The sequence below is a fragment of the Dermacentor albipictus genome, chromosome 3 (assembly GCF_038994185.2).
Source record: "Dermacentor albipictus isolate Rhodes 1998 colony chromosome 3, USDA_Dalb.pri_finalv2, whole genome shotgun sequence".
Lineage (NCBI taxonomy): Eukaryota > Metazoa > Arthropoda > Arachnida > Ixodida > Ixodidae > Dermacentor > Dermacentor albipictus.
In genome coordinates, this window is record NC_091823.1 from 77539174 (window position 1) to 78115889 (window position 576716).

General features: G+C 45.5%; 7 protein-coding genes across 24 annotated transcripts; 1 reads left to right on the forward strand and 6 right to left on the reverse strand.

Moving 5' to 3' along the window:
- Positions 1 to 84515: 84515 nt before the first annotated feature.
- LOC139057414 (uncharacterized) lies at positions 84516 to 98969 on the reverse strand. 3 transcript variants are annotated; one of them, XM_070535627.1, is made up of 5 exons: positions 98342 to 98957; positions 92199 to 92373; positions 87638 to 88876; positions 86441 to 86771; positions 84516 to 84909 (listed from the first exon to the last, which is right to left on the reverse strand). In XM_070535627.1, exons 1-5 carry the CDS (start codon positions 98710 to 98712, stop codon positions 84809 to 84811), a joined length of 2217 nt encoding a protein of 738 aa, XP_070391728.1. In that variant the 5' UTR covers positions 98713 to 98957; the 3' UTR covers positions 84516 to 84808. The 3 variants fall into 3 exon arrangements, with proteins under 3 accessions (XP_070391728.1, XP_070391727.1, XP_070391729.1); XM_070535626.1 differs by having other exon boundaries at positions 86436 to 86771; positions 98342 to 98950; XM_070535628.1 differs by lacking the exon at positions 86441 to 86771 and having other exon boundaries at positions 98342 to 98969.
- Positions 98970 to 109035: 10066 nt separating this feature from the next.
- LOC139057415 (uncharacterized) lies at positions 109036 to 123818 on the reverse strand. 3 transcript variants are annotated; one of them, XM_070535630.1, is made up of 5 exons: positions 123376 to 123818; positions 117190 to 117364; positions 112616 to 113854; positions 111419 to 111749; positions 109036 to 109880 (listed from the first exon to the last, which is right to left on the reverse strand). In XM_070535630.1, the coding sequence occupies exons 1-5, from the start codon at positions 123744 to 123746 to the stop codon at positions 109780 to 109782; spliced, it is 2217 nt and encodes a 738-aa protein (XP_070391731.1). In that variant the 5' UTR covers positions 123747 to 123818; the 3' UTR covers positions 109036 to 109779. The 3 variants fall into 3 exon arrangements, with proteins under 3 accessions (XP_070391731.1, XP_070391730.1, XP_070391732.1); XM_070535629.1 differs by having other exon boundaries at positions 111414 to 111749; XM_070535631.1 differs by lacking the exon at positions 111419 to 111749.
- A 797-nt stretch (positions 123819 to 124615) lies between these two features.
- On the reverse strand, positions 124616 to 149310 carry LOC139057417 (uncharacterized). Of its 4 annotated transcripts, none has more exons than XM_070535637.1 (7): positions 148868 to 149310; positions 142424 to 142598; positions 137838 to 139076; positions 136641 to 136971; positions 132489 to 135109; positions 131700 to 131836; positions 124616 to 124801 (listed from the first exon to the last, which is right to left on the reverse strand). In XM_070535637.1, exons 1-5 carry the CDS (start codon positions 149236 to 149238, stop codon positions 135009 to 135011), a joined length of 2217 nt encoding a protein of 738 aa, XP_070391738.1. In that variant the 5' UTR covers positions 149239 to 149310; the 3' UTR covers positions 124616 to 124801; positions 131700 to 131836; positions 132489 to 135008. The 4 variants fall into 4 exon arrangements, with proteins under 4 accessions (XP_070391738.1, XP_070391737.1, XP_070391736.1 ...); XM_070535636.1 differs by having other exon boundaries at positions 131700 to 131832; positions 136636 to 136971; XM_070535635.1 differs by having other exon boundaries at positions 136636 to 136971.
- Positions 149311 to 150106: 796 nt separating this feature from the next.
- LOC139057418 (uncharacterized) lies at positions 150107 to 372671 on the reverse strand. 11 transcript variants are annotated; one of them, XR_011512775.1, is made up of 8 exons: positions 295218 to 295290; positions 286759 to 286846; positions 286329 to 286372; positions 247037 to 247140; positions 246452 to 246498; positions 214133 to 214236; positions 213548 to 213594; positions 150107 to 150292 (listed from the first exon to the last, which is right to left on the reverse strand). XR_011512775.1 is itself a non-coding variant. In XM_070535642.1 (5 exons), exons 1-4 carry the CDS (start codon positions 229462 to 229464, stop codon positions 157280 to 157282), a joined length of 372 nt encoding a protein of 123 aa, XP_070391743.1. In that variant the 5' UTR covers positions 229465 to 229505; the 3' UTR covers positions 150107 to 150292; positions 157277 to 157279. The 11 variants fall into 11 exon arrangements, 4 of the variants coding, with proteins under 4 accessions (XP_070391743.1, XP_070391740.1, XP_070391742.1 ...); XR_011512774.1 differs by lacking the exon at positions 150107 to 150292 and adding an exon at positions 200535 to 200808; XR_011512773.1 differs by lacking the exons at positions 150107 to 150292; positions 213548 to 213594; positions 214133 to 214236; positions 295218 to 295290 and adding exons at positions 236839 to 237115; positions 363648 to 363797; positions 372573 to 372671.
- Positions 178450 to 181312, forward strand: LOC139057419 (uncharacterized). Its single transcript, XM_070535643.1, has 3 exons — positions 178450 to 178645; positions 179815 to 180084; positions 181134 to 181312. Exons 1-3 carry the CDS (start codon positions 178643 to 178645, stop codon positions 181170 to 181172), a joined length of 312 nt encoding a protein of 103 aa, XP_070391744.1. The 5' UTR covers positions 178450 to 178642; the 3' UTR covers positions 181173 to 181312.
- Positions 181507 to 182693, reverse strand: LOC139057856 (putative nuclease HARBI1). Its single transcript, XM_070536621.1, has 3 exons — positions 182327 to 182693; positions 182030 to 182237; positions 181507 to 181895 (listed from the first exon to the last, which is right to left on the reverse strand). The coding sequence occupies exons 1-3, from the start codon at positions 182651 to 182653 to the stop codon at positions 181507 to 181509; spliced, it is 924 nt and encodes a 307-aa protein (XP_070392722.1). The 5' UTR covers positions 182654 to 182693.
- A 10752-nt stretch (positions 372672 to 383423) lies between the features above and the next one.
- Positions 383424 to 392858, reverse strand: LOC139057420 (protein pinocchio-like). The gene is made up of 5 exons (XM_070535644.1): positions 392708 to 392858; positions 392467 to 392637; positions 386961 to 387150; positions 386161 to 386290; positions 383424 to 385668 (listed from the first exon to the last, which is right to left on the reverse strand). The coding sequence occupies exons 2-5, from the start codon at positions 392537 to 392539 to the stop codon at positions 385585 to 385587; spliced, it is 477 nt and encodes a 158-aa protein (XP_070391745.1). The 5' UTR covers positions 392540 to 392637; positions 392708 to 392858; the 3' UTR covers positions 383424 to 385584.
- Positions 392859 to 576716: the final 183858 nt, after the last annotated feature.

A 576716-nucleotide genomic window follows, 5' to 3' on the forward strand; every position in this document is an offset into this window, starting at 1 on the left:
AAGACGGGGAACGTTGCTGTGAAACTCGCTTGAGTTTGTCACAGCAATAGCGTACAATGGCACATCGCTGAATGCTTGCAGCACGAGGACGCTAACACGCTGCAATGATACATGCCCGTACGCCGTAGTTAGATAAGCAAATTAGTTCTGCGGAAATCTACGATGTGGAGGAGGTTTTGTCAAAGGACATTTCTTTTCATACACTCTAATGTAGCACTAAGCTATTTTTTTTAGAGTGCAAGTAAACTCGTGCTGTGCTGCCGTTAGCCTTGTCTGTCGTCGGGCCTTGGAACACCTTCAAGCCACGTTCGTGGCTTTTAGTTTCGGTCCATATCCACGGGGTTTGACGTGACTGCTTTCCGCTACTGGGTTGTTCGTCATCTCGGCAGATTTTTGGTGTATGTACGAAGGTTATACGTCTACCAAATGAAAGCACCAACAAACTGGCTTGTATTATAACCACTGCATGCTGTTCGACACAATACTGCAAGAAAGCGCACCGCTGTTTGTCGTAACAAAAGAGAAGATGAAAAAAGAGAAGATGAAAAAAGAAGCGAACCCCTGCATGTACCTTGAACATACCACGTCAGCTTATAGATAACTTTAAAGCCCCCAAAGCTCGTGAAATATATTTCGTAGCTTCTTTGATTTACTTGAGTTTCTTCGATTTAGACATTCAGGATGTGCCCCAGGGCGTGCACCTATTCTTGGCCAATCGTCTAGAATTAGTATATGTGACATTTGTGACACAGGAGGTACACAGTCGATGAATGTGTCTAGATGTGTACCGTGCTTCTCTTTGCATATGCAACTATCGTGCACCGACTTCGTCCTTGTGACATAGCTGCATACATGCCTCAGAGTGTACTCCACCTTACTTGGTGCTTTCATTTCAGTGTTGCTTGTGAGCGGCGTAGCTCATAAGCATAACAATTGCATCAGGTAAATGTTGTGATACTGTCTAATGGAGGTCCATTCTATTTTTGTCATGTTGTAGTTTGCCTGGTTCTCGGAAGCCATTGCAAGGACAATGCGCTGCAACACATTTCGCTTCAGTAACCAACTAATCGGAATAGCTGGGGCTGAATTTACAAAGCATTTCATTCCTAAGTGATCTTTGCCATTGGCCAGACGATTTTGCTAATAGAATGTCCAGCATCGGAATTGGCCAGAGTTCTCGCTTACGAAGAATTCTTTTTTCTTATGACTACAGTGCCCTGAACACGATATATATTTGGATCGCCCTGTTTGCTCATGTAATTCAGCAGAACCCATAGTTCGGTCGCAAGCCTCCAACCTCGTACAGATCGTGATCAATACTATTTCTGCCCTCAAGCAAAGAACATAGACTTTATTGACAGACATAAATTTGAATGACCCATTTGCGACCCCACTTTCAACACGTGGTCCGTATTTCTGGAAAGAAGAGCTTCCGCCGCAACTGCACATTCCAGCAGATGCCAGCGAATGCAAAACAGCTCTTCCAAACAAAAGCTTCTATAAAGCAGTTCTATAAACATTTCTATAAAGCAACGGAAAGAATTTGCGTCGTGCTGTTCATGACTGCAATTCTTGCATGAACAGTGAACAAAATTATGAATTGAACAATTTCGCAGTGTAATAAATCATACAGGTAACCCATTCACGCTACCTGGTTCACTTGTCATGCAAAATTGATGGGCGTTTGCAAACAAGCAAAAGGTCGAAGAACTTCCAAGAGACTGACTATATCCAATGAATTTTGATGTAGTCTGGAAAGTGCCGTGCACGGAAATGAAAGAAATAGAAGACCGAGAAAAAGAAGCACCGGTAACATAGAAACTGCGTCAGTTAAACCTGAGAACTGTGTAATGTTTAATCAGAAATTTCTCGTCTTTCTGATATTTAGCTTTCGCTAGATAGATTTACCTGCGGGATAAAAGGGGTTAGTTAAAAGCCCGTGCTTCTTGCTGCTACATTTCACTGATCTATTGGCGACCACGCTACAGGAGGGAGGGAAATTACCCCAAAAAAGTTATTCTTATGAAAAAAAATAAAAGAAGGAAAGAATGGATTATGTGATGCTACACGTAAGGCCGAGGTGGAAAAATGACTACAAAATAAAGGTTTGATGGTTTCAACGCTATCAGCACTTTGACGCAAAGTTGCACAGAAAGAGAATTGCGGCACAGCACATATTGCCCTCTTTGCAATGTCTGGAGAAGGCCAACTGTACGAAAAGAGTTCCTGAGGGGACCACGTGAATCCCCGTACCTTTAAACTCGATGCAAAGATCTCGCCTCTACTGATCTCACCTCTACGCCTCTACTGCCGCGTTCGGGATCAAATCCGCGACCTCGAGCAATGGCATAGCCGCAAAGCTACCACGGGGGCACAAAAGTTTGGATTTGACGTGCGACCACTTCCGCAGTGTCGCCTAGACCCTACGGTGCAATTTATGTGGGGCGTGCAGAAGCAGAGCCGCATTATTTAAATTGTCTGCTTGACATATTTGCATGTTCTTTATTTTTCGAAAATAGCTTCTTAAAGTTCTCCCATTTCCCCTTAACGGCTGTCGTGCCTAGCAGTAGCGCTTCCTTGCCTTCTCACGTCGCCTTTTCTATAACTGCGGGCGAAAAGTGGCAAGGCTGCTATGCAGTCGTTGCGCGACTGCATAGGTTCTATGTATTCTGTTCCTGCTCTCCACTCTCCTCTTTACCATTCTATTTAGCTTCCCTCTGGACTTACACGTTGATATAGGGGTAGGCGGTGCAATTTCTGTGATGCATCTGAGGGGCCACGGATAATTACAGTTGTGAAGCTGCTAGCATCATGGTGATGACGCCCAAGGAGTTCCAAAGGGTATTGTGCACATTCGGCTGCTGCACAGGTCAAACGAATTTCTCCCGTCTCCTTTCCTTTCTGCCAGGGTCCTTCGATATATATATATATATATATATATATATATATATATATATATATATATATATATATAAACGAGAAGAAAGGGGGTTAACCGAGGGACCCGATAATTATTAGTCATATAATGAGAAGCCAACAAACACTGACACCAAGTACAACATAGGGGAAATTGCATGTGTTAATAAATGAAATCAAGTAATGATAAATTAATGGAAATTAAAGTGGATGAAAAAACAACTTGCCGCAGGTGGGAACCGAACCCACAACCTTCGCATGTCGCGTGTGATGCTCTACCAATTGAGCTACCACGGCGGCGTTTCCCCATCCCCTTTCTTTGGTATTTATGCGTACTAGTAGAACCCTGGGAGTGTTAGCCAGCGACCCCACTCACAGACCTTGGCGGCGGACGTGGAACGTCTTCTTTGCCGCAGGCGTCGCGAGAACGTGATCTTTTCGGGTGAAGGCAACTGGTCAATAAACCCACATATGCTACCTGAAGGCATCAATGTTGCCGGATTCGAGACCCTCGTTATGTAATAAACGAGAAGAAAGGGGGTCAGTGTTTGTTGGCTTCTCATTATATGACTACTAATTATCGGGTCCCTCGGTTAACCCCGTAGCTCAATTGGTAGAGCATCGCACGCGACATGCGAAGGTGGTGGGTTCGGTTCCCACCTGCGTCAAGTTGTTTTTTCATCCACTTTAATTTCCATTAATTTATTATTACTTGATTTCATTTATTAACACATGCAATTTCCCCTATGTTGTACTTGGTGTCAGCGTTTGTTGGCTTCTCATTATATGACTGTATATATATATACACGCCCTAAACCACTCCCGACGCATCGTGCAAGGCAGCAGCTGCGGCGGCAGCTGCAGTAGCAGCGGGCACTTCGAAGGAAGAGGCAAAAAAAGCTTCGCTATTAAAGACTTTCATGAAGTCGAGCACAAGACGGTAACTTGTGACGTCTAAATAACTCCGAATCGAACGCTAAAACGGATACTCACAGCAAACAATAAAAGGGGTGCTCGTGAAATGCTTTTTCTGAATTTATTTGCGACACGCGTAAAATTATTAACATTTTTTCTGGACGGCGAGCGCAATGCAATCTATATTGGTTTTGTGTGATGCTCATTGCTCTGTGTGGATAGAATAAATGACAACAAAACCTAACGCCCCCAATGAAGAGGAATTGTTCCGCAATTATGTGTTCAATTTCTTATAAGTCATTTACATAAGCCCCACTGTACAACCAGAAAGTCTGTCACATACGCATCACATATGGCTTGAGATGATGCAAGCGCCAATTATGGCGCAAAGCCAAGCCGTCTTAAACAGGGACAAGACACTCGCTGAGGGGAGAGCTTTTATACTACAGGGCACACAAAAAAAAGGAAAAGCGACTTGTTTTAAAGGGTCGTTTCGCCCAGCAACTCACGCTACACATAAAAGAAAGTTTCATTAAGTTTGCCGCTTTCTGCGTACGCTCGCAAAAGTCGTTAAAGAAAAAATAAACTACGCAGACAAAGTCCAGGTAGACAGTACAAAAAAAATACACAACTCCCGGGACGACACTAAACTAACGTCACGCGCACGCGCTTGAAGTCCAAGCTGCAGGGCCTTTCCAAAAAGTTCTGCAACAAACAAGAACGTTGAAAGAGTTTTCCTTCTTTCGACACTGCGGGACATCGAACCAAAGAAGTACAGCATCTCGACGTCGTAAACAATCCCAGGAACATGCTACGTCGCCACGAAAAGGCCGCAAGCATAGGAACGTTACAAAAAAGAGGACGTTGGCCGGGTTTAGCGCTACGCCGTATGCGGAGGCAGAGCAAAGTGACTCGTCAGGGCTTGTTAGACACGCACGACTGTTCATCCTCGACAGACTTCCGCAGCACCTGTTTTCTCACCAACACGGTTTAGCTCTACTTATTTTTACTTCGATGTCTAGTTTGTAAACGTTGGCCGCGGTTGCCAAAGCCTCTTCACAAGCAATTAAAGCATACAAGAGGAGTGCTGCTTATCTATTAGGCGACTTTTTTACCCGGCAGCGTACCTCGTAGCATATTGGACAGTATGAGAATAGCGCTTCTCACCTTACGTACGCTCGACGCAAGCATCTTTACGTGACGTTATGGCACGTGTCCCTTCACTACATTTAGTTTAGCCTACAGGAGCGCAAATGCAACGAAGACGTTAAAAGACGGCGTCATCCGGCACCTCAGGCCAAACAAATCTAAGCAAAGAGACTCCATTAGCAACGCGTCTCGCTAAGCTCAAGGACACTGGAGTGGTTAAATGATCTCAGAAATCGGACGCGCTACGTGCCCATAAGTAAAGTTTCATGTCAGTTTAGAGGAATCGAAAGCCCATACAACGTTCTTACTGGCGATCAAAAATAGCGAGAGCGTAGCCTTCACGATAATTCGCGCTGAAGTGGAAGCCATGGACGCCGCCATGTTTGACAATGCTATTTCTAAGCGTACGTAAACATTATGCACGTTAAGTTTCACAAATGACGTACGGTAAAGCATAAACCCCACGTAAGAGATCTTGCGCGGGACGGCGACAAACGACACAATGGCGATGGCTGTCGCATTCACTCGTCGCCTACAACTTGAAGCCCACGCGAGCGATGACTTCGACAGACGGCTCCCCGGTGTTCCCGGTATGAGAGCTGCAAATACGTGCCGAAACTGGCGTTACGCATGCTATAATTGCGTAATTTGATTTGATTTGCTACGTAGAGAAGCATAAATGTTTTTTTTTTACTGTCTTGCGGGAGGTTTGTTTGTCCTTGCACGTATCAAAATGCGGTTGTTTTGTCACTCCGTGCGAAAAACCGGTAGTACTTGGCTGCTGTCCACCTTATTACCGCTTCGCGCTAGTGGCTATTCGCTCATAGCACTTCCGGGCGACGAGCGACGAATTCTAGATTTGCAGAACCGAGCGATCCGGGCTACAAGAACGAGCGATCTGTTAGCGCGATGGTCCGTTTCGTCGCTCGAAGCCATCGCTCATCGCTGTCGCGCACGAAGTCGCTCATGTGGAGTTTGAGCTTAACATGCCCTCCTCCTCCCTCCTTACGCAGACCGTAAACGTCAAATAACGTGCGCAGCATGCGCTGTGAAAGTAGCGCTATTTCTTTACGTACATAACGTGTTTGCGTTTGTTCGCAAACTTTGCTATAAAACTATTTTATATGGACAGCCAAAGTAAAAAGAGTAGGAAGTGTTGACATGAAATGCGCTCACGGCCTATCTGTGCAAGTGCCCGAGGCAATAACTATTGGTATAAACCGCTGAAATCGTTTACGGTGGCTCAGTGTTTATGGCGTGCTGCTGCTGAGCACAGGATCGAGGGTTCGATAACCAGGCATGGCGGCCGTACTTCTATGAGGGAGAGGCATAAGAAGGCTCGGGTGCTTAAATTTAAGTACACGGTAAAGAACCTCAGGTGGTCAAAATTATTTCAGAGTACACCTCCACGGCGTGCCTCAAACTCATATCGTGCTCCTGACACGTAAAACACCAGAATTTTGTTTTTTAACGGATATGTGCAGTTTCAGGACGTTAAAACGCCAGTTTGAAGAAAGAAAGAACAATGTTCAACTCACCATTTTAATTCAGGGTGTGTCGATGCTTTAACATTACCTTACTTCGTGTGCTTCCTTTTTAATGCGTAGCATTTTTCTCCAAGAGCAGCCACATTATTGTAGGCGGGTGGGCAGGCAATCTGAACGTATTGGTGAGCTCATCCCTATGATCGAACAGCCTATCGCGCCATTTGGGTTGGCCGACCCTGGTGATACTAAAGTCATAAAGTATGTTAACTAATGGTCCCAGTGCACTCTGGTCTGTTCGACTAGCCACTCGAGAAACTTTGCGTGTAATCGCAGGCTTCTTTCACGCTCGGAATAACACTTTTATGTAGTAGGTATTACGCAACAGACAGCTGTATCGGGAGTTTTTCATGTTGCTCTACAATTTTCTCATTGAAGCTTTTCATGTAAGTATAATATTTGAGAAATTGATTTAATAATTATGGTTTGTTATGTATGTAGGCGGAATGCAGAAAAAAAAGTCTGACTCCAAGCGACGGCCAACAACATTACCTTGTTTCTGTTGAGCTATGTGAAATTTGCAATTTTTTTAGACCTCGGTGCATGACAGTCGCGGAGATCCTGTATACCCCAGTGTGTCTATTTCTTTCCCCCAACTCTTTCTCGGGTGTAGTAAGCTTGTCTTCAGACGCCTCGGGCTGTGGTGGCCCTTACAGCCGCTGTCACCTACGCATGGGGGTCTGTAATCGACAACCCTACAAGGAACGAAGGAAGGAAGGAAGGAAAAAGTAGAGAAGGACAGGCGGGGAGGTTAACCAGTTTAGCTCAAGCGGTTTGCTACGATGCATATGGGAGTGGGATGGCGGGGGGATGAAAGATGGGGACGTGTCATCATTCGTCGCTGTGTCTTGGTACTAGAAGTAAAGCCGACTGTCCCGGATAGATATACTGTTGGATAAGGTACTAGTACGATAATTCAATGCTGAAGTACCCGCATCAAATAGGGGTGCACGCATTTATTTACCGCCTTTTTCTACTTATCTTTTTACATAAAACTTGCGGTATATCCACTGAACTAAAGAAGAAAGAAGGCATGGGAACACTCTTAATCCTTTGCCACCTTCGTAAGTCGCAACGTCGTGTGCGGAAACCTTGTGTTTACTACAAAACCAATGTAGCTATGGTTAATAAGTGAAACATAGCTATGCTCAGGTGTATTGAAAATCTTTCTTCGTCATTGCGAAAAATCAGAGCACTGCAAAATATGAGCAAGCGGTGAAAGATAATTACCGGTCCTAAATAGATGATGTACCCAAGTTGCACTGGCAAAGCACAACGTTATTTTCGACGATGGCTACCTGAAAAGGCACACGGTGCTGGTAAGTTAAGAAATGATAACCCACATGACCATGAGCGATGGCTATTAGAGCGGGATCATGGGATACTTAGTATGTCATTCTGTACTGTGTAGCGCTACAGGCACACGCAATGCGAATGAAAAGACGGAGATGTCAAATTGGTGAGAGCTACCACTCGGTATCTACATATGCTCATCGAACATAAAAAAAAGGAACTGGCCCCAACAGTGTTAAGCAGCAAGCTACAATTTTCAACCGGATACCTATACCACTATACTGAAAGAAACGTTTTCCTTCTCTTTTTTCCCTTGCTTTATTGTTTTAACTGACGTGGTGTCGACAGCGTCATGACGTTGAGCATGACGTCGCAGGTGTGATCGGAGCCACAGTGGTCGCATTCCAATACAGGAAGGTGGGGGGGAGGGGGGGCATAATAGGAGGACGCTCGTCTATATTGCGTGCAAGTTACGAAACACCAGGTGGCCAAAATTAGTCTAGAGTGCCCCGCTATGGCGTGCCTCAAAGTGAGATGCGGTTATGGCTCGTCAATATAGGAAATATATATTTTTTCTTGTTTATTTGCTAGTTTGTGCTTGGTGTGATTGCCGTTTAGCTGCAACTCGCGCCTAAGATTCTTGCAGAGTTTGTTTTCTCATTTAAATTGTCCTGTTCACTTGTTAATTGTCCCCATATATGCACAACATTTTATGTCCTGTAGACCTAATAAATTTTATCGATGTCGGTCGTATGTTCTTCTCAGTTTTCTGGAGAAAACAGTGGTGAACTAACAATGGTAGAGCAAGGGAAAGATGAAATATTTGAAAAAAAAAACGAGGTGTTGGGGTGGGTATATATCAGTATTATCTCCCACTTTAGTTTCTATGAGTGCATTCTAGCTGTGAGAGTGATCTTTATCTCCGTATTTGAATAATATTCGTCCTGTTCTACCGTTCTGGGTTCTTCAGGTTAAGTGACAGTTCTAAGTGCTGCCATAATCACAGCACGTAAGAAGGTAGACGAATCGGTCGAGGCGAAATAAATGATCACGGCAATTCTCGAAGCTTCCAGCAAGTCCTCGAACTGTACATGATGAAACAGCGTACATATCGAAAAAGACGAATTGCTGCAGCAATTCCTGCCAGGGTTCAGTAAACTTCATATCGTTATCCGCTTCAACGGGCTCAAAATGGGCGGAAATTACCACAGGCATGTTAAAAAAAAGAATTATTTGCATGAACAACCCGAAAGCAATGAAACACGTTTCCAGCAGTCCACGGGAAGTATACAATAAGAAATATGAGTTTAGTTTTTAAACCACTGAGTATAGTTGTACTGTGGACGAGGCTCTGAGAAATAGGGCAGGCCAGAACTACGACATAGGCGCCGAATTTAACAAGGACAGCAACAAATGGTGTCTGTTTTCGAAATGGGTTATACGCGGAATTCGTTTTGCATCCCCTAATGTCTTGTCAACGGATATATTTATATGTAGACTCAATGTGAAGCGGAACTACTCGCCGAAGATCACTTCTAGAGATTTGAGATGCGAAACCGTCCCGCTCCATTTGCTCGCTGTATTGAGAGCCAAGAGGAAGAAAGTCGTGGAAGGAGGGAATGAGTATGGTAGAGCACGAGAAAAGGAAAAGAAAAAAGCAAGTAGGTAAGAGAACGTCGGCCGAGAAGTCCATCACGAAATGCGTAGATCCGGATCCCGCGGAAGCAGCCCCAGAAATAGCGTTCTACACACAAGACGACGGCGAATATATATACAGCTAGATAAAGTGAACTAGCGAGCGAGAGTGAGCCAGACGACTTCCACTCCCAGAAGACGGCCGCGCCGTTCGCGTGTCTTGCTGGCGTTGAGAGCCTGCCATCCTTGCATGTTGACTTACTTATTACTCGGTATTTTTTACTCTTTGCGTGTAAGTCATCATAGACGCAATGGGTCTGCACAGAAGAGTGACGACATTGGATCGCTGCATCGCGCATGTAATACAAGCGCCGTCAATCGCAGGAGTCAGAAGTCTAGTGAGCAAGCTTGCTGATGCATCTTATTCGTGCTGGTCACCCTTATTCTAAGTAATCTCTTGCGAATAAGTAGAGTGTTATTTAGGAGCGACGAGACAAGATTATGAGACATGCGCAAAATATACTCGCTTATATTAGGTCGTTGTCAGGCTATCGAATAGTGCAGGCAGTTTCGTGGCAAGGCAAATTGCTGCCTGCTTAAGAATTACGTTGCTCATCAGCGCAGAAATGCGTTGGCCAAGACGAGAACCTTTAGTCTAATAGAACAGCGGACTTGAAGCAAATGAGTGGTGCGCATAAGCACATTGCACATAAGCACATAAGCACATTGCTGCAAACTCTATATAGTTCATACATTTGCGCATATGAGCTTCCAAAGACTTTCATTCAAATTAGAAAATTATCCCTTTGCGTGCTTACGACGCAACTCCTTGTCTAGCCGAACAGAGCCATCATAAGATGGCTCTAATAACTATACGAGGGCCAAGGTTTCTTGTGCCACCTGTCAAACAGCCGGCACTGCATCCGTAATGCTTACTTTTTGTGAGAGAGCAATATGAGCTAGGTGACTTAAGTCATCACGGGATTCTGTCTCGGCTGAAGTTATTAGCATGTTACACAGACGTCGTTGCCTTTATTGGCAGGATACATAGAACGGCGCTCTTGGCTAATGTGTCAAATCATTCGGGTTTGCCTACTGCTGCGCGAGTAAAGTGACTGATCAACTCAAAACCAAGCATAGCCATTTCTTCATAACGACGATTCCTACTAAAGTAGCGTGTCAGAGCTAAGGGACGAGGAGGAAATAAGGAGACAAGGCAGGGATGTTAACCAGAAATGCGTCTGGTTGGCTACCCTACTCTGGGAGACAGGAGAGAGGGAATAGAAAGAAGAGATCGAAGGGGGAGGGGGAGTAAAGCTGCGGTGAGCTCGCGCAAACACACGGAGGGCATGAGGGTGTCAAAGGCGTTCACATAGGCCAGTAGCCCTCAGAAAAGACATAAGTGCCTTTACAGCTTTGTGGGAAGAAACGCGATGGGCAAGGACTTCAAGCAGCCCCTGTACATATAACGGCCGATCGTCCAGTCATCGCAATGCGATGGATAATGTTTGTCTTTCCGACTGAAATCGATGATATTGGCACAATATATGTTCGATGTTCTCTTCGACGCCGCAGATATAGCGTGCAGCAGTGTCGATGAGCCCAGTCAGAGTAGTGTACGCCTTAGTGAAAGCTAATATTTGCTGCTAACCTCAATGATTAAGATAATACGTAAAATTGCGACATACCTTTATATCGAATTTTTTATGCCTCATCTACGAAAAATTACAGGGTCTCTTAAGATATCTCTTAAGAGACGAACGGCGAAAGTCTACTCTTCCTCCTCTTATCATTCGCATCTTTCTCTGTGCCTCTTCTCTTTCTCTTCTTTCTTTTCCTCTTTCTCTTCTTTCTCTTTCCTTCTCTTCACCTATTTCTTCTTTCTTCGTTCCTTCTGTTTCTTTATTTCTTTGTCTTACTTGTTTTCTAGCCGTTATTAGTCTTTACTACTCATTACTAAGCATTTTCAGTCATTTGTAAGCAATTGTCGTTACAATTCGTCGTGAGACATATCGGTCATTTTGAAGTCATTTGTAGCCATAAAAGTAATTTCAGTCATTATTAGTCATTACTGGTCATTACTAAGCATTTTAGTCACATGTAACGTATTGTAGTCGTTACAAATTGACTTTAGGCATATTGGTCGTTTCGTGGTCATTACTAGTCATTATTAGTCATTACAGCTCACTACTAAGCATTTTAGTCATTTGTAACCAATTGGGGTCATTACAAGCCTTCGTTGGACATGTTGCTCATATCTTAGTCATTAGTAGTCATCACAAGTCATTTCAGTCATTATTAGTCATTACTGCTCATCACTAAACTTCTTTAGTCATTTTTATTTGTTTATTTTTGAATTGTAGTCGTTACAAGTTGTCGTTAGACATATTGGTCATTTCGTGGTCATTACTAGTCACTACAAGTCATTTCATTCATTATTAGTCATTACTGCTCACTACTAAGCACATTTAGTCATCTGTATCAATTGTGGCCATTGCAAGCCGTCGTTAAACCTGTTGGCCGCATCATAATCATCAATAGTCATTACAAGTCGTTTCAGTCATTATTAGTCATTGCTGGTCATTACTAAGCAGTTTTAGTCATTTCTAATCAATTGTAGCCGTTACAAGTTTTCGTGACATATCGTTCATTTCATAGTCATTACTAGTCAATACAAGTCATTTCAGTGATTATTAGTCATTACTAGTCCTTATTAACATCTTGCAATCTCTAATATAACGTTATAATTCACCAAATGTCACAATCAATTATTTTTCATTGTTTAAACTGTCTGTAATCTGTCTTCATATGGCGTGATGACGCACGCTTCGGCGGACACTCCGGTGGTCTGGTTTGCTGACACAAACTTCACCATGAACCTATAAAGGCTTTCGCCTTAATAATCTACCAATAACTGTTATAGTACTTGTCCATCAGCCACATTCGCGCATCTTTCACCGCAAAATTGTACGTCCACCGTACTTCTCCATATCTCAGGCCCTTTTTCGTGTATACAGCAGGGGACTGGAATGATCGGCCTAAAGATCAGTTCTCAGTTCATTTCGGCCCGCTATTGAAAATACCTTCCTTCATTACACAAGCAGAACTCATATGTTGTACCTTTTATTATTGTGAGTTCCTTATTAGTTCTTTATTAGTTTCTAATTAGTTCCTTTGTGGGCACTTGAGGTGCTAGCAAAAAAAATAAAAAATCGGCACATACATTTAGAACTGCTTACGTGTGGGTATGCGAAAGCACCCTTTGGTGAATTTTTTTTCCCGCGCGTTCCTTGTTTGCGCAAGCTCTCGCGTGGGTTATGACTTCGTCTCGATAAGGCCAAATCGAAACTCGCCAAGCTTCTCATCTTCGTGCCAAACGCTCACTTCCCCGCGGGGAGTTCATAGTTCGAAGGACCGCTCAGTGGCGTTTGATTGGACATTGAATGTTTTTAATTTTATAGACTCATGTTATGCACTCATGGCGTTGCGCTACCTCCTCCCATTGGCTGGACCATCACGTGCCTATACGCACGCATTAGGCCAAACATTTCAATGTGACGTGTGCAATGACGCATGCACTAGGCAGGCCTTTAGTCACCCACAACCATGAAGCCCCCAGTGGCGTCGCGGAAGCTTGTAGGTGTCGCGCCCCGAGGCGGGGGGCTCGATTCCCAAACGGGCAATAATTTACGAAATTTTCTTTTCAACGCCATTGATTTACTTTGTTTACAGAAACCTCCCTGAGAAATTTGACGTGAATCCAAGCATTCCTTACGTGTTTTTACGCTTTGCGCCATCGGTCATTTCTGGTACCATCGCTCGGTGGCGACGCCGACGAATCCAGATTTCCGCATAATGGGGCATCTAATGTTTTCGCATTCAAACAAGACGAGATGAAATTCTCATTAAAAAGAGCATCCCATGCACCAGGCTCATCTTGCCTGATACAAAACATTGCAAGTATCTTGTTACATGCATAACACTACGCATTGAGGCTGCCACCTTTCTGAGGTTCGAACAGCCATGTTTACAAGTGGTCGCTTGAAACAAAATAATTCGGCTCTTTTCATTAAGTCGCCTGCTACGTAATTTTCAAATGAAGCTTTCGTGAGGTACTTTACCGGGTCTTCCCGGTACGTGCCTGGCGCATCTCGAGCACCGCACGCACAGTGCAATAGGCTCGCGTGGTAGTCTCGCATTAGGCCTCTCTCGACCCCAGCGAAGACACACTACGCAAAGATCTCGCAAAATGCTAAATCAAACACAACACACTCATGCATGAATCACACCAACCAACACTCTCACTTGCAAGTATTTATGCACAGTTTCGTGGTAAAAATCCGATTTCTGAGACGAGACCACTAAAGACGTGCAGGGCTCCGAAAAAGCGAAGGGGAAATTCTCAACTACGTCTGTGATACGCACCAAACAACGTCACGCAACAATGTCTCCGCAATGCTCCCGAAAGCTTCGCGTTTTCATGGGTCCGGCACAAGAGCCGGGCCTGCACAATTTTTTTTTGGCTCTGCGATTAGTGTCATAAAGCCACAGAATCAATCATAAGCCAGAGCAGTTCGTCGGGCAGCACGGATTCCTATTTTGAAAACTTTTCCCTGAAACCTGTCCTCAAGGCCGTTAACTATTCGGCAGGGTCTCCGCTTCAAAGGCTCTCACCACCTCGATACATTTCAGTACAGTCCTGACATTCACCAAACTGCTTGAGGAGATGCCGCAAATAAGAGTTGTCAAGCACGTTGAGCGTAAGCTGGATGCGCGATTTCTGAAACAGGCTGGTGTGTTGCAAAGGTCGGGCATAAATTTCTGCCTACCCGAACACATCAGGAGCGGAAGCAGATATGCGTGTATCCGTGTTCTTCGTGTTCTTCTGAGCTGCTTAATTAGAAAAATCCAAAGTGGTTTAGTGCGAAAGCGGGCGCGAGTCTGCATGAGGCATTAATTCCAGTAGTTTCCTACCCTGAAGAAGAGACATTTAGAAATGGCCGATCACATCGCTCTTGTGGGTTTGAATGCCTCGGGTGAATGTTAATGATGGCATCTAGCTCCTTGGCCGCTGTCGGTTGCCATCGTGGTTTTTCTACTGAACACCTTATTATAATATCTTTATGCATTTAGGGCACTGGTAGCTATAGTAATTACTACTCATTAGAATGCCAGTCTACCCTACGCTGGCACTGTGGGAGAGATGACAATTACTGCGTTTGCTCGAGAAGAGGAATATAGAGCTGTCTACTATTATTTTCGCATAAACGTTCGCACTATATCTCTGCGTATACACAAAGCTTTCAACCAGCAATGTTTTCATAATTGTACAAAAAATTCCTAAATATTTTCATCATAAATATCAATACGCACCTTGGCGAGATTATGTAATTTTCTACTACGGGTTCATATATCCGACCTAATGTTGCGCCGAGCATTTCTTAACTTGAAGGAAATGTTGTACTTGAAACGACTGAAGCGCAGCAGTTAGCAATGCCATAAGGACAGTCTTAAGTCGGGATCGGAACGCAGGGTATGCTACGAGCATTTTTTTTCCTTTTTTAAGCTCGCGTTTCAGAGCTATAACAGGTGCTTCTACTACTATCCTGCACAATGAACTCACCTTCGCTTGGCTTACTGCAGTGCTACGGAAACGTATCTATTTTATTTTCATGAGTTACATTTAGGTGAACACGTACCTTTATGGTCATCTCAGTATTCAGTAGCTCATACGGTATTAACAATAACGCGCAGCTGAGCAGGATAATAATCCGTAATGCATCATACGCGCTATATGACCAGAGGATGCTTACTGCTCATTAAATATTTACTTGAATCGTCAGAAGAATCCGAATTCTGGGTGACAGTAATATTGCGATTAGTAGAGGCCGCCGGACGTTTACGTTAGCATACAACTATTTCCAAGCGAATTATTTTTCTTCTGTCCTGGAATGATTGTCTGTTGGTCATAACAGTGCCAAGGGCTTTATTTGTTTTTACTGCTTTTGTTGACTCGAGAAGTCTTCAAGATGTTCAAAACATTAGTCAGCCTCGTATGAGTGTGCGTCGCAGCTCAACAGCTGTAGATACATTGTGTGAGTGATGCTTAAGGCGCCTCCCTGCAGAGAAACCGTAAGGAAGTGCATTACACGGACCATCACCATCTGACAGTCATCTCAGTTCATCCGGTAAACGCGCTGTGAATGAACGCCGAAAAGCTTTGCAGCTGTGCCTAGTAGATTATGTACCCGGCGCTCACTGCAACTCAGGCAGCGACGCGACCACTTACAGAATGGCTTGACTGCGTCCATCATGCGAGCACTTCTGCAACACGAGTGTCATTAATCAAGAGGCTTCAATTACGCGCACACAAGAGCGAGCAGACGAAGCTGGCGACCTTCGTAATCAATCTTCCGGACACCGATGGCAAGAGCGAGTTGCTTACTCTATACTGGCTCAGCCAGTGTTGTAGGTGGTGTGACGAACGTCCAGGAAGTATATGTTGCGTACGGGCCGAAAGACGAAACAGAGTGCTGAAAGGACAGCCACCCTTCTCACTTCTATATATTTGCATGCCTACAGGCGTTGTTAGACAGGGCAGGCTGTCAAAAGCCGGAGCAACCCTGCGGCAAACTGTGCGGACATTTCACGAGCGTAGATAGTGCAAGCATGTTCTTGTAAAACAATACCTCAGTCGTTTTTTTTTTGTTGTTTTTTTCAACTCATGTAGCCAGCTTGCTGACATACCCGGTGTTGCTTGTTGTATATAGACATAGAGCGAGACAGAATTACCCAAAACATAATACATCCACCATTTCGTTTTATTTCAGCCGTGACATCAGTGCCCGTAATCCCAAAAAGTTCTAGCGCTAAAATCGTTCGTGCCAGCCGATGGTGACGAAAGACATATTATTAGTGAAGGTGATTATGCAATGAAAAACAGCACTTACGAATAAAAAGCTTCGAGAATTCGGCCCCAGGTCTCGAAATTCTAGAGTGCCTGCCAGAGAAAACGATATGCAACGTCGCGGTCTACTCAGAGTAGAAACGCATCATCAGTATTTGCTCCAATGCGACCGAAACATTTACTGCACCCTATTTGGGAACAGAGCGGTAGATGTGACGCTTTGGGCACACATCCAATAAAGTAAAAGTAATCAGAAGCATTTGAGGGAAATTAAAGATGCTATCAGGCTTCGATAGTACCTGCAGGTTGTATTTTTCCTTAACAGTGTAGAGCTTCGTACATCTGTTAAGAAAACATTTTTGCTTTTCGGTGCTATGGGCTGAAATCAAGGAGAATGTGAAAACCCAAGTGAATTTAGATATAAGTGAATACTTCCTGGTGAACGAAAATCATATATTCAAGCACGGAGCAATTGGGGTTGCACAGTTAAGCTCCTCATTCACAAATGCCTAATCTCCCATTGCGTATGTCTACAAATTGCTCTGACTTAAGCTCTAATTTGTAAACATCTGATTACCGGCCTCGCTCATGTGATACTATCGCTGGAATAGCTGAACGTTGGAGGAATTTTGCTTTCAATGTAGTTCGGTTATACTTTGGTCAAAACAATTCTATGTATAATGACAGTCACTTCGTCAGCGAGTGAGCGCTTTCTAATTTTAACGCGAGTGCGGACTTTCTCCTTCGCCGTGTAAAAAAAAAATGAATGAAAGAAAACAATGAAAGAAAGAAGAAATGAATGCAAGTGTATCCTGCACACATATTTAATAAAAGAAATGATTCGCCATCCCGGCCCTGCCAAAGTTGATGTCCAGTGAAGCTGTTGAAAACGTCTACTACGACTGCTGAGGGGGCATGCAATACTTTATTGCTTTAGAGTAATGGTAGTAATGGTAATTTTGACAGCACGCCGCCACTCATGCTGGTGCTGCAACTACATTAAAATCGGTTGTTAGGCTGGTTCTTTCATATACGAAAAGCTATAGGGACGTCACTCCCCAGGCTGCAAGTTGCCGTCGTCGCGGCAGATTGTGCAACAATAATCTCTACCGGGAAACATATGCGGGGAATTTTACGTGCCTCGCATTGTTATCGGGAGCGCCTTGTTATCAATTATGTGACTCATATAATTGTCTTGTGCTTGTTTCTTTAGCAACGTATGCTATTGTGTATGTTGTATGCGTGATTACAAAGAATGTATGCACTGTTCGCTTAACTTTGCTGTCTGCTTGAAGCCTCTGCCTTACGGGGATACGATCCACTGCTCCTGGCCAACAGTGCCAATGCAATCAGACCACATTTTTGCCAATGGTTGCGGAGATGGAAAAATGCCCATTAACTTGAGGCTACCAGCTTAGCTGTAAGAAATGCAAGTGAAGTTTCGTGCTCCACTGCGTATGTGGCCGTTTCGAATTCGCAAGACGGTAAAGTACCTTCGCTGTGCGAGTTATTTGTGTTAATTAGTGAAGTGTCATTGTGAGTATTCAGTATCCTAGTAAGACAGTGGTCGCATTAGCACTTACAACTAGGTTGCTTGGCTATATCGAATATCGGAAGCAGCAGTAACCTTATCGTCAGCCGTACCGCTAGAAATGCGCCTAACTATGGCGTCAAAAAATATTCTAGTTTAATGTTTCTTCATCATTAATTTATGTAAGATGCGCCATTGGCCTTGGGCGCGCAAGCTTGTTTGCCATAGATTCAGCTCTATTTTAATCCAAGTACCGGAGAAAGAAAACTTCATATTTACCGTTAAGTCAACGCCAACATTATTACAGGTACAGCTTTGAGTAATCCATGGCAGATACACAAAGAGTTGGTATGAACGAGCATATGGTAGGTATATTCGCATCAAATGGAATGTTGAAGCATTACTGGAGCCACAAGCCCAGCTGTTATTACGAAGTTCAAGAAGGCAGGACATCGCTCACATCTCGTTCTTTTTCTTTCTGATTGAGTCTTCTTAACAGAACATTGATTAGCTATCACCTCGTAACCATGCACTCGAGGCAAGCTGATCATGCCGCACGTGATATTTGAATCTAATTAAAAACAAACACGTCCCGCCTTCTCGCAATTTCTTACTATAATTTGCCTTGCATTCTCGGCAACGCCTTGAAGTGCGCCTTATTCGCCTGCAATAAAAACATGAAAAAACACGTTTAGCTGAGTCAAACACTTCCAGTTCCTGACCTGAATACGCAACACTGAGTTCTGACTGGTGCGTGCCATAGGGAGCTTCTCGCACTCGCACCGGATCCTTAAAGGACTGAACTGGGTGTTGTACTCTTGTTTTACTTGTACGACTACGAGTCTCGGCTTATTTCCGAAAAAAATGTAGATAAAAGTTTTCTGCTTTGTGGAATGCTGTGTTCCTCCTCAGAAACGAGCCCTAAAGACATCAAACGGCACCTACAGCACTTGCTACGATTGACTTGCAAACAATTTTTTTCGGACAAAGCTCGTTTCTGCATTTCGCACGGCTTTTGTTCTACAGCCGACATTCCAACCTCGTTTGAGTGTTATGCGCTGTAGCTCAAAACTGTCCCAAGGCTATCCAATATGTGCATGTCGGAACGCAAAGGAATGTGCCTTATAGGCGCAATTTTCTAGACTTGACTATGGCACCCGAGTCCTATATTGTTATGACGGCGGAAGTTGGTTCGCAAGAACTGTTCTTTGTCAGAATAGGGTAGAATGCTCTCAATGTTAAGGTATGTTAGCAATGTTCATGTTCTTGGAGCGCACATCATGATTGCCTTGAAAAAAATGTACGTAACCCACCCTTTTTTTTTCATACTAGAGGACATTTATCTTAGCCATTAAACAAGTTTCCTCGATGCATTGGTGGGCTGATTAGTTGGCCATTGTCATTCATTCATGTTGTCATGAACACAAATTTCTTTCGCATAGCAATAAACTTTCAGTTTCAGTCACCCACTCGTGTTTTTGTGATTCACAACCAATTCGACAAATCCAACCGGGGCGCGCCGGATCGATTTGCGGAATTCGCCGCTAGTGTTCAACAAGTGCGCTACCTTTAGAATCATAATAAAAAACGAGTTCTGCGGAGACGTCAAGCTTCGACATAGCCTCCCAATTAGTTTTACCGACAATAGCGCAATAACAGTGACAGCAGCGCAAATATATGATGCTCTATTGTAATTTGGCCTTTTACAGACAAGTCCCGTTTCCATTTCTCCTAACGCTTATTACCTGCGCGTAAATTAGTTTTAATTGTAATTAGCTCTCTCTTTCTTTCTTCTTTTCTTTTTTACCGAATGGCTTCGTACTCAGCAACCATGCGCAGATTTCTGGTATCTATCAACAATAATTTCTGGTAGCTATCAACAATAAAAAGCGGAGATGAGCATGGTGGTTACCGTGGCTGTGATAGTGTTTAACTTTTCTACGCATCTCAGTGCCATTCCTTCTCGCCCTTCGTCAGTTGTCGAGTACACCTCCGATTGTGGCATCGTTAAGTATATCTGTTTATATGTTGCAGCTCGAGTTTAGTGCTAGAAATTTAAAGCATATTTTCTTCAGTACAAAAATGAAATTTAGTGCAATTAATGTAAACCGCAAAGACGCATTTCGCCAAACTACATCATGTCTGCATATCTCATGATGAGAACTACTAGAAACAAACGCTAAATGTTAGGCACTGCTCCTGCGTGCAAGTTTTGAACTTCACGAAAAAGAAAATAAGGCTCAAGTTCAAGCATCAAAAGTGTGGAATATATAAACTGGAGCCCGTACTAGTCTTCGAGTCAAAAGGAAAAACAAAAAACAAAGATGAACGGTTCCAGATGGTGGCCTATTGATCACACTTCAGTTGCTGCACTCACTTTTACTGAACGTTTACTGTGTGACCAATCTGTTTTCTTGCATTCAACTAAGGTTGACGTGGCCTCTGAGATTTCCTGAGTCGTCTCGAGCGGTTCCGCTTTCAGTGTTTCTTCTGGTTTCGACTTTAGGCGCCTTCGTCTTCGAGTGCCAGTCAGCGGCCGTTAATATTGGCTCGATCAATCAGAACCGAAGCAGGGCATTCTTTGCAAGGAACGGTTCTTTCAGTCATGCCATACGTTCCTCCAAAGGGTGCGTAGAAGTCACAACACATTCATCGCTCAATGTTACGAGTTCGCATGACAGTACAAGATGCTGCGCTTGATTATGGACATAACGTCTATGTATTTCGCCCAAAAGACCAAATGCCTTGCTAGTTTCTTGACTGCTGGCAATCCTGTTGATGCAGTCCGTCATCTACTACGTGAGCGTTTCTTTCCGGGTTGTTCTATATACTGCTTTATTTTATTCCTTTCAAGCGTTGTCAAAAAAACAGAGTTTGTGTTTTTTTTGTCTTTTAGTATCTGTTTACCTTCCTGACTGGCTCGCATGAAGCTGTCTGTGCACCCACCGTGGTGGCTTAGTGGCTATGGTGTTGGGCTACTAAGCGCGAGGTCGCAGTATCGAATCCCGGCCACGGCGGTCGCACTTCGATGGGGACGAAATGCGAACAGACCTGTGTACTTAGATTTAGGTGCGCGTTAAAGAACACTAGGTGATCCAAATTTTCGGAGTCCCCCACTACGGCGTGCCTCATAATCAGAAAGTGGTTTCGGCACGCAAAACCCTATTTTTGTTTAAGCTGCCTACGAATTAGTACTGGGCACTGCCACAGCACGACGATTGATAAGAAATCAGTAAAGTTATCAGAAATATATTTCTAGAGAGCACGGCCCCCTGAAATACAATTTTTCTCAACCCCTCACTTTCCTGGTGGTCGCAAAAGGTGGCGTATGACGCGGTGAAATGACCGACATACCAACAAGTTAGGCGTCGCATGTTTCCGGCTGGTCCCTTTCAGCTACGGTGAAAGTCTCTATGTGTGCAAAAGTACGCAGAGAAAGAGCGTGTTGATAGGTGAGAACGTTGACACGTGCTTCAAAGTGTTAAAAAAAGTATATAAATATACGTATGGTGGAAACAATTTATTTTTCCTTGACTGGTTCTCTCACTAAACAATGTAGCTAGTAAACCATTTTTAATGTCATTCGTCTACATAAATTTGCATTTTCTCGCACAGCAGCCTGACGGAGACGCGATGCAGGAGGGATGATTTCTTAGGGTGTTCTACAGATCATATTCCTAGGGGTGGTAAGCGTGACCCGGACGAAGGGCAAAAGGACGTGGTCGATACAAGCGCAGACTAACAACTGGTCGTCCAGGTTGCGCTGCCGACCCCTAGGAATATGTTCAGTCACTAACTCGCCCAGCTTGTTGTGCCCTATAGGTTTCACATGAAGATAATGTGGAAGTCACTAAGCGTACAGGGTCAAGCGCTTACAAATAATCTGCACAGTAATCGACGACAATGCGAAGGATTTCATTCCAGTTATTATATCTCAAAGGCCCCAGTTGGGTATTACACGAGGGATGGATTTTAATCACATTGAAAGTGCGATTCCCGTGCCGCCTTGAATTGATGTGGACTTGGATGGTGCACGGCAGCTGTATGTAGATGGCTCCAAACCCGTGCTTTGGTCACAAAAAAAGGAGTGAAGATCATTGGTAGTTTGCTCTGGGGGAGGGTAAACCGCTCTGGGGTGGTTTGTGCAGCTTGGCAAGCGATGAACTGGTAAAATATAGCTGGAACTTCAGAGGAAGCATTATAAAATGTGTGGTAAAGGTACCGTCTAGATATGTGATGTCGCAATTCAGGGTTGGCAAGGTGACCACGAGCCTTAGGCTCGGAAATGCTGGAATGGTAAGAAAACAGAGTTTATGAAACGAGCTTCACGATTTTACACTTATTAGAGAACGTTAGATAGCTCAGATTGATGAGGATCCTAAACAGCGCATGCGTATTCTAACTTTGGGAGAAGAAATGTAAGATAAGGTATTAGATTGATTAATGAGGGAGTGAGTCTCATGTGCCTACGGAGAAAGCCCAAAGCGCAATTCACGGAGTTAGCTACGTCTGTTACGTGAGTTTACCAGGAGAGATTGCTTGAAAATGTTACGCCAAAATATTTATAAGATACAGTGGATGATATCGGCGAGCACGAAATGATATATTGTGCTGGCTGGTAATGTGGACGGCGGTGGAAAGATATTATTGAAGTTTTTAAGGACATCAACCATGTGTTACACCAGGACTCAATAAGGTTGAGGACGTTTTGAATAGTAATAATACCTGCGTTGTTTCTAATGGAACGGTATACGACGTAGTCATTTGCAAATAGACGAATGGTAGAAGAGATATTAGCTGGGAGGTCATTATTATAAATAAAAAATATATATGAGTCCAGGGACTGTATCTTGTGGCACACCTGAGATCAAGGGGTATCGGTTTGATGAGTTGGGGTTAGAATAGACAAATTGTTGTCGATCGGCGAGAGAACGGCGAATCCAATTGTATACAGGCATTTTATTATTTAGACAAGAAAGCTTTAGGAGTAGCCATTTATGCGGAACTTTGTCGCCTGCTTTTTCAAACTATAAGAAGAGAGCATCGACGGGTATGTTTAAGCCAAGCCTGGAACTACTGTCGTTATAAAATAAAGCTAGTTGGATATCGCATGATAGTCCTACGGAAGCCGGGTTGACTAGAATGAAAGAAATTATTGCACTGAAAGAAATTGACAATGTCTGAGTAGAGAGCATGTTCCACTAGTTCAGAACAAATACTAGTAAGTGAAATTGGGCAATAACTGCTGCACAAAGCTGGGGGACCTTTTTCGGGTACTGGAACAATCTTTACCACTTTCCACTCTGCCGGTGCCACTCCTGTTTATATTGAGTTCTACAAAATATGACATAGTACCACCCTAGCAGTCGATTTCATGCTTTTCAGCATTTTTGCGTTGATGGCGTCCACGCCACATGAAGATGTGAGTTTTAACGAGTCGATTAGTTTTACATTGCCGTTCGGACGAAGTGTGATGTCGGGCATCTCGGTACAGTCGAGATAAGAAGAGGGAGGTAAGTTTTCGGCAGGTTCGGCGGTATACATGAAAGAAGAAAATGTTTGGTGTCCCAAAGATCGGGAATTAGATGGTTTTGTTCGTCGCACAATGCTAATAGTTGGGCGTTATTAGAGTTTATGGTGTCCCAGAATTTTTTGTTGTTATTTTGTAACGTAGCGGGCAATTTCCGTGAAAAAAAAAGAAATTCTTCTCAGTTTGCCAGCTTTTCACATTTTTTTTTATGGGATAGTAGCTGCTCCACGCGCGTGCGTCATTGGAGTGTTTTGCGGAACGAATAAACCTTTCTTTTTATTATTCAGCCGCTTCAATGTGACGAACCATGGGGATGATTTCTTTTCGGTTACGATAACGTTGGGCACATGCTTAGTGAACAGGTCTAGTATTTTTCATTTTAAAGAGTAACCAGTTAGTCTGGACTGAACACTTTGAAACGTCAGTTAGAAGAAAAGTTGTAAATTCTTCGAGCTCAATCTTTGTAGCAGAATAATGACCCTTATCGTACAATGTCGTTCTTTTAGTTGTCTTAGTGAAATGCGAAAGTTGACATGGATTACTGAATGGTCACTGAGCCCTGGCAAAAACGACATTTTTGATGACCTGTCGGACTCAGAGGCAACAAAAAGATCTATAATATTAGAATAATTATCGCGGTAGCATGCTGGTTCATTGATGAGTAGCGTTAGTCCAAAAGTTAGGCATGAATTGATGAAGTCGCTCTCGATACTATATTTAGAGGCTACTCATGATAGATTCGTCCAGGAGATTGCCGGAAAATTAATATCACCAAACAGCAGTATCGGAAGATGTCCCAAAGATTAGGTTAGTGAGTCAAGAGCCTCATGGTATTCGCTTGCAAAAAGAAGGTAACTAGCAGGAGGGCGATAACAAACACCAATTATCGCGGGGGGATACAAAGCATTACAGAGAACGAGTATAATTTATAAACACGAGGATGTCTTGATTTGGGTGCACTTAAGACTTTAATGAATACTGATTAATACGCGTCCACTACGTTTATTAGTGCGGTCACGTCGAAAAATATTGAAGTCTGGAAAATGTATCTCAGACTCAGCTATAGCAGGGTTAAGCCATGTTTCCGTGATTGCAAAAAAATTTGATTCTGTTGTATTAACTAGGTTTTGAAGAGCACCTACATTAGGAAGAATTCTTCTTCATGTTTTCATATTTCATGTTTCATATTTTCATGTTTCGGATGAAAACCAAAGTATATGTTATATAGAATTTGTATTTTAAATACTTTGGATAAAAATAGGCTACATTCCATTGCATCGCTGATAACGATTTAATAAAGATTAGCTGCCCATTAAAACGTATTACACTGCTAAATGTTTCTATAGGTAATAATTCATGCACAACAAATACTCCTTGTTATTGGACATATTTTATGTTTTATTAGAAAGGGGCGTATTTCCCAATGCCTTTCTTCTTACATGCAGTAGCTTCACAAGGCCCCGGCGTGAGTGAATGCCTGAAACGGGAGAGGTCGAGAAGGAATTGACTTTATTTATAGAAGTGAGCTCACGGTGAAATCGACCAAGGTAGGTGGCGTCCCTAGTGCTGGATACCGTTTTAAGACAGCAAGAAAAAAAGAGAGAGGTGAAGAAAGGCAAAGAAGTTAACCAGGTGGCACTTGGTTTGCTACCCTACAGTGGGAGAGAGGGAAGCGGGCAGTAAACGATAAATGAAAGGGCAAGGGTGGGTAAAAAAAGTGATGCGTGTGCACACGCACCAGCACTCACCGCGCAGTCAAAAAGGGCCGCAGAGCCCAGTCGTCTTAAGGGCCATAAAAGAAGTGTTCGTTTGATCCTCCGCCTGGACGATGGTGAGGTCCACAGTCCCAATACTACATTTTGGGAACATTGCAAGGCAGCAATGGCGAAGAATTGCTCTTGTGCATCGGACAAGTTTTCTTGATTGTGGGAGTTGAAGCATTCGTTTCTGTATCGAAGATGGCCGTAACTGCACACCCAAACTGAAAATAAATTGTACTTTTTCGTTATCGGTAGACACCGTATTGCTGGATTTGAGAAGTATACCATTTTCCGCTGCCAACGTATGGCTCAATATGTAAGGAGAGAAATTACCTGTCGAGCTTGAACTAAGCTAGCAATGATACAAGCTTCAAGCTAGCTTTAATACTTATTTCGCAGATTGAATAATATTTCTTCACTGGACGCCCGAGTAACTTGTTGCAAAGTGCAGTATGGTAATGGCGTGAGGTCGTTTCATACTGCACAGCTGCTGTAAGCCACAGCCAAGTGCAGTCGGGTACTAAGGATATTATATCACATAGGCATTTGGGCAGGTCAAGAAACCTAAGTATCTACTAATAAACCTTAGTTAGTCATTTTGCGACATTGTCTCAATCACGCAATCGTAGCAGTGTAGCAACGAAGTAATTTCTGCCACGCAGAAATACTAAATTTTTCGCAAGCTCCGAGATACCCTTCCCAGAATTCGCTACAAGGTACTTTTGCGTTCAGTTTAAGGGGAACCTGTAGGTGGTCTATGTATTCACTGCGGTATCGATTCGCCGACCGTAACAGACTCTCAGTCATTTCGGTAGTATAAGGCGGGGCAGTTGGACAAATCTCTCTTTTCATCAATAGCATGCTAGCTTGCAAGCAGTCAATCAATGAATGGGCGTCCCGCTTCAGTGGAAACTCAACTCATCATTTCCAGCTAATCAATGGTGCGGCTCTTTTTTTTTTACGATGATTCACAAACTGTGTGCAAACAGCGGGCTCGACATAGACGCGTCTTTATGTGCGCGCAGTTCGACTGCCAAGCTATTTTAGCAGCGCCCGTTCAAATACTGAGTGCATGGTTCTCCCATGACCGAAGCGTCGTCGACGCTTCTCTATGCATCCACGAAATCCGGTCACGGACTGTTGGCTACTCGGTGGTCACGCACAGGTGAAGGCAGACACGCGATTCGCTGCAATGGCGTCCGATCTATGAATGCGTGGATCTGAATTCGTCGCTGAGTCTCCTTCAGCCCGCTTTAGTGTACGGGTATTCATGTAGCATTCGTTTTATTCACAAATGTGGGTCTTCGCGTGAGAAGTGGTGAAGTAAACGTCTATTTTTGACTGAGTCAGTTTACATGTGAATGTGTCTTCCATGTGCGATGCGGTCGTTCCCTGTCTCTATTCGCGATCTCACCACCAAAAAAAAAAACAAAAAACCAATACCTGAACTTATTCTACCGGTGGCAGAAAAGTAGCTCTAGATGCGATCTATATGTACAAAACTTGGACGAGGGCTAGTTAAGTAGTGACAGCATTTGCAAAAAGAAAAAAAAAAACATTAATACATGTAATGTCGAGAAACACCAGCGACTGCAATACGCGGAAACGAAGTCCAGTGCATGCTGAATTACACGTAGCGCTTGTGTCGCGTATTATCTGGTTTGCTGGTTAAATACTACACGAATTGTTTTAACCGTGCAAGCTACGACCATCTGTATTATTCACTGTCGGTATCTCGAGCAGCGCGCATGAGTGTCGAAAAGCACTGGCGGAGTTTTGAGCTGATGAGAAGCAAGAAAGATATTGTTTCTTTAGGCCAGGTGACAATCTATATGGTGCTGTTGCTGTAGCCACCTATGTTGATAATTAGAAAGTTAATTACTGCAATTTCGCTAATTACGCACGTAATTGCTGGAATTTCTTTGTATCTAGACGCTGCCAATCTGTACACTCGAATGGTAAACATAACGTTACCATGATTTATATGTTCCTAATTTTTAAAAAATGGTGCAGCTAAAAAAAAAACGTGCTGTACACTTGCAATAAGCTCTGGCCTATGGCCTCATTACAAAAACCTACAACGCATTTTCCACCTTTTGAGTGGCATGACCAGGCTTACCCCGACGGAAGCGGAGAATTGAGAAACTAGAAACAAAAGCAGAGCTTTAATTTGTCCACTTTACGCATCATATCGCATTGTTTGAATTCCAACTTTGGTTCACTCCTTATGATTTTTCATATTTCCTTGTTTTCTGAGTCACTAGGGACAGTTACCCTTTTCAGTCATTCTGTAATCCATCAAAACATAATGACCTCAGCACTCTCGGCTCCCTCTTTTGTCCTACGAATGTTTTCATGGCATATTACAAACACAGAAAACACAATCAGCTCGTAAATTAAACAACGTCTTTCATTAGTATACTTGCCCCGTTGTTTGTCCATGTTCATTTTCCCACATGGAATGTTCAAAAGTAGTCTTTTTGATTACGTGGGCTTCGTTCTTTTATCGATAGTATATCGATAGTATATCAATAGTATCTTCCTCAAACGGACGTGGCAGCACTGGTGTACAGGAAACTGCAATCGGCTCTACGCAGGAACACGTCCATGCTCGTCGTAGGAGACTTCTATAGGAGACGCATGTTCAACGCAGCAGCGCTAAACTCAGCGACAAGTAATGCTCTCGAATTAATTTGTTGCCTAATGCACGGTTACAATGACAAGTGCCTCAATTTGGAAAAGCCTTGATAATAACTAAACCTTACAAGCAACAATGGACACATTTATCAAAAAATTCAGCAATCACATTTTGACAATGCATAACTCAGCGCATGCACGCATGCAACGTTACGTTTTTTTTTTCTCTATGAATACGGTAGTAAGGATGTAAGCGAAATTGTCAGAAAATTATTACAGTGTGTATAACATTTTCTCTGCTATACACGATACCGCCTTATTTTGCATGTTTTGGCGGCTTTTGTTTTGTAAATTATGCTGGAGAAATAGCGCTTGCCCTAACAGGTGTACTTTAGATGCGAAAGCATTTCTATGCTCACCCAACGAGAATCCTGTCCGTGCATTCAGACTGGGATACATAGCGCAAAAATTTACACAGGGACAAGCAGAACACAGGACGAGCGCTAACTTTCAACAACTTTTTCCTCCTTCCCTTCAGTCTGCTCTATTGTAGTGGCATCCCAGTGAGTATATATATACTCGCCAGCTGCAATAAATCCATTGTTGAAAGTTAGCGCTCGTCCTGTGTTCTGCTTGTCCCTGCGTAAATTTTTGCGCTATGTATCCTAGTCTGAATGCATCCCACCAACACGCCCAAACTTCATCCCTGCCTGTCCGTGCGTCACCTAAGACGAACATCGCTCATACCTTTCTACGCAAGCAAAAATGCAACCGCTCATATCCACGTAAGGCAGACGCTACAAGCGCTCAGCAAAATGAAGCGAACAGGGCATACATTCATTGAAATCACCCGTACAAGCACACATAACAGCATACGTTTAAATAAAGAACTAGCTCAAAACAAGCACCCCAACCATCAATAAAGCATTGCATACCCATCCACATATATAAGGGTGGTTTTGCAACAGTATCCCTTGATAACGTGGTTGATAAGGACCGATAGGAGTTGATAAGTATCAGATCATGTAAAATACAGTTGATAACGGCAGACGAGGGTTGATAAGGGTTGCTACTGGTCAAATAACGTTTCACAACATTTATAATGACACCGGGCTGCATTGAAATGAGCGATTGGCACAATACTTACGCATGCTTAGGCATCCGCTAGAGGAGTTTCTGCGTGGACTCTAAATAAGAATCGGTAAGAACCCTTTAACAGTATCTTAGGTGTCAAAAGTTCTTACTTTGTAATTGTGCAACTGACTTATGTTAAGTAAACTTTCAAACTCAACAAAAAAATAACACTGAATATCACTGCGTTGACGTTAGACAGAATTATACGCACAGAACTTAGTTGCGCAATACTTAATTAACGTTTTCGCGACAGCGTTGCTTCACACAGGGGCCAACATACGCGTCGGATCCACATAATTTGGATACTGGTGGCGTGTCCAGGCAGGCCATCAGCGCTTTTTGAGATTGTGTAAGCAACTCGCTTAATAACCGACCCAGCCTTTGCAGAATCCGAAACTGACTGTTTCCCTCTTACGATATTCCTGGTATTCCTGCCACTCACGGTTGCGATGTTTTCCCATGCCTTCGCCTCCATCCCATCAGTCGCATGCGCTTATTCCCTAAATCCGCCATATACGTGAGACAGGCTCGTGTTACTGTGATCTATAGTAACTCGAGACAAAACTGCAAAGTTTTGCTGTTCTGATGTTCACCAGCAGTCTAACTTTTTCGTCACAACAACGTTTTCGAAAGAGAGCGCACGTACGTGTCGCTCGCTGCAGACACAGGATTAGGCAACGCTATCAAAGAATGGGCGACGTCACAGAAAATTAATTGCGCGCATAGACAATAGCCTCGCGGCGAAAACCACGACCGCCGCTCCTTGAACTCCATGCTGAGCGGCCTCGGTCTCTGCTTTGTCGGAGGCACGGACTGATGACCTGTCGGCCTACGTGCCGCCCTTGCTGACATTGCGCCTGGCACGCAACTAATCGTGGGCCGTTCATTTATATTCCAGCACGAGTAGCTGCGGCTTAACGCACGCTGTAGAAATGCTTGGTCACCGTGGTCACAATGGCGTCGTCCCATTCCGTGAAGATATTAATAGACACGTGCTTATTCTTCTAAACCGCCATCGCTACCGTGTAGACGCGTTTAGTATGCACAGCAGTGCATTAGAGGCCAAGGTTTCAAGAAAAATACGTTCCACGTTACTATGTGTTTTGTTTGTTTACTTTTCAAGTACAAAGGTACGCCCGTAAGTGTGCGAGGCCACAAGAGGCCCTTTTTGTTACCCGAGCAAGTAAGCAAGCTTATCCGAATGAAGCCGGAACCATCGTGGTCAGCTCGTTTTTTTTTTTTTTTTTTACTTTCCGGCATAATCCATCTCGTTCAAGGCAAGTATATTTATATGGTAGTTTCATTTTCTGCGGATTCGATTATCGATGTCCCGCACTGTTTTAATGTGAGAAAACATAAGATGTTTTCGGTCGGCAAGCAGTAAACGAAACACCCGGGCGCGTAAACAAACAAAAGAAGTTATTAATCTAAAGAATTTGCTAGAGCAGGCGCCAGCTAATGATAATGCCGGACGCATATCGATTAGCGAACGCGGCCGGTCAATAGTATACAGCATTTACGAACAGAAAGCTTCTGGAATTTCACCTTTGGCCTGAAACAACACAGTGGTAAATTATTTGATTCACAGTTTCTGATTACCGCTAGTACGCGCGTATCGCTATTAGTCGTAAGAAAATCCACATGCTTACAGCTTTCATTGGTAACCTGATTGCTTCACTATATGCTGTGTTCTGATCCTGGTAATAAGAGCAGCACGTAGCACAAAGAAATGTGCAGTAGATACTTAGATGTCGAATGGATCAAGAGTCACATCTATAAGGCGAGCGGTATATGTGTTTTGGCGTAAGGAATGAAGCCCTTTTTGTTTTATTTAACAGGTGGAGCTTTTTAAATGATTTCGCTATGAAGAGCTGACACAAGGTTGTCGGCGATGCTTCTCAAGACTCAGCCATGAATGCCGGTTGTGATCAGTCTTATGACTTGCCATGGGAAGCCCTACTTGTACTTTGTGTTGCGCATGATCTGTCCCTTACATCATCTGCTTGCAGATTTCTGGAGGCGCTGACATGAAAAGTAGCAGTCCACCTAAAAACCCACCTGAAGTAGTAGTACCACCTAAGGTAGTAGTATGGCCCCCTAAAGTTGGGCATACTACCAACATAAGTGGTTTTTCAAGAACAGTATCTCTTAATGCCTTGAAAACGTAGTTGCCTTTCTTCTGGAAGCAAGAAAGAGAAATTCCTTACGCCCACAATGTATCCCCCTTGATCATGAGGTTGCTCAGAAATTGGACGGTAATGCGTTTTTCACATTTCCGAGCAAGCTTGAAAGGTTAAAGTCTAGTGAGCCAGCAAAATCGTAGCGTTGGGAATAGTGGCGGTCAAGCCAACCGTTTGTACAGTGCTCAATATGGGTAGCTTACACTGTCTTTGTCTTGTGGTTATGATTGTTCGTATGTGCGAGGGGGACAAACCGGAAGGTGCCTCAGCACAAAACATAGTGAGCATGTCTACACCATGGGAAACAAAATCGATGTACAATTTCAGCCATATATACGTCGAGTGTAGTTGTTTTAGAAGTTGGAGCTTTAAGAAATTCCCTGTGGCTGATAGCACAGCTCTAACCCTTTCTATAAATTATTCGAAGAGTTGGCCGTTACTTCTACAAGAAATCAAAATGTTCAATTAAATAATTAACATAATTACCCTGACTAACTTTTTATTCAATAGCGTTGCGGCAAACATTTAGATATATCTACGAATTATAGCCGGTGAGCTTGCAAGGCGTCTCCACTTCGAACTAATTATAACTGGACTGCACTAGCTTCGGGATAATAATTGTCAAAGTGTCCGATGAAATGCATTGGCGTTCCAGTTACTTATCTTAGAAAAATCGTTTTTTCTATCCATTGAAGCTAAAAGTAACACAACAGTAACTTTAAAAACGTGTTACAACCATCCTGTTGCGCATTATTTTTCAAGTTTGACATGTAATATTGTTTCATCACGAGTGCAAGCTCCTTACAGCAGCAATGTGTCTTTACAGTGGATAATCGCATAGGGGGCCCCTATGCCATGTACGTGTTTAAGTGCAGCGCCTTACCGTGTCATGTATTCCCTAACGAAGACTGGACCCCGGCCGAAACGTAGGACATAAAGCATCGTTTTTGTGTACGTCCGTCCTCAACCTACAAGTGCCTGTTCAACTACCGGATCCCGGTAGCCTCTCAATATGTATATGTATATGTATGTGTATATATATATATATATATATATATATATATATATATATATATATATATATATATATATATATATATATATATATATATATATATATATATATATATATATGTATATGTATATATATCTTCTATTGCACTTACGCCGGTTTGGTGTTTGAATCATGGATATTCCTTAGAAAAGCAGCAGTTGTATAAAAACATTGTGTATAATAGCTTAGTCAGGTAATAAATCTCACACTTTACCGTGCTTAGAAGGTGGTATATAGTGGCTTAGCTATTAACGCTATCAGTGGCGCATTGACGAAATTATTTTCTTATGGGTATGTTCCCATACTCTACTTCAGTTTTACGTGTTTCTTTTCCTTTCCCATCCAACTAGTTTTCACAGTGCTTCGATAACCTGACGTCATGTGTCAAAGCACGTGTTGTTATGGAAATTATTCGCTGCGCGACGTAATAAAGAAGTACAATTTCAGTCGGTGCTCGTGTAGTGTGTTTCCGCGAGAAAAGCCACTATCAATGAAACAACGGAGATGTTAGCTATGAATCATAAACAATATCTTTGACAAACGCCGCCCGTCAAAATGCCTGATATCATACATGGGGACATGATTTTGGTGCGTAAAAGTCTCGCCGCGAAGTTTTCTTTCTCCGACCCGTCAAGAACCTGGAAAACGTCAAGTGGACGAACACAGCCATGGACCTCGGTAGCGATCATTGCATCATCGAAGCTGTGATCAAGACTGCCCGCAACAAAACGAGGACCTTTAGGTTCACTGACTGGGACTTGTTCCGAGCCAACCGCTCCGAGCGCGTCCTTAACGATGATATGGACCTATACTCTTGGTGCGACGAGATAAAGAAGGATGCGGCTAGAGCCACCAAGGAGGTGACAACCGATCTGGAGGTGGACAGAATGGACAGTAGGCTGGCGCATCTTTTGGAAGCCAAGCAGGCACTGCTCGCGAGATGGAAGACTCAGCGCCATAACAGAAGCCTACGCAAGAAAATCTCCGATATAAACAAGATGATAGAGGCTCATTGCAAGGTGCTATGCAAGCAGCAATGGGACGAGCTGTGCGACTCGGTGGAGGGCCAGCTCAAGAACGGTAAAAGCTGGGGTCTCCTTAAGCACCTACTGCACGATGGCAACACCAAGCCCAACCAGAAGAGAGCTTTGGCGAAAGCTGTCCATTTGGCCACCGACTCGACTCCCGATGAGGCAGTCATGGAGCACCTCATAGACAAGTACCTGGCGGCCACGGACGATCCGGTGCCCCCCCAGTTTCCCGAGTACGAAGGGCGTGACGTACCATCTATGGACGAGGATTTCGCTGTGGCTGAGGTCAAGCGAGTTCTCGCATCCCTCAACGGCAGATCTGCCCCTGGGCCCGACGGGATCACCAACAAAATGCTCAAGCATCTCGACGACGCCTCAATCGAGTTTCTTACGCGCAAGATGAATGATATCTGGTGCAGCGGCCTCATTCCCAAGAGCTGGAAAACAGCCTACACAGTACTCATACCGAAGCCAGGTAAAGCGCCGAGCATCGACAATCTAAGGCCCATCTCCCTGACGTCGTGTGTTGGAAAGATGGCCGAGCACGCCATGCTTAACCGCCTCACTGACCATCTCGAGTCTAACGAATGCTATACACACAACATGATTGGCTTTCGGTCGGGGCTTTCGACTCAGGACGCCATGAGACTGATCAAGCACCAAATCATTGACTCTACCTCCGCCGACACTAAGGCAATTCTCGGCTTGGATCTGGAAAAGGCTTTTGACAACATATCGCACGCCTTTATTCTCAAGAGCCTGACAGAGTGTAACGTCGGCAAACGGGCGTACAATTTCGTGCGATCTTTCCTTTCCTCAAGGTCCACTAGACTGAAGATTGACGAGTTTTTGACCCACGAAATCCAGCTTGGTCCAAAGGGAACACCTCAGGGGGCGGTGATCTCCCCGACGCTGTTCAACATCTCCCTGATCAACCTGTCGAGGGCATTGAACAAAATCCCCAACATTAACCACACGATCTACGCGGATGACATCACCATCTGGTGCTCCAGTGGATGTGAAGGGCAGGTCGAGGGTGCTTTGCAAGAGGCCATCGATGTGACGGAGCGGTATCTAATCCCCACCGGGCTAAGGTGCTCGCCCGCTAAATCCGAGCTCTTGCTCTACAAGAAGAGGCCCAGAGGCGGTTCACACCGATCCTGGAAGCCAGCAGCAGAGAGCCACATTACATTATTCACCGGTAAGGGCTCCCCAGTACCGCGGGTAGACACTATCAGGGTCCTAGGAATGTTTATCGAGTCGAACGGGGCCAATGGAGCCGCCCTCAAACGCATTTGTTCCAAGACCGAAAGCGCCCTCGGCCTGATCCGAAGAATCGCCAATAGGTACTGCGGAATCAAGGAAGACAATCTGATCCGGATTATCCACGCCTTCGTGCTCTGCCACCTCGCTTATTCAGGGGCTATGCACAATTGGCTCGTATCGGAGCGCAACAAGATCAACGCCTTAATCAGAAGAGTCTTCAAGCTTGCCGTCGGCCTTCCCATGCGAACGCACACAAAAGACCTTCTCAATTTGGGAATTCACAACACGTTCGAAGAAATCGTTGAAGCCCAAGAATTTTCCCAGTTTGTCAGACTCTCCGGTACCCCAACGGGCCGAGCCATACTTGGCAAGCTGGGACGTAACCCCATGGTCGTCAGTCTCGACGCTGTGAAGCTGCCCAGCGACGTAAGGTCCAAAATTTACATACACCGGATGCCACGAAATATGCATCCCACCTACAACGAAGGACGAAGGCGAGCCAGGGGTAAAGCGCTGCTCGCCAGTGACCGCTTGAACAAGGACCGAACATGCTTCGTAGACGCTGCTTCCTACGTTCAAGAAGAGGCCTTCTCCTCAGTGGTCATCGACTGTGATGCTAAAATCCTTAGCTGCGCTACCGTCCGCACTTCTAATTCCAGCGTTGCAGAGCAAGTTGCTATTGCTCTTGCATTGACGGACAGTGTACATGACACGATTTATTCGGATTCTAAGGCCGCTGTCAGGGCCTTTCAGATGGGAATGGTGGCTCCCCAGGCCCTACGTATCATCCAAAGTGCCAAAGACATGAAACATCACTCTTTGGCCTGGTTCCCTGCGCACATTGGGACCATTGAGGGTGCCTTGATCAACCCCAACGAGGAGGCGCACTCAGCTGCACGAGGTTTGACTGACCGTGCGCTGGGCAACGCGTCCTCTCCTGGGCGACCCGAGCCTCTCTGCTCGTACAACGAAATATGCAAATACAATTATCTGTCAAGAAGAGTCCTACCTGCGCCGCACTCCTCGCTGTGCAGGGCCCAGGCAGTCACTCTCAGACTACTGCAAACAAGCACTTACCCGAGCCCCGCAGCGCTACACACAATGTACCCCGACCGGTTCCCAAGCCCGGATTGCCCTCTGTGTGGTGACTATGCGGACTTCGAGCATGTCCTGTGGGGCTGCGCCTCTGCCGGTCCTCCTTTCACTCAAGAGGAAATGAAGAAGCTGATTAGGGCCCAGGATCAGACCTCTCAAACCCTGGCAGTCCAGAGGGCTCGCGACAGGGCCGTCAGGTTCCACCTGATGGTCCCCGAGTGGGCCTAGCCAGGTGGCGTGGCGTTTGCTTACGTCTCTAGTGGACAAAATAAAGTTATTTCACTCACTCACTCACTCTCCGACCCGTGTACTGCGCTTACATCTGCAAAACTGCAAGGAATACGCGCACTATACTACCTTCTGAGCAACCTAAAATTGGCAGAGCACATTGCCCGGTTCAATAACGCTGTTCATTGCAACAAATGAATAAAGGTCTTAATCGAGAAAGTGTAAGAGTAAGGTAATGTTCAATGGCATATAAACGAAAGAAGAACTCGTGATTGGCCGCCAGCCTCTAGAATATGTGCAAGGGTACGTTTATCTAGGTCAATTACTCACAGGGGGCCCCTATCATGAGAAGGAAATGTACGGAAGAATAAATTTGTTTGGAGTGCATGCGGCAGGTATCACCAAATCGAGACTAGCAGCTTACCGTCATCCTTCGAAAGAAAAGTGTACAGTGCATTCTACCGGTACTAATATTTGTGGCAGAAACTAGGAGGTCAACAGAGAAGCTTGAAAAGAAGGCAACGAGTGACGGAGCGAAATATGTTTGTCGTAACGTCAAGAGATAAGAAGACAGCAATATGGATTAGAGAGCAAACGAGGGTAACCGTTACTGTACTTGACATTATATGAGGAAATGGAGCTAGGCAGGCCATGCAATGCGTACGGCAGATAATCGATTACTTATAAGGCTTTTCTTTTTTTTGGCACAGTTTAAAATGAATGACGATAACCCATGCTCTATTAGAGTTAGAGGATGGGTGCCAAGAAAGGGGAAGCGCAGTCCAGGACGGCAGCAAATTGCGTGGGGTGACGAAATTGGGAAATTTGCGGGCATATCTTGAAATCAGCTAGCGCAAGGCAGGAGTAATTGAACATCCCTGGCAGAGGTCTTTGTCCTGATGTGAATATAAAATTGGCTGATAATGATTACGATACTACCGAGGATTGACAGGAAAACAGGAGAAGCTTCAGTAGGAAATGGTTTTCCATACTATCCGAGGAAAGATGAAGACAGAAGGTTCTTAGCATATAGAGATCCCCGCACTTGACCAAACTAAAGCCGAATGTTGACGAAGGTGAAGAAGGAAGGACCGCCTGTAGGAGGCTCGGAGGCACAATACAGCGAAGGAAGAAAAGATACGCATCCTCAATAAAGCATCGAAAATGGTCTGCTTTCGTAGACTTTTACAACCGTATTTATTCAAATTTATTTATACTCGCAAAGCAAAGTAATTAACACATCGTCGAAGTTGAGCTCTCTCCTTCATTCATGTCTGACCAGAGTTCGTTGACGGTTGCAAAGGGGCAAATAAGAGTACGCAAAATATTTCGAAGATTACATACTCGTAGTTTCATTATGTGATGTATTTTGTTTATTTTTTTAGGAAGCATGCATTAACGAGAATAAAACAAGAACAGAAATACCGCAGCGCCCGATGGAGATGCTTCCTCGAGACCCCCCCCATAGCCTCCAGTAAAAGAAACGCAAAAATATTTCTTGAAAGCTGACGAGACTTGTCCATGCAAGTTTCTACCCTGCCATGGTATGAATAAACCCTCAAACATGGTGCGCTGCCATCAATCTAAATCATAACATATTTTGCTTTCTTTTTGCTTTCTCAGGACACGCCTGCGATCGGGAATGCAGCATGGTTTCTCTGACGGAAAGCTTTTCTTACCTTTTTTTTTGCGCGTGAACCTGTACGTTACCATCGGCGAAGTTTCCAACGGGAGCTTTTGAGAGCTGCACCTAAAAAGTTTTGAAAGCACGGAAAAAGCAGCGAGCGTCGAAAGACGTACTTTCTCTTCCTCATGCTACAAGGCGGCGGTGAAATCTTCAATTCGGTGGAATAAGGCACCGCAAGCCGCATGAATAGACAAGCCACTATGCCACCGCCAAACACCACTTGATTACTTCGCGTTTGGTGCGCGCGGTGCTGGCCATATTTTCTCGCTAGGCTACAGAACTTCACGAGTATGCGCACGAAAATTGCTACTGCTTTCCAAAGCTGGCTTCCTCGTCCCCAATTTTTCTTCTTTCTTCATCGAAAGCAGAACTGCAATGGGTGCCTCAAATGTACTGGAGCAGTGCTCCGTCTCGAAGGTACATACTTTGTTTTCGCAGATACAGTTATCGACAGGCTTGCTTTTTTCCAATCATTTGTTTCATTGTTTCCTTTGTTCTCAGATGTCACCAGAAGAGAAAGCAATAGCTTTGTTTACGCATTGTTCAATTGGGCGTCCAGACATGCCAGCCATCGTGCCATTGCCTTGCAGTAATCTTCGTAGTTTCTTCGCAATTATCGTCTTTGTCATCTCTGTTATTGTCATCCTTGTCGAGTAATCAGCTATTACTCTTCTGTATGTGCTCTGAGGGTTTGCGTGTGGAAACCTAAACAGCAACCCCATTGCACATGATCACTTTAGTTTCAACCATACCAGTCCCTCATAGGGGTAAAGTACCTGGTGGTCTTCTGCAGCACAAAATGGTGGTGTTCTGCATACCGCTGCGCTGCTTATACTACATTGCGCTGCTGGATTTCAAATAGCACTTGAATATATGTCAGTAATGCAACACCTATATTACTAACGTCACTGGTAACGAAACAACATTATAGAGAAGTGATTTCCACATATTACTCACAACACTGTGAATATAAATTCTTTTCTATAACTGTTTGAATTCGCATAGGCCTCACGAAAATTTGTGAGACCACCGAGAATTGGGTTTATTAACGCAAAGCAAATGAAAATTCAATCGCTTGCAACAAATCACGCGATTTTCTTACAGATCCTATAAATGAGCTTGTTTGTAAAGCTAGCTAATAGAACACTTTTCTGTTTAAGAAATACGGAGCTGTAGCGTGGGAAACACGTCTGTGTACGCAGTCAGTTTGTGCGTAACTTGTGCCACAAAATTGTGGATTCCTGCACTCACTTGTTGTGGTGTTCTATTCGTATACTATCTGTTCTCAAATAAGTCATCACTAAAACAACCGCTAAGGTTGTGCTGTTACCGTCAAACTTAACGAAGACCTTCAGTTTCCAGCGTAAAGTCATTTGTCGCCGGTTTCTGCTTACCTTACTTATGTTTTCTGGTGACCTCTCGCCCGTACAAAACACAGAACTTTGTTTGTACTTTGTTCCTGCTATCACTATGTAACTAAGGCGCTCGTCTAGATGCCCCGCAAGTATAAACGTTACTTGGAAGGTTAAATCAGTGTGCTGGTGATGCGCAATTTCTACCTTAGCCTATGTGTAAATCATATTTAGCCTTTCTTTTCGCTAGCTTTGTTTTATTCTGCGGCGTATTATGAAACTGTAGCTGTTCTCCATATTACCATTACTTTACTGAGCCTTCTTGCTGGAACGCGTCTGAAATTTGCGAAAATGTTGCTCCTGGAGAACTATGCCCCTCTCAGGTTACAATATGTGCTGCTGAAGGCCACCGAACGTATCATTCATTAAATAGGTTTGCCACCGGGTACGCTATAACGCAAAATATTCTAATCTGTTCCGATTAGACTGCCTTCTTCAGACCTCAGCAACTGCTCAAACATTTTTGGGGCCACACGCTCTTCAACTATCTGCCATGAGAGGTCATAAAACCCACGAAAACTCCTTATCTGAAGAAGACGTGCACACACTAAGCATGTATGATTAGACCAAGAAAAAAATATTTCTTTCCAACTCCATGCTTTTATCACTATTAGCCTTCGCACGATTGGTGAAAATGGTTTTAGGCCACTGCTAGTTTGCCAGTCAGTCTAGCAATGTTATGAAACCGCGAAAACTCACTTGCCAAAGTCACGTGTACGCAGGAAAGAGGCATTAATACGCCAATAAGAACATATGTTTTGGGGAGAACAGCCAGAGACTGCTCCATTCCGAAAGGAATAGAATGTTACTGTACACTAATCGCTCCGGCTCATTGTACTGAGAGCTGCTGGCGAGAATCGATTTTTCTGCGTATAATAACATTTCGCATGACAGTGTAACGTCGCCGAGCCCTTTCGGCACGTATACGTCATAGCCCTACCATATATTCTTCAATGATCATCCGTGTTGATGGCATATATAAGGCCTGTTGCACGCCGTCGCAATCGTGGACTCAGCCACTGCAAGCTATGCGAGGGGAAACGGACCAATAAGAGAAGCCAGCACCACTAAAGATATGCTCAACCCGTTAGCTACTTTCATTTCGGTAGCTAGGCACCACCAAATCTCTCCCCCTCTTTTGCGCACTTTCCGGCTCTCGTCAGCTGAAATAAGAAAACTCTATTGCAGTAGTCAATGTTATTGGCTTTTAAAGAAAACAAGGTCGCCTTCTATAATCTAAGAGTGCACTTTATTCGGCTGTTGAAACGGCCTTGTTTCACTCGTCCAGTACGCTGCTTTGTGCTCAACGCTGAGCGCTCTGTGGCGTCCGCCGCTGATAGCAGGCTTCGCCACGCACTAACTTATTTTCTTGTTTATTCACAGGGAGAGCGTGCAGAGGTGACGTCACTTATCCCGACCATAAGCTTACTTAGCACAAATTCTATAGTACAACAATGCTGCGAGTGCTTGGCGTTTTTTTTCTTTCTTTGCAGCTTCTTCACGCCGTCGTCATTGCTGTCGTCATGTTGCTATCACTACGTGCAGGTAAATAACTTCGCACATGATTGCAGGAGCATTGCGTCATGTTGGGGGCTTTGGGAGCTTTGGGCGGAGTCGAGAAAGTGACTGTTATCAGAATAATTCAGGTCTGACTTGGATGTAAGACTGAAGTCGGCAAAATGTTCTGTATCACACAGTTTGCCGCTATGTCAATGATACGTGTGATCTCCCAGTAAAAATAAACGTATCGTCCATTTGAGGCCACTGAGAAGCAGTGTTGCCGAGTGAGGTCTGTGCATAGAAATCTTGAATAAATCCGACATGAATTGCGCTATCGCGCTAGGAGCTACAGCGAAGCGGTGTGCCATTATCCCCCTCTCCTACCCCCTACAGAGAGAAACTAGTGGCAGTGTGGGTGAGAGGAAAGCCGCTTATTGTTTAGTTGTCACAGCTGTATATTGAGCACGACAGCACGAAGCCAAACTACACGCGTTCGATCGCCTATAAAACAATGCTTATAAGGGGCCCATCTGAGGCCAATTCATCGTCTTCATTTTTTTTCTTTACCGCATAGCTTTAAATGTAAACGGCGTCGGCCTTGATCTGTCCCACACCACTAAGCCATTAGTTCAGCGCCGTTACACCAAAAAAGTGTCAGTTTGGCTACCCTACACTTGGAGAGGCGGAAAGGGGAAGAATAGATAACAAGGAGAGAAGAGAAATAATAGTCAGTCATTCACCGAGTCAGTCGCAAAGGAATGTCGACTGTCACAAGCGCTTGTACAGGCCAGTAGCCTTCAAGAAGTGCAGAAGAGCTTTTGTGGCCTTTCGCATGCCAGAATGCATAGGCTATGGTCCTAGGGTCTTTTCCTCTGAGAGCACTCTATTATCTAATAGGCTGAGTTTAGCTTTTAGAGTACGTCGTTGAGCGTCAAAGCATGGGTAATAACACAGAAGGTGCCCCAGAGTCTCATCGCACCCGCACAAATTGCACGCCGCACTGTTGGTCATTCCTCTTAGGAATCAATAGAAATTCGTAAATGCGATGTCCAACCAAATGCGACAAAGTGAAGTTGTTTCGAGGCTGGTGAGTCGAGGTGGCAGGCGAAGTCGCAAGTTGGGGTCGAGAGAGTGCAAGCGCGAATTGGTGAAACCTGGCGAATTCCATCTTAGATAACGAGGCTTCGGCATCCCTATGGCACATTCAACCTTTCCAGAGGCTATGTAGGCCAATTAGTTTGGACATGACATATGGGAAACCTTCGGGATTTTTGAAAGGCGAAGACCGAATTGAGGATGGTGTTACATCAGCATCCTTCTGCAGGGTTCTTTGAACGACGTTCTCTTGTTCTGTACTTTCTTCACTTGGACATAGCCAGCAATTCACTGACAAGGGCACATAGCTACCTTTACTCTGCAACCAAGTCTGCAACCAACTGGGGGGGTTCATGCGAGCAGTTTCAACAAAAACAGTTTAACGCCTAGCGGCAAGCACATTCCGCGGACGGGTTTGAAGACAGATTCTTAGTTTAGAATCGTACAGTTCAGAACGACCGCAGTCCTCTGTTCTAATAGACCACCCTATGACTGCTAGACTATAGTCTATTTCCCTGTAGCGGTTGAACGCAGTTATCTACGGGGAAAGCAGGCCAGCTAAAATAAAATGGTGGCTTTCACTAGGGGAGAATGCTATGTCGCAGTAAATCAGTACAGAGCCGAAGAAATAGCTGAAATTTGCTTTTTCATACATATAATATTTATTTCGATTTTTGCGTGTGTATTTGTGTATGTGAAATACACAAAATTTGTCCTTCGTGTAACACATGCGGTGTAAATTTAGGCACTATAGATGTTATAAAACCAATTTTATGTCACTTGCGCTTAAAGCTTTTAACTGCAGCACACAAATGCCAGCAAGCCTTCTTTCTATAATTACCACCAGCCGAAAAATTGACAACTGTGAGTGCTGGGGGCAGACGTTGATCCTGGGTTGGCCTCAAGTAGCCTTGTGATGTTCCAGTAATTCGTAAGAGGTTGTAATCCGTTTAGTCAGGCGAGCGTAAACGGCGAAAGTTGCCGTTCGATTGCGCGGCAGCTCTATAGGTGCGAATCTCACAAAACACAACGTCAAAACAAAAGGATGGTATGGACGACGTACCATTTGGTTGTTTTTATATGTGAAGCGTCGATTCGCTTTGCGGTAGTAAAAAAAAGGAAGAAAGCTGACAAAAATGCCGCAATATTTCTGACATAAGAACTCAAGCAAATCAAGGAAATCAAAGCTCCAGAAACAATATTATCAAGAGATACATAAGAGAAACTCCAGCGTTAAGAGAGACACTTGAATGTTGAAGGAGAATCGTAAAGTGCTGTGTCCTTCTAAATAATATGGTCCAACGTGGGGTTTTTCTGTTTGCTCACAGTCCAGCTGCAAATGGCGACTGCACATCTGTCAGTAAACTGCATAAAAGTATGTAAAGATGCCATCGCCACCAACCAGAAGCCCTCTGCTGCAAAAGTGGGCCATTCTCGACTTGCCAGAGAAATAAATATCAAACTTGCTCTTCGCTCATGTGCTCCCTTTAAGAGTGGTATGAACTGTACCGAAACAAACAATGTGCAACAATCTTTATAGCGGAGAGCTGCTTCTACGAAGATAGAGACCACATCGGCCTTCCTCTGCTATCGTTCTTATTGCAGCGGAGCTGTATATAGCTAGCCCATTCCTCCGTCCTTTGTGGCCTGTGCGCTGAAAACTCTTTCGGTGTAACCCTATGCGCATGCGCGAAAAAAAAAGAGAGGAAGAGAGGCGCACGATTGGCGGCGCCAGTAGCGATGAAATTACTCTCCGTCACAACCAAGCGCGCGCGCCACACTTTCTCTCCAGCTCCGAAATTGGTAGGCCTCGCATCATACATACCCCTAAGGAGCAGGCAGCTTTCGATCAGCAACGCCATGAACAGAACTGAGAACGAGCGCACTTACGCCGTGCCGATGCTGCAGCCCGGGCACAAGAACAGGCTCATACAGCCGAGCGCTAGCAGCAACTGCGTGCCGAGGGTCCGGCGGCCTACCAAGCCGTCGTGTAATGAACCGTCGGAGTTAACCCAGTGATAAACACCTGGGCCGCACGTTTCAGCTTCGCTGCTTAACCATCTGCACAGAGTGCTTGGTTAGTGATTTTTTTATCAGTGACCTTTCCAGCGACATTACTGATTGTACCTGCTTCTGGAACCTGTCTGTGCAAAATTTCTCGAAGCAAGCACTCCTCTCACGTCTTCTCACGATCAGAAAACCTCCAGCGGCAGGATTAGAAATCGAGGAGCGAAGTTTTTTTTTCTCTCTCTCTCTCTCCTCAAGTGTCCTTTTTTTCGCTCTCGCTATCTACAAGCGCTAGAAATTTTTATGCATACAAAAGTAGGGGCCTACACGGCCGGCAAAAGTGGGAACGTACGCGACTATGAGCGCTAGTCAGTAATAGTAAGCATAAGTAATAATGCGAGTGAGTTTCGGCGAGTGTGAGTGCACATAAGTGGGGAGTTAGATTAATAGCCTACGAAAAATACCCACTGAGTGAGCATATGAATGAGTATCCGCTTATTCTGCCGACCTTCAAGTCGGCAGGAGAGATGGCACGATATTCTTCAGGAGAGACTTTCAGGGGGACATGAATGGGGAGGCGTTACAGTAAACGCAGGAAATAAAAAAAAACGAGATAGAAGGCACACTCGAAGACAGGGACAAATACGTTTGCTCGGGCTTGGAAGCCTGTATTTGTGTTGCCTGCTCTACTCGGAAACCGGGGCCATGCGGCTCCGATAAGATAAGTCCTAGAAGTGATGATGGCGAGGTTGGGGGGGGAGGGGGGGGGGATTATGAGAAGTTCAGGTGCACCGTGCGGCCGCGCAGAGCAGAACACTGCGGCCGTTTTTTTTTCTTTAATTATTTCTGGGGTTGTACATATGTCAAAACCAGGATATGATTATAAGGCACTCTGTATATACTGAGGGGACTACTCCGTCCGTAATGATTTTGACGACGTGTATTTCACCCAGAGCACGTTCTGCGGGCGTTTCTGCATTTTGCCCCTGTCTAAATGCGGCCGCCATGGTCGTGATTTGATCCCACAACAGCTTGTTTAGCAGCGAAACGCCACCTCCATGACGCCAGCATCGCGGGTGCTCCTATTTTGCATCGCGTTGTCCAAACAACAAAGACATGATTGTAACAGTTATCTCTTAAAATGACAAAATGCTAATGAATCCTATGCGTCACGATGGAACTGATTCCGCTTTGACATGCTGACAAGCTCATTTAACGGTGTTCTTATGAACAGTTGTTTTCTTGCATTTTAAAGCGTATTTAATGGTATTTATGCAAGCAAATAGTAAATTATATTCTTGTATTGATAAGCTACCTAGTTGCATCATGACTTACCCATTCTTTAAAATCCCGCTGCTAATCTCACCAGGGTAGATTTTAAGGTTGAAGCACGCTAGGAAAGAAAATCATTATGCTTATTGACTCATATTTCCATTCAAGGCTTTCGTCAATGCTAGAGTTATAGGTTTCTTTAACACCGCAAGAAAAAAGACAACAGAGTTGTACGACCTTCCTGAATCAAAACCCAATCTCCAGCTAAGCTGTTTCTTTTGGGCAGCTGCAATGAAAATTGCACTCACCTCTAATCATATAACATACTTAGTATTGTTGCCCCTATATGATTGATCCGTTTGAAACTTTGCCCGCATACAACGCTTTCAACGCTGGTTAAAGATACACTAAAAGATACTATTAAGCTGTAACAAAAGAGTTGGCTTCTGCAATAACGAATTAATCATTTTTTTTATGAGAACAGGGCATCTTTAAGAGAGAAAATTACGAATATGGAACATTGCAAGGGCGCTACCCTTTGTAGACGTCAACACTGGCTGATTCGCAGAGAGTGGCTTAGAGCGAAGTTACGTAGAGGTGGCGTCCACTCTTCCACTTTTGAGCTGGAGGCTCAAACTGAGGAGCACCAGTTGGACCTTGGGCGGCAGTTTTTCTGCACAAAAAGTGAGAAACTTGCACACGGAAGACCATGATATACATCCAGGCAAGTTATCTATTAATCTAAGTAGGCTCAATATTTTTCTTTAGTGCCCCTTTAAAGAATCTTTACAGAGGCACCAACTCATGCACACGCATTTTACTTAGTCAAAAGATTAGCCATTTCTATTTGTGCCAAGGCAATGAGCTATATGCTGCGTCACTTGTAACACACACAATGAACGCTCCTCGGTGCTCACATCCGTAATTTATTGCGAATTCTGCAATTTGAACCCGCCCTCAATAGACTTCACTTACGTATCATCATCCATAACCTCGCCCTTACTTTCACCAAGCATAATAGAGGAGCATCTATTTTTTATTCACCGAAGACACCGGAACAAGATCAAAAAGCTCACGGAAATGATAAGAAAAAACGGAGGTTCAACAATTATTACAGCGCTCCTATAGTTCAACCAGCAACGTAAAAATTTCGCGACTCGTGGCACTTTAAATATCTTCCAATTCTAAATACGAATTTCGTGTAACGCGGTTTTCTCTCGGTAAAATGGAAAACATAGTTGATAACTGCCACGTCACGCTTTTGAACACTTGCTTAAAGATGTATTGCAAAAGCTGTATTTGCTATGCCCACTTTTGTTAAGAAATTAGCCATAGGGATCTGCCCAATTTCGCCTAGTTATATCTTGGAGGCATTTCTAGTTACGTCAGGGTTGCATGCTAAATATTGTGGCACTCGTAAAACTCACTCATAGCGTTCCGGAGCCCTTGCATGTGTAATTTGTTGTAAAGGCCACAGCAAACAGACAGACTTCGAAGTTGGAATACAGATTTGGCATAACGTACGCCTTACTTCCGCCAAATATGAACAAGGTACTTCGTTTAGCTCACCAAGGACACCAAAACCAACAACCACGAACTATTTTGTCGCGCAACAAAGTAATATCATTATTATTGGATGTGGAAACATACAAGTACACAAAGGAAACAAGGAGGTAGAAAGCTGACAACTGCCACCGAGAGGCGCACAACACCTGTCTACTTTGTCGGGAGGAGGGAATTAAAAGAGGTGGAGAAGAATATAGGAAACAAAGAAATCTAAAAAATTGGAAATAAAAAAAAATGAGAGACACGGACAAAAAAGAAGTAGGGAGGCGGAAAGAATTTCTATAAACGGGAGGCCAAAACAGTTTTCTCCATGAATGTTAGCAAGGCTCTATGGGCCTGGTCGCATTGAATATCACTCCCACTGGGAAACAATATGATAAAGCAATGAGGGTTCAGCAATTTTCAACGCTTCTAATTACGTCAGATGCATGAACGTTTCGCCGCACATTACAATTAACGTTCCACCTATTTTGACCTAATTTGAGAATGCTGTCTCATATATTTGTTTTAGTACTCTGGGAAATATTGCGTATAATGGCAGGATGACATCCCGAAACGCTTGAATAAACCATAGGCAAAGTTTGTTTTTGACCTACACCGAATAATCATCCATCGCTCCTCAATCATAGCACGCTTCCTATTTCAAGGATATATAAGCACTGTGCATAGCACGGCTCTCAGAAGATACATGGGAAAAGCAACCAGATGCCTCGCATAACCCGTAAATATTTGAACGCGAGTTTCTAGTAATTTTAAAAGCACGTAGTTAACCTACACAGAATGCAAACTTTCGGTACATGTCGTCTATCAAATTGTCCCCATTTGCTTCAAATATGAACTCTCTACCAATTTCGGTCCGGCCAGGAAATCGGGGTAACCTTTTTCGGCGTTGTTGTTAAGTTGCCATTAAGCTATCCGAAAACGAGCGTTTCGAAACTTTTATTTAACCACACTGATTGACACACAAACTTCAAAACTGGCCGACATAGCGCCCCTAGGATTCCCCAAATTAAAGAAATATTAACATGTAAGCGGTCTAGTGCTTTTCAGAAAACCTTGAAAAGTGCCATTATACCTCTTTGAGCGCTTCTAGCCACAATAATAGCTTCGCTGTAAAATGACAGCAAAGATAACTCTAGGCATAGGCGGGATGCGAATATAGGCTTGATGCAGAATGTCGTCGGCGATATTTCGTCAAAAACTCTACCTAACTGCATTCGTTTCCTCCGACCTTATCTTTATTTTTTTGGGAAAATAAATAGCGAATGACAAGAAGCCCCATCAAAGCACTCAACTAAACAACTTCAGAAGTGTTCCTAGCACGCACCGGCTGTAGCTTTCGAAATATTGCTGAAGGAGAGCCGACAGTCTGCTCCCGTGGCGCACATCAAGGAGTCCTCCTAAAACAACGAACAAGAGTTGAGACGAGAACCCATTGCGCCTTGTCTGGAGAGAAAGTATAGAGGAAAGAGACTAGAACACACACACACCTAAAATGAAAGTGGCGGAGAGGCATGACGGGAGAAAAGGACCGAGGTATCCAACCCCATAGACAACATTAGTCGGAGAACAAGTCCAGATCCTCATTCAGCGTTAGCAGTGAGATATACGACTCCTTGGTGAAGTGTCCCGGTCACCGTTGTTGTCGGTTATAGCCATGCTAAGGCACTTTGTGCCTCCGCCTCTTACAGTTCGTTCTCTTCCTCGCTTGCTGAGCGCCCCTGCTGCTAATCTTGGATCGGTGGGTCCGTTATCCCTCGCGATGTCGTCCTGTATATGGAGAGATCCTTTGCGCACAACGAACATAAGTAAAGTAAAATACACTATAATTTGGCTAGTTGTTTTGGTTCGCACGACTCACTTATAGATGACCACCAGTACAAGGAAAACAAAAAGGTCGCAAGAACGCACGGTAATGCGAAGGCTTACGTTAGCGTGGGTAGACTGGCACTTTTAAAGGATGGGAGAAGAACGGCTATTATAGTGAGAATAAGAAGATAACGCGGCAATGATAGGGTACCATGCGGTGGTTCACCTCATGGCTCGGTTCTTCTGTGAAAGATTGCATTTGTTTAGTTTAGCCGTAAGTTGACCATGAAGGCCATTTGGCTGTCTCCTGAAGCTATTAATAAATTCTTTTTTTTATCTTAATTCAATATTTACAATAATTTCGAGTTGTATGCCTGCATTATATGCCACTTTCACTGTAACGCCGTTTCTAAGTTCAGTGCGTTTATTCACGTGATATCACAATATGAGTGCGCAAATAATAGGAGCTTATGTACCTCTTAGTTCCTTAAACGTTTGCTTCTCGTTCATGAGAGAAAGAAAAAAGACGAACCAACATAAGCGTCATTGCGTAGCGCTCTTTAATTTTTTTTTTCGCTAAACAATAGGATTCTGAGTAAGTAATCTTGTGATTATTTTGGTCCCTTAAATAATTCCAGTTTATCTTGTTTTTATCATGTTAAGAACAAGTAACTTGCTTTCTATTCTGAAAGCAACTCCATTCTGTGATAGTTAGCTCTTATTTTGTTCATATCACTAGAATAACTAAAGTGTAACGCAGATGAGTACCGCGAACAATATGGGCTTGATAAGCTAGAACGAAGGCGGCATGAAATAAAGGCGAAAAGCTAAATTACTAACAATGAGAAAATAATGGGAAAGTTGTACGCTGCCGCTGTATTCACACGAGAGCTGGGCGTGACACAGGATTCTCCTTTGAATAATTATTGAACCCACGACCCGCCGGAACGCTTCAAGAGTTCCAGAAACAAGACTCGACTGCTAATTTTTTCTAGTGGTCACGTGAGACGACCGAGCGAAACCTGCGTTTAAGAACACAAGCTGCACAAACAGGAAGCACCTAATGTGCTTTGTGCCGCGGGTATACAGCGAAGCGGGCGCCTTTTCTTTTCACTTACTTATGTTAACAATGTAAGCCAGACTTGCAAAGTATTTACAAAGAGAAAAAAAGTATACGAGCGTGAGAAAAGCAAGAGATACAAGACAGACGAAGGGACGAGCTCTCTTATTTATGTTTTAGCATGTCTTCTTTCTCTCACGAGAAGCTTTGCGCGGTGACAAGATGAAGATCAATGAAAAGGCCGAAAATAAAATACTTCGGCTCACCAAAGCTCCGGTTTCCAGCACAATAGTAGATGGGCTGGAGCACTGTTACAGAAATGCATAAGAGCATAAAGGTACGTGTATATACTTTCTTGTTTTTGAGCCAGGAGCTATTTAGAAAACTAATACAAATAACGCTTACTTTGCACGACAATGTCTCATGTAACATTTCCACACAATAACAAAGGTACGTCGGAGCACATGCCCGGTGCACACAACCTACTTCGAGGGCATACCCAATGCTCTAGTCCGTGTCAAAGAGTTTCTAGGAACAGCGGTATCTACCCGGACCCGCATCTACAGTGACCCATGTTGGTTGAAGAGGTTCGTTGAAGAGCGACACGTATGTACATATTGCCACGTACTCACTGACTGAAGTTGATGCCATGGTGCCATGGTTGTCTGGGAACTGCATTACATCAGCACAGTAGCCCGACGCACCACCCATTCAAGCACGATCTGCCCAGTGACCCAGGTATGTGGAGAAACGGTTGGATACAAAGATACAAACGTATAAACAAACAAACAGTGATAGATAGATAGCCCCCGAGAAGTGCATGAAGTACCCAAAGAATGCTAACACATCAAAAAGTCTACCTAGGCCGCTGCCTCCATAAGGGGAGCCCAATCCCGGCCGCGCAGCAGGGTCCCTAGTACGTCGCCACAGCCACGAAATCGAGCAGTGCGACGACGTACTTTTCAGCGTCGAGTCTGAAATGCAAACCCTACCACACCAGCCTGGAGCAAGCCGCAACTACGCCTGCAGAAACCAGCATTCTGGCTAGCATGATTTTAAATGTAAGCGCACAAACACAGTGAAAGTACACCTTATCTGTCCCTGAAATTTCTCTTGCTCTTTTTTTTTAATTTATACCAGTACGTTAAAATTACCGATGTATCTTCGCTGAGCCTCTGTGCTTCAGTGGCTAAAAATTACTCGCTTTGTAGGTGACCTCATCTGCCCTTACTTATTGTTTTCACTTCTCCAACGACACCCAAAGTAAAGCAAATTGCAAGGTGAAATTTCCGCTTGGTTGCTTAGTCGGAGCGAGTTAACGTTGTATGATAAATGTATTACACTTCTTTTACTGAGTACTCAGCTTTCCCTTTCACACTTACCGGTCGTGCAATTTCTCGCAGGCTCTCACTTGGATACAATTTTTGACGCATAAACTTCGCAAAAGGAAGTTGTAAGGTGAGCTCATCCACTATTACCTGCGACTGCGCCTGAGAGAGATACGAGACACTGACCATCATTAGGCCAGTGTCGACGAACTCGATGGCTCGCATGCTTTGCTATCGTCTACGCTTCCTCCAGCACAGTTGCAACTTCTTCGCTTTGATTCGAGACGTCTGGGCCGCAGCTCGAACAAGATGCGTTGTTTTCACCACTCCATTGGTGTTCTTAGGGCAACGTACCCACTTTTAGACGGTTAACTATACTTCAAACATGAAAAAAAGAAAGACAGACATTAGTGGGTCGTCGTTTTCGTAGGAGTGGTTCTTCAATGCGCTCTTGGCATAAAATTCGGCCTTATATTGAGCTTTTCCAGGCAAAATGCACGCTTTCTCAACGCATGTTCAGAACTTGCGTTACAATTTTGTTAGATCACTCAACTGTTTACCAAGACTGTCGCAACTATGCGCAGAAGTTTCGATGGGTCATTCTGCATGCCCAGCGGTACTGCAAAAGAACCTGACGCGCCGGTGACATTTCTCAATGCTAGAAATGGAGACTCTGATACTTTTAAAGCAGACAGCTTACAAACTGAGCAAAAAAAAGAAAAATAATAAATCAGAGAGGCCCCTTGCATTCAAACACGTCGCGCAGGGCCTTCACATATCCCAGTATCGCCACACTCAGCGCTTCTTGAGCGAAGAAGACTTTGCTTGAAGATCGAGCGGTCCTTACGCGGTCATGGTCCTTCCATTAATAACCTGAAGCTCTGCGACAGAGCATGGCCGTCACTGGTAAGGTACTCGAATGTTTGTTTGTTTTCATTTACCGTTGCATGAGAGCAGATTTTTTTTTGGATGGAACTGTTTCATGCAAGAGCCGAGAAAACTGTCCGACATAGGCAGTGAAACACCAGCAGGCTATTTCCACATGGCAGCGGTGGTGTTTACTTTCTTTTTTTTAGAAGAAATGCAATGGGAGCAATTTCTAACAGAAAGGATTCTACACAAAGAAAAAAGCATAGAGGAACACTTTGTTCATTAAAACCTAAGTATACTTTTGTTTAGACGATATGAATGTGTTGTGTCTGTGCTGCAGAAGTTCTTTTCCTTTTTTGTTTGCGTCATCGTCATACACAACAAAAATTGACCTCCCTTCGACTACTGTGAAAAGGGGTGCAAGCGAAGCTCGGGATCCGCGGCTTTTGGTTCTGGTAACGTTTCGGTTTCGCACTCCCTCACGGCGAGGTAGGCACGTCGACGATGAACCCTTTCTCGAGCGAGTTCGCAGCGACGTTCATCAAACGCCGCCTGTCCTTCGGCCGAACGCGCGACGCGCGGCGCGCCCACGCTGCCGTTCGATCAAACTCTTCGGCAGGACGAACCAGACGCGGCCTCCCCATTTGACTGTCGGGTGTTATAACTGGCAGATAGTGATCTAGGGAAAGGAAGGACGCTTGGTTCTGCAACCCGTCAAGGAGCACGGCGAAGCGTCATCATGGGAGAGGGAATGGGTAGTGAAAGATGATAGAGAAAGAAGGAGGATGTGGCCTAATAGACTCCACTATACGCGACAGGTGGCAGTCCTCAGTAAAGTTGCCAGCGTTGTAGCGGGCGCTTATAGGGTGTCTATTCCCGTGGAACTTATAAACTCCAGCAGGCTTCGCAGCGCAGGGAGCTGTGGACACACTGGGAACAGCAGGTCAGTCTCTGTGGCCGCTGGAAGGCCGTGGCGTCTGTAGGTGTTGATCACTGTGGAGCGTTGCTGCGCCAAGGATGGGCAAGCACAGAGAAGGTGCTCCAGAGTCTCGGGGTCCCCGCACCTCTTGCAGGCAGTATAACTGGCAGGAATCAGCGGCGCGAGGCGAGTGAACACCCGATCACACCCTTTCCCGTGTCCGAAGAGAAGGGGTGCCTGTGATTAGCTCGTACCTTGCGCTACGTTTACTTCTTCACAGATATAAAATCCCGCTTTCTAATTTGCGCGTTATGAAGGGACAGTGGCTGAATCGGTTAGCCTGGTGGTCTCGCAACGCGGAGGTCGGGTGGTTCGAATCCGCAGCCCGATAAGCAATCTTTATTTTCGCGCGGCTTGGGTTTTTTTGTAGGGCAACACCAAGACCGAAGCCGACAAGAGTGAGGCAATACAAGCTTCCTTTGCAAAAGTGGATGGAGGTTAGGTAACCCACTTAGGTCTGGTCGAATATGGAGGCCAACTTGCCCTGCGGTAGGTCTACTGAAAGACACAAGGCGAAAACACGATCAGACACACAAGTTGATGTGTGCACTAATAATTGTTTATCTACACCCAGAAGGCAACGAATATACCGCATGTCGCAGCTAAGATATTAGCCAAGCTAACACCAGAAAAAAGACAGAATTTAAAACATCATGCAAGTACAACTATAAAACCTACTTTGTTTAGTCGTCAGCTGTCTGATGAGCGTACATTGTAAATCTTTATATTGTATCCGGCACCATGTCTTTTTATCTTTTTATGTTGATCCGATTGGCCAACGTTAGCTGGGACACCCTATATATGTCCACAAAGAGCAAGCAAAATAGAAACGAAAACACACATGCTCCCTTGCCATCAGTGTCAATTACAGGTTTGTATATATTGTTTTAACAGTGAATTTTCCTGTCACTCAGTGCAACAAGGATTGTGTCATCACAATGAATGTTTCATTAGAACATTGTAGCGCAACTTCATTTCAATCTAGAATAACCAATTAGTCTACACAAAACCACTGTCGGGTTGAATTGCTTGTAATCATTAGAAATCAACTGAAAAAGGTTAGGTTTGGTAAGGATAACGCGACATAATAGTATTACATACAGGCTGGGAGATTTTAAACGCTTCCCAGTTCTTGTATGAAACAATGTATGCCAACACCCGTGAAAATTATTGCCTTAGTGTACTTTCCATTCTGTTACACCGCTTAGAGACAACGCACAGAGGTGTGTGGTGAATAAACAGTGCACACTACGGCGCATGAATTTTCCGAAAATTTGCCCTGATAAGAAAGAAGTTACACACTCATATCTCTGTGGGCTTAACTTTAACATTTTCACACTTGAAAGCAATGGTCCTCTTGCTACTTAATATATAGATATATATTCTTTCTTTGTTTTCTGTCATCACGTGGACACACATTAATGATGGGAGTAAGTTTTACGCGGTAAATTTAGAGGTAAGTGTGGCAGAAGGTGTGACGAGTTAAGGCGCTGTTGGCATCAAAGTTGCCATAAAAAGCTCCTGTAGATCTCACTCGCAATGATGGAGCCCTTAGGCCAAGGCATAAAAAAGAAAACAAGCATAACGAGTCTCTCATTCTCATTTACTGCAACAAAGTAAGAGTAGCAGTCATATTCAAATGGAAGTATGTGCACATCCCATATGTGAACTATAAGAGCAGATTGCATGCATTATCGGGATAACAGGGATCCTTCGGTATATATATATATGTATATATATATATATACATATACATATATATGTGAGCTATATAGCAGCAATTTAAAATGCATCAGGGGAAATATTTGAGTAGTTTGGCACATATGCATGCAGTGCGCCCACTCAGTTATGACCAGTCTGGTTTGTAACTCGTTATAATAAATCCTCTTCCTTAAGTCAGTGCATGGAGTTCAGCTGTCATAGAGCCTTACTGCACTCGTTCTACAACTAGTACACAGTTCAAGTTCCACGAAAGTCAACGCGCGTAAACTTACCAACCTGCGTGTCAGGTACCGGGAGACACCAACTAACTATGCGTGTGGTGTTCTTGCATTTTGTTCCCGTAAAACTTCTCGGGAAAGTTTTCGCGGTCGCCCTGTTCAAAACAAGAGAGACTGCAAAAATAGCTTCCTTTCCTTCTTTCTTTCTTTCTTTCTTTCTTTCTTGAGAGCGGGGGGGGGGGGGAGTGCTCGCGCAATAACTGTTCGGATTTGAAACAAAACTCACTCATCAGCGCAACCCTATTGTCAAACTGGTGAAAGAACTGCGCTCTGACGCGTACATCTTGTGCAAGAAAATCTTGCATCCGCCTGGAAGGCAGCGCGAACCTTGATGTGTATGCGGGTATAAGTTTGTCCATTGCTGTCGGCACTCGTCACCCCCGGAGACAAACATCGCGGGTTGTTTCTCTGTAGCATAACACAGCATGACTTAAATTCGGGGAGGCATTTCACGGAACTTTAACTGCCTTACCAAACTCTCCAAAGAATGTTTCTGCATATTTGTAGAGTTCAAAGAGCGAAGGCATACTGCCAACCTCGTCTGAAGTTTTTTTTTAGTAGGTAAGCAGCATGAAGATCTTTTTTTTTAAATCTCAGCCACGCATTAAGAAGTTATTTTTATAGTTACTGCAAACATGAACTCACTAGAAGTCACTTTGATAAATACTCTAGAAAGAAATCGAGTCAACGTAACGTCAGACTACAGCTTGCAACGTTCATCAATCTTTGTTGACGGTAGCAGTTTCGATGCGATTAAGCAACCTTCTCGTGATATTTTATGCGCATGAGGAGTTGAAAACACGGCACATTTCACCTCCGTTTTGAAATATGACTGAAGTTTACGCGAGTCCTAAGTTAGAAGAAACGACTCGGTATTCTGTACAAGTGAGTCATGCATTGTTGACGACTTCAAGATGCAGTCGCGAAATGCCGGGCGAGTATAGCACTATGAACAAGCATACAATCCCAAAGACGGCGAATCTGCGCGCCGCTCAACTACAATTATAAGTTATGGTTGGCCGCGCTTCACCGTTGAAGGGACGGAATGCGGCCGCACACGAGGCTGCAAAGGTGAGCGGCACGCAACAGCAGTGGATTACATATTAATGTTAACGCGACAAACTGAGGTAAAGGACTTACGCAGAAAACACCAAGGAACGTAACAATGCGCGTCGCAGAACGCGTTGTCCCGTTGGCAGTAATATCTACGCCACCGGAAAAAGAAACTTAACGCTATTTGTTTGTTTTTTCTTCCACTACATAACTCGCCGTTTTAGACGCATGGAGAGTGATCTCAAAACTTTATGGCTTCTCCTCTTCAGGAATGTTGCGGTTCGTCTTCCCCAGGAGACCTTCAGGCAGACGGGATGCAGTCACAAACTTCCAGACATGTCCGTAACCGCTCTTCCCCCCATATTTGGAGCGTTCACGTGGCTGTCATGAAAGGAATTCTCTTGTCGTTACACATGAGCGATATTCGCGTGGATCAGAGCTATCGCGTAGTCCTATGCATCGCGACAAAAAAAAAAAGGTTACGCTGAGAAGACTCCGCTTCTGTGCTTCACCATCGCGTATATGCGCCACGACTAGTCCCTTTTGCCGCCCCCCGCCCAGCTTCTCCTGCATACCTATACCGACCATCAGCAGTGTGAATAGAGACAGCGCTCGCCAAGGCACCACTATACCTGTCGAATCTGTGACTGCATCGAAGCCGTCCACGGCGGACTTGCGGCTTCGTTAAACTTGACCATTAAAAAAAAGAAAGAAAAGTTACACATGTGTGTGTCAGATGAACCCCCATATGGGCAGGTGTTGTGGCGTGATATTATGTTTGATTGCGCAGAACACGGTCTGAATTGACAGAGCCCTTCGTTGGTTAGTGCCTTTTCCGATATGTATTTCCGAACCTAAGGTCTTTTTGTGTGAATACGGTCGCAAATGTACACCCCTCTGCTGTACTCTGTTGGTGGCTACGCAGTGCTTATAAAGGTTGGAGCGAAATGCACATCCACAAACATATCCTGTGGGATAATGACAGAGCGATAGACCGACGAAAGCAATACCGGGGTGGGCTTGGTGAGGAAAGCTTCGATTAAAAATTCAGTGGAGATTTATTCGTAAATCCGAGAGAAATGCATGAGCATTAAGTCCGGATCTATGATTTAAACCACGTTCCCCACATCACAAAGTGCAGTTCCAGAAGTCACTTGACACACATCCCTCCTCTCCTTCCCACATCCCCCCTTACCTTAGTAACTTGCGATTGGCTGATGATATTGCCTTGCTTAGTAACTCAGGGTACCAATTGTAATGCATGTTCACTGACTTCGAGAGGCAAAGCAGAAGAGTGGGTCTAAAAATTAATCTGCAGGAAACTAAAGTAATGTTTAGCAGTCTCGGAAGAGAACAGCAGCTTACGATAGGTACTGAGGCACTGCAATTGGTAAAGGAATACATCTACTTAGGACAGGTAGTGACCGCGGATCCGGATCATGAGACGGAAATAATCAGAAGAATGAGAATGGGCTGGGGTGCGTTTGGCAGGTCTTCTCAGATCATGAACAGCAAGTTGCCATTATCCCTCAAGAGAAAAGTGTGTAACAGTTGCGTCTTACCAGTACTCATGTACGGGGCAGAAACCTGGAGGCTTACTAAGAGGGTTCTACTTAAATTGAGGACGACGCAATGGCCTATGGAAAGAAGAATGATAGATGTAACGTTAAGGAATAAGAAAAGAGCATATTGGGTGAGGGAACAAACGCGAGTTAATGACATCCTAGTTGAAATCAAGAAAAAGAAATGGGCATGGGTAGGACATGTAATGAGGAGGAAAGATAACCGATGGTCATTAAGGGTTACGAACTGGATTCCCAGGGAAGGGAAGCGTAGCAGGGAACGGCAGAAAGTGAGGTGGGCGGATGAGATTAAAACGTTTGCAGGGACAACATGGTCACAATTAGTACACGACCGCGGTAGTTGGAGAAGTATGGGAAAGGCCTTTGCCCTGGAATGGGCGTAACCAGGCTGATGATGACGATGATTCTTAACTTCCTTCTCCAACAAAAGTTATACAGAAGTTCTGCTATAGGCCGTGTTTTCGCGCTTTTGGGCAAACACGCTATCGTGTGCAAATGGAGCGGATTTATGCCTTGCGTAATTCGCAAAGATGATGCAAGCACGCCCAAGAACGTCCGTGTTCTTACTTAGTGCGATGCTTCCTTGTCCTGTTGCCTGCTAACCTATACTGCGCACCGCGAGCGTTTCCTTGTCAACACAGTCCTATAGTTGACATCCCCGCCTTCTCCTCTTCGTTCCTGCCTCCTCCTCCTTTCCAAGGAGGATTGATCTGCAGGCTGTGCCCACCGAAGAGCACTTACTTCACCGCATTTCCTGCAGCGCGATGCCAAGCGGAAGCTTTTACGCCGTTTCCGCGCCGACGCGTTCTTTGCATAGAGGAGTTGCCCTGCGTGTTGATTACATCACTTGGGTCACTCTAACGAAAACATAAAATTGCCGAATTGAATCCGATGTTGCTTTTGACATTCCTTGTTCGACCGCTTTTGATCGTTCCCTTGTTAAGCAGCTTCATAACAAGTCCATTAATTTCGAATGGAGAAAGGTTTTGTGGGGTACAATAAGTCGTGCTTACACCCACCTCTCCTCCGTGACTACGTTTGCGTGTAGGACGACACTACCCCACATTGGCAGTGCACGTGCTTCTGTGTAGTTCTGTATCTGGTTTACCGCACACGTGAGAGATACTACAAGAAGCAACGCGACATACGCATCCAGTGGAACAGAGGTGTCAAGTGGACGGTGTCGAAAGCGGCCGCTACGAGCTTTCCTACGCACACAACTGTCAATGGAAAAGATTTCATTCGGTCATTTCTCCAGACTGCGGTCATCGTGTATATCGAACACGGACACTTGAGCTGTCCGTGAGTATATCTGCGTCGTTTGCTTGTATAGGTTTTTTTTTTTTTACTACGTGAAGTAGAACCTAATGTGACGGCGAGAGAGGGGGTAATGGAGAAAAGGCAGGAAGGTTAAATACACTTTGCACAGTTTACTACCCTACACCTCCGTAGGGGAATATGGGAGTGAGAGAAAGTCTAGCTCCGCCTATCTACTTTTGGACAGTCGATACTGTCGCCTATATGTACTGCAAAGAGCTCCTGTTGCTTTCTGCATAGATTATCTTTGAGGCCAGGCTTACAAAGCCTTTGCCTTGCTAAAAGCCCGATCGTCCCGTCTACGCAAGTCACACTGGAAAGTCTGGCGTTGTTTGTCGAAGCGTGAACGCACTTACTTTAGATTTAGTTGCACGTCAAAAACAATAGATGATCAAAGGCCTCTTCAAACCTGCACTTAGTGTACATGGGTGAGACCGCCATTCCAATGCTATACCTGTGTGAGAGCGAAGGCCCATCGGACCCATAGTCGACATAGCAATGTTGCCTCATGTCGTGAATGTTGGCAGGCGCAATTATAATCGTTAGTGCAGCCTATATAAGGGGTCGTTTGAGTTCTGAGGAGTATTGCAGTGACTCAATGACATGGCGAAGCTCTCTTGCAGCATCAACTATTGCTAAGAGTTCAATTCCGCCTTCGTACACTTGCGTGGGTACATCACGCAGCATCATCTGCATAGCCGTTAGTGACAATGCCACTGAAATATTATGTAATGTCCTTTATCAGCAACGCAATGGCAAATTTCCTTGTTTGGAACAATATTTAGTTGTAATTTCTATGCCACAAGCTTCGCTCCTTCTCATGGGCCACCTTAGAACCACAGAATATCGCCCCTTTGCAAGGTGTCTTTCTTTTTTCAATGTATGCATCAGCGGCGCGGTGAGCAGTGACGTTGTGAAGTGTAAAGACTTGGATTTGATGACGACCGATAAGAAAAGCGCCCGTCAAACTTTCGTAGACTGAACAATCCTTATAAACATGGATTCTGTTCACGCACGAAGTATGTAAAAGCTCCAACCTGATCTGCTTGAGAGCCTAAGTAGACAGGCTAGCCTTCTTCGCAATTTCTGGCACTGTAAGGTAAACAGGAGACTTTTTCAGGTCCCAGAAAGGAGACCGCGTTCTTGTTGTGGGCGGGACTCTCAATGCCATATAGCGTTGGTTAGCCACAACTGATCTGAAAAATGCAACCCTGAGTGACTTCTCTGGAAACCGAGCAAGATGGTGGTCAGTAAATCGGGATATATGTCGAATGTGGGCCGGGAGTGCATCGACAGCAATATACGTCGTTATTGGGTAAACACTAGCGATAGAAATCGTTTCTACGGCTGAAGCACACCGAGGAATTATTATACATGTTCGAAAGGCTTGGCCTTGGGCGCTCTGTTGGAGGCGGTTGTGTTTTGCCAGCGGCGTTGGAAGATGGATGCACGCTATATGAAAAGTATCATAGGGACGGCTTCCTGCATAGTTAAACTACGGATGTCACGGATAGGCCCCACGTTATTCTGGCTGAATACGTTATTATGTGGCTTATAGAAGTAAGCCAGTTCTTCAAGCATGCTATTTTGGCGCTCCAATGAGGGTTTATGTTGGTAATAATGCCTGGGAATCTGTGAGATTTTGTATGTTAAACAGTTTTGTGGTTATGTGAAAACAAGAAAGCATGTCATGAGCTTGCGGGTAAAAGCCACTAAGGTGCACTTCTCGGTAGAAATGGTGAGGCATTCACCGCGGAGATATGTCAATGTGTGAATCGCTGTCTTTTTAAGCCATGTACGTACCTAGAAACGTGTTATCTACGAGGAACCTTTATATGCACCATCACGCGAAAATCCGTCGTCGTGGTCGGTGTGACCGATCAATGGTACCAAACATGGCCATTGGCGAGAGGAGAAAAAAAGAACACGTCAGAAATGCTCGGATTGACGTCAAATTCCTCAGGGACGTTAACGTGAACGAAGCAAATGAATAGCTTTGAAAATAAAATTTGGTACATTTTGGTCTGGGTGGGAATCGAAACTGGGCCTCCGGGTACAAGACGAGCACGCTTCCCCGAAGCCATGGCAGCTCCACGGTTCCAGTTGACCAAAGCTGTGCCTTGTGCGTGCGTTATTGCACAAGTCACGTTGCAGCCATCTGGCTGACTAAAGGTGTGACCTAGTCAGCCAGACACGTGACGTCATTTGGCACGTGACATTGGGCACGTGACGGCGCAACCAATTGGGAGGAGGGGGCGCCATGTCCTGGGTGTATAACATAAGCGCAGTGCCTTCCGTGCGTCACTTGCTCTTCGCTTTCATCGGTGCTGTGTCTACTGCGATGGACTCCCGACGCCACGTCATAAGTTTACAAAACGGGCCCGTCTGTAGCCAATATGCACACAAACACACCCACACCCAATCATCAGAAAGAACTTTAATGCACGTACAGGAAAACGCCAATCGAAAACATTTCACCAAAGGGACTCTATTGCTTTCGCATTCCCACACGTAAGCAGTCCTAAGTGCGCCTGCCTAATTTTTAACTCACTGCCAAGGTTCAGATGCATATGTCGCCAGCATATACAGAAGGGTTGACTGTCTGTGGTAAAACCTCCATAAGTCGAATCAAGGTTGAACCGAAGTTCTAGGTTGAACAAAGTGGAGCTGAGAACCCCACGTTGCGGAACGCCACGGCAAGTGTAATGGTCAGTGGTTTGGCCGCCTGCACAACGAAGGATCTCCGAACTCATTGAAACATTCGTCAGCCACTTCGAATATTCCCTATGACATCGGGAATGCTTGTTAGCATGCGGCTGAACGCTAACACCTAGATAGGCTGCACTGCGGGGCACAAATCAGCCTTTCAGAAGAGCGGATTGCAGCGACACGCTAATACCAACGCAATCATGTACGGCGCCATCTCGAGGTCTGTTCTAATTTATTTAAGGCGAACACCTCCTTCAGGTGATTGACGTCGTCTACTATTATTAAACGCACACGCATAGTGACAAAAAGATTTAGTTGCACGTCAAAAAACCCCAGATGCTCAATATTTCCGGAGTACCCCGCTACGGCGTGCCTCATAATTAGGTCGTAGTTTGGGCACGTAAAGTCCCGTAATTTAATTTTTAATCGTGACGAAAGCACCAACTACACCTCACTTTGTTTTCCTGCGGAAATGAGACACGTGTCGGCTTGACTTGGGATCGTATCCTTTCAAATGAGTAAATGAAAAAAGAAATACGAGGACACCTAAGCACCTATAATGAGAAGTGAATGCGAAAGTAATAATGTGCATTCAAACGCCACTGAGCAGTGCTTTGAGTTACGTAATCCTCGCGGCCATGCATGCACATTGAGACGCTTGGCAGATAGCACAAGGCCGGTGAACTTCGATCGGTGACGCCATGCTACCTTGCCGAACTGCCATAGAATCTATTGGTACGCTCCCTATAGTAAGCCACGGTGATTCTGATGTCACCGCTTTGGTCACGCCTCACTTTGCAATATAATTTTTGTTCCAAGCTATACCATGACGACATAAAGCAGAGTGCACAGGCTTGGCTTGGCACGTTTCGATTTGGCGTTAGCTAGGCCCACCTAGAACGCAGGTGCCGTTTTTCGTTGTCCAGACGACAAACGCCGTCTGTTACGCTCAATGGGCCATTTGAGGCTTTCGATTCAAAAAGCAGTTTATAGACGTTGGAGCCATCACGACACAGCTACTGCAAACATGACTAAACTATCTCGTTAAGCCTACAGCGGCGCTAATGGAGAACTTATCTTGAAAGCAGTGGCCATTTGTCACCAGTACGTCGTCGTCGAAGCATCATAACACGAATCTAAAGCAAATACGACCGTTAGTGGGCAGCGAATGACCCAAAGAGCCCTGGCCGACAACTCGATAGATCCGAAGCGGGCGGCGCCATGTTTATTTATTTGTGATACCCTCAAGGTACATAATTTGTACATTGCAGAGGGGAGGGGCGAGAATACATTCAAAGAGTAAAAATTGCAGGATTAGTTCAAGGAATTTCCAAGGAACAAAAGCAATATGAAAACAGGAGTAATGCATTCATAACAAATAACAGACACTTACATAACATGAAAATACAGAAAGAATACACTTCAGCAAGCAGACAATGTTCCCGAATAAGCACATAATTATGCCATTTGCCACCATACATTATTTTATGTTGATTAGTGCACTCTTAAGAAGAGTGGGGTCATGGATGCTTACTAATGATGTAGGTAGATTATTCCAGTCGACTGAAGTCCTAGGAAGAAAATGATTTTGCGCACGCGATGGTGTTATGACGGGGTACGGTAACTTTATGTAAGTGGTGACGACGAGCCGAATAATAAGGCGCAGGTTGGACCCAAAGAGGGCGAAGAGATGCGTTGTGGCAGTAGATTTTATGAAAAAGAGAAATGCGTGATTCTTTTCTGCGAAGAGATAATAATGGAATTTGAAGGATACTCTTCAATAATGTTACACTAGCAGTACGATGGTAGTTAGCTAAGATGAAATGAACCGAGCGATTTTGCACCGATTCACTTTCGTTAATTACTGTGATCTGATGAGGATCCCAAACGGATCAGGCATATTCTAATTGGGGGCGGACGTATGTCATGTACAACAGCCGTTCTAATGAAACTGGCGCAAGCGAAAAATTTCTCTTCAAATATCCTAAGGAGCGGTTAGCTTTAGATATTACATATTGTACATGCTGCTTCCAAGAAAGATCGCTGTTTATATGAATGCCGAGATAACGGTAGCATGTAATGGATTGAAGGGGGCAGTCATTAAGGGCGTAGGTAGGGCAAGTTGTGTTAGAACGAGAAATCCGCATAGATTTGCAGTTATTAATGTTGAGTTCCATGCATCAAGTGAGGCACCAGTTAGATATGTTATTTAAATCGGATTGAAGGGTAGCTATATTAGATGCATTAGTCACTTTTCGATATATGACGCAGTCGTCAGCGAATAAACGAATTTGTGAGGAAATGTTATCAGGTAAATCGTTAATATATATTAAAAATATAAGAGGACCAAGAACACACCCTTGTGGAAAACCGGATTCAACTGGAGCCGCGTGAGATGTGGAGTCATTAGTTACAACAAATTGGGAACGAGATGAAAGGAACGATTGGATCCAGCTGAGTACTCCCGGGTCAATGTTGAGTGCGCTTAGTTTGTGTAGTAGCAGTACATGTTTCCCCTTGTCAAAAGCTTTAGAAAAATCCAAAAATATGCAATCAGTCCAAAAACCGCTATCAAGATATACATGTAAGTAATTAGTGAAAGTTACCAGCTGAGTCTCACAAGAAAAAATTGGCGAAAGCCATGTTGACTGTTAGAGAAAAAAATTATTGTCTTCAAGAATACTGAAAAGATTTTGCGCCAAAAAACACAACACACACAAGAAAGACGACAACACCACGGGCGCTACTTCAACTGTTTAATGAGGGTGAAAGCACTCGACATATATAGCCTTGCAAAACACCGCGCATGCGTACAAGGCAAGATGGAGTACATAGTTTTATCAAAGTAGGCGTGATAGAAACTTCAGCTCAGCCTCGTAAAGAAAAACCGATGTATCACTAACACAGTTAGGACCCGCTTTCTTGATGTAGAAGGCTTCCAATGTTTCACGCGATGTCTGGTGTTTGCCTCTACCCAGAATCCTCGCTTCGCGGAACCGTGGAACGCAATCGGTGCAAGCCCTGCAGTGATCAACAAGTCGCTCACCTTCATTATTTTTTATACCTTTTGCATGTTCCCTAAGCCGGTCGTTGACACAACGCCCCGTCTGTCCAATGTAGGATTTTCCGCAGGACAGAGGAATTTCATACACGACGTTTGTGGCACACTTTACGAAAGTGAAGGTGAGTGAAGGTGAGCGACTTGTTGATCACTGCAGGGCTTGCACCGATTGCGTTCCACGGTTCCGCGAAGCGAGGATTCTGGGTAGAGGCAAACATCAGACATCGCGTGAAACATTGGAAGCCTTCTACATCAAGAAAGCGGGTCCTAACTGTGTTAGTGATACATCGGTTTTTCTTTACGAGGCTGAGCTGAAGTTTCTATCACGCCTACTTTGATAAAACTATGTACTCCATCTTGCCTTGTACGCATGCGCGGTGTTTTGGAAGGCTATATATGTCGAGTGCTTTCACCCTCATTAAACAGTTGAAGTAGCGCTCGTGGTGTTGTCGTCTTTCTTGTGTGTGTTGTGTTTTTTGGCGCAAAATTTTTTCAGTATGCAAGATCACCAACTAGCCCAGCAGTTAACTCTTCTAAAGTCTTCAAGAAAGTTGACGAGGTTAGAAAATATGATGTGCTCCATAATTTTGCATGGTACTGAGGTAATCGATATGGGCCTGTACTTTAAAAGGATCTTGAGTTTCGCCAAATTTGTGGATAGGAATAATCTTTGCGGTTTTCCTGTCATGAGGCAAGGATGAAGACAGGTACGATTGTGAAAAAATGCTCTCTAAGATGATTGAGGAATACTCACTAGTAAATTTTAGAAATTTCGCCGTGATTTCGTCTATTCCACAAGAAGACATAAGTTTAAGAGTGTCTATTATTTTTTTTATGCCAGTAGAGTTAAAAATTACGGGATCCATAGGAAAAAAATTGCAGCATGGTAGCCTTGGAAGGTCGTTATCATGTGCTGAAGGAGTGAAAGCATTTGTAAATACATTATTTAAAATCGTAGCGCAGTGCTGCCGAGGTACAGGCTCACCGGAAGACGTGCTAAGTGATATGATTTTCGATGCACTAGACCTTACTACATTCCAGAAGCTTCTTGGATTATTTATGAGCATGTTCGGAAGGGTATTATTGAAAAAGAAACATTTTGTATTCTTTATCGCAGATGAGTAGACCGAGGCAGCTTCTTTGTAAGCAGACCATTTAGCCTGGCTTTCCAGCCGCTTAGCTGTGTGAAAAAGACGTTTTTTTTTCTGTTAGATAGGCGTTTCAAAGACTTAGCATACCATGAAGCATTGTTATTCGAAAAAACGCGCCTCTTCGGAATAAACTTGTTAACAAGATCGTGAATTTTTTCTTTGAATATATTCCAGTTAGTATCCAGTGAGCGCTCAGCAACTTTAGGCAGGTAATTATCAAGAAAAAGAGCAAGTTCGTAGTTGATAGCAATGAAGTTGCCATTTTTACAATCGCGAATGGTTTTATTACTGTTTTGGGACGCTAGGATTGCCAGGCTAATGAAAAAACACAAGACGTCGTGATCACTCAAGCCGGGTGAGTGTGTAACCTTAGATATGATATCTGATGATGATGTTAAAACAAGATCTAAAAGAGATGATGTGGTGTTCGTTACACGTGTAGGGGAAGTAACTACCTGAACCAAGTTGAAATCAGCACATGTCTCTACAAAATACTTCGATTCTGCGGAAGTTGTATTTAATAAAGAACACGTGCTTGACCAGGAAATATTCGGGAAGTTAAAATCGCCCATAAGTAATAGTGGCGCTCCGGGGCAGCGAACACTTATCTGGCACAAGCAATCGTACATGCTATCGCAAAAAGTAGGGGATGATGATGGTGGTCGGTAACAAACACCAATCAAAAAAAGAATTATGGGGTTTTACGTGCCAAAACCACTTTCTGATTATGAGGCACGCCGTAGTGGAGGACTCCGGAAATTTTGACCACCTGGGCTTCTTTAACGTGCACCTAAATCTAAATCTCCCGAAAAATTGCCTGCCTACGTAAAAGCCCCAGCAGCGTTTACGTAGAGCGCATGCGCAGTGTAGGGCACATGACGCAAACGTTTACGCAAGCTCCTTGCGTCTGCTGCCTATAAGCTGTATTATAACTGTCTCTACTGTCACAGGCGCATTTCACATTGAAGGAAATCGTAACTGTCGTAAGCTTGAGGTGTATTTCTTGTTGCACGAATGTCACGAGGTCGATAACGTTGTGAACGGAAGACCGACCTGTTCGAAATCCCGCTACGGCCCCGTGGCGTATCTTCTAGCGCTCAAGATACCACTCGACGTGTGCGAGGACATTTATTTACCTTCTGTTCCCAACATAGCTGGACAGCACGATGGTTGGATAGGGTGCTAGGTAAAGAAGCCATTTTACATGCGTCATGAGTGGTATTATGCGGCTGGACTTCCACCGTTCAGGAACGACGCCTTCATTTCATGACTGGTTGTAACATTTCATAAGTTGCCCTTGGTTCTGTGTACCTAGGCAGCATAATGCCATCCGGCAGCGGCGACTACGCGTGATGAGTGAAAGGGACACATTCGTTTCAGGGACGCGTGACGCAGGAACCGTGGTTTGCTGTTAAACCTGTGGTATACGCATGCGCAGGTTCCTGGTCACATCTTTTCGATAGTTTCGGCATTTTCTTCTTTACAATGACACATCCTCACTCTATTCTGTACTAAATAGACATGTTTTATTCTACCTTGTGTCTGCGCTACCGTTCCTATGCTGCTTGGTATACGTGTTGGTTGTGTCGGTAGCATCGTCTTCTTTTATATAAATTTATTAGCATTTGTTCATAACCGTAAAATATTAACGTCGACTACACAATGAAAACTAAATCAATATTGTATATTGATCTTTTCTTTTTCGCGCACAACCTCTCCTACTTGGCTGTGGCAACGCGTAGTTCATGTATGCGCGACCAAATAGTATGCGCACGTATGGTGAAGAAAAAAGAAGTGAGTGGTCTGTTCAAAAGATATAAGGAGGAAACATAGAAACGTTGGCAACTACTATCAGCCCGAAAATACAACAAAAATCTCAATTACGCGGTGTTAAAACATTCACTTTGCCATCAGTTATTACTGGCACTTTTGTGTAGACTAAAAAAAAAGGAGAAATTACGTGAACGTTCACTAATGGGCTGAGAATCAAGGTACCTGCGGGAGGCTAATGGAATGAAGATGTCGGGGCCAGATCGAGGGCGTGCGACTCTTCTGTCCAAGTGGTCACCATTTGTCATCGCGGCACGTCCGTGGCTATCGTCAGGAGGCGCCTTTCTCCCCTAATGGTCGACGGCAAGCTGCATCCCCGCTCTCTTTATTCGGCGAAGTAGCCATCGAAAGATATTGAATAGAAAGCGTTGTGTCGCTAAGTGTTTTTTGCTCGTATTCATCGCAACAACATCTTAATTTCGTTGTCACGTCTTTCCTTTCATAGCTTTCGAGGTACCTTTTGTCCTGGGAAAAGACTGTTGCGACACATTTCAGCGTTATTTCTGAGAAGAATTACCAGTTGTTCCCGCAGGGGTACACGTTGCACACGTGGCTGTTGCTTCTATTTGGAGAGCTCTAGGAACAGCAACAGTAAATCACGATACGCGCAAGTCATGAATAGCTTCTTGTAAGTACTTTTTGCTGAAATGACACAATCGGTGAAGCAATCTTACACGCCATTATTTATTTATTTTTCTGCTCCATTCTGCCCTCTGACAGGTGAAGTCGGAGAACAGCTACCTTACTTTTTCATATCTTCGGAATTTTGTCAGTCTTTCATGTTTAGAAAATACTTATAAAGCTAAACAAAAAAATGTTCTTCTTATCCCTCAACATACTTTGATTCCCCTTCAAGCCCGAAAAGTCAATTCAAATCTGCCTAGTAACTTCCTAATCAGGCCATCTGGAATAGTAAGTTCATTGGAATATTACACACCGCTATCATGGCCATGTCACGTGCTCGTGCAAATTGGATACGGCCTGGTCATTCTTCTGACATTCCCGAGGTATCGCCTGGAGCCTACGCAGACTGATCGCGCTTGGCTGTCTGCGCGCGCGTGGAGGTGATGGAAGCGACCGCATACATTGCGCACGAGTAAAGGCAGCTGTCTATGAACTCATGATGTTCATAATTTCTAGCGCGTTATCGCGCAGAGCGTCGTCGCGAGGTATAACCTGTAATGCCGCTGTTATCGGATACGACTTCCGGCAGTTTTTACATCTACGCTGTACTGGCGCCTCCACTTTTTAAAGAGGTCTTTCAACTCGCCCTACGCTTGCGTTTCTTTCTCATAGCCGCCTCCAATTGCTCTCTTTCTGGTAGCCGTGAGTTTGGTATGATATTCACTTGGAAATGAGAAAGCAATGCATTATCGCCCTGCTGCTCGGCTTGCTGGGAGAACATTCTTTGTTCCGTTTCCAGTACCTACAGTGCGCGTCACTTTTGTACGTGTTAGTATATGTTCTTAGCACGCAAGCCGGATATTTTACCTCTATTTCGTGCCACCCCCACAGTCATAAGGGAGGTAGTGACCACATACGGCACCATGGAGGTCAGATTCTGTACTGGTTAGGGAGTATCTTGCTAAAACTCGGTGACTGTTCCCAATTTGGTTCCACTTGGACTAGCATAGTCCTTCTGGCTGTCGGCATTTTTTTTTTGTTGATATCGTAATTGATTTGAATGTGGTTAAAAAATCGAGGAAGTAGATAGGCCCATTAGCGTCGCGTTTTATATGGTTCAAGGTATTTACCAAGGTAATTCTAAATAGAATCAGGGCCACACTTGATCAGTCAACCCATAGAAGAGGGTGGCTTAAGGAAGAGGTATTCTACAATGGATAACCTCCATGCCATCAATCAGGTAAAAGAGAAATCTGCAGAGTTCAACAAGCCTCTCGATATGAGTATCATAGATTACGAAACTGCATTTGATTCAGTATAGATACTAGCCACCATGGAGGCATTGCGTACTCTAGGAGTACCGCAAGCATACTTGAATATCTTAGCAAATTTCTACAAGTACTCTACAGCCACCTTAATTCTCCACAAGAAAAGCAGGAAACTACCGATTATTAAAGTGTTCAGGTGAGGAGGCAGATTCTTTCCAATGCGATTCACTGCATGGTTAGAAGAAGCGTTCAAGCTATGTTAGACTGGGAACAATTAAGAGTGCGAAACCGAAGTGAATATCTCAGCATCCTGCAGCTTGATAACACGAAGGTGCTTGCTATTTAAAGCCGGCAGTGGCAAACACTGACCACCAAAAACTGGCTAAGGCACCAGAGGGATGCGCGAGGGAATGATAATGGGATTTAGTACGCCGCTGGCATCACCACTTTGCGCTAGCACGGAAAAAATAGAAGCGACCGAAAGCGATCCGCAGAGGCACCACATCAGGGTCCCGTGCCAGAGATAATTACATTGACGTCGTAGATCTATTTTTGCGAGCCAGTTTTGTTTTCTTTGAGCCTTCTCGCGTGAAATATTTCTTCGCCCAGTTCTAACACGGAGCTTGTTTTTTCGACAGGGTCCTTGTTCAGCTAGATAATGGCGAAGACAAGCTCCAAACAGTTCGTTTGCTTTAGCGAATTGAGATCAACAACTGATAAGAAATGTGGCTTTGTTAACTATGCATATTAATGTCGACGCCCCGGGGGTTCCTCCAGGCACACCCAATGCACGGTACATGGACGTTTATCCGTGTTCTTATTCTCGACTTGTTATGATAGCTTCTTCGTTGGAGTGGGGGAAAGATAAAAAGAATGAAAAAAGTGGTAAATGTTTCAGTGCGTCGGTGGTTTGTGCATCCCGTGACCAGTGAAGTAAACATTCAGTTTAAATCACGCGTCCTGTACTGTATGCTTCTCTATCTAGCCTCAAGTCTTTTTATCCACAGGTAAACATAACCGAAATCCTCAGCTTATGACTGCTAGCTATGCCTTGATAAGCCCGAGCCCGAAGCAAACGCTTCTATGTGTGATCGTGGTAACGGCTGCTGTTCGAAAAATTGAAACACAGCAGATGAACAAACACGAAAAGCGCCGACTTTTGCATAAAAAAAAGTTATTGCGCAGGAAAAAAAAGCATAGTAAGGAAAATAAAATATAAAGAGCTGTCACAAGCCGCATCAAAAAAGTCAGTGGATTTTCAGTGAAGCAGGTCATGTCACACCAACAAAAGAACTTCACTCCTTCTCGGAGAGAGCCATCGATGCTTGGCTCACGCATACGCCGCCATATCTGCTGATGCAATAGGCTTCAATTACCTCCCTAGTGATATGGTACGTGTGTTTAAAGATTTTCTTAGGCTCGCAAACCTCGGTTACATTATTCTTTGGGCATTTCTAAGCAGGAATTCGTTACAGCTCTGTTGTCCTCACCGTTTCTACCGGAACACCAGGCGAAGCGCTTCCTGGAAACGAAGAGCTCCGGTGCATGTGCCCGAAGAAATCCAACCGGAGAAGAAGCGGCTTAACAGAAGGCGCCGATGCGGAGGCTGGATCACTTCACACTACAGCCGAACTGGGGAGGAGAGACAAGGGCGACGGCTGCGACTGGCGAGCAGGAACACGTGAATACTCCGCCGCCAAAAGGCGATGTTATACCGGGTGTCCTACATAACTTGAGCATCGTTACTGCGTCGTACACTGGCGACAACGAAACGGCAAGTCGTTCTTTATCTCATAGGCAGCGCTCGGCCAGCAGCGTGCATTTTCGCCGTCATCCGACGGGAGCCGACCTTCTTCGCCGAACGCACGCTTGAGAGCAGCACGATACCACGGCGCAAGCGCTCTGTCACGTCGCTTTTTTTCATATTTCGCGAGCTTTCTTTGCGACCACGAAAGAAAGATAGGCTACGTGACACGTATTGTGAAGGAAACAACTCGATCGTTGGTTTCTGAAGGTGCCCTACAAATCTGCGTATCGTACTTCGGCTCCTCAGCCAATAATTAAAAAGTTAGGCACTTAAACTTAATGAATTAGTGAGTTATGGGGGAAACAACAAAAAATTGTCTGAGCTACTATAAGCTGTTACGAATAGTATGCGTTCGGTTCAATTCGCCTGCTGCGCGCCTTCTTCCCCTCTTCCCCTTCCCTTACGTAGAGTAGCAGGCCAGATGCTCCATTATCCGGCCGACCTCTCTACATTTCCAATCATTAAAATACTTCTTCTTCTTTCATTTTTTAAATTCTTTGCTCAAGTTATGTGGGATACCCTGTGCTGCAGCCTGAATATCTGGAACTTGCGGTGACTCGAAGCAATTATTTTACTCGCGGCAAAAACTCAAAGTACAAACAGTTTCGTGCAAGTGAAAGCAAGCTGGCGCTCAGCGAGTGATCGACTGCCAGGTGCAAAAAGCTCCTCGTAAATCTCCCTCGTGACGGGGAAAAATTTTCATGCATCCCGTAGTATAACACGAGTGGGCTTGCACGAAATAAAGCTTGAAAGTGAAAAAAATTTGTCCATGGTTGCTGGTTAGACCTGCGAACCAGGACGCTCTGGTAGAGCGACCGCTTCAAGAGGGCCTTGCTCCCACATTCGATCTCCCGGATCATGACGAATTTTTCGTCAACTACGAAACTTTCTTCCTAACAAAGATCGCGTGAGTTTCCTTTGTAGCTTCGTGGCTACTGTCGGGTCGTTTCAAGAATCTACCTCCACCTTCTGCGTTTCCACAAAACAGAGTTGCGAAAAGTCACTCATTTTCCACTCGAACATACAGAGACACTCACTTACTGGCACCTATGTATGTTGGTACGGTTAAATGCTGCGCAAAACAGCCAGTAGGTGCTTTGCTTGGTTTTAATATTCATTTCTTGGGGATGAGCCTCGTATACATCCCATTCCCCTGCCTTGGCAGAAGTTCCTCACCTGTGTACGATATAGTTAAAACATTCGAATAGGTCAAGCTGGTAGTAAAGCTGGTAGTAAAGCTCAGCGGCGTCTGACATCGTTTCATTATATTCATAGAATTAACACTGCATAAGGAATAAAGTTCAGGGGATCGTTTTGTCACGCTCTTATGCTATGCTTAGAATGCGCCAACAGAATGTGTATTTCGTGTGCTAGCAAGTGTTCCATTGCACTTTGTACGGTAAGAAGGACCGTTTCATGCCCGTCACCTTGTCATGTGCACATCATCGCGAGTGTAGGTGTGTATATATATATATATATATATATATATATATATATATGTGTGTGTGTATTTACTAATGGGAAGAAAGAATAAAAACAGAAGAAACGATCAACAACGTAATTGTTGAGCCTGTAGCATCGCTTACAATAAAGTATGAAAGCCGTACAAGTTAAGACGTACTTGCTGCTGAAAACACGTGACGTTTTATAAATTTTGCACCAAAATTGCACATTTTCTGAAACCCCTTAGAGATTGCACATAAGGACAAGTCGTTAATCAAATTAAAAATCAGCCCAAGATGCAGTCTAAAACAGGCGTCTAGTTAGAGGGCCTAATTCTACAAAATTATTAGCACGCAGGGAAATTTCAGCATTAAGCGGATAGCAATGGCACCATGACACTAATCTATACCACGAAGCATTCAAATGTTAAAAGGAATTTCTGAGCTCTAGGCTACCGATCAGGCAGCGTCATGCGTAGCTTTCACCGTAGTGCGACTTCCTAAAAATCAAGGTAAGGACAGCTGACGCGTATCTTGCTGCAAGTGTTTAAGACGTATTTCGTAATTATACCTCTACTATAACATTTAATTTGTCATGAGATTCACATATGTGATAGCGCATATTAGAAAAAATCGCTCTGTACCAACAAAATTTTTCTCAACAAAAAAACAGGAAAAACCCTGGCTTGCCTATACTGAAGAAGCTATTCCTAGAAGTATGCCCCTCAGTCTTATTATAAATAATTCCGATCAATATAGTCAAATTAAGAGAAAATTTAAGCCCGCACGTAAATGTGACGAACTCGCTGATTCCCAAGCGCCTAATCCGCACTGTATAACTCCTCACCCCCCCAAAAGAAGTGTATGCGGTTAAACGTTTTATGGTCGGAGCCTCAAGATTTACGGACGTCATTTAGCAAACTGAGGTTCAGGTGACGCCACTATCTAGCACCTGATATGCATCTCAACCACTTGCAACGTCGCAGAGTTTTATCTAGACCTATAAGACGAGTATAAGATCGGTGTGAGTAACGGTACGTGACGTCTCTTTCTTTTCTTCTTTTTTGTTGCACCTTGTCATCATTCAGATGTTACCATTCTGTAGAACCCGCTACACTAAGCTTATAACGACGAGCTTACTTTCGACCTAGTGCAACGTTCATGCTTTTATGCATTGTCATCCGTTTAAAAGCACCATAAAGCGCGTGGCAGGAGGCAGCGTCGTAAGTCGAGTGCTCATCCATTCTTGAAGAGCAGGAGCTTCCATGACTGATATTCAAACGGCCACCACAAGCCCACCAGAGGGCCGGCGAACAACGCTCCGGTGACGTCAGAGGCGGGAGACTCGCATCTGTCGCACGCTATCAGAAGAGCATCAGTTTCACGCGTTTGCTCGCGCTGTGACTGCCTGCTCACTTATCACGGCGCTTTCCAATTACTATATGTATTTTTCGCTAGCGTTAGTTTCATAAATGACAGCTTTAGGAGGATAACAAACGCTATGTATTCAATGTCCGCACTTCCACAGGGGGCAAAATGGAAAACAATAAAGCGATCGTGCGTAGTTAGATTTAGATGGACGTTAAAGAAAGTCAGGTGGTCAAAATTAAACCGCAGTCTTCCACTGCGGCGGGTCTAGTTATTATATTGTAATTTAGCACGTAAGATCCCACAATTTCTTTATTGTAAAAGAAAATCTTTTTTACGTAAGAACAGCACCCGCGAGCATGGATGCGATCTCGTGACTTAGTCATAAAATATCGAGCTGAGCCAATAAATGGGCGCCTACACACATTTGGAAATAAAGCACGGTCGAAGGGCTCGTTCGCGAAATTTCGCGTCGACTAAGCGGCAGTGCATTTGAATACACATTTTCGAAATCGTTCACAACTCTAGTCACTTGGTGCGGCACATATAAAACTTTTCCTGACAAGAAAAATCTCATTGTTTTATTGACAAACGGTTTATCTCGAACGTTATAGCTCACCACGGTGTATCATGTTTCGCAATAATCGAGAATACATTACACTACTTTCGTGCAAATAAATTTCATTACGATTTTCAAACGTTATTCATACTATGTTAAGGTTTGCATAGGACTACTTTTCTTCAACGCACTTGAATTCGGACAACTGCAAATGACTCTGAGGACATACCTTCATTAGCGAAAAAAATATATGACTTAATAGAGAAAAGGAACAAACCCTGTGCAAGTTTTAATACATCTTTGTCTGTGTATTTAGTTTGCGTTAATGTGTGTGTGTTTAACACTCCAGCTACTTATTCGGTGAAGTACCAATAAACCTAAGCTTCCTAATTTTCTTGTTTTAGTTGGAAATACATATGACGAGCTTACATAAGAAAATATCTTGAAAACAGTGTTCTATGCAAAGGTTGCGGCTTGTTTTTATTACGCGATAACGCTAATTCAAATCACTAGACGAACCTCATCCGTGAAATGTGCGCTCTATATATACCCATAGCAGGAGCAAAAGAAAAAAAGGGTAAGGCTAAGGCGACTAACATGCAGAGGCCAGCTGTGCGAAAGTAATCAGGCTTAAATGAAGTTCTCTTGCGAAGGTCAGCACTGAAGCACAAGACTACGTAACTAGGTTTCACCTGCCAATTTCGAACGCCCTTTCATCAGACGTTCCACACCGAACTTTTCTGCAATTTCGCTAAAGCAGTGCATGCATTAACGCACAGCAACGACCACAAAGCTTCCCGAAACTGGCATCAAACGTTTTATCGTGATATGCCTAACGCGCTGGGCACCCAAAAAATAATAATAATAATGGGAATGTCCGTTGTCACCGGCGCAGGCAACCAAACATACAGCACGTATTAGACAGACAAACACACTATCACAGCGCAGACACATTGGCTGAAGGCCAAATTCTGTAATTCATTACCAAAAGAGGGCCGACAGTATGTTTTGAGTGCGCCACGAAAGCGGAACAGCAATGACGAGTAATGAACGCCGTACACGCATGTGTACACACTGATGACTATAGCCGACGACGCCAGCTGCAATCGACCCTATAGGCGTGGTGACGATGGCAACTTCGCACGATCTCGTCGGGAACAGTGTCCTGGAAGATTCTGTATTCTGTATTCTGTACACAGTTCAACATATCTGCAGGCTCACATTTAAAAAAATTTGGAGGACGCTCAAGCTTCGCCTTTAAGAGCGGAACGCGATAGCGCTCAAAGACCCCTTACTGCTTTTCATGCTTCCCGGCAACTGCAGCTTGTGTAACGGTAACGTTTGCCGGGAAAAGCTTGCTACGAACGCTATGCACGAAGGCGAGCTTTCTGGTAGAAACGCGGCCTCTTGAGTGGGTCGATCTCCTGTTAGTGTTACGCACTTTTAACATTTCAGTCTGAGAAGAGTTAACATAAAGGACATGCGCTGTAGGTGTTTTTTCCATTGCGTTTGTTTGTGGGCTGCCGTTCTCAAAATTCAGAGGAAAACCTTTGTAAAGAATGAAAGACTAGATACGAGCAACTTTGGTGGTAGAGAAGTGGTTGGGTATGCGTGGTTCGGAATCTGGTGCGAAATTCCTTTTTGCCGTGGCGTCGTCCAACGCCGGCGCTGGACGCCGCCACCGGATATTTTGTGACACGAGCTCCGTAACGCTGTCGCGTTAAAAAAAAAGGGTATAGCACGTCGAGCGACAGTCTACAGTTGCGTTCACATAGCGAGAGCAGGCGCGGCGAGGCAGCGGGGTCCACGCCCCCCTGACGTCACACGTGAGAGGGCGCCACTCACCCCCGTATGCAGAAATGCAACTTAAGTCGAAGCACATGCTTGACTTGATTTAGATGACGCCTAGCGTTAACGTGTCCATAGACGCTCACTGCGTTTCTTTCGGCGCGTTCCCCATAGGCGTCACTCGGATCAAGTCAAGCATGGGCTTCAACTTAAGTTGCATTTCTGAATACGGGGGTCAAAGATCTTAGGACTAATAGCGAAACTTTGCAGAAACAGGTTATACCCTGTGTGCATGCCCTAGATAGCTTTAATTCATTTTAGTCCATTCATTATTGTAGAAATCAATGTTTCGAAGGAAATACTGAGTTGCCTATCCATCTTTATCTTGTGCCGAAGCACTTTCTCGCGTTCCGTCGGTCTTCTTTAACATTTGGAAAAAAGCTTTTATGTAGCACGTCATGAGCAACAGAAACATGGATCGGGAATTTTTCGTGATGGCCTACAATTTTCCGATCGACACATTTTCCTCTGTTTATGTTATTTGAGAAGTTAATTCAATAATAACGACTAATTATGTAATTAGGCGAAATAGAAAAAAATGGCTGTGGCTTAGCTAAGGTTAAGCCCAGGATGCGAAGCATACTTGCCTTTATTTTAGTTGTTGAACCACTGTTTAGCCTGGTGAACTGCTGTTGCTTGGCTATATTTGGTTCAGCTAGACGAAGAAACAACTCATGCGTTACTCTGCTTCGCCTTCAAGAGTAGAACGCGATAGCGTTCCCGTCGACCCGCCAAGGGGTGTAAAGCAATGGGCTACGGCGCAGCGACTACGCGCCCCGCATTGGACGCGGTGAGCGTCGAGCAACGCAGCGTTCGGCGCGGCAACGAAATGTGCGCCTGAGCAAGCGACGCACGCCTGAGCCTTAGAAACAGCTCGTTTCTAAGGCAACACCGCATTCACTAGAGGCGCTTTTGTACCGCTTTGAAGCATCGTACTCGTGGCTCAATGGTAAATAAAGAAAAAAAAAAACTCGTGGCTCAATGGTAGCGTCTCCGTCTCACACTCCGGAGACCCTGGTTCGATTCCCACCCAGCCCATCTTGCTAGAGTTGAGCCAAAGCCACCTGGAAACAAGCGCAGCTGCTTATATACCGCCGCGATGGCGCGAGTTGGAGCCCCGTTTCTCCTCTGTCGTGACGTCATGGTGTCACGTGGTATGACATGGGGTCAAAGGTCATTGAAGGCGACACCACCGCGCCTGAGGAGCTGGGTTGAGCTCTCGTAATATGCTTCGCATAAAAATCGTATCGAATTGCTTCAACCAACCGCAAACAACATTACCTTGGTTCGTGCAGCTACGTAGCACTCGCACATTTCTTTCTTTTTTTTTAAGTTTTAGTACAAGTTGCATGGGGCACGTTAATACATAAATGTAGAAAGTAATAAAATCTTTCAGTGCCGTGATCCTTATCAAACTTGCCGTAAACTCTGGCATGGAAAGCGGGAGGCGTTGGCCGAAAGCATTTTCAAATTTTCTATCGGTCTGGTAAAGTTCTTTAGGCTGGACGCATCACTTTGAAGACTGCAGCATCAGCTAAAGTTTGCACTTGAAAACCACTCCCCGGCCATTGAGGGGCGTGCTTTAAGCTGACACGTGCTGTTTTTCAGGTATGTCCACCAATGTGTTTGCGTGGTAAAGCTTTGCTGTCGTAGTTCCGTACCTAAGGCGGTTACGACACGCGCAAAAGGGCACAGATCAATCTTACTTGGACGTTGAAGGAGACACTTTGTCTTCGACTCCGCTCTGCACGCGAGGTCGCTTCTTTTTCTTGTGGCGGCGGCGGTGGTCCAATGGGGGAGCCCGTCGATCGTGGTGACGACGTCGATTTACGGGCGAATCGCGGCGATGTCGTAGACGGTGGGCGCCTTTTTCGATCCACGTTTGCCTGTGTTTTTCTTCTTCCGCTTCACGTTACGGCTACTTTATAATGATGATGACGATGATGTAGCTGACCTTGAACATACCCACTCACGGAGATCAGCCAAGAGTCCAGCAGACTTTACTTATGTTCTAAGAAAATAAATTTTAATATCGATAACTTTGATGACTAATGTAGTATCCCAGACGATGCAGTAAACCGTCATTGTTATAAAGCACACCAAAAACTTACACACACACATATATATATATATAAACGAGAAGAAAGGGGGTCCGGGGCCCGCTTTTATAGTCATATCATAAATCATAAGAAGCCAACAAACACTGACACCAAGGACAGACAACATAGGGGAAATTACTTCTGCTTAATAAATGAAATAAGGAAATGACAAATTAGTGGAAATTAAAGTGGATGAAAAAACAACTTGCCGCAGGTGGGAACCGAACTCACAACCTTCGCAACCTTCGCATTTCGCGAAGGTTGTGGTTGTTTTTCATCCACGTTAATTTCCACTAATTTGTCGTTTCTTTATTTCATTTATTAAGCAGAAGTAATGTCCCCTATGTTGTCCTTGCTGTCAGTGTTTGTTGGCATCTTGTCATATGACTACGTGTATATATATATATATATATATATATATATATATATATATATATATATATATATATATATATATATATATATATATATATATATATATATATATTTATTTATATATATATATTGTGTTCGCGAGATCTGCTCACTCGTGCATTCGGATGAATAGAAAAATGTTAATCCTGCAATCCTATTAGTACGTACAGCAAAATAATAATAATAATAATAATAGTAACAATAACAACAATAATAATAAGAATTTTGTAGCGACCAACCTATACTTGTTTCACTTCATGCACGTCACATTCACTTTAATGCAGCTTGCACGAACCAGGCGATTCTCGCCTAAAGTTCGAGACTGGGTATGCGCCGCATGTGGTGCTATTGAACTATCGCTACCATTGTGACAGAAACGAGCGATTGTCACGACGAGCCGTAAGCCCCAGATGTAATAACAGCTTGTGAACGGTTGAGTCTCACGCTACAACATCAACGGCGAACACCATGCGATGTGAATCGTATCATTAAGTCCATAAACTTATAATCACTTATACAAGACAGGTGGCCACCTCGAGTTTGATGACGATTAGTATTCCTTCTTTTTTGATATGCAAAGTGGTGCCACCCATCACGTGGCGACCGTCAACAATAATAAGATTAGCATTCAAGCAATCCAGAGACGCGCCGTTAACGCTAATCGCATTACTAAACCCAAGCGCTGCACCATTGTCTGTACACCGTTGTCTAGACTGGTCTAGACGTCTACACCTTGACACGCTACAACGAAAGCTCCTCTAAACGCGGCCCCTCAGTTGCAACACTTTGTTCAACTGCCATAGAATAGGCACTCATCCTGTCGGACTTCGAATCAACTACGGAGTGTTGGCAGAGCACTCCCCCCCCCCCTTTTTTTTTTTCTCGGGCGGCGAAAAATTAGCTTTCATAGTCAACTAGAAGAGCGCGCGTTCTATCTTGTATCAGCCGGCCATGCAAATTCTGGGCTCTATTCTGGACACGCATGGCGGCTGCACGGCCGCCATTATCCGCCATGTTTACTCTCTGATTGGCAGTCGAGAGGTCACGTGTTTTGAAATATGTGCCGGGAAGCGGAAGTATTGCAAAATGCAATTTTGCGTTTTCATCAAGATGACGAAACGTGACGTGGGGCTGCAAACGTTATGGACTAATACATTTTTTTGGTCCTTGGCAGATATATTGTGATGTTAGCGCTTCAAAAAGAATGTGAGCGGTAGCGTGCAGAAGCCAGTGCAATGCATCTGCAATTGCGCGAATATGTGGTGGCGATTCAAGATATGCGCCATGCCAGCTTGCTGATTGGCTGAAGGAATATCTCATGAGGAGCGTCACAGGAAGGGCTGTTTCGTAAACGTCATTTTGACGATGCGTGACGTCGCGCTGGGCCGCCATTGCTGAGATTTTCCGCCATAATTTTGACTGCGACGAGCCGCGCGAATTATGCTAATGAGCAGCCATATGCAATGGCAGCCGAGAGGAATGCGTATCGCCACATTTTCCCCGTCGTTTGGCACCACGAAAATCTTTTGTTCATAACGCGTGCTCATAGTATTTGCATCGCTCTCGGGTGGTGTTGGCATTTGTGTTTGGAGCCATCATTTTTTAAAAGAACGCGTTTATACGAAATAATATTGGTTGAACATAGCAAACTTTCGGCAATGTTGTCCACTTTTCACTGCTGCATTTGTATTGTAACCAAGATTAATGCCTTTTCGCACAATCAAAAGTTATGACAACGACCTCTTTCTAATTTACAAAAAGAAATGTACGCAAGGCGGCGCCTTGAAGTTTCCTCCCGCGGTGCGAGTAACCAGCGAAATGAACAAGAGATGGCAGCGCCGGCGCTTGCGTCGCTCTAGTGGATATCTCTGGCGCGCGCAACGCTATCGGTGATATTCGGCCGTTTCTAAGCCAGCCGAGTCGGGCTGAGTCACTTGCGTTTCACGAAATAGCGATAACGTGGCCTAGAACGTGCGCGCATCACCACTGGTAGTTCGCGTATGTTGTCTCAAGAAAGAAAACAAGCGCGTTGGCACGAACATGCGATGACTCATTCCATTTTCCAGGGACACGCATCCGAGCTACTGAAGCAGACGACGGCTTGTACGCAGCAGACGACGGAAGCGAGAAGCGTTTTCGACAGAATAATCATACCCTTTGAGATAGCTGCTTTATTTTTACTGCGGAGGAAAACTGTTTTGCTTTACCGATAACGCTACATTCAGTGCCTTCATTTCAGTTTCTTAGGCGAAACGTCAAGTTGGCGTCACGTTACGTAAGCAAAACCGGGCCACCAGCGCCATTTTGTTTGCGTCGCGCCTACGTCACGCTCCGAAGAAAATGGCGGAATGTCCAGAATAGCGCCCTCTTTTTATGTTTCGCGAACCCGGGCGAGGTTTCGTGGACTGGTTCAGAGACAGCGGCCGCAGCATTTCCAACTAGTTAAAATAAATCAAGAATGTCAATCGCGTAAAAAAAAGCACAAACCACATAGAGGGCAATACTCAATTGGTTTTCCTCATAAGCGCAACTTATAACTGTTATAATTATTCATTGTGCAGTTAACGAGGACGCATTGCTGCACACGCCCGGCGTGTATGCAGTAGGGCTACACCATGTGCTAATGGCATCAGAATAAATAGGCCGCGCTGTATTATAATATAGTCCCCAACCATAAATGATGCAGAATGAACCACAATTTCAAAAAAAAAACAATAATAATAATAATGCGTCCCAAACCGAACTTCTAACAAAAAAAAAACAACCATTTTACTGACTTGACTTTGTGACGGTATGGTGCTGCCATCTGCAAGATTTAATAAGAACTATAACAGCTCAAGCTGCGCCAAAATCCGCCAGTTTCCGCCACCGCAGCAAGGGCCGCGATAAGAGCAGCGTTTTGCAAGGCTGTCATCTAAGGTCATTAAACTCGGTTAAACCATCAGCTCGACTGGCATTGACTTGTGAGAGACCACATAAATGCGCCGTTCAAACCTGTGTCGTGGCTTCGTCGAACACTCTTCGGTTGCTGTTTCTTTTGAGCTCATCTATGAAGGTTGTCGATTTTAGATGTGCATCTTTGAAAGCAAGGATTCATTTATTCTATAACTGCTTTCGCAAAGGCTCGTAGATGCGATAATTTATCTCTTTTTTATTCTGAAGGAAAGGTTTGGAAATGCAAGAAATATATATATAAATAAATAAAGAATATTTGTGTAAGACAGTCAAATTCATTCAAAACATACTACAATGACGAGAATAAAGTTCATCACACTATACCATACTAGAATCACACAGTATAACGTAGAGACAATTGAAGGAGGCCAACTATGCTATTGGCGTTGCGCTAAGATACCGATGCCTGTTATCCGGGCTCCTCATTGCTTCTCTTGAGACTCCAACCTTTTAGCCCAAAACCGCTTGTCTGTAAGAAAACGCGCGCCTTAATTCCTCCGTGTGCCTTCTCCCCCATCCCCCCCCCCCCCCCCCCCCCCGTAATCATTCTTGGTTGAAGAAAGCCTCTTTTTCTGGGAATAATCGTGCTGAGGTGGCACTGACAACATCCGTAGCCTGGACCCGAGCTCGAACACCTGAACATACTGTGAACTGCGCAAAGTGTGGTGCTCCAGCCTTTGCAGGGAGCAATAGGCACCCGTTGTGGCTCTGTCTGGGTGCTAGGTCTACTCCAGAGAGGATACTAACAAACCCCGTATTTTAAAACAATCTTCGACGCGAACATGTTCTTCCATACTACATCACTGAAGAGGAGGCTACGCTTCTAAAGAATTGCCCATAAGTCTCAATGAAGCGGCGTTTCCACATATGTGTAAGGGCTGCGCTGTCATCTAATTTCGCTTTCTCGTACTTTCTGGGGTCGAGGTGGAGTCTCGAGTGTAGGATCTGAGAGCGCTTGTTTGTGGAGGATAAGTTCGCTAAGCAACTATAAAAATTCTGCTTGAGGATGGCTTCTAAAGCAAAGGGTAGGCGAAACAGAATCCGTCTGTCCGCGTCTGTGTACAGAAAACGATCATCATTAGCAATTGCTCAGGCGTCGTCTTCTTCCACAGCTGACTACGTTGCCGCTCATCGTTACAGCGTAGAGTTTGAGTTCTTTCGTCGTAATGGGGAAGCCGCGCTAACGGGGGTATGAGCCATGGCTTAAAGGGGTATGAGTCATTCATTGTCTTACGTGACGGACAGATTTAATTTTGAAACAATATAATTTTGAAGCAATATAATTTTGAAGAATCGCAAGCGTCACTGGCGGGCGGATGCTGCTAACCACGCCACCGAGCAAACTCGAGACATCGAACGCAAGCGACAATGACGGACTGCGGGCACACGGTCACTGACGTCATTCTCACCGTCGCAGCCGAACGTGTGTGTAACCTCTTTAAGAAACACTAAGATGTAACCAAGAATTCCGAAAGACTTTATTATACCGTCAGGATTAACCCAGTTGTAAACACTGGGGCCGCACGTTACGTCTTCGCTAGTTAACCATCTGTACGGAGTGCTTGGGTAGAGAATTTTATTTATAAAACATTTAAGCTGCAGGGCCAGCCTCATGAAAAAAAAAAGGATGACGACGCAAGATAGTGATGATGAGTGTAGAGAAGTCAAGTACATGAATTTCGACGACAAAGCCCATATCATACAAAAAACTTGTAAATAACATTGGATTTTATGATAGCTTGATATTACAAAAATCTAAAATCTAATGACCTCTAGTGATGATCATCGAGTCCCGGAAGAATGCACAAGGCAGCCCTGTAAATTGTTTTTACGCCAATTGTCTGCCTTATTATAGAAAAGCATTTTTGGCTTCCTTAACTACATTGAAACGTAGGTGGTCTTTATTCCGTTCTTTCTGGGTGTAAAAATAATGGACGCATGCGAAAAAGCCACGCGCACCAGCTAAGAGCTCCAATGCACGTTAAATGACAGCAGTTTGCGAGGAATACTATAAGTATAGTACAACGTTTCGTGAATGACAACATTTCACAACTTTTTAAGAGCGTACATGTTGATAATTGTGCGAGGACAGTGCTCGATTATATTTAGATCCATTAGGACGAATCCACCAGCAAAACATTTAAGAAAAATAATAAGGTGATCATAATGAAATTCACGGCACAGCTATGGTTCACATATCGAACGCTGTAAATAAACATTTCCACAAGTGCGTCGAAAACTTGCAACAGATGAGATGAAGTTCAATATAATGTTTCCTACACCTTTTCCTCCTGATGAAATGTTATTCCACTTCAAGTGCGCCAAACTAACTTGGAAGTTATTAGCGATTCCCTTAGCTCGACAAACACTCAGGTAAAATGACATACAATACGTACACGACTCTGAGATTGAACAATAAATATACGTCTGCGTTCTTAGCACTACTCGCGTGCTTGTACTCAGAAATTAGTCTGGTGGCATAAAGGTAAAAGCGCAGCGACGATATTAAACTCTAAAAAGAAATGTTTGCAGGCATGCTATGGTCGTCTAATTAAAGGTTAGTTATTAAAGCGACAAACTTTTATTATACTAGTATTTTCAACAGGCAATTGAGTGTTGTTGACCCCGTTCCGAAAGTGAACGTTTTCCCAGTAATCTCACTTGCCGTTTTTCGTATGCTTTATTGCTTTACTTAGGAGCTGAAATGAAAGCCTAATAAATCAAGCAAGTGTCAGCGGACTACACTTAATTCTGGATGCCCATTCCTACGCTTATCATCCAAATCGCTGCTTTTCTAGATAGGAATGCCAAAAAAAACCACACCTTTCTCCAAAGCATTCGACATGTGCAGCAACATGGTGCTTTACAGATGTCCAATTCAAATAACAAGGGCTGCCTTGCACAGCACTAAACCCAAAACGTCGTGTTATGTCTGTGAACGAAAATTGCTAAACATAATGCATCGGTGACGCTGAAATGAAAGCAATAAATCTTCCGTTATGTGCACTTTCTCCTAGCATCGGGGAGATCAGAAGAATCGAGTTCAAGAACCGTATTTAAGAAAAAGTTCTAAGCAAGCATTTGGTTGATGGGGCATTAACGAAAGAAAAGTTCAGGCATGAGAATACAAGAACGAGATAAAACATAAGACAAGCGCAGTCCACTTCAGAGAAACAAAGGCGCCTCCTAAAAATGGCGGACGGTGTCCCCTCAGAAACTTCCATGCCCTTAGGAGTTTTCGTCTCTGTGGGGATCGCTGGAGTCTGACTGGTGAACCACAATAAATGTGAGGTGGCTCGTCAGGGGCTTCAGTCGGACTGTGCAGGTGGATCAGGCCATGTGAAGTTCCCGAACAGGCGATGCTGGGGACCGCACCTGAACGCCCTCCGGAATCGAGGGCACACAGGGAGAGCCACGTTGCATATGGCAATCTATAAATTGAGATTGTCAAAGTTAGCATCGCATTCGGCGGGTGTCGTTGTGTTATTTTCGTTTCAGCGCCTAACATTTACAAAGTTCAAACCTGAATGGGGACGAAAAAGGACATGGCACAAAAAAGACAGGGACACGAGACGACAACACGCACACAGCGCTGACTTGTAACAGTTTATTAAAGCGACTTAACTAAACGCCAAACAGAATTCCGCATAATTGGAAGCTTAATCAACGAGCTTATAACTCTCATTATCCAACTGGTCGTTTCATACCACATTGCACGAAATGTGCTATGTTCCATGCAACCTAGCTAAGGAAACTAAATTGCGGCTTCGTGCCGCAAGCTGTTGCTCATAATTCAAAATGGCATGTGAATACGCCCCGCGATTAGTGAGACGGCATGCTACTATTTTATGCAAGCTGATGCCTCCTTTTCGGGCATGCATAGTTTCGTATTCGTGCTTTTAGACGGACGCTAAAGAGAAAAAAAGATAACTCGAGATTTATTAGAAAAAGAGAAGCCTTTTGCAGCAGCGAAAATGCCAGTCCCACTCAGAGGGGAGGCGTGATAATCAAGAGAAAACGCAGAAGCTAAACATGAGTGGCGACGATGCTTTGAACTTACAGAATCTGGGTCGCTGCTGATTGGTTAAGGCCACTCGTCTCTGTGACGTCATCTGTACCGTCTAATCTCGCCACACCGCCATAAATTTTAGAGCGTCTGCTTGTGCCGAGTTAAATTTTTACCGGTAAAGATGGTTGTGGGTTCTATTCTAAACAAGCCAAAGCCACAACGGCCGCAACGCCTGTGGCCACACCAGCTCAAACACGGGATCATACTATGAAATCCGTGACGCTACACTGACGTACCGCCTTTGGCGTTTCGGCAAGAAGTTTCAGAAAGAGAAGTTTTACACGAACGTTCCATTCCAGCAGTGAGACCTCATGGCGAGCTGAACGAAAATTAAGTTTCGGAAAAATAATTTATCAGTCTTAACCGATGTAGAGTCAGTCTGTAGCCTCACGTTAATGAAAGGCGTGCACGGGCACAACAAGGGCTTCCAGACAAGTGAGGGGGGGGGGATATTTTGTAAGAGTCCACTAGGTGGACTCTTACAGAATCTGGTTCGCTGCTGATTGGCTAGGGCCACTCGTCTCTGTGACGTCATCCCGATGCGCACTGTGTGTGCCTGTGCGACAGACACGCGCTGAGATAAACGCTATGCTTACATTTCCTTTCACCAGTTCACACGCAAGTCATGTGACCATTCTGGCTGTATACATTTTTATGACTGAACATTTAAGAGGATCATTCTTGTTCATGAGACACTAGCGTCTGTCTGTCTGACAGTCTCCTCCTCTCTCGTAGAGCTACATCCAATCAACACCGGCCGAAATGGACACTCCACTGGTGGACTCTTACAGAATACCCCCCCCCCCCCCACCTCCCCCCTGTTTTGGGAAAACTGTGCACGGGAATATAGCAGGCGCGAAGGTGCAGTACAACAGTCACAGCGCACACCTTACTTAGGCGCTCGCGTCCGGAGTAGCCGCAGTGGTCGAAGCAGCTGAGGAGGAAGAACACTTGCTCCGGCTCCATTCCTTTGAACAGACCATTTTGGTTCTCGCCAGACGGCGGTAGTGTCGCATTCTCGCCGCCGGAGGAAGGCAGGCGCCAATCGGGCATTTCCGGAAGGAAGCTGGCCGTGTGGGCCGCGATGCTCGCCAAATACACGTCGCGAAACTTGCGCTCGTTTGCCTCCGGGAATGTGTCCGAGGCGTTTAAGTACGCGAAGAAACGCTTCATGTCCTCCTTCAGCTTTAGCACGCTCGGGTCCACTGTCGCCGTACTGTGCGACTGAACGTGCGAGACGGAAGAAATATAATAAAATAGTGAAGGCTTTGTTTTAATGCTTGAAAGCAGCCTCAATGCAACTATCATCGACCCGGCACATCCGCTACCAAATTCAAGACTAATTTGTAATGAATTTACATGCATTATCACAGTCGGCAGTGGTACGGTACCGCGAGGAATCGTACGGGAATCCTGTCCCAGAGAGCGCATTCGTAAAGCCCTCCATACAGAGGTCATACGTCAGGACGCTAGCTGGCCACCACTTTGGCATTTATAGGTTCTCTATATATATTGTTGCTGAAAAAATTAAGCGAAGGCCCTCATTGGAATAAGTGAACCCTCTACCGTTTCTAAACCTTAGCCTGCGTTGAAAAGCAAGCTTTCCACAAAAGCTGCTAGGCAAATGTAAAATTTGCAAGATTCTAAAACCGCACGGTCTCTGTTTTCAGCGTGTAGAAACAGTGCGCAAGAAAATGCTTTAAAATATGCACAAGTTCATGCACAAAACGTCCAGTCACACTGTCATGCGGAAATAAGTGCAGCTAAAATCAGCAGAAAATGGTTTAACGCTGACTGGGGAAGAGACCGCACGATCAAGTGAAAGTGAATTTTCTCGTTCAGCGCCAGCTGCGAAGTATCATTATTGTGGCGCCTTAGTTCACTGAATGGACACAGAAAGGTGGATATGCATAAATATTTAGGAAAATAGCTGTGCTAATTCCCGATATGCCTCCTCTAAACATTCCCTCATTTTAACGCTAAATAGGCAAAGTATATTCCCTGCCCCCGCGTTCAGCAAAATGGTGGCAAGACGCTTAACTGGCACTACGAGTCGTTTCACTGCTTTTCAGCTTTTCCAAAGCACTTACCTCAAATAAGGTGTTGTAAAATATAAAGAACCAGAGTAGCACAAAAACCTGCTTCGAGGTCCGAGTTCCAGTCACCGCTGAAGCCACTGCTGGTGGATGCCAAGGCTCATACAGTGGTGATGATGAATAATACTGATGTACTATCACCTCGCGGCCCACCAACAACCGGTAGAGGTCGATTGCGGCAATCCCTGGTACGTGGTAAATGCTGTGTTCTGGTTGGCGCAGGGACTTCTTGAAGTAGCTCGCTGTGGCCATGGCTGCCTGTCGGTACAAATCGAAAAATAACATGTCCGTATAGTTGGGAAAGTATGAGTACGCGTTGTCGAGCATCTCCCATGTGTACGACATATTGAAGGCGTTGGTCGCGAGCCGGGCACTGACAGTTTTCACCAAGTGTTCGAACGTCACACCGTAGGAACTCATCCACAAGCTCAATGAGCGTATATCTAGGCGCAGGATGTTCCACGAGGGAGTCCGATCGCCCAGGGTGTCTGTTGACTGGCGCCACTGCACGAGAGGCATCAACATCAGAAGGGCCTCTGTGCATATGAAAAAATGGTAGTCTCCTTCGGTACCTTCTAGGCCCATGTCCGCAAGCATGCTGTTGGTCATGTACTTCGAGATCATTGGAGACAACGCCCACACAACATAGGCGCCCAAGAATAGCTTGAATCGCTCCTGGTACCCTTCCTTACTCAGGTGCGTGCCGTCTAGGTTGGCGAAAAAATCCGGCTGAAGGTTGATAATCGTGTCCTCGGGCCAGAGCTGCGAGTCGTCGGGAAGGTGGCCGTTGATGGCTCGCCGGAGATCTGGATCGCTCAGATTGTATAAACTAGGCACTGTGTCATCTCCCCAGTAAAGATGCGCGAGTTCGTTAATCTCTATGTGGGTGTCCAGCACCTGCTTAATCATCCGGGAGTAGGACTGTCCTTCGCGGCCCACAACCTCAGCGCCGCGTCTCAAGTAGTCCTTCACCTTTCCTTTTTTTCGTAGCGCCCTGATGTGTTGTCTCCACTCAGAGCAGCGTGGGTCAAGTGTCATGTAGATAGTGTTCTCCGAGGGGCGGTTCGGATGGCGACCCACATAGAAGACCCAGAACATCGGCATGCCAAACTTGAGTGAGGCTCGCACCAGAATGTTGAGCAGCTGCGGCCTTGTAGCAGGAGACTTGCTCGGCCAGGGTAGACCTAGCTCTTCAAGGAATTCTTTGAGTTGCGCGATGTTTTCTCCGCCAGCCTAGGGACGGCAGACAACCGAAAATTAGCGCACATGCCACTCTGCGCGTATTGTGCAAGTGCAGCGACTGCCGATGGATCTGGTGAACTCAGCGTTGAAATTGCCCCTTGGTTAGCCAGTAGCCTTTATCCTATCCTGTCTCCATTGAGTTGAAGTAAGTATATTGGCATGCACACACATGTCACTCAGAAGTGTTAGAAAATGGCTTCGAGCAAGCCCTTCAGCCATGCAAGTGGCCGAAATGCCAATTTGTCGTGTTAAACTTTTCTATAGCTACTTCACTTTCGCATGCCGTGAATATTAATGCTCTGTCGTCAGGTATTCTTTGATCGCTACCGTTAAAGGGAATAAATTCTCTTGCTCTGGGGGCATGACTGTTCATAATAATTTTTTTAATACAGTCCACAATTCTGAAAGGAAAGATATCGGGAAAGCGTAATGATAAATCACGTTTAAAGTAGTAACCTTTGTTTTGCCAACCTAAACGTAAGCGCAAGACATCCTAGCCGATTTATTTCGCCTATATAAACCTACTCTTGATTTTACGTTATGCAGATCGTGGTCTGACAATAGTAAGTGTATCTTGTAAGAATTTTGCATGTGCAAGTTATCCCGCTGTGGCCCTAACAATATAACGGCTGTAGCGCAATATACATATGCAGCGAAGTGCAGGGTAGACAAAACAGCCTTTAGGCTGGCCATGTGGTCAAACAAGGTTTGCTCCCTAATAATCGATTAGAACTATAGCCCAGGAATCTGAAATGGGTGGAAAAACAAACGAGTGCCCTCAAATCATTCGCCCCTTCACCATGAAAACCGACTGTATTCCCTTTTAACACATCGATAGTGAGTGTAAGTGGTCCTTTAGAGGCAGTGTTCACTAGATGTGTAGCTCGATGTGGTGCACTTATGTTATAAAAAAAATTTGCATTTCTTAATATTAGTTCGCGCAAAACTATCATGACTTAGCTACGAGGCAGCCGCCATCACATTAAGCTCTATGCGGATACATTCAAATAGAACGTTACAACTCTAAGCTCAATGGCGCAGATAGGGTGATGACCTTGCCATAAATTTGATTACCTTCTCTTAGCATAACGCTTTAAGTCATCCTTTATGATCAGGCACTCAAATATACTATCAAAAAGAAAATAAAAGTTAAAGAGGAAAATGCTTTATAAGATATACGTAAGCTCCTAGAAATCGTACACTATAGAAGGTGCCAGCTGTGTAAAGGGGAGAAGTCCCAAGCCAATAGGAGCAGCACTCTCCGAGAGGAGCCTCTGTCCGGTCCTGCTGCTTTAACACTTCTTGCGGGGCGGGTCATGTGGCGCGCAGTTCCATTCAGTGTGTCACGTGACTCACCGCACCATATGCGCTCCGACTCATCCGACGTCAGCGACCGCCTCAGTATAATTTTATAAATTATTTACTTTTATTCCAGTGGAGATCATACTTCAAGACACAATGTGCCGAAAGTGTAGGGAACGTACGAGCTCGGAGCCATCTGTCACATTCGTACCTTCATTTCTTTCTCTCAAAAGGCACTTCGCCCGGATCCCTACTCCACCACCTCACGAGTCTCTCCATAGAAAGGCCCCACACGACACTCATCGGACCTCTTCGCGCGCCTTCCTCTATTACGTCAGCGTACACACCTTATGCAATGCCTTCGATTTCTCCATGGTGTGTGAACAGTGCTCAACTAAACCTCACAATCTCAGGACTTCAGAAAAAAATCGGTATTGCCGTCATCTGCACTCAAGCAACTTACTTTACTCCTCTTGTGCGAGAAATACAGCAACTGCACAGACGTCAATACTGGTGTCTCAACTACATCAACTAGGTCCGCTGGCGCTGTAGTTTTCGCAACAAGGGGAGTAATCCAAGGGTTCAAGACTTCGCATACCATTAGGTCTACAGCTGCAGAGCTCAGGGCTGTGCGCGGTGAGCTTCGTGTGATCAACACAGATAGTCCTAGAATATGGGTAGTCTTCTGCGATTCAAAGCCAGGCTTATATTGTATACACTCATTTCTCCGACATCGAACTCACGTTTAACATACGTGCGAAATCAAGGCACTTATCCATCACTCGAGAGAAAAAGGCCATGATATCACTTGTCAATGAATACCAGACCATTCTGGTTTCATAGGGAATGATGACGCATATCAGGCAGCTAGGATGTAGAACCAAGAAGCCCTCTGGGTCCCAATTCTACTCTCGAGGACAGACGCTGCGAGACAGCTTCGCATTTTATAGCACGTATGCTCTCCTTAACACAGTGCAATAGCGCACATACAGGGTGCACCATACTGCACAGACTCAACCCTTCAACTGCAACTCGGACCTCCGGCCGCACTGCAGCGACGCGAAGCGTCTGTGTTGGTTGTGGCTGGAAGTGCCTTCACGAAAGCTTGTTCAGCAGTAATTGGAATAGCTGACAGTCCTGCATGTGATGTTTACGGCTGCGAGGGGAACATTCATCACCTATTGTGCCACTGTCCTCAGTTTGAAGTGCAGATACAATCGATGTCCAACGCATTCAGGAAACTAGATGATCGCTTTCTGAGTTTACGGACAATACCAGAGCACCGTAACCACCGATCATCGGCTCAGAAGGCAGCGAAGGCACTTTTGTGCATTCTGAGAACATTTGGCTTTTGCGAGCACCTTCTACTCTGTAGTGTTGTCCGTGCACGTCTCTCTACCGCCGTCTCTCTCTTTCTCTCCCTTCTTTCTATTCTCCTCCTCCCTTCTCTCAGCGCACCGTAGCCAACCGGACTCTTAACTGTTTAACATTTCTGCCTTCCTTTTATCTCTCCCTCTCCCTCCCTCAAAAGGGATCGTGCAAATTTTCGCGCTATAAAAAGCGGCTCGTCACCACAATATAGCAATTTTAGTAAACAATGGCAGCTTCCCCAATTAAATAAGAGTCATTGAAAAGTCCCATTATTATCTAGAAAGTGTGCTTCATAATCATTCCGTAGTTTGGGCATATATATAGTAAGCATTTATGTGGACTTCGTCTTCTTCTGTAAAAAGTAATCATCAATAATCGGTTTGTCTGCGTTTTTGCCTCGGCGCCATTTTTCCTTCTTGGAATAAAGCGCCGTCTCTATCATCGCATTTCAATATAAATATATTTCCGTTTTCTTATAACGATTGCCTGCAAATTCCTCCCAGACACAGGCGGCAAAGGCAGAACTGAAGACGATACAAGCGTACCGGTAGAAGACGACACAGTATAAATATGTACCGAAACAGCTGTAAACATTGACACTAGTATATCTCACAGACAGATTATGGTCTTCATGACTTACCTTGCTGAGGCAGCGAAGTAAGAACCCAGCGGCTTTTCCCTTTGCCTTGGTGGAATGGCGAGGGATTTTCTCGAGGAGTATGCTTTTGATTGTTGACTGAATGAAAGTCGTTCTGTATCTGTCTAAGGGGGATATGTAGCGGCGTATTTCACCGTCCCAACCGCTGCATACAAACCTATATATATATATATATATATATATATATATATATATATATATATATATATATATGCAGCGTTGGCATGTAGAGCATTAACATCACCCAATTTGTTATCAATTGAATACTCAGCCTAAGCGTTACATCAATGTTTCTAGTAATACAACACCAGCTAAAGTAACTGTTTGGTTTAAATCTCTTCGCGTCATTCCGGTGTACTTGAAGAGCCTTTAAAGCTCACCAGTTCCGCGAAAAAAAAATATTTTATGCCTTCTTTGTCATTAGGCTTCCGTATCGGTCAAACGTTTTCGGGTTGCGCCCTTTTCCGCTGTCTATCCCGCAACGTCACAAAACTGCGAAATCTCGTTGCGTCAAAGTGAAGTGCAAGCAAGGAATAGAAGACTGCTGCCCTCCGATCACTCTGGCACTGGTTACTCGGTGCTGCCGGGAGAACGGATTTCTTTGCTCAAAATGAATGTTTTCGCATGGCAATATAACATTAACTAGCCCTTTCTACACGTATATGACATTGTTTTACCAATTCTTCTTTGCTGAAGGTCCCTTTTAGCGGCATTTTTAACCTTCCGTTGCACGCCGCCTCGACTTTCGACCAGCCGCCACAAGGTAACTGAGTAAGTGGAAGTGAACCAGCCGAAGGCGCAGGCACCACCTTTCTCATCCGGTTGTTTATTATGCGAAGCATACTACCCCCACAACCACGCTCTTCCTTGCCGCGCCGCGCCCGGCCGCGTAGCTACCATATGACGTCATAACAGCTGCAAAAGCGGAGGCTCAGCTCGTGCGCTCGCTTGCGGCCGCGTAGCTACATAGCCGGGTCTCTGCTCGTGCGCTCGCCTGCGTGAGTTGTTTCTTCGTCTAGCCGAACCAAATATAGCCAAGCAACAGCAGTTCACCAGGCTAAACAGTGGTTCAACAACAAAAATAAAGGCTAGAATGCTTCGCATCCGGGGCTTAACCTTAGCTAAGCCACAGCCATTTTTTTTTTCACTGTGCTGGCTCGGCCCCATCAAAACCTTCCCCACTTAAGCGTGCTCCACGCCTCCTAGGAAAAACTGTGTTCGATGTAGGCATTGCTATTCTCTTTGAAAGCAAAAAAAGTGACGTCCTATAAAACGAGGTCCGCGTTTGACACGGCGTTCCGAACAACGCTGCGGGTTACCGCCGGATTCTTGCGTCGGCGCTTATGTAAATTGGACACCAGGTGATCGGAATTAAACCAGATTGGAAAGCTGTTACGTTATACGACCCCAGATCTCGTTTTTCGTTCAGCCATGCGGCAACCACCCTATAGTTTCAGTCATCTCTTGAACCGTAGTTCGCAGTACTCAACACTTCAATTTTCCTACCATAACTAAAGCGAGCTTTGTCAATGTCGATACATTCAAGAAAAATTTCTTAATCGCTACTTTAGGAAGAAATAAAAAGCAAATGGTGGCCAAAAAGTCTAGAGCAAGTTTCGTACACCATTCATTTCTCCAGGCTTACTTTCCTTTGCTAAATAAGCAAGGCGTAATCTTAGGTACGCGAATATTTAATGCCCTTCGGGAGTGGGAGTGTTAGCTAAACGTTTACGATAAGGTCCATGTCCCGGAATATATTGCTGAATTTCCTCACTGGCAGTGCAGGCAAAGCCACAGTTGTCAGTGCGTTCCTTCCTGTGTTGGACCACTCGTGAACGCGTATGGTTAAGTTGCAGAAGCGGAGAAAAGCCAGTGGCCGGGACCGATGTGTACGTCAAACCGAACCCTTGGCCCGAGACGTTAGTTAGAAGTTGCGCGGCACGGTTGGGTGGAAAAGAGATCATACGCCTTATTTGTCAATCAGCAAGCTTTAACACGCTCTCTGAACAGGATTTTTTTTTTTTGTCGCTAGAAGGTGGTATGGTAAAACTAGGTATAGCTCAGGGAGTGTCCACGACGAAGCATGTTCTTCGTTAAATATGCTTCAAAGCCAGTTCAATATTAAGCGGAAGTCTAATATATTGACCGTTATTAGTATATAAATAGTCATTACATAACACCACAAAATGCAGTCTCAACGTCAAAAATGTCTTGTTAAGCCAAAAAAGACGCTTGAGCGTTGAAGTTCCTGCTCTAGCATGGGTGCTATGATTACATCAATTTTGACGGCATCTGAATGGCCCTAGCTAATTGGTTACCTGGAAATATGAACCATATTGCATTCCTAAAACACCAAAGAGCGAACTTGGGAAATTTCAAGAACTTTCGCTGAGCTATAGTAGCCGAAGTACGAAAAAAAAATAAGTTTAGGACTATACGGTTTCTGAGCGAAAGTAGGTTGCCGCTGAAACGGTGACCACTCAATGGCATAAGAACAGTGAAAGTAGTCGCAAATAGGTTTGCTATCATACAGCATGAAGATGTGTATCGCCAGAGTCATGTTGTACATCTTCTGGTATTACCCACGGAAGAAGTCTACATTTCGGAGCATCTCAACAATAGACGCGCAGTGAATTTCGGCGACAAACGTCACAGCGTACGTCACAGCGCTGCCACTGACCACAGCATGTAAATCTTGAAACACCATAAACTCCTCGCGCGACAGCTAGTGACAGAAACTTAGTCAACAAAAGTTAGTGGGCGGTCGGCTATAAGTGCGTCCCGCCACTCGGTTCCGAGTATGGGAAAACTAGGAAATATGCAAGGAAAGCTGGCTGCTTTAAAAAACGCGAGAAATAATGATATGAATCAATGTTGTTTAACGAAGGAACTAGACGGGGGACTAACGACCCTCGGCAGGGGCGTTACGGACGTCGCACATCAATTATGCCCAGAGATAAAAAATGAATTACTGGATTTTACGTGCCGAAACCACTTTCTGATTATGAGGCACGCCGCAGTGGAGGACTCCAGACACTTCGACCACCTGGGGTTCTTTAACGTGCACTCAAATCTATGTACACGGGTGTTCTCGCATTTTCGCCCCCATAGAAATGTGGCCGCTGTGGCCGGGATTCAATTCCGCGACCTCGTGCTCAGCAGTCCAACACCATAGCCACTCAGAAACCATGGCGGGTCTATGCACAGAGATGAGTGTGACGGAAAAGCGTCATCGTTTTGCGAAAACAACAGCCCTATATAGAATCTACAAAACCCACTGAACAAATTAGAGTGCTCCGCTGAATTCTTTGCCTTTGAAGCAACCAAGCGTCAATCCTGTCAAATGCATGCAGGCTTGTCACACGTGCCACCGAAGCACAATGTGAAGCCACGAGAAGTTGACGAATGTTCGATGCGCTAAGGACGCGCGAAATATTAAAGAGAAAAACTGATTAGAAGCTTCGGAGCATTGATGCATGAGCGAGGGGAGCATACATGCTGGCGTGTATGCTGTCTGAAGCAGCGCCGTATGCTGAAGCAACGCCGTGCACTACGAAACGCAATCAGACACAGCAAAGGTGTCTTCTTGTGGTTCCGGTGTTTCTGTCTGCGCGTACGTACGCGTCGCTAAGCGTTTTCCGTGGCGAATGTGAAAACTGGAAATAAACCTGTTGTCGGAAGTTATCGCTGTGTGTTATCTCATGTGCCTTCTATCCGTCACTGTACGTTCGCTACAACAAATTAGGCAAGCTATCAATAAGCCTATAAAGCTACCTCTTCGCCATTACAAAGCGATGGGAAGTGCGTGTCAGCTCAAACAATGGGGATTTTTCTGCAACGACCTTTGCGCCATCTGCCATCGCGCAGCATGTATCGCTGTTTTCTTTTTTTTTCTTAGTTTTTTTTTCCTTTAATGCCAGTGCGGTGAAAGACGGTGCTACATTTCCGTTGCAGTGGCATCGAGAGTTTCTTGTGTGTGGCCATAGACTAGGCCTTCATCCGTCGCAATCGAGAAGCAATCTCAAGAAGACCTCCAAGATAACACAGAACTTTACTGTCGAGGTGACAACACATAGCGAAAGTCCGCCAAAACATTCCCGTCTTTTCAAAGGGGGAAATGGTTTAGAGATTGCTACCACTTAGCGGCCCGAAAGAGACTAATTATACCGCGTTGTCAGGCGATGACGTAATTTTTTTTGCATCCGGGAGTGTGCGCGCAACCTGGGAAAAAAGTAGAAACCGCTTCTGCAGTAAACTTGTGACGTAAACACCACGGTAGAGGAAGAAAATACAACAAACGAACATTTGGCCTTCATTTTTTCTTGTAATATTCAAGTCATTACTTCGAAACTAACGAAAATAAAGCTTTCAAAATATATTTCGTCCATCTGAATTGCTTAAACGTTATTGTTTAGTGCCCCTTTCAGCCCACGGGTGCTATTTCGGGGCTTTGCATCATCCATGATCCAACTATGCAGCCTTTCTTGGCTTCCGATTTTTTGGTGTCGCGTACATTGTATCAGGTTCGCAAATAAACGTTGACACGACGTATGCGGTTGCGACTAAAACATATTCAAAACTTTCAACTTCGCAGCGTATTTCACCAGGGACACTCACTCACACCCAGAGTTGCACGAAGTTCATCGAAGTGAACTGATTAGAGCAACTTCGCATTGTGCGGGGGCGTTCTGTCGAAAACAATTGTGCGAATCACTTAGGTATACCACTATAGTTTTGTGTACATATAATCAGGGGCTTTTTATAGCAAAGTTGTTTGTAGCTATTGTTGTTCTTCTTATGCAAGAACCTTGGGTAAATGAGTTCGTACCTTGGTTCATAACTCTGTCACCTCTCTGACCTGGGATAAACAGCTTCACTGGTCATCCCCCTTCACAGAGTGCAAGGGCTCGTGATAGTATAGGCTTTAATGAAACGCTAACTAGTAAGCTTTTGCCGCGGCTACACAATTTCTTTTGTCGCCTCAATTAGAAATAATAGATACCAAGTTCCAGGTAAAAGTTTAGTACACTTGGAGGTGCTACCACGAGAAGAAGCAATTCAAAATCCTCGAGAAGAACGTTAGGGACGCGTTCACATCTTTTACATCTCTCATATGACAATACGAAAATATGTTTATGAACGTTACAGGGCCACTATATCAGGACTTATGCTGTTTATTCTGACTTAAAGTATAGTGTCGCTTCTCATAAGCACACCTGTATTCCTGTCTGGAGTGGACTGGAGGCATCAAACACTTAAAACGTTCTTCGTTGATTATAATGATTATGAGCTGTATCACTCATCTCCTCTACATCCCAGCAAAGTCACTGAGATAGTAGAACTCTAGAAATGACCAGAAGATTTACTGATGAGGACCATACTTCAGTAAAGAGGCAGCGCTTCGCTCCTTCTGGCGGAGTTAAGACTTCTTTCAAAAATTAATCAAAAGCATGTCAATGCCCTATAAACTTGAAGTCGTCTGCTTCACCTTATTAACAGTAGCCGAAGCAGGAATGTCACTGGAGCCAATGTTTTTGCAAGAAAACGTCTTCATCAGGGCAGCAACTGTTTTCCTTAACCGCCGTGGTTGCTCAGTGGCTATGGTGTTGGGCTTCTAAGCAGGAGTTCGCGGGATCGAAACCCGGCCGCGGTGGTCACATTTCTATGAGGGCAAAATCACCCGTGCACTTAGATTTAGGTGCGCCGTCAAAGAACTCCTGGTGGTCCAAATTATTCTCGAGTGCCCTACTACGTCGTGCCTCATAATCAAATCGTGGTTTTGCCACGTAAAACCCCATAATTTAATTTTGACTGTTTTCCTTAGCGTTCAAATACTCGTAGCTCACTCTCCCCCACTGTTGAAAACATCAATAGCCTATCACATCTAACTAAGCTTGTTGTTACATATCTGCGACAATACTTGGGGCCAGACAAAAAAAAAATCGAAACAAGATTGGACAACACCAGCACGCTTGTGTTGTCTAATCTTGCGCTGTTTGGATGCGCTGTATCCAAGTATTCTCGCACCTATAGCCTTTCCATTGAGTGTGAGAACAGCGGACTGTGAATGCGGAGAGCGTTTCAGTGTCGGCGCGTTTGTGCTCGAATAGGGCAGAAATTCTCACGCGTAGAAGTCGTCGCACGGGTGAACGCTGTGGTTGAGCGAGGCCTTGAGCTTGCGGTCAAGGGTGAAGCAGCCGCGCGGGCAGTCCACGGCCCGAGCCATGAGCAGCGGTGGCACAGACAACAGTGCTACCGACATGGCGGCGGCCAAGCTTAGCACGAACGAGGTGTAGAGCACGTAGCGGCCGCCATGCGAGGTGTCCTCGAGCGACCACAGCTCTTCGACCGGCTCGTCGCTTGCAGTGGGGCTAGTCGGTCGCGTCCACCGTCCCGTTAGCTGCACGGCGTCCGGCATCTCCCGAAGCAGCAGCCTGCTCAACCGGGGTCCCTGACTGACCTCCTGCGGTGATTCTGAGAGCAGGACCGACTGCATGGTGGTCAAAGGGATAAGAAATAGGTCCGAAAATTCAGGAGCGGTTAGCCCGGACAACCTGGTGACTTCGGATTCTTCTTCTTCTGCTCGTGGCCCGCGTGAAGCTAATAATCACGATGACGTCCTTGGAGGCAGCGGCCCCTACTCATTGAGAAGAATTGTCCAATATGTCGAGGTAGATACTTGGGGACCGGCCAAGAATCGGGCAGTTCGAAATAATATGTCCCGTAAGAGTGCAAAATTTTATAGTGGCCAAGTAAGAATGGAAAGATAGAGCCTAAAGTAAGCATGATGCTGTAAATATGAAAATACAACGATGACCATAAAAATAAAACAATTAAAATTCAATTGGCATGAAAGAAAAGGAGGCTTAAAGTTTTAAATTTAGAGCTTAAAGCCTAAAAGAAAATCTTGGATGACAGCGTTAACCTTTCCGTCGCTGTGCCCAAGTGTAGAGGCACCCAAAGATATTACATTTTGAACAGTTAAATCTAATCCAAGAACTCAGGTGACTTTCATAAATGGGGCGATGATGATGATCATAAACGTTTGCAAATATCCACTTAGTGGGGTTGGCCAAGAGAGAAAACAAGCAATGAAGTGAAAGGTAGGGAGGACCACAAGGTGAGCGTCCGGTTTGCTATCCGGCACTGCGGTAATAGAAAGGGAAAATAGGGAAATAGGGAAAAGGGAAATAGGAAAATAGGGAGAGCGTGAACGCTGCTTCAAGGCCGGAGGCTGCATAGGAATCCTATAAATGGTTACTCAGGCCGTATTTGAACGGGGAACAACAATCATACGTGCAACTTCTCTAGGTGCGATAAAACGAGTACAAGTTGTGAAGAAACAGTACCAATGACTTAGCTGGGTTGCAAACATAGACACACACAGAGAGACAGAGAGAGCAAGAAAAGAAACTTTTATTACAGGTCGCAAATGTCCAAGCTTTGTTTGCCTCCTTTCCCTTTTTCTTGAACAACCTCCTGGATTAGGTCGACCAAGAATTACCAGAGCAGGTGCTCGGTACCTCGTAGAGGACCGATCCAGCACTCTTCCCAAGAGTTTTGGTTGAAGAAACAGATGTTCAGTAAGTGAGTAGCTATTTTGACATAGCCGGCTCTAACGGCGCCTGCTTTCCGAATTTTCTATACCTAAAAGAAATAACAAAAATATAAATCATTCAGCTTCTAATCTAGAGGAAAAGACGTTTGTTGCTTTCTATAGTAGCAGCCACATAGTTTTACATCTTGCATAGTATTTGGGCCAGACTTATGCAATGTATCCTGCATCAATGGCAGTGTTATTAAGACGAAAGCCTTCGGTGGCACATACCCCAGATGGTCTGAAAAACGCGGTGCGCGGTAGAGAAGGTCACGTGAGCTCGCCTCGCGCGGACACGCGCTCGTGCCACTGCTCGCGCGTTCGTCGCCTTCTTCCACTGGTGGCTCCGACGCCGCTCGTCATGCCAAAAAAAAAGGGCCTGTTTAATTAATATACAGTTAGTTAAAGCACTCGAACGCACGAGCTTTAGTGGGAGAAAACAATTTATAAAAAGCAACAACGCATCCGAGTGAGAATGTCTAGTAATTTAACGAATGTCTCTTGAGCGTGCAGGCTTTCGCCTTCATCTTTTTTGGCGTATGCTAAGTCGACTGTAATTTTTTTTTCATTTAATGAGGATGACAAGAATGAAATTAACCTGCGACGCCAACATTGACGCATGATCACTGTACTATACCCTCTCCTCGTGGGTGCTTGCCATCGTTAAGAGGCATCACCAACAACACCTGACGCATGACGTTCTTCCAATATAGCTCACTACAGTTATGTGCAGACGTTCTCTGTAGGCGTCTTACTGCTTAATACATAACTTGTTTTTAAATTTAGATATAGAAGCATGGGAAGCCAGGCTATGTTGGAGCCGGCTATCCCACAATTCTAAATTAGGTGCTCAAGCAACAATAGAAAAAATGAAAAGAAAGATGAAAATAAATACTTCTGTTCCTTATCGAAAAGTAGCTTTTACGTCCAGCTGTACTTGCTTCTCAAACACTACTGAGGACACCAATAACATTTGCTTACTTCTCTTCACTCCGAATTCGTGTCGGATAAGTGGTGGAATGAGACAAGAAAGAAGCAGCTGCCCATTTTTTCCTAAGGCATGCCCCTCCTTAAAAAACAAGGATCGATAATGCATGTAAATAACATAAGGCTAATCGCATTCACTTCGAATGTAATGAAATTATTAGAAAGAGTATTCGATATTTTTTTTTAACGGATAATATTTTTATGTGTTTTTCTTGAGCCCCTCTCTAATGAGATTTAGACCCGGATTCCCGATAGGGTGCGTACATGTAGATTTAGAGGGACGTATTAAGATTACTCGACACAGGTGGGAGCATGCAGCTTTAGTGGCCTTTGATTTAGCTAGCGCATACTAGAGCGTAGAGTAAAGAGAATATCATACTCCTGAATGCTGTTAAAAGAATGAGTTTTCCTCGATATATTACAAATTGGATATATGAATTTTGAAAGGGTAGGAAATTTCATTGTTCCCAACGTGGCTTGTTTGCAAAAAGAATATAAACAATCAAAAGGAGTTCCCTAGGGATCTTTCCTTCCTCGAATTTTGTTTAACATTTTACTAAGGTCAATCTCATTGTACGATACTGTACAAGTATACGTCTATTTAGACGACATTGCATTCTTTGCATCTGCGAGTGATATTCACTCATTACAAAGAACACTACAATCATGCTTAGGAACGTTGAAGCTTGGTTTCGGATACTGGAATGTTGCTTAATGTCAACAAAAGTTCCTTTATCGTATTTCCATTGAACGCGGCAGTTAACATCTATCTCCAGTACACTCAGAAAATAATTCCACAGGTTGACTTCCTCACATATGTAGCTGTCATATACGACGCAAAACTGAGCTGGAGAAATCACATTGATCATGTTAAATCTAGGGCAGCATGCGCTCATGGCATGATAAGCAGACTTGGCCGACATCGTGCTGGGCTACGCAGGGACACTCTCATAATGAATGATCGCATGTACGTTCAACTGGTACTGGAATTTGGGTTTGTGCTATTCTCTGGTGGGCAAGCACAAGAGATTAACACCCTCTTTCTTCTAGAGCGGGAGATTTCGGAACTGTGCTCGTTGTCGGAAATTTGTTGCTACCAATGTTTCATGTCAAGAAGCACGGCTGCCTACTCTTCCCTGCCGATTCTGCATTCTATAAGAAAAAAAAAAAACATGTTTAAAGATTTATGAATCTTCATTGAGACGATCACAATTTATATTTATTAATGAAGCGAGGGCATCTTTATATTAGCACTGGTCCCGGTTACATAGACCTCAGGTTTTGTTTGTACATGATGAGCTGGAACCACTAAAAGTTACTGTAAGCGAGATCATTTGCTGAGACAAGGCCCTGCCTAAGATAAAGATTGAATTTAATTATAGATTTCCATCCAATGCCAAACTCCGGCCCACTACATATGCAAATAGCGTGTTCGAAGATAATTTAACACAATCAGTAATTGATAAGGTGATCGCCACTGATGTGCCAATGAATAAGGAGAAAGCTGGTGTGGGTATTTTCCTAGAGTTAGTATCCACGTCACATGCGTTCTGCTTTCCGGATTTTACACCCACATTTCTGGCTGCACTATCAGCCATTATCATAGCTCTTCGAAAACTTCCTTTAAATTATCAAACAATAGTTTTTGTGACTGATTCACTGTCAGAATGCACATCACTCACTTTATCTTCAGACGCTATCGCAGTCAACGCATTTAAATTATAAAGCCCTCCATACGTAAGACTGATGAGATTGGTGTAGGTCCAAGGCCATCGCGGTATATTCTTAAATGAAATGACTGATGCACTTGCGAGGAGATGTGCTCTTGGCCCAGTCAAGTCCGTTATGCCTACTTCGGTTTTTTTCACCGGCTAGGTTTAGAAATGTTTTTGTATTCCAAGATACTGCGAAATTCAAAATCTCAACGTTGGAATTTAAACATTTCACGTGACAATAAATGGTGTCTCCAAAAGAAATCTTCAAAACAAAATTACGCGGCCGCATTCCACCATTAAATATTTAGCGCTGCATGTCTGGTCTGGCACCGTCTGTTCTGTGTCCTTCCAGTCAGGAACCTGAAAACATTGACCCCTTTCTACTAACAGGCCATCGATTTAGAAATCACAGAAAGGAACCGGAATTTTCATTCCTAATAATATATATCTATATTTAAATACTCATAATATGCTCTCCTACGGGGATTCCTCATTGGACTTTAGCCACAAGAACATCTGCATCGCCATTTGTGACTATCTCTTTGACGAAATGATGAAATGAGCGCTACGAAGACGCGGACGAAAGAACAACATGTACGATGTACGTCTTCGTAGCGCTCATTTCATCACATGTTGTTCTTTCGTCCGCGTCTTCGTAGCGCTCATTTCATCAAGTATGCATAACCAACTCACCCACATCAAGCTTCTGCCATAAGGCTACCATATTAATTCTCGGAAGTAACAATGGGACACTTCATGAAATAGCTGGTCGCGCGTCCGAAATTGTTCTTATACCCCCTAGAATACCCCGAAATTCACTGTAATTACAGATAATATTATTAGCACCGGCTTCTTGGCCAGTCCTCCGTAGTGGATAAGCACCACAAGCGAAAGAACGAGGAAGCGAGCAAGCATCAGCACTTATCGCCGTGGTGGAAGAGGTCTTGTTGAGGCAAGCCAAACCAACGGCGGCACAGCCATGCCCTCCCTCTGGAATTTATCGTCGCCGAAGATGGAAAGCTCGTCGCTTAGCGCAAAGCGCACCGACATGTTCGCCAGCGTGGACAGGACTGCCGCCACCGCGGCCGTGCTGTCCGTGGCACTCTGCCTGCTCCTGCTGTTGGCCGTGATCGTGTCGGCCACGATGTTCTACGGCGAGGATTACCCGCAGCCTCCCGGAGCCCTCCTGCAACTGGCCACTGTGATGGCACCGGACCCGGTGCACAGCGAGGGTGTGACATCCACCGGGGCGTCTGTCGAGACTGCCGGACCCACTTCGCCCACCCCGACTGCTTCCAGCAGCAGCAGCCGCTCAACCACCGCCAACAACGCGATGGTCCCAGACGAAGACATCGACGAGTCTGTTTAATAGGCTCCATCGCCTTCGTCACATGTTCTGCGCATGCAGGATATCGAAGTGCTAGATTTTACTTGATTGCGTATATCATGCGTCAGATATTGGAATAGATTATGTGATCCTGTGGTATTGGCACGAATCTCTTCATATAAATGTACGCCTACTGAGTACGAATGGGCGTTCATTTCGTGCTTCAGTGAACGACGCGCCGTGCTATAATTACTTACCTGTTAAACTTACGAGGCATTCATCGCGCGCATACATAAACCCTCGTTTCTTACAATAAACCTTCGTTACGTGTAGTGATTCCTTTCTGTTTTACTTTCGTGTTGTGTCATGTCTTTTACCCTAGAAAACATCATGTTCCTTCTCTACTCACGCACCAGTGAGTCAGATATTCATTTAGCACATTTTACAGGCCACCACTTCCGTTGCGGCTACAGTGTGCAGTGTAAGGCGCGCCTGGGGCGTCGGTTAGGTACCAGAAGTGATACTATTACGCTCACCGCAGCGCCTTCCTCAGCGAGGTCCCACCTTTGAGGAGTGACCCGTTGGCTTTAGCATTCGGGTGCTACGTGCTCTGCGGCGAAAAAGGGGGCCCCGTGCGATACGCCCCTTCGATCACAGTGCCCACTTTAAACAGGCTTTCGAATGAAAACCTGGTCTCTAGGAATTCCGCAAAGAAGTATTCGATCATTCCTTACTGCTGCCGATTCAACGATATTGGCACATCCTCGTACAAAGCACATACAGGGCTACAGGAATGACGCATTCTGCACTGCTTTTGAGTATAATGTGCACTGCAGTATTTACAAAAATAGGTATAGTATAGTACTTGCTTCAGAGAAAACAGATACCTAGATGATTGAACCCGCATAAGCGATACCACATGCGTGCGAGAGTACGCACACACGCGCACACGCACGCGCACGTGCACAAGCACACGCACACGCACACGCACAAAAACACACACGCGCACACAAACGCACACGCGCACACAAACACACATGCACACAAGCACACACGCACACAAACACACACACAGACACACACACACACACACATGCAAATGCCACGTAGCTGGGCACAACCAAGGTAACGCTGTTTGCCGTCGCTTACGTAAATACGTAATTATTCTTAATTTATTATACAGCGTGAAATATTATAATTACATGAAAAGTGTCATTGAGAAAATTGTAGAGCAACATCAAAAACTGCTGCTTTGTTTCTGTTGCTCAATACGTGCTACATAAAAATGCTTTCTTTTTTTTCGAGCGTGAAAGAGGCCCGCGAATACACGCAAATTTGCCGCTCCACTGGCCGATCCAGGCGCTTATTAAGAGTAAGCTTTAGCTCGGGTGCTCCTATCTAAATACATGTAAAAGGAGTGATGGTTTCGAATTTGTTGTATAGGTCGTCAATGTTTTATTAATTATTAAAAGAAACGAAGCTATCAAGTTTCCCACTATGTAACTCACCAATGAAAAGCGGTATCACAATTCCGTTAACTGCATCTAATAGTGAACCTAAAGGGGACAAAATTGATATGTTACACCTGAGGAGGAGGAGGAAATAACTTTATTGCGTTCCCTGCGAGCTAGTGGAGAGGGCCAGAGGCCCCGCCTAGGTGACGGCGTGGAGTTCGTGGGTCCAGGCGGCATCTTCGGCCCGCTGAACTGTTACACTTGAATCTCCAAAAATTTTGTTATATGAAAATGCAGCTCTTGCAGGCTCCTTGTACGCAACATAATGAATTCACGTAAGCTATAAATTTTCATATAGAATGTGACCTCCTTGAATGATCTAATGGATGCCGTTTATAGAACCTCGATATCTGTCCTTGATGCAGAGCTATTAATTTATAAACTTCGCTCTTCTAGCTTTTTCAAACTTTCGAAATTTGAAAATCTTTTAATAATACAGACTGTAAATAGAAAATACGCTTCCAACCGACACTAGAATTTAACTTTCTGTATCAAATGTAACACATTTCATTAAAATCGGTCCAGGGGTTATCCCAGCAAAACGTTTTTACGTTTTGCATGTATTTGAATTGGCAGTGTCGGAGTTGCGGGCCCGAAGTAAACCTTCTTCTTAAGTACTATATGCTTTCTATTCCCCCTGCCGGCGACCTTCAAGTCACCTTGAAGCAAAAGCTTCAAGGGGACAAGGGGGCGGCTGAACGTTAGGTGGGCGGATGAGATTAAGAAGTTTGTAGGGACGGGATGGTCATAACTAGTACATAACCGGGATTGTTGGAGAAGTATGGGAGAGGCCTTTGCCCTGCAGTGGGCGTAACCAGGCTGATGATGATGATGATGATGATGATGATGATGATGATTATGATGATGAAGCAAAAGCTAGAGCCGTTATAAATTCCGCGCAAGTTGCGAGAATAAAACGAGATCCCCCCAGCCCTTTGTACAGGATCGCATTACGTACACTAGTTACTGCCAAACAAGTTACAAAAAATATTACTCCGAGTCCTTCCTAATGCTTGTCCACAATATCACTCAAGCCGTAACTTCTAGTGCGCTGAAGTTCTATTTGTCATTCGCAGTAGCGACGTCCAAAGGCAGATACAGGACAACATACCCTTCAATTATGGGAAACGTAGTTTGCTGCAGAACATGTAGTACTGCGCTCGTCCAGGTGCAGCATGGCGTGACGCCGGAGGCGTCGGATGCTCTGCTTTGCCCAAGGAGGTCTGAAAACCTTCTTAGCTTTGCCTTCCTGGAGGAAGGGGAAAATTGACAGTTCCACCCAAAAGGGGAAGCACCGATTGCGATATCAAATTAGTAGACAGCTGTACGAAGTAAGGATAGTAGGTTTATCGGCCGCATAAAGTTGTAAGCATTCGCTTACTAAATAAATTAACAGTACTACAATGCGTTAGCGTGACTCAACGAGGACGTATACAGAAAGAAACAGATACACAGAGACAGCGCTGTCTGGATGTCTGCTTCTTTCTACGTTCTCGTTCAACCGCCCTTATGCATTCTATCATCAACTCAAACCAACAAGTACGCCAACACGTGTATTAACTAAATTAACCAGCACGGTGTCTCGCTCGATGAGACGGAAACTCGCTGTCAAAATTCTGGAGTGAGGAATCGCGGCAGGAGCAAGGCGAATTGACCTTCTTGCATCTCTCGCCTCAATGCGATCAAAACATCGAAAGCACAGCGCACACGAAGCTACCGGCACTACGCGCAGTCTGCAAACATCGCAGATCGCTGCTAAGATGAGGCCCGCGCGGGCGTCGGAGATCGCTTTCAAGAAACACGAGCGCCGGCAACGCGCTCCTACCGCGTCCGCCAAAGGCGTCAACTGCAGCGTCCGCGATTGACGCGGCCAACGCAGTAGTAGACGCCAAGGATGTCTCACCTCAGCAAGGGTTGGCGGGCGACGAAGACATCGAGGCAGCCTAGAAGCCGCCGGCGAAGAACACCCCTCCTTCCCCGCCTGACACTCCTGTCTCGGGCGCAACAGGATAGGGCACGCATCTGGGCCGCGTTCTTCGCTCGCGAAACGGCTCACCCTCACACGCTTTCATTCGCACATAGAGCATACGGCGCGGCGCGATGGTTTTTTATCGCCCTTGCACTACTTACGGAACCACACAGCGACGGCGACGGCAGAATAGCGCCTTGAGTGCGCTATTTTGCCGACGTTTAATAGACTTTAATATACCCTTTAGGTAATCCTGACGGTAATCCTGACGGTAGGTAATCCTGACGGTATCACACCCAGTGATAAATACTGGGGCCGCACGTTACGTCTTCGCTGGTTAACCATCTCTACGGAGTGCTTGGGTACTGAATTTCTTATTTATAAAATATTTAAGCTGCAGGGCCAGCCTCATGAAAAAACAAGCATGACGACGCAAGGTAATGATGATGAGTGTAGAGAAGTCAAGTACATGAATTTCGACGACAAAGCCCATATTATACAAAAAAACTTGTAAATATCATTGGACTTTATGATAGCTTGATATTACAAAAATCTAAAATCTAATGAACTCTAGTGATGACCATGGAGTCCCGAAAGTATGCACAAGGCCGCCCTGTAAATTGTTTTTACGCAAATTGCCTGCTTATTATAGAAAAGCTTTTTTGGCTTCCTTAACTACATTGAAACGTAGGTGGTCTTTATTCCTCTCTTTCTGCCTATAAAAATAATGGACGCATGCGAAGAAGCCACGCGCACCAGCGTAAGAGCTCCAATGCACGTTAAATGACAGCAGTTTGCGAGGAATAATATAAGTATAGTACAACGTTTCGTGAATGACAACATTTCGCAACTTTTGAAGAGCGTACATGCCGATAATTGTGCGAGGACAGTACTCGATTACATTCAGACAAATCCACCAGCAAAACATTTAACAAAAATAATAAGGTGATCATAATGAAATTCACGGGACAGCTGGGGTTCACATATCGAATGCTGTAAATAAACATTTCCACAAGTGCGTCGAAAAACTTGCTGTAGGTGAGATAAAATTCAATATGTTTCCTATATGTTTTCCTCCTGATGAAATGTCATTCTGCTTTAAGTATGCCAAATTAACTTGGAAGTTATTAGCGATTCCCTTAGCTCGACAAACACATCCGGTAAAAATGACATACAACACGTACACGACTCCGAGATTGAATAAAAAATACGTCTGCGTTCTTAGCACTACTGGCGTGCTCGTACTCAGAAATTAATCTGGTGGTATAAAGGTAAAAAAGGCAGCGACGATACTAAAGTTTAAAAAAAAATGTCTGCAGGCATGCTACGGTTGTGGAATTAAAATTTGGTTATTAAAGCAACAAACTTTTATTATACATACTAGTAGTTTTCCACAGGCAATTGAGTGTTGTTGACCACGTTGCGTAAGTGAACGCTTTCCCAGTAATCTCACTTACCGTTTTTCGTTTGTTTTATTGCTTGACTTAGGAGCTGCAATGAAAGCCTATTAAATCAAGCAAGTGTCACCGGACTACACTTAATTCTGGATGTGGAATCTCGCTTACTTCGGCTGTGGGGCGTTCAGCAACGAAGTGGGTTGAGTTAGTTCACAGAATGACGCTTCAAATGGATATTTAGTGGCACGGTCAACAACATCACTAGCACGCCAGTACTACCGTCCTCAACAAAATTTCACGCAAATAGGTATAATTAATAATAATAATACTGTGTAATACTGTGTATATTCTCAATACGTCATTCACAAACGGGTTGGGATATGCACACAACAGCGCCTCATTAGCAAACACACTTGGAAGTTCGCGAAACCTCTTAATGTGAAATCGGACTCACACATAAAAAAATATAATTGCACGGCATTGAATGCCCATTCCTACGCTTATCGTCCAAATCGCTGCTTTTCTAGATAGGAATGCAAAAAAAACACACCTTTCTCCAAAGCATTCGACATGTGCAGCAACATGGTGCTTTACAGATGCCCAATTCAAATAACAAGGGCTGCCTTGCACAGCACTAATCCCAAAACGTCGTGTTATGTCTGTGAACGAAAATTCCTAAACATAACGCATCGGTGACGCTGAAATGAAACCAATAAATATACCGTTATGTGCACTTTCTCATAGCAGCGGTGAGATCACAAGAATCGAGTTCAAGAACCGTATTTAGGAAAAAATGCTAAGCAAGCATTTCGCTGATGGGGCATCAACGAAAGAAAACTTCAGGCATGGAAATATAAGAACGAGATAAACCAATAGACAAGCGCAATCCACTTCAGAGAAACAAAGGCGGCTCCTGAAAATGGCAGACGGTGTCCCCTCAGAAACTTCAATGTCCTTAGGAGTTTTCGTCTCTGTGGGGATCGCTGGAGTCTGACTGGCGAACCACGATAAATGTGAGGTGGCCCGTCACAGGCTTCAGTCGGAATGTGCAGGTGGATCAGGCCATGTGAAGTTCCCGAACAGGCGATGCTGGGGACCGCACCTGAACGCCCTCCGGAATCGAGGGCACACAGGGAGAGCCACGTTGCATATGGCAATCTAGAAATTGAGATTGCCAGAGTTAGCGTCGCATTCGGCGGCTGTCGTTGTGTTATTTTCGTTTCAGCGCCTAACATTTACAAAGTTCAACCTTCAATGGGGACGAAAACGGACATGGCACAAAAAAAGACAGGGACACGAGACGGCAACACGCACACAGCGCTGACTTGCAACAGTTTATTAAAGCGTCTTAACTAGATGCTAAACAGAATTCCGCATAATTAGAAACGTAATCAACGAACTTATATCTCTCATTATCCAACCGGTCGTTTCATAAAACATTGCACCAAATGCGCTATGTTCCATGCAACCTAGCTCAGGAAACTAAATTGCGGCTTCGTGCCGCAAGCTGTTGCTCATAATTCAATATGACTTGTGATTACGCCCCGACATTAGTGAGACGGCATGCTGCTATTTTATGCAAGCTGATGCCTCCCTTTCGGGCATGCATTGTTTCGTATTCGTGCTTTTAGACGGACGCTAAAGAGAAAAAAGATAACTCGAGCTTTATTAGAAAAAGAGAAGCCTTTTGCAGCAGCGAGAATGCCAGTCCCACTCAGAGGGAAGGCGTGATAATCAAGAGAAAACGCAGAATCTAAACATCAGTGGCGACGATGCTTTGAACTTACAGAATCTGGGTCGCTGCTGATTGGCTAGGGCTAGTCGTCTCTGTGACGTCATCTGTACCGTCTAATCTCGCCACACCACCATAAATTTTAGAGCGTCCGCTCGTGCCGAGTTAAATTTTTACCGGTAAAGATGGTTGTGGGTTCTATTCTAAACAAGCCAAAGCCACAACGGCCGCAACACCTGTGGCCACACAGCTCAAACACGGGATCATACTATGAAATCCGTGACGCTACACTGGCGTACCGCCTTTGGCGTTTCTGCAAGAAGTTTCAGAAAGAGAAGTTTTACACGAACGTTCCATTCCACCAATGCAGACCTCATGGCGAGCTGAACGAAAATTAAGTTTCGGAAAAATAATTTATCAGTCTTAACCGATGTAGAGTCAGTCTTTAGCCTCACGTTAATGAGAGGCGTGCACGGGCACAACAAGCGCTTCCAGACAAGTGAGGGGGGGGGGGGGGGATATTCTGTAAGAGTCCACCTAATGGACTCTTACAGAATCTGGGTCGCTGCTGATTGGCTAGGGCCACTCGTCTCTGTGACGTCATCCCGATGCGCACTGTGTGTGCCTGTGCGACAGACACGCGCTGAGATAAACGCTATGCTTACATTTCCTTTCACCAGTTCTCACACAAGTCATGTGACCATTCTGGCTGTATATATTTTTATGACTGAACATTTAAGAGGATCATTCTTGTTCATGAGACACTAGCGTCTGTCTGTCTGACAGTCTCCTCCTCTCTCGTAGAGCTACATCCAATCAGCACCGGCCGAAATGGACACTCCACTGGTGGACTCTTACAGAATACCCCCCCCCCCCCCCCCCCTCCCGCCTGTTCTGGGAAAACTGTGCACGGGAATATAGCAGGCGCGAAGGTGCAGTACAACAGTCACAGCGCACACCTTACTTAGGCGCTCGCGTCCGGAGTAGCCGCAGTGGTCGAAGCAGCTGAGGAGGAAGAACACTTGCTCCGGCTCCATTCCCTTGAACAGACCATTTTGGTTCTCGCCAGACGGCGGTAGTGTCGCATTCTCGCCGCCGGAGGAAGGCAGGCGCCAATCGGGCATTTCCGGAAGGAAGCTGGCCGTGTGGGCCGCGATGCTCGCCAAATACACGTCGCGAAACTTGCGCTCGTTTGCCTCCGGGAATGTGTCCGAGGCGTTTAAGTACGCGAAGAAACGCTTCATGTCCTCCTTCAGCTTTAGCATGCTCGGGTCCACTGTCGCCGTACTGTGCGACTGAACGTGCGAGACGGAAGAAATATAATAAAATACTGAAGGCTTTGTTTTAATGCTTGAAAGCAGCCTCAATGCAACTATCATCGACCCGGCACATCCGCTACCAAATTCAAGACTAATTTGTAATGAATTTACATGCATTATCACAGTCGGCAGTGGTACGGTACCGCGAGGAATCGTACGGGAATCCTGTCCCAGAGAGCGCATTCGTAAAGCCCTCCATACAGAGGTCATACGTCAGGACGCTAGCTGGCCACCACTTTGGCATTTATAGGTTCTCTATATATATTGTTGCTGAAAAAATTAAGCGAAGGCCCTCATTGGAATAAGTGAACCTTCTACCGTTTCTAAACCTTAGCCTGCGTTGAAAAGCAAGCTTTCCGCAAAAGCTGCTAGGCAAATGTAAAATTTGCAAGATTCTAAACCCGCACGGTCTCTGTTTTCAGCGTGTAGAAACAGTGCGCAAGAAAATGCTTTAAAATATGCACAAGTTCATGCACAAAACGTCCAGTCACACTGTCATGCGGAAATAAGTGCAGCTAAAATCAGCAGAAAATGGTTTAACGCTGACTGGGGAAGAGACCGCACGATCAAGTGAAAGTGAATTTTCTCGTTCAGCGCCAGCTGCGAAGTATCATTATTGTGGCGCCTTAGTTCACTGAATGGACACAGAAAGGTGGATATGCATAAATATTTAGGAAAATAGCTGTGCTAATTCCCGATATGCCTCCTCTAAACATTCCCTCATTTTAACGCTAAATAGGCAAAGTATATTCCCTGCCCCCGGGTTCAGCAAAATGGTGGCAAGACGCTTAACTGGCACTACGAGTCGTTTCACTGCTTTTCAGCTTTTCCAAAGCACTTACCTCAAATAAGGTGTTGTAAAATATAAAGAACCAGAGTAGCACAAAAACCTGCTTCGAGGTCCGAGTTCCAGTCACCGCTGAAGCCACTGCTGGTGGATGCCAAGGCTCATACAGTGGTGATGATGAATAATACTGATGTACTATCACCTCGCGGCCCACCAACAACCGGTAGAGGTCGATTGCGGCAATCCCTGGTACGTGGTAAATGCTGTGTTCTGGTTGGCGCAGGGACTTCTTGAAGTAGCTCGCTGTGGCCATGGCTGCCTGTCGGTACAAATCGAAAAATAACATGTCCGTATAGTTGGGAAAGTATGAGTACGCGTTGTCGAGCATCTCCCATGTGTACGACATATTGAAGGCGTTGGTCGCGAGCCGGGCACTGACAGTTTTCACCAAGTGTTCGAACGTCACACCGTAGGAACTCATCCACAGGCTCAATGAGCGTATATCTAGGCGCAGGATGTTCCACGAGGGAGTCCGATCGCCCAGGGTGTCTGTTGACTGGCGCCACTGCACGAGAGGCATCAACATCATAAGGGCCTCTGTGCATATGAAAAAATGGTAGTCTCCTTCGGTACCTTCTAGGCCCATGTCCGCAAGCATGCTGTTGGTCATGTACTTCGAGATCATTGGAGACAACGCCCACACAACATAGGCGCCCAAGAATAGCTTGAATCGCTCCTGGTACCCTTCCTTACTCAGGTGCGTGCCGTCTAGGTTGGCGAAAAAATCCGGCTGAAGGTTGATAATCGTGTCCTCGGGCCAGAGCTGCGAGTCGTCGGGAAGGTGGCCGTTGATGGCTCGCCGGAGATCTGGATCGCTCAGATTGTATAAACTAGGCACTGTGTCATCTCCCCAGTAAAGATGCGCGAGTTCGTTAATCTCTATGTGGGTGTCCAGCACCTGCTTAATCATCCGGGAGTAGGACTGTCCTTCGCGGCCCACAACCTCAGCGCCGCGTCTCAAGTAGTCCTTCACCTTTCCTTTTTTTCGTAGCGCCCTGATGTGTTGTCTCCACTCAGAGCAGCGTGGGTCAAGTGTCATGTAGATAGTGTTCTCCGAGGGGCGGTTCGGATGGCGACCCACATAGAAGACCCAGAACATCGGCATGCCAAACTTGAGTGAGGCTCGCACCAGAATGTTGAGCAGCTGCGGCCTTGTAGCAGGAGACTTGCTCGGCCAGGGTAGACCTAGCTCTTCAAGGAATTCTTTGAGTTGCGCGATGTTTTCTCCGCCAGCCTAGGGACGGCAGACAACCGAAAATTAGCGCACATGCCACTCTGCGCGTATTGTGCAAGTGCAGCGACTGCCGATGGATCTGGTGAACTCAGCGTTGAAATTGCCCCTTGGTTAGCCAGTAGCCTTTATCCTATCCTGTCTCCATTGAGTTGAAGTAAGTATATTGGCATGCACACACATGTCACTCAGAAGTGTTAGAAAATGGCTTCGAGCAAGCCCTTCAGCCATGCAAGTGGCCGAAATGCCAATTTGTCTTGTTAAACTTTTCTATAGCTACTTCACTTTCGCATGCCGTGAATATTAATGCTCTGTCGTCACGTATTCTTTGATCGCTACCGTTAAAGGGAATAAATTCTCTTGCTCTGGGGGCATGACTGTTCATAATAATTATTTTAATACAGTCCACAATTCTGAAAGGAAAGATATCGGCAAAGCGTAAAGATAAATCACGTTTAAAGTAGTAACGTTTGTTTTGCCAACCTAAACGTAAGCGCAAGACATCCTAGCCGATTTAATTCGCTTATATAAACGTGCTCTTGATTTTACGTTATGCAGGTCGTGGTCTGAGAATAAAAAGTATATCTTGTAAGAAGTTTGCATGTGCAAGTTATCCCGCTGTGGCCCTAACAATATAACGGTTGTAGCGCAATATACATATGCAGCGAAGTGCAGGGTAGACAAAACAGCCTTTAGGCTGTCCATGTGTTCAAACAAGATTTGCTCGCTAATGATCGATTAGAACTATAGCCCAGGAATCTGCAATGGGTGGAAAAACAAACGAGTGCCCTCAAATCATTCGCCCCTTCACCAAGAAAACCGACTGTATTCCCTTTTAACCCATCGATAGTGAGTGTAAGTGGTCCTTTAGAGGCAGTGTTCACTAGATGAGTGGCTCGATGTGGTGCACTTACGTTATAAAAAAAAAATTTGCATTTCTTAATATTAGTTCGCGCAAAACTATCATGACGTAGCTACGAGGCAGCCGCCATCACATTAAGCTCTATGCGGATACATTCACATAGAACGTTACAACTCTAAGCTCAATGGCGCAGATAGGGTGATGACCTTGCCATAAATTTGATTACCTTCTCTTAGCATACCGCTTTAATTCATCCTTTATGATCAGGCACTCAAATATACTATAAAAAAGAAAATAAAAGTTAAAGAGGAAAATGCTTTATTAGATACACGTAAGCTCCTAGAAATCGTACACTATAGAAGGTGCCAGCTGTGTAAAGGGGAGAAGTCCCAAGCCAATAGGAGCAGCACTCTCCGAGAGGAGCCTCTGTCCGGTCCTGCTGCTTTAACACTTCTTGCGGGGCGGGTCATGTGGCGCGCAGTTCCATTCAGTGTGTCACGTGACTCACCGCGCCACATGCGCTCCGACTCATCCGACGTCAGCGACCGCCTCAGTATAATTTTATAAATTATTTACTTTTATTCCAGTGCAGATCATATTTCAAGACACAATGTGCCGAAAGTATAGGGAACGTACGAGCTCGGAGCCATCTGTCACATTCGTACCTTCATTTCCTTCTCTCAAAAGGCACTTCGCCCGGATCCCTAGTCCACCACCTCACGAGTCTCTCCATAGAAAGGCCCCACACGACACTCAGCGGATATCTTCGCGAGCCTTCCTCCATTACGTCAGCGTACACACCTTATGCAAGACCTTCGATTTCTCCATGGTGTGTGAGCAGTGCTTAACTAAACCTCACAATCTCAGGGCTTCAGAAAAAAATCGGACTTGCCGTCATCTGCACTCAAGCAACTTACTTTACTCCTCTTGTACGAGAAATACAGCAACTGAACAGACGTCAATACTGGTGTCTCAACTACATCAACTAGGTCCGCTGGCGCTGTAGCTTTAGGAACAAGGGGAGTAATCCAAGGGTTCAAGACTTCCCATACCATTAGGTCTACAGCTGCAGAGCTCAGGGCTGTGCGCCGTGAGCTTCGTGTGATCAACACAGATAGTCCTAAAATATGGGTAGTCTTCTGCGATTCAAAGCCGGGCTTATATTGTATACACTCATTTCTCCGACATCGAACTCACGTTTAACATACGTGCGAAATCAAGGAACTCATCCATCACTCGAGAGAAAGAGGCCATGATATCACTTGTCAATGAATACCAGACCATTCTGGTTTCATAGGGAATGATGACGCATATCAGGCAGCTAGGATGTAGAACCAGAAGCCCCCTGGGTCCCAATTCTACTCTCGAGGACAGACGCTGCGAGACAGCTTCACATTTTATAGCACGTATGCTCTCCTTAACACAGTGCAATACCGCACATACAGGGTGCACCATACTGCACAGACTCAACCCTTCAACTGCAACTCGGACCTCCGGCCGCACTGCAGCGACGCGAAGCGTCTGTGTTGGTTGTGGCTGGAAGTGCCTTCACGAAAGCTTGTTCAGCAGTAATTGGAACAGCTGACAGTCCTGCATGTGATGTTTACGGCTGCGAGGGGAACATTCACCACTTATTGTGCCACTGTCCTCAGTTTGAAGTACAGATACAATCGATGTCCAACGCATTCAGGAAACTAGACGACCGCTTTCTGAGTAAACGGACATTACCAGAACACTGTAACCACCGATCATCGGCTCAGAAGGCAGCGAAGGCACTTTTGTGCATTCTGAGAACATTTGGCTTTTGCGAGCACCTTCGACTCTGGAGTGTTGTCCGTGCACGTCTCTCTACCGCCGTCTCTCTCTTTCTCTCCCTTCTTTCTATTCTCCTCCTCCCTTCTCTCAGCGCACCGTAGCCAAACGGACTCTTGACTGTTTAACATTTCTGCCTTCCTTTTATCTCTCCCTCTCCCTCCCTCAAAAGGGATCAGCAAATTGTCGCGCTATAAAAAGCGGCTCGTCACCACAATATAGCCATTTTAGTAAACAATGGCAGCTTCCCCAATTAAATAAGAGTCATTGAAAAGTCCCATTATTATCTAGAAAGTGTGCGTCATAATCATTCCGTAGTTCCGTGTGTATATATATATATATATATAGTGAGCATTTATGTGGACTTCGTCTTCTTCTGTATAAAGTAATCATCAATCATCGGTTCGTCTGCGTTTTTGCCTCGGCGCCATTTTTCCTTCTTGGAATAAAGTACCGTCTCTACCATCGCACTTCAATATAAATATATTTCCGTGTTCTTATAACGATTGCCTGCAAATTCCTCCCAGTCACAGGCGGCAAAGGCAGAACTGAAGACGATACAAGCGTACCAGTAGAAGACGACACAGTATAAATATGTACCGAAACACCTGTAAACATTGACACTAGTATATCTCACAGACAGATTATGGTCTTCATGACTTACCCGGCTGAGGCAGCGAAGTAAGAACCCAGCGGCTTTTCCCTTTGCCTTGGTGGAATGGCGAGGGATTTTCTCGAGCAGTATGCTTTTGATCGTTGACTGAATGAAAGTCATTCTGTATCTGTCTAAGGGTGATATGTAGCGGCGTACTTCACCGTCCCAACCGCTGCATACGAACCTGGGTATCAAATATAATATACGTTATATATATATATATATATATATATATATATATATATGTATGCAGCGTTGCCATGTAGAGAATTAACATCACCGAATTTGTTATCAATTGAATACTCAGTCTAAGTGTTACTTACGTCAATGTTTCTAGTAATACAACACCAGCTAAAGTAAATGTTTGGTTTAAATCTCTTCGCGTCATTCCGGTGTACTTGAAGAGCCTTTGAAACTCACCAGTTCCGCAAAAAAAAAATATTTTATGCCTTCTTTGTCAGTAGGCTTCCGTATCGGTCAAACGTTTAGGGGTTGCGCCCTCTTCCGCTGTCTATCAGGCAACGTCACAAAACTGCGAAATCTCGTTGCGTCAAAGTGAAGTGCAAGCAAGTAATAGAAGACTGCTGCCCTCCGATCACTCTGGCACTGGTTACTCGGTGCTGCCGGGGAGAACGGATTTCTTAGCTCAAAATAAAAGTTTTCGCATGGCAATATAACATTAACTAGCCCTTTCGGCACGTATATGACACTGTTTTACCAATTCTTCTTTGCTGAAGGTCCCTTTTAGCGGCATTTTTAACCTTCCGTTGCACGCCGCCTCGACTTTCGACCAGCCACCACAAGGTAACCAAGTAAGGGGAAGTGAACCAGCCGAAGCCGCAGGCACCACCTTTCTCATCCGGTTGTTTATTATGCGAAGCATACTAGCCGCACAACCACGCTCTTACTTGCCGCGCCGCGCCCGGCCGCGTAGCTACCATATGACGTCATAACAGCTGCAAAAGCGGAGGCTCAGCTCGTGCGCTCGCTTGCAGCCGCGTAGCTACATAGCCGGGTCTCTGCTCGTGCGCTCGCCTGCGTGAGTTGTTTCTTCGTCTAGCTGAACAAATATAGCCAAGCAACAGCAGTTCAACAAGCTAAACAGTGGTTCAACAACTAAAATAAAGGCTAGTATGCTTCGCATCCTGGGCTTAACCTTAGCTAAGCCACAGCCATTTTTTTTCACTGTGCTGGCTCGGCCCCATCGAAACCTTCCCCACTTCAGCGTGCTCCACGCCTCCTAAGAAAAACTGTGTTCGATGTAGGCATTGCTATTATCTTTGAAAGCAAAAAAAGTGACGTCATATAAAACGAGGTGCGCGTTTGACACGGCGTTCCGAACAACGCTGCGGGTTACCGCCAGATGCTTGCGTCGGCGCTTATGTAAATTGGACGCCAGGTGATCGGAATTAAACCAGATTGGAAAGCTGTTGCGTTATAGGACCCCAGATCTCGTTTTTCGTTCAGCCGTGCGGCAACCACCCTATAGTTTCAGTCATCTCTTGAACTGCTGCTAACAGTACTCAATACTTCAATTTTCCTACCATAACTAAAGCGAGCTTTGTCAATGTTAATACATTGAAGAAAAATTTCTTAATGACTACTTTAGGAAGAAATAAAAAGCAAATGGTGGCCAAAAAGTCTAGAGCAAGTTTGGTACACCATTCATTTCTCCAGGCTTACTTTCCTTTCCTAAATAAGCAAGGCGCAATCTTAGGTACGCGAATATCTAATGCCCTTCGGGAGTGGGTGTGTTAGCTAAGCGTTTACGATAAGGTCCATGTCCCGGAATATGTTGCTGAATTTACTCACTGGCAGTGCAGGCAAAGCCACAGTTGTCAGTGCGTTCCTTCCTGTGTTGGACCACTCGTGAACGCGTATGGTTAAGTTGCAGAAGCGGAGAAAAGCCAGTGGCCAGGACCGATGTGTACGTCAAACCGAAGCCTTGGCCCGAGACGTTAGTTAGAAGTTGCGCGGCACGGTTGGGTCAACAAGAGATCATACGCCTTATTTGTCAATCGGCAAGCTTTGACACGCTCTCTGAACGGGATTTTTTTTTTTGTCGCTAAAAGTTGGTACGGTAAAACTAGGTATAGCTCAGGGTGTGTCCACGACGAAGCATGTTCTTCGTTAAATATCCTTCAAAGCCAGTTCGATATTAGGCGGAAGTCTAATATATTGACCGTTATTAGCCTCTAAATTGTCATTACATAACACCACAAAATGCAGTCTCAAGGACAAAAATTTCTTGTTAAGCCAGAAAAGACGCTTGAGCGTCGAAGTTCCTGCACTAGCACGGGTGCTATGATTACATCAATTTTGACGGCATCTGAATGGCTCTAGCTAATTGGTTACTTGGAAATATGAACAATATTGCATTCCTAAAACGCCAAAGAGCGAACTTGGGAAATTTCAAGACCTTTCGCTGAGCTATAGTAGCCGAAGTACGAAAAAAAAATAAGTTTAGGACTATACGGTTTCTGAGCGAAAGTAGGTTGCCGCTGAAGCGGTGACCACTCAATGGCATAAGAACAGTGAAAGTAGTCGCAGATAGGTCTGCTATCATATAGCATGAAGATGTGTATCGCGAGAGTCATGTTGTACATCTTCCGGTATTACCCACGGAAGAAGTCTACATTTCGGACCATCTCGACAAGAGACGCACAGTGAATTTCGGCGACAAACGTCATAGCGCACGTCACAGCGCTGCCACTGACCGCAGCATGTAAATCTTCAAACACTATAAACTCCTCGCGCGACAGCAAGTGACAGAGAGCTAGTCAACAAAAGCTAGTGGGCGGTCAGCTACAAGTGCGTCCCACCACTCGGTTCCGAGTATGGGAAAAGTAGGAAATATGCAAGGAAAGCTGGCTGCTTTAAAAAACGCGAGAAATAATGATATGAATCAATGTTGTTTAACGAAGGAATTAGACGGGGGTCTAACGACCGTCGGCTGGGGCGTTACGGACGTCGCACATCAATTATGCACAGAGATAAAAAATGAATTATGGGATTTTACGTGCCGAAACCGCTTTCTGATTATGAGGCACGCTGCAATGGAGGACTCCAGACATTTCGACCACCTGGGGTTCTTTAACGTGCACTCAAATCTATGTACACGGGTGTTCTCGCATTTTCGCCCCCATAGAAATGTGGCCGCCGTGGCCGGGATTCAATTCCCCGAGCTCGTGCTCAGCAGTCCAACACCATAGCCACTCAGAAACCATGGCGGGTCTATGCACAGAGATGAGTGTGACGGAAAAGCGTCATCGTTTTGCGAAAACAACAGCCCTATATAGAATCTACAAAACCCACTGAACAAATTAGAGTGCTCCGCTGAATTCTTTGCCTTTGAAGCAACCAAGCGTCAATCCTGTCAAATGCACGCAGGCTTGTCACACGTGCCACCGAAGCACAATGTGAAGCCACGAGAAGTTGACGAATGTTCGATGCGCTAAGGACGCGCGAAATATTAAAGAGAAAAACTGATTAGAAGCTTCGGAGCATTGATGCATGAGCGAGGGGAGCATACATGCTGGCGTGTATGCTGTCTGAAGCAGCGCCGTATGCTGAAGCAACGCCGTGCACTACGAAACGCAATCAGACACAGCAAAGGTGTCTTCTTGTGGTTCCGGTGTTTCTGTCTGCGCCTACGTACGCGTCGCTAAGCGTTTTCCGTGGCGAATGTGAAAACTGGAAATAAACCTGTTGTCGGAAGTTATCGCTGTGTGTTATCTCATGTGCCTTCTATCCGTCACTGTACGTTCGCTACAACAAATTAGGCAAGCTATCAATAAGCCTATAAAGCTACCTCTTCGCCAATACAAAGCGATGGGAAGTGCGTGTCAGCTGAAACAATGGGGATTTTTCTGCAACGACCTTTGCGCCATCTGCCATCGCGCAGCATGTATCGCTGTTTTCTTTTTTTTTCTTAGTTTTTTTTTCTTTCAATGCCAGTGCGGTGAAAGACGGTGCTACATTTCCGTTGCAGTGGCATCGAGAGTTTCTTGTGTGTGGCCATAGGCTAGGCCTTCATCCGTCGCAATCGAGAAGCAATCTCAAGAAGACCGCCAAGATAACACAGAACTTTACTGTCGAGGTGACAACACATAGCGAAAGTCCGCCAAACATTCCCGTCTTTTCAAAGGGCCAAATGGTTTAGAGATTGCTACCACTTAGCGGCCCGAAACAGACTAAATATATCATCCGGACTAAATATACCGCGTTGTCAAGCGATGACGTAATTTTTTTGCATCCAGGAGCGCTCGCGCAACCTCGGAAAAAAGAAGAAAATGCTTCTGCAGTAAACTTGTGACGTCAATTGGACATTGTGGCACCACGGTAGTGGAAGAAAATACAACAAACGAACATTTGGCCTTCATTTTCTCTTGTAATATTCAAGTAATTACTTCGAAACTAACGAAAATAAAGCTTTCAAAATACATTTCGTCCGTCTGAATTGCTTAAACGTTATTGTTTAGTGCCCCTTTCAGCCCACGGGTGCTATTTCGGGGCTTTGCATCATCCGTGATCCAACTACGCAGCCTTTCTTGGCTTCCGCTTTTTTGGTGTCGCGTACATTGTATCAGGTTCGCAAATAAACGTTGACACGATGTATGCGGTTGCGACTAAAGCATATTCAAAACTTTCAACTTCGCAGCGTATTTCACCAGGGACACTCACTCACACCCAGACTTGCACGAAGTTCATCGAAGTGAACTCATTACAGCAACTTCGCATTGTGCGGAGGCGTTCTGTCGAAAACAATTGTGCGAATTACTTAGGTCTACCACTATAGTTTTGTGTACATAAAATCAGGGGCGTTTTATAGCTAAGTTGTTTGTAGCTATGGTTTGTTTGTAGCTATTGTTGTTCTGCTTATGCAAGAACCTTGGGTAAATGAGTTCGTACCTTGGTTCATAACTCTGTCACCTCTCTGACCTGGGATAAACAGCTTCACTGGTCATCCCCCTTCACAGAGTGCAAGGGCTCGTGATAGTATAGGCTTTAATGAAACGCTAACTAGTAAGCTTTTGCCGCGGCTACACAATTTCTTTTGTCCCCTCAATTAGAAATAATAGATACCATGTTCTGGGTAAAAGTCTAGTACACTTGGAGGTGCGACCACGAGCAGAAGCAATTCAAAATCCACGAGAAGAACGTTAGGGACGCGTTCACAACTTTTACGTCTCTCATATGGCAATACGAAAATATGTTTATGAACGTTACAGGGCCACTATATCATTACTTATGCTGTTTATTCTGACATAAAGTTTAGTGTCACTACTCATAAGCAAACCTCTGCTCCTGTCTGGAGTTGACTGGAGACATCAAACACTTAAAACGTTCTTCATTGAATATAATGATTATCAGCTGTATCACTCATCTCCTCTACCTCCCAGCAAAGCCACTGAGATAGTAGAACTCTAGAAATGACCAGAAGATTTACTGAAGAGGACCATACTTCAGTATAGAGGCAGCGCTTCGCTCCTTCTGGCGGAGTTAAGACTTCTTTCAAAAATTAATCAAAAGCATGTCAATGCCCTATAAACTTGAAGTCGTCTGCTTCACCTTATTAGCAGTAGCCGAAGCAGGAATGTCACTGGAGCCAATGTTTTTGCAAGAAAACGTGTTCATCAAGGCAGCAACTGTTTTCCTTACCCGCCGTGGTTGCTCAGTGGCTATGGTGTTGGGCTTCTAAGCAGGAGTTTGCGGGATCGAATCCTGGCCGCAGTGGTCACATTTCTATGAGGGCAAAATCACCCGTGCCCTTAGATTTAGGTGCGCGTCAAAGAAGTCCTGGTGGTTATGAGGCCCTTCTACGTCGTGCCTCATAATCAAATCGTGGTTTTGCCACGTAAAACCCCATAATTTAATTTTGACTGTTTTCCTTAGCGTTCAAATACTCGTAGCTCACTCTACCCCACTGTTGAAAACATCTATAGCCTATCACATCTAACTAAGCTTGTTGTTACATATCTACGACAATACTAGGGGCCAGACAAAAAAAAATCGAAACAAGATTGGACAACACCAGCACACTTGTGTTGTCTAATCTTGCGCTGTTTCGATGCGCTGTATCCAAGTATTCTCGCACCAATAGCCTTTCCATTGAGTGTGAGAACAACGGACTGTGAATGCGGAGAGCGTTTCAGTGTCGGCGCGTTTGTGCTCGAATAGGGCAGAAATGCTCACGCGTAGAAGTCGTCGCACGGGTGAACGCTGTGGTTGAGCGAGGCCTTGAGCTTTCGGTCAAGGGTGAAGCAGCCGCGCGGGCAGTCCACGGCCCGAGCCATGAGCAGCGGTGGTACAGACAACAGTGCCACAGACATGGCCGCGGCCAAGCTTAGCACGAACGAGGTGTAGAGCATGTAGTGACCGCCATGCGAGGTGTCCTCGAGCGGCCACGGCTCTTCGACCGGCTCGTGGCTTGCATTGGGGCTCGACGGTCGCGTCCACCGTCCCGTTAGGTGCACGGCGTCCGGCAACTCCCGAAGCAGCTGCCTGCTCAACCGGGGTCCCTGACTGACCTCCTGCGGTGATTCTGAGAGCAGGACCGACTGCATGGTGGTCAAAGGGATAAGAAATAGGTCCGAAAATTCAGGAGCGGTTAGCCCGGACAGCCTGGTGACTTCGGATTCTTCTTCTTCTGCACGTGCCTCGCGTGAAGCTAATGAGCACGATGACGTCCTTGGAGGCAGCGGCCCCTACTCATTGAGAAGAATTGGCCAATATGTCGAGGTAGATACTTGGGGACCGGCCAAGAATCGGGTAGGTCGAAATAAAATGTCCCGTAAGAGTGCAAAATTTTATAGTGGCCAAGTTAGAATCGAAAGATAGAGCCTAAAGTAAGCATGATGTTGTAATTATGAAAATACAACAATGACCATAAAAATAAAACAATTCAAATTCAATTTGCATGAAAGAAAAGGAGGCCTAAAATTTTAAATTTAGAGCTTAATGCCTAAAAGAAAATCTTGGATGACAGCGCTAACCTTTACGTCGCTGTGCCCAAGTGTAGAGGCACCCAAAGATATTACATTTTGAACAGTTAAATCTAATCCAGGAACTCAGGTGACTTTCATAAATGGGGCGATGATGATGATCATAAACGTTTGCAAATATCCACTTAGTGGGGTTGGCCAAGAGAGAAAACAAGCAATGAAATGAAAGGTAGGGAGGTCTACAAGGTGAGCGTCCGGTTTGCTATCCGGCACTGCGGTAATAGAAAGGGTAAATAGGAAAATAGGGAGAGCGTGAACGCTGCTTCAACGCCGGAGGCTGCATAGGAATCCTATAAACGGTTACTCAGGCCGTATTTGAACGGGGAACAACAGTCATACGTGCGACTTCTCTAGGTGCGATAAAACCATCGAGTACAAGTTGTGAAGAAACCGTACCAATGACTTAGCTGGATTGCAAACATAGACAGAGAGAGAGAGAGCAAGACAAGAAACGTTTATTACAGGTCGCAAATGTCCAAGCTTTGTTTGCCTCCTTTCTCTTTTTCTTGAACAACCTCCTGGATTAAGTCGACCAAGAATTACCAGAGCAGGTGCTCGGTACCTCGTAGAGGACCGATCCAGTACTCTTCCCAAGAGTTTTGGTTGAAGAAACACATCTGCAAGAAATGATTAGCTATTTTTACATAGCTGGCTTTAACGGCGCCTGCCTTCCCAATTTCCTATACCTAAAAGAAATAACAAAAATCTAAATCATTCAGCCTTCAATCTAGACGAATAGGCGTTTGTTGCTTTCTATAATAGCAGCCACATGGTTTTACGTCTCGCATATTATTTGGGCCAGACTTATGCAATGTATCCTGCATCAATGGCAGTGTTATTAAGACGAAAGCCTTCGGTGGCACATACCCCGGATGGCCTGAAAAACGCGGTGCGCGCTAGAGAAGGTCACGTGAACTCGCCTCGCGCAGACACGCGCTCGTGCCACTGCTCGCGCATTCGTCGTCTTCTTTCACAGGTGGCTCCGACGCCGCTCCTCATGCCAAAAGAAAGGGCAAATTTAATTAATACACAGTTAGTTAAGGCACTCGAACGCACGAGCTTTAGTGGGAGACAACAATTTATAAGAAGCAACAACGCATCCGAATGTTAATGTCAAGTAATTTAATGAATTTAATTTAACGAATTATTTAGCGTATGCTAAGTCGACCGTAATTTTTTTTTCATTTATTGAGGACGACGTGAATGAAATTAACCTGGGACGCCCACATTGACGCATGATCACTGTACTGTACCCTCTCCTCGTAGGTCGTTAAGAGACATCACCAACAACACCTGACGCATGACGTTCTTCCAATATAGCGCTCTTTAGTTATGTGCAGACGTTCTCTGTAGGCGTCTTTCTGCTAAATACATAACTTGTTTTTAAATTTAGATATAGTCGCATGGGAAGCTAGGCTATGTTGGAGCCGGCTATCCCACAAAAATAAATTGGGTGCTCAAGCAACAATAAAAAAGATGAAAAGAAAGATGAAAATAAATACTTCTGTTCCTTATCGAAAAGTAGCTTTTACGTCCAGCTGTACTTGCTTCTCAAACACTAGTGAGGACACCAATAACATCTGCTTACTTCTCTTCACTCCGAATTCGTGTCGGATAACTGTTGGAATGAGACAAGAAAGAAGCAGCTGCCCATTTTTTCCTAAGGCATGCCTCTCCTTAAAAAACAAGGATCGATAATGCATGTAGATAACATAAGGCCAATGGCATTCACTTCGAATGTAATGAAATTATTAGAAAGAGTATTCAACATTTGGTTTTAACGGATAATATTTTCATGTGTTTTTCTTGAGCCCATGTCCAATGAGATTTAGACCCGGATTCCCGATGTGGTGCGCACATGTAGATTTAGAGGGACGTATTAAGATTACTCGACACAGGTGGGAGCATGCAGCTTTAGTGGCCTTTGATTTAGCTAGCGCATACGAGAGCGTAGAGTAAAGAGAATATCATACTCCTGAATGCTTTAAATAGAATGAGTTTTCCTCAATATATTACAAATTGGATATATGAATTTTGAAAGGGTAGGAAATTTTATTGTTCCCAACGTGGCTTGTTTGTAAAAAGAATATAAACAATCGAAAGGAGTTCCCTAGGGATCTTTCCTTTCTCGAATTTCGTTTAACATTTTACGAAGCGCAATCTCATTGTGCGATACTGTAGAAGTATACGTCTATGTAGACGACATTGCATTCTTTGCATCTGCGAGTGATATTCACTCATTACAAAGAACACTACAATCATGCTTAGGAACGATTAAAGCTTAGTTTGCGGATATTTGAATGTTGCTTAATGTCAACAAAAGTTCCTTTATCCTATTTCCATTGAATGCGGCAGTTAAGATCTATCTCCAGTTCCGTCAGGAAAAAATTCTGCAGGTTGACTTCCTCAAATATGTAGCTGTCATATACCACGCAAAACTGAGCTGGCGAAATCATATTGATCATGTTGAATCTAGGGCAGCATGCGCTGTTGTCATGATAAGCAGACTTGGCCGACATCGTCCTGGGCTACGCAGGGACACTCTCATAATGAATGCTCGCATGTACGTTCAACTGGTACTGGAATTTGGGTGTGTGCTAGTCTCTGGTGGGCAAGCACACAAGATTAACACCCTCTTTCTTCTAGAGCGGGAGATTTCGGAAATGTGCTCGTTGTCCGAAATTTGTTGCTACCAATGTTTTATATCAAGAAGCACGGCTGCCTACTCTTCCCTGCCGATTCTGCATTCTACCAGAAAAAAACATATTTAAAGATTTATGAATCTTCATTGAGACGATCACAATCTATATTTATTAATGAAGCGAGGGCATCTTTAGATTAGCATTGGTCCCGGTTACATAGACCTCAGGTTTTGTTTGTACATGATGAGCTGGAACCACTAAACTTTACTGTAAGCGAGATCATTTGCCGAGACAAGGCCCTGCCTAAGATAAAGATTGAAATTAATTATAGGTTTCCATCCAATGCCAAACTCCGGCCCTCTACATATGCAAATAGCGTGTTCGAAGATCATTTAACACAATCGGTAATTGATAAGGTGATCGCCACTGATGTGCCAATGAATAAGGAGAAAGCTGGTGTGGGTATTTTCCTAGAGTTAGTATCCACCTCACATGCGTTATGCTTTCCGGATTTTACACCCACATTTCTGGCTGCACTATCAGCCATTATCATAGCTCTTCGAAAACTTCCTGTAAATTATCAAACAATAGTTTTCGTGACTGATTCACTGTCAGAATGCACATCACTCACTTTATCTTCAGACGCTATCGCAGTCAACGCATTTAAATTATAAAGCCCTCCAAACGTAACACTGATGAGATTGGTGTAGGTCCCAGGCCATCGTGGTATATTCTTAAATGAAATGACTGATGCACTTGCGAGGAGATGTGATGATGATGATGATGATGATGATGGTGATGATGATGATGATGATGTCGTCCTTGATGAGTGTGGCGCGTACCCACTCGCGGGGATTGGCCAAGAGTCGCGCAGACTGCATATGTGTTCAGAAAATGGAGGTAAAAATCTAAAATTTTGTTACATGAATTTAGGCGAGGGAAAATCGAAACGGGTCAGTAGATTGTCATGCTACTTAGAGGAAAGAAAAAAAATTATTGTCTATAATATATCAATGAGGCAATAGAGGAGGAATGAATAGAATAATACGGTCATCAATGAAATCGGTTTGATTCAATAATAAATATTTCTAAGGCGAAGCACACATTGCTGTTGGCCCAGTTAAGTCCGTTATGCCTACTTCGGTTTTTTTCACCGGCTAGGTTTAGAAATGTTTCTGTATTCCTAGATACTGCAAAATTCAAAATCTCAACGCTGGAATTTAATCATTCGTTTTTTTTTACGTGACAATAAATGGCGTCTCCAAAATAAATCATCAAAACAAAATTACGCTGCCGCATTCCACCATTAAATATTTAGCGCTACAGGTCTGGCCTGGCACTGTCTCTTCTGTGTCCTTCCAGTCAGGAACCTGAAAACATTGACCCCTTTCTACTAACAGGCCATCGATTTAGAAATCACAGAAAGGAACCGGAATTTTCATTCCTAATATTATATATATATTTTTAAATACTCATAATATCCTCTCCTACGGGGATTCCTCATTGGACTTTAGCCACAAGAACATCTGCATCGCCATTTGTGACTATCTCTGTGACGCAATAAGGCTACTTGATGGAATGAGCGCTACGAAGACGTACATCGTACATGTTGTTCTTTCGTCCGCGTCTTCGTAGCGCTCATTTCATCAAGTATGCATAACCAATTCACCCACATCAAGCTTCTGCCATAAGGCTACCATATTCTCGGAAGTAACAATGGGACACTTCATTCAATAGCTGGTCGCGTGTCCGAAATTGTTCTTATACCCCCTAGAATACACCGAAATTCAGTGTAATTACAGATAATATTATTAGCACCGGCTTCTTGGCCAGTCCTCCGTAGTGGATAAGCACCACAAGCGAAAGAACGAGGAAGCAAGCAAGCATCAGCACTTATCGCCATGGTGGAAGAGGCAAGCCAAACCAACGGCGGCACAGCCATGCCCACCCTCTGGAATTCATCGACGCCGAAGCTGGAAAGCTCGTCGCTTAGCGCAAAGCGCACCGACATGTGCGCCAGCGAGGACAGGACTGCCGCCACCGCGGCCGTGCTGTCCGTGGCACTCTGCCTGCTCCTGCTGTTGGCCGTGATCGTGTCGGCCACGGTGTTCTACGGCGAGGATTACCCGCAGCCTCCCGGAGCCCTCGTGCAACAGACCGATGGGACGGCACCGGACCCGGTGCACAGTGAGGGTGTGACATCCACCGGGGCGTCTGTCGAGACTGCCGGACCCACTTCGCCCACCCCGACTGCTTCTAGCAGCAGCAGCCGCTCTACCAGCGCCAACAACGCGATGGTCCCAGACGAAGACATTGACGAGTCTGTTTAATAGGCTCCATCGGCTTCGTCACATGTTATGCGCATGCAGGATATCGAAGCTTTAGATTTTACTTGATTGCGTATTTCATGCGTCAGATATTGGAATAGATTATGTGATCCTGCGGTGTTGGTACGAATCTCTTCATTTAAATGTACTCCTACTGAGTACGAATGGGTCTTCATTTCCTGCTTCAGTGTACGACGCGCAGTGCTATAATTACTTACCTGTTAAACTTACGTCATCGCGCGCATACATAAACGCTCGTTTCTTACAATAAACCTTCGTTACGTGTATTGATTCCTTTCTGTTTTAGCTTTGTGTTGTGTTACGTCTTTTATGCTAGGAAACATCATGTTCCTTCTTTACTCAGGCACCAGTGAGTCAGACAGTCATTTAGAACATTTTACAGGCCACCACTTCCGTTGCGGCTACAGTGTGCAGTGTAAGGAGTGCCTGGGGCGTCGGTTAGGTACCAGAAGTGATACTATTACGCTCACCGCAGCGCCTTCCTCAGCGAGGTCCCACCTTTGAGGAGTGACCCGTTGGCTTTAGCATTCGGGTGCTACGTGCTCTGCGGCGAGAAAGGGGGCCCCGTGCGACACGCCCCTTCGATCACAGTGCCCACCTTAGCCAGGATTTCGAATGAAAACCTGGTCTCTAGGAATTCTGCTAAGAAGTATTCGATCATACCTTACTGCTGCCGATTCAACGATATTGACACATCCTCGTACAGAGCACATACAGGGCTACCGGAATGACACATTCTGCACTGCTCTTGAGTATAAAGTGCACTGCAGTATTTACACAAATAGGTATAGTATAGTACTTGCTTCCCAGAAAATAGATACCTAGATGATTGAACCCGCATAAGCGATACCACATGCGTGCGAGAGTACGCACACACGCGCACACGCACGCGCACACGCACACAAACACACAGACGCACACAAACACACACACGCACACGAACACACACAGGCACACAAGCACACACGCACACAAACACACACACGCACACAAACACACACACACACACGAACACACACACACATATGCAAATGCCACGTAGCTGGGCACAACCAAGGTAACGTTGTTTGCCGTCGTTTACGTTATACATAATTATTCTTAATTTATTATACAGCGCCAAATATTATAATTACGTGAAAAGTGTCATTGAGAAAATTGTAGAGCAACATCAAAAACTGCTACTTTGTTTCTGTAGCTCAATACGTGCTACATAAATATGCTTTCTTTTTTTTCGAACGTGAAAGAGGCCCGCGAATACACGCAAAATTGCCGCTCCACTGGCCGATCCAGGCGCTTATTAAGAGGAAGCATTAGCTCGGGTGCTCCTATCTAAATACATGTAAAAGGAGTGATGGTTTCGAAATTTGTTATTTAGGTCTTCAATGTTTTATTAATTATTAAAAGAAACGAAGCTATCTAGTTTCCCACTATGTAACTCACCAATGAAAAGCGGTATCACAATTCCGTTAACTGCATCTAATAGTGAACCTAAAGCGGACAAAATTGATATCTTACACATGAGGAGGAGGAGGAAATAACTTTATTGCGTTCCCTGCGAGTTAGTGGAGAGGGCCAGAAACCCCGCCTAGGTGACGGTTCGTGGGTCCAGGCGGCATCTTCGGCCCGCTGGACTGTTACAAGTGAATCTCAAAAAATTTAGTTATATGAAAATACAGCTCTTGCAGGCTCCTTGTACACACCATAACGAATTCACGTAAGCTATAAATTTGCATATAGAATGTGACCTGCTTGAATTATCTAATGGATGCCGTTTATAGCACCTCGTTTTTTGTCCTTGATGCAGAGCCATTAATTAAATGTTTCGAACTTTCGAAATTTGAAAGTCTTTTAATAATACAGACTGTAAATAGAAAATACGCTTCCAACCGACACTAGAATTTAACTTTCTGTATCAAATGCAACACATTTCATTAAAATCGGTCCAGGGGTTATCCCAGCAAAACGTTTTTACGTTTTGCATGTATTTGAATTGCAATGTCGGAGTTGGGCCCGAGGTAAACCTTCTTCTTAAGTACTAAATGCTTTCTATTCCCCCTGCCGGCGACCTTCCAGTCACCTTGAAGCAAAAGCTTCAAGCTGACAAGGTGGCGGCTGAACGTTAGGTGGGCGGATGAAATTAAGAAGTTTGCAGGGACGGGATGGTCACAATTAGTACATGACCGGGATTGTTGGAGAAGTATGGGAGAGGCCTTTGCCCTGCAGTGGGCGTACCCAGGCTGATGATGATGATGATGATGATGATGAAGCAAAAGCTAGAGCCGTTTTCCGGGCACTTCAATGATAAATTCCGCGCAAGTTGCGTGAATAAAACGAGATCCCCCCAGACCTTTGTACAGGATCGCATTACGTACGCTAGTTACTCCCAAACAAGTTAAAAAAAATATTGCTCCAAGTTCTTCCTAATGTTTGTTCACAATATCACTCAAGCCGTAACTTCTAGTACGCTGACGTTCTATTTGTCATTAGCAGTAGCGACGTCCATAGGCAGATAAAGGACAACATACCCTTCAATTCTGGGAAATGTACTTTGCTGCAGAACATGTAGTACTGCGCTCGTCCGGGTGCGTCATGGCGTGACGCCGGAAGCGTCGGATGCGCTGTATGCCCAAAGAGGCTTGAAAACCTTCTTGGCTTTGCCTTCCTGGAGGAAGGGGAAAATTTGCAGTTCCGCCCAAAAGGGGAGGCACCGATTGCGATAGCAAATTAGTAGGCAGCTGTACGAAATAAGTATAGTAGGTTTATCGGCCGCATAAACATGTAAATATTCGCTTGCTAAATAAATTACCAGTACTACAATGTGGTAGCGGGACTCAACGAGGACGTATAGAAAGAAACGGATACACAGAGACAGCGCTGTCTGTATGTCTGCTTCTTTCTACGTTCTCGTTCAATCGCACTTATGCATTCTATCATGTATTCAAACCAACAAATACGCCAACACGTGTATTAACTAAATTAACCAGCACGGTGTCTCGCTCGATGAGACGGAAACTCGCTGTCAAAATTCTGGAGTGAGGAATCGCGGCAGGAGCAAGGCGAATTGACCTTCTTGCATCTCTCGCCTCAATGCGATCAAAACATCGAAAGCACAGCGCACACGAAGCTACCGGCACTACGCGCAGTCTGCAAACATCGCAGACCGCTGCTAAGATGAGGCCCGCGCGGGCGTCGGAGATCGCTTTCAAGAAACACGAGCGCCGGCAACGCGCTGCTACCGCGTCCGCCAAAGGCATCAACTGCAGCGTCCGCGATTGACGCGGCCAACGCAGTAGTAGACGCCAAGGATGTCTCACCTCAGCAAGGGTTGGCGGGCGACGAAGACATCGAGGCAGCCTAGAAGCCGCCGGCGAAGAACACCCCTCCTTCCCCGCCTGACACTCCTGTCTCGGGCGCAACAGGATAGGGCACGCATCTGGGCCGCGTTCTTCGCTCGCGAAACGGCTCACCCTCACACGCTTTCATTCGCACATAGAGCATACGGCGCGGCGCGATGGTTTTTTATCGCCCTTGCACTACTTACGGAACCACACAGCGACGGCGACGGCAGAATAGCGCCTTGAGTGCGCTATTTTGCCGACGTTTAATAGACTTTAATATACCCTTTAGGTAATCCTGACGGTAATCCTGACGGTAGGTAATCCTGACGGTATCACACCCAGTGATAAATACTGGGGCCGCACGTTACGTCTTCGCTGGTTAACCATCTCTACGGAGTGCTTGGGTACTGAATTTCTTATTTATAAAATATTTAAGCTGCAGGGCCAGCCTCATGAAAAAACAAGCATGACGACGCAAGGTAATGATGATGAGTGTAGAGAAGTCAAGTACATGAATTTCGACGACAAAGCCCATATTATACAAAAAAACTTGTAAATATCATTGGACTTTATGATAGCTTGATATTACAAAAATCTAAAATCTAATGAACTCTAGTGATGACCATGGAGTCCCGAAAGTATGCACAAGGCCGCCCTGTAAATTGTTTTTACGCAAATTGCCTGCTTATTATAGAAAAGCTTTTTTGGCTTCCTTAACTACATTGAAACGTAGGTGGTCTTTATTCCTCTCTTTCTGCCTATAAAAATAATGGACGCATGCGAAGAAGCCACGCGCACCAGCGTAAGAGCTCCAATGCACGTTAAATGACAGCAGTTTGCGAGGAATAATATAAGTATAGTACAATGTTTCGTGAATGACAACATTTCGCAACTTTTGAAGAGCGTACATGCCGAGAATTGTGCGAGGACAGTACTCGATTACATTCAGACAAATCCACCAGCAAAACATTTAACAAAAATAATAAGGTGATCATAATGAAATTCACGGGACAGCTGGGGTTCACATATCGAATGCTGTAAATAAACATTTCCACAAGTGCGTCGAAAAACTTGCTGTAGGTGAGATAAAATTCAATATGTTTCCTATATGTTTTCCTCCTGATGAAATGTCATTCTGCTTTAAGTATGCCAAATTAACTTGGAAGTTATTAGCGATTCCCTTAGCTCGACAAACACATCCGGTAAAAATTACATACAACACGTACACGACTCCGAGATTGAATAAAAAATACGTCTGCGTTCTTAGCACTACTGGCGTGCTCGTACTCAGAAATTAATCTGGTGGTATAAAGGTAAAAAAGGCAGCGACGATACTAAAGTTTAAAAAAAAATGTCTGCAGGCATGCTACGGTTGTGGAATTAAAATTTGGTTATTAAAGCAACAAACTTTTATTATACATACTAGTAGTTTTCCACAGGCAATTGAGTGTTGTTGACCACGTTGCGTAAGTGAACGCTTTCCCAGTAATCTCACTTACCGTTTTTCGTTTGTTTTATTGCTTGACTTAGGAGCTGCAATGAAAGCCTATTAAATCAAGCAAGTGTCACCGGACTACACTTAATTCTGGATGTGGAATCTCGCTTACTTCGGCTGTGGGGCGTACAGCAACGAAGTGGGTTGAGTTAGTTCACAGAATGACGCTTCAAATGGATATTTAGTGGCACGGTCAACAACATCACTAGCACGCCAGTACTACCGTCCTCAACAAAATTTCACGCAAATAGGTATAATTAATAATAATAATACTGTGTAATACTGTGTATATTCTCAATACGTCATTCACAAACGGGTTGGGATATGCACACAACAGCGCCTCATTAGCAAACACACTTGGAAGTTCGCGAAACCTCTTAATGTGAAATCGGACTCACACATAAAAAAATATAATTGCACGGCATTGAATGCCCATTCCTACGCTTATCGTCCAAATCGCTGCTTTTCTAGATAGGAATGCAAAAAAAACACACCTTTCTCCAAAGCATTCGACATGTGCAGCAACATGGTGCTTTACAGATGCCCAATTCAAATAACAAGGGCTGCCTTGCACAGCACTAATCCCAAAACGTCGTGTTATGTCTGTGAACGAAAATTCCTAAACATAACGCATCGGTGACGCTGAAATGAAACCAATAAATATACCGTTATGTGCACTTTCTCATAGCAGCGGTGAGATCACAAGAATCGAGTTCAAGAACCGTATTTAGGAAAAAATGCTAAGCAAGCATTTCGCTGATGGGGCATCAACGAAAGAAAACTTCAGGCATGGAAATATAAGAACGAGATAAACCAATAGACAAGCGCAATCCACTTCAGAGAAACAAAGGCGGCTCCTGAAAATGGCAGACGGTGTCCCCTCAGAAACTTCAATGTCCTTAGGAGTTTTCGTCTCTGTGGGGATCGCTGGAGTCTGACTGGCGAACCACGATAAATGTGAGGTGGCCCGTCACGGGCTTCAGTCGGAATGTGCAGGTGGATCAGGCCATGTGAAGTTCCCGAACAGGCGATGCTGGGGACCGCACCTGAACGCCCTCCGGAATCGAGGGCACACAGGGAGAGCCACGTTGCATATGGCAATCTAGAAATTGAGATTGCCAGAGTTAGCGTCGCATTCGGCGGCTGTCGTTGTGTTATTTTCGTTTCAGCGCCTAACATTTACAAAGTTCAACCTTCAATGGGGACGAAAACAGACATGGCACAAAAAAAGACAGGGACACGAGACGGCAACACGCACACAGCGCTGACTTGCAACAGTTTATTAAAGCGTCTTAACTAGATGCTAAACAGAATTCCGCATAATTAGAAACGTAATCAACGAACTTATATCTCTCATTATCCAACCGGTCGTTTCATAAAACATTGCACCAAATGCGCTATGTTCCATGCAAGCTAGCTCAGGAAACTAAATTGCGGCTTCGTGCCGCAAGCTGTTGCTCATAATTCAATATGACTTGTGATTACGCCCCGAGATTAGTGAGACGGCATGCTGCTATTTTATGCAAGCTGATGCCTCCCTTTCGGGCATGCATTGTTTCGTATTCGTGCTTTTAGACGGACGCTAAAGAGAAAAAAGATAACTCGAGCTTTATTAGAAAAAGAGAAGCCTTTTGCAGCAGCGAGAATGCCAGTCCCACTCAGAGGGGAGGCGTGATAATCAAGAGAAAACGCAGAATCTAAACATCAGTGGCGACGATGCTTTGAACTTAGAGAATCTGGGTCGCTGCTGATTGGCTAGGGCTAGTCGTCTCTGTGACGTCATCTGTACCGTCTAATCTCGCCACACCACCATAAATTTTAGAGCGTCCGCTCGTGCCGAGTTAAATTTTTACCGGTAAAGATGGTTGTGGGTTCTATTCTAAACAAGCCAAAGCCACAACGGCCGCAACGCCTGTGGCCACACAGCTCAAACACGGGATCATACTATGAAATCCGTGACGCTACACTGGCGTACCGCCTTTGGCGTTTCTGCAAGAAGTTTCAGAAAGAGAAGTTTTACACGAACGTTCCATTCCAGCAATGCAGACCTCATGGCGAGCTGAACGAAAATTAAGTTTCGGAAAAATAATTTATCAGTCTTAACCGATGTAGAGTCAGTCTTTAGCCTCACGTTAATGAGAGGCGTGCACGGGCACAACAAGGGCTTCCAGACAAGTGAGGGGGGGGGGGGGATATTCTGTAAGAGTCCACCTAATGGACTCTTACAGAATCTGGGTCGCTGCTGATTGGCTAGGGCCACTCGTCTCTGTGACGTCATCCCGATGCGCACTGTGTGTGCCTGTGCGACAGACACGCGCTGAGATAAACGCTATGCTTACATTTCCTTTCACCAGTTCTCACACAAGTCATGTGACCATTCTGGCTGTATATATTTTTATGACTGAACATTTAAGAGGATCATTCTTGTTCATGAGACACTAGCGTCTGTCTGTCTGACAGTCTCCTCCTCTCTCGTAGAGCTACATCCAATCAGCACCGGCCGAAATGGACACTCCACTGGTGGACTCTTACAGAATACCCCCCCCCCCCCCTCCCCCCTGTTCTGGGAAAACTGTGCACGGGAATATAGCAGGCGCGAAGGTGCAGTACAACAGTCACAGCGCACACCTTACTTAGGCGCTCGCGTCCGGAGTAGCCGCAGTGGTCGAAGCAGCTGAGGAGGAAGAACACTTGCTCCGGCTCCATTCCCTTGAACAGACCATTTTGGTTCTCGCCAGACGGCGGTAGTGTCGCATTCTCGCCGCCGGAGGAAGGCAGGCGCCAATCGGGCATTTCCGGAAGGAAGCTGGCCGTGTGGGCCGCGATGCTCGCCAAATACACGTCGCGAAACTTGCGCTCGTTTGCCTCCGGGAATGTGTCCGAGGCGTTTAAGTACGCGAAGAAACGCTTCATGTCCTCCTTCAGCTTTAGCACGCTCGGGTCCACTGTCGCCGTACTGTGCGACTGAACGTGCGAGACGGAAGAAATATAATAAAATACTGAAGGCTTTGTTTTAATGCTTGAAAGCAGCCTCAATGCAACTATCATCGACCCGGCACATCCGCTACCAAATTCAAGACTAATTTGTAATGAATTTACATGCATTATCACAGTCGGCAGTGGTACGGTACCGCGAGGAATCGTACGGGAATCCTGTCCCAGAGAGCGCATTCGTAAAGCCCTCCATACAGAGGTCATACGTCAGGACGCTAGCTGGCCACCACTTTGGCATTTATAGGTTCTCTATATATATTGTTGCTGAAAAAATTAAGCGAAGGCCCTCATTGGAATAAGTGAACCCTCTACCGTTTCTAAACCTTAGCCTGCGTTGAAAAGCAAGCTTTCCGCAAAAGCTGCTAGGCAAATGTAAAATTTGCAAGATTCTAAACCCGCACGGTCTCTGTTTTCAGCGTGTAGAAACAGTGCGCAAGAAAATGCTTTAAAATATGCACAAGTTCATGCACAAAACGTCCAGTCACACTGTCATGCGGAAATAAGTGCAGCTAAAATCGGCAGAAAATGGTTTAACGCTGACTGGGGAAGAGACCGCACGATCAAGTGAAAGTGAATTTTCTCGTTCAGCGCCAGCTGCGAAGTATCATTATTGTGGCGCCTTAGTTCACTGAATGGACACAGAAAGGTGGATATGCATAAATATTTAGGAAAATAGCTGTGCTAATTCCCGATATGCCTCCTCTAAACATTCCCTCATTTTAACGCTAAATAGGCAAAGTATATTCCCTGCCCCCGCGTTCAGCAAAATGGTGGCAAGACGCTTAACTGGCACTACGAGTCGTTTCACTGCTTTTCAGCTTTTCCAAAGCACTTACCTCAAATAAGGTGTTGTAAAATATAAAGAACCAGAGTAGCACAAAAACCTGCTTCGAGGTCCGAGTTCCAGTCACCGCTGAAGCCACTGCTGGTGGATGCCAAGGCTCATACAGTGGTGGTGATGAATAATACTGATGTACTATCACCTCGCGGCCCACCAACAACCGGTAGAGGTCGATTGCGGCAATCCCTGGTACGTGGTAAATGCTGTGTTCTGGTTGGCGCAGGGACTTCTTGAAGTAGCTCGCTGTGGCCATGGCTGCCTGTCGGTACAAATCGAAAAATAACATGTCCGTATAGTTGGGAAAGTATGAGTACGCGTTGTCGAGCATCTCCCATGTGTACGACATATTGAAGGCGTTGGTCGCGAGCCGGGCACTGACAGTTTTCACCAAGTGTTCGAACGTCACACCGTAGGAACTCATCCACAGGCTCAATGAGCGTATATCTAGGCGCAGGATGTTCCACGAGGGAGTCCGATCGCCCAGGGTGTCTGTTGACTGGCGCCACTGCACGAGAGGCATCAACATCAGAAGGGCCTCTGTGCATATGAAAAAATGGTAGTCTCCTTCGGTACCTTCTAGGCCCATGTCCGCAAGCATGCTGTTGGTCATGTACTTCGAGATCATTGGAGACAACGCCCACACAACATAGGCGCCCAAGAATAGCTTGAATCGCTCCTGGTACCCTTCCTTACTCAGGTGCGTGCCGTCTAGGTTGGCGAAAAAATCCGGCTGAAGGTTGATAATCGTGTCCTCGGGCCAGAGCTGCGAGTCGTCGGGAAGGTGGCCGTTGATGGCTCGCCGGAGATCTGGATCGCTCAGATTGTATAAACTAGGCACTGTGTCATCTCCCCAGTAAAGATGCGCGAGTTCGTTAATCTCTATGTGGGTGTCCAGCACCTGCTTAATCATCCGGGAGTAGGACTGTCCCTCGCGGCCCACAACCTCAGCGCCGCGTCTCAAGTAGTCCTTCACCTTTCCTTTTTTTCGTAGCGCCCTGATGTGTTGTCTCCACTCAGAGCAGCGTGGGTCAAGTGTCATGTAGATAGTGTTCTCCGAGGGGCGGTTCGGATGGCGACCCACATAGAAGGCCCAGAACATCGGCATGCCAAACTTGAGTGAGGCTCGCACCAGAATGTTGAGCAGCTGCGGCCTTGTAGCAGGAGACTTGCTCGGCCAGGGTAGACCTAGCTCTTCAAGGAATTCTTTGAGTTGCGCGATGTTTTCTCCGCCAGCCTAGGGACGGCAGACAACCGAAAATTAGCGCACATGCCACTCTGCGCGTATTGTGCAAGTGCAGCGACTGCCGATGGATCTGGTGAACTCAGCGTTGAAATTGCCCCTTGGTTAGCCAGTAGCCTTTATCCTATCCTGTCTCCATTGAGTTGAAGTAAGTATATTGGCATGCACACACATGTCACTCAGAAGTGTTAGAAAATGGCTTCGAGCAAGCCCTTCAGCCATGCAAGTGGCCGAAATGCCAATTTGTCGTGTTAAACTTTTCTATAGCTACTTCACTTTCGCATGCCGTGAATATTAATGCTCTGTCGTCACGTATTCTTTGATCGCTACCGTTAAAGGGAATAAATTCTCTTGCTCTGGGGGCATGACTGTTCATAATAATTATTTTAATACAGTCCACAATTCTGAAAGGAAAGATATCGGCAAAGCGTAAAGATAAATCACGTTTAAAGTAGTAACGTTTGTTTTGCCAACCTAAACGTAAGCGCAAGACATCCTAGCAGATTTAATTCGCTTATATAAACGTGCTCTTGATTTTACGTTATGCAGGTCGTGGTCTGAGAATAAAAAGTATATCTTGTAAGAAGTTTGCATGTGCAAGTTATCCCGCTGTGGCCCTAACAATATAACGGCTGTAGCGCAATATACATATGCAGCGAAGTGCAGGGTAGACAAAACAGCCTTTAGGCTGGCCATGTGGTCAAACAAGATTTGCTCGCTAATGATCGATTAGAACTATAGCCCAGGAATCTGCAATGGGTGGAAAAACAAACGAGTGCCCTCAAATAATTCGCCCCTTCACCAAGAAAACCGACTGTATTCCCTTTTAACCCATCGATAGTGAGTGTAAGTGGTCCTTTAGAGGCAGTGTTCACTAGATGAGTAGCTCGATGTGGTGCACTTACGTTATAAAAAAAAAAATTTGCATTTCTTAATATTAGTTCGCGCAAAACTATCATGACTTAGCTACGAGGCAGCCGCCATCACATTAAGCTCTATGCGGATACATTCACATAGAACGTTACAACTCTAAGCTCAATGGCGCAGATAGGGTGATGACCTTGCCATAAATTTGATTACCTTCTCTTAGCATACCGCTTTAATTCATCCTTTATGATCAGGCACTCAAATATACTATAAAAAAGAAAATAAAAGTTAAAGAGGAAAATGCTTTATTAGATATACGTAAGCTCCTAGAAATCGTACACTATAGAAGGTGCCAGCTGTGTAAAGGGGAGAAGTCCCAAGCCAATAGGAGCAGCACTCTCCGAGAGGAGCCTCTGTCCGGTCCTGCTGCTTTAACACTTCTTGCGGGGCGGGTCATGTGGCGCGCAGTTCCATTCAGTGTGTCACGTGACTCACCGCGCCACATGCGCTCCGACTCATCCGACGTCAGCGACCGCCTCAGTATAATTTTATAAATTATTTACTTTTATTCCAGTGGAGATCATACTTCAAGACACAATGTGCCGAAAGTGTAGGGAACGTACGAGCTCGGAGCCATCTGTCACATTCGTACCTTCATTTCCTTCTCTCAAAAGGCACTTCGCCCGGATCCCTAGTCCACCACCTCACGAGTCTCTCCATAGAAAGGCCCCACACGACACTCAGCGGATATCTTCGCGAGCCTTCCTCCATTACGTCAGCGCACACACCTTATGCAAGACCTTCGATTTCTCCATGGTGTGTGAGCAGTGCTTAACTAAACCTCACAATCTCAGGGCTTCAGAAAAAAATCGGACTTGCCGTCATCTGCACTCAAGCAACTTACTTTACTCCTCTTGTACGAGAAATACAGCAACTGAACAGACGTCAATACTGGTGTCTCAACTACATCAACTAAGTCCGCTGGCGCTGTAGCTTTAGGAACAAGGGGAGTAATCCAAGGGTTCAAGACTTCCCATACCATTAGGTCTACAGCTGCAGAGCTCAGGGCTGTGCGCCGTGAGCTTCGTGTGATCAACACAGATAGTCCTAAAATATGGGTAGTCTTCTGCGATTCAAAGCCGGGCTTATATTGTATACACTCATTTCTCCGACATCGAACTCACGTTTAACATACGTGCGAAATCAAGGAACTCATCCATCACTCGAGAGAAAGAGGCCATGATATCACTTGTCAATGAATACCAGACCATTCTGGTTTCATAGGGAATGATGACGCATATCAGGCAGCTAGGATGTAGAACCAAGAAGCCCCCTGGGTCCCAATTCTACTCTCGAGGACAGACGCTGCGAGACAGCTTCGCATTTTATAGCACGTATGCTCTCCTTAACACTGTGCAATACCGCACATACAGGGTGCACCATACTGCACAGACTCAACCCTTCAACTGCAACTCGGACCTCCGGCCGCACTGCAGCGACGCGAAGCGTCTGTGTTGGTTGTGGCTGGAAGTGCCTTCACGAAAGCTTGTTCAGCAGTAATTGGAATAGCTGACAGTCCTGCATGTGATGTTTACGGCTGCGAGGGGAACATTCACCACTTATTGTGCCACTGTCCTCAGTTTGAAGTACAGATACAATCGATGTCCAACGCATTCAGGAAACTAGACGACCGCTTTCTGAGTAAACGGACAATACCAGAACACTGTAACCACCGATCATCGGCTCAGAAGGCAGCGAAGGCACTTTTGTGCATTCTGAGAACATTTGGCTTTTGCGAGCACCTTCGACTCTGTAGTGTTGTCCGTGCACGTCTCTCTACCGCCGTCTCTCTCTTTCTCTCCCTTCTTTCTATTCTCCTCCTTCCTTCTCTCAGCGCACCGTAGCCAAACGGACTCTTGACTGTTTAACATTTCTGCCTTCCTTTTATCTCTCCCTCTCCCTCCCTCAAAAGGGATCAGCAAATTGTCGCGCTATAAAAAGCGGCTCGTCACCACAATATAGCCATTTTAGTAAACAATGGCAGCTTCCCCAATTAAATAAGAGTTATTGAAAAGTCCCATTATTATCTAGAAAGTGTGCTTCATAATCATTCCGTAGTTCCGTGTATATATATATATATATATATATATATATATAGTGAGCATTTATGTGGACTTCGTCTTCTTCTGTATAAAGTAATCATCAATCATCGGTTCGTCTGCGTTTTTGCCTCGGCGCCATTTTTCCTTCTTGGAATAAAGTACCGTCTCTACCATCGCACTTCAATATAAATATATTTCCGTGTTCTTATAACGATTGCCTGCAAATTCCTCCCAGTCACAGGCGGCAAAGGCAGAACTGAAGACGATACAAGCGTACCAGTAGAAGACGACACAGTATAAATATGTACCGAAACACCTGTAAACATTGACACTAGTATATCTCACAGACAGATTATGGTCTTCATGACTTACCCGGCTGAGGCAGCGAAGTAAGAACCCAGCGGCTTTTCCCTTCGCCTTGGTGGAATGGCGAGGGATTTTCTCGAGCAGTATGCTTTTGATCGTTGACTGAATGAAAGTCATTCTGTATCTGTCTAAGGGTGATATGTAGCGGCGTACTTCACCGTCCCAACCGCTGCATACGAACCTGGGTATCAAATATAATATACGTTATATATATATATATATATATATATATATATATATATATATATATATATATATATATATATATATATATATTGTTACGGTGAAGTGAAGGAAGACGTTGAATTGGACTAGAGAAAGACGAAGTCTGGCGGTTGCCTCAACGCCATATCCATCATTTGTAAATATAAGTTATTTTACACTCGTGGGCCTGCTTTCTTCCCGCAACAATATATATATATATATATATATATATATATATATATATATATATATATATATATATATATATATATATATATATATATATATATATATGCAGCGTTGCCATGTAGAGAATTAACATCACCGAATTTGTTATCAATTGAATACTCAGTCTAAGCGTTACTTACGTCAATGTTTCTAGTAATACAACACCAGCTAAAGTAAATGTTTGGTTTAAATCTCTTCGCGTCATTCCGGTGTACTTGAAGAGCCTTTGAAACTCACCAGTTCCGCAAAATAAAAATATTTTATGCCTTCTTTGTCAGTAGGCTTCCGTATCGGTCAAACGTTTAGGGGTTGCGCCCTCTTCCGCTGTCTATCAGGCAACGTCACAAAACTGCGAAATCTCGTTGCGTCAAAGTGAAGTGCAAGCAAGTAATAGAAGACTGCTGCCCTCCGATCACTCTGGCACTGGTTACTCGGTGCTGCCGGGGAGAACGGATTTCTTAGCTCAAAATAAAAGTTTTCGCATGGCAATATAACATTAACTAGCCCTTTCGGCACGTATATGACACTGTTTTACCAATTCTTCTTTGCTGAAGGTCCCTTTTAGCGGCATTTTTAACCTTCCGTTGCACGCCGCCTCGACTTTCGACCAGCCACCACAAGGTAACCAAGTAAGGGGAAGTTAACCAGCCGAAGCCGCAGGCACCACCTTTCTCATCCGGTTGTTTATTATGCGAAGCATACTAGCCGCACAACCACGCTCTTACTTGCCGCGCCGCGCCCGGCCGCGTAGCTACCATATGATGTCATAACAGCTGCAAAAGCGGAGGCTCAGCTCGTGGGCTCCCTTGCAGCCGCGTAGCTACATAGCCGGGTCTCTGCTCGTGCGCTCGCCTGCGTGAGTTGTTTCTTCGTCTAGCTGAACAAATATAGCCAAGCAACAGCAGTTCAACAAGCTAAACAGTGGTTCAACAACTAAAATAAAGGCTAGTATGCTTCGCATCCTGGGCTTAACCTTAGCTAAGCCACAGCCATTTTTTTTCACTGTGCTGGCTCGGCCCCATCGAAACCTTCCCCACTTCAGCGTGCTCCACGCCTCCTAAGAAAAACTGTGTTCGATGTAGGCATTGCTATTATCTTTGAAAGCAAAAAAAGTGACGTCCTATAAAACGAGGTGCGCGTTTGACACGGCGTTCCGAATAACGCTGCGGGTTACCGCCAGATGCTTGCGACGGCGCTTATGTAAATTGGACGCCAGGTGATCGGAATTAAACCAGATTGGAAAGCTGTTGCGTTATAGGACCCCAGATCTCGTTTTTCGTTCAGCCGTGCGGCAACCACCCTATAGTTTCAGTCATCTCTTGAACTGCTGCTAACAGTACTCAATACTTCAATTTTCCTACCATAACTAAAGCGAGCTTTGTCAATGTTAATACATTGAAGAAAAATTTCTTAATGACTACTTTAGGAAGAAATAAAAAGCAAATGGTGGCCAAAAAGTCTAGAGCAAGTTTGGTACACCATTCATTTCTCCAGGCTTACTTTCCTTTCCTAAATAAGCAAGGCGCAATCTTAGGTACGCGAATATCTAATGCCCTTCGGGAGTGGGTGTGTTAGCTAAGCGTTTACGATAAGGTCCATGTCCCGGAATATGTTGCTGAATTTCCTCACTGGCAGTGCAGGCAAAGCCACAGTTGTCAGTGCGTTCCTTCCTGTGTTGGACCACTCGTGAACGCGTATGGTTAAGTTGCAGAAGCGGAGAAAAGCCAGTGGCCAGGACCGATGTGTACGTCAAACCGAAGCCTTGGCCCGAGACGTTAGTTAGAAGTTGCGCGGCACGGTTGGGTCAACAAGAGATCATACGCCTTATTTGTCAATCGGCAAGCTTTGACACGCTCTCTGAACGGGATTTTTTTTTTGTCGCTAAAAGTTGGTACGGTAAAACTAGGTATAGCTCAGGGTGTGTCCACGACGAAGCATGTTCTTCGTTAAATATGCTTCAAAGCCAGTTCGATATTAGGCGGAAGTCTAATATATTGACCGTTATTAGCCTCTAAATTGTCATTACATAACACCACAAAATGCAGTCTCAAGGACAAAAATTTCTTGTTAAGCCAGAAAAGACGCTTGAGCGTCGAAGTTCCTGCACTAGCACGGGTGCTATGATTACATCAATTTTGACGGCATCTGAATGGCTCTAGCTAATTGGTTACTTGGAAATATGAACAATATTGCATTCCTAAAACGCCAAAGAGCGAACTTGGGAAATTTCAAGAACTTTCGCTGAGCTATAGTAGCCGAAGTACGAAAAAAAATAAGTTTAGGACTATACGGTTTCTGAGCGAAAGTAGGTTGCCGCTGAAGCGGTGACCACTCAATGGCATAAGAACAGTGAAAGTAGTCGCAGATAGGTCTGCTATCATATAGCATGAAGATGTGTATCGCGAGAGTCATGTTGTACATCTTCCGGTATTACCCACGGAAGAAGTCTACATTTCGGACCATCTCGACAAGAGACGCACAGTGAATTTCGGCGACAAACGTCATAGCGCACGTCACAGCGCTGCCACTGACCGCAGCATGTAAATCTTCAAACACTATAAACTCCTCGCGCGACAGCAAGTGACAGAGAGCTAGTCAACAAAAGCTAGTGGGCGGTCAGCTACAAGTGCGTCCCACCACTCGGTTCCGAGTATGGGAAAAGTAGGAAATATGCAAGGAAAGCTGGCTGCTTTAAAAAACGCGAGAAATAATGATATGAATCAATGTTGTTTAACGAAGGAATTAGACGGGGGTCTAACGACCGTCGGCTGGGGCGTTACGGACGTCGCACATCAATTATGCACAGAGATAAAAAATGAATTATGGGATTTTACGTGCCGAAACCGCTTTCTGATTATGAGGCACGCTGCAATGGAGGACTCCAGACATTTCGACCACCTGGGGTTCTTTAACGTGCACTCAAATCTATGTACACGGGTGTTCTCGCATTTTCGCCCCCATAGAAATGTGGCCGCCGTGGCCGGGATTCAATTTCGCGAGCTCGTGCTCAGCAGTCCAACACCATAGCCACTCAGAAACCATGGCGGGTCTATGCACAGAGATGAGTGTGACGGAAAAGCGTCATCGTTTTGCGAAAACAACAGCCCTATATAGAATCTACAAAACCCACTGAACAAATTAGAGTGCTCCGCTGAATTCTTTGCCTTTGAAGCAACCAAGCGTCAATCCTGTCAAATGCACTCAGGCTTGTCACACGTGCCACCGAAGCACAATGTGAAGCCACGAGAAGTTGACGCATGTTCGATGCGCTAAGGACGCGCGAAATATTAAAAAGAAAAACTTATTAGAAGCTTCGGAGCATTGATGCATGAGCGAGGGGAGCATACATGCTGGCGTGTATGCTGTCTGAAGCAGCGCCGTATGCTGAAGCAACGCCGTGCACTACGAAACGCAATCAGACACAGCAAAGGTGTCTTCTTGTGGTTCCGGTGTTTCTGTCTGCGCCTACGTACGCGTCGCTAAGCGTTTTCCGTGGCGAATGTGAAAACTGGAAATAAACCTGTTGTCGGAAGTTATCGCTGTGTGTTATCTCATGTGCCTTCTATCCGTCACTGTACGTTCGCTACAACAAATTAGGCAAGCTATCAATAAGCCTATAAAGCTACCTCTTCGCCAATACAAAGCGATGGGAAGTGCGTGTCAGCTGAAACAATGGGGATTTTTCTGCAACGACCTTTGCGCCATCTGCCATCGCGCAGCATGTATCGCTGTTTTCTTTTTTTTTTCTTAGTTTTTTTTTTCTTTCAATGCCAGTGCGGTGAAAGACGGTGCTACATTTCCGTTGCAGTGGCATCGAGAGTTTCTTGTGTGTGGCCATAGGCTAGGCCTTCATCCGTCGCAATCGAGAAGCAATCTCAAGAAGACCGCCAAGATAACACAGAACTTTACTGTCGAGGTGACAACACATAGCGAAAGTCCGCCAAACATTCCCGTCTTTTCAAAGGGCCAAATGGTTTAGAGATTGCTACCACTTAGCGGCCCGAAACAGACTAAATATATCATCCGGACTAAATATACCGCGTTGTCAAGCGATGACGTAATTTTTTTGCATCCAGGAGCGCTCGCGCAACCTCGGAAAAAAGAAGAAAATGCTTCTGCAGTAAACTTGTGACGTCAATTGGACATTGTGGCACCACGGTAGTGGAAGAAAATACAACAAACGAACATTTGGCCTTCATTTTCTCTTGTAATATTCAAGTAATTACTTCGAAACTAACGAAAATAAAGCTTTCAAAATACATTTCGTCCGTCTGAATTGCTTAAACGTTATTGTTTAGTGCCCCTTTCAGCCCACGGGTGCTATTTCGGGGCTTTGCATCATCCGTGATCCAACTACGCAGCCTTTCTTGGCTTCCGCTTTTTTGGTGTCGCGTACATTGTATCAGGTTCGCAAATAAACGTTGACACGATGTATGCGGTTGCGACTAAAGCATATTCAAAACTTTCAACTTCGCAGCGTATTTCACCAGGGACACTCACTCACACCCAGACTTGCACGAAGTTCATCGAAGTGAACTCATTACAGCAACTTCGCATTGTGCGGAGGCGTTCTGTCGAAAACAATTGTGCGAATTACTTAGGTCTACCACTATAGTTTTGTGTACATAAAATCAGGGGCGTTTTATAGCTAAGTTGTTTGTAGCTATGGTTTGTTTGTAGCTATTGTTGTTCTGCTTATGCAAGAACCTTGGGTAAATGAGTTCGTACCTTGGTTCATAACTCTGTCACCTCTCTGACCTGGGATAAACAGCTTCACTGGTCATCCCCCTTCACAGAGTGCAAGGGCTCGTGATAGTATAGGCTTTAATGAAACGCTAACTAGTAAGGTTTTGCCGCGGCTACACAATTTCTTTTGTCCCCTCAATTAGAAATAATAGATACCATGTTCTGGGTAAAAGTCTATTACACTTGGAGGTGCGACCACGAGCAGAAGCAATTCAAAATCCACGAGAAGAACGTTATGGACGCGTTCACAACTTTTACGTCTCTCATATGACAATACGAAAATATGTTTATGAACGTTACAGGGCCACTATATCATTACTTATGCTGTTTATTCTGACATAAAGTTTAGTGTCACTACTCATAAGCAAACCTCTGCTCCTGTCTGGAGTTGACTGGAGACATCAAACACTTAAAACGTTCTTCATTGAATATAATGATTATCAGCTGTATCACTCATCTCCTCTACCTCCCAGCAAAGCCACTGAGATAGTAGAACTCTAGAAATGACCAGAAGATTTACTGAAGAGGACCATACTTCAGTATAGAGGCAGCGCTTCGCTCCTTCTGGCGGAGTTAAGACTTCTTTCAAAAATTAATCAAAAGCATGTCAATGCCCTATAAACTTGAAGTCGTCTGCTTCACCTTATTAGCAGTAGCCGAAGCAGGAATGTCACTGGAGCCAATGTTTTTGCAAGAAAACGTATTCATCAAGGCAGCAACTGTTTTCCTTACCCGCCGTGGTTGCTCAGTGGCTATGGTGTTGGGCTTCTAAGCAGGAGTTTGCGGGATCGAATCCTGGCCGCAGTGGTCACATTTCTATGAGGGCAAAATCACCCGTGCCCTTAGATTTAGGTGCGCGTCAAAGAACTCCTGGTGGTTATGAGGCCCTACTACGTCGTGCCTCATAATCAAATCGTGGTTTTGCCACGTAAAACCCCATAATTTAATTTTGACTGTTTTCCTTAGCGTTCAAATACTCGTAGCTCACTCTACCCCACTGTTGAAAACATCTATAGCCTATCACATCTAACTAAGCTTGTTGTTACATATCTACGACAATACTAGGGGCCAGACAAAAAAAAATCGAAACAAGATTGGACAACACCAGCACACTTGTGTTGTCTAATCTGCGCTAATCTGTTGTCTAATGCGCTGTATCCAAGTATTCTCGCACCAATAGCCTTTCCATTGAGTGTGAGAACAACGGACTGTGAATGCGGAGAGCGTTTCAGTGTCGGCGCGTTTGTGCTCGAATAGGGCAGAAATGCTCACGCGTAGAAGTCGTCGCACGGGTGAACGCTGTGGTTGAGCGAGGCCTTGAGCTTTCGGTCAAGGGTGAAGCAGCCGCGCGGGCAGTCCACGGCCCGAGCCATGAGCAGCGGTGGTACAGACAACAGTGCCACAGACATGGCCGCGGCCAAGCTTAGCACGAACGAGGTGTAGAGCATGTAGTGACCGCCATGCGAGGTGTCCTCGAGCGGCCACGGCTCTTCGACCGGCTCGTCGCTTGCATTGGGGCTCGACGGTCGCGTCCACCGTCCCGTTAGGTGCACGGCGTCCGGCAACTCCCGAAGCAGCTGCCTGCTCAACCGGGGTCCCTGACTGACCTCCTGCGGTGATTCTGAGAGCAGGACCGACTGCATGGTGGTCAAAGGGATAAGAAATAGGTCCGAAAATTCAGGAGCGGTTAGCCCGGACAGCCTGGTGACTTCGGATTCTTCTTCTTCTGCACGTGCCTCGCGTGAAGCTAATGAGCACGATGACGTCCTTGGAGGCAGCGGCCCCTACTCATTGAGAAGAATTGGCCAATATGTCGAGGTAGATACTTGGGGACCGGCCAAGAATCGGGTAGGTCGAAATAAAATGTCCCGTAAGAGTGCAAAATTTTATAGTGGCCAAGTTAGAATTGAAAGATAGAGCCTAAAGTAAGCATGATGTTGTAATTATGAAAATACAACAATGACCATAAAAATAAAACAATTCAAATTCAATTTGCATGAAAGAAAAGGAGGCCTAAAATTTAAATTTAGAGCTTAATGCCTAAAAGAAAATCTTGGATGACAGCGCTAACCTTTACGTCGCTGTGCCCAAGTGTAGAGGCACATAAAGATATTACATTTTGAACAGTTAAATCTAATCCAGGAACTCAGGTGACTTTCATAAATGGGGCGATGATGATGATCATAAACGTTTGCAAATATCCACTTAGTGGGGTTGGCCAAGAGAGAAAACAAGCAATGAAATGAAAGGTAGGGAGGTCTACAAGGTGAGCGTCCGGTTTGCTATCCGGCACTGCGGTAATAGAAAGGGTAAATAGGAAAATAGGGAGAGCGTGAACGCTGCTTCAACGCCGGAGGCTGCATAGGAATCCTATAAACGGTTACTCAGGCCGTATTTGAACGGGGAACAACAGTCATACGTGCGACTTCTCTAGGTGCGATAAAACCATCGAGTACAAGTTGTGAAGAAACCGTACCAATGACTTAGCTGGATTGCAAACATAGACAGAGAGAGAGAGAGCAAGACAAGAAACGTTTATTACAGGTCGCAAATGTCCAAGCTTTGTTTGCCTCCTTTCTCTTTTTCTTGAACAACCTCCTGGATTAAGTCGACCAAGAATTACCAGAGCAGGTGCTCGGTACCTCGTAGAGGACCGATCCAGTACTCTTCCCAAGAGTTTTGGTTGAAGAAACACATCTGCAAGAAATGATTAGCTATTTTTACATAGCTGGCTTTAACGGCGCCTGCCTTCCCAATTTCCTATACCTAAAAGAAATAACAAAAATCTAAATCATTCAGCCTTCAATCTAGACGAATAGGCGTTTGTTGCTTTCTATAATAGCAGCCACATAGTTTTACGTCTCGCATATTATTTGGGCCAGACTTATGCAATGTATCCTGCATCAATAGCAGTGTTATTAAGACGAAAGCCTTCGGTGGCACATACCCCGGATGGCCTGAAAAACGCGGTGCGCGCTAGAGAAGGTCACGTGAACTCGCCTCGCGCAGACACGCGCTCGTGCCACTGCTCGCGCATTCGTCGTCTTCTTTCACAGGTGGCTCCGACGCCGCTCCTCATGCCAAAAGAAAGGGCAAATTTAATTAATACACAGTTAGTTAAGGCACTCGAACGCACGAGCTTTAGTGGGAGACAACAATTTATAAGAAGCAACAACGCATCCGAATGTTAATGTCAAGTAATTTAACGAATTTAATTTAACGAATTATTTAGCGTATGCTAAGTCGACCGTAATTTTTTTTTCATTTATTGAGGACGACGTGAATGAAATTAACCTGGGACGCCCACATTGACGCATGATCACTGTACTGTACCCTCTCCTCGTAGGTCGTTAAAAGACATCACCAACAACACCTGACGCATGACGTTCTTCCAATATAGCGCTCTTTAGTTATGTGCAGACGTTCTCTGTAGGCGTCTTTCTGCTAAATACATAACTTGTTTTTAAATTTAGATATAGTCGCATGGGAAGCTAGGCTATGTTGGAGCCGGCTATCCCACAAAACTAAATTGGGTGCTCAAGCAACAATAAAAAAGATGAAAAGAAAGATGAAAATAAATACTTCTGTTCCTTATCGAAAAGTAGCTTTTACGTCCAGCTGTACTTGCTTCTCATACACTAGTGAGGACACCAATAACATCTGCTTACTTCTCTTCACTCCGAATTCGTGTCGGATAACTGTTGGAATGAGACAAGAAAGAAGCAGCTGCCCATTTTTTCCTAAGGCATGCCTCTCCTTAAAAAACAAGGATCGATAATGCATGTAGATAACATAAGGCCAATCGCATTCACTTCGAATGTAATGAAATTATTAGAAAGAGTATTCAACATTTGGTTTTAACGGATAATATTTTCATGTGTTTTTCTTGAGCCCATGTCCAATGAGATTTAGACCCGGATTCCCGATGTGGTGCGCACATGTAGGTTTAGAGGGACGTATTAAGATTACTCGACACAGGTGGGAGCATGCAGCTTTAGTGGCCTTTGATTTAGCTAGCGCATACGAGAGCGTAGAGTAAAGAGAATATCATACTCCTGAATGCTTTAAATAGAATGAGTTTTCCTCGATATATTACAAATTGGATATATGAATTTTGAAAGGGTAGGAAATTTTATTGTTCCCAACGTGGCTTGTTTGTAAAAAGAATATAAACAATCGAAAGGAGTTCCCTAGGGATCTTTCCTTTCTCGAATTTTGTTTAACATTTTACGAAGCGCAATCTCATTGTGCGATACTGTAGAAGTATACGTCTATGTAGACGACATTGCATTCTTTGCATCTGCGAGTGATATTCACTCATTACAAAGAACACTACAATCATGCTTAGGAACGATTGAAGCTTAGTTTGCGGATATTTGAATGTTGCTTAATGTCAACAAAAGTTCCTTTATCCTATTTCCATTGAATGCGGCAGTTAAGATCTATCTCCAGTTCCGTCAGGAAAAAATTCTGCAGGTTGACTTCCTCAAATATGTAGCTGTCATATACCACGCAAAACTGAGCTGGCGAAATCATATTGATCATGTTGAATCTAGGGCAGCATGCGCTGTTGCCATGATAAGCAGACTTGGCCGACATCGTCCTGGGCTACGCAGAGACACTCTCATAATGAATGCTCGCATGTACGTTCAACTGGTACTGGAATTTGGGTGTGTGCTAGTCTCTGGTGGGCAAGCACACAAGATTAACACCCTCTTTCTTCTAGAGCGGGAGATTTCGGAAATGTGCTCGTTGTCCGAAATTTGTTGCTACCAATGTTTTATATCAAGAAGCACGGCTGCCTACTCTTCCCTGCCGATTCTGCATTCTACCAGAAAAAAACATATTTAAAGATTTATGAATCTTCATTGAGACGATCACAATCTATATTTATTAATGAAGCGAGGGCATCTTTAGATTAGCATTGGTCCCGGTTACATAGACCTCAGGTTTTGTTTGTACATGATGAGCTGGAACCACTAAACTTTACTGTAAGCGAGATCATTTGCTGAGACAAGGCCCTGCCTAAGATAAAGATTGAAATTAATTATAGGTTTCCATCCAATGCCAAACTCCGGCCCTCTACATATGCAAATAGCGTGTTCGAAGATCATTTAACACAATCGGTAATTGATAAGGTGATCGCCACTGATGTGCCAATGAATAAGGAGAAAGCTGGTGTGGGTATTTTCCTAGAGTTAGTATCCACCTCACATGCGTTATGCTTTCCGGATTTTACACCCACATTTCTGGCTGCACTATCAGCCATTATCATAGCTCTTCGAAAACTTCCTGTAAATTATCAAACAATAGTTTTCGTGACTGATTCACTGTCAGAATGCACATCACTCACTTTATCTTCAGACGCTATCGCAGTCAACGCATTTAAATTATAAAGCCCTCCAAACGTAACACTGATGAGACTGGTGTAGGTCCCAGGCCATCGTGGTATGTTCTTAAATGAAATGACTGATGCACTTGCGAGGAGATGTGATGATGATGATGATGATGATGATGATGATGATGATGATGATGATGATGATGATGATGATGATGATGATGTCGTCCTTGATGAGTGTGGCGCGTACCCACTCGCGGGGATTGGCCAAGAGTCGCGCAGACTGCTTATGTGTTCAGAAAATGGAGGTAAAAATCTAAAATTTTGTTACATGAATTTAGGCGAGGGAAAATCGAAACGGGTCAGTAGATTGTCATGCTACTTAGAGGAAAGAAAAAAATTATTGTCTATAATATATCAATGAGGCAATAGAGGAGGAATGAATAGAATAATACGGTCATCAATGAAATCGGTTTGATTCAATAATAAATATTTCTAAGGCGAAGCACACATTGCTGTTGGCCCAGTTAAGTCCGTTATGCCTACTTCGGTTTTTTTCACCGGCTAGGTTTAGAAATGTTTCTGTATTCCTAGATACTGCAAAATTCAAAATCTCAACGCTGGAATTTAATCATTCGTTTTTTTTTACGTGACAATAAATGGCGTCTCCAAAATAAATCATCAAAACAAAATTACGCTGCCGCATTCCACCATTAAATATTTAGCGCTACAGGTCTGGCCTGGCACTGTCTCTTCTGTGTCCTTCCAGTCAGGAACCTGAAAACATTGACCCCTTTCTACTAACAGGCCATCGATTTAGAAATCACAGAAAGGAACCGGAATTTTCATTCCTAATATTATATATATATTTTTAAATACTCATAATATCCTCTCCTACGGGGATTCCTCATTGGACTTTAGCCACAAGAACATCTGCATCGCCATTTGTGACTATCTCTGTGACGCAATAAGGCTACTTGATGGAATGAGCGCTACGAAGACGTACATCGTACATGTTGTTCTTTCGTCCGCGTCTTCGTAGCGCTCATTTCATCAAGTATGCATAACCAATTCACCCACATCAAGCTTCTGCCATAAGGCTACCATATTCTCGGAAGTAACAATGGGACACTTCATTCAATAGCTGGTCGCGTGTCCGAAATTGTTCTTATACCCCCTAGAATACACCGAAATTCAGTGTAATTACAGATAATATTATTAGCACCGGCTTCTTGGCCAGTCCTCCGTAGTGGATAAGCACCACAAGCGAAAGAACGAGGAAGCAAGCAAGCATCAGCACTTATCGCCATGGTGGAAGAGGCAAGCCAAACCAACGGCGGCACAGCCATGCCCACCCTCTGGAATTCATCGACGCCGAAGCTGGAAAGCTCGTCGCTTAGCGCAAAGCGCACCGACATGTGCGCCAGCGAGGACAGGACTGCCGCCACCGCGGCCGTGCTGTCCGTGGCAGTCTGCCTGCTCCTGCTGTTGGCCGTGATCGTGTCGGCCACGGTGTTCTACGGCGAGGATTACCCGCAGCCTCCCGGAGCCCTCGTGCAACAGACCGATGGGACGGCACCGGACCCGGTGCACAGTGAGGGTGTGACATCCACCGGGGCGTCTGTCGAGACTGCCGGACCCACTTCGCCCACCCCGACTGCTTCTAGCAGCAGCAGCCGCTCAACCAGCGCCAACAACGCGATGGTCCCAGACGAAGACATTGACGAGTCTGTTTAATAGGCTCCATCGCCTTCGTCACATGTTATGCGCATGCAGGATATCGAAGCTTTAGATTTTACTTGATTGCGTATTTCATGCGTCAGATATTGGAATAGATTATGTGATCCTGCGGTGTTGGTACGAATCTCTTCATTTAAATGTACTCCTACTGAGTACGAATGGGTCTTCATTTCCTGCTTCAGTGTACGACGCGCAGTGCTATAATTACTTACCCGTTAAACTTACGTCATCGCGCGCATACATAAACGCTCGTTTCTTACAATAAACCTTCGTTACGTGTATTGATTCCTTTCTGTTTTAGCCTTGTGTTGTGTTACGTCTTTTATGCTAGGAAACATCATGTTCCTTCTTTACTCAGGCTCCAGTGAGTCAGACAGTCATTTAGAACATTTTACAGGCCACCACTTCCGTTGCGGCTACAGTGTGCAGTGTAAGGAGTGCCTGGGGCGTCGGTTAGGTACCAGAAGTGATACTATTACGCTCACCGCAGCGCCTTCCTCAGCGAGGTCCCACCTTTGAGGAGTGACCCGTTGGCTTTAGCATTCGGGTGCTACGTGCTCTGCGGCGAGAAAGGGGGCCCCGTGCGACACGCCCCTTCGATCACAGTGCCCACTTTAGCCAGGATTTCGAATGAAAACCTGGTCTCTAGGAATTCTGCTAAGAAGTATTCGATCATACCTTACTGCTGCCGATTCAACGATATTGACACATCCTCGTACAAAGCACATACAGGGCTACCGGAATGACACATTCTGCACTGCTCTTGAGTATAAAGTGCACTGCAGTATTTACACAAATAGGTATAGTATAGTACTTGCTTCCCAGAAAATAGATACCTAGATGATTGAACCCGCATAAGCGATACCACATGCGTGCGAGAGTACGCACACACGCGCACACGCACGCGCACACGCACACGCACACGCACACGCACACAAACACACAGACGCACACAAACACACACACGCACACGAACACACACAGGCACACAAGCACACACGCACACAAACACACACACGCACACAAACACACACACACACACACACGAACACACACACACATATGCAAATGCCACGTAGCTGGGCACAACCAAGGTAACGTTGTTTGCCGTCGTTTACGTTATACATAATTATTCTTAATTTATTATACAGCGCCAAATATTATAATTACGTGAAAAGTGTCATTGAGAAAATTGTAGAGCAACATCAAAAACTGCTACTTTGTTTCTGTAGCTCAATACGTGCTACATAAATACGCTTTCTTTTTTTTCGAACGTGAAAGAGGCCCGCGAATACACGCAAAATTGCCGCTCCACTGGCCGATCCAGGCGCTTATTAAGAGGAAGCATTAGCTCGGGTGCTCCTATCTAAATACATGTAAAAGGAGTGATGGTTTCGAAATTTGTTATTTAGGTCTTCAATGTTTTATTAATTATTAAAAGAAACGAAGCTATCTAGTTTCCCACTATGTAACTCACCAATGAAAAGCGGTATCACAATTCCGTTAACTGCATCTAATAGTGAACCTAAAGCGGACAAAATTGATATCTTACACATGAGGAGGAGGAGGAAATAACTTTATTGCGTTCCCTGCGAGTTAGTGGAGAGGGCCAGAAACCCCGCCTAGATGACGGCCAGGAGTTCGTGGGTCCAGGCGGCATCTTCGGCCCGCTGGACTGTTACAAGTGAATCTCAAAAAATTTAGTTATATGAAAATACAGCTCTTGCAGGCTCCTTGTACACACCATAACGAATTCACGTAAGCTATAAATTTGCATATAGAATGTGACCTGCTTGAATTATCTAATGGATGCCGTTTATAGCACCTCGTTTTTTGTCCTTGATGCAGAGCCATTAATTTATAAACTTCGCTCTTCTAGCTTTTTCAAACTTTCGAAATTTGAAAGTCTTTTAATAATACAGACTGTAAATAGAAAATACGCTTCCAACCGACACTAGAATTTAACTTTCTGTATCAAATGCAACACATTTCATTAAAATCGGTCCAGGGGTTATCCCAGCAAAACGTTTTTACGTTTTGCATGTATTTGAATTGGCAATGTCGGAGTTGGGCCCGAGGTAAACCTTCTTCTTAAGTACTAAATGCTTTCTATTCCCCCTGCCGGCGACCTTCCAGTCACCTTGAAGCAAAAGCTTCAAGCTGACAAGGTGGAGGCTGAACGTTAGGTGGGCGGATGAAATTAAGAAGTTTGCAGGGACGGGATGGTCACAATTAGTACATGACCGGGATTGTTGGAGAAGTATGGGAGAGGCCTTTGCCCTGCAGTGGGCGTACCCAGGCTGATGATGATGATGATGATGATGATGATGATGATGATGATGAAGCAAAAGCTAGAGCCGTTTTCCGGGCACTTCAATGATAAATTCCGCGCAAGTTGCGAGAATAAAACGAGATCCCCCCAGACCTTTGTACAGGATCGCATTACGTACGCTAGTTACTCCCAAACAAGTTAAAAAAAATATTGCTCCAAGTTCTTCCTAATGTTTGTTCACAATATCACTCAAGCCGTAACTTCTAGTACGCTGACGTTCTATTTGTCATTAGCAGTAGCGACGTCCATAGGCAGATAAAGGACAACATACCCTTCAATTCTGGGAAATGTACTTTGCTGCAGAACATGTAGTACTGCGCTCGTCCGGGTGCGGCATGGCGTGACGCCGGAAGCGTCGGATGCGCTGTATGCCCAAGGAGGCTTGAAAACCTTCTTGGCTTTGCCTTCCTGGAGGAAGGGGAAAATTTGCAGTTCCGCCCAAAAGGGGAGGCGCCGATTGCGATAGCAAATTAGTAGGCAGCTGTACGAAATAAGTATAGTTGGTTTATCGGCCGCATAAACATGTAAATATTCGCTTGCTAAATAAATTACCAGTACTACAATGTGGTAGCGGGACTCAACGAGGACGTATAGAAAGAAACGGATACACAGAGACAGCGCTGTCTGTATGTCTGCTTCTTTCTACGTTCTCGTTCAATCGCACTTATGCATTCTATCATGTATTCAAACCAACAAATACGCCAACACGTGTATTAACTAAATTAACCAGCACGGTGTCTCGCTCGATGAGACGGAAACTCACTGTCAAAATTCTGGAGCGAGGAATCGCGGCAGGAGCAAGGCTAATTGACCTTCTTGCATCTCTCGCTTCAATGCGATCAAAACATCGAAAGTACAGCGCACACGAAGCTACCGGCACTACGCGCACTTTGCAAATATCGCAGATCGCTTCTAAGATGAGGCCCGCGCGGGCTTCGGAGATCGCTTTCAAGACACACGAGCGCCGGCAACGCGTTCCTACCGCGTCCGCCAAAGCCGTCAACTGCAGCGTCCGCGATTCACGCGGCCAACGCAGTAGTAGACGCCAAGGATGTCTGACCTCTGTAAGGGGTGGCGGGCGAGGAAGACATCGAGGCAGCCTAGAAGCCGCCGGTGAAGAACGCCCCTCCTTCCTCGACTGAAACTCCTGTCTCGGGCGCAACAGGATAGGGCACGCATCTGGGCCGCGTTCTTCGCTCGCGGAACGGCTCACCCTCACACGCTTTCACTCGCACATACAGCATACGGCGCGCCGCGATGGTTTTTTATCGCCCTTGCACTTTTTACGGAACCACACAGCGACGGCGACGGCAGAATAGCGCTTTGAGTGCGCATATAATTTTTATCGCAGTAAACGTTAGGAGAGAGCATTACGTCACGCAGCCAGCCTTGGCAAGCGAACGCTCCGTGAAGCCGGCCCTTTGCTCAGTGGCAGCCAAACACATGACCTCTTACGTCGAAATCACGGAGCAAGAATCGAGATTTGCTGACACGTTTGGTCGCGCATCCTTCAGGCGCTTTTTTTCTAGCTGGGTTGTGCGCTCTGTCTCTCTGCCATCTTTCGCTGCCTGAAGAGCCTCCTTCACTCGGTTTGCTTCTTCAAGCTGGGCAGCGTCTATGTGGACCAGTGCACAGTACGGCGCGGTGCGGTGTGGGGTGGCGGGGTGCGCCGTAGCGAAGATGTACTGCATCCATTTTAACATTGTGGCTAGTATCACCTGAAGACTAATGCTAATGATTAAGCTGAAGATTTATGGTAACATGTGCACAAACCTTACTTCACTTGTAAATGAACTCAACAACACTTAACACTGTGGCTAGTATCATCTGAAGACTGTAGTAATGATTAAGCTGAAGATTTATGGTAACAAATGCACAAACCTTACTTCACTTGTAAATGAACTCAACAACACTTAACATTGTGGCTAGTATCATGTGAAGACTAATGTTAATGATTGAGCTGAAGATTCATGGTAACATGTGCACAAACCTTACTTCACTTGTAAATGAACTCAACAACACTACTTTAAACCAAGCGTTTGCAAGGCCACGTGTTCAATATTTGCGAATGCAAAACATTCATCTACCGCCCGTTGCGAACACAATGCCTGACCTAGCTCTTGCTCGTGAAGGAATATTTTCTCTTCTTTTAAATGTTAAAACGAAAAAGTCGAGTGGCGCTGAAGCCATAACGAATGCCTTCTTTTCCCGATGCTCAGATGTTGTGTCACATTACCTTTGTGTTCTGTTTAACGCTTCACTCAATCATAGCTCACTGCCCGCAGATTGGCTGACGGCAAGAGTAGTTCCCGTATTTAATTCAAGAAACAGACTAATAGCTTTTAACTACAGACCGATTTCCCTACTACTGACATGTTGTAAGTTGCTTGAACATGTAATAGTGCACAATATATCTCTGCACTTCGAATCGAAAAAAATTCTTCGTTTAGTATCAGCATGGTTTGGGGAAGATTGCCTCAACAACTGCGCAATTTCGGTTATATATGATTTTGCTTCAGCTCTAGATAATAGCGCACAAATAGATGCAGATTTTCTTGAGATGTCAAGAATCATGTGATCATGTGCCACACAATTTGATCATGTGCCACACACTTTGCTCAGTGACAGATTAAGGGATGCCGGGCTTCCTGACAGATTGATATTGTGGTCGCAGGCTTATCTGAAAAATCGCACATTGTAAAGTGTGCAGCTGTCAAGTCTGCGGACCTGCCGGTCTTGTCAGGGGTACCACAAGGTTCCGCACTTGGTACTTCGTTATATTTAATTTATTTAAACGGTATTGCTTGTAACATCGATCGCTCTGTTACAGTAAAATTTTTCGCTGACGCCTGCGTGATATACAGTGTTGTTAATAGCTCCTCTTGCCAAATACTACTAAACAGGAGCCTCTGTAAACTTGCGGACGGGTGCGAACAAAACGGCTAAACGGCAAAAACAGTTGATATGACAATAACCACAAAGCTAAAGCCACCGTCTCATACGTATCGCATTGCTAATAAAAATATTCCCTAAGCATCTGCCACTTTGCCATTGTTGCGTGTTTCAGAACAGTGCGTTTTAAACTGCACGAAGTAGGTATTTTCATTTAGATATATATTTTGATTTGAGCAGTTTACATCGCGCTCCGAACAAACGATTGTGCTATTGATTTGAGAGGTTGCAAAGCGGTGACAAATTTCCACATATGCAAGTATGTCAGCGGTACACTTCAGAAGGACATGCGGACCGCTACGAAGTCAAAGCCGAAACAATATATCGGTTCTGTCCCAATTATGTTCCTTTCCTGACCTCTGCATACGAGAATGTTAAGAAAATCATGCTAAGAATAAGAATCAGTATGTTGATGATAGGAGTAGAACAGGACCGAGTGAAGAGCATTGTGGCGTTACACGGTCTAAGCTTTGATGACCGGGTTGCCTTATAGTGTGTAAGCCCATTGTTCGCTAGTAGAGGCGTCTAACATATTTGAGGCCAGGTCAAGATTACAGCAGCTGCCGATAATGGCACTGGATGTCGATACAAAAAAAAAATTTACGCGAAGCTTTTGTCAAATGGGCTCATGAATACGGCTGTGGCCAACTGCATGGTATCGCCGGACTTGCACGATAAAAAGAAAACAATATAGAACTACCTCATAATTGACCATGTGAATTGTTAAGCTTCATTGTAAAGTATAAACGACATCAGATATACGCAGCGACGTACATAAAAAGGGGCATTTTCGCCCGAAAGGAGGGGAATTAACGATGGTAAAGTGTTGGACAACCGCACGAAGGTCTGCAGTTATATTGATTTTATACATCGCAGCAAAAGATTCCATTTCTAATTACTTACGTGCATTATCATTTCACGCGAGCACAGGCAAAAATGACCCAGTTTTTTTTTGTTATCACCACCAACACTTGCAGTCACAAAGCTGGCGTGATCAAGACTGCCGGTAGCGGGGAGTCAGCGCCTAAGTGGTGTCTCTCGCTTGAACGCGTTTCTGGAAGTTAAGCCTGCGCGACCTACAACATTAAGAGGGCAAAAGGCAGCTCCCATGAATTCCAGCTCGCCTGTCTTTGCACCCGCCGCATATTGTCTCGAGATAAAGCGCGAGGGATGCGTGTGCGCTTAGCCGCACCGTGCGAGGAGTACTCCCTCGCTTGCCCCCTGCACACCACCCCTTTCCATGGCGCGAACTTGATCACGTTACCACGGGCTCACCTAAGAACGTTTTTCTAATATTTTATTATGTTGAGAACCCCAGCTATGAACTCACATTGTCAAGAGAGAGAATAAACATTTTTTATTGCGTGAATGCAGTTTTGGAGAGGCGTCCTCATTCCAGAATGCCTTGAGCTCGGGCCGCGTCCTGGGCCCTCGCAATCAGCCGTTGCTGATCCTCGAGGTCGGAGCTGGCCACCTTATCACGACTACTACAGAATGGTCTTATCGACCACAAAGCTTCCTCGCAGCCGATTAAATCATTTGAAGCATATGCTGCGTTTCGTAGTTCTGAAGTGACCTTTAGACGAACAAGAAATTCACCTTCTCAGAAACAGCGTCTTATAATGCGAAACTACATCACCTCTGCCACAGAGATAAATCTTTGTGCAGCAGTGGTGTCCTTACTGGACAACAGATTGTGCGACTAACCCTTCGATGGTGTTTACATTAATCATGTTTACCAGCGATTACCGGCGTATTTTTGTTTAATTTGAGGATGACCAAGTACCTAAGTAAACGCAAAATAGGTTTAGGCATAGCACGCTTGCCATGGCCGTCTCTGCACTGAATTACACTGGAAACGAGGCAGTGTGAAAAGCTAAACCTTAGTACACGTGCTCCCGATTGCGGTGCACCGAACAGGTGGACTCCTAGTTTAATGCAACACGACGACGTTTACACGTTCCTAAGATACTGCGAACTCTAAAGTAATACCTTAATGAATTAATAGAACATCTCGAACAATAATTTAAGTGTTGCGGCTCTTACCAGCAATGATATCAGCGAATTATGGGCAGTGGAGCTGTAGGTCTGGCTTCACTACTGAACTTTTTAGAGTTCAGTTTAGAGTCGTCCTAACAAATATCGGTGAATAGGGGCGCGAACTGCGCCTGGAAAATATACGCACAAATCTAGCTCTAAATTTCCTAGCATGACTGACGCCATCTCTGTAACAAATACGAAACATTTGAAAGCACAAAAAAACGCCCGCGCCATCTGGTCAGTGCCTTACAAAAGAGTCCAGTTGCACGCCCCGAGACTTGGCGGGGGACTCCCGATGTCGGAGGCAATGGTAGTGGCTTGGGTCGCACCATTCGATCTCGGAATCCGTACATGGGTGACCATAATGATAGCCACAGTCCGAAACCGGCGGTTGTGCCTTTCTGTCTGTAAACGCAAGCTGGCACGCGAAAATGCATGTCAAGCAGTACGCTCAATTACACATTTTGTGACCCGGTATCACTACAATGTTTAAGTGCGGCACAAACTGTAATAAGGAACACATGCAACAAAAAGACGACATTATACCAATGCCTCTAGGTTTCGCTGCTGTTCTTGCTGTTCTTTTGGAGGGTTTTGGGTAACGGGTTAGTAATGATGTTCATAATCTCCGAGATGACAGCATGCAAATCATGAAGTGCAAATGACCTTTACTAATAGGTTTCTCTGCATTCATCCGTTTACATACTTAATCACCGTACTTATCTATGACAATTATTTAAAGCAAGGAGATACTCTATTTTGAAATGGTAAATAGATTTCAAAGGGGTCGTTTCGTGCTAGCTGTCACTCTAGAGTGGCGTTAAAGCAGGAGTCTGGACTGGGAAACTATGGATATCGACCTGTAATCTCAGAGCATGCCGTGCTCAAAGGTCTTCGACCACATTGAAGTACGAGCGACAGATGGTGCGAGGCGACGAAAGTGTACGTTTTGCTAAAGCTAAACAGCGCTGGCGCTGCAGGTCTGGAACATTACCAGGGTATTGAGACACTGCCGCCGTTTTATGAGCTACGGCGGCACTCTCGGAGGACCTAGAGCGGTTGTAAAGTTTGGAGATAGGCGGCGCTGTGGTTCCGTCAAGCGCACAGCCACAGGGCTAGACGAAGTTCCCGTTAGGCTGATTAATGAACCAGGACCAAAAAGTATGGAACCTCTGACGAAAAGAGCGGAAAAAACTTTAAGAGAATGACGAGTACCAGACAGTCGACGACAAAGTAGAATGAATTTAACTTATAAATGTAAGCAGGAGAAAGATAGAATTCACTTGTATAGACCGTTGACCATTGCATCGGTAATATACAGGTTAGTAACGCAGGCAAATAAATTAAAGCTGCAAGCGTGGATAGAGAATAATTGCATATTGGGAGAACTTCAAAATGGTTTCAGAATAGGTATGCGTTTGGATGATAAATTATTTGTTCTTACTCAGTGTAGTGAAATATCAAGATTAGAAAGCAGACTGTTATACAGTAAAAGCTCGTTAATTCGAACCGCAAGGGGAAGCCGCTTCAGTTCGAATTAACGAAAGTTCGAACTAACGAAAGAGAAGGAGAGCAACAGTACACTGCGATTTGGAAGCAGTAGGGAATGTCAGAAATTTGGTGTGTCAGAAAGTGTCAGATGGCGTGTGCCCACGGCACACGCCATCTTCAAGTCGAAGCTCTGGGTCCGACTGTGCCACACCACCGATGTCCACCGAAACGAACGTTAGCCGAGGCTTAACACCATCACAATGAATCGCGACGGCTGATACCTCCTAAGCTGAAAACAGAGATACACAACCGTTGAAGACTGCCGAGACGAAGACGCCGAACATGTGAAGGTGGCGAAGGCCCTGATTCGATGGTTCTTGATTGCAAGCGCAGCTGCGAAGTACTTGATTCGCTGTGTTTTGGCGTTTGCCGTGCCATCTCCGCAGAGCATTAGCAGCTGTACAAGATTTACAAAGCCTCCGAGATTCGCAACGGGCAAGAAGTCTCGGAGGTTACGTAGAACGGAGAGGCGGCAGCCGCCGCTGCCTTCTGGCTGACCCCGCGTCGGTTAGATTTTTTTCCGATTTTGCCTTCTCTCGCCGTTCTCTCCGTTTAGGAGGCAATACAGCCTTGTGTGTAGGCAGTAGGCGCGTTTCTCTGGCCGTGTGCCAGGCGAGCGTAGTTCGAATTATCCGTGAGGGAACCTTCTCGCGTTCGAATTAACGGACTTTTTTATACATAGACTTCTGTGGAGCTTGGCCGGACCAAATCGTACAGTTCGAATTATCCATCAATTCGAATGATTGAAGTTCGAATTAACGAGCTTTCACTGTATGCGGCCTTTTTAGACATTACAGGTGCGTGCCACTACGTAGACCGCAACATTTTGTGGGATATTCTGGAAGGGGCAGGCTTAGGCGACGATTATCGACAACTTTTGAGAGAGATTTACCTAGAAAATACCGTGTGCGTTGAGTGGAAGGAATGAGGAGCGAGGAGAAAGTTGATATCAACAAGGGACTGAGGCAGCGGAGCCCTTTATCGCCACTGCTGTTTATGATGTATACATCATGTATACATGATGAGGATGGAAAGGGCGCTAGAGAGAAGTAATACCGGGTTTGATTTCTCATACAAACGAGCGGGTACAGTAGTAGAGCAGCAGCTTCCAGGTTTGTTTTGTGCGGACGACATTGTGTTGGTAGCTAACAAGCAAAGTGATTTGCTGCGTCTGGACAGGAAGGCGAGAACTTAGGTTTGAAATTTAGCGTTAAAAATCAGGTGTTATGATATCTAATGAAGATAGTGAACAGAGAGTGGCAATACAGGGCCACGAAATACTTCGGGTAAAAGAATATATATACCTGGGTTATGGAAAAACGAAGCCAATAGACATTCGATAACGCAGGAAAAAGCAACAGTAAACGGAAGAGAAATGCAGCGATAATGAAGCACAGAGCGCTATGTGGATCCAATAGGTGCGAGATGCTCCGAGGTATGTTGAAATGTGTAATGGTTCCAGGACTTACATTTGGAAATGCGGTTGTTTGCTTGAAATCAGGGACACAATAAGGACTCGATGGCAACCAAAGATGAGGGGTATGTCTCGCATTGGGCGCACATGGGAAGACTACAAATGAAGCTGTGCAGGGCGGTATGGGTAGGACAAGTTTTGAAGTTAGGACAGCTCACAATAAAATTTATTATGAAGAAGGAGTGAGAAATGTGGAAAAAAGTATATGGGCTGGGAGACTGTTGAGGTATTTGTACAAGAAAAATATTGATTCACAATGGAGGAAAATAATGAGGAAGTTCACCAGCAAGCATGCGGCCTGTAGGGTCAGCAACGCAGCAACAAAGAACGCCAAGTGGTAAGTCAGAGAGGCTGAAATAATCTCATGGGTGGCGCTAATGGAAAAGAAACTTGCCATGAGTAACTAGTCAAGAGGAAAAAGCGAAATTAGCGAAGAAACGATTTATGATAATTCAAAGGGAAGCTCATTACTTTTAGAAGCGAGATCAGGATATAAAGCAAGATACAACAAGGAAGAAGAAAAGTGTGCTTGCTGTGGTAAAGCTAGGGATACGATGGAGCATGTTTTATTAAAACGTGAAGATATCTGCCCAGCGGTCGATTTAGGTACCATTGGCTTCCTTGAAGCCCTTGGGTTCGGCGAGAGCAGGGGGAAAGTAATCATGTCCGCAGTAGAGATTAGTAAGAGGCGATTGGAAGATTGGTGGAAGAAAAGTAGGGAGGCGACGAGGGGTGGGGAGGCATGCAAGAGGAAAGTTCACAATAGGGGATCAGAAACTTTTGTTATGGAAATTCGTCGTGTTCTTTTTTCCATTTTTCTTAACCTAGGTTGGACATTAGGCGGTATAATGGCAAGAGCTTGGTGGCGCGGCCCACCGCCCCGTTCCAAAGGGGACGCCCATATCCACCCATCCATCCATCCATCCATCCATCCATCCATCCATCCATCCATCCATCCAGCCATCCATCCATCCATCCATCCATCCATCCATCCATCCATCCATCCATCCATCCATCCATCCATCCATCCATCCATCCATCCATCCATCCATCCATCCATCCATCCATCCATCCATCCATCCGTACAAGGATAGGTGGATGTTGACAGGTTAAAGAAACTGGCTTGAAGTTGCGGTGGCATACTCCTGCAACTCCTCCTGCAGTCGCGTTTTCCTGCAGATGATGGTTCAGCAATCTCGGCAATTGGATAAGCTTGCGGGTAGAATTTGGTGACTCAAAATACCACGCGGTGAGCAGATGTGCTTGTTTTGATTGTCATGGTTTGCGATTGTTTTGTAATCTGATTGTGCGCGCATCACGAATTGTGTAATACTTTCTGGATGCCACGCCGCACCAGCGATTACACTGGAACCTTCGACAGGTCATGTACGAGAGTATAAAAGCCGACGCGCTTGACCCGCACATCCTACTTCGATGTTTGCCGACTCTGCTGCATGTCTCTCTCAAATTCTTTGTCTCAGTGGCACTACAGACAGTGCCACTGAGACAAAGACTATATCAAAAGACAAAGACTATATCGCGAAATGAAAATACGCATAAAGCTGCGTTCAAATTTCGCATTAGGGTGTATATAATTGCTGGATAATTTTTTTATCATTTTTTTCTTGCATTGCGTAGCTAACCTTAGCTGGGACACATAGTATGCGCGACTACGTTCCCTGAACATAACACTCAGCCTTCAGTTTCTGTCAGGACTGCCACAAAGTGATGCGGCTATTTCATGCAGACTATGGTTGGGCGTGACGTTTCACCAATGCCTACGCCTTCCGCATACGTATGACCGACACTGCAGCCTAAGACAACTCCGGTGAACATAATACGATCAACCTTATTCTGTGCCAGTTTCCGCAGTATTGTTCTCAGAGACGCTTACTCACCGCTATGCACAACCATTTTCATGTCCGACGTGTTCTAGAAGAGATAATCTTACAACATAGACCTGACTCGTTATCCCATCAGAAGACTATGAAAACATTATTTTGCGTGTGTGCTTTCTTTTTGTGATCCTCGATGTTTTTCTTTCTATCTACTCCTCTCCTCTTTATGACCTCCATTTATGCAACCCCAGTGCAGATTAACAAACAGAAAACTTGTGTCTTATTATTCTCCCCGTTTTTTTTCCTTTCTGTATCATTCCCTTTCCGTCCACTCAAAGAATTGAGCATAAAAAGGACTTACCCTACGTCGTTAAGGATGCATATTGCTACCTACCAATGGCAGCATTATCGAAATTGCTATTGTGGCTGCACTGTATAACTGAAAATTATCTGTTGCCTCTTCGTTTTATGGCTTTTTGTTGCCCTGTTTGAGCATGTATAAGGTACAAGAAGACACAGAGTTCTTTTCTAGTTTCCTTCACCACAATCGTACTCGTACGTTGACAATTCTTATATCAATACCGTTACTTTTCACGGTAGTATTATAACCGATTTATAATCGTAGCCAGTGCTGGTATTCATGAGGCGGGCCACTAATTTTCTCTGTAAAATGTAGAAACATGTAATTCACGCAACAGTAGAAATTCCAAGGCCACAGTCTAGGGAACGGCTGCCCGAAGGGGGTAAAGGACCAAGGCAGTGATTTATAAACAGTTCGTGCAAGGATTCCTCACTTAAGATCCTGCGTTACGAGAAAATTTATTTTCTTAAGTTTCTGTTCTCTTCTTCAAGATTGTATGCCCTATAGTGTTTATTTTTTCATCCATTTTCTTTGCTTCTCTTAATCCTAACTTTTTCTTAATTTTTGATCGAAGTTCCCATGGGTAAGCTGCAAGCCTCGCTGCGATTATGTGCCCGACCGCGGATCGAATAACCTTCTATCCCAACCTGCAACGCCAAACTTGACCTTTAATGTCCCCTCAGGAATGCTGTCTACTTACTTTGGGCATTTATATTCAATAAGGTGGTATGAATGGCTCACTATCGTTTTCAGAAAACGCCCAAGAAAAATACGAACGTGGCATTTTTTATAGTGCCAAAGTTGGTATAGAACTTGCTGAGGAGGGTATACTAATGGCGTGTGTAGAAAAAAAATAAGTTAGACGTCTTTGGCTTTGAAGTCTCAGCGCCAACGTGTTGCTCTCACGCCTCCCGCTTGATTTTTTTTCTTTTGCGGCAGGTTACAGTACATCGAAAGACCTCCCAATTCTCCGAGGAAGCTTTCGCACCATGTTTCTCGCGCAGCTTCATCTGCGTTGCAAACAGCTGAGCGCCATGTATTTTGACGGGGCTGTCAAAGAGGTAACAGTGTCTTCGCACTTTACCACTGCAGCAGTTTTTACCGCGCCCCTAAAAAAGTAAAACTTATGTAGTACTGACACAGTGCTTGGTGCCTTGGCCTGCGGTTTCTAGTTTCCTTGTACACATTTTCACGGTTATAGCGCAGCCACACAAAATTGCGTCTTGCTTCGCCTCCCTTGATAGCCCACAGCGGAAGCACCCGACCATACTACGCGAAGCCTCGTACTATTCACATCTGTGTGGCCACAACCCCCCTTCGTTTATGAGCAGCTGGTTCTACCCTACATGAACGAAATGGCTTCATTACTGTTGCTCCCGTGCGTGCACCCCGTGGCATCAATTTCCGCCACGTGCCAGGTGCTGTGCGCTCAGAGCCACAGCCACGCCGGTACTTTCGGTAGGCTGTGTATATCGCTTTCGCCTGGAGCAAAAGAAAAGAGCTAGCGCATGCCATTCGTTGGCAACACAGGCTCTCCGGACCGTTGTCGCCTCTAATAGGTAACACGAGCGCCGCGGTCCGAAGTGTCTTCGACCGGATCACGGCTTTTGTAATGCGCAGTTCTTTTCGTGGCATCCGACGCTCCTCGTGCTCTATATCGATCTTCTCTCCCTTTGATGCGGCAATGCGCCTTATACTTTCCGCTTCGGGTAGCCTCTGGCCACTTTCGCGCAAGGACGGCGCTCCCAGAGGCTGTCAATGTTTTCAAGCATTCTGTACTGTAGAAACGACTACACGAGTGTCCGCACTCCAAATCGACACCTCAATGGGGTCATGGGCGCCAGGTAGTCAACACTGGCCACTTGAGGCACTTGTTAAACTTAAAGAAAGATGAACTTGCAGCTTTCGGAGAGCGGCTGCACATGAAGGCGCGTGGGCTGCAGGAAATCGTTCGGTTGTTTGTTGTTTCGATTACAATGGTCTCAGATTTACAAAAAAAAAAGGCAATTCGGAACAATACTGAATTTCCGAAAATTGGTGCTATAGAAAGGCAATTGTCTTAAATAAAAAGGTATCCTTGGAGCACTGGCTCACTTCTATTCCGCGATGACTATAGGACTCACATGGAGAATAACTAAATATATTATTGGGGGTGCTCTCCTAAATAATAATCGTATTAAGATTATTGCCCATATCCTGTTGTTACCTGCTGCTACGAAGCTTGCTCAGTAAAAATCATAGGATCTCGAACTCCTCACATATATCATTGAGAGACAGTCGCCGGCAGAAACACGAAGTTACTGTAATGCCCTTGCCGTTTATGCTTGCTCCGTTGCCAGTAATGATGGCGTCCTAGACGACAGGCGCTTCTGTGGAATTATATGAACGTCGGTTAAAAAATGCATTAAGCATGGAATGCTTTTAGCTCCCCTTTTCCGCGACCTTCAAGTGACCTTCAGCCAAAAACCACAGCCCTTATCCAGGCAAGTTATTTCGAGAACAAAACGAGATCAACCGGGAACCCATCAAAACTTTAAAGAAATGCAGTCTCTGCGCCCCAACTTTTTCTATAGGACCGCATTACATACTCTACTTACTGCCCAAACAAGTTACAAAAAATATTGCTTCCAAGTTCTTCCTAATGCTTGTTCGCAATATCCCTCAAAATATAACACAGGAGAAAGGGGGTTGACTGAGGGACTTGATTTTTATTAATGATATCATGAGAAGCAAACAGACGAAGACACCAACGAAAACATAGGGGAAATTACTTGTAGTTATTATTTGAATTAAAGAAAATTATAAATTAATGGCACTGAAAGTGGACGAAAAAACAACTTCCTGCAGGTGGGGAACGATTCCACATCTTCGCATTACGCGTGCGATGCTCTAACTAATTGAGATACCGCGCCGGGATAGATACCGCGCCGCGATTGCGTCATTGGTAAAAAATGCTGTGCCAGTGTCGAAAGTAGTAGTACTGCGCCAGGGCACATAAATGGCTGTTTTCTGAACGCCTGCCATTCCTGAACATTAAAAAACTTTCAAGACTGACTAGCCTAAATCTATGCTAAAGCGGAGGCACTTGTCCTAGAAGAACATATATGCTTATTCTTTCGGAATTTCAAGTTTCTTCTGTGCGCTCCGGCTCACAGTAGCTGTATTAGGGCACGTATGCCAGTGTGCAGGTTTCGACTTCCCATACAGCGTCATCTCAATGGCGTCAATCCAAACGAAGTTATTTTAGCAATCTAATCCACCACCACCTGCAAGATTCTGCGGATCCAAAAGCTTTAACCATAGGTCATTTTGACGCCTTGTCGCTCGCTGTCTGCTTGGTCAATTCTGACTGCGTCAATTTTGCGTCCTTGCATCTTCTGTGCAGTCTATGGGAATAAATCGACAAAAGTAAAAGTATGTTCTTTCTTTCTTCATTTTTTTTCCGAGAAGAATACACTTGCTTCTACTTCATTTCTATTTTTTTTACTTGACAAAACAAAGTGAAAGCAAATTTGCAACTGAACACCACCCGTCAAACTGATGCCGTATGCATGCAGCACATGTTCTTTAACATTTTCCGTTAGAGTCAGTTCCTTAGACAGCATAGAACTGGTTGCTAACAACTAAAGGCACCCGAAATAATATGAAGAAGAATATAAAACAAAAAAGCGAACAATGTGTCTCTAAGTGCCTTGCGTATTTCTGAGCCTGTCTCAATGATGGCAAGAAAGTGCACAACTATTGCAGTACACGTGACACAACTGTCCTATAGGTGCTCGTTAATCGGCTGCTTCGGTCAAAGCAAAGATTCCCGCTAGTTGTAATTCTGTCTTGTGAACCAGTTATGCGTGTTCCAGAGTAGCCCTGCAGCAAGGGAAACGCATTATGTGGAGATACATTCTACCTCAGCCAGTTCGCAACCACAATAAATCATATCACAGATTTTCAGAACTATACCTTTGTATCTTCGACTTCTTCTTGCTTTATTTTAGCACATATTTTACATTCTGCGGGGTGAAGACCTTGCTTATATGCAGGCTTGAAAAATAAAAGGAAGAAGTAGTGGAAGAAGAAAAATTGTATGGTCACAATCATGACATTGTTCGCGTATTGCACGTTCACGAGGAATATGCGCAGTCCTAGCGCTTTCATCTCAATTAAGAGTTCGCAGTGACGCTTGCTTTGGTGTCCCATTCTCCGTGGGTCGCATATTTTGCGCCGACAGAAAAAATGTAGGGGGTCTGCGAAGTAGGGGATAAAAAAGAAGTGCAAATAACGAACACGGAAGGAAATGCTTAGCTTGACTCCAGAAAACTCGTCGCCAACATAGGGGGGCGTCGACACAAACGAAAATTGATGATGCCACGGGGCGCCACTGTTTACTTACACCTCTCCAGCTTTGCACAAAATACATATAACGCGTTACTCTCTGCGGCCATCGCGTCGCACAGTGAATCTCCGCGAAAATATGGCTTATGTGAATCTCTGCGCTTACGTTCGCCAGAACCACTGCGCATTGCTTTGTCGCCGCACGAAATATGAAGTGCGCGTGGAGGTTATGAAATGAAACTGCACAGTTTTATTATGAATATGCGCCGAAGTACCACCAAGCTTGAGTGAAGGAAATTAAATAAGGGCACATGCTTTAGTAAATGCGTCTTCGTTTTTTTTTTTTTTTTTTGGTAACGAAAGCGCCAAGGCAATTGTTAGCCTAAGCTTTCTGCCTTGCCCTGAATGGAGAAGTAGTATCAGCCTGTTTGCAGCGCGCCAAGTGCGTTTTCCCCGAGAATCATGGTAAATGTTCCTTCGATCGTTGTGGTTCCGTGCTATGGTCAGTTACAGAAAGTGAGAGAGACAGATTGTAAAAGAAAGAGAGACAAGAAGGAAAAAGAGAGAGAGAGAGAGAGCGAGATAAGAAGGAAAGGCAAGGAGCTTAACCAAGGTCGCGCCCGCTTTGTTACCTTACACGTGGTGAAGGGAGCTCTCGAGTGTCTGCGCCGTAAAGCTTTCAAGCCCCCCTATTTCTGGCCAGCTATACTGCATTGATTACCTCCCTCACAATATTTCATTTCATTTCATTTCATTTTATTTGTGCCCATTTACAAGCAAATGGAGGGGGTCAAGGTAAAAGCTGCTTATTGGCAGCTTGAGTGGTCCCTGGCCCCCTTTACATATTGGCAGACCGGTGGCAAAGAACACTTTCAGAAATGAAAAAAAAAGAACAGTGGGTTACATCAAATAAATTACATTTCTTTCAATGAATACATATGGTTTTACGGAACCATGGCGATTTAAATAGTAGTTTTCACCAGACAGATGAGCTGCGATAGTGTCAAGGCATGGATGTCAATGCCGGTTTCTAGGTAAGAATTTAGTAGCCGTGGCAAGGTACTTGCCGACAATGTACGCCGACGACATATGTGTATGGACGTCAAGTGTGACAGTTGGACTCTGCCGGCTGGACTCTGCTGATCCCAGCTGTACCCTGCCGACGCGAAGTTACCCTGCTTTGTCGAATATGGGTAGAAGTGGCCTTTAGGAAATCTTTTGCTTTCCGAATCGGATGTACCGATGGCGCCTCGTGTGATGACTGTGGTAGCGACAAGACTCTTCAAGACTGTCTCTGTGACCGTCCTCGCAACAATTTCCTGAGACGACAGCTCGCAGTCGTGATAGCGTGCTTTGACCAAAGACCTTTAACTGAGAAAATATTTTAAAATGCTCATATTACAAGCCACCGTAGAAGCGAAGGGTAACGAGGGCACTGTTGCAGTTTTTGAAGACAACAGACTCGGATAAGCGGCTGTAGCCACAACTGCTGTTTATACTGGTACAAGTGCTCCTGCATTGTGCGGCGATAGTGTGTGGTGACAATGACCGACTGTGATAGTTGTACCTGTGCTCCCTTTATTCCTCTCTCTCTCTCTGTACTTTCCCGTCACCTTACCCCCTCCCATCACTTCTCTCCCCAGCGTTGGACAGCAAACCGGATCTTCCCTTCTAGTTAACCTCCCTGCCTTTCCCCCTTCGTCTGTCTCTCCTGCTATTGGTGGATAAGAACGATTTTTTCTTGAGGGCTGTCACAGTATGTAAAACCAATTTTCGTACTTTCAGCTTTGCACGCTTCATACTTACGCTTCCTACGTTTTATAAAACAAAGCACTCTACAAGAAAGACACCACTATTCAGACCGAATATCGTGTCTTTTTTTGTTTTCTTTTGTTTGTTTATTTCTTGAAAATCTTTTCAAACGGGACGAATAGGATACGATGACCCTGACGACAGAGTCCAGGCCAAACGGGTGCCAGCACAGTCTTACCGCGACGTTGCATGTGGAATACCCAATGCTTACACAAGGTTGCGCGTTCTAGTGCAAAAACGGGTAACGCGAACGAGTGACAGCATTGCGTAAGCGGCAGCCAGTGATGAACAACGGTCTCTTTTCCTGGCCTGGTCCACGTTCTTGTCTAACTTGGCAGGCGCACACACGTGGGAGAATGAGTGTGTTCCTGCGCGTGCTGACTCAGCCCTGGGGAGTCGGTTTGAATCAGAGAGAGAGAGAGAGAGAGAGTAGCAAGAAAATCAGCCTTTTCTCTCCCTTTTGTCTCTTTTATTTATTTTTTTGTCTCATTGAAGCTTGTGCTAACAGCAACGTGAAAAAAAAAAAATACGAGATGGTTGTGGGGCTGTGAGAGTGGCCCAGAGGACGCCGAATCCTTTCGTCATCTAGCTTTCTGTTTTTGTCTCGGTCGGCTCAGCTTCGGCCCTTTCGCACATGTTGCTTACTTTCTGTAAGGGCGGGAAGGCTAATTCAGGCTCCTCTCGTCTCCACAAAACGAACGTTTTTTGGAGCAGGCAGCCGTAAGAAGAAGGCCAAGCAGGTCAGCTCGGATCCCTCGTGCAGCGCTCATGTGTTTGTACTTGGTGGACGAAAGAAGTGGCGAGAGTTTTATGACCGTCCAGCAACCACCCGGACCCCATGTTTGGGTTTCGCTGGCCTTCGCACTGTTTAGAAAAAGTTGACGTACAAGAAGCACCGAAAGTAAGCATAGGTCCAAGATTATGTACATAGATAACAAAGACGTCCTCGTGCGTTACGTTTTCTCCTTTACAAGGCTCTCGCGCTGGGAAGGAAGGAAGTTGGCTCAGGATCTTAAAGCAGCACGCCTTTATTAGGCGGAGAAAGGAAATCAAATGCGCACGTGCGACCGCCAGGTAATGGGTATACAAACTAACGTGTCCATAATCTTCGCATTCAGAGTGTACGTCTATGTGCCGTGCGTAAGGTGCTTGCGGAGTCTAAGAGGAAAGAAAAAATAAAACGTTGCGTCGTGCAAGCAAGTATATAGAAACTAAAGTTCACTGCGCCTCAGTTGTTGCATCATTCTGCAATTTGGAATGGACAAACAACCCCTCCGACACGGAGATTTTACCAGTGCACTAAGTCCCCTATCATAAAGGACAACATTGCAGAGAATGCAGGTATTTTCCTTGGTGTACGAGTTACCGTAAAAGTTTGTGCCTTGCCCAGCATTCCACGTCACGTACTTATGACCTCAAAAAAGACCTGAAAAGTACAAAGCAATTCGACTACACCATCTTCGGGCTTGCTTACCCACTTTCACGAACAAAACTTTTGAAGCATATGTTACCTCCGTTTGAAACTACCCAGTCGCAAACTTCACGATGCATCAGAGCCTCCATAGCATTCTATGAAAGAGTGCCATCATTTAGTAATCGCGACAAAGCTCAACTGCAACAATGAACAAATTTATAAGTTTAGTTGATTAAAAGTAAACAAGGTCATGTCCCACGCATCAGAAAAACCGGAAGAGTTGAAAGCTTTCTTTTTTTCGTTCGGTCTATTTAAGACAGACACCAAAAAGAGTTCCCTTTATGAAGTGCAACTTGTTGATCCGAATGGAACGTTAGATATACTAAGCTAAAAATGATACTGTCACTTAATTTATATAGAAAGGTGAAGTATTGAAATAAAGTGTAGTTAATAGTAGATTTTCAAACTAATAGCAAAAGTGTCGCTTTCAGCAACGCCACATATGAACATTAAGGTCTGTCGAGAAATTTTGCTTAAAACCTATTTAGTGTTACCCATGATAAATTGCAAGCTCGACAGCTTATTGTGATTTTGTCAAATTGCAAGACGGGCTGTACACTTCTCACAGAATCAGAATTGAATCACGTTTTATTGAGTTACTGATGTGTAATACATAGCTGAAGATACAGCAGGAGTATTTTAGTGTCAGAATCACTTAAACATAATTCGGGTTCTGATCCCCTAAGTTGCTTACTATCATTAGTGTAGAAGGTTTGTCTGATACGACAAAATTTATTGTCGAAAAGTTCGACTATGGCGTCGAAAATTTCGGGAACATTTATTCCTAAGCACGAACGCTTGTCCGGGCTTGAAGATGTTTGGACTATCATTCTAATTTAACAATAAAAATATAATGTAAATCTTGGCCTTATGCTTGATGACATAAAATTAGCTAAAGCATCCAACTCAGTCAGTGCCAAATGTTGCAAAAATCAGCTATATAATATGGAGATTATAACTGCAGACATGAATATTAAAGCACACATTTCTTAGGGATGTTCTTTACTAATTAAAATGCCTTGTCGCGCTCTAGAATATGCTATATGGCTTAGGTTATTTGAGTATATTTGAGTAGATTTTATGCAGGTTTTAGCTGCGAACATGAATACTTTAAACACATATTTAATAGCGATATGCTTTATTACAAAACATACTTTGTTCTGCTCTGCAATACGCTGTATGGCTTAACTCATTTGGGTAAGAGAATGCCTTATAGTGGCGGTCAAATTACATTTGGCAAAAGTATTAGCAATAAAATCAATGTACATCCAAGTTCTTTTCGTTGGCACCAGTCTAATGACAGTAACATACAAGGCAGCTATTGTCAATTACTTGCGCCCGCGTGACAAGAATATTACGCTTTGCGTTATAACATAAATATTCCAGCTGAGGGAATTTCGTACCAGTGCCTGTTACGCTAAGGCAATTGGGCACCTTCACAATGCTTTCAACACCTCTGTCTGTTTTACAATGTATGTACGCGTAAGTGATGCTTGTGAGTGCTCATTGTCGTCGATTATCGTCGCTATAGACCACCTGAACTGTTGGGCTCACGTCATGGCTAAAAAAAAAAACTACAAATGTACTGGTACTGACTTCAGGGTGACCCTTTATAGAAGTCACCCACTAGCAAAGTCCGAAGTGCTTGTCGTTGTTTAACAACACGTTGTAGGGCGTATAGCGGACGGCACAAATGAGAAGTGGGCACGACATAATGGCGCGATGTGTTCTCAGTAGCAGTTACACAGTCCCCTCATTTAGCATTTCCTTAGGAACGGACCTCCTTCCAGCTAAACGTCTTTATTTCTGTTTTCAAATCAAAATTGCTTCTGCTCGTTTGGCATGCCACCCCCTCCATTATCTCACCTTTTCTTCCTACCCTCCTGCTTATCCTGACCTACTAACATTGAATGCAGGCGTTCCGCACTCGATTCCGTATTGCCCTTCGCCAGAATGGTGCACGATTCTTACCTTCCTGCTGCTCACGTGACTAGTTTATTACTATAGCAATTATACGGACGCTCCACGTTCGTTCGTGCCGTTGGCGCTACCTTCACCATCGTCGTTCTATCAGGCTGTTGGCACACATGCGTAGCCCACGCGTGGCGCATCAATAGACGTCTCCAGAGATGCGCAGTGCACTTTCTTCGAAAGCGATGAAACGAAATCTACGCTCCACTCTGTCACCTCTGCCGGGACCAGGGCAGCGTTCTGGCTTCCGCTGCTGGTACGATCGTTGTGTGTGCACACACCATTGTTACTGCTCAGCAGCATGTGCGCCCTGCCGTAGTGCATATCGTGGCCTGAGTGCAACGGACAGCAGTAAACGTCAAGCTCTTTTCTTGGGCAGCCTTTTATTGTGATAACAACTACATGCACACAACAGGCGTATTTCCGCCATTGGCGTTGGTGTCGCCATAATGTTCCGCAAAAAGTCGGAAAGCGATAAGACCGTCGCCCCGCGCCCTACGCTGTAAGTGCGAGTAAAGGCTCATTCACACCGGCGACTGACAGCGGTTGCACGACCAAGTTGGTCGCAAAGCGACAAGTTGCCAATTGTCGCAGATAGTCGGCTTTTCTCGGGCGGAGCAGTTACAGCAACGCGTTGGATGTACGCGGTAGCATCCTCAGGAAGCTAAACAGCAACAAAAGGAAACGCTAAAGTTACACACAGCTGACACCACGCGCGTCAGAGCACATCAGCACAGTCCCAACGCCTTTCTCTTCGGTCGAATAAAAATCCATGGCTGTTGTCTGAATGCGAAACCAGCGAAGTGCAATAATCTAAGAACGATAATATCCGGGATTGCGACTTGCAGGTCGTGCGCTCGCCCGCACTTGCCGGTGCAAGAATCAGCAGCCTTCAGTCAATATTTGGTTGCCAGTCACAAATGGACGGGCGACCTCCTCAAGTCGCCGGTGTGATCGAGCCTTAAAAGCGTGCGAGGGGAGCCGACGAGCGCGACACCAGAGAGTTTTAGCTTGAGCGTTTTTACGGCCAGCGGAGCGGAGCGGGCGAGCGGAGACGCCACTGCGCATGCGCACGTCGCTGGGCCGGCCAGCGTTTTTACGGAGCGCAGCTTACGCCCGCTGGGAAGCCCTCTTCAGCGGAGCGATAGGCAGCGCGCGAGCGTGCGTAAAAGCGCGCGGGCGTGTATGGGTATTCAAGATGGCAGCCGTCAACACAAGTGCCGGCGCTGCTGCGTTGTCGACGGCGACCGCAGCTCAGGCCCGTTTAGAAGTCAAGAAAGCCCGGAGATGTTTCACCGCTGAGGAAGACTTGTGCCTTTTGCGTGAGGTGGCAGCGACGAGACCGTTTGGGGATGACCATAAATGGATTGAAGTTGTGCGCATCGTGAACCACGCGGTGGGCCGCCAACTTACGCTGCGCGGAGCAAAAGACCGCGTGGATTTGCTACTCGGATACTGGCGACAGCAGGACGCCAAGAACCTTAAAAGATGTTTTATTTCTGCACAACTAAAACACCGGGCACATGATAGGCAGCCGTTAATTGACGTGCATGCTCTTTTCACATTAATCAGGTCTGGTACAGAAGAGCAATACGCGGAGAAAGAACAAATTCTTCAAGACCTCTCGGACTACGTGCGGACAATAAATTACGAGCCGAGGATAACCCCAAGAAGTGGGGGCATTATGAAGAGAAAACGGCCCGCAACAGCCGAGTGTTCAGCTTCCGTGTCCCTGACGGATCCACGGGAAGGTGCTATGTTGATGCAGGAAGCGACCGGCTGCAGCAGTAATCCGAGCGGGGCTGCCGACCGAAGTTGCGAAACTGAATCAAGGCATGGTAAGTATTACCATGTGTGCCTCTAACCTTGCATGTTGTAGCTTTTGATTTTCTCTGCTGCAATATAAAAGCGCTTATGAGTGGTAATTGTTGCGGGTATTCTATGCACTGTAAATAAGTCCGATGAGTCAGAGCAGTCGAGTGCCTCAGCCTGTCATATTGAAAGTCTTTAGAGCTCACTTCACTGATCATTGCTGTGAATGTTCTTATTGTTTTGTTGCTTTGGCTATTAGCCTCCAAACATAACCCGCGCAATAATTGGCAAATCAAACTGCATTGAATTTTTCAGCTCGCTTACTGTCGAGAATGGCTCGTAAATAAAACAGCACACACATCGAAATGCAATTGACGCGAAATGAGAGAAAGCTTATGCAGTCTTTCTAAACCGAGTCGATCACCGTCAGTGCTGCGCGGCCGGCCTCGGATGAGTGATAAAAAAACAACAACACATTTCTCGTAATGCAGCAGCAGGAATGAAAAGCCGCACTCACGTGTTGCTCCTTGCTGATGCAGCCGAGGTCGATTCCCTTTTTTATTTTTAGTCTCTATTGAAACGCGCCGAGTTCAGCTGTGCACTTGATCAGTTAAATTGTGTTCATTAAAAAAAGCTATACCACTGGCTGCAAGGAAATTTTACCGATTATAGGTTATGTGTGAGCGCCCGCTAGATAGCTGTTCAAAAATTCGACCCAGTGAACACACCTCATCACCTCATTTTGCATTAAAATTCTCCAAGCTTTACTGGGGCTGGAGCTCTTTTGCGGGAGTTCTTGATTGACATGAAGGAGATCTATTTGGTCATATGATCGATTTGCCTGATACCTTACTGTGAAGACGCGCCCGGGACGGGCTTGGCCTTGAACACATAGATCCGGGCCAGGCTTCAGCGTAGGACTTAAACCCGATAAAAAATTTAGTTCCGTGGTTCCATCGAAGGGAACTTAGCATACTTAATAACTGAAAGTAAACCACAACGTCATGAGTTCGCAAAGCGAAGGGTGACGATTGCCAACCATAATAACGCTGATTTTAATGTGGGCTCACTTAATTGTGCAAATGCTGAGGTTTGTAAAAATTAACAGACGATATACATTACTTATCTGTGCACACGAAAAGCGGCTCCTAGGAAGGCTGCTACATTTTTGTGTCTACCTTTCTTTACACGTAAGAACCAGAATCCCCGGCTGCTCACCTGCTCCTCACTATGTACGAGCCGGATTCTCCAGATACCTCGGCTGCTGGAGCTGCTGCTACTAGTGGCGACCGTTCTGAGCAACATGTGCACAGACAAGTGCATAGCCAGCACTCTGCAAATGTCAGTCCAGAGCAGCAACCCATCCCCGCCGGGGGAACACAGCCCCAGCCCACAAATGGAACGGACCAAGGAGGAGAGCGCCAGCCTGCAGCTAGGCGACAAGTTCTTCCCGTCACCACTAGAGGTAGTATTTGAAGGAATATTTTAACTGTGCAAAGACTAAGAATTTGCTGAGTTGAAACGCCGTTGTATGATAGTTTGATGTGTGGTTGTACTAGAACTTGACAAGTGTAGATCACCTTGGCAGGTGGCGGCCGAATTATTTATTGGTCGCAATGTACCACTGTACCAGGAGTTGTATGATGACTCCTATGCAGCGCTTCATTAATCTGTAATATAGCATATAGTTAGTTATAATATAATTAGTGAGCATATAATTAATTATGTAGGCTAAATAGGCTATTAAATTGACTATCAAGGCTGATTATGTATTGCCAGGGCAGCTACAACCTAGCATGTCTTATGATGGTATCGCAGGATATTAAACACCATCCGTTAATTTTTTATTCAGTGCGCCATCGGCACAAAAATCTTTGGTGGTGGTGATAAACTTTATTGAAAGGGGGAAGGGTAAAGAGGGACGTGGCTGAGCGTTAGAGCTCAAGTAAGGCCCTGGGCCTGCTTGAACATATTGAACATATTCACTATACGTTTTTAGAAGTCACATTACTCTAACATACCGCCGATCGCCGAACGCGCGTTTGTCTTTTTCCTGCCCCATTGTGGTCTTGACATGAATTGTGGAGAAAAAAAACGCAATCGTCATTGTTTTTCACACGGTCAAGAAATTTCTCTTTGCGCATGTACTTTGCAATCTGGTGTGTATAGGACCCCAAAAACCCACCGAAACAAATGATGTATTGATTGTTATTCTGCCAGTTAGTACACAGGCTACATTGCAAGAGGAACTCTGCTAGACGTACAAAACAAAAATGGCAGACAAGCAGAAACACAGGGGTTATAAACTGTTTACTGTCCTCGCAACAGTCCTTTTAATTTTTGATACAACGTATACATATTGTGGTACCCGTTCTGTATACAGAGTCCCGGTTACCCGCGAATGTTACATGTCAACTGACTACGTCTGGTAGAAACATTTGTGACTATTTTGCTCCAGTGGAGAAGCTCAACTGAATTTAAGGTCGATAAAAAACTGCTTTTCTGTTTTTGCAGGAACCCGAGGGTTACAGAGCATCGGCCTGCAGCTGTTAACTATGCGAGAAAAACATGACTACGAGTTACGCATAAAAGCGCATGAAATTGAGAAACAAAAAATTGAAAATGAAGTGCGGCGTCTCGCTCTAGAGGAGCGCAGATTGGACTTAGAGGAGAAAAAACATGAGCTTGAAGTGAGACGGTATGACAGAGAACATGAGAAACTGCTTGAGAAGGTAGAGATTATGTTAAGCGAACAGACTAAAGCGATTTTTGATTTCTTGAGCGCAAATCGCGCATGACATGAATAGCCAGAAAACTGTCCTGGAAAGGTGTTGTACATCTTGTGCTTCAATAAAACACATTTCAGAAAGATGTGTGAATGGCAAAGCTACCGAGGAGTAAGGTAAGTTTCAAGATCTGGTGGATCGAGTCCGAAGTAGTGCGATACCTGGGCACCATACAGACATGTATGACAGTTTGCCAAAAGCGCACTAGCTTTATAGATACGCGGCACGTTCTGGCGGTACAGCTTTTGATTTTTCTTAAAGTCAACAAAGGCAAACAGTCCTGCAATTTTTCCAAATCCCCACTCCACGGCTTGCCTTACACTGCTCATAGCTTTGTTGAACGCGCACTGTTCCGGTGTAATGGACGCACCACCATATGGCTTCAGCAAAAGAGGTCGCAGTGGATAGGCGGGGTCTCCATAAATGCAGAAGTTACGCCCTTGAACGAGCCTTTCTAGCTTCGAATATACGTTGCTAATCCCGAAGTTACCTGAAAGTAGAAGGGAATTATAAATGATCAGCACCCGTTTTGAAACAGCTGGTATGGGAGGAGAAAACAATGTGCGACATCGCATTATTGCACTGAACACACTTCCTTGATTTCAAGTGTTCGTTATAACTCACCAGCGTCATGCTTGCTGCCCGGGTATGATCCATCCAATTGGCAAATGATTCCATTGGGGCACATTATGGATTGGTATTTCAAGGCATGAAACCGCTTGTGCCCACTAAAGTAAAGTTTCTGATTTCTTGTTGGCCGGCATATTGCCCTTGCTGTACCGTCGATGAACCCCCAACAGTTTGTCAGCGGGGCACCTTTTGCGTGAACGGCCTGAAAATTTTAAGTGACATTTTGAGTGTAAATTTGTAATTGCAAATTTTGACAACCTTGACATTGATTCTGGTGTAATTGCAACTCACCTGCGAGAATTTCTCCAGCGTGTCGAGATTGAGCCAGGAATGGTTATTTACATCGTCGAGCAAATGAAAAAACCGCTTGTCGATGTGGCGCAAAACTTCGTTCGTCAGTGATGACAACGTTGAACTGTGCCGCCCGAAAAGATCTTCAAGATCACACAGCCGGTTGGGATATGCCAGCCGTCGTAGGGTAATGCAGAGGGCTTCATCTCCGGGAACCGCAACCCTTTGCGCAGTTACGACTTTATCGGGTATGCGCAAGGCACGCTGAAGTCTGCCTATATGCTCCTTCTCGAAACGAAAATACGTCCTAAAGACGCCATCGTCCATAGCATCAATGTTCAAGCGTCCGTGCACTGAAAGTGGCTCACGTCGTGTCTCTCCAAATACCTCCAGGCACAGCACATCTCCAATCTCGGTCCAGGTCAGTTGCGACAGCAGCAGCGGGTCCTGTAGTATGCTCTTCGGCATGATGAAAACAGCAGTAGCAGCCGACAATTCGCGAATGCGCGCGGAAACAGCTTACTTCTTTTGTTTCGACTTGACTTGGCCAGCTCTGGCGAACATATTCTGTTTAACAGACTGCTCTTTTTTACATCTAAAACGTAACACTTACCAAATAACTAACGAAAAACACATAACCTACCTTTACTAAACAGTTTCAGCGCATTATTAGCACGTTTAATTGATATTCTTTTCACTCTAACTCGAATTGTGACCAATAGGTGGAGCGGCAGAGCAAGTGACTCTACTCCGCTCGAGAAGACGGGCGATCCGCCCGGCTAAAACTATTTTCTCGCCCGCCACTCCGCTGGTGTATCCGCTCGCCCGCTCCGCCCCGCTGGCCGTAAAAACGCTCAAGCTAAAACTCTCTGACCATCTCGCCCGCGCAAAAGCGACGAACGCGGGTAGGAAGCGTGCCGTCTTCCGTCGCGTTCGCAGCCTTGTGCGTGCTGTGTGCTCTCGGCGCTCAGGTTGCGTTACACCACGTAGGTCACTTCGCTCGCTGCTGCTGCCGCGATTCCTCACATCAGCGTTTAAACAGCGTCTGTCCGTGGTAATCCAGTGCGATGTGTTCATGTTTGCTGTCCGCGCTGACACTATGCTTGTTAATTTAGTTAGCGAGCGAATGTTCGCACGTTCATACGGCTGATAAAAGTACTATCCTTATTTCGTATGGTTGTCTACTAATTTGCTATCGTAATGTATGCTTCGCCTTTCGGGCGAAACATAATTTTTTCGGATAGCTCTTTATCATTTAGCATACTATCGAGATGATGATTATGATTTGTTGACATCCTCTTTGAAACCGAGCGATGAGAACTACCCGCCTAGCCTGCTTGATTTAATCAGGCATGCTATACATGTTATTTATCTAACATTTACCTCTACATCCTAATTTTTTTGCTTAAAGATCTACGTTGTACCTCTAGCCATGGCTGTAAGAGATCCGGTCGTATCAATTCCTTTCCTGCTTTTTTTCCACCAGTACTCTAAACGTCTCTTGCTTATCTCAACAGCCGACCGGTTCACGCTTCCGTACAGCTTCTGGAAGCTGTACGCTGTCTGTGCTTTTCACTAGCTGAAACCCTTCGCATTGCATTAGGATGTGCTGAGTGTTCGCTGGTTTTTCGGTGCTGCATACACATGTCTCATCTAGTTTCGAATATTTGCTCCGGTATGTTTTTGTTCTTAGGCAACCGGCTCGCGCCTCAAATAACATGGCACTGCTATTTTTGTTATTGTACAGATTTTTCTCTGTAACCTCTTTCATCTCATTTTCGTAAATCATCATGATCCTTTCTGTTTAGATTGTTTACGTCCAATTAACGCTCTGTGTTTCTCTCACTCTGTTCCTGTTGACTCGTGGTTATTCTGTTGCCCTTTAAATTACTTTATACTTCGTTTCCAACTTTCTTGACCTCTTGACCTCTGTGTCGACGCCTGTCAAGTACAGATACTTGCGCACTTTAGCTGCCCATTTATTGCAATACAGGAGTGAACAAAAGTGACGTTTCGAAGAAAGTGACTGCATTGGCTAAGATTTCTGCCAAACTATTTGTTTGTCATTCCTTGCGCATCTAGAGACTTAGAAGAACGATCCCTACGCGTCCGAATGGAGCTGAGCGAGTCTTTCTGCAATTCCAAAGCCCGCCTCGCTAAAGCCGATTGCAGCTTGTATCTAACTATCTTGCTGGCCGTGGAGAGGTCAATGGGCTCGCTGGCTGCAACAATTAGCGCAAAAAAAAAAAATTGACACAATCCGCGTTTACATGTATGCGACAGTAGAGCATCGCATTTTTTTTATCGCATCGCGGAAATAGAATGCAACAGCGTTTACATGCTGCTCACCGCATTCGTGCGAAACAATCCGTGACCTGGTTCCAGCGAGAGAATTTTGTCGGTAAATAGATGAGAGTCACACCCCGGCAGTAGTCGGGGTTCTCCCTCTCTCCCTCGATGCAATATGCCGGTGTTTACATGCAGTGCGTGAGTCGATTTAGCCGATTCAATCTACCCTGTGAAGGCACATTAACACGATTCTCCTTCCTTACGCTTTGCCACCATTTACATGGATGCGATACGCAAGAAATGCAGTGCGCCACAATGGCGATAATGTAAACGCGGCTACAGACGCAGGGGACAGAGGAGGTCTTGACCGATGGGGGAAGCACAGTGCGTCAACCTATATACATTGACGGGGCGAGACACGGAATATTATCGTCGTCTCCACAAATATCCTGGCTGAATCTTATTCACTAACATTTTTACGCTTTCGTCGTTGTTCTCTCTCTCTCTCTCTCTCTCTCTCTCTCTCGACGTTCTAGATTATTAAACGTTCAATTTGTCCCTTTAGCTTCTTGCGTGACATGAACACTTAGGAGGGGATAGCTTTGGACACTGGCCTGGGAGGTAGCTTTCGAGTTGTCCTGAATATCATAACACAGCGACAGGCGTCGTGTGCCGGTTCCTTTGGTTGACGTTGCGCGCCCCTTTGTGGGCTGTCTTCTCGTTCCATCATGGGCCGCCAACTCACCCAAACTTCCACCGCAATAACACTAGAGATCTGTGGTGCACAGAAGCCGCTAATTGCACCAATAAAGAGAAAATATTTCCATTGTTCTGCGTGCTCGTTTTTTAGCCACGCGATAAGCGCACCGCATGTCTTTTTTTTTAAAGTAGTGGAAGTGCCGTGAGCGAATTATCAAAGTAAGGCGTATGATATTGGCCGCCTTCTCTCATTAATATATCGATTGACAACGAGGCTCCTACTTTCTTATTATTATTTCTTATTATTACTTTCTATTGTCTCACCAACTTGGGAACAGTGCTTGCCTGATTTCATTTGTCACCTTTTTAAAACATTCTGACATAATTGTCGGATAGTGCACACCGTCGACGTTTTCGTTTTTTAAGTAATAGCCAGGTTGACAAGCTTTTCGTTGGTACAAACTATTGGCTGTATTTGCACGCCGCCTTGGGCAATGGTATCTTGGCAGCTAGGACGACCTGAAGCTGGTTCTCAACAAACACTCAAACACGAAGCGATTGCTCTTTGCATTATACAAGTACATGTCTTCTTGCTGCCGCAGCAATTGTTACAAGCGATAACCATCGGAACCAGATAAAAGCTGAAGTAATTACACGGGGAACGTAGCGATCAGGGCTGAAGGGAAAAAAAGACAGGGTTGACGGCAGCAGTGAGTTAGAGTGATAAATGAGATCAGAAAATTTTGTCATATAGTATGTTTTAGGGTGATGCAAGGCACGGGCAGTTGGAGATATTCAAAAAAGCACTTCAACATGCTGGCTACCTAAATTGGTATCATGATCACGAGTGTGCCATTGCATACGTGCTGCATGCACTCCACTTAAATCACGAAAGTTCGTCATTAAACTGATCGATAGAGCCGTAGCACACCCTGATGACAGCCCTGAACTTCCAAGAAATTAGGCCCATTAAAGCAGGGATTATGCTCTTGAAATTTGATCCTAATTAAACTTAATAAAGGCCTAATTGGAGCGGATGTGCCTGTTGTAAGCTACTACAGGGGCATCAAAACTCACGTCAGGCACTTCCCTTCAGCCCAAAACATCAACGTACGTCGTCGTAGGTGAAAGAAAAAAAAACGTAGGTTTCCATAAAAAAGAACTGTCTGTGCAACAACATGGCTTGTGGTTAAAATAGAGAAAAGAAAAAGAGTCTCGGCAATTAAACAACTAAAAAAATTTTGGCAGTGAACTAACAAGGCCAAAGTTCTGAGTTCTTGGCAATTGTTTGAAGATAACAGAAGATATTTGAAGCACCAAATCATGAAATATGATCCGAAGTTAGAGAAAAGCAATCTTGCAATGGGGGGCCGAATGACAAAGTTGGTGCTTAATAGCAGCAAATCCTTTTAAAGGAATAATGCATGTGTGTTACTGAAAGAAGTTATTTACGCTACAGCATTTCCATCTTTGAGAGGAGGCTTTAACTCGGGGTCGACTTCGGCGCAGCCTATTCAAATACATGTAAAGCGCAGAAATGCTCTTCTGATTATCCCCTAAGCAGATTTTAATATAATTTGTTGCATTTCAGGGAGTAATATATATTATAGTGGCTGTTGGAAGCAAAATTTGGATTTAGGGCCTTAAAGTTGCTGAAAACATTGCTGAAAATTGCTAATATTAAAAAAGTAAAAATGCGAAGTTTACAAATTCGTATCTCTGCATGAAAGACAGATATCGCAGTTCTACAAACTGCGGCGTTTAGAACATGTAAATCGGATCAATGTAATATAACTTACGCCTTACATAAGCTTGTTACAATGTTTACAATGGTTTCGCAAAAGCCTTACTCACTTATTAGTGGCGTATTCAGGAGCTATGTATAATACATAGGTCTTGTTTGTTTTCGATTTATTATTACATGCAATTCACGCAACCATGATATCATTCTTCGTCACTGAGTTACGGAGTTGTAAACTAGATAGTGTTGTTTTCTGGAAATTTGCGATTTTCAACGATTTCTATTAAAAGATTGACAGCAAGTAATGAATCCGCTTGTAAGAGTCACTAGATTTCAACTTCTTTTGAATGTGGCCAGCGTCATCAAATTTCGTGCAGTGATCGCCAAGGAAAATGATTTTTCCTTTCTCATGTTTTTGTACAGAAGCCCACGAGCTTCCTCTTAAGAACACCCAGCAGCAATATGAGACGTAGACGGAGTACCGGTCAGTTTTTCGAGGGGTATGACTGGTGTATAACCCTTCGGGTATTTCAAACTAATGGACAATGACTATGTCCGTCAATCGTCAAAGAGCGGTGGGAAAAATGCATGCCAATAGGCCCTTTTAGGGCACGTGCGTACTGAAGCAACCATGTCGATCAAAAGTGCACCTAATTCACGAAGATCAACTGAGAGTTACTGATGACTCTGTTTTCGTGTTGCACGCATCGCAGCTTCTGCTTTGAATCATAAGAACATGTACTTTACACCGGCTACAAAGGACTGGTTCGATGACTGATACTCTACTCTTTCGAGTGGCTACGTGGGCGTGATGATTTTGTTGTTGATGGCATTCACATAATATTTTTCTTGTTGTTGTTGTTGCTTCAGAACATGGCTCGTACGCATGGGGAGGGGGGCTGACCACACTGTATAGAATGAAACGAACACCCAACCATATACAGGAAAGGTTATGGCGAACATTTAGAACCAATCATTTGGCAATTAGCGGATAACACTAATTTTGTGAGTATTTATACATCAACTAAATAAATAAAAATAAAATTAGAGTGGGAAGCTAAAGAAAAATAACAATAGCTCTTTTTCAAAATATAGTGATTGCTCATTAACATCCTCACCCTCAGGCTTGAGAAATACAGAGCATTGCCAAAGCAGCCTAGTCATCAGATGATTTCTTTCCCAAACAGTAGACGACGGACTCTTGAGAAAGTTCGAAGGTGTCCACGGGGACGGTTGTCGTCACTAACCAGTGAAGTATTTCCAAAAAAACAAGACAAAAACGAATTGTGACTTGTTTGTGAGACCCTTGTCTATAGTGAAAAAGATTGCGGCCATATTGAATCCGTCGCCAGAATAATCAGAAGTAAGCAAGACTTGCTTCCTCGTCATTCAGATTTAACTCTTGGTTTACTGCTAGTGAAGAAATGCGTTAAGGCAAATTTCGTTAAAAGAAAAAAAAAGCACGGTATGATAAGTAGTACAAGCATGTCATTACGAATGTGAGCGCAGGCTTTGAACGTTATTGGTATTTCACCGCCACGATGCATTCCGTTCAGTACAGCGTCTTGTTTCTTCGGCGCAGCCATTAAACCACATCAAGATCGATAAATCTTAATATTTCTACGTGTACCCACCTGGAATTTGTTTGGTTAGCGGTGACGGAGAATGCATACATTAAAAAAATGGGGTCATAAAGACAATTATTTTTATTTCCTACTTCGATTTACGCAATTTTGGTCTCCTGTTTCCAAGCATCTTACTGGAGTTATTAGCCGCACAAGCGATTCTTCTTGCCATTTTTCTTTTGAAAGTGAAAAAAGATGCCACATAAGTTGCAGACAGAAAAAAGCAAGCGATAGAAAACATGAAATTGTTGCCTCTAGTTATTGAAAACTAATTTCTTTTGTCAACTCCGTCTACCCATAAACCATCCACTCTCGTGCAATTTCCTGAATGTGTCCATAAAAGTGACAAAGCGACGCTTCGCGTTCACAATATTAACAAATGGCAAAAATAATGGGGATTTTATTTGTTTTCTACAGCATATACTTAGGAAAAAGCAATTTAATGATCGCGCCGCCGTCTGCTTAGTGAGCCGTTGTCGCGATGACTGCTGTTTACTGTGCTATAAAAAAAAAACGAAAAAAAAAGAAGCCGGATATCCCCTTGCTTCAGACAACGCATTCCCCAATTCAATTTGCAAAACAAATTAGACTACAGCGTTGATTGGTTGCCTGAAAATAACGATTGCTGGGTAAATGTGAATGTTACGACTCGATGAGGATGACAAAAGAAAACGTCCCAAAACAGGCTAAAGATGTAGGTCTTAAGCTTTACGTGTTGTGAGTAACCATAAAGCGTTCTCTCATCACGATGGAGCTATGTACTCAAGCTCAGTCTATATTGTTTAAGACCCACCGTGGTTGCTTAGTGGCTATTGTGTTGGACTCCTAAGGACGAGATCGCGGGATCGAATCCTGACTACGGCGGCCGCATTCCGATGGGGCGAAATGCGAAAACACCCGTGTGCTTATGGTTAGGTGCTCGTTACAGAACTCCAGGTGGCCCAAATTTCCGGAGTTCTCCACTACGGCGTGCCTCATAAACAGAAAGTGGTTCTGGCACGTAAAAGTCCATTTTTAGTTTAATCTTTTATATTGTTTAAGGAGGTCTGTGAGAAGTATATCGGAAGTTCGCCATTTTACACGGTACTGGTCGAAGGGGAGAAAGGAAAGGAATAGGGCGCATCATGCCAGAGAAATTTCCGCAACGCCAGCGCTATGGTGTGAAAAAAATACGGCAAACATTTCCTGAATGTCGGAAGTGGTAACGAAAAGAACAGGTCTCCTAAGAATGCTAAGAAAGGCACGGCTGAAGTGTAAGCCATTCAGATGTCCCATATCAGGGGAGTATGCTGAAGGATTTTCATGCTTAAATAAACAAGCGTAAGCAAGGAAACAAGAAAATCAGGCTCAGTACCAAATTAGAAGATATTAAATTATGCTACTCGAGGCTCGATCCTCCAGCAGCTACTCGTGGCTCATTCAGTGGCGTGGATAATGTTGTCTACGCGGACATCCCTGCTAGAACAAACACAGTGGTAACAATGCTTTCCATTCATAACGGGATGATATCTTGAAGCTGATAATTTAGCTCCCAGCCATGCCATCCGCATCAAGACAGGCGGGAAGATTTTGGCCTAGCGTGCTAATAAACACACATAGGTGACAGTACCGCCCACAGGCGACACGCGCAGGCATTCACCACTCGTGTTCTAGGACAGAGAAATTAAACGACAAGCGCCACACAACAGTGAAAACCACAGACGACGGTAGGCGGTTCCATTGACGTTCCGAGGCCAGTGCCTCAATCGGTCTGTCATTCATTCTTCATATTTCCTCACTGGCGAGCTAGCTGTGCGCGTACGTATATCATAAGTTTCAAAAACAAAGAAATCACCCTGAATCTCCGCCATGCTCGCGACATAAATGTTTCGCCACTTCTACATTGTTCGTCTTGTCTGGTATTTATATTTTCCCACGCGACCTCGCAATGAAGGTGCCCTTGAGTAGAAGGCTCGATTACTGTTATTGGTTTGGATAGCGTGCGAACTTGTGCGCGCTGTTTCCTTCTTTGTCTTTCTTTGTTACTTTCTTCCTTCCTTCCTCCTTTCTCTTCTTTTCTAAGCCTGATCCCGGAGCTTCTGTTTCTAAGCGAGCAGTCTCTCCCCTCCGTTCTCCTTCGTTGCCGGGTTCCAGCCCATGACAGCGCTTATTTACAAAGCGAGATGGAGTGCGACCGCTGCGCTAGATATCATTCTCACGTGCGGCGCGGGATGCTGGACTCCGGCCTCGCTCCTTCTAACGGAGGACCAGAGCGTCGTTCATGGTGCTTAGAAGGCATATATTGTGTCAAAACACCGGAACGAGCTATCGTCACGACGGGAAAATTATTGTTCTAACATCATGGTGGGTGGGGATTTCTGTACAATGTTGAGACACGCATTAACCTGTGTTTCCTTTTTCTGTTTTTGATCCCCAATGATTAATTAACCTGTATTTTTCTTATCCGCAATGTCCTCGAAACAAAATTGATAACGCACAATGTTCCTGATGAGACGTGTCTGGCCGTTGCTATGGTGCTGATTGTAATGTAGTGAGCTCACGTGAGCTCTTGCTCAAAAGCACTATCATCAGCGACAGCATGTGCGCTTACTTTCTAGAGAGAACGTACTGTGGGGCCCCGATATAATATTAAATGTACAGCCACGAGATGTTGACGTCCTCAGTCTATTTCCATCCACGTTGCCTCATCATCTCACTCCGTCGCACAGAGGTATTTTCGGCACGTGCAAGGCTGGCATTTCTGCGATGAGAATTTGATCCACCACGTGCCGCTGTTGACTAACGGATCGAGGCCATAGCTATAAACAACGTTAAAGCACGTGCTGTGAGACGCGTGCTACGCATTGTTCGTAACTTTTTGTGTGTGTGTGTGTGTGTGTGTGGTGTTTTTGTTTCTGTGCGTCTTGTGAGGGTATGGGGGTTGGTTTTTTTTTCAGAACTGCGCCATCCACTTGAAAGGACGTAGTGACAGAGACGTGAGAGGAGGCATTGCCGTGATTTATTCGGCGTTGTGCGGCCGCGAGTGATTGTCGGTGTTCACCTGCGCAGGTGCTTGACTCCTTTACGACGTAGTTTGTCTCTCACACACACACACACACACACACACACACACACACACACACACACACACACACACACACACACACACGCACGCACACACACACACACGCACACGCACACACACACGCACGCACACACACACACACACACACACGCACACCCGCACACAGAGAGAGAAAGCGAGAGAGACAGAAAAGAAACGTTGCTCTTACGCTGCGATTTATGTGTCATTAAAGGGAAGCCAGTTGGTCAAAATTAATTCGGAGACCTCCGTCACAGCGTTTGTCATAACCCACCCTGCAGTTTCGGTTCACTAAACTCAAGGATTAGAAAGAAATCTGATTTTGCGTATCAAATCTTTGGTACACTTTTGCCATGGCTTGAGTTCTCTTTAATATATACAGCAAATTCAGCAACTGGCAATACTGCAGTGCGACAAAACGGGTCGGAACGGAGGAGGCCTCAAACAGGAAATTTTCCCGGCCAGTTTTTCTAGTACTCACGACTCCTATTACTTTATCAACCGCTAACAAACAAAGGGCTAAAAATTGGCCGGACGTCCTACACGCATTCATGGTGATATTCTTGACCGTATGTATGTCGACGTATTCATGCGGTGCGTTTTCTCATTCTTGTCTGTTAAGTTTCCGCACCGTGCACATCGTCGCGAGTCTGCTACAGCCCCGTTGCGTCCCTCACGTTCTTTCTAAGGGAACGTAATGCGAAGTCACGGAAAAACAGGAATGATCTTTGTGATATCTTACGCTATAGTCAGAACCGGATGAGACCGAACTCGATGCAAGTTCACTGGGAGGAGCCAGCATTCACTCTCAAATAGACATTCGCGAACCTACGCGACGACAACGCCAAAAACTGCACGGTGAAGCAGCCGAATGCGCTTGTTCGACTAAGCCACCATCGCAGTCCTCACAAATATATAGCACCGCACTGCGTTCTTCGCGGTTTTGATTGCCGCTCTCAAGACGGCAATTTTGAGCCCTTGCCCATATCATCGCGGACGGGCGGCAAAAGCACTAAGCAGGCGTTCGAAAAAACTACGGGGAACGCATGGCACGGAGTGTGATGAAAGGGTGGCATAAATACGGTTGCCGTGTAGGACGCGCTGGTGCAATCAGGGCAAGGTTCCTGCGGTGGGAAGAGATACGACTCTAGCATGTAGTGTGCCCCGATAGTTGGAGCCGTGTCTGTAAGACTGAATCACGTACCTTTTTTAATATAATCCTTTTTCCCATCTCTTAACATTCGCTCGCAACCCCTCTTTCTCCTGGCACCAAGCAGGGCATCATCCATGGAACATTTCGTGGCCGCACTCCGCTCGCTGCAGCTGCCGCGATTCCTGACGCCAGCGTTTTGATAGCGAGTGTCCGCACTCATCGAGTGTGAAGTCATGTGAGGTGTTCAAGTTTCCCTGCGCGTGCTAGCACCATGAAATTATTTAGTTAGTAAGCGAATGTTTACAAGGGGGCGTTGAACTCCAACGGCTGCTGCGTATGGCGCGGCCACGTAGGCAGTGCAGGCGTTTAGGCGTACCAAGGGCCGATAGCGTCGTGTGACATATAGCACCCATACCCTTGCGCGTCACCCGCCTTCACGAAGTGAAAGGTCACTATTTACATTGTTCTTTATCGCTTATAACGCTACCAATCTACACTTATATTACTAAATCCGAAGCATTTGTTAGCGAACATTTGCCACTTCTATCTATCTATCTATCTATCTATCTATCTATCTATCTATCTATCTATCTATCTATCTATCTATCTATCTATCTATCTATCTATCTATCTATCTATCTATCTATCTATCTATCTATCTATCTATCTATCTATCTATCTATCTATCTATCTATCTATCTATCTATCTATCTATCTATCTATCTATCTATCTATCTATCTATCTATCTATCTATCTATCTATCTATCTATCTATCTATCTATCTATAGTTGCAGGTCACTGTGTGTGGCGACGCATGGAACGGATGCCAAGCGCCTGAGACTCGACCTGCCTAACCATCACGTTCGTCAATATGAGAAGACTTCTCCGTCGGGTGCATGCGACGCGATTAGGCACCAGTGCAAATCACACTCTCCTTTGTCACACGTTCACACCCTCTACGCCAGGGAGGGGTTTCTGTCCGAATTCCTCTGTGTGGATTGACAAGTGTTTTGACACAACGTGACCCACGTGCAACCCCTCTACGTCAGAGAGTGCTTTCTTTTTCGTATTCTTCGTGTGGATTTCCAGGAAGTGGTTTTTCTCTGCATTCCTTTGTGTGGCTTGCCAGGGAGTGGTTTTTTTTTTTCGTATGGTTCTGTGCGAGCTGACCAGTGTGCTGACAAGGCCCTCTGCCAGGGAGTAATAGAGGAGGAGGTTGCTTTAATGGTGCAGGCTATAAGAAGGGAAGCGAGACGGCACCAAGGTATCTTCTTTGCTGTTCCATGCAGATGCACACACGCCGAACTTTTTGTCTTGGAGGGCACCGCATCGCACAGCTCACCCGTAAGGATGTATTAAAGTTCTGTTAGTTGTTTTACATCATCTCGTCTTCCCAGCCAGACCCTCTCCGATGATGAATCTGCATCGAGCTCCAAGCAGATGCTAATGAAGGACGCCGAAACCCCTACCCCGTAACAGGTACCAGCTAATAACACTATCGATCTAGACGCCTACGTCGTGGTGTTCTCATGTTCGTTTCATTAACTTAGCGTGTACCAATATTGGCAGAGTATGACAAGTGTGTATGACGAATATAACTAATCGGTCATGACATGAATATCGTGAAGTGCGTGTCAAGTAGGTCATGAAACAGCCGCCTACATCTTGGTGTTCTCAGGGTAGTTTTGTTAACTTGTCAGGCTCCCCGCACACTGCTTCGCATAAGCCGGCAGATCCTACAGGGCGTGGGATCTGCCGGCCTTTAGCGGAGGCAGTCAGTCAAAGGCAAAGAGCACATACGAGCGAGATCGCTGTTTGAGCTGCAACATCGAAAAAGCGGGCCGATGTCTTCCAGCTCGGTTTAGGAGTGCACTGTCTTTACAAAGCACCGACGCAAGCTTATAACCAGCCTACCCGCAGCCCTCCGTCGCGCAAGTTTTCAGCAATGGAAGAGATCAAGAGGGGAGGAACAGCACAGAAAGGGCATACCGGACCGCCGCAGTATTTGTCTGCGGTGACGTCATTGCCGGCGCTATTTTAACTTGCCTTGTGCCAGTTCCCCTTCTCTCTCCAATTTCTTGCAAGAGCGTCACCACCAATTCATCATTTGGAACAAACCGGGATCGCAGGCAATGAAATCTTCGATTTAAAAATCGCGTCGCGGAAGCACATGTCAGTGCTAACGACTAACAAAACGCTAATGAACGGCAATGAAGGAAATGGTAAAGATTCATGAAAAAATGAAAAAGAAAGAGTTCTAAAAAGGTAAAAAATTTATTAAGGATGAAAACATCACCACTTCCATGCAAAGGTGGTCTTCACTGACACGATGTTCCACAGGCAGCCACGTAGACCAATGCACGGGTCCCTCAGAGCTACAATCAACATAGCCGCGTGTGTTGTGTGTGCCGGAAGCGCACACTCATTCGCTCTGCACTGGGAGCGAGCCAGAGTGCCGCAAGGAGAAGGCCCAGAGTACAAGGAAAGCATTTGTTAGACGGCTATCTTCGCGTTGACTGTTACACGCTATCGGCGTGATGTGCATGAGACGAAGCTCCCACAAATCGATGGTGCCACACCATATCAGAGAACGCTGTAACACGCCGCTATACGACATGATGGCTCACAACGACTGTGCTACCAGGGTAGTGTTCCTTCAGCTCGGCGCAGCCTCCGAGGACGACAGCACGACCTGGCGCAGTATGACCGCGCACGTGAAGTGAGAAGCGTCCCTATTGCGTAGCGTTCAGAACAGGAACAGGATAGGCGTGCACCCACCTCGTGTCAGTCATATTAAATCAACGTTGAGATTACCTTTCTAGAAACCTCTGCCGGGTGTGTTTAATGCAAATATAGTGTTTGATTAGAGGCACCACTATGAACGAAAGGCACTCATATTTTCCCCAATCCAGGTCATTTGTGGGCTAATTGAGAATTATAGGCTGCATCGGTTATCTCGAAGCTCAATGTTTACCTTGTGCTATCGCTTGTTATTGAAAAGCGTCAATCTCCCGCATATAATAAGGTAAATTCATGCAAGCGTCGACGTATGTGAGGCTTCCTTGTGAAAACGTCTGCAGGTCCGTCCTAGGAAACACAAGTTGGCCACTAGTCACCTTGATACAGCTTGAACAGGCTAGAAGCAGCTAGAGCTACGTCAAGCGATAGTTCAGCTATCTTCAGTATGGTTGGATAGGAGTGATGTCTCAAGCCTTACGCTTAAAGTCATTGTGAAGACAATTGTTTAGAGAAAGTGTTGAAATTTTTAAGACATTTCTATGGAGGGTCCAGGGAAGGCTCAATGAATCAGAGGGGGAGGGGGGGGTGAGGCGCCGCAATGCATAAAGGGAACAAAGGGTGCGGGGAGTGACAGGGTAAATTTTGTTAGTGCGGAAGTTCCCTGCACGCTTCAAAGAAGGTGAGAGAATAATTACTTCATTTGGCATATAAAACCCTTATAGCGTAATCAGAACAACCAATGGAACGCGCGGAAAACGATTGTTCTTAGATTTTGTACGCACGTTTCGAAGAACGCACGTTCGCCGGTTCAAATATGGTGCCACATTGACAGCATGTTGCGAATTCCAGCCGGCATAGGGGGCATGTAGCAAGTAAAAAAATATGTGTTCCGTTAAAAAAAAAGGCTGTATATCAACGTTGTTTTATAGTGAAAATATGTAAGCATGAAAAAACATTTCAAGGCTATATTCAAGCACAGCGCTGGTGGCACAGGTGGCACTGCATGCAACAGTGCCGCTTCGCGTTTTTTTTTACGGATTCCGAAACTTTCGGCAGCGGTGGCGACAGCTCGCGCTGTTTGTTCACTTGCTTAAAGTGATACCGAGTTTTTGAGTAGAGAACTTCGGGTCGTGTTTGGAGGAACGGCAGCAACACCCACCACTGTATTTTGGTTTGGCAATTTGTTTTATTATATGATTGAAGAGTTCTGGAAATCATGTTGCACGATTTGAACGGCATGAACGTCGGTTAGCGTCGAAAATTGGCGTTCATGCAGTTATTGACGGAGGCTGTTTCAGATTGAGACTTTTTTAGGTTTCTTAGCAGCATTCTTTTTCTATTGCTCCTTTGCAAGGACTTGAATATGTACTCACTTTGAAGCTACGAAGAGAGCTGTGCAATTTTGTTACCGACTCGATATGCGGTTGCGATAATATATTCATCACTACGCGTGCACTGTAATGAAACATTATCGGGTAGCACTCGCAGACTACGACTACAGAGGAAAAATAAGTGAGGCCGCAGAAATATCGCAAGAAAGTGGCCTCAGCACCATTCATTGACCTCTCAAGGCGGAAAAAAAATTGCTAGTGGCTCCGCTTGAGCTCATGAAAGTGCGCCCACTACACTATTAGGAGTGAAGGCGATGGAAATAATACCAACGGCAGGCAGCAGGCAAGTGCGGTCGCCGAAGGTAATGGCCGCCTGCCGTTGAGGACTCCTTTGTGCAATGATGACAGTAAAGAGCAGCAGTTTATGATGCTGCTTCAAGGGAAGCCACATGGCAGTAAAAAAAATCAGCAGCAGCTTAAGCATACATGAGCAACATTTCATTAAAATTGAACCTTTAAAGTGGTCAAAAAATCTAACGGGCAGTGCGGGCTAAAATTAAGCCTTCCCGGTAAGCAGAAATGGTACGCCTCCTGTTCAAGATATGGCTCCAGGACCCACAACGAGCTCTTTGTGCTAGGTCAGCCACAGTTCAGCTGTAATTCGTAGTCGTAACTTTTGCAAGCACCACAAATCGTGCGCGTGCGGGCGTGCGCGCGGGGGTGCGTGTGGGGGTGCGTGCGAGGGTGCATGCGGGGTTGCGCGGGCGTGTGTGTGTGCGTGCGTGTGTGTGTGTGTGTGTGTGTGTGTGTGTGCGTGTGCGTGTGTGTGCGTGTGTGTGTGTGTGCGTCTGTGTGTGTGTGTGTGTGTGCGTGCGTGTGCGTGCGTGCGTGTGTGTGTGTGTGTGTGTGTGTGTGTGTGTGTGTGTGTGTGTGTGTATGTGACAATAACAAATCTTTCGGAGCCATGATTTCAGCAAAGCACGTCTTTTAGAACAACTCATTAATAGAAATATTCAAGAGGGCATTGTGACTGTGACACAACATTGTGACACAATAGAGTGGTCCCTTCTGACTCTGATAATCAAACTATTTACAGGCACGGTGCTCGAACCATGAGGATAACTGAAAGAAATGAGTGGACTGCAATGCATTATGTGCACTTAGGCACTTGTGTAAGCTGTAACATAGTTTCTTAAAAATAAAAGAGAATAATGAAAAGTCGCTTTTCCTGTTGCACATACGTAGCGGCAGATGTCGTACTTTGTATGAAAGCCTCCAATATAGTTTCATTATCAACTTTGGTACACATTAAAGTTAGTTAGTGCTGATGCACTTTTATCCCTATAAATGCTAATACTTGCATGAGCTTAAGGAAAAGATTGTTCTGTTGTAGTTTACAAAGAGGAGCTTATAATGAGTGGGAGAACAATACATAGAGCACAAATACATTTCTTTATAACCATTCGGATAACTATTTCGGTACTGGTGCCATGTATCGGCAGAAAGTATTTTGTTTCACTCTGCTTATTACTTCTTTAAATGAATATCAATTTGGTGTATGTGCAATACTAGAGTGACTTGAAATCAGGGCTTGACAACAACTCATCTAGTTGGGAATTAACATGGCACAAGAAAGACACTGACCACAGTGAAAGTGAAACTTTCCCTGTTGCTGTTGCATTTTGTGTGCTTTTGTAGTGACATGTAAAATAGGAATTCAACCTTCCAGGTTGGTCATTAGAGCTAACTATAGTACCTGCGAAGCTGAAAGAAGCCTCGACATCGAATGTCTACACCACAGCGACATCAGTACTTACCAAGGTGGCTACTAACCGTAAATGAAAGGAGCATTTACCAGCTGGCTTGTAGAGGTCTAGAGTACAGATTACAAAAGGCGGCTGCTGTCTGTGGCCTTAGCAAGATCAAGCTGGAAGGTAGACGCCTGCTAGCTCTGTTGGCAAGTCTCTAGGAAAGTTGCTCGAATAATTCCTGCCTGGTTGAACGCCAATGTTAATATTGATGACGGATTGTGTATTCCGGGCTAGCGTTGGATCTATATCATAATGGCAAAGTCGATATTCGCGCCACGTATCAAAAGCCACGTAGAAAAAAGCCGCCTTTCTGCGCGCAAGAGTAAAACTCATGTATCGCTAATACATGACGAACCTCGTTCATTAATCTGAAAGGCTTCTAACAATTCACGCGCCGTGGTGCCCCTTTTTCTTTCCAAGAATCCGTATCTTGTCCAGTCGTGGCTCACATTGATATGAATTGCAATGTGTAGGCAAATCTTCTCCGTCTTTACCATTTAAAGATAGCGCATGTTCCCGCGCACGCTCATTTACGCATCGCCCAGTCTGGCCTACATATGTCTTGCCACAAGATAGCAGGATCGCAGATTCGACTCCGGTGGCATACTTTATGTACGGCTTGGCGTGCTTTTCACTGCAACCACGTTTCTTACTACCATCAGAAAGTATTTGTGGGCACATACATGGGGGAGCTTGCGTGGTGCATATAATGCGACTGGCACCCAATGTCTGCAACCTTCTTTAAGTTGGGGGTAACGCGACGCATACGAAGTCTCCGGCCTCACAATTCTCTGCGCTTGCTAAGCCCTCCTATTGCGTACGTCGCTCTTGACTTTTTGGAGGAGAGACTCGGCAGCGACACCAAGGAGCGAGTAGGAAAACCCAGTCGATCCAATTGATTCTGAAAGCTTGCCTGCATTGCGGGAGGACACGACCGTACAAGAGCCGACTCGAGGCAGAGTTTAGCTATGGCCATCTTATCAGTCTTAGAATGCGCCGACTCATATGACAGCAATTCCTTTGTTGTCTGAGTCAAGTAAAGCCAGTAGGCATGGCCCTTCTGCATGGTGATGTCGACATTAGAAAATTGCAAAGAATTGTGGGAAGGTGACTCGTAAGTAAAAACCATTCCCTTGCCGAGACAGCAGAAAGTCGCTAAAGGTTTGCCTTGAGTGGGCTGATATGAGGAAACTGAATGTTGTTTTAAACGAATTTGAAAATCGGCATATCTAAACACCTTCATTACCTCCGCCCCAATAAGATGCTGGTGCAAAGCACGATTCATAGTAGATAAAAAGCAATTTGCGAGGCACAGGAACCAAAAGAAATGCCTTGTCATTGGGCATAACAATAGTCATTAAAATTGAGGAATGTGACTTTAAAATAAAACTTGAGATAAAGTTGAGAGTATGACGGAAGCCCGTCTGGTCGGGATGATGCATACTTAAAAAGAAGAGGTCTGGACACCGACCAAAAATGGTTTAAAAGAGTTATTTACGTTTCGGCTCCCCCACGGGAGCCTTGTTCACAATGAAAGAAGCGGCAGAGCTGGCGCCCCTTTTTATGTGCTTCTCAAAACATGATTGAGGCACAGCACATTGAGATAAAAACGCGCCAATGGACACGCCTGATGCATTTTGGAGGGCAGTAGTATCGCTTTCCTCGATGCAACTATGTCAACGAAAAACATGTACGTTATCAAAGGTTCTGTCTGCAGAAAATTCACGACGAAGAATGCTCAGTTGTAAACGTCAATTTATTACAGCAAATGTGGGCTAATAAAGAAATGTGAGAACAATGCTGTAAATAATATTGCAAACCCACAAGCAGTCGCTTGGGGATATGCCGTTGGCGCCAATCCTCTGTAAACGTGAAAATGCCGAATTTTGGTGTACGGCCCCTATCATCGACTGCAGCCAGGCTGCCAGGGAACCTGCTGCTATGCCGCCTGGCCTGAACCCGGCCCTGCGCAGCAGGAAAACGAAGCCCAGGCACCCCAGCACTCCGAGCACTGCAGGTAATGAGAAAAAGACATGGTGCCAACAACGTCAGCTTTCTCCAATTAAAGATGTATAAAGCTACCAATTAGGAGGGGAGATTCACAATATAGATAATGAATCTCGAGTGCTAGATGACCTTTCTAGAAACGTTGCAAGGTATGTCTTATGCAAATAGATGGTTTCACTGAAGACAAAATTGGGAATAAGAGGTGCACAATATAATTCCTTAAGTACTTCCTCTGTGGCTTAATTAAATGTCATAGGCTGAATTGGTGATCTCGAAGCTCGAGATTTGCCTGTCACTATAGCGTGCTTGAGTCAGACAACTTTGAGATAGGGGTATGTCCCTGCAAATAATCAGGTACCTTTATACAGGCGTGTAGGCAAATAAGACTTCTAGTGATATCGTCGGTAGTGCAGTGCGGATAAAGGTGGTATTTCTTTCTTCCTATATTGATTCACAAAATGAAACTATAATGCATCTGAGTAAACATCCATAAACAATTTCTGAGAACCTAAGGGTGGTTGAGGTTGTTATACTTGATAACAACGAAGGCGCCAAATAAAAGAATTGACCGAGAAAGACGACAGGGGACAACCACGTAGGCTTAACCTCGTTGTGCCTACGTGGTTGTCCCGTGTGGGCTTCGTTCGTCTGTCTTTTATTTGGCGTCTTGCAAATAGAAACAGTTTAGAAATGTTATTTTGTACACGTGTTTAATATATATATATATATATATATATATATATATATATATATACGAAGTTGAATTCAAGCAGAAGCAGTGCATTTATCACAGTGTTACGACACAATACATGCACGCCACTGGTTCACTCAACTAGGATCTGATATCTAAAACAAGGATCTGCACCACCCGATTTCGACAGCAAATGAAATTTAACAGCTTGCTAAACCAAACCTTCCAAATAAATGTAAAGAAAGAAATGTTACATACACGGAGTCAGGAGATTCAAGGAGCATGAGCACATTTTTGAAGCGGATAACAATGTTTCAATATTTTTTTAAGTGAACCAAGTTACCAAAATTGTAAGTAAGGCATAACAGTAAGTAATGACTTGCAGGCTATTACATTTTTGGCAGTGTGGTAATTAAGAGATTTCTTTTTTGGAGATAGAAAGTTGTTCTATTTACTGTTTCAAGTGGAATTTCGATTTAGGTCCTGAATTTCGTTAAAAGAACCTTCAGAATTTCAGAAGTCACAAAAATATAGAAGCACGAAGCTCACAAATTAATAGCTCTCCAACATAAACAGATATCGAGGTTCCGTAAACGGCATCCATTCAGAGCGGAAAAATTCTATTTGTCAATTTATATCTAATGGTAATTTGTTACGTTGTGTACAAGAGCTCAGCAAAATTTGTATTTCCATATTACAACATTTTTCTCATATCAATTTGGTGTGCTTTAGATGTACTCTCATATACAATTCACAGCATTCGGATATCATTTTTTATTGCTGAGTTAGTTTTAAATTTGATAGTTCGTTTTCTGAAAATTTGCGACTTTTTTCAAATTTTAATAAAGGTTGACAATCTAAATCAAAAATTCGAATCCAACAGTCACTAGATTTTAAGTTTTCTTTTAAATGCAACACACCTCGTCAAATTTGGTGCAGTGGCTGCCCAGAAAAATGAATTCTCCTTTTACATGTATTCAGATAGGAGCACCCGAGCTATACCTTCCTCTTGAGCAGTTACTTTATTAACTAGAAAAGCTGTAAGTGCTGAAGCAGCTTTGAGCACTAGCATTTGGAAGGAACTACAATGGAACGCCCACGGTCGCCCCACGCAGCTGTCCCAAGGATGCGCATGTTCAGATAGGTGAACTCGGACACTCAATCATCATCAGCCTATTTTGATGTCCACTGCAGGATGATGGCCTCTCCCTGTGACCACAAATTGCCCATTTCTTGCGCGACCTGATTACAACTCGCGCCTACAAATTTCCTAATTTCATCCCCCGCCTAATTTTCCATCATCCTGGCCTGCCTTTCGTTTCTCTTGACACCTATTCGCCAATTCTAATGGTCCATCAGTTGTATATCCTACGCATTACATGCATTCCCAGTTGGGTATCACCAATAGTATATGTATCTTAAACTCTCAACCCCCGCACATGTGAGCTGCCAAATAAATCGGCACATTTACGACTCCATAGCGATGATTTCTTCGGACGCTGATGGCAGGAACTCATCTACGGACAATTTTTTATCGCTTGTTTTACCCGACAAGGAGCACCTTGTTCAAGCACCAGCCACACTGAAGAGCTGCTCTTCGGAGAAGGCCCAATTGCGAACATCCCGGCATTACCCCAACACAGCCTCGTGGGCAAAGGGTCCCCAGTAACAACGCCGCGCTTCAGCATGCACATCCAGCGAGTTGTAGTGTTGGTGCAGATGTCATCAGAAGGAAATGAAGATAGTCGACCAATGGAAATATTTAAACGCAATTATGACTGAAGCTATTTAAGACGTAGAAGGCTGCGAAACATGCAATGGAAAATTCAGGCTTTCTTGTTCTATTTATTGTGTTTCTATAATGTCAATCACATTAGGACGAAAAATTACGTAGAAATATTGGATTTTTTTAGTCAATTCCAATCAGAATCTGCTGCATGAAATGCAACTTGCTACTTATCAGCGACCCCCGCTTTTGGCGTATGTGTGCTGGCATTGACAAAATATAGGGTGCCATGTTTTAACCATTTCCAGGATCATATACCTGTTCACGAAACATGATTCTGTAGTGCGCTTATGAGTACGAAACCCGTGCCACGATTTTTATTTTTACGTTGTACTGCAGTTAAGAAATCTTTTCATTTTCCCCGAATCGCTCAAATTCCCGAGTGAGCGAGCTTGCATTGTTCTACAACTGTTGAAAGAAATGACTCTTTTTGACGTTTCTGAAAACCTCTGCTTAGTGTAGAAATGCTGAAATATGCTGCTGGGACAGTTGTTTTATTTAAACAACCATGTGGGTGCTGCGATGTATGTGCACGCCAAGTCAATTAGGCAGTTAGCCCTCAACATAACCATGCGACAAAATTCTAGAAATGCTGATGTATTTTGTTTCCTTCTTGTGGAGGGTTACCCTTACTGCAAATTTGTGCTGATGTTGAGATATTGATTTTACTGATACTGAACTGAGGTTATGAGCCACCGCCCCCACCAATTAAGGATTATTGTCGTGGGCTTGTTTGTATCTGGGCCGCTAAATATTTTAGCCGCTTGTTCGAATTCTAACCGAAAAATGTCTCAACGTTGACATTGGAGACAAAACTTTGTAACAATCGAAATATACATAAGCATCACAAATCAGCGATCATACACAATATCGCATATATATGTATATATATATATATATATATATATATATATATATATATATATATATATATATATATATATATATATATATATATATATATATATATATATAGTGAAAGCTCGTTAATTCGAACTTCAATAATTCGAATGTATGGATAATTCGAACTGTACGATTTGGTCCGGCCAAGCTCCACAGAAGTCTATGTATAAAGAAGTCCGTTAATTCCAACACGAGAAGGTTCCCTCACGGATAATTCGAACTACGCTCGCCTGGCACACGGCCAGAGAAACGCGCCTACTGCCTACACACAAGGCTGTATTGCCTCCGAAAAGGAGAGAACGGCGAGAGAAGGCAAAATCGGAAAAAAAATCTAACCGACGCGGGGTCAGCCAGAAGGCCGCGGCGGCTGCCGCCTCTCCGTTTTACGTAACCTCCGAGACTTCTTGCCCGCTGCGAATCTCGGAGGCTTCGCAAATCTTGTACAGCTGCTAATTATGTGCGGAGATGGCACGGCAAGCGCCAAAACACAGCGAATCAAGTACGTCGCAGCTGCGCTTGCAATCAAGAATCAACAAATAAGGGCCTTCGCCCTTCACATGTTGAGCGTCTTTGTCTCGGCAGTCTTCATCGGTTGTGCACCTCTGTTTTCAGCTTAGGAGGCATCGGCCGTCGCGATTCATTGTGATGGTGTTAAGCCTCGGCTAACGTTCGTTTCATTGGACATCGGTGGTGTGGCACAGTCGGACCCAGAGCTTCGACTCGAAGATGGCGTGTGCCCGCGGCACACGCCATCACTTTTTGACTCGCCAAATTTCTGACATGCCCTACTGCTTCCAAATCGCAGTGTACTGTTGCTCTCCTTCACTTTCGTAAGTTCGAACTTTCGTTAATTCGAACTCAAGCGGCTGCCCCTTGCGGTTCGAATTAACGAGCTTTTACTGTATATATATATATATATATATATATATATATATATATATATATATATATATATATATATATATATATATATATATATATATATATATATATACATTATAAAGGAGGTTTATTGGGGTTCGTAGCGACCGCCGGTTCTACGATGCACCGAGCACAGTCCCCGAGCTCGAGCTTCTGCTGCGCGCTTGATGCTGCCGATGCTGCTGACCCAGTGTGCACGTTGGTTATCTTCCTTACAATGGCCCCGCGGAAATAAAGGAGCCGTCCTGGCGACTTAGTGTTCTGAAAGGGCGGTACAATGGTGATACGGCTTGAGACGCTGGACATGAATGACTTTAATATATATATATATATATATATATATATATATATATATATATATATATATATATATATGTATATATATATATATATATATATATATATATATATATATATATATATATATATATATATATATATATATATATATTCACGCCCTCTGCTACACAGGCATTCCAGATACAAAACAATACGGAGTAACGGGGTGGACTGTTCCAAATCCACAAGGACATTGCTTCCTTCCCGGGGGCTTCCTCTTTCCAACTGCTCCAGTTGACTCCCCATCCTTCCAGGGGCAAATATTCGCTCCTCCTTTCGGTGTAGTCCCAATCTACTCCAACTATCCGCCGTTCAGCTCCCACAATTAGCATTTATTTGTATCCCTTCGCGTTCGCGTTAACTTCCACCGCAAAGTTGTGGCCGTGGATGCTGGGCCCAGTATTGACCTGTCGAGCCTACTCAAAGTGCGCGCCATTGTCAACGTCCAAGAGAGCGTAAAAGCACTCAGCAAAAACACGTGTGGGTATCATTCACGGTGCGCACCCGTCTCTCTCTCTCTCTCTCTCTCTCGATGCCGACACTGTGAAACACCACATCGAATCCCCCGTACCCCTCCTTTGATTTCGTGTAGTGGCGGCGACGTGAGGGTTACCTTCGCCGGCGACGTTGTGCCCGCTAACTTGATCCCGTTCAAGCAGCGACACCCGGTCCGTGCTAAGCGGCCGCGACCACTGCAGTGTGACCGCTGTAGCGCCTATCGCCATCTTGCTCGCGTGACGCCCGCTGCGTCCGCTGCGGCCGATCACATGCAGCCAAGACTGCACATCGCAGCGAGCGCATTGCGTTAACTGCAGTGGCAACAACGCTGCAGTGGAGCCACGCTGCCCTCACTGGCAGCTCGAGAGAAAGGCAGCTGCGTTGTTGTCCACTCAGCAGCCCGTCACGTGCAAGCGGTCGCTCGAGCTAGCCCTAAAGCTCGCGCGCATGTGCCCAACTCCACCAAATGTAGACAGCCGCTCCTCGCCTGTCCGCGAGAGTCCAGTCTGTAGTAGCGTGCGGCAACCGAGAAGCCGTACTCCAGAAAACGACAGGGGCCGGTGCAGAACAAGGAATCGGCGTTTCTTCTTTTGGACACGCTTTTTATAGGCAGCGGTTCCTTATCCGCTGCTCATATCAGTGCCCGTGATGACGAAGTGGCACGGCATGCGCTTGACGTTACGTCATCACACAGTCCAGTCTAGCATCGCCTTTAGCGACACCCTGCGCGGCCACAGCTCCCATACATCGAAACCAGAACCGACTCATCGGCCCGCAGCTGCCGAGGAATCAGCGCGTCGCAGGGCATGCGCTAATTGCGGCTGTCGCTGCAACACTACGTGTTCCGATGGATATCACCCCTACCACAGATGACACTGCAAGCCAAATGTGCCCTGCTGTCCTCGCCGCACAGGAAGCCCTGAATCGTCGTGGCTCGGCTAGGCTCTAAGCGCCGCCTTTGCTTGTTTATCCTGTTTAGCCGGGAGTGGGCAATATAATAAATGTGTTTTTAAACGATACGCACATATTTCATTCTTGCGGATAACAATTTTCGAATCACCGAGTACAGCTTCTCTTCCCAAGGATTAGCTGTGTGGGAAAGTAAGCCCATTCATAAAGAAAGCAATCGATTACACGAGAAAACATATAGGCCAATATCACTAACATGTTGCTTCGTTAAATTAGTGGAACCCATAGCAAGTAAAGCAGTCATGACCTACTTTGAAGAAAGCAAAGTACAATGTATTATGCAACGTGCTTTTTTAAGTACGTCTGTCAGCCATAACACATTTAGTAGAGATAACACGCTTTCGCATGAATATTTAATTCCAAATTCCAAGCTGATGCCATCTTTATTGATTTTTATAGGCTTGCAATCGTGTCTTCCAGTGTAAACTAATTGAGGATACAAGCTGCATCAAAACTGAACACATTGTAGTGGGACTGGATAGCAGCTTCTTTATCAAACCTAACCCAGTGTGTTGCCATAAGCTATATGACTCTCAACAATAGAAGTTTATATGGCGTGCCCCACGGATCCGTATCGAGTCCATTATTATTTCTATTGTAGGTTAACCACATCACAGGCTAGACAGAAACTTGAGTAAAATTGCGGCTTTTTGCATATGAGCTCGTAATTCACACTTGCGAGTGAGAAATCGATGGTTAGGTACATTAATAACTACACTAAAGAATATAGCCCATTGATGTGACATGTTGGGAATGAAAATATATTCTGAAGAAAACAAAACATATGCCCATAACTCATAGAAAGACGATATTTAAGTAGAATTATAGATTAATTTGTAAAGATTTGTTAGAAACTTACAGAATAAAATATTTTGGCTGTGGGGATCGAAGTGCCTTCTCCCGCCGGCTTCCCCAGCTCACGCGTTGTGCTTAGCTCTATATCCAGGAACCGTAGCCATAACGGCAACATGGCGGACACGGCTAGCGCGCCGGGGCTAATTTCCTGCGCAAACCTTACTTCTCCCTCCCGGGGTCGAATCGCCGCACGAGCAAGTGTCACCGGGATGCGCCCTCGTTGGCCTCTCAAGTCGAGGCCCCCGGGGGCCCCCTCCTCCCGAGCTCCCTCCCGCTGAGCGCTTTATCGCCAGGGTTGCCCGATCGGGCTCTAACTGGTCAAATTGGGCTACGTGTTGTGCGGGATGCCGTCGAAAGTTGCGAGTTGGCTACATGGCTATATTAAGGCAATTTTTGTCATAACAACTTCCGAGTGCTGAGTACCACGTCAACAGTGACAAAATTCGGAAACGCCGGTATATGAAAGCCCAAAGCTCATTGATACTGCAAAGCTATGTAGGCCATCTCCAAGGCTGTGTTTTTAGGCAATGTCGGCGCTGGGAGGATGGCGTTAAGTCATGGCTGCCATGTTTCTGCATCATCATAGCTCTAAGCTCTCTTCCTTTTTTTATGATTTCGGCGCCACCTGCTACCGGTTCAGACGTGGTTCAACAAGAAAAACGGTGGGGCTTATATCTGTCGAGTACCTATTCCGTGCCGGTTTCTGTGCAAGAAACTTTGATGTGGACTTTCACAACAGTTCAAGTATTCGGAGGCTTGTCGTAGTGAGACATTTTCACCCGTGGTCTTTCAATGTTTATGAAGTGTACATCGAAACCCATTGCTAGGTTTTCCCGCAAATCACCAAGCTATTTACCCAGTAAATCTAGGGAAAAAAATCCGCAGGTCGCTTTAAGCGAGAAACACGTTGGTTCTGATCTTATCTGCATGTTCAGCGAAGCGCAGCTGTCTCGACTGCTGATCAAAACAATATATTCTGTTCTTGTTGTGGTCTGCATGTTCGGGAGAGCCCTGGATGAACATAGTCTTCCAATGAGAGCATTGACAACCTTTTATAGGAGAACTTCTCTCTGCAAAGAGCAGTGTAGAGCACGGTAGCACGTTGCAATCATGGCTTACACTACGTGATAGCGCCAGAGCCAATTAATAAGACGCGTCCCTCAACAGAACTTCTGGTTGAAGCAAACATGGTGCATTCTTGTGAGTGACATAGCGACACGTGAGTTGGAGGGCACGAACATATTCCGGCTACAGTAGTAGTCTGGCTGAGAAATCTGGGAAGAATCTCGTCGCCTTCTCAAAACACAGCATGGACAAGTCGGCGAAGTACAGCCATTTGTATAAGAAGGAATAGGAGAAGAACACCTCTTTCAGAGGTACATTTTATGAGCACCTTCGTATTTAAAAGCGTCTGGAGCTGCGTAATGTGGGAATGAAGTAAATTTCTTTCTTCATTCTAGAATTTTCTGAATTCATCCTGCAGTCAAAGGACATTATTGCAGCTGAAAAACATTGGTCACTCGATTGTGACCACCCGAAGCTGATCCGCGAGCTTGTAGTTGGCCATTGTTTTCCTGAGTGTTGTGTAAAATTACATCGGGTAATTCGAGGCGTGAACTAACAATAGCTCGAAACGTGGCTCAGTAAGTATCAATGACGTCATGAGTGTATTGGAAAAAAAATCCTTCGGCTAAGTGTAACAATAAGTACTGCCCAAATCCACGTCTAAGTGCCAGCTCTCGCTAGAATTGTTTACGCAGATCTTGATGCCTCTGTGGTGCTGGTTGTATTCGGCGGAAGTAATTTAGTAGCTGCAAATAGGCGGTGGGATTTGGACACCATCTATGAGACACGTGACAGGCATCGTCAAACACTTTGGCTATGTGTTTGGCTACTTTTCGTTCACGACAAATTTGGGTCTGGCTATTTTGGGCTACTGAGACCATCTGGCTTTTATTTGTTTGGGCCATTTGGCAACCCTCTTTATCGCCGCGGAAGATGCTCACAGGCCGAAAGCGAATTAAGTCGCCTTAACGAGTTGGCTACATGGGACCTTGCCTCCATTGACTTCTCGTTCCCGCGCTCGGTGGACCACTACCTGGTTATCCCTAACGCAGCGGGTGCGCGTACTCGATCGCTCTAGCGGCAAGCCTTTGCCCGTGAGTGCCGTAACGGTCGTACTGTGATGTATCCGGCGTGAATAAACGAGCCTTTGTTGGCGATCTGACTCAAGCGCCTTCTCTGTGCCGTGTCGGAGGGCTGACGAATCCTGCCGTAGCGCCTTCGTGCGTTGCAGAGTGGAGGAGCGTCGTGCCTTTTTCTGATCGTCGCTCGTAGGGTGAGCCTAGTGTTAACCCATCCCCATGAGGTGTAAGCTTTACAAGTGCATTTGAATGTAATACTCAGATGATACACGTTAGAATTGGTTCTGGAGGCTCTGTTTCTCGCGAAAAAATCTAGCTGCAGCACGATTCTATGTGAAACTAACGGCATATAAATCTTTAGCATGGCCGATTCTTGAGAATGATAGCATGGTGGCGGAGGTACCCTAACTAGAGTGGAACCCGTACGGGAAAGAAATCGCGCAGAAACTAAAATGTAAACAAAATACAGCGTCGCGATTTATATACAGTAAACATTCTCAACACGAGAGTTTAGGTATTCTTAGAAACAAGCAGTAGTGCCTACCCTCGCTCGTCATCGTGAAGTTTTTTCTATCGTATATCGGTTACCTTATTAATATGAATTAACGAGATAACGTGCAGCCACCCCATCGACACCCCCCCAGAACCTATCGTAATAAACACATCAGGCAGTATCTCACACAATGCGACACTTTCAAGCGTTAATTTCTTTAGTTGTCCAGAGAAATCTGGAATGCGTTCCCAAAGGCAATGATTTAATCAGTTTCCCTGGATGGCCTTCTCGCAGAATCGGAGCCATGGTTATGTTGCGCATTACAGCATTTGAGCGCGTAGTTCACAGCAGATTGTGTTGGATGAATGATTGGGCAAGGTTGCACGTGTAACTATATGTTACTTCACGATCTTAGATGTGATTACTGAAAGGTGCTCAAGGGGGGTGTTTTATTAAACCTTGAAACCACACCGCTGTCCTACGACTGATATTGTAATTGTTGTGAGCATCTTTTGTTATTCCTTCTTGATTCGCGGAATTAAAGCAAGTTTCTCGTTATGCTCAGTGTCAGTGTTGTTGTATGTCAGTTTCCTGTATTTAGGTTCTTTTCTTCTTTTTTCCTGTCATTCCTATGCTCATGTGCATTTTTACAACTCACTACTTGTTTGGACCTGTGCAAAGGCTCACGGCATTGGTGAATAATTGTTAAGTAAAACCTCTATATGTACGTTGTACAGGTACCGATACCTTAACGGGATTGATCCTCATAATCCTTCTCTGCATTTAAAATGATGCATTCGTTGCGAACCCTCTAACACTTGTTCGACCGGGGCTGCTGGCTGGCTTGGTGCTGCAGCTGCCTTGCTGCATAGCTCGGCCGCACGACAGCACTATATACCATCTTCGCTTACGGATATATAGGCTGCTCGTTTCGTTTTCTAACCAATTAAAGATAAAGCAAATGATATCTAAATATGCTAATTGCTACAGAAACATCCTCTAATGAACAACTTTTTATTAAAACAATTCTTTCCGTCTTTTTTATGCCTACTTTCTTTACCATTCATCATCATCATCATCATAAGCCTGTTTATGTCTCCTGCAGGATGAAGGCCTCTCCCTGCGATCGCCAATTACCCGTGTTTTGCACCAAGAGATTCCAACTAGCGCCGGCGAATTAGCTAATTTCATCGCTCCACCTAGTCTGCGGTCGTCCTCGATTGCGTTTCCCTTCTCTTGGTACCCATTCTGTAACCCTGATGGTTCAAAGGTTATCTAACCTGTGCACTACATGACCTGCCCAGCTCCATTTCTTTCTCTTAATGTCAATTAGAATATCGTCTAAACTCGTTTGCTCTCTGATTTGCTCTCTGAGTTAGGCACAAAATGGCAAAGTATCGCAGGTTCGCGGGAATGCCAGACAATTTGCGGGATGATAATTGCATTCTGTGTACACATAGACAGCGTCTCCCTGAAGCACAGAAGCGAATTCTTTCGTGTAAAAAAAATGCCAGCCCGGCTTCCCGCTTGTGCGAGCCAGCAGTACTGCTCTCAAAAAGGCGGCCAAAAAGCTAATTCTCTTTATGTATGGATAATTCCGGTCATAAATATGGCACCTGAAATTTTATCGATGTGGCTGTTACATTCATGTCTCGCGGCAAAGGTTATCTTGCTCTTCAATTTTCGTTATCTCAGCTTTAGTAATCTACTTGCGGCTGTCGCAAACCATCATGCGCGCATCCTGGATGCTCGTCGATAGCTGGGATTTCGCCAACATACAATGATTAACGTTTCATCAATGCGACGCAACCAACGTGGAACCACTGTGGGAAGCATGGAGCGTGTTTATGAATTTTTCGCCGCATTTCACAATAGAATGCTGCGGCACGCACGTAGAGGGCACGATATACTGTTTCTTCGACGCAACGTGCGAAACGCCGTAACAAGCGTCACACGAGAGGTTGCATGCATGGGGTTGCGAAGATGGTGATAACTATATTGGAATCCATATCACTGCAAGAAGTTCGCATGACAGAGGAAAAAGGCACATCTGAGGCTAAGCCACATTACAGCAGGGATCACTTCTTAGATGTTCCCTGCCGCCTTACCTAATGACACACAATCACATTACGAGACGCTTAGTTAAAAAAGATACAATGATCCGAAAGCGCCACTGCTTCGCCACAATGTTTTGTACATCATGTTCTGATTCTGGATTTCTATTGTTGCTATCAAGAATTACGAGGAAGGTTTAGCTCGGGGCCAACTGAAATTCCCCTAGGATAAAAAACACGCACAACGCAGAAATTCCTTTTTGAGAGCCGCTGGCCTGATTAGAATAGAAGCCGCTGAATTTTGGACAAATTCTTAAATTCTAGCAACTGTAGAAAGCCGAAGTTTTGTTAAATTCCCCAAATCTTTTACACAAATGCAAAACTTTTCGAGAATTTGAAGTAAAAGATTGAAGCACTCAGTTTACAAATCCGTAAAATTAGACGAAAACCAAACATCAGTTTTGTAAACCGCGTCTGTTAGAGCACATCAACCAAACAAATTTGATTTATGTCTTTTTACGTAAATTTGTTGCAATTTTAACGCGGGTTACACAAATACTCACGAACTAGTCGTTTATTTGATACGTCAATGTTATAGGCGTGAATTGTCATGATAGCTGAATTTTACAGAATCGGATATTCTTCTTTATTTCGAAATTGCAGGTTGACAATTCCATTAGGTCCTGAATAGCTTATTCAAGCCTTGAAAGATTCAATAATATTAAAATAAAAAATACGAATAAAATTAAGATCAGCTTCCTGATAGTGATTAATATATATTTTATTAATGCAACAGGGCTCATAAAAATCAACCCTGTAGATGCTAAGACAATTGGATTCTCCGCTACCATGTAAACATACAGGACGTCCCGAGCTACAGCTTCATCCTAAAAGTGCGTCCGTGTCTTTTCGTATATACATGAGAGACCTCCCTGCAAACCCAGTACGTTTGAACCAACAAAGCATCGCTTGGTCACAGCTATCCCTACAGCACTGATAACGTAGGGCTTAGTAATTTATTGGCGACTGTTTCCTAGCGCTCAATTTAGTTAAGTACTCAAGGGAACGCATATAAGAAAATATATCTTACGCAGGCTTGAGATGAATATCAGCGGAATTTGACCGTCCCGTGTCGGTCTGAAAAAAAAGAGAAATAGTTGTGTCAAGATAGAAAAGCAAAACATTTTCCTCCTTTTCATGATCTTGTGGATTGCATGTACTTATTAGGCGTAAATAGAAGGTCCAGTGTCGACTGTCACTCTCCCGAGGTCAACGCGTGACCCTCACTGCCCGACAAGACGAAAACGGGGCTTTAAGATATCTCCTAAAAAATAAACTTCTTTTTATTTGAACGTTACGTGTTTTTATCATTGTCAATCATTTAGCAGTAATGCGATGAATAGTTCTGCCTCTGCTGAAAATTTATAGATTTCTTACGTTACATACAGCCGGTAATATTGCCACGGACCAGCACTATTGATGGGAAAGAGGCCAAGTGGTTCTGCGATTGACGGTGGCAGTTCTCAAGCTGACACGAGCTGTCGCTTTCTAGTCACTCATTGATATCCTTTCGTCTATTTTATGTATACTGCCTCTCGTCTGCATGTTTCCGCGTAACTTCTTGGCAAAAGTAGCATTCCTTGTGATGTTCACGTAAGTGCTCAGTGGACCCTACCTCTCCCAAGCTCCAGCAGTCGTCCCATTGATGATGTTATGGCTGTTAGTGGTCGTCGTCTCGCAGCCGACTACCACTTTAATCAGGCTGGACACGGACATGACCTGCAAAAGAGCATCAGTATCGCCAACAGGTGGATTTATCATGTTTCGAAATGCTACGCTTAACTAAAAGCGCCACACCTCAAGTCTACTTCAGAACATACGAAGATTACCTCGCCAGTTATGAAACTGAATCAGAACCTATACAACTGTTTAGTGACCGTGACTGTTGCGGCACTCTGCATACAAATGCTTTACGCCATTGCATGCGGATGTAATTCGAGCCTTACGCCAAACATAAAGAATTTGAGGGCGCTTGAGCTTTGCCTTTAAGAGTGGACGCACATAGGATTCAAACATCCCCGACCGCTTCTCCCGCTTCCCGGCAACTGCAGCTTATGTAACCCGATTCTTTACAGGGAAACGTTGGCGGCGAACGGTATGCACGAAGGCGAGCTTTCTGGTAGAAACACGGCCTCTTGCGTGGCCAATCTTCTGTTATTGTTTCGCATTTTTAATACTTCAATCTGAGGAGATTTACCATAATAGACATGCGTTGCCAGTGTTCTGTTTCATGATATTTGTTTGTTGGCTACTATTCTGAAAATTGCGATGGATACCATTGTAAAGAATGTAACCCAAGCTATGAGCAAATTCAGTGACAGAAGAAAAACTTTAGTGCCGTATTCAATACATACGACAATCTTTGAATACACTGTAACATTTGTCGGACGATCCTACCGCTGTTGCCATTTGTAGAAGCTGTCGGACGATCTCGCCGCTGCCAACATTTGTAAGCGTCGAAGGTCGTAGAGATGAACTTGAGAGGAACTCGACGTACTGGGTGTATTTACAGTATTTACATTTCAAACAAGTGATACATTTACACAGTCTAGCGTGACTCCCAAATGGAACCCGCAAGACGAAGCACACAGCAAACGATCACAAAGCTCAAGAGTACATTGACGAGCACAGACGAGCACGAACACGAGCAATCGAGCACTCTTTAGCAGCCGACAACGGCCGCTTATAAAGACTCCGTGTCCCTAGATCCCTAGATGAAGCAAAACGTTCGTCCGGTAATTGTCAACAAGCCGCCTCTCTGCGGAACAGTTTACACACACACGTACGCACAAACATGTTTACACAAACGTACGCCAAACGCGTTCGGTGTTTGGCAGGCACTCTCAGATCATGAGCAGCAGGTTGCCATTATCCCTCAAGAGAAAAGTGTATAATAGCTGTGTCTTACCAGTACTCACCTACGGGGCAGAAACCTGGAGGCTTACGAAAACGGTTCTATTCAAATTGAGGACGACGCAACGAGCTATGGAAAGAAGAATGATAGGTGTAACGTTAAGGGATAAGAAAAGAGCAGATTTGGTGACGGAACAAACGCGAGTTAATCACATCTTAGTTGAAATCAAGAAAAAGACATGGGCATGGGCAGGACATGTAATGAGGAGGGAAGATAACCGATGGTCATTAAGGGTTACGGACTGGATTCCAAGGGAAGGGAAGCGTAGCAGGGGGCGGCAGAAAGTTAGGTGGGTGGATTAGATTAAGAAGTTTGCAGGGACGGCATGGCCACAATTAGTACATGACCGGGGTTGTTGGAGAAATATGGGAGAGGCCTTTGCCCTGCAGTGGGCGTAACCAGGATGATGATGATGATGATGATGATGATGATGATGATGATGATGATGTACGCACTATCACTGCCGATTCGCAGCGTCAAATGTCAACGCAGTCGACGCGGTGTCCATTGTCTCGCGTCCCCGTAGCCAGGTGGTCACGCCGGGGCCCAGCCGGCGTGACCACCTGGCTCTTACCGGAAGTATCTTACTGGAAGTAAGAGGCGCCGTGACCAGCCGGCGCCTCTTACTTCCAGAGCTGACCTCGCACAGTGACCTCCGCCGCTGCCCATTGTCTGGCGTTTCCAAAGGCCCGTGAAAAGGCACCGCAAGGCATCTTCGAACGAGGCGCCCGGTGGATTGACGCCGCCGTAGCCCGCAGTTCTCTGAGGTAAGTTCATGGTTGATTAGTTCTGTCGTTACTGGTTCCTACAAAACGAGTCACCGCGGCGGGTGTTGAAGGCTTCCATGGTATCTTCGGTGAAGCTCGCCACGCTCGCAGCTGCAGCTGGCTGCGAAAACTTGCATGTTGCCACCTCGGCAGGCCATTCCTAACAACATACGCCAATAGAGATGGTGCATTGCTATTTCAAGGATTACATTCGTATAACTTTCCCAAAACGTGCCAGAATAAACAAAAAATGTTGATCCTTCCAAAACTCAGACGGTCTTGGTCGTAAACAACAAATTCCATTCAAATTGGTCATCATCATCATCATCAGCCTTGTTACGACCACTGCGGGGCAAAGGCCTCTCCCTTACTTCTCCAACAACCCCGGTCATGTACTACTTGTGGTCATGCCGTCCCTGCAAACTTCTTAATCTCATCCGCCACCTTACATGTCCTGCCCATGCCCATTTCTTTTTCTTGATTTCAACTAAGATGTCATTAACTCGCGTTTGTTCCCTCACCCAATCTGCTCTTTTCTTATTCCTTAACGTTACACCTATCATTCTTCTTTCCACAGCTCGTTGCGTCATCCTCAATTTGAGTAGAACCCTTTTCGTAAGCCTCCAGGTTTCTGCCCCGTAGGTGAGTACTGGTTAGACACAGGTATTATACACTTTTCTCTTGAGGGATAATGGCAACCTGCTGTTCATGGTGTGAGAAAGCCTGCCAAACGCACCCCAGCCCATTCTTATCTTTCTGATTATTTCCATCTCATGATCCGGATTTGCCGTCACTACCTGCCCTAAGTAGAGGTATTCCCTTACCACTTCCAGTGCCTCGCTACCTATTGTAAATTGCTGTTCTCTTCCGAGACTGTTAAACATTACTTTTATTCTGCAGATTAATTTTTAGACCCACTCTTCTGCTTTGCCACTCCAGGTCAGTGAGCATTCATTGCAATTGGTCTCCTGAGTTACTAAGCAAGGCAATATCATCAGCGAATCGCAAGTTACTAAGGTATTCTGCATTAACTTTTATCCCCAATTCTTCCCAATCCAGGTCTCTGAATACCTCCTGTAAACAGGCTGTGAATAGCATTAGAGATCGTATCTCCCTGCCTGACGCCTTTCTTTATTGGGATTTTGTTGCTTTCTTTATGGAGGACTACGACGGCTGTGAAGCCGCTATAGATATCTTTCATTATTTTTACATACGGCTCGTCTACACCCTGATTCCGCAATGCCTCCATGACTGCTGCGGCTTCGACAGAATCAAATGCTTTCTCGTAATCAATGAAAGCTATATATAATGGTTGGTTATATTCCGCACATTTCTCTATCACTTGATTGATAGTGTTAATATAGTCAATGGTTGAGTAGCCTTTACGGTATCCGGCTTGGTCCTTTGCTTGACAGAAGTCTAAGGTGTTCCTGATTCTATTTGCGATTACCTTAGTAAATAGTTTGTAGGCTACGGACAGTAAGCTGATCGGTCTATAATTTTTCAAGTCCTTGGCGTCCCCTTACTTATGGATTAGGATTATGTTAGCGTTCTTTAAGATTACGGTACGCTCGAGGTCATGAGGCAATGCGTATACAGGGTGGCCAGTTTCTCTAGAGCAATCTGCCCACCATCGTTCAACAAATCTGCTGTTACCTGATCCTCCCCAGCTGCCTTCCCCCTATGCATATCTCCCAAGGCTTTCTTTACTTCTTCCGGCGTTACCTGTGGGATTTCGAATACCTCTAGACTATTTTCTCTTCCATTATCTTCGTGGGTGCCACTGGTACTGTATAAATCTCTATAGAACACCTCAGCCACTTGAACTATCTCATCCATATTAGTAATGATATTGCCGGCTTTGTCTCTTAACGCATACATCTGATTCTTGCCAATTCCTAGTTTCTTCTTGACTGTTTTTAGGCTTCCTCCGTTCCTGAGAGCATGTTCAATTCTATCCATATTATACTTCCTTATGTCAGCTGTCTTACGCTTGTTGATTAACTTCAAAAGTTCTGCCAGTTCTATTCTAGCTGTAGGGTTAGAGGCTTTCATACATTGGCGTTTCTTGTTCAGATCTTTCGTCTCCTGCGATAGTTTACTAGTATCCTGCCTAACGGAGTTACCACCGAATTCCAATGCACACTCCTTAATGATGCCCACAACATTGTCGTTCATTGCTTCAACACTAAGGTCCCCTTCCTGAGTTAAAGCGGAATGCCTATTCTGTAGCTTGATCTGGAATTCCACTATTTTCCCTCTTATACGCTAACTCATTGATCGGCTTCTTATGTACCAGTTTCTTCCGTTCCCTCCTCAGGTCTTGGCTTATTCGAGTTCTTACCATCCTGTGGTCACTGCTGCGCACCTTGCCGAGCACGTCCACATCTTGTATGATGCGAGGGCTAGCGCAGAATATGAAGTCTATTTCATTTCTAGTCTCGCCGTTCGGGCTCCTCCACGTCCACTTTCGGCTGTCCCGCTTGCGGAAGAAGGTAATCATTATCCGCATATTATTCTGTTCCGCAATGTCTACTAATAACTCTCCCCTGCTATTCCTAGTGCCTATGCCATATTCCCCCACTGCCTTGTCTCCAGCCTTCTTCTTGCTATACCGTGGCATTGAAGTCGCGCATCACTATAGTGCATATTGTTTTGACTTTACCCATCGCAATTCTACGTCTTCATAAAAGCTTTCGACTTCCTGGTCATCATGACTGCATGTAGGGGCATAGGCTTGTAACACCTTCAATTTGTACCTCTTATTAAGTTTCACAACAAGACCTGCCACCCTCTCGTTAATGCTACAGAATTCCTGTATGTTGCAAGCTGTATTCTTATTAATCAGGAATCCGACTCCTAGTTCTCTTCTTTCCGCTAAGCCCCGGTAGCACAGGACGTGCCCGCTTTTTAGCACTGTATATGCTTCTTTTGGCCACCTAACTTCACTGAGCCCTATTATATCCCATTTAATGCCCTCTAATTCCTCCAATAGCGCTGCTAGACTCGCTTCACTAGGTAACGTTCTAGCGTTAAGCGCTGCCTGGTTCATATTCCAGTGGCGGCCTGTAATGGTGGTTTAGTTGGAACGCTTCTGGGCGTTTTACACGCATCCAGAGAAAAGAACCAGTCCAGCTTGGAATGGACCACTGATTCCTCAAACTGCAATCAAATAGAGCGCAACGGCAGCCTGTCAAATCATGGAGCATCTTGAAATGCTACTAATGTCGAGCAACGGGCAGCTCAGGACCACGTGACGCTGCTTGCTCCAAATGGCCACGGCAAGGCCTTTCTTGGTTACTGCTACCTGGCTTCCTTCCTTGCGTCGAGAGCCGTCTGAACAAATTGTTTAGTAAAATTAATTACAACCTTCATGCGTCATAGCGAAGTGTGCTAAGAACATAATTGTTGAAGCACAGTTCAGTTAGTGCAGAATTTTCAATAATAAGATAGCGCAGTACAAAGGACGGAAAACAAGGCGAAACAACAAAACAGCTTATTCGCGACTAATCATAAACGGGGGAACTACTACCTTTCTAAAAAGTCAAGCACGCGTGCACCAACCTTTTTTGTACATATCTTTTCAGGCACATGGTCACTTCTCCGCATATGCTAGAATGACTGACGAAATTTGGCAGTTTTGCACTAAAGGCGAATTATTGACAGAAATACAAAAGTTTAGCGTTGCGCTTGAACTCCTAGAACTCGTTGGCACCATGCAGTACGCAGGCCACCTCTTGCTGCGCGAAAGGAACTGCACGCTGTTAAGAACGGCCTGCTGAGGTGCGAGTTTTGCCAGCCAGGTGCAAGAGCGGCGTCGACTTTTCCTGGAAAGCCACCATCACCCTCTAGCCAAACGGCGTCACTAAGTCTACTGTGTGCGGAGCACAATACGCCGCATCCTCGACTCTCCGTCGCGGGATTGCCGAGATGAGTTCGACGAACCAGGCTTTGTGACTGAACACGCCACCGCCGACCCGGTCTGCCGTGAGCAAGGGAGTTCCCGAGGGAACGCATTTGGAGGCCCCGTCCCACGTGCCGTTCCTGACGTAAGCCGCGAATTCTGCGAAGATCGTCTGACCTCGGTGGGATCCGTGAAACCGGTGCGGAAGTGTGTGTGCCCTGCCGCTCATAGACGGCTCGTCTACGGTGATTGGTCGAACGGTTCTCTCACCTAGGGATCGAGGGAGGACCGAGTGTTTAAAAACCGCTGTTGTGCGGCTGCTGAGTGAACTTTTCTCTCCCAGTCATGCTAGACTGATGAACTTCAATTTCCTTATGTAGATTCTGTAAATAAACCCATATTCCTCGTTCTCGATGAGAAGCAGTCCTTCCCTCCAACAACGTCCTCAGCGTGGATAAGTTGGACCACAGCATGGGCCAGCTACCATCTAATTCATGCCCGATTCCAATTTTGACAACTGGTTACGAACAGTGAGATTGACCTCCCAATCCCGACAACGCTGGCAGCAACCAGATGCTTCACAACCCTCACCACGTTCGCGTGATTAAGAGCGCCGGCAGTGGCGTTGGAGGACGTCGCTTCCCAATCAAGTGTGGTACGAGACCTACAGGAAACCCACCGCAGTAGCATGTCTCACGGGGGAAGAATATTTAGAAGAATATTTAGGAGAATTCCCGTCACCGTTGGCAAGCGCGGGTGACCAGATAAACCCTCGTATTCAGAAATGCATCTTAACCCCCCTATGTAATACCCTCCTGCGAGAGGGCCTTTTGGGGTATTCTGAATAAATAAAGAAATGAATTAACTGGAAGCCCAAGTTTGACTTCATTTAAAGAGACAATAAAGGCAAATATTTTTATTTTTTATTTATTTACAATACTGCTACTCTCATTTGAGAGCCTGGCAGTTGGGCGATGCAGTAAACATGTATACCAGTACGCATCAGGGCAGAACAGCTAAATAAAAATAGGAAATAAAAATAAAACAATTGCCCAAGGATGGCAATAATAGAAGGAAGCTGAGTATAGGAACAAGAACGCATTTTTCACATGACACCTAATTTACATGAAAATAGCACTGAAGTACCTGTAATTAACCAGTTATACATGAAATAGGCGCATAGTGAAATATATTTAGCACGTCAAGAAGTATTGAAGTTGTGTGATGAGATGAGCCTAATGCATATACTATATGACAGTGAGAAGAAATAATTGAAAAAAAATCTAGGCAAGCAAGATGCAGGAAAATGGTAATTACAACAATCATCTTAGGACTAGAAGTAGTACAGTAATGAAAATTTATTTTCGGAACAGAGCGTACCATACGTCCACACAAGGACAAGCAACAAAAGAAGGAAAAAGAAAAATGGGACATCGAAAGAAACACAATGCAAAATATGTGACGATGATGCGATGATAAATGATTTTATTTACGCACTACAGCTTCCACTTGTGAGGTAAATTCGGACAATGATTCAATGGCGGTTATAGCAGGATCAAGTCGGTTCCATTCAGCTACTGTAAGGGCGAAGAATGAATACTTAAACGTGTCGTTGTTGCATATGTATTCTGTTAAAGTGTACACATTGTTGTTACGTGTTTTTAGAGCGTCATAAAATGAAATGTACCTGGACACATCTATCTTATAGTTATTTTTTAGAAGCTGCAACAAGAACTTCAGGCGAGCGTGTTTTGCTCTGGTAGATAGCGTTTGCAATCCAGACTGCGTTAGAAGAATAGTCGGTAAGTCAGCGCATTTATATTTGTTGTGAATGAACCTTATAGCCTTTCTTTGTACTGCCTGCAATTTTGTTATGTAAGTCGTTGTATGAGGAAAGCAGACTGTGTTTGCATATTCTAGAACTGGGCTAACGAATGTTGTGTAGGCCAGTAGCTTCGTTAATGTTAATGGTTAATGCAACTCCCAGGTATTAATGTTGTTCAACTGTAGTTAGTGGTGTGCCGTTAATCTCACATGGAAAGTTAGATGGTCTTGTTTTCCTTGTTATGGTCATGGCCAGAGTCGTTTTTAAGTTAATTGACACCTTCCAATTAGAGCACCAAATATCTAGATTGTTGAGGGATGTTCTAAATGCGATGTCGTTGCTATAATTAGTGATTTCGCTTTAAATAACGCAATCGTCTGCGAACGGTGTTATATTACAACCAATGTTAGCTGTGATATCATTAATACAGATTAGGAAGAGTAATGGCCCAAGAACCTAGCATTAGTGAACTCCGGAAGTAACGGCGACAGTGTTACAGTGGTAGATAGCATTTTTTCATAGAATATAAATTGTGAACGATTGGCTAGAAATTCTTTTATCCAGATTGAAAGGAGCCCTTTCCCAACAACACTTTCAACTTTAGTGATTAAATTGTTATGGCATACACAATCAAATGCCTTAGATAGATCAAGTAAAATCCTGTCAGTCTGGTCACAGAGGCAGCGTGCATGTTCATGCGGCAGCTCGTCCCCAGCTCCATAGGGTCAAAATAAGAAGCACCATCAGTCAAAACAAACGTTCTGAAATCGAAGCCCAAGCGGGTCGGCACGAAATTTTATGCGTGTAATGACGTACCGATATCCTTCTCTTTGGGTCCTATCAAGTGATGACTTGTCGCAAATTCATTAATGTCGGTGGTGGGCGACGTGATCGCTGCGAGCAGAAATTCTCGAGCGATCGCTTTCGGGGATGCAATCGCTTACGCGCGATTTCGCGTGTTGGCATCGCACGCTTCGGAGGCCGTTCGTTGCGCTGTGCAAGGAGAGGTTGGCCCAGTGCGCATCCTGTGCTGATTCGCGCGAAATCTCGCGAAAGTGATCGTATCCACAAATGCAACTCTTCATTTTCAAGCTGGCAACGCATAAATGAGCTGACCACGCCGAGTGCACGCCTGCCTCGCCGGGCCCTGCCAAGCTGGGAACATGTTTACATTTGGCCAGCTGTCACGGCGCTCGATTTTGCCAACTTCAGGCAGCTTCGGGTGGTCTTGGGATCCCAGCCCACATGACTTCCTATCAAGACCGGAACTAGCTTGCTGTCGTCTGGCTGCCAGCGGGCTGCCGAAACTCGGAAAATCGAAGAGGGCCAGCAAGTACGGGTCACAATTGTGGCGACAAATTTCGCGTTCGCCCTCACCAGCGCAGTACTGAACCGCTTTTGGCTTCGTATTTGACTGTCTGGCACCCTGACTGAAACTTATATTTGACCCATGCGGTGCATCAGCGGCCGTTGACGGTCGGGTGCCATCTACGCGGGCGCGCCGATTCAGGAAGTTAGGAAGAACACGGCGGCTGACGCCGGCTGCGTGTGAGAGGAATATGGCGCAACTTAAACAAGAGCTGAATATCTAGGGACTTTACTACAAACAAGAGGGTGGGAAATAAGTGGCATTGGACTTACGTTGACGGAAGGGGGCCAGTGGCTAGCGGTGCACGGCGACCGTGGCGTAGCCTGCAAACCGGCGAATTTTCTTTTGCCCGCGCGGGCACGTGCCCACGAGGCTCCTTATCTTCTATTTTTAATGATGATGATGATCGCAGCCAAGAATGCTCCTGATCGCATATCGTAGTAAGCTTAAAATTTAGTGTTGTTGTCACTGATTCCCTCTAATTGTCGAGATAAGTGCGTATTACGAGAGCAAGAAGGTCCAGATGTAACGGAAAATAATAAGCAAAATAAGGGAACGTCCGGTAAAGAAATGAAGAAAATAATAAATAAGTGGAAATTGGAAATATATGGCAAACAGAGTCTAAATTTGAGGACCAGTTATAATGCTTTGGTTGGAGGAGCGGGAGTGGAAGGATAGGGAAATATTTCATTTTCCGATTTTTATGAAGCAGAAAGCCAACCGACGCAAGCGGGAACTCCGCGCGCGTGTGCCCGCAGACCCAGACCCACTTCCCGCGGGTCTTCCCAGGTCGGGGCAGGTGCTGCTGCATAGGCTACGTTCCTGCAGCTTCGTCCGCACCCCGGTTGTGCAGGAGCGGTGGCGGCTGTACCAGCCACGCCAGGACAACCTCCGTCTCCGAACTCCCTTCCATCGCAGGAACCTGGCCCTTGCTCAGCCTCCGCGGAACAAGAAGCAGCCCAGGTGCCACACAGTTTCCCTGACTGTGACATGGCCACGCGGCCATCCGCAGCCCATCTCTTTTGGGAGTGCCAGCGACACGCTCAGCAGCGGGACCACCACCTGAGGGCGGTGCGAGTGCCGTCCAACGAGCGGTGGATTAGACCGGCAACTGGCTCGATGGATTCCGACAGGGTCATTCTGGACCCGCTCTTGGCTTTCGCCAAGGACGCACAGCTCCTAGGACTGCTCTGAATACGCCTCCCCCCTCCACTTCCTATTCACCATTATAGGCCTTCGATCCATCCCTCAATAAATACATTTTGTCATCATCATTCTGTGAACTTCCTTCTCATGGTTATGGTTCCCAGTGATTAGTTAACCTAGGTAAACGTACTCCTTCACAGATTCTATATAGGCTACTGACGATCCTGAATTCTTGTTCCTTACCCGGTTATTCATCATTATCTGTGTCTTCTGCATATTAATGTTCAGCCCCACTCTTACACTCTCTGTTATAGTCCTCAATCATTTGTTGTACCTCGTCTGCAGTGTTGCTGAATAGAACAATGTCATCGGCAAAGCGAGGGTTGCTGAGGTATTTGCTGTCGATTCTTACTCCCAAACCTTCCCAGTTCAATATACTGAATAGTTCTTCCAAGCATCCAGTGAATAGCATTGGATAGATAGTGTCTCCTTGCCTACTGCTTGCCTTAGTGCCTTGCCTCCCACTTCGGTTGCTGCCTCTGAAGCCAGCTTCGTTATGGTTTTATTGATTAGCTGTATGTCATCATCATCATCTCTCTGTTCTAAGGCTGCAAACTTGTTTGCAAGTACCAGCCTAAATTTGTCTGCTGTTACCCTTGCTGCCTCTAAGTTGACCTGTGTTTTCTTGACCAATTTTACTCTTTCTCTCTTCAAACTGAAGTGAGTCCTAGCCCTCAACAACCTATGATCACTGCACTTTACCCTACCTATCACTTCTACATCCTTCACTATGCTGGGATCGGCACAAAGTATGAAATCCATTTCATTCTTTGTTTTACCATTAGGGCTTTTCCAGGTCCACTTTCTGTTGCTACGCTCCCTGAAAAAGGTGTTCATTATTCTCCGCTTATTCCTTCCTGCGAATTCTACCAGCACCTCTCCTCTAGCGTTTCTAGAATCGATGCCTTAGTTGCCAATGGCCTGTTCACCCGCCTGCTTTTCCCCCACTTTTGCATTGACGTCATCTTCCTCATCGTCTTGGCTGGATGTAGGAGCGTAGGCTTGTGCTAACTATGATCTATACTTACTAGGTTTGATTACGACTACTGCTACCTTCTCATTAAAGCTGTAGAATTCGTCAATATTGCCCGCTATGTCCTTATCGATTAGGAATCCTACTCCGTATTACTTCTTATCTGGCAGACCTCTATAGCATAGGGCATGACTGTTGTTCATCAACGCATAAGCCTCACCATTTCTTCTAACCTGACTAAGGCCGATGATATCCCAAACAATGCCTGATAGTACCTTGAACAGTACTGCTAAGTTAACCTCACTTGATAGAGTTAGGCAATTGAAGGTTGACAGGGTCAGTTTCCATTGGCGGCCTGTCGTCACCCAGACATTCTTAGCACCCTCTGCTGCGTTGCAGGTCTGACCACCGCCTTAGACTGCTCCGCAGGTGCTGGGGACTGAGGGCCGTGAATTAATTGTAAATATCATTAGGGAGGTTTTAGCCGAATACTGCACCAGGGTGGCCAATTCCTGTTCTGCTGAGGGAATGCCTTTGTTCAAGCTTAGTAGGCCTTCCTAATTTGGTTGTAATTAGTATAGCCCCACTCGCTGTCGGCATCTATCTACTTTTGTGAAATAAATATCTCTTGTTTGCCCCCACATATATTTTGTGATATTATGCTTGTCTTAAGAGGCCAATTTTGTTGACAACACGATGCAAGTCAGAGAATTCTTTGTAACCTGCACATTTTCGTGTTAATCATCGGATTCGATTAAATGGTCTGCAATAAAAAGGTAAGATCGCAAAATATAGGTAGGCTTCGAGAAGGGCTGTACTGGCAGCGTCAAGAAGAAACAAGATAGCATTCCAGAATAGAGTAAAAGTTCTGGAAGTGCACTACAAGTATGATGTTATCAATGGTACAAAAATACGTTTGATAAGCACACAATTTTTCTACCCGTATACGAAAACAAGCTTGCGTCTGGCGTGAATACAGAGCTCTTAATATTACAACCTGGAACGTTGCGTTCAGAGAGCGTATATGACAAATCAATGACAACGTTACAAGAACGCATTCGCATACACGTCACTAGACGCAAAACGCGAAGTTGCCGGCATGCTGCCACTACTAGCGTTTTATCCCCGATGCATGACGCGCCGATTTAGAAATCCACATAACGATTACCGCGTGCACTTCGCTCCGATTGTACAGATCATCCGGCAACCAATAACGAATGTTTACATCTGCTTGCTTACGTACTTTCAATGGACGTGAAAGAGCACTGTGAAGGCAACCTAAACTACACATTTCATTGGCTGTCAAGCTGCGTTTTCTAGCTGCAGCACAATGTCACAGCCCAGTTGGCAAGTGGACGACATTTTAAGTGAATTCATCGAGCGCATGCAAGTATTTTGTAGCTCTGCACATAGAACTCCACGCAAGACTACGTCCATGAAGCGACGGAGAGTTCGCGAGCGTCGAGGCCATCGCCACGCATTGAATGCAGTTTCATCGCTTTCCGCGCAGTACGTCCATTACTTTCGATATCTTCTTTTGTCCGCTCGAAGAAACACAAAAATAATCCAGTTTCGCTAAACGGAAAGCGAAATGCACGGCGGAAATCCGTGCCTTATTTAATGCACGTTGGCAACGCGTCGGTGGTCTGGAAGGCATATGGCCGCTGCCACCCACTGTTACCGGCATAGCGCGCACCACTGCGGTACTCTGAAAGTTTTCCAGGGACTATGCGTCGCGGGCATGACACCGGGACAGGGGAGGGAAGCTGGGCGTTGTACTTCAGTAGCGCACAGACGCGTGGGCTTTATCTTGAAAGAAATCTGCTCAGACAGCAGTGTCTAGGTGGGCTTACGGCGAGTATCTTTTCGCGCGCTGTCTTCTCACCCCTGTTGTGCCTTACGACCCCCTTTGCATAGCTCCCAAGGCTTTCTTTGCTTCTTCGGGTGTTACTGGTGGGATATCAAAGTCCTCTTGACTATTCTGTCTTCGATTATCGTCGTGGGTGCTACTGCTACTGTATAACTCTCTATAGAACTCCGCAGCCACTTGAACTACCTCATCCATATTAGTAATGATATTGCTGGCTTTGCCTCTAAGCGTATATATCTGATTCTTGCCTATTCCTAATTTCTTCTTCACTGCTTTTAGGCTTCCTCCGTTCCTGAGAGCATATTCAATTCTGTCCATATCATACTTCCTTGTGTCAGCTGCCCTACGCTTGTTGATTACCTTGGAAAGTTCTGCCAGTTCTATTCTAGCTGTAAGGTTAGAGGCTTTCATACATTGATGTTTCTTGATCAGATTTTTTGTCTCCTGCGATAGCTTACTGGCATCCTGTCTAACGGAGTCACCACGGACTTTTGTTGTACACTACTTAATGATGCCCATAAGATTGTCGTTCATATTTTCAACGCTAAGATCCTCTTCCCGATTTAAAGCCGAATGCCTATTCTGTAGCTTGATCCGCAATTAATATATTTTCCCGCTTACCGCTGACTTCTTGATCGGCTTCTTATGTACCAGTTTCTTCCGTTCCCTCCTCAAGTCTCGCATAATTCAAGTTCTTACCATCCTATGGTCACTGCAGTGCACCTTGCCAAGCGCGTCCACATCTTGTATGATGCCAGGGTCAGCACAGAGTATAAGGTCTATTTGATTTGTAGTCTCGCCGTTCGGGCTCCTCCACGTCCACTTTCGTCTATCTCACTTGCTCAAGAAGGTTCATTATCCGCATATAATTCTGTTATGCAAATTCTACTAATAAATCTCTTCTGCTATCCTTAGAGCCTATGCCATATTCCCCCAGTGACTTGTCTCCCACCTGCTTCTTGCTATACCGTGGCATTGAAGTCGCGCATCACTATAGTGCATTTTGTTTTGACTTTACCCATCCCCAATTCCACGTCTTCATAGAAGCTTTCGACTTCCTCGTCATTATGACTGGATGTGCAGGCGTAGACCTGTACGACCTTCAATTTTTACCACTTATTAGGTGCCTCAAGAAGACCTCACACCCTCTCGCTAATGCTTTAGAATCCCTGTATGTTACCAACTATATCGTCATTAATCAGGAATTCGACTCCTAGTTCTCGTCTCGCCGCTAAGCCTCGGTAGCACAGGATGGGCCCGCTTTCTAGCACTGTATATGCTTCATTTGTCCTCCTAACTACACTGAGCCCTATTGCATCCCGTTTACTGCCCGCTAATTCCTCCAGTAGCACTGCTAGACTCGCCCCACTATATAAAGTTCTAGCGTTAAACATTGCCAGGTTGAGATTCCAATGGCGGCCTGTATGGAACCAGGGATTCTTAGCACTCTCTCCTGCGTCACAGGTCTGACCGACGCCGTGGTCAGTTGCTTCGCAGCTGCTGGGGACTGAGGGCCGGGGTTTGATTGTTGTATTCATATAGAAGGTTGTGCCCAAGTACTGCACCAGGGTGACCAATCCTGCTCTGGTGAGGGAATGCGTTACCGGCTCTGGTCACCGGGATCATGCCGCACTCCTGGCCTGATTATGCAATTTTATCAGCACGCTGATTTTTTTTAATCCGGTGGAAAATTGCGCGGCACCGGGATTCGAGCCATGGTCCACTTGCACGCGAGGTGGATGCTCTACCTCTACGCCACCACTGCATCTTTCGTTTACTTAGTATGTACTAAAACTGGCATATTCTGACAAATGCGTATGAAGAATATGAATGAGCGGTCATGACATGAATATCGTGACATGTGCGTCAAGTAGGTCATGAAACAGCCGCCTACGTCTTGGTGTTCTCAGGGTCGTTGTGTGTACATGGCAGGATCCTCGCACAGTGCTTCGCATATGCGGGCAGATCCCACAGGGCGTGGGATCTGCCGGCCTTTAGCGGAGGCAGTTAGTCAAAGGCAAAAAGCACTTACGAGCGAGGTCGCTGTTTGAGGTGCAACATCGAAAAGCGGGCCGACGTCTTCCACGTCGTTTAGAAGTGCAGAGTCTTTACAAAGCATCGACGCAAGCTTACAAGCAGCCTACCTGCAGCCCTCCGTCGGGCCCGTTTTCAGCAGCGGAAGACGCTAAAAGGGGAGCAACCGCGCAATAGGCGCATACTGGACAGTCGCAGTATTTGTCTGCGCCGACGTCATTGCCGACGCTATCTTAACTTGCCTTGCGCCAGTTCCCTTCCCTCTCCAATTTCTTGCTGCAAGAGTGTCGCCACCAAAAGGAAAAGTCTTAGCCTCTTATTGTAAATTCAACTTTTGCAACAACCCGGGATAGCAGGCAACAATATCTTCGATTTAAAAATTACGTTGCAGAAGCACATGTCAGTGCTAACGACTAACAACATGCTAATGAACGGCAATGAAGGAAATGCTAACGATTCATGAAAAAAAGAAAAAGAAAGACTTCTAAAAACGTAGCAAATTTATTAAGGATGAAAACATCGTCACTTCCATGCAGAGGTGGTTTTCCCTGACGCGATTCTCCACAGACTGTCGCGTAGACCCTCGCACGGGTCCGAGGATCCGAGCCCCTCATGCGGACGACCAACTCAGCCACGTGTGTTGTGTGTGCCCGAAGCGGACGCTCGTTAGGTCTCCACAGGGAGCGAGACAGAGCGCCGCAAGGAGAATGCCCAGAGTTGAAGAAAAGCGTTTATTAGACGGCTACGTTGGCGTTGACTGTTGTACGCAATCGGCGCGATCCGCATGAGCCGCAGCTCCCGCAAATCAAGGGTGCCACAACAGTATCAGAGACCGCTGTAACACGCCGCTATACGACATGATGGCTCACAAAGACTGTGCTACCAGGGTAGCTTTCCTTCAGCTCGGCGCAGCCTCCGAGGACGACAGCACGACCTGGCGCAGTATGACCGCGCACGTGGAGTGAGAAGCGTCTCTATTGCGTATCGTTCAGAACAGGAACAGGATAGGCGTGCACCCACCTCGTGTCAGTCATATTAAATCAACGTTGAGATTACCTTTCTAGAAACCTCTGCCGGGTGTGTTTAATGCAAATATAGTGTTTGATTAGAGGCACCACTATGAACGAAAGGTGCTCATAATATTTACCCTAATCGAGGTCGTTTGTGGCCTGATTGAGAATTATACGCTGCGTCGGTTATCTCGAAGCTCAGTGATTACCTGGTACTATCGCTCGTTATAGAAAAGTGTCAATTTGCCGCATATAATACGGTAAATTCATACAAATTCATACATGCGTGGAGGTATGCGAGTCTTTCTCATGAAAGCTTCTGCAGGTCCGTCCTAGGAAGAAAACTTTGCCTGCTAACTAGCTTGGTGCAGCTTGAGTAGGCTAGAAGCAGCTGGAGCTATGTCAAGCGATATTTTAGATTTCGCGATGGTTGGATAGGACTGATGTCTCCAAGCCACATGCTTGTAGCCATTGTGAATCCAATTATTTAGAAAAAGTCGAAAGCTTGAAGGCATTGCCAAGGAGGGTCAAGAGAAGCCTCAATGAATCAGACGTGGCGAGGGGGGGGGGTGAGCTCGGCAGTGCATAACGTGAGCAGAGGGTGCGCGGGGTGACAGGGTCAATCTTGTTCGTGCGGAAGTTCCCGCCACGCTTCAGAGAAGATGAGGGTATAATTGCTTCATTAGGCATATGTAACCCCTTTTAGCGTAATCAGCACCACAAATGGAGCGCGCGGAAAACGATTCTTCGTAGATTTCGTACGCACGTTTCGAAGCGCGCAAGTTCGCCGGTTGTGTTTGCCGCGACAATAAACCTTTTGGAGCCATGATATAAGCAAAATAAGTCTTCTAGAATAACTTATTACTAGAAAGATATATTCAAGAGGGAATTGTGAATGCGCCTGTCCATCCGTTCAGGCTTAAAGTAACGTCGAAGTCAGCCTGTTTATTCTCTAGACTATTTGCGTTATTTGAACATAAAGTTTACTGCATTTAGTGATGCTATAAAGAAGCATAATTGGTCCCTGTACGCAATTTATAAGCATTTCAACCATAATTTTAACCAAGACAATTTTTTGCATTCATAATAAACATTTCTAAGTTTTCTGTAGAGAGGATGCAATTACTAAGGACCCACTATATTACTCATGTTCATAGCAACCATACTGAATCATATTTGTGCTTGTGAAATAAACTGCATTTTTTACTGCTCTCTTAAGCATGTAGAAGCCATTATGCAAGGCAGTGTCTGCTTAGGGACAGGAAACAGCCTTTCTGCGTGCAACTTTATCTTCACTAAAGTACGTTCTCCACACACTCAGTTCTGCTGCTATTATACTACATGGAACCGTTTAGACTGCAGTTTACCTGAAGTGATAGTGGCACTTATTGGCTGTATTCGGTCATGGAAATGATATATGTGGTTGTTGCATATGGATCCATGCATTTTGATACCAGTGCAAGTCTATTGGCCCCAAAGACGCACATGCAGTGGAACCTACTCATGATCTGTGGAACAAAGGAAATAGGATCGTATATTTGTTCACTATTTCAGACAGACGTGGTTATTAAGTGCATGCATGGTATAGTATCCTAATGTTGGTCCACTAGTATCACAAAACAGTGGTCCCTTCTAACTCTGAAAATCAAACTATTTACATGCATGGCACTCGAACGTTGAGAATAGCTGAAAGAAACGAGTGGTCTGCAATGCATTATGTGCACTCAGGATTTGCTTAGGCTCTGCTGCTGCACTTGTATAAGTTGTGACATAGGTTCTTAAAATTAAAAGGGAATAATGAAAAGTCGCTTTTCCTGCTGCAGATGCGTAGCGGCAGATGTCATACTTCGTATGAAAGCCTCCAGTAATGTTTCATTACCAACTTTGGTACACATTAAAGTTGGTTAGTGCTGATGCACTTTTATCCCTATAAATGCTAATACTTGCATTGGCTTAAGGAAAAAATTGGTCTCGTGAAGTTTACAAGGCGCAGCTTATGAGGAGTTGGAGAACAATACATAGAGCACAAATACATTTCTTTATAACCACTCGGATAACTATTTCGGTACTGGTGCCATGTATCGGCAAAAAGTATTTAGTTTCACTCTACTTATCACTTGTTTAAATGAGTATCAATTTGGTGTATGTGCAATACTAGCGTGACTTGAAATCAGGGCTTGACAACAACTCATCTAGTTGGGAATTAACATGGCACAAGAAAGACACTGACCACAGTGAAAGTGAAACTTTCCCTACTGCAGTTGCATTTCGTGTGCTTCTGTAGTGACATGTAAAATAGGAATTCAACCTTCCAGGTTGGTCATTAGAGCTAACTATAGTACCTCCAAAGCTGAAGAAAGCCTGGACATCGAATGTCTACACCACAGCGACATCAGTACTTACCAATGTGGCGACTAACCGTAAATGAAAGGTGCATTAACCAGCTGGCTTGTAGAGGTCTAGAGTACAGCTTACAAAAGGCGGCTGCTAGCTCTGTTGGCATTGATTGATTGAAAACATCTTTTTTGCGGGATATTCGTAGAACTCGTGGGTGGGCCGCCTATTCCGGTAGCCTACTGGTTACTGCTGCTGCCCTGGCCCTCCCCACCAGCCAGTGCTGACGGTCAGGATCATCGCTGAGCAGAATAGCCTCCCACTGCTCTTTTGAAGGATTTGGAATGGGCTAAACTATGGGATTAAACTGGCAAGCCCACACCATGTGGTAGAGATTAGCTACCTCTCCACAGTGTGGGCATTGCGGGGAGTATAGTGCAGGGTACCACTGGTGTAACTTAGCTGGCGTTGGGTATGTATTAGTTTGTAGCCTCCTAAGAGTGTTCTCTTGCAACTTATTTAGGGATTTATGTGGTGTTGGGTACTCCTTTCTGGCTGTTCTGTATGGTGCGAGATTGTCAGCATACACTGCTAAAGCAGTTAAGTCCCAGCACTCTTCACGGTCATCAGGGGGAGGCGCCCGGTAAAGAAGAGCTCGGGCATGCCTGTGAGCGGCTTCGTTTCCTCCTGGTAGTTACAGGTGACCGGGAAACCAGATGACTGAGGCTTGGCTGGGTGGATGCTTAGTCAGCAATGACAACCCTGACCTGTGAACTAATCCAATATTGAAGTTGCGACAGGCTTTCTGGGAGTCAGTGAGCACATCGGCGTTGGAGTTAGATGCTATAGCTAATGCAATAGCTGCTTCCTCTGCGTGAGTGGGGTTGGAAGTTTTCATCGAGGCGCAATTCACCATCGATCCTGAAGGCATTGAGACCACAATAGTCATCACTCCATTCTTCGGCCCTGCGGCGTCCACATAGAGGGTGTTAGGTTGCTCGTCCCATTTCTTCTGCAGGGCTTCCCCTGTTGCTTTTCTCCTTTAGATGTTGTATACGGGATGCATGTTCCGCGGAATGGGGTACACATTGATGCGTCTCCTCACATCACGTGGTACCTCTTCCCTTTGGTCTATCGTATAGGGCAGATTAATATGGATCTTTTCGAGCAGATCTCTACCTGGTTTTGTGAGTACGAGCCTATTGAGTTGTGAGAGGCATTGTGCTTCCCACATCTCTTTGAGGGTATTATGTACTCCTAGAGCCATGAGCTTTGCCGTTGGCGTGGAGTTTGGTAGCCCCAGTGCCGTCTTGTAGGCCTTCCGGATCAGTGTCTCCAACTTTTCTGTTTCCGACTTGGAGAGGTTAAGAAATGCCGTCCCGTACATTATCCGAGAAATCACGAAAGCCTGCACTAAGCGGATGGCATCCCTTTCCTTCATGCCATGGTGCTTATTTCTGATACGATGCATCATCCGGAGGATTTGCTCGGTGGATGTTGTAAGCTTCTTCACAGTGGTGGTGTTCTGTCGCCCCTGCGGGATATACAGCCCTAGGATCTTGATCTCCGTGGGTTTCGGTACTGAGTGGTTGTCTATATACACCGTGATGTTCTGCGCCAGGGGTGTCCTCGGGTTCTTCAGGATGAGCAACTCGGATTTTCCGGCACACACTGGAGGCCTCTTTCCCTTGCGTACTGGTTCACCGTGTCCGCTGCTGCTTGAAGACGCTCCTCGATCTCGGCGTCACTCCCCGAGTTGCACCAGACAGTGATATCATCCGCATACAATGCGTGTTTGATACCCGGGATTTCGGAGAGGTCTGGGAGATCTTTCATAGCCAAATTGAACAAAAGGGGTGACAGTACCGCCCCTTGCGCAGTTCCTCGCGGGCCTAGAGTGATGGGATCTGATTTTATTCCACCGAAGTTTATAGTGGCTTGCCTTGCTGATAAGAAGTTTTTGACATAGTTGTAGGTTCTGGTGCCACAGTTGGTGTCGGCGAGGCTTTGAAGAATATTTTTATGCAGAACGTTGTCAAACGCTCTTTTCGTATCAAGTGCCAGGATGGCACTTGTCTGTGACTGTTGGCAAGTCTCTAGGAAAGTTGCTGGAATAATTCCTGTCTGGTTGAACGCCAATGTTAATATTGATGACGGATTGTGTGTCCCGGGCCAGCGTTGGATCTATATCAGAATGGCAAAGCCGATATTCGCGCCACGTATAAAAGCCACGTAGAAAAAAGCCGCCTTTTCTGCACGCAAGAGTAAAACTCATGTATCACTAATACCTGACGAACCTCGTTTTTAATCTGAAAGGCCTCTAAGAATTCACGCGCCATGGTGCCCGTTTTTCTTTCCAAAAATCCGTATCTTGTCCAGTCGTGGCTCACATTGATATGAATTGCAATGTGTAGGCAAATCTTCTCCGTCTTTACCACTTAAAGATAGCGCATATTCCCGCGCACGCTCATTTACGCATCGCCCAGTCTGGCCTACATATGTCTTGCCACAAGATAGCAGGATCGCAGATTCGACTCCGGTGGCATACTTTGTGTACGGCTTGGCGTGCTTTTTACTGCAACCGCGTTTCTTACTACCATCAGAAAGTATGTGTGGGCACATAGATGGGCGAGCTTGCGTGGCGCATATAATACGACTGGCACCCAATGTCTGCAACCTTCTTTAAGTTGGGGGTAACGCGATGCATACGAAGTCTCCGGCCTCACAATTATCTGCGCTTGCTAAGCCCTTCTATAGCGCACGTCATTCTTGAATTTTTGAAGGGGAGACTCGGCAGCGACAACAAGAAGGGAGTAGGAAAACCCAGTCGATCCAATTGATTTTGAAAGCTGGCCTGCATTGCGGGAGGACACGACCCTACAAGAGCGGACTCGAGGCAGAGTTTAGCTATGGCCATCTTATCAGTCTTAGAAGCGCCGATTCATATTGTCACGTGGTCGTGACGTCAAAGAACACAGTATCAATACTGTGAAAGGCAAAAACTAGCTTTTATTGGGCGAACCTGTTCCCACAAAACACGCTACACATAAAGCACAACGAGAGCGGCGAACACAGTCGGCGATCGTCGTAAATCTCATCAGCGGGTCAAGCGCGTCTGCTTTTATACAGCAGTCGTCGAATGTTCCAGACTAATCGGTGGGATCCGCGTGCCTTCTACAAAGTTCTACACCATTCGCGTCAAGCGATGATATCAGATAACACAAGGTTCGGTGACAACAGACAGCGGATAGAAGCATCGACAACTTTCCAGAAACTTCGGATAAATGAAGGCGCGTCCCGCGCTGTGCGATAACATTTGCTAGGCGGCAAAACGTGTCGTCCGATAAAGATAAGTACACGTGTCAATATGACAGCAATTGCTTTGTTGCCTGAGTCACGTCAAGCCAGCAGGCATGGCCCTTCTGCATGGTGATGTCGACATTAGAAAATCGCAAAGAATTGGGGGAAGGTGACTCGTAAATAAAAACCATTCCCTTGCCGAGACAGCAGAAAGTCGCTAAAGGTTTGCCTAGAGAGGGCTTATGAGGTAACTGAATGTTGTTTTAAAAGAATTTGAAAATCGGCATATCTAAATACCTTCATTACCTCCGCCCCAATAAGATGCTGGTGCAAGACACGATTTATAGTAGATAAAAAGCAATTTGCGAGGCACAGGAACCAAAAGAAATGCCTTGTCATTGGGCGTAACAATAGTCATTAAAATTGAGGAATATGAAAACTTGAGATAAAAAGGCGTCAACGAACACGCCTGATGCATTTTGGAAGGCAATGGTATCACTTTCCTCGGTGCAACTATGTCAACGAAAAACATGTACGCTATCAAAGGTTCTGTCTGCAGAAAATGCACGACGAAGAATGCTCAGTTGGAAACGGGTCATAAACAAGTGAATTGAGGAGCTTTATTAAAAACTGGCTAATCACATTCTGCCACCTGCCGCGTTCACTCACAATAGCCCAGCATTTTAATGGGGAGGGGGTAAGTAATTGAAGTATTTAGATTTGTTGATAATAACTCCCCGCCGGGAGGTGACATTGGACGACATTGTCTGCCCCCTTTCTTCACTTATTCTGTCTCCAAAGTGAGTCATGGTCTGTTTAATTGCCCACGCCAATTTATTTAGACAGAAAAGTGTGTCTAATATAGAATTGTTAAAATAAAACTATAAAGAATATTAGTGACCCAGAGGAGATCTCCTATGGTCAAACCCACGGCGCCGAATCTTTGCAACATTGCAAATGTTGAGTTGGGTCCAACATTGCCAATCATGCCATGGACCCAGGCAGCAGGGGTCCCTGGGGTTACGCCATGTTGCCTGAATCCCGCCAATCGCACCAAGTACAGGCCCAGGAAACTTAGTGCAGCGCCGAGTACTGCAGGTAATGGGAAAATGGCATGGTGCCAACAATGTCAGCTTTCTCCAATTAAAGATGTATAAAGCTACCAATTAGGAGGGGAGATTCACAATATAGATAATGAATCTCGAGTGCTAGATGTCCTTTCTAGAAACGTTGCAAGGTATGTTTTATGCAAATAGATGGTTTCACTGAAGGCAAAATTGGGCATAAGAGGTGCACAAAATAATTCCTCAAGTACTTCCTCTGTGGATTAATTAAATGTCATAGGCTGAATTGGTGATCTCGAAGCTCGAGATTTGCCTGTCACTATAGTGTGCTTGAGTCAGACAACCTTGAGGTAGGGCTATGTTCCTGCAAATAAGCAGGTACCTTTATACAGGCGTGTAGGCAATAAGATTTCTAGTGATATCGTCGATAGTGCAGTGCGGATAAAGGTGGTATTTCTTTCTTCCTATATTGATTCACATAATGAAACTATAATGCATCTGAGTAAACATCCATAAACAATTTCTCAGGACCTACGGGTGGTTGAGGTTGTTATACTTGATAACAACGAAGGCGCCAAATAAAAGAATTGACCGAGAAAGACGACAGGGGACAACCACGTAGGCTTAACCTCGTTGTGCCTACGTGGTTGTCCCGTGTGGGCTTCGTTCGTCTGTCTTTTATTTGGCGCCTTGCACATATAAACAGTTTAGCAATGTTATTTTGTACACGTGTTTAATAAACATATATATATATATATATATATATATATATATCGTTCGTCTGTCTTGTATTTGGCGCCTTGCACATATAAACAGTTTAGCAATGTTATTTTGTACACGTGTTTATGAAACATATATATATATATATATATATATATATATATATATATATATATATATATATATATATATATATATATATATATATATATATATATATATATATATATATATGTGTGTACAAAGTTGAATTCAATCAGAAGCAGTGCATTTATCACAGTGTTACGACACAATACATGCACGCCGCTGGTTCACTCAGCTAGGATCTGATATCTAACACAAGGAACTGCACCACCCGATTTCGACAGCAAAAGAAATTCAAACACAGAGTCAGGAGATTCAAGGAGCATGGGCACATTTTTGAAGCGGATAACAATGTTTCAATATTTTTTTAAGTGAAACAAGTTACCAAAATTGTAAGTAAGGCATAACAGTAAGTAATGACTTGCAGGCGATTACAATTTTGGCAGTGTGGTAATTAAGAGATTTCTTTTTTGGAGATAGAAAGTTGTTCTATTTACTGTTTCAAGTGGAATTTTGATTTAGGCCCTGAATTTCGTTAAAAGAACCTCTGCTAAAAGAATTCCCTCTGCTACAGAGGAATTCCAGATACAAAATACGGGGTAACGGGGTAGACTGTTCCAAATCCACAAGGACATTGCGCTCTTCCGGGGGCTTCCTCTTTCCAACTGCTCCAGTCGACTCCCCATCCTTCCAGGGGCAAATATTCGCTCCTGCTTTCGGTGTAGTCCCAATCTTCTCCAACTATCCGCCATTCAGCTCCCACAATTAGGAATTATTTTTATCCCTTCGCGTTCGCGTTAACTTCCACCGCAATGTTGTGGCGTTCGCGTTAACTTCCACCGCAATGTTGTGGCCGTGGATGCTGGGCCCAGTATTGACCTGTCGAGCCTACTCAAAGTGCGCGCCATTGTCAACGTCCAAGAGAGCGTACAAGCTCTCAGCAAAAACACGTGTGGGTATCATTCACGGTGCGCACCCGTCTCTCTCTCTCTCTCTCGATGCCGACACTGTGAAACACCACATCAAAGCCCCCGTACCCCTCCTTTGATTTCGCGTAGTGGCGGCGACGTGAGGGTTACCTTCGCCGGCGACGTTGTGCCCGCTAACTTGATCCCGTTCAAGCATCGACACCCGGTCCGTGCTAAGCGGCCGCGACCACTTCAGTGTGACCGCTGTGGCGCCTATCGCCATCTTGCTCGCGTGACGCCTGCTGCGGCCGATCACATGCAGCCAAGACTGCACATCGCAGCGAGCGCATTGCGTTAACTGCAGTGGCAACAACGCTGCAGTGGAGCCACGCTGCCCTCACTGGCAGCTCGAGAGAAAGGCAGCTGCGTTGTTGTCCACTCAGCAGCCCGTCACGTGCAAGCGGTCGCTCGAGCTAGCCCTAAAGCTCGCGCGCACGTGCCCAACTCCACCAAATGTAGACAGCCGCTCCTCGCCTGTCCGCGAGAGTCCAGTCTGTAGTAGCGTGCGGCAACCGAGAAGCCGTACTCCAGAAAACGACAGGGGCCGGTGCAGAACAAGGAATCGGCGTTTCTTCTTTTGGACACGCTTTTTATAGGCAGCGGTTCCTTATCCGCTGCTCATATCAGTGCCCGTGATGACGAAGTGGCACGGCATGCGCTTGACGTTACGTCATCACACAGTCCAGTCTAGCATCGCCTTTAGCGACACCCTGCGCGGCCACAGCTCCCATACATCGAAACCAGAACCGACTCATCGGCCCGCAGCTGCCGAGGAATCAGCGCGTCGCAGGGCATGCGCTAATTGCGGCTGTCGCTGCAACACTACGTGTTCCGATGGATATCACCCCTACCACAGATGACACTGCAAGCCAAATGTGCCCTGCTGTCCTCGCCGCACAGGAAGCCCTGAATCGTCGTGGCTCGGCTAGGCTCTAAGCGCCGCTTTTGCTTGTTTATCCTGTTTAGCCGGGAGTGGGCAATATAATAAATGTGTTTTTAAACGATACGCACATATTTCATTCTTGCGGATAACAATTTTCGAATCACCGAGTACAGCTTCTCTTCCCAAGGATTAGCTGTGTGGGAAAGTAAGCCCATTCATAAAGAAAGCAATCGATTACACGAGAAAACATATAGGCCAATATCACTAACATGTTGCTTCGTTAAATTAGTGGAACCCATAGCAAGTAAAGCAGTCATGACCTACTTTGAAGAAAGCAAAGTACAATGTATTATGCAACGTGCTTTTTTAAGTACGTCTGTCAGCCATAACACATTTAGTAGAGATAACACGCTTTCGCATGAATATTTAATTCCAAATTCCAAGCTGATGCCATCTTTATTGATTTTTATAGGCTTGCAATCGTGTCTTCCAGTGTAAACTAATTGAGGATACAAGCTGCATCAAAACTGAACACATTGTAGTGGGACTGGATAGCAGCTTCTTTATCAAACCTAACCCAGTGTGTTGCCATAAGCTATATGACTCTCAACAATAGAAGTTTATATGGCGTGCCCCACGGATCCGTATCGAGTCCATTATTATTTCTATTGTAGGTTAACCACATCACAGGCTAGACAGAAACTTGAGTAAAATTGCGGCTTTTTGCATATGAGCTCGTAATTCACACTTGCGAGTGAGAAATCGATGGTTAGGTACATTAATAACTACACTAAAGAATATAGCCCATTGATGTGACATGTTGGGAATGAAAATATATTCTGAAGAAAACAAAACATATGCCCATAACTCATAGAAAGACGATATTTAAGTAGAATTATAGATTAATTTGTAAAGATTTGTTAGAAACTTACAGAATAAAATATTTTGGCTGTGGGGATCGAAGTGCCTTCTCCCGCCGGCTTCCCCAGCTCACGCGTTGTGCTTAGCTCTATATCCAGGAACCGTAGCCATAACGGCAACATGGCGGACACGGCTAGCGCGCCGGGGCTAATTTCCTGCGCAAACCTTACTTCTCCCTCCCGGGGTCGAATCGCCGCACGAGCAAGTGTCACCGGGATGCGCCCTCGTTGGCCTCTCAAGTCGAGGCCCCCGGGGGCCCCCTCCTCCCGAGCTCCCTCCCGCTGAGCGCTTTATCGCCAGGGTTGCCCGATCGGGCTCTAACTGGTCAAATTGGGCTACGTGTTGTGCGGGATGCCGTCGAAAGTTGCGAGTTGGCTACATGGCTATATTAAGGCAATTTTTGTCATAACAACTTCCGAGTGCTGAGTACCACGTCAACAGTGACAAAATTCGGAAACGCCGGTATATGAAAGCCCAAAGCTCATTGATACTGCAAAGCTATGTAGGCCATCTCCAAGGCTGTGTTTTTAGGCAATGTCGGCGCTGGGAGGATGGCGTTAAGTCATGGCTGCCATGTTTCTGCATCATCATAGCTCTAAGCTCTCTTCCTTTTTTTATGATTTCGGCGCCACCTGCTACCGGTTCAGACGTGGTTCAACAAGAAAAACGGTGGGGCTTATATCTGTCGAGTACCTATTCCGTGCCGGTTTCTGTGCAAGAAACTTTGATGTGGACTTTCACAACAGTTCAAGTATTCGGAGGCTTGTCGTAGTGAGACATTTTCACCCGTGGTCTTTCAATGTTTATGAAGTGTACATCGAAACCCATTGCTAGGTTTTCCCGCAAATCACCAAGCTATTTACCCAGTAAATCTAGGGAAAAAAATCCGCAGGTCGCTTTAAGCGAGAAACACGTTGGTTCTGATCTTATCTGCATGTTCAGCGAAGCGCAGCTGTCTCGACTGCTGATCAAAACAATATATTCTGTTCTTGTTGTGGTCTGCATGTTCGGGAGAGCCCTGGATGAACATAGTCTTCCAATGAGAGCATTGACAACCTTTTATAGGAGAACTTCTCTCTGCAAAGAGCAGTGTAGAGCACGGTAGCACGTTGCAATCATGGCTTACACTACGTGATAGCGCCAGAGCCAATTAATAAGACGCGTCCCTCAACAGAACTTCTGGTTGAAGCAAACATGGTGCATTCTTGTGAGTGACATAGCGACACGTGAGTTGGAGGGCACGAACATATTCCGGCTACAGTAGTAGTCTGGCTGAGAAATCTGGGAAGAATCTCGTCGCCTTCTCAAAACACAGCATGGACAAGTCGGCGAAGTACAGCCATTTGTATAAGAAGGAATAGGAGAAGAACACCTCTTTCAGAGGTACATTTTATGAGCACCTTCGTATTTAAAAGCGTCTGGAGCTGCGTAATGTGGGAATGAAGTAAATTTCTTTCTTCATTCTAGAATTTTCTGAATTCATCCTGCAGTCAAAGGACATTATTGCAGCTGAAAAACATTGGTCACTCGATTGTGACCACCCGAAGCTGATCCGCGAGCTTGTAGTTGGCCATTGTTTTCCTGAGTGTTGTGTAAAATTACATCGGGTAATTCGAGGCGTGAACTAACAATAGCTCGAAACGTGGCTCAGTAAGTATCAATGACGTCATGAGTGTATTGGAAAAAAAATCCTTCGGCTAAGTGTAACAATAAGTACTGCCCAAATCCACGTCTAAGTGCCAGCTCTCGCTAGAATTGTTTACGCAGATCTTGATGCCTCTGTGGTGCTGGTTGTATTCGGCGGAAGTAATTTAGTAGCTGCAAATAGGCGGTGGGATTTGGACACCATCTATGAGACACGTGACAGGCATCGTCAAACACTTTGGCTATGTGTTTGGCTACTTTTCGTTCACGACAAATTTGGGTCTGGCTATTTTGGGCTACTGAGACCATCTGGCTTTTATTTGTTTGGGCCATTTGGCAACCCTCTTTATCGCCGCGGAAGATGCTCACAGGCCGAAAGCGAATTAAGTCGCCTTAACGAGTTGGCTACATGGGACCTTGCCTCCATTGACTTCTCGTTCCCGCGCTCGGTGGACCACTACCTGGTTATCCCTAACGCAGCGGGTGCGCGTACTCGATCGCTCTAGCGGCAAGCCTTTGCCCGTGAGTGCCGTAACGGTCGTACTGTGATGTATCCGGCGTGAATAAACGAGCCTTTGTTGGCGATCTGACTCAAGCGCCTTCTCTGTGCCGTGTCGGAGGGCTGACGAATCCTGCCGTAGCGCCTTCGTGCGTTGCAGAGTGGAGGAGCGTCGTGCCTTTTTCTGATCGTCGCTCGTAGGGTGAGCCTAGTGTTAACCCATCCCCATGAGGTGTAAGCTTTACAAGTGCATTTGAATGTAATACTCAGATGATACACGTTAGAATTGGTTCTGGAGGCTCTGTTTCTCGCGAAAAAATCTAGCTGCAGCACGATTCTATGTGAAACTAACGGCATATAAATCTTTAGCATGGCCGATTCTTGAGAATGATAGCATGGTGGCGGAGGTACCCTAACTAGAGTGGAACCCGTACGGGAAAGAAATCGCGCAGAAACTAAAATGTAAACAAAATACAGCGTCGCGATTTATATACAGTAAACATTCTCAACACGAGAGTTTAGGTATTCTTAGAAACAAGCAGTAGTGCCTACCCTCGCTCGTCATCGTGAAGTTTTTTCTATCGTATATCGGTTACCTTATTAATATGAATTAACGAGATAACGTGCAGCCACCCCATCGACACCCCCCCAGAACCTATCGTAATAAACACATCAGGCAGTATCTCACACAATGCGACACTTTCAAGCGTTAATTTCTTTAGTTGTCCAGAGAAATCTGGAATGCGTTCCCAAAGGCAATGATTTAATCAGTTTCCCTGGATGGCCTTCTCGCAGAATCGGAGCCATGGTTATGTTGCGCATTACAGCATTTGAGCGCGTAGTTCACAGCAGATTGTGTTGGATGAATGATTGGGCAAGGTTGCACGTGTAACTATATGTTACTTCACGATCTTAGATGTGATTACTGAAAGGTGCTCAAGGGGGGTGTTTTATTAAACCTTGAAACCACACCGCTGTCCTACGACTGATATTGTAATTGTTGTGAGCATCTTTTGTTATTCCTTCTTGATTCGCGGAATTAAAGCAAGTTTCTCGTTATGCTCAGTGTCAGTGTTGTTGTATGTCAGTTTCCTGTATTTAGGTTCTTTTCTTCTTTTTTCCTGTCATTCCTATGCTCATGTGCATTTTTACAACTCACTACTTGTTTGGACCTGTGCAAAGGCTCACGGCATTGGTGAATAATTGTTAAGTAAAACCTCTATATGTACGTTGTACAGGTACCGATACCTTAACGGGATTGATCCTCATAATCCTTCTCTGCATTTAAAATGATGCATTCGTTGCGAACCCTCTAACACTTGTTCGACCGGGGCTGCTGGCTGGCTTGGTGCTGCAGCTGCCTTGCTGCATAGCTCGGCCGCACGACAGCACTATATACCATCTTCGCTTACGGATATATAGGCTGCTCGTTTCGTTTTCTAACCAATTAAAGATAAAGCAAATGATATCTAAATATGCTAATTGCTACAGAAACATCCTCTAATGAACAACTTTTTATTAAAACAATTCTTTCCGTCTTTTTTATGCCTACTTTCTTTACCATTCATCATCATCATCATCATAAGCCTGTTTATGTCTCCTGCAGGATGAAGGCCTCTCCCTGCGATCGCCAATTACCCGTGTTTTGCACCAAGAGATTCCAACTAGCGCCGGCGAATTAGCTAATTTCATCGCTCCACCTAGTCTGCGGTCGTCCTCGATTGCGTTTCCCTTCTCTTGGTACCCATTCTGTAACCCTGATGGTTCAAAGGTTATCTAACCTGTGCACTACATGACCTGCCCAGCTCCATTTCTTTCTCTTAATGTCAATTAGAATATCGTCTAAACTCGTTTGCTCTCTGATTTGCTCTCTGAGTTAGGCACAAAATGGCAAAGTATCGCAGGTTCGCGGGAATGCCAGACAATTTGCGGGATGATAATTGCATTCTGTGTACACATAGACAGCGTCTCCCTGAAGCACAGAAGCGAATTCTTTCGTGTAAAAAAAATGCCAGCCCGGCTTCCCGCTTGTGCGAGCCAGCAGTACTGCTCTCAAAAAGGCGGCCAAAAAGCTAATTCTCTTTATGTATGGATAATTCCGGTCATAAATATGGCACCTGAAATTTTATCGATGTGGCTGTTACATTCATGTCTCGCGGCAAAGGTTATCTTGCTCTGTAATTTTCGTTATCTCAGCTTTAGTAATCTACTTGCGGCTGTCGCAAACCATCATGCGCGCATCCTGGATGCTCGTCGATAGCTGGGATTTCGCCAACATACAATGATTAACGTTTCATCAATGCGACGCAACCAACGTGGAACCACTGTGGGAAGCATGGAGCGTGTTTATGAATTTTTCGCCGCATTTCACAATAGAATGCTGCGGCACGCACGTAGAGGGCACGATATACTGTTTCTTCGACGCAACATGCGAAACGCCGTAACAAGCGTCACACGAGAGGTTGCATGCATGGGGTTGCGAAGATGGTGATAACTATATTGGAATCCATATCACTGCAAGAAGTTCGCATGACAGAGGAAAAAGGCACATCTGAGGCTAAGCCACATTACAGCAGGGATCACTTCTTAGATGTTCCCTGCCGCCTTACCTAATGACACACAATCACATTACGAGACGCTTAGTTAAAAAAGATACAATGATCCGAATGCGCCACTGCTTCACCACAATGTTTTGTACATCATGTTCTGATTCTGGATTTCTATTGTTGCTATCAAGAATTACGAGGAAGGTTTAGCTCGGGGCCAACTGAAATTCCCCTAGGATAAAAAACACGCACAACGCAGAAATTCCTTTTTGAGAGCCGCTGGCCTGATTAGAATAGAAGCCGCTGAATTTTGGACAAATTCTTAAATTCTAGCAACTGTAGAAAGCCGAAGTTTTGTTAAATTCCCCAAATCTTTTACACAAATGCAAAACTTTTCGAGAATTTGAAGTAAAAGATTGAAGCACTCAGTTTACAAATCCGTAAAATTAGACGAAAACCAAACATCAGTTTTGTAAACCGCGTCTGTTAGAGCACATCAACCAAACAAATTTGATTTATGTCTTTTTACGTAAATTTGTTGCAATTTTAACGCGGGTTACACAAATACTCACGAACTAGTCGTTTATTTGATACGTCAATGTTATAGGCGTGAATTGTCATGATAGCTGAATTTTACAGAATCGGATATTCTTCTTTATTTCGAAATTGCAGGTTGACAATTCCATTAGGTCCTGAATAGCTTATTCAAGCCTTGAAAGATTCAATAATATTAAAATAAAAAATACGAATAAAATTAAGATCAGCTTCCTGATAGTGATTAATATATATTTTATTAATGCAACAGGGCTCATAAAAATCAACCCTGTAGATGCTAAGACAATTGGATTCTCCGCTACCATGTAAACATACAGGACGTCCCGAGCTACAGCTTCATCCTAAAAGTGCGTCCGTGTCTTTTCGTATATACATGAGAGACCTCCCTGCAAACCCAGTACGTTTGAACCAACAAAGCATCGCTTGGTCACAGCTATCCCTACAGCACTGATAACGTAGGGCTTAGTAATTTATTGGCGACTGTTTCCTAGCGCTCAATTTAGTTAAGTACTCAAGGGAACGCATATAAGAAAATATATCTTACGCAGGCTTGAGATGAATATCAGCGGAATTTGACCGTCCCGTGTCGGTCTGAAAAAAAAGAGAAATAGTTGTGTCAAGATAGAAAAGCAAAACATTTTCCTCCTTTTCATGATCTTGTGGATTGCATGTACTTATTAGGCGTAAATAGAAGGTCCAGTGTCGACTGTCACTCTCCCGAGGTCAACGCGTGACCCTCACTGCCCGACAAGACGAAAACGGGGCTTTAAGATATCTCCTAAAAAATAAACTTCTTTTTATTTGAACGTTACGTGTTTTTATCATTGTCAATCATTTAGCAGTAATGCGATGAATAGTTCTGCCTCTGCTGAAAATTTATAGATTTCTTACGTTACATACAGCCGGTAATATTGCCACGGACCAGCACTATTGATGGGAAAGAGGCCAAGTGGTTCTGCGATTGACGGTGGCAGTTCTCAAGCTGACACGAGCTGTCGCTTTCTAGTCACTCATTGATATCCTTTCGTCTATTTTATGTATACTGCCTCTCGTCTGCATGTTTCCGCGTAACTTCTTGGCAAAAGTAGCATTCCTTGTGATGTTCACGTAAGTGCTCAGTGGACCCTACCTCTCCCAAGCTCCAGCAGTCGTCCCATTGATGATGTTATGGCTGTTAGTGGTCGTCGTCTCGCAGCCGACTACCACTTTAATCAGGCTGGACACGGACATGACCTGCAAAAGAGCATCAGTATCGCCAACAGGTGGATTTATCATGTTTCGAAATGCTACGCTTAACTAAAAGCGCCACACCTCAAGTCTACTTCAGAACATACGAAGATTACCTCGCCAGTTATGAAACTGAATCAGAACCTATACAACTGTTTAGTGACCGTGACTGTTGCGGCACTCTGCATACAAATGCTTTACGCCATTGCATGCGGATGTAATTCGAGCCTTACGCCAAACATAAAGAATTTGAGGGCGCTTGAGCTTTGCCTTTAAGAGTGGACGCACATAGGATTCAAACATCCCCGACCGCTTCTCCCGCTTCCCGGCAACTGCAGCTTATGTAACCCGATTCTTTACAGGGAAACGTTGGCGGCGAACGGTATGCACGAAGGCGAGCTTTCTGGTAGAAACACGGCCTCTTGCGTGGCCAATCTTCTGTTATTGTTTCGCATTTTTAATACTTCAATCTGAGGAGATTTACCATAATAGACATGCGTTGCCAGTGTTCTGTTTCATGATATTTGTTTGTTGGCTACTATTCTGAAAATTGCGATGGATACCATTGTAAAGAATGTAATCCAAGCTATGAGCAAATTCAGTGACAGAAGAAAAACTTTAGTGCCGTATTCAATACATACGACAATCTTTGAATACACTGTAACATTTGTCGGACGATCCTACCGCTGTTGCCATTTGTAGAAGCTGTCGGACGATCTCGCCGCTGCCAACATTTGTAAGCGTCGAAGGTCGTAGAGATGAACTTGAGAGGAACTCGACGTACTGGGTGTATTTACAGTATTTACATTTCAAACAAGTGATACATTTACACAGTCTAGCGTGACTCCCAAATGGAACCCGCAAGACGAAGCACACAGCAAACGATCACAAAGCTCAAGAGTACATTGACGAGCACAGACGAGCACGAACACGAGCAATCGAGCACTCTTTAGCAGCCGACAACGGCCGCTTATAAAGACTCCGTGTCCCTAGATCCCTAGATGAAGCAAAACGTTCGTCCGGTAATTGTCAACAAGCCGCCTCTCTGCGGAACAGTTTACACACACACGTACGCACAAACATGTTTACACAAACGTACGCCAAACGCGTTCGGTGTTTGGCAGGCACTCTCAGATCATGAGCAGCAGGTTGCCATTATCCCTCAAGAGAAAAGTGTATAATAGCTGTGTCTTACCAGTACTCACCTACGGGGCAGAAACCTGGAGGCTTACGAAAACGGTTCTATTCAAATTGAGGACGACGCAACGAGCTATGGAAAGAAGAATGATAGGTGTAACGTTAAGGGATAAGAAAAGAGCAGATTTGGTGACGGAACAAACGCGAGTTAATCACATCTTAGTTGAAATCAAGAAAAAGACATGGGCATGGGCAGGACATGTAATGAGGAGGGAAGATAACCGATGGTCATTAAGGGTTACGGACTGGATTCCAAGGGAAGGGAAGCGTAGCAGGGGGCGGCAGAAAGTTAGGTGGGCGGATTAGATTAAGAAGTTTGCAGGGACGGCATGGCCACAATTAGTACATGACCGGGGTTGTTGGAAAAATAGGGGAGAGGCCTTTGCCCTGCAGTGGGCGTAACCAGGCTGATGATGATGATGATGATGATGATGATGATGTACGCAGTATAACTGCCGATTCGCAGCGTCCAATGTCAACGCAGTCGACGCGGTGTCCATTGTCTCGCGTCCCCGTAGCCAGGTGGTCACGCCGGGGCCCAGCCGGCGCCTCTTACTTCCAGAGCTGACCTCGCACAGTGACCTCCGCCGCTGCCCATTGTCTGGCGTGTCCAAAGGCCCGTGAAAAGGCACCACGAGGCATCTTCGAACGAGGCGCCCGGTGGATTGACGCCGCCGTAGCCCACAGTTCTCTGAGGTAAGTTCATGGTTGATTAGTTCTGTCGTTACTGGTTCCTACAAAACGAGTCACCGCGGCGGGTGTTGAAGGCTTCGATGGTATCTTCGGTGAAGCTCGCCACGCTCGCAGCTGCAGCTGGCTGCGAAAACTTGCATGTTGCCACCTCGGCAGGCCATTCCTAACAACATACGCCAATAGAGATGGTGCATTGCTATTTCAAGGATTACATTCGTATAACTTTCCCAAAATGTGCCAGAATAAACAAAAAATGTTGATCCTTCCAAAACTCAGACGGTCTTGGTTGTAAACAACAAATTCCATTCAAATTGGTCATCATCATCATCATCAGCCTTGTTACGACCACTGCAGGGCAAAGGCCTCTCCCTTACTTCTCCAACAACCCCGGTCATGTACTAATTGTGGCCATGCCGTCCCTGCAAACTTCTTAATCTCATCCGCCACCTTACATGTCCTGCCCATGCCCATTTCTTTTTCTTGATTTCAACTAAGATGTGATTAACTCGCGTTTGTTCCCTCACCCAATCTGCTCTTTTCTTATTCCTTAACGTTACACCTATCATTCTTCTTTCCATAGCTCGTTGCGTCGTCCTCAATTTGAGTAGAACCCTTTTCGTAAGCCTCCAGGTTTCTGCCCCGTAGGTGAGTACTGGTAAGACACAGGTATTATACACTTTTCTCTTTAGGGATAATGGCAACCTGCTGTTCATGGTGTGAGAAAGCCTGCCAAACGCACCCCAGCCCATTCTTATCCTTCTGATTATTTCCATCTCATGATCCGGATTTGCCGTCACTACCTGCCCTAAGGAGAGGTATTCCCTTACCACTTCCAGTGCCTCGCTACCTATTGTAAATTGCTGTTCTCTTCCGAGACTGTTAAACATTACTTTTATTCTGCAGATTAATTTTTAGACCCACTCTTCTGCTTTGCCACTCCAGGTCAGTGAGCATGCATTGCAATTGATCTCCTGAGTTACTAAGCAAGGCAATATCATCAGCGAATCGCAAGTTACTAAGGTATTCTGCATTAACTTTTATCCCCAATTCTTCCCAATCCAGGTCTCTGAATACCTCCTGTAAACAGGCTGTGAATAGCATTAGAGATCGTATCTCCCTGCCTGACGCCTTTCTTTATTGGGATTTTGTTGCTTTCTTTATGGAGGACTACGACGGCTGTGAAGCCGCTATAGATATCTTTCATTATTTTTACATACGGCTCGTCTACACCCTGATTCCGCAATGCCTCCATGACTGCTGCGGCTTCGACAGAATCAAATGCTTTCTCGTAATCAATGAAAGCTATATATAATGGTTGGTTATATTCCGCACATTTCTCTATCACTTGATTGATAGTGTTAATATAGTCAATGGTTGAGTAGCCTTTACGGTATCCGGCTTGGTGCTTTGCTTGACAGAAGTCTAAGGTGTTCCTGATTCTATTTGCGATTACCTTAGTAAATAGTTTGTAGGCTATGGACAGTAAGCTGATCGGTCTATAATTTTTCAAGTCCTTGGCGTCCCCTTACTTATGGATTAGGATTATGTTAGCGTTCTTCCAAGATTACGGTACGCTCGAGGTCATGAGGCATTGCGTATACAGGGTGGCGAGTTTCTCTAGAGCAATCTGCCCACCATCGTTCAACAAATCTGCTGTTACCTGATCCTCCCCAGCTGCCTTCCCCCTATGCATATCTCCCAAGGCTTTCTTTACTTCTTCCGGCGTTACCTGTGGGATTTCGAATACCTCTAGACTATTTTCTCTTCCATTATCTTCGTGGGTGCCACTGGTGCTGTATAAATCTCTATAGAACACCTCAGCCACTTGAACTATCTCATCCATATTAGTAATGATATTGCCGGCTTTGTCTCTTAACGCATACATCTGATTCTTGCCAATTCCTAGTTTCTTCTTGACTGTTTTTAGGCTTCCTCCGTTCCTGAGAGCATGTTCAATTCTATCCATATTATACTTCCTTATGTCAGCTGTCTTACGCTTGTTGATTAACTTCGAAAGTTCTGCCAGTTCTATTCTAGCTGTAGGGTTAGAGGCTTTCATACATTGGCGTTTCTTGTTCAGATCTTTCGTCTCCTGCGATAGTTTACTAGTATCCTGCCTAACGGAGTTACCACCGAATTCCAATGCACACTCCTTAATGATGCCCACAACATTGTCGTTCATTGCTTCAACACTAAGGTCCCCTTCCTGAATTAAAGCGGAATGCCTATTCTGTAGCTTGATCTGGAATTCCACTATTTTCCCTCTTATACGCTAACTCATTGATCGGCTTCTTATGTACCAGTTTCTTCCGTTCCCTCCTCAGGTCTTGGCTTATTCGAGTTCTTACCATCCTGTGGTCACTGCAGCGCACCTTGCCGAGCACGTCCACATCTTGTATGATGCGAGGGCTAGCGCAGAATATGAAGTCTATTTCATTTCTAGTCTCGCCGTACGGGCTCCTCCACGTCCACTTTCGGCTGTCCCGCTTGCGGAAGAAGGTAATCATTATCCGCATATTATTCTGTTCCGCAAAGTCTACTAATAACTCTCCCCTGCTATTCCTAGTGCCTATGCCATATTCCCCCACTGCCTTGTCTCCAGCCTGCTTCTTGCTATACCGTGGCATTGAAGTCGCGCATCAGTATAGTGCATATTGTTTTGACTTTACCCATCGCAATTCCACGTCTTCATAAAAGCTTTCGACTTCCTGGTCATCATGACTGCATGTAGGGGCATAGGCTTCTAACACCTTCAATTTGTACCTCTTATTAAGTTTCACAACAAGACCTGCCACCCTCTCGTTAATGCTACAGAATTCCTGTATGTTGCAAGCTGTATTCTTATTAATCAGGAATCCGACTCCTAGTTCTCTTCTTTCCGCTAAGCCCCGGTAGCACAGGACGTGCCCGCTTTTTAGCACTGTATATGCTTCTTTTGGCCTCCTAACTTCACTGAGCCCTATTATATCCCATTTAATGTCCTCTAATTCCTCCAATAGCGCTGCTAGACTCGCCTCACTAGATAACGTTCTAGCGTTAAGCGCTGCCTGGTTCATATTCCAGTGGCGGCCTGTAATGGTGGTTTAGTTGGAACGCTTCTGGGCGTTTTACACGCATCCAGAGAAAAGAACCAGTTCAGCTTGGAATGGACCACTGATTCCTCAAACTGCAATCAAATAGAGCGCAACGGCAGGCTGTCAAATCATGGAGCATCTTGAAATGCTACTAATGTCGAGCAACGGGCAGCTCAGGACCACGTGACGCTGCTTGCTCCAAATGGCCACAGCAAGGCCTTTCTTGGTTACTGCTACCTGGCTTCCTTCCTTGCGTCGAGAGCCGTCTGAACAAATTGTTTAGTAAAATTAATTACAACCTTCATGCGTCATAGCGAAGTGTGCTAAGAACATAATTGTTGAAGCACAGTTCAGTTAGTGCAGGATTTTCAATAAGATAGCGCAGTACAAAAGACGGAAAACAAGGCGAAACAACAAAACAGCTTATTCGCGACTAATCATAAACGGGGGAACTACTACCTTTCTAAAAAGTCAAGCACGCGTGCACCAACCTTTTTTGTACATATCTTTTCAGGCACATGGTCACTTCTCCGCATATGCTAGAATGATTGACGAAATTTGGCAGTTTTGCACTAAAGGCGAATCATTGACAGAAATACAAAAGTGTAGCGTTGCGCTTGAACTCCTAGAACTCGTTGGCACCATGCAGTACGCAGGCCACCTCTTGCTGTGCGAAAGGAACTGCACGCTGTTAAGAACGGCCTGCTGAGGTGCGAGTTTTGCCAGCCAGGTGCAAGAGCGGCGTCGACTTTTCCTGGAAAGCCACCATCACCCTCTAGCCAAACGGCGTCACTAAGTCTACTGTGTGCGGAGCACAATACGCCGCATCCTCGACTCTCCGTCGCGGGATTGCCGAGATGAGTTCGACGAACCAGGCTTTGTGACTGAACACGCCACCGCCGACCCGGTCTGCCGTGAGCAAGGGAGTTCCCGAGGGAACGTATTTGGAGGCCCCGTCCCACATGCCGTTCCTGACGTAAGCCCCGAATTCTGCGAAGATCGTCTGACCTCGGTGGGATCCCTGAAACCGGTGCGGAAGTGTGTGTGCCCTGCCGCTCAAAGACGGCTCGTCTACGGTGATTGTTCGAACGGTTCTCTCACCTAGGGATCGAGGGAGGACCGAGTGTTTAAAAACCGCTGTTGTGCGGCTGCTGAGTTAACTTTTCTCTCGCAGTCATGCTAGACTGATGAACTACAATTTTCTTATGTAGATACTGTAAATAAACCCATATTCCTCGTTCTCCATGAGAAGCAGTCCTTCCCTCCAACAACGTACTCAGCGTGGATAAGTTGGACCACAGCATGGGCCAGCTACCATCTAATTCATGCCCGATTCCAATTTTGACAACTGGTTACGAACAGCGAGATTGACCTCCCAATCCCGACAACGCTGGCAGCAACCAGATGCTTCACAACCCTCACCACGTTCGCGTGAATAAGAGCGCCGGCAGTGGCGTTGGAGGACGTCGCTTCCCAATGAAGTGTGGTACGAGACCTACAGGAAACCCTCCGCAGTAGCATGTCTCACGGGGGAAGAATATTTAGAAGAATATTTAGGAGGATTCCCGTCACCGTTGGCAAGCGCGGGTGACCAGATAAACCGTCGTATTCAGAAATGCATCCTAACCCCCCTATGTAATACCCTCCTGCGAGAGGGCCTTTCGGGGTATTCTGAATAAATAAAGAAATGAATTAACTTCAAGCCCAAGTTTTACTTCATTTAAAGGGACAATAAAGGCAAATATTTTTATTTTTATTTATTTACAATACTGCTACTCTCATTTGAGAGCGTGGCGGTTGGGTGACGCAGTATACAAGTATACCAGTACGCATCAGGGCAGAACAGCTAAATAAAAATAGGAAAATAAAAATAAAACAATTGCCCAAGGATGGCAATATTAGAAGGAAGCTGAGTATAGGAACAAGAACGCATTTTTCACATGACACTTAATTTACATGAAAATAGCAGTGAAGTACCTGTAATTAACCAGTTATACATGAAGTAGGCGCATAGTGAAAGATATTTAGCACGTCAAGAAGTATTGAAGTTGTGTGATGAGATGAGCTTAATGCATATACTATATGAGAGTGAGAAGAAATAATTGAAAAAAAATCTAGGCAAGCAATTAGCAGGAAAATGGTAATTACAATTATCATCTTAGAACTAGAAGTAGTACAGTAATGAAAATTAATTTTCGGAACAGAGCGTAGCTTACGTCCATATAACGACAACCAACAAAAAAAGGACAAAGAAAAATGGGACATCGAAAGAAACACAATGCAAAATTTGTGACGATGATGCGATGATAAATGATTTTATTTACGCACTACAGCTTCCACTTGTGAGGTAAATTCTGACAATGATTCAATGGCGGTTATAGCAGGATCAAGTCGGTTCCATTCAGCTACTGTAAGGGCGAAGAATGAATTCTTAAACGTGTCGTTGTTGCATATGTATTCTGTTAAAGTGTACACATGTTTGTTACGTGTTTTATGAGCGTCATAAAATGAAATGTACCTGGACACATATATCTTATAGTTATTTTTTAGAAGCTGCAACAAGAACTTCAGGCGAGCGGGTTTTGCTCTGGTAGATAGCGTTTGCAATCCAGACTGCGTTAGAAGATTAGTCGGTAAGTCAGCGCATTTATATTTGTTGTGAATGAACCTTATAGCCTTTCTTTGTACTGCCTCTAATTTTGTTATGTTAGTCGTTGTATGAGGAGAAGTATGGAAGAGGCCTTTGCCCTGCAGTGGGCGTAACCAGGCTGCTGCTGCTGCTGCTGCTGCTGCTGCTGATGATGATGATGGTGTATGAGGAAACCAGACTGTGTTTGCATATTCTAGAACTGGGCTAACGAACGTTGTGTAGGCCAGTAGCTTCGTTGATGTCGTATAGAGCGCAAGGCTTCCTTTCAGGAAGAATAATTTGCCTAATGCTCCTGCGGTGATATTCGAAATATGTTTATCGCACCTGAGGTCTAAGGGTTAATGCAACTCCCAGGTATTAATGTTGTTCAACTGTAGTTAGTGGTGTGCCGTTAATCTCACATGGAAAGTTAGATGGTCTTGTTTTCCTTGTTATGGTCATGGCCAGAGTCGTTTTTAAGTTAATTGACACCTTCCAATTAGAGCACCAAATAGCTAGAGTGCTGAGGGATGTACTAAATGCGATTTGGTTGCTATAATTAGTGATTTCGCTTTAAATAACGCAATCGTCTGCGAACGGTGTTATATTACAACCAATGTTAGCTGTGATATCATTAATACAGATTAGGAAGAGTAATGGCCCAAGAACTTAGCATTGGTGAACTCCGGAAGTAACGGCGACAGTGTTACAGTGGTAGATATCATTTTTTCATAGAATACAAATTGTGAAAGATTGGCTAGAAATTCTTTTATCCAGATTGAAAGGAGCCCTTTCCCAACAACACTTTCAACTTTAGTGATTAAATTGTTATGGCATACACAATCAAATGCCTTAGATAGATCAAGTAAAATCCTGTCAGTCTGGTCACAGAGGCGGCGTGCATGTTCATGCGGCAGCTCGTCCCCAGCTCCATAGGGTCAAAATGAGAAGCACCATCAGTCAAAACAAACGTTCTGAAATCGAAGCCAAAGCGGGTCGGCACGAAATTTTATGCGTATAATGACGTACCGATATCTTTCTTTTTGTGTCCTATCAAGTGATGACTTGACGCAAATTCATTAATGTCGGTGGTGGGCGACGTGATCGCTGCGAGCAGGGATTCTGGAGCAATCGCTTTCGGGGAGACAATCGCTTACGCGCGATTTCGCGTGTTGGCATCGCACGCTTCGGAGGCCGTCCGTTGCGCTGTGCAAGGAGAGGTTGGCCCAGTGCGCATCCTGTGCCGATTCGCGCGAAACCTCGCGAAAGTGATTGTATCCCTAAATGCAAATCTGCATTTTCAAGCTGGCAACGCATAAATGAGCTGACCACGCCGAGTGCACGCCTGCCTCGCCGGGCCCTGCCACGCTGGTAACAGGTTTACATTTGGCCAACTGTCACGGCGCTCGATTTTGCCAACTTCAGGCAGCTTCGGGTGGTTTTGGGATCCCAGCCCACGTGACTTCCTATCAAGACCGGAACTAGATGGCTGTCGTCTGGCTGCCAGCGGGCTGCCGAAACTCCGAAAATCGAAGAGGGCCATCAAGTACGGGTCACAATTGTGGCGACAAATTTCGTGTTCGCCTTCACCATCGCAGTACTGAACCGCTTTTGGGTTCGTATTTGTCTGCCTGGCACCCTGACTGAAACTTATATTTCACTCATGCGGTACATCAGCGGCCGTTGACGGTTGAGTGCTATCTAAGCGGGCGCGCCGATTCAGGAAGTTAGGAAGAACACGGCGGCTGACGCCGGCTGCGTGTGAGAGGACATGGCGCTACTTAAACAAGAGCTGAATATCTAGGGACTTTACTACAAACAAGAGGGTGGGAAATAAGTGGCGTTGGACTTACGTTGACGGAAGGGGGCCAAAGGCTAGCGGTGCCCGGTGACCGGTGCGTAGCCTGCAAACCGTTGAATTTTCTTTCGCCCGCGAGGGCACGCGCCCACGAGGCTCCTGATCTTCTCTTTTTAATGATGATGATGATCGCAGCCAAGAATGCTACTGATCGCATATCGGTAGTAAGCTCAAAATTTAATGTTGTTGTCACTGATTCCCTCTAATTGTCGAGATCAGTGCGCATTACGAGAGCAAGAAGGTCCAAATGTAACGGAAAAGAATAAGCAAAATAAGGCAACGTACGGTAAAGAAATGAAGGAACTCATAAATAAGTGGAAATTGGAAATATATGGCAAACTGAGTCTAAATTTGAGGACAAGTTATAATGCTTTGGTTGGAGGAGGGGGAGCGGAGGGAGAGGGAAATATTTCATTTTTCCATTTTTATGAAGCAGAAAGCCAACCGACGCAAATGGCAACTCCGCGCGCGTGTGCCCTCCGACCCAGACCCACTTCCCGCGGGTCTTCCCAGGTCGGGGCAGGTGCTGCTGCATAGGCTCCGTTCTAGCTTCGTCCGCACACCGGTTGTGCAGGAGCGGTGGCGGTTGTACCAGCCACGCTAGGACACCCTCCGTCTCCGAACTCCCTTCCATCGCAGGAACCTGGCCCTTGCTCAGCCTCCGCGGAACAAGAAGCACCCTAGTTTCCACACACAGTTTCCCTGACTGTAACATGGCCATGCGGCCATCCGCAGCCCATTTTTTTTGGGAGTGCCAGCGACACGCTAAGCAGCGGGACCACCACCTGAGGGCGGTGCGAGTGCCGTCCAACGAGCGGTGGATTAGCCCGGCAACTGGCTCGATGGATTCCGACAGGGTCATTCTGGACCCGCTCTTGGCTTTCGCCAAGGACGCACAGCTCCTAGGACTGCTCTGAATGCGCCTCCCCCCTCCACTTCCTATTCACCATTATAGGCCTTCGATCCATCCCACAATAAATACATCTTGGCATTATATTGAAGCAGGAAAAATAATGAATGTAATGATGTAAAGTGATGGAAAGAAAGTAAAATAGCGTAGTGATATTTTTTCGTTGCCGGAGGTAATGCTCCGGGAAGATCAATATATATATATATATATATATATATATATATATATATATATATATATATATATATATATAATTCGACATACAGTCCATCTAGGGAGATGGTGACAGAATATGTTATCAAGTTGTCTACTTAATTAGACTAAGTACTTACAGAAAGCCACAAAGCTCACGCCGTAAAAAGGTAGTGGCGTGCGACAAGCTACTGTACAGTGGTGAGCAGCCTTGTCTAGAGCGCGGCGACGGTGCTCTGCGGAGCAAATCAGCGCCACCTAACGTTACGCTCTGGGTTTGAGCTATGCGTCTCGTGCGCATGCGCGGCCAAAATAAAGCGGTGCTTGCTCGTGGGTTCTCGGGCTCAGTGCTTGCGCTTCAGTCCGCCAGGGCCGCGCTGAATGATATGTAATAGCGGCCGGAAAACCAACACGGTTCGCGCGAATCACGAGGCGGCAAGTGCAAGTCATATCGGGTGATCGCGCGTTTCTGAAGCAAGTCCAAGTGATAGCGGGCGATCGCGCGTTTCAGGCGCAGACCAGGCTAAGAGTGCGAGAATTGGGCCTATATGGTTGTTTGGTGTCTATTTTCGTCGGCTGTCGCCCTCAGCTAAATACCCAGTGCAGATACATGCCGAAAGACATTATGGCCGCGGCGAGTGGTGCCTGCGCAGAAATGCGCGGTGATCTGCTATCACTCGCGCTTGCTTGCCTGGCCGTCTCGTTACACTCGTGAAACACGGCGGCATGGCGACGCCCTCGCCGCCGTCACAGCCTCACAATTGCAGGCAGCGCGCCCCTGGCGGCACGAGACGAACTCGCAAGGCGGTGGCTGGACAAGGAAGCGATGAGCAGGCATGCCTCTGTTTCTGCCGCGCATGCGCGCGGGACGCATAACTCAAACCCAGAGCGCAACGTTAGGTGGCGCTGACTTACTCCGCAGAGCACCGTCGGCGCGCTCTAGACAAGGCTGCTCACCACTGTACTCGGCGCAGTTCTGACAGGAAGGCGCGGCCACAACCGGAATGACGTGGAAGCCCAATGTTTCTATACCCTATCTCAGTACTTCACTGCAGCACTGTGGAACCTGTACGAGTTCCGAACCAATAGGACGGATGAATTCCCGTCGATATGTGTTCATCCGCGCCGCGTTGTTGTCTGCTTAGCGTCTGCTTTCCATCCTGTCGGTGCATGTTATATGGTTGCTGGTTTGATGAACAAAATTATTGACGCCTTAAGCATAAGCTTCGTTTACATGGATGCGACAGCGGAACTTCACTTCAGCTGTACGTTCTCCCTGAAGTTACTTTGCAGCCTCATTAGCAAGTAGTAAGGGCGAAAGACCTCATAAATGTTCACCTGTGGCAAAGCGTCTGCTCAGCGTCTGCTTGGCGTTTGATCGCTACCGTCGTCGCGTCCATACCGTACTAGAGCGCCGGAGTAAATTAATGATGCGGCGAACAATTATGCTTTTATAGCGTTGCGCATCGTGAACGCATCACCAGTGTTAATGGTGTGGCGCCATCTGCTAACCAGAAATCAAACCAGTTTTGCTGATCGGCGCCGTGTCTGTAGTCTTAGCAGCGTGAAAACAAGCAGCCAATCTCAACAATTACCGGAAAACATACCTAATGCATTGACCTCAGCTTGAGATGAGACTTAGCCCCGTATTCAGAAATGCATCTTAACTTGAAGCCCGCGCATTACGTGATGTAAGTGACGCCTGGCGTGAAGGTGCCCACGACGCTCATAGCATTTCCTATGGCACGCTCATGGCAGATGTCCTTTAGATCAAATCATGCTTGCGCTTCAACTTATAGTGCATTTCCGAATACGGGGATTTTGCCACTTGTTGCTTGCTGATAGGGCGGAGGTCGAAGCGGGTAGTCGGCGCTATAAGGGCGCTGCTATGTTGCTATAGTTTATCACGGTTAGAGTGACTATTACGGTGACCGGCGGTAACTAGCTGCTACATTAATTCTGTGTATACGACGGGTATGTGCCATGGCAATGACACGTCACATATCGCTGTACCATATTATGTAGCGAGCAAAAATAAAACTCTCTAGTAGAGCCAATAATCAGCCTGTTACTCCCGGAGCTATACCCAGCTGCAAAACGATATTGCCTGTCTCCGCCTCGTACCTTCGGTACAGCTGCAACATAGTTGCGAGATGCAGTCACGAAGATAGAGTCACGAAAGCAGCATGCACCGACGGGGTCGCATGAGTGTAATGCTATAGCGTTCCATGACCCTTACTGTTTTTCATGCTTCCCGGCAACTGCAGCTTAAGTAACCGTAACGTTGACCGGGAAGCGTGTTTGCAGTATCCAGAGGGTGCAACATATGACAATCGCAGCGCCGCACTATCGGCCTACACGCCTGCTGGACGCCGTGGTGTCACTCCTGGCAACGGCGCCAGGCGATAACTCCCGTTCTCGGTCATGGAGGAAGGAAAATCTGAGAAGGGGCCCTGACGTCACTCTTTGTTAAGCAAAGTCATGGAGGAAGGAAAGAAACTGAAGAGCGGCCCTGACATTACTCTTTGTGAAGCCAAGTGAAACCGGAAGTTGGTGTTGCCCCGCCATCATGTCGGGCCAGTTCTCCTCTCTTTGCCTTTCTCGCGAAACCAGGCCGCGCTGCGCGCAAATGGGCTGCTTGGACGCGCGTACCTGGCAGCAATACTAAACAAAAGGATGCAATCGCGATGTCTCATCGCATTACCGTTGTCGAAGTCATGTTTAAAGAAGTTCATAATGAACTTCGCAAATTGGGCCGTCAAATTGAATCCGCTGCTTTTACCGGGTGTTATGAAGAAAAAAAAGGAAACATGCCTTGCCAGCGCAGCCAACTTAACTGTTCTCATCAACCGCAGGTACAGTCCACTGCCTAGTTCTTGCGTTTTTTTTTTTAAAGATCACCTTTATCGCTCCCTTCTAGTTGCTTTTCTCTGCTTGCTTGTTTTTCCTGGGGCGCTCAGACGGACTTAAGAGCCAGACGTCTGGCGGTGCGATAAAAAAAAGACGTACGCATTCTCAATGCGCTGCAATAATTCACTGGACATACCAACTTATTTGCTATCTATCTGAAGTTCAAGAGCACAAACACACACAGCGGCCTGCTATTCCATTTTTTTCTACATGCGTTTATTGGAGGAACAAAGACGAGAAAGCCTGCCTGGAAGCGGAGGCATGCCAGATTTGGAAATGGGATGGCTAATGCATAGCTGACGCATCAGTAGCGCTAACCACCAAAGAAATACACTTCCTGGGTGCATCATACATGCATTGAACTCATTATCTTCCTTATGGTGGAACGTTATGTCTTGCGGAATTTTAGAGACCGCTTTTATTAATGTTAGGTTGCGCATGCGTGCGTTCCATCTACATCTGGTTCACTAGAAATAAACTGTGATCATCATCATCACCACCATCACGTCATCATCATCATCATCATCAGCCTATTTTATGTCCACTGAAGGACGAAGGACTCTCCCCGCGATCTCCCATTACTCCCATTACTCCTCTTCTGCGCCAGCCGATTCCAAATAGCACCTGCAAATTTCCTGATTTCGTGGCAACACCTAGTCTTTTGTCGTCCTCTACTGCGCTTTCCTTCTCTTGGTACCCATTCTCTCACCCTAATGAGCCAACAGTTATCTAGTCTGCGCTTCACATGACCTGCTCAGCGCTATTTTTTTCTCTTAATTTCTATTAGAATATCGCCCATACCCGTTTGCTCTCTGATCCAAATCGCTCTCTTTCTCTCTCTTAAGGTTTTGCTCAGCATTCTTCGTTCCATCGCTCTTTGCGCAGTCCTTAATTTGTTCTCAAGTTTCTTTGTCAGTCTCCAAGTCACTGCCCCATATGTCAGCACCGGTAAAATGCACTGATTTTATAGCTTCCTTTTCCGTGATCACAGTAAGCTTCCAGTCAGGAGCTCACTATGTCTGCCGCATGCAATCCTACCTATTTTTATTCTGTGAACTTCCTTCTCATGGTTATGGTTCCCAGTGATTAGTTAACCTAGGTAAACGTACTCCTTCACAGATTCTATATAGGCTACTGACGATCCTGAATTCTTGTTCCCTTACCCGGTTATTCATCATTATCTGTGTCTTCTGCATATTATTGTTCAGCCCCACTCTTACACTCTCTGTTATAGTCCTCAATCATTTGTTGTACCTCGTCTGCAGTGTTGCTGAATAGAACAATGTCATCGGCAAAGCGAGGGTTGCTGAGGTATTTGCTGTCGATTCTTACTCCCAAACCTTCCCAGTTCAATATACTGAATACTTCTTCCAAGCATCCAGTGAATAGCATTGGATAGATAGTGTCTCCTTGCCTACTGCTTGCCTTAGTGCCTTGCCTCCCACTTCGGTTGCTGCCTCTGAAGCCAGCTTCGTTATGGTTTTATTCATTAGCTGTATGTCATCATCATCATCTCTCTGTTCTAAGGCTGCAAACTTGTTTGCAAGTACCAGCCTAAATTTGTCTGCTGTTACCCTTGCTGCCTCTAAGTTGACCTGTGTCTTCTTGACCAATTTTACTCTTTCTCTCTTCAAACTGAAGCGAGTCCTAGCCCTCAACAACCTATGATCACTGCACTTTACCCTACCTATCACTTCTACATCCTTCACTATGCTGGGATCGGCACAAAGTATGAAATCCATTTCATTCTTTGTTTTACCATTAGGGCTTTTCCAGGTCCACTTTCTGTTGCTACTCGTGTACTTAGATTTAGGTGCACGTTAAAGAACCCCAGGTGGTCAAAATTTCCGGAGTCCTCCACTACGGCGTGCCTCATAATCAGAAAGTGGTTTTGGCACGTAAAACCCCAAATATTATTATATTATTATTTCTGTTGCTACGCTCCCTGAAAAAGGTGTTCATTATTCTCCGCTTATTCCTTCCTGCGAATTCTACCAGCACCTCTCCTCTAGCGTTTCTAGAATCGATGCCGTAGTTGCCAATTGCCTGTTCACCCGCCTGCTTTTCCCCCACTTTTGCATTGACGTCATCTTCCTCATCGTCTTGGCTGGATGTAGGAGCGTAGGCTTGTGCTAACTATGATCTATACTTACTAGGTTTGATTACGACTACTGCTACCTTCTCATTAAAGCTGTAGAATTCGTCAATATTGCCCGCTATGTCCTTATCGATTAGGAATCCTACTCCGTATTACTTCTTATCTGGCAGACCTCTATAGCATAGGGCATGACTGTTGTTCATCAACGCATAAGCCTCACCATTTCTTCTAACCTGACTAAGGCCGATGATATCCCAAACAATGCCTGATAGTACCTTGAACAGTACTGCTAAGTTAACCTCACTTGATAGAGTTAGGCAATTGAAGGTTGACAGGGTCAGTTTCCATTGGCGGCCTGTCGTCACCCAGACATTCTTAGCACCCTCTGCTGCGTTGCAGGTCTGACCACCGCCTTAGACTGCTCCGCAGCTGCTGGGGACTGAGGGCCGTGAATTAATTGTAAATATCATTAGGGAGGTTTTAGCCGAATACTGCACCAGGGTGGCAAATTCCTGTTCTGGTGAGGGAATGCCTTTGTTCAAGCTTAGTAGGCCTTCCTAATTTGGTTGTACCTGGATTAGTATAGCCCCACTCGCTGTCGGCATCTATCTACTTTTGTGAAATAAATATCTCTTGTTTGCCCCCACATATATTTTGTGATATTATGCTTGTCTTAAGAGGCCAATTTTGTTGAAAACACGATGCAAGTCAGAGAATTCTTTGTAACCTGCACATTTTCGTGTTAATCATCGGATTCGATTAAATGGTCTGCAATAAAAAGGTAAGATCGCAAAATATAGGTGGGCTTCGAGAAGGGCTGTACTGGCAGCGTCAAGAAGAAACAAGATAGCATTCCAGAATAGAGTAAAAGTTCTGGAAGTGCACTACAAGTATGATGTTATCAATGGTACAAAAATACGTTTGATAAGCACACAATTTTTCTACCCGTATACGAAAACAAGCTTGCGTCTGGCGTGAATACAGAGCTCTTAATATTACAACCTGGAACGTTGCGTTCAGAGAGCGTATATGACAAACCAATGACAACGTTACAAGAACGCATTCGCATACACGTCACTAGCCGCAAAACGCGAAGTTGCCGGCATGCTGCCACTACTAGCGTTTTATCCCCGATGCATGACGCGCCGATTTAGAAATCCACATAACGATTACCGCGTGCACTTCGCTCCGATTGTACGGATCATCCGGCAACCAATAACGAATGTTTACATCTGCTTGCTTACGTACTTTCAATGGACGTGAAAGAGCACTGTGAAGGCAACCTAAACTACACATTTCATTGGCTGTCAAGCTGCGTTTTCTAGCTGCAGCACAACGTCACGGCCCAGTTGGCAAGTGAACGACATATTAAGCGAATTCATCGAGCGCATGCAAGTATTTTGTAGCTCCGCACATAGAACTCCACGCAAGACTACGTCCATGAAGCGACGGAGAGTTCGCGAGCATCGAGGCCATCGCCGCGCATTGAATGCAGTTTCATCACTTTCCGCGCAGTACGTCCATTACTTTCGATATCTTCTTTTGTCCGCTTGAAGAAACACAAAAATAATCCAGTTTCGCTAAACGGAAAGCGAAATGCACGGCGGAAATCCGTGCCTTATTTAATGGACGTTGGCAACGCGTCGGTGGTCTGGAAGGCATATGGCCGCTGCCACCCACTGTTACCGGCATAGCGCGCACCACTGCGGTACTCTGAAAGTTTTCCAGGGACTATGCGTCGCGGGCATGACACCGGGACAGGGGAGGGAAGCTGGGCGTTGTACTTCAGTAGCGCACAGACGCGTGGGCTTTATCTTGAAAGAAATCTGCTCAGACAGCAGTGTCTAGGTGGGCTTACGGCGAGTATCTTTTCGCGCGCTGTCTTCTCACCCCTGTTGTGCCTTACGACCCCCTTTGCATAGCTCCCAAGGCTTTCTTTGCTTCTTCGGGTGTTACTGGTGGGATATCAAAGTCCTCTTGACTATTCTGTCTTCGATTATCGTCGTGGGTGCTACTGCTACTGTATAACTCTCTATAGAACTCCTCAGCCACTTGAACTACCTCATCCATATTAGTAATGATATTGCTGGCTTTGCCTCTAAGCGTATACATCTGATTCTTGCCTATTCCTAGTTTCTTCACTGCTTTTAGGCTTCCTCCGTTCCTGAGAGCATATTCAATTCTGTCCATATTATACTTCCTTGTGTCAGCTGCCCTACGCTTGTTGATAATTACCTTGGAAAGTTCTGCCAGTTCTATTCTAGCTGTAAGGTTAGAGGCTTTCATACATTGATGTTTCTTGATCAGATTTTTTGTCTCCTGCGATAGCTTACTGGCATCCTGTCTAACGGAGCCACCACCGACTTTTGTTGTACACTACTTAATGATGCCCATAAGATTGTCGTTCATATTTTCAACGCTAAGATCCTCTTCCCGATTTAAAGCCGAATGCCTATTCTGTAGCTTGATCCGCAATTAATATATTTTCCCGCTTACCGCTGACTTCTTGCTCGGCTTCTTATGTACCAGTTTCTTCCGTTCCCTCCTCAAGCCTCGCATAATTCAAGTTCTTACCATCCTATGGTCACTGCAGTGCACCTTGCCAAGCGCGTCCACATCTTGTATGATTCCAGGGTCAGCACAGAGTATAAGGTCTATTTGATTTGTAGTCTCGCCGTTCGGGATCCTCCACGTCCACTTTCGTCTATCTCACTTGCTCAAGAAGGTTCATTATCCGCATATAATTCTGTTATGCAAATTCTACTAATAAATCTCCCCTGCTATCCTTAGAGCCTATGCCATATTCCCCCAGTGACTTGTCTCCCGCCTGCTTCTTGCTATACCGTGGCATTGAAGTCGCGCATCAGTATAGTGCATTTTGTTTTGACTTTACCCATCCCCAATTCCACGTCTTCATAGAAGCTTTCGACTTCCTCGTCATTATGACTGGATGTACAGGCGTAGACCTGTACGACCTTCAATTTTTACCACTTATTAGGTGCCTCAAGAAGACCTCACACCCTCTCGCTAATGCTTTAGAATCCTTGTATGTTACCAACTATATCCTTATTAATCAGGAATTCGACTCCTAGTTCTCGTCTCGCCGCTAAGCCTCGGTAGCACAGGATGGGCCCGCTTTTTAGCACTGTATATGCTTCATTTGTCCTCCTAACTACACTGAGCCCTATTATATCCCGTTTACTGCCCGCTAATTCCTCCAATAGCACTGCTAGACTCGCCCCACTAGATAAAGTTCTAGCGTTAAACATTGCCAGGTTGAGATTCCAATGGCAGCCTGTCTGGAACCAGAGATTCTTAGCACTCTCTCCTGCGTCACAGGTCTGACCGACGCCGTGGTCAGTTGCTTCGCAGCTGTTGGGGACTGAGGGCCGGGGTTTGATTGTGGTATTCATATAGAAGGTTGTGGCCAAGTACTGCACCAGGGTGACCAATCCTGCTCTGGTGAGGGAATGCGTTACCGGCTCTGGTCACCGGGATCAGGCCGCACTCCTGGCCTGATTATGCAATTTTATCAGCACGCTGATTTTTTTTAATCCGGTGGAAAATTGCGCGGCACCGGGATTCGAGCCATGGTCCACTTGCACGCGAGGTGGATGCTCTACCTCTACGCCACCACTGCATCTTTCGTTTACTCAGTATGTACTAAAACTGGCATAGTCTGACAAGTGGGTATGAAGAATATGAATGAGTGGTCATGACATGAATATCGTGACATGTGGGTCAAGTAGGTCATAAAACAGCCGCGTACGTCTTGGTGTTCTCAGGGTCGCTTTGTGTACTTGGCAGGCTCCTCGCACAGTGCTTCGCATATGCGGGCAGAACCCACAGGGCGTGGGATCTGCCGGCCTTTAGCGGAGGCAGTTAGTCAAGGGCAAAAAGCACTTACGAGCGAGATCGCTGTTTGAGGTGCAACATCGAAAAGCGGGCCGACGTCTTCCACGTCGCTTAGAAGTGCAGAGTCTTTACAAAGCACCGACGCAAGCTTACAAGCAGCCTACCTGCAGCCCTCCATCGGGCAAGTTTTCAGCAGCGGAAGACGTTAAAAGGGGAGCAACCGCGCAATAGGCGCATACTGGACAGTCGCAGTATTTGTCTGCGCCGATGTCATTGCCGGCGCTATCTTAACCTGCCTTGTGCCAGTTCCCTTCCCTCTCCAATTTCTTGCTGCAAGAGTGTCGCCACCAAAAGGAAAAGTCATAGCCGCTTATTTTAAATTCAACTTTTGCAACAACCCGGGATAGCAGGCAACAATATCTTCGATTTAAAAATTACGTTGCAGAAGCACATGTCAGTGCTAACGACTAACAGCATGCTAATGAACGGCAATGAAGAAAATGCTAACGATTCATGAAAAAAAGAAAAAGAAAGACTTCTAAAAAAGTAGCAAATTTATTAAGGATGAAAACATCGTCACTTCCATGCAGACGTGGTTTTTCCTTGACGCGAATTCTCCACAGACTGTCACATAGACCCTCGCACGGGTCCGAGGATCCGAGCCCCTCAGGGGGACGACCAACTCAGCCGCGTGTGTTGTGTGTGCCCGAAGGGGACGCTCGTTCGGTCTCCACAGGGAGCGAGACAGAGCGCCGCAAGGAGAATGCCCAGAGTTGAGGAAAAGCGTTTATTAGACGGCTACGTTGGCGTTGACTGTTGTACGCAATCGGCGCGATCCGCATGAGCCGCAGCTCCCGCAAATCAAGGGTGCCACAACAGTATCAGAGACCGCTGTAACACGCCGCTATACGACATGATGGCTCACAACGACTGTGCTACCAGGGTAGCGTTCCTTCAGCTCGGCGCAGCCTCCGAGGCCGACAGCACGACCTGGCGCAGTATGTCCGCGCACGTGAAGTGAGAAGCGTCTCTATTGCGTATCGTTCAGAACAGGAACAGGATAGGCGTGCACCCACCTCGTGTCAGTCATATTAAATCAACGTTGAGATTACCTTTCTAGAAACCTCTGCCGAGTGTGTTTAATGCAAATATAGTGTTTGATTAGAGGCACCATTATGAACGAAAGGCGCTCATAATATTTACCCCAATCGAGGTCGTTTGTGGCTGATTGAGAATAATAGGCTGCATGGGTTGTCTCGAAGCTCAGTGATTACCTGGTACTATCGCTCGTTATAGAAAAGTGTAAATTTGCCGCATATAATACGGTAAATTCATACAAATTCATATAAGCGTGGAGATATGCGAGTCTTTCTTCTGAAAGTGTCTCCAGGTCCCTCCTAGGAAGAAAAATTTGCCTGCTCACTAGCTTGGTAGAGCTTCAGTAGGCTAGGAGCAGCTGGAGCTATGTCAAGCGATATTTTAGATTTCGGGATGGTTGGATAGGACTGATGTCTCCAAGCCACATGATCGTAGCCATTGTGAAGGCAATTATTTACAAAAAGTTGAAAGCTTGAAGGCATTGCCAAGGAGGGTCCAGAAAAGCCTCAACGAATGAGAGGTGGCGGGGGGGGGGGGGGTGATTTCGGCAGTGCATAAGGTGAACAGAGGGTGCGCGAGGTGACACGGTCAATCTTGTTTGTGCGGAAGTTCTCGGGACGCTTCAGAGAAGGTGAGGGCATAATTGCTTCATTAGGCATATGAAACCTCTTGCAGCGTAATCAGCACCAGAAATGGAACGCGCGGAAGACTATTCTTCGTAGATTTCGTACGCACGTTTCGAAGCGCGCAAGTTGGCCGGTTGTGTGTTCCACATTAATAAACCTTTTGAAGCCATGATATAAGCAAAATAATCTTTTAGAATAACTTATTACTAGAAAGATATGTTCAAGAGGGAATTGTGAAAGCGCCTGTCCATCCTTTCAGGCTTAAAGTAACGTCCAAGTCAGCCTGTTTTTTCTCTAGACTATTTGCGTTATTTAAACATAAAGTTTACTGCATTTAGTGATGCTATAAAGAAACATAATTGGTCCCTGTACGCAATTTATAACCATTTCAACTATCATTTTAACCAAGACAACTTTTTTTTGCATTCATAATCAACATTTCTAAGTTTTCTGTAGAGAGGGTGCAATTACTAAGGACCCACTATATTACTCATGTTCGTAGCAACCATACTGAATCATATTTGTACTTGTGAAATAAACTGCATTTTTTACTGCTCTCTTAAGCATGTAGAAGCCATTATGCAAGGTAGTGTCTGCTTAGAGACAGGAAACAGCCTTTCTGCGTGCCACTTTATCTTCACTAAAGTACGTTCTCCACACACTCAATTCTACTGCTATTATACTACATGGAACCGTTTAGAGGGCAGTTTACCTGAAGTGTTAGTGGTATTTATTGGCTGTATTCGGTCATGGAAATGATATATGTGGTTGTTGCATATGGATCCATGCATTTTCATACCAGTGCAAGTCTATTGGCCCCTAAGACGCACATGCAGCGGAACCCACTCATGATCTGTGGAACAAAGGAAATAGAATCGTATATTTGTTGCACTATTTCAGACACACGTGTTTATTAAGTGCATGCATGTTATAGTATGCTAACGGTGGTCCACTAGTATCACAAAACAGTGGTCCTTTCTGACTCTGAAAATCAAACTATTGAGATGCACGGCGCTCGAACGTTGAGAATAGGTGAAGGAAATGAGCGGACTGCAATGCATTATGTGCACGCAGGGTTTGCTTAGGCTCTACTGCTGCACTTGTGTAAGTTGTGACATAGGTTCTTAAACATAAAAGGGAATAACGAAAAGTCGATTTTCCTGCTGCACATGCGTAGCGGCAGATGTCATACTTCGTATGAAAGCCTCCAATAATTTTTCATTACCAACTTTGGTATACGTTAAAGTTGGTTAGTGCTGATGCCCTTTTGTCCCTATATATGCTAATACTTGCATGAGCTTAAGGAAAACATTGTTCTACTGAAGTTTACAAAGAGCAGCTTATAAGGAGTGCGGTAACAAAACATAGAACACAAATACATTTCTTTGTAAACATTCGTATAACTATTTAGGTACTGGTATCATGTATCGGCAAGAAGTATTTTGCTTCACTGTATTTATTACTTCTTTAAAAGATTATCAATTTAGTATGTGTGCAATACTAGAGTCACATGAAATCAGGGCTTGACTACAACTCATCTGGTTGGGAATTAACATGGCACAAGAAAGACACTGAGTGCAGTGAAAGTGAAACTTTCCTTTTTGTAGTTGCCTTTCGTGTGCTTTGGCGGAAGCAATTGCGGGAAGGTGACTGGTAAGTGAACACCATTCCTTTCCCGACACAGCAGAAGGTTACTAAAGCTTTGTCTCGAATGGGCTGATATGAGACAATGGTATGTTGCTTCAAAACAATTTAAAAATCAGCATATCTAAATACCTTCATTACCTCCTCCCCATTAAAATGCCGGTGCAAAGAACGATCTATAGCAGAAAAAAAAGTTTGCGAAGCACAGAAACAACACAAGTACCAATATAAATGCATTGTCATCAGACATAACAATCGTCATTAAAATTGATGAATGTGAATTTAAAATAAAACTACAGAACACATAAAAACGCGTCAACGGACACGCCTGAAGCATTTTGGAAGGCAATAGCACCGCTTTCCTAGATGAAACTTCCGACACAAGGAAACAATTTATTGTGTGAGACAGAATAAAAGAAATCCTCAATGTCCAGGAAAAACATGTGCCTTATTAAAAAATTCGTCTGCAGGAAGTGCATGACAGATGAAGAATTCTCAGTCGGAAAGTTATCATCAACAAGTGAATTAACGAGCTTCACTTAAAACGGGCTTATCATTCAGCCCCCTACCGCGTTCGCTCACAACTGTCCAGCATTTTAATGGGGAGGGGGGAACTAATGAAAGTATTTAAATATATTATATATATATTATATTTGCCCGCTGGAAGGTGACAAAGGGCGACAATATATGTCCCCTCTTTTCACGTATTCTCTCTTTTATATGAGCCATGAGCTGTATAACTTCAGCACGAGAATTTAATGAAATAAAAAAAATTTAGAAAAAGATCGAAACCAATATAGAATATATAAATTCCGCCACCAGGAAGTGATCCCGCCAGCTTAGGCCATGGGCGCCCAGATTTTGAAGGTGGGCAAAGATGGAATTTTCCGGCATAGGGTGTAAATAATTTTGTATGTGGGCCGCCAGACTTCCGGGCTTGACGCCATCCTCCCCGAAGCCAAAGGCGCGGAGTGTGATCTTGACCGCGAAGCACAACGCCACCGCCATTACTGCAGATAATGAGAAAAAAGGCATACTCAGCTTTCTCAAATTGAAACTGTATAAAGGCAGCAATTACGACGGGCCACTCATAATACACCCAGTCAATCTCGAAGGCTAGATGACCCTTCCAGAAGCGTCGCAAGGTATGTCTTATGCAAAGAGATGGTTTATATGGAGACAAAATTTCGAATAAAAGGCAGTCACAATAATTTCTCAAGTCGTTCGTCCATGGCTTAATTAAATATCATAGGCTGCATTGGTTACGTCGCAGCTCGAGGCTTGCCTGTCACTATAGTGCGCTTGAGTCAGACAGCCGCTTTGGGATAGGGGTATGCTTCTGCAAATAATAAGGTACTTTTATACAGGCGTGTAGGCAAATGAGATTTCTAGTGATGTCATCGATAGTGCAGTACGGATAAAAGTGTTTTTATGCGAAGCATATTACTAGAGCTCAACCCAGCTCCTCAGGCGCGGCGGTGTCGCCTTCAATGAGCTTTGACCACATGCCATACCACGTGGCACCGTGACGTCACGACAGAGGAGAAACGGGGCTCCAACTCGCGCCGTCGCTTGCGGCGTCGCCTTCAAGGCTGACCACGTGACACCGTGACGTCACGACAGAGGAGAAACGGGGCTCCAACTCGCGCCGTCGCGGCGCTATATAAGCAGCTGCGCTTGTTTCTAGGTGGCTTTGGCTCAACTCTTGCAAGATGGGCTGGGTGGGAATCGAACCAGGGTCTCCGGAGTGTGAGACGGAGACGCAACCACTGAGCCACGAGTACGATGCTTCAAAGCGGTACAAAAGCGCCTCTAGTGAATGCGGTGTTGCCTTAGAAACGAGCTGTTTCTAAGGCTCAGGCGTGCGTCGCTTGCTCAGGCGCACATTTCGTTGCCGCGCCGAACGCTGCGTTGCTCGACGCTCACCGCGCCCAATGCGGGGTGCGTAGTCGCTGCGCCGTAGCCCATTGTCTTACACCCCTTGGCGGGTCGACGGGAACGCTGTCACGTTCCACTCTTGAAGGCGAAGCAGAGTAACGCATGAGTTGTTTCTTCCTCTAGCCGAACCAAATATAGCCAAGCTACAGCAGTTCACCAGGCTAAACAGTGGTTCAACAACTAAACTAAAGGCTAGTATGCTTCGCATCCTGGGCTTAACCTTAGCTAAGCTACAGCCATTTTTTTCTTTCTTCTTATCATGATTCGCCTAATGAAGTTACAATGCATCTGATTAACCATTTACAAGCAATTTCTGAGCACGTGCTGGTAGGCGAGTTGGTTATACATGATTACAACGAAGACGCCAAATAAAAGAACGGATGAAGTAAAAAAACTACATGGCATAAACACGTAGGCGCAACCACGTTTGCTCCTACGTGGTTCATATTATATATATATATATATATATATATATATATATATATATATATATATATATATATATATATATATATATTGCCACTAGATATCACGAGCCAGCGCTGAGAAAGAAGTGACTGGAACGCGCGCTCGGCAAGCGGTGGGTGCTGTGGATCCCGGCTTGAATTTTTGTGCACGCTATCTTGTACAACTGTCTCTCTCGCCGACGCCAGGTCGATCTTCAATTGTCTTTTCGTGACAAAACTTGTGGAGGTGCGGGGTACGGTTCATCCGATGCCACAAACCCCTCCTGGTAGCAGGAGTACCGGCCTTGTACTAGTGGGCACCCCTGTTCACTGGGCCAGCAGGAGAATCCGAGGATTACCTCCGCAGCTTGATCCTCTCTCCGCAACAACGTCGACGCCCCCTCGGACCAGTATAGAAGGAACATACGTCGCTATTGACCATTATGCAAGGTACGGCCACAATGGCAACTCAGTACCTGCTGCAGAGTCTCAGAGCGCCGAAAGTGTTCCACAGGGATGTCTTCGAGGATGTAGAAGACTGGTTAATCCAGTTTGAGCGCGTTGCTGAGATAAACGAATGGAGCGACGCGGCGAAGTTGAGAAATGTCTACTTCAGCTTGGAGGACGGGGCTCGCGCTTGGTACGAGAAGCGAGAAGGGCTCCTCATATCGTGGCTCGAGTTCCGCCGTGCCTTGCTGGATACATACACCAATGCTGATCGCTGCAAACGAGCCGAACGGACGCTCCAATCCCGCATTCATCTGCCGAATGAGATCGTCACGTCGTACGTAGAGGATATGACGCGCCTGTTCCGTCGGGTGGACCCTACCAAGTCAGAGCAAAAGAAGCTGCGCCATTTCATGCGGGGAGTTAAATAACAGCTATTTGCTGGCCTGGTTCGAAGCCCGCCGAAGACCGTGGGTGAATTTTTAACCGAAGCCACCACGATGGAGAAGGTGCTGCACCATCGCTCAGCTTTCTATGAAAGGCAAATGAACGCTACTTCACCTTTGCACCAGCGCTCAGCTACGTATGACAGGCACGCGAATGCTGCTTCACTGACGTACGCGGTAGCCTTTGGAAACCTGGAAGTTCTGCGAGACCTTATCCGCTCTGTGGTTCGTGATGAGCTTCAACTGCTCAGCTGTCCGCCTCAGCGCATGCTGGGTTCCATTGCTGCCCTCGTGAGAAGGGAAGTGCAGCAACTGATTCAAAGTCTCGCCCCAAGCAGTAATGCGTCGCCGGCGACAGCACAGAGTTGCAGCGCCGTCGTATCTGGAAGTTTTGGGGCGAGTCCCTGTCCGCGCTCCGATCCATTTCATCCCCGCCACGTCTTACGCCGCGTCATACGTCCCGCCGCTCCCATCAGTGCAACCGATCCAACGTATAAAAGATCGGCGCCCGCTCGAAAGGAAATCTGACGTCGGGCGTACCCCGGACAGAAGGCCTCTGTGCTATCACTGTGGAGAAGCCGGTCACATATACCGCGAGTTCCCATACCGACCGCGAGTTCCCATACCGCCGCCTCGGACTGCAAGGTTTTGCCGCGGATTCACCTAGGCCCAGATACGGCGAAAGGCCTAGGGCGATTGAAGAGTACCTGAACCAACAGGATATGCCACTGCTCCCACAGCGGCAGTCGCGCTCGCAGTCCCCAGGGCGATCTTCCCCAGCTCCTAGAAGCCCTCCAATGGCAGCGCAGGGACGATCGCCACGCCCTTGCCGGGAAAACTAAGAACAGAGACCTTCGGGGGCGGGTCCGCTCCCATTGAGGCAAGCACGGTCTATTGAGCATGGTTCAATGACGACAGCAGCCGAACTCAGCGACAGACTCTCGCTAGACATACCTGTTGTGCTCGACGGCCGCCACATTAGTGCGTTTTTGGACACGGGTGCCGACTACTCGATCTTGTGCGGAAAACTAGCGACGGAACTTAGAAAAGTTATCACGCCTTGGTCTGGAACGCAAATTCGTACTGCTGGCGGGCATATCGTAACTCCGTTGGGCATGTGCACGGTCAGAGTACAAATTCGTGGGTATACGTTTCCAGCCAGATGCCTTATACTCCGCGACTGCCCTCGGGGCCTCATCTTGGGCGTCGACTTTCTGCGAGAGTATGGTGCCATTATAGACCTCCGGGAGCGCACAGTTATTTTTCGACAGAGAGAGCAGCGAACAGTCGCGACAATTGGCGACGTAACGCGCTTCGGGATTACGCCGACAATGTAACTTTACCACGACGCGCAATTTTCCTGGTAGCGGTCGTATGCGACGATCTGCGTGATGGCGAAGCTGTTGCAGAGGGCAATTCCTCCCTTATGCTGACTCATGTTGTATGTGCAGCCCGCAGTCTCATTATGCTTCGAGGTGGACATTCTGCGCTCCTCATGGCGAACTTCAGCCAGGAACATCGGCACCTGTTTCGTCGTACTACTATCGCTTTTGCTGAGCCCATAGCAGTCGTTGCTGAATGCTTTGCGTCTATGACAGAGGACAACCCAGCTCAGACGCTCATCAATATCGACATCAATTCAAACCTTTCAGAAGAAAAGCAAAAAGCGCTGCGCGAGTTGCTACTTCGGTTCAAGGAGGGCTTCGCATCTACTTCTAAGGTACGCCAGACGCCCCTCACGAGACACCGAATAATCACGTGTGACGATTCTCGTCCCACACGACAACTGCCTTATTGCGTATCGGTGAAAGAGCGCAACGTGATTAATGCACAAGTGAAAGAAATGCTTGACGATGACGTCATACAACCATCCCAAAGCCCTTGGTCATCGCCGGTGGTCCTTGTCAAAAAGAAAGACGGAACGCTTCGGTTCTGTGTTCACTATAGAAAGTTGAATAACGTCACAAAAAAGAGGTTTATCTGCTTCCGCGGATCGATGGTTCGTTAGATCGGCTCCGACGAACCAGGTATTTTTCATTCATAGATTTGAAGAGTGGATATTGGCAAATCGAAGTTGACGAACGAGATCTCGAAAAAACGGCCTTTGTTACCCCGGATGGACTGTACGAATTTAAAATACTTCCATTAGGCCTGTGTTCTGCACCGGCCACGTTGCAGAGAATAGTGGACACTGTTCTGACGGGTCTGAAGTGGCAGAGTTGTTTAGTATACTTAGATGACGTCGTCGTGTTTGCGGCGATCTTCGAAGAACATCTGAAGCGTTTAGAGGCGGTACTTGAGGCGCTCCGCTGCGCCAATCTCACACTAAAGCCAGAAAAGTGTCACTTCGGTTACGAAGAGTTGAAGTTTCTCGGGCATGGGGTCGTGAACGCTGACGGTGTCCAGCCTGACCCAGACAAAACATCTGCTGTTGTTGCTTTTCTGACTCCTCGTTACAAGAAAGCAGTATGCCGCTTCCTCGGTCTGTGTGCCTACTATCGTCGCTTCATCGCTAATTTCTCCCGGATCGCTGAACCACTCATACGCCTCACGCGAGAAGACACACCCTTCGTTTGGATGGATGAGCAGGACGCAGCTTTCACCGAGTTACGGCAGCGCGTGCAGGAATCGCCCGTTCTCGCTTACTTTGACGAGGACGCTGTCACTGAGGTGCATACCGACGCAAGCAACATCGGTCTTGGCGCTGTTCTCGTTCAACACCAGGAAGGCGTCGAGCGAGTGATCGCTTACACCAGTCGCACCCTTTCACGCGCCAAGATCAACTACTCCACTTCCGAGAAAGTGTGTCTAGCGGTTGTGTGGGCCATCATGAAATTTCAGCCTTATCTCTAGGGTCGCCCTTTCAAGGTGGCGACAGATCACCATTCCTTGTGTTGGTTAGCCAACTTACGAGACCAGTCCGGGCGACTTGCTCGATGGAGTCTCCGTCTGCAGGAGTTCGATGTTACCATCGTCTACAAATCGGGCCGCAAACACGAAGATGCGGACACGTTGTCGCGCGCTCCCGTCAAAACTTGCCATAAGGACATGGACGAAGACGGCGCATTCCTTTGGGCCCTCACCGCATCCGACCTGATCACACGGCAGCGCGAGGAGGACGAAATACGCCCTCTCATCAATCACCTAGAAGGCAAGAATGTTGCAATCCCACGACACATTTGTCGCAGTCTCTCGACATTCTGCCTCCGAAAGGGTGTCCTCTACAAGAAAAACTAGAGTGCCAGCGACAAAGAGTATCTATTGGCCGTAACTGCCACCCTCCGTGATGACATTCTCCTAGCCTGCCATGATGAGCCCACGTCTGGACACTTCGGATTTTCACGTACTCTTGCAAAGGTACGCCGGAAGTACTACTGGCCCAGACTTTCTACCACGATGAAGCGTAACGTGCAAAGCTGCCGTGAATTTCAACGCAGGAAATCACCGTATTTGAAGCCCGGGGGTTTACTCCAACCCATCGCACCACCTAGCGCGCCGTTTGATCATATCGGCATGGATCTTCTGGGGCCCTTTCCCTTGTCAGCCAGCGGAAAGAAGTGGATTATAATCGCCACAGACTGTCTAACACGCTACGCCGAGACGAAAGCTGTACAACGTGCCACGGCCTACGAAGTTGTCCAGTTCTTTATCGAACAGATAGTCCTAAGACATGGTGCCCTATCACATGTCACACCGACAGAGAAACTGCCTTTACAGCCCAACTGATAGAGGACATATTCGAGTTGAGCTGCACGCAGCATCTCAAGGCCACTGCATCCTATCGTCCGCACACCAATGGACTGACGCAACGGCTAAACAAAACCATTGCTGACGTGCTGTCTATGTATGTAGGCGTCCAGCATAAAACATCGGATCAAGTCCTGCCGTACGCTACATTCGCGTACAACACCGCCATTCAGGAAACAACACATTTCGCACCGTTCCGCCTTGTATACGGGCGCGAGGTCCAGACCACGCTAGATGCAATTCTCCCGTATGACACCGACGCATCAATTACTTCCTACGACGAGCAACTTACTCAGCACGCAGAGGCAGCTCGTTAACTAGCGCGCATACACACCACGACGCAGCAGAGTACAACACACGACGCTACAACCTTCGACATCGGCAAGTCGAGTACCAGCTAGGTGACCAAGTCTAGGTGTGGACTCCAATTCGTCGCCAGGGGTTGTCTGAGAAGCTGCTTAGTAGATACTTTGCACACTACAAAGTGATACGCCGCGTTAGTGAAGTGAACTATGAGGTCATTCCCGACGGTGCCGCGTCGCCTCGGCGTCGGCAGCACCACTCAGAGATAGTGCATGTTACTCGCCTCGTATTTCTCGCGTTAAGGCGGCGCCAACCCGATCTCATACGATTTCCACACTTCCACTTTCTTTTAGTAAGCATTCTAGTTTAGTAAGCATCGGGTCGATGCTTTTCTTTTGGCGGGGAGATAATGCCGATAGGTGTCACACGCCAGCGCTGAGAAAGAAGTGACTGGAACGCGCGCTCGGCAAGACGTGGGCGCTGAAGAAGAAGAAGCAGAGACTGAGGACGCCGGCTTGAGTTTATGTGTACGCTATCTTGTACAACTGTCTGTCTCGCCGACGCCGGGTAGATCTTCAATTGTCTTTTCGTGACAATATATATAGTTGAATTGAAGCATAAGCAGTGCATTTATGGCATTGTTAGGACCTAATACATGTGCTCCACTGATTCAGTCAACTACGACCTGATTTCAAAAACAACGATTTTCAACGGTCGATATGTACAGCAAAAATAATTAATTCAACAGCTTGCAGAACCAAAACTTCCAAGCAAGTGCAAAGAAAAAAAATGTTGCATACGCGGAGTCAGGAGACTCAAGACGCATGGGCACATTTTTTAAAGAGGATAGCAAAATGTTTCACTAATTTTTTAAGTGACCCACCTTACCAAAACTTTAGTAAAAAATGACAGAAAGTAATGACTTGCAGGTGATTACATTTTTGGCAGTGCTGTAATTAACAGATTTCTTTTTTACTTAGCATTGCTGACTGTACTTAAGACTTCTATCGCTAACGAATTCTATTTAAGAGGAAGCTTTGGCGCCGGCCCAACTCCAACGCGGCCTATTCAAATGCTTGTAAAATGCGGAAACGCTAGTTTCTCAGATAAACCTTGAACCGTTTTTTGTGAAATTTGCTGCATTCGAGAGAGAAATATAAATTGTAGCTACTCTTCGTTGCGAAATTTCGATTTAGGGCTTGAACGCGGCCTATTCAAATAGATGTAAAAGGCAAAAATGCTAGTATGAGATAAGCAGTGAACCGATTCAAATGAAACTTGCTGCATTTGCGAGATAACGTTAAATCCTACTTGCTGTTTCAAGCGAAATTTCCATTTAGGGCCTGAATTTTGGTAAAAGAATTTTCAAAAATACGAAAGTCCAAAAAAGAAAAGAAGCACTATGTTTACAGAATTATAGCTCTATCATAAAAAGACATCGCCGTTCTGGAAACGGCATTCTTTAGATCATTCAAAGCGGGCGAATTCTATTTGTCAATTTATATCTTACGTAAATTTGTTTTGTTGTGTACAACGGTTCCGCAAAAGTTGTATTTCCCTATTACTAAATTTTTTCAGACTCATCTATACCTATCAACTTTGTCTACTTTAGATGTACTATCAGTTACTATTCACAGAAATGGGATATCATATATTATTGTTGAGTTACAGATTAAAACTTGATAGTTCGTTTTCTGAAAATTTGCTATATTTGCCAAATTTTAATGAAAGGTTGACAACCTAAATAAAAAATTCGAAAGGAACAGATACTAGATTTTAAGTCTTCTAATAAATGCAACACACTCCGTCAAATTTGGTGCAGTGGCTGCCTAGAAAAACGAATTCTCCTTTACATGTATTTAGATAGGAGCACCCTGGCTAAATATTCCTCTTAAGCAGTTACTTTATTGAACAGGCAGGCTGTAAGTGCTGAAGCAGCTTTGAACCCTATAGCATTTAGAAGGAACTAGAATAGAACGCCTACGGTCACCCCACGCAGCTGCCTCAAGGATACGCATGTTCAGACAGGTGAACTCGGACACTCAATCGTCGTCAGCCTATATTGATGTGCACTGCAGAATGAAGGCCTCTTCCTGCAATCTCGAATTACCCATTTATTGGGCGACCTGATTACAACTTGCCATCTGACACCATCTACAAGACACCGGACAAACATCGTCAAGCGCTTTGGCTATGTGTTTGGCTACTTTTCATTCATGAAATCTTGGGCCTGGGTATTTTTGGGCTATGTTGTTTGAGATCATTTGGCTATTTTTCGTAGGGGCCATCTGGCAACCCTGTTTATCGCCCCGGCAGATGCTCACAGGCCAGCAAATGGTTAAGCCACCATAATGAGTTGGTTACATGGGACCTTTCCTAGATCCCGCGACTTCTCGTACTCGCGCTTGGTCTTCTCGGTCTTGCGGTTAGCCTTTGCCCTTAAGCGCCGTAAATGTCCCACTGTGATGTATCCCGCGTGAATAAACCCGCCTTTGTTGGCGATCTGACTCTGGCGCCTGTCTGCGTCGTGTCGGAGAGTTGACGAACCCTGCGTAGCGCCTTTGTGCGTTGCGGAGTGGAGGAGCGTCGTGCCTTATTCTGACCGTCGCTCGTAGGGGGAGCCTTGTGTAAACCCATCCCCATAAGGCGTAAGGCTTACAAGTGTGTTTAAATGGAATACTCAGACCACATATGTAAGAATGCTTTCTGGACACTCGGTTTCTTGCGAAGAAAACTGACTGTACCAAGGCTCTATGTGAAGCTAACACCTTATAAATCTTTAGCATGGACGATACTTGAGAATGACAGCATAATGGTGGTTCAACCGGTGCGATAGTAGAACCCATACCAGAATGAACTCGCACAGAAACTAGAATGTATGGAAAATATAGAGCTGCGATTTATATACTTTAAACATTATCGACACAACGACTTAAGTACTCTTAGAAACCAAGCAGTAGTGCCTAACCTCGCTTTTCAGCGTCGCATCGCTCTCGTAAAGCTTCTTTTTATGGTATATTATGACAATATTAATATATATTGGTGATATTACGTGCAGCCACCACATCGATGCTCCACCAGAACCTGTCATATTAAACACAACAAGTCTCACACAATGCGAGACCATCGAGTATTCATTTCTTTAGTGGGCCAGAGAAATCTGGTGGAATGCGTTGCCAAAGGAAATGATTGAATAAATCTGTGGAAGGCATTTTTGCAAATTATGAACCATATTTTGTTGCGCATTAAAGCATTTGGGCGCATAGTTCACAAGATAGGGTGTTGGATGAATGCTTCCAGAAGGTTGCACGTGTACCTATATGCTACTTTATGATCGTAAATGTGATTATTGAAAGGTGCTCAAGAGTAGTGTCTTATTGCACCTTGAAACTACAGCATGTCGTACGACCGATATTGTAATTGTTGCGAGCATCTCTCGATGTGCTTTTTTGATTCACGGAAAACAAAGTAAGTTTCTCGTTATGCTGAGTGCCATTGTTGTTGTGTGTCAGTTTCCTTTCTTAATGTTTGTTTTTTTCTTTCCTGTCATTCCCATGCTCATGTGCATTTTCACAATTCACTTCCTGTTTGGGCCTGCGCAAAGGCTCATAGTATTGGTGAATAATTGTTAAATAAAACCTCTGTATGTAAGTTGTACAGGAACCGATGCCGTAAGGCAATTGGTCCTAATAATCTTTCTCTGCTTTTAAAACGACGCATTCTTTGCAAACCCTCTAACACTTGCCCGACCATCGCTGCTGGCTGGCTTGGTGCTGCAGCTGCCTTGCTGAATACCTCGGTCACAGGGCAGCACTGTATATATATACCATCTTCCCTTACGGATATACAGGCTGCTGGTTTCGTTTTCTACCCAATTCAAGGTGAAACAAATGATACCTAAATATCCTAATTGCTAAAAATATACATCATGTATAGAACAACTTCTTTATTAAAGCAAATCCTTCCGTATTTTTTATGCCTACTTTCTTTACCATTACTTAGGCACAAAATGGCAAAGTATTGCAGTTTCGAAGGAATGCCAGGGAATTTGCGGGATGATAATTTCGTTTTGTGTGTACATGGGCGGCTTCTAGCTGCAGCATGGAGGAGAACCCTTTCGTGTAAAAAAAAAATGCCAACCCGGCTTCCCGGTTGTGCGAGGCAGCAGTACTGCTCTTAAAAAGGTGGCCAAAAAACTAATTCTGATCCGGTATGGCCAATTCAGGTCATACATATGACAGGTGAACTTTAATTGATGTGGCTGCTACATTCACGCCGTTGACGGGTAGGCCCTTCACGGCAAAGGTTTTCTTGCTCTGCGATTTTCGTTATCTCGGCTTTAGTAATCTACTGACGGCTGTCGCAAACTATCACGCGCGCATCCTCGATGCTCATCGATAGCAGGGATTTCGCCAACATACCAAGATTAACGTTTCATAAATGCGAAGCAACCAAGGTGGAACCACTTTGGGAAGCATGGAGCGCGTTTGACTTTTTCGCCGCATTTGAGAACAGAATGCTGCGGCAGGCATGTAGTGGGTGGGATAGACTTTTTTTTTTTTCAACGTAACATGCGAAATGATGTAACAAGGGTAACACCATGAGGTTGTATGGATGGGGATACGATGATGGTGATAACTATATCAGAATCCTTTCTACTGCAAGGAATTCGCATGACAGAGGAAAAAAGCCTATCTGAGGATAAGGCACATAATAGCAGGGATCACTAAGATATTCCCCTCCCCCTTGAATGACACACAAGCGCATTACGGGAACCTTAGCTTAAAAAGATGCCACGATCACAATTATCCGAAAGCTCCACTGCTCCCCCACACTTGTCTGTACATCGTGTTTATTCTGGATTTCTACCGCTGCTATCAAGACTTAAGAGGAAGCTTTACCTCGGGGCTAACTGAAATCCCCCTATATAAAATACATGCACAACGCAGAAATTCCCTCTTGAGAGCCGCTCGCCTGATCAGAATAGTAGCCCTTCAATTTTAGAGAGATTGTTAAATTCTATCAATTGTAGAAAGCCCTATTTTGGTTAAATACTGCAAGTGTTTTACACAAATGCAAAAATTTTCGGAAACTTGAAGAAAAAGTTTGAAGCACTAAGTTTACAAATCCGTAAAATTAGGCAAAAACGAAACATCAGTTTTGTAAACGGGTCTGTTATAGCACATCAAGCGAACAAATTTGATTTTTGTCTACGTAAATTTGTTGCAATGTTAACACGGGTTCCGCAAATGTTCTTTTCACGAACAAGTCGTTTATTTGATACGTCAATACTGTCGGTGTTAATAGCGGTGACAGCTGAATATTACAGAATTGGATGTTTTTTTTATTTCGAAATTGCAGGTTGACAACTCCATTGGTTCCTGAGTAGCTTATTCAAGTTTGAAAAGATTCAATGTTATTGAAATAAAGAAATGAAGCAATCCTATGACAGCCCACAAAAAGAAGTGCGATAGAACAAAATGGAGTCTGTGTTGTGAGGCTGCTAAGTACAGTTTTGTTACATACTTTGGCGTGGTCGGCTTTATACGATCCATGATATGGGTAACGTTCTTCGTTCAGCCAGCCGAAGACAGCCTCGTCTTCATGAAGTATGCGCTCCCTGGAAACTCACCAGTCGATCTTCCCGTCGACGTGACTACAGGTGAGCTCGTGTCTATCATTCTGCAGAAGGCATCTATGTCTTTGGACGAACTCTTAGGAAAATGTCCGTGAAGATAAACCTTCAAGTCGCCCTTTTCAACCGCTTTGAGCTATCGCAAGTAGAGAAGTGAGTCGCATTGGAGCCACCATTCAGATCTCTTCTTTATGCTTCAGCTGATTCAACTTCAACAAAAGCAAGTTCTATAGCAAAATGAAATGATTCAGATTCTTTTCTGGGCTCTGGGCCTCAAAGATGGCGTTCCTACTGAGGCTGTGGAACCTGAAGCCTTGGATGGTTTGCCGGAGAATCCAGAAGCTTGGATCGCGTTCTTTGAATACACCTGTCAACAAAACGGCTGGGACCCAGAGGCAAGAAGAGAAGCATATGCTCCCCTTTCTAAATGGCATCGCAAGAAAATGGTACGAACTGCGTATCACGGGGCATCAATGTGATGCATGGTTCACGTGGAAGGTAAGCTTCATCTCGTCATTCCATGGCAGCCCGCTTGAGCCATGGGATCAAGCTATATCTTATCACTATAGATCTGGAGCAGTGCTCGAGTATTTCTTCGAGAAGCCTTGACTACTTCAACTCGCAGAGCCGGAACTTCCACTGAAATCTGTTATAACGCTTATAATACATGGTGTACCTCGGGAATTGCAACGACAAATTCAAACTGCAGCACCAAAATCTATGGAGGCTTTGCTGGAGTTACTACAAGAGATCGCCTGCCATTGGATGGAGAAGAGTTGACTGTTGGGCTAGTTGGTCGTCCATATTTGAAGTAGTAGCTTAGCGCAAATAAAACCCCGGACACAAGGAAGACAGACAAGTACAAGCGCTTGTCAACTAGCACTTGTCCTAGCGCAACTAGCGCTTGTCCTTCTCTGTCTTCCTTGTGTCCGTGGTTTTATTTGCGCTAAGCTACTACTTCAAATTGGGTGGAGAGGACGACAAAGCCACGTTGGGATGTCCAAGGGACAGAAGCATCCAGAGACGGAGAGTTTAATGAACGCTTACCAAAGAATGGTTATCAAGAGGGAAGTCACTATAAGTCGTTGCATGCCGCGCAAAGAAAGTCGTATTCTGAGGAACGCAGTTAACCCAGATTGAAAAAAAAAAAACGAATAAACGAGGGTGTTCCTTCTGATTCTATGACAAAAAACGAGAGTGTTTCGTAGATTTCTGCGAGTCTGTTACATATAGGAATTGAGGTTAGTGGACGACGGACAAGCGCACATATATACAGTAGAGCTTCTGCATCCATTCTTAAGAAGAGCAACGCAAACCCGCAAGATGTATTCCGAGGGAGATCTGTTCTTGTGCGTAGGTATGACGGAAGCAAGAGAGAGTATTGTGAGTGGGCACGTCTGAAAAGTAAAGTACCAATCTAAAGAGGCAGAAGTGGTTGCATTAGTTTTAGACACTGTGGAGTACTACTTTCTCCTATCTAGTCCGGACATGAAGTCGTCGAGTCTGAATATTTATTAGAATGATACGGTGTCTTTTGATCAAGAGGTTGACCAAACAGGGTAAGGACAAAAGGAAGACCGCCTACAAGTGCTGAAGAAAGATAGTGTAATTCCTCAACTCTACCCCGATCTAGTATGCTTGGGAGGATACCCACCGGCAGCAACAACAAAGTTTGAAGTTCCATTTCACCTGTCCGACCAAACGGTTGTGAGAAAAAAGCCATACAACTTGACGAGAGAAAAGAAGGCATGGCTAAAAGAAGAGCTACAAAAGATGTTAGATGCTAATGTAACTCGCCCATCGGTGTTTCCCTTCGCTTCACCTGTCACAATTGCTCCAAAGCAAAACGGCATCTGGCGGCTATGTGCGGATTACAAAGCAGTAAACAACCAAACCCTGTTGATTCCTTTTCCAATGCCAAAGATTGACACCATCATCAATGAAACCGGAGGCTGTACCTGTTTTTCACACAGATTTCTTCAAGGGATTCTGGCAGGCGCCACTGCAAGAAGACACCAAGCAATACACCGCATTTACGACTTCATTTGGAGTATACGAATATAACCACCCTCCTGTTGGGTGGAAAAACTCACCTAGTTGGTTTCAAAAGACGATGAACATTGTTTTGAATCCCTACATTGGACGCTTCTGCAATGTTTACGTGGACGACATTATCATATACTCTAAAAGTGAAGAGCTACCTGAGGAACACCTGCGTCATGTTATGGCAGCGTTATCTGACGCTAAGCTAAAAGTTAATTTGGTTAATTTCAATAAGAGTTAGTTCTTCAAAACTAAGGTTACATTTCTTGGCAGAGTTTTGGACAAAACAATGAACAATAGGAAAGAAGAATCAGTAGATCGCATGGCAAAACTACTAAAGCCATATCATGTACACTCACTTCGCGTGTTTCTACGCTTTGCGGGTCATCTCAGAGCACTCATTCAAGATTATGCTGTCAAAAGTCGCTGACAAGACTGACTCAGAAGGATGTTCCTTTTTGTTGGACAGAAGAATGTCATGACGCCTGCCGAGAATTTAATCCGCATAATTTCTTCTCATCCTGTGTTGTGCTTACCAGACTTGGCGTTGCCCTTCGAATTGAATACCTATGCTTCTCACTGTGGAACGGCAGCTGTCTTATATCAGAGAGACTAATCACGACCACCAAACCAATAGCTTGGTCTATATGGATACTACAGCTACACATTTAACAAAACTGAATTGAACTACACCACAATAAAAAAAGAATCTCTCGCCGTTTTAAAAGCCATAAGCTACTTCTGTTCATATATGGAAGGTACTGGAAGTTCAAGCTATACTCAGACCATGAAGCACTAACACACATATTGAAGATGACCGAACTGAAAGGAATGATAGCCAGTTGGGTGGGTGAACTGCAGCAATTTGATTTTGAAGTCGCTCATCGCGCGGGAGCTTCTATGAAGACGCGGATGCAATGTCGCGATTAGCCATTATGCTCCCAAACAACCTTTAAGAGGCAAATGTTGCAAGAATATGGAAAGGAACTGACGTTTTGCAACGTGCTAACAATAGACGAGTCGCCGTCCATTTTTACAGTTTTATTACAAAAAATATGACTAAAAGTAAAATCAGATTCCTTATCGAGGACTATATATATTTTTAATGCAACAGATCACTTAAGAGTCAGTCCCATAGATGCTAAAAAAATTGAATTCTCCGCTACCATTTAAATGTACAGGAGGTGCCGAGATACTTCATCTTAAAAGTGTGTCTGTGTCTTCTCATATATACATGAGAGACCTTCCAGGAAACCCGGTACGTCTGAAACACCAAAGCCTCGTTCGGTCACAGCTATGCGTACAACAGTGATAATACTAGGCTTAATAATTTATTGCCGATTGTTTTGTAGCCCTCAGTTTAGTAAACTACACAAGGGAATGCATGTAACAAAGTGTATCTTACCACAGCTGAAGAGGAATATAGGGACAAGTTGCCACTTCCTAGAGCTGAAAAACAAGAGAAAAGGTTCTGTCATGATAGGAAAGTAAGACATTTTCCTCCTTTTCAAGGTCTTGTGGATTGCACGTACTTATTAGGTGTAAATAAATAAAAGGTCTGGTGCCGACTGTCACTCTCCTAAGTTTATAGATTTCTGAAGCTACATACAGCCGGTAATATTACCACGGAGCAGCACTATTGAGAAAGAGACCAAGCTGTTCTGCGATTGGCGGTGACAGTTCTTACGCTGACACAAGCTGTCGCTTTTTAGTCACTCATTGATATCCTTTTGCCTATTTTATGTATACTGCCTCTCGTCTGCATGTTTCCACGTAAGTTCTTGGCGGAAGTAGCATTCGTTGTGCTCTTCACGGAGCTACTCAGTGGACCCTACCTGGTGGTGGTGTTCACCTCCTGCGTTGTCGAATTGTCCAACCCGAAAATAAAATGTTGACCGATCCGATGGTCCACATCTTGAAGATCTGCAAAAACGCATCAGCATCACCATCATGTGGATTTATCATGTTCTCAAATGCTATGTTTAACTAAAAGCGCCACACCTCAAGTCTACTTCAGAACATACGAAGATTAACTGATTAGTTGGGAAACTGCATCAAAAGCTATACAACTGTTCAGTGACCGTAACTGCTGCGGCTCCCTGTATACAATTGCTTTACGCTGTCGCATGCAGATGTAATTCGAGCCTGACGTCACACATAAACAATTTGGAGAACGCTTAAGCTTCGCCTTTAAGAGTGGAAGCTGATTGCATTCAAACATGCCCGACCGCTTCTCACGCTTCCCGGCAACTGCAGCATATGTAACTGCATTGTTTGCCACGAAACGCTGGCGGTGAACGGTGCGCACGAAGGCGAGCTTTCTGGTAGAAACACGGTTTCTTGCGTGGCCAATCTTCTGTTATTGTTTCGCATTTTTAATACTTCACTCTGAGAAGATTTAACATAATAGGAATGCGCTGTCGGTGTTCTGTATCATGATATTTGCTCGTTGGCTACCATTCTGAAAATTCCGAGGACACCTTTGTAAAGAATGCAACATAGGGTGTGATCAACTTCAGTGTTAGAAGAAAAACCTTGGAGCCGTATAGAATACACACGGCAATGTTTCGCTCACAGGAAGCCAACGCCGGCGAGCCAACTCTTGCTGGGCAGAAGTAACTGCACCCTGACAGCAGCCAGGCGCTTCACGACGCTCACCGGTAGGAGCGCCGCCAGTGGCGTTGCAGGCGTTGCTTCTCAATGGAGCACGGGATGAGGCACTGCCATCGCTGTTAGCATAGAGCCAGTGAGATATTACGCCACGCTGGCTTCACGTCTACTGACCCACTCAACCCAAGCGTACACATCAGCAGGAACGCTGGTGAGTACGCTTGCACACTACAGTGTTGCCAGCAGTGGGAGGCTGAACGCCGGCCTGTTTCCGCCATCGTCCCGATTGAGCGGAGCACTGAAGATGCGTCAACTTCGCTTCGTCGTTTTTGCACCTAAACTTCACATTCTGTAGTCCGGCCAAACTCCTACGTGCAAGCCGCGCAAGCACCGTCGATGGCGGGAAAGCACGGCGACGCTCTCAGTGGCAACCGCGCATGAACACTTTTCGAGCCTTCGTATGAATGCTATTGCAGCAAAAATACACAGATCAAATGCATTGTTGTAGTATGACACGATGCTCGTTTAAGTTAGTGAGGTAGCAGCAATAGTGGTTGGCACGAGCAGACTTTTGCCTGTTGGGGGCGAGCTCCACCACTGGAAAAGCTGGCGCCACCATCGGCGTGAAGTGGCATGAGGGATCACGTGGACACAGCGGCCACGTCGGCTGCTTCGGAAGCGCCGAAGCGAGCTTAAAACGAAAGTTTGAAGTCCCACCTGTGCCGCGATTCTGATGGGGTGGTGAGGCTTTACCCCCTTGGTTGTCTGACATATGAAAGTACTATAATAGGTAGCGGCTGCGTTTGGAGGCGCGCAGCATGGTAGGCTACTGCTCGGTGCCGCAGTGCCGGACGTACGCAACGGAGCCCGGTGTCCGCCTTATTCACATGTAGCCGCAGGACAAGGAGCTGCGTGAAGCTCGGCTCGCGAAACTTAGAACCGGCAGTCAGCCATCAGTTGCAACTCAGGTATGCAGCAAGAACAGATGCGAGGAAGATTTCTGCTACGGCGCCGGGACTGCGATGTTCGGTGAGTCGTATAAAACGCGCACTGAGACGCTCGCCCGCACCCGCTGCCCGGCTAACGTCATGACGGTTTGGTCTATGAACTTGTTGATGCTAGATACTGGCAAGTTCACTGGAACATAAAGGGTGCGATAAGACGCACATTAAAAAAAGCATGGCATATGGTCACATTTGTGTTATGAATTAATTCACTGGATTAAGAAAAAGAAGCAGAGGGAAATCGCCTGCTGAGAAGACCGATAAACATACAGTTCGACGCAACTTGAGAAATAATATTGAAATGTCCAAGAATTTAGACGACAAAAAAAAAGGATTGAATCGTTGCGACTGCACATCAGAGTAGCCCTAGGCATCGAAGACTCTATAACGAAATTATTTTTGAACGGTCCTGATAGCGTCCGTGCAACAATGGTTGCTAATTACTGTCAAATGCCCATATGCTACGGCCGAAAGCTCACGGCACGGTGCGAAAACGCGCTCACAGCAAAAGCAAAACATTGTGCGCGACACGCATGCAGACGCGCAGTAGGTCGCTGCGTACCCGTGGGATCGCTGCGTTCAGGCGTCATTCTGTTATGCTACATTTGGTTATACAGACAACGCAGTATAAAAATTGTCCTGTGGTTTAGCTCTGGTTAACCCTAGTTGCACTGCGAAAGCAAGAGCTGCATGGATACGCTTCTTCTGGCGTCTCTTAAGTGCGTTGTTTCTTCCTTGCTTCGTTCTGTCGTTGTTGCGTATCTTTCGCACTCTCGATAACGACTAAATACAATGAGGTAAAGTGCATATATATATATATATATATATATATATATATATATATATATACACCACGAGACACCTCCTCTCCCTCTACCACAGCGGAGCACATCTGGTGGGGTTAGCATCGACGGCTGCGCCATCTGTTGGGGCGTGGCTGCGGCGTTGCTAGGCAACCGCGGCTCAAGGTCGTTCGTCGGCTACGCCATATGCAATACGGCGCGATGAGCCGAAATGGCTCGCTGGCTGGCGTCGCTTTAAAAACGTATTTCGCATAGTTTACTCGCAGCGTTTGCCTACCTTTCACGCAAGAAGCCGGCTCGGGAGACTCCATCGTGGCGACCGCATGCAGTAGCGCTCACTGTACGTATTCGGTAAAGAAATACCGTCTGTAAACGATTCTGAGCTTTCAGTTTGCTAAAAATTATTATATCGAGTCAAGAAATTCCCTCGTTTTGAGAGCACTTCCACAGATATCCAGGAGGGCTGGCGTGTGGTGTTTTTATTGAGCACCGTAAAAGAAACCTATGAGGAGCGCGCCGCGTGATCCCTCATACTACGCAAGAAAGGCGCTTCCGACAGATGGCGACGCCGTATGTCCTCACCCCCAATAGTTTAGTTAAAAGTAGGTATTCTATCGTAGTTCTATAGTAGTAGTATATAATAGTAGTGGTAGTATAATAGTAGTAATCTATAGTTAATAGTTGGTAATAATAGTAAGTTAGTTGCCTTTGTCACTGAGGACGAAGGCAATAACGATACTTGTCGAGGGGACAGTGCTTATTGGAATCGTACGGAAATAGCACGACGCACATGCAAACACATTCTGGGTTCATACCTTTGAACCCTGTCTTGTCCTGACGGCAATGGCGCACAACATAAAGTATTTCAGGCGCACAAAATCTGCTTTTTGACCCATAATTCCATAGCAGCTGTTGCCTCGGTTACGTGAACTTTCAAATACTGCTATTCATGACACAGCTTCAGTTCCTTCAATAAGTCTTTATGTTTGAAAGGCTCTGACTGATTTAATTAAGAACACTACACAGTCTCGCGTGTTTGCAGGTGGCGAGATAGAGATCGTGCATTTCTATTTCAAGGTTTACGTTCGCATTACTTAAAGAAAATGTGAAAGAATAAACAAAAAAACGTAGATCCCTCCAAAACTAAAACAGCCTTGGTTGTAAACAACAAATTTCGTTCAGATTGGTTAAATGGTCGTTTAGTTGGGACAGTTCTGGACGTTTTACATGCATCCAGAGAAAGGGACCAGTCCAGCTCGGAATGGACCACTGGTTGCTCAAAGCGCAAGCAAATATACCGCAACGGCAGCCTACCAAATCACGAAGCATTTTAGAATGCTAGTAATGAACAGCAAGAGACAGCTCAGGACCGTGTGCCACTGCTTGCTCCAAATGGCCACCGCAAGGCCTTTCTTGGTTGGCGCTGCTTGGCTTCCTTGCTTGTGTCGAGAGCCGTTTAACATAATTGTGGAAGCACAGGTCAGTCGGTGCAGCATTGTCAAGAATGAGATAGCGCAGTACAAAGGACGGAGAACCAGGCGAAACAAAAAGCAACTTATTCGCAACTAAGTATAACTGGAGAGAATACTTTCTTTCTTAAAAAATCAAGCACGCGTACGTCAACCTTTTTGGCACATATCTTCTTTTTCAGCACATGATCACTTCTCAGCACACGCTGGAATGATTAACGAAGTTTTGTAGCTTTGCACTAAAGGTGAAGCATTGACAGCACTAGCAAATATTCAGCGTCGCGTTCGAACTCTTAGGACTCGTTGGCACCATGCAGCATGCAGGCCAACTCTTGCTATGCAGAAGGAATTGCACGCTGGCAGCTACCAGGCGCTTCACAACCCTCACCACGTTTGCATGATTAAAAGCACAGGCAGTGGCATTGCAGGACGTCGCTTCTCAATTGAGTATAGTATGAGACCAACAGGAAGAGGAAACTATCCGCATTAGTATGTACTGTTATCTCGTCTATCAGATATGGTCACTGCACGTCGAGTAAACTAGGGCACGTCAGCTGAGTGAAACAACTCCGATAGCGTCTGCCCATTCTTTAGGAGCACCCCACATTTACTTTGTGGGCTCACAGTACGTCTCCGCGCACGGCGTCGGCAAGTGGCCCCCGAGAAGTGGAGCCTCACGACGCGGCACGACGGCGCACGGCGATAGACCCACCGCAGGTTCGAGCACCGAGCCGAAAGACCTGGACGGCTCTGGCCGTACGCATGGGCGCTCTCCCAGGAACACACGGCGTCCAGGACAGTTAAGGCGTTTATTGATCACCAATGGCCAACATGTACCAGACTGCACCCAAACACACGGAGTACACTCGGCGTCCGCGGTTCCCGATGGCGAGGAAGGCGGGTTACACGCCGCGTCGAACAATGGTTTACGCGCGCGGGCCGAAATGCGTTCGCAAACGCTACCTAGCGCTTCCCGTCACCGACAATGGTCTGCGACGGTTCGGACACGCAAGATGTGATGCACTGAGCGCCTGCGGTTACCGCAAGGGCGGAACGCAAAGCCACTCAGCAAGTCACACTTACGCAAGCTAACAAAGCACGTGAACGTCCCCAGGCCGGGGCGTTGGGGACACAAATAGCTGGTCGCTCACGTACCTTGCAGCTTGCCTCTCGTGACCGGCGCTCGTCCCTCTCGCCGCACGACTCTCCCGCGCACCGCGATCGTCCCCAGTCGGGGCTTCTTCCCTACGTCACGCCCCACGACCCAATCGCAGGGCCGCGTAGCATGACGTCGCGGGACGCGGCCGCGGCGCCCGGGGAAAACGGCGCGCGGGTCGAGGGGCAGGCATTTGGGCGAGGTTTTCCTCGCAATGGCGAATAAGTCCGGAGCCTTAGGCACAGCAACGACTGCGCCCCGGTAGACCGAAGGAACTCCCACAACTTCAATCTATGACTCTATACCCACGTGAGTGGTGACGCAACAGATGACAATAGAAGCGAAAAGCAACAAGAAGAAACATCTGCTGGACACAACTGTGGTGTTTTTCATTAAGAGAACTGACAACTAATTCTCATGGTACCAATTCTTTAGTGCAATTAAAAGCTTACCGGTCAGAGGGTCTAATCATGAAGTGCTAAAGCGGAAAATAACTTGGAACGTTTTTATCAGGATTTTTCGATGTGCAGTGAGGATGTAGTTGTTAATTGGAAGCATGCTGAAAAGGGTGATGGGTGAGCGCAACAGAGCTTATAAGCCAGCACTAGCGGGAGGGAGATGACAAGTGCGGCTGAAGTTGTGAAAAAGTATTGTTTTCTTTATCAAGGCGATCTTCCTGTGATTCATGCTTTCCGAAGTGTTAAAGTATTTCGGTGATAATAGCTACGTGTTTTTGTGGCTTGCTTTTCAAACTGCTTTGGTATTTAACCAGTGAGAACTAAACCAATCCCATCGAAAACGAACCGACGCTTGTATACGCGATAAGCAGTTGAGCATGTTGCCGTAGCCATACGTGCGCTTTTGCTTTCCGAAGCAAAGAATAAACGCGAATGTCTAATAATATACCAAGTACAATTTTAAGAATTAATTTTGCTGTAGGTAATAACAGTTGGCTTACGTACAGTAATCTCATAGAATACATCCGAAGTACCAAGGTTTCACGGCCAGGTCTAGTCACTTACTCTTTATTTTTAGATTTTCTTTACCAATTTAACACTATAATTCCTACTTAAATCGCGAACACCGCCCTATAGTCTATCACTATAAATCATGGTAATTTCATTTCCATCAACGTCTCACAACACATCCTGGCCAGTTGTCTGTCCCTTGAAGCTAAAACTTAGTGCAAACCAATTCACCTGAAAGTGTCCCTTGCAAAGGCAAGGGACACTTTCAGGTGAATTGGTCACTTAAAAACTTTCAGGCAGACAACTTGGGTGCCGCTATGCTTCCAGGGTCAGGAAGCCCCTTGGAGTGGTGGAAGAGCCACGGCAGCCGGCTGTCATGGCCCTTGGCCAGCCCTGGCTAAGGTGGCACAAAAGTGCCATTCCATTGCTGCCACACAGGTAAGGAGTGAGAGGCTGTTTTCAATCGCTTTCAATTCAATCCCTTCGACGCCAACTTGGGTGACATGGTATGCGGCTTACCTCAATCAACCTCTTTGTGGGCCACTTAAGTCACTGGCTATGTGCCACTGAAAGTGCGTCGCTCGTCAGTGGTATATACAGTTAAAAATAAAACTCATTTAAATTTTTTTCGATGCTAGGTGGAAAAGAACCCGTGCCATGCATATCAGGACAATTTTCACTGAATATATATTCTGACACTTTGCGGCAGCGCTGCTTGAGAGAGCAGCGTGTCCAAAGGAATGTGCGAGAGAGGAGCCCAGCTGAATACACGCTTGATGTATGACGCCTTTCATCGGTGGCGACACTGTGCCTCTACATTGATTGGTCCAATGCTAATCGACTTAATGTCGACATTCAACTTAAGATTGGTCGTGCCGTAATTTTTTTATGTTATGGTTTTGATATTTTATACACACTTAGTGAGCAGCCTCTTGAAAACGTGTCGTGGTTGCTCTACGGCACCTCAACGCACCCCTCAACGCTTTTCCCGGTTTCTTACCCTGACGCACTGGCACAATCGAAACGCGATCACAAATGACGTCTGTTTGGTTCAAAACGTCTGTTTGGTTCAAAACGTCTGTTCTTGGTTGGTCGTCAGCGGAAGAAGTCATTCGTCACTTAGGCGCTTCGTGCCAGCTTCCGTGAGGCCTGTCGTGTTGGGTCGCACGCCGGTCGCGTTTTTGTGACTCCCTAGTAAATTTAGCAATTAGAAATTAAATACAAAAGAGCATTCGGACCCATATTATTCAAAAAAACAGCGCTACTGACACAGGACACAGAAAAACGATTGGGACGCAGGCCATGTGTGTCCCAATCTCATTGCTGTGTCCTGTGTTGGTAGCGCTGTTTTTTAAATAATATGGAACACCACCAATTCGACCAATCCACCGTTCTTCAGGTCGGACCCAGTTCAGTGCTTTCAGAATCGTGGCGCCAACTTTGTTTCGATTTCTTGCCGTATTCTCTAACAAATACGTCCTTCACCGTAAAACTGACGGTTCAGTGGTACTTGGCAGCAATCAATGACATTAAAAGCAGTTAATGTTTTTCTTCAAATTCTGTGCTCTTTAATGTGGATTCGATGCGCCAGACTGCAACGAAGCCTACATACCTTCACCTTACTGCAGCCCTATGTGACCCCTTGAAGTTTGCGTTTCACCGTGACCGTGCCTTAAGTAGCGACAAGCTTTGAAGCACCGCTGACGAACCGACTAATGTCAATGGGAGGCGCTCATTTTTGGCAGCCAGGTTCTTCCTAATTCTGCTCCTCCGCAGTCGTGCAAGTTACTGCGGGGCCAGTCATTTGCCCGCAGTAAGGAGCGTTTCATTGCGCGTTAACTTTTTTTTTCTTTTCCATGTGCGAAGAACTTCCTGCGGTCGACGGGACCACAGAAACGCGGCAGGCGTATCGCGCGAACCCAATACAACGCTGCTGGCGTCGTGGTAAAGATTGGTTGAGAACGGTCACCACCAGTAAGTACAGTTACCAAGTACGGCGACAAATTTCGCGTTCGGCCTCACCACTGCAGTGCTAAGCCACTTTTGGATTCGCATTTGACTGTATGGCGCCATGACTGAAACTTATATTTGACTCATGCGATGCAGCAGTGGCCGTTGACGGTCGGATGCCATCTACGCGCTGGGCCGCTTCGGGAGGTTAGGAAGAACGCGGCGGCCGACGCCGGCTGCGTGTGAGAGGAGATGTCGCTACCTAAACAAGAGCTGAAAACCTACGGACTTCACTACAAACAAGATGGTGCGAAATAAGTGGCATTGGACTCACGTTGTCGGGGCCAGGGGTCGGCGACGAAGCGCCTACGGGGCAGCCGTACTCAGCGTCGAATTTTCCTCTTTTGCACACGAGGCCACGTGCCCACGAGGCTCCTTATCTTCTATTTTTAATGATGATGATGATCGCAGCCAAGAATGCTACTGATCGCATAACGGTAGTAAGCTAAACATTTAACGTTGTTGTCACTGATTCCCTCTAATTGTCGAGATCAGTGCGCATTACGAGAGCAAGAAAATCCAGATTTAAAGGCAAGGTATCCATAATAAGCGAAATAAAGGAACTTCCGGTAAACAAATGCACAAAATGGACAGGAAACCGCGAAAACACGTAGCTATTGTTGCAAAAATACTTTAACACTCTGGAAGACATGAATCGCAGGATCATCGACTTGATAAACAAAATAATACTTTCTCACACCTACGGCCGCACTTGTCGTTTGGCTCCCACTAGTGCAGGCCAATAATCGCTATCGCACTCACCTATCACACTTTTCAGCATGCTCCACTGAACGACTCCATCCTCAGTGTAGATCGACAAATTCTGATAAAAAATGTTCCACGGCGTTTTCCGAGTTACTACTTCATGATTAGACGCTGTGGCCGGCAAGCTTTCCATTGCACTAAAATATGTGGGTACCATGAAAATTGGTTGTCAATCCCTTTAAGGTATTTGCAGAAACACCTTGCATATTGTTCCTATGTGTGTGTACTTATGTACTGGTAAATTTAATGCAATTTATTTAGGATTATGAGGAGAAAAAATGTCGTAAATCGGGAATTTCCGTGCCTATAGATTTGGAAATTCTTCGTCAAAGCATGCGAAACATAACTAGTGTAGGTGATGCCGGAGGGGCACTAAAAGAAAATGAAGTCCGGGGGCTTCATCGTTGCTCTCGCTCCTCCACTTTTACAATTGGCACCACAAAATGCTTTGCTATGCCTTGTCCTTTCCGGATGCATGAAAGTGTAGCATTTAGTAGACTTAATGTTCTGTGAGAGTTTAGTAGCCTTGTAAATGCTTGCATATCGTGTAGTATATAAAAGCGATGGGTCCAGAAGCACTGCAGTACAACGCCTTCCTGATTTTTGAACGGGCCAAGCAGAACGGCTAGGCTCAGAGACAACTTTCTCAAGCTCACCTGTGCCACAGCCGGCGTGGAAACTGCTCAGAAACACAAACACGCACAACGTTCTCTCTGTCGTTGGCGTTCGGCTGGAATTGCTCAAAATGGACGACTAAACGTGTGTAGACACCAAATGTATATTATCCGCACATTTTACGTTTTATTGAAGCTAAAATAAGAGTGAGATATGCAGTCACCCTGTAATTAATTGCCCTACGCCTATATATGACCACATGCTGTCGAAACTGAGTCTTCACGGACGCTCTGTCGGCCGGGCACGACCAGTGGGTTTCAAATTCCACTCCCTGAGCACAATGTAGCACGTGGACTGACTCCTAATCAGCTGATACTGCACAAATATCTTGTCGCATTGCGTGACGCGAACGGCGCTTTCTACATAAGACCGGAATTCAGGCTGCTTCCCGCAAACGCGCACGTGTGGGTGCGGTTCCCGCCTCGACGCTCGCTGAACCCTAATGCGTTTACGCCCGGGGGTGAAGCTTGGCTGCTTATAAAATAGAAAGGCGGATAAGCAGTCTTGGTTGGACGTCACGAATAAATTATTTCCTTTGACCTTGCGTTCTTGTCGAAGCCAGGCTTCTCAAATTTTATGAGCTTTTGGTGGCAGTAGAGATGCGTTGAACGGAAAACCGTTATTCTAAGCACCCGCCGTGGTTGCTCAGTGGCTATGGTGTTTGGCTGCTGAGTACGACGTCGCGGGATCGAATCCCGGCCCCGGCGGCCGCATTTCGATGGGGGTGAAATGCGAAGCCACCGTATACTTAGATATAGGTGCACGTGAAAAAACCCCAGGTGGCCGAAATTTCCGGAGTCTTCCACTACGGCGTGCCTCATAATCAGAAAGTGGTTTTGGCACGTAAAATCCCATAATTGAATTTTTTATGCGAAGCATATTACGAGAGCTCAACCCAGCTCCTCAGGCGCGGCGGTGTCGCCTTCAGTGACCTTTGACCACATTCCATACCACGTGACACCGTGACGTCACGACAGAGGAGAAACGGGGCTCCAACTCGCGCCGTCGCTTGCGGCGTCGCGGCGGTATATAAGCAGCTGCGCTTGTTTCTAGGTGGCTTTGGCTCAACTCTTGCAAGATGGGCTGGGCGGGAATCGAACCAGGGTCTTCGGAGTGTGAGACGGAGCCGCTACCACTGAGCCACGAGTACGATGCTTCAAAGCGGTACAAAAGCGCCTCTGGTGGATGCGGTGTTGCCTTAGAAACGAGCTGCTTCTAAGGCTCAGGCGTGCGTCGCTTGCTCAGGCGCACATTTCGTTGCCGCGCCGAACGCTGCGTTGCTCGACGCTCACCGCGTCCAATGCGGGGCGCGTAGTCGCTGCGCCGTAGCCCATTGTCTTACCCCCCTTGGCGGGTCGACGGGAACGCTGTCGCGTTCCACTCTTGAAAGCGAAGCAGAGTAACGCATGAGTTGTTTCTTCGTCTAGCCGAACCAAATATAGCCAAGCAACAGCAGTTCACCAGGCTAAACAGTGGTTCAACAACTAAAATAAAGGCTAGTATGCTTCGCATCCTGGGCTTAACCTTAGCTAAGCCACAGCCATTTTTTTTTATTCTAAGCCTTACTTCAAGTAAACGATGGTCGGGCATTTCTGCTTAGCAATATTTACTGCGTAGTGCATGCGCGCTCAATTTTCAATGTTTCTATCTTCACATTTGCCTCCATACCTCTCACAACTGCTTCGGTTCCTCACATCATTGGCGCGAATTTTCTCACCATTATAAGCTTGCCGCCTGCGGTTGCTCAGCGCCTGTGGAATTCTACTGGCGAACACGAGGTCACGTGTTCGATCCCCGGTGACCGTACTTTGATGGTAGACCAAATGTAAAAATGCTTGTATACTTAAATTTAGGTGCACATTACCGACCTACAGGTGATAAAAATAAACCGCAGCCCTGTACTACGGCGTTAGCTGCGCACCCAGTGTTGCTTTGTAATGTTAAATCTCTTGAATTAACTTTCTCGGCGGTCCAATGTCATTGCACGTCTACTTTTATTTTTGTTTACATGAATGAATGCAGAGCTGTTGGCAACAAAAGATGATTCCAGCTGCCCGTTTTTACGACAAACAGGAAAGTGTATCGTAAATCACACAGCACTATTATGGTAAAAAAACATAAAGCATGCACAATAACAAAATAGCTAAGGAGAGAATGTCACAACAGGGATAGAGTGCTCGAAGTGTCGCAAAATGATATTAATACATTACACACACACAAAATGTCCCAGGAGAGAAATATGCGCACGTTGGTAAGCGGACAGAGTCAGAGGCAAGGTGGACAGATGGACTGTGTTCTCAAGGCAAAGCAATATTCTTGGTTTCAGTTACTTATCTGCGCACATGCTCGGTCGAAGTGCCGTTACCAAGAAGTATTTCCCCGTTGGCCGGTGTTCGGGCATGCCATACCGTCGGTCACACTCCCCTTATCGGCGTGTTAACAAAACAACGGTCGTGACAATCGCGAATTGCAAGCAGCACTTAGGCACAAGAGCAGTTTTTGTGAATATGAACCTCGGTTTTAATTAAAATGGTATTATAGGAATGGCTGCCGCCTCTAAGCGGCACCGGCTACTCTTCTTCGCGCGGCAAACAAAACGGAATTTTAAAGATCGCCGAAGAAAAGCAAATGCAGTCAAGCAGCACAAACATACACAACGTTCTGCTCACTAGTCCAGGAAGCAGCAGAAGATAGTACAGGAACGCCTACTAATATGCCCAAATATGCATAAAGATACACAGTTCCAGAAATAATACAAATACAAAAGCCAATTTCCTTATACCCTTTGCGTAGACCCACCGCTGATCAACGGGCCAGACGCTATGCTTCGCTTCGAAAATACCATGAGGCAGACGAGCATTACATCACCGCCCCAAAGGTGTTGTAATGGCGCAGCCGAAGTACCTTTCCTTGCGAACTGCATCCCTAAAGCCTGAGCCCTAAGTACTCCGCATCCAAGGCTATTTCTTTTCGTGTTCTTTTATCGTTTATTCCTTTTTTTTTCACTCTGCGCACCGATTCACCGTTTCAACTCACACTTTTATTCCTCAGCCAGGAGGCTTATTTACAGACACGGCTTGCACTCTTCTTATTTCAGGATGCATTGTAATTTCGGCACGTAAAATCACAGAATTCATTCATTTTCTGAGATACTGCGCCCAGGTGCCTGCTTATCCCATAATTGACCTGCGGGGCATGCTTAATGCCGCAGGGTGCAGAATGCATGGTGACACCTCCCTTGCTTGCCTATTCGCCATGACTACGCGCTAATGTGCAATAATATGTGATAACTCCTTGACTAGAGCCACAAGCGTCATTCACCCTGTCGTCTGTCGGCTTGTCGACTGGAAATAGGGTGAACTTGGTGAACGTGGATTACTTGGCATCTGGGCCTGCTTAGGAACATGTTCGAGCACTTTAACAGACCTGTCTTGATCTTCATTGGCAGCTGGCAACGTGTCTTTTTCTTACTGGTAACCAAAATAAACGTCCTAGTGCTATTCATTTTCACTTATAGCCATCGGTATACCGCCTAGAATGATGCTTAACTTACTCAAAGCTAGTAACTTTCCTACTAATAGGGCTAATTATAGTACTTATAATGCTAATAAATTACCTGCTAATAAAAGAAAGGAACAGGTCAGCACTACGCGCGAGTAAAGTAATAGTTTCCACACAACCATTCGAGTTTCATTCACTTCGATAGAATGAGTGGACCGATGGACGGACGTACAGGTGCTCGTTATAACGCCGTGGTTACAGCTGCCCCAATGCTCGTTATTTTTAACGTTACAGCTGAACCACAGCGCGTTAGGCAAAGGAAGACCGCAGATAGAAGACACAGAGAGTGCTGTGCCTTACTTCCCTTTGTATTAACTTACACAGAGCTTTCTGGGCCTCATTTTTGCGGCCGTTCCTCTCGTATTGCGCTGCTGTTTACCTTTTTACTGACTAGCCCCCATTCCCGTTTTATTGAAGTAGGTCATTTCACTTTGCTGCTGTATTTTATCTGAACCTTTCGCAAACATGGGCTTGTGTTTCCTGCAATATGACATGCACATTGATCATGCGGCGAGGTTTGGAACCTCGTCGCATGGGGGAGGAAAGAGAAAAGCAGAAGGCAGGGAGGTTAACCAGAATAACGCCCGGTTGGCAACACTACACCGGAGGAATGGAGAAAGGGATAACAAAGATGACACCTAATCGTCGCAGAGCTTTGGGGCTATGGTACTTATAGACGCGTCCGAAGATTCAGCCACTGCAGCGTTGGATTTTATGTGAGGATAGGTGAATACGCCCCCGCGCAATAGATCGTGTCCAAAACATGGTGTGTGCACACACCATGTTTCGCACATGCAACCATTTTCTTAAATGCGCAGAAGTGCGTGTGTCACGTGATGTGCAATGACGTGTCTGTGACACGCGTGATTCCTGTGCGCAAATGTATAAGAAGCTTTATTTCTTTCGAATAAACGTTGTTGGAAGTCAGCGCTCGTGGTGTCGTCTTCTCGTCTCGTGTCCCCGTCTACGTTTCGCGTTGCTCCCCAGCCAGCATCTCACCTGCTCGCCTTGCTCTATCTAGTTTGTGCGTTCCTTCTTCTTTTTCCTCCTTTTAGTGAATAATTATCATCTTTCTTCGCGGATTTTTTCTATCCTTCTTTCGTTTTTATCTTTGTCATTTTTTCATATCATATTTCATTCTAGCTATCAAGTGTAGCATCTCAGACATTTTGTTAGGCTATCATACCCAGCTCCTATCTCAATATTTCTGTTTCAAGGCTCTGCTGGTGACGCAAGACCCTGACTGCCAGCTGCGGTTGGTGAACAGTGCTCGGGCGGCGGCAGCGAGCTATGGCTACCTGGACTGAGGAGGCTACCCACCTTTGGGCTCAAGAAGCCTGGTCTCCCAATAAAGTTAATTTCTCTCTCTCTCTCTCTCTCGATCGTCTCTTAGCCTCTTACGTATTACGCATTTGCTAGGATAAATGAAGTGGCTATTATTGAAAGTTAGCTGTCGTGGCTCAGTATGCTTCTTTGTTGTAACTTGTGTTAGTCCAGTTACTTCACTGATCATCCCTTTTTTTGCGTGCGATTGCGTACGGCGCGAAACTTAGTCTGTCCTCCAACCGTCGGTCAATCCAATTCCGCTGCTCTAATGCACCCCCTGCCCCACTTCTACCTGTTACATCTGCTAGCCTCGTCTCGACAAAGCTGGTCCCCGACTTGGTGCCCGTATTGACTCGTCCATCTCTTTCGCACTGATTTGCATATGGTGCTCCGCACAGAAGCACGATTTCTGCGTGTCACAAAAGCTATACAGGTAGACACAGTATACACTACAAGGCCGCACCACTGTTACCGGGGAGGCTGTTGAACTAATCGCTTACCATTCTAGTACTTAGTGGAGACGGAGGTAGAGAACAAGAACAACACCAGATGTAACCTTGAGTCTGTGTCACGTGTAGCTCTAGTCCTGCCCCTCCTACTTCAAAAGTGAGCTGCAGTAGCTGCTTCTGGGCGTTAGCCTTTGCTGCGCGTAACGTAATTACCCGAGTCGTATTTTCACCTAGAGGCAAGTTTGATCAAGCTTGATGCAGTAGCCTTGTAAAGCACCGTCGTTTGTAGCTCCTTACTGCAAACACGCCTCGTACGCATGCATTTATTAAGCTCCAACGAGCCGCATCGGCCGCCATTAATTGTGCACCGATGACAAAGCATTGGGCCTCTCGCAGGCAATGGCGCGATGACCAGAAGAACGCGTGTAAATACGCACCCTACCATAAAGACACCTACACAAATTCGGTTGCGTGAGCGCAGTAAGCATAAAAAGCTAACAAATATGTTGGCTTTAAGCTGAAGTACTTTGCTACAAACGAAGACCGACTGCTGCAGATGGACGGAAATCAAAGAAGGGAGTTCTCATTTCTCCGAAAAAGAATTTATATAAATGTCTCTGTTGGAGCAGAAGTACTCAAAATAAAGGTGAGATGAGCAAGTTGGTACGTAGTCATTCTGTAATTTCAGGAACAAAAGTCGACCAGTGTGGTAGGACGTGTCCTGGGGTTTCTTTTCCCTCCTCGTCTACGCTTGTCGCGCTGCAGAATCAACAACGCTTGTGGACGAAGGTACAGAAAACTGGCACGCTCGAGCTTTCAAGCTTCCTGTAGCTTTGATTATTAGTGTTTTGACAATGTTTTGCTTTTCCACGCATGGCGCAAATTTCTCGACGGATGACGTCGAAGGTATCCAATTTTCTACCGTGCGTTTCACTGCCTGAAACAACTGCGGTCATTCGTGTCGCTGCTGGCAGCTGCCCAGTTGTGGCGAGCGTTGGGCGGCTCAATTTCCGTTCTCTGTTAATCTTGTGCTTTTCTAAAGCTCATCCATTCTCATCCCTTAACCCGCTTCCCCTGCATAGAGGAGCAAACCGGATGCGCGTCTGGTTGACCTCTCTACTTTTTCTTCCTTTTCGTTCTCCTCCTCTACGGGTAGGTCGTCATGGGTGGTATTTATGGTACACGCGAAAGGTTTGTTTAATGTAAATATCTGTAGGAACTCCCGCTTCTGTCAGCCTTGTGTGCGAAAAATGGTGAGAAGATGATCGGCGATTTCTCCAACTCTGAACTTATTTACAGGGACAGGAGCAGGATCTCATGGTGAACGCCGCCATTTTCTCCGAAACTTCTTTGCGAATTCTTCATAACTTCTTTGCACCACGTCGTCTTCGGCTTTTACAGCGATGTCTGCTGTGGCCTATGAAATATATGCGCAGATGCCGCCGCTCAGAGCGTGCGAGACGCACGAAACCCCGCAAAATTTGCCGCGTGTCACCTTTGCACGATAGCTAAGTGGTTAGCACCTTCGGCTCCTAAGCGCACATTGCCACAAGGGACTGAGCTCGACCCTCGATAGTGGCGACGGTGAGTGGGTAGTTGATGATGGAGACGTTGGCTGACGATGTCGATATGGCGTAACAGAACTCACAGATGAACGTACAGACGGACAGATAGAGAGACAAGTGGATGGATGGACAGACGGATGGACACACCCAGGCGAGCTTCAGAGCTCTTAACTATCATTGCGGTAAAACGAGTCGAGTGGCTGCACCAGGAAAGGCTCGAGCCAGCATTGCAATCACAAAATGAAAGGCGGACAAAACGACACCAAGGCCCTGGCCTATAGTTCACCCGTGAAGAGATAGAAAACAAACAATAAAAGTAGGTCAAAACTCGTTAAATTTCGGTTGTCCCTCGCGTTTGGCTAAATTTCTCGTTTCTGAGATTCTGAGATTTTGTGCGTCATAATCAATGATCTAATTAAGAGGATTGAGTATAGCGGAGAGCAAGGGATTAATTTTTACCACCCTGGATTCTTTAGAGTTCAATGCATGGTTCACGAGTGTTTTCCATTCCGCCGTAGTTGGAATGCAGGCCTCGCGACCTCATGCTTAACAGTGCGGCGTCTTATAGTTACTGACTTTCCACGGTGGGTGAAGAGTTCTGAAGAAAGTTGTGAATGAGTTCGCGCTTTTAAATGGCGGCCTCTTATTCCTATTAGTTACTACTAGCATTTCCGCCATCTCCCAAGCAGAATCTCACTCTTTAAAGGAAAAGAAGACAGACTTTCCACTCCCGCCATACTGGTACAAACAAACAATTTCCCAGGGCCTTAGAATAAAAATGAAGCTTCAGTGAAAGGCCCGAAGGCTCTGATAGTTTGCTTAGGTCAGCCAAAACTTCCACACACTTAGAAGAAACACAGTCAAGACATACACACACGCACTCAAGAAACAAGTGAAGCACCTGGGCTTCGTTCGGTACTGTAACTGTCTTTAAATAATATTTTTCTTTATTTGTTTAGTTTTCTCGTTGCTGCTTCCGGTCGATTTATTCCCCTTGTACCTTGTTTGAAGTTGCAAGTCCAGTATGGGTCCAAATCCGCATATTTAGTTTAACTTTCTCTCTTCTGCGCGGTTGCGATGAGACTCTGGAGCACCTTCTTTGTTGCTGTCCATCTTTTGACACTGAACGACGTATTGTACAAGCTAAACACAACGTGTTAGTAATCTAGCGCTCTCAGAAGAAAATATCCTTGGACCATGGCCTATGCATTAATGCGTGCAAAAGACTACAAAAGCCCTTCTTCATTTCGTGAAGGGTACTGGACTGTACGAACGCTTGTGATAGAGGAGATTCTCCTGCAACTGACTCTGTGAATGGCTGACTCTATTACTTTTCGTTTCTCTTCTTATCTACTCTTCCCCTTTCCCCTCCCCAAGTGTAAGGAAGCCAACACAGCACGTCCTTTTTTACCCTTCATACCTTTCGCTCTTCGTTTCTCTCTCTCTCTTTCTGTCTCTGTTTTTTTTTCTTTTCCGGAATCTGCGCTTTCGTCTGTCTGGTGGATCTGCTTTGCGACACGTGCTATCCAATTCTCGCTTATTGCAAAAGCAAACGGAACGTCCGGACAGCCATTAATGACGACCAAACTGTCTGATGGTCCATTTTCCGCGTCAGCGCAGAGCAAACATGGGTCAGGCTCAACGTCTATTGGTACGACTTGCAAACATTGAGAAAAGGAAAGCTGCCACTCTCTTTTGTTACCCAGCTTAATCTGCCACAACAAGATTTTAATGTGTATATAAGTAAGGCCATAAACAACTAAACAAAAACCAGCTTCATAAAAAACTTTCACTTGCCCTGTTCTTATTCGTTTCTCCTCGTAATAACTGCGATTGCCTGCAAAGTATATTCACATATGTCGTTGCTTTTGCTGCTTGCGCGTTGGCACATCGTCGCTTTTGGCGTTAGTATGGCATGATAACCTTCATGATGTGGCTTGGAGCAGAAGAAAGGGCGATTTCGTTTCAAGGCACAAACACAAAAATAAAATTAGAAAGCGACACACACATAAATAAAAGCTGCGCATGTGGTCAACGAAGCGCTCGTTCTTCCCACTAATGGTGCACTCCAAAGCTTATGTCCCTGGAACACGCCACGAAAAAGCCCGCTCTGTAAGCTACGCATAAAGGCCAAACATCAGCACTATAAATACCGTGCTTCTATGGGTTGTACATGAGTGGCGCTGTCGCATGAAAAGAATAAATAACATAAATAAACAAGTCAGGCATAATGTCCGTCTTGTTCAAAGCACTGAGGAGACGTAGTTCGCAGCGAATGTCAGTGACGTACAAACGAGCTACCAGCAAAGCCCTTATCAGAATGGATCAAACGGAGCGAGTAATGCCTACAGGGTAGTTTATAGGACTTAAAATTAGTAAAATGCAGGTCGTGGCCACCCACAGATCCTTTCTTACCATTGCCGATGTTAGGCGCTCCAGCAGCTAAAATAGAAAAAAATATGAGACAGGAAGCTGCTTGGAACGAAACTTGAGGCCATAATCCTTAAAAGAGCCGATGGGACGCCAGAAAAAAAAAAAAAACATTTGCTTCAACATTGAAACAGCGAGCGGCCTCTGAGGTGCCTGAGTATACCTACCGGCTCTGGCGCATCAAATTCAATTTGTTGCAGCTTCCCACACCGGACTTGCTTTGCCTTTATATTATTTTGCTTCTTCATAAGGTATGAGCTCTCTAACACATAAACACGCGGTTTACTGGAATTATCTTTGAAGCAGCGTGCAGTTTATACGAAGATTCGACTTTTACAAAAGCGCTGGTTATAGAAAATCGAAGTTGGATGCGACTACTGTGGAGGACGCGAAGGACCTGGAAAAGCAAGATGGGGAGCAAAGTGGAAACCAACATCAGAATTGATATCGGAAGCAAAGACGTGGACAAAGTATTAAAATGCACCGCGCAGAGTGCTCTTTTTTTTTTAAGTGCAAAAGCATTTCAATGCCTACCCAATGAGGAAGCCCGTCCGTTCGTCACTCCGTCCGTCACGTATGACATTCTCTTTCTAGATGGGGTCCGCACCAGCGACGGAATTGACTGTCGTGCTGTCTCTCGCTTCAACGCGAACTAAGCGGCTACAACACAGTGCACACAAAGCTATCAGCACTCGGTGCACTTTGTCACCTTCGCAGATCACCTTCAAGATAAGGCACGCGCGGCTGCGCTTTACGCAGCCGCCGCCGGAGTACGACTGATCAGGGTTCATAGTGGTTCGGCACGGAGGGATAAGGCGCTAAAGAGCGATAACGACTTATAATGATAGCAATATTATCAGCTCACCTGGCGCCGCCACATGCAGTAGTTTGCATGCGTAATCGATCCACATTGCGCCGCCGTCCGCATCAATTTGTGTCGCCACAGCGCTATCGCTTACACTGGTCGGATCAAGTTTCATAACAATAATAACGACATTGATTATGACAAAGCGCACAACGCTTAAGCTTATTTAGACAACTCCTAGAGGACAGTTTTCATAAAAACGCGCTCAAGATGAAGACGAAAGGAACACATTCGACAGGACTGGCGCTACTTCCAACTGGTCATCTATTTATGCTCTGCGCATCAAGTGCATCGTGCACTCGTCATCACGCACACTAAAGGTTGTAAAGGAATCAGATCATACACACGATTGTATGGTCCATCAGTCCATGTGCCTAGGCACCTCGAAAGAAACGTCACTTTTTTTTTCTTGCAATACCGAAGACGGACAGCTGACGCGTTTGTCGTCTGCTTTCCTTATAAAATATGCTTCAACTACTTCGCATTCTGTTTTTGTGTTTTCTTTTATCAAGAAAGTTGTGTCACCAAACATGGGTGCGCATGCGCACTTTTATTGCGATATCAATTGTATGGACACTCCAGGCGCACTTCTGCCGTCGCCGTCGCCGTGAGGTTCCGTATGAGTGAAAGCGTGTGAGAGTGAGCCGGCGAACGTGGATCAATCTCACGTGAGCGAGCGAAGAACGCCGCCCAGATGCGTGCCCTCTCCTGCTGCGCGCGAGGCAGGTGGGTCAGACTAGGGTGGAGGGGCGTTCTACTCCGGCAGCTGCTAGGATGCCTCGATGTTCTCTTCGCCTGCCGCTCCGTACAGAATGGAGACAACCGCAGCGTCTACTACGGCGTTGAGCACGCGAATCGCGGGCGCCGTAGTAGACGTCTTTGGCGGATGCCGTAGGGACGCGTTGTCGGCGCTCGTGTGTTTTGAAAGTGATCTACGACGTGACCGAAGTGTGCTCCCGTGCGGGGCTCATCTTCAAAGCGATCTGCAATGTTTGCAGAGTGCGCGTGCCGCCAGTAGCTTCGTATGCGCTGTGCTTTTGATGCTTAGTTCGCATCGAAGTGACAGATACACGCAGGGGAATTGGCTCACGGCTGCTGTCGCGATTCGTAACTGCAGCGTTTTCACAGACAGTTACCGCTTTCATCGAGCGAGATGTGTTGATGCTTACCTGTGCGCACGTCACACCATGCTGGTTAATTTAGTTGAAACACGTTGGTGGGCTAGTTGGTTTGAATCCATGATAGAATGTGTAAGCGCGACTGAACAAGGACGTAGAAAGAAGCGGACACACAAAGACAGTGCTGTCTTTGTGTGTCTGTTTATTTCCACGTCCTCCTTGAGTCACGCTTATACATTCTATCATTGTCAATTCAGTTAGTGAGCGAATGTTTACAAGTTTATACGGCCGATAAAATTACTATACTTATTTCGTACAGCTGTCTACCAATTTGCTATCGCAATCGGTGCTTCGCCTTTCGGGCGGAACTGGGAATTTCTTTTGTAGTGTTCGGCCAAGTGACTACCGTATCCTTTTCTAACGTCACTATTGTGCTGTCTAGCCCGGTGGTTGAAGCACTGGCCGGTTTGTCCTATATAAACGCGTCCACAATCTAAGGGTATATGATACGCAACATGTGCAGTGCATTCGGCGCAGTGGCTCCGGTGATTAGTATGACATCGTATGCGTTTCTGGTGCTTTTTGTTTTGAAGTTTACACACTGCTGACAATTTGCAAGGCGCTGAAAAAACTAGATTGACATTGTGTATCTAGGTACATGACCTGATTGGCCATACAATTGTGTATATGATCTGATTCATTTGCAATCTTTTGTGTGTATGATGATGAGTGCATGATGTACCTGATGCGCAGGGCATAAATAGATGATCGTTTGTAATAAACGCCAGTTGGAAGTAGCGCCAATCCTGTCGTATGTGTTCATTTCATCTTGGTCTTTAGCGCGTCTGTCAAGATGAACCAACGCGCCCAAATCAAAGTATTGTTGCTCCGCGATGTGGTTCTGCCTGAATCTTTTCAACTGCTGCATCGTTATATTTTCCTGCCTTCAACCCGCCAGACGCCTCTTTCCCAGTATTCGCTAACTCTATGCAACCTTCAAAGAACCTTCAATTTCCTCTGCTATATGCATCGCGAAGATTAAAGTGGGTGATGTTATGTAAATGCGAAACATCATGCGCAACATCACAATGAGATAAAGGAAAGACGAAATTTACGAACAGAGACCAGGGCCGTCGTTTTTGTTCCACATCTTTTACATAGGCTTCGAGACGTGTTTTTCGTATTCCCTCTATCACTGTGTGAACGCGAGCTCAACCACGTGGTCTCTTTTGTGCGTCGTTGCTTTTTGCTGAAGGCACAGAACGAGGTAATGCACCTCATAAATTCGAAGACGTGCACTGGGACCATCAATAAGGGCAGAGCATAAGCAGGCAGAAAAGCAAACTATAGACATTGCAAAACAAGTCTAAGGAAGAGTTAATATTGAGCAGAAGCCTTAACGTCATCTACGCACTTTTACAACTCATCTCAGTGAGATACCTAGCATGAAGTTACCTTTCAAGAACACTCTTACGATGACTTTGGAATTAAGGAGCACCTTGCATAACTCATGAACTATTTCGCAGTCTCAGAATGTCATCAGCAAAGCAAAACTATTGTAACCTGGGTCCCTAACGATTGCTTAAAGCAAAAAAATAACTATGATCAACACAAAACTGGGTATGTATAGACGATGTAGAGGATGTCACACATCGTATTGTGTAGATGATGGTAGTTGTCACGCACTGTGACGACAATGTGTGACGTCCTCTAAGCAAAACTGTCACACATCGTTTGCACAAAACACACAATATAGATTACAAAAGAGATGTCCTTTAACATGTCTTCATTTCCCAATGTGGTTGCTAACTTATATATTCGGCGCAATATTACAAAAACAAGTAAAATCTGCGGCATGTTACACTCCTGTAACACGTGAAGGCGAAAGCCTGCTGCACACGTGGCAATGCATTAAGTTATCCGATGGGAGGGGTCAGAGTTCTTGGAAGATGTAGCAAGCTGCAGTATGAAGTAAACGTATTGCACTGTAAGTCGATCAACCCAGCGACACATGCGAGCACCTAATGCACTATCCAGAGGCTTTTTCGTTCTTCATTTCGTTCTCTCTTTCTTTCCGTCTTTTTGCTTCCTTTCGTTTTTTCTGTCTTTGCTCTCTCCTTCTTTATCCTTTTGTTCGTTCTTTATTTCGTTGCTTCTTTCATATACAGCCATTGCATCCATGCTTGCTTACGGTAGTATGAGCCATTCCTGATGTTATTTTCGTTCTTTCGGTACTTCGTTTTTTTTTTTCTTGCGTGTCTTCATAATCAGTCATCGCATCCTTGCTTGCTTACCGGGGTATGAGCCATTCCAGATTATGTTATTTCTTTTCGAGTATGAGCTATTGCTGAGGATATCTTTCGTAATATTCCTCTACTTTTCTTATGCTTCACTGGGCCAGACGCTATTTCTTTTTCTTTTTTCTGGTATTAGCGATTGAAACAAGCTGCTTAAGGTTGTCGCCTTAATAAACATAAATTCTTAGTAAACGCTCTATCTGTTCTTACCTTTCCTGTTGTCTCTTCTTTGTGCCCGAAAAACTAGCTCTATGTCAGACCAACCAGTCAAGCAGTGCATTTTTGCAAATATCGATGTCACACGTACATGAAGAAAACGACCGTGGGACAAAACCACTGACAGGAACGTGTAGCGAGGCTGACACATGTAATACATTATAATTTTTTTTAGTATTGGCAAATTATTCTCGCTCGACAGATTCCTCATGCCGCTCCACAATTTCTAGTGATCTTCGGATGCCGCGCGTGGTAGAAATGGTACACGTACAGCTCGCGATTTCCCTAAGTGCTCGTGGGCTTGAAGATTTTATGGAAACACAACGTTACGCGGCGCGCTTCACACGCCTACAGAAATCCAAGCTGCGGGCACCCACCCTGGAGCGCTGTCGCCAGAGAACGCGACACCATCTCTACAAGCCAAGATTGACCTTGTTCTCGCAAGTTTTGTTCGCAACGTCAGAGTTTCGAAACAGAAAGAAAGCCCCCCTCTCGATTCTTTTTTCTTTAATTTTATGTAAACTGATGTTTAGGACACACCGACATCTTCGTTGTTTAGGGTTTATGTCGTTTTCCCCTCAGTTTAAGGAAGACGCCATGACTGCTTCTAGAAATGCGCCTTCAGTGTTAATTCAAACGTGGAAGGGATACAAGTCCGGTCCTTCGTTTTCGAGTGAAACCCGATAATTCTCAATTTTCGCACTCAGAACAAAATTTATGAGAATCGGGTTAAATCCGATTTCTCCCCGAAGTATGCCCTTTGCAAAGGAATAATAATAAATACAGATGTTACGAAACTAATTAACGCTGCCCGTTATTTGTGAGCAATTAGTCAATCTATATCATATCATTATTGCTAGTATACGAATATGATATGTGATTCGTTTTTATTATTATTATTATTATTATTATTATTATTATTATTATTATTATTATTATTATTATTATTATATTTGACAAACGGGGTACTTTATTTAAAACTAGTCTCCATGAGCATTTAGACACTTGTCTCATTGACTAACGAGTCACCTGATTCCCGTCTCAGAGATTTTTTGGGTTACTGCTTCAAAAAGTCTGTAACTCACTCTTTCTTGCCATCGTCCGGCACGAATCTGGTTCCCTTGAGCTGGTTCTTCAGTTGCCCCAAATTGTGGAAGTCGCAAGGCGATAGGTCTAAGCTGTATGGCGGATGTTGCAGCATTTCCCACTTGAACTTTGCCAATTTTGTATTAACCATGTCAGCGACGTGGGGACGGGCATTGTCGTGGAGCACGATCCCACCATTCCTAAATTTTCCAGCTCGTTTGTTCTTGATTGCGACACGCAGCCGATCCGGCGTTTCAAAATATTGGAAACAATTGATAGCCTCTCAAGATTTAGAAAATTCGATCAGTGTTGGCCCTGACGATCGAAAAAAAGTCAACAACACCTTTCCGGCGAAAATGACGACCTTTGCTTTCTTTTGGAGCAGTGAATCCGAATTTTTCCACTGTAAGCTTTGCCGCTGTGTTTCAGGCTCGTAGTAGTGGCACCATGATTCGTCCCCTATCACAATTCGTCCCCGATCACAACGCATACGCTCTGACTGGCTCTGGCAGCCCGCGGGTAGGGTAGCGAGAACAAAAAAATTGAAGCATCTCAATGTGTCCCCGCGATTGAAATTCAAAGTAGAAAAAATAAGTAAGAACCTAGTTACGTTTGCTGGCTTTAGTGGCCCGACATGGATGTTTTGGCGTATAGGGAAAACAAAAGTTGATATTTTTTTATGCGACACGACGGCACAAATAAACCACCTCAATGCTTCGTCTCTATGGACCTCGCTGCGTGTTTTGTGAACTTGTCTGATAGTGTGTTGATTTGGCTTGTCTCGTTGTATGGACCAATGTACGCCTTTAGAAAACTCAATGCACATTTGGCGTCAATTGTTTGTAACAACATTAAGCCCGCAAAGTTCTGGATTTGAAAATCCAAAGCACGACTTTGGAAATGTCACTGCGCCTTTCACATCAAAAGTTTATGAGACCTTTTACCCATAATCTTTTGGAATTGACATGCAAGCACTCCGTAGATTCCGCGAGATGCCGCGGCGAGCCCGTTCGCTATCATCAAAACGCCCTTGAAACTTTGTGCTCGGATAGGGCTCGTTGCGTTATGTGATTCCCGGTGCATGGGCGTTGCCGTGAAATCCAGCCCAATTTCGCTATGTTCGCGCTGAAATGTCTTTTCGAGCTTGAAAAAGACATTCTAGACAAAATCCAGAATGATTTCCGGCGCCGGGGTTGTTTTGGCCGGTGGTGCATGGACAGCTCGTAAAAATTTCGGAGGAGAGGCTGAAGCCGCATAAGCCTCCCCCCCCCCCCCCCCCCGACTACGCCCCTGGAGATTTGTAGAGCACCTTCAGAAAGCACCGATCGAGTAATTTCCTGTACGATACGTCTCACGTAGTCCTTTTTTCCTGGTTGCAAAGAAAGCCCGCGAAATATGAAAAAAAAGCCACGTGACGGAGCGCTTGCGCAGTGGTATCGTGCTGCTGGTGAACAAGGTCGACTCTCGTCGGATGGCGACGCCAATGCCTTCTGGCTGAGAGCTGCTGAGGAGATAAAGAAGGCCCTGCCACTTCCCCGTCACAGAGTTTCCTACAAAAATGTTCCTCGTCTCTAGTCACTATGCAGTCCACCTTGTTCACTGAACGCACGCTTGAGAGCTGCATGATGCCACTGCGCAACCGCTCATTCCAAGCTAAGCAGGCCGCAGGCGGTCACGCTCACACTCTGGCAAACTAACTCTCACCCAAATCCGGCGTCCGTTAACAGCACATATTCTGAGATTTACCCGAATTGTTCTTACGTGGCATGTGGTGAGGTTGCTACTTTGTATCGCATGCTAGTGCGGGTCGTTGGGCGCGAAGTTCACCAAGAAAGAGTGGGACGCGCTCCTGCGAAGTCCCGTCTTTAAATACCAAATCCTGACCGTCCAGCGCGCCCGCGATCGGGCCGGCAGACTAGATCTCCCAGTCCCATCGTGCAATTAGCCGGGTGCGCGTTTTATAGCGTTTTGCTGGACCCAATAAATATTCACTCACTCACTCACTCACTCACTCACTCACTCACTCACTCACTCACTCACTCACTCACTCACTCACTCACTCACTCACTCACTCACTCACTCACTCACTCACTCACTCACTCACTCACTCACTCACTCACTCACTCACTCACTCACTCACTCACTCACTCACTCACTCACTCACTCACTCACTCACTCACTCACTCACTCACTCACTCACTCACTCACTCACTCACTCACTCACTCACTCACTCCGTCACATGGCTTTTTTTCATATTTCGAGGGCTTGCTTTGCAGCCCAGAAAAAAGGACTACGTGAGACGTATCTTACAAGAAATATCTCGACCGGTCGTTTTTGAAGGTGCTCTTCAAATCTGCTTAACATACTTGGGATCCTCAACCAATATTTAAAATTTGGGTAATTAAACTTAATGAATTAGTGAGTTAAGGGAAAAAAACTTGTCTGAGTTATATATATAGATCCTTGCGAATAGTATGCGTTCGGTTCAATTTGCTTCCGACGCGCCTTTCATTATTAAAATCTTGGCTCAGGTTACGTGGGACGCCCTGTAGGTGGGTGTGTGCGTGTAAGTGTCCGTTTATCGTGGCAACTGTATTACCATTCCCACTATATTCATCCTAGATTCCAGCGTAATAGAAGCTAAAGCGCTCGTAATCAACTTTTAAAGTTCATTTTTAAATTAGTTTCTGCAACTCATGTCACTCGGTTTTTTACTGGAAAGTAAAAGGTTTCGAAATAATCGCCGACGATAGTTTTAAAGCTTTGCCAATCCCATCAACTCCATCATTCAACTAAGAATGAGCCGCTTAAAAATTAACGATAGGGGAGCTGTCTTCTGCTTCTGCGCTCGTCAGGTAGAGAGGCGCAGGAGGGATAACGAGAAGAAAGAAAAATGTCGAAAAACATCTGTGTATAAAAACAAAAGGAATATTTGCATACTCCAGGGCTGCCCTGGTAAATCCTGGCGAAGGGTTGCGGTTCCGATGAGTGTACATTATACGACGAGGCGCGCACAATACAGCAATAACAAAAAGAGAGACAGAGAGAAAAGAAGATAGCATATACACATAAAAGAAAAGCTCAACTATAGCAGTGGCATGGGGCGAAACATCGCGGCGACTTCTTCCTTTTGCGATTACGAAGAAGACCACGGTCCCTCCTTTTCTTTCAGTCTCCTTCTTAATGAAACGTCATTCAGCCTATGCTCGTTAATGACCTGTTGGCTTAATTTCTGCTTTTATTCCGCCTGTTGAGCTTCGTGGAAACGCGGCCATCAGTGATATCTAGGCACTACGCCTGCGCGCCTGTGTTTCCGGATATAATTTTAACATAAGTTGTTTAGAGGATATTAATAATAAGCGAGGAAATTTAGATAAAGGTCAATAAAACGAGTGGAAGTGCATAATTACAAAAGTCATTTGATCATTAATGGAGAACACTGACAGGCGGAAAGAAATTGCTGTAGAAGACCGTGCAGAGCGAGACCTTGACCTGCGCAAAACTCAAGGATAAGTACAGCGTTACGACAGTAACGACCGTGACAACGATGGTGACAGGACGACTGCCTCAAGGTCGGCTGGTTGGTTAGTTGATTCATAAATTGATATGGCACTGGGCTTGTGCTTTGTTTGGTCTTAGTTGCGCAAGTATATATATATATATAGCTGGTGTTCCATCGAAGGCTGCCTAAAATCACTAAAGCTATAAAATTTGACATAAACATGCAAACTTTTCAAGCAACGCTTTATTCGCCTACTCCCCTGGGCTTAGCGTGGAGGCCCGGCTGCTGCATTCTTCTGTTACATGTATATATATATATACGTCCAGCCGAACAGTTCACAAGCTGGTCTAGTCGCCATGCCGATCCTGTATACAGCGTATCCTGCCTACAGTGTATCCTGCGCACAATGTATCCTGCATACAGTGCATACACCCACTCTAGTCGCCATGCCGATCCTGCATACAGTGTCACAGTAAATGGGGCCAATCCCAGAGACCGCGTGATGCGCGGTCACGTGATTAGGGTGTCCGCGTTTCGACATCTTTACTGATAGGCAGGTAATGTTTGTGGTGCAAAATGCCATGCAAAATATAATCACTTGCGTGGCATTATTTAAGCGCTTGACGAAAGCTTTCGCTTCTCAGATTCAAACATATGTGTTTGGGATCTGCACAATTTTGCTTTCCTTGTTTTCCAATATATCTAACCGCATTTTTAAATATTGCCAGTGGTATGTAGCGATTTTTTTTTTTACATTAGAGCTGAACCAACTTAAAATAAAAGACCCGTATTATTTGCACGAGACATCGACATGCATAACTGTCTTATTACCAAATTGCCATAACTCCTTGCTGCACACATTTCAATTTACGAATTGTAGCCGGAAAGTTCGCAGGTGATATCCACTTTGTTGAACACAAAGTGGATTCGAAGAACAAGTTCGTTAATGTGTATTGCCGGAATCGTTTTGTCCCTATAAATTTTTGGTCTCAATGCTTAAAAAGATACCTTGGTTGAAAACGCAAGTCGAACAACAATGCATTTTCACAGCAAGTTTGACAGCGGTTGTCTCAACAGTAGGGCTAATTTCAAAATTTGTTGCAAGGGGATGTCCCATGTGAAATGAATAGCTTCAGTTCGTAAACTGTAATATGTGGGCTAACGTAATTAGCTATAAAGTTTATTAGTAATAACTGCATTGTGTGTATTTTATGTTTGTGCAAGTAAAATTCGCCTCTTTGTGTAATTCCTATCAATGATTAGGTTTCTGCTACGTGCCTTGGAATGTCTTTAAAATTCAATTAACGAAAAGAAATATAGAGCACCAGATACATCCTCGTACAACATATTCTACATAACAAAATATAGGTTGCCTGCAATTGTTTTTTCAATATTAACTCGGAAGCAATTACCTAAACTATTCGGCCCGGATATGAATTGTACGGAATGTTTAATATTATTCTTTCCGTCAACCTTCGTGAATGTTCAAGTTAATTTGTTCCGCACCATTGCGTCCTCACAAACGGCCATAAACTCATGTGATGCGCTTTTTGCGAATAACGCGAGTTGGCTTGAAAAGGCAGGATGTTGCATCATCAGGCCAACCTCTCACGCCTTGTCTGACCTTCATCTCTGCAGTGTATAGCAAGAAAAAGCGCCTTCTAACGACAACAAACATAATGAGCCGATTACGTTCTCTGCATAAATAGATATGCTGCCTTTGGCAATTAGCCCGTCGTATACAAAAAGAAAATATATGCATGTAACTATAAATGCTAGCGCAGCACAATCAAGACGAGGACACAGACGAGATCATGAACTTCGCAGACGCAGCGCTAACATTCAACAACAGTCTTTATCTTCGCGAACTACGGCATGCTTCTACCTGATGTCTCGTGCGTCACAAAACGTGCGTAAAAGCGTAAACACCTGTGCGGCAACAAAAAAAAAATGTAAATGTACTGTTTATTGTCCGATCATGGGCGGAAATTCTAGCACTTCATTCGACGAGGCAATGGAAGGTTTACTAATCCAGTCATCACCAAACATGACAATCCACTCAGCTTCCACATTCAGGCGAGTCAGTTCGAACCCATTCCTCCCGGGAACAACAGCACTTAGAAAACAGGGATGGCAGCGCTACCAACCTACGAAGCCAATTTTTTCCCTAACTTGGACAAACAAGAAAAACGTTCCGGGATTACTTTACATTTTCGCAGAATGCGGTTGTCGATGATTTTGGCAATATGATTTCTGCAATTATAAATGTTTGCTTCTAACGTGAAAATAAATCTTGTCTGCTCTTGTCCAATAACGTCTAGTATGAACAGGGCATTGGCGGCTATGAATAAGGCTTGCTTCACGTCCTGACGCTCCTTTCGCATGCGCTTTACGTCATCAGAGTTTGCCTTTTGTATTTATACATTTCCTCGTGTTCTCTGTTTTCACGTCGTAGCTTTGAAGCAGCCATTCCTCGTAGCCTAAATGAATTGCATCTATACTGGACTCTGATTGCTCTTTCCTGGAACGCTACTCCCAGGAACTTCGGAAACTCAACGTCCATAGGGAACGCAGACCGAGGTACGAGCTGGAAGCCTTCGCTTCTACGAAGCGTTGATGCTTGTAACTGTCCTTGGGCCCACATTTCACTGGCAGAGAAAGAAAGAGCGAGAAGCGCCACGCGTGTAAGGTAAATAACCACGCATCCGTTGCTGTATTCTCGGACAGGAGATAAGAAAAATAAAGAAAGCGAAACTTGTTGACCAAGACTTTCCGCGCATTAGCGATTGCACAAAGGATATTGGCTGTAAAAGGGGTGTGGAGGTTGTTTGTCAATTATCCAATTACCGTCAAGAGTTTTCGCATCAAGCATGTGACTAATGTGGTCGCTCATCTGTGTAAATGTGTGGAGCTCTGTTATTGAACGCCAGCGTACTAAGGCGATTTCAGCTATCACCTTAGTGAAGTGCAAATTGTTTAACTGCTATGGAGTAACTACAGCTCTTAAATTTCTGGCACGCTCGCGTGTTACCTTAAGTGCAATACATTGATCGTAATGGTGCCGCGCCTAGTAGTCACTCTATACTGTCTGACTAAATCGTTACTCCACCTACGCCTTTGTCTTAATTTTCTCTTTCGGGGGGGGGGGGGGGTGGGAGGGCGAGGGGGTAGGGGTGCATGATTCGGAATCTATTTTCTTGTACCAGACTCTGCGGCGCACGATTGCGATTCAATTACGCCTCCTTTTCAGACGTCTTTTATGAGTTCATGAAACAAAATGTCTGTGTAGCATGTTCGTAGGTTGCGCTTGCTAACAATAAAACGGCTAAATATCGTACGCCTACACAAGTACGTAAAAAAGTAGAGACGCCACTGGAGCTCAAGTGGTAAGAACATCGCACGTATAATGCTGCTGATGTCGGTTCGACTCCTACCGACTGCAAGTTTTCTTTTCGTCCACATTGAATTTTCTAAAGGGAAAAAAGAGTAGAACGAGAAATATCCTTATTATTAAATTTGAATGAAACGAGCAGTTTCTTTTACTATTTGTGCTTTCTTCATATTCTGGTTTCATGCGTTTTTTTTTTGTGTGTGTGTTAAAACTTTCATGCGCCACCTGTCTTATCTTTCTCCTTGACATTGCGATCTGCCTTGAAAGCAATGCGCCCCTCTTCAGTTAACTGACATTAAGAGGCCCACTCAAACTAAAAGTAGAAAAAAAAAGTTACCGGGTCAATATATCGGACCACGTGGCCATATGTAGGCAAATCTTCGAAAGCACCGTGAAGTTACCAGTTACTATTTAATATTTATATACTAACAAATGTAATAATAGTAGTTATGGGTTCTGGTTTCCACTTCTGAACACCTCCGGCATTCAAACACTATGCATGATCATTTCTGTTTTTGCAACCACGCAGTTGGAAGACGGCGGCACTCGATTGTGCACGCTACTGCAGACTCGTGCATGTAAAACTGCGCAGATGCTCGCGTCAAGGCTTACAGCTGCGATCTCAAAATAGGCACGTAATCTAATCTTCGAAACGAAGGCATGCCAGCCTGAAAGCAGGCTCTACGTTTTGAGGCGGTACGCAGTTTTCTCGGCAAGGTCACTTGAAAGGGTGGGGGAGGCGCTGCCACGATGTCGTTCTTTTTGCTCTAAACCACTTTGTCTATCCTGCTGAGTGACATAGGCAACACACATACTGAATTTCCCATGCGTTCGTGACGAGCTGAAAACAAAGACGAATAAGAGTCTTTGATAACAAGAGAAAGAGTATAACAGGATGTCCGAATGAGCAATATTTCTGGTCATTAAAGAATTCGATCTTGATATCTGCAACTAGTCGTAAACACAAAAGGAAGCAAAGAAAATAGTTATTTGGTTGCTGCGACTAAAACACGTTAGTTGAATCGGAGAACGGGTACTCTTTTTAAGCATTGCCATTTGTTGGGAGTGTTGGTTAACTGACTTGGAAAGCATATTTAGCGCCAACGAACAAGGACAAGGGTTAAATAGGAGGGTGTTTCCTAAAAATCAAGTTGTTGAAGTTAGCGCATTGTGGTGTCGTCTCCCTTCTGTCCTTGTTCGCTGGCGCTAAATATGCTTTTCAACTCTTTTTCGGCTTGTACACCACAAACGAGCAAACGCAGCATGCTAAAATACGCTTTAATAGAAAGTGGTATAAGCTCTGTGAGTTCTGGAGCGGATACATAATATTTTTATTTTGATGTGTCAGTGCGGTATTTTTTCACCAGAGGAAACTATAGGGTTCTGACCCTGACTATAGGGTTTGGCAGGCTTAGACGCAGTAAATGGCTATCAGACGTCGTAAAGCTGCTTCAGGCATCGATTCACCATGCAGGCGCCAACTACAAGGCCTTCTCTCAACCTCTAAAGACACTGAGGGAATTTTGTACGCTATTTGCTTGACCATGAGATATTTGGCCACGGCGGCCGTATTTCGATGAGGGCGAAATGCGAAAACACCCGTGTACATAGACTTAGATGCGCGTTAAAGAACCCCAGGTGGTCCAAATATCCGGAGTGCCCCACTACGCCGTGCCTCGTAATCAGAAAGTGGTTTCGGCCCGTAAAACCCCATAATTCTAAACTTTACCCATGAGATATCTTGAGGCGACGAGTAGGTGTATTGTGGAGCATAGCATAGTCAGATTACCGACAGTAAACAGAAGGGACGCCATCGACAAGCGGCCTCGTTATATGGACATTGTTGCGCTCGTTGTGTGCGTTTTCGCTTCCAGTCAAACAAGGAGATTACACCACTGTGCTCCGATTCCCCCCAAAAGGAACGTAGGCGTGGCGGGTGCAAACGTAATTCCTGCTGCTCTGAACGCGCAATGAAGGGTGTTTCGCTCGTAGTACTTCTGCAAAATCTCTTCTTTTTCTAGGCTTACTTGAAGCGATAGCTGAAACAGCTGATAACGTGGAAGCAACTGCGTCTGCGTAGCTTTTTACAAGTAACGGCGTTGTTCTACGAGTTCGGAATTGCGATACGGGAACGTATAGCATTGGTACTTGGTTTTCAGGTTGTGTTTTGCTCTCCCTGTCTCTGCAAGCAGCAGCTGTATGCGCCACTTGACCACTATTGCTGTGCATTGATTCGCTGCGCCAAACTCGGCCATGCTTCGCACTGAGCTAACCAAAACGACCATTCCTAGAGAAGGCGGGCTTGTGTCCGAACTACGTCGAACGCTGTCACGGCGTGGATATATGTTCCGTCGTACAGATACCCCCAGAAATGTCTCGAAAATAATAATGTAATCATGTATAGAGCATTGCCCTTTTAGTTGAAAAGCTTGTTCGTGTTTAACTTTACGGTTATTTTGATAAGAATGCGCAAAAGGTGCGAACGTGGCGTCTAATGCTGGTATATATAATAATGAAATAATAATTGGCAGGGGTTAATGAGAACTGCCACCTGAAATGGCCAGTCAACGAATAGCGCGCTGTTTTCCTTGGGATTAGAAGTCAGTATACTGTACCTAGATCCCATAACATACGGTACTTCAGAGTTCATCATCCGAGATAATCTTCGAAGTAACAAAAAAAAAGCAAGTAAGAGGCCGATCGGAAATTCAGTGGCGCATTCTCAACACTCTGTATGCCCGAATAAATGTCACAAGTTATGTCTGAGACGCTCTTACACTAAAATAAAAATTGCAAGATAATTTAATGCGTAGCGCAGGATAAAAGACAGCGGGTCTTGACATTCATTTCGCCTTGTTCTATGTGAATCGTATGTATGCACACGAAAAAAAAAAGTTAGATGTAGAGTACCGAGACTGAGAGAGACAGGAGATAGAGTGAAATCATTTTGTTTGAAAAAAAAGTTTCACCTTCCCCTTATTCCTTCACGGCAGCATTCGCATGGAAACTGAACTGACACATTGACATTCCCAACGTGCCGACATCCGCCACGAATAAATAAGCTTAAAGAAAATGAAAGCAAAAAATAATTTAAAAAAAAGCATATTCTCACTTGACCTGATGTCGGAGAGCTGCAGCTGAAGGTTCAGGCTCAACGGCTCAGGGTTTATCTAAGGCAGTGTCTTTTTATTTGTAGCTCTCTTGTCCCGCTCATGAGGTCAGACAAAAGGATTCATCATATTCAATAGTGAAAAAAAGAAAGCAACCGACGACGAAACGGTGGTGAAATTGCAAGCAGATTGATTCCGTGAAGGATATCACCGCCTCATCCTTTTCAGCTCTGTTTTCGCAATTCTCATCTCTTTAAACAGACGAAAACACAAATGTGGTCAAGTAGAACGTCGCCGAAGTACGTGGGCCGTCGCCATGCAATATTGAGCATCTAATTTTCTACAAGACGTCATTGTTATTTTAGTGGCTTTACCCAAACACGACACTCTCATCCAATCAGGCCGTACGGGAACAGTCTCTTCATCAGGAAATTCGAGAACGCAGATTAACTTTTCTCGTAATAAGCGACGTGAAAGGAACAGGAACCTTGCGTAGGCGGAAAATGTAATTGCTCGCCGCCTAGCTGAGGCAACAAAATGTTTTTTTCTTCTTTATTTGTAATTATTGCATAGCAGGATAAGAATGTACGATAGGTCTGTACTTATTGCGCCACTACAGAGGGTGCCAGAAGCACTAAGACTCACTTCTCCAACTATATGATAGTGTCAAATTTTATTTGCAATAAGTATCTGCGAAGTCAAACACTAGGCAATTGAACGAGTAAATTATGTGATCTTACTGTGATCATTTTCCTCGCTGCACGCCACATCAAGAACTACAGAACATATTAAAATTTCATTAGTATTTGGAAGGTTCGAGAGGAATCTTAATAACACCCCTTGGTTTCATAGACATTAAGCTAAATGGCATCCTTCTGGGGTGCTTCTACACTGACATGTAAGCGTTTCTGACTTACGGAGCCAGCACAGCGATATCACCATAAACAAAGACTCCGGCAATTTAGCCGCATTCACAGCGTGCATCTTTTTTTCTTTGTGGATTTAGGCATTTCCCTTGTTTAGTGGAAAAAACGGCTTGTGTCTCGGAGACAGAGTGGTTCCAATACTAATGGCACGTGTATAGCTACACGTGAGACAGCGTCTCAGGTGTCCGTGTTCTCCATCGGTGTCCGGCCGCGCACCGTTCTCCGTGTCGCCAAGATAGAATACGTGGCGGACGTTGCTTCATCATTGGAACTACGTATGCTCTTGTAGAACTATACATACATACATATATACATACATACATATATATATATATATATATATATATATATATATATATATATATATATATTAGCATACCCTTGAAAGCTAAGTATCTGCGGGGTCAAGACCTCTCCAGCCTTCAGCAGAAGAATGGTCCGTGATCGCATTGACGTGGAAACAAAAGAGCAGGTTTTCCACAATCGTTAACGGAGCAGCGATGCCTGCAGTAACACACCACAGATTCCTTGGAAATTTCATACATGTAGACTGGAGTCTATCTTGGTCAAGACTCGTCGCCGCATTGAAGTCGAAGCTGAGGAGTGCACGTCCTTCGCGTCGTTGCAGGAACAAGATTGGGCCCCTCGGAGTCATCGTTACTCCAATTACACCCTTGATGCAATTGGTGTAATCCATAGGGTATATACTGTACAGCACAAGCGAGTGCTAAATAGGACCCAGAAATAAAATTCCGCATGCCTCACAAGATCAAAAAAAAAAAAAGCCAGAGAGCCATGCTGCACCGGATTCTACTTGGGGTTGCATTCACCAAGCGTTATAGACATTTGATAGGTTGCAGCGATACTAGCCCAAACTAAGAATACAGGTACCAGAAACACTTTATCATATATTTTGCGTTTGTCCCACGTACGCATAAGAACGACAGCAACTAGCCTCTTTCATTGCAAATGTCGATAAGAGGCCGCTGTCAGACGAGTTCCTTTTAGGTCCTTGGCCTAATGCAAACAGCCCTGAATAAAAAGTGCCGCTATAGCCTTTCTACAAGCTGCTGGGCTTGACGCACAGATTTAGAGATGCGACAACATTGTGAACTTGTAAATACGGACTTCCTCCTCATGTCATCGTCATCATCCTCATTTATCACTCATTTTCCTTCCCGTCCCTTTTCCCCAGTGTAAAGCAGCAGGCCAGAGCAAGTTATAGCACAGGTCGATCTCTCTGCCTTTTCCAAATAAATGTCTCTCTTTTGAAAAGCTTTTGCGTGCCTAGAAATATGCTACTACGGATTTCACTTAAAGACAACCAGCTATTTACTACAAAAAAAAAATTGTAAAGGTTTTGTCCTACGAGCGCTGAAGGGTCTTTCAAAAAGCGGAATGTCTTTGACTCACTGACTCTTTGGGGTCGCAATCAAAAATCATTTCCGACCACTTCAATCGTGAAACAAAACCCTTGAATTTGTTTTGTGTGGCATGAGTTACTTAGTTGCTTAGAAATAAAGTACGACAAATTTTACTTCTGTGGAACAAGTCGTTAGTTAAGAATAAAGCGGGCGCATTTGTCCCGCTGACGCTCTAGGGTGCCAAGGCGAAATGACATATTACCACTTCTCTTATGAAACCGACTGGAGCACGACGGACAAAGTAGCGTAGCGCACCTTACACGCAAAAAGCTCCTGCGCGCTTCTCGACAATGCGTCGAACACATCTGGCATCGGCGCCATGTTGTATTGCACGTTTTGGCATGGGCATTGACAAGGGCGAATTTTGCGATGTAGATGTCAACTCGAGATGTCACCTGTTCAATCGCTGTTTGCCTTGTAAAGGAAGCTGCGGGCTCCAGTCAAGTCGCTTGCCTTTAAAGCGACTTTTACACGCAGTCTCCAGCTCCATCACTGACAGAAATAAGGAAGTTTATTATTATTATTATTATTATTATTATTATTATTATTATTATTATTATTATTATTATTATTATTATTATTATTATTATTATTATTATTATTATTATTATTAGATACAAAACGCGTTGCTTACATGGTAACTGAAGGTTTAACTCTAAATGTGGGGAATACCTTTTTGGGCTTCTTGCGAAGTTTCCTCTCGTAAGCAAATGTGGGTCAAATCCCGGAAGCGTTCCAACAACGAGAGCAGTTTTTCCAGCTCCAGTTCTTGCACGCCTGCCGCCACCAAGTACGAACTCCCAAAACATTTCTCGCACGAAGAGTTGAAACGTTGATATAAAGGGAAGCACCTAGCAAATAAGGTAAATACGTCCGGTTTCTGCTAGGAAGCGTTTTCGCGCACATCATAAAGTGGGACGCACATTTCCCACCGTCCTGCCAAGGGTTAAGCCACGGCATTTAAGTAATGCATAACAGCATAAGAAGGTACGATGAGTCTTTATGTACTACAATGCTACTGAAGGTGCATGAAGCACTAACACTTACCCCTATTCAACTATTTGGTAACTTCAAATTTTATTTCGTACATCTTTCTAAATTTGTTTATGTGCATGCGCATAATGAAGCGCTAAACAGTCAACAAGAGTAAAATATGCTATTGTAATGCTATCACTGGACACACACAGACAGCGTTCTCAAGTACAACAATTTTTGCCGCTTGACGCAGCAGAAAAACCACCAGAACAGATTTAAAAACAACCGTGAGTATTTGGATTGGCCGAGAGTAACTTTACTACCGCCAGCGGTTTAATAACCATAAAGCTTAATGGATCTTCTGGGACGCATCTACCCTGACATAAAAGCTTCTTTGACGTACGGTGGCAGCCAAGCGATATCGCCGCACTCAAGGACGCTGTCAACTTAGCCGCACTTGCGACTTGCATTTTTCCTTTGTTTGTTTACTCGACCGGGAAATTGCGGCTTGTTTCTCGAGACAGAGTGGCGTCACGGCGGACTGCACGTGTATAGCTACGTACGAGATAGCGGCTCACGTGGCTGCGTCCTCTGTCGGTGTCTGAACCTCTACCTTGCTCCGTCTCGCCAGGACGAACGGCGCGACTGGGGCCGCTATCGCTGGAACTGCGTGTGTTTTCGTTTTCTTTTGTGTACGTTGCGTTGGTGTGAAAGCATGCGGAATGCGTCAGCATGCAATAATGCGACGCGAGGATCGTTTCTAAGTGTGTGGAGGTCAGTCAACACGTGCTTGTCGTGAACCTTCTGGCCTGGTGTGACAGCACCAGTAAATTTGAAGTGACGAGAAACGTCCGACAATTGGAAGACCTTTTGTAGCGAAAATCAGAAAAGGAAAAAAAAAGGGGGGGGCGGAGTAGAGGAGTAAAAAGGACTCAATCAAAGCATCACAGTAGCCAATTAAGAGAAATCTAATATCGGCCAATCGTTCATTTCTAAAAAGTTTAAACTATTTCATGAGATGCTAATGCCAGGAGCTTCTTGCAGTTATACCCAGACGGTATAATCTAACGCCATAGTCCTGTGCAAATGTTCTGCCTTTCCTGCTTATCCACCCTCTCTCTTTCTCTCTCTATGCAAGCCCTGTAGGTGCGGTTTACCAAATTCTACCCAAGAGCTAGTCACTATCTACAAGCTACCCACTACCCACAAGTTTACAAGTAAGAAAGCGCTCGTGCCTATACAAGATGACAACGCAGAAAAATTACGATGGCACACGTGCGCTTAAATTTTATATTCTTAATCATCCTTGTCATTGCATAGTTTTTACTATTTGCAATTGCCCTTCTGTATACCAGGCCTTCAAGAACGCTTGCTGAAAGACAGCTAGGGAAATAATATAAGATGCTGATCAATAGTGTCAACATTTTTTTTTCATGTTTAATTTCTTTTTGCATTCTCATTCTTAGCACATGCGTACAAGTCAGTCAGGCTTGTCTAGAGAATGTGGTGCGATGGCACGGTGACTGTCAGCAGCATGTCTTCTTGGCGTGTTTTTCTAACACGAAAGTATTTTATGCCGGGGTCCACAATCAAATTCCTGAAACGGATGTGACGTTGTCGCGAACGCGTAAAACGTGCTTTGTCTTGATAGGGAGGGCGTCACCATATATAGGATCGGTGAAGCGAAGTACTGCACCGCGACACTAACGAGCGCCAACAGTGAGCGCTTCGTAGTCTCAACGCAGCGGAGGCTCTGGCACAGTGTAGCCCGGTGTCGGCGGTGTAGGCCTTCTGCTCAGGTGACGACGCAGTTTGCGCACATGCATTTGTCTTTCGGGCCCGATTAGCCTGTGACGCCTTGTCACCCACGCAGTGCAGCTTCAACATGCATCGGTAGTGATTACACGTCGCCTTCTCCTTCGCTTGCGATGGCGCCAACTAAGAAAACTGCTGCGCTAAGCGGTGCAGAAAGGCGACGACGCCAACGGGCGAATCTCGCTTTGGTCCGGCGAGAGACACGCAAGCGTGAAGCAGAACGCCTTGGCGCCTTCGCAGTGCGCGCTTCGAACTGCGCCACTCGTAGAAGGGCGGCTGAGCGCATCGCAACTCAAGTGGCTGCCCAAAACACTACGGAGCAGGACCAGAACTTGGAGGACGCTTAAGCTTCGCCTTTAAGAGTGAAACGCGATATCATTCAGAGATCCCTGATTGCTTCTCACGCTTTCCGAAATTGCAGCTTGTGTAACCGTAATGTTTACCGGAAAACGCTGACAGCTAACGCTATTCACGAAGGCGGGCTTTCCGGTAGAAACGCGGCCTCTTGCGAGGGCTGGTCCCAAAGCTTGTGCACAGCCACGCCAAAAAATTACATCATTTTCAGGTTTCTGGTATTGTTTAGCACTTTTACTATTTCTCTGAGGATACTTAACATAAAAGGCACGCACTGTCGGTTTTGTTTCATGACATTTGTTTGTAGACTGAACGAGAAGGAAGGAAGCCGAGGGCCTGTTTTTATTACTCATATCATAAGAAGCCAACAAACAATGCCACCAAGGACAACATAGGGGAAATTACATGCAATGACATTTAAATCAAAGAAATGATCAACTGGCCATAGGTGGGGCTCGAGCCCACCTATTCGCATTACGCGTGCGATGCTCTGCCATACTGAGCTACCCCGGCGCCGTTTTCCCATCCACTTTTTGAGGTATTCATGTTTTACTATTAGAACTAAGCCTGGGAGTGTTAGCCAGTGAAACACCTCCCGGCCTTGATGGTGTATGCGGAACACCCTTTTTTGTCGCAGGCGTTGGGTGTACGGGATCTTCCTGGGTGAAGGAAACTGGTTAATAAATCCATCACGGGCTACCTAAAGGTACCAATGCTACTGGATTCAAGGCCTCGTTTTGTAATGAACGAGAAAAAAGGAAACAGAGCCCGATGTTTAATAATCAAATCGTAAAAAGCCAAGAAACAACGACACCTATTAAAGCAATAGGGAAAATTACATTTACTTAATAATTTAATTAAAGAAGTGATAAATTAATGGAAATGAAAGTGTATGAAAAAACAATTGGCCGCAGGTTGGACACAAACCCACGTCTTGGCATTGCTTGTGCCTCACCTGCGGTCAGTTGTTTTGTCATCCACTTTTATTTCCATTAATTTTAATTTATTTAATTCAATTAGTAGGTGCACGCAATTTTCTCTCTGATGTGTCTGGTGTCGTTATTTGTTGGCTTCTAATAATTTGTTCGTGGGCTGTCATTCTCAAAATTCCGAGGAATACCTTTATCAAGAATGCAAGACAATGTACGAGCAACTTTATTATAGAATGGTATGGCAATATAACCGGCATATACCGCATGTCACAGAGAAAGGCTTGGCATATACATATAGCTAAATATATGCGGCAATTTCCGCTCATGGACAACTCCACCGACGCCGACACCGACACCGGATTTTTCTGCAACATGGGGCCTTTAGCGCAATCGCGTTACAATGCTCGTACCTTTGCCGAAGCGACTCGACAGCAGTACGCCGCTCGCCAAGCAAACCTGCAACACGGCCACTGACCTGCAAATCGGGTGCCTTTCGCAGCAGGAGAGCGTGAGTTCACAAAGCAAACATGCAACAGCTTCTGTGAAGACGCGTTTCGCTTTCGTGTTCTACCGATTCCTGTGAGCGAGGGATCAACCATATTTTCTTTATTCAACTTATTCGTCCGTCCGCCTCTCAAAGAAAAGATTTCATTCCTTTTTCACCACAGGTCCGTAAAACTGAATCTTAAAAGCATTGCTTCTTGACTTCTATTGAGTGGTTTATGGAACCGTTGTTTACAAGATATGTGTGTTAGAGCGAAACCTAGAGCCCGGTCTTCTACTGCTTTTTTTTCATTGCTGAAGGTGTCGTCGCTGCAAAGAAGCTAGCTATTACCTAATTAAATGAAAATCAAATAAACAATTTTTTGTCAGCTACACAAACAAAGCAGCGACTAAGTCTAACGCACACTCTGGACAGGCAAAACAAAATAGAAACAACAGAAAAATTTGAAGTAATTCGAGCACATGCTGAAAGCTGAGCTGCCAATTCTTACCGGGTGTTTGAGCACGCCCAACCATGTGAAGTGCTTCTTCCCAAACTAGTCCCCACGGGAAGGGTTCACGGCATCCATGCTCAATACGGCGAAGTATTTAGAGTATACCTGCACTCCCCAATGTCTTCTGTTTCGGTTTCTGTTTCTCTATTATTTCTTTTTTTTCCATCTTATATGGTAAGTTTTATGAGTTGAATATGTTTATTGAATAACTCAACAAATCCCTCAAGGCTGCTATGAATGCCGTTCTTGTAGACTCAAGCTGCATTAAGCGCTGTTCAACATCACAAGGGAAGCTCGTTGTTCCCGCCCAAAAGGTAAAGGGTAACTTGTTGTTACATTTCTTAGGAAGTGATGGCCATAACATGTAATGCATGCGTTCTCCTTTAAAAGCGTGCAAAAAGAAAAAGAGAAAATAGAACTTGCGCAGGTGAGCTGTTCGCAAAACAATACCGATGTATTGCGCTGTACGTAACAGCTGTTCAAGACTCTTCTGCTTACAAGCCGTCACTCCATTTCCGATAAATTCGCAGGGCTGAAACGGATAGTCGAGGAAGCCTCTCGTTTATTCAATCACGCCAGAGTGCGCGAACAGCGTTTCCCAGCCGCAGCAAATCGGAGACACCCATGCACTTCAAAGCCAGCGTGTGCAATCTTGACTGGGTGTTAATGCAACTGTGTTACATTCAGTGGTTTACTAGGACCACGAAACACTGGCAACAAGTTTTTCGCGTGGGTTTGCCAGAAGAGTATTGTCCTTTATTTCAATTCCCTGTTACTACCGGTGAAAACGTCGCACGGGGCAGATTCATGCATTGTGCGCGACAGCTCTAAAACATGTCGTTTTGGTCAAAGAGGAAGGCTGATAAGTGGTGGGCATGTAAACAGCATTCTTGTGGGACTGTACAGACTTCCGTACTGCCTGTCAGCTTAGTCCTGTTGATTACACTCGCATTCGGAAGCTGGCAACGCATTCTGTTTCTGATAGTAGATTATCGCTATATCTTATTTGTGATTTGTATGGGAGGGTAAGGATGTGTGTTTCACCAGTTCTGTTTTGCACGTTACAGACGACGCGAAAGTTTTGCGCAGTGTTTTATTGGCTTCCATGGATGGCGGCATTGAATTACTTTAGACAGAATTGCATATGCGTTGTAACAGCGTCGCTCAGAAATGCAGCGACTCGAATATAATAATAATATTTGGGGTTTTACGTGCCAAAACCACTTTCTGATTATGAGGCACGCCGTAGTGGAGGACTCCGGAAATTTTGACCACCTGGGGTTCTTTAACGTGCACCTAAATCTAAGCACACGGGTGTTTTCGCATTTCGCCCCCGACTCGAATAGGCCAGCGCTTGTAGAAAGTTTTTAAATTCATGCATCACTTAGCTGCCAAATCATTCTTTTTCTTTTTTAACCATTCTTTTGTTTCCGCTTTCACCAATTCGTGCAATGTCGACATGATTCCGTGTTGAACGTGGTCACCGGTCACCTTGAACCGGTCACCAAAGACTACATAGGCATCTATGTAATCTTTGGTGACCGGTTAAGCAGCTATGCTGTACCATCCTTTCAGTTGAGATTAAACTCGTGCTAAAAATGCTGTACTTTGTATTTTTTTTTTCCTCTTCATTGTGGTACAGTATGTGCGTATATGAACTAAATGGCGGACGTAATCTCCTTGACTACAACAGAAGTGAGGTGGCTTCCAAATGCACCTGCCGCATAATTTCTTTGACCCATGCAGTATGTATATTCGAGGGCAACCTATTCATCCATACGAAACCGCTCAGCGACCTCGGCAAACGTGCGAGCCAGGCATGCTGATTACGTCTGCGACCTTGCTAAAAGGTTTTCGCAACATGCTGCGTGTCTCACGGCTACATATTGTTGTGTTTCATCGATAGGTACCTCTTGCAAGATGGCGTATCGTGTTACGTGCACCACACTTCACCTAATGCGACGCGATAACACCTTGTAGAAACAGCGCACCAGCCGACAGAACCACGACACGGCGCTGCGCTCCTCCCTCTTGCAGAGCTTGAGCCCGGCTCTTCTATCACTTTTCCGTACGCTGGTGCACAGTTTTTACAATGCATTACCACCAGCTAGCCTGGTCACACGCCTTGCGCTTCTGCTGCCAGGGCATTTTAGATCCCTTTTATTCGAGAAAGGATAGATAATACTTGAGGTTAGTAAAATTCGTGCACTTACTTTTTCAAAGCTTTTAGGAAAGTGTTTGACTGCCTTTCATTGTTAAGCACGTTTATTTGATCGAAACAGCCCTGTCTGTAGCGTACATCAAATCAATTGGCTGCCCCATTTTTTTATTTGAATCGTCCGAACGACTGTTTGTCGCTGAACTGCGTCAGATGGCACCCCATCAGTCTTCGTTGCAGGACAAGATAGCAAGGTTTCCGTGTACGCTTAAATATTTCACGATAACCTTACAGTGATAAAGAGCGGACATTTTATGGCGCATATTTATGTGCAACTAATCTCTATGAACAGAAAGAGATAATTAGTAGGTGACCGAGGGAGGAAATGACAATTTCTTTTTTAACTGTAATAGGAGCTTTCTTCTTAGCTTTGTTGTTGTCTTTTCGATGTATTAAATCGTTTTGAAAATAAAAGTTGAAAGCCGGAAGTTTAGAAGAATGCTAGTTGAAAGAAAATTGGGAAGTGAGAGCTATCTGGCTGTTAGTGTGGTATGTTTTATTGGCCTCAGAGACGGCCAATAAACATCTACAGTTAAACTTCATTTGTTGAAAGCTTCCTTTTTTTCGGCTACAGGGTTGATTCCCTTCGTTCTTTGTAAACTCTGCGTTCAAGTACCATAAAAGCCGCCATTTTCACAGTGCAGGTGTTACGAAAACCGAAGATTATATTGTCACCCGGGAGGTTCGGGGGACAGTTTCAGAATACAGCCGTTACAAAAATTCCAATGAGGTTCCTACAAAAGCTGTTCAACATTGGCATTTTGCGTAAATGTAATAAGAAAAGCGTAAGTGAATAGGTGGAGAAGACTGCAGCCTATTCCACGTATCAACGACTCTCTGCTTTTTAAAATTAAAATCTCACTGATGAATTTATATTCCCAAAGCTCTTCGCCTGTGATCCTATCAAGTAGTCATTCCTCTTTCCACGCCAGGAATCCACAGAGAAATTTGGAGGACACTTAATCTTCGCTTTTAAGTGTGGAACGCGACACGTTCAAGAACCCCTTACTGTTTTTCATGCTTCCCTGCAACTGCACCTTATGTAACTGTAACTTTTACTGGGAAGCTCTGGCTGCGAACGCTAAGCATGAAGGAAAGCTTCCTGGTACAAACGCGGCCTCTTGTGTGGGTGTATGTGTTTGTGTGGGAGTGTATGTGTTTGTGTGGATGTGTATGTGTGTGTGTTGTTTGTGAGCTGCCGTTCTCAAAATTCCAAAGATTAAATTTGTAAAGAATTAAAGCAAGATATGAGCAAATTTGGTGGTCGAGAAGTGGTTGGGTATGTGTGCGGTTCAGAAATTTCTTCGACACGGGCTCTTCAAAGCCCCCACTTAGAACAAATGATCTAGGACATTGTTTTTGTCGAAGCTTTCATGCCTTCATTACACCTATGATGGCATATCAGACTCCGCATGGTTCTCAATTTTTGGAGATGCAAGGCGAAATATTCAAGATGTTCAAGGGTATGATTTATCGCTATTAGAAAGAAGGTACTTAGCACAGTCTATATTTTGCGAACCGAGTGTGGTACGTTTATCACGTTGTACAGGCACCTTTACGGGTTACCAGGTCCTTGCAGTCCCTTCTCGGTTCCTTCTTCTGGTCGGGCCATACAGAACTTGTCTGTCGCGCGGCGCTTCGGCAGCCACGCTCTCGCGGTGGGTTCACATTCCCATCCGTGTCTGTCCGCTGCCGGCTGCTTGCTCTACGATTTCTGCTCCGCCTGTTACATCGTGATCAGTGTCCTGCGCGTGAACTCGCATGCTATTTCCTTGGCACAAAAATTCGTTACATGTTACCGGGCGTGCACTTAAATCGCGGACCACAAGTGCTAAACGCACCTACATTTTACTGTACGGTCGTGGCATTTTATCGCCACATACAACAGGTACGTCCTGATGGAGACGTTCTCAAAAACCATGTAGTAGATACTATGTCAGCCTTACTGCTTCCTCTAGTTCCCCCAGCGCGACTCGCACGTTCCAATAATGCGTCGTGGGATGCGATAACGGCATCCTTTCTGCCTGGCCTCCTACGCGACTTCATGTGCGTCTAAGGTGGCAAGTGCTTCCAACTCGTAATAGGCTAGAGCGGTGGGGCGTTGTCCCATCTTCGCTGTGTCCCAATTGCGCCCTTCAAGAATCCAATGAACTTGTGCTTCTGCAATGCGTCGTTGCCAGGATATGTTGGAGGGCCAAGCGTACTGGTTTCCGTGGCCTTGGAGTTAACCGATTTGTTACATCTGGTCGCTGCTCACGCTGCCGCTTCGCAGAACCTTTAAATGCTGCGGGGGCAATTTGTCTTTGGCGTACTGGTGCGATGCAGTTGCCGTGGAACGTCGTCGCCGCGCTCTGTTTCCACTTCTGGGGAGGCTCTACTCTGAGCTACTGTCCGTTTCTGTCGGAAGAGTTCTTCTTTGGAGAAGAGTTGCTTCGACAGTGGTCATGCCGTTTCCTGTCGGTGGCTAATAGACGCGTATGGCTTAATTTTCGACCAGCCTGGTTCTTGTGGCCAGGTCATCAGAAGTATTCATTAAATGCACATAGAATGTAGGTTCCCGTGATTTCTGTGTGTGTGCTCTCGTATACACGATCATTTATGTATATACACATCTCACCATTGTGGAATGAGTGGCAATGATTGCGCCGATAACGCTGCTCGCACAGCACATCATGAAGAGCACAGCGTTCCAATTCCGTTTTCGAGGACAGACGCCGCAATGCAGCTTCGACACCTGGCACGCAGTCTCACACTGACTGAGTGGAACTCGCCAAACTTGCGACTTACACGACTGCATCGACTAAACCCCTCCCTGCAACTCCGACCTCCACTCGGACTTCCTCGACGTGAAGCTACGCTTCTCTGTCGCCTTTGGTTAGGAGTTGCCTTCACAAAGGCATACTCTACATTAATTGGAATGACTGACAGCGCAGCATGCGAGGTCCGTGGCACCGAAGAAAACATCGACCACCTGCTGTGCCACTGTCCACGATACACCCCTGAGAGACAAGAACTTGCCAAAGCTTTTCAAAAACTGGACAATCGGCCGCTTTCTGTGCAGGTGCTGTTGGAACACCGCCCCCATCGCCCGTCGGCCCATAAAGCGGTGAAGGCACTTTTGTGCTACTTAAGGACGACGGGCTTGTGCGACCATCTGTGACTATTAATGCAATTTCTGTACGGCCACACACGTCAGCGAACTCACCGCAATTTCCTTCTTTCCTTCCCTCCTCTCTTTCCCTGTTATCTTTGTTTTCCCCTTTCCCATTCCCCCGGTGTAGGGTAGCAAACCGGACGTTATTCTGGTTAACCTCCCTGCCTTCTCCTTATCTCTTTCCCTCCTCCTTCCCTACACATCTCACGCACATCACTTCAAAATTGTGTAAAATGTTCTGTCACATCATCATCGTACATAACCATTGCGTACACTGTATATATGGAGAATCATTTTATACATGTGGCATTTAGTTTATGTGTAACTGTACCTTTCCGCGGGTATACGTGATTATATGTTGGCGAGTGAGGACTTGGATACTACTTTGAAAATATGCCGTTTTTCGTTTTTTTTTGTGTTATCGTCTTGGTGGAATTGTGCCGTGATTGTGACTCAGTGCTTGTATCATCTCTTGTCGAAATAAACTTTTTTTCTAAACACACATAGAATGTAGGTGTGTGCTCTCGTATACATGATCATTTTTGTATATACACATAATTGTGCTCATTACTTTAAAATTGTGTAACGTGTTCTGTCACATCATCATTGTGCATAACCATTGTGTACACTGTATATATGGAACATCATTTTATACATGTGGCGTTTAGTTTATGTGTAAAGGCCCGTCCACGTTACCGGCACGGTAATATTGCCGCACGCCGTTTGCCGTTCGCAGAACGCCGTTTGACGGCGATTTTGCTAGCGAACGGCAAGATTTCTTTGCCGTAGAGAGGATGGAGCCGGGACCCATTTGTGCGGCAGCCGTACAGTGAAGTGGCCATGCAGCGACTGACTCTGGCACCGACGGCAGCCTCATCGCGGCTGATCGCTCGGCGGCGCCGATATCGTCTCTAGGCCTTCTCCTTTTCACTTGAAACCTAAAGCTGACGGCGCTTCGGAAGGAATCAGGGACGCTTACAAGCCGCAATATTTTCTTGCCGATGTTGCCGCTCCTCGCAATAACAATACATAAAGAAGAAAATGTGCTAGTATGAGCGGCCCCGCCTCCGGCTGCAATGCGAGCACAGCCGAGCCGGTCATTCTGCCGTCGGTAGCCGCGCACTGCAGCCGAGCTGGACAAGTTTCTGAGCTCTCGTTCGTGTTTAACGTTTGACCGTGGATATCGTGTTTCGTAAAATGTACAACTTGCGCACCACTTTATATCTGGCGGAGAATATTTTGCTCGGAGCATAAGCAAAGTATGTTTGCGACGCCGGTGCCGGAGGCGCGCATCTTCACGCTTGTCGTTCGTGCGGCGGGCGGTGCTCCGGCCGAACTGCCGTCTACTTTGGACACCTCTCGCGCGGAAGACGTCCTGCGGCACCGGAGACCGCTTCGCCGTTACGGCATGTTTGCCGCTAGCGCGTAAGTACCTTAACTGTGCCTTTCCGGGGTCTATGTGATTATATGTTGGTGAGTGAGGACTCGGACACTACTTTGAAAACCTGCCGTGTTTCGTTCTTTTGTATGTTATCGTACTGGTAGAATCGTGCCGTGATTGTGGCTCAGTGTTCGTATCACCTCTTGTCGAAATAAACTTTTTCTAAGCAACATGATCTGTTTTGTTTATATTAAGTATGATGTATTACATGTGCTATACCTTATATTGTACTTTACGTTCATACCACAGTTGTAAACGTGCCTACGGGTGAATAAGTTTTCCTGTCAATATAGCCGGTCCATTTATGCAGTGGCACCAGAAATGAAGGGCCATGTGCTTGACCGGGGCCAGGGCCCAGGGGAATGCGATAGTAATGGAGCTTTATTAAATCATTGCGGAAATTTCATACGAAGGTATTCGAGCGGCTAGCATAAATGACTGGTGACTGGTCGAGCATAAACACTGACTTGTAATACTGTGAAAACTGTTATTAGCAAAAATATTAAATCGCCTAAACGACAGGCACTCACCTAAGCATTACAGCAATGTGTGAGTATTTACAGCTCCACAGCAATGTGTCGAAATTTACAGCTCCACAGTCAGTGTTCAAATTCCAACGTTCTCTAATAAAGAACATTCCGCAGTACAGACATGACCATGATTTCTGTGCTTGCCATTCCTTCTTTCTTTCACTCATCAGATAACGCCTGGCATGCACCGTGCTGGAGTGCACCGTGTTTTGATAAACCAGGGCTGCAGGTTCTCTCACACATTTCAACGGAGTTAGTGGTATGTGTAGCCGCTCACCGAATATGGAAGGCTGCTCGGGTTACGGTCACGTTCTGTTTGCTACTTGGTGAACAACGAATAAAAAGTGGTTGGGTATGCGTGGTTCAAAATTTGGTCCCAAGCTTTTGTCGAGGTGACGTCCGACGCGGGATGCCGGTGAGGGACGCCGACACCAACGCCGGATTTTCTGCGACCCGGGCTCCTTAACGCTTTCGCGTTAAAAAGTTAATTGATTCAGCTGAAGTTGCCACCCAATTGCTTAAAGGCGACTCACGTTGTAATCGTGCAGCGCCTTTCGTTGTTAAATGTCGTGGCACGCGTATGCGCTTGATCGATGGCAACTTGTCAAGAGGCGAGAGTGATTAGCGTAAGGATATCAAAGCTTTGTTTGTGTAAGAATTACTGACTCTGAGCTAAAACCATGAGTGCGCCAGCCAATACATCGAGTGCACAAGGAAACCCGAAATCGCCAGAAATGATTGTGTCAACCGCAAGAATGCTGTCCGTCTGCATTACACATTGTTAAGAACGGCCCGCTGACGTGCAAGTTTTGCCAACCAGTTGCGACCGCGGGCGTCATCTTTTCCTGGAGCGTCGCCGCAAACCTCTAGCCATGGCGTGACTAACCCCCGTATGCAGAAATGCAACTTAAGTTGAAGCCCGTGCTTGACTTGATCCGAGTGACGCCTATCGGGAACGCGCCGAAGGAAACGCAGTGAGCGTCTTTGGGCACGTTAACGCCAGGCGTCATCTAACTCAAGTCAAGAATGTGCTTCGACTTAAGTTGCATTTCTACATACGGGGGTGAGTCGACTGTGTGTCGAGAACAATACGCGCGTCCTCCACTCTCCGTCGTTGGAGCCGAGTTCGACGAAGCAGGCTTTGTGCCTGCACTCGCCACCGCCACCCTGGTCTGCCGCGAGCGGGGAAGCGCTGCGGGGACGTCGACGGGGACCCCTTCCCACGCACCGTTCTTGCAGTAAGCCCCGAGTTCTACGAAGTCCGTGTGACGTCGGCTCCGGACCATGAACCTGTGTGTGTGTGTGTGTAAGTCGTCCCGCGGAGAGGCGGCGTGTTTACGATGACTGGACGAACGTTTCTGCCACCTTGGAATCGGGGGAGGACCGAGTGTTTACAAACTGCTGTTGCGCGGACGCTCAGTACACTCTTTCAAGCAGTCATGTCAGACTGACGTACTTTCTCTCGCAGTCATGCTAGACTGATGAATTGCACGTAAATACTGTAAATAAACCCATATTCCTCGTTCTTGATGAGAAGCAGTCCTTCCGCTCATCAACGTCCTTAGCGTGGGTAAGTTGGACGACGGCATGGGCCAGCTACCTTCTAATTCATGCCGGACTCCAATATTGACAGCGGGTTACGAGCGATGGGATTGAGCCCCCAATCCTGACAACATTGAGCAATCCATTTGGCGACGTGCAAGTAGGTATATCTTTAGTTCTCCTGCTGCTTCTCTGAGCATGTCACATGCGTCTATAATACAATGGGCGCTAGCATTGCCCCAGAGCCTCAGTAGCGTACGGTTGACATTATTTGTGTTTTATTGCGCAGACACGTCTTTTTCGAGCATTTCTCACAAGCTCCCTATCAAGATCTGCAGCCAAGCTGACGTCATTATCTGCGGCACAGTTCAATCACGGCCTATATGGGTTTCCCTCAGCAGACTTTAATTATTACAATATGGCATAAAAGAAGTCCCCCAATTGATTAACTTTTGCGTGCGTGTGCATATTTGGTTCAGCAATTAAACAGGGCTTCACATCTTTTTCCTTTTAGCTTCGCTTTCACCACTGTGTTATCTGTTCTCTGTGCGCTAACATTTATTAACGTTTTAAGAAGTCCACATGACGTCAATCAGAATACATAAAAAAGCACAGCTAGTTGGACGAGTTCATCCATCACTGGAGGCGTGTAAACGCGCCAAGAGACAGGGACGTAAGAAACGACTATGCGCTACGTTTGTCTTGTCCTTTCTTTCTTTCTTGTCCCTTAGGCGCATTTACAATTAGAAATCCCTTAGGCGCATTTACAAAAAAGAAAGTACTTCAAATGCTAAAAAAAATCGCACGTACACAGACTATCCCCAGTCGTTGTCGGTACTCGCTGTTGTTTTTGGTGAGCCCTTCTGGCAATTTCCCGAGCCTACTTCACATCATCAAGTCGGCAGAACACTCTTCTCAGCTTCTTTTCAGGATTAGGCGGAAATGTCATGTCTTTCGGAGAAGACTTATGTTTGCATGTTTTTTTTTTCTTCAGTCCGTATCGCTCCCTTTTGTTGCGAACAAATGGGACTACAGACATACTTTTCCCTAATGATCAGCTCGGCTATGATAGCCGGCTCGTAGCACTCAGTCGGAGTAAGCTCACAAATGCGCCCATACAGAAACACCAAAGACAAATCGGATGGGCATTAGGCGGTGGTACAGCGCGGACAATGAGACAAAAGCTCGAACAATATACCAGCTTCGCCACATGGATAGCTTAAATGGAGCGGTTTGCGCCAGCATCATGTACTCTCGTTTTCAGACAACTTCGACCCATTGGGGCAGTTTTAGAGTGGTTGGCACCGTTTCGGACCGCGGTCACATCGCTACCACACTATTTTTGCTTGATCGCGAGCGCTTCTGATTGTACGCTGTGCGACGTACACTAGAACAATGGGTCAGCACTGCCTTCACTTACTTGCTTTCTCTGCCTGCGCGCTGTTGTCTATAATGAACGTAGTGCCTTAACGCACCCACTACATTTAACCGATCAATGTGTGCTGATGCTGAGGGCTTCCAATCATGCATATGTCTTTTCGCGCATATATTGCGCAATAAAAACACGTATCACCCGTCTCCTGTCCAATGGGGGCGCATTAAAGATCTCTGATGGTCAAAATTAATCCGGAGTCCCCCACTACGGAGTGCCTCGTAATCAAATCCTGTTTTTAGCACGTAAAACGCCAGAATTAATTCAAAAGGCGTCTCGAGCTGCGCTGAAATTTCGCATTATGGAATGTCGTAATTGCCGTACACTGGTCGTTTCTTTTTTTTTCTTTTGCCTGCGGCAGTTGGCCTTACGTGACAAAAACCTTTGCGACACTTACACCTGACAAGGCAAGGCGACACGAAACCCTGCGCAATCACTGTTGCCGGACCGCCACATGCATCGGACTGTCGGGTCTTTCATTTAAAGGGAAGCTGCAGAGTCTGTCGAATTCAATAAGACGCTCATATACGGATGCGGGAACCTTATAAACCATGTAGGAAAAATTTTGGCTTTTTTTCAATTAGGAGCGACGTAATCGTCGGTTGAAATTGCGCTGTAGCTCTGCCCCCCTTTGAGTGAGCGAGCGGAGCGGAGACCGGAAACCGCGGTGTTGTGACGTCAACTCTGTTTCGTTCCTTCGCAGCGTCCGCGACCGTGCCTGACCGCGCTTGTTTCTGCGTGCGTGCCATCGTAATCTGCTTCGATCGACCCTGCATTCCTTTGTTGGTGCGTCTGCGTGTATGTAGAGTGGTAGTCAACGTGCGTGGTAGTCAACGTGAGTGGTAATCAACGTGAGTAGTAGTCAACGTGAGTGGTAGTCAACGTGAGTGGTAGTCAACAGATGAAGGTCACTACACGTACTGCATGAACCGGGAAGCTTTTCACGCGTTTAAACAGTCTTTGTAGATCGCCGACAGCTTTGGACAGCGCACGAATGCCGACGATCGCATCCCCGCTTACGTTCCACGAGGAGGCATGCAGGAACACAACACTACAGTTGTTTGACCGGAAACGAGCTCACTAGATCGGCGAAAGATCGGCGAGATCACTAGATCGCTTTGCAAAAAACATACTCACCAAAGAGCATTTCCAACACGAGGAGATCCCAAGACTTTGCTTTCGTTCGCGTCGAAAGCACTGCTCGCACCAGCATCGTTTGCTTCTTCGAGAGGCCGGCTCTTCGCAATCGGCTCGTACGTGTAGGGAGTAACGCCGAACTCCTCAGAAATAATTGGAGCACGCTTTCAAGAGTGGAACGCGACAGCGTTCCCGTCGACCCGCCAAGGGGTGTAAGACAGTGGGCTACGGCGCAGCGACTACGCGCCCCGCATCGGACGCGGTGAGCGTCGAGCAGCGCCGCGTTCGGCGCGGCAACGAAATGTGCGCCTGAGCAAGCGACGCACGCCTGAGCCTTAGAAACGGCTCGTTTCTAAGGCAACACCGCATTCACTAGAGACGCTTTTGTAGCGCTTTGAAGCATCGAACTCGTGGCTCAGTGGTCAATAAAGAAAAATGGCTGTGGCTTAGCTAAGGTTAAGCCCAGGATGCGAAGCATACTAGCCTTTATTTTAGTTGTTGAACCACTGTTTAGCCTGGTGAACTGCTGTTGCTTGGCTATATTTGGTTCGGCTAGACGAAGAAACAACTCATGCGTTACTCTGCTTCGCCTTCAAGAGTGGAACACGACAGCGTTCCCGTCGACCCGCCAAGGGGTGTAAGACAATGCGCAGCGACTACGCGCCCCGCATTGGACGCGGTGAGCGTCGAGCAACGCAGCGTTCGGCGCGGCAACGAAATGTGCGCCTGAGCAAGCGACGCACGCCTGAGCCTTAGAAACAGCTCGTTTCTAAGGCAACACCGCATTCACTAGAGGCGCTTTTGTACCGCTTTGAAGCACCGTACTCGTGGCTCAGTAGTAGCGTCTCCGTCTCACACTCGGAGACCCTGGTTCGATTCCCACCCAGCCCATCTTGCAAGAGTTGAGCCAAAGCCACCTAGAAACAGTCTCTGTAGCACGCCCCAACCTTCGCTTCTCATTCCAACGAGCAGCTCTGTCTCCAGAAGGCATCTCACCTCGTGAGTGTCTAGCAGAGGCAAGCGCAGCTGCTTATATACCGCCGCGACGGCGCGAGTTGGAGCCCCGTTTATCCTCTGTCGTGACGTCACGGTGTCACGTGGTATTGAAGGCGACACCGCCGCGCCTGAGGACCTGGGTTGAGCTCTCGTAATATGCTTCGCATAAAAAAAAAAACTCGTGGCTCAGTGGTAGCGTCTCCGTCTCACACTCCGGAGACCCTGGTTCGATTTCCACCCAGCCCATCTTGCAAGTTGTTTTTTATTCATGAAGTGCCTGCTGGGATTTATCGCTCACGGCCAACGCTGACGACGCCGACGCCGACGACACCGGCTTTTCTGCGACACGAGCTCCTTAACGCTGTCGCGTTAAAACGCAGTCTCTCTAAATTTTCCATTACCGTCTCAGAAAAACAGCACCAAACTACCTGGCACCGCGCTTCATGTGTAGCGGCAGCGGTCGGCATTGGCAGAGTTGACGTCATGAGGCGCACCGACCAATCACAGGCGGAAACGAGACGCGCGAGCTGGGCGTGTCCGCTGCTGCACTTTTCATCGAAATAAAATATATTTGCGCTTTCTTTCGCTCAATTTCGATACGATATTCGAATTCGGAGGGTTGAAAACCATTATGTACAGATGTTCACTCATTTTTTCTGGAGAACCTTTCAGCTTCCCTTTAAGTATAGGCATCTTGCGCATGAAATGTTTAGGCATGACACCAGTTTCGAGATATAAATTCCCGAAGTTTGCGGAGAAATGCATTGGCCTTCCAGTAACTTGTGTGTTTCAGTGCATGAAACGACGTTTTGTTAACAAATTAACTGGAACGCCAATGCATTTCTCCGCAAAGTTCGGGAATTTATATATCGAAACTGGTGCCATCTTGAAAATTTGTTCCAAATGAATCCGCCTTTGCGAACTCCACTGCTAGAATTTCTACATTTCAATATGGGCCATATTGTTATTAGTTAAAAACTTAAATAGCAAATTCTTATTGATTAGTTGATTTTGCATCTCAGTTTTTTTTTCTTTTTTGCAAGTATTGTCCGCCGCTTCGAGTAGACCATCTCATGGACTAGCATAGTGATATCTGCAAGAGGAAACTTTTAAAGATTTTTGAAAGTGTTCGCTGAAACACCCTGCATAGTCATAATCATAAATCTCAGTACGCCTACGCATTCATAAGGCATTCTCATATACCGGGTGTTTCACGTAACTTACATGATGCGTGGCGATTTTTTTTTTCTTCGTCGTTTAATGAAAGCCCGCGAAATATGAAACAAAACCACGTGACTGCGCTCGTGAGCTATCGTATTGCAACGCTCTCAACCGTGCTTCGAGCCTTTCGCTTATCAGGAACGACGGCGATTCGTTACCGTGTGCCACCGTTGAAGACGCTGGCGCACTGGGAAGCCGATGCCTATAGCCGCGGCCGCCCAGTTCGACACGGTCCGCCCGGGCGGTTCTTTCGCACGCATCCCGGTTAGGAAACAGGGCGCTAATTGCGGCAGGAATATTTAGTTCCACTTTTACGAACAGGTTTCATATTTGCTTACTTCCAGTCCCGCAGGCAAATGTCAAGCCATTAGTGGTTGTCGAAAGATGTGAAACAAGATCAGGCTTGGGACAAGAGCAGTATTTTTTTGTGAATATTTTCAATACCGGAAGATATCGATATCTTAAAGCTTTCTACCGTGCTGGAAATATCTTCAACGGTAATGTCATTGCGATTCGTGTACCTCAAATTAATATCGGGAAATTCGGGCACGTGGGCTTGGCTTGTGAACATAGAAGAAAATAATGAATTAGAAGCGTATGCGCAATCAATATCAGAAAGGGGAATGAGGTTCTCGTTAGGCAAAATGTTGTAGTTGGTGTCGTGACTTCGACTTATTATTTGCCAGAATTCCTTGGGCTAGCTTTAATTAAAAAAAGAAAATATTTATGTTTGCCAGTACTTATGGCGGAAGTGTAGTTCATTAAATAGTCTCAGTGTTTTTGCCAGGCAGAGCAAGAACCTGCGATTTTCGCCATTCTACATAGCCGCCCTTTTTGTTTTGTTTGTTTGTTTTTTGTTAGTGAGACAACGTCGGCCCTTCGTAAACCAAATATTAATTTTGTAGTTGGTTACAGCAATCAAAGGAGCGTGCTTCTTCTGCTAACGCATACACCTTTTCTCTGAAAAGTGCCCAATTCTCTTCAGGGGAACGACTGTAAAAAGGCAAGAATATCCCTATTATATACGCATTCGGCGACAAATACGGCTAAATATATCCAATAGCAACTATCTTGTGTTAGTTCAGCGATATGTTTTCATTACTTTGAAATTTGCTTTAATGTGTTTTTGTTGTGAGAGGGATGTGGCCTGTGAGTATAATTTTATGCGTCTTCGCACTCACCTCGAGTGACGCACTGCCCGACACACACCTCCAGTTTTGCTTGTTAGCGGCACCGTTGTCGCCATGCAACAGTGCAAGACGTGAGCACTGGCCAGCGAAACACCACCTTCCAATTCCCTCTTTTCTTTCCTTAACATCCTTCTTATATACTGACAACCTCCACACCATAATATCCCTAACGTGCTGCCATGGCGTGAATGTTTGAGCCATGGAGTGGACCTTGAATACCTGTTCATGAGGTCTAAACACTATTTCAGCGAGTAGAGGGATTGACCCAGCCTTGTGTACCTTTCTGGCTGCTGCGTATAACATGCTGCTGGCGCTCCAGAAACGATGATGAAACGGTTATTTTGACCCAATGTCAAGATCATCTTTATCCTAGTCCACCTTCAAAGCCCCGCGTATTTTGCCATGAACTATCTTCTTCGGCCCCACGCTTGCCGATACCTTGGTTATTTATTTGTGTCATGCGTGACCACGATTGTTTTGTCGCGGCTGATACCTCACGTTATGACGTGCCATTTCATAACAGTGGCGACATCACCTTGACCGCATAGATTCAATGATAAACTAATCCCAACTCCAATGTGACTGTAGTTCCACAAATCTTACTTGTTATTAGTGTTACGTCAAAAAGAGGCCTGTAGGACATCCCCACCACTATAGGCACAGCTTCCCCTTATTGAGGAGAAGGTCGCGAAACAAATTCTCTGCCGCATTTATATCGAGAGGGACGTTAAAGAGCTCTAGGTACCAAAAATTATTCCACAATCTTGAACTACACGTCATATATTGTTCCTCGTGTTCGTATGGCAGTTAAGCCCAATATAGGAATGATTGAATCAATTATCAAAACACCAAGCGCTGCGGCAAGAAACAGCCGTGTTATGTGAGCTCGGCCAGTCACGCGGGTTGCCACGGGCTCCCGACGCAGCATGCATATTCTGGCGAGATAGACGTCTCGCTGCCGCTGATGACCCTCAAAACACTTTCACACTGACGTATACGCGCCCGAAGCCAGCGGCACGCTCGAATCGTAGCAACAGCAGCCATGGGACAATGGCTGTTGTTTGGTAAGCAACAGGTTTGTCCTGGTCAGGTCGCATCGATGAAACAGCATTACATGGACGTGTGGCTTTATCTATCCGGTGTGGATAAATGGTTCGAGTCGGAGACCGCCCACTGGTGTTCATCACCGGTGGGCGGCGCGTTACCGTGTTAGCAGGCGGCAAATGTCGCTTATGAAAAAACCGCTTTTGAGGCTGCATTGGTGGACCGTATAGGGTGACAGTAGTTCACAGAATGCTTGCTTACGAAAGCTATTGGAAAGCAGCGGGGGCGTTTCTGCTCACACGAAGTTCGCGTGGGCGGCTCTTTGATAACGTCAGTGACAGCGACCAGCTTGTCGGCGTTCGATGTGCCGTGTGAACGCCTCGGCATGCACGTGCAGTAAACAAGCAGCGCTGACAAGCGGGGTTAAGCGCCGTGGAAAGGCGCCATTTTGCTCGCCCGCAAAAGAGCGTGTTGTTGAAAACGTGGAATAAATGTGCGCGAGACACATGCGTCAACATTTGTTCCGTCTGTGTTTTCATTCATCGCGTGGTATAAAGACAGCAATGCGCCAAGCATACATCATACTGCAGCTGTATATTTGAGCACTGTGTATTGGCAACGCTACCGCGTGTTACCGTGGAACGGATTATATTAAAGCTGAGATATGATCTCAGTTCTGAAATCAGTCCGCCATTTTCGATCATTCCGTCCACACAGTGCTGGAAACATAATGAAGGGGCTTTTCCTGTTTGATTTGTGCGCGCACGCGGATGTTTAATGTGCTGTGGTTGCGCGTTTGCTGGATCGTGCTTAATTATTAACGGCCTTTCCAGGTCAGCACATTATTTTGGAGAGACTATCCAGGACTCAGCGAAGGTTGGGTCAACAGCATTTGGGCCGGTTTGGTGCAAGCAGAGTATTTAGAAGTACATACCGGCCATCGTCACGTTTGTGCTGCCACCATCACTGAAAGGAGGGCCGGCGCTTCGGGATAGAACAATGTGTGCGCAACATCATGATGTCCAAGAGTGACAGAGTTTTTTTTCAATCTATTTGCTTGCTATAAATGATAGGCAGGCGGCTACTGCAATGTTCACTAATCGCGCGGTGCGATGTTACAGCTTAACAGACAACCATGCAAGCCGGAGCGAGTGCGGAAGTGTTGCGAAGTTCTGCTTGCAGATGATTGCCTTCTGGGTCATGACGTTGCAATACATCCGCCTTTTAGAAAACGATACTGTACTTTAGTTGTAGAGATGCTAGTATAGTAAATTATGCAGGGTGCTCTGAAGCCTGCGTATTTTTCAAGGTATTTATGTACCTTTACGTTAATTATTGCAGCTGACCCGTTCATTGACATGAAATGGCGTGAAATGACTGGGGGTGAAAAAATAACAATGGCCACGCGTTTTCTGGGGATATTGATAACTATAGGGACGATGATAATACTTCAAGACATGATACTCCCGTGCAATGCCAACTTCAGTCTTGTTGTCGCCCATAGCATGGCTGGCATTGGAAATGAAAACACTTCCTCCACACATGAGACAATGACATTAAACGCTAGAAAGTAACAGGAGGGAGGAGGAGGAGGGGAGGGGGCATATGCCTAAATGCCTGCTTACTGCAGCCTGCTGAAAAGAGCGTGTCAGTCTGGTAGGAAGTCGTTTTGATGATCCCACTCACTCAAGTAAGAATCATTTGGCCAAAGCGCGATTATGAAAAAGGAAATGTTCAGTACGCACCACAGGGACTCGACGAAGCTCCAGATTTTCGGTATATTTCACCTGCATATTTTTTACGATCCGCCGGTGAAGTTGCAAGGCGCGTTAATTTTGGCCACAGCGCTGTTGTAAAAGTTGTCTCATTAATGACGTACTTGGAAAGGCTTAACCACGGCGTGCAAGGAACGAAACGGAGGCTACTCGTCGTTACTTGAGTTCTTCCTTCTCGTTGCTGTGAAAAGCACCCAAGAGCTTGTCTCATTGCGCCTTAGCAATGATAACGCGCAGCGCACGCATGTTGTGGGCTCAAAGACGTGTGGTTGTCAAGCGTGGTCTTAAATGCACGCAAGCCACACGCACACACGCACGCGAACACGCGCCGCAACATATGTACATGAGCGCGAATACATGCATGCGAACAATACTACTACTTTGACAGTAAAGCGGCAAATACGCCGTAGTGGCCTTGTGGCTTTGGCATGGCGCTACCAAGCGCCATGCCGTTGGGTGCACGTTGAAGATCCCCAGGTGGTCAAAATTAATGCGGAGTCTCCCGCACTGGCATTCATCTTAACCATATCATGGTATTGACAAGTAAAACCACAGAAAGTCTAGAAAAAATTAAGTTAGTAAATTCTGTGTACGAAAGTAATTAATCAAAGGAGAGACATCAAAGTGAACTAGCAAATGTTTCCAACCAGACACCAGAAACTTGCATGTTGGTTCGACACCACACAAAGCTTTAGAGTATACATACGTCCGTGTTTGGCTGAAACGTTTAGCTGGGGAAAAATATGAATAAATGAAAAACACTGTGTGATTATGGACATAATGTTTTCTTGATAAGCCCATAAGCCATCATCCCATGTGCGGCTTTATAAACGTTGGCTTGCGTGAATCACAACTTTCCGAAGGCACCCGCGAAGCCAAAACATGTCCCTTCAGAGTAATCACCCAGGGGAAAAGTAACAAACGTTCAGCTTCCACGAATCCCGGCACTTAAAATGTCATTTGCCTTAGCGAGCATCTTGCAGTAGTCAGTAAAGGACTATATATAACTGTAAAAGTCGGCTTATTCCCAAAGAAGATAAGGTCAAACAGCCCATTAGGTTCTCTTGTGACTTGAACTTTTGGAATATTTAGTTCAGGCTTCTACGCCCTTTCGCCGCTTGTAAAGACATGACAGGGAAACCCACGGTGATTGACCTTTTATATTTGTGTATACCACCTCGTCGTGGGTGAAGGCGGACAAATATGTTTCAGTGCATAATAGACGTTCACCCACGCAAAGCTCTCTGACGAGGACAATGTGCGGCATTAACTCTGAGCTTTCTTATGAGCTTATAAATATTTAAATTCCGCTCACGAACTGCAGGAGCCTCCTTCTGTAATCATTCAGTCCCGCAGAGCACAGACGTTAACTTCCTGCTGCACGACTGATAATTCATTTCCTTTTCGTGTGAATAAACGTACTAAAAGGTCACTGAATCATTGGACGTAAGTATTCTTCGGCTGCAAAATTAATAAAATAAACAGGGTTCGTACTGTAAAAACATATCCTTGTGTTATCACTCCCCGTAGATCCGAACCATTTGCAACTTCGGACGTATTTCCGGCTGATTTCGGCCGGCCAATGACAAACAGCACCCGTGAATTCAAAGATTTATGAATTGAGCCAAACATTTGTTTCTAAGACACTTACTTTCTCAGAAAGCCAAAGTTTTGACACCTATGTTTGTCGTGAAACGTTATTTGCGCTTGCACATGCACGAGGGCGTGCCGTTTCTTTTTCTCTTTTTCTAGATTTTATTCATAGGAGGACACAACAACGGTAACTTGAATGTACACTACAATTAATATTCTGCTAAGATGTAGAAAAGCTGAAATTTGGGTGAGTTTGTGAGAATGCATATTTGACTTGAAGCTCTTTAAGTCAAGTATGTAAAAGTCAATTTTTCACATTTAAAATCAATGTGCTCATTCTTACCATGAGAGTAAGCATGGCAAATCAGAAAACAAAAAAAGAACGAGACAGGTGGCGACAGCATCCTGAAGTTCTCGTAACACCTCGTCGTGAAGTCATAGATTTTTACAGCTCCTATTCTAGTATACTCACCGATTCAGCGCAAAGGAGTGCGTTAGATTGTAAAGGAAAATAATACTCAATGAATATAGTTTCGAGAACCTTTTGTAGTCCAAAGCGGTATAAATTCATAGTATAATATAAATTCACACAAAGAAGGTTCTCTCGCATGATAAATTGCCTGTGCTGATAAATAAACTGCTAGTCGGGTGAATAACAAAACTAAAATAAAAACGTTAATTAACGTACATAAAACTTTTAGCCAGTTTCCCCCACCGGCTTCGCGTCACATTTATGCTAAGATCTGCAACACTGGCTCTTCTTGAAAGAAAAACGTTGGCTTGAAATACAAATTTCACCCACTCATGGCTTTTGTGTGAATGCAGTCGTTCTTGCCATTTAAACAAATGCCCACACGTGACAGTTGCGCCAGACCACGTCGCTTTCCTAGGCTGCGACGAATTCGTCCTCACCGTAAAGCATTCTGAACACCGCTCGTCAGTGTTTATTCAACCCTTGCGCGTCTGCTCACTGAAGTCACACGGTTTTTCAATGAACAGGCTGAGAACGTTTGTTCTACTCGATCTTTATGCATCCTATAGCGTATGCTCTCATAGTCTACATCCCATCAACTCAGGCGGGCCGTAATAGATTCGTTCTTTAAACTCGCACGCAAGCAATCAAAGGCGAACAGAAGCACTACTCTTCTAAGTAAAATGAGGATAGTTTGGTGGCAATGCTTGAAAAGTGTGAATCCCTTGGCAACTCACGGACAGGTTTCACAGTCTTCTCAGCACTCGCGCTTCTGCAGTACTCACCAACTACTTTACTGAATTTCACAATGTTGCCGAAATAGAAAGACTCGACGCGAACGCTCAATTCTGTTTTGCCTGCGCTTTACATTCTTTTAAGCGTTCTCTTTCTCAGAGAAACCGAATAAGTCTTACCTGAATTGAAAAAAGTCGCAGTTTTTATGAAGGCGAACCAATGAAGAATGTTCGACGGCGGAAATTTGCAACAGCGAAGAAAAGTTACGGATACCAGTTACATCAGCAGTGAAGCGACTTCCTAGCCTGACATTTCACCGGTGTTTTCAATGTTCCGCCAGCATACTATCGGTGGAAAAGAATTTAGAACAATAAATTGAGCAAGTTCACGCGCTCAGAATGTTAAACAGCGACGTAGCATTTTTGTTGTTGTTATTTGGCATACCATACAAGGACAGAGTAAAAGCGTAAACACCACGTAAAAGCAAATTACGAAGTTGACGGTATGAAGTTACCGGCGAAAGCTCATCTTAGGAGTGCTAACTTATCATGGATTGTTCAGAGAACTGATTTCCCTGCCTATCGCAGAGTGACGCATTATTGTTCAATGTGTGGATATATATATTACTAGGGGACGTTCATCTAGGGGAAGTCTCCAGGGCCCCTGGCAGAAGCCAGGAAAACGGGACAATCAATCAATATCTATCTATCTATCTATCTATCTATCTATCTATCTATCTATCTATCTATCTATCTATCTATCTATCTATCTATCTATCTATCTATCTATCTATCTATATATATATATATATATATATATATATATATATATATATATATTATGGGGATTTACGTGCCAAAACCACTTTCTGATTATGAGGCACGCCGTAGTGGAGGACTCCGGAAATTTCGACCACCTGGGGTTCTTTGACGTGCACCTAAATCTAAGTACACGGGTGTTTTCGCATTTCGCCCCCATCGAAATGCGGCCGCCATGGCCGGGATTCAATCCAGGCGCGACCTCATGCTCAGCAGCCCAACACCATAGCCACTGAGCAAGAGATATATATATATATATATATATATATATATATATATATATATATATATATATATATATATATATATATATATATATATATTATGGCTATGCCCCAACATATACAGCTGTGGCATAGCCATAAGGAAGCTTTTGATGGTGCTTTCAAGCAGCAATTTATTTCCGGATGTCTTCTGCCAGCTCGAAAGCAGTTTCTCCTCGTTCCCACTCTGTTTATTTGAAATGTCAAGGAATTTGTACAGACCTAAAGCGACCCCCACGCCCTCACCGTGGGGAGGGAAGAGGTGGGGTAGCGTTAGGCTTCAGCAAATTGAGAAGGGAGGAAGGGGGGGGGGCGGATTGTGGGGATGCTGATTAACTTGCGTGACTTTGAGCTCTTTACTGTGTACGCAAGTATTCATACGTACCAGTAGATATAATAAATTCATTCTCCCTATGAGCGTTTCACTCCTATAGAAATGCGACCGCTGCCGCCGCTGTCTATCGTCACCGTGACCTAGGGCTCAGCAGAATAATACCATAGCAACGGCGCCGCCTTCATTTGTAGAAGGACTTGTCGCAAACGTTCATTAAGGCGCAAACGTGAATGTCAAGAACGAGGAAGCTCGATAGCGTTGAATCATGTGTAGATGCTCTTCTGTCTCTCTCTTTCTGCGATATATTGTGAGGCTAACAGGTCTTAACGTCGATGGGAAAGGGTAAGAAGGAACGGGGAAACGTAGCAGTGTAGATCGAGCCAAGGCCTCTTTCTTTTCCGCTTCAATAAATAGCAGCTGTGGTCTATTACCAATGTGCAGTCATTTGGCTCTATATCGGATGACACTCTATATACGGAAACTACAGTTTCCTTGTTAACGGTCGTCCCATAGGTGCACGTGTCACGCTGGCACATCGACAAGAACCCACAATTTATGCCAGCTTTGGCATCATCTTGGCGTGCCGTCACTTGTCCTGCTTGCTCTTTGTCTCACCGACAACACCGGTGCTTGTCAAAGGTATTGAATGACGTGAGGGCATACTAAAACGCGAGGAGCGTGCTCTTATTATTATTATTATTATTATTATTATTATTATTATTATTATTATTATTATTATTATTATTATTATTATTATTATTACTTACCCACACTCATATCAAGTCCCCGCGTCTCCTGCGCCAAAATTTAAAAATATTCAAATGTCACGCAGCTGGACGGAATTAAGGTAATGTGGTTTGGCGTGGCTTGTGACAAGTGACACTGTATCTTGTACTTCGCCGAATGACATAATTATTTATTAATAACTAATCAACTGCTAAAATAGCGTGATCCTGGCGAAAGGGGTATATAAAAATTGCAGAAGATTGTAGGGCCAGTTTTCTTGCTTTGCTTGCTGGAAAGAGCTCGCACATCGTGCCGCGTACTAAGGCAACTACAGCCCGCACTATTTTGAAAATTCAGTGTAGTGAGGTGTAGCTGCAGCACAAGAAAAAGTGCGAGGAATCAAAGCATGAAATATGGGGGAATATTCCACGAGGGGTTGTGCGCTCTCTGTTTTTCACGTCTGGTTGTAGCTATGCGACGCTTTTTTAGAATTGACAAATTACTGCGAGGAGTGGGCATTCTCTTTTAATTTGCAACTTCCACGCAACAATGAAATGCCTGTCATTAGTTGTGGAAAGAACCTCAAATTTGGGCCTCAGGTTTCTTTTATGGCTTTCCGATTCATTTGCAGCAAGGAAAACATGCGGGTTGAGTAAACCCACGACGGCAGGCAAAGGGCGCGATAATGTAAGCTATACTGAAGTGTTACTGTTATATTTCTGCCACCAGCCCTCCACGACTGGCCAAAAATGTTTTGAACGAGCCCCACTTCGTCTGTCTGTGATGCGACGTCATGAAAACCACGACAACTCGTCAATTGATACGATCTGTACGCACTAACTATGCATGATTAGACGGAACAAAACAAAATATATATTTTTGATTTTGTGGCTTCCCGATTAACCCTCCACTTTCGGTCACAATGTTTCAGGCCGCGCTTACTTCGCTTCTGTCACGCGAAATAACGAAAATACGAGAACTCACCACGTTGAAGTGACGTCTATGCATTAAACATGCATTGCTATGTCGAACAAAGCTCTTCTTTCTTTTTTCAGAATAGCCGGAGAGTGCTCCATTCCGAAGTGAGTACATGACTCCTCGCCGATCGCTCTGGTACTGGCTACTTGGAGCTCACGGGAAAAATGGATTTATTTGCGTATAATAAAAAAATTCTGCGACAGCATAACGTTGTCGTGCCCTTTCGGCACTTTCGTGCAATCGCTTAGCCAACTCTCCTTAGAGGAGTCCTTTTAGCGGCATTTTTACGCTTCCGTTGCACGCGGTTGCGATTTTCGACCACCCACCAGAAGCGAAGCAAGGGGAAGCGGACCAATCAGAGACGCCTGCACCACGCTCCTCATCCGGTTCTCTGCTTTCACCGAGCTAGCCCGATGCTATTGAAATCATCTCCACTTGTGTCTGCTGCTCCCCTCTTGTCAGCCAATCAAAAAGAAAAGACTGGTCAAAGTAGGCAATGCTATTCCTTCGAAATCAAAGGTGACCTCCTGTAAAAGAGCAGAGTGACTAGGTGGTTCAAACAATACTGCGGGTCACCGCTGTATGCTTACGTTGCCGGTTACGTAAGTTTGACATGCTGTAAAGCAGTGAATTGGGCTTGTTGGTAAGACATCGTGAGGCTTATAGCGCGTTAAAAAGACAAGGACGAAGGTGAGACGTGACACACACAGGCGCTTGTCAGCCTGTGTGTGTCACGTCTCACCTTCGTCCTTGTCTTTTTAACGCGCTATAAGCCTCACGAGTAAGTTTGACATCATTAGATTTGAATAAAAACGGATTGGAATGGTATTGCGTTATAGGACGCCACACTGAGAAATTCAAGGAAGCCTATGATATAGAGATGCAGGTTGAATGTGGGGATTTAAAGTTTATCATGGTGTAAATGGAAGACGGAAACAAGATGTGGCGTGGAACAGTGTGCGGGAGAGCGACTTGGATTATAAGATAAGAAAAAAAAAAGATTTTCGATGGCGTCGTAATAGCGTTCGGGATGTCTGTTACAAATAACAAGAATGCATCATAAAACAATCTGCGAATGGTGGTATCGGAGTAAGCGACAGGGATAAAACTGTTTTTAATGCAAAACTAGTGGCAAGATAGCTGCCGCTATTATATACGCAATAGATCTTGCGCTGTTCCTCCTAGTATTGATTAATGCAACAGCAGCAGAGTCTCGCAGGTGACGCTGCCGTTTTTTCAAAGGCAACTTCTCCTTTGTCATGCACAAAAAGTCATCTTCATAGGGCGCTTGCTTTCACCTCTCTGCGAATTACTGGGCCCAAAAGCCGGATAACGCACCACTATTTCAACTGCGCATGTGCTCGACTCCCAACGGTTGCGGTAGGCAAGGTTTTCTTTTTCTTTGCTTTGTGGCAATTGAGCCGCTAAGTGTGAAAAAATGGCATGGCGATGACGGTATAATGAAAAGAGCAGAAAGATTGACGGACCCTGCAAATTACAGTTCAAACTTTTTAACTCCTATATCTGTGAAAGACGATGGTGCATCGCAAGGGCTCGGCCTGACAGTCCCAACGTGGAAGCGGCCCGCGTCAACCTAGCGTTGATCTTCAGGACCCAATAAAGTTCTTCATACCGTACCACCGGAAGTACCGGAGATAAGACGCGCAAACAACAGGAACAAGAGGGGTGCCGCCAGTTGTGTTCGATGGGTTGGAGCATTTCGAGAAAGATAGTCCACGATTTAGGCCCGAGTTATGGTTGTTCTCTCTATAGGCTCCATGTTGAAACTGTAGAAGCGCACAAAAGCTTTGTGCGCTTTTACAGTTTCAACTTACAAGTAAACCAATTAGTCTATAGTTATCCATTCTGTTACTCTAGGCACCACTTTCACAAATGCCGGTCGCCGCAGTACCGCAAACTAGGCGAATTTTAAGCTTATAGATTGGAACGTATGTCGCAAACGCTGTGTCGCGCTATTTTCGCCGCCTTATACCACAGAGAGACCACGTGTAAAACTAAACGATGCAATCGTCATGCGCTGTCGTTGTAAATACGCTGGTTCAGTAGAGACCACAGAGACACATTGTTTCAGTCTCCGCACACCAAGTGGCCACTTGACTACGGACTGTATGCCACCCGCTTTCGCTGCAAAGTGACCGATGAAGTCTTCTCACGCGAACGTTCTCTGCGCGCCTGCTTTCTCGAACATTCACGGTGGAACATGACGTCGTAGTGCCCTACCTGTGCCTTACGATGCGGCAGGTGTAACAACGTTTATGTTATTTTGCGTCGCCAAGCGAACCCATTGATCGAGGATACTGAGCTTCGTGTTCGTCGGAGCGTGCGCTTGCGCGGCGCCGAAATTTTCGCTTTAGTTTCCGGGATGACCCATCTGAACTTCATTGCGAGGATAAATTGTTCGCGCTCTCTGAAATCGTGTTTCATTTCACGGTCATTAAACTAACAGGTTCATTTTATCTACCATTCGGTCTTGTTTAGCTGTTTATTATTTAATAAATTATTAGTCTTTAGCTTTACGGGCTACACTTCGCTTGCCGAAGAAACAAACCTTGCTCACCATATTAATGCGAGTGATCATTTGCTGTAAAACCACACACGTCAGCGAACTTGCCGCAATTTCCTTCTTTCCTTCCCTCCTCTCTCTCCCTGTGATCTTTGCTTTCCCCTTTCCCATTCCCCCGGTGTAGGGTAGCCAACCGGACGTTATTCTGGTTAACCTCCCTGCCTTCTTCTTTTATCTTTCCTCCTCCTCCTGCACACTTTTTCCTGCCTCAATAATACAAGGAAAAGAGACACAGGGGAAGGCGTAGGTCGAAGAAAGGCTGCGGAGCGAAGAAAGGCAGATCGAACAAAGGACGTCGCCATCACGACGCAATGCGATTTCTTTAAAGCTGACGAGGCCAAATAGCGCGTGTCCTTCGAGTGGAAGGAAAATAGTTAAAGGTGACGAAGATTACCCGCCGCGGCATCGCAGTAGCTATGCGTGGCGCTACTAAGGTCAAGGTTGCGGGTACAATATCAACCACGGTGGCCGCATTAGGTTGGGGGTTGAATGTAAACACCTGCGTGCATTTGGATTAGGTGCACGTTAAAAACCCAAGGGGGTCAAAATTACTCTCGATACCTTCACTACGGCGCGCCTGCAATCAGATCATGGTTTAGGCCTGTAAAATCCGAGTATTTATATTTAAGTTAGTGATGATGATGATTCTGCAGTAACGGGAGATTTTGATTGGAAACATCCATGTAAGCTAAACATAATTATCCCGGACGTCTCTGAAAGCAACCTTTAACTTTTATCCGACGCACTACGTTGGGGGAGCTGTTGCACCGATTGTGTGGAAGAAATGCGAGCAGTAGCAAGCAAAACGCTGCGCGAATTTCCATTTCCAAGAGCTATGCCAACGGCGCAAATGGCTACTGCTGAAACGACAACGGATGTGTTATTATTTTTAGGCCGAAGCTGTCTAAGGCTAGGATCTGGGGGATAGCGTCTGCGCGTAGACCAACAATTTTTCATACGAGGGCTGATCCCGAAGATGGTGCGATACCGGGCCGACCCGTAGTGGAGGTGCAGTTCGCCATTAAGGGGCCCACATGCACAGCTTCGCTGGTCAACTCTCTTCACAGAGTGGAAGGGCACAGAGATTTTTCTTTAATGCGATAAGCAGTCTTTGCCTACTACAAGAGTTTTGAATCTATCTATCTATATCTATCTATCTATCTATCTATCTATCTATCTATCTATCTATCTATCTATCTATCTATCTATCTATCTATCTATCTATCTATATCTATCTATCTATCTATCTATATCTATCTATATCTATCTATATCTATCTATCTATATCTATCTATATCTATCTATATCTATCTATCTATCTATCTATCTATCTATCTATCTATCTATATCTATATCTATATCTATCTATCTATATCTATATCTATATCTATCTATATCTATATCTATCTATATCTATATCTATCTATCTATCTCTATCTATCTATCTATCTATCTATCTATCTATCTATCTATCTATCTATCTATCTATCTATCTATCTATCTATCTATCTATCTATCTATCTATCTATCCTCTCACGCCCCGACCAGTGGTCCAACTTGCTACCAGATTGCTCCTCTAAATATATGTTCGTGGTCGCGAGGAAGTCGAGGTAAATCCATTGTCGTCATTCGAGCTTTATCTGACTATCTTCGTGCCTTCATCGTCACGCTTGCTACGCAAGCATAGTGGCTTAAGTTTTGTATTACATTGGGCCACTATGCATGTATGGCTAGTAGTCGTGATGCCATCTAGATCGTTGGATCGTTGTCATTGCAGCTTGGTCGTCCGACTATCGCCATGCCATCGTCGTCACACCATCGTTGCCTTACAGGTCATCAGGCATTTGTTGTCATACCATCGTGGTGAGATCGACGTGGCCATTTTATCACCGTAGTCCTCGCTTCATCATGCCATCGTCGCCAGGTCATCGTTATCATGCCGTTGTTTTCATAGTCTTGGTAATAGAGCTGTCGCCACGCCATGGTCGTCATACATTCTTCGTCATCCCATTGTCCTGATACCATTGTCATGTCATGGTCGTCAGGCATTCATTGCCATACAGCCAGCATGACGCCGTCGTGGTCGTTTCATCATGCTCATTCTGACTTGCTCAAGTCAGTGTCGACTTGTCCGTCACTGTCATACCATTTTCTCCGTGCCATCGTCGTGACGCTGTATTTATACGATTGCCGTCACTTCAGAAACGTCATTGAATGGTCATCATATAGTCGTTCTCATAACGCCTTCGTCCTTCCATTGACGTGAATTCTTCGCCGTTATTCTAGCGTAATAATGCTGTCGTTATCCAAGGGTGATTATTCCGCCGTTGTCATGCCATTGCCGTCAATGTGTCATGTTCACAGAGTTGTCTTCATACCATTTTCGTAATGCGGTCCTCGTCATACTGCCTTCGTCTTTCGATCGAAGTCATTCCATCATTATTCTAGCGTAATCATCTTGTCATCATTCAGTCGTAGTTATGCTACCGTTGTCATGCCATCGTTGCTGTTTTGTCTTTATCAAACACTCACTATCATGCATTTGTTGTCATGGTGTCGTGGTCGTGCCATCGTCGTGATCCGCTTGTCACAAACTTGTCGCAGTTCCATTGTCGTCAAGCAGTGGTTATTACGCTGTCATCGTTATACAATCGTCATCACTTCAGAATCCTCATCTTTTCGTCTTCATACCGCCTTAGTCATACCGCCTTTGTCGTTCCATTGACGCCATTCTTCTTCATCATTCCATTCTTGTTATAGCGTTATCATCATACAGTCATCGTCATGTTCATCGGAGACTTGGGCAAGTGAATTTCATATCAAAATGGGCAAATATAGGAGACAGCTAGCGTATATCCCACATAGTCGAAGCAACGGGAGTCTCCGGACGACCGCTACATAGCTTAAAAAAAATGAACCCATCCCACGACACCCTTTGTGAGATGGCATCCGCCGTAATTTTTCTAAGAATTGGCTTTTCTCTCTCAAACAAAACTTATGGAAAGCTCCGTAGGAATGCGCAAAGGTACACTTTTATTCGTGACAACGGCAAAGACACATGTTTCTGTAGAGCGTCGTCCGGCTTTGAAGAACGCCGACTAAGTGCTATTTTCGCTGAACTTACGCGTATGCAGATTTATGCTGCATCCAGTAACAAATAAAAAAAGCAAATAAGTCAGACGATGTTACCAGAATGTCACAAAACACTTCCAGTGCTACATATATATACCTTCTGCACCTCACACCTTGATTCATAGAACTTTTTTAGTCACAAGCTTGTACGTAGGCCGATCTGAGCCTTTGCGGTTTAGCAACACGATGTGACTGCGAAGAGACGCGAATTCGAAGACACGACCAAAGATAGCAGCTACATCAAGAATGAATTCTGGCAGAAACCTTAGTTGTTTGTGCACTTTGATCGCAGAAAGGGGCCTTTGCGTGTGCATGGTGGTAATCGTCAGTCTTTCTTTAGCCTTCCAATTCGAAGGGCTAATAAACCTTGGAAAGAGGAAGCCCTATTGGCGTCGTTATAGATCATTCGTCCCCAGGGTCTGAACACTTTATACTCGCTATATTAAGGCGAATGGTTGTGGGGTTGTTCATCGGGTATAGGGGAGGGCGAGGATGGCGTCGCTGGGGGTCCTTCCGCCCATCGCGTATATCCGTCGACCTCTACGATCCGCACGATCTGGCCAATAAATCGTATTTCACTGACACGCCGAGGCTAAGCTGTGATAAACGAGTCGTACGTTGAGGGGTTGCTCGTCTCTCCTGAGTAATAAATGTCTTAGTGGTGACGTATGGTTGAACGGTTCCGCATTTATTTAGAACTCGGTGTGAAAAAGGAGAGAGGAGAGGTCACAGCTAACAAAGTGGACGTTTGGTCTAAGCAACTCCATGCAATACAGTAAAACAGATGGACATACATATACAAGGTCCCCTTGAGCTGTTCTGCCTGTTATTTTTAGGTCTATACTGTCATGATGTGTGTAGAGCCGGTTATCACAGGAAAAATGCCCCCCCCCCCAATAAAAAAATGAAAGGAAAAGAAAGAAAGCATGTTCCGAAGTAAAACTGTGATGAGAACACACGCTTTATTTAGCGCCCTTTCTGACGGTTGAGCATTTAGCTTTTTCCAACGCCCGTGTTAAAAAAGATATCTCGTGTCGTTATTTCATTACGATTGTGCGACTTTCCTCGTTTCTGTGGTGCCTTGGGCTCTTTGAAATATCCTTATGCTCCATCCGAAATGAGATTGCCGACTTCCAGTGAAATATTCACGAGAATGGCTTCTTTGTTCGCGTTTTTTGTTTCATTTTCTTCCTTTCTTTTTTTATCTTGTGGCAAGTGCAGTCACATTATAACGTCAACCATTACACAAGCTCCTTTGTCTTTTTTTTTTCCTTTTGCGCTTCGAAAGGCATCTATTTTGGCCCACATCTGATTGCGTCACCATACACACGCGTCATGGTGACCACGGCTTCGAGAGGAAGTTGCGAGGGCATACTTTGCATAACACGGCGCGTGGCCCACCACGCTTTACCCAGCGTCTTCCGTTTTGCGCGGCACGTCCGTGATGGGAACTGACAGTTTAAATTGCTCCCAGACGTGAGATGGGCCGACGAATGAAATAAGAGAGGGAAGGTCGGAAGGCGGAAAAGGAGCTGAATCCTTGGTTGGTTATGCATGCGCTGTGAACGTGATCAGGCTGGAAGCATCTGCGTGCATGACACGTGAGCGGTTTTGTATCTAGACGCGCGGTGAGGCATTTGTATTGGAAAACGACTGAAGGAGCGACCACTGCCCGTTGAGCAGATTCTCGAGCATAATTTCAGCCAGTGAAATCAACCACGTGCAATGCGAAATTAGCAATCCTCTGCTTTTTGACAACGGCTGGCCTGTGTGAATGCCACTGAGGGAAGGCCGCTTGTTTCGAGTGTCTACGTTTTCACCCCATCTTTACTATCAAAAGTTGCAATTAAAGGTGTTTTCAACCAATCCCAATATATATTTATCATTTCCTGTACTCTTGTTTCTCTGCTGACTTCCTTCAAACCTCGCGTAAAGTAGTCAACTCAATGTCCCTCTACTTTATATATATATATATAACTTTGCTGCGCTTTTAAAATGTATTTTACTGTCTCGCTTGTCCCTCTCATTCTCTGTCCATCCCTCTCTGTCTCGCTTGTCTGTGTATGGAGCGTGTCTGTCAAATTTTTGCAACCATCTTTAGTTATGCCTTTATGGAACACCGCAATGAAAAGTTTCAAGTTAACTTCTTTCAAATTAACAATCTAATATGCACCACTATCACCCTTCACGGGAGCTTTCCTTCCACCCATTCGCAGAGAAGACGAGAGGGCCTTCTTCTGAGCCGATCGTTAATGCATCGGCCGGTTTGCCCGACAAATTCAAGACTGTATCTAGGAGCAAATCAAGCCTTACTACGGAAATTACAGAGGCTGCCGCAATTTCAGGTACGGGAAAAGCTGTGTCGGGTGTCCATCGATAGCCTTGTGTGAAAAAGAGCTGACCTACCTTGAATCAAACGCCAGGGTGCGATAGCCGTATGAGCAGGTTCTGTGCACATGTGTGATCATTCATTTCTTCTTTTTTTTCCATGTGTTGACATTAAAACTAGCTGCGCATCAGCGAAATAAACATTTTTGCTGAAAGTCAGTGCTGTGTCAGTGTACTTTGTGTGCCTCCTCCGTCTCCGTCGGTTCCTGCGCTGTAGCCTTCCACTACGTTCAGCCAACAAGCCCAACTAGTCGCACTACATTACTCGGAACTTGTATCTTTCACAACTTTGCTAGCACCTGATTTCAGTGAAGAACCAAAGAAGCGGCCGCTATTTGTACCCTCGCATATTATGCACGCTTTCTGACCAGAACAGACGTCCGCATCCGGTGTCTGTGAGATGTGCTTCAGGGAATTACGATTTCTTCGTCTGTGTTCCAAACCAACCGTCTCAACCAAAGTGCGATGAAAATAGAAAGGCGAAGCTCGCAATCTTGACTGCCGCAAAGGAAGTGCCGCCCATTTCAAAGCCTATGAATGCCGGAAGCGCCGAAGAACGAGCGTAGCCATTGCGGGAAGCCTTTATATGGCACCGGCAAATACTCTTTCTCCTCTCAAGTGCCTCCTTCCGAGGCAACAAGAACCAGACGACAAGGCGCGTTTATTTGTTTTTGTCCCTTGCTCTGCACAACCAGCGGCTCCCCCGGTTTAAAAAAAAAAAAAGGAAAGACGCCGGAGTGTTAGACAAAGTGGGGCCACCCCTTCTGCGTCCCGCGAGGCGGCTTCAGCAAAAGCGGCTGTTCAACTTCGCAGTCGTCTCGCCAAAAAGGGGCAACGAACCGTGGAGCCCGTGCGAGCTGCTGCCCCCATCTCCTCGACCCTAGCCGGCCGTGCGGGCGCCCCTTTGCGGAGCGGAAAGATCAAGGGTGCGCAAACTAAGCCAAAAGAAAGAGAAAAGCGAATGTGTGTGGCTACAGCCGGCGGAACGCCCTATCTGAGAGCCATTGCGCCATTCCGTCTTGCGCTTCAGCGGTCACCAGGTCGCGAAACGCGTGTTTGCCGCTCAAGATGATAATTAAAGGCCATTCGCCAGTTTCTTCTCTCTCTCTCTCTCTCTCTCTCTCTCTCGCTTTCTCGGTCTCCTTCTATCACTCGTAGTTTTGAGCGACTCGCTGAAAGTACCGCCGATGTTCAGGCAGCATGGAAATCAATCTGCCTGGATTGGCTTCTAAAGGCACTGCGGGAGAAAATGTTAAGCTGAACCTTCCATATGGGGGCAACTCTCTAAAGGCGTGGAAACAGAAAATTCACTTTCCTCGACAACCACATCAACTCATTTGTCAAATTTTGTAGCATTTGAAAATAAACAAATTTAATCTAGCGAGAGCAGCAAGTAGATGTTTTATTTAAGTCGTCAATTTTTTTATGAATATGCTTGAAAATTGTAAAATTTTGGAAAATGAAACTGTCAGGTTTGCAACTCCATAACTCAGCATTGAAAAAGATATCACAATTTGTAAACTGCAGCTAACGCCATATCTAAAGCAAACCAAATTGATGTATCATAGATGACCTTTAAATATGCGACTGTCTTGTGAGTGGAGCTATGGAACAACTCTCATTAACATCGAAAGAAATTCACTTAACTGTAAAATAATATTAACTTTCCGCTTTAGATGCTCTAACGGATGCAGTGTACAAAACTTTGGTATCTGTTCTTGGTGCATAGTTACTGATTTGTAAAGTTCGTGCTTCTATTATATTGAAACACAGCTATTTCCCGCAATTTCCTGTAAAATAAAAGTCAGACCTGAAATTGAAATTGTGCTCAATATAGTCAATAGAATTTACTTTTTTTTTCTCAAGTGCAAGAAATTTCATAAATATTATCCCGAGGTTCTCTCATCAAAGCGTTTCTGCCTTTTACATATATATGAATTGGGGGCATCGTAGTTGGCCCCTGCTAGAGCTTCCTCCTAAGCACCTGCGGATTGTTCGTCTAAGTTACGAAAACGTCTTTCTTGGCTAGGGAGATAGAGAGTGACAGACAGAGAAGTAGAAAGTGCGGGGAGGGCTCTTTATTGGTGCCCGTGGACATTTGCTTGGTGCCCATGGCAACTCCGGCTACTCCGGATGTGTATGATGAAAAACTAAACAACATTCAGTGTACGACACAGGTACAGTCAACCGCAAAAGTTTACGGGACGCAGGGTCTGCCAAGAAGCTCAATTCTCGCGAAGCGTGGTCACACAGCCTCAAATTAAATGTTCCAGCATGTAGTAGCCTTCGCCACCTACTCAGTGATTCATTAAATATGAAGTGTCATGCCTTAACAGTGCAGGAATTCACATTTGAAAGGGAAACCGCATCCCGTAAGCTTTTGCTGTTGACTGTACCTAGTATGCACAAAACGTATCACAACACTCAGCAAACTAAACTAGACTATTGTCTCTAAATTGTTTGCTACTGTCTGATGCATAATAACGCAACCAGAAGGCAACGTACATAGAAAAATATGGGGCAGGCTCGCCCAACCTGCGCAATTGTGAAGACCACCACATGGTCGAAGGTCAGTGCTTCAGATCATACAGTCAGATCTTCAGTCTTACGATAGCCGAGTTTTTCTTATGCCTTATGTATGGCGATGCATCTTATGTGCTTGACAAGAGACTTTCGTTACTGTTCAGTAGGTGAGACGAATACATTCATGAGAGATTTGGCAGAGACAAGGTGGTAATGTTCTGATAAGGAAATGAGACGCTTAAGTAATTGCTACGGTAGAGTTCAAATGTATTCTTTTCTCGTCATCAGAGTCCTAAAATAGCCCTGGAGACAGCTGGAGCAGCTGTTCTGCACCGTAATAGAAGAGCAAGTCTGTACACTTTAGCTCGTAGATGTTACTGTATTCTGGCGAATCCAACAGGCTAATTGCATAGGCGACACTTACCGCGCGTTATTTGTATGCAGCCCGCTATGTGGTCAGGCAAAAATATTCAGCCCATGCGTACCAAACGAGAACGTTTCCCTCGTGGCTTGAATTGGATGCACTGCTCTCTGCTCTTATTCCTAAGAAATGTGGCGCATTCCTGTGGCGTTTACTTCAGTGGAGCAATTTTCCGAGCTCATGAAAGTATTTGTGATCATGAAGCAGCAAGAAAAAAGTTTTAACTTGAATGGGACGGACTGTCGACGGACTATCTACCTAATGCAGACAATATACCTTCATTGTCGGCGATGGTGTCCAGTGGCAGCTAGCCAGCAAACCAGCATGCCCGTCGACTTGGCCCGGTAGCTGGCATCGTTCTAAGCTCGCCCAGAGCCGTTAGTCAATTTTGTCAGCCAACATCGCGAGCAGCCACTAGTTGTGCCGCTGCAAGGTTATTGACAATTATCAGAACGATTCTCAGCACATGCGCTTGTTGATGTGTCTCCCTTACAATACTGATAACTAGGGATCGACACCAGATGGTTAGTGCCCCCTCGCAAATCGCGGCGGGGTGTCCGTAAATGACCCGTATACGTGTTATATCCGTAAATTTAACCTCTCTTTAGTTCTAATTATTGTGATTCTGCTGCCAGAGAGACCCCACAAACAAAGTCGCAGTTCGCAATGACGCGGTGAGAAGTGATATCGCGATCCCAATAAATTATCCTGGGAAGGGTAGTCGGGTTCGAATTAAGGCCCCCTGTGCATCCTGTGAACTGCCGCACAAATTTGTGCGCTCGCTGCCGGCAACCGTCTGAATTGTTAAAGCACACCGCTAACGCGCAAAAGGTGGCACAGACGAGTGGGCTTGTAGCCGTTCCTCTAAACCCCCAAAGCACTCCTGCGCATGCACATGCAAATGAATGACGCCATAATTTTACGTATACTTTGCGCCGAGTTAACAAGATTAGGATTAGCGAACCTCGGGCATCCGCGCACTCTGCCGTCTGGGACGTAGAGATAAGCACAAAGGCAGGCTTGCATACTGAGTGACCAGTTTCGCTTGCAATGAGAACTGCGAAATTTCTTGTCTCAATTTTTTCCTCCGCGCTAGACATTGTAGCCTCTGGCGGCATGGTTTGTCACGATCAGCCGTGCGGCCCGACGATTGTTCTGTAGTCTTTACTTCATTATTTCTTGTTTTTCCTAATTGTATTATTATTATTATTATTATTATTATTATTATTATCATCATCATCATCATCATAGTAGTGTTATACATGTCGCTGGTTCTTTCCGCCTGAGCTGTCTCCGTCTGTATGGACGCCAAACGAGAGAGAGAGAGAGAGAGAAATACAGATTAGCTACGGTGTCATATATGTATATAGTGGCAACGGTAAGATAAAATATAGTATTAGTGGAGCATACGTAAAGACCTTGCGCACACTATAAAAGTGAGGGTGCAAATTGCGCATCGCTAAAGGCAATGCAGACTTTTGCGAATTTCGTGCGCACACTTTAATTTCTTATTTATGGTGGCATTTACGTGGACTTGCGTAACTATCATAACAACACTTTGGTGCAAACGCAGGTCGCTCAGGTGAATTTTACTTTGCATTCTTGAGGTTTTCATCAAATATGTAGGCCACATTACCCGAAAAGATTAATGCTTTCACATTTCCTAATGTAAGCATTTGCCCTAACAAGCGTTGTTTCTGTCGCAACACTGCTGGCCATTTCATTACACGACACACAAATAGAAGTAGATTAATGATTGGAAAATGTAGAGAGGTCTGCCAGAAAATGGAGCATCTGGCCTGCTACTCTACGCGAGAGAAGGGGAAGAGGGGAAGAAAAATGGTCACAATGGGGGATTATAATGGGAGGAACGAGGGGAAGGACACATTGTGTAACTGTTATCACAAGCGTGAGTCCAGGCCCGTGTCGCCTAAGAAACGTTAAAGAGCACGCATTTTCTCTATCGTCTGCCAACTGTGTGGCCATGCGCCTAGCAAGAGGTCCTCCGACAGTGGCCTATTACAAAAAAATTATTGTATTCTTTACGTGACCTGTTCGGGTGATGTGTTGTCCAGTAGTTAAGATATAGGTTTTCCAACCCGCGGATTTTGCGTTAAAATGTTGTCGCTTTAAGGATATTCTTGCTCTTAACAGGATTTCCTGTTTTTTTTAATCATTTCTTTTTATTCTGAGTTTCCTCTCTGGCTACCAATTATTCTAAGTTATAGGTCTCAATCACACAGGGTAAGAACTATTTACTGATATGTAGGGCTAAATGTGAAGTGCAGTAAGGTGATTTTCTAACGTGTTCGACGATAATTTCATTCTGCCTTCTTTCAGTTTACAGCAAGATCAATTAAACCGAAGTATGTATGCCTAACGTTACGTTTCTCAGCCTTCAATTCACATTAAAAGCCGTCCAGATTAGTAATCTACGCGTTTTGTCGAGTTTGGCCCTGTACTCTCGTTGTGTTGTCTTAATCAAACCAGGCACGAAACGTCGAATCCCTTCAATAGGCGCAGTATTATCGTCTTCCCCGACACCGACGTCCTTTTGCATCCGTGTTTCTTCTAAAGACACCGTGTTTGTGTGTCGTCGCCCACAATGTTTCTTTATCTCTCCTCACTGCCAGGAAGACAATTTCCTCATCCCCCGTGGTTGCGCTTCTAGCGTATTTGCTTGTATAGTGTACAACCAGGGTCCCTTGACACTGGCATAATAATGACGCACGTGGAATGACTGCGGGCGTCTTGTGCGTCGCACGTGCGGTCACGTGAGGGAACGCGCGTCCCTCTTTTCCCCTCGTCTCCAATGATGTAAGCGTTGACGTCAGCCGGGTGTAGCCAATCGATGGGCCGCGTTGGCCGCCGCGCACTGGGCCACGTCACGCAAGCTGCCTTTCTTTCTCGAAGGTTCCTTTCCCCGTGGGGAAAAGGTAGCCGCCCGTCGCGCTGCTCTTGTGTGCAGCGTTGGCAACTCAGCGGCAGCGCTCCGTTCGGTGCTAAGTGGGAAAGTGCGCTGAACCATTGTACAGAGCTAGCTCCAAGCGATGCGTGACATAGCGATTCTGCGATCTGCCTTGCTTCTAAATGCACTTGTAAGATCCTAAATATCCAACGCATGCCCAGATCGAGAGATGTCCAACTGAGGCGTACAAATATAACGAAATTGGTTGTACCATGATATGTTCGAATCAGAACGTAAACCTAGATGATTTACTCTGAAAACACATGTATAATGTCTCTAAATGTGCGAATACTGCAGTGACAGCAGTGTCGCGAATTCGGAATTACGGTGCGAATTGGCTCTAACGGAATTCCAGCGTATAGTTTCTTTGAATTTTGTTTCTGTTTTTCTAAGACACCGATTGTGGAACTTTTAAACTACGGATTCAAAATCGCTTTACAGGTTAGTAATTCCTTACAAGAAGTGAGCAATGCGAATCAATAAGGGCGTGCAATTCCAGTATATACTGTCGAGCAACCTCGATGGTGCTTACTTTTATTCAGATCATGTCAACGAGAACTGCGCTTCAAATGATCGGTACAAGGGACTCCACCGTGAACATGGAATTGCATATACCTCTGAAATACCCTTGTGATATCTGTTGTAAAATGAATGGTGCGATTAAAGAGATTGGTTTAAACGATTAAAACAAATCCTGCATTTTCGGTGTGTTTTTTTTTCTTTCTGCAGTTTCTCGCCATGTACGTGATGAGAAGAACACCGAGAGAGATCTATAGCCTGCGGACACAGCACATTCTTGTTGCAGCTTTTCCGGCTCCGTGGTCCGGCTTCAAAGTGCGGGTTCGTGAGTCACAGTGCGGGTTTAGTAAGATGACCAACGTATGGGAACGCGAGCGGCATATTGCCTGAATCGTACGTGTAGTTCCCGCGGCGTATTCTTTGCAGAAATCGACCCCACCACCGCGCCTATTTAGGCCAATGGAGGGCGCAAGGTAGTCAAGAAGTAGGTCATTCGGAAAGCCGGGAAGGTAGGGAGAATCCGTTTAGCTTGAAAATTTACCGACCACTATAGGCGCAGCTTTCAGTGGCCGCACGCTATTTGCCTCAAGAAATTAGTGCATGAACGTGTACAGGATTTTGAAGTAGTCTTTGTTAAAAAGGGCATATAGGCAGGAATTTCATAACGTTTTTATCGTAAGTACAAAAGAAAATGATATTCCGAAAGAAAGGAGGAAGGAAAGAAGCGGTAGCGTAAGGAATATAAAAAGGAAGTGAAATAAAAGAAAGACAATGAAGTTAGGGAAGTAGAATCGCAAACGATAGAGTAGAGACCTTCAACAAGGAAAAGAAGATATATTTACAGAAAGTCACACAGACAGAAAAGAAAGAGGGAATGGGACGGATAAATATAAACAAAGAAAGGAAAAGGCTAGAGGGCACTTAAGGCTATTAAAAGAAATTCATGTTATGCAAACGGAATCCTGGCTGATTCTTTTGAAAAATGGCACAAGTCAATATTTTATGCCCCTGTGATATTTGTTGAAGCTTCGGGTGTTAAACTTTATAATGGATACATAGAGACTAAGCAGCTTGATCACTTTTTGTTTTGGCTCTTGGAGAGCAACAGGTAAGTTCGCCGACAAAAGCAGGCTTGCATGCATTGAACGCAACCACGTTAAAAGCCGGGGGCCATATGCATGACACTCAAGCAGGTTGCTTATTCCTCCGCTGCGACATTCGTTCGTGTTCTCAGAACTGCGCTGCTTTAAGAGACAGGAACCGATGGCGATGGCCCACTTCCGCTGCGGTGTCCAAGATATATGGACACTTTACGGACAAGCGTATGTAACGAGAGGCCAAGGAGCCGCCTCACCACACGCATGTCGTTAAAGCGACATATATGCGCGTTCTTGGGGGCTAATACAAACACAGGCATTCCCGGGGCTGGCGGAATTTCCATATCGGTGTAGGAGATGCACAGTTTACGCAGCCGAGCGTACGTATATGTAACGGGAGACTTAGCGACGACGTCGAGCGTGCGTGCGATTCTGCAGCATGTCTGGGGTTAGTGAACTGCAAAGCGATGTGCGTGTTCGTGGGGCATGTCATTCTACCGGGCCAGGTGCACCGTGGTATGTGAACCAAGACCAAGGGAGCCATGTGCGTTCGTTTTTAAGTCACGTTGGTTTGTGTGTTCGAAAAACCGGACCTAAAGGGGGGGGGGGGGGTCACATTGTGGTTTGTTCATCGTCCCGCCTACTTTGAAAAGAACTAAGTGTTAGGATGTGAGCGAGGAGACCTGAAATAAGGGTACCGCCCCAATTCACGAGGATATTTGAAAGAGTGCGTAGACGTGAGAAGGGGGAAGCGAACGAGCCGATAATCGGCCGCAGCTGGTCTATGTGCGCTACTTTGTTATAATAAATCGATGTATTCCTAACTTGGCATCCCTCAGTGCAAAGTGTCACCGGACGGTGGCGAAGACTCTTTGAAGTATCGTCTGCCTGGAAAACCTGGGAGAAGAAACTTAACTACATCATTCTTGTTTCATTACCATCTTAATCATTCATTTTCATGCGAAGGACGAAGCATTATAAAGATCCAACGCGCATCTTAGAATGTACGTGAGGCGAAGCTTTCGTCAAGCGGTTTATCAAATGCTATAAATTCGCCCATTTTATTCCTGCGTCCTTGTCGTAACGGAAACTGATACGCCTGTATGGGATCTCGATAAACCGCACTCCGCATCTCGAATAGCTAGCCGGCATTAATAATGCACGATAAAAGCGTACATGTCTACTCAAGACGTGTAAGGGAGTTCCACCGTGTGTTTCTGTGAAGTAGCGATGGCTTACAGAATGACAGAAGTGTAATCCTTTACGGAATATTAGTGTACATTTTCAAAAGAGAAAGCTTTATAAGGACTTGATTGACTGGTTACCCATCCACATATACTACACATTGTACTTTGAAGGTGCAAGGCAAAATTCTTTAAAGAGCGGAAAGAAAATTGCACGTTAACCATCCGTCAAAACCTCTTTTTTCTTCAAATCAGCCGATGCCACTCTTCCAGTTAAAACATAGCTTCAAGAACGAAGTTTATTCAGGGTGATCGTTTTTAAAAGGAAGCTGAAACGGTTTTCAATTTCCATGCATTGCTGGGATTGGGAAGAACAGACCTAATAATTTACGGTTCCGAAATTTTTTTCTTCGTTTTGTTAATATAAGGGGCAGAAATCGCTTTCTAAATCACCCCCGCGGACACGCCCCCATCACTTCCCGGAGCGCCGGGTGAGATGGTTGCCAGAGGAGAGAACCGGCGAGAGTGACGTCATGCGCCGGGACCGAGCTGCCGGACCGGCGTGCTGGCATGTGCTGGCATGCCTCTTTCCGTCCTGCGCTTTACTGAACGACGCCACGAGAGATCTGGGCCGCTATCTTGTAGCGATGTCTTATGCCTTATTCTATGCTATTCTTATCATCCACCACACACGGCCGCCTGATCCCGTTGATAATGTGGGCAGACCGTCGCTCTGACCACTGGCCAAGCGCGAAAAGCCTGAAAAAGCATAGCATCGGAAAAGGCATCGCTACAAAATACCGGCCCTGCCACCGCCGCCGCCGCTCACGTTTGCTTTCTTTTGCGATTTTCGTAAACTGTTCTTTCCTTCTGTGCTGCGTGAGTGCCTACAGCCAAGGGCGCCCAACATGCCCTCGTTCTGTGCAGCATTCGGCTGCGCGAACACAGGCGGGCGAGACGATGTGGTGTTTCACAGGTTCCCGAAAAACAAGAAGCTTGCAGCGCAGTGGGTCCGTGCGGTGAGGAGAGTTAAGTTCGTGCCGACGAAATCAACTGTGCTGGGCTCGGACCATTTCCGCGATAGCAGGATAGCCTTACGACAAATGCGGAAACGCGTTGTTGCTAGCGTTGTTACACCCCGTTTCATACATCAGGTGCAACGCTGTGTTGGCTTGAGATACGTCTCGCAGTGGCTGCGTTCGCACTTAGAAAAAGTACGGTGTTTCTTGACCCGGTTTTTTAGAAAATTTTCCATATATAAGCTCAGTTCTGAATGAAAAAAAAGAATTTACCCATATAAACAATCAGTGTACTTATACGGCTGCTAACACGTTCTTTTAAATCAATAACATACCGAGCTGGACAGATAGAGCCTCTCGAGAACCCTACAACGGTGGAGCCGACGTGTGCGGAAATATTAAACTACTATAGAGGGCAGAGAATCAAATATCCTCCGCCACACACACTACTTACACAACAGGAAGCAGCCGACTGGAGAAGGCTACAAACCGGAACTTTCTATAATCTACACATATTAAGTAAAATGTACCCGACACAATACAGAAACTCCTGCCCATGGTGCGGAGAAATACCAACTCTTTACCACATAACATGGGAATGTAAGCATAACTACACATTCCATAAACATAAAAACCCGAGTGCGGAGCAATGGGAGGGCCTGCTCACCAGCAGCGAGCTCCCCGCCCAAAGGGCGATCGTGCAGCACGCGTGCGAAGTGGCCAGGCTCAGTGGAGCCCTGGAATAGGGGCACACCCGTGCTGAGAAGCCAGGCAGCAAGCGCAAGACGGCTCACCGCTAAACCCCTTGATAGAACCAATAAAGTTTTTCTCTCTCTCTCTCTTTTCGGCATTCTTTAATTGCAGTCCGTCGCAGCAGCTTCACGTGCATGCTCGCGCAAGCAAACGCCACTGGCACGCTGCGAAGCATAGACGGAAACGCGCGCAGTAATAAATTTTGGTGACCGGACTTCGTGCATAGCTTCCACGGCGTTGCACCTGAGGTATGAAGTGGAGTATAGGCGTGCCTAGTGACATTCGACGTGCGGTTGCAATTATCGTGTTTACCACACGGTGGTGCTAAAACTGCCTAATATCTTTATGTCAACACTAGCATGGAGCACGCATACCTATTCTTGATCGAGCCACAATCGCAATGTCGTCGAACCATAGTATGAATATTGCACATATAATACTTCTGGCCATCTCTGGATGTGTATGATAAGCAACCTCCATGACTGTACCTCACAGCACGGCATGTGCGCGCTTTGAAACGCGGCACTTATGTTCGCAATCGTGTATCAACTCAAAAAACCACAGGTCATTAGACAAGCAGCGGCAAGGTGCTTGACATCGCGGAATTGCACCCGTGTTTACAATCTAATGTGAAGTTAGTGCTTCGGCATTCTTCCAGCAGCAAGTTCCCAGTGACACTTAAGCGCATTTTTATGCGACGCATACTAGCCGCACAACCACGCTCTTCCTTGCTGCACCGCGCACGGCCGCGTAGCTACCATATGACGTCATAACAGCTGCAAAGCGGGCGCTTAAGCTTCGCCTTCAAGAGTGGAACGCGACAGCGTTCCCATCGATCCGCCAAGGGGTGTAAGACAATGGGCTACGGCGCAGCGACTACGCGCCCCGCATCGGACGCGGTGAGCGTCGAGCAGCGCAGCGTTCGGCGCGACAACGAAATGTGCGCCTGAGCAAGCGACGCACGCCTGGGCCGACGCCGACGACACCGGCTTTTCTGCGACACGAGCTCCTTAACGCTGTCGCGTTAAAATAAAGGCTAGTATGCTTCGCATCCTGGGCTTAACCTTAGCCAAGCCACAGCCATTTTTTATGCGAAGCATATTACGAGAGCTCAACCCAGATCCTCAGGCGCGGCGGTGTCGCCTTGAATACCACGTGACACCGTGACGTCACGACAGAGGAGAAGTGGCTTTGGCTCAAGTCTTGCAAGATGGGCTGGGTGGGAATCGAACCAGGGTCTCCGGAGTGTGAGACGGAGACGCTACCACTGAGCCACGAGTACTATGCTTCAAAGCGGTACAAAAGCGCCTCTAGTGAATGCGGTGTTGCCTTAGAAACGAGCTGTTGCTAAGGCTCAGGCGTGCGTCGCTTGCTCAGGCGCACATTTCGTTGCCGCGCCGAACGCTGCGTTGCTCGACGCTCACCGCGTCCAATGCGGGGCGTCCAAGGTGAAGCAGAGTAACCCATGAGTTGTTTCTTCGTCTAGCCGAACCAAATATAGCCAAGCAACAGCAGTTCACCAGGCTAAACAGTGGTTAAACAACTAAAACAAAGGCTAGTATGCTTCGCATCCTGGGCTTAACCTTACCTACGCCACAGCCATTTTTTTCACCCGCCATTGGAACGTGCAGCTACATGAAAACAAAAAACAACATACGTACCAGCTAAGATTTCCAACGCGCGAGAAGGTGCACATGTCGCTCTCGCTGTTGGCACACTCAACATCGTCGTTGCCACCGTTGCCGCCATCGTTTTCCGTATCGGCTGTCGGTTCGAACATGTACGGCGAAAATACAAGCTGTCCGAGACAGCGAGAACGTTCCATAATGCTTACAACTCAGCCATGACTCAGCTATGAAGCCAGAACAGAACAGCGTGCTACGCTCTCAAACGGCGGCGCCGACCGGCGACTGTCGCGAATGACGTCACAGAGGCCCCGACCAATCACGGGAAACAGCGGCGTTCGCGCGATGCCCTGAGGCGCTGGTGCGCGTTTTCATGAAAAAACAGCCGCTTGCGTTTGTTTCCGCCCTTTTTGAACCAGATATTCGTGTTCAGGGGACTCAAAACTGTAGAATGCCACTGGGAACTCTTTTTTGTTTCGAAAAGTGTTTCAGCATCCGTTTAAGTTGTGTGGAATTTTTAAAAAAATCGCCTGTGGCAGACTGCATAAATCATGTCCTTGAGCTGGGTTATCCGAAGAGGTGGGCATTGATTGATAGCACGAGAAATCGAACCACATATTTAACTGAGTAAAAATATAACTACTCAATTTCTTATTTAATTGCCTTAAGGCACACATTGCAATTTACGAATTGTAGCCAGTGAGCTCGCAAGACATATTCATTTCAAATTAATTTCAAGGATGACACTAGTTTCGAGGTAATATTTCCCAAAGCGTGGAACAAAATACAAGTGCGTTCCAGTTACTTTTGCTCTTCAGTGCATAAAATAGCGTTTTATTAAGAAAGTAATTGGAACAACAGCCCATTATCAGAGCAAGTTGGATGGTGCGTATCTTCAAACTTGCGTCATTCGGAAAATTCGTATCAAGTGAATACGCCTTGCAAACTCACCGGCTACGATTCGTAAATTGGGACATGTGCCGTAAAGTAAATAATTTAAAAGATAATTAGGCGATTTCTGTCAATTAATTGAATATGTGTTTCGGTTTTTTGTGCAAGTAATGCCCGCCTCCCTGAATAACCGAGCTCAAGGACTAGAATTAGGTCATCTGCAACAGGCTATTTTTTAATATTCCACTAAACTTAAATACCACCACCCTGTATGTACAGTCAACCACGACATGTTACAAAACACGAGATCTAAGAAAAATCTGAATATCTGGGCAACCTCACAACATAGCCTACTATTTGTATTTACAGCCTCTACCAGTATATGTGAACAACATTGTGATGCTCGGTTTTACTGACTGCTGTTACGTGCTGCTTGGAAATTGAATGTTTTCAGAGATCTCGTGGTTCGTAAACTTTTGTGGCTCACTGTATTATGGACGACATTTTGCTTGCTCTGTAAAAAAGCCTGAAACGCTGAAACGCGTATGTATGGACTGTTGGGACTCGGTATTCCACTGGGACGTCCTATAGCGTGCAATCAAAAAAGCGTTATAGATTGAGCCCCGTGGTATTAGATTGCTGAGTGTTGTGAACACGTGTGGGTTACCCAGTCATCTAGCAATGATTTTGAGCCTCCCACAGTTTGTGGAAACACGAATGCAGGTACCACACTCAGGTTCAAATGTGCGCTCAGGCCGAGGGAACATTATAGAAAACGTGGCACAAATGAATGAATTGTACCGCACACTTCCTGAGCCACCGGAGCGGGTCGGCATTTTCGATTATTTGATCAGTTTGAAAGAATTTTCGTTTTTTTTTTCTGTAATGTGTGGGGAAGGGCGACGAACAGCTGAAAACTTGTATTGGCAAACTTCGTTTTGTGTCAATGTTAATGACAACGAGGCAATAAAGAAAAAAACAAAGGCGGTTGTTGCCTATTAGCTCGAGTATCGCGCTGTGGGCAAGTTGACGGAGGTTCGATCCTACTATTGGGCCCAAATTTCAATATTATGTCTTTTCTGTTTAATTTTGAGCTCTTCAGCAAGACAGCAGCCTCACCCAGGAGCCATGGTTAGGAAAGTACGGGAACGTTCGCAAAGCAAGCGTCGCTTTTAAACATTGCTAGCAATTATAGATTCGCTTGGCGCTACGCATTTTGAACATTTCGCATTGATTTCACAGCAAGGAAATAAGCGCTGCAGGCTTCAATAGGCCCAACACTAATCACGTGCTTCTAGGCTAATGCCGCTTTCTTAGTAGTCTCTTCTTTTACATATTTATCTTTCGAACATCAATTAAATAAATCGTAGACTTGAAGTCTTTCATTAGAATAAATTAACTCGTTGAATGCGACAGGTAACGTTCTTGCTAGTTTCAGATTTATTTTTTCGTAATTACAAACCAGCTGTGTACAATAATAATTTAGGTTTGACAACGGTGCAAGTAATTTCGATAGGGGTTTCTATAAGGGGCCATAAAGAGAAGCAACTTGCTTCCAGCTAGTCGATTGCATCTTTGATTCATGAATGACGGCATCAGTCAATGAATGAAAGAATCTATCTATCTATCTATCTATCTATCTATCTATCTATCTATCTATCTATCTATCTATCTATCTATCTATCTATCTATCTATCTATCTATCTATCTATCTATCTATCTATCTATCTATCTATCTATCTATCTATCTATCTATCTATCTATCTATCTATCTATCTATCTATTCTATCTATCTATCTATCTATCTATCTATCTATCTATCTATCTATCTATCTATCTATCTATCTATCTATCTATCTATCTATCTATCTATCTATCTATCTATCTATCTATCTATATCACCCTAATACCCCACTTGAATTACGTCGTACATTTCAAGTGAAACCACAGACGATTATGCACCATCGATGACGTGGATCGTGTAACTCGGCGACACGACACGCGGAATGAACGCTGGAGTGAGTCAAAGCCTGTTTCCGAGATTCTCGGCAGAATCGCATTGAGAAACCGCGCGCGCTCGCTGCTGTGTCACGTTAGGGCTTGTTTAACATCCCACGTCGCGTGAGCAACCACGCTGCAGCGGGCAGAAACCCCCTGGTGTATCATTCTGTTCCGAAAGCACTACTTTGTTTTATTCCTGCCAGACCTTCCCAGCCCCGCCTGTCTGTTCTCATCGCAACCGATGGGCTATAATTTGGCGCCGGTAAGTACCTGTCACGACATGCGAAAAACACCAAAAGCCACGCGAATGTCTCGCGTCTGTTTGGCGCTACGGCGCGCTCGCCTAGTATGTTTTGAACAAGTGCTCCGACGAAGGGCGTCTGTGTCGGTTGTGTTGTTTGGTCGGAAACATCAATCAGCTGACTCAGAATTGCAGCTCGGAAACTCGTGCGTGCATGAAGCGGAACTTCGGCGGCACCCGCTTGCTGCTGGGCATGTCAGAGCATGTCGGCGATTTCTCGTGCGGTGAAAGAATGCATTGGCTGAAACGCTTAAACATGTCGCCATGCCGTAGATATGGTGAAAGAGAACGCGTGATACAGAACGCGTAATGATTATGTCAAAGTGCACAATATTGTAGTACATTCGGTTTGTTGATAGCAGCTGTGAAGAGACGTGAACCGGTCCCCTAGATACTGCGGGGTTGGGATAATGTAACGGGTCTGTTTCAATTATTTGTCTTTCTGCACTCTGTCAGTGTTCTGAGCGGCGCCTCGCCTTCGTTATCACTCCAATCGGCCGTTTGTGAGGGGTGGATGATAATAAAATAGAATCGAGTGAAAGGAACCGCTTCGTTACATGGACTCTACTTTATTCCTTTACTTTCTTTTTCTTTAGTATATTCAGTTCTCTATATTATTTAAAATGTTAACTGACTTATCTCTGTAGTGTATAAAAATGGCATCAACTCTGGTGCAGTTAGCACATTATTTTCTTATAAAATAAAACATGAATTCTAATGGAGAATAAAGCTTCAAGAGGAGGGATTCATGACTCAACAAAGCAGCTAAAGCAAGCTGCCACCGATAGTTACTATGGGAGATGGTGTGTGGAAGCTACCATTGTAGGTGAAGTAACCCATGCAAATATTATGAAAGGCCACCACGAGTGCTCCATTTCTTGTCCTCAGTAAGTCAGCAGGCGCCAGCTAAATTATGTATAAGAAGAAAAAAAAGCAGCAGTGGCTCTAGCTGCAGCACGCAGAACGAGAAGTTCGGCCGCTTGTTGTACTCATTGTTAATGAGAAAACTGTGTCACTCTTTATATATTATGTACACTCCAGACATCATTTAACAGTATGTGCGCAAGTGGGCAAGCCTCCTTGGTTCTCTTGTGTGTGTTTCTTTAATAACGTAACTTAAAGAAATGGCTGGTACTTTTAGGTGGTACCGCTACTCCTCGTTTCCTAGAAAACTAAATGGGATCACAAAATTCACGGAAAAGTGGTAACCACATTCAAAGGGCACGAACGCATGTAAATTTTGGTCCTTTTCTCGCAAAGGTGAACCGGAAAATCATTGTCAGTTGGATGGGTAGTGTCCAAAAAGTGCTGGCCAGGGAAAGCATTGTCCTCTGCGAAATTTCGGCAATGGACCTCATCCTGAACATGTGCACGTACCCGATGGACACGTACCTGAACGCATCTTAAACTGCAACAATCAATCTGCTGAGTCATTTCCCGAGAAGTCTGCACCATTCTTACGTTAACTCACTACGACGCAGTAGTTTTAACAAGACTACGTTAATGTGTAGAGCTTTCAAATGCCAGAGCAAGCTCTTATGTTTATTTCTTGCTCTTCTACGACTGATGCCCACTGACTTGCTGTCCGTAAGCCTGAATTGCTATTGCTGGTCATACATTCATAACGTGAATGACTATACAAGCTCTTCCTATCTTTATATATAGAAACTTTATTTGACAGTTTCTATGTATAAAGGTGGGAAGAGCCTGCATGGTTATTCTCGTCTATAATGTATGACGAGCAATAGCTATTCAGGCGTATGTTGTTCAATTTGCTCTTTATTGACTGTCGAAAAATGAGTGTGCCTATTGAGACTTGCACCAAGCTGGTATTTACTTCCCGCGAAGTGGATTTGCAAGAAAAGTGAACGCACGAATTATGAGGGGGTGTTTTGTAGCGCAAGTGAAAGCTATGACCAAAGAGAACCAAATACATCGCAATCAGCGGTTCATCATGGGATAAATTATACATGGCACTATCTAAAGTTACTGTAAAGAGACCTGAAAGTACGTAAAATATCGGTATAAGAAAATCTCATATGGCACGTATGCCACATATCCAATAATCTCGTATGATCATATGAACACATATATTTCACACCGGATGTTTCAGCCAACACTTTCAATTTTTTTTTAATTGCCTGTGGCAGATTGCACATTTCTAGTTTTTGAGCTGGCCTAAGTGAAAAGGCGGACATAACTTGCACAAAAATTTGACATGCATAATCGACTAATTAACAAAATGTCACTAATTCACTTTAATTATTTCACTGCACATATTTAAATCTACTAATTATAGCCGGGAAGATCGCAAGGCGGTTCCACTGGGAACGAGTTATCAAGATGGCACCAGTTTCGAGGTACGAATTCCAGAAATTTGGAGAGAAATGCATTGGCGTTGTATACTTTTGTGCTTGAATGCATAAAACGACGTTTTGTTAGGAAAGCAAATAGAACGACAGCACATTTTTACCGCAAGTTTGACTGCCCATATCTTGTAAACGATGTCATCCACACAATTTTCTTCAAGTGGATATGCCTTCCACTCTCGCGCGCTAGAATTTGTAAATGGCAATATGTGCCATAACGTAATGAGTTATATACTTAATTAGTGAATTATTGCTAATTGGTCGATTATACATTTCAATATATTGTGTAAGTAATGCCCGCCTCTTCGAGTAGATCAGCTCATGGACTAGAATTGGGCTACCTGCCACAGACAAATAAAAAACATTTTTGAAAGTGTTCGCTGAAACACCTTGCATATGTTCTTATATGACTCTACGAGGTTTTTTTTTTTTTCTTGATTCTGTGGTTTAACGTGCCGAAACTGCGATAGGATTATGTGGTATAGCAGCGTAACAAAAGCATGACAATGGCTGTAGCGAGGTGCGTTGTGAACGCGAAAGATAAGAAGGTTTGAGAAATTGCGAACGTTAAAGTGATAATTAATACACGAGGACATTATTAAACGCGAGCCACCTAGAAAACTCGTAGGTGGCGCAACTGGTGCAAGAACAAAGATGAAGCAAGCACAAAGGCGAAGCAAAATGTAAGCACTTTTTATTGTAAAGAGGCCGCTTACCATCGTAACAAGTAAATTCTGGAATATTCATTCACAAATTAGGTAGCGTGGTGGCGTATCGTTGAACTCGCTACTGGAATCTATTTAATTTGATAAGCATATGTTTAGGTGGATCAAATAAACTGTCATATTTTATTGCATGATTGGTCCAACATCATTGAATTTGTCTATGGCGGTTAGATAAATGTTTCTAGCCCCCATGAAGGCTTCAAAAATCTCGCAACGTTAGTGAAGAAGAGGAGGTGGAAATGAAATCATAGCGCAGAAACATTCATTCACTGTATGCACATTTCCTTTCAATTACTTTTTCGCAACCTAAATGGTGGACCAATCTTGTTCACTTCCATGTATTTGTTTTTCTGGCACTAGGCAGGTTCACAAGGAATTAGCGTGAACAAATGAACAACACATCAGAAATTGATTAAGAAAGGAATAATAAACTGTGTTGCGTCCCCAGAGCATGTGCTGTGCTTAAAAACCTACATGTTTAAAAAAAAAGTTCAACAAAGAGCGCAAACTTACTTCTGTTACGAAATACGGATGTCAAAATTGTCGACTGCAACACTGACCTCACCGAAGGTTGGCCGAAAAAACTAATAGACATTGCTTTTTCATGGAGCAATGCGGTTGCAGATGAGCGTAAACCCTAGCGTGTCAGCAATTCATGTTCAATAGAGCTAGATGATTTTCCGGTGCCCGTCTATTACAAAATTATGAATGCCAGTAAACCAGTGTACTTAAATTTACATTCCCGCCAAGTTTACTGGGTCGAGTTTTATCGATCGGTGTGCGCAAGAGTAGTACAGTATGTCTTCGCTATGTACCGCCATATAAAATAAGTTTCGCGAATGTAGTATTGGTGCTCATAACACACGTTAACGCTTGTACACACTGGACAGACGATGTCATTTGTTTTTCAATTTTATTGGTTTGTTTCTCCGTTATAAGTCTCTAGCAGTTATTCTGTGTGCCACTAGCATGTTTACAATAACCGAGAACTGTACCAGGCTTCGTTCAGGTTAAAAAGCTATTCAGCCGAACGGGGCCGGGCCCGAAACTTCCGGGTCCGAGGCCAGTACAGGTCAGGTTTGAAAACTACCGAGCCGGGCATGGTTTAACCGCTCGTTGACTGTGCTCGGGCCTGGGTCAGAAGAGCACGGCCCGTCTAGCGCGCTGCCTTATGGAGCTACATTTTTGTGTCAGCGTCGCCGTTCCACTGAAAAAAAACTTTGTAGCTCCGACCTTTCCCTTTGTTTCTTTCAAGAGTATTCGTGCCATGAAATAAGGACAATGAATGAAAAGAAATCATCATGGTGTAATGGTTACGGCATCGGGTTCCTAGACGGGGAGACCATGGTTTGGTCTCACCAGGAGGGCAGGTATATCCTTTTGTTTATTTTCTGTGTTTGAGGTATTCGGCATTACAGCAGCAGCAGCAGAGCAACGGCATAAATATCTGGTAGGACTCATCAAGAAATGTTTGCTTTAATAAACGCCAATTTTTTTCTTATTAGCTTGAACACAGCATTCATTATTGAATCCTGTCTTCGTGAGAACCAATGCAACTTCGCGGAATTGGCGGTGTTCTCTTTGTAGCCCTTGGTGTGACGTGTCGTGGTTTCACGTATTTGTAGGAGAGCGATTCACTGTAAAAGCCGGTTTTCATCGCAACAACTTCGCGTGACGCGCCTGGTTCATTGTGAGTCAGAAGCGAAGTCACAGTCACACAGTCAGAGTTTAAAAGCAGGTTTCTGAAATGCACGTTCCTATCAGCTGCGCAGCAGCAAGGAGCTATCTCGTAATCAGTGCAGCTCCATGTGCGCGCTATAGCTGATCGCTGGCGACAAAAAGGCCATGGGTTTGTTGGTGAACTCGTGCTTGTGTTTTGTAATCCCGCGTCAACGCAGGGGCCGCAAAAGATGACGTTGTGTAGGGCTACATATTTATTTCGACTGTAAACTAGGGGTCCTTTCACGTTCGCCGAAACGTGGGTACTCCAACAAATGCACATTCCTTGCAATCATGTGAATAGGGACCAACGCTGTCCAGAATCAAGCCGGTGAGCCTGTGCTCGGCAGCTGAAGGGCACAGACACCGATCCGCAGTGGCGGTTACGAGTTGAAAGGGTGATTTCCACGGGAATTGCGCGACAAAACGCCCCCGGCTCTTTCACCCAATTTTCACGCACTCAACCGTAATGCCGAAGTGATACGCGAACGGGCCAATTAATTAATTAATATATAATTCATTTACTAGCTATCTAATTTGCTTTAACGTACAAAATCAACTCTGGGGCTGTGAGGGACGTTTCGATCCAATCAAAATGCGGATAAATGCGTGCCCCTACGGCCGACAATCGAAGCCGCCACATCGTGTTCAGCTGCAGAACGCCAAAGCCACTAAGCGGCAATGGCGGGCCGAAGTGACAAAAGCAACAAAGTGAATACCATTATCTTTCGTCTTGTCTTACGCTTACTTTTAATGCCTGAATGATGTGATAAGTGACCGATGTGCAAGAAATATGCGCCTGTGAGGAATCCCACCATTGGTACATCATCATCATTGCATCATCATCGTCGTCGTCGTCGTCATCGGCAGCCGATGTTTATGCCCGCTTCACAAGGAAGGCCTCTCCCTGTGATCCCCAATCACCCCTCTCTTGCGCTAGCTATTTCCTACTTGCATCGGCAAATTTCCTCATTTTATCACGCCACCTAGTTTTCGGCCGCCCTCGAATGCGCTTGACACGCATTCTCTAATGGTTCACCGGTTATCTACCCTGCGCATTCATGGCCTGCCCAGCTCCATTTCTTTTTCTTTTGATGTCAGCTAGAATATCGGCTATCCGCGTTCGCTCCCTCATGCACACCACTCTATTCCTGTGTCTTCACGTCTAATATTTTTCGTTCCAGCCCTCTTCGCGAACTCCTTAACTTGTTCTCGAGTTTTTTTGTCAACCTCCAAGTTTCGGCCGCATATGTTAGCGCTGGTAGAATACAGTGATTGTACACTTTTCTTTTCAACGACAATGGTAAGCCCCCAGTTGGTTCTTTTGTAACGCCTGCTGGGAGCTCTCCCACCCATTTTTATTCTTGTGTAAATTTCCTTTTAACCATTAGACTCCCCTCGGAGTAATTGGCCTAGATAAACGTACTCCTGTACAGACTCTAGAGGCTGACTGGCGATGCTGAATTTTTGCTCCCTCACCAGGCTATTGAATATTACCTTTGTCCCACTCTTACATTTTCTCGGTTAACAGTAGTACATAGACAGTGACAAACCCGGATAAATAAATGTGCCTTCTTTCTGGTTTGTTTGTTTTCTCGTGGTGACAATTAATTCAGGTGTGATAGTACAAGTACACAGACGGTGTCGCACCACTGCAGCCACTGAGTAAAGTTGTCGGGCTGTGACAGATTCTCGACTCACGAGCGACTTAATCACGGCTATTCTCCGAGTCTGGCCCTAACGTGAAGAATGTAAAACGAAAAAAACAAAAGGGCTTCATTTGTTTTAGTGCAGGCACAACGACACGGATATAGAACGCACACGAGACAACACACCTGATCGATAGAGAAAATAGCCAGTACGTAAGGAGTGATAATGCGCAGTAAGTAACTCACAAAATTTATCTGCTAAAAACTTGTCCCGTTTACTGAGGAGCCGTTCCCTAAACCGCGCGCGCCTCGAATACTGACGTAATTGGAACGTCATATCGACATCTTAATTGCGTATTTCGTATGGTATCGTAGTAAAAAAAAACACACACACACACAGTTTGCTAAAATTAATTTGCATGTAGAGTTGGAGCTTACTTCAGGTCCCATTGCTCACATTTCGGGCGTAAATTTATTTGTTTACCTGCATAGCGTCAAGTGATAGAGCGCGTATATTATTTTAGCATATACAGGGTTTCCCAGGTAATATACATACAGGTCCCACGTGACTTGAGTCAAACTTCAGAAATATGCAGATGCCACGTAGCTGGGCTGAACGAAGGTAATGTGGTTTTTTATCACTTGGAGATATTTAGATTATTTTTTGCAATCCACCTATTAGATAATTATTCTTAATTAATAAACTTCTGAATTATTATACTTAGATGAAAAGTGGCGACGAGAAATTTCTAGAGCAACATGAAAAACTCCCGATACTGCTTTCTGTTGCTCAATACCTGCGACACTAAAGCGTTTTTTCCGAGCGTGAAAGAAGCCCACGATTACACGCAATGCGTCTCCAGCGGCCAGTTGGGCTGCAATTTTAGTATCTCCCGGTGACGGCAAACAACATAACCTTGGTTAGGTCCAGCTACGTGGAATTTGTGTATCTTAAATGTTTGACTTAAATTACGTGAAACCCTCTAATTAGCTGAGCAGGTTTCACCTTTGAAATTACCAGACCCTCATCCTTTACACATAAAACTCTAAGCTACGTAGTCGACGAGTCTTTTTTTTTGCTTGTTTGTTTACTTGCAAAAGCATTGAAAAAGCACGCAGCACATGTGGACGCCACACCGCCGCCAGACAACCTGCTGTCTGGCTCTGAGCAAACACCATCACTTCAGGGCAGTGCCGTTCGCGTGAAGATCAATTCAGAGATAGTCCGGGTGTCAGGTATCTGTGTGATAACTTTTATTGCAAATCATAATCACTCTGAAAGAAATGCACGATCCGCGAGACATATTTCAATAAATAAGACACGCACGATGGACATATCTGTGCACCGGAGGACAAGTTTGATATCTGTGGCACAAACGTTTTGCTGCGGGGTTGTAGAAGACAAAGCACGGCCTGCACAGTATACGCGACTTGCGGGCGATTTTTTCGAATCTGAAAAGTCGCATGGTCATTTAATTCTCGATTAGCTACACTTTTTGAGTACGTTGCTAATAATCTGTGCTGCGAGTTGTCTTTAATCGTGTTCACTACCTAATGTGCATTCCTAAAGCTTAGTCCCTAAATACTATAGCGCAGTTTTGAGTGATCACCATAAATATGCATATGACACGTCGAATAATTGAAAACAGAAAGATATCACGGATGCTACCTGCCACAGCGTAGAACACATGAATGGAACGCCCGACAAGCAAGCGGAATCGTCCATTCAGGTGGACTCCATCGGCCTGTTTCAGCCTCCCCGGTCAAGCGACTGTGGACATATTTAAATTCTCTCCTTTCGTGACCATATTCCACAGACCGTGCCTTGGCGTTTATAACGTTTGTCATCTCCACTTACAAAAATACACGTTTTGTGAATTGCTTCCTCGCATATCCAAGGCACTCTCATCTCACATGTATGACTACCTGAGGCACTCTTCCAAAGCACAGGTTCTTTAAAAAGAACGTTAATATTAAACTGTTCGCCTGTCTCCTGACATTCTAATGTGAAGGTAGGACAATAGCGGTCTAAAGGCGGTGACACATTTGGTTCACGTGAGAGATTCTATACATGCACTGCTGCAGAATAAAAACAATTTTGGCACACAATAAAAGACATAATTTTGAGCGTCCTTCCTTTATAGAAGAAGCTAGTCGGAAACTATGCACGAATGGCAGCAAAGGCTTTGGTGTGATAGCGAATAACAGAAAGGTTGTTATACCTTCATCGTGACAATCTGTAAGTCGCTACGTCAAGCCATGCCATGATAAATGACCAACTACGTCACGTGTGTGCCTTGCTACAGCGCAGCAATGAGCCGGAGTTTGGCGCTCAGTGGTCGCGTAATCTTATAGCACGTTAACCGGAAAGAGATGCTAAATGTATTTACACCACGGCTCGTGGTTCCAGTGGAATTGACTAAGCGCTCGCAGGTCGTTGATATCAAACCACGATAAGAACAATGGCACACTTCTATGACATAGCTGCTGCTTAACTCGTTCGTCTTGTGCTAGGAAGGAAGTCTTGACGCCTGCTACATCTGGTCTCACGCAGTTGCCACCAGTATGTAAATTTGTCCTGCTGTGCTCGTCTCCTGTTGATTATGAGGCAATAGTTTGAAAGTTAAAATAAACCACTTTAGCGTTGCAGAAAAAGCGCAAAACCTACGCTGGTCACAAATCTTCTCACTCATGATCTCTCGGAAGTAAACGGCTAGGAATAAGAACTAGGAAAATTGCAAAATCCACAACAGTGACATTTCCCGCACACGTCGTTCTTTACGAGAATAGGCATTTCACATTTTTAGGCATGCTTTTTACACTTGATAACGTGATAACCGCGGCCTCATTGTAGCGGAAGCTTGAAATGAGGGGTTGTAAGGCCAGAAAACATGCGCACGGACAAATACGGTCAAAGCGCAAAACAAGCAACAAATATGTACAGACTATCCCTCGAGATCCCAATGTCTCATATTCCCCAACTCGCTCGCACGGAAGCAGCCGACCTTGTGCAAATTGGAATGTTCTGGATGCCACATGTATCCCACTCACTGGTCGTCCATCAACGACAGCATCGTGCCGCTGGCCTCTCCGATATGCAGAATGCCGTTGTTGTACGACGCACGCAAGTTCAGAGGATGCCACACCGCAACTACAAGTCCAGCTGATTCCGTGGCCACCAAATCCTCATGCAGAAAGCACCGTGCAGAACGCAACACTCGTAGCGACGCGTACGCTGCAATGCTCTCGTCTTTGCGATTCGTCGAACCACAGGATCGGCCTGCAGCAGGCGGGACGAAGAACGACATCGTGGGTGACGCGGGTCACTTGTTGTATGTACAGTTGATGGAAGTGCTGCCCGCCCACCAAGAGCCATCCTAGAAAGGACAGCACTCAAGAGTCTTGGATCTTCGGTGCGTTATCATGGGGAGCCTTCTTGCACTCTCCCAGCCACTGGGCGCGCCTCGTCTTGTGGGTCTGTTTGGAAGGAAAAAAAGAAACAGATGCACATGTTTACCAAGATACACATTCTTAACGTGCAAGCAGGGCGCTGCCTTATGTCACGTTCAAATGTTGGTAGGCCACGATAGCAAGTGTAAACTAAAATTCGTTTTACTAGGTGATTCAATTGTTCTCACAAGATATAACTCAATTAAAACGACTGATTACAATATACAAAATGGATCGCTCCACGATCTTGATTTTGTTTCAGCAAGGTCAGCATACCATCACAGTAAAATTGCGCAAACTTGACAAATTTACTAACAACACATTTGTTGGCTTCCGTAGAACTGATCTGTCATATTTATTGACAACGCATAATAACTCATCACTCAAGGAGAATTATGTACCAACTAGTCCCAAATGAAGTGTTACTGAGATATTCAAGAGATGGCTTTGCGAAGAATGCGGATTTAGGCGGAACCAGCAATAATTTGTATGTCGTATCGAGAAGTAAAGAAGCCTTACAGCATCCAAGTCTCTGCTCCACATTCCGTTGCAGCTGCCATTGCAGTGCGGGCAAGGACGTTGCAGGGCGTATCCTCCACACTCGCTACAGTCCAAACAAGCCTGATCCTCCGACCAGCTCACCCCACACCTGCAATATGTACAACACATGTTTTAGTATGATTTTTCGCTGCCAAAGCTTTGATACTATTTCGCATACAGTTTTAAAAAAAGTCTCCACTAGCCTTGTATGACTTACTGGGAAATGTCTTTATTGTACTGGTAACATGCTCAACATAGAAAATTTAAGTCACAATAAAAAGAAGTGTTCGGAGGCAAAAGATTATCACTGTTAACCACCACATATGCTAACGGAATTTTGTGATTACGAATTCGTCAATAGCGACAAAAACCACAAAGTCCTGTGAGAATTTCATTAATATGTCTCCTGTCGTACCAGTTCTCACAGTGCCTTTTTATAAGAAATTATCCGATCCAAGCGTTAACCTGCAGGGATCACTGAAAGTTCCACGAAAATTCGCCGATGATATTGAGGCCGCCTGGTGGTTGCGTATCGTTTTTGTTCTTGTTGCTACCATAAATATGGCCACTTCCAGTTAGCAGCTCTTATAACTTCTGAATATTATTTTGTGTTATACTATCTTTCTTTGCGCCTCCGCCTCTCCCGTTTGAGTCCAGAATCTTAAGGCAAATCAAACAGGATGCTCCACGCGAAAACCGATTCATGACACTCTAATGAAGGACATTCGTCTTCCAGTACGACCGGCTCATGATGTGCAATAGAATCACGAGGAACTCACGTGAAGCAGCTGTTGTAGTCGCTCTTGAGACCCTCCAATGTAATCGCGCCGGACCCATCCGACTGCAGCTGCTGTTGTGCTCGATCCTCGATGCTGTCCCAGCAGTTGTCCCGGTCTGGGCACCGCGCGAACGAGTTGTGCGACAGTGCCACCAGCACAGGGTCCGACTTTGAATGCCGGATGCGTCGGTCTGTAAAGCAAATAAGGCATCATAAGCGTCATTCTTGCCTTTCGCAAGTGATGTGAGAATATTGTTAGCTGTTCGGAGTGAATGACAAGTGTAGGTGAAATGTAATCGCGTTCCAAAGAGCACACTGACACTGACAGCGCTAAACTATAGTACTATAATATATTATTTACTTCTTTTTTATTTCAATGAAATTTATTTTTAAGTGTCGTCGTCAAGGTGATCCTAGCTGATGTGCCGGAGTTATGGCAATGGTTCAGCGAGAGAGCGCGAAGTACTCAAAGTAATGATTCAAAATGTATGTCATATCCTAAGTATGCTGGTAACACCTAAATATCGATGTTCCTTAATCTAAGGCACGTTCTTCAAGCGGTTACGACGTTCAAGTAGACTGCATTTATTTCCCCTTTACAATTTACAAGAAGGTAACGGTATAACGAGAAGCTGCAGTTTATAAACACGAAGAAAAAATAATTCTGCCACTCTACGACGTCTGCTTCAAGCACACGCACTGCCCTTTTTTAATCTTTATTGCGAAATTCCACTGGTTGACCTCACAAACAGCGCAGGCTCACTTGACGAGGTAATGAAGACGGAATGTTTATTTTTTTCCTGCTTGTTGCCAGCCCATTATACTATGTTTTGGCACTGACGGAAGTTCTCAAAACGCCTTTTCCCAGAAGTACCGAGCCGACCGAACCCAAATTACATCATCCGTCATCAAAGTGTTTCCGCGAGTTTATTTTCGAGAGAAGCTCGCGTCATACTGGCTGGCAAAGCCTCTAGAAAGAAGGAAGAAGCGCCGTCATTAAATCCAGTTGCAACCGGAACGTACACGCAGCAGCGATCAGTGCAACGTGCCAATGACGAAGCCCTCCCAGTTTCATCTTGCATCAATCATGCGGCTGTGGCGTTTTTCAATGCGCAAGTGTCTGTTGTGGGAATTATTTTCTCTCTCTCTCTCTTTAGAGATACAGAATATAGACAGCGCGCTGTAAACAAAAATAGTAAGAACCAAACTTCTTGCCGCTTTTCGTAAAACTACGGCAATAGACAATACATCTCTTTATATATACACCCTTACATTAAACAATAATTATGAAAAAGTCTGGTTTGCGATTATAAATCGATAAACTCTTAAAGTACTTATAACTTTGGTATTTTAACACGCCAATCCAGGAGGTCCTTCCCTTGAACGACGTATTTAGTTTAAAACACTGCCAATACTACAACACTTCGCCATTTCTACACAATCAAACGGTGCACTGTGAAAGATGACTACAGTTGTTTTCTAAAGGCGACAGTAGTAAGTTTTGGTTTTAGTGTTGGGCGTAGCTCGCGTGGGAAAGAGAAACGACAGAATGGAGAACGAGAACTTTATTACATATCTTGTTAGTCGATAGTGTACCTACGTTGAAAGCATGAAAACAGGACAGCCGACGAATCTAACTATCTTTTACAGCACCACTTAAGATGGGGACAAGTGCAATACTTGTAATGCAGCCCATGGCCTGCGTTCTTTTGCTTCTCCCTGTCCTAAAAGTTAGTGTGGAAGATTGGTCCTCACAAATTTTATCAATTTCCATTACTGATAACTTTGAATCCTACTCGTTTCACAGAGGGGGATACAATCAGGCACAGACTGTAAAGGAATGAACCGTCGTAATGCGGAATGCTCTGCAACCATTTCTGGCCAAACTTCCTCCGCGAGGCGCACTTTTAAGAACATATAACCGCGAATACTACTTTATTCAGTGACCTGAATGACAATTTCTGCTTGTCAGCTAGGCGACTACAAACGTTGAATTTTGTTTTTCTTTTTCTTCGAATTTCACCTCTAAGAACAGACTTAGTAGGTGCATCGCAACTATCCCGTGCCGTGTGCACTGCCGACAACCACCGCACAAAAAAGAAGGACCTCGCTGTCAGCAAGTCGTCATTGCTTTAAGCGGTACGGGTCCTCTGCAGACAAAAGCAAGCGCATGGCGCCTGACTGACAGCGCAGTATGCTCGCAGCTGTCGTCCCTGAAACACAAGGCACGAATGCATGATCTCAGCCACCGTCGCGCCGTTTGTTCAAACCCTGCTGGTTTAGGCGGTGGAGCTCGCCTACCGCGCGTACAGATAACATCCATCAGTGTTAGCCGTAAGGAACCATGAGCGCTGATTGACTTCTTTACTAATACAGCATACAGTTAAAGTACTATGACCGAGCACATCTAGAGTGACGCACATCTATAGTTCTGTCTTTTTCTTGATTGATATCGCTTTTCTTTTTCTCACTTTCACGTATGTGTCAGTTTCCTCGGGCTAACCTATACCTCCTTTTCTTTCTTTATGCTATTTTTGCATTTGCGTTCTTGTTTTCGCCACAGTGAAATCGTGTGGCCAGAAGCGTGCTACCGCCAACCTTCCACTTTTACACAGTTTAACACCGCCTTATCTGCGCTAAAAACATCTCTTTGCGCATCTCGCAGGTAAGACAACCGGCCTCCTGCGACAGCGCACTACACACGCTAATCTAATCAGTCGCCTTCCAGAAATCCCCATGTGTGCTTTGTACTACTGCTATTTCCTAAAAAACGAAGAGCGCGATACCATGTCTGTTATAGAAAAATGAAGCTAAAACGCAACCGTGCTCTCTCACTAGCAAGGTCCCAATCCTGTTCGGAACTCGGAAAATTTTGAGTCAATAGGATTACATTCGAAGTCTCGAGTTCCTTATAAGCAAGTAAGACTAAAAGCAGACGAAGACAAAAAAGAGTGCACGTTGGCGTTCTGCGGGTACTTTTACCACACGGCTTATTCTCCAAGAAGCAGAATATGTACCAGAACAGATCAGTAAACAAAATTGTAAGCCGAAAATTAAGAAAAACTACGAAATGCCAATGATCTGATGCGCGCAAGGCCTGCATGCCTACGTATACATATACGATATTGCCAATCCGTCCTTTCTTTCCCTCACCAACTTATTTGTCTGCATTCCGTATACGTCACTCTCTAAGGTGCATTTCGTCGTGCTAAGAGTAAACAGTCTAAAGAACGTACGGCGCTCTGCTATCCTCTTCAGCGGCTGTGTGTTTCTTTTTTATCTACAATTCGGTTTATCTGCACCACCTCTACCCACTCTCCACAGCGCAATTTCTCTTGCACCGTCATTGTAGCTGGTCTTACAAGTACAGACTTCCAAAATCTAGGTTTTCCTCCCCACCAAACTATAAGTCAACGATAAAACTTCCTTGTTCAGTAATAATAATGTTTAATGCCAGGAAGTTTATTTCAAGCAAGCGCGATATCCGGAGCAATGGTGGATCGCGGAAACGAGCAACCTGTCGGTGACGAGCGGCTTCCCTGACATTTACTCTCACGCGTGTCCTTGAACATGAGTGTACTTAAATGCGAGCACTCGGCGTCTCACTTGCAGTTAATATAAAGAACCGACCACTCGCGGAGTGCTGTAAAAGGCTCGACGACGGCGAACTGTATTCGGAAGAATCTTCACCCTTAGCGAGAAGCGGCAATAGTACGCAATGCGCTGTTCACCTGACCTCGCCTTCGCGTGGGACGAGCTCATGCGTTCTAGGCCACGGGTCTGACGCATGGTTGCCAAGCGCACGTGTTTCATCATAGGCAGCAACGACGTTATGTCAGACGTGGCCCTCGAGCGCCAGTCTGCAACGTAGCGCCAGGTGCGCTACGTTGCAGACTGCTGACACGGCCGGGCCTGAACTCTCGCCAAATATCGCGCACGGAAAGAAAAAAAATGAGTCAGCGCTTGCATCTGAGATGTTCTACTTAGAAAAAAAAGAAAGAAATGGAGTTGGTTCGTTTTCTGAGCTTGGTGACTGTACAAAGCGGAATGATTGAAGGATTGACCGAGCCGTCCTCTTGGCGGAGACAGTCGGAACGCTTGATGCGAGTTTCTTGTGCTCTAATCTTTAGTCCCGAAATTGTCCGACGTTCTAACATTGGTCGGCATTGTTTTTAGGCCTTTTCCTCCTACTAGGCGCTTTTCAGTAACAGTTGTACAAAGAATCAATAACGACGACAACGCGCCGTTATCTCCGAAGAGCAATCGAAAATTTTAGAACGAACACCACAAGATTCGAGGTAACGACACTGTTCGTTGGACTTGTCTCCCAAACCGTCCTCGGAAGAACGCTTGTTTCTCACTCTTCTTACTGAGCACCCCGCGTTCACAGTAATAAAGAGGATTGCTTTAGAAGGGCGAGAAACGTGGAACGTTCACCCGTGTTCGACTTTCTCGCGCAAGTTGCCTATCGCGTACTCTGTGCCCAGTTTAGTAAATTGAAAGCACACATGCAATCATGCTTGGCGTTTTATCTGATTTTCTTTTTATTATTGTGCGCAGCTACCTTTACGCAGACTTTATGGTTATCACCTTACGTTCACATGCGCAGGATACTCACGTTCACATCGTTACACCCAAACATCTACCCACTTCTGCGTGTTATGGTGCAACCACCCTTCGATCGAGAGGAGACTGTCTTATCGGACGCGGTCTGAAAAGCATTGCCGTCTTTCAAGGTCGTCGGTCGCGTCGGCACGTCTTTCTTTATTTTTCCGAAAGCGAGGAATGTCTGACGCTTACGTATTACCATGCGCACGAGCTGCACGTGGACTATGCGTGATCTGTGGAACCTGAAGAGACGCGCTGTTCGGCGTAACCAGCTCTGTGCCTTCGCTCGCTGTTTTTCCTGTTGGCATGACTTTAGTTTCTGCACTACAGCACGGCGTAGGAACGGCTGACAAGCGGACGGCTCAAGTTAGCTTGGCAGGGGGCCACGTAGGCTGACCTGCGATCGCCGAGTCCGCGGCTTCGCATAACGCCACGCAGCACCAACTATCGCGCCAAAAGCACGCGGCGTCACCTGGCTTGGCGGATAAGCCAGGCACCGTGATAGGCTCGTTGCTGCGTGTGGGGCGAAGGATTTTCGCATTTTCAGCGCGCTGTGTATCTGTGCTTCAGCCGAGCAACGACTGCACCTGGCGATTCTAGCGCACGCGTGGCGCAATGGTGCCAGGTCGCGCGCTTGACCCAGTTGAAAGTCGCAGAGGAGCGCGCTCTCTCATTAAATCCCTGGTAGTACCCTGGTACCGTAACGGTACCAAGGTAACAATGACCGCTTGTGCCGTTTCGTACCCGGGTGCCAACTAGGACGGCAAGTCAACGACGTCATTTCCATGAAATAGAGAAAGAGGGGGGCAATTGTGCCTCATTATTGTATCTATGACTGCCACAGCTGTTATCGACGTCAGTCGTGAAGTCCAAACGGAAGTGGTACAAGTGGCTCTCACCTTTCTTGAAGACCGTGGGGCGCGACTCATGAAGCGCCGGAGACGGGTAGCTCACTATAACTCCGCTGGCCATCGAATTATCCCACTTGGTGGACACAGGAACGTCAGGAAGAGCTGAACGAATTAGCGACAGGTGTTGACGAGGTACCGCCTTCGTGATTTCCTGCGATACTATCGGCACTATAATCAATCCAAATTGCTTTTCAGAAAGCACGCGCGATCAAAAGAACTGTCGGTTTACCCGAAACTATCGCATACGCGCTCAACGCTGGCCAGGTGACGACTGAAGCAACGCGACCGGAGCAGACGATTCATTTCGAGCGCGCTACTCGCGCCACGTCGCGGAGGATCGTGAAGCGCATGCGCAGTTACTCTTGGCAGGGCTGCTCTCTCCGAGAGCCGGCGCGCACCGGAGTTCTTCGGTCAGGAACGCGTGGTGTAACAAACTTTTACAGCATCTATTTGTTTCGTGGCCCAGAACCGGGAAAGACCGATCCCACCGGGAGTTCCTTTCATTTTTATTTATTTATTTATTTCTCTTTTTTAATTGTTTAACTTTTTTGTAGTGAAAGAGACGGAGTGGGGCCTTTCCCTCGATGTTGAAAGCTTTCGGGGTTAACGCTAGCTGCGACGGTTCGTTGACAACGTCAGCGCCCGTAGCCTGCACGTGCGTTGGAGCGCCTCCCGACTATTACATGTTTCCGACTCAGAAACTACGAAAGAAAGAACACGCCTATTGTCAGCACTGCTAGCTAGCCGTGTCGCACTAGGGCTTGTGGCAGTTTGTTCTGGAATGGCTTGGTTGAGTCAACTTGCCGCGTGCACAAAATAAAAGCCTTCACATGGTTCGTTTCCCTACCTTATTCCCCCTTTCTATGCCTCTGCCGCTTTGTTCTCTCATTTCACACATTAGATTGCTTTCTGTCTGTCGGTCAGTCATTACCAAGCGTTTTGCATGCTAGTTTCTGACTCACTGTCGCGAGTATAGCGCGCAGGCTGGGTTCGTTCTTGAATGCTCTTTGACAACATTGAGCACGCCTTAAGTTTCCACCCGCTAACACTGTCGGGATTTTCCTTTTCCTGGGTTGCACGACTGGCAGAAATGAAGTAGAAACAAGGTATTAAATTCTCTCCAGCGTTTAAAAACACATTTATTGGCATGAAGGAAACAGAACAAAGAAAAAGATGAGTACGAAGCACCTTCAGAGCAACCATTAGGTTTTCTGCGATGCTGGCCTCGTCTTTAAGATGGCTACCTCTCCTGCTTCCCCGCTTTCTTATTTCGTTTTGTTTTGGATCGTTTCTGCCGCTCATTTACTCCCTTCCACTTTCCTTTTTAATTAGCACTGTGTTGACAATAAGAACATAGGCGCCTGGTTTGTACTCCTTATCTGTTGTTTTTGTTGTTGATGATGATGTGATGTGTTTGATGTTTTGCACTCCTTATCGCGATTTTTGTTCTTAAAACGCTGAGTGTGTCAAGAATATGGCCATCTCTCATTGCGAGTTTTAATCGCGGCACTAATTCTACGGGTAATGGACAGTAGTTCTACAGTGGCGCTCAGATCAGAAGGCTTGTGATACTGAGGCCAAGAACGCGCCTACAGAAAGACACTTGACCTACGATCGAACCAACAATCCTACGCTTACAAGCCGAGTATTCAATCACTATTGCACAGCTATTTAAAGCGCAGCCGAGCAGGTAACACTTTTGCACTGGGCGCTCAGGAACGCCTTTGGTTTTCTGTCGGGTCCGGCACACGACCTGTACTACAGCGTCCAGTTGTACAAGCGAGCTGCTGTAGGCTCATCTAGACGCAGTAATTAGGTTGAATGTGAATTGATTTCCCATCCACGACAGCGAGCATATAGCTAGGCCGAAACTTTGGAACGTTAAAATCCCTAGAATATTCTCCAAAGGAGTTGAGCGTATCAGTTCCTTAAACTTTATTCGTGCGTTCGACTGCTTACCGTTTCTCAAACCTCACTGTTCATCTCTTTCTCTCCGTTGTTAAAGGCTTTTTCACACTTACTAAAATCAAAAGAGCCTGCAACTTTGACTGAAATAGAAATTAAACTAGCGCAAATTTTTTAAACTGCAGGAGGCCCTGTCGCCAGTTGGCTGCATATTAAATGGTAGGACAAGACATAATGGCTTATATCCCACAGTACAGACATTGTTCTACATTGCAGATATACTCTACATAAGGTGCAGCGCAATGTCGGTACAGCAGTGAAGTGCTTGACGCAGCTGCTTCCCAATTAAGAGTTCGTGAATCCTACGAGTCCGAAAATATACTTGAGTATTCTTTCAGAATATGGCGGAGATTCGACATTTCATTAACGACGTCTTCTATCATCAGAAAATACTTCACTCTCTTTTGACTGTAATAAAAGAAGACGGGAACACTGTCGCAGATTAATGCTTTCTGGAGCTCTTACACAGGTTCGCGTCCAGAGGGTTTTTTCCTCTTAAATGCCCCACCGGCAAACCTTTCGTGGCCTTCGTTTCAAAGCGGGCCAGCTTAACGCACGCGACGATTTTGAGCATTGTCACGACAATACCTTCATGCAACAACTATGTGCTTCGAATAGCACGGATTCACGGGCAGACATGCTACTTCTACTATGTATTATATGCTGACGCAGCGACTAGGTGGAACGCCGTGAGTGAAGTTCCTGATCGAACAGCGGAACCACCTCTTGGAATGCGTGCTCAGCGAGAAAATGACACAGTGAGCGTGTAGGCGTACTCGAGCCCGAGATTCGCCCGACGACGTGTGTGTGTGTGTGTGTGTGTGTGCGTGTGCGTGTGCGTGTGCGCGTGCGTGTGCGTGCGTGCGTGCGTGTGCGTGCGCGCGTGCGTGTGCGTGCGCGCGTGCGCGTGTGCGCGTGTGCGTGTGCGTGTGCGCGTGTGCGTGTGCGCGTGCGCGTGTGCGCGTGCGCGTGTGCGTGTGCGCGTGTGCGTGTGCGTGTGCGCGTGTGCGTGTGCGCGTGTGCGTGTGTGCGTGTGCGTGTGTGCGTGTGCGTGTGTGCGTGTGTGCGTGTGCGTGTGTGCGTGTGCGTGTGCGTGTGTGCGTGTGCGTGTGCGTGTGTGCGTGTGCGTGTGTGCGTGTGCGTGTGTGCGTGCGTGTGTGTGTGCGTGTGTGTGTGCGTGTGTGTGTGCGTGTGTGTGTGTGTGTGTGTTTGTGGGTGCGTGTGTGCGTGTGTGTGTGTGCGTGTGTGTGTTAGAGCCCAGGTACAAAACAATGCCAAAGTATAGGTTACAAAAATCGCCGACTACTTAGGCGGGATGCCGCAGACGTATTTCGCGTAACTCGCACGAAGGAAGAGGACGCGCTGCCGGAACAGTGCGAAATAAGAGCGCTGCCTGATATCGTAACTCGCGTAGCGTGCGCTCTTACACGACTCGATAGGCGATGAGGCAGGCGCGAGCGGCCGATTACTCAACGAGCTGCCGGCGCGTTGACTCAAAAAAAAAAAAGAAAGAGGAAGAAAGAAACCGTACTTGAGTCACGCCAGCTTGTTCCGCATTGGCAGCTGGCGGGTCTTGTGGACGATGTTATCGGCCGCGTATACTGTTGCATTATGCTATACCAACACTTCTGATAGCACAAATTGGACATGTCGAATTCTGAGAAAAAGATCGGCTAAGATCATGGCTGCTGTGTAAAAGAATGTCAATATCATAGTCATTTAGGGATTCACGTGGACCTGCTGGATCAATAAGATGCTTGTCATCCTCTCGTGCTGAACAGCCACCGCTACATGAAACATTAAAGTTTTCGCACATTCCGTAGGAACCACACTTTTGCTGACCACAGTAGAAGTCCCAAAAACTAGCAGGTGTGGCTACCCCTCAGTAGCCCAACACCATAGCCACTGAGCAACCACGGCGGGTTTGCAACACTTGCTTTCGTCTTGTCTTCACTTGTCTTCTCATTGATTTCTCCGCTGATCTCCGACCCACTTCTTCAATGTGGCCATAAGTGCGTAGCCAGTTAATATCTTCCCTCGCAACCTGCATTTCTAAATGCAAATAGTGCTAAATTGCTAGAGAGCTCTAACTTTTCTAATGACATTTTCGCACCAGTTATTTGATCATGCAACTCTTATGCAGAAACTAATACGAGCCTGGCGGCTTTGAAATGCTTGCGCATGTAGATTTGTCTTCATAATTTCTCACATTAGGCCAACCCAGCCCGAAGCTTCCATGATAGTACAGGGCGTATGCCACGCTGACACAGAATCATGCGCCCGCGATGTCAATGTATGTAATCGCACGAATTCACTGTTCCGTTCTCGTCTGTGCCACCGTGCGTCACACACTGTGGGACGCGGCCTTGCTATAGTACTTTCGGGATTGTTTTACTAAACAATATTTAGTGTCCCACAACTTCGACGGTGCGTTGGTGACGATGCGTCGTAGTCAAGAACTCAAAATAATTGACGGACGTGATAGGTAAATCCAAACAACGTAGCTACATCGCAAGGAGATGCAAACTTTTCCCGAAATCGAAAGTGATTGCCACAGCCACCACCGTTAATGACAATTTTGAGGTGAGAGGCCGAGTGATTGGGCGAGTGCTCTTGGGGTCTAATCTGCGAGTTAATCTACGAGGGTCATTCATGTCAATCTGGGACATTTTAAAAAAACACAAATAGAAGAACGAATTTCAAAGTGTGGAAAAGGGATTTATTTTTCCACATAACCTCCAGCTACAGTCATACACATATCCCAGCCTTTAACTAACGCCTGGAATGCTTCGGTATAGAAAGATTTCTTATTACCACGGAACCATTGTAGGACACCATTCATCACTTCATCATCAGTGTTGAAATGTTTTGCTCCAAGGAATTCCTTCAAGGGCCCAAACAGGTGGAATCACATGGTGCTAAGTGAGAACTATAGGGGGGTGTGGTAATATCTCTAAGCCAAGTCTCTAGATTGTTTGGAATGTGCGTTGAGCGGTATGCGGTCGTGCATTGTCTTGCAAAAGGACCACACCCTTTGTGATAAAACCCGGACTTTTCTTCCGTAAACTCTTGTGCACGTTACGCAGAACAAGGAGCAATGCTTACTGTCGATAGTGATACCATGGGGTGAGAAATCAACGTGAATAATTCCCTGTTTATCCCAGAATACAGTTGCTATCACATTGCCAGCAGACGCAACTGTTCGAAATTTCTTAGGAAGCGGTGATCCCGTATGCTTCCACTGCATCGATGCTCTTTTGGATTCTGGGGTGAAATGGTGAACCCATGTTTCGTCACATGTCATGATACGATTCAGAAAATCCTGGCCATCAATTCATAGCGTTACTTCAGTTCTCTACATATTTCAACTCTTCTGTGTCTGTCAAAAGAAGACAACTGCTTTGGGACCCAGCGTGCTCTCACTTTTCGGAACAATAAATGATCATGAATGAACAGTGTTCATTGTTCCTAACGACAAATTACACACCCTTGCAATTTCATAACAGGTGATGCGACGATTGTGCACGATCAGCTGCTCTCCGCACTGAATGTTCTCAGAAATGACTACCGTGGGCTGTGATCCACCACGACCGGGATCGTCAGTAATAGAGATACGGCCATCTTTGAAGCGCTTACATCATTCAAATTTCTTACTGCAACTGAGTGGCACATCACCGTACTGGGCCTGAAGTCTTCTGTAAATTTCAGCAGGTTTAATGCCCTCCTTCACTGAAAACTTCATCATAACACGCTATTCCACGTAGACGTTCGCACTGTTGTCCGCCATCTTGAATAACAACCTATTCAGAAGCGCGGGAAATGAGCGCCGTCTACCAGTAACAGGACACAGGTCAAAGTTTCTACTGGATACAAAACCTCCAGCCTAGGCGTACATTTAAACCTGGAAAGAAAGAAAAGTCCCGGATTGAGTTGAACGACCCTCGTATTTAGGAAAGAAATTTGATGCGGCACAATTGTGCTGAAAGAAAAAAAGACGTCAGTTTTCTATGTACACAAGAACTAAGCAAGTGTGCATCCTTAGTAAAATGCATATCCTTCAAGACCAGATACCATGCGATTGATTGATTGATTGATTGATTGATTGATTCATTCATTCATTCATTCACTCATTCACTCATTCATTCATTCATTCATTCGGTGAATTAGACATTTCTTTATTCCTTAATATATTCGTTTCTTTCTCGCTTTCTTGGTCGTTTGTTCGAGGGTCATGACACACTGCCCCGGTTCAGCCGTATTTTTCCATCCTTCGCATGCAAACGCTATTGCAAAATGTAGCGACCATTCGCGCCTCAGTCTCACCCGACGAGGCTTCGAGTGCCTGCAAGTGTACAGTTGACGACAATGGGTCATCGAGAAACGACTTTTCTCCGCCCTCTCTGCCTGTAACCCGGTTGCCTTTATGACTGCCGTTTGTCACGCTCACTCCGTTTGCATGCATGCCCGGCGGTCGATTTCGGCCACCGCGCGTTGCGCGGGCGACCCCATTCGTGGAACGCGTCGCAGTTTTTTTCCGAACGTCAATCTGTGGCGCCCTACGCACCGGATGACGTCACAGTGCGGGGCGTACCATAGCTGGAAAAATCGCAGTGCGTCTTCCACCCTCGTCCGCTCTATATTCCACTGTAGCAACAGTCAACAAATCGGTATTGGGTTTGCTCTGTCGGTTTCTCCCCACCGTTAGGGTGGGGAGAAACCGACAGCAGCTCCTCACCCTCAGCATGCAGTGAAGGAAAACAAAGCAGCGAAGGAAACCACTGTCCCTGAGGGTCGAACTGTTCTATACTGGGTCCCCATGTGTCGAACACACAACGAGAGGTTACCGGGTTATCAGCTGGATAAGCACTTTTGGACTGCGGAATTGTTCAGCTGACTTGGAAGCCAGTCGAAGTAATGATACGTTTAACTTCCCAACCATTGTGCAATATCGCTCAAAGGTATTCATGCGAGCCATGCATAACGTGTAGCCTGACTTTAAGGGATATAAAAGATGGGAAAGTTCTGAAAATAAAACAGGAACGTTTTTATCACATCGTACTGTTTCAGAGTACCAAATATATGCTTGAAGCAGCCCCGACTTCAGCTCAAAACGTTTGCAGAGTAATAATTTTCCTCACGCTGAAGCCTTTGAACGTTTGAGCGAAAAGATGCGCAATGCCTTGCAAGTGTTGATTTGGAGAGTTTAGTGGCCGCAGCTTCGAGACGATGCCACCCGCATCAACAGCAAAATATCCTACGTTCTGGCCGCGGATCCCTGCCGCCTGCAGTTCAAAAAAGTTTGAAATTTAAGCCCTTTCATTGTATAGAAAGAAATGAAAAAAAAATGTAAAGTGATCAATTGATTCCGATATCCCTCTAAGCGAAAATCTGAAGCTACGGACCTTCTAATATTCTCATTAAAGTAATTATAATGCGCCAACTTAACGAAACATTTTGGCAGGAAAGGTAAGTGAGAACTGGCCATAAAACGCGACTGCGTTTAGGAGAGTGATAAGGCTAATAAGGAAATGCATATTATGCATAATTAGGGTTAATCATTGGTGCTTTACGGAAACATCTGTCGAGTGCCATCGGGAAAATGAAGCAATGGGACGGCTCACCCGCACAGTAAAGCGCTTTTGCTTCGCGCGATCTCTCTCATCTACATATCAATCGTCCGTACGGCGCACATGTGTTGTGCGCGTGCTATTTCTTTCCCACCAATCTCGCAGCATGTACTGTAATTTGAAATCAGTTCACAGAATGCCCAAATTCCCCCATTCAAGCGATTATACTGCGCACCGCCACGCAGTATAATCGCTTGAATGGAACTCCCATCCATGTCTCTGACCACTGGTATTTTCCCGGGAAAAAAGAGGTCCGCCTGAGAAGTTTCGTTCAGCGCAACGGGACGGACACGGAAACTAGCCTGCTCCAGTCGCCGTGTAGGCATTGTGTGTACAGTCTCTCTTCTGTTTGCATCCGTGAACTCAGTGCGTTCGGCATAGGCGCCGGCGCATTTGGTCCACTTGCGCAGCCACATGCGCTATCTTTGTTTTTTTTCTCTTGTCGTGCGTCAGTTGTGACGCATTTGTACCCTACCCGTCCGCGTGGAAAGGGACCGTAAATTCAGGTCCTGCTCTTTCGGCAGGGAATTTCTTTCCCTCACTTTATTTAGCCTTGTGTTCACATGTATGTTTCTTGCCCTGTACGTTTATCTCCGTGTTGAACCGCCTCTACTTAGTAAAATATTACTTATTTTTATGTATCTTTGCCCTTTATTTTGAGAATTCAGGCTAGCAGATTTAGTAAGTGCAGTTTTGTAATGATCGGAAGAATAAAATGGCATTCAAGGCTTTAAGTTTTGGGACGTAGCTAAGCTATCACGATTCTTCAGAGCAATATGAAAGTACCTTTGTGTAGCGTCCTCGGCCTACACGCAGCGTACATCGAAGGGCCGCAGATTACTGCGCAGCTGCTACCATTACGCGGACAGTTTTCATTTTTCCGGGGGAGGGGGGGAAGGCAAGGGCCCGACAAGCGTTCCTAACTGCGACAAGCTTCCTAACACACACACACGCATATATATATATATATATATATATATATATATATATATATATATATATATATATATATATATATATATATATATATATATATATATATATATATAGGCAGTTGTAGGTTGATGACATGACGCGCGTACGAAAAAAAAGAACGATGCTTTACTTCCTACGTGGCCGCCGGGGTCCGGCCTTAGTCAGGGAATATGGCGAAGGCTGGGCCCCGGCCGAAACGTAGGGACATAAACCATCGTTTTTGTTTTCTCTCTCGTACGCGTGTCTTCAACCTACAAGTGGCCGTTCAAGCACCACATCCCAACAGACTCTCACATTATATATATATATATATATATATATATATATATATATATATATATATATATATATATACAGTGAAGTAGACGCGCGTATGAAGCGGTTTATTGACGTTTCGGCCGGGGTCCGGCCTTCATCAGAATGCATTGCATGGTGTCAGTACAGTTAATATACATGCGCTTATCAACCAAATGAAGATACGTTAACATGAAAAACGAATAAAATGGGCGAACAAAATACATCCGAATCGTTCAAAGGATAGCTGACACGTGTATAGACCGATGGCGATTGCAAACATATAATCTAAGATACACAGTATAAAAACGTACCGAAATGAATTGTAAGAACCAATCGCCACGTGACAACAAAACGTCGATATGCGCTCAATATGTGCTATGTTATCAAGCAAGCACAGACACAGAAAAAGGGGAATAGCGACGTACTAGTAGAAGAAGGGACAAGTGACGGGCTACAAAGACAGGCAACTCAATTTTCCTACACATTCATTCATACCACACGCGACAGTATCAAAAACGAATAAAATGGGCGAACAAAATACATCCGAATCGTTCAAAGGATAGCTGACACGTGTATAGACCGATGGCGATTGCAAACATATAATCTAAGATACAAAGTATAAAAACGTACCGAAATGAATAGTAAGAACCAATCGCCACGTGACAACAAAACGTCGATATGCCCTCAATATGTGCTATGTTATCAAGCAAGCACAGACACAAAAAGGGGAATAGCAACGTACTAGTAGAAGAAGGGACAAGTGACGGGCTACAAAGACAGGCAACTCAATTTTCCTACACATTCATTCATACCACACGCGACAGTATCAAATTTATAGATAAGGAAGGATTCGCGGGCTTCTCTATCATAATTTGAGCGAAATCCAGATTCAAGCAACGTGACTTTCAGTTTATCAAATGAGTGGTCAGGAAGATGTACGTGCTTTGAGATGGGCAGGTTGGGCAACGTGTTAGCGTGGGATTTATGATTGTTAAAGCGGAATCTGAAAGGCCCTTCCGTTTGTCCGATGTACCGTTTTTTGCAGAGCGTACATTCAAGCATATATATTACGTTTTTTGTGTCACAATCAAAATCGCCTTTGATTTTTAAACAAAAGTTTGAAGACGTACTAGTAACCTGTTGCGATGTGGCCATGTAGGGACATACTTTACATCGCGGTTTTCGACAAGGATGGCATCCGATGGCATCAGGGCAGTCAGTCTTAGATGATGATGCTAGTATATCTCGAATATTTCTAGCTTTACGGTATACTGCTTTAGGCGGATCAGAGAATATGTTTTTGAGGCGTTCACTTTGCATTAGAATATTGTGGTGTTTCTTTAATACATGCGAAACATTTGAGACTGACGCAGTGTGGGTTAGGACAAGGTTTGCCTGGGGTGAGGGAGTCGGTTTGTTCTTAATGCAAAGAAGCGTCCTTCGGTCATGCACGTCTGCGCGTTTTATTGCATCGTCAATTAATTGTGGTGGGTAATTTTGTTTGGCTAAAGCGTTTTTTAGGGTACCACAATTCTTTTGAAACTCTGATTGCTCAGAACAAATTCTTTTAAAACGTAAGGCTTGGCTATAAGGAATGCTGGTCTTGCAATGTTTAACGTGACTGCTATCGAAGTGTAAATATTGACATCTATCTGTCGGCTTTTTGTATAAGGCAGTAGATAGTTTATCATTTAGCACTGAAACGCTGACGTCAAGGAAGTTAATAGTAGATGCAGAATACGTGTGAGAAAATGATATAGATGGATGGGCATTGTTAAAGTCAGATATGAAAGAAAGCAGTTCTTGTTCCCCATGAGGCCAAATCAGAAAAACATCGTCAATGTAACGTTTGTAGTAAAAAGGTTTTAAGGTCCTGGTTAGCAAAAATTTATCTTCTAGCTGACCCATAAATATATTGGCGTAGTTCGGGCCAATTCGCGTACCCATAGACGTCCCACTAATTTGCACATAGTGTTGTCCTTCAAATTCGAAGTTATTTAGTTCCAAAATAAGGGCTAGCAAACTTGCCAATGTGTCGCTGTCGATGAGTTTCTCGGGTGATACACATTCGTAGCAATTGACGACTGCCATGATGCCATCAGAATGTGGAATGTTAGTATACAAAGATGCTACATCAAGTGTGACCAAAAGAGAACCTTGAGGAATAATGAGATCGATTATATCCGACAGGAAGTGGGTAGTGTCTCTTACATAAGAGGAAAACGTAGCTGGGATATTACTAATCAGGGAATCTACGTAGCTGGACAAATTTTCTGTGACTGTACCTATACCAGAAATGATGGGACGACCTGGGTTGTTTATCTTATGTATCTTAGGTAAAAGGTAGAAACGACCAGCAACAGGACTTAGTGGAATTAGAGAATGAACCGCATTGTCAGGCACCTTTTTCTTCTTGACGAGATCTAGCACTGTGCTTTTGATCAGAGATTTATATTGCTCAGTGGGGTCATGATCAAGGCGTTTATAGAACGTCGCGTCTGCTAGCTGTCTGTGGGCCTCTGCGGCGTAATCGGACTTGTTCATTATGACAACGGCACCACCTTTGTCAGCAGGCTTAATGACGATGTCTTTGCGAGAGGAAAGGGTATCTAGTGCTTTCATTTCGCTGGCGGACAAATTACGGCGGAAGGGTGCTTGTTTTTGATACAATTGCAGAACGTCTCGTTGTACTGCTTTTATATACATGTCCAAAAATCTATCGCGCTGTGTGGGAGGGACCCAGTGCTTGCCAGAGGGTAACGCCTGTTTCGAATCGCTTGAATTGGAGCGGTCATGGAAGTATTCGCGCAAGCGTAAGTTACGGGCGAAATTATCCAAATCTTTCAGTAGTTGAAATTCATTATGTCCACCTGTTGCTGGACAAAAATTAAGACCACGACGTAGAACACTGCACTCCTCAGTTGTTAGCTGAACGTCCGAAATATTAACAATATTATTTAGCTCCTGATCGGCAAACCTACTAACAGAGGATGACGAAGAAGTACCGGAGTGTACTTCTAGAGGTTTGGTTTGAAAAGGGGCAGAGTTGAATACTTTGTTCTGGCTTCCAGAAGGGCACACAACACCGTCACGAGACAGTTTCTTGGCTTTCAATGCGTAGATTTCATTCCGTTTTTTGGTTGCGAATGCCTCTAACGCGGCGGATTGGCTAGAGGACAAGTTCAAGCTCGCAGCAATTTGACTTTCTTGGTTCATGAATTTCTTACTGGAAGAACGATAGTGATCTAACACGACACGGGTGAGTTGTAGTGAAGCATTTGTTAGTATGTTATCCCATCTAGCTATATTGCGCTCAGACATGTCCGACAGAGCGGGTTTTACAACAATACGGAGACCCTTTGGTGCAACAGCCGCAGCTAGGTAGGTATTCAGCGTATCTACATGTAGAGCATTGCGAATTCTTTTTTCTGTAACCTTCCTTAGCCTTAGAAATTCATGCGAACAGAGGTAAGAAATGTTGTTACCGGGAGACACAGCCTTTAGTCAATTTGCCGGTGCATCATCCACGGTTTGCGTGTGGGCTCTGCGAAACTCGTAGCGGGGACCTTTCGGGGAGGAACCTGTAGCGTCCTGTGCTGAAGGCGACTGTTCAGCTGACGGAGCTATCACTGCGGCGTTCTTTGGGCGATTCTTTGAAGTAGCCTTCTTGCGGTTCTTCGGAGCAGCCTTCTTGCGATGGACCTGTGTCTTTCGATTGTGGGGTGATGACTCCTTTTGAGAGGGACTGCTGTTCGTTGTCTGTCCTGTCAATAGCGCCGGGTCAGAAGATGGGCCTTCAACGCTCGGTTCCTTGGTGCAGTGCTGAGGCGGATTGCTGGGAGCACTGTCTGACCAAGAATGGTACATAGTACTGGACGGCTTGTAACAGAGGTGCCGAATGTGACAGGCCATGAGTGAGACGCCTTCGAAGTTCGGGTGCAAACCGTCAGCTGCGAGCACGCGGTGCGGGGGCAGCCATTCGAACCCATGGTCCAGGAAAAATACTAGTCGGGAGCGACTGCAGAATTGTTTCAACAGGGAGTTGAAATAACACGCTTCTTGGTTAAAGCAGCGAACAAATGTGGCGCTGGGGTACCCTCGTCGGCGGTTCCTGGTCCTTGGCAGTACGAGAGTGGCATAGATTCTGGTGATTTCAGGACGTTCCTTGGCGATGTGATCGATGACTTCACAGTAACTTTGGAAAGCTTCTCGGGCTGATACTCGAGCTAGGTCGATGGTGCCTACATGAAGAACGATTGTTGTGGTGTTCTGAGGGACGAAATCCAATAGTGCTGGTACGTCGCTGATTGATGCACCGCACTGAGACACAAACGCTGGCGTTTCGTTCACCGCAGGATCGAAGTACTGGTAAATATGCTTCGTCTGGGAGTCGCCTACAACGGTCACTGACGGAGCTCTCTTTGGGTACTTCCAGTAGACGTGCTTCAACGCGGTCTTCTCCGGAACCATTGTTCCAATATACCAGAAAAAAAGCAGTTCTGGGTCCGGGTAAATATTCACAGTGAAGTAGACGCGCGTATGAAGCGGTTTATTGACGTTTCGGCCGGGGTCCGGCCTTCATCAGAATGCATTGCATGGTGTCAGTACAGTTAATATACATGCGCTTATCAACCAAATGAAGATACGTTAACATGAAAAACGAATAAAATGGGCGAACAAAATACATCCGAATCGTTCAAAGGATAGCTGACACGTGTATAGACCGATGGCGATTGCAAACATATAATCTAAGATACACAGTATAAAAACGTACCGAAATGAATTGTAAGAACCAATCGCCACGTGACAACAAAACGTCGATATGCGCTCAATATGTGCTATGTTATCAAGCAAGCACAGACACAGAAAAAGGGGAATAGCGACGTACTAGTAGAAGAAGGGACAAGTGACGGGCTACAAAGACAGGCAACTCAATTTTCCTACACATTCATTCATACCACACGCGACAGTATCAAAAACGAATAAAATGGGCGAACAAAATACATCCGAATCGTTCAAAGGATAGCTGACACGTGTATAGACCGATGGCGATTGCAAACATATAATCTAAGATACAAAGTATAAAAACGTACCGAAATGAATAGTAAGAACCAATCGCCACGTGACAACAAAACGTCGATATGCCCTCAATATGTGCTATGTTATCAAGCAAGCACAGACACAAAAAGGGGAATAGCAACGTACTAGTAGAAGAAGGGACAAGTGACGGGCTACAAAGACAGGCAACTCAATTTTCCTACACATTCATTCATACCACACGCGACAGTATCAAATTTATAGATAAGGAAGGATTCGCGGGCTTCTCTATCATAATTTGAGCGAAATCCAGATTCAAGCAACGTGACTTTCAGTTTATCAAATGAGTGGTCAGGAAGATGTACGTGCTTTGAGATGGGCAGGTTGGGCAACGTGTTAGCGTGGGATTTATGATTGTTAAAGCGGAATCTGAAAGGCCCTTTAACAATCATAAATCAATCAGTAGGTAACAATCAGTAGGTTTGCCGATCAGGAGCTAAATAATATTGTTAATATTTCGGACGTTCAGCTAACAACTGAGGAGTGCAGTGTTCTACGTCGTGGTCTTAATTTTTGTCCAGCAACAGGTGGACATAATGAATTTCAACTACTGAAAGATTTGGATAATTTCGCCCGTAACTTACGCTTGCGCGAATACTTCCATGACCGCTCCAATTCAAGCGATTCGAAACAGGCGTTACCCTCTGGCAAGCACTGGGTCCCTCCCACACAGCGCGATAGATTTTTGGACATGTATATAAAAGCAGTACAACGAGACGTTCTGCAATTGTATCAAAAACAAGCACCCTTCCGCCGTAATTTGTCCGCCAGCGAAATGAAAGCACTAGATACCCTTTCCTCTCGCAAAGACATCGTCATTAAGCCTGCTGACAAAGGTGGTGCCGTTGTCATAATGAACAAGTCCGATTACGCCGCAGAGGCCCACAGACAGCTAGCAGACGCGACGTTCTATAAACGCCTTGATCATGACCCCACTGAGCAATATAAATCTCTGATCAAAAGCACAGTGCTAGATCTCGTCAAGAAGAAAAAGGTGCCTGACAATGCGGTTCATTCTCTAATTCCACTAAGTCCTGTTGCTGGTCGTTTCTACCTTTTACCTAAGATACATAAGATAAACAACCCAGGTCGTCCCATCATTTCTGGTATAGGTACAGTCACAGAAAATTTGTCCAGCTACGTAGATTCCCTGATTAGTAATATCCCAGCTACGTTTTCCTCTTATGTAAGAGACACTACCCACTTCCTGTCGGATATAATCGATCTCATTATTCCTCAAGGTTCTCTTTTGGTCACACTTGATGTAGCATCTTTGTATACTAACATTCCACATTCTGATGGCATCATGGCAGTCGTCAATTGCTACGAATGTGTATCACCCGAGAAACTCATCGACAGCGACACATTGGCAAGTTTGCTAGCCCTTATTTTGGAACTAAATAACTTCGAATTTGAAGGACAACACTATGTGCAAATTAGTGGGACGTCTATGGGTACGCGAATTGGCCCGAACTACGCCAATATATTTATGGGTCAGCTAGAAGATAAATTTTTGCTAACCAGGACCTTAAAACCTTTTTACTACAAACGTTACATTGACGATGTTTTTCTGATTTGGCCTCATGGGGAACAAGAACTGCTTTCTTTCATATCTGACTTTAACAATGCCCATCCATCTATATCATTTTCTCACACGTATTCTGCATCTACTATTAACTTCCTTGACGTCAGCGTTTCAGTGCTAAATGATAAACTATCTACTGCCTTATACAAAAAGCCGACAGATAGATGTCAATATTTACACTTCGATAGCAGTCACGTTAAACATTGCAAGACCAGCATTCCTTATAGCCAAGCCTTACGTTTTAAAAGAATTTGTTCTGAGCAATCAGAGTTTCAAAAGAATTGTGGTACCCTAAAAAACGCTTTAGCCAAACAAAATTACCCACCACAATTAATTGACGATGCAATAAAACGCGCAGACGTGCATGACCGAAGGACGCTTCTTTGCATTAAGAACAAACCGACTCCCTCACCCCAGGCAAACCTTGTCCTAACCCACACTGCGTCAGTCTCAAATGTTTCGCATGTATTAAAGAAACACCACAATATTCTAATGCAAAGTGAACGCCTCAAAAACATATTCTCTGATCCGCCTAAAGCAGTATACCGTAAAGCTAGAAATATTCGAGATATACTAGCATCATCATCTAAGACTGACTGCCCTGATGCCATCGGATGCCATCCTTGTCGAAAACCGCGATGTAAAGTATGTCCCTACATGGCCACATCGCAACAGGTTACTAGTACGTCTTCAAACTTTTGTTTAAAAATCAAAGGCGATTTTGATTGTGACACAAAAAACGTAATATATATGCTTGAATGTACGCTCTGCAAAAAACGGTACATCGGACAAACGGAAGGGCCTTTCAGATTCCGCTTTAACAATCATAAATCCCACGCTAACACGTTGCCCAACCTGCCCATCTCAAAGCACGTACATCTTCCTGACCACTCATTTGATAAACTGAAAGTCACGTTGCTTGAATCTGGATTTCGCTCAAATTATGATAGAGAAGCCCGCGAATCCTTCCTTATCTATAAATTTGATACTGTCGCGTGTGGTATGAATGAATGTGTAGGAAAATTGAGTTGCCTGTCTTTGTAGCCCGTCACTTGTCCCTTCTTCTACTAGTACGTTGCTATTCCCCTTTTTGTGTCTGTGCTTGCTTGATAACATAGCACATATTGAGGGCATATCGACGTTTTGTTGTCACGTGGCGATTGGTTCTTACTATTCATTTCGGTACGTTTTTATACTTTGTATCTTAGATTATATGTTTGCAATCGCCATCGGTCTATACACGTGTCAGCTATCCTTTGAACGATTCGGATGTATTTTGTTCGCCCATTTTATTCGTTTTTGATACTGTCGCGTGTGGTATGAATGAATGTGTAGGAAAATTGAGTTGCCTGTCTTTGTAGCCCGTCACTTGTCCCTTCTTCTACTAGTACGTCGCTATTCCCCTTTTTCTGTGTCTGTGCTTGCTTGATAACATAGCACATATTGAGCGCATATCGACGTTTTGTTGTCACGTGGCGATTGGTTCTTACAATTCATTTCGGTACGTTTTTATACTGTGTATCTTAGATTATATGTTTGCAATCGCCATCGGTCTATACACGTGTCAGCTATCCTTTGAACGATTCGGATGTATTTTGTTCGCCCATTTTATTCGTTTTTCATGTTAACGTATCTTCATTTGGTTGATAAGCGCATGTATATTAACTGTACTGACACCATGCAATGCATTCTGATGAAGGCCGGACCCCGGCCGAAACGTCAATAAACCGCTTCATACGCGCGTCTACTTCACTGTGAATATTTACCCGGACCCAGAACTGCTTTTTTTCTGGTATATATATATATATATATATATATATATATATATATATATATATATATATATATATATATATAGCACTTGCAGAAACTTAGTGTGACCTCGAACAGTTGTTAACTGAAGTGACTGCCTTACGTGAGAATTTACAAGACCTCATAGTAGGAAAAAGTTCCTTTCACACTCTGAGTCCACCGAAAATCTGGTGTCCCTCGGTGGTGTAATCTTCCTTCGTGTAATTCCTTCGGATCCTCCTCCCGTCTACGTGTCATCGCGTTCTGGTCATAACTATAAAGTCGGTGTGACATTTCGTCGGACTAATTCCTACAGCGAATCTTTCATACCAAAGACTAACAAAGAAGGAAACTACCTTTCCGCTTCCATTGCCGCCATCCCCGACATCAACAGCTTTAAGACTGCCATTCACGAAACATTTTGTTTCGTGAATGTCCCATAGTCGGTGAATGGCCCCATAGTCGGTACCTATGGCTTCTATTATATTATAGGCACAAGGAATATAAGCCATACAAGGGATGTTGAAGAATGGGCAAAAAATTCGCAAATTCATTGCGCAGTAATTGTATCACATTGGGCTGAATGCGTTTCTTGAAGTACATATTTGAGACCTTAATACTCCATATTCGCGCGACAATTTCCCGAATAAATAAGAGAGTAAGACTAGTACAACCGCCGTTTGCGTAGCAACAGGTCTGCACTATACACAATAAAATCTAAAGAAAAAGCCAGAGCATGGTGTTATGCATAACTTCTGCGCGACTTCACGCTACTCTGCCGATATTTTAGATTCGTGAAACCTTTGAAGCAACGGGTTCGAATGTGCGCGTGCTGCTTCCGTTCTCTTATGCTCGTCTCTGTAAGCACGCACGCTTCAGGGAGAGCAAGGGTGTCTCGAAAATGACGTCACGGTGCTTGACGCTTTTCCTTACTGCCTACAATTATCCAACGGGTCTTCCCTGAAAGGGCCCGCCGATAACGCAGCTTCCGCATGACTGCGCACCACAAGACTGAAATCCCGAGAAATCCCGTCTCCTGGGAAAAAAGAACCTGCCGGAGTAGCATCGGGCAGCGCTGTGGGACGGTGTGGACGTAAGCAAGGAGGCCATCGATTGCGGAAGCTGAGGGTGACGTCAATGCCCACGTCACACGAGACGAGGGAAGCGAGGTGGGGAAGAAAAGGACGCGGCGCTGGTCGGACGCGGCTGTCGTGCCGCGGAAGCTCCACAGGTGGCCGGCACTGAGATAAAAAGAAAAATGTCCCCAGCAAGGAAGCTAGAATCGAATATTAACGCCGTGCGTGCAGGAGAATCGGGTTGGCCGCGCGGTAACGCGCACGTTAGCACTAAGAATGAAAAAAAACTGATATCGACTACCAGCGCCTACGTGCAATAATGAAACAAATTAATTTGGCAGAAACTGTGAACTGTAATCTAGAAGAGACGAACTGATAAGATAATTAAGGCGCGCGCGCGCGTGTGTGTGTGTGTGTGTGTGTGTGTGTGTGATTTCCTATAATCCTTTCATATAGTTATCTCACCCATGCATGCATAAAGAGACAAACAGGCCCGAACATGCATACAGCTACAAACAAGCCTACACGCACATAGAAAAGCAGGCGCATAGACACACGTACATGTCCCGTACGCGTTCACACACACGCAAGGACGCCTGCACGGAACTGCGCGAAAGCCCAGGCGGACAGTACTCCCACTATATTGACGCGGAAATAATCAGCACCACTCTCAGCTTTGGGTCGTGAATGCGCATTGATACTTGCTGGTTTCGGCAGCCTTTTTAGAACTCCCTTTCTGTGCTTGAAGCTGTTTGCGCGTAGACAGAGCTAGCAGCAGAGTTTTCCCGACGTAGGCGGCTTCACTGCCGCCTGCTGCTGTATTCCACTTGCCCCTGTCTCCACCCGATCTTTTCCATTAGCGTCGGCACAGAAGGCGTGGGCACTCGGACACAAAGTTGGAGTGAAAGTCCCTGGCGAAGCACCAGCGTAGGGGCATTGCCTAATTAAGAACGATAAGAGGATAAAATGAAAGTTACCTTCGTTGTGTAAATAAGAAAAGATAAGAAAAAAAGAACATACCCTTTTAGCAAGAGATGTTTCCAACAGGGTATCTAATTGTAGCAGGATATAATACAAACTCCTTCTTAATCAAGAGAGCTACGAGAGCAGTGTTTTGAAATCGTATTCCGAGACTTGAAAGAGATGGAATCGTAATATCCATTGATTAGGTTCTTGGTACGCTCACTTTTATTGAACATAGCGGTGACACCAAGGCGACTTTCCAGCATCTACACGGAAGCAAAAAAAAAGAAGTGAAAGTATGATGAAGAAGAAGCTCTTCAATAAAGACTAGTCATTCTCAATTAGGATTCCGGACGTCTTATCCGTATTTCAGGCTGAATTTCTAGCTGTAGTATTAGCCTTACGTTAGCTAAATTCATCAATATCGACGGTGGTGATAATAACGCATTCTTTATCTTTGTGTACATCGCTCACAACAAAAAGTGATGCTAGCCTTTTACGTGCACTTCATTTTCTAGTCCCTGACAACATAAATTTAATTAGATCATAGGGGATTATACATGAACGAGATAGCTGACAGTCTTGCGAGAGTGGCCCCTCAATGGCATTGCACTATCATTACTTCCGGCATCAGCTTGCCTAACCACTACTAGATACAGGAGATACGCAATTGCTCTAGACTTTTTGAGTGATCCAGTGATCCAGTGATCCAGAATCCAGTGATAGCAAAGTTTTGAGAATATCGACACCGCATATTCCCTTGGCACAAAAATTTCTTTCACACCAGAAAAACTGAGGTAATTTTTACCCGGTTGCTCTGTGGAACACCATTATTAAACTTTTATCGTCACAAGGCTGGTCTGGCGCCCTCCTTTCTGTGCCCATTCTGTGCAGTAGATGAAACCATCGATCATTCTTTTCTTATTCTGCCACGGTTTTTCCGCTTTAAGGGAAAACATTTTAGAACCAACATTCACGCAACTTGGTTTAAATTTGTCCATTTTAAATTACCTTTCCCTAGGAGCCTCCTCTCTTGGCAACTACCGCAGAGGTGTCTGCTGAGCCGTGGAGGAATTCATAGTTGTTTCAAGACGTTTTTCTTAAGTTCTTCAAACAATATTTTTATCCGTTTCCACATGACACTTTTGCCAGTTTTTATAATACCAATATCTTCCTAATGCTATCTAAATCTTGCCCAATCCCCCTCAGTGGGCACGCGCCATCGAAGAAGGAAATCCAATTCAATACAATCCAAAACCGGAGAGGTTTACCTGACACCACGCCTAGAATGCTATACTCTGGATGAAAACGATTGGAGATGAAATTATAAGCGCTGATAACCCCGAAAGTTGCCAACCGTCCCGAGTTTTTCCAGAAAGTCCGAACTTTTGAAAATATGTCCTGAGTCTCAACTTGATTCATTTGGGATGGCAAAATGTCCGGACTTTCTCTTTTTACTACTGAATAATAACAACAACAAAAAAAAGACAGATTTCCTTTTTGTAAAACCTGAAAGTTTAGTTGCTCCTTCTGTTTTGTTTTCTCTTGTATTAGCCCAAACATAAAGGCGGTTTCGTTTTAAATGTGATTAGGGTACTTTACCCATATTGCGGTGTGTCTGTTTGTATCTATTGGTATGCATCATGTAACCGCACAAAAACAAGGGACAAAGAAGGAACACACAGGACAGGCGCGGAACTTCAAGTTGAAGTTCCGCGCCTGTCCTGTGTGTTCCTTCTTTGTCCCTTGTTTTTGTGCGGTTACATGATGCATACCAATAACGACCACCAACTAGCCCACTTATCCCTGTTAAATATGCTGTTTATATCTAACCTCTTACACCAAGTGACTAAGTTGTCCGCTAGCTTGCGCCACTACGTATGTGCTGGCTGCTCCCGAAACAGACACTTCAGGGAGAGCCATTGAAACGAAGTTGCAGCCAGTATACTAGAGATACTACGGAACTTCAACTAGGGTGTAGTTAATATACAACAACATATACTGTGACTGTGTCGGGGTGTCATTTGCCATTGTGAGTGGCAGCCAGATTGCTACGTCCTGTGTCTGCCTTCACAATACCTGTGTCGCTACATTGCTTTAGTGCTAATGGCGTTAACAACGACATTCATCATCGTGAGATTGGTACTGCCAGAATTTTTTTTATCATGATGCTTTAGCTGTGTTGTATGCTCTAATCGTTCACAGTCCCTCCACCTGTACTAGTTGCGGAAGAAATAGCACGTTTGACAGCAGGCTGCATCCACAGTGAGTGAGTGAGTGAGTGAGTGAGTGAGTGAGTGAGTGAGTGAGTGAGTGAGTGAGTGAGTGAGTGAGTGAGTGAGTGAGTGAGCGAGCGAGCGAGTGAGTGAGTGAGTGAGTGAGTGAGTGAGTGAGTGAGTGAGTGAGTGAGTGAGTGAGTGAGTGAGTGAGTGAGTGAGTGAGTGAGTGAGTGAGTGAGTGAGTGAGTGAGTGAGTGAGTGAGTGAGTGAGTGAGTGAGTGAGTGAGTGAGTGAGTGAGTGAGTGAGTGAGTGAGTGAGTGAGTGAGTGAGCGAGTGAGTGAGTGAGTGAGTTTCACTGTGCAGGCGAGATTGGCTTTGCACCATGACGTCTGGTTCACTCGCCTCATTGCGATGTGAGTAATTTTACTATTATTGCGAATCCCTACCCCAAGCGCTGCAGTAGAGTTTCATTTTAATGCCCAGGTGCAACAAACAAGTCAAGGTGTGCTTCACACACACCACAGAAGCCAAAAAGAAGAAAAAATAAATTTTACAAGCATCGCATTAATTAGTCCTTGATTTCTAAACACTGGTCGATCGCGTTCAGCGTGAATCATACTTGTATATATAGTGTTAAATCGACCGATCTGGTTGTTATCTGTCGTGGAAAGAATGTGCGGGCCTACGTTCCAATTTCCAATTAGGCCACACATCGCCATACCGCTTACTCGGTCCATGCTGTATAGAAATCTTAAAATATGCAGCTATCACTCGGAAGGTACTACTGACGCTTGTGCAGTCCGCAGCCGGCCACTCGACTATTTCACACAAAATCAATTCACGTTGCACTCTCTTTAAACAAAAAAATTTGAGAGCGTGTTACACTCCTGTAACACGTGATGGCAAAAGCCTACTGAACACTTGGTAATGCACCGTCTCGCATCGTCGCTTGCTGTTTTCTCATTCCGACTTCTTCGGCTTGTTTTCGGTGGTCTAGCTGCGGCTTCGTGCGCTCTTATAGCGGGGTCCGGCTCACGCCAAGGGAGTTTCTCTTCGACTTTATGTTGCATCCTCTCAGCAGGAGAATGAAACGCATGTTGTTCTGTGTGTTGTAGGGGCGGTTTCAATGAATGTGTGCAATGTTCGCTTCACTTTGCTGAGCGCATGTAGCCTCAGCCTTACAGGGGTGTGAGCCATTGCATTTTTTGCTTGCTTTCGGGGGTCTGAGCTATTCAGATGGTCACGTCTTTATTTATTTATTTTTTTTTTGCTACAACTGGATGAGGCACCGCGTTTCTGTACGTTGTTTGCGTGATTCCAATGAATATATTCACTGTACGCTTCACTTTGCTGAGTGCTTGTAGCCTGTGGATTACGAGAGGGATGAGCCACTGCATTTTTGGCTTGCTTAGAGGGGTACGAGTCATTGCTGATGATGGTAGTTCTTGTAGAATTGGACCGGACGATGTGCTTTCTTCAAGGGCGTTGGGGGTGTGAGCCACTTCAGGCTTTATGCTCTTGATGAGTGGTACTCTCAGATTTAGTTGACCTTTCTGCAAAGTAATGCATGATATCAGTTTGTCCAGGTGATTTGACGGCACTTGGATGAAGGAATTGACGGTAGGCCGGTAGGACTACAAGCGCCTGTACCAGTGCTGCGTTCTAATACACGTATCGACGATCAGAAGGTTGTTAGCTGGCGATGGGCTCTCTGAAGTTGTGTTGTTATTGATTATCGACAAGGTTTCCATTCTAAAACAGACGACTAAAGGCACTCAACACCGAAAATACATTTTCTCGCATATAAATAAACCTACAGTGACGTTTCCATTAGAGTTAACTAAACAGAGTCCATAAATTAACACAATAATCTAGTTTTTAGTAAATGCACGGAAGCCTTTTGCGAATATGATCGCTGTTGTCAAGAATATTAAGAACTTTGCCGTGTATAGCCTGCTGCCTGCGTTGTAAGAACATGGTAATAATGAATGAATGAATGAATGACTGAATGAATCTTTATTGAGAAGAAAGATAGCTCGTGCTTGGTGTTGTGGGTCAAATGAATGAGGTTAAATTCGCGTGATATTTGCTTTTTTTCTGACGGGACTATTCGTGCGGAAATTCAGTGTACCGCGCGGTGAGCTACACCAAATAAATTCTCTAACCTGCCAGGATCTTACAACTCCGGTCCACAACCGTGAAGTCTTTGTGATCAGCCTTTGCAAACAGGTATGCAGATACCTGTTTTTCAATTCTCGCAATGTGTTTTCGACGCCTAGTCAAGACACGTCAGAGAGGTCACTGGCGGAACGTGCTTTCCTCGTGATACTCTGCTGACTACCAAGGTTCCCGGTTTTGCGCTGCAAGTCCAGATCCGGTTTCGAGACATGACAGTCGTGATGACGGACGCGCGAAAGTGAATTCTGCAACGGCTCTTAATGACGCAAGGCTGCTTAAAGCGCCCCTATGTTTGTCGTTCTTATTTATTTTTTTGGTTTTGTAGCCTACTTGCGATTTCTTGCTTCATTTAGATTATTCTTGTCCCCTGCAATATATAAAGCTTTCTACAAAGTATCCTGAGGGAAATCTGGCGCTAGTGTGAATGGGAGCGGGAAGCAGTTTGGTTCAGCCATAGCGTAAACGTCAGTTTGCGCATGAATTAGTATAAACTGTGGCCTTCTGGTTTCATACTGCCGCGTGACTTTTGAAATTGATCATCGTAAGCAATATGCTGCCTTATAATTGCCAGTGTTTGCAGTGGATATGCATATGCGGACGGTCTTTTTGCTTTCTGCATTTAGAAATATAGGACTGCTTGGCAATTTAAGCTCCTTAATTGCAAATAAACGCCTTTAACCATCTGTGGCAGCCCATTTACTATGCAGGTGTGCTGCTTAACTCTAGGTTGCACGTTCGACTTCCGCCACGACAGTCGCATTCCTATAGAGACCAAATGCAAGAACGCTCGTGTGCCGTGTATTGGTTGCACATTAAAGAACCCCCAGGCGTTGAAAACTAATCTGGAGCAGCCCCACCATGACGTGCCTCAAAATAAGATCGTGGTTTCGTCACGTAAGATCCCTGAGTTTAATTTAATTCTTTAGCACAGTAAATAGTGTCTGAGGAACGTCTGAAGCTGCAAGCGCGAATGTAAAAAAAAATCAACTACTAACCATCGTTCTCGTTGTAGCTGACGTTGAACGATCGCGGCGCCGGTAGTAATTTTCGTCGGAAACGCTACGCTTCAAACTGGCCCTCGGCATGCTTGGCTAAAGGAGATTGAGACGGCGACCCGGCTGGCCTCCGTGGTTCGTTGCCCTTTCTGGCGCGGAGAAGACAAAGTTGAACAGCCGCTCAGCTGCTGTCGTCTCGCGGAGCGCCGGAGACGCAATTCTGATGCTTCCGGAGTCTGCTGCTTTCTTTCCTTTCAAAAGGGCGCCCCAGACAACGGTCTTTGTGCTGTCGCCGGCAGCCTGTTCCCCAGCTACATTCTCCTCAGCTTATTGCAGGCTCCAAAATAAAGGGTTGCGACAGGAGGGGGCTTCTTTGCCTAAAGGCTTCTTGGAACCCCAGCGTCGTTTAGCCTCTCACCGACAGTATTTGAGAAGCTTAAAAAGAAAAGAATGCAGCCTGAGTTTGTTTGCGTGTGATGGAATCACGTTAGCCACGACATTTATTATTTTGCTCCTTTCTTGCACGACATAAAATAAAAGATAAGGAGAAGTGCTAATTTTTTGTTCTGCAAAAGACAACCACGCGCGCTTACGTCACTCGTTGTAGCGAAGTGAAGTTGCGAAACTTACCGTCGCTAGTATCCACCTAAGTGAATCTATTCTGCAGTAACCAGCAGTCATTGTTGTTGGCACGCAAGTCCCATCTCAGCCAAACGATGAAGGTGCTGATGACCTCATGTCACAACCCGATGACTCCGGATGACCCTGAGCCGGAGACGTATTTCATAGAAATGGCACGAGCGGGAGTAGAGTGAAACATGAACATTTGTTGTTGTTGGGGCCTCGACACCTACCACATACCCACGAGATGTACTGGCCACAATGAAGGTAGTGGAAATCGCACACAACAAAGGACTAAAGAGTAAAAAAAAAGGAAACATTCATTTTCTAGCAGTCTTCATCCTCTTCTTTTTTCATTTTTTAAGTGATAGCTTTCTTTGGGCCCAGTTTCTCAGCACGCCAAAATGCTTGAAACCTATGCATCATTCTGGTACAAAATACCGCGATTTTTTACGGTAACTGAAGTACGGTCGCCAGCATATTGCGAAACGTCGTTCACAAGGCACCTTAGCCGCCTTACTACCATGGTGATTAAACCGGTCGTCAAGAAAATGAAATAAAAAGAAATCCTGGCTACGCATGAAAAACTATCATAAGTATCCTTTACTCAGCGATAACGGCAAGAAGATAGCTCTTCCAGTCTAACGTGACAGTGTGCTGCGTCTTTTCAACAATGCCTCGCCGCTTCAAGCTAATCCTAGGAGACAATACTGATTACTCTGCTTAGCAATGCTCGAGGCTGAAGTTTTATTCATGTTACCGACGTGCCAGTGACCTTGCCGCATGAAAGAATGAGGCATTGCTTTCAGCGATAGCTTTATTACGCTCGTATGGGTCAATGTCCGAAGGTCCGATGATCTCGAGGAAGCAGTTGTCTAACAGATTGCTGGCTAGAAGACTTGCGATACTAGCACTCTTTTTTTTTTTGAATGAAGCACTCGACACACATGTCCAGTCGAGATTCAACTCTGCAATCGATGTCTCTCTGAGCGGCGTGGTTATTGCCAGATGTATGTAAATGAGATGCCGTCAGTATTTAGGGTATGTGCGTGCTAAGATTAGCTAAAATTTTCAACGAATGATATAATTAGAAAAACGCAGTGCTAGGCACCATTATAAGACTTACTGTAATGAGGCGGGGTAGGTGTGGCGACCGAACACCGAAGGTGTGAAATTTTTATCTTGCACATTTCTCTTTCTATCTTTCTTTTTTTCTATTGAACAGCTTGGCTAACCTTAGCTGGGACACCCTATGTACAGATAAGTTATCATACACTGTGTGGATTATAGTTTCACGTTGCTGTATAGTTTTCGCCCCTTCTACCGAGAACGAACAGTCATTCAGTTTGCGTTCGGATCCACAGGTGCTTTAACGGTTTAACACAGAAAACAGCGGAGTCACAATTTATCTCATTCTTCTCTTTGTAGATGCTTCATTTCAACGTTATGAAGGTTACGTGCTGTCAAAACTCGACATTCTTTGTCGTAGTGCGTTAGATGCAGCAACCATCATTGCTTAATAGGATTTTCCTACGAGCACTGTCAATGAGTATACGAATCGTTGCACTCTTGGACATTGCGAACCTGAGTGATGATAAACAAGCGAGGGATAAAGGGCATGCGAGAAACGACCTATAAGTACGCTTGAAGGCGTGCAAAAAATTATTCTTGCGTTTTGTTCCTAGATCCCTGTGCTCGTGCGCTTATTCCAAGACTCATTTAATATGTGTGCAGTAATGAGTCCCACTCACTGGCGTTACTTAGTCCCTATGGCTATTTGCTGCTGACTACGAGGAGGCGCAAGCTTGATTTACGGCTACGCCCACCGCAATATGATGGGGCCGGTACGCCAGAACGCTTGTGTACACATATTTACGTTGTCATTATAGCCCCCGAGGTAGTCAAAATTAATACGCAGTCTTCCTCTGCGATGACTCCCAATACCGCTGTGTCGCTTGGCGCGTCACCTAACATTGGACCAGTGTAATTCATCCGAATTCGCACGCGCTCCACTACATGTCTAGAACGCAAATATCAAACTTCTTATTTTGCCCAAGCTCTCAAGGCATGAGTCCACCCTTCTAGCCCACCTATGGTTTGGATTGATTCTGAGGTTTTACGTATACCAAAACCACAATTTAATTATGAGGCACGCCGTAGTGGGGGGCGCCTGATTAATTTTAATCACCAGGGTATCTTTAACGTGCCGCCAATGTACGGGACACGGGCGTTTTTGCGTTTCGCTGCATCGAAATGCGGCCTCCGTGGCACGGATTTGATCCCGCAACCTCGTGCCTAGCAGCCCAATACCATAGCCGCTAAGCCACCGTGGCGTGTCCATATGGTTTGGAGTAGCATTTTCAAATGCTTACTCCTTTATTGTTGGAATCGCCAATAGCTCACTTTGTGAATTTTGCGTCTGCAGTAAAACAATTGCGTGCCACCTTTGCGAATTGCGATCGTTTCAACCGGAAAAGATCTACATTAGACCAGCTGGAGAAGCGCTGATTCGAAAAAAAAAATTCTTGGACACTCGCTTACACGGACATCAGCGCCAGCTGCTATAAAGGCACTGCCGCGTTGGCGACAAACTGTGACTGAGTACTGCATGGCGTTTTATATTTCAGTGGAACATTGATATCGTTTATGACTATGTCATGAATTTACAGAGTGTGTGACAACACCCACAAACACATAGTTCTACATTGCTCATTGTTTCCGTAATTTGATTCCTTTCATTTTTCCGCTCATCCTGGAATACACGTTCTATCTTGTTCTTGTATCTTGTTTACAAGATATATCCTTTGGTTAACCTGCCTGTCATTTCTTAATTGCTTTTATCTCTCTCTCTCTCTCTCTCTCTCTCTCGCTAACTTGTTTCTTTGCAAGAGGATTAGCAAGGAGCTTACAGCATAGAGCGAAAAAGCGTCGCCTTTAAGAGCGGAACGCGATAGCATTCAAATATACCTTAGTGCTTTTCAAGCTTTCCGGCAACTGGAGCTTAAGTAACAGTATATAATATCCACCGGGAAAGGTGGGCTGCGAACGCTATGCACAGTTGCGAGCTGTGTGGTTCTTTTTTGATAGTGTGCAAGGAACCGAGGGGGCCGAGGGCGCCGCTCTTACTAAGACAGGCCACAAACGGCAGCTGTAAAACGCTGTCGCGTTAAAAGGAGTTTGTGTTTGAGCTTTCGCGTAACAGAATTATGTTTTCTCGCATATTCAAATTAAGGTCGGACTCTATCAAAGTCTGTAGGTTGTGTGTAAATCGTACTTTACGTTTTTCTGCCTATTTTACCTTGAGAAATTCAGTTAGTACCGTAATTTTCTTGCGCCACATGGAGGGCCCGCGTGGTATTGTGTGCGTGGTTCTAAATTCTTTTGTCAAAGTGACGTCCGGCGCCGAACGCTCCTTATGCCGATACGCTTGCACCTATTCGGTAATTCCCGATTTTCTTTTCTTGAATCTGGACCGGCATTCACAAAAGATGTCGCACGTACGTAATTCTCGTACGCGATTGACCATTGCAGCGGAGGTCTTCGCGTTTTCACGCCGGTCGTTCTATCGTTAGTCGGGCAAGCCTTAACCAGTGAGGGAAAACTGGTTAAGGCTTGCCGAAATAGGCAGTGAGGGAAAACTGGTACGTATAAGAGAACTTTTGTGGATACCGGATCTACTTTCAACAATTCACACAGTCTGTACATAGCTTGACCAAGGTAACACATTTTAACAGCTTACTCTATTTAGCCAGCGTTTTGTTGTTGTTGTTGTCATCGTCGTCGTCATCATCATTGTTGTTGTTGTTGTTATTTTCCGTATTCTTCTATGGAATGGACATCTGCCACGTTCTAGACCTGCCCACTGCACAGCGCTTTGAGTGCAAGGCCGATCCGTCGTCATCTCTTCCTAGCACTCTGCCACTGCGAGGTCGTGCAATAACTGGGGCACTCACGCCGATTGCCTCGCTATTTCTTGTTCTTTGGCAAAGACCACTGGCTATAGCGTCAGTGCAGCATCGATTTTGCGCTTCGAAGATTGCGCCATCGCGCACATGTCATGGCAACCATTCGACCTAGAAAGTGGCGGCGTCAGATTCAATAATGCTGCGCGTCCTGGGCCCACGTGACCACACTCTTTCTGGTTCCTCTAGCACGTACGTGATGCAAACAGACAGTCGAGCTTGCTTTCTGAAAGGGGACGCACGCGCAAAGAGCCCTGCCGCAGTGGCTGAGGGGCTACGGTATCCTGCTGCTCAGCATGAGGTCGCGGGTTCGATTGCCAGCTTCGGCGGTCGCATTCCAATGGCAGTACAAAATGAGCAAACGCTCGTTTATGGAGCACCGAGTGCGCGATTAGAACCGCGCGTAGTCGAAATTATTCAGCAGCCATGGGCTGCCACCAGCGACAAAGTAATCTTTTCGTCCCCACTTGCATTTCTCGTTTCTTTATTAGTTTCTACATTTCCAGTTCAACCACAGCTTATTTCCGCGATGCTTTCATTGGCTGTTGGCCTTTTAATGCTCATGAGAAACAATAGAGTCCCTTTGCTTCCCTTCTCTCAAGTATATATATATATATATATATATATATATATATATATATATATATATATATATATATATATATATATATGTATGTATATATATGTGTGTGTGTGTGTGTGTGTGTGTGTGTGTTAATCTCTCAGCATTCTTTCTGTGAGATACCTACTCAATAGACTTGTGACACCTGCGGCTGCGAGGAAACGATTGACACCTCCTTTGTGACTGTCCCCGTTACGCAGTGCGAAGAACAGTGATCGTGACTGCTCTCGCAAAACTGGAGGAAAAAGCTCTAGGACATTGGTCCAGGCGGGCTTCGGCACTCAAGGCCTTAAGGGCTTTGTTGAAGTTTTTAAAGACATGCGAATTGTGCGACCGCCTTTGAACGTTGTAGAGCGTAGTTTCGCGTTACTGTGTGAATTTTCTTTTTTTTTTCCTCTTCTTCTACATTCTCTTTTTATTCCCTTTACCCCTTTCGCCAGCACAGGGTAGCCAGCCGGTACTTAGCCTGGCTAACCTCCCTGTCTTTCCTCTCCTTTGTCTCCTCTCCTCTCCTACTCAATAGACTTAAGTTACCCTGAATTTAATTGAGCACCTCTGGGCCCGCGAAATATCAGGAGAGAGAAGGCAAAGAGCAGCAAGCCTAGTACTATAAGCGTGCGTCTTTTGTGTAATCATGGTGTGAGAGCCTCAAGGTTTCACTCTTAGAATACTTTTATAGGCGGAAACTGGGCGCTGTAGTGCACGCTTGCGCCCCCGCTATGACAGCTAGCTAAGATAGTATTGAATAACGAAAGGTCCTTGAACTTCTCTCAGTTTCTCCCTTCTTACTTTGAACGGCCTTCTTTGTCTTATGTCAATAATTTTCGGCCTCACATGACCTCCATTTTCTGTCCTTGAATTGATTTCAGTCAGGAGAATAGAGCGTCGCTTGTGTTTTCTCCTTTATGTATAAGCTATATGCATAGTCGATATTGGACCGGCTACAAGCTTTTAAGCCATCGGTTCAAACAGTGCTTAGTAGATTTTTTTCTCCTTTAACATAACGTATTTCCTCCTCCTGCTCAAAAGATGAACAATGACTTATAATCTCGGGAATAATTGTCCAAGTTAATCGCCGTTACCTGATCGTCCCACATATCAGACAGCTATAGCGGAGCGCATGCGCAAGTGTGCCAAGATTATTGATCCACTACAAGTATGGTGACGAAATGAAATGTTCGGGAACGTAAAACACAAGTATCCGAAGAAACGCTCTAAATGTGGCACATTAATGAATTCAGCCACGGCGAACATTAAAAATGCGCTAAGTAGAAGAATTATATCAGCCGTGTTAGTCAATTAGCCTGTTACGATACCCGCCGAAAAAATGAAAAAAAAGAACCTCACTTTTCGCGCGAGAGAAGACTTCGTAAGTCAGAGGAAAGACGGAAACAGAAAAGCTGAGTAAACCTCTTCTCTCTCTCTCTCTCCTCTCCCTCGCTGCGTCGCCTTTGAAATTTGCACACCATCTCTTCTTGACATCGTGGATATTGATGGCGTCTCATCGGCCCTAATTAAATTCTTCTTGTTTCTTCTTTTGTTATTATATGGTGCGTATGAGTGGTTGTCGCCTTTAATTGGCGCCGGCTACTTCTTTTTGGGTAGAGATGTGAAAAGAAAACGAAGTCACTTAAAGTGTCAAAACTAAAAGTTAATTCCAAACCACAATAATGCAAAGTGCAGTGACATAAGTATACTAATGCCTTACTAAAACTGAAAGTCAACTCAGAAACACTGCCAGTCTAGTAATGTAAATGCACTGAAGGCAACAGAAAGTTCGGTCACGTAACTACACTAAAATAAAGGCACATACGAAAATACCGAAAAAGGCACGAGAACCTAGGCATCGAATGGGCCCGAGTCGGATTAAATTATTTACGCAGAGTGAGCTTATCGCAGTTAAAGCATCCACTCCATAGTTTCTGAGACTATTGCTCACTTCTAAAAATCTTTAGAGGGCCAGTAACCAGTCTCTGCAATAAATATCGTTGGCCGAGCACCTAACATCTTCCTGATGCTGAAGGGCCTCCGGTCCAAGGCCATTAAATCACGTGCTAAACGTTCTCTCTGTGTGTCGTGTCCCGGACATTATAACAGAAAAAAAAACCTCATCCGTGTGGCCACAAGTGCATGCTGTACTAGCAGCTCTTTACAACGAAGTTTTTACAGCGAAGCTGTTAAGGGCTAATTGCCCCACGATCATGTCCCTGTGTTGACACAAAATCCCAAAGATAGCGCAATGCCGGGCCGACCCGCGGCGGAGGTGAAGCAGGCATTGAGCACTCCCCTTAGGTGGGCTGATCCCAAAGATAGTGCAATTCCGGGCCGACCCGCGGCGGTAGTGAAGCAGGCGTTAAGCACTCCCCATACGTGGGCTCATCCCATAGATAGTGCAATGCCGGGCTGACCCGCGGCGGAGGTGAAGTTCGTCATTAAGGGGCCCACATACACAGCTTCGCTGGTTGTGCTTCTTCATAAGTGGAAGGGCACTTAATTTTTTTGTGTGTATGTGTATGTGTGAAAGGCGCTTTGTATGCGTGGTACCGAGCCGCAGACGATGAATAAGCGTTTCAAAGGATCTGGTTGTATCCAATGTGGATGGGATTTTAAATTAAAGCGAAGGGTCAATGTGTAATAAATATGATTTTGAATCCTGATCGGACCATATCAACCGCGGGCTGAGATCTGTCATAGTAATTGCCGCAATTAGGCTTGCGCTATAGGAAATCCAGATGTGTCACTGTTAAGATGGGCTTGTCCAGCTGCTTTGTCTGCTGCAACATTCCCAGGGATATTGCAGTGGCGAGCCGTTTATTGAAATAATATTGTGCTATTCCCTTCACTTGCTTTTGTAAATTCCTTTAGTGTCTCGTAAACTAACGCCATGTTTTGCGAATTGCTGATGTCACCATGAAGTGAGAAGAGAGCTACTTGAGAGGCACAGAGGATAACCCATTGTTTCCCTTTTTACATTGAAATTATTTATCGTAACAAAGGCTATACTGCAAAAACTCTGCTGTTGTTGACGATGTCGTGTGAGACTGTTTAAACTTCTGTATTCGTTTTCATTTTGGAATGACAAAGGCGGCAGTGGGAGACATTGTTTGAAAAGAACCGTCAATGCACGCCTGAATATAACCAGGGTAATTCAAAGTATATCTGGCATAACGCTAAGTGTTGTGCTGCTTGCATAAATATGTCTCGTTCGCGAAAACTTTCTTCAACCGAAAGCTCTATCTTGGTGGCGACGAGTCACCCTGGAGGCTAGGAGATATCGAAGATCGAAAACTCGTGATGTGGTAGCAGATTTATGTGGAAACGGAATCACCGTATTGATGCGAGCGCTGTCTCTCTCAGTAAGTGCAATTGCTAGTGGGTGCCTTTTGTGCTGCACTGAAACGCGAAAGAAGTGCCGATGGGTTTCAACCGTCGTCATAATAGGAAATAAAGGATGGCGTGCCTCTGCAGTTACTAGGGAACTTGACGTTGCTCGAGGAATGCCTAAGCCTGCTGTAATATCATAAGAAACCAATGAATACTGACACCAAGGACAACATAGGGGAAATTACTCGCGCTTAATAAATGAAACAAAACAATACATTAATGGAAATGGAAGTGGAGGAAGAAACAACTTGCTGAAGGTGAGGAACAATCGCGCAACCTTCGCATGTCATGAAATGCGAAGGTTGTGGGATCGTTCCCCACCTGCGGCAAGTTGTTTTTGAATACACTGTCATTTATATTAATTTATCGTTTCTTTATTTCATTTATTAAGCACAAGTACTTTCCCCTATGTTGTCCTTGGTGTCAGTGTTTGTTGGCTTCTTATGATATTACTAATAAAAATCGGGGCCCTCGGTTAAGCCCCTTTCTTCTCGTTTAAGCCTACTGTAAGGCTCCTAACTATTAATCGTTGAAGTTTCTCTTCAGCTGAACGGATGTTTCCCTGCAGAACAGGCGAGGATATCGGTAAAGATGAAGTGCATTGTATTGTAAAAAATTATAAGACAAAACTTATCGTCGTTTATAGTGTCATCTGTAGTGTCGTTTTACAATAAGCCGCAATAAAATGTGCTATTGTACCTTGATTTGTAAATGAATTCATGAGCGAAACCAAAGAAAATCGATGCACTACTTAGAATTCGTGCGGCAGCTGAGCGAGTGCAGCACTAAACCTTCCCTTCGTAATCTTAAGTATGAAGTTAAGTATGAAGAGTATGGCGCACGTGTGACAGTGCGACCTGTTTGGCCAAACGGATGCCTTCGTTCTTCTCGTACTCTCGTCTTTCGCCCTCGTTCTCCAGTGTCATTGTAAGTACAAATGCTCCACGAAGCGACTGCACAAACGAACTACATCACTGTTTCGTGAGACCGCTTAAGCCACCTCGAAAACAAATTTATTTTGTCGGCGTACCAGAATTCCAAAGGTACAGGTGCAGGCCGCGGCGGAAGTTTCGCTTTTTACTTTTCCTTCGTTGAAAATGCAATCGAAAAGCATGTTTCTACAGTGTGTTGTGGTTGAGCAGAGACACACCCCTGATCTCAACTCGAAGGAGGATCAGGTGGAACAATTGGCGGCTATGTATGCCAGGCTAACCCCGCCTGCTTCAACATCACCACCACCACCACCACCAGAGTCACAAGGCGTCTCTGCCGCTGGCACTGTCTGATGCTGTCTGCGTCTCCAGCGTTTATAACACTCCGTGAATGGTCATTACTGTACGGACAGGTGCAAACATTATTAACACGCTGTGACAATGGGAGCCGCGATGGCTAGTCAATGCGGTTTCACTTCGACGCTGGCGGTAGAACAGCATGGACATTAAGTTCACTGGCCTGATCTCGGGAATCTCGTCCACGCAAAGGTCAGCTATATGTATAGCCAATTTCTATTCACGAAGCACAGAGGAGCTGCGGCGTGTGGCATGTTCACATTGCGTTTTACCCCCCCCCCCCCCGCCTCCATAGAACCTCCCCTTTCTCTCTCGGTCCCCCAGGTGCACACCAGGGGGCACCAACGTACTGAAAAGATTGCGTAGAAAGCAACCAGTTCGGGTCGACGGTTCAGCCTGCTGCTCGAAAAGGATTCCCGTAGAGCGGGCACCACATTACTTATATTTCCCGAGGAGGGACCGGATATTAAAACCCGTTGAAAGTCTTGTTTTGAAGTAGTCCCCGTGTTATTGACTTGGAGGAAGGAAAAACTGTACCGGAGGAAGTAATAATAAAGTGGGCGTGGCGGGCCAAGTTTTGAAGAAAATGCCTTGAGCTGAACGGGCAAGCGTAAAAATAGCTGTTTGATTTTGATGGTGTGGAAGTGCCGCTCAACATTTCGATCCAACCGGCTTCTAATTATGTTTCTTTCTTTAACAAGAGTACCTCGGTGGAGCCACATAGACGGCTGAGCTGCAAGACACTGAAATGTTCAAGCCTGTTCTGCGCGAACAGCTCCAAGAAGACACTCTTGACAACGTCGCTCGGCGGCCGAAGGCCACTGGCAGGAGCACATAGTGATCATATGGCGACAAAAAGTAAGAAATAGAGTTGACTCACAGGAATTCCTTTCTAGCGAAGCCTGGGTCGCAAACACGCGCGCATATTACGAAATGTTATTTGTCTCTTCATAGACTCAGGTTCGTATTACGAATTTTGTCGTCAAAGCAAGTTGCATATTCGCAATCGCACATTCAAAAACAGATATTACGAAACAGTGGCATTCTTCGCGGTGTGTTTGCAGCATGCTTAAAAAATATACTCTCACAATGAAAAGTTTTCATTAATTTCCTTCGCATGAATGTTCCTTTCAAACTGCGGGTTCTCACGATACCTTAACCTTGGCGGTACACTGATGACTGGATGTTGGGTATTGACTCGCATAATTTTAGGGAGCCGTATCGCTGTGTGAGCTTTCCGACCTCTTGATGAGAGTAGGATGTGTAAGAATTAAAACCAGAGATACAATGAAAGACGAAAAGGTCAACCAAGGTCAACCAGGCACACGTGCCAATTGTTTTGCTGCGCAGATTGAAGGGGCTTAAGAGAGGAAATGAAAGAAAGGGATATATGGGCATGGACAATACAGTTCTAAAATAAGTTTCAGTTCTATGAAATTCGGCTGTTCGGCATGGTACTGAACACTATTACTTGAATCGAGAAAAAAGATGTCTGTCGCGGGAAGCTGGATAAGTTAGCTTGCCTAGTTGCATGGCAAGCGTCTGTATTTGAGTGCTGAATAGGAATAGCGTGATTTAGTGGTAGGTCTGTGTCTGTGGGTGTATGCTCTGTTGGGGTGTTTTTGATAATCACTGAGTACATCCCCACCAGTTCTAAGGCATCGCGCCAATTTGCTGTGTGATTTTTTTTTCACGGTGACATCGTTATTACTTTCTCAGTGATCTGAAGATAATATAAAAGCGGTGTGATACTGGATATACGTCGGTATGTACTCCGAATAATGCACTGACTTTTCGCTCTTTGATGTTAATTCGCTCCTTACATGTTACAGAACAACATAGGAGGATTGAGGCAACGTGCAACCGGAATTGTTGTAACTAGTACGCTCATGTAGTCGTCAACATCACCATGCCGCCAAGGAGAACTTGGTGAATTCGTGGAACATGAGAATGTATTGTCGCAACACCATCATCATTTTCTGCGTCCAGGTATAAATCATCTCCCTTGCCAGTTCACAGCGACTTCCGTAACAATGAACATTCCGGTAATTGAAGATAAGTTGACGATAAGCTTCCTAAAGGCAAAGTTTCTTACACTTCACCAAATGCACCATATAGTGCAGAGCAAAATGTTGGTGTACCCCCACACGTCTCCATCAGATAATCAACTAGATAAAATTGATGAAATGCCATATTCCGGCCTGTCAAGTTGAAAAGCTATCGGCTGTCTCACAAGAGTTCGTTCATAGGGGCCGAGCTATTTATTTATTTATTTATTTATTTATTTATTTATTTATTTATTTATTTATTTATTTATTGGTACCTCAAATACCCCATTTGGGGTTTTACATGAGGGGTGGGCATATTTACGTAATATTTTCAATAAATGCCTTGAACGATGAATGACTGGAGTGGTGCACCGCTTCAGCAAATAGATGATTCCAGTCTTTCGCTGTTTGAATGAAGAAAGAGTTAAGATGAGCGGAGGTGCGAGCTGGAGGGGGATAAACAGCCTTTGAATGGCCATGACGGGATGAAGTGCGATGCGCAGGCGTGATGTCGGTCTGATGAAGTAGTGAGTGATAAAATTTGTAAAAGAGGCACAGTCTTGCTGTTTTGCGGCGCTGCTCGAGGGTTGGAAGTTTAAGTTGGAAGTTTCTGAGTGGGAGAATACAAGCTATAAGATATATTGCCCAGAGTCATGGTAGTTGACACTGTAATATACCATAAATTCCCACTCAATTTGAGTCCTAGAAGTAATAAAATATATGTTTGTTATGTAGAACACTCCATTATCGAAGGAATTGACATTGCCCATTGCCTATTTTTCTAGTCATGATGCCTGTTTTCACTGGCTATCGTGCCACTTTGGTATAACAGGGAACAAAGCGGTAGACTGACCCGCCGTGGTTGCTCAGTGTCTATGGTGTTGGGCTGCCAAGTACGAGGTCGCGGCATGGTATCCCGGCCACGGCGGCCGCATTTCGATGGGGGGCGAAAGTGCGATAACAGCCATGTACTTAGATTTAGGTGCGCATTAAAGAGCCCCAGGTGATCGAAATTGCCGGAGTCCTCCACTACGGCGTGTCTCGTAATCAGAAAGTTGTTTTGGCACGTAAAACCCCATAATTTAATTAAGGCGGTTGACAGGTATTGCGCTGCAGTGTACGCATTAGGTACGGTAACTCCCGTTGCATTTACCTTGTCAGACGCCTACACTTCACACCCAGCGGCATACACTTTACAAGGACATATGGTCCGATGAGCAAGTGAGGTCATAACTCCCGTGCAGAGTCGACTCATTCTAGCGGTTATTAATAAACCAAAAACACAGCAGAATTGTTCGACCTTGCTGAATCACACGACACATTCCGCTGAAGATGTTTCTTTCGAACAGTTGCGTTAAGAATTTCTATTGTATGGAATTAAACCATACACTTCAATGTATTGCTCGAATGTGAAAAACTCATTTGCAACGTTTAAGCATTTGCTTAAGGAAATTTTAGCAAAGGCCATATTTCACCCACATATTTTAAGTTTGCATGCAGCTCCGCCCTAATGCTCTCGTCATTTCAACTGAATCTTACCTTGGTGGTTGTTACAGTTTTCCGAAGACTGCGGGCTAAATTATGCGCTGTAATTGTACCATACACCCTGAACTGCAGTCACATGTCACCCTTAACCCACCCATTCCTATTTTCACGAAATATAAACAAAGTGACTCGTTTAATATTTTGTATCTCTATCTCCAATATTTATCTCCTCAGTATCTTGTATCTTTACCATGATACAATTCGAAATTGTATTTGCCCAGCCCTGTCGTGTCATCCGATACTTCTGCTACCTCGTTAAGGTTTCGCTGAAGTTTCTCGTGGTATCTGGAAGGGGAAAGTCCTTGAAAAGGGGGCTGGGGGGGGGGGGTGCAATGTCCTCTTTCAGTACGCTGCTAACCGCCCTACTTTCTCTGCATTGAGGAATATGTTGCGATAACAAAACATTTGTAACATAAAATGATTGATTTGTCATTATAGTTCTCGTCATTTTAACGAATCCTTCAGTCGTTAGCAAGTTTTCTACGTTATCTTCCATCCGTAAGAACCGCGACGGATAATCTTGAGCTTATAGTTGAGAAAGCCTTTCGGAACCAACTGCGTCACACATCACTGCAAGCTTAGGTGGTCACTATTCTTATTAAGGTTCGCAACTTCGTTAATAAATGACGTGTGACCACGTAAATCAGACCGTCTTAGAGCACAAATAGGCACCTCTATTCCGGCACACAAATATGTATCGCGAAGAAAAAGAGACAAGAAAAGAAAATAATAGCAGAAAAAAATGGCGGTAAAAGAAGAAGAACATGCGATGGTGGCGGATCACATGCGCATCTGACGCAAACGAATGATGCTCTTTCATGAAGCCCTTTAAGCGCTTTAAGTGACGAGGAAGGAGCCACCGCTGTTCTAAGAAACCTTTATGCAGCCTAGCCTTTTGCGTTGCAGCGCTTTGCTTAGAAGGCTGCTCATTACATCCTCCAAGCGCAACAGAATTGAGCAGATGACAGGGGTGTTAGGCCTGAAAGCAGTGACAGGAAAAAGTATGTGCGTTGGCGCGCTGGCGCTTTTCTACGTAGAAGAAAAAAGGAACGCCTGAAGCATCCAAACAGCCACTCTTGCTTCTCACGAGGTGGCGGAAGTTCAGCGGCTGTTCACCTTTGTCTCTGTCTGATGCGAAGGGGCAACGAACCGCGGAGACCATGCGGGAGGCTGTTGGCAACTTTCTCCTGTATATGAAAAATAAAACCAGACTCGGGCTCCTAGAAAAAAAGAATAAGAAAACGCCATGTGTGTAAGCCAATTTCGGAAAAGAAAGCAAACTGACAAGTTCGTGGAAACCTCGAGGCAAGTACTGCGGGAGCAACTAACTATTTCTAGTTGTATCTCAAGCGCGTTCACTGGACAGCCCCTGTACCACTTCCAACTTTCTCCCAAAGCATTTCACACATTGTCTCGACAATCACGCCCCCTCCAGTTCCCTTTTCCTATTTTGTTCACAAACTATCAACCCAAACTCCCATTCGAAACAACCATCGGAATAAGCCTTTACGGCTCACGAGTTCTGTTTGAAGTATTCGATATATACTCTCGTCTCATCGACAGCAGCACAATGGGCAGCGCGCCGTATTGTTTGAAAGCTTACGCGAACGCTGCCGGCAGCATGGCCGTATACGAACGCCTGCAGCTTGCTCTCCATAGCTGGTTAGCTTGCTGAACGCCATTTCTCGCGCACTTCTCGCGCATTTCTCGTATTGGCACGCATGTCTCGCCAATGCGCGTGAACACCACAGAGCGCAGCGAACACAGATACTCACGCAAACAGCGGCCATCTTTCATGCTTCCTAATTGCTTGGTGCGCTGAAAGGAGGGCATAGCGGTGCTCTTAGCTGCCGTTGTATTACGGAGAGCCGATGCGGGGTCTATTTTTCTACGCCACTGATGAAGGCCATAGTGTCTCGGGAAATCAGCATACAGCAATACGTCAGAAGTATGGATGCGCAGATGTTCGAAGCTTTCGAATAAATGAATCGATAATCGAATTGAAATCAACATAAGTGTAGTAATTTAGTATAAACACTGATTGGACTGACGTTTTCGTTGAGTTATATGTTCATACCTCGTACAATAACTTCTCCACCAAACTGTCTAATATTAACACATGCATATCTGTTTCCTTAACAGTACACTGGTATTCTGCTTTGACAAATCCCTGGATAACGATCACATTACGACGTGAATATCATGAATCATGAATATCTTGAATTACGTGTGATTTGGGAAATTAAAAAAAAAATTGGAGTAGAATAAAATGTGGCTGCCTCGAACTTTGCCGTTTAGGGAATTCCCGCAAGGCATTAATAAGAAAGTGAAAAAATTAATGGTTCGTAATTAGTTTTCTGAAGGTCATGCTATTCGCAGCAAAGTATGTCGATCTCGCCCAGGAGCTCCTCTGTTAAAACACTGCTCTTGCTGCTCTCATAACGTTTGCTTTAAATCTGTGTGGAGTAAAAACACACGCCGTATATTAGAAATGTGTGGTGGAAGAGCCGCTTCAAAGAACGAGAAAACGAAGACTATGAGAGCGCCGTACATATCTAAATTACCAAAAATATTCATAACCCCTGCACTTTAGTAACATTCAGCGGTACCGTAAAGAGATATGTTGTAAACCATGATATTCACATACCCATTCAAATACTTGTCCCCCATCTATAGACATGACACAAAAGGCTGCCCAAAACACCTGCCACTGGATCATTTGGAGCTGAATAGCGCATAGCGTAGACTGAGCGAATTCTATCGCATAATTAGTGTTGTGCACATCTTTTGGATCTTGTGGAGTCTCGTGCTCAAAAGCCTGAGTATATTTCGTGAGCGTTGACCTCACGAGCAGTGACGTTTACAGCGTCAGCTATTCAGAGCACTTTCAACGGAAACCTGTTCTGTTCGGTCTTTTTCGGGCACACGTACCAGTATGAGGCAACAGCTGCGGTTGAAGAGACTCAACAAAGAGGAGAACTAAATCAATTTAGACTGAAAAAAACATTCTTTGAAAACTCTAACTGTATTTTTTTGGTGGGATATAATGTTAAATGAATACTGGAGAAAATGAATGTGAAGTTTCTTTTAATTCTAGGCGCTAAAACGATACATCGGGTACATCTGAGCTGCGCTGCGGATTTCGTAATATGATGTTGGCATTTTTTTACACGCGTAAACAATGTTCAAAGCTCACTTGGTTTGATTGTTGGCGCCCTTAAAATGGAATGTATTCCGTCTGGACAGATAAATAAGTAGATCCGAGCCAACACTACCATAACGTACTACGTCACGACGAGCTAGTTCGAGAACTTGTGGCTCGTGTCGCCACCTGCGTTTCGTTATAGTGCATTTTCTAGCTTACGAAGTATCTTCTTCCGGTATAAGTGGCCAATATGCTATTGTATCAACCTAATTTACAAATACAGATTGACTGAATATTCCCCTTTAATGCCTCCTTCCCCCTTTAAGAAGACCTTGTCCACACTCTGACAAAAACTTCGTGGGGTATTTTCAAACACGTGCCCCCCATAGGCGGTAGCATCGAGGTGAGATAAAATCCCACTAGAACTTATGCGTATACTGGTGGGAGCTCAAAAAAAGCATGTGGTGGAACCGCCGAGCCTATAATTACTTGCCACCTTTGCAACAGCCCTTGTCGCCGCCGGCGGATGGCTTTCTCGAGATTACAACGGTTTCAATGCAAGTTACTTCAGACTTTAACCATCTCTGAGCAGTCCAGCATCAGCTCATCTTTGTGTTCGAAAATTATTTTTTGGCACTGAAATGCTCGTTAACAGGCCCATTAACACAGGCCCATTAACATGAACAGCCCCATTAACAAAATACATTTCCGCCTTCAAAATATACCCAGACAGGAGTTAGTTGGGAAGATGTGCAATTATACTCAGCAAATAAGCCATCACGGTGAGGCGACATTACATTGTCATGATTTTTACAATGAGCACTTTTTTGCCTTCTAGTCTTGAATTGCCTATGTTCTGTAGTTCTTTTTTTGGAATATAGTTATATTAAGTGTTCTGCTCGCCTCTGGTATGTTATGCGATGAAGTACGCTGAAATCTAACCACATGGTTATCCTGTGCGAGAACCCTGTGCACTCTGATAGCCTCGTAAACATGAACAGCAGTTTGTGGCGGGTTACATTGGCCGACAAAACACTGGCTTATGGAAAGATGGACGAGTAGATAGAGTCCCTCTCGGGGTTATGGCGCATATCGAATCACATTAACTTCCGGTAAAGGATTAGTAAAACTACCGCTTTTCATCATTTCGCAACCTGTAAAGAAGTCAATTTTCAAATTTAGTAGTGCAACGTCAAGCTTTCAGACACAGAAACCCGCTTGCTGCATTAGTGAGATTGCAGTGTGGGTAATTCTGCGAAATTTGAGGGTTCATGATTTTGGAAGTGCTGGTGCGAAAAGATTCCGCATGACTTCTTTCTAAAATTTTTGCTACTCCTGCGTTTATTTCTTGTTTGTGTTTTGGCAAGGGGTGTATGCTGTTACATTCTTTATAGCAGTCAATTTATGTCACTTTGTCGTTCTCACCGCAGAATTTAAAAGTGGATATGAGTTTACAAAAATCTTATTTTTGTTGGAACCTGTCAGAAGAATCGTCAGCCATTCATGAGCTACCTTTAGAAGTCTCCGAGGCCCATAAATACCATGTAATCTAGATCTTTCTTTTTTAGCTCATATAACTGGATTTCTTTTTCCTAGGCAGAATCGTTGCATCAAAGTTCTTTTAAACAAAGGCTACTAATCACCTCCATTGAATAGCAGTTCTAATAAAGAAACCAGCCTTATTCTCTCACATTTAAATAAATTATTTCACGTAAAAAAAAACGATTGGCATTTCTCTGATACCTCGCGGACTAGCTTAACTATTCCTAAAATGAAATTCAAATCTAGCTCAACATAACACGTTTTTTTCTTTCTCTGAATATTTTTGTTATCTATCTGTTTTATTTGTTGCTTAGCACAATGACCTGTCGCGGGCAGTCTTGAATCGTCAAAAAAAGGGTAATTCGCATTGTTGCACTAAAAGCTGCAATGTGTCAAGGAAAGTCCAAGAAAGGTCCTATTGAGTCTTTTAAGTGCATCATAGCATTGCCAATAATTCCATTTAATAAGTTCATCGCGCACCCGTAAATGTACTGACCAGCTTACTTGCGTTAATTCGGCTGCAAATATGCATCGAATGATCTAGCAGCAGATCAATTATCGTTAACTCGACCACGTGCTACGCAACAAAACCTTAACGTATCGCGCTCCGTAATGCACTACCTCGTGCTTCGCGCCTGTACTAGCCGTATCGTCTACCACTCGAAAATAAGCACAAGGATTCCTTCAAGCTTATCATAAGTAACCACATTGATGCACTTCTTAGACTACCTTAGCGCACCGATAGGAGCATGAAGAAGCAATCAACATTTCATAAAAGCGATAAGATAGGTGCAGTGCAATCAACATTTCATAAAAGCGATAAGATAGGTGCAGTGAATAACAAGGACAATTTTTTATTATTATTAGTATTAGTATTAGTTAGTATGTGATACAGATGTATATGCATTTAGTATACAATAATGTACCTCTGTTTTTTTTCTTTTTGTAGTTTTTGTCCGGTTATTGTCATTCATGCGCTAGTTCTCTGTGCTACAATGCCGAAATGCGATTGTATGTTGCAGGCAAGTGCGCATTGTCGCTACTCTTCAAACAGCCTTGGACAATGGTATTCGGAATCGCCGAGTTTCTTGCGCTGTTGGGCGGCCGTCCGGAAGCCTTTTGCATTTTGTTTCATATTTTCCTCTTTATCTTTTTCTCTCTGTTTTCTCTGGAAAATAAATATCGAGGATTTCGGAGACAACGCAACCGCGCAGTCGAAGTATTCGAACAAGTATTCGATACCATGCCAACGTTTACTCTGACAATTCGTGCATATCGTCACTTGCAGAATACATCACCTCACGTCGAACTTCACAAACCTCTGACGCGACGCCACTACCAATCCCTTAAACCTCCCTTGGGCCATCGCTTTTGGAAAATGTCCAGTCTATGACGCAACAAGGCGTCTATCATGATTTCTGACTCATCATGTTCTCGGGTAGGCGGCGTGTTACAAGGAGAACGAGCGACAAAATCCCGTGATGGTATGTTACCGCAACAGTAACTGCTTTCACGTGCTCCAAGCTTCTTCGAAACAACTTCGTTCTCGCCTTTACGCAAAAAAAAGAAGAAGTTCGAGAATTGGCAAGGATCTCCCCACTAAAGTCTGCTTATGCCTAAAGGCCTCGCTTGCGCTATGCGCGAAACCGGCCAGCCGGAAATGGATAAAGGTCTCCTCACAACGAAAGCCGGCGCAAACGAACAATAGATAACCGAGTAAAGACGTGCGCTCATCGTAAATTAGTGCCTCCGAGAGTGAGGACACGACCGTAGCACCGCCTCCACAGGCGTCACAACAGAGGCGAAAATTCGCGTAGAGTCCCTCACGATTGTGCGCTGTCGTCGGCATCCAGGCCTGAAAGTACGCTTATGTTTTGCACTGCTGGCACCGGGCCAGCCACGCACGGTCGTTTTTCGTGTATTGAACTCAGCCGTAGCTTGTCACTACTGCGTTGCGGTATATCCTTTCTACAACGAGCAATGTGGGCTCATTTTCGCACGCACACTTGAACTTAAGAAATCGCGGGACCTTACACGCGTATTGTCTAGCACTCTCCGCTATGGTAATTCGATCGTACGATTCCGCAAAGAAATAAATTCCTTGAAAAGACAAGTTTGCTCCCACTTTGCTTTATCGGGGCGCTGTAAAAACGATTCAATCTCTTCCTCAAGAAGGAGCCTCCGGGCTTAAGTTTTCGCAACCAAACAATTTTTTTTCCTGAACAACGAAGTTAGGTTCTCCAGCAACCCAATTTATATTCTCAGCTGCATATTCTTGAAAACCTACCCACTCGACCCTCCACGTCCACTGAAACAAATAGAAAGCAGCGCGGGCATTCGGCTGATTTATTCGCTGGGCTTTATTTACTCCGCTCTTCCATTTTTTTGCGAAAATTGCCTAACCAAGCGCTCCCAGCGCGATAACAGAGATGTAGAGGCCCATTACTCAGCCGCTTTCTCATTGTGAGAATCGGCGAGGATTCTTTTTCAGGTTGAATGGAGACTCAGTTCTACATAGGGTGCCGTCGAGTATAAGCCTCAAGTCGAGACAAGTTTGCGAACTCAGTGGGCCACCGAATGGATCATATTATCCGCGCACTTAGGTGGGACGTTACCCGACATCAGTGCCTCCATTTCACACCGGTTGGTGAATACTGCGCTACAATCGTCGAATTGCGTACGCTGGAGTAGTCGCCTAATTTTCTTAATCCATTTGAAATCCTCTGCGATAATTACTCAATGTTAATCACCCATCACGAAAATCCTCCATCATAGAAAACACGTTCGGTGTCGTTTCGGCTTCCGTAATTATAAAGACAATTAATCGCAGGTGGGTAATCCTTTGACTCAGACCACTATAGGCTCTACATTTTGTCTGACGTGCGCATCTGGTCTCCGTTATTGCGAATCCTGTGCTGGGAAGATAAGCACATCCTAACGAGAGTTGAGTAGCATATTACTGAAACCTCAGGATCCTTTGAACAGTGCCGCTGCATGTATTAAAAAATGCGGTCCTACGAAAACACTTTAGAATGGCACATCATTTATAACAATAACGTTGACATTCTGTAAAGCTGCCGAAAACAACCTGCTTCCGTTGAAGCTCATTGTACCCAATGGATGCACTATTTTGTATGCATCTCCTACGTAAACAGGTACATTTAGTATATTCCGCCACTTGACACGGGTTCCTCAGTGTAGAGAGGGGAAGTCGTGCCAGCTTGCACACTTTTGAACAAATTTGCAAGCCGACGCCATGGCACCCCACGGTACTCTTGCGCAAACGCAATGCTTCCGCCAGTAAAAACGAAAAGAAAGAAAGACAGCGATATCACCAGTGAAACAAACTGCAGAGCACTTTGCCTGTCCGTGAGCTCGTGCCCTGTCGTAGCGTTCAACGTTGCACGTCTCCCTTAGCATACATACTGACATTTTGAATATTACACGTGACTACAGTGTGTCGTATGTCACGTAGCTCGTCGACAACGTTCAGCGGCATTATCAAAGACTCGCCCACGTGTACCCCAAGCGCACGCAAGAAAGCAACCGCTTTTTGCTGTCCGTTTTCGTAAGCCACCATTATGACAGGAGGTCGTTGAGTGCCCTTCTCATAAACCCCATTTGCTCGGCGCCCGACGCAGTGACACCCCGCCCACTCGAAAACAACGCAGCTATACGACTTGTTTTTGCCAGCTCGCAGGAAGCCGCAGCACTCTCGTATCCACCTAATTGGTGCCTCATTGATGCGTCCCAAATACGGCGCCTGCGCGTTGCTTATTCCCGGGGCTACTGAAGACACACGCGTGCGGCTGGCTAAGCCGGTTAAGCGACGCGGCCGCATACGTCATCACGGAAGTGCCTTACCGTCAGCGATGACGTCACGCGTTCGCTTGCGATTCATGCGCAGTGCGCGAGGGAAGCCTGTGGCTTTTCGCGTGAGCGGTACGACGCGATGGCACATGTAGCGGCGGCTCTTCCCTTTTACTTCGTTTGTTGCAGTTCTCTCGCTTTCCCCTCCTCCGTATCCATTATTCGTTGTTGCCCTTGTGTGCGAACACTGGCTTATCCGCTCCTCTACAATACAGCATGGTGGCCTCGACCTTCAGATGTTCATTAGAGAAACGCGTACCTAGATGGTCCTGTTATTAATACCGAACAAGAGCCGTGTACGAGACAAAAGTAAAACAAACAGCACAGAGAGGCAGTCCAATGTGATGAGACTTAATGACAACGAGATAACCATGGAACCGATCGAATGAGGATCGGAAGAACGATGTTTCGCGGAAGGTGTGACGCGTATTGCATTCTTTTCGAAAACATTTGTACGCTCGCTCAGAATCATGACAAGAGGGAGAAATGCTCATCGTTATAAAAATTATCTAATGCTTCTCATGTGTTTACTTTTTTTGTCCTAATAACAAGCATTGTCATTAGTATGATCTAATCGGGATTTCCTAAAGCTATGAGATACGCTGTACTTGATGGTATAGGATCACTTTTCATCTCCTACGATCATTAAAGTGCACAGAAATAAACGTATAAGGGACGCACTCTCATAGAAGAGAATGTTGTTGATGCGTCCAAAATTTTGAAACCGCTCTATTAGCAGCGGTGACGCAGCGAACAGGTCAGAGAGGCTGGAGCAATGAATTAAAGAAAGTTGAAAGTTACCTTAGCACACGCCAAAGACGGTGAACGCGAAAGCCTGCGCGCTCGCGAGATATTCATTACATTATTTGACATTCTCATTCGAAGAACGCGTTGTTACTTCCTGTTGCTTTTCTTCCACGAAAGGTCGTGGGTATGAGTACCCTAATTAACTGTGGATTAAGTACCTTCGCCCTAATTAACACTGAAGGCCACGGTTTCACTGTCACCAAAGGTCGTAGGTTAGGCGATCGATAGTGGCAACAATGTTTTTGGTGCTATTGAATTTTGGGCCCACCAAAGATCGAGGGTTTGACTTCCGCCAAAGGTCGCGCGTTCGAGTGCCGTAAATGCCTCTATCTTAATTAGCTGTGCCTTAACTTCTTAATTAACACCAAAGGTCATGTGTCCGACTACCACCAACGGTCGTGAATTCGAATACCTTGACTAACTTTATATTAATTAAGCATGCCTTAATTAACAACAAAGGTCGTGGATTTGACGAACCACCAATTGTCGAGGGTGCGATCATAAATGTCATCAATGGTGGCAACATCAGTTTAGGTATCATTGAATGTTGGTCCCAGCAAAGGTCGAGGGTACGAGTGCCTTAATTAACTTTGCCGTAATTAACACCAAATGTTGTGGGTTTGGCTCCCACAATCGGTCGTTGATTTGACTCCTACCAGAGTCGTGGGTTCGAGTCCCATCAATGGTAATGGGTGGCACCATCAATTTTCGTGCCATTGAATTTTGGCGCCATAACGCCGGGCGGCCAATTTTTCGATAATGCCGAAAAACGGATTTTCTTAAGCATGAGCCACTAAGGCTTCGGCCCTAATAATTAGTGCTGAATAAGCTTTCGCTAAGCACTAATTGGAATGACTGACAGTCCTGCCTCTGGTGTTTGCGGACGCGATGAGAACGCGGACCACTTATTGTGCCACTGTCCTCAATTTGAAGCCCAAAGACCATCAATGTCCAACGCACTCAGGAAACTAGATTATCATCCTCTGAGCGAACAGACAGCGCTAGAACACCGTACTCGCCGATGATCGGCTCAGAAGGCCATGAAGGCACTTCTGTGCTTTCTCAGAACGTCTGGTTTGTACGAGCGGCTTTCACTTTGGTACTGTCCGTGCACGTCTCTATACCGCCCCCCCCCTCTCTCTCCCTTCTCTCTATTCCGCTTCTCACTTCCCCCAGCACAGGGTAGCCAACCGGACTCCTGACTGGTCAGCATCCCTGCCTTTGTTATATATCCTTCTATTTCTCTGGCCTTAATAAGGAGGTAGCTGTGTGTCAGCAACATTCTAACTGGCTGTCTTGCCAGTTTCTTAGGTAATGCCTCTCGGGTAAAAAATACCGCTCCAGCCTTTTAAAATCTACTCCCACGGAACACGTCGTTCATTACTGAAGACGAAGAAACGTGACCGTGTCGTCCCATGCGCGCCTAACACTGCTGTCTTTTCATATACACATGCATAATTTAATGTGTTGCAGCCCATCTCCCGTCTTTCCCGCCCAGCATAACGCACTCGGAATAATGCGAAGGCCATTAAACACGGCCGACGGCATAAGATGCCCTTATCGACGGTTAACCCAGTCCGCTAAACATGCCGATCTAGCAGAAGTGAGTGCATCTCCGGTAAAACCACTACATGTGTCTATAAAAATTAATGGCGATTGCTCATTTTGTTCAGCCTTCAACCAAACTGATTAGGCATGAGTTCTTGTAGTGAAGGACGGACCATGACTCAAAAACATGTTTTTCTGCAAAAGCTAGAAACTCCTTCTTAAACAGCAATAACAGTCCACACGACAAGCAAAGAAAAAAGAAGAAGTTATACAAGTGAACCGCTGGGACGGTAAGTCGTGCTATGTTCTACCATTGACCGATTAGTTATCTTAATGAAAGGCATTCATGCTCCACCGAGAAGATTAGGCATGTTAGTTTTAAACGCGGTGACCCGCCTAAAATAGTCGTATTTGATGGTACACTCGAGTAGTCCCTTTCGAGCGATCTGAGCGCTCTCGCAACGTGGCTTAGGTTTGTCTCGTAAAAAGTTAGTGGCGCACGGTACACATTTGCTTTATTAATTCAGAGCGCGGCGTTCAAGCTCAGAGCGCTTAGAGATGCTTTCATTCTTGACCAGGCAGTGCAACCAATATTCGGCCGAATAACGATCACGTGATTAGTTGGATTGCTCGGAGAGCAGATTAAACTTTGGGTCGGCAACAGCTTCAATATCAACAGTCCCCCTCATCGTTGCAATCTGCGTAGGTAAAGCAGATGATGAGGTGCGATAGAAATAATAATTGCACATACACGCACACGCCTGCACATACACATGCACAATGGCATTGGGCTGTTGAGCACGAGGTCACGGGTCCGATCCCATGCGGGAGGCCGCAGTCTAATGACAAACGGAATGCAAAACGCTCGTGTAGCGCGCATTGTGGGCATGTTATAATGAATCTGGAATACCCCACTGTGGCATGCCTCATAATCAGATCGTGATTTTGGCACGTAATACTCCCTGTATAATTTTGAACACACACACGCATCTGTATATCTATCTATCTATCTATCTATCTATCTATCTATCTATCTATCTATCTATCTATCTATCTATCTATCTATCTATCTATCTATCTATCTATCTATCTATCTATCTATCTATCTATCTATCTATCTATCTATCTATATATCTATCTATCTATCGATATATATATATATATATATATATATATATATATATATATATATATATATATATATATAGAGAGAGAGAGAGAGAGAGAGAGAGAGAGAGAGAGAGAGAGGGAGACAGACAGACAGACAGACGGAGGGAGACGGGAAATGTACTCGCACAAAAGTTATTCCGTTATTTCTAAAGTCTCATTGATATCTGTACTCCCTGTACTCCGCAGCAGTACAGGTATCATACAGTACCTCTGCTTTGTACATTAGAATAGCACACAAAGCAGAGGCCCTGTTCAAGAACATCCCGCAGCTTTGACACCTGTCGTGCCGTAAGTTTAAAGCTTTCCTTCGAACAACCCTTGAGGTTGTGAATTCTGTGTATATGCGAATCACGTGGTGTCAGTTCTCGTTAACCATAGTGTGCCACGCGTTCGTGTTCCTTCCTGCAAAATGAATTTGATAGAAGAGCAATGGTGCAATATCAGCTACGATTCTGCATGAAAAATTGGTGACACTCCGTTGCCCTGATATTTGATCTGCAAGGGCATTTCTTCCGCTGTCTTCCATTCTCCTCGTTTTCGTTTTGTGAGTGTTGTCACTGACTTGCAGGTTCACCGCTGTCGCTCATTCGACCTCTGTGTGGTATACAATGGGAAACAAGCCATAGTGACGTGTTGTTGGCGGAAGTCTGACACAAGGGCAGTGTGCGACACAGTCGCGTGGATGCACGCGCACAAAGACGCACGCGAGCAGACAAACACGGAGGTACGCACACAAACACGACAACGCTCACACACAAAAGCCCGTGATGTACACACGCTCCATAATAACAGCGTTATCCACCGAGATATGAGGAGGCACGGTACAAGGCCGGGTCTTCGATAAGGAACGCCGATGCGTCAGCCGCAATCTCTGGGCTATGTATCCACGCCACCGACGCACATTCCAAGAGTGGCACCGTCTTGTCTGGCGAAGGAAAACTGAAGTCACGAGCTGGCTACACTCGAGGGAAATGCACGCGACGGAAGCGAGCGGTTTGTTGATCTATGTCTCCGCGTTGTTCGGGGCTCTTCAAGTTCACGCTTCGCCGTCTGGGGTAGTTTAGAGCTCACAACGCTCGACCTACGTGAGAATGTGCACGTGCCTGTACATATTGTCACGGGCGAAACAACATAGACACCCATGAGCTCCTTTTCTTCCAACCACTCAAACGTGTACGTGCCACAGCGGAAGACTCATGTGACATGGCATACGTCATTACCCCCCCCTCCCCCACCCACCTGCCGCCTAAAGAAGCGTCGGCTTGATGTTGTATATGAGGGTAAAAAATAGAAAAATGACAGAAATGTGTCGTCACGCGCAATAACAATCTGCAGCTGTCAAACAAAGAATGAAAAAAGAAAGACAGGACACAACAAAAACGGACAAAAACAACAAAAACAACAAAAACAACGATGCTAAGACGGCAATGTAGTAGTCACTCGACGGTCTAGTCACGGCGCGAAAAATATGGTATGAGTTTTGAAACATGAACGACATCAGTTTGAGGAAGCAGACGGGAGTTTTTTGAGCTGCCTTCTGGGAGAACTTCGTAGGTAACGTCGCTGAGTGGCCGTACAGCCTTGTAAGGACCGAAGTAACGACGCAGCAACTTTGCGGATATGCCGCGTTGTCTCACGGGGGTCCACACCCACACTTCGTCGCCAGAATTGTAGGCAACCTCACGGTGGCGAAGGTTGTAGAGGCGTGCGTCTGTGGTTTGGCAACACTGAATACAGCAGCGCGTGAGTTGACGGGCCTCCCCGCCGCGCTGAGCGAACATGGCAGCATCCATGTGAAACATTCCCAAGTTGTCGGGAAGGAGCATGGTGTCGAGTAGCGGAGTGACCTCTCGAGCATGGACTAAGTGAAACGGGGTGAATCCTGTACTTTCTTGAATTGCGGTATTCTGCACAAAAGTGACGTGAGGAAGGATATCGTCCCAGTTCCTGTGGTCAATGGTTACATACATTGATAGCATATCCGCTATCATTTTGTTCAGGCGTTCGGTCAGTTCATTTGTTTGGGGGTGGTAAGCCGTCGTTGAGCAATTCGCAGTGCCACTTGGCCTCAAGACTTCCTGTAGCATCTCTGCGGAGAAAGCTATACCACGATCAGTAATGACGACCGCTGGCGTTCCGTGACGGAGGACGATGCTGTGCACGAAAAATTGAACGACGTCTGCTGCGGTAGCTTTTGGGAGTGCCTTTGTTTCGCAGCACCGTGTTAGGCAATCAGTAGCGACCACAATCCACTGCTTTTCAGACGAAGACGTGGGGAATGATCCTAGCAAGTCCATACCAACCTGATGAAATGGTGTCTTCTGAGTGGCTATTGGTTGTAGAGAGAGAGAGAGAGAGAGCAAATGATAAAGTAAAGGTAGGGAGGTTAACCAGGACTGAGCCCGGTCAGCTACCCTACATTGGGAAAAGGGAAAGGGGATGGAAAGATTAAAGGAAGAGAAAGTCTACTGGGGATATCGTTCGGTCACTCAGTCCGGATCACAGACGCTGACTCAATCCAGTAGCTTTCAAATATACAAGTACCCATTTTACAGACATACAAATACCAGTGATCATTAGCATAGTTTGAACCTGTTTGCTGCTGTGAACACGTAACGTACACACAGAGCATACATTCATAGCGCCTCTTTTGTGAAATTATATAGGCTGGCAAATGCATGGGGGCATTAAATAAAGCTAGTGGGCTTACAGTGACAAGTGATCAAAGCCATGCCTAAGTTATAAAATATGTGAAGCAACATAAGACAAGGGATCGCTCGTCTTTTTTGTGCTACAATCTTTTTTTCATTAAACGTTGGATGCCTGCTAAAGAAAAGAAAAAACACACACCGAACGTTATACTCCACGACCGAATGGCAATCCACAATGTTTTCTCTGCTCATCTCCTAATTGCTAGAACGTACTGGTGTTCGAAAAAACAAGAAGTAGTTTCTACGCCTTGTTCAATCGCAATTCAAATTACAACCCGTCGCTTGTTTTCGCCAAACCTTCGTTCACGTGGAGTCCGCTTCAGTGCCACCTCACTTACCTATGTACCAGTGACGCCATTATAGACAGCTTGCATAATGTCGCCGTTGAGATCTTAAGCAAATCATAACATCTTGTTTGCCAGTGCTTGTGCGTCATAATTGTTATCCTCAAAGGCAATCATGTTCCATAAGGCATTTGTGTACAGCCGACAGTGGCAAAAAAAGAAAGGTTTTGGAAATGTGGCCACAGCTTTTTAATGAAAGATAAAATGCACAATTTTTTTTGTCCGTAATGGATTACGCACCTCTAACAAATACGGAGCACAGCGCATGCATTCGAATGTTCTGTTTTCAACCGGCAGGCCTTGTTATATTCCGAGCCTCGAATACAATAACATAGTATTAGATTTCGCGTTTCGGACTGTGCGCATGGGCAGTGCTTACGAAAAGGGAAACGTAAGACGACCACGGCGCCGCAAGAAACTAAGGGGGCCAAACCAACGAATGGCTGGGTCTTCGCTTTTGACATTACGGCTGAATGTACCAAGCCATTCTCTGTTGCACTTCGGTGTAGTTTTTCTTGTCATAGGGCATGAAAACAACCACTTGTATGACATTCATGCGTTCTTGTAAGAAGCCAGCAAACAAAGACAGCAATGACAGCAACGAAAAAATTGCAGGGATTTATTAATTGAGTTAAGGAAATGATAAATTAATGAAAATGAAAGTGGGTGAAAGAACTACTGGCCGCTGGTGGGGCACAAACGCACATGTTCGCATTACGTGTGCGACGGTCTTACCAACTGAGCTAGCCTTGCGCCGTTTTCCCATCCACTTTCTGGGATATTTATGTTTATGCACTAGAATTCAACCTGGGAGTGTTAGCCAGCGCCACACCTCACAGCCTTGATGGCGGATGTGGAACGTCCTTTCTGGTCGCAGGCGTCACGCGCACGTGATATTTTTGGGTGAAGGCAACTGGTTAATGAACCCGCACGTTCTACCCGAAGGCATCAATGCTGCCAGATTCGAGGCCTCGCTATGTAATGAATGAGAAGAAAGTAAACCGAGGGCCCGATTTCTAATAATCAAAAGAAGCCAACAAACAAATGCACCAAGGGCAGCATAGGGTAAATTACATGCACTTATTATTTGAAATAAAGAAGTGATGAATTAATGAAAGTGAAAGTGGACGAAAAAACAACCGGTCGCAGGTTCTCGGGCACATGCATTCGTGCAGCTTATTCTGTAAATATGGAACGCATGCTGCTGCACATTGCATCTGCTGCACATCCGAAACACATTGCGTAGCTGTCTGAGGAAGCTGTGGGACAGCGACAGCTGTAAAGGTTGCTTCAGCTAATTTTCGCGGCATCTCTCACAGGTAGCATCATCGCGATCATCTTCATCGTGTTTTTCTTACAGCAAATGTGTGAACGTGGGAACCATCGTGCCATAATCGTACTGTTTTCGTCATCATAGCTTCGTCGTTGACCTTGTAGTCCTCGTCACGCCGTCTTCGCCGTTGCTGTTGGCGCCGAGTCAGCTATCACCTTTCTTTAGATGGATCTTAAGACTTTCCTGTGAGTGCCCTCTGCAATATTTCACCCAACGTGAGCATCCAGTTCGTGCTGATTACCCGCTAGATGGACTCGAAATTGCGGCCAAAGAGATGTTTGCCTCCGCAAGAAACACTAAGGGGCATAACAGTTCTCGAAGAGCTCTTACCTGGGATCCACTTTCAACATTAGCGCTGCATATTTACGTTAGTGCTTGCTGAATAAAGAATCAAGACACAAATTACTAATATCATTGTTCATGTTGCGATAAGTATCACAATCTGAGCTACGCATCACTCCGCGAGGCCTCGTAGAGACACAATATACACTATAGTGAATCGTGCGTACACTTTTTTGTCAGCCAAATTCATGACAGGCAGCGTTGCTTGTTTTGCAGCTGTTCTCATTGTTCAACGTATGCGCACTGATGAGTTTGGTTTTGCAAGTGGGTTGCTCAAAGCGCCAAGCCATCCCGAATTTCCCAGATGTTTCAAACCTAGGGAGTCGAGTGTCCCGGTCTACACCACGTTAATACTTCCTTAACAAAGCTGTCAAAAGGCTATTTTGCTATCCGAGTTTCTCGACTACATGATGCTTGCTAGAAGCAGGCTGTAAGCTCGAGTCTCAAGGAGCATAGGTTATTCTTCTTGCAGATGCAACGAATTGAAACAGGAATCTCTTCTTATTCTAATTTCCTTTCCCAATTCTAAGTGTAGCTACTCGTAACTCCGATTGAGGCCGACCTTTCTCAGCTTTTTCATGATAACGAAATTATATTTCAATACCAAACAGTCAAACAGAGGGCAGCGATAAGGCATGCTCTGAGACCTTCTTGATCGATTTGATTGATGACACTTGAATTCGTGGCAGCTTTTGATAATAAAATGTTGGTAACCTTCGTCACTGGCTTATGTTTCCATAACGTTTGGCTGTCAACCCAATATGCAGAAAAGGGGGGAGAACTCAAGAACGTCTACATTTGGTGTGAGTGCACGTTAAAGAAATTTAGATGGTCAAAATTAATCCTGGGGTCTCCTCTGCTGCGACCATCACAGCCCGCTCTGTAGCGTCACGAAATTAAACCTGACCTTTTAGCGATGGAACGAAGACTGCTAGGCATAACGTTAAGATACAGACAGAGAGCGCTTTGGGTCAGAAAGCAAACGGTATAGACGACATTCTGATTGACATCAAGAGAAAAACAATGGAGCTGGGCAGGTCATGCAATGCGCCGGTTAGATAACCTTTGGACCATTAGAGTTACGAAATGGTTAGCAAGAGGAGGAAAACGCAATCGAGGACCACAGAAGACTTAACAGGTTTAACAGGAAGGTTTAACAGCAATGCTTAATCACCCCCACCCATCCTCCTTCCTCGTTTTAGACATTAAACCATCCTCTGCGAGCAAAGTGAATACGTTGTGCCGATGAAAGAGTCCTCACTCAGTACACGTGGAAAAAAGGAAAGGTGAACAGCGCCTCGAGCGCTATGCAGGTGACATTAAACGATCGATCGCGTCGAGCCATGTGTGCCCGTGTTGCCACACGCAGTCTGGGAGGCGGATGCGATGGGAAACGCAAGCAGATGAAGGGTCAACCGCCGCTCGTTGATCTTCTGCACGGCAGAGTCCCGAGTAGTAGAGAGGAGGAGTAGATTTTAAATGAAGAGAAAGGAGGAGAGGTCGGCCTGGAGAGCGTGTCGCTAGCCTGGTGTTCCTCAGTCCCGACTACTCTAAGAGAAAGAAGGCGCCTCGTGAAGCACCCGCCGTTATTGGAAAGCCATTCGTGCGATAACGCAGATAAGCCGCGAACGCATCTGACGTCGACGCAACACGCGTCGCATTGCGCAAGAATTCATGCTCCAGACACGCGTTGTGTTGCAACGTGAGTTATAGACGACTGTCTGAGCGGCTAGGGTGGTGTAATAAAGCTGGTGTTGGTGCATTATAGTCGTGAATACGTGCTGTGTCATATAGTTGTTTTTTATTTGCTCCTACATGACGAGTTGGCTATCCTAGTAATGTTTGTAGTACCGTGACAGTTCTTCTGCCTAGGAAAAAAAATTAATGTTTCAGTCTTGTGCAGCGAGGCAGTTACTGTGACCGCGACGGGAATCCGTCCTCCACCACTCTTAGCAGCTGACTCAGGGCTGTACATGCGCGCGTTTCTTCAAATTGACGCTGCTTGTAAACTGTCGCTCGCTGACTTATGCAGAACAGGTTTAACCTTGCCGCTGAAGCTCTTGTTCGTTGAGAATGCTACAATCGTGAAAGCTCTCACAATAGCCTGCCACGTTGTTTGGTCTTGGCCTTTTCATTAGGTCAATCGAGTTGATATTTTTTTTACAGCGCATACGTGTGTCGTTAGATATTAAATAGCGAATCTCCGGCGGCCTTTCATTGGCCGTTCTGCGGGAGGACTAGGAACTGTTTCTTGTTCATCGTGTGCTACGTAAAAACAATAAGCGCTAATTTAGCGTCTTTAAACATCACAATCTCATTATATCCTATACGCACAGGAATCGTAAAGAACAGACGTTGCGGGATTATTAAATCGATAGTACACATGTACTGCGCCAAATTTCGGAGCTTGCTTTACAGTGAAGTGGCGGCGTGCGAAATTTGCGGCTGTATATTCGTAACAGGGTGCTTCAAACACCCCAGCTGCTTTCGTCGTAATTCGCGTGAATGCACGCAATCCGCGGCACCATTCTTCCTCGAACGAAGCTCGGTTCCATCGAGCTGCTTCGCACCAATGCAAGTTGGCGGTGTTGATTAAACCACCCTGAAAATAGCGCAGCGTACGTTTCGCAATCGAACGCGTTCTTGCAATCGCCGATGCGCGGAAGCACTTGCAATATTTGCGTTTTATTTTTCACAGAGTACATAAAAGTCGCGTGTCTATACATTTACCATGCTCAGGGGCTCCTCTGCTTCATTTCCTGTTCTTCACTTTCCGTTTGAATTGAAGACGCAGTTCATCTTAAAAAAAGTTACGAGAGCGGCTGCTTCCGAGAATCGATGCACTACGCTGGTTTCTTAAGATTATTTTTGCTCATTGAGTTTCAGCCGCATAACCGGTACCGCTGCTGAACAACGGAGAGAGGTTCAGCTAGTGTCAGTTCGAATTCTCTTGGTGTTTGGAGAAAGGAAACGTGTGCTCACGGGTAGAAAGAAGGCAACGTCAAGACGTGCGCACATGCAGCTTCACTCGACAAGTCTCAGTGGCACCCTCTAACCTGTGACGTCATCTTGAGGACTGCTTACTGTGCGTGTAGCTCTGAGATGTTTTGCTAAAGCAGATTAGGCTGCCCTAATGTGGTTTTCTAAATAGCGTGTGAGATCAAGTTTACCGATATGCCGAGACGGATTATCCGTCCACCAACTTGTTGGTCATGTGCCGAGGCAAGCCGCCTTTTGCTGATGAACTTGATTGCTGCAAAGAACGTATTTTTTACGCCGCCGATTATCATGTTTCAATATTGTTTGTCTACGAGAAGCTTTGATAAACTTAGTTAAGCTCGTATTTTCACTGCAGTATGCACTACAGTAAGAGGAGTGGCGCGCATATTACTAAAAATTAAATCTTGTACAGTGTCATTCTCTGCAAAGGCTTTTGGCTGTTACAAAATATCAGATGCTTTTTGTCGAGGGCCATCAGAAAATTGTGCAACGTGCAGAATTATGCAGTCATATGTGTCAATTATAACACTCACAAGAGATTTCAACTTCATTCTTTCCCCTGCGCCACCAGCGATCAGTGATACGCCGCAGATGTCGCAGATCGGTTGCTTCCGAAATGAGGAATAGTGGTGACAATACGAGTCTGGTTCTTGGTCCAGACTTCTATCTTGCCTTCTACTGTAGGTAACAGGTTCTCTTCATGGATATTATCTGTCTAGTCAAGTCAATAAAAATTATTCCCTTACAAAATGAAGCGTGAAATTCTGCTCAATGCAGGTACAAGTCATGCCCTTCGGCGTAACCTCCTCATAGAGATTTAAAACGACGTCTTCTAGAGACCCTTGGTAATCTTTTTCAGCATAATAATCATAGCCGGTCTCGTCGCCTCTTTTCATCGTAGAACACTGAGAAACAATAAAACTTCCTGCACATTTGGGCCAAAAACTCAATATTTATTTCTATATATATTTTTCGTTTCCTCGCCATATTTCTTCGCCTAAGCGTTCTAATGGAAAATGGCATAAGCCACTACATAATATAGCACCGCTCGTCTCTTTCTTCTTTCTTCTTCCAAAGAATCACGTTTCACAACAAATAGTGATTTCTGTTCATTACGGGTTTCTTCCATTCATGTAGCTCGTATGTATTTCAGTTTGTTGCCTTCCCCTGCAAATCGTTTCTTTCTTTTTCAGTTGCCGGAATCCGCCACGTACAAGTGGTAAAGGTTCAGAAAAACATAAATGCTCATTTGTTTCCATCAGAAACATTCATAGCTGAGAAAACACAATTTTTACGTACTAAACTCCAAGCTATAGCCTTCTGAGGAGAACCTATTAACACCGTGTCAATGCGTTAAACAGTAAGGACGGTGCTTCACGAATTCGATCACAGTCTCAACAACTTCAGCTACTCAAATGGAAGCAATCGATTGACCAGATAAAATGCGCTGTTTATTCCTACAGGGCTGAACTTTTATTTATTTTTTAATATTTTTAATAACAATGAGTAAGTAACAAATAGTGTGCAGACCAGGGTCCCAAAGTCAATGACTACAACGGGACCCTCGGTTCTAAAGAGAAACACAAATGTTTACAAAACGCGGGTTAAAGCAGCAAAATTAAAGAAGTAGAAGGAAAACAAATGAACGCGCGTAATGCAATACATTTGTTAAGAGAAAACAAACAAAAAAGTAGATATATCAAAAAGCATAATTATACAGAAGAACATGTTATAGGGCATGAAACTATTTATAAAAAAAAACTAAACATTTTCATTCATGTTTCAATACAATCAAAGATGTGTTTGGTTTAATGTGGTAGGTGACTCCATATTTTTAATGTTGAAAACGAGGGTGTCATTTTTCCATGGTTGCTGCTACATTTAGGTAGTAAAAAGTTGAAATTATGCGCACACCTAGTGTGGTTGGCATTAGTGAGTAATTTGTAGTCCGAAAATTCGTAAGCAAGCTGTTTGTTAAGTAAGTTAAAAAAAAAGAATGCTTAAATGATACCTAAATAAGCCAGATACAGGTAGTATAAAGCTTGCCTGGAGTAGCGGGAGAGCATTTGAGTAAAATGAACTAGTATTGGGGACTATGCGAATAGTCTGGTTCTGTATGTCTTGACGAGAGGTGGCAGCTATATGTGTTTCCCTAGGAAGCAATACCATATGTGATATGACCGCGAATGAACGCAAAGTATGAAGATAATAATGCGTGTTCTGAAAAAAATGCACGTGATTAAAATGAGAGTTCTTATGCCGAAAGCTGTTTTTTTTATCAAACGCATTATGATTAGTAAACTTCAAGTTAGGATCTAATTTTATGCCAAGGAATGACACACTGTCCGCTGCAGGAATAAGGTGGCTCTCGAGAGTTACTAGGCGGATACATGGCAACATCCTCTGCTTTGTTTTAAATATCATGAACTGCAAGGGTTTAAAATTAAATTATTTAACTGACACCATTTTACAACTTTCGCTAGTTCAATGTTCAATTTAAGGAGTAAGGTTGTTAAAGACTTATGTGGCATAGAAATAGTGGTATTATGAGCATATAGAATAGCATTAGAAAGATTAAAAACATCAGATAAGTCGTTAATGCAAATGGAAACAATAAGGGTCCCAGTATTGAGCCCTGTGGTACCCCTTGATTAATAACTTTCGACGCGGAATAAGCGCCCCATACACAGACTGTTTGCTTACGGTCATGTAAGTAATTTTTTAGAAACGTTAAAGCTGGACCTGGTTATCCCTAAAGATTCTAGTTTGGTAAAATAAATGGTATGATTAACAGTGTCAAAAGCTTTAGTAAAATCTTAAAATACTGAGCCAACAAATTTACCACTGTCAATAGAACACCTTATGTAATCGGTTAATGCAATAAAAGCTGAGCTGGCCGAACTGCCAGGACGGAAACCAAATCGGCAAGATTTCAACAACCTAAACTTTGTTAGGTAGCTGTTTATACGTTTCAGAGATAATTTCTCAATAAATTTACTGATGGAGAACAAAATAGAGATTGGGCGATAATTAGACACCAGAGATTTATCACTTTTCTTGAAGCCAGCAATTAATTTGCCTCGCAGCAACACAACCACCAACAGTAGCAGAAAGCAACAACAAAGAAATAACTGACAGCGCTTTAGTATGTTGCGCGCGCGCAGTACCCTACGGCGGGCGTTAAACGCAATGCCGCTTACCTGTGGCACTGACGAGGTCGCCCGACGCTCTTTCAATCCACATGCCTTTCACAAATGCGCACGCTGTCCCATCGAATCAAAGTGAGTTGCGGCACTGATTTACGGCCTCGTTGGTCGCGTCGCACAAATTAGGGAGCAGCTTTCTGCATATGGTTTTGCAGCAGCTGAAATTCCGAATGACGCAGATGTTCAGTGGAAGATGGAAAGAAATAACATGGTGGCTGGTAACGTTTATGTTCGCGTCGTCAACATTAGAAAACAACCAGGCGACCTCCGGTAACTTACTGTAATCGTAAGCAATATTCACGTCAAATTAAGGGGATATAAAACAAAAAATAAGGCTAGATTAACTTGGTTTGCGCTCGCTTTACTGTCACGAAATATGTGTAGTATTTAGTGCATCAGAGACGTGAGTCATGTTATTTTGGCATATTGGTCATTAGATATCTTTTTCAAGAAAGACGACGCTGATGAGGAGTAATATATCCCGTCACGATGTTGTTATTTCTCAATGCACGTTATGTAGGCATTATACTTGAAATCCTTTCCAACATTGGTAGGATGTTAAGCTACAACGCGCACAAAAAAAACACAGAGCACTCATGCTGTAGACTCCTGCTATGAGGTGACAATCCTGAGGTGGCCTTCCACTAATTAAAAATAATTAGGGACACTTCTATAGGTACAGATTACATAAATACACGAGTACTTAATGCAAAAACAAAGACAAAATGAAAGGCACCATCTGTGGCCTCCTTCGCAATGACTGCATCAACCAAAAATACAAGTCGTATTCATGACATAATTAAGGAGGATACAAAGGATAAGCACCATGTAATCATATAGAGAATCGACCAAAACAGCGCACGTTTTCATATCAGCGATAGAGTTATGCAAAGAAAATAAACCCTGGACAAAGCTCAACCTGCTGCTCTCTATTGCTTAAGATAGTTTTAACGACAGCATGTATTTTTAAGCCGGCATCCTCATGTTTGTGGCTTACTTCGCTCCAGTGCATTCCTCAAAATGGAATGAGTCGCAGCGACTAAATGAAATACCTGATATGGAATCGGAAAGCATTGTAACTAAAATAAATGGGAAAAATAACCGAGAGATTGCCATTAACGGGCTGCTAACGCCACCTTCCACCTTTCCTTTCTATTTTCAGCAACACTTGATCTGGGATAACCACTCTTGTTTTGTCGAAAAAGCGCAGCTCCCATTTGTGCTGGTTTTAGGCCTACGGTTTAGCTTATTGTGTCACGTGCTGTCTCCTGCTTGCGCCGCTGTGCGTTGCTGGTTACATCTGCTTCTGTAATCTCCTTTACGCGCCATTATGCTTCTACTGCCATGCAAGGTATACGAAACCGGTAGAGTTTTTGGTCAGTTTCCTTTGCATTTGTTTTTGCCATTTTCCTTCGTTCGTAGCGCGATTTCTTAATGGGAGTCCCACTTGAGTAATCAAATTCTTTTTCGAAACATTCATTCCAAGACAGCCATGCAAATTCTGCAGTTCAGCCCTACGTCCTTGTTCCTACGAGCAGAGTGTGCATAAAATTAGGTGTGCTAACCACCGAGCACTCGATAGCGATAAATTGCATTTCAATGGCTGCCGAGCTACTGAGGCTTTGTCAGAAGTGACAGCGCTTATGAAGCAGCGCGCTCGACTCGCCAACAAGATCTGTGCTTGCCTCTAGCAGTGTCCAGAACCTATCCAGCGCTGCAACTCCTCTCGCTTGATTTCTTTTGCATCCCACTTGGTCAGTGGAACTCGCCGGATTTCGCACGCTCTCTCTTGTATGCACTGGACGCTGACTTGCGGCTTCGTCGGACACCCGGGTTCACGTGTCACGAAATAATTTTACCAGGTAGCTTCATAATTTGCGTACGCAAGCGTGGTTTGGCCACAAAATGTACTCTTCCGTACGGAACGCACCACGCCCGGCTTGCGTTCTTTCGTATTTTTTTTGTGTTTCTTTTGTATGCCTTTCTCCGTTCTTTCGTAAGTCCGGCAGTTTGCGTCCTCTCACTCTGCGTACGCATGGTCTAAACTCCCTATCATGCAGCATGTGATTTAGAGTCACAGTTAAAATATCTTCCGAATGGCTATCAACACAGCATGTAACTCTCGATGTTGTGACGAAATTACAGAGCACCTTCTGTGCCACTGTCGATGTGTTCCGAAAACGATCTGTCCTCTCAACAGCTGAGAGGATACATCGTTCTCAGAAGAAAATATTCTGTGACCATGGACGAAGGAATTTTTATATACACACAACCACTGAAGTGCTAATGCGCATTTTAAAGGCAACTGTACGACCTCCTGTAGCTAGCGAGGCAGCGTTCTTCGACGGCTTTGTGCAGACTACTTTCATTCTTCCTTCTTTTTCTTCATCTACGCATTTTCCTTTCCCAATGTGCAGGGTAGATAACCGGACACGGCCACGGTTGTAAATCTTGCCTTTCGCTCACTCTCTTTCTCCCTCTTTCTGATATTTCCTTCTAAGACAGCAGCTGCAAAGTGGTTCCCTCTAGGCTGGTACTACACTCAAAATTTTATTCGTTATAGACATCCTCTTTTATTTAGTCATTTGGCTGAATTAAGGAAAACACTAGAGGTTAGAACAATGTCTCAAGCATGCTCAAGTCAATTTATGCATTACCCGACAGGAAATGCCGAGTATGATGTATAACTTCTTACTGTATATATCCTCCATAACGTTCGAGGTAATGCGTGGTGGACGGCTCTAAACAAGTACAAGTCATACAAGAGCACAGAATATAAATGAACAATCAGTTAAAGCACTGGCCTTGCACTTAAGAGGATGATATTGCAAGAAGCTGAACGAAATCTGAAACAACAAATATGTTTATTGTAAAAACCCTACATGTGTTTCGAACTGTCTGCATCCGATGAAGTGAAACGTCAATTACCTAGTATCATGGAATCCGGCATTGTGCACCGTCTGTATCAATCGGTGGCATGCGAAAAAAAAGACTGGTTATGATTATTTCATGCTCAATAGAATACACCAAGGATGCAGCTGGAAAGTCCCTATCAAAAAAAAATTATGGCCAGGGATGTTTACATATGGCGAGGGCAGAGGAACAGCAGTGGTAAAGTCGAACATGCATGAACTGTACTGCATCTCAAATGTGGTTTGCAGCACTGTGGAAGCTGCCGGACTCCTTTGCCAACGGGAAGGCCAATTGCCCCCTCGAGATGTGTTCATCCGCGCCCCGTCCCCCGCTCACCGGCAAATAAGTCGCCGTACACTATACGTACATGCACAAATGTCCTAACAGGTCACGTATCGGCATAACATGTCACGTATCAAGCAAAAGCAAATCAAATTTTGCAAAAGCAAAAGCAAATAATCACGCAGTTACAGCAGGAACTATATTTAACTGCGCATGGATATTGACTGAGTACCCCTCGTACCTTCGGAAGGGCTGCATTGTTCTTATTAGGTGAAGTATAGGCAAAGGTGATAACGTCATCGCATATCGCACAAGGTCATAATCTCATTAAAAGAATATACAGGCTCGGTGTTCTGCGAAAGCCTAGTTCGCCTAACTTAATTATCGCATATCGGCATGGTCTGGTGAGCAGCAAAGACGTCCTCATCTTTTGTACAACTTTTCTTAGTCGGTTTTCTACAATTCATTCACCTCATTTAGACTCGCCTTTTCCCTATAACCATCGACCTTTCTGTTTTCTTTCCTTAATAACATTCTTTCCGCATCACTTGTTTTCTTCTTAAACATTTCCCTTTGGCTATCGCAGAATTTTGGCGCACTCCTAATTTCGCGCACGACTTGAAACAGCCGATAATCCTCTTTTTAAAAAAATATCCTCTGTGTTCGCCTCCGCAATAGTCATGCGATGTTTCTTTTTCCCTTTACACAGCATAATTGGCTTGAGTATCCGCTACGCTTGCCGAATTTTCAAGTTTATTTTGGAGAACCTGAACGAGAATTTCCTCCTTAAGTATTGATTAGATGAGGTGCGTGTGGGAACGTTCAGGTGGCAAACAAGAAAACATGGTAGGTGTAAAATGCAGCGAAGGCGTAGACAGAACGAATAATATTTTCCATTTGCGGTGCGCCCACTTCGCGCACACCGTGAATATGTGCGCGCGTATTTTTTTTTTTGTGGATTTTGCGGTAATTGCACGAAGAATATTACTAATTTAAAAACAAACGCAATCTTGAATTTATGGAGACCACGCAATGTTACGAGATTGCTAGACTATCGTCCAGTGGGTACGCAGTGTTAGGCTTAGGTGCATGGCGTAATTTGTTTGAATCATTTTCGTTATCTATACCAAAATATTTAAGAAATGCTCCTTTGGTCCGCAGTCCGCAGCAAAGCTAAAGCGAAATATGTGGCATGCTACTGGACACTTAAACATGGTTATTTGCTTCCGTTAAATCAGTGATGGCCTGGTGATGTCCTTTCCGTAACCTCGTGGTCATTCTGTGCAACCCTTAAGACACAGCAGTGCCTGTGCATATACAGAATTGTAGTTTTTCCAACATTATCCATACAGACACATATATCCATACACAGCAACCACATTAGGTTAGCATGGAATGAAGGACATCTGTTTGTGTAAAAACGTTGAGAGAGGAATAAACTAACGGCTATTTATGAACTAGCGAGAGAGCGAGAGAGCGACATCTCTTTGCGCCGTCGAGTTGCCGGCTTCCTCATTCCAGGAATGCGTGTGCTCTCACTGCCACCCTGGTCTGGTCCAACAGCTTTGGCTTGGCATCCATCCCTGGAAAAGACAGCGTGGCCTCCCACAGATCTTCCTACAAGAAAGGACGACGAATCCCTGAGCTGGCACTGGTAGGAAAGCCCGCTCCGAAAAATAAAAGTAGTTTTCTGGAGAGTGGTGGGAGGAACAAGGACGTCGTGTATCGCACCTCCCCGCTCTTTGCAGTCGGGCTTTTTCATAACTCGGGCATCTTTAAACTGTCGAGAATGAGACCACAAAAGCAGGTGCTCTTTCCAACGGCCTTAAGCAGGTGTTCGCACTCGTTCGCAACACCCCAAGCGCAATATGGCGGAGAACAGGCAGCCAGTGACCTCCCCCCCTCCCCTCTTGGCAATGAATCGAGCATTTTACGCGATCTTTCGTCTTGTCTTCTCATAGTTATATGTACCCTCATAAAATTGCCGTGAACGATCAATGAGCTGCAGGCTGACGCGTGAGGCTCCTTCTTGTCCCAAGTTTTGAGCTTGACCCCGTTGTATGTTTGCGTTCATCCATTCTTTTTTTTTCGCCACCCAGTTTTAGCCCCACCGCGTTCAGCCATCCGCCATGCCGGGTTAATAATTCATTTGTGATTTGCTCATGTGTATCATTGTCACCGTAATTCCTCTTGTCCAAGCCCATGACAGAGGCGCTCGCTCCGTGCGCAGCGTGCTTGATTCATGGGCCTGTTGTGTAACGTAAGCTATAGAATGGGCTGTTTATGGCGCGTCCCACGGAGATGAGCTTTGGAGCGTTTGATTGGACTCCTATATGCGGCCGCCCCGTTCTTCGCGACATCAGCCGTCTTACATATGTGGGCGCCTCGTTGTCTCTTTCCACGCGTAATGTTCAGGCACTCTGTTTTCGCCTGACTTTTCTTTTGAGTTTCTTTTCTCGCGAGGAATGCTCGTTCTCGAAGACATACGCGCCCGTCAAAACCGTTGCGCGCAAGTTATTGCGCAACTTCGAAAGCCATAACAGCAGCGCACGTGTTAGCCGAAGCGCGCAGGCATGCCGGCTGTGCATCAGCATTTCGATGCAGACAGAGACAAAGAAGACGATATTTCACCCTGTTTGCTCTATTTTTCTTTTATATTATCTGAAAGACTGACATTTGCTGCTAAGACAATGCCTGTGAATATAACCTCGGAGATTTCTTGAGGTTGGATGCAGTTAGGTAATGCCCGATAGATAACAGCACTTCTTGCAAGAGCGTTATGGTTGCGTCAGTCAGCCTTACGAAATGAATTGCCCTCGCTTGTGATTTCCAAAGCAGCAACTCAATCGCTGGAATGGAAAAATAACTGTAATGGTGTGTGTAATAATGGCATGGCAAGCTGTTTTCTTGTCGTTTCGAAATGCCCCCCGCAGAGAATTTCAGATGAATGCAAACGCTGAAACTGTGGTAAACTGAAAAGTTATGCGGGGACGAATTTTTCTTTCGCTCTGCTCGGCTTCCCACTTGGTTCACGCATACATTCCAGATGGTCATAAAAGGAAGGCTTGTGATCACCTTGTACGGAAATGCCAACCATGGGGGCTATAACGTAAAGCAATTCCAAACTTCTATTCCAATTCTGTAATTAGCACTTCTCGATTGGTCAAAAACTTATTTGAACCTCCCCCACTTCGCCTGTCTGTCATGCGACGTCACGAAATCCGCGATAGCTCCCAATCTGACATGACGTGTACACACTGATTATGCATGATTCGACTGAACAAAAGAAAAATAATTTGTTCTGATTCGATGCCTTTTTGCCATTAACCCTCTGCTATTGGTCGAAAGGTTTCAGGCTGCACCCACTTCACCTGTCTTTCACTCGACGCCACAAAACCACGAAATCTCTTTGCGTCAAAGTAACGTGCACACGTTAGAGATGCATTAATATGCCGAACAAAGCTGGATATTTTTCTATATAGCCGTAGACTGCCCATCATCAAAATATTATAAAGGACTGCAAGAAAGCTTGAAGCGCCAAGCTGACACGTGTTCCAGCAGCTTGACCATGACACAAAGACGTGATGGTATTTCGTGACCCGAATCACGTACACCTGACAAGCGTGCGAGATCGTTCGCGCTTGTTCGCATCGCATGGCGACGCTTCACAGCGTAAGATACTGCCACCCTCTTGAATGAATGATTGTGTGGTGTTTAGTGGCGCAAGGGCCAGGTATGACCAAAGAGGTACTGCCACCATGTTACTCCATCACTTTCTCACAAGGTTCAAAGGCAATCTGGATGCAGCAGAGAGTCCGCGAAGAATAGTAGTGGTCCACCAGTAGGCCTATCCGAGTTCTCGTGACATTCTTCCCACGAGCCTCCTAATTGCTACGTCTGGTGACCGAACATCTTTCGTCTCGTCTCGCAGCTAGCTAGAGTGTGAATCCGTCCTGCTTGCTCACTGCTAATGGTGACCTGTGAGGAGGCGAGGCCGCGTTTTGTATGCGAAGACCGTCCAACAATAGCCTTCTTTTTCCGCTACGAGTGAGAATGCGACGTGATCGCCCCCATACGCGCCAAGTCACGAGGAAAGGTGGTCGGTTGCGTTTTCCTTCGCTTTTCGCTTCTTTGAGAAGAGACAGTCGAAGGAAAAGGACGAGACATGCGAACGTGTTTGAACCTCATCTCCTCATTACTTTTTCTCTCTTTTTTGATTCGGCGGTTTTGTGAACAGTCTTTCTTCCCCTGGAACAGACGTTCAGGACAACGTCAGTCCCACTTGTTTATTGATTATGGCAATATGCGATTGGATGCGAGGCCAATCTGTCGTCGGTAGCGACAACCCCATTGAAATGTAGGTAGAATGCATCAATGCTCGTGTAGTTAACTGCTCTAGGTGCATTTAATACGGAGCCCAGCGTGGTCACCCATAGCCCACGGTGCATAATACATTTAGTCAATTATAGTGTTCAGCGCAGCGTCATATACGATAGTATCAAACTATATTGACCCTGATATGCATTGTTGCCGAACTGTGCCTCATTAGGATAGAAGAGGAGAGTTTCAAGATAACAATAACAAACTGGGTCTTTCACAGAATCACCTTGAGCGAAAGCCTACGTCTCCAAATGTGGAGCCCTGTATTCTACTTTAAAGCTTGGGATAAACTATGTTACGACACGTTTACCCGTGTTTATTTCTTTGTCTACTTGACTGTGGCACGATAATTTCTGTTAGCGCCAGCTTAATAAAATAAGTGAGTATTCCATGCTCAGCAGTCCCTTTTTTCGCGTTACTAAGATGATGCAAAATAATTTGATCTTTTTATTTGGGCATTGGGCCCATTTAAGAACACTAGCAGCGTTCAGTATTCGAATATTAGACTTCATTCCCAGAAGTGGCCCAACTTCTCAACCACTCCCAGACCGCCGGCCTGATACCCGAAAACATGCGAATATAACACGCGAATGATAGCGGCTTGGCCGTCAGCATGGCCTATAGTGCCTTCGTCTGCGACGTGACTGCGGACAGACACACCTCCAGTTCTACGCCACAGAACAAAAGCGGCGACGTCTACGTTTCTCACGAGGTAGAGTAGTGGGGAGACATCACGTATGTCGAGCGTTCGAGTTGTTCGTTAACATTTGCGAAACGCGTCTGCTCGACTGCTTCGAGGCGAAGGCTCAGACGAAAACTTGGCACGCGCTGCCATTTTCTTCAGGAGACTCACGCAGCAGAAACTGTGAACGACGCTGAGGACACAGCAGGAACCAAAGAAGATAACGTTCTGAATGTCAGCTAGAATGCGACCGTGTGGTAACGGCCACCGTGAGCACACCGTGAAACAAGTTATGCTCCTGCTTTCCCACCGTCCGTGGCCGTGGATCGCGGCTCAAGGACGTGGCGTGCGGTGACTCAGGGAAGAGAGAAAGATTGGGTTCCGCAACGTCCGTAGAGGTAACGAGCACGGGGCTCGGGTGACAATGGAAGGCGGTCGCGATTGTGGCGTGCCACACGTGCCTATTGCTATTGCTTGGGATATCTCGCATGCAGGGTTCGCAGACCTGTGTTGCGTAACCTAGAAGCTGCAATAGCTTATGGCGTCTCAGCGCTTTTTTCGTGCCGTAATGCGTATATTTCTGATTCAAAAAGGCACTTCTTGGCATCCATGCACCATCGTTTGGCGAGTAAACCACGTGAACCCGCAATTCGAGAGACAGAGAGAATAATAACTGAGAAGCAAGAAAGTTAACCAAGACGGAGCCTTTTAGGTCTCCTGTTCTGGGGAATGGGACAGGGGAGCAAAGAAAGTGAGAAAAGGCAATCTGATAGGACTTATATTCATCGAAGTGGCTCCTGCATTTTGTTGACGAGGATTGTGGCAGCTCTGCGAGATCAAAACGTAATGCTTTTGTGTAAAATTTATAAAGAAAATAAAATATAGACACGAAGACTTCTTCCGTGTGCGTTATCAGCGCCGAATTACAGATCTTGCAGTAGATGGTTGGCGAACCTCTTTTCAGAGGGAGAGAGAAGGAAAGGCAGGGAGGTTAACCGGAGTGAGTCCAGTTTGCTACCCTACACGTGGGGAGGGGAAGGGGAAGTGAAAGAAAGAGACACCTCAATACCACCTACAAGCTCCTTTCAATATTTACTTTCTTCTGTACCTGCGCTGCTGGCAGATAGATTCTAAAGAAAGCGAGAAGATTCCATGTCACGCCCGATTTCTTGTTTTTGTGCATCCCAAGGCCTACTTCTTTCTGTTCACGCGAATTATTCTATCCTTCCTACGCTTCACGGTGATATGGCCCTCTGTTTGACTCGACTAGAGAAAATAAAACTTGGCTGTCTCTACCTTCGCTCGGCATTGCACGTGTATGCACACAGGGAAGTCCGTCTCTCGTAGGCGCGGGCTTCCATGCGTTCGAGGCCAAGTTGACAGCTCAGCGGAGCCTCAGAAGCGATCAGGCTGTCTCTCACGTTCCCCGTCGCTCTCACGGTAAAGCCACAACCCTGGCAGCGTTTCCGCGCAACCTGCGGGTCGCTTCCAAGAAGACACTTCGCGACACTGTTTCGCGATCCGATGGAGCGCGTGAGGAGGAAGTGAGCGCGTCCGACGCAAACGGCGCGCAGAAAAACACTGCCTGTGCCCATAGAATTGCGTGTTGTTTCTTTCTTGACTGTCTACACTGAAGAATGTCTTTAACAGTCCACATACGCAAGCCGAAGCGAGCGCGTTGACCTGCATCATTCTGAGTAAGCAAAGCGCGCCGGTATCTTGAAGCTCATAGTGCTTTTTGTCGTTGTTCGAGTGCAGTGAAATTTTACAACGCACGGTAACCGCCATGTAAGTGCAAATATAGATTTCACCCGACGAGGCGACTCAACTAGCCCTGGAACTTCAAGGGCCCACTTCCCTTTTTCTATACACTCCTCTTATCTCAAGGAAGACATAATTATGTAACATGGATAGGAGCACAGGCACTACATTTCTGTAAACATGAAAAATAACAGTGCCTATTTGCGCTTAGTCAAGGGAAAGCAGTCATATTCAAAAATCGAGGTCCACTGATTCCTTGAAGCTTCATTCGACGTCTTTATACAGGTCACAACATCTGTTCGCTTACCGGTGATTTATAATTCGCAATGTGAAAGCGTTCAACGAACTTATTCTTGTCTTCGTGCGATCTTCAGTCAGATGCCGCCTTTCTATTTCCTATTGTTATTTCCTATTGTTATTTCCTATCTTCCACTTCTGTGTTGCTGTCACCTTCCTTCAGAAGAGTAGGGAAGCGTTGTGCCACTTCCGGTGGCAGTTGCCAGCCTGCTCCGCGCTTTCCCTTTTCTGTTACCTGTGTATATGTGTTCAAAACAAATAATAATAATAATATTTCCTAAAATTGGTTAGTTATGTATAAAAACTCTTCGTGTCGTCCACTAACGTGTGTGTGTGTGTGTGTGTGTGTGTGTGTGTGTGTGTGTGTGTGTGTGCGTGTGTGTGTGTGTGTGTGTGTGTGTGTGTGTGTGCGCGTGTGTGCGTGTGTGCGTGTGTGTGCGCGCTTGTGTGCGTGTGTGTGTGTGTGTGCGTGTGTGTGTGCGCGTGTGTGTGTGTGTGTGTGTGTGCGTGTGTGCGCGTGTGTGTGTGTACCTCCCCTACCTCCCCCTACCTGTCAAACCTTGCTGGAAAAAAATTTCACACGGGAAGTGTACCTTGCTGGAAACACCTTACGTACAACTCCCCAATCGAAATGTTGAGGATTAGAATAACGATTAACAAGTTCGAGAACAACTTTGATTTGACTAATTAGATGCCAGGGAATAAACAACTTATTAGCGACTTCTCAATTGGGCTCCGAACAAGATCCACTTGCTCTTATTCGTGTGGGATGATAGTTTTTTTTTATTTTTTAATCTCGGTGTATGATAACGGCAACAGCCGTTATACTTAATGAATGATATTCGGTAAGTACATTTGTCTTCGATTTCGTGTTATCATAATAAACACAAAATGGCTACAGTTGAAAAAAGTTGCTATTGAGCGAGCAGTTCAGGCATACTTTACGTGATTCTTAAGGCGCAAGAAATATACTTGAGGAAGGAAGCGTGATGAATGGACTATTAACTGTTTCATTCGGGCAGGTGTAAACGGTGCCATCAAAAAAAAAATGTCTGAGATATTGTATTTCAACTCCACAATATAATTATGAGGAACACCGTGGTGTAGGACTCCTGTTTAATTTTGACCACTTGGGTACTGTAACGCGCACTTCAATTTGCACCTCAATGCGAGCTCTGTGGGGCGTTATGGCGTGTTTTACGAGCATCGTATAATTTAGACCGCTGCCCTTGAATAACTATGAACGCCACCGAGATTGAATTCAATGACGACGGCATTTAAAGTAACCCGTGGCAAATCTCTGTGTGCACTCAACTGCGTCTGGAAAAAACACAGCGTTTGAAAAAAACATTTATTAAGAAAGTACTCAAAAGCGTTATACGAAGACAAGGTTTCAAAGTGGGCAGTCATATGCGGGCTGCGTTTTAAAGGATGTGGTTTAATTTCAGACAGCTGAAATTCTTGATGCATAGGCTAAAACGTAACTCCATCGCTGAAAAAAGGGGCTGTCATTCTTCAGGGTCACAGAAATGTGCTGTATTTCTTATTATATTACATTTGGTTAGCTTATATGGATATAATAACTTATTGTCGGAGTGAAAGGAACTCAATTTCCAGACACTACGAACACTAAGAAATAGATTAGGGCTCATTCCTGGTGCTTCCAGGCACCAGTGCTTCGTTTAAGCTCGCGAAATTTGAGAGCTTAAGCAAATTTTGCAGTCCCTCTTAAAAAGAGTCCAAACATCTTTTCATCGTGCCGCCTTTGAATTTCGTGTTTATTTATGTCTATCCCTTATATGCATTCTTCCTGCTCCTCATTTCGCCCTCCTTTCCCTGAAGCGCTTTCTTCTTCTTTGCTCTTCCCAACGCAGAGAGAGATAGAGAGAAAAATGAGCTCGGAAAGGCAAGGAGGTTAATCGGGAGAGATTCCGGTTTGCTACCCTGCACTGGTGAAGGGGAAATAAAGGGTATCTAAAGGAAACACACGAAACTAAAATAAATAGAAGATGTGGGGAACGTCGCTGAGAACTATAGCCTCTCTAATAGGCCACTCGAACGCAAAAACTTGAATGCCTTGACCGACCTGTGGTGTAACGACTCTATAGGCCGGCGTTCCAGGAGCGTCAGCTCCGAAAGCGGTCGGTCGTCAAGACGAGCCAGCGTGGTCGCGAGCGACTGCCTGTGTGCGCTGTATCGGGGACAGCGGCAAAGAACGTGTTCAATAGTTTCTTCGCTGCTGCCGGGGTCACATGCAGCACTATCTCCCCTTTTGATGAGAAAAGCAAAGGATTTCTGGCAATGAGGCTAGATAGTTGAAAAAGGTACGAGCAAGGTGCCTGACCGAGTGCTCTGGGTGCCTCCATAACAATGTAAATCATGGCTTGGTAGTCATGAGAAAAACCAATCGTTTCAGCTGTTGATGTACGTTGTGGTAACCCTATCATAAACTCGTTGCACCTGGGCCTGAGTACGTTCGATTGCGTGGATGTTAGTTCTGCAGGTATTGATCAGCCCTGGCAAGCTGTACATCAGACATGTCTAGTGGCGGAAGACCCACATATGACCAAATACCTGAGATACCTCAGATGGCCGAGAAAAAGCGCTTTCTACAGTTGTATCATCGCGTGTACTAAAGTAGCCCAAGATTTTCGTCCAAGGAAACTTGAACAGATTAGAGAAATATCTCTTATGTCAGGGCGCACAGGTTCGTAGGTGTAATCATCGAATGGGACGTCTGTTGGAGTATCCATGTGGCCGTCTAAAGAAGGCGCATGACAGTTCCAACCCAGAGATAGCACATTGGGCTCACACACATGCTGACAATATGCGAGCACTGTTGCGGAGTGATAATACTTAAAAGATGGGCGTCCTTTAACGTTCTTTGTTGAGCTGGTTAGTTCCTTTTGGTGGAAGGAAAATAGAGCACACAATGCACAGTGAAACTACAAAAAACAAATTAAATATGGCGTTTTCCGGACCAGAATCACAATCTGGTTATTATAGATGCTGTAGTGGGCGACTTCGAATTATTTTTGACCATCGTTTTTTTTTTATTTTTGATGCGCACATAAATTTAAGACAAGGACCATACATTTCGCCCCCCTCTATATGCAGCCGCCGCGGCAAGGATCGTGCCCACGACCTCGAGCTGAAAACGAAAACAACAGAGAGCTGACTAATCACCTAATGGTTCATGTACAGAGACGTAATCTGAACACATGTAGAAAATAGTCAAAAAGAAAACAAACTAACAAACAAAATGTATCAGCATAATGGGCGATCATTTTTCTTCTATTTTTGGCTGCAATGAAAGGGATGGGGTGAGGGTGCATGGGTCTGCACGTGTGAAGATGTTTGTACGTCTATTTGGGCGTGAGTGAGGGTAAAAGCAAGCACTCGCAAATAAGCTACGCTGAATCCCATAGTGCGCCATTAACACTATTAGGCGTGCTCGGAAAGCACAAATAGGAGCGGCCGTTTGCTAAAGACCGCCGTCACCTTTTAATGACGTCACAGCTCTCACGACCACCGCTGCCTTTAAAGAATGCAGCATTACCAGTTGTCCCTCTAGAAAGGAGCCTGGTTACTTTCGAATAATTAGATCAGCAGTTATAAGTCGCTTTACTACCATATCTAAGTGCCCGCGATCTTCGCAAGACACTTAAACACTGATAACATCGTTATCCAGTGGAGTAATGGGATGAAACATTCCTAAAGCAAAAAAAAAATTCTGCGGCCCAACACAGCAGTTATTTATTGACGTCATCCTTCTGCTTGATCCAACTCGACGCAATATTATCCCGAAGAAAAGTGCGGGTTTGTTTTAGTTCTCTTGAATCGAAGAAATAAACTAGGTGAGGTTGCGAAGTCTCTCACTGATTCAATAAAGGGGACCAAAGGGCTGGTTTGGTATGTCTTAGCCACCCGAAAATATCCTTGGGCGTCTCATGCCGGCGGTAATAACGTAGGGTTATGACACCTTCTAGTGGATGAGAGTGCTCCCTGATGACGCTAGTTGCGATAATTTTCCTATGGCAGCAACGATATTTTGTATTAGATAATGACTTCGCCAATCTACGAAATGTAACTTAACGGTAACGGCTATGGTACAAGACATCGTTGCAGTCCTAGCGTCCTCATGAATGGGTAGGCTCGCCTCTACATGACCTGTATGGATTCAATGCGGCTCCTTTTATTTCCCCTGCCTTGTACATCTCTGCCCCGGCTAGCCTATATTCCTTTATTGCCTTTGCTAATGGTTTGTCAAATGTCATAATGTCAAATGTCAATGTTTGTCAAATAATCCCTTATAGTGTTCATCCGTAATCTGCAGTGTATCATCCTATAACTACGTCCATTTGCAACGGGCTGTATCTCATTATAACACGATGCTACAACATTCTCAGCGAGAGCTTCCAGTATCAGCTTATTGCCTCAATACCATCTTCCGTTTTCACGCCTGTGATTGCGCATTCAACTTTCATTCGTTTCCACAGGGGCAGTTCCTTTAGTATCATTTCTTTCATTAGAGTTGCGTTTCTGCCTTTCATTTGCCTCTCAGTTTTTCTGTCCCCCAGTTTGTTTAATAGGTGCGCCATTATGGCCTTGATTGCAACGTTACATCTCGTCAAGTGAAAGCCCCATTTCCTGCTGCCGTCTTCTTTCTTCTTCTTTCATCTTTTTCATTTCTTTCGTTTTTTATTTTCTCTTTTCCCTCTAAAATATTTGCTTCACTTAAAATTAGAGTTCAAATATTGAAAAGAGAAAGAGCGTTGGACATCTACAACATCGTATTATCCCACGTAAGCAGGACAGGCCATGGGACAAGATATTTGAACGCCAGTAATCTGTTCAGGCTATTCTTAAATGTTCTCTAGCACGTCTTGCTGCTAGTCTACATGTAGTGCGTGGACGTTAGGGAAGAACCGAGTGAAATTGTATAAAACCGAACTAAACTCATTCTTATGGAAAGATTGTTTTGGTTAACAGGGATGTCGAGGAATGTAGCTATTGTACGAGTCTACAGAAAGAAAGCACGAAAAACGCACGTGACGTAAATACAATCTACACTGTGTTATCGTTCCATCTTGCTTTATGATTTATAGCGATCGATTTAACGTGGTGTTCAGAAGATAAGCTTTCAGGCGTTGACTGTTCTGCAGCAGCCTGAATAAATGTTCATACTTGTTCATTGTTTGCCCCCGGCCAGCTGCCCTTTTCGATACCTATACGGCACACTGACATAAGTAACGATGGGCAGAATCACGCGGCTGCGATACAATGCAATGAGCCTGGTACAACGAGCCGCACTCTGTGATAATGTGACAAACAGTGCGAAGGGCACTTATAGGAACTTAGAAGACGACTTCCCTCTTGCTTCGTTGTCTTTTGCAATACTCAGTCACGTCTTTAGCACTGTTTTTCGCATTATCAAATCGCACAAACTATAGGCGAGATTGCAGAATGGATGCGAGACGACCTCTCGGGAAATTGAGGCACATTCGAAACTTGTCTGATTTGTAATGGTCTGCCATAGCGTGTTCGTACACTAATGTATACACTTTCTCTTGGTCGCCGCAAACGGCAGTGCGACGACCGCTGCTATTCATTTCTACATATGTCATTTTCCAAACAGCTCAAAGTGTTGTCGTCGTACATGTGCTATATGACGCAACCTGAATATAAATTCACCTTCAAGTGACTGGCAGACCCGCACCGTGAGGTGTGCCTTGTGTCCCAGCTAATGTTAGCCAAGTCGTTGAAAGAAAAGGAAAAAGATTAAAAATCACAGTGCAAGATACACGGTTTTCATTCGTCAGAAACCTGATGACGGAGCACCGTAAATTTTAGAAGTTTTATATTTCACCATGTTTTTTTCACTACTTTTTTTTCTTTGAACGGCTTAGGTAGCGCTAGCTGGGACACCCTATATAAGAGGGAGCCGAAGCTATCCACGCGATAAAGGCGCAAATTAAAAAAAAAAAAGCTTTCCACTCTTTCGATATAATGCGTAGGTGGCTCCGTTATGTGCGTCATGAACGCACGCAATCGTGACGCTTCGTTCAGTGGCTCCTCCGCAGTCTTCGAGATGGCAGAGCGAGATAGGCTTGGAACTTCACGCAGATCCTCTAGCCATCTTCTGCCATGACGAAGGTGAAACCCATCTATCTATAGCTGCAGCAAGAGTCGGACGAGAGTGTGGCGGACGTAAATGTACTTTTTCTACACACCGCCGATGCTCAGTGCTGCCCTAGAGCCCCTCGGGCAGTTTAACGGCTCCAAAGATACGTTGTTTGATTCGTAAGAGCTGGGAAGGCCTCAGTGAGGTTTATTTGAGTGCCTCTACAGAGAAATATAAATGGGCTATGTTCGCAGACTGATTTGCTCGGCGAAGATGCTGTTCGTCACACAACTAACAGGTAAATGCAAATATCAGCATGAAAGTATAAGCAGTTGTTTTGCGGATATAGTTTTGGAGTACAAAAGTGTTGGTTCTGGGTTTTATTTTGTCAGATTGTCATATAGTGACAGGAGAGCTGCCCTATAGGTGCACACTAGTAAACATTAGGGAAGTCGTCGACTAACGGCAAGCATTTACCATTAATGAGGCTTTACCACGCATTACATTACCTAAAGGATTTTGTAGATTCATGCGCCGTATACAAGAACCAAATTATCAAAAGTAAAACACATTCATTTGTGTACCACTGCTGTAACGTTGGTCCTAAGCACTTACGCGCGTGGAACTAATGCACTGTTGTTCGATTATGGGGCCCTATAACATAAAACTTTTCCCATATGTTTTTATTCCAATCTCCTGACGTCAAATTCTTGTAACCGCGGACGCAAGCATCGGGCGGTGACACGCAGCGTTGCATCAACAGCCCAACCAAACGCTCTTTTAGTTTGAAGGACGTCGCTTTGCTTTCAAAACGAATAACATTGCCTACGTTGCGCGGTTTTTGTTTGTATTTGGCTGCCAGGAGGCGAGGAGCACGATCAAGTGGAGAGAGGTTCGATAGGGCCGAGCCAGCGCACTGAATATAGATAGCCGAATAAAGAGGAAGGTACCGGTACCTGCGATCGGTAAGCTTTTCCTTACATTGCTTATGATGGCTGGTCGAAAACCGCGGCGGCGTGCAACAGAAGGTTAAGAATGTCGCTAAAACAGATCCTCCGCAAGGAAGAGTTGGCAGAGCGAAACTTTTGACAAATAGCCGAGGGCTAATGGTGAAAAGGCGACGAATGAGAAATAACTACTTTTCTTTTGTTCGGTCTGTTCATGGATAATCAGTGTGTACGCGTCATATCAGATAGGGAGCTATCGCGGTTTTCGGGGCGTCGCGTGGCAAACAGATGAAGTGGGCGCGGTCAAAAAAGCGTTTTGCCAATCGCGGAAGCATTATTGCAGAGTTGGAATACAAAAGTTTGGAATAGCTTCACGTAATAGCTCCCATGCTCAATCTTTCTTGAAAGAAAGCATTACTTGGTTCCCAATTCTGCGTTTATGCTCACTTGGGAAAGCCGACTATATAGTTTTTTCGAATCAACATACGCACCGAAAATTGCCAAACTTTCAACTTTTATCTGTTATCCGGTGCACGCCTTCTCATATAGCTACAAGTATACCACAAAAAAGCATAGTGTGATGAATGAATGAATGAATGAATGAATGAATTGCCAAGGTGTTTATTGACTGGGTACGTAAGGAGTGAGGGGTCGAACTTGGTGCGGTAGGCCAAACCCTGCGAGCAATCAGAACCGGCCCCGTGCGTAAAGCGCTGGTGATGCGCCTGACTGACCGGCACAGCTTTGTTACATTTCATACGCTGAAGATGCGCCGGGCTAACCGGCGCTTCTTCTTCGTTACAGAATGAATTACCGAACCATTTGTTATTCTATAGCGGACTCTATGGTTTTAGTGGGAGACATAGGTAGGGGGCAAGAGAGATAGCAGGGTCATCGGGAGAATGGGTGGCCGATCCCGTGGATGTCATCGAGTGCTATTATAAACATTGCTGGAAGGCGTAGCAGCGAGTGGACTTCGAGTAACTGCTTTCGTACCAAATTTTAACCTCCTTTCTTTTAGCTGAACTATCAACCACTTGAATGTCTAAGCTCTATAGGAAATCTTTAGAGTATCTCAAATTAGTTACACTTGACACAGCCATATACAGAGTCGTGGAAAGCCCCATAACTGGCTGTCGTATGTCATATACAGCTCAGAAGCTTCTGACTATAATTGTTCAAGAAGCCTGCAACGGGAATCGCATGGAGGCCTGTGGAGTGTAAGCCAAAAAAATTTAACGATCACTTTTCCAGCAAATGCACCGAATGAGCGTGGCATGCATGCGTTCAGGTTTTATTATTCCTTAGCGCAAATTCGCACCTCCACTGACGACGCTAAATGCACCTGATTAAGGAAGGGCAGCTTGGTCAAAGCAGTGGGGCTGGAGGCCGTTAAACCGTCTGCACAGTGTAAGAGTTGGGGTCGGGCATGAAATAGATGGTAGCTGGCCCATGCCATCGACCGACCCAGATAGCGACAGTTATCCTAGTTTGTTTTGCGTACTTCACACATTCCATCAACATTCTTTTCCATCATCGTTTTATTGCGACAGCAATCATATGGACACTCCGGGCTCGTTCCAGCCGTCGCCGTCGCCGTGATGTTCCGTATAAAGTCCAAGGGCGACAACATGGCCGCCACGTGCCGTATGCTGCATTTGCGAGGGAAAGCGTGGGACAGTGAGCCGACGATAGTGCCTGAATCTCGCACGCGCAATGGGGGAAAATTGGGTTGAAGCGCGCTGCTTTGCGTGGCGCGCAAGGCACCAGGGGAAGGCGAAGAAGGATGGGGGGGGGGGAGAGGGGGACCTTCGAGCTTCGAGCATGCTCTGTTCTCGATTCTCAGTTCGCGTTGAAGCGAGAGGCAGCACGAAGGCCAATTCACTCACTACTGCTGCCGCGCTTCCTCACTCCAGCGTTTTGACTGCGAGTTTTCGGGATCATCGAGTGAGATGTGTTCATGTTTGCTCGTGCGTGTGTGACACAATGGTGGGTAATTTAGTTAGTAAGTTAATGTTTACAAGATTATACGGCCGATAAAACTACTAGTTTTACTTTGTACAGCTTTCTATTAATTTGTTATCGCAATCGAAGCATCGCCTTCCCGGTCAAAGTGCAACTTTAAAGCAACTTTTGCGCAACTTTGCAACTTGTGCAACTTTTAAAGTCGGCGTGCCTCAGCGTCGTACCTCGGCGTAACCTAGCGATCAAGCACAGCGAAGGATGAAAGAGCAAACGTGGATTGCAGCGGCGGATTAAGGACGGCGACAGCGAAGAGAGTGTGAGGGGGAAAGCGGAGGTTCGGAGGTGCCCGGGCTTGCGAGTGTAGTTTTCGTTCAGCATCGCGGGAACGTTCTTCGTCGGTGGTCGTTTCGCGCCGGCGCCGTTTACATTCTCGTTGCTGTTCCCTCCGGCGCTCCTCGTGCGCATGTTGTTCTTCGAGTGTAGGAACTAAACGTGTCCGCCCCATCGATAACGCAGCTGCTTTTAGTGCCGATACCTGTCCTGCTTATGTGCTGCGATAACCTTGACGTCACGCTATGGTTCATGGCGAGCGTTCTAATCTGTCCCGCATTTTGACATCTTCCCCGCCGCACTGCACCCGTATGGCTTTGCTAGAAATCGCTAAGTCCGTTTCTGTTGCCGGACGTCGAGAAAACTACGGAAGGTTAATCATATACAGTTTCGCTGTAAAAGTGGCCACGTGACCTAACGGGAGAGTAAAAGAAGAACTCAACAGAGGGAACGCGGTTGGAGTGATCCCTTTCCCCCTGTGGGAATGCTATCTTGTACGCAAATCTTGTGCGGTTGACACATGGCGCATTTTCGGCGATCGAGCCAGATCGGCATCGAATTAATCGACCAATGATTCCGCCTTGCCGCGAAAGAAACAAATGTTATGCTGGCAGTTTGCGGCCGACGAACAGAGCCCAGCGATTGAAACGCATTACTAGGAGCGCGTGGCTGCAAGCACTTCTTGCGCCAGCAAGAAAAACCGGAAGCCACGTCAATCGTCAAACCAATGCAACCAATAGTCAAAACGATTGCAGCGCCCGTATCTTCGGTGGTGGGTCTTGCATCCTATATACGGGGCTTTGGATTATTGGTTCCACACATTCCATTCCAGCTGCAACTATGGAAAGGCCACGAGTAATGGGTACACCTGAGGAAGATGCTGCCTACCGCGAACGTCAGCGACAGTTGGCTCATGAACGGGCTCGTCATCGCAGGGCCGACCCCGAGCTGTGCGCCTGAGACGCGGAAACACATCGGCGGCGTCGGAAAGAAGAACACGATATATAGATCGGCAGACAGACTGCTTTCGAAGTTTGACTTGCATGGTGTAACACTCGGTGTAACTAACGCAGCTTCGCTGTTCGACCATCTTCATAGACTGGAAGGGGCGGTGATTTTCTTTTTCTTTCTTTTCGTGTTTCGCAGTAGGGGAGGCGAACAGTTTCATTTCACAGACCAAAATCTATTTTCGTCAAGCACAAAGACGTCTTACATTAGGTCGCCAGCTTGAGGGACGCTCGCAGCGGAATAAATGTCTTCACGGGACGTATCCTTTAAAAGCGTTAGATATTTCGGTTTCTTTTGCTTTTTTTCTTCTCTTGCCATAAGAGATCAACTGTCGAGCGCTCCTACATCCGCAAGATATACCTCGTGCATTGCACGACGCCCTATTCTCCAGTGAGCAGTGTTCACATGCGTACTCTTAATCTCAGCGCGCATCCGCCCAGACAGCGTCCTCATATCCGCCCTCGCGGACATCCGGCGAGCCGTCGCCAATGGCCACAGGCGGAGGAGCGCCGCGCGTTGATGTGCGCGTAAAGGGCTCGCGAATAATGACGTGCGCGGTGCATTGGTGCGGAGTGCGTATGTGCATAAGTGAGAGGCGTGCCGACAAACGACTTGGGATCGGCCATCGCGCCAGCCTTGATGGTGGCTGCCGCGTAGACGGCCTTGGCGATTACGTAAGACAAGGCGCGACAAGGTTCACGCCCTGGGGGAAAGCGGCAAATTGCGGACACAGCGCACGCGCGTAGTGGCGGGCAGAAATCTCGCGCTCGTATCTAGAACGCGATATGGAAATCCATCCGGTACATCGGTTGGTAGAGACGTATGCGTGCGTCAAGGAATGGAGAGGAACAGCGTGCGGTATTACGCGCGCGGAATGCACGGGTGATGGAGCAGGCGGAAATCCAGTGATCGATGATCGTAGTTATCTCAACTGTCGCGTACAAGCGGAAGGAAGAATAAATTAATGTGCGCTTTCTCCGAATTAAACGGGAACCGAAGGTGTGCCGGTCACAAAAGTCCAAGGACAAAAGGGCATGCTAATCAAGTTCCCACTGCTTGTGGGGAGAAAAAAAAGAAGAAGTAAGGCATGCAGCAACGGCCCCAGCTTCAGCCCGTACTTAACATGCGTCCGTCATTCCACGTTCTTTGGTATTCATAATCGCGCCTTCTCTGGTCCCTCTCCTGGCTCTGCGGGACTCTTTGAGAGCATTTATTTTAGCCCTACACACGGCGCTTGCATTCGCGCTTCGCAATTATAATTTAACCCCGTTATATACTGCATATACGAAAAACGCTGTGGATATTACCGTGTGATCAAAATTTTCTCGAAGCCAACTCTTGCATAACTCTGCACGCGGTTGCCAAATTCCGATAAGAGCTCTGTTCTAGAACATCCCGTGTGGTTAGATTTCTGTCCACATAACACGTGCATGATGAACAATAATCGGAGGTGCTGCCTAGTACTGTGGGCTTGGCTGCCAAGTTGAACTTTTGGTAGTGATCGGCGTTGTCGATTTGTCAGTTGTGCTGCTACATTTGACCCTGAGACTATGCTGCGCACTATTAGCGTTCACCTCCACTAATTCGATTGAATATACGCGATGGCGAGCAAAGCTTGCACTGGACGTCAAAACCCTCTGCTTATTTTATTTTTATCTTACTGTCGGAAAAAGTTAGCCTAAATTCGCAGTCCCGATAAGTGAGTGAGAGCAGATAAGTAGGACTGAGCTTATTCTCTGAGCAGAGCTACTCACTTAAGCCTTTTCTGCATATTATTATGCACTTTCTTCTTTGTTTTGGTTCGGCTAGATTGCACGCGGCCTTTGAATTTTCCGGCCTTTGAAGTTTGTGGCCTCGGCGGAGTGGCTTGCATAGGTTACAAGTGTGCGCTTAGCCGGGTATAAGCTAACTAGAAACTAACCAGCAAACAAAGCGCACTTTATCGATACACGTATTCGTAAGAGCTGCCTCCACTGGGATGAATCAATAAATATCAAAAAAATTAAAAGGATTGTGATAAATACGTGCAATATTATAAAAGTGGTAAAATAAAGAAAATCGATAGAAGTGGGCTGCATAAATATGCATTAGTGTGGAAATTTTATTACAGGTACATTTGCATATTTGCTTCACTGGAGCCAGTTTTCTCTTTTTGCTTGCTAGAACGAGCTAGCGGTTGGTGCCGCGTACTAGGGCAAATGCAGTTCGCATTATTTTGAAAATTCATTGCAGTAAGGTATACTTCCAGCAAAGTAGAAAGTGTAAGGAAGCAATGTATGAAATATGCGGAAAATATTTTACGAACGTTCATGCGCTCTCTGTCTTTCACGTCGGTTTGCAGCTTCGATGCTTTTCTAGAACTGAGAAATGACTACTAGGAGAGGGCATCTTTTTTTTCATCTGCAACCTCCGCACAATATAGAAATGCATGTCATTTTTTATGAACAGAGCATCGAATTTTGTCATCAGATTTATTTTACGGCTTTCAAATTTATTTGCAGCAAGAAATACATGCAGGTTGTGTAAACATACGACGGCATGCAAGGGGCGCGATAACGTAAAGATATGCCAAACTGTTTCTGTTCCATTGCTGCCACTAGCCATCCACGAATGACCAAAAATGTTTCGGTTCACCCCCGCTTTACCTGTCTGTCATGGGACGCCACGAAAACCGCGATATATCACCTGTACGCACTATTTATGAATGATTAGATCCAACAAAAGGAAATAATTATTTCAGATTGTAATTAGATTCGCAATTAGCCTTCCGCTATTGGTCGAAATGTTTTGTGCCACGTTCACTTCGCTTCTGTCACGCAACGTCACAAAACCTTGGAAACTCATCTCGTCAAGCGACGTGTACGCACTAAAGGCGCAATAATATGCCGAAAAATACTGCTTTCTTTCGGTATAGCCGGAGACTGCCCCATTCCGAAAGGAATAAAGGACGGCTGCCCTCCGATCGCCTTAGCACTGGCTACTCGGAGCTTCCGGGGAAAGTGGAAGCGCGCATACATACATACATACGTACATAGATACATACACGCATACACACATACACACATACATAACGTTTTTTTTTTCATACACAGTTGGAAAGAACATAGTTCGACTCTAAACAGAGCCAGCTGAAGAAGGCAGAATAGACGTCAAAATCGATGGGTGTTTTTTTTTTCTTTTTTTTAAATTATGGGGTTTTACGTGCCAAAACCACTTTCTGATTATGAGGCACGCCGTAGTGGAGTACTCCGAAAATTTCGACCACCTGGAGTTCTTTAATGTGCACCTAAATCTAAGTACACGGGTGTTTTCGCATTTCGCCCCCATCGAAATGCGGCCGCCGTGGCCGGGATTCGATCCCGCGACCTTGTGCTCAGCAGCCTAACACCATAGCCACTGAGCAACCACGGCGGTTTTTTTTTTTTTTTCGCTGGTGTTCTTCGCACGCTGTTCCCAGAGCGCGAATGGAATGACCAAGAAAAACAAAAGTACTGCATGTCAGGACAAGCCCACCGCGTCCTGAACGGCTGCTCCGTTCGGCCTTGGCTTCCGTAAATATACGGCGCTCGCCGCCGGACTCCACAGCGATATCGAGTCCTTTCCCCGTCTGGCCGCGACCGCCCCGCGTCTGACCTCGGCCACGGCGTCTGGCACCTAAATGGCGCCGGGAGAGAGGGAAGCGGTCGAAAAGAGGAGAGAGAGAGAGAGAGAGAGAGAGAGAGAGAGAGAGAGAGAGAGAGAAATGGGGGACGGCAGTGGCTGGTGCCATGTCGAGCTTGCTTCATTACGCACGCAATCGGGACACGCTGGTGCCTGCTACAAATAGCCACCCCATTGACCAGCACCGGCAGGGGCCGGCGGACGGTGTTCTGTAGTCGAAACCCGTACATCTATTGACGTACATAAATAGAGGACTCATTCCTGTTGCGATTCCGAAACGCTGTTGCAAAATAAGATTGTAACAAAATTATAAAATATATTTGTAATCACGGGCTTTCAGCTTCCAAGGCTGAACAGTCTTTTACGAGGGATGCACTTCTTGAAGCGCTACTGAATAATTCGACTATCAGAATTTTTATTTAGCACTGTGATACAAGATCACTACTCTTGCATTCTGTCACAATGGGATTACTGCTGCCGTGAGGCAACCTCATTTTCCGCTGCATAACGCAATCGCCGCTAAGATGCCGCGGTGGTCGAACTATATTTCTTTTTTTGCGCGCACTATTTGTTAGTTCGATAATTTATCAAGTTACGCTTCTCGCATTGAAAACAAAACTGTACATGCAGCAAGCTTTCACAAAAGCAATTTCCCCAGGGTAACAAAAATGTGGCAGCCACTAAAGAACGAAAGATGATGGTTCTCGTTGTGTACAAACTAGCTAGCGTGTGCGATTTGCAAGATGGCTAATATGAATTAGCCATTATTTTCTTTGCTTCGCGCCGGCCCCGTTGTAAATGCAAATAGACATGGATAAATAGACATGGATAAGACCTGGCTAGTCGTTTCGGAAAAAAATGGCTGACCACTGGAATCTTCGAATCATATTAGTGCGCCATGGCAATAACAGAATTTAGAAACCTTTGAGTCTTTATGTAAAATAGGCTGCACGTGCGAAAATACCACAGTTCGCTGCACATGGTAGCTAATAAATTCTCACACCAGTTTGAGAAAGAATGCTCAAACTGATTAACGCGTACTGATTAAGGCGTACAATCTGATTTACGCGTACCAGTCAACCTCTCATCCCAACCCCCACTACTGCCACCACCTCAACAGAAAAGAAATAGAAAAGGAAGAAAAACAGATTCAAAAATAAAGAACCTGTTCCGCTAATCAGATATTAGACTACTGTCAAATCATGTGACGAGTGTATGTTGGCTGATCTCGATCAGGCGCCCGTCCAAGCTTCATCACAATCTGATGTGAGGTCGAGAAAGACTTTCTGGTCCGCCATTCAGTCTAACTCATGCCTGTTTATTGGTGACATCCTACTACGTACCGTTTACCAGCCACGTGAGCAGTCAGCTTATGAAAACACAAGTCGGTATCCCTTTCGGCGTTTACTTGTCACGTCAATGCCATTCATTAGTACGACCAAAAGAAATAGCCCCAGTGAAGGCTATATCTTTCAGGCACAAACGCCAGCAGTCAAAGGTTCAAGGAAACACAGCACACTGCTTAAACTGAGAAAACAAATTCTCCAATTTTACATGCCATAAGTGCGGTCTCATTATGAGGAACACCGTAGTAGGGGACTGCGTATTAATTTTGACAACCTGGGGTTCTTTAGCGTGCCCCTAAATCTAAGTATACGAGCGTTTTGTGCCCTTCGCCCCCACCGAAATGCGGCATCCATGGCCGGGGTTGAGCCCGGGATCCCGATCTCAGCAGCACAACGTCATGGTCATTAAGCTGCCGCGACGCTTTCAAACTGCACTGCTCTCTTGTCCTTTCGTCTCGCCATCTTAAAAACAAAGCATTCTGAAAGGCTCAGGAAAACCTAACTCAGCGAAGACTTGATGTAGTGGATGAGTTGGCCTCGGAAACGTCCGTCCATCATGGCGCATATCAGCATTCAAAATGCAGGAAAGTTAGAGAATAAAGGGCATACTAATCAGCCGAGCCGGCACGTCATTCATTGAGCTACGCTCGGGTACAGCGATAGCTGGCAGGGCAAAACTGTATAAAACAAGGGAAAACGACTACGATCTAACGCGCTGTCACACTAAAGAATTGTAGTTTACACCTTTTTTGGCTACGTTCGATGAAGCATGCCAAGTTCTTTGTCGTAAATACCTTGGTAAGACGCAAACAATGCGATCGATTCAGAATTGAAAGAGGTACGACGATCTCGCCCCAAAAAATTACAGTAACGGAGGATGATGTCGGGGGGGGGGGGGGGGGGGTGAAGGTAAGTGTCAGTTGCTATGCTGTGAATGTGGGAAAGCCTGTGGCCAGTTTCACAGTGCTTTCGCTAGTCTCGCTCGTGCACTGTTCAACTAGCAAAAAAAAAATAGAATGGCAGAAAAGAAAGAAAGAAAGAAAGAAAGAAAGAAAGAAAGAAAGAAAGAAAGAAAGAAAGAAAGAAAGAAAGAAAGAAAGAAAGAAAGAAAGAAAGAAAGAAAGAAAGAAAGAAAGAAAGAAAGAAGTACGTGACAGTACACAAGTTATTGCTCATATGAGCTGTCCACCAAAGGACCACCGCTTTCGCGAATATTGCTAGAATACCGCGACTAGTTTACGCCTACACTTACGAATATTTTTAGCCTCAAAACTTTTTAGTATGAATGCAGGCACTGGTTCAGAGGAGAGAGCGGCCATACAGAAGACATAAAATAAAAGGAATGCGTCAGGTTGTAGGTACCTGCAGAGAGCAGCCAGATAGCAAAGATGTTGCCGTTGGGGTTTGTATACGTTTATGTGGGCTCACACGGGCAAAAAAAAAGAAAGAGTACGCGCGCATCTTTACTCGACCCGTTCTCCTCAAACGCAGGCAAGGTGCTTGAATCACAAATTCCCGTTCCGCGCCTTATTACCTTATACTGCGTTATCGTCCTCTACATGCCGGGTGCGCAGGCACACGAGAAACGGCACGCTCTCACGCGGCACAACGAACCTGGCCGGCGTGATGCTAGTGACCCCTGCCGGTATACCGGGAAATCGAGAGGTTGCAAGTTCAGCGAACCCCTTTTCTTTCTGTTTTGTTTGTGTCTGTGCGTCACGCGGTCGGCGACGTAGGTAAAACATGGCATGAGAGAGACGTAAGATCCGGCCTCTGCGTTTCTATCCGGCCGACTCGGGAGCGGTCAGACCGAGTGAGTGCTGTGACCTGACAATTCCGCCTACTGCAGTGACCTCTCTTGTGCGGCTTCCCGACACTCTCTAGGCCTGCGGCGACCGCTCCGTTCCGAACACTGCAAGTAAACGCTATATTCGGAATACGGTTTCTCGGAAATCGTACGACTTCGTTTATTTTGTAAATGAAATGAGTAGCGCAAATAACATATTTTTTTGCGAGGTTTTATGCTCTGCTTGCATGGAAACCTGCAAGGAAGAATTTGATCTGCCTTTTGCATAGTGGCCGGCTTCCAGAAGCCCATGTTCATGCTGCGGACAAATTTACCACTTCTCGAATTGCCATCAACTTCACTCAGACGTATTCCAAAACTTTCGGTCATGGAGTCGCCCTGAGGACCACGAAGCTCCTGGAAATCAGGAGAACAAGAGCACTCACTTGCAACTTAATATCATAAGTCAGTGCCACGTGCAGGTCTTTCGTGCATCCTTCTTCATATGAAGAAAATTGCGCTGCAAAAGCAAAAAGAATTGTATACAAAGTAGCTCCTCAGACTGTTATCGCGAAGTCCGTTTAGGGAATGAATTGATTGGGGGACTTTCCCATCACAAACACCTTACTCCTCGGGCAGAAACACCAGTACGACTTTGGTATGGCATTGTAGACTGCATTGCTAACCCAGTGTTAAGTGCTGATGCAGGATAAAAGCTCCGCGCGCTTGCACACGACTTTACACTGGTCCGTGTTCCCCCAGGATCCCCCGCACTACCTAGGACGACGTGACGTAACTCTCATATGATATGCATTGCTTGGCATAGTATTCACGTATGCCTACTTGTTCCTCATCAAGAGAGACAGAGAGAAAATAATAAACGAAAACAATGAGGTTAAATAGGACTGAGCCTGGTTGGCAACCATGAAATTGAGGAACAGGAAGGGGGAGGTGGGGCGAGAGTAAAAGAAACACAAAAGGTCCAGTGTTGGGGTCATTGACACAGTGAATGTTCTGTTCTGTATCACAGATGGTCGCACATCATACGGTAGCGTTCAGGAATCGTACTCAGCGCTTTTGTGGCCTTCTGTAGCTGTAATATGCGAGGACATGGTGCCAATATCATGACCAATGGGAAAGGCTGAGAAAGGTCTGGCAGGTTGAGAGCCGTGCGGAAGTCAGCTTAACCAGGCATTTCCTTTTCATAGGACGGGCAGTAGCTCACAAGGCGTTCGGCAGTTTCTTCGACGGCATACATATTGCATTGAGCGCTATCGGTCATACCAAACAGAAATCAGTACGCATAACCGAATGCAGGGCCCAAAGGCAAGAGACAAATTACTTTTTTTTTCACTTGGGGAAGAGCCACTGACAGGCGCAGCTGTGAAGGAGTTTCGAGGCAATGCAACCTATGGTGAGGAAAGCTGCGTGCGTGTCACTTCTGTGATGTCAAATAATGCGCCGGCTTGCTTAGGTGCCGGGCTGTGCCAGTCCTCGATAAAGGTAGAGAAACAAGGTTTATTCCTTCATGTGCTTTTATAGCAGCCGCGTTGACGAGATCGTTCAGAGATACCGCAGTGACCCAGCAGCCTCAAAGGCACGATTCTGTGTCCAAGAGACCTTGGGCCAAATGCACAAAACATCTTGTTTGGACGTGATCTTTGCCCTAGACCAGCCGCTTTCGCTAATTATATGTCGAACATCATAATCGTTTGACTTTTTATCTTTACTATTTTAGCGTAAAGGCTTTTCATAAATATGGGCCGCGATTGAAGAATTTGAAAGTGCAAGTCGACGATGGCGGACATTTGTGTGTATTGTCCTCGTTTCTGTCCACAAAGAAACTGCTGTGCACCACGCTCAACAAAGTCGCTGAACAAGTTGCCATTGCATTGGCACTAACAGACGATTAAACGATTAAACCGCCTAATTTTGTTTCATCTCGACTTGATCACAACCATAAAGTCCACGTTCCTCACCAAAACACTGCAACATACTCGCACTCTTTCCTGCCCAAAACCAGCCTCGACTGGAACAATCTTCCCGCCTCATTAGTTAACATTACCAACTGTGACCATTTTCGTGATGCTCTTTCCAGCGAAATTTAACGCATTCTAACTTTTTTTTTTCTCTATGTTGGTTGGAAACTTCATGTTTTGGTGTCTCAATCGGTTACAATGGTATGTTCTTGCCGTAATCATTGTATAAAGCCGTGCATGACAGTGTGAATTTTTGTTATTAGAAATTACATTCATTCCCATTTTTTGAAATTTTTGATTGTGTATGTGCAAATAACTGAACTTATATTGAATGATTGACCCCCTCCCCTCTATAATGCTTGTATGCCTTGAGGGTACAATAAATAAATAAATAAATAAATAGATTCACAGAAATATATAGTGACTCGAAAACAGCTATTAGAGCTTTCAATAGGGGAAAGATTGCCCCACAGACTGCGAAAATAATTAACGGAAGGCAAACAAATGTTACACGTTACATATACTGGTTCCCGGCGCACCTTGGTTCACTTGATGACATTCCTGTAACTCCAAATGAATCGGCCGTCAGCGTAGCCCGTGACCTTACAGACCCGGCCGCTTTTACATATGGTTTTGATTCTGCTGGATTGGAGAACCTACACAGAGAGGCGCTCATTACATACAATGAAATTACAAAACATTACTACATGGGAAGGAGGGAGTTTCCACCCCCCATTAGAGGCTGAACAGAGCACAAGCAGTTACACTTAGGCATTACTCAAATGATATTGCGCAACAAAATCGACACCGACGTGAGAGGACGACACACCAAGCGCTTGGTGTGTCGTCCTCTCACGGCCGTGTCGTTTTTTGTTGCGTAATCTCATTTGAGTAATGGATTACCAACTTGCCCGGAAGGCTGTTCTCATTAACACTTAGGCAATTACAAACACAGTCTTACTATTCACCTGCAAAAATAAAGTATGACATTGCAGACATGAATATTATACGCAAAGCATGCAAAAAGGAGACATGCACGCTTAAACATCTGCTCTGGGAGTGTGGGTCGCTCGGCCCTGGCATTTCCCGGAATCAGTTTTTAGGAATGATCAGATCTCCAGATTATATCCCTCAAGTCCTGGCTCTGCAGTACACCCGTGATAGGGCTAGGAGGCTTGACCTCCCGGTCCCAATATGGGACTAGCCAGGCAGGTGGCAACACCTTGTACAGGACCAGAAAAAATTTTTTCATCCTCCTCTTCCTCCTCCTCCACATCCGCTCGACAACCATACCCATACGGAAAGCAGAGTTCTTGGACACTGGTCCCTGCATACGTTCTCCAGAGTGGCTCAAAAATATCTAGTGTGTTCTCTAAAAGCATCAAAACTAAACTAAAGGCTATATTGGTTGTCGTTTGCCTCCCTAGCGCTTGTGAAGACCGGTTTTCTTCGTGTTTTCTCTTCTTTTCTCCTCGTCTTCTTTTATTTTTATAATTTCCCCATGCCCCGGTGAAAATTAACTAACCAGACAGTTAATCTGGTTGACCTCTCTGCCTTTCACCTCCTGTTTTCTCCCACTCTCTCTTTGTATGGGCCGGCAATCCGGTCGTGATCAAGATCTGAACATTTATTCTCAAGGACGTTATTAACCGTGTATGTATCGATTTCATCAAGGTCTACCAGTATAAGAATCGACGCGCACTTCTTGTCAAACGAAACCAATTTCATTGCGTTTTATGGGGAGTCTTGCATTTAAACACCCCACCCGTCAAGGCCATTCTCGTTTTTTTTTTTTTGCGAATCCGTGGCAATTGGTATGAAAAGTCATGCATCACCTGTGTTACTGAACTGATTAGCAGTGAAACGATTAAAGCCCTATAGTAACGTTAGCTTGAATAGCGACGGCTGAACTTCAACCTATCACCATGAGGGAAAATACGTGAACAGTGAGATGAGATACCGGTGGATATCACGCCAAGAGGAAGGGTGAGGATGCATAGAAAGGCAGGGAGGTTAACTAAAGGTAGTTCCGGTTGGCTACCCTCGCCCAAAAGAGCTATTTACGAGGCGCAGCCTGAACTTTCGGCCACACGGAAAATGCGGCTGCATCGTTGACAGCTGCGCGGGTAACAACTTCGCAGCGCCACAGCAGAGGTCTTCGGATACGGCCAAGCACTGCTTAACCACAGGTAACAGCATGCGCTCAAGGGCAATCGTAGAGCCTCGCCGAGAAAGCACTCAACAAATCTGCAGTCCTCCACCACGTTCACTTGATGCTGTCACAGAAGAGGAGGGCTCCGCGGTCGAGCATTCCGCGTCGTGTGCACCTCGACAAACGAAACAAAGCCACCCGTCTGCAACTCACCTGCGGAGGGAGACGCAACGTGAGCGCCTGCTAACTTAGGGGCCAGACAGGAGAAGACGGATGCACTCGGTGGCGCCGGTGCAGCTATTTTAAAAGTGGCGCGTGCTCTCAGTCCTCTCGCCCTCTGGGAGGACAAGCAATCCATCTCACCAGCTCGCGGAACAGGTCTCTTCATGAATGCCCACAACAGCTATAGCAACGCGTCGTCGTTGCTAGAATCCCATTCTCCCTGCTAAACTATAGACTGCTATTGGGAAAGTACCGGTTATCTACAGCGCTTGTTCAGTAGGTGTTAGTGAGAAGCAATAACTACGTGGCACACATTTCCTGGGTATTTTCGGCATGTCATCTCTCGGTAACGGGGCGTGTCGTATTGCGCTTCACGGCTACCGTACTGTAACACCGGTTAAAATGTGCTGCGCGCGCTTGCAGAACGAAGCCCACAAACCGCGTGATGTACAGCTGTTTCTTTTAATGCGGAACACTTTCCTGCAAAGGAAAATAATGCCTAGGCCCCTTCGTTCTGCCAGTTCGTATACGTGGCTGTGCATAGACATAAGGAGCGAAAGAAAGTTTTAAATAATATCGCTAATTATCTGAAGTGTGCTAATTAACTTCATAACTATCCACTTTGTCAGACATGTAGTTTCGAAATTAAAGACTAGTGGTGGTGATGCCGTGTCAGCTTAACAGAAATATACTCGCTCCACTTTCGATATATCCGACCCTACAGACCGTTTTGAAAAAAGGTGCTGCAGTTAAGATCATCACGAACTGTTTTAAGCGGATGTTTAAGCTAGTTGTTTAAGTTCTAGGAAACAGTTGTCTGGAAAGCCAATATATTTCGTAACACATTTTAAGGTCGCCTATCTCGAAAGTGGTGCTAATTATAGGATTGGTGCTAGACAGACATGACTTCACTACTCGTCGGCTCAAGTTTCGCAATTTTATTTATTTATTTATGTATATGTTTATTTATTTAGTTATTTAGTTAGTTATTTTTATGTATTTATTTATTTACATTACCTTACAGGCCCATTGAAGGGCATTGAGTACGCGGGGCAACAGTAGTTACATGACAAAAATAGCAAAGTGCAACATCGTTATACAATATCAACACGCAACGAATTCAGGTTATCACGGAATGTTTCACAATTGGAGATGGATGCAATATCTCTTAGTAGTGGCGATGAGTTAATTATGTATCCTAAAGTACCCTAAACATCCTAAGGATATGTACCCTAAAGTGAATACCTAAATACGTGATTTAGCAAATTTTATGTATTTGGCGAAATTATCGCTGAGTTTTCTTTTCTTGCTGCTATAATGTACGCCTATCAGCGTAGCCTATCTGCAAGAACGGCAGGCGCCCACGTATTGCTGTTTCTTTTAAAATTAAATGCATGACGACACTTCGCACGTGATTATATCATGGTTTCAGAACGGTGAATATCGGCGTCCTATTGAGGCGCCTACGCCAGCTGACGCTTACCAGAAATACATAGGGAATATGTTCCAGCTAATGCTTCCCCGTTTAGTCAACAAGCCGTAAGAGCACAGCACGAAGACCATCTCCCAATCCAAGCCCCGTACGCACACTAGAGTGCCACGTACGCCGATCTGCATTTGCTGTTGTAGTAGCTTAACCTGATAACCATCACCAGTATGCACAATTAAGGGGGCACGATACATAGGTTGGCGTTATCGCGATGCTCACAGCAACTAGATCACGCTGAGTGACAATGAACGCCTGTGGCTTTTGGGTTTTAGCCTTCTGTAACACAAGAGTCTCAGTCCCCTTCCCGTCCCCTCGCCTTTTAGAGCGGAATAAAATTGGCAGTTTCACCAGAAGAGTGATGTGTTGACTGCGATAGCGAGGTTTAGCGAGGCGCTTAAATTCTCGGACGGTGTTCTCACTTCACGCGGGGGTGACATGGTGGCACTGTGACACAGCACGAAAGGAAACTCCTCCTGGCCGAAAAGAACGGCACCGTGGCAGCTACCAGGCGTTCAACAACGCTGACGTGATGGACGCGGCCAGTGGCACTGCAGGCATCACACTTCGATAGTTCATGATGCGAGACAGGCAGCAAACCGTCGACGTGAGTCAGTGCCGAGTGAAATGTCATATTACGTCAGCTTGGCATTCCCAGCTCGGACCAGAGCATACACACAGTAGCTCCACAGTTCGCACAGCCTTGATGCCAGCATCGCAAGGCAGTACGGCAGTACGTTGTCCTTGCCCCGCCACCGACACGATTGACCGTGTAGCGTTCATGGTGTGTGCACTTGGCCTCGTGAGCCGCGCATGCGCTGTCACTAGAACAGCTTGGCAGCAGAGGCGGCGCCGATGGCGTGAATGCGCCTTGAACACCCGTGTAATTGCTACCGCAACAAAATGCGGATTTCGCTGCTGAGTGTCATCAAACACAGGATCTTCTGTCACCGTTTCCAGGCACCGTCTCTCTATTCTTATTTTAAACTTATGGCTATGACAGCACTTCAGCGTTGCAAGTTATTGTGATAGAGCAGAGAAGTTTCTTCGCAAGAAGTCAAGTTTCTCTTTTGCCACCTGAATGTATGTGTGGATCAGCACGGAAAGCGAAACGGGTGCGAAACCAATTAAGCACTTAGCGATACATGGTCACAGACCACACCACAGTCATTCATAATTAGCAGCCTACGATAGCTCCCTGAGCATTATCCTGTGACTCAGGGACTATAACATTCTGCTGCTCAGTACGCGATAGCTCACTGAACATTATCCTGTGACTCAAGGGCTATAACATTCTGCTGCTCAGTACGAGGTCACAGGTTCCATTCCAGAAAGTGGTGGCCGTATTTAGTTGGGGGCAACAATGCAAGAACGCTGTTGTATAGGTGCAGGTTAAAGATCCGCAGGGGGTCAAACTTAATACGGCGTCATCCACTATGGCGTCTCTCAAAGCATCAGTGTTCCTTGGGGCATTAAGCCCTTATAATCAATCAATCAATCAATATAACAGCCCACTGCCCAGCAACTATATTAGATAATACCGGCGGATTACCTAACCTCATCAGCCTATCAAATTACCTGCCAGCCCCGACTTCGTTACCATTCTAATATTATCCACTGTGCTACTACAATCGGCCACCTCATAACAGTAATGTCATTTGCGCCTCTTTCACGTGACACAAGTCAGCACATATCTCCTACTAAAGCATTGTAATACAGCTAGGACGCCTGGTGGAACCATGAAAACTATGTTTACAACTGCCACTGAATTATCTGCGCCATGCATGCTAAAGGTCAAAGCAAAGGAAGCTCGAGGCTTCTCGAAGTTAATTTGGATGACTGACATATCCGCAAACATCTGTGTTTGTTTTCTTCATGTCTCCCTTTCTCAAATACAGCGTGGCTTGTGAAATACGTCGTGTCGCTTCGACTAAGATCATGATACCATTGGGGACAGAGTGCGAAATTCCTGCGAAGCGCCCAAGCCGATGGCACGCTTGCGAGCTTGACAAGATTTGGTGAGTTATCTCGCTTAACCAATCGTGGTTCTGTCTACCCTACTTCTTGAGGCTTGTTTCCCCGAACCCACACGGCTACAGTGTCGCATACACTTGATTAGGTTTACTTTTTTCTTTGATTCGTGTCTGTGTGCAGTGTGACGAACTCCAGCTCTTAACATCGCCAGAACCATCAAAGAGACACCTGAGTGTACTTACGTGCATTGAATGCTAAAGCATTCTGAGTATGCCGCGCGATACTTTTCACGTAGTTATGTATTCGAATTGGACAAAGTTAATTTTGAGGATGGGCTACCGAAGTTTTGAGAGAAGGTCAAGTAAACTTTGGGAGTGGGCCTGGTCGGTTCTGAACTTGGGTAAACTCAGTTTTTGAATTCGGCAAAGTCAATTTAGGTGTGGTGGCCACGGCGTCCGTCGGGTGCAGTGGCTGTCCACCATGTGATTCCGCAGTGCGAGCCGCAGCATGCCCAGTGCCGGAAACAAGACGTCATCACTTGGTCACGTGTGTTTTGGTCCCGATCCTGCCACGAGTTCGCAGGAAGAATCAAGTAACGAGAACGAAAACAAATGCATTACTGAGGTTACTTCCGCATTTGCGTTTTCTTCTTTCCTTGCGTTCGTATTCATCGGTCGCTTGTATACTAAAGCACTTCAGTGCCAGACGTCGGCAAACATCGTATTCCCTCAGGCACTCAGCCCACAGTGGTGAAACCTGTGTCGTCGACCACGCAATCGCGGCGCTTCCGTGCATCTCATTCAGAGGCAGCATTTGTTAGTATTGCGCTCTTATTACTTATTTATAGTTATGTCGTCAAACCTGAGCTTACAGTTCCCTCTGACCCATCTTAAGGACCACCGCTCAAAACAACAGCCACAACTCGTTCGAACCAACCAGAATGCGCTCAGTCGTTCCAAGTTGCCCTTGCCGGTTGTTACTTTCTCGGCAATGCTGCCAAAATGTGTTTGCGACTGCACACTTCAAACGCCGAACGGTTATAGAGCTGATAAGTGTGTAGACAGCCTTGAGTAAAAGACCCCGCACAAACGTCCTTGGGCACATATCCTCAGGCATGCAACATGTCTACAGAAGAAGCCCACGAAATACACGGCTTAAGAAGTAAGAGCAGAAAGGCCAGTAAACGAACTTGGCGTCAACCTTGGCATTTGCGCAAGGTTCTCTTGGTTTTGGACGCCAGTGCGTGAAGGGCACGAAGACAGAAAATTTGCTACGTTTTTTATTGATTCCATATATACACAGGGTTTCGCAGTTAACTTGGACCAAGAGTTCAAAGCAAAAAATACGAGCTCTAGAGAAATCGTACCGACTGCATAGTAGCCGTAGTCGTATGTACTTACAACCAGTATTTTTTGCATCACGACGTATTAATTAATTATTCGCTTTTAATTAGCGACCTTTCTATGATTGCTTGAAGAGCAAACATATCAATTACGCAGTGGTAGGGCACCTCAAATAACCTCCTAACCAAGCATTTGTTTCGTGCTCAGCTTTGCCTCGTTTGTTTTTCCGAGAAAAAACAAAAGCGCACGAAACATCCAAAGCACGAAATAGATACGCGCTCGCGCACCGCTACTCAAGCGCTCCCAAGCGAATAGCTACGGACACACGTCTTTACTAGCGGCGGCTGCTCGATACAGGGCTTCACGCTATGAGATGGTCGCGGCATCATAAGAACACGCCGCTGACGCATTGATAAGCGCAGCGGAGCCATAGCGGGGGGGTTAGGAGGGGGGAGAGATTTCGAAGCCGGGAAACCGTGACGGCGCACTTGTGACTGTAATTTTGTGCACTCATCTTGTTCTGTAGATAGACGCGCCCGGAACGTCTGTTCCTTTTGTTCCCTTTAGCAATAGAAACAAACCTGGTAGAGGCAATGTCCATTTAAGGCGTTTTGGCGGTTCTGTACGGTCAGCATATGCTGTATTACGTAAATCATTTTTTTGCTTGAACTGTCAGTGCGTAGATAATAACGGGGGATCTCAACGGTACCAGGCCAGTTACCTGCTTTTCAAGAAGACGAATGATCAGAAGGTTAAAGTTATCCTGTCTCTAAAGGCGGCGCACGGCGACAAGAAGAATGCAGCTAAGCTGTTCCGCATGTGGCACTGTGCAGGACGGCCTAATCCGTCAACAATACTTAAAACACACGAAGTTCTTTGCGAGACGGGTAGCTTCACAAGAAAGCGACACAGGACTGCGACGGTAGTTCAAGAAGCGCAAACGGATGTATTGGCATTCTTTGCTGCTAATCCTCACGGTAGTGTGCACGATGCCAGTGCAGACGTCGGAATCTCAAGATCATCAGCGTGGAGTATTTTAAAAAACGTCATATGCACTCGTACCATGTACATATTCGCCAAAACTGAAGACCAAGATTTTTAACACAGACTTGGTTTTGCAAATTGGATTTTCACGAAATGTGAAGAACCGGACTTTTTCACTCGTGTGCTTTGGACGGATGACAATAATTTCTCCAGAAATGCACAAGTAAATCTTCACAACGCATCCTCTTGGAGTGAGAGGAGTCCCCATTGGCTGACACACACGACACCAATACCAGAGGTCGTTTAATGTGTGGTGCGCTATTTTTGATGGAAACATCATCGGACCCATCTTTTTTGACAACACACTAAAGACGCAACGCTACGTCAATGACATCCTCGAGGGACCAGTGCACGACGTATGTTGCAACGTTCCACTTGTGCACCTTCGGAACATCTGGTTTCAACACGATGGTTCTCCTGCGCATAGGAGTAGCCAGTCTCCAGCGGGGTTCGACAAGCTTTTCCCTGGACCATGGGTTGGCCGGCACGGAACTGTACCCTGGCCTGCAATGTCACCGGACACGACACCGCGGGACTTCTTGTGAGTCTGCGTGAAAGACCGCGTGTATAGCAGTGAAACTACGACACCAGACACCATAAAGGCAAAAGTGAGCATAGTCTTCCGCGAGATTCCAACGTCGTTGGTCAAAGCTAAAACAGCACAAGTGTTGGAAAGAAGCAACTACTCTATTGCTTCAGATGATGACCTGTTTCAGCACGTGCTATAAGTGGCAGGGGAAAATAACCGCTCAAAACTGGTATAAAACGTGACTGTTTAACGCGCCTTCATGATGTCACCCTATCCTTGCATAAAAAAGAGCTTGAGACAAATTAAGATACAAATGTGTATGAAACTGCTTTGTTTTGCCTCTTTTCTGGAGTTCAAGAGACAGAAACGGTAAACGACTAAACCAGTTGCGCCTTTGGATGTTGATATGTGGATGGCTGAGACGCTTTACGTGCTTTTGGTTTATTTTTTTATCGAAATAAACTCCTAAATAGCTATTTTCTGTTCTTCCGAGAGCTGCCTTCTTTCTCTTTTCTTGCTCTTTCACGCACTTTTTTAACATTGGTTGAATTTATTTTGTAGCTTTGTTTCATGATACGCGATGGTTAAAGCTATCCCGAGTGGCTCATGATCGAGCACAACATTCTTGCGTCCGTAGATACTAACGCTTATCGCACAACGGTAGTTACGTCGCGAAACCTCTTGAGCCATGCTATATTAGGAAGCTTTGAACGATCCGGCGATAAACGAATGCAGCCGTATATATTTCGAAGGTTGCTCGGAGGCGCTTGAGTAGCGGGGCAGGAGCGTGCATGGTTGATATTTCGCGGTTTTCACGGGCTTTTCTTTTTCTTGGAAAAAACAACCAGGCACCCTTCAGCACGAAATAAATGCTGGATTCGGAGGTTATTTAAGGTGGCCTACAACCTTGTAATTGACATTTGCGATTCAAGCAATAATTAAAATGTTCTCTAATTAAAAGCAATTCATTAACACTTCGTGATGAAAAAATACTGGCTGTAAGTGCAGACCACTGCCACTACTATGCAGTCGGTACGATTTCTCTAGAGCTCATGGGTTTCTTTAAAAATTTGGTCACCAAGATTTTAACCCAGAAGCCCTTGAGCTCTAGAGAAATCTTGGTCACCAAGGGGGGACGAAGACGAAGTGTCTGCGAGCCAGAACGCTATTTCTCTAGCTCAGCTGTCTTTTCCTTATTTCTGCGTAGATCTTTGGAGAGCCGGCATGGTTCGTGGTACGGATGCAAGTTGACGTCCCCGTGCCTCTGCCGGGAATGGCGACTTAGCGGCGGCTGCGTCTAGGAAGCGGACCGGCCTCCAGAGCGACACCGACGACGATTACACCAGCGTCTACTCGCTCAGCAGTGAGGACTTCTCCGATGACGCCTTTGAGCTTGTGCGGAGCCGCAAGGCGAAACGAAGACACACCACCAGGGCATCCATGTCTTCGAGCACGCCAGCGGTAACACCAACTCAAAATACCGCAGTCAGTACGATTCTATTTGTACCACAACTCGCTACTGACAACCTGAGGCGACTCAACAGACAGTCCGTATCGGTGCAACTTAAAGCGGTGGCGCCAAATCAGATAGCAGGCGTTAGAGTCAACACACGAAAAAATGTGTTGGCTATCGAAGTCACACATGAGACTGCGCTTAGAAATTTGACTGCAGTTACAGAACTAGGTGGCGTTAAGCTTCGCTCGTACACCCCCCAGAACAGTGGTTCAACTACTGGTGTCATCTACGACGTGGACGTCTCCATCTCAAGCACCGACTTGCCGATCCTAGTGAAGCCTGCCATTGATGGCGTCGCCATAACACATGTGTATCGCCTCGGCACATCCGGCTGTGTGAAAATTATATTCAAGGGCGAGGCTCTCCCTTCACACGTCAATGTGGGCCACTTTAGACACCCTGTGCGACCATTCATCCCAAGGCCACTGCAATGCCGCAATTGTATGAGGCTGGGACACGTGAGTGCCGTGTGCGAGAACACGAGAGTTTGCTCACGCTGCAGCGAGCCCCACGCTGCATACTCTTGTGCAGCCATGTTTCTCAAATGCACCAATTGCCTTGGGTCCCATGATGCTTCCTCGAAGGACTGCCCCAAAATGAAGAAGGAAAAGGCGATCTTGAAGCAGATGGCGAGAGACCATTCGTCTCGTCGGGAAGCTGTTGCGGCAGTTAGAAAGCGACGCTCCCGAGGCCGCCGGACTTCAAAGAACGCTGATACCTCTATGAAGAGTACGTCCCATCCGACATCACCCCCTCCTCGGCCCCCTAGGCCTGGGGCAATTCAATCTAAATCGGACAAGGCCATGGCGGAGAACAATACAACTTAGTCCTCACTACTAAAGCAACAGCCAAAACCAGAACAACAGCGGAAGCCACAACCGAAGCCACAGCTGATGCCGCAGCCGATGCCACAGCTGGAAAAGATGCCACAGCCGAAGGCGATACCGCAGCTGATGCCACAACCGGAGGCGATGCCGCAGCTGATGCCACAAACCGAGCCGGAACCACGTCAAGTGATACAGCTGCACACGGCTGTAGAGCGAACAGCGCGGGTTCCTGACAAATTGCCCGAAGAAGACCGGCAAGTCCTTATGATGCTCCGGCCTCTGATGAATACCCTTCGAATACTCTTAAATAACATGCACACTCCATCAGCGCGAATTGCAATGCAAGTGCTGGATGCTCTCAATTCAGTACTTGCAACTCTTGAGTAAGCATCATGGATCACCCGCATCATTATATTCGCACTGAAGTCAGAACGGCCGGGGTTTGGCTTAAAAATATACTGCCACGTGCCGCAACGTACTGCTGACGCCCACCGGATCCTTGGTCTTCACTGGTAATTTCAACGTGCATCCTCAGCTATAAACCACCAAGATTGACGGCAGCCTAACGTATCGACGGAGCACTTGCTTTGACTTGACTGATTTCCAAGCACTTCGCTGCGTGCACAGACAGTGTACCCTCTATCCCACTTTCTTTCTTTCTGTTCCCCCTTTCCCTTCCCCAGTGTAGGGTAGAAAACCGGACGCTCGTCTGGTTGACCTCCCTGCCTTTCCTCTCTTTGCTCTCTCTCTCTCTTGGTCACCAAGTTGGACCAACTTGTACAAATCTTGGTCCAAGTTGTGCCCTTGTCCTCAATTTCAAGCACAAAGACAATCTTTGTCCAACACATTGAGGAAATTGGATGATGGTCCTCTGAGCGAACAGACAGTACTAGAGCACCGACACAATCGATCATCGGCTCAGAAGGCAGTAAAGGCACTTTTGTGCTTTCTTAGACCGTCTGATTTGCGCGAGCGAAAATAATTCTGCGACAAGTCCGGAGTCTACGAGGTGACCACCACAGCAACTTTCTAGTATGTCAATCTCGTGTGAATACATAAGCATACTCTTTTTTCCCTAGAACCATAAGAGACTGGAATGATTTACCGAACGCCATATGTGATTCTCAAACTGTAGAAATTTTGAAACCGAAGTTACAAAATATTTTCTAAATGAATCCTCATGATCTAACATTTCTCGTGTAAGTTGTAGAATCTAGTATTGTTATATGTATAATGTTGCGATGTATGTGATGTAATATGTATCATGTAAGTTGTAGTATGTAGTACGTGATGCATTTTTCGGCTACACATTGTTGCTTTATGTTTCACACAACGGTTGTTAAGTCAGATTTTGTATTATATTTATGTATAATGGCACTCTGTGATTAAGTATTAGCTATACAGTGCTGCTTCATGTAAGCCGTGATGCGTTTTGTGCCATATTTGTACCCCACCCCTGTAACGGCCCGATCGGCCAACAGTACCTGCAAATAAAAAAATAAAATATAAATAGCTCAAGTATTGTCCGTACAGCCTCCCTGATTTTTAATAATATAGCGCGAGCGTCGACTGAACTGCTTATAACTGCTTATAACGGCGATAAGCGTGCAACAAGGCGAGAGTTCGCGCACGAGCCTTGTTGCCTTGTTGCACTCGCCTTGTTGCACGCTCTTTTTGCACGCTTATCGCCGTTTTAAAGCGCTCACCAGCAGTTCAGTCGACGCTCGCGCTATATTATTAAAAATCAGGGAGGCTGTACACGTCTCCACATCTTCTCTCTCCCGTCTCTCTCATCGCCTTCTCCCTTCCCCCAGCGTAGGTTAGCCAACCAGACCGTTGACTAGTGAACATCCCTGCCTTCCTATATTCCTCTCTCTCTCTCTTGGTCCAACTGGGACACCCGGTATATACATAATTATTTTTTGTGTGTAAAGAAAATGATGATGATGAAAATATCGATGACCTTAGGACAACCAGACGATTACAAAAGTAAACTCAATGTCACGTGAATAGATTAGCATCTCGACGTTGGACAACGTTTTGCCAGTCACTAGACTCCCGAAAGCCACTTTCCCCCCATCTGGAGAACCATACGTTTTCTACGTTCCCACCCTGAACAACGCTTCCCATTCAAAGCGCTGGTGCTCTTCCAGAGGCGACTGGATTCTGATGTTGCAGAAGACTTTTGTGCAAGGATCGCAGGCAAAGCAACCGGTTTAGGCTCTCCAGCTTCCAGTGACATCTCTGTTTCGGGTGACTACCACATTGATTTTCCTTTCCCAATAGAGGAACTTGAATCTTCTCTTGCTCTATGCCGGCGTTCTTCATCCCCAGGACCAGATGGAATATCCTACCGCGCCTTGAGCAACCTGAGTGTAGGCGCATGGATAGAACTGTTAGATCTCTACAACATATACTGGCAAGATGGCATGGTTCCCGAAGAATGGAAGACAAGCCGCTTGCTCCTTCTACTGAAGCAAAGCAAGTCCCCACTTGAACTCACCTCATACCGTCCAATAGCGCTGGCCAGCTGTATGGGAAAGAGAATGGAAAAGATTATCCTTGCCCGCTTGGAGGGGTTCCTGGAACACTATATTTTCGCGAATTGCATGGCTGGTTTACGTCGGGATCACTCATCAGTAAACAGTGTTTATCTCGCTGCGTATGTCCAGCATCAAAAGTCACGCAAAATATTACCTGCAGCTTTGTTCCTGGATGTCAAGGGGGCATACGATAACGTATCTCACGAGGCTATCCTCGATGCTCTTGAGATTTGGCATAGGCCCTCTAGTTTTTCAATGGATTCCTCATTACCTTGTTATGAGATCATTCTTTGTTTCTACCGGCGATAGTCAAACCGCACGACACTACACCTACCGAGGTGTTCCTCAAGGTGGTGTACTAAGCCTCACCCTATTCAATCTCACACTCATTTTTGGTATCGTTGAACATCTGCCAGCAGCGATCAAGATATCAATGTGTTCAGACGACATATGCATATGGACTTCAGGTGTGACACGTCCTCAGATACGTGCAAGACTTCAACAAGCTGCTGCTCTGACAGCTATATACCTCCGCAACCAAAGTCTTGAAATCTCGACATACAAATAAGCACTGATAGCATTCACTCACAAACCAAAGGCACCCTACGCCATCTCAATCAATGGCCAGATAGTTCCTTATGAGAAGACTCACAGATTTCTTGGCATAATCATGGATAGAGATCTTTGATGAAACCTTTACGAACTCATATGCTTTCCTCATTGGAATGGCCAACAGCCCCACGTGCGACACATGCAACATCGACGAGACGCTCACACATATTATCTGTGTCTGCTCGCGATATAGTGCTCAGAGACAAGTGATGTGCAGAGTACTGGACCAGTTGGACAATCGTCCACTATCAGAACTAAGGACTTTAGGCCAATGCTCCGAAAGAACAACCGCGCTGAAGGCCCTACTCGCGTTATTAAGGTTCCTGCGGTTACGGGGCTTCACGACAGACTCTAAGAATGCCGCCCCCTACCGCTCTGTAGTGTACGCGCTTTGTCCGTGCTTGTCTCCCTTTCTTTCGATCTCCCCATTCCACCCTGTTTTTCTTTTTATCCCCTCAACCCTTCCCCCTGCGCGGGGTAGCCAACCGGAACTACCTCTGGTTAACCTCCCTGCCTTTCTCTGCATTATTTTCTCTCTCTCTCTTTCTCTCTTTGATGGAGCCCGCACGTGACCTACTTAAAACAGCGTCTGACAGCAATCTCCCAGCTTTTCAAGTTTCTGGGCGGAAAGACTCGGGAAATGTCAGTGCATGGAATGTTGGAATTGTACAGGGCTCTTTTTCTGGGCTTCATGAGTAGTTTGCCCGTACTGACCAACAGTTGCCAGACAAATCTTCGTGCTCTACAGGCTATTCAAGCTCGGGCTCTCAGGATTTGCTAAATGCACATCGACAGTGGCGACTATTGCAGTCGCGCGGGACCAACCCATACAAGCACACATTGCGGTGAAAGTGTTGAGAGCGCACATTCGCCACTTTGCCCGTGCCCGTTCCCATCATCTGGCAACACTACCGTCAGAAAAGCCACAGGCATCATTTTGGACTACGATTTAGGATTATTACACCCGCCTTCCATTAGGCTTCACCCCCGAAACTAAGCCATCGATTCCTCCATAGTGTTTGGCTCGATCTGCAGTGCACCTCACCGTACCAGGAACCAGGAAAAAATCTGAGCTGTCATCAGCTGCTCTTAAACAACTAACTCTGCTCCTTTTGCGCGCGAGTTACGCCGACCACGTGCATATCTATACTTATCGATCGGCAACTATCCAGTGTTCCTCTAGAGCCATGGTTTTCCCAGTGAAAGCCACCACCATCAGTTTCAAGACGTGTCACCCAACGACATCGACGGCAGCGGAACTTGCAGCTCTTCGCGCTGCACTTCGTCTCGTTAGCCAAGAACAACCTCGAAGATGGTCAGTATTCAGTGACTCGAAGGCCGCACTGCAGTGTTTTCTATCCGCCCTGTGGCGTGGAGCATACGAACAACTGGTATTCGAGATTAGAGAACTAATCCATACCTTGACTGAGAAAGGACACCACGTGACATTTCAGTGGCTTCCGAGTCACTGCGGCGTCGTAGGGAACGAACACGCCGATAACGCTGCTGGGTCGTCTCTTCAAGGCGACGAAGAGGAGCCGATACCGTTATCAAGGACAGATGCCGCTATAAAACTTCGAATGCTAACCAGTGATATCATGTTCTCCTTCTGGAACGCAGGAATTTTTCAAAACAACCGGCTGCACAACCTAGACTTTTCTCTACGCCTCTGCATTCCAGCTGGACTCTGCCGTCACGAAGCTACCCTGGTTTGTCGAGTATGGCTAGGGGTGGCCTTCACTAATTATTTTGCATTCTGAATCGGATGGGCCGACGACGTCTCGTCTGATGACTGTGGTAGCGAGGAGACTCTTCAACACTTTCTCTATGACTGTCCTCGCTACTATTTACAGAAACGATCGTTCGCAATCGCGATAGCGCACTTTGACCAAAGACCTCTAACCGAGGAACTTATTTTAGCATCCCTACATCACAAGCCATCGCAGCGCAGTGCGATGACGGCACTGTTGCATTCTTTAAGGGCAACATAATTGGACAAGTGGCTGTAGCCTGAACATATGTTTATAGGGTTGCAATCGCTACAGTGCTGTGCGTTGACGGTATGCGGTGACAGTGACCGACTGTGATTGTATGTCTGGGCTCCTTTCTTTCTTTATATTTAATTTGCTATCACTTTACCTCCCCCTTCCCTCTCTCCCCAGCGTAGGGTAGCTGTCTATCTCTCTCTTTCGTTTACAAGGCCACGGCGCAGTATTGCACTGGGAAAGTTATGGGTCGATGTTACGCGTTTCCTTCTTACTTCTTCCACCTCAAAGGACTAAAACAGTTTCACGCATTCCATGCCGTTTATGTACACTGGGGTAACATGCTCCACTAGAGAAGTTTGTTATTTTGTATATAGTTAGCGCGCGGGATGATTATGGCCATTATCAGGAAGATAGGTATACTGCACCAACTATCCACAGCAACGATACTCGGGGAGGCCGCAAACACAGCCTTAAGGATGCTAATTAACCTATCACTTGTCATAGTTCTGACGTCATTGTTGAGGAAGACTGGCAATTAATCACCCGTGCGGGCAAATAGCAGAGAATCTGCACGATGCCCGTTCCCACAGTTTGTATATGTGCTACAGCACCCTCGAACACCGACCTCTCCCGCTCAGTTGAAGCAATAAAGAAAACATCGAACGAGAACTCTTGCAGGGCGTCACAATAAATCAGAGGCACACGAAAAATGTGTGCCTCGTCGTGGGTCATGACGCATTAGCCTGTGAGAGAAGTCTAGGTGGGCTGATCCGTGGCAGGCATAGCGCAGCATGCTGACGCAGCTAAGCACCGCGAACGACATACGTGACCAGACTCGTCTATCACATGATCCGTGGGGTGTGCAATACAGTCCGTCCTTATAAAGAAGAGAGCAGCGTACACAGCGTGCGCGAAGGATCATGCCCGTTGGGTGGAGGCACGGCGGAGAGGGTGCGGTAGACATCAGCGCGTAAAGACGAGCAAAACAAACGAGGTTGTGGTATGGTTTAGATAGGCAGGTATAGAGAAAGGAAGGCACTCGTGTGAAGCTCGGTCACTCGCTCCCTCGGTGGGAGCGTCGGACATGGTCGGACGAGGAAAAAACCCGGTCGTTGCGCGGCGGCTGAGGCCTGGCGGAAAAGGCTTATCGAAGTGCCGGTTTGTTCTTGTGTTGACAAACACTTTGGTTATGCATGTCGCTGGATAGCCCCGACAGTGTAGCTTTTTCTTTTTTCTTTTTTTCGAACACTTCCGGAATTTGCTGACCGTGGCTATTGCTGCCGCCTGCTGCTGCTGTTGCATCGCCGAATAAGTCACTCATAAAATTTTGCGCTTTCGTCAGGGAGCATAGCACGTGCAAGACGATGTGTATGCGTGGCGGCAATGGGGATGAGAAATTCGGGTTTCATCTGTGGCGTAACACTACGTAGACATGAATTGACCGAATCCGGCAAATCACAATTTGTCACAAATATAAGCGTTTGTTCATTTGGCCCTAACTTGGCTCAGCGCATGCCTTTCTGGCTAAGAAAGTTGCGATTTACAGTGTGAATTCTGCCTCATCAGTTGGACAGTCAAGCTTCCCGGTGGTGCTGAGACAGTGCCAGCTGCACACCTTATCTGTCATTTCCCTATTCGTTCATGATTGTATAGCGCTCAGTGTTACACTGACTTCAAAGCTGACTAAGCGCAATGCAATCATGAACGTCCACTAACTGGCCCCGTTCACTGCTTCCCTATTCGTGTTTCTTTTCAATTCCTTATTTTCGTTTTTCTTCTCTTTCTCCGCCTTTCTTACTTTGTCTCACTGTGCTCATGCTCGTTTCGCGCTCGTCAATGTTATGTGTACATACTTACACGTAGTTTGACTCGAAGGCAGCATTGCAGTCTTTGCTATCAGCCCTGCGGCATGGACCACATGAACAACTGGTATTCGATATTAGAGAACTAATCCATACCTTGACTGAGAATGGTCACCACGTGATAATTCAGTGGCTTCCAAGTCAGTTCGGCGTCATAGCAAACGAACAAGCCGATAACGCTGCTCGGTCGGCTCCTCAAGGCGACGAAGGGGAGCCGATACCGTTATCAAGGACAGATGCCGCTATAAAACTGCGAATGCTCACCCGCGATATCACGTTCTCCTTGTGGAACGTCGGAAGTTTTCAAAACAACCGGCTGCACAATCTAGACTCCTCTCTGCGCCTTTGCTTTCCAACTGGACTCTGCCGCCGCGAAGCTACCCTTCTTTGTCGAATATGGCTAGGGGTGGCCTTCACTAAGTCTTTCGCATTCCGAATCGGATGAGCTGTCAACGACTCGTGTGATGACTGTGGTTGCGCGGAGACTCTTGAACACCTTCTCTGTGACTGTCCTCGCTGCAGTTTACAGAGCCGATCGTTCGCAACCGCGATAGCGCACTTTCACCCAAGACCTCTAACAAAGGAACTTATTTTACAATGTCAACATCACAAGCCATCGCAGCGGAGGGCGATGAGGGTACTGTTGCACATTTTAGGGGCAACAGAAATGGACAAGCGGCTGTAGCCTGAAAAGATGTTTATAGTGCTGCAAGTGCTACTGTGCTCCGTGGTGACGGTATGCGGTGACAGTGACCGACTGTGATTGCATGTCTATGCTTCCTTCTTTATCTCTGCTTTGCTATCCCTTTACCTTCCTTTCCCCTTTCTCCCCAGCGCAGGGTAGCAAACCGAATCTTCCCATCTGGTTAACCTCCCTGCCTTTCACCTCTATTTTCTCTCTCTCTCTCTCTTTCTCTCTCTCCACATAGTCTGAACGCAGTTTTACCGCCGCGATGTATCCGTGGCTATGGCACTCTACTGCTAAGCACAAGGTCATGGGCGCGATTTACGACTACTGCGAATGCAAAACTCTCGTGTTTCAATCATTAGTTGCAGGTTTAAAAAGCTCGTGGTGATCTAAATAATTCCGGAACCACCACTCGTGGTGCCTCTCACAGCGAGATTGTGGCTCTGCGACGAATAGCTGTAAAGCCCCTCGCGTAAAAGATACATCAAATAAAGGACGTTAGGCAGTACATGTCTGGGAAGGGAATTGAGTAAGACGTGTGTGAGCGAGTATGTTAAAGGGGCAGCGAGCCCGTTTTGCGTACGCGGTAGCGCATGCCATTTCAGCCACCACACCCTCGCGCATCACTTGGTGTATCTGCCTGTTCAAGTTTGTCAACAGGCGCCGAGAGTTTGTAAACCGGCCGATTTCATGAGCGACAAGGAGTGCATGATACTACGAGGGAGTCTAGCCGATGCCGACGCCCGCAGCTGATATGGGCGCCGCTTGCCAGTTCCGACCGACCGCGACTCAGTACGTCCGGCGATCGCTCGTCACTGCTTGGCTTTAAAATCCGGAACCAAGCAGTGCAAAAGCAAGGACAAACTTTGTGCGGCAACATGTTGCTGTTCTTCTGTCTTTTTTCTTTTTTGAATTGGATGTCTAAGTAATATTAAAGCACATTATCTCGGTCTCGTGGTGGCTTTTCTCTTCCTTTCTTTCTCTCTCTCTCTTTCCTTCTTTCTTTGTTGCTCACTGTTACAATATTTTCCAGGCGCCCTGGATTGTTATTGTCAAGGTCACGTGTCGTTCATTTAAGCGTATCCAGGAATCGGAAACTCAGAGTGTTGTTCGCAGTAATTGAGGTCAACTATGTCAACTATGTCATGCAATTCTTTAAGGCGGTAACAATTCTACACTATATGCACGGACGTACGTAGTTAAGTGGAGACAGAAATGTTTCGACTTCTGAGAGCCATCATGTGTCATGGTCATTGGCGTCCCTTAGCAATGCTTCCATTGTTCAATTAAAGTGCTCATTGGCAGGGCTATTTTAAATGACATAGAACATTCAGTAAAATGTACTTACTACTTTTATTCAGTACTTAGTAAAAGGCACGCGTTGTTAGTGAAATACTCCGTGAATTATGTTCCCGCATTACCTCAGACACTGACGAAACAAACTAAACTCGAGAAACGGCCACATATTAACTTGTTTCGATAATATTTCCATGAACTGTCTCGGATTATCAGCGACCAACGCATCTAATCGCTCTTCGGCGCAGCCTTTTCAGGGAAGTGGTGAATTACAGTGCCGCGAGGACCCAAGATCTATTTAGGCATGACATTCTCTCCTGTGAGGTTGCACCATCAATACACTCGCGAGGTTTATGTCTAATATTTAGATTGAGAATAAAAAAAGTGTCCGTAAATCCTGTGTATAATATTTACCTGATATATTAGGAATCCAAGCTAAAACATATTATTCAGTTTGTCCACACTCAGCCTCGATCACTGTCCTTAAACGTTCTAGGTATGCTTCAATTACCTACCGCAGGGTATCCTGGGAAATTTTCCTCCGCGTTCGCTCCAGCAGTACTTTCAGGATCATCTACGCTGGTGTGAGAATGGGCGCTGGCGTTTTTATTAAAAAGTAGCCCAGACGCAAAAGTCCATTGGGCGTAAGTCAAGGAAGTTCTCCGGCCACTCTTCAGCCGTAATGAAGTAACGCGTGAGAGGGCAACACCATTGTTGGCTCTTCTTCGACTTGTGTCTTGGAGTGCCGTCCTACTGCGATGTCCAAGACTTCTCGCCTAATTTGGACTCTGACCAGGGTAGCAAATGAGTCTCTGGAATTTCCATAAAGTATTTGTCAGTGCCGATCTTCTTTGAACCTTGTGGCACAAAAACAAGTGGAATGCCGCCCGTGGTGGTTACCCCAACCTACACCATGACAGATGGTGTAGGTTGGGGTACGTGTGTGTGTGCATCAGCAAGTTCTGACTTCGGAGCAAACACACGAGAGTTGGGAAATGTTGGGATGGATCTCCACTGTGAAATGTTCTCATCGGTGAAGGCAGTTGCGAACTGCTACCCTTTCGGAGCCCGCGCCAGCAGCTGCCAGAAATTTCCCATTCTTCCCTTGCGCTGAGCCTTCGCCATTGTGTGTCTTTTCTGGAACTTACTCGTAGGGAAACATCTGCTAGGATGAGGCGAAGAAGAGAATCCCGACGTTCCTGAAGACGACAAAAGTTGACGCAGCCCGACTGGGCTCTCTCCAGATTCCGCGAAATTGCGCTCCTTGTAAATATATTGTAAGTAGCTTTTATTAGATTTTTTTTAGTAAAACATTTTATTTGGATTTTTCGTACGGCTCTTAATGTCGTCACTGACATTCAGTTCCTTCTGATGCTGCTCTGTGGCTGGCGTCGGATTCTCTTCCTGACGATTTTCTGAAGATGAGAAGGGGCGAAGGAGACAGCGCCACCACTGCGGCAACACTCCCTAAGTGTACCGCACTTGGGAGCCCGGTGAACAATATCGCAGTAAACATTCACAGTTTTGTCGAGAGAGGGAGATGCAAAGGAGAGAAAGGTAGGGAAGATAACCAACAATTTTGGCGATCTCAGAAGCAGAGTGTCCGAGCTCGCTCATTGTGAGATTGCGGATCTATGTAGGCTAGGGTGTGCCATTTCCAGAAAAGGATAAATAAACCAGCACTAAACACGGTCAAATAAAAAGAATTGTTTGAAGAAACGATGTAAAGGAACGTTTAAAATCAGCGGCACAGTTATTGATCAAAGTGCATGATAGCAATTATGGTGCACCTTGTATCTCTGACCACGGACAACAAACTCGTGTGTGTCCTGCGAATCAGAGGAGATTGCGCGCTCGGAATCCAGCGTGTTTTACAGCGAAGCTCTTAGTGCGACTAGAAGCGCTGGGAAGCATCTAATGCGTGTTAATTGAGAACTAAAGGATTCACTGAGTTTAGATATACATGTAAGGTGGGGCATGTAAGGGCAATGTGCAGAAAAGGGTGCGCAACGTTCCACAGTTTGGTGTTTAATTAGAGGTAACTGAAATTTTTAATGAAACTGCTCAATAGAAACAGCTGCGCTTGAGCTTGGACTGTGATTCGCCAAGGTCATACAAGACTGCTGTCGTTGTTTATCAAGCAAAGTACGCCGAATTTGCTTGGTCTTGCTCCCACGGCACATGTAAAATTTTCGCCAAATCTGAAAAGCATTCTTGTAGCCTTCAGTATTTTTAGACCTGATAATTTGAATTGAATGCATGTCAGAGAAACGTAATGGGATGTAAGTATTTCGACAGCCTATACAATGTGCATCCAGCGGCAAAAGTTTACGGACCACGGGATCTCCAAAAACGTTCAAGTCCGGAGCAGCCTGTATATAGCAGTACAGCCAGCAAAACTCCCGAAATGCAAAGTCCCGAAATGCAAATGCCAGACTGCGTTATGAGGTTGCGGAGATATTCAGCTTTTTTTCAGATCTCGGGCCTCGCAATACTTTGTCGCCGAGTGTACACGTGATGCGCTATAGACTCATGGCAGGGGGAGCTTGGAACCGCTGGGCAGGCCTTCATCATGCGACGGACTTTGATGTACTAATGATCATGACGATGACGACGTTTCGCTGGGTTGAAAAAAGAAATGCACATACCGATATGGTTGACAAAGTCGAACCCTCGTTATTAGTACGTATATGATCGCCGTATGTCCATTGTAGTCATGTAGTCATGTAGTGATCCGAATGGCCGTGTAGACTCGAACACCTACATCGCTTAGCACACTTTCACGCGCGTGCGTGTGTGTGTGTGTGTGTGTGCGCGCGCGCGTGTCGAATTGATTGCGTTTCTACGAATCTCTAGGAGGAAACACTGCCATATTTACGCGCACGAAAGAAACGTCTGAATTCCGCGCAAGCCTGTCCAAAACGCCATTCGTGCCGCTTACTTAAAAACGGGAATTTCTGCAGCTGTCGACACACTAGAAGCTGGCTACACGGTTAGTCGGTGAGAGACACTCATCTAAGTGAAGACACTCACAGGACGTGCGCTGACCTACTAAGTACACCTGTGCTGTCTCTGTCAAATGGTGAAGCATGTAGGTGTGCGGTCACTGGTGTCTGTACACTATATCAACGTGCGGATAAGGTACGCCTCTTGCGTGACCTGGATTACGCTGCCATTTCGCTACTGTTTGGATCAACGCCAGACGTTGTGACCGTCTTGCAGGTATTTCTCGCTGCCGACACTGCTCGAGAGGCAGGCTTTAGATGATTTCAGCATGATTTCAGCCTCATGATGATCTCAGCCTCATGATCAGCGCACTTCTGCTGATCATGAGGTTTCTGCTTTCATTCCCGACCACGACATCCACAGTCCGATGGTGGCGGAAACTCGATCGTGTTGGATGCCCGGCGAAAAGCCAAAGTTGTCGAATTACACCCAGAGCAAACGCACTCGGTAGCTTTGGGGCGCGAATAGCAAGCTAAAACTATAATACCACTGTACATTTCATTTCATTTCATTTCATTTCATTTCATTTCATTTATTTTACCCTCAAGGTACATAGTACATTATAGAGGGGAGGGGCTAAGGGAATACAAAGTAAACATCGGTAAAAGTAACTCAAACAAAAAAATAATTATTACAGCAGTAATAATTGCCAATTTTGAGTTGACATCCGATGATAATAAACAGAGGTACAAAAGATACAAATACAAATGTGATGTACACAATGGTAAAGAGATTCAAAAAAACATAATATGTACAGTAGATTTACAAAATGCATTGTTAACTTTTTGATCATGATGCTGATGAAAACTGATGAAAACGCTGCAATAGAGAAAGGTACATACACATAGGCAAGACAAATGGTAAGTATATTACAAAAGTTCGTTTTCAAGTGCGTTTCTAAACATAAGTGGATTAATTATACCTGTTAATGAAGGGGATAAGCTGTTCCAGTCTTTGCTAGTCATTGGTAAGAATGAATTTGCGCCCATGATAGTATTGAAATGAGATATGCTAACCTTCTGATTGTGATCACGACGAGAAGAAATGAAAGGTGCTGGCCTGATCCAAAGAGTGTGTAAAGAGGTGTTATGATAATAGATTTTGTGAAAAAGACAAATGCGTGAGTGTTTTCGGCGGTCGGATAAGAGGAAGGTTTAATAAACATTTCATGTGTGTTACGCTTGCTGTCCGATTGAAGTTATTTAAAATGAAACGGGCTGAACGGTTTTGTATAGCTTCCAGCGTATGTATTAGTGTTGAATGCCAGGGATCCCATATTGATGAAGCATACTCAAGTTGCGAGCGAACGTAAGTGGTGTATAGTAATTGTTTTAATGATGATGGCGCACGAGAAAAATTTCGGCGTAGGTACCCTAAAGTGCGGTTAGCTTTGGACACTATGATATCAATATGCGATTTCCAAGATAAATTGTTAGTTATGGTTACTCCTAAATAACGATACGAGGTGACACATTCAAGTGATATATTAGTGAGAGAATAATTTGGAGAACTAGAGTTAGTACGAGAAACCCTCATAGTTTTGCACTTCTTAATGTTAAGTTGCATTTTCCACGTGCTGCACCAATCAGTTATTTTATTTAAGTCGGTTTGTAGGGCTGTTACATCGCAGTTATTGGAAATTTTGCGGTATATCACACAATCGTCTGCAAATAAACATATTTTTGATGAAATATTAATAGGTAAGTCATTAATGTATATAAGAAACAAAAGTGGGCCCAGGACAGATCCTTGAGGGACGCCTGAGCCGACAGGGGCTAGAGAGGAAGTACGTTCATTAGCAGAAACAAACTGAACGCGCGATGTAAGGAAGCTACAGATCCACCTAAGTAGTGTAGGGTCAATGTTTAAAATGCTTAGTTTGTGTAAGAGTAGAGCATGACACACCTTGTCAAATGCCTTAGCGAAGTCCAAAAAAATACAGTCCGTCGTGAAGCCTGCGTCAAGGTTAGAGTGTAAATCGTTTGTAAATGTGAGAAGCTGTGTTTCGCAAGAGAAGTTTTTTCTAAACCCGTGCTGGTGAGGAGTAAAGAAATTATTATCGTCAAGGAAGTTAATGAGATGCGTGTAGATTACATGTTCCATAATTTTACAAGGTACTGAGGTAAGAGAAATTGGTCTATAATTAAAGGGATTATGAGTGTCACCTGATTTGTGTATGGGAATGATTTTTCCTGTTTTCCAATCAAGCGGAAGCATGCCAGAGTTATATGATTGCGAGAATAGATATTGCAATATGATAGATGAATATTCAACTGTGCTAATTAAGAATTTGGTGGTGATTTCATCGACACCGCAGGAGGAAGTAATTTTCAAATTTTCGATTATTTTTTTAATTCCTGTTGCATCAAATATAATAGGGTCCATAAGAGGAAAGTTACAGCCCTGTAAGACGGGACATTCGTTGTTAGGTGCGGGAGAGGAAAATGATTTCACAAACGCGCTGTTCAAGACGTCTGCGCAAAGATAGCTGGGAACCTGACTACCAGACTGTGTTAATGGAATCTTATTTCCACGTTTACATTTTACTACGCTCCAAAAGCGCTTTGGATTTGTTTTTAGTAGTAATGGCAGGGTTTTGCTAAAAAATGTGTGCTTAGTATTTTTAGCAGTGATTGAGTAGTTGGAGGCAGCGTTTTTATATGCAAGCCAATGTGCAGGCTTTTTCGTCCGTTTAGCAGTGCGAAAAAGGCGTCTCTTCCTATTTGAGAGCATATTAAGAAATCTGTTATACCAGGGGGCTTGATTATGAGAATAAACGCGCTGGAGTGGAACATGCTGATGGATTAATTCTAAAATTTTAGTCTTGAACATACACCAATTTCTTTCAACTGATCGTTCAAAAAACTGCAGTAAGAAGTCGTCAAGAAATGAACATAGGCTTGAGTTTATGGCAGAAAAATTGGCTCTTTTGAAGTTTCTAATTGTCTTTAGTTGTTTGCATTGATACTGCTGGGGGAATGTAAGCGTGAAGTGCAAAATGTCATGATCACTCAGACCAGGTAAGTGAGTTATCGATGAGACGTTGTCGGGAGAAGTTGTGAGCACGAGATCAAGTAGTGAGGTTGAGTGCCGAGTTATTCGCGTTGGTGAGGTGACCATTTGTGAAAAACCGAAGTCAGAACAAAGTGTAATGAACTCATTACATTCAGTAGATGAGGGCTCAGAAAACGGACTGATGGGTGACCATACGATGTTTGGAAAATTAAAACCGCCCATTAGATATATTGGCACTCCAGGATAGCGTATTGTTATTTGGTTCAAGTTGTCATACAGGTCATTGCAAAAGGACAAAGGACTTGAGGGTGATCGGTAACAAACCCCTATTAGTAGCTTTTTAAATTTTATTGTAAGGCAGCACCAGATGATTTCTAAATCTGAAACAACCGGCACACAAAAGCCCTCAAATCGGTCACTGATTGCAAGAAGCACACCACCGCCTACTTTACCGGTGCGATCGCTCCGAAAAACTGCGTATTTATTTCTGCAAAAAAACAACTCAGAGTTGGCTACCCTAGATGACAGCCAGGTTTCAGTTAACGCAATGATGTCAGCGTCACAGTCATCAATAATGGCACACAGTTCGTCCCTCTTTGGCAGAAGACTACGCATGTTCGAGAAAAGCACCGAGCAAGAACACAGCTGAGAACCACCTCCCCGTTCGTTCCCCTATATTTCTTTTAAAGGGAATTCGCGTCCAGAGCGAAGAGTACGAGGGCTGAGGTCGTTCTGTGTGCCATCGAAAGCTTGTATTTCAGTAACAGTATTATGAGCTTCATTGTAAACATACGTTTTTTTTTACATTGGTCGCAGCTATTCCTGTACTAACGGTTGTGCGTACAGAAATATACTACCACTGCATCTAACTTTAGCTCTGAACATGGAAGCTCCTCTCCGGATAGCGTCTGCAAGGTTGTCGAGTTCGTATGTAAAAACCATGGTGGTGCGGGAACTTAGTGGGTAGCAAATCGGACGTGCGTGTGGTTAACCTTCCTGCCTTTTCCTCTCTTCTATTCCTCTCTCTCTCCCTCTCTTTCTTTCTCTTGGTGTCACATATTTATAAGAAAAGCGTTGAACATCGTGCGGTCTTAAATTAACAGGTCTGTGTATCTATAGCTATACTTAAAGACTGACAGATATAGAAGGGGTCCTAGCTAACTTTAGCCAGTGTTTAAAAATTTGCGAATTCCACGTAGCTGGACAGAACCAAAGTAATGTTGTTTGCCATCGCTTGGAGATTCTCAAACTATCTATTGTTTCATCCCGCCTAATTAGATGATTATTCTTAATAATTAAATTAGTTTCTCGAATATTATAGTTAGATGAAAAGTGTCAATGAAAAAAATTGTAAAGCGACGTGAAAAACGCCAGACACAGCTCTTTTTTTTTTTGCTCAATACGTGCTACATAAAAGTGTTTTTCTGAGCATGAAAGAAGCCCGCGAATACACGCAGAGTGTATCTAGCGGCAAGTAGCGCGGCAGTTTAAACGGCACATAAACGAAGCGAAGCAAAACGAAGGGTCAGGCCTAAGGCCGCTAGGCGGCAGGGGCAGTTTATTTTTTTCTCTTTTTTTCCCTTTTTTTGTTATATCTCTTGCCTATCATCTTGTACTCTCCTTACCGCCTTTCGCCAGCACAGGGTAGCCAGATGGTTTGAAAACTGACTAACCTCCCTGTCTTTCCGTCTATTCCTGCTTTCTTCCTTCCTTCCTGTTTGTCTATTCTTTTGTGTGTGTGTGATCAGTGCAAGTTATTCAGCACCCGCAGATATATTCGTCGAACGCAGCAAGGCGTTGTCTCCTACCCGGCCTTCTCAGAGCGTGCCATCACCTAAAGAAAGGGATGGAAGTGCATGTGCTATGATTATGCGAGGGTTGAAATCAATGAAGCCGCCGTCTTTCGCGTGGGCATTACAAATGCGAATGCCTTCACATACATGTGTATTCTGAATGTGGTATACGTGTTCACTGCGCTCCGAAACGAAAAGTGTGCGATCGCCCCACCCAGCGCATTCGATTTGGACGTATTTTCGGTTTGCGGCTCATCGCGTGCGCGTATTTTTGTGTCGGCGAGCGCCAGTCCTCTACAAGATTCAGAAATGATGGTTGCTATCAAGAGTGGTAACATAACAAGATACTGTCAGTAATGATAAGATTCCTTGCCTCGTTATCGCTGTCATTCGTCATATGCTACTCCGCGTGAGCGGTTTAACCTGCTGCGACACGTCGAGGTGATGGCGAACACCCAGCGACTGTGTCAAGTTGAAGTTCTCTGTTTCTCTTTTTATCCCCCTACTCTCTGCCCCCGTGCAGGGTAGCCAACCTGAACCATACCTGCGGTTGACTTCCCTGACTTTCCTCGCATCCTCTCCATCTCTCTTTCTTAAGCTGCGGTCAGCTTTAATCTTGAGCTATTTCTTTGCTTTAATTTTTTTTGCTTCTCTTTTTCACAGTCTCGTCTACGCGCGCAAAAACAATGAAGAATACATTCATTATCGTTTTGGGCAGTGGCGCATTAAGAGTAACACTAACAGTAACAAGCATGCACGTGACAACGTTCTGTCATCGGACAAAAGGAGAGCTGCACTCAGAGCAATGTATTTAGCAAAGTTAAAGCAGCGCCTTGTTAACGAAGCGGCCTCAAATATAATTTCGCGAGACGAAAAATATAGCGACCGACCTTCAACGCACCGCGCGCGTGCCCCATATGGCATTTGAGGCCTCAGCTGCAATGTACGCGTCCTGGCACGTGCGCGCATACAGACGCATATGCATACACGCATTTCTTCAATGTCGTACAGAAGCAATATTCTAGGCAGATCCGCGCCGCGGGTGTCGCCTTCGGGGCTCATTCGCTGAATGAGCAAGTATACGACATGCCGATCTGATGAGCTGTTGCGCTGACTGTTACGCCACGCAAAAGTTAAAGTATCCTTGAAAGGTTTCCACAGGAGAATATGGCTAAACTACACGGGAAGATGCGCTGCATATTTTTTTTAGCCTACCCTTTCCACACGTGTCCCACTCAAGTTTCGCATCAGTTGTTGCGTGCTAAGCTCTTAGTCACTAACTATAATTTCCGGTATAACTACTGAGGTAAAGTATGTTGCACAAACAGCACGAACGTTTGTCGACGCGTCTTGATAACCACTTACAATCGTAATGATAAGGAAACTAGATCCTGGACTCGCACAAAATTGAGCAAGTGTCACGAATTGTTGGAAACACAGCAGTTTCGACCTGAGATAGTGTTTCTATAGCTTGGTCGTCACTAAATGAACTTATGAAAACTTAGAAACATTTTTGCCAAATTTGTACTACTGCGTTGTTACACTGAAACGGAAATAACTCCGAGGTGGTAGTATACTGCTTGTCCTCTAGCGACCCCCCGGGTTCGGAGTTTATTATGCTCCGTATGATCGGAGTAGAATTTTCACTCCGTACGAGCGGAATTTTCGCGTTGAATTATGGGAGTTTTTTCTGTCTTCTTTTTTTGTTGTTTCCAATTGACGGAGTTTTTTCGAGGTGCAACGGGAGTATAAAAAGAGGCATCGCGTGAGTTTGCGCGAACATGTTTACATGCAGAGGCTGCTGGTCAAATTTCGAAATATGCACACGAGACCGCGTGAAATTCGACGAAACAAGTCGATGAAAGCACATATATCATAACATACATAAACATTCCAGAAACGCCCAATGCAGACATTTGAAAGACATCCCACGTACACGCGATACTCAAGAAGCAACGGTGCCAGTATATATAGCCACGATACTGTGTGCCTCGGAACCGCCTAGGGAGCAGGTGTGCTGTTTCCAGAATTACGACTCACATGCTCGTTCATATGAGATCTGCCTCTTTGAAATTAACAGAATACCTTAATCAACACAAAACTGTCAATTCAAAATAGCGAGAGAAAAAAAGTTAATGGCGTTATTTTTCAAAATTATCATGCCATTCTGTGAGTGCTGAAGCGACTTCGCACACTGCCGGCGTTCGCGGCCAAAAAGTAGTGCGTTAGTTACAGTAAGCAAGAAAAATCTAAGTGCATGTGCTGCATAGCAAAATTAAATTTTTGCGGTATAGTGGTAGCGTAGCAAGAAATTATTACGTGTGAGCATGACCCGCAGCAGCCGACGTAACACCGAAAAAAGCGCAGTCATACATTTTATACACCGCACTACTTGCTGTGCGTCCAAGCAATCTGTCTCGGTTGCGAAAAGGAGCTACATCGCTGATCTGTCGAGTGAATCCCTAAACTCGGAGCCAGCAGGCATGCGTCTAAATCAGTGTCTCGGATAGAGCGTAATATTAATGCAATATCGGAAGCAACGACGTGACCAAAACCTATATGCGCGATAATAATTCCATTTACATCGCTCAATAAGAAGCTTTATTTTCAGTACGCATACTTATGTCCTACCGTTTTTCTTCGGGCTAGGATATCCATTCACAGATAAATAAAAACAGTTGCTTGCACTCCGGTCTTTCTCACTGGCAACACAGCACCGCAACGAACTTGGGTTAACGCCATTCACGCGCGACTACGAACCACAACGCTTTCTTCTTCCTCGTTAATAATAATAATAATAATAATAATAATAATAATAATAATAATAATAATAATAATAATAATAATAATAATAATAATAAATTATTAATGCGTAGTTACTACGTCGATCCGCCTTTAAAGGACACGCTTTTCCATTTCGCCGGTATCGACTGGCGTTCTAGCACTTTCGAACGGCGAAGACGCTCCAGACACCGTCGCATTCCACAGAGTATGAATGCATCGAATCGTCCTCCAGTCTAGTTTTCTTTTCTGCTTTATTTAAAAACCATAGCCTTTTCCATCTCCTCCGGCAGGTGACCTCGCCATGCGCAGTCTTCCACACGGATATTCTCCGTGCCTTACGCTTCTTGGCACGGGATCTCGTCTTCTGTATAACCAACGGCCCGAGCAGTTCCGTTCAGACGCTCCTCCGTGGGGAGCCTCTCGCATTACAAGCAGTACTCGAGCCACATGCATGCTCCGGCCACAGTGCTGGCCGTCCACCCTCCGATACTTCGCGGTTCCAAATTAGCGATTCCGCTGATGGTGCAGCCTTGAAAGGACGCTGCAGGTGCGGTCACTCCTTTATCCGTTCGCTACCTCGGCTATTCTTTTTCTGGCAAGTGCCTCTGCCAACGATGGCTTCTAAAAACTAAAAATGAGAAACTGTCTCTCCTTTGAGAACTAACCGCTTCATTTTTTCCTCGTATGTTCTCGATTTTCAAAGGCCTTCTCTTCGATCTTCTCTTCGATTGTATGTTTCAGGTCAATATATCTATGTCCTGGAACGCCCATGTGCGCGCACAATCACTCTGGCAGCCTATAACACCATATAAAACAATTCAGGATATTACAACTAAGGACACGACTTCGCTGCTATATGATCAGTTGCTTAAACTGCAGTCAATCAGCGGCGGAAGTCCTTTTCCCTGTTGGCTGCGTCGAAATACGGTTTTGCTAATAGCGCTCTCGGTTACCGAATACGCATGTCACACTAAACAAGCTAGCACATAGTGTTAATCCTGTTTGCAATTCCACTCAGTGACATCTGAACTAAACAAAAGCACTTGATATTACAGGCTGTATGGAAAAGGCGCTTATAAACAAATTCCGCTCGTACGCTGCCGCCGACAACTGTGTACACCTTGTCATTAACCGTTGTGAAAAATATTCGTCAGTTTTGGCAGTGTTGACGGCTATGTTTAGAAATTGGATTGGAAGATCAACCATTCATTCTCGTACAGAACTACTCCTTGACAAGCATATGTGTCTTTAAATGTCACCCTTTTTCGTATCATGTGTAGACACACGGACAAAAATGCCGTATCACTGCCACTGCGAGGTGTCCACAATGTTCGACGTCTATTGCTTTGATCCATGTTGTCCTTTTCCCTGAATATTTCCGTCCCTTTTCCTCAACAGAGAGCAGCCAATTTACCCTGCTTCGGACAACCTTCCTGCCCATCTCTTGCTGTCACCGTTGTTTCTAGACGTCCATTTAAAGAAAGGATTGAAGCAGGGAAAGCGACTAAACACAGAAAAGGGTGACCGCGACGTCAAAAGCATATCGGATTTAATGTGATGTAGCGTGATATATGCGTACAGTTAAATGTATCTAGTACCGAACTATAAAACCCGTCGTCATTCAAGTGTTCAGTTTCCACCAACTTCTTCGTGTTCCTTGATGTAGGCCGCGCGTACACTGTGACCATCACTTGAGCGAACAAAGATGACAAGCGAATATAACAACGACAGTCACTGAATGATGGTGATGACAAGTGAAGAGCTAGCCTGAGGAAGCTTCTCACCTCGTTTAATTATAGAGATTACTCTCAAACATCTTCGGAAGAATAATAAAATCCTTGTTATTTTCTGACTAGGAATATTTTAAGCGCTTTTCAATCTGTTTTGATGCTGTCTTGCAGTCTAGAAAGCATCTCATTTTTTCCCACTCTCTGTTTCTCCATTGTCAGTCTCAAATCGCATCCGGCGTGAATTCGAGTAAATGCGGTATTACACGAACAGCGTGAGATAGACGACACCGATACGCTTGCCAAAAAGTCTCCTCCAGCTTGCTGCCCTACTATAGTTCCAAGCGCATCTTTCCCACATTAATCAAGGTGTCCGTGCATGGCGGCTGGCAGAAAGGGAGAGGCTGTAAAACAATTCAACCGACAACTACCTGCACCTAAAAAAGCCCCTTGGTGCGGTCCAACTTTAGAGCCGTCCCTCCGGTAGTGAGCTCTCAACCCTTACTTTGTCTTCTCTTTCCCTCCGTGTCGCCTCCGTAGAATGTCCCGAACTGCCGCATGGAGCTATGCGGCAATTCATGGAGCTATGTGTTGTTGTTCGTGTAGAGTGGAAGTGCATCGAAAAATAATTGCGTCGGTGCGCAGAGAACGCGCGGATGCGAATGAGTTCAATCAGGTTGGGATACCTAGAGCTATTTTTATGTACCACATTCCTTGAGCAGATACTATAGCACATGCCTTACTTAAAGCAGTGGCGTTTGCGGTTAACATGGTGCGCAAGTTGCTTCAAACTCTCGCGAAAGTACGTGACTCAAAAATATTGACTGCGTTAATAACACTTTAACGCTGTCGACATTTAGACATTATTCCACAATTCAACCCATTCAGAAGAAATATATGACTCAAGCTAACCGCCGACGGATCCTTCATGTTTCAAGTACTTCCCCACTTGCTTCTAGTTTAGTAAGATACTCGGAGACAAAAAAAAAGAGAGAGAGAGAATTCCTGCCTGCTACAGTGGCTAAGCGAAACTTGACCAGAAAAAAAATGTCATGCTGAAATAAACCACAGTTAGCGTAGTTTCTTACTGGTGAATAAACCTCGAACATTTCCTCAGTACATCTAAGCTTCAGAGCCATTAACGGCCAGTCTGGAGCGCGCGTCTCGTGTGAGCAGCCATTCAAGGCATGAACCCCATAGAGGTTGCGTCGCTATTGAGAGATATGTTCACGGCCTCGTAATAGTTGTGATGTACGCCTCAAACCCTGCATGTCCAGTGGAGTAGCTAGGTCGTTTGGCACCCGGGGCCCATAGGTCTTCTGTCCCCCCCTCCCCGGGTGTAGCCGGCGGAAATATGGGTGTCTTCAGACGTATATGACACCACCCCCCCCCCCCTCTCACTGGCCCCTTGCACCCGGGGCCCACGGCCCCCCGGCCCCCCCTGTTGCTACGCCACTGTGCATGTCTAAGGCATAGATCGATGGCGCACTCTACAAGAACTGACCAGAAATTGCACATGGCAGTTCCTATGCAACGTCGAGCAGCAAAATACATCAAACTACTTACTGATGCTATAGTGAACCCAAGAAAATTGGAATATCTTAATACAATGAACTAAGACCAAGAAAACAGAAAATTCGCACGCTCTGACGAATTTCTGAACGGCCCGAGAACAATCTTCAGCTTTACTTTTCACTTGTTCGTACTGCTCCTTGCTCCTGCCGTACAGAGAAAATCCCAAGCAACGTAAAGCAAGCGCGTAATCTCTCTTTCTGTCGTCGCATTACCGTATGCCTTAAGCTCCCCGCCTTGCGTGAAATTCCCCTCGCTTTTCCAAATTCGCCTTTAGATCATCGAATGCCGTGAAGCGAGAGAATCGTTCTTCTCTATAAAACCATTCAATCTGCATCGGATGCCACGTTAAAGGCTTTATTTTAGCTTCCGCATCGCTTGCGGTGGCCCCGTGCATGGCAACGAGCGGGCATGGCTAACTAACGCGCGGCTGAGCGCCAAAAGCCGATGGTATAGTTTACGAAAGCAGCAAAGGAGAAAGGAAGCGGGTGCTCCGGCAGACACCCCGGAGTGTATTCTAGTTCACTGTACCTGGCGCCGCCGAGGTCGCGCACACCACGGCGAACTAAAAATGGCAGCGCGTGCCAACACGACCGGGAGGCCGCCATTTTTACCCCGCGGCGGCTCCGCCGACCAATCGTGTGGTTCGCACGCCCTGTCCACGTGCTCATCGGCTCCTGGCGGTTAGCCGGCTTGTCTGGCTCAACCCTCCCCCCTTACCGCCGGCAGATGCTTGTCTCCGACCGGCTGCTTTCGAATCTTCTCTTGGCCGCAGGAAAGTCGCAACGCCGCTTGCTTCTGTTTGATTTATTTTTTGTTCAGTCAGGGCCACTTGCCTCTAGAAACTCTTGCGTGTTATTTCTTTCTTCTTTCTTTTTTTTCATCCCTGCTGCAACGGTTTTGTATCTTATTCGCAAGAAAACGCAAAAGCGATAAGCCGGGTTTTAGATCGTTTTTTACTTTGCTCCTTGGTTCGTCCGCACAAGAGCAGCAGCAACAAAGCACTCGCGGTGACGCTCACCTCTTGCGTTATGTTTCACTCAACAAGTAGACGAGGAATTGCGTTTCATTTGTTAAAGGAAATTAGCCAAAACATACCACTCTGCGGTTGTCACATCGTCTTCTCCTTTCCCCTTGGCCGCATGAACTGATCTACTTGCACGCGGGACCGGGCCTCTTTTTTGTGCGAGTCCTACCCTGCGCTGTGAAGAGGACCTGGCACAGCCTCGCGCTTCGCGAAGGGCGCAGAAAGGGGGCAAGGCTTGGAAGCCACTCCCAACGCCACCTTTTCTCCTAGACACGACCCGACAAGGACAAGGCGAGTGTGGCACAAGGGCAAACAAAAGCGGACCAGCCTCGCCGCGTGTCACCCGTTAAGTGGTAACGCTTCCTGGCTGCCGGTTTTCTTCGTGTAAGGCACTTAATTTAATCCGAGACTCTCGCGGCAGGAGGCCAAGCGTACGCCGGCTGTCAGTAATCTGAACTAGAATAGGCGGGTATATGCTCTGGCGGTTGCGATGCTCAGCCTGGCTGAACAGACGACGCTTTCACGCGGTTGGAGCCGCGCATTGGCATGAGTGCCGATTTGCGTGTGCTAGCTTGTAGCTTCCACTATACGGCGCACCGCATTTTCGAAACAGCGATACTGCGACCATGCAACGCCAAAATACGAGAGAGAGAAAGCAAGGCGTGCAAAGGTAGAAAGGTCAAACAGACGAGCTTCCAATTTTCTACCCTACATTCGGGGCGAGGGAGAGAGGGAGCAGAACTAAGAAAAGAGAGAGAGAGAGAGAGTCTCAACTGTAAGGACGCCCATCAGGACTGCGATCGGTCACTTATGTCTGTTTTCTTCAGGAACTGACGTAGCGCACGAATAGCTTTCTGTGCCAGCAACGGATGTGGCCACGGTCCAAGAATTTCAAATCAAGAAAAGCATAGGGACAATTCAATGTATAATAGAAAAACGATGAACGATAAATTTGCGCATGAATTTTATAACTTAATAAAGGCAAATGGAGAGAAAATTGAAAGACAACTAACATCCGGCGTATGCGATCCTCCATCATTTGAGCTAAGGCGACGCGTACCCCTCCGTCCACTTTCATGTGCCTTCACCTACGTACATTTGCCCTATCGCTGCCACTGGCAGCCAGCGCCATTCATAGTCGTGGTAGTGTTAAACAACAGTGGTTAAACAACAGTCCGAGACACCTGAGCCGGACGCGCATCATGCGAAGGTTTTGGGTTCGGCTCCCACTTCCGACGAAGTTGACATTTCTTCCGCTTTCCTTTATTAAGAAAACGAAGTCACTCGTATATTAAGCTCACTCCTTCAGTTAACTATGCAGTCAAATCTCCCCCACTGCTTTCCTCCATGGCCTGTTGGCTTGGTCATCGTAGCGACCAAGCCAACAGGCCACCCCCAGTGTAGGGTAGCAAACCGGATGCTGTTCTGGTTGACCTCCCTGCCTTCCCTACCCTTGCTTTCTCTCTCTCTCTCTCCTGTTGGCTTCTTATAGGCGTCAGTAAAAATCGACTCCTTCGATTCCTTTTATTCGCTTTGCTCAGCGCTTCTACAAGCTTTATTTAGTAAAGCCTTCCTAATAAGAAGGAAACAATACAAAAGCAAATGCTCGACAGTAGAGAGCTATTAGATTATTTATGAGGATTCTGCGACGTCTCCTCGGTAATACACCAGTGGATGGTGGTATCCGCAGCTCTCGCTGCTGGACTCGCTAAGCTCTTCATAAGCGCCGTTACATGTATCACTGGAAATATGTCCAAATGTTACACCCGCTATAGGGGTAACCATGTTACGTGACGGCTGGGCTCCAACGTTAGCATATGGCTTGTACCGTCGGGGCCACAAACTGTACCCTTAGTGACGTCAATTGTTTTTTTCTTGGTACCATGGACTTGCATATCACAGCTGCAAAAGGCCGCAAAAGCTCTGCTGCTGTTTCTGAAGGCTACCGGACAGAGCAACCATCTGTAATTTGGAGCAGTGAATTTTCGCGACGTCAGCGCGACATGAAGAGTGGGCTTGCTCTCCTTCTCCTAATCTTTTCCTCCGGTTTACACTTTCCCGCCATGCAGGGTAGCCAATCGGACTCGGTCCTGATTCACATTCGTGCCTGTAATTTATCCTTCTCCCTCTTTCTCTATCTTTATTGCCAATGGCGCACAAATTTGGTTTGCCCTCACAGCTGCAAATCTTATACAGTGTTACTCAAAAGAATGCGATTTGCTTGTACATCTTGTTGCAGCGAAGCTCCACCCAAGTTTGTGAACATCGGTCCCGGTGCCTGCTATCGTGACTTCTCAGTGCGTTACGTAGCCTGTAGCCGTTCTTCTAAGGATAATCGGGTTGGTCTGTGACGCACCAACAGCGATTCCATAGACCTCGTGCCCACTATCCTGTTTACAAACATAGCCTGTTTCCTGCCATGTCATTCACTGCCGATTAAACGGGAAGCCCAGCAAGACCGTATCGGTGTGATTTACTGTCCCTCTCAGAACAACCGTCTATCTCTTTCGTAAGCGCGCCTTGTCTGCAGAGTCCGCGTATCTTACTGGTGGCGGGCTACGCCATCCAGCAAAAAAGATAGCTGCAAGCACGACGTTCTCAAGGTTTGCCTTATCGCTGTTGCGTTCACCGCCACCCATCCGCAAGTCAAGCAGCCGCTGCAGCCGTCATTGCTGGTTACTGGGCGTAAAACGCGGTACAAACGGAAGACGCGACCTAGGCGCGCGCTGACGCGTCTGGCGCCTGAGTGTCGGCGTCCCTCTCTCTCACTCTTCTCTTGTTTCGGCCTCCTTAGTCAGCGCGCGGGCGCCTTGTGTCAACGAGAAAAAGGGTGTGAAAAAAAAAAAGGTTTTAGCGTGTTTCGTATTTTCTTCCGCAGGTGCATGAAGCTTTATCGGCCAAAACGAAAAGTTTTGTTTTGTCTGCATTCCTTGCGGCCCTGCCTTCGGTGCTTACCCAAAATAAACCACCGCCTATCGCGGGTTCAGTGCCGCATGCTCTTTTCAGGTAGAGAGCTTCCTTTTAAGAGAACCGCCCCTCGCACAGGATCCTGCTCGCGCCCGGGTGAGGATGAGAGCACACGGTCCTGTGCGCTGCTTCCTTGTGGCTTGCCACAAGTCCTCTTCACTAAGCCTTGCTTGGGAGCCGTGCAATCGGCGTTCACGCTGCTATGGGGACACGAGGAGGTTCCTGTACGATAGCTGCTGCTTTCAACATATAGAAGTACGCTAACCCAATGGTTTCTGCGGAAATTCACATTGGCGAGGAAAGCGAGCAAAATCAAGTGTTGATATCTACTTAAAGGCAGCACGGAGTTACAAAAGAAGCCGTTCTGGTTCCTCAGAAACAAGCTTCGAAATCAAATTGTAACCTGCCCCGGTTCCGAAATCAAACCCAGGACCACCGCCTTTGCATGGCAGTCTATGCACAATATCAGCTTTTCAGGAGCCTATAGAATATGGCAGGACAAAGGTGGATTAATCGCCAGCTCTGGGACTCAAATATACAAATACAGCTCAAGAAAGCAGCGCTAATTTATTTATTTTTTATTTATAGATGCTGCAATCCCATCGAGGGATTTCAGCAGGGTGAGAATTACAATCGGGAGTAGTAACAAATAAAGCTTTGGCAGGTATACATTATTTAGCAAAAATGTAAAAAAAAAACATGGCATGAAAATACAAGTTGGAACACGGAATTGCACAAGTTAAATGTTACAGGTTATACGATATCTAACGCTTGAAAAATAAACTGCAAGAAAATCAGAGGATAGTTCAGTGAATCGTTAGAAACACAATACAAATATTTTCAAAGAGATAATTGTAGGATATAGTCAAATTAAGAACATTGTCAATGTTAATAGTGAACAAGGGCAAATCCTCAAGCTCAGTGAGCTGTTAGCGACAAGTGGCAAACATTTCAAGAGATGGTTGTAGAACAACATCATTAGTCAGACCATTCCAGTCTCTAATAGTTCTCAGAAAAAATAACTAATTTGTTAAACAATTATTGCGTGATTTAAAGGGTGCAACAGTGAGATTGTGACGTTGCCTTGTGGCATAACCTGAAAAGAAAGACAATAATTTATTGAAATCAATTGAAATCAAAATTTGAGACGAGAAACTGTTTCGTTCTCTTATGGGAGGAAGATTTGCTCTCGCTAGCAGTGCACTTACAGATACCTTTGAATGTAACAGCTATAGAAAAAAACGGATAGTCTTTTCCTGCATGTTTTAATTTTTGTTTATATTAGTCAGCGTGGATGGATCCAAAATGATGGCTGCATAATCAAATATTGGGAGTACTGTGGATTTGTACGCCAGCAAGCGAAAACTAGGAGCGGAACGTTTGAGAGCCTTCCTTAGAAAGGAAAGTCTAGTGCTATAACAGGCTAGAACATAATGGATGTGTTAATTCTAGGAGAGATTATTGGTAATCCGGACCCCCAAATACTTTACTTACTTTACTGTAATTAAGCTGCAAAAAAGAGCTTCAGAGCTTCAATTTGGCCTATATACTTCACAGGAAGTTGACTACGTGCTGGTATGCCAACGGGCATTGACAACAAACATGTGGCAAATCGCAATTCCTTCAGCAGGTGCCAACAAAAAATTAACGTGTGGGTGAACATTATATGTGCGATAATCGTAAACAAAGCGGTGTCTTTGCTGCATCGTTACGTTCTAAATGTTCATTTAAGCAATGCAATACCGCCGAGTGATCGTGCTGCCAGTTGCACAATCCGGATCAGGACTGAACGAACTAATAACACGATTAGTTAGCTAATTAATTTGTTTGATCATTTGTTTGTTATTGCAGTTAGTTAAATAGACAGTCGTTGAGTGCACAACCTGGTAGCTCTCAAGGAGATCCTAGACTAAGGCTGGGCGCCACTGCGTTGCTCAGCTAAGCCCTTAGCTCCGCCATGCTTAGCTAACTCGCCAACTAGCTACACAGTTGACTTCTTAATTAGATGGGTGCGTTTATTTCTGTGTCTGGTTTAGTTTGATATATTATTTTTCTTCGGCATCTCATTCCACATGCAGTTACTTGCATGTTTCGTTAATTCATGTTTTATTAGGCATATTTCTTTTAGTGAGCCAGTTCGTTAGTTACTTGATCGGTTACATAGGCATTTTGTTAGTTCGTCTATTCGGTTCTTACAAATGACGTCACTGGGAGGTAAAGATGCTGAATATTCCGAAATTCACCACAGACGCAAAGGGGACTGAGAAGTAAAGAAGCAAAAACGGTATGCAGACACAGCACCTGGACAAAGAAATAGCTGTTCCGGGGGTGAAAAAGGAGCCAGCCGCACTGAAGCGAACAACGCGAAGTGGGTTAATGACCGGCACGCTTATGCTCCAGAAAGTCAAGGCGGTGAGGCTCGAGGTAAACAAGAAGCACCAAAGAAAAGAAGAAACAGGTATGAAGTGAAATGATAAAATAAGAACGAAGCTCTCAACAAGCCAAGAACGTACAAGGTAAGCGTGGGAGCGCGCGAAAACGCGCGTCGGGCTACAGAACCTTTGCACAACGTGGTGTTTTGAAGCGGGACGAGGCAAAGGGGGTGCCAAAGAGGGAAGGAAGGGGGAGGGGGTTTGCTGCGATCGCATGGTTGTGCTGGGCCTGTCAGTGCGGCCTTGCCGACACTTTTCTGTCTTTATCTAGCTCCGCGGTCTTCCATTCCTTCCTGGTGCTGATTCTAGGATGCGTATACCTTCGCGTGTGCACGCCAGGTAATTGCATTCTTTCTCTTTGCTCTCCGTATTACCCCCCGTTTTATCCTTTTGCAATTTGAGCGTGCGAAGATGCTCAGCATTCCTTTCTGACCATACAGGGATAGATAAGTACCATACAACCGCGAAAGAAAAAAAATTCTCCGCGGCACATTCTCATCCGCCGAAGGCCACAACTACGCGGCGGTGTTGATTTCCCAGGGATGGACAGAAATGGCTGATCAGTGCGGGATTTACGCGTCACAGGTCATCGTAACCGCGGCCACCGCGATTGTGAGAACTTGTGACAGTGCTGAAAATTAATCTCTTCGGCATATAAGGAATCCGTGAAATGTAATTTTGCGCTTGTTCTTGGCGCCATATACCGACAATAACTCGCGATGAGTAGCCCCATTCATCGCTCATATGTTTTGGTATATAAAGTGATCTCGCAAGGAACTACTTTAAGCTTGATTGAGCAAAACTTTAAGATGGTTTAAAAAAACACGACGATAAGTTACGAAACACGCATCGACTTCGCCCTCCAAGTGAACTAGAAAATAAAATTGATTCACTGCTGCGCTGGGATATGTCGTCTCTGAAGAACGGCTCATATTTTCTTTTTTTTTCCCGTTGTCACAGCTCATCAAAGTAAAACAGAGCTTGCCAGCGGATAGTTGGATCATTGTGTATCTAACTCACGTCTCCACAACTTGGATACATGTCTGCAACTCTGTTCTTCACCAGGAATACCACGAGCCGAAGAAAAATTAGGTGCCGACAGACGTGCTTAAGACGATGGCGGCTGCGAGGAGACGACTAGGCTCCTCCTCTGTGACTGTTCCCTCATTTACGGTGTGGCTGGAAAAGCGCTCTCGACCGCGGGTGACAACCTGGACGAACACCCCCTCCGCGGGGTCTGAGAAAATCCTAGAACACTTATCTAGGCAGAGTTCAACGCACAAGGCTCTAAAGGCGTTGCTTCGATACTTAACGACTGTGTGACCGGCGTTGAAAATTGTAGCGCGTTAGTGTGCGCAATTTTTGTTTTGCTGTATACATGTTTTTTTAATGCGAAACAATCTTTGCCTCATTCTCGGCAAATTGTGAAAGGTAGGCTCCTGGTCTCACCCCGCTTTAATTGAAAGAAAATGTGCGTGACCAACGCAGGAATCGAACTTCTGATGTCGAGCACAGCAGGCCCGATGCACTAAGCATTAGGCCACAATCTCTTTTCCTGTTTGGTTTTTTAATCATTTTTTTCCTTTTTACTTGTTTCTTAACACCTTAAAAATATCAGTGACATACAATTGTTACCCTACAATACGAAAACAAGATGGAGAAAATGCAGCCAGCCGCCAAGTTGCTGACCTTGTCACTTAAGAATTCCTTCAAGCCTACCAGCAGCTCCACCCTTGGCATCCAGTCAGGTACGAACTCTTGCATTTTGAGCACTTCAATGTACCGCGCAATGCTGTCGCGAAACAGCAGACGTGCTAGACGCCCGTAGGGTTCGCAGTAAAATCGTGCCGTTCGAGCCGGCCATAAAGAGTAGAAGCCAAGAAACATTAGTAAGTCAAAAGGAAGCCTGTCCGCACTTTTGAGTGCTTGAAACCAGTTTCCTAGTGGATGCAGTGATAGGGCTTTCTTGAGCATTCTCTACAAGATGTCCCTAAAGTATAAACCCCTTCCCAAGAGTGCAAAAACCCTTGATGTATTGTTTCCGGTTTTCTGTATATAAGAGAATCGACACCTCATGGTGAATGAAAACCTCGCTCTTCCCAAAATGTACGTACTGTCAATGTGCCAGAATGTAGCCTAAAGAAGAAAGTTTTTGTGCTAGGCTCAATTTGCATCTCCTTAACTAGTTTATTTACTTTACCACCCTCGCCTCCACCAATACATAGGAACCGGGAAAGGTGTGTCAGATATAGTCGCTATATGATTTTTTGTTTGACTGAAAAAAAGTGTTCGTTTGAAAATCTAAAAGACAAAAAGTGAGCGCTGTCCACAATGCTCTTGAAGAAATGCTCGTGTCGCTCGAGGCAGGCTTCCCGTTCTAATAACGAAGTCAGGTGGCATGCAATAAAGTCGTAGCTGGCACATTGTGTGTATAAAAGTATCCGGCACGTCACGAAAGAAAAAAGAAGAGACTAACAAGTTGTCACATGAAAACATGCGACAGACTGAGCCCTCTAATCTTTACTCTCCTGAACAGATTCGTCCTACTGCATATTTCCCACGTGTAATCGCACACAAAAGCGGCGAATGCACTGTAAGGGGCCTTTGCACATACTCTTCATCTTTCCGCTTCGCTCAGGGTGACCGCCCGGGAGGCTTAACATTTCTCCACCTAAGTGATGATGTCACAAGTCATGTGAGATCATCGAAAATGCAGCAGATCCAACGAGTTGGAACCTATATACAGCGAAGCTGTGAGTGCATCGTGTTCCACAACTTGCTAATGAAGTATACGTCGCATACAGTCGTCATAGCAAGCATCGAGAGACAAATGCCGTTACAACGCGTAGCTTTCTCTCGTGTTTCTTTTGCTGGTTGAGTCCCGTAATCAACAGTGTTTCTTAGCGTTCAAGAGGCACACGGAGGTATTTTACTGGAATTTCAGAGCACCGTAGGTCAGCATAAATATCTGGGCGGGCGAAGAGGACATCGAGGCACCGTAATAGCCGCAGGAGGAGAACGCCCCTCCCCCATCGCCTCGCCCCACTGCCTCGCGCGCCGCAGGAGAGGGCACGTATCTTGGCGGCGTTCCTTGCTCGTGCACGCGAGATTGAACCGCGTCCGCCGGCTCACCCTCAAGCTTTCACTCATATGGAACCTCACGAGGACGGCGACGGCGACGGGAGAAATGCACCTAGAGTGTCCATATAATTTCTATCACAATAAAATAATTGTATGTCTCGCAGAAGGGTTTGTAAACCCAGTAATGCTCATTTCCTTCTGTACTCCCGTAAGCATGTCGAACGGGTCTCGCAAGCAGTTCGAACGCTCTTTAAGCTGCTAAAATAAATCTATACTATAAGGTTTGTTATTCTAGCGTTCTTAAATATATATGAAAACCGTATAGTACAGAAAGTTCGCACTTTATATTTCGACATACATCAGTTTATTTTGGCCGATTTTGTTTCCTTTACTAGCGCCACGCTTTCGGTAGCGTATCCAGAAAGAAAAACTAAAGAAAAAAGATCGTCGGTGCCTTGTTTCTGCTGCGCGACACCGCTTCATTTGGTAAAAGACCGCTTACGTAAAAGGGTTTTTGCGCGCTCGTGTGACAGAGGCATTATGCTCTGACAGCGTCTTGCATTCATCCCACGCGCTCGCCGCGTCTCCGGTTCTCTTGGCCGCATCCTCACTCTCGGCCGCGTCCTCGACCTGCTCATCGGGTTCGTCACTTGTAGCTGGGCCTGTAACGGTGGCGTAGAAACGGACGCAACGAGCGTCTCCATGTCCAAAACCCCTTTATACCAAGCACCATGGCACCGTGCAGTCCAGACGAACATGCTCCATGCATTTGCATCGCAGGCATTTCATGCATAGTTGCATGCGTCTACCTAGAGCGACAAGCAGGGCCAGCTCCCTAGCGACGCGAATCCGGTGTGTGTGCGAATCGTGTCGTTCGTCAATCGTGGCTCCGCGCTTCATAATTACAACAAATCTCCAGTGCTAACGGTTCACCTCGGCAACGTTGCCAAAAGCAGCGAACGCCGTCCGCGCACCTTCGTCGGCCACACCATCGCCTCCTCTATTTCGCGATGGCTACAACATAGAGCAGCCAATGAGTCGCAGCTTTACCGCAGGATCCTTGGGGTCGATCATGAGGCAGCGATGCCCCTACACCCGGAGCTATTTATAGGCCAGCACATTCTTCATCACTTCCGCTCCACCCAGGGTGACCGCCATGAATGTTTAATGAATTTGCGAGGATTCTCCATCGGTTCGTCATGCTATCTGTAAGCATAGATCAGGAAATACCGGTTTATTACGGATTCACAAGAAGCGCTTTATTAGGTTGAACATCTTGAAGGGGCAGCGCAAGAAGACGAAGACAGAAGGCAGGAACACACAGGACAGCGCTGCCCCTTCAAGATGTTCAACCAGTACCAACTCGCCCAAAGGTCGATCCTTCTACTGCTTTATTCGGGGTTATTTCGCACTTAAGTAAGGGCTGTGCCGGCTGGCCCGTGTGTATATCGATATACATATAGAGGACAGGCAAGCCACCGTGTTCACGATCTGGGCTTGACTCAAATCGCTTTCGAGAAGTTGTCGGCGAGTGAAACCAGTGGAGTGAAAGAGTGAAGCCCTTTGTTCTCACGTCTTGATCTCTGCATCGTTCCGCACAGTTTGACATTAAGGCTGTATCCCTTTAGTCTTTAAATTAAATACATATCCCTCTACACGATACCGTGATGACTGCCCGAGATCTGTTCTTACTTAGAGAGCGCCGGATTTTTTTTTCCTTCTCTGTACCTAACACGATGGCTTTATAGTCACTTAAATAGCAGAAAGTTCTTGCGCAGGCGCCATTAACCAGACGGGCGCCTCTATCGATTTAAATTTAAAGCCGTACCCATAAAGCAAGTTGAAGGGCAATGCAGCGATGTGCATGCCTGGCTACGACACTCAACAGGGGAGACTTCCCTGTTGCATGGAGTTTATGGACGGTAAACACGAAAAAATAAAAAGAACAGATAAAATAAGAGCTCCGAGCTGAAACTCGAGTCATTTCTTATGAAAGCGGGTGCTTGCAGAGCTCGCACGGGGTATATACAATCTAAAGCCAGACAGGTCGGAAGAAAGAAGAAATTCAGTCAGACTAGACCAAGGTTCTGAGTCGGCACGTGTTATTTCCCGCACCGAGTTGATCGCATCCTCGTCGTGGCACACTTCACTTGACGACGCTACTTCTGAGAAAGACTTCGCCGCGGCGCCATACTTGTAAGTGATCTCGAGCTACTGCACATACACACGCTCTCTCTCTCTTCTAGTAAGTATTAGAATCAAGACCGAGACAAAGCAAAGGACTTGCAAAAGTCAAGCATCGCCTTTCGCAAGGCGTTTGTCTTCTTGAGAAAACTGAACACCCCGCGGCATTCGACGGAGTTCCTGCTAGCGGGATGTTTGCTCAGACAACCGCGGAGACGTGTAACGGCAGCTAGTGCACACATGCTCTCGAAATATCTGAGAAACTCAGTGTTGGGAAGCCGCAGCATAACGGAAATGCTGGCAGGAAAGGCGTTTCCAAGGAGAAAAAAAAAGGTTTACGATGCTTTGCTTAAAGCCCGAAACATTGATGAATTAGTGAGAACTTCCACGGAAGGGCTGAGGGCAGCTCGTGAAGACAGTGACGACAGTGACTCGGCTAAGTCCAATAAGTGCTAAAGGATTTTCGTGCCTTAGGTTACAAGCTGTAGGATTAGTGTCCGATGGAGATAACGAGATAGATCTTCTAGCGCCGTTGTCGCTCGCCAACATTTGTCTCTTTGTCGGCGAGATCATTGCAACGTAAGCTGCAATGTCTTGAAAGCAACTCGAAATGTGCTTATGTAGCTAAATTTCGGCATGAAAAAAAAACGAAAATGATGTTTATGGACTCTGCATTGGAAGCTAAATTGTCACGGCATTTGGAGAGTCGTAACAAGAGCGTGAAACTTAACTCTGCTGGCGTGTCGACATAACACTGCTTTCCATACAGAGACAGAGAAGAGCTGTTTATTCACATGCCTCAATATACACGTTGTTCCGGCTAGCGTAGAATTAAACCTATATCGCCATACCCTTTAGATTGTATACATATCCCTCGACAGGACACCGTGATGACTGACCGAATCTGTTCTATAGCTTAGACTATGCTGGATTCTTTCTTTTTTTTAAGTTTTCTGTCTCTGTACCTAAGGCACTATCCTTATAGTCACTTGAACAAGAGTGCTAAAGTAGATTTTATGCTGAATTTGCACTTGGAGTTCATTGTAAACGGAATCTTCCATCCGAACTGGAGCATATCACTATTTGGCACGCTGTATCCGAACGTTGCAGCGATGTTCCCAAAGACAGTACAGATTGCGTTCCCTGAGGTGCGAGAAGATTCATCAGAGGACGTTCTACAAGAACCGTGAAGCCATTCTTTTAAATACCTTTATTCGGGCTAGTTTTGGGATAGCTTTTGTTTTCATTACGATAAGGAAGTCGACTACTTGGAGAGAAATTCAGATTGAATTTCTTTTTTTTTTGCGGACTACATAGCTCATCACGGCATGTGTATATATCTATTTCTATCAACTCTGTAGTGCAATACCTTCCGGCGACATCATAATTGTCAATAAATAAATCAGGGAAAGGAAGCGAAGAAATATTCCGAAATTAAGAGCAACGCAGACGATTTGGATTAGTGCAATCTTCCAATTAAGTCAAACAAATCCATACCTACATAGTGTTCATATCAGTGAAAAATGTCGCATAATAATAATACCCTGGAAGAAGGCTTGAGGCAAAAAGCCATGAACGCACAAAAAATACCGTTTCAAGGATAGCGCAAAGGCCTACACCGGGCGAAAGAAAGAGACAGAACCAGCGGTCAAAGCATTGTGTCCGGTCGTTCAATATTATTCATTCAAACATGAATCCGTACCAACTTGTCAAGTTTACTATTCTTACAAAACAACAACCAGTAAAGGGAAGAATCAAATCACCTATAAGACACACACACACACACACACACACACACACACACACACACACACACACACACACACACACATATATATATATATATATATATATATATATATATATATATATATATATATATATATATATATATATATATATATATATATATATATATATATATGTAAAATCACAGTACACAGATACACACACACATATGTGCAGAAACACACGCTTCCCTGTGCCCTCCGCACGCATGCATGCACGCACGCACATCCAGAAGCAACGTTGCACTAGCCGAAGTTCCTGTCCAACGTAATGTTACAGCGCCAGAAAATACCGGCAACTAAATAGGGCCAATACAGGCGTACAGTTCTGTCAACAAAAAAGGGGACACATTTCGATGGCCTGTCAAAGAAAAGAAAACAAACTTAATAGCTAGCAAAAAGGAACAGCAGTAACAAAAACAAACTGATGCAAGTGCAAGAAATAAGCAAGAAACCGCCAGACTTGAGTGAGTTCGCCGGCTGGGAACGAATTTACTGCTGCAGTAGCTGGCTGTCACACCAAACACCGCAACCTTGTTTGCTTGCAACTCAAATGTTGGCACTACCTTCACAGAAAACGAATGTTTATTCGTGGCGCTCATAACATCCTCTTCGCCCGCAACAGCATGCTTGCCTGTGCCCTCCATGATACAACCTTCGTCAGAAAAGTTCGAGGACCAACTTTTTTATGCCTTTTATCTGTGGTATTCAAACCAAATAAATAGTCGCAATTCAGTCGCTTTACACATATGTACTCAGAGCAGCCATATATATTGAAGGGCTTCGATGTAATGTCACTAGACCATAGAGTTGTGTTTGGTAACCCACTGTGCGACTTAAACGTTACACAAGTGACGTCACGGACAGAACTTCCTATCAAGGAGTTACTGCATTAGGCTCGGGGAAAACCTTAGATATCGAACATGGTTCAGCAAAGCATGGCCATCCTAACTTATCGTCGTCTGGACTGTGGTTGTCAGTGCATAACAATGCGAGGAGGAGGCTGCCTACACTGGGAGAATGGAAAGGGTAACAGAAAAATGAAAACAAACGAAGGAAAGCCGTGGTGACCGCGTATGAGCGCACATGGCACCACTTTGTCAAAGGCGTTCACATAGGCCTCCCGTCCTCAAGAAACAAAAAAGTGCCTTCACGACCTTGTCAGCCGCCAAGCGTTCAGGCGCTCGAGTAGCACCTGAACAGACAGCCGCCGATCGCGCGACAATGCGAGGCTCCACACTGTTGTATCAGTGTAGTAATATATGGTCAAGCAGTGTATTCCTGTTCTCCTACATACCCGATATTCGCCCGACATGTCGCCATGTATTTTTTAATGCAATTAACATTCTTTTAGTATACTCACCCACCTTTCGGTCACGGCCTACCTAAATTCCTATGTATCTAACCATATCCCCACCAACTTGTATCACTGGATAGTCCACGGTCTAGTGGCTAGAGCTTCGGGCTGATCTGCTGAGGTAATCGCGTTCGAAACCAACGATGGGATCAACTCGGTTTATTGAGTATTTGTCAGTGGGTATGTGCAGCTCTTCAATACCCCTATTTATAGCCAGATTGGGTCTCTGGGTAATTACAATGTACCTCTCTGACGCCAACTTGTATCATTGGGTAGTGTCACGGGCTATGTGCCGCTTATAAATGAGCGTGTTTGACGCCAACTTGGGTCACTAGGCAAGTGCCACTCCTCAATGAAACTTTTTGACGCCCACTTGGGCAGCAGGCTATGTGTCACTGGGTGTGTGCTGCTCTTCAACGACAAAAGCATCTGGCACGTCAGTTCTGCGCCCGCCCGCAAGGGTATGCAACGTTCATGAAAGGGAAAAATTGTCATCCACCCAACAGGAGAACGAAACTACCAAGGAAACCCATACGCGTTAATCCGAAAGGCACCTTCGCAGTTAAAGTAATATTCGTTCCAGACCGGGAAACCAGGAATAAGTCGAATTCAATACGGGCACGGACCGGAATGGGCATTTTTGAGAAAGCCGATTGTGTTTCCTTTGTAGCTTCGTTCTACAGTAAGGTAGATGGCAATATTATTAGCCTTTTGTGACACAGAATCCTTTAAAATTTATTCGGTGCTCGGTGAAATAGAACCCACGCCATATATATTCAATGATATTTTCGGAATATATGATCAACACGTGCCACGCGCAGACTTCGCGGCGGCAGCGCTAGATGGCGCTGCTTGTCCAGAGGGAAGCGCGATAGATGAGCCCGGCTGCATACATGCCTCATGTATGACGCGTTTCGGCGTTGGTGATGCCATGTGTCGCTGCATTGCTTCAATGCTAATCGCATTAACGTCGACATTCATCATGAGATGGTTTTTTCCAGATTTTCCTTTCCCCCATGTGATATCCCCGCTGACGGGAAGCGTCATGAAAATATATGGTAGCAATGCAAACTGTTTAAAGCATACTGGATGAAGGTTTCTCTGCTTGCTTCCAAGACCTCCGAAGGAGGGACAGAGAGGTTGCGTGTAGGAAAGAGGTGCTATTTCGTCTTCTTTGCAGGGAGCGTGGCTCAGCGCAAGCCTCCAGGAGCGGTGGCAGCTGTGCGTAGGCAGAGCCAAATGGACTACATTGCAAGATTGGCAGTGATTACTTTGTAAGCCGAATAAATATATTTTTCTTTTATGAGCTCGTTCTTGCAACTTTTCTAACAAATGTCGTAAACGTATACGCACGCCACCACTCTCAGAGTCTAAGTAGCACACAATACCCTCAACAAATTGTCATGCATGTTGGTCGGCAGCTTAATAGCTACCGCGTCCTTTTTCCCCAACTATACATTGTCACAAAGACGCGATGCCACAGTGGCAGAGCACAAAGACGGTAGGTTCTTATTCGCCATTAGATGAAGCAGAAGATAGCGAGTTGACGTAATGACGACAAAATGACGGCGTAACAAGAATTCAAAAAATTCACCCACAGCCTTCTGACGGCTGTCACAGAACCAGAAACCGAGAGCAAACATGGACAACAACCTATGCAAAGCTACCTTGAGGCATGAAATGCTGATAATGTGAGAATGGAGATAGTGGTACTGATGAAGCTTTACTGTGGCGGGTAACTAATCATCCGAGAGGTGTAGAGAGACGCAGTAACAATGGAAGCGATAAACGGCTACTGTAACGCACGAGAAGAGAGGGGGTTAACCGAGCGTCCCGATTTTTATTAGTCATATCATAAGAAGCCAACAAACACTGACACCGAGGACAACATAGGGGAAATTACTTCTGCTTAATAAATGAAATAAAGAAACGATAAATTAATGGAAATTAAAGTGGATGAAAAAACAACTTGCCGCAGGTGGGAACCGAACCCACAACCTTCGCATTTTTCGACTACAACTGCAACGGTTAGGTTAGGGTTAGTTTAGGTTATGTTAGGTTAGGTTAAATAGATGTGTCTTAAGTTGAATAGATAATGCTCTCTAATACGATGCTGATGATGTAGTCGCTAGGTGTGTCGATTTTCCTTGCATCAGAGAAGCATGTAGTCTTTTTGGCTATGATTGTCCTAGCCGCAGCACTATCGCTTGTAAGCTTAAAGGATAGAACGCTCGGACTTTTTCAGAAGAAGCGGTGATAGCAATCAAAAATCATGAGCGATTCCACTCTGTGAAGGTGTTTGACCAGCGAAGGTGTTTGACACGGAGGTGACATATAATTTTGAACAAATGTACAAAGTCATTTATTGTCTTGATGGGTGGTCACTATTTCGCTCGCAACTGCAATCACATTATTTGATAATGTCAAATCGATGCACGTACGCCGCTTGGTGGTTGGTTGGGTCGGACTGGTGTGGCATAGCAAGGGATATGTCAGCAACACGCCACGCCTAAACCGCTTCCTTTTCGATACCCACACATCCACATTGAAACCACTGACAATGACAACAGTGGTAGCGTCATCGCAGGTAATTCACGCAAAGTGAATAGCTATGAACTCTACGGGAATATAAGTCACGGCATTTTTTTTTTGCTTGCTTACGGGGGTATGAGCCATTGCTTACAGGGGTATGAGCCATTCATGATGACAGTTTTCGACATGTCGTTGTGTGTGTTGTATGCGTGATTGAAGTAATTTAAGCACTGTTCGCTTCGCTTTGCTGAGTGCTTGTAGCCTCTGCCTTACGGGGCTATGAGCTATTGCATTTTTGCTTGCTTACGGGGGTATGATCCATTGATGATGATGGTTTTTGTTCACGGAGAACAAAAATTCCCGGAACCCTAGCCATACACAGCTTCGTTGTAAAATGCGAGAGAGTTCACTTCACAATAAAATTTACAAGTCACTATTAGGTATCTTAGGTTAACGAAGCAGTTACGACAGTGTTGTAAGTCATCATTCCCTTATTTAGTCGTTTTGCTCAGTGAGAAAAGTAGAAGACAGCTGTTTAAGTTTCGGCACTGGATATTAAGATCTCGCCAGCTGCATTTGCTTTTGTAGCTTGTCAGTGGGAAGTGCGATTATGTCGTGATCAACGATATGGAACTATTTTAGCACAAGTGAATGTTATCCGAGTACTTTTTTTAACGTTAGTTTGCTCATCGGTATCACAAAATTTGTTACGCATAATTGTAGATACAGAATTCTCCAGTACAGAAATGAAAGTATTGTTGTACTGGAGAGAGCATCTGCTTTCTGCTCGCGCGACAATTCCTTGACGTCACCGGTGACGTTGGCTTTTTGCGCTCATCACGGCAAAATAATTTGCGCGCCCCTGGAAGTCACGCGTCGATCCATGACGGATGTGCGCTCTTCTGGGGGCGATGATGGAGAGAACAATGGCTTCGACATCGGGGCACTGCACGCTTCGAGCAACTTCGCTTGTGAACGTCGGAAAAGGCATTGGAAACTACCTACTCTTCCGAGAAAACATACATTGCCGATAAGGGAAGGGGTAGGAGAAGGACGCAATAGCACAATTCAGAATCCTGAGCTGCTTCTTTAAGCCTTGTTAGTCCGCTACTGAAGCTAGTCTATCAATCAAGACTGTCTAGTTGTCGACGGAGACAGAAATTAGAGGCACTACTTTGTTTGTCGTCTGCAGACATTTCGGCACGCGACTGGCAAACGTTGTCTAGACTGCATAGCTTGTTTCACAGCATGTGTTCATTTCGTTTCTTCTTTCGCTCTTTCGTTCTTTTGTGTTATCTTTCTTTTTTTTTTTTCACGGAGCACGGGTGGTCTCACACGACGCGGGTGCGTGTCGTCTGCGTCAACAGGCAGACTACGTTTAACGACGCAGCAGACAACACTACAGGGGGTGTCACCGCCTTGCGGGAGCTCGTATGTAGGAACGTGCTCACCGGCACGTTTCCTTAGGAAGCTTTTGTCCAAAGTCACGGGCACAGAAACACGCGAGGTCATGAGAGCGACGGTCCAAAATCTAGAGAGGCAATGGCACAGCGTGAACTCTGAAGGGCGCCGTTATTCGGTTAATTTGTCTCGCGTGAAAACGGTCGTTCACAGCTAATGGCCATTGACGCATTAGAGAACTGCGTGCGTCACTAGAAAGAAACGAAATGGAAAAAGACAGCACGACACCCAGCAGGACGTGACTACAGGCAAACAACCATGCCTTTTCACGATCGATCGTCAACCATCAGAACTATTTGGAGATTTGAGACAATAGGCAGCTTCAAAATCCGAAGCCTTTATGACTTTGTCTCTCAAGGACAGGTTCACCTGAGGGACAGCACGCGAGGTTTGGTGCCAGGTTTATGTTATGCAAGAGGGGGAAATTGAGTACAGAAAGTTAAGGCGTGACTTTGACAACCGATCTGAGAAAGCAGAGGCGTTGCCGCCGGATGCCAGCGCATATTACATAGCCACCACCGACTTTCTGCCTATGGCGCGCGAAATGAAAAAAAATAAATATCATTTAGGTCGATCGTCTTCTATTACGAGGGCTCAAATCCTTCGAAGTTTATAATGCCTATGAGCACCCATGACGTCTGTAATGCTAATGAAACGTAATTGGGAGGAAACGTTGTTGGAGTTTCATTAGACAGCTCTACTAAATTGCATCATCACTTGGCGAGGTTCCCGGGCTAGCGCCTTCGCCATATGAAAAGCCGAGAACGTCTAATTGCCCAATTCATTTCACTGCAGTTTTACCTATTGCGTGAACGAGAAAGTAAGCCTGTAGTTGTATGTTTCAAACTCATCATCATCATCATCATCATCATCATCATCATCATCGGCCTGGTTACGCCAACTGCAGGGCAAAGGCCTCTCCCATATTTCTCCAACAACCCCGGTCATGTACTAATTGTGGCCATGCCGTCCCTGCAAACTTAATCTCATCCGCCCACCTAACTTTCTGGCGCCCCCTGCTACGCTTCCCTTCCCTTGGAATCCAGTCCGTAAACCTTAATGACCATCGGTTATCTTCCCTCCTCATTACATGTCCTGCCCATGCCCACTTCTTTTTCTAGATTTCAACTAAGACGTCATTAACTCGCGTTTGTTCCCTCACCCAATCTGCTCTTTTCTTATCCCTTAACGTTACACCCATCATTCTTCTTTCCATAGCTCGTTGCGTCGTCCTCAATTTGAGTAGAACCCTTTTCGTAAGCCTCCAGGTTTCTGCCCCGTAGGTGAGTACTGGTAAGACACAGCTATTATACACTTTTCTCTTGAGGGATAATGGCAACCTGCTGTTCATGATCTGAGAATGCCGGCCAAACGCACCCGGGAAAAGGTTACATTTCGGAATTTTTCGCGGTAGTGAAATAATGGTGAAGGAAAGTTCCAGCCAACTAAATCAGTTTTCTTTTCATAACTGCTCGAGACAATAACTAAATCATTAGAGCAGTTCTGCCAGGCGCAATCAGGCCTCTCATCTGACTTGTAGTAGTACAAACACAGGGGTTGGCTACTGTTTCGAAACGAAACGTAGATAAGGATGGCTGAGCACAACACGTATAAACTAAGATGCTTCCATGTTAGGCCGATAATGATACACCGGTGGGATTACATTTTCTGACTTCGGTCACTCAATCGGAGGTACTAAGCAACGAGTGCTAATGCCCCTTAATACCCATTCCTTAACCTCCCGCCACTCATCCACGGCACAGTTCAACAGTAGACTTTAAACAAGGCAGCGATGGTGTAAATGTCACTTCAGTCTCCACAGTACTTCACGTCCACACGATACTGTATCTTATATTTATTTTTTTCTCGAAATAAATAAAGCGACTCAGCATTGTCATAGCTCATAGAGAGAGAGGGAAAGATAGAAGAGAAGAAAGCAGGGAGGTTGAACAGACGCCCGTCCGGTATGCTACCTTGCATTGTGGGAAGGGGATATATTGAAGATAAGAGAAATGGTCGGAGAGAGAGAGAAAAAAGCACTATAGTTGCGCGCATACGTGAAAATACGCAGCAGGAGAGCGGAGAACCGAGCTGCAGTTGCAAAGCCGGAGGGTTGCACTGACGCTACCGGAGCGTGTGATGCCGGCCAAGGTAAACCGCAACGCCTCGTCGCATCTGCACCCTGGCTCACTTGTAGGGCAGCCGAGCACACCGCGCCATCGCGTCGCGCATTCAGAGCCGCCCCCTTGGAACGGGAGCAGCGGCGCGGCGGTTTTGCAAGGAGTCGTTAACACCAACGAGGAGCGAGCGACCCCCGTACATCGTTGAGACATGCGGCATCCGGCGCCGCGCAAGCGGAGAAATATTCGCGGCACCTGACACCCCCGCGTCCGAGGGGCAACGAGGCTCGGCGGGCGTGCTCGCAAACTGCAACTTCCTCGTCCCGCGCGAAAACCAAAAACATGTTGGCCACAGGACAATACGAGTAGTCGTATGTGACACTTAACGGAGCGCGTGGGTCCACGCTACCGACTGCTATAGACAGAGCAAATGTGTAAACAAGATTACAGTCGCAGAAGACATGAAGACTGATATCAAGGCGAAGGCAAGACCCGAAGACGCGACGTATACTTTCATGCCGGGTTTCGATAGTGGAGCAAAGCATGCCAACATCGCGTGCCAGCGCAATTCGACGTGCAAGTAAGTGCCTAGCTGCACGGGTGCGACATTGCCAGCGCAAGGAGCGAAAAAGGTGACGTACAGCTTCCGTAGAGGTTATGCCGAGTTTCTGGCTTCTCAGCTGCATAGAGAGATTGCCGCAAGCGGCGTTGGAACCCGGCCGGAAAAGATCGTACATCGCAGCACGCGTCGGTCGGTCGAGCGTCGCGTGCTACGCAGTCTGATTCCTCGCGGCGAACCTTGGCGCCGCGCTAGTATCGGGTGCTGGCGTGATGTACGCGCGTGTGACTGGAAATATACCAGAGAACGGGAAACGGATGAGAAAAGTAAAAAAATTTTGAGAAGTGCTATCAAGGGGGGAGGGGGGGATAACTTTCCTCTTCTAAACTGTAATTCTGAATGTTTTAGTGCGCTCGTGATAGCGATCAAATGAAAAACAAAAAAACTTGGCGTTTGGTTAGAGCTGGAAAAGAATGAATGGAACGGAAAGGGGAAGGAGGCTATCGAAGCTTTCTTGAATTGGCTATTTCACAAGTCGTAAGGGCAACTGGATTAGCGAAAAAGAGTTAGGAGGGAAAAGGAAAGATTTGAGGCAGATCACGTGCACCGAAAAACGTGCAGCGTGTCTACCGTAAGACATTCAACTCTCGAAAGGGCCTCGTGTGGCTTTAAGGGCCCGTGGCGAGTGATTACACGCTACCAGAACATCTGCATCATTAATAAACTTAAGCTCTAGTCTGTTGAAAGAATTCCGAGAGACTGGCGTTGTTATTTCAAGCGGTGACAATCACCCGACTGGAAGCAGCGCAGTACTAAGCATTTTATTCACTAACCCTAAGTCGTCTCACCCAAAATTTTTTCTGCTATACTTTTATTTTTAGATAATCAAGAAATATTTTGCCTATAGCAGCCACACAAGAAAGAAATATGAAATGAAATATGAAAATATGAAATGCGTGATTTCATATTTTTCCATGAACAACACAATTCCTTGAATTTTCGCAATGTTCAACGCTTATAACTGAATGGAATGCTCTGGACCAATTCATGATCGACCAGCCAACGACGGCAAAGCCTGCGCCGAAGTCAGATAAGTATGCGCACTCCTATCACCGCAGCTGAAGTAACTGCCATTAATGCGCGTGCCTTTTGTTCTTCTCCTTTCCATATTTTCGTCAGAAGCTCATGAGCGTGCTAACTTCTTTCTGTTCATCCCGATTAGCTTTTGTACGCATGTATGATAGACTTGGCCCTTCCTTTCGAACATCCCCGCAAGAAATTCGTATGACTCTCATATCAATTCATATTACTCTCGTTCGTGCCATACTAGCATTAGCAGAACGTTTCTTTACCTGTACATTCCTATATGTCATTTGTCAATATTCTTGAACATCTAACATTTATACAAACCATAGCTGCGCTTAGTTCCGTGCAGTTCTATCGCTGGCTCACTCGCCTGCCTAGAAGGCACAATCCGGGACGCGGACGAAGAGCACCCGAGCCATCTTAGACTGAACGCGGCCCCCCGGGGAGATTGTCGCGAAGTCCTTGATCCACTGGCGAACCTCGACACGCGCCGGATCAGATTCGCGGAAGTGTGCTCTGCGGCAGTGACGAAACGAGTTCCACGCAACGGAGAGGCACGAGGGGATGCGAGACGTGGAAGAGAACAAGTGTGACGACGGGGCCGTCCTCGGGGGGTAGCGTTTCGCCGCTGGTTTTTACTCCCTGTTATAGCGCAGCTCCACGTAAAGAACTATGAGCCATTTTCAAATGATACCGGCTGCTAAAGATACCTTAAGGATACGCTATTTCTCTTCCACGTCTCGCATTCCCTGGTGCACCTCCGTTGCGTGGAACTCGTTTCATCACTGGGCTTCTTCGATTTTCCACTTCTGGCTACCCGCGGGCTGCCAGAGCCAGCCAGAGCGTCTTCGTTCTTCTCAGGTTGCTCCGCCCACCGTGCTACGCACTTCCGCCGTGCGTTCGTTTTGCTCGCGCTGGACGGTTCTGGCTACCCGCGGGCTGCCAGAACCTGCCAGGACGATTTTGGTCTGGCTGCTCTCTGGAAGTTCTCTGGCTAGCAGACGACTAAAAGAGGCGATGGGCGCTCGCCGCCATCTTTACGGGGACTTCACGGATTTCAACGCGGGCGCTTGAGGACTTAAATTTATCTCGCTCAGCTAACTGTATACGGTCATCTCCGGATTTTCTTACTTCTAGCGTTATCTTTTTAGGTGCTAACGCTCCGTTCCGCATCGCGAAGCGGTGTGATACGAGCCGTGGTGAACCGTTTGAAGCTTTTGTGTGTGTGTGTGTCCCCTGATTGCTTCTTCGCGGTGGTAAACAGCGCGCCGCGCTCTCATGCGTGCATGTTATCTGCATCGTGTTCCACGCAAGGTGTAGACGCTCATTCACACATTGCGGTACATCTTGGTTTCGTCTTTCTCTGGTGGCGTTCCTTTTCACATATTTCGCGTATGTATATCTCTCCTTTCTCTGCAGTTAGCGAAGGCTTTGCAGTTAGCCCGTGTTCGCTCCGTCTCTCCGTCGTATGCTTAGGTGGCAGCTCGAAACCGATATGTGTTCGAACTGCAGGCCGTTGATCTAAGAATACACTGACTGCACTCGGTACATTTAGACACACGTACATTGGCTTATTGCTCTCATGATTGCGACCAATGTTGTTTTTCGTGTGAAACGTTTCGCTGGTCACAGGCGACGTGCATTTTCACGCGCCAGCCGCGTCCAGCTCCTTAAATGAGAAGCACCATCAGCGACAACAAACTTTCTGAAATCGAAGCTCAAGCAGGTCGGCGCGAAATTTTATGCGTATGAGACGTACCCGATAACCTGCTTTCTCATGTCTTGTGATGATACAGCGCCAACTCGATCATCAATGTCGCCGGTGGGCGATGTGATCGCTGCGAACAGGGATCTTCCAGCTATCGCTTTCGAGTATACAATCACGATTTCGCGTCTTGTCATCTGCCGCGTCGGAGGTCATCTGTTGCGCTGCGCAAGGCGAGGTTGGCCCAGTACGCGTCCTGCGACGAGTCGCGCGAAATCGCGTGAAAGCGATCGTATTCCTGAATGCAACTATACATTTTCAAGGCGGCAACGCATAAATGGGCCGACTACACCGAGCGCGCGTCGGCCTCGACGGGCGCTGCCATGCTGGTAGCATGTTTACATTTGGCCAGCTGTACCGGCGTTCGATTTTGCAAACTTTGGGCAGGTTCGGGTTGTCTTGGGATCCCAGCCCACGTGACTTCCTGTCAGAACCGGAACTAGCTGGCTGCCGTCTGGCTACCAGCGGGCTGCCAGAACTGCGAAAATCGAAGAGGCCCACTGCCGCAGAGCACACTTCAGCACGACAACCCGACGCTCTGTACTTATGCTGCGCGCAGCCAATTGTCATGGAAAGGAACGATTGGAACTGGGCTGGCCACATATTGTGTAGAGCAGATAACGGCTGGTGCATTAGAGCAACAGATTAAGTGATGCCCAAATTCATGCCCCATGAACGGTTACCTTTAAGTAATTGGAGCGGATCTCTAAGGCTATGCCTATGCGGTCTGAATGCGTTAGAAGTCATTGCGGGGCCAGAAACACGCCATAGCCACCACGTTTTTTTCGTCATCTATTGGCATCAATGATATCAAGGGATAAGAAATGTAGTCGAGGAGGGCAAATGACTGCGTGGTGTGCAGAACGTAGGAAATTGGCAGGAATAGAAAGGAGTCAGCCGAGAAAAGACGAGTGCGATTAGAGGTCTCTGGAAGAGGGTATTGTACTGCATTAGACGTAAATGATGAGGGTGATGATGACAGGCACTTTTCAAGAGCGTTCTCTGTGTCCCTGCTGCAGTAAACACAGCAGCATCCACCTGCTAAGCAAATAAGGGTCTCCACCTTAACGCTTAATCTCTTCGTTTCCCTCCCCTTTCCTCTTTCCCACGTGTAAGGTGGCAAGCTGGACAAAGTCTAGTTATCATGACTGCCTTTTCTTTCATCCCTTCTCTCTCTCTCTCTCTCTCTTTCTCTCTCTCCCCCTCTGGAACAGTCTTGAGCATAATTTACTGCGGTTACAAAATGGAGGCCAAGCAGTAGGAAATGGGAAACGCCGTCAAGGGCGGCAGGGCGTTAGTTCGAGTGATGAGAATGTGAAAATTGCAGGCATAACGCGGAGTGCATTGCCGCAGAACAAGAGAATACGCAGATAGCTTGGAGAGTCATTGGCCTTGCATTTTTTGTTATTGTTTAATAACCGTACACAGATAGGAAGGCAGGTTACATTGGAGCCGGCTATCGCAACGCATGGTTAAGGAATACGTACACACATGTTACCAACCCACTGGCGCACTAAGCCCACAAAAATAATTGTGGAGAAGAAAAAAACAAACAAACTCAACCAAGGAAAGTGACTTATATGCGCCTGCGTTATGTAAGAGTTCGTGTACACTGTACAATAAAAACGCTGTATACGCATAACACATGAATGCCATTTTTCAAGCTGTACGGACATGAAATATTCAATTCACATAGAGTTCATAAATGTGTACACTTCAAATCATAATAACCAGCTTGCTGTCTACCATAAAATACTGAAGGCCAGCCAAGGCACATCTTTGTTTAAAGGGGCCCTAGACCACCTCTCGGGCTTGGTGAAATAACGTAGTCCGCGGGTGTGTGGGGCTCGCAAGCACTGTTGTGCCATTACCACAAGCCCGGATTCCGAATCTGCAAGATGCAGAATCTATCCTGCGAGCGCCATAATTCTCCCTTCACAAGTCAAGATGCTGCGCCTTCGTGCGGGAGAAGCCTCGGCGAAGCAGCGTGTTTAAACGTGTCCGCGTGTGCCCGACAGCCCGGCGCCGCACCTCCCTTGCCTGGAGGTCACCGCGCGCGCGAACTTTGAACCGGGTGGCCAGCGCGGTCGCTGGTTGGACCCCTCGGACGACCGTCGTGTGCTGACTTTGTATTGGGCCGGTTGAGTGACAATGGGCCTCGGGGATTATAAAAGCAGAGACACGCCGCTCGAAAACAGGATCCGCCGACCCCACCTGGAGAGAGGGTCGCTCCCGACTGGGGTGAGATGTGTCACGCGTTTTCGCCGGACGCCGTCGTGCGAGAACAGTCGCGTTTGTGTGAGCTCTCGGCCCCAGTGCCGATCCGTTCATGTCCTGTATGATAACCTGTATATAATGTATAAAGTCCCTTTTGTTATTCTCATCGACGCCAGGCTCGGAGTCTTCGCTACCAACGCTCTGTCACGAAACGGGTGACGAGCGCTACGGGACCACAAAGCCGTTATCGTGGTGCAGCGGTTGAAGTTCGTAACACTGGTGGCACCGGTTGGATGTCGTAACACTGGTGGCAGCGGTGGGATGTTCGTAACACTGGATGGCAGCTACGGGATTGACCGGCATCAGCTACCTCGGCGCGGTGAGTGCCTGAAGTTTACCTCAAACACCAGACTTTCTCTGACACAGGTTATAGTAGCTTAGGGAAGGATTTGGTGTTGCATTGTGATAACCTTGTGTGTTTCAAGCCTAGTAAGAGTGTTTTGAAAACCAGGGGATGCTGAGGGGGTAAACAGGGCAGTGTGTGATATACTTGCATATGTGTTACTAGTAGTGTTATAGTAGCGTACGGCAGGTATATTCAAAAAGGGTAAACAGCAGGAGGACAGTGTGAACGATGGAGAAGTACAAGGTGAAGGAACTTCTCGAAATTTGTGAGGAGTTGGGCATTGAGTTGGGCTCAACTAAAAGAAAGAATGCGATCCTTGAGGTCATGAGGACTGGGGACGTAACGGCTGAGGAAGCCGCAGAGGCCTTGGCGGGTATCAATGAACGTCGGGAAAGGGAGGAAAGGGAGAAGGAACGTTGCGAGCAGGAAAGGAGAGAACAGGAACGTCGCGAAGAGGAAAAGGAGGAAAGGAGAGAACAGCAACGTCGCGAGGAGGAAAAGGAGGAAAGGAGAGAGATTCGTGAGCACGAGCTTAAAATGAAAGAGTTGGAGATCCGAAATAACTCGCCGGCGCCTAGTCTCACTTCTAATGTTCCAAGAATACGCGATCAACTTCCACCCTTTGTCGTCGGAGAGGATATGGCCAAATACCTCGTGAAATTTGAGCACGTGTGTGAACGGAATAGCATTGAGAGATCCCTTTGGGCACAGAATCTGTTAGCGTTGCTCCCTGGGGAGGCATCAGACGTAATAACTTGCTTATCGAAAGAGGCGTTTGAGAGCTACAGTGATGTGAAGGAAGCGCTACTGCGGAAGTACAAATTGTCGCCCGAAGCTTTCCGGCAGAGGTTCCGGTATGCAAAAAAGGGTAAGGAGTCGAATGTTGACTTCGCGTTTCGTCTAAAAGCCGACCTGGTGGAATGGCTGAAGGGCGAAGAGGTTTACGACGACCGCGACAAAATTGTCGAATGCATCGCGTTGGAGCAGTTCTACCGTTGCATTGATGAGGATGTCCGGCTCTGGCTGCAAGATAGGCTAAAGGAGGTTAAGCTAAACAAGGCAGCAGAGTTAGCGGAAGAGTATTACACCCGCCGCAGCTTGCACAGCAAGGCAGTGCGTGTAGAAAAAGCAGATAGAAGAGATGTGTTTTACGGGAAGCCCGACGAACGGAAGGAAATCACGCGTCGCGAGTTTCAGGACGACGAGTCCCTTCCCAAAGAAACTGTAAGGGATGGACAGAATGCATCTCAGAATGATGACGATGGTCCGAAACAGCGAAACGAAATGACGCGTTCTTTTGAAAAACGGAGACCGTTAACCTGCTACAATTGCAAAAAGCAAGGGCACATCGCTGCAAGCTGCCCAGAGAGAATTGCTTTTGCAACGATACGGGAAACTCACAAGAACATACGTCTATTGGAGCCCTATGTGCAGGAAATTAAGGTAAACGGCAAGAAGTGCCGAGCACTGCGGGACTCTGCAGCAACTATGGACGTTGTTCACCCGTCTTTCGTCTCCTCGAGTGATTTTACGGGAGAGTGCGTTAGGATACGGCAAGTGGCCGAGAAGGAGAGTGTCTGTTTACCGATCGCAACGGTTAGCATTGAAGGAGAATTTGGGAAACTTAACACCGAAGCCGCTGTGTCAGCCGCCCTCCCGGAGCAATTTTCCTACCTCTTCTCAAATAGCTCGGAGCAGCTGCTGAGGGATCAGGGCAAATCATTCTTTGCCGACATGGCGTACATGGCCCCCACGCGATCCAAAGCGCGCCCGCTGTCGAGGGAACTTGACTTAGCGTCGGGAAGCGAAAGGCGGTGCGGCACACGGACCGATCACGGTAACTTGAGTGGCGAGCAGTCACGGGAGAGGCAGAGCTCGGAGGCTGGCCTAGACGAGCGGGTCCTGGAAGTGAGTGGGAGTGACGCGTGCAGTGCTAGCCGCGATATAGACTCGACGCCGCAATTAGGCGACGCGGGCTCCGCACTCGCTCCGGTTTCCGCCAGCTGGCAGGAGCAGGCTGCAGCTGAAAGAAAAAGTCTGATTCGCGAGCAACAGGAAGATTGTTCATTAGCCGATCTGAGGAAGAGCGTCAAACGGGGAGTGGAAAAAAAGGGGGTTTCATTTGGCAAGGAACCTGGCTTATTGTACCGCCGCTACACGGATAAGCAGGGTCGCAAATATAAGCAGCTTCAGATTCCGCGAAAATATCGCCGGGAAAAATGAATGACCTCATTTGCTTCCTCAGAAGTATGTTTTCGGTCCAAAGCGATTTCAAGGGGACCATTCTATTTGTAATTATTATTGCTGATTAATAATTGTTTCTATTTCGTTGTGTTGATGATTTGAAAACTGATTGTTTGAGCCTTGTGTGCTAGATCGTACACCTGCCTCTTGTTGCAGCGGGAGAAAAAAGGGGAAAACAATTTAGTTAGGTTGATTTGAATTATGGCCTTGTCTGGTGTTTGACGGGAGACAGAGGGCACTTGTTCGTGTTGGGTGTTGCCTTTTGCCGGTCGGTTTTGCAAGCTGCAGAACGACCAAGCGGGACCAGTGGCGAGAAGCAAGGTCTTAGGAACGACCCGAGCGGAGCTGGTCAAGGTGCCTTGGCGACGACGTGGTGAGCAGAGCTCCTGTCCTGGCGAGTCGGACCTGGGCACGTGAGGTTACCTGGCGTCCCGACACTGGACGTGAACTTGGACGAGCCTGACGAACGTGCGCGCCTGGCATCCGAGCCACGTGGAGGCAGCTCGTCTTCCCGGCGCCTTATCTGAGGGCGGGGATGCTGTTGTGCCATTACCACAAGCCCGGATTCCGAATCTGCAAGATGCAGAATCTATCCTGCGAGCGCCATAATTCTCCCTTCACAAGTCAAGATGCTGCGCCTTCGTGCGGGAGAAGCCTCGGCGAAGCAGCGTGTTTAAACGTGTCCGCGTGTGCCCGACAGCCCGGCGCCGCACCTCCCTTGCCTGGAGGTCACCGCGCGCGCGAACTTTGAACCGGGTGGCCAGCGCGGTCGCTGGTTGGACCCCTCGGACGACCGTCGTGTGCTGACTTTGTATTGGGCCGGTTGAGTGACAATGGGCCTCGGGGATTATAAAAGCAGAGACACGCCGCTCGAAAACAGGATCCGCCGACCCCACCTGGAGAGAGGGTCGCTCCCGACTGGGGTGAGATGTGTCACGCGTTTTCGCCGGACGCCGTCGTGCGAGAACAGTCGCGTTTGTGTGAGCTCTCGGCCCCAGTGCCGATCCGTTCATGTCCTGTATGATAACCTGTATATAATGTATAAAGTCCCTTTTGTTATTCTCATCGACGCCAGGCTCGGAGTCTTCGCTACCAACGCTCTGTCACGAAACGGGTGACGAGCGCTACGGGACCACAAAGCCGTTATCGTGGTGCAGCGGTTGAAGTTCGTAACACTGGTGGCACCGGTTGGGTGTCGTAACAGCACACCACGATGTCGCCTTTCTCTCAAACGCTCTTTTTTCAATAGAAGGCCCGGTCCTAACTCTCTTCTAGACGCGCTATTTCGTCATCGGACGCACTATTTCGTCATTTCCTTAGTCGGCTGCTATTGGCCGATAGCTGGCCTCAAGCTGCGGTCGGCTACATGGCATAGATAACTCGGCCGCCACGGGGTGCCGCCACGAGTCCACTGGCTAAGCGCAATGCGTCTCGCTGAGGACAACCGCGTTTGGCTTTAGTGCTAGGCACCAAAGGCGGAAGTCGTGGCGTCCACATTAACATCTCGGATGAAACTTGAACTGTGCGCGACAATGACATCTAGATGGGGGAGTGTTGTGTGCACGCTAAACTCTGCTGTAGCCTTCGCAGTGCAAGGCATCGATGAAGTAACGGGAGCATAGCGGAGGCCGTGTTTGATTGCCAATAACTCCACTTCTGCCGAACACATTGAAGTACTTTTTGCGGCTTTCTCCAGTTCGATAAAAAGTGGTTCGGGCCCCCTTAACAGTGCATGACCATGGACTTCTGTAATGGCCTTGCAGTGAGCCTAATTAGTCTAATATTAATGATCATGCCTCAGCTTCATTCTATTCTCATGCTTACGTAAGCTCATCATTTCTTCTCTAACACCATTTCTAAACTCAACCTCGGAGCTAGGTTCCACTCGTACGTCAAGTCATTCTTGGATAACAGGACGGCTACGCTCCGATTTGCCGACCTCTCCACGGAGACTCTCTCGCTGGGGAGCAGGGGCACTCCCCAAGGCTCGGTCATCTCCCCTATGCTTTTCAACCTTGCCATGGCGGGACTTGCTGAGAAACTAGAGCAGATCCACGGGCTCGAGCATACCATATACGCAGATGACATCACCATGTGGGTGTCCAAAGGAACCCCGGGCATGGTGCAGGACATCTTGCAAGAAGCAGTGAACGCCATAGAAGAATTTCTAATTCCCACAGGACTCAGATGCTCGCCTACCAAGTCGGAGCTGCCCGTACGCAGACCCACGCAGAAGGGCCGCAGGCCATACTCGTCAGACTTCGATTATAATCAAGAAATTACCGTACGAACAACTTCGGGACACGCCATACCGTGCGTCGATAAAATCAGAGTCCTGGGTATGATCGTAGAGACTAAAGACGTCAATGCCTCTACGGTTCAAAAGCTCATCACCAAAACCAACAACGCTATTGGGCTCATCAGAAGAATTGGCAATAGACACAGGGGCCTCAGGGAACATAATCTCATCAAACTAATACACGCGTTCGTCACCTGTCACTTCGCATACGTTGCGGCAATGCTCAATTGGACAAGATCTGAAAGAGACAGACTGAATGCCCAAATCAGAAAGGTCACCAAGCAAGCCCTCGGCATTCCCTCCAGCACCAGCAACGAGAAGCTGGGGCACCTGGGCATGCACAACACCCTGGAAGAAATTGCCGAAGCCCAGCAGCGCGCCCAGCTTGCTAGGCTTTCGACGACGCCTCCGGGGCGCACGATCCTAGAGAAGCTAGGCTTTGCACAAGGAGACATAGAAAAAGACTTTGCGGACCTCCCACGGGACATCCGCGCCAAGATCATGGTCCGTCCTATTAGCCCCGAGAACGAACACGAGCGGCGCTGCGAGCGCCGCTCGCGTGACGTCAGGGCACGGACTCGCGCCTGTCGTCTGCTACAGTTCGGGCGTTGTCCGTGCGCTTTCTGCGGTGTTTTCGTTTGTTCGCCCTCGTTCTCTCTGCTTGTATACTTATGGTGGTCGTCTCAAATATATTTTTACGACGTCTTCCTTTGCGAACATTTATTCAAAGAGCTAATTTCTTAGACAACAATGCAGCTCTCGAAGGCAACGCTACAGTGCCAGCCGAAGCGACGCAGACCAGCCCATTGCGGGTTTTTCATACGCGGATAGACAATCGCAAGAGCATAGCCTATCGGAATCCAGTTATGATACCATACCTGCCGCGGTGCAACAAGTATGTCACAAAGCTGGCTATATATGACTTCTACAGCAGTTACGTTGTTTTTATTCCGCTAAAACAGGTTTGCTCACGACGAGTAGTTCATGGTATAATATCGAATTTTTGCATTTCTTCACAGAAACGCTCTGCAGTAGCACGGGGACTTAACTCATACTGGAGCTTAGATTCTACATGCCTCACTTGCTTCTTTAACTGCTTGTCAACATTAGGCGGTTCTTCACGTGTTCATTTTTTTTAAGCGGCGGAAACTTGAAGTAAAGTTAATGAAGGCTTACAGCTATTTACAGACTACAAATAGGAATGTACCAATATATATTCCCTTTTCCGTGCTACACGTTCAACTCACCTCTTTAGAGCGCGTTTGTTAATGATTAATAATGTATGTTATGTTCCTCTTTTTTTGTCTATGTTACCTAGTGTATATCATTTATTTATTTCAATGCCGCAGTGTGTTTTGCATTGTTATTGTGGAAATATTTCACTGTTCTTTCATATATTGTATAACTGCAATGTTTTATGGCCACTATATAAATGTAATTTATATGGCGCTTGATGTGTTACCCCATGCAGCCATATTGTACCTAAGGGGGTGAGGTTAACTAAAGCCGCGTCTGTGCGACTTTTTTCCCTCATCCACCTCCACTTACCGCTCCTCTGTACATGCGTGTGTGTAAATGGAAATTATTAAATCAAATCAAACTCACTTGAGAAATTTACTGGTGCTTGCTGCTTGAGGAATATACATGACGAATCTGTTTGGCGAACTGACACAGGCTGCTCGGCCCATTTTTTTTAGTGAAGTATGCCTGCTGGACCGCATCGCTGCAGCCAGAAAGAAGTCGAAGCGTCAATGATTAGTAGTATGGGACATATTGAAGATATCGAAATTCCCCCGGTGGAGGGCCAGAAATCAAGTGAAAGTATATGCAACGCTTGTGGTGCTTTCTTTATGAATGTTTGCGATTGGATTGGAGCAAACTTAATTTGCCCGCAAGGTTCTCTATTATGTACCGATGAAGCGAATAGTTATCCGTTTGTATAATTGAATAACGCTGGATCGAGACATGGTGAGACAGAAGGTGCTTGAATTTTCCTTTTGTATACAGGAAATCTAAGCTGCGGTGTAGTAGCTCGAGAATACTTTAGCCATTCCAGTTGGCGCTGTAAAAAACATGCTTTATGGTATTAATTCGAAGTTGTAGTGAACTGATGGGTTTCGCGAACATAGCGTGCCTCGCCATACGGACAGTCGATTGCTACCGTTACGTGATCAGGGGTGTGCCGTATTGTCGATAAAGGCTACTGATGGCCACTATGAAACATTTCATCACTTTCAATTGAGTGGCTCTCGATCTTAACAACGAAACTTTACTCTCAGGTGATTGCTACTATGGTGTTTGTGAATTAACTATATAAATACTCTACATGACGCGCCGTCGTGTTAGCAGCCATGAGCAATTCGTTTTTTTGGAGGCCTGTTTCAGAGGGGGATGAAAATAGCAGCAAACTTTTTCATAAGAAATGCGCGCCTAACTATTTTTTTACGCATTAATGAATGGCCATATTTGAATAGAACAACACACCAGAGTAATAGGAATCATGATGAGAGCTTCGCTGGGCAGTGTCTTTCTAAAATCAGATAACATGTTGACGCCAATTACCAAATTTTTCTTCCACGTAAAATGCAATGCCTCTCATAGCTAAATACTAAAGGAATGTTAAATGTTTAGCGAAGCATCATACACAACTTCGCGCGTTGAATTTGCAGATATTCCTTCTTTAGTCAAAATTTACCGATAGACACGGCGCATATATGCATTGCAAAACCTAGTAGACCCCTTTAACGCTACTTAGCTTGCGATATCCAAGCGGCAAAGTTTCTCGACTCACAGGCTTTTGTAGAAGAAACTGTGGTTAAGGTATGGCAGCTGAAAGAAGCCGATGTATTCTTCAATACGTACGGCTCGAGCCACCCATACCCCAAGCATACACGAAGGGAACGAGCGCGCGCGGCAGCCGAGCGAGCCGGAGCGAGCGGCGTCCTGGCCGTGACGTCACTCGCGAGAGGGCGCCACTCCTAATTCTCGGGGCTAATACCCAGAAACGTACACCCCGAAAACAACAGGGGCAGACGACTAGCGAGAGGACAATTCCTTCTTAACCAAGCCTTGGCGAACCGTGAACGCTCAGCTTTTGTGGACGCGGCGGCATACACGGGAAACAAAGCTTTCGCAGTGGCGGTTGTGGATGGCCGTGGATCCACAAGATATGCAGCCACGGTAATTGCAAGGAAGCCTGAGCAGGCCGAACAGGTTGCGATCGCTGTTGCGCTCACCGATGACAATCTTTCCCATATCTACAGCGACTCAATAGCCGCTATCAGAGCATTCCAAAAGGGCACGGTCTGCGCACAGGCTCTCAGGATTGTTTCAAAGAAAGAGATTAAGAACCACTTCATATACTGGTTCCCGGCACACTTAGGACCAAAGATCGGCGACGTCCCCAACCTTAACGAGGCGGCACACGAGGCTGCGCGCGCGCTTACAGACCGCGCGGCTTCACCCAACCACTCGGAGAATAAGGACGCGCCCACTACATACAATGAAAGCACTAAACACTACTACCTACAACGCAGACAGTATAGCACGCCACACCGCACGCTCACTCGAGCTCAAGGGGTTACACTCAGAGTGCTACAGACAGACACATACCCCACTCAAAACAGATTACACCATTACATGCCTGAGCTCTACGACAAGTCTCATTGCACCAATTGCAATACATCCCTTAACGTACATCATTTACTCTGGCCGTGCTCGCAAGCTCACGTAAACTACGACCAGGACAAGCGCAAGTTTGAAGAGGCAATCCGGAGTGAAGAACTCGCTCCCCAACTCTGGGCCGTCCAGCAGGTCCACGACGCCGCCAGGAAACTCAACCTCCCGGTTCCGTCGTGGGAGACGCCCACTCCATGAGAGCCCAAAGCTCTCGTGGCCTGCAGGACCTGAATAAAGTTGATTTCCTTACTTCCTTCTCTACCACTTCTTCTTGAGTTACCAAAGGGCTCGCGTGGCGTAGATCTATTCTTCCTCCTTTTTTTTTATCTGAGTAGGCTGTTGCGTCACAGTACAACAGCATGTTAAAGCTTATGCTCTCCCCGAGCCTGCAGAACACTATTTTAGTTTGAATGAACGCCCCTGGCAAAGGAGTGTCAACGCTACACAAGAGCTCACGCAACGGGCTCTGGCAAGTGTCGTCCTCAAACCCAGTCCTAGATTGCGAAAAGCAAGAGCAATTTTTGGTACCCATAATTCTCGCTCGCTCTCATCTTTTCTTTTCTCTCCTTTTTTTTTCCACCAACACGTCAAAGTTCTTCAGCTTTCCCAAGCAACCATGATGCAACGCACGGCTAACCATGGGCGACATTCTCATTCACCCTGTCGATATCAATACGGTGCGTTGGTGAGTATTCAATATTGCGCCGCGCCTTTCTCTGCTGCCTGATAGACAGTTTAATCATCCGCTCCTTGGATCGTTCCGTTCTCGTCTACTTTGATGATCCAGGCCTATAGGCCTACCGATTCAGGCCTACCGCGACGTGCATGGTAAACCATCGCAATTTTCTATTGTGAAAATGGTTCCTGCGGAGAGAATGCTACACCTCAAAAGCTAATTGTTTCTCTGTTCCACGGCTTATAAATTGCTGTTCTGCAAAAGAAGGAAAGAAAAAAAAGAAGGAGAAGAGTTACCGCGATATTGTGAATGAATGGTTGGCTGTAATTTTGATGCCAAGTATACACATTATTTTTATCCCTGTGAACCTTTCGATGACAACGGAACTCTTAATGCTAAAAAGAAACCACACCTAAATAATTTTCAGCCCGTAAGACTTTACACAGACCAAGAAAGTCGTGATGCTCGACATTGCTTGGAAAGCGCTTGACTGTTTTTTTTTTTTTCGTCTGATGTACGGACCTTGTTACTACCGAAAAAAGAAAGCTGAAAGTGTAGCAGCACGTCAGCGCACGCCGCAAATGAAACATTTAAGCAAGGTGAAAGCCGATATAATAGAATAGAAACCAGAATTGATCCAATAACCAAGAGGGACTTGAGAGAACGTGTGCCAGGTAACATGAAAGGAGAAATTGAATCATATAGCTAGAAAGGAAATTCATGCGGGTTCATCAGAAAGCAAGCAGCGCAAAGAAAAAACCATCGTGGTCCAGGTATCAAACGTGGCACTACCGCCTTTCCGGAGTAGCTAAGCTGCGCTACCAATTAAGCTAAGCCAGAGCCTAACGATTGGCACATTCATGTTCTCCTCCTTATGCCAAAGGACGACAACAGATCATTTTGTGAATGCTCTATCATTCAGCGGCTTTTCGTCGGTCGAATTTCCTGGATTCCAGCAACCTTCGTCTACACGCACTCATATTGAGATTTGCTGTGTCACTTTGCATTCGTTACCAGAATTTCCATTTGTACTCTTAACCACGCTTAGGCTGTGCATTTGCGCTTCCACAACCACTTGCATTCTAGCTCGAGTTCTGTTCAGTATTGCACTCGCTGCGAACATCCCGTCCGGCCCCTCAGTACTTTCACGTTATGCACCTGCCCAGACTACCGACCCCGACTTAGTTGCCGTGGCTTCCCTTTTCGCTGCACTGATTTTGCACCAAGTTCTTCGTTGGAGGAAGGTGTCGGCAAAGAGAGCAGCTAACACTTTCAATGGCAATGGCAGCTGTCCAGCTGTCATTCCAATCCCGCTCGCGGAGTTTCTGAGCTTACAATCTTGAAATATACCAAGCAAGAAAAGTAGAACAGCGTTTTCAAGGTTCCAGGAAACAAATTAGTCTTTCGGCACCGGAGCCTCAGCTAGCCTTCGCAGGAACGATCTGTGTTTTAAGTCATTAGGACCACCGGGAAGTCGTGACCCCCTGCCAAGTATTGCGGAGGGTTTCAGCGCCACTTGCCAATGATGGCTGAGTGGTCGCGCTAGAATCAGGAAATTGTGTTGTCGAATTATTATTCATCACACAGGATATAAATAAGCACAAGGCAACAGTTCAAGGTAATGTACGGAAAATTCCGCTTCCTGGTAGCTGAGCTTACCTGTCATGCTAAGGCATGCTCCTTTATTTTAACAGAGAACCTGAGACATCCCGCAGACGGGGATATTTGAAGGCATGATTCAAATTCACATCATATTTGAAATTCACACCATACGTGTGTCGGTGAAGTATGGCCAGGCTGTATATTTGCTTTATCCTTCAACAAAAACAAGATACAAGAGCAAAAAACAACGTCAGCATTCGCAAAAATGACAAACTGAACGTTTGCGTGACATATAGAGCGTATATTATTTTCATTACTTTCAATGTCGGTTCTAAGGCCTTCTAAAATATATTCGCTCGTGAGTGACTGCCCTTACAGACTAATTTTAGTCTCCAAACTTCATTTTGTGGCTCAGAACTCAACAAAAAGTTCGCTGCTGAGTAACTGCCCTAATTTTAATTAAGACTAAAACTAAATAATAATAATGAATTACTGCTCTCCACATTGCGGGTTTCCGTAGAACTATTACGACAAGCTCTTTCCTTTGCTCCTGAGTTGTTGATAAATTTGACTGCGCCTGTCATCTGCTAGCCGCCTCGTTAGCTCAGATGGTAGAGCGACTGCCCTGAAAGGCGATGGTCCCGGGTTCGTGTCTCTGACCAGGACGAATTTTTTTTCAACTGCGAAGCTTTTCTTTCGAAGAATCCGTATGGGTTTCCTTTGTAGCACTTAGCTACGCTTGGGTGGATGTCTCATCTTCCCTTCATTAATTACTGCTCTCCACCTTGCGGGTTTACGCAGAACTATAACGTCAAGACTAACTTTAGTCGCTAAACTTTATGTGGTGGCTTGGAAATGGCGTCTATATCAACGCAACAAAACGGAGCTTATGATTAGCTCGCTCAATAGCTTTACACGCTTGTTTGCATTTATCCATCTACAGTGCATGGCACCAGCTCAAGTGAGTGAGTGAAAACATTATTCTAAATGTCCGGCGATTTGGGCGGGTGGGGCCACAAGCACGCGAGACTAGGTGACGGCCTCGAGTCCTTGGACACGGGCGGCTTCCACGGCGTGCCGGGCGGCCCACAGTTGATTAGCGATGTCGTGGCTGAGCAGCGCCGCCTCCCAACGCGCCCTTCGGTTCACTCTAAAAACTAGGAAGGGTATCGCAGGAGTGAAGCGGCCGGTTCACTCTTCAAAGCGTCGTTTTACTCTCGCAAAATGTTGAGGAGAGTGAAATGCATTGTTCACTCTCTCACCAAGGAGAGAGTGAAATGTGCTTTTCACTTTCCCCCTTCAGAGAGAGAGAGTAGTTCTACTCTTGCGGCAATAGAGAACAAAACGTAGCGTGATCTTCTGCTTCAACTGTAGGTGGCTGGCCCCGAACATGGCAATGTATCATTCATGCACGCTGAGCAAAGAACACATCGTTTTGCTTCTAAGAGAACAGGCCGCCGCAGTTCAAAGGAACGCGTAGCGAGCGCTCTACTTTTTCACTCGGAGTTCTCCACCGCGCGCGCGCGCGCTCAAGATCGCGGAACAAACAGCACCGGAGAAAGGTGATCTTTTATTGTGTCTGTAGCTCTCAATTTACTCATCACGGCTTTTCTTTGAATGCCTCAACCGTTGAGCTTCCTGCTTCTGCTCCTCCAAGTACATTCGTCGCCGGTTCCATGTGCCTAAAACTGGTATCTGCAGCTCCTTTGTAATTTGAACTTTAAGGATGTCGCTTTCCTTCTATTACCTCCTCAGACAATTCTCTGTGACATGCTAAGAATGTCACCGAAGGGAAAAAAAAAAACACTTGGCAATGTCTGCTATGTCTAGCCAAGTGTACAAATTTAAGGACTTTCCAGTACTTCTAAAAATTCCAGGCTTTTCAATGCCTTGAAAATGGCATTTTAGAAATAAAGGGTTTTCAAGGATCGCTACAAACCCTGGTTTCTAGCACCTAAATAATTTTACAAGCTTATTTTGGCATGGAGTTCGGAAATTCATGCTTTTTAGCTAACGCTGCATCATCTCTGTACATTGAAACCACGAGAGCGCAACCATTTTGGAGTAAAGAAAAATACTGAAAGCTTTTAATACCACTCTTTTTCTATGGAGCTTCGTATTGCCTAGTTAGGTTTACGAATGTGCCTGGTTTTGGTGGGCGTTTCTTCGACATTTTCTGTGAGAAGTAGATGACTAACCCCCGTATTCAGAAATGTATATTAATACAAAGCCCATGCTTGACTTTATATAAACGACGCCTGGTGCGAACGTCCCCCAGACGCTCACTGCCTTTCTTTTAGTGCGTTCACGACTTGCGTCATTTAGATCAAGTCAAGCATGGGCTTCAAGTTATGATGCATTTCTGAATATGGGGGTAAGCGTGCGCTATTTCGGGCAACGCATTGTGCCATTGACACTGAGAGGAAACGGGGAAAACAAAGTTAACGCCCTATACTCCTAAACTTTCGCGTACCTGTGGTGTGCGTGTATTGTGGAAGAAGAAACAGCGCTAACACCAGGACGAAAAAACGCATCGACCACACCAGCGCTTCGTGGTGTTGTCCATGTTTTTGCGTCGTCCTTGTGTTGCGCTGTTTCTTCTAAAATGCTCAACCAACTAGCCGGCAAGTCTATCCTGTGCATATATATTGAACACACGTATGAATGTAGATGGTCTTCGAAGCTTTTAGAACGAGCACTGACACAGGATACGAGCAGTGCACGCGTAACAAGTGGACACATTACTCATTTAAACATGCGTGCCAATGCATGTGACGCGGCTATCGACATAAGCAGTCTCCAAATGCTGGAATGCGTGCTCTTCAAAACGCTAACGATCCGCTGCTAATGCAGGACAACAGCTCACAGCGGACTGAACCAAACTCTAAACTAATGCACCTGAAAAGAACACCTACACGGCAGCGTGAGGCACGTCGAAATGCCTGGTACTGGCATCGCAGTTGACCACATACGAATGGAACTGGCGGAAAAAATAAACAGAAATGCTCACCAGTATACGCGCGACTTAAATTCACATACGTGGATGGTTGGCACGATACTTTGTATCCGCGTATTTTCGGAGAACATATAATGCATGGACTGGAAAAGCACTCGATCGTGAGCTGAACGGCACATTTGTTATTTTCCTGGGGTGACGACAAGCCGTGAATAGTTCTCACGACGTCGTCTACGTTGTATTCCTCCGTTAGGCGTAGCAAGGAATGGAAATGATGCAAACGCAAACGTATTCCAGTACACAACAGCACAGCACACTGCAGAGAAACTCCAACCACCGCAGCAGATTCCTCAAATACATTTGTTATGTATATAAGCTCTAAAACAACACGACTGAGCGTGGTGGCTTTGTGGTGTAATGGTTAGGATGCGTGCTTGGAATTGTATAGATGCGAGTGTACGTGGGTTCAAATCCACGTGATGTAAAGAGCAATGTAATTCTCCATAAGTGTGTGATTCCCTCGACTATTGTGTTCTAATTAGATTATGTGTCTCCTGATTGTGAAATATGCGAAAATATTTGCGGATTAAATGTGAATTAGCTTTTTTTTCTCCGCAGTGGCGTTCTGGACACATACGCATAGGCCGATTACGAGCCGTCACGACTCATGGTAGGCAGCAAATAGCCAGGAAAAATGACTTTAAAATCCTGCATAACATTGCTCACGCCTATTCTGAAGGCCGCTTGGAATCGGGCCACTGAGTCTGAGGAGCCGCCTAGAGAACGGTGTATCAGCGACCCTAATTTGATCTGATTTCCTGCCTGCATGCGTGGCCAGGACTTCGCTAAGAGGGTATTGGGAAGAGTAGTTGCACTCTGTTTGGGGTAGTAGTAGTACTCGGTCTGGTGGAGTGCCATTACCCCTACGGTGAGAGTATTACCACTCTGCGGAAGAGTACTAGCACTCCCTTGCGGCGGAGTAACAAAACTCTGTCAACAGGAGTTGACCTACTCTCTCTCAAAGAGGGTCGATCTACTCTCGAAAAGAGAGTGAAATATGGGACAAGCTGCTACTCCCTCAAAGGGAGTGCCCGGCACTCTCTTAGTTTTTAGAGTGTTCGAGACTGCGATCTCTACGCCGTTCGTCGGGGACCCCTGGTCCTCGCTACCGGTGCATGCCCACATCATGTGCTGCAATGTCGCTCTGGCTCCGCAGGCTTTACAATCGTTGGACGAATAAATGTCGGGGTAGCAGAGGTGAAGGATCGCCGAGTTTGGATATGTGTGTGTCTGCAATTGCCGCCAGGCAACCGCCTGTTTCTTGTTTAGTTTGGCTTGTGGTGGTGGGGGTGGGTATTTAGATCTGTTCAATCTGTAGTGTTCCATGATGTCTCTGAAAGTAGTCATGCGATCACCCCACGTCCACTCCCGCATCGCTACTGCTGTGGGTGAGACGTCCGGATTGCCGGCGCTCGCCGCGGCTCGGCTTGTAAGTTCTCGAGCCATGGTGTGGGCCGTCTCGTTGCCCGGGAGTGGAGGGTCCGTGTGGGTGGAGGTCCATACGAGGAAACTGTCGTTCTCGTTGCAAATATTGCCATCTTGAATTTGGAGAATGCAGGCCGCTTCCCGGGAAATCCGGCCGCTAGCGTAGTTGTGTATCACTGCCTGCGAGTCGCCTATTATCACCTCGGCGCCCGTGGTGGCTACCGCGAGGGCTATCGCCGCTTCCTCGGCCGCCTCCGTCTCTTCCATGCGTATCGTCGCGCTCGCGACGCAACTTCCGCTGTGGTCCGCGATTGCGACCGCGAAACCGCTTCGCCGCTCGTAATGGGCCGCATCTACGTAAACGGTTACTCTACTACTGCCCTATTTCTTTTGCAAGTCTCGCGCGCGCCTGTTGCGCCGGCCGACGGGATACAATAAAAATAAATAAATAAATAAATTGCACAAAGTTCTTCGACGGAGGAAGGTGTCGACAGAGAGAGCAGCTAACACTTTCAATGGCAATGGCAGCCTTCCAGCTGTCATTCCACTCCCGCTCGCGGAGTTTCTGAGCTTACAGTCTTGAAATATACCAAGTAAGAAAAGTAGAACTACGTTTTCAAGGCTCTAGGGAACAAATTAGTCTTTAGGCACCGGAGCCTCAGCTAGCCTTCGTAGGAACGATTTGTATATTAAGTCAGAAGGACCACAGGGAAGTCATGACCCCCTGCCAAGTATTGCGGAGGGTTTCAGCGCCCCTTGCCAATGATGGCTCAATGGTCGCACTAGAATCAAGAAATTGTATTGTCGAATTATTATTCATCACACAGGCTATAGATAAGCACGAGGAAACACTTCAAAGAATATGCGGAAGATTCCGCTTCCTTGTAGTTGAGCTTATAGACCTGTCGTGCTAAGGCATGCCCCTTGATAATAACAGAGAACCTGAGACATCCCTCAGACGGGGATATTTGAAGGCCTGATTCAAATTCACATCATAATTGAAATTCACATCATAAGTATATCGGTGAAGTATAGCCAGGCTGCATATTTGCTTTATCCTTAAAAAAAACAGGGTACAAGAGCCACAAACAACGTCGACCTTCGCAAAAATGACAAGCTTAACGTTGCGTTACATCGAGCGAATTTCATATTCGTTACATTCAATGTCGGTTCGAAGGCCTCCTAAAAAATATTCGCTCGTGAGTGACAGCCCTTTCAGACTAATTTTAGTTTCCGAACTTCATGTTGTGGCTTAAAACTCAACAAAAAGTTCGCTGCTGAGTGACTGCCCCTTAAGACTAATTTTGGTCTCTAGGCGTTATGCTGTGACTTGGAAATGGCGTCCATATCAACTCAACAAAAAGGAGCCTATGATCATCTCGCTCAGTAGCTTTACAGGCTTGTTTGCATTTGTCCATCTGCAGTGGGAGCAGCTCACGAAGGAGAAGAATAAATAATGAAACACGTTTCTTCGCAGCCGCCTACGGTTGACGCAATAGGGCTTGCAAAGGCAGCGAATCCTGTGGTCTGCACATGTGATCAATCAGAATACATCCTAACTTTTTTTAATCTCCTTTTCGCAGATACGTAAGGCGCAAATAACTATTTGGTCTATTACATAATTAGATTCAATTACACGGGCTTGACTGCTCGCGGGCATTACGGCAGTCTACGAAATGTCTCGTACAGTTTTGCTCCTGGGCACATCATTCCTGACTCTGTCAAGGAAACACCACGGCAGCACTAAAAAGTGCGCCAGCTGAATCATAATTGCGCCCAGAAACCTAAGCGCTGCTTGACAGTAAAGCTTTACTATAATAGAAACTGCAAGGTGTACTCCGCTGCGGTTCTCGTGGTTTCACTTGAGACTGTTTTTTAAAGCTGAGCTACTAGGACGGGGAGAGACATTGTCAAATTTTAAAAAAAAATTGACCGACGATTACGATGACCCCTAATGCGAAATTTGAGCGCAGCTCTATATATGTTTTCATTTGGCGATATATTGAGGTGTCGGATAGATCAATGCACCGACTTTCAGAGCCGCGACGCGCGGCATTATCTATAGACCGGCCACACAGTTGCCGCTTCACGGCAACTGCAGCCTGTGCAACCGTAATCTTTACCGGGAAACGCTTGCAGTGAACGCTTGCGCGAAGGCAAGCTTTCTGGTTCCTTTTTTTCTTTTCCCCGCATGGCCGATCGCCGCTGCCACAGAAGAAGAAGGTGATGATGACCATTATTTATTGGCATCCACTTTTTGAAACAAGGCGGTGACAGATAGTCACCTAGACTTCTTGATTTATTCAAGTATGCTATTCATATTTCTTTATCTAGCATTTTTTGCATACATGTCCTTAAGTTTATTTTTCCTTCAAAATCTACTTTGTACTGCCAGCCATGACTGTAAGAGATCCGGTCGTATCAATCTCTTCCCAGATTTTTTTTCCACCAATACTCTAAACGTCGCTTATACTTATCATGGCTGTTGACCGATTGACCCTTCCGTCCACTTTGAACCCAAACGCTTCTGGAAGCTGTACGTTACTTACGGTTCTCACTGGGTGAATCTCTTTGTATTCCATTAGGATGTGATGAGTGGTCTCCGGATTTTTGCGGCAGCATACACATGCCTAATCTATTTCCGAATATTTGGCCCGGTATCTTTTTGTCCTTGGGCAACAAGCTCGAGCCTCAAATAGCAAGGCACTGCCTTTTGTGTTATGGCACAGATTTTCCCTTCCAATTTTTTTCTTCTCATTCTTGTAAACCTCTATGGTCCCTTTTCGGTTTCAATCTTTGCATCCAATTAACTGTCTCCGTTTCTCTCACTTTCTTGCTGATGACTCCTGGTTGTCTATCTACAGTTTCCGTTACCTTGTACTTGGTTGCCAACTTTCCTGACCTCTTCCTTCATTGTGTGTCCACGCTTTTCATATTTTGCGGGCTCTCTTTGGAACGCGGAAAAAAAAAGACCACGTGAGATATATCGTGTTGGAAAGAATTCATTAAGTGGTCTCTCAATGTGCTCTACAACTGTGCGTATGACACTTGGAGTCTGCAGCCAATACTTAAAAAGTTGAAAATAAACATAACTAATCCGTTAGTTAATGAAAAAATAAAAAACAGCCTGAGTAACTCTAAGCCAGTGCCAACATTATGCATTTGGTTTAACTCGCGTCCGGAGTTCCTTTCATTTTTAAGACTTTGGCTCAAATTATGTGGAACAACCTGTATAGTATAACCCTACGTAAGTATCATATCAGATTCAGCTAAAACTGACTCTGTATATACTACGCAGCGCAAACTTGCAAGAGCAAAACGTAGAAATATTGCCACGTCATCGCGCTTCCGCTGCATGGAGTGTGTTCGCTCAAGTACGTGCTCGTGTGAAACGGAAACGCTTTACACACGACTTGCAACAAGTTTCAGTTGACACTCGCAAAAATCATGCAAGCAACCTGCAATGTGTGTCATTTCAATCCTCTACGGTGCATGTCCGCAAAGAGCGTCAGCCAACTTAGTATTTCCGAGAGCGCTCGACAGAGCTCCCTCGGTGGCGTGTCACCAGTTTGGAAGAATGCCGAAAAAGAAAAGAGGAAATGCGAGGATAGCTCTCGCGGGTGTTGGTAACGGGAGGAAAGGCGCTCACGCGCTCACCACGACACGCAAAGGCGATCCTTGCTCACACACACTCGCTGTCGACGTTTTGAAAAAGTGCTCTGGCAAAACTTTTCTCTTTTCCCGCTATCTCTTGGTTCCGAGATAAGCCTGCTTGCTTTAATCCCCGACGCGCGGAAGAAAAAAATGGCTGTGGCTTAGGTAAGGTTAAGCCCAGGATGCGAAGCATACTAGCCTTTATTTTAGTTGTTGAACCACTGTTTAGCCTGGTGAACTGCTGTTGCTTGGCTATATTTGGTTCGGCTAGACGAAGAAACAACTCATGCATTACTGCTTCGCCTTCAAGAGTGGAACGCGACAGCGTTCCCGTCGACCCGCCAAGGGGTGTAAGACAATGGGCTACAGGGCAGCGCCTACGCGCCCCGCATTGGACGCGGTGAGCGTCGAGCAAAGCAGCGTTCGGCGCGGCAACGAAATGTGCGCCTGAGCAAGAGACGCACGCCTTAGAAACAGCTCGTTTCTAAGGCAACACCGCATTCACTAGAGGCGCTTTTGTACCGCTTTGAAGCATCGTACTCGTGGCTCAGTGGTAGCGTCTCCGTCCCACACTCCGGAGACCCTGGTTCGATTCCCACCCAGCCCGTCTTGCAAGAGTTGAGCCAAAGCCACTTCTCCTCTGTCGTGACGTCACGGTGTCACGTGGTTTCATGGCGACACCGCCGCGCCTGAGGAGCTGGGTTGAGCTCTCGTAATATGCTTCGCATAAAAAGAAATGCCGGCCTCTTCCCTCCCACCTTCGAAGGTGCCATAAACATGTAGAGCACAGAGCCACTATAGGACGCTCTGCGCGCTCTGAATACATTTTCGTACCAGCGACAAGTCGCTTCTCACGTGAGCTCGTCTCCGGTGGCCCTTAGTGTACCCACTCTGCTCAACGCTCATAATTACATATTATTAATTTTGTAAAGCACGTTTCAATGGCCGAAGTGGCTTGTACACACGAGTTCAACTCTACATGCGTGAAATATCAGCTCGAGATCTTCATTTTCCTTTTTGCAGCTCTATCTTCAAAGTAAATTTTACCACTTCGTGAGGCGTATCAGAGGGCCGCGCAGTGCCTTGTTAATTTCTTCTGTCAGGCTTAAGTGGTCGACATATGAAATTCTCTCCATATATACATTGCTGTGTCACCCGATTCATGCAAAGTTTCATTTTGAGATTTGGGCTGCAGCGCAGGGTAGACTTTGGCACAGTAACACACACAAAAAAAACGACAAATTGTGCTGAGCTTAATTTGATTTGGTTTACTTGGTGATGCTGCAAATGTTGACAACTTTCGCAGCCAGCTTTTTCCTCCAAATTGGGCCACGACAGTTCACTTCTAGTACTTCAGGCAATTATTTCTCTAGTTGGTGCCTGTGACGTGTACTTGTACAGTCTTGTCCCAGTGTCACCTGCTTGACATGCATTCAAAAGAATGCTTATTGACTAGCTCACCTTATTGTGCTCATCTTGATCGGCATTTTTGTTTCTGCACGCCTACCGTGTTCACATCTCCGTGACCTCCGCATGCAACGCGATGCAATTAGTGGGATTTCGATAACCTCTTGTGACCCACCATATTACATTACATACCTGCGTGTCTTCTCAGCATATTATGGCATCTACCCATTCCGTTTCGTCAACGTTTTTGGGAATTATGTTCTAAAGCAGCCGCCCAACGCTTACATAGATCGCACAAAGCAGCTCCTATCCGACAAGCTAAATCGACATGAGGCTGCCTACATAAGTCAAACACTGGGCCACGAAAGAAAGCTCATGAGCAAAATGAGATCAATAAGCACAGCGGCACGTTAGGTGGTCCCCGCCAACCACCAGCAGCAGGCTGACGCCTCTACCTCCCTGATCCATTCCGGCCGAAAACAAGATCAAGGTTTGCTCATCGTTTGGCTCATCGTCTTGAATTTCCATCTCCCGCATTCCCCGTGCCCTAAAGAAATGACGGCTTTTTTTTTCTTCTACACAACAGTACCCAAGTATGGTGCGTCGGCAATTATGGTTGCAAAGATATAGGCGATATTAGTATTCTGTGTTTCCGTTACATATCGTTACATGCGGCTTGTGCAAGCGACCCCATTGCTGACCAAAAAGAAAACGTAGCGCATAGAAAACGCAAACAAATACATACGTATCCTTCACAATTATTTTGGAAAGGATGGTGATTTTAAACAGCGTATACATAACGAGGCAAACGTGACGTATATGATCACGGCCCGCTGATACAGCTTTTCCTTTCTTTGTTCCGAGCACGTGCCGTTCACAAACAACGAGATCGCTGGCCTTACTCAGCACGCAAGGAGCAGTAAACACGTGCGCACTCGACAGCACGTGCTGGAACACGTGGAGATGGCTATCGAAAGCCGGGGCTTGCCTTGCGAACAATTCCTCCCTTGAAGTATAACGTTAACGTATCTGGGGCGGGTGCCTCTCACGATATAGCACGACGAAAGAAATGCACCGCGACTACACTTTTACGTCCTTTAGCTACCTTAGTTACACGGTGCACAAGACCCTTACATTCTGCTTCATACAAAGACTAGTTAACCCGCCGTGGTGGCGTAGGGGGTTTGGCATTGCGTGGCTAAGCCTCTAGGTCGTGAGATCAAATCCCAGCCGCGGCGGTCGCATTTCGACGGAGGCGAAACGCAAAGATGCTGTGTCAGGTGCATTGGGGGCACGTTAAAGAACCCGGGTTCAGAATTTATCGGGAGTCCCCCACTACGTTATGCCTCATAAGCATATCGCGGTTTTGGCACTTAAAACTTCCTGACTTACTTTATTATATATGCCATTTATCTTACAGTAGCAGTTAGGTTGGTTGGTATATCATAGAAGTAGTGGTTGTACGGTAGCAGCCGTGTAGTAATAACAAGCTTTACCATTTTTGTTTATATTGGTTGTCCATCTTGTCGGTGTAATGATCACGGCGACCACGCTTGTTGAGCCAACACGTTGGATTCAGCCTTTCAACTAGATCCTTCTCAGGAGCGGAACACCCTTCCCGGGGCGGCAAATTCTCGGCAGTGCCTTCACCTCCCCACGACTGCTGTATGGCGAGAAGGAAGAACAGAGCTGTCAGTAATGTCAAGTGTCCCATCTATATTTTTTTCTATTTCTGCTGGAAAGCGTCTTTTCAAAACCCCACTTTCCTTCACGAAAACACAGCCGAAGAAGCCAATACGAAGCATACCACCGAGCCATCGTTTCCTTCGATGAACCCCGGGTGGTCCAAATTATTCATGGTAAGGGTTGTAACAGTGCAACCAAGGCAAGGACAACAGAAGGACTAAAACGACGACACAGCGCTGTGTCGTCGTTTTATTCTTTCTGTTCTCCTTGTCTTGGTTGCGCTGTTACAACCCTTACCATGAATCCCAACCAACTAGCCCAGCTTGCCGTTCTGATGGTCCAAATTATTCCGGAGTCCCCCACTACGGCGTGCCTCATAACCAGGTCGCGGTTTTGGCACGTAAAACCCTGTAATTTCATTTCTCTTCGAAAGAGATTTATCCATTCATTCATCTCCACGTTCTTTCGAGCCAGCGAGCAACAAGCAACGTCCGTCGAAAGAGCGTACAAACAGAGCCACGTGCTCCGGCCACGCACGCGAAAGAAGGATGGCCTCATCCGAGCTGACAGCTGCGCAGCCGCCTCTCGCGGGGGCCACGCGCCCGACGCGCACCCGCGAGGCGCAGTTAAACGTGCGCTGCTCTCGCGGCGCCGCTGTGTTGCCCCGCAGCGATCTCATCATGCCCACGTGGGAGCCGTCGGCACGAGGTATATTGCGGGCGGCGCCGCCCCAGCTGCGCTGGTGTGGGCTCTCGCTTTGTAAATAACCGAGGTCAGCGGCGCTAGACGAGCGCGAACGGAGAGCCAGCACTTCGTAAGAGTTTCCTACAAAACTCACTACGGGTAATTCTGGCGCCAGTGTCTGCAACTGCTATACGATCACGGTGCAACGTGGAATTGATGGGTGCAGTATGCGAGGGCCTAAACTTCGTCCTTCTGGCTTCAATTAGCAATGAAAACGCAGGCGCGCAGTGAGAAATTACCTAACTGCGTTTATGAAGCGATGAGCGCTTGGCAATTTGGAAATATTAGCGTAATAAGCACGATCACGAGAACGTTTAAAGCCACAGCCAAGAAAGGTAGACGAATCCATATATAGACTAGCAATCATTGCAGTGGTGGCTAAACGACCGCACCGCCAGAGCTCCTTCAAGTAATTGTTATTGGAAAATATAGGTCTCAAGCCTGCTTTCTCGGGGATATTCCTCGTTAAAAGCGATAGTAATAAAAAAGAAGGCCGAATGAAGTGATGCACAGAAGTTGGCACGAGACGTGCATAGAGTGATAGCCGCAATCGCTCTCCCAGCTGGCCTGTCGAGGTCACGTGAGGAACAAAGAGAGATGGAGCGAGAAAAATATCAAGTAGTGACGAGGCGCATGCGCCCAAAGCTTGTAGAACCCCTTATGTCGCCACTCTGCACTTATCATCACTTTCTCCGAATGTACACGTGTAGACAAATGTCGTTCACCTGAGAACGAAAACAAAAGCATCAGTGACTTTTTCTGCGCTCTACCCTTGAAGCCCAATAATAAAGCACGTGGTTGTCAGCCCCACTTTTTACCCTAACGTGCTGCGTTTCTCTTTTACACAACATTGGGTAGCCGACACGGGGCGGCTGAAGCAAGGTGGCCGGTATTTCCGCCAACTTTGTTGTTCGTTGAATGTAAGGCGCTCAGGGGCAGGCGTAGACCACTTTTGGTGCATCACTTAGCGTATATACTCTTGCGTGATAGCCTTTTTTGTAAGCGACAGCATGAAACAGAACTCAAGGAAGTTATAAAGAACAGACAAACTTACAAAAAAGACCAAGGGCCGGTGACTGAGGGACCATTTGCAGCAAGCCGTACGGAGCAGCAAATGTCACGAAGATGACGACTGAATAACAAAGACAACGGTGGCATGGCAACGCCTCCGCCTCCACTGACATTCAAGACAGCTAAATGCTCGCTGTTTTTGGGAGTTCCCGTCATACATTTCTGGTACAAGGTTGGGTGCCTCCACTCATCCCCCCGACACATCTCATGTATTTGTGAAATGAACGCCAAGAATGAGGGTTGTTCTCAACATCACGCTGTGGACGACTGCGTTTCACTTCTGATGAATTTGGTTCTTAATTAGCTCATTATTAACAAACTTATGATCGTGAAAATAACGGATAGCAGACAGGGTCACCCCATGACCTTTAAGACTTGAAAATCTCATCTTCAGATATTCGAATGACTCTGTACGATGTCGTAGCTTGCCTCTCATAACCTGCGCAGGAGAATGAATTAAACAGTTTACAGATTATCAACGTAAATTAAAGTACGGAGTGTAACATGAATAACTAAAATCAGCGGGTACAGATACAAAAATGGGTAAGCGAGAAAGTTTTGCGACGAAAGCTGTTTCTGAATAATACAACAGACGAAAACTCACACTCTTGCTTATAACCACCGAGGCGAACTCAAACGGAGCAGATTTCTAAGTCCTGTGCCTTTTCACAGGGCAGCTCTAATTTGTAATGGCCCCTGATTCGCTTTCAAAATGCAACAGGTACTAATAGCTAACCCACACCCGAAAGAAGAAAGCTGACAGAAGCTGAAGCGCTGCAAAATCTCAAAACATTTCGCGCCTTTACGTGTCTCTTCACTCCCAGAGACTTCGAATATTGTCGGAAAACTCCACGTGGCTGTGATCTATGTGCCTTCAAGGCTCAAAAAGCGCTTTAACTAGCGCTCTCTCTATATGTACCTCTTTCGAAAACGAAGGGGAACGTAGGGTTTACGTAAAGTGAAGAGCAATAACCCACAGACAAGTAAAACATCATATCGCACTATAAGCCTGTCTTTTCTAGGAGTTCCGAACCGGTCGGAGACCCCTGATACGTTGCCATGGGCCGAAAAGCAGCGCTCAGGTTACCGATGAAAGGCGGTGACGTCCTGGCGAGATGCATTACCACATAGCCTCGGCGTTTCACGCGCAACCTGCCTCCTTCCCCTTCCACTCCTCCACCTTCATTTCAGATTCTTTCACTCGTACGTTCGAGCGCTGTTCCCATAGACGTATAGAGTGACAACATCCATCCAATCACGTTGCGGTGTAGCCTCACTGTTGCAACCACTTCGCTCCTGGCGCTATCCTTTGTCAAGTCGAGCACGAGAAGACGAAAATGTAACCGATCGAACACGCACACACGCACACACGCAGGACCACTCTCATATTCTCGTGCAAGAAATATGCAAATATACAGAGATACTGGGCAACATCTAATTACCGCGAGGAATTACGCCACATATCTGGGGGTCAAATTGGAGCGCATTAATTAATTCCTTCATCATACTGCATGCGTAACAAATGGATTACGGCATGTGACTCCACATTAGAGCACATTCCGATTTCAACCCTAGCATATTATTGCCGCTATATTACGCATTTTGTTTATTCACATATGCTGTGGCGCCTTGGGGAAACACATATAACACTCATATCAACCCGTTGCACGTCAATCAAAATCAAGCCCCATCCGCGTACTAACTTGTAGCTCTTACAATTCTAATGAAGCAAGACTGCTTAGAACTGATCACATGCTTAAAAGGGTATGAATGAGAACTAGTTGGCACGAACCCATAGGTGAAAACACCACAAAATAAACACAGAAAAAATATAAGACAAGCGCTTTCCATGGACAAGGGAGGAAAACAGCACAGCACTCGTCCTGTGTTCCTCCCTTGTCCGTGTTTATTTTGCGCTGTTTTCACCCATAAATAACAGGCTCACCGTATCTAGGATAATTAACTGTAATTTGAGCCTCTCGTTTAACAACCTGATAAGCAACCAGCTACCAGTTGACCTAATGTCAGAATGATATTTACTGAATGCTAAAATACGAGATGCGCATCCAGCAAAAATTTTATCCTGCCTAGAGCGCGCACTAGTTATGGTAAACTCACATTTCATTTTTCTAGTATTACACTGTGGAAGTTCTTGCCTTTAGCTATCAAAGAGCGTAAGACCACATAAATATTTAAAAATGTACGCAAAATATGTTTAACTAGTTTACTGTAATTACTGTACATTATTATTATTATTATTATTATTATTATTATTATTATTATTATTATTATTATTATTATTATTATTATTATTATTATTATTATTTGCAGATTGCGTATTGTATTATTTTTGAGAATGTTGTTCTAGGTTGGCACCCTACCTTATATTGATGTATATATTGCTCATGGTTTTCAATGAATTCTTTGCCAATTGATGTGTATTTGTATTGTAATTTTCTCATGCCTTCTCTGCTCGTCATGCTTGTCATTGGCGTGTAGTTCGCGTTCGATATACATCTGTACATGCTCGGGCGCACACTTTTATCTCTAACCTTTCTTTTTCTTTCTTTATGCATTTCTGCTCAATGATTCGCTTATATTTGTTCAGCTTTTGTATGACCAGTATGCTATTACCGTGAAATTTCTTTATTTTGCTGCCACACATGGTCATTCCTATCACCACCTAATATCGTCTGGAAGTCACAATACTGGCTTTCACTGTGGCACCGCCTTATGTATTTCATATTTCCCAAACTTGTAAACACTTCTTGAAGCAATAAAATTTGTAAACTGACGAACAACGTCATAGGCAGCCGGATCCATTTATGCTTGCGCCTGAAGGCAAAGCTCACGAGGCTTTTTGGCGACAGCGATTGCTCCGCGGATGTCATTGCGAACGAGAAAAGCAGACAGGTGAAATAAATAATAGCAAACAAGTGCGTTCGGAAGCGTAAATATACCAAACTGAGAAGGCCAATGTGAAAGAAAATAGGGGGCGCCACAAGAGCAGAAAGAGCAGAGATTTTGTCAGCGTGTTACAATGTTTGCATGGCAGCATCCGCCTATTATGTGTCGAACAGAAAGCGTTCGCATCAAAATAGCATTTTCAGTGCAAACAGCGTGGTGCACCGTCACATCGGCGCAGACAAACACATTTTAACGAATAATAGATTCTGAGTATGGCTTTGTCACACCCGTCGACTTTCTTTGACGTTCTAAAAGATGATGTTACTGATGGCATGCAGTTGGGTTAGTGAAGCCGTTAAACTTATATAGGAAAACAACCCACCTAAGGCTCCTATTGATCTTGTCCCGGAGCATTTTTCATTGACTCATATCATCTTTCACAGGCTATTTGAGTTGTTTGTCCTCGCAGATTATTCCTGACCGTCTTCATTCCAGGAAGATTCTCTTTTCTGGGAAGCTTTCTGCCTCTTAGCCTCAGGCTTTTTGGAGGAATTAGCACCGCTGCTGGATCTAGTTACGCTTTTCTAGCTTGGGGCGCAGCAGGCAGTTCGGGGACCCTGAAGAATGCGCGCGCACATGTGCGTGCATGCGTGCTTGCATGTGCGTGGGAGGGAAAGAGGGGAAGGGGTAGGAGGCACATCCTACACGTACGTGTAAAAAATCGTTTGGACGAATTGCATAATCGTTCCACTTCCTATTGTTTTTGTGCAAGAAGGCAGAGCAGTCTACTCCAAAGAGAGATAACAGCGCTACTGGGTCCATAGAAAGAGGTAGAGAGAGAAGGAGGTATGAAAGCCTTCCACTCCCTCTACCCACACTCCCACCCCTATTATTACAACGCTGAAAAAAATTGAACGTGCTCTACCTTCTCCCCTCTCCCCTTCCACTTTTTTTTTTTTTTAGAGAGAAGGGACTCCCCGCCCCCGATGCTACCCTGGATCCGCCCATGGGTAAGGTGAAGGATAGGTGAGGAGGCTAACCAGAAATTAATCTGGTTTGGCATACCATGCGGGATGGGGGGCTGGATGAATAGAGCACTCCTGCATAACTTCAGATATATTTTTTTACACCGCTATGTGTTACCGGGCGATTCATACCGATTTCAAGCATTCGGGTTGCTTACGTTTCTTTTGCTGTCTCACAGTTCCTCGGAGTTCAAGTACACTTGAACTCTGAGGACAATCTATGGGTGGCTGTCCCAATTTATTTCTATTTATCAGGGATAGACCCTCCACTCACGTGCCTTCGTGCGCCCTAGCCGCTGTCAGCTGATGCGACACATGCTGACGTCCACTCCGCGTGGTCTGCTTCGCGCGCGGCTGATGCGAAAGAGGGAGAGGTACATACAATAGCCAGGAGGACCCATGTCGCAAGGGTAACTGTGCGCGGAAAGGGTGGTGTTACTTGACAGCCATTGTTCCGTGAGTTGCGACCCAGCGCTCCAGGGTCTGAGCCCACGGAAGGAAATATACATCGCACAGAAGCACCGCATGGACACGCCCCACTGCTCACTACGCAGCAGGCGCCCGGAAGCACGATATAAAGAAACATATATGCCGACAACCAGCGGCGGGACAGGCCCCAGACAGGACAGGGTGTTGCAAAGCGGCGTCAACGACCTGCTCTGCAAGCGCTAAACAGCCTGTTCTTCGTCGGTAAAACGGATGGCTACTACGTCGGTGCTCAACCCGTTGCTCGGCCACATGCGGTTCTCTGGCGTCCCTCGACTATTACGTTTCTTCGTCGCACGAACGCATTTGCAATATTTACATGCACTGCAAGAACGCCCTGGCAGATGGGGGTCAGTCGTTGACCTGTGTATCCAGCGCAGTCCTGTGCGCTGAATAATCGTGCGCGTGAGTGAGGAGGCCTTGCGATAACTTCAGCCGCGAAACGCCTGACGCTGTCTAAGTGAACCTCACATATCTTTACGTATATAACTCATGCTTATATGTGCGTTAAAGTAGAGGCTGAATGCGTTAATGTTACCTAGGATACTTATAGCAACGTTTATGAGCAGTGCTTATAGCCGATGTGTATTTTAGCCTATAGCAGTATTTCATTTTGTTCTGGCTCCTTGTGGCTTAAGCCTAGCGTTGCAGGTTTTAGTGGCGAATTTCGGCTTCGACCGAGTTAATGCCGTTGTACTTGTTACGCTCCGCAAAGCAAGGCAAAGCTTAGTTAGGTGGTATGCATGGGCAACGCTTGACAAAGCGTATATTTAGGCGCGAAATTGGACTCCGGAACCCTGGCCTCTACAGGCGAACGTCACTGCTCCTACATTCAATATCGCAAGTCGTTTACAGTGCTTCCAAAGAGACGAGGCGTACACAGGCAATAAATATATTTGCGCAGTGAAATATAGCCCTGGGCATAACTGCGTGTTTAATGGCAGGGTTAGAGTTTTGTTTTTGCTTGGTACATGATATGTTACAGCGATATGTGACATGTAAGGACCTTCGCGCATGCACGTGGTATGCCGAGAATTCAGCAACCTCTGAGCAGAGGATGGGGCGCGGTTGAACACATCTCGAAGGGTAGGCGGCCTTCCTATTTGCTAAAGAGTACTGTAGCTCGCACTATGCTGCAAACCACTTGTGAGTTGGAATATACGTGTTGGCTGCCCATCTTATCTTAACTGGCCGGCATGGATGCTGACAGCTACAGGACAGCGCCTCTGCAGAGAACGCCTCTACAATGGAATGACATGTATCACGAAGGAATAACTCTGTCCCGGTCGAACGAAATGACCTGTATAACGAATGATTTTTCGGAGGCCCTAAGCACTTTCTTATAAAGGCTGTCGACTATATGTATATATATATATATATATATATATATATATATATATTATAAACTGTGCCGAGGTGGATGGAAAATTAGCGGAGGCGGCGTTCACTTCGTAGCAGCAGACAAAACAGTTCGGGTTCAATGTCCCCGCCAGTAAACAGGAACGAGACAGGAACACGTACACACATGGCGAGACCACTAGGATCCTTCTCTTGTTGCCGAAGACCCGCGAATCACCACGGTGCGAGGGCGGCAAAAAGGGGGTCGCCAATGCCACTTTTTTTAGCTGGAGCTGAAGCACGCCCGAAACTGTGCGACGCTGCCGGCAGAGTTTAGGGTGAGAATAAGAGGAAGCGGGCCACTCATATTGGATGCCCTCGGAGGCTGAGCTACGTGGTCTGTAGCTCGCGCGCCCATTTTCACGAGGGAGGCCGCCATATTGAGCGCACAAGCGTTGCCACTGGCGAACGTGCCGGCTTGCGCGTGTTTGGTGGCGCCCCCCAGCGAGAGCCCTCGAACACGAGGCGTCGAGCCTACCTGTTCTTTAATCATGTTTTTATTTTTTTGTCGCTGTTTCTGCCTGTGCAGGCTGGCAGGAAGGCAGCGAACGGAAGCGGTGGCAATAACCGTGCGACTTGCCAGCCCGAAACCTTCGCTTTCGATGGCACTAGATGAAAAAATAACAACGACGACGCGGGGAAGAAAGATCGACGAAAAGAAAGGCCTGTCACATGAAAGTGCCTGGGCTACGTCTCGGCAGAGGTATCGGCTGGTATTCGCTTATCTACTACTTTGTAAATGCCTTCCGTGGTTAGCTACCTCAGTGGTGAACGCCTCGTTATCACGCCGATTGCTATCGTGAATGGCGGGTTTCTGAACGCTAGCCAATCAGTAAGTTCTCTCACATAAAATATTTTTTAAGAATACGCGTCCAGGGACCATATTCACAAAAGCTTTGGTTAGTAAATGCCGTTTGCCACTAACTGACCGCCTTTGCTAACAGTATGCCCCACGTGACTATTAGCTTGCCACTAGCTGTCTGCTTTTACGAACAGTTATAGCGTACAAACCTTCTTTATGCGAACATGGGACAAGAACGCAAAAAGTATGATGATCTTTATTGTTGTATTGAGGTTGTATTAAGGTATTAAGTCAAAACTGGCACATGTGATGTCATGCTCACAATGTGCACTCGTGTATACGCGGACTTGGACATAATGAATTGAGAGAACTTGCGCTATAGCCTCTTCACCCTGATAGCTATGAAACAAATAACTTAGAAGGTGCTTAAAACTTCAGGCGATCAGCAGGACGCACAAAGCATGCATTTTCCGTCGCATCCGGCGAATGTTGATTGACTGTTGCAACAAAATTACGTTAGGTTAGGTTAGGTTAGGTTAGAGTAGATTTGGATATCTTCCCAAAAAGCGTTATCGTTGCAGCTATACGAAGATTGCAGTCATTCCGTCATTGTGCGCAGTTTCAGCCTCATGAATCCGCAATCCACAGAAAGTTATTGTGAATTAAAGAAATTGTGTAAGAGATTCATAGGAGGGCTAACACAATTTCATGTAAGAAGTCACGCGTTCAGCCCATGATGGGAAAAGAAAACTTTTCTTACCGGCACCGCCGGGGGTTCGAGTCTGCAGTGTGCCGCCCTAGTTTACCGCACAGTTGCAACGCTTGAAACACTGAGCTATCGGCCAAGTTCCGAGTGAACTATAGCTTGTGCGGTGTGTAGGACACGCGAGACGTAATCTCGGAAGGTGGCTTTATGAATCTCTGTGACTGTGTGGTCATAGTCTCTGTCCAAATCTTTGTCCGCGAGATTTTCGATAAAAAAGGTGATATTATCACTGCTGTTCTAAGGAGGAGAAAATGGACAGCTGCATTGACGATCATGTAGAATAGCTGGCAGACACGAAAAAAAAAAAATGGAATTGTTTAGTTAACCGAAGGAAGTGTTCGGCGAGGTATTTGCCGTGACGACGACATCTCCCGCATCTCTTTCTGACCGCATAAGCTGTCCAGCAGAGATATAGTATGTCATGATGTGCAGGGCCCCGAATGATGACGCTTGAAAGGTGTCACGTTTTCCAAACAGCCTCTCTGATATTAGACTGCCGTTTTGTCAACTGTTGCAGTACGTCATTCTATAGTGTGGCATAACAATCGAAATCTGTCTTTCTTTAGTTTGATTTTATTATTAGTTAAGTACCGTACGATTACGCGCCATTTCCTCGAGAAATACGTCGCAGCAGAAAGTTCCCGGTCCTGGAACAAATGGCCGGCTTGTCCTTGTGGCTGACAAAAAAAAAAGAAGTGTGCATGCATGCAGGTTTTAAAATAAAAAGCCTGCTTATTAGATACGGAACAAGTTGGTAAAGAAACGCTGCGGCCTCGCAATCCAGGCTGTCCGTATACCACACTCAAAGCTTCTTCTTTTTCTTTTTTTCCTTGCAATAGTGTGGAGGAAACATTACCACGACGGACAAGGGTTCAATTAAAAAGTGCGCACAAACCAAAGGTGGCGATATTTGAGAAGAAAACAAAGAAAAGCGCGCACGGCGTATGAAAAATGGCACGGTGGCTTTTGTCCGTGGCCGTTCCGCGACATGTATTCGCACAAGGCGACCGCTGTGCCGGAACGGGTGGCGTATAGCAAAGGAATATAATGGCGCAGCCTTAATGGCCCGCGTGGCTGAGAGCCACCCGCCTTCACCATAAGCGTGGGTCAGGGCTTCCTTTCTCCTTCGTCTGTATCCTCTTTGATTTACTCTTGCTTTCCTCGGGAACTCGTTTGCTAACGCACAAACTTTCCCGCTTCCTGCAATGCTTGTCTCCTTTTATTTCTCGACCAAGCCTCGCCTGCCACCCTCATTACTTTCCCGGTGTGTCCATGGCGTCGCTCGGTACCTGCTTCGCTTCGTTACAAACGAATGTTTGTTTATTTCGTAGCAATCCACGCCATTTTGGAAGCGTCTGAGGAAAGCATTTGCAGGTGAAACATCACTACGTTAGAAAGGAGGGGGAGGGGGGGGGAGGCGCGGGCGCTGCTAGACTTCAGCATGCGTGGTTGAGTGCTATAAGTGCGCGCCCTTGTGCTCTAAGACGCTGCACGATGTCTCGTTGTGAGCGATGCAAGCTTGGTGAACTGGGGAGCACGCAATGTACGAAAAACTCGGTCACATGCTGGCTATAGATGCTGGAACATGAAATCTCAACGCACTCGTTTATGCTGTGGGGTGTCGGAAAGCTAAAACTCGCGATTGATGATAGCGAGGCACTGTCCGGAACTATT

Excerpts from the sequence above, each read along its gene's own strand:
- LOC139057415 (XM_070535629.1), bottom strand. The coding sequence starts at position 123,746 with ATGCAGTCGGTCCTGCTCTCAGAATCACCGCAGGAGGTCAGTCAGGGA. Across the intron at positions 113,855-117,189 it reads TACTTCGCTGCCTCAGCCGG|GCTGGCGGAGAAAACATCGC; the intron begins GTAAGTCATGAA and ends TGCCGTCCCTAG. Across the intron at positions 111,750-112,615 it reads TTTACAACACCTTATTTGAG|TCGCACAGTACGGCGACAGT; the intron begins GTAAGTGCTTTG and ends TCGCACGTTCAG.
- LOC139057414 (XM_070535626.1), bottom strand. The coding sequence starts at position 98,712 with ATGCAGTCGGTCCTGCTCTCAGAATCACCGCAGGAGGTCAGTCAGGGA. Across the intron at positions 88,877-92,198 it reads TACTTCGCTGCCTCAGCAAG|GCTGGCGGAGAAAACATCGC; the intron begins GTAAGTCATGAA and ends TGCCGTCCCTAG. Across the intron at positions 86,772-87,637 it reads TTTACAACACCTTATTTGAG|TCGCACAGTACGGCGACAGT; the intron begins GTAAGTGCTTTG and ends TCGCACGTTCAG.
- LOC139057418 (XM_070535639.1), bottom strand. The coding sequence starts at position 229,464 with ATGCTTTGTAAAGACTCTGCACTTCTAAACGACGTGGAAGACGTCGGC. Across the intron at positions 214,237-229,377 it reads CTCAAACAGCGACCTCGCTC|GTCATGTCCGTGTCCAGCCT; the intron begins GTAAGTGCTTTT and ends GCTCTTTTGCAG. Across the intron at positions 213,595-214,132 it reads ACTGCTGGAGCTTGGGAGAG|ACCGACACGGGACGGTCAAA; the intron begins GTAGGGTCCACT and ends CTTTTTTTTCAG.
- LOC139057856 (XM_070536621.1), bottom strand. The coding sequence starts at position 182,653 with ATGGACGATGGCGTCTTTAGGACGTATTTTCGTTTCGAGAAGGAGCAT. Across the intron at positions 182,238-182,326 it reads CGCTGGAGAAATTCTCGCAG|GCCGTTCACGCAAAAGGTGC; the intron begins GTGAGTTGCAAT and ends TAAAATTTTCAG. Across the intron at positions 181,896-182,029 it reads GGGCAGCAAGCATGACGCTG|GTAACTTCGGGATTAGCAAC; the intron begins GTGAGTTATAAC and ends TTCTACTTTCAG.
- LOC139057420 (XM_070535644.1), bottom strand. The coding sequence starts at position 392,539 with ATGGCCAGCGGAGTTATAGTGAGCTACCCGTCTCCGGCGCTTCATGAG. Across the intron at positions 387,151-392,466 it reads CCCCACGGTCTTCAAGAAAG|ACCGACGCATCCGGCATTCA; the intron begins GTGAGAGCCACT and ends TTTGCTTTACAG. Across the intron at positions 386,291-386,960 it reads GACTACAACAGCTGCTTCAC|GTGTGGGGTGAGCTGGTCGG; the intron begins GTGAGTTCCTCG and ends TACATATTGCAG.
- LOC139057419 (XM_070535643.1), top strand. Across the intron at positions 180,085-181,133 it reads TCTTCCCGTCACCACTAGAG|GAACCCGAGGGTTACAGAGC; the intron begins GTAGTATTTGAA and ends CTGTTTTTGCAG.
- LOC139057417 (XM_070535636.1), bottom strand. The coding sequence starts at position 149,238 with ATGCAGTCGGTCCTGCTCTCAGAATCACCGCAGGAGGTCAGTCAGGGA. Across the intron at positions 139,077-142,423 it reads TACTTCGCTGCCTCAGCCGG|GCTGGCGGAGAAAACATCGC; the intron begins GTAAGTCATGAA and ends TGCCGTCCCTAG. Across the intron at positions 136,972-137,837 it reads TTTACAACACCTTATTTGAG|TCGCACAGTACGGCGACAGT; the intron begins GTAAGTGCTTTG and ends TCGCACGTTCAG.